Source organism: Camelina sativa, chromosome 14 (assembly GCF_030686135.1).
Source record: "Camelina sativa cultivar CO46 ecotype springtype chromosome 14, ASM3068613v1".
NCBI lineage: Eukaryota > Viridiplantae > Streptophyta > Magnoliopsida > Brassicales > Brassicaceae > Camelina > Camelina sativa.
Window position 1 is genome coordinate 983,941 of NC_141893.1, and position 461,551 is coordinate 1,445,491.

A 461,551-nucleotide genomic window follows, 5' to 3' on the forward strand; every position below is an offset into this window, starting at 1 on the left:
ATGGTTCATGGATATAACTGGAGGAACATCTCCCCTCGGGGTCTACTTAAGGCTGACCTCCGCAAAGCCTTCAACACAGTTAGGTGGGACTTTGTCATTGCTGCCATGAGAGCTCTTGCCATTCCCAAAAGATTCATAAACTGGGTCCACCAATGCATCTCCACAGTCTCCTTCTCGATAGCAATAAATGGTTGTAGTGGTGGTTTCTTCAAAAGCACTCAAGGGTTACGACAGGGTGATCCCATCTCGTCCTACCTCTTTGTCCTTGCAATGGAGGTCTTCTCAAAGCTACTCCACTTGCGATTTGCAGCAGGGTATGTTCATTACCATCCAAAGGCTTCAGATCTTGATATTTCCCATCTGATGTTTGTCGATGACGTGATGATATTCTTTGATGAAGGCAGCTCTTCTCTCCATGGAATATGTGAAACGCTCGATGACTTTGCCTCTTGGTCAGGCTTAAAAGTAAACAAGGATAAAAGCCAACTCGTCCTCGCTAGTCAGGTTCAAGCTGAGTCTACAGTCGCTGCAGCCTACGGTTTTCCTTTAGGCACCCTACCAATCAGGTATTTGGGCCTTCCTCTAATGTCCAAGAATCTACGCTTAGCTGAATACGGCCCTTTCCTTCAAAAGATCACCACCAGATTCAGAGCTTGGGCTCACAAGTCCTTGTCTTTTGCTGCCGTGTCCAACTAATTGTCTCGGTTATCTTCGGGTTCATCAACTTTTGGATGTCAACTTTCATCCTCCCAAAAGGCTGTATCAAGAAAATTGAGAGTCTTTGTCAAAGATTCTTATGGTCCGGGAACATTGAAGAAGGAAAACCTGCTAAGGTCCCGTCGGAGGCTATGTGTTTGCCCAAAAGTGAAGGGGGTCTTGGTTTCCGGCGCCTCACCAACTGGAACAAGACACTTATTCTGAGACTTACTTGGCGGCTATTTGAGAGAAACGGTTCCATCTGGGCTGCTTGGCACCACCATCACCACATCAAAAGGAGATCCTTCTGGGAGTTAGTTGTTTCCCCTTCTGATACATGGTCATGGAAGACGCTTCTAGGATTGAGGACCTTAGCGGAGCAGTTTATTAAAGCCCGCATGCGCAACGGGTTAACAGTCTCTTTTTGGTATGATAGTTGGACATCTCTTGGTCCTCTTATCAAGAATTTAGGAGACATTGGTTCTAGACCCCTAAGAATTCCCTTGAACGCTAAGGTTGCCGAAGGTTGTACCGATGAAGGATGGATTCTCCCCTTGTCTAGATCAGACACTGCACTTACCATTCACAACCATATCTGCTCGAAGTCAGTCCCTACACCTGACTTGACCGAGGACTACTACGTGTGGTCTGTTGATGATGTTGTTTGCCAAGGTTTTTCAACAGCTAGGACTTGGGATGCCGTTCGACCAAGAGACACAACTAAAGACTGGATACCTTTTGTATGGTTCAAAGGTGTTATCCCTAAGCTTGCTTTCCAAATGTGGGTTACCCACCTTGATAGGCTTCCTACTCATCAACGATTAGCCGCTTGGGGGAAAACTAGTTCTGCAGAATGTATTCTATACACAATTGAGACTGAACCGCAGGACCACCTGATGCTCTCTTGTGAGTTTTCCTCTCAGCTTTGGAGGTGGGTTTTCGGCAGGATCTGTCCTCGTCAAAGGCTCTTTTCCTCCTGGTCTGAGCTTCTATCTTGGACACGACACTCTTCCTTGTCTGCTCCATCCCTGCTCAGGAAAGTGATCGCCCAAGTTCTCGTTTATAACATCTGGAAGCAACGGAACAACCTCCTCCACAATGCGCAAAGATTGCTTCCCCAACTCATCTTCAAGATCATCCACCGAGAGCTCCGCAACATCATCACCGCAAGAAGGCAAAGGAAGCACTGACAAAAGCTAATGCTTCTTTGGATCCGTTAATCCACCCATTTGTTTTCCTCTCCATATAGCAGCTTTGTTTTATTATTTTGCTTCAGCTGCTAATTGTGTAGGTTTAACTTTTGTAAAACTTTTTTTCATTACCTAATGATATTTACATATTTAACAAAAAAAAAGTAATAATATCTCAAAATCGAAATTATAACCAAAAATAGAAGAAAAAATTCGATGCATGTAAAGCCCATAATTGAAACAAAGCCTTATGTTAATGCTTCGCAAACGATAGGCCCGTTAGATAATTTGGAAGCCTAGTAAGCCCATGGTACTACATAGATGCAACGCAAGCAGCACATCATACGTATATCCATTATCCCCATACACTATGTACAATAGAGGTTTTGAATTATAAATTCAACTGTTAAATTCATAGAATGAGGATGTTGAAAAATGAAAAAAAATCTATGTAGATTAAACCATGTTGAATAAACAAAAATGAGGACCACTAAGACACATGATACATTATTATTGGTTGTTAAGATTCTTTATACTTTTAATTTCATCCTAACTATTTGACATTATTTATTTTATAGTAATAAAAATTTTATTTTATTTTGCTTTGCATCAAAATTTATTATTTTTTATACTCTATAAATAGAAACTTGTTTTATTTTATTTGAACATATAATAATAAAATAAAGTGTTGAATTTTATTAAACAAAATTATAAAATTATTATAAATTATAAAAATTGAATAGATATTGAATTATTAGGTGAATGAAAGAGATGATGAGGTGGAGTGTTAAAAAGTAAAAAGTAAGGTGTTAGAAAAAAAACCAATGTCCATAATCTTACACGACCAACCATCCATGATAAAGTGTGCCACGTCACTATTCATCTCTGATAGTTTTTATTAAATGACCAAAAAGCCCCTCGCTATTTTGTTTTTTTTTTATCTTCGCACTACAAAACACATGACTAGCCCCTGCCCTACACTAGGGATTTAGACCGTTGCTGTGTACAGTGACGCTTATAGAGATTCTCTCCATGTGAAGTCTGCCGACGAATCGGTACGGATTGGCCCGCCCTCGGCTCGGCTCAGTTACCTCAGTGGTTCGGCTATCATGGAGGCAGCGGCTCGGACTGGTGCGCAGGTGTGATTTTTTTGGTTAGTCTATTGTTTAGTTCCAAAGACTTTAGTTGGATAGGAGAACCAAATTTCTTGAATTTGGAACTTGAAGTTGAAAGTGTTACTTTTTATGCGTTTTCTTGTATAGCTCTGATGTCGTCTTTCTGATATGGGTTCTTATCAGAAAGTTCCGACTTTGCTCAACTCTGTGAAGACTCAGGTTTAACATTCATTGGACCTCCAGCATCTGCAATTAGAGACATGGGTGATAAAAGGTACCATTACTGCCTTCCTGTTTAAGTTATATATGGATCAAGTTATGTTTTGCTGGCTTATACGTATTCATTGAGTAACTGTTTCTCTATTCATAGCATCTTAATTAAGTTTCATTCGGTGTTCCACTGCTTTTAGATATTTGGTGACAAACATGGAAATGTTCTTCATCTATACGAAAGGGATTGCAGTGTGCAAAGAAGACACCAAAAGATTATCGAAGAAGCTCCTGCGGTAATGACTGTATTTCTTTCCTATTATATTTATATCTTTTCCAGCATAAATTGATGTGGTTCTGATTGTCACTCTGCTGGTGCAGCCTAATATATCTGAAAACTTCCGCGCAAACTTAGGCCAAGCTGCTGTCTCTGCTGCACGGGTATTCCTTTAAATCCTGCTTTCATCTTTACAGATTTAATGGTTTTTAGCAAGAAGTCTTAGTAAAAAATGTTTCATTACCGTGTTCTGTGTATCGCATTCATTCATAGTACTAGACTGTATGGTCTCTATTTTCTTTATTTTATGTTGTGCATTACTAGTATTTGATCATGAGTTTTGTTTATCGAAGTTTATCATTTTTTTTAAGTTGAGTTCATTTGATGTGTGGTCTTTTGAAACCTCTTCTTGCTAGGCTATCTTTCACTTCTACTTCTACAAGAAGCGCTTATATTCTGTTACCTTCTGATATTTAAAGGCAGTTGGATATTACAATGCTGGGACGGTGGAGTTTATAGTTGACACGGAGTCTGATCAATTTTATTTTATGGAAATGAACACCCGTCTACAGGTGCTTCTTTAATCTGTATGTTCATTAAATTTAACTCAATAAACATTTGGCTATCCAAAGGAACACTGATGATCCTTCTTAGGTTGAACATCCTGTAACTGAGATGATTGTTGGTCAAGATCTTGTGGAATGGCAAATTCGGGTTGCCAATGGGGAACCTCTCCCCATAAGTCAATCCGAGATGCCACTGTCAGGTATCGCTCTTCCTCCTTGAAATAAATGGAACATGTTTCTTTTTGGTTTACTCTCACCTGTTATTCTGTATTGAATATGATTGTTCAAGATTCTACTTGTGGCGTAAAAAAATCTGCACAGCAGTTTCATGAAAGTATATCTATTAATTCTTTAGTTCGATCCGCATATGTATTATCTTGGCAGGCCATGCCTTTGAGGCCAGGATATATGCTGAAAATGTTCCAACAGGATTTCTTCCTGCAACTGGGGTCCTCAATCATTATCGCCCTGTTGCAGTCTCACCATCAGGTGAAGTACAAAATTGTGTATACAAAGGTTTTTTTTTAATAACAGGAGACACTGTTAGCATGCACTATGATGCTATGATTGCAAAGCTTGTTGTCTGGGGAGGTAATCGTGGCGAAGCTTTAGTGAAACTGAAGGATTGCTTGTCTAACTTTCAGGTACATTTCCTAAGACCCCGTAAAAATATTTTGGTTCTCTCTGCAGTGGCATAGTTCAGCACAACTATAATTTGTCAACGCCTTATGGTTCCATTTTTCTTAAGAGACTCTTTATCTTGCACATCGCTTCTTAGCTATCACAATAATTCAGTAATTACATGGTATCTTTGTTGGCAGGTAGCAGGTGTACCTACAAACATTAATTTCCTTCAAAAACTTACTAGTCATAAGGAGTTTGCAGTGGGCAATGTCGAAACTCATTTTATTGAGCACCATAGAAGTGATCTGTTTGCTGATGAAAGCAATCCAGCTGCAGCAGAAGTGGCATACAAAGCAGTTAAGCATAGTGCAGCATTGGTGGCTGCTTGTGTCTCCGCAATCGAGCATTCTGCTTGGAATGAAAGTATTCATGGTCAGTTCACATGAGTCTTAGTTTCTTCTTCATCAGTTACATGATTCCCGAGCATGCTTTAATTTATTATGTGTAAACTCATCCAGGGAAACTTCCATCGATATGGTATTCTCATCCTCCTTTTAGGGTCCATCATGAAGCCAAACAAACCATTGAGCTAGAGTGGAATAATGAATACGAGGGAACTGGTTCTAACCTAAGATCACTCGGTGTAATATATCAACCAGACGGAAAAGATAACTGGTTCTCATTCAGGTTGTTAACTCACTTTTAAATTCTTTTTGGAAAAGATAACGCTGAACCCCATTGCTGTCTTATATAAATTAAATTTATAATCTATAGTTGGTATTCTGATAGGAAGGCAATGATTCTCCACGTTTAGAAGTCCGGGTAACTCGAGCAGGAAAGTGCGATTTTAGAGTTGAAGCTGCCGGATTGAGCATGAACGTTAGTCTAGCCACATACTTGAAGGTAAATCATTAGCATCATGTTCAACCAAACTCCTCATAGAGTCACAGCTTTATCTCATGCCCTTTCTGTCTCTCTCGTAATTGCTGCTTATGATGTGTTTTGGTAACAGGAGGGTTATAAACACATCCATATATGGCATGGTTGAGAACACCATCAATTCAAGCAGAAGGTAGGAATCAAATTCTCTGAAGATGAAGAAGGTGTTCAACACAGAACCAGCTCCGAAACATCATCACACCCTCCAGGAACCATTGTGGCCCCCATGGCCGGATTAGTAGTCAAGGTCCTTGTCGAAAACGAAGCTAAAGTAGATCAAGGTCAACCTGTATTAGTCCTGGAGGCAATGAAGATGGAGGTTAGTATACAAACCTCTTCATATACCCCGCAACCATGTATATACCATAAATATAAGAAACAGTAAAGTAATTATCGTTTTATTCTTGTCCTACTTGGTGGTTCAGCACGTTGTGAAAGCCCCATCCTCTGGAAGCATACAGGGCCTCAAAGTTAAAGCAGGCCAACAGGTTTCAGATGGTAGTGCTCTATTCAGGATCAAAGGTTAGCTGTAACTTAGTACTAACTTTTTTCTCCTTTACACATTCATATTATCCTTTGAGAATTTCCACCAACTCCACCAGTTTCACAATCTTTGCAGGATAAATAACATGATTTGCGATTGATGAAACTCTCCCACTGGCTTACGGGAAGCCTGAACTGATAAGCGTTTGGGTGTGTGTGTGTATATAAACCAAAATCTTACAAAAGATAAATAAATCCAAAGCTTTATCAATGTTTTTAAGCTGCCTCAGTATAGATCTTTGCAGCTGTAGATGAAGGTAAGTTTTAAATATACAAAATGGTGTTTACATTCATAATCAAGATAGCCCGAGCCATTTCTTGAATACTAAACCAGCTTCTCTCTTCTTGAGCTGAGACTCACTCTGAACTTTTGGAGCTTTGCCTTTATAAGCAGTCTTGTGATACTTCAAGAAGAGCATCCGATACTTGTACTTATCAACAAACATATTCTTTTTCTCCATCATCTCCACAACTTCATTAGCCCGCGAGAAAAATCCGCCTCTAACAAACGTGTAGAGCACCGCATCGAGCAATTCTTGATCAAACCTCATCAATGAAGTAGCTGCGGCTATGGACTTCATTTCTCCCCATAGTTCAGTGACCTCTGTGTATTTGCTCCCTATGGCTGCATACCCTGTGACCATAGAATGAAAAGTTTGAGCATTTGGCGAATGACCAAGACTTCTCATCCTCGTTAACGCCTTCTCTGCATCTTGCATCAAACCTTTCTTGCTAAAGAAATGGATCACATTGTTCCAATCATGAACACCAGCATCCAAACTCTGCCCTTCTCTGATTTCTCTCAAGAGTTTCGACATAAGTTCCGCCTCTGCGTTTCCTTCACATCCCTTTAAGAGCTTCTCGAACTGCTGATTGCCGCCTCTCGGTATCTTCGCCTCTTTCATTTCCTTGAACACATTGAGAGCTCCATGCGTATCGTTCTGAATCACTTGAGACTGGATTAAAGCTTCATAACAGCTCGAGTCTAATTGAATCCCTGCCTTTTGAGCATCTCTAAGGAGTGATGTAACTTCTCTAGTTCGGTTTGTTTTGCAGTACGCTTTGAGGAGCAAAGAATAAACCGAAGAACCGGTTCTTACCCCAGCCATACGCATCTCATCAAGTAGATCATGCGCTTGATCCAACATTCCTAGGGAAATACAAGCGTTGATAACATTCACCAAGATCGAGTTATCACTAGAAACAGGGGAGTCTTCATGTTCTGCCTTTAACAGAAACTCTGCTAACTCTTTCATCTTTCCACTTTCCAGGAATGCCTTAGCCAATTTCACATAAATCTCTTCCGTCGGCTGCAGAACACCGCGTTTGGAGGTAATCAATTTGACCTGTACATGCAACTTAGCCAACAATGCACCAAGAACATCCTTTGCCTCAGCTTCAAGTTTCAAAAATTTCCTGTCTCTAGAGAACTCATCATAAGGAATCATACTGTGAATAGAAACCACTTTAATTTCGGGAATATCGTGTTCATTGGCCTCTGATCCTTTTCCAGATACTTTTTTGAGATCCAATCTATCATCATCTGCAATATCAAATTCAAGAATGGCAGCTCCAAGTGAGTTCCTTGCTACCTTTCCTCTTCTTAGCATTTCCAGAACCATTTTCGAAGCAGATTCAAGATCCCCGAATTTCAGGTGACACATGAGCAAACAGTTATAAAATTGCCAAAACTGAGAATCATTTAAGTTACAAGCTTCATCTATATGCCTTTGAAGCTTCCTCAGTTCCTCTCGCCGCCCATTTCTTTCGTATATATGAGCCATTATTACTAACAAGTTTGCATCAGCTTTAACACCGATCTTTGGTATCATATCAAGAAGCTGTTCAGCTTTTCGTGTTGTCCCAAACAACAAACAACCCGCCAAAGCAATGTTCAATGCCTGAGTGTTAGGCTTCATTGCAAGCAAAGATGCGTTGCTCTTCTTTCGTGGATCAACTCTGTTATTGTGAAACAAGTAACCAATCTCAAGAACCAACTCCGCAGAAAGATAACTTCCTGAACCCGCAAGAGACATATGTGCTAAAATCGCAGACCAAGAACTCACATGAGGATACTCTTCTGTCTCAACCAGCTTCCTCAAGATCGTTGATGCAGGAACAGCCATGCCAGACTTGGCGAGAGCCAAGGAGAGATATAACAGAGGTTCCTTCTCCAGCAAATTCTGTTTACTCTCCTCGTAGGCTTGTTCCACTAAAGTGTAACCCTTTTGTAGCCAATTGGAATCAAGACTCTCAGCAAAACAAACCAAAACATTGTTGACAACAGATTTTCGCGGAAACCCTTCCATTTGCATGTGTTGTTCAAACAATCTCCAAGCTTCATCACATCTATGTTCATCAACTGCGATTTGAATTTCTTCATTAAGTTTAGCAGGATCCCTGGCTTGAAGCAATATAGATCCAGAAATTGTTGAAAATGCTTCTGTTATTTTGATAGACCGTACATGGAACGTGGTACCAGTACGAAGTGTAGATAACACAATGGGGTTCCTGGCGTTATACAGAACAGTTTTACCCGCCAAACCATGTTGTAAAGAAGCTCGAGATTGAGTACCTGTAACTTCAATGGCGTCGAGGAGAAGAACTCCACGAAACAAAGAAGTCAAACGAGACTGGTGAAGTGAAACAGCCCGAAGCTTCGTTTTCCTCCATGACAACATCGCTTTTATTTTTCTTCGTCAATTCTTTAACACCAAGATTGAAGCTTCTGGGCTGGTACGAGGATTTGATGAAAACTGTCTCCTAGTTGTCATTCAGGCATTTCATCGAACACTTGGTGCGTGAACTGAACCAGCAAACATTGAGCACTAACGGGAGATTAGAACAACAAGACAAAAACTTTAATGACCAGACGACTGGTAATTGCGGATAAACGATGGGTCTTTAACCATTTGATGATGACAGGTGGGAAGAACCCACTAAACCCTAATCACTATGGGGGGAGAAGAACCTTGCTTAACCTAAAAATTAAATGAAGATATATTCTTAAGGAATTTGTCAAATAGGGTATTCTTAATCTTAACCATATCATAACGGTGGCAATAAATGAATGCGTCCGGTCTATCAACCGTTACATGTTAGAATCAAACCGTTGCTTATTTCATTCATTAGGCTCAGCTAAAGTTTAATTAAAGAAAAAGCTTTTACTAATCTTGGGTTGGTCTCATTAAATTCTATGGTAACATTTTTGGTTTAACGATAAGCATAAACACAATACATAAGATAATCCAAAATACGATGCAGAGATTCAGGTTTTTTTATACATAAGCAGCGGACGTACATTACGGTAAACCGGGGCACTTGCCACGGTTAAATTTTTCAGGTTAATGTTATTTTACATGAGTTTTTAAGTATGTCCTGCTAAAATATTCTTTTATTGCCTCATTACCCTATTTTCTTCTTAGATATACTTTTTATGTTATGTATAATATTAAAATATCCTACAAATACAATACAAAAACTTAATTTTGTTTATATTTCCTATGTTAACAAGCTCATATTCTATTAATAAAACAAAATTTATTATTTATATTAACTTGACAAAACTAATCAAATATTTTTAGCTCATATAAATTAATTTAAAAAATAATAAAATAATAATTTAATATTATTGACCCGAATAAAATAATTTTTTGGATAAACAAAGCAACTTGTATGTAAAATATCGTTCTAGTGACGAAGAGTAAAATAAAATGACTTTAATCCTCATACAGGTTAAACAACAAATTTAATAAATAGACCCAAACAATATGATGATCCAGAATCTTTAAAATAGTCCAATGGACCGTAAAACTTTTCCTCTTTAACCTAAAATTAAATGAAGAAATATTTTTAAGGAATTTGTCAAATCCCCTTTACACAACATTATTTTGTATACTATATAATTTTAATAAATTGGTTACAAATAGGTTATAGATTAATTGATAGATTAATTGGTTACAAGTTAAATAGTAAGTGTAGTCTTAATTTATTTTCGGAAGATTTTATTACTACATCATATTGTTTCCAAAAATCTTAAAGAGAATATTCTAAAAAATCATTTGGTATCATCTAACTTACCATATTAATTTCCTTTATTAAATTAAATTATTCATTAAATAAAATCTTTTGATATCTAACTTAACATATTAATTTGTTAATTATCAATTTATCATTATACATCACCTCTCATTTATATATATTAGTATATTTTGTGAAACAAATAAATTATAATATTATTTATTATAATTAAAAAATAGTTTTATTTCTGGATATATCATAATTTGAATTTTTAAAAACAAATATAAATTGTTCAATCTATAAAATATTCAAGGTTTAGTAATATTATTCTTTAAAAATAATATCTATTGAATTAAAAATTTACTGAGTAATGGGTCAAATTTTGAATATTTAAATTCAATTTCATATTTTTTGTTGAATTTTATAATTTTATATAATATAATAAATTTTAAATAATTTATTTTGAAATATTTTTAAAATATTGAAACTTGATAAAAGTTAGAAACTATAAAGACCATAAATTAATTTGTTATAGCAATGTCAATAATATGTCACTATAATATGAAAGAATTTCAAGAAACCAAATATATTAAAACAAAAAGTATCAATAAATTAAATTACTCATAATATAATAACTCGCTTTTTTAAAACAAATTTACAAAATTATGATGTCATGATGTAGAATATACATTATTGAAATAACTTCACATACATAACTAATACAGTATATTAAAATTTTATTTTAAAATATAAGATATACAAACTTTTGTATAAAATAAAATTTAACCATTGTTATTGCAAGGGTACTTATCTAGAATCATTAACAATATAAAACATATAAAATAACTGTCTATTTTCAAGCCATTATATTTAGCATATGATTTAATTGTCATTTCATCACAGCATTTTTTTTGTTTTTTTTGTTTTTAATTTATTCCATGTTTTTTGTGAGAGAAAATACAGGAGGGAGATACTCAAGAAATAAGAAAGCAAGAGGCGGATAAGGAAATCATTAGTCGGATGCTTGATTGGTCACGTAGGTGTTCATACGGCGTCCTCGTCCTCCTTACATGCCATGGAGACTATGCGAAATACATGCGGCATGTACAAGAAATTCCTAATTTAGATACCATACTCGTCTACTTTCCACGTTGCTCGGTGCATTTGCGACGTAATCCTCTTCAGCTGAGGTTTTAGGTGCCACTCAATAAATTTCAATTACTTTACTTTTACTTAATAATCTTAGCAATTGCATAGGTTTTACTTATTTTTTCTTATGTTTTTCTTATTATTTGCTTATTTTTTGTTGATTGATTAAAAACAAGACATGATATGAAGATTTCCGATGAGAAATAGGATTGGTATATCCTCTCGGTCCTAACGATTCATTTGATGGAAGAAAAAAAGCTCCCATAGCCCTGAATGTGACTGAAGACGTGGTGGCTATCATCCATGCATGATCATTAGTTACGTTATATTCTTTGTAAACTATTTTCTTTTCTTCTTACTCTCATTTTTGTTTCTTTCCCATTTCTGTAAGAATAAATTATTTTAATTCATGAATCTACTACTGATGAGTGATGAGAAATATATATATATATATATATATGTTGATTTCTCTAGAGACGGTGAATATTAAACGAAGTTCTAAATTTCGAAAGATGAGATTAAAGTGACTAGGTTGATATACTTTTATATCAGTTTTGATTTTTGAACATCCAAACGTAAGCAGGGACTTTAATTTTCCGGTGTAGCTGGAAAAGTGAACCAATTTGAAAACTTGGAATCAAAGATACTATGTCAAACCAGATTATCCCAATCACACACCTTATTCAACTGGATGAACCACTACAATGAACAATTCACGCACAATGTGAAGGTATGAAATTTTTTTCTTGTCTGTATAGCTAGCTGAAAATGAAATTAAGATTTCGTGTGAACCAAACCGTCAACCCTGCTTATTTCTTTCATTAGGCTCGAGCTGACACATTTAACAAGTTTAAAAGCTTTTACTAATCTTAGGTTGGTTACTTTTGATTAAATTCTATGGTAACATTTTTGGTTTAACGATAAGCATAAACACAATATATGATAATCCAAAATACGATGCAGAGATTCAGGTTTTTTATAAAAAAAGCTTATTCAAACTTCTATGTAAATATCATCTTAGTGAGTAACAAAGAGTAAAATGACCTAATTAATCTTCATAGAGTTAAAACAACAAATTTAGACCCAAACAATATGATGATCCAGAATCTTTAAAATAGTCCAATGGGCCGTAAAGTTTTTCCTGTTTCCGGCCCAATAAAAACACTCATGCTTGAAAATCAGTCTTACACGCATCTGAAGCGAATACCATTCACGGCTCGATTTCTTACCTCTAAGGAGAAAACGATTAGACGAGCATCCAAACAAGTCCGAATACAATAAAAAAAAAAAAAAAATCGATTGGGTTTTGACTATGGCTGCTTTAAACCCTAAAACTCCGACCTTTTTCTTCTTCTCCTCTGACTCTGAGTAAGTGTAGCAACAATGGAAGAATCTCACATAGAAGATGCAGAAACCCAAAACAAACTCGAAGTTGCTCCTGCATTGATTTCAATTCATCCATCTCAGAAATCTGTTGCTGTCGCTGTCGGGTCAGATCTTCGTGTATTCGATCTTATGTAAGCTCTCTCTCTCTCTCTCTCACTGCCTCTTTCAAATACGTTTTTCTCTTCATGGATTTTGTTTTGAAACAATAGAGTTTGCTTTTGACTTGACAAGAGAGTGTTTAGTTTAACCGATTGTTTTTAATTGTTTTTATCGACAGAGAGAATTGTTCTGTTACTTTAGTGGATGAATCTGATGGGCCTTCTTCTAAGGGTTCCATTAGAGCTATTCGTTATGCTGCATCTGGTAAGCTTTTTGTGTCTGCGGGAGATGACAAGCTTGTTAAGATTTGGTCTACCGAGTCTTGGAGTTGCCTATATACTATGTAAGTTAGCAACAATATTTTCAACTCCTCTAGAAGCTCCAAGCTTTTTTATTTTTCTATGTGTCTCAACTACTTTATGTAGCTTTAAGTTGCCTAAACGTATTTACTCATAATAATGGCAGATGTTCTGAGAAGAGAGTTACTGCAGTTGCTATAAGTAGCGATGATTCACATGTTTGCTATGCCGATAAGTTTGGTGTTGTATGGGTGGTCGAGTTGGATGGGATCATAGAGGGTAAAGTTTTACCTAGTAAGAAGGGTGCGCAGCTGCTTTCCCACTACTGTAGTATTATTACTAGCCTGGTGAGATATACTTTTGTCAAAACGCTTTCCTCTATGGTCTCTCTCGGCTCTTGGTGCATTAGGAAAAAGCTCAAGTTTTAACTGACTATATCACTCATTCTCATCTGTTCTTGTTCTTGTTTGTAGGAGTTTTCCCCAAATGGTCAATATATTCTTAGTGCAGACCGGGACTTTAAGATAAGGGTAAGCCTAGTCTAATGCACAACCTCACGCCTTTCTTGTTTGGATTGGTCTTATCGTGATTATGGTTTCCATCACAGGTGACTGTTTTCCCCAAGAAGCCTTTAGAAGGGGCACATGAAATTCAGAGTTTTTGTCTTGGACATACAGAGTAAGTGAGCATTAATAGTTTCATTGTTGTTTGCAAAAGAAAAGAATGTAACCCAGTACTGATTACTCAACAACAACTTTAACACTGTCTTCAATTCTCGAAAGGTTCATCACCTGCACAGCATTTGTCAGCACTCCAGAGGTTACTCAGGGATACCTCATGTCTGGAAGTGGAGATTCAACTGTAAGTGATCTTAAAGTCTCCCTCTCCATTTCTTACGACCAGTGAGTGAAGCTTGACTCCCTTTCTAATGTTGTTACTTTCAGGTTCGACTGTGGGATATTACATCTGGGTCTCTTCTTGACACATGTGAAGTTACTACAGTGGTATAAATTTCTATCCTCATTCGCTAATTGATCTTTCTTTATCTGGTTATGTATCTTCTGGATATTCATCAGAATAATTGATTTCTGTTTGTGCGTATTAAAGGCAGGACATGTAGAGTCCAATGAAAGTGAGCCGCCAACCCAAGTCACAGTTACTGACATATGCACTATCCCAAATTCTTCTCTTGCAGCAGTAACAATTCAAAGGCAAGTCCAATACTTTAGCCCACATACCGTTTCTTTTTAAATCAGATGTTTGATCGCCATTTTTAATCTCAAATGCAGTTTTCAAGGAATTTTTTTGTTAAGCTGTGATATGGCAGCACATACTCTCTCTATCACAAAGGTATCACTCTTGTTAGCAAATCCAGTAAAATCAGCAAAAACTATAATTTAACCGGGTATATTATTCTCTTAGGTGATTAAAATACCTGGAGAAAGTTTCATTCCCACAAGTATCTCTGTAAGTGCGTCTACAAGATTACTATGGATGGTATCAGGAGCCTCAAACCTCCCTGGTTCGAACCATCCTGGTTTTTCAAGGGTTCAGGTCATCTCGTGCATTGAGACCGAATCATCTTCAATCCTTGGAGACGAGCATATTCCAGGAGGGACCAAACTGTTGGAGCAATTGCAAGGTAAAGTTCCAATAGAAGAGAGTGTAATGAGTGCTGCGGCAGAAGCTGTGAGAGCAGCAATGTCCAGCCTTTTGATGAAGAAGCAATACTCTGACGAGAAGAGAGAGTTCAGAAAAAGAACCAGAAACGATAAGAAAACCACACAATAATTGCATTTTGCCAAATTTGTTTTTTTTTCTTTCTTATTTTTCTGTCTTTCTGACTCTCTCGATGTATCTTTGATCATTATGTAACCGTTATAATTTCTATGTTACTATTACAAAACTGTTGTCTACTTTTTTTTTTTTCACAGTTATAAACAGCTTATCACCATATGCCACGAAATGAAATCCATATATCACCATATACAGTATGTATTAAGTATTACTTAAAAATTCAAAAAGGTTGATCCATGTCATCAACATGCGGCAAGACATGTGTGAAGTTAACATCCACGTGTTAAGTAGACATCTAACTAAATATATGATTCGTTTACTTTCAAGATCCAAGAACGAAACTAAAGATCCGAAGAGGAAGCCTCGAATTGAAAAAAACACAATAACAAAGCAATGGCACAGCATCAGCATTCTCCTCAAAGGCCAAGAGATGAGGAAAACACACGGCCACATGATCAATACGGCGACGTTTTCAACGTCTCCGGAGATGACGTGGCGAGAAAGCAAGGCGTTGGTTTCCCTCAACCCGATCCAACGGTTGCGAAGATGCGATCCGTAGACACAGTTACGATCGGGGAGGCTTTGGAGGCTACGGCTTTGTCGCTTGGTGATAAGCCTGTCGGCCGTAAAGACGCAGCTGCGATACAAGCGGCTGAAACTAGAGCCACAGGTGAGTTTAAGACTCGGCCCGGTGGTCTTGCCGCAGCGGCTCAGGCGGCTGCTGCTTCTAACGAACAGACGGTGTCGGAGGAAGACAAAGTGACGATAGAAGACATTCTCACAGTAATTAATGATCACATTTAATATTACATTTTTGAAGTTTTACTCTATTTCATATATAAAAAAGCATGACTTATAGGGGAGAAATTGTTGGATTTCATTGTAAAAGTCTAAATTGGTGCATTGGGATTTGTTTGGTTGTGTAGGATGCCGCGGAGAGGCTTCCAGGAGACAAGGTGGTGACAAGTGAAGATGCTGAGGCGGTGGTTGGAGCGGAACTTAGAAGCAGTTCAGAGATGAAGACAACTCCTGGTGGTGTGGCGGATTCCATGTCGGCGGGGGCAAGGCTTAATCAACACCTCTAACTCAGTTTCGCTTCCTTTGGTATCTCTTGGGTCACTAATGAAGACTATGAAGTTGTACATGAAGGAATCAAAGAGATGTTTTATCTATCAAGTGGCTCATTTATAATGCTTATAGAAACTCTCTACTCTTGGTTGCAAGAATTTTTACTTGGTGATTTTAAAATGGTTAGACCATTTGTAAACCCGATGATTTTAAAATGGTCGTCCCACCTGTAACGGATCTTTAATGATTAGAGAAGTTCACCTACGATGAAATATGTATCACTCGATAGGTATCTTTGTTGTGAGTTGAGGTTGAACAAAGAAAAACGGTTGACTAAAAGTTCAAAGGTTGTTATTAGTCTAGCATTTAATGCGAATAAAAATCTTACAAATCATAAGATTGTTTCCCAGTGAATTTTACCTCAATGGGACTAACATTTTTACCGATGGATCTCATGTTTTGTCCAACACCTTCTCTTCCTGGATTCGCTTTCTCTGGATAAACTCCATCTTTCGGGTGAAGATACTGAACCTCCCCGTTGGGGAACACTCTGTAAAACTGGTACTTGATCTTGTACTTTGACCTCAACCTCGTACCTAAAGCTAGACACTGTTCTTTTCTCGCTAGTTTCAACAGATTCGGTCTTTCTCTCATAATCGCAGCTCCCCCTGTTGGCATCTCAAAGATTTGTTCTTTCGGCGAGTTCCATGTGATGACGTAGAATTCTTCTACTTGTGCTTTACGGAGGAGACCTCCTGTGCTTCCGGCGAAGATTGGTGATGGTGTGTTTGGATCTAGCTGCGGGGGTGTGAATCCAACCGGAGCTTCTTCTTTCACGGCAGCGGCCGGGGCAGCAGAGGAGGAATCTGTTTTCTCGGCGCGGGTGGCGGTTTTGGTGAAAGAGAGAGACTTGGGACGGTGGCTCGTTGAGAAGAGGTGGAGTTTCTTGACGACGGAAGCAGTGGCTTTTATGGTGGGGCTGAAGATTCCGGCGGCTTGAGTTGCCATAATAATTTTTTTTTCCGTTCTCTTTCTTTGTGAAGTTAATGAATCGAGATGAAATGGCTTAATAGAATCTGACAACGAGAGAGTTGATGAGAATCGAACATTTTTGGATAAGGTGATCATATCATTTGGACCAATAAGGTTCCAAGATTCGACTCTCCTCTTACCCTTCCTAGATCTTTAACCGATGTCGTTATGTGAGTTTTGATATGTTTCCTACATGCCACGTAAGACTAGAATCAGGTCAACGTTTTAACTTAATACAATAGACGAGATAATACAGAGTCAATGTTTTGACAAAACAAAACACAACAAAGCAGAAAACACTCCCACACTAGCTGTTGGTGCGGGACTTAGCACTCCCATCATACCGATCTAAACTAGAAAAATAATTTAATTGCTTAACTGAAAATCCGGTTAGAGTTTTTTTAATAGCTATATTAGGTCTGTTCGGAAGGAAAGTGAATATTATGTTGTAATCCTAGAAAAGTATAAAAGGGGAGGAAACTCCATCATTGTAGATATCCAGCAACTAATACAATAATCTAATTCTTTCTTTGTTCTTAAAGATAAAAACTCCAATTCCTCTTTTGATTTCGAGCTTAGATCCAATTTCTTGAGAGATAACTTCTTTGAATTTGTTTCCCCCATTAAACAAATTCATTGTAGAAACCTAGTTTCTACACTAGCTTTCGCTCTGAGAAGGCATAAGGCGGAGTCTCTCCTCCGAGACTCGTTCACGATCACCACCAAAGAATCTCTCTTCGGCGAGTAAGGATTGTAAGTCGCTTCCGTTGGCTAAGCTATTGAACTCAACGGCTTTAGAAGGCATCGTTGGGTAACGTCTTTGACAGAAAGTCATCAGTCTTTTAACTGACTGAAGATACTTGCGAGTGGTTTCATCATTCATGATGTGAGCAACACTGTTGGTGAAAATCTTCTCTCGAGCTGAACGTTCATGAATACCAACCATAGTCACTCCAATGGGCCATGGCGCGTTCCCGATAGCTAGTTTGATGTAGTGGTCCATTGCAGCGAGATAGTCTCGCTTTATGCAGTGGTTAACCATCACCATTAAAGCTTGACGAATGTCACCTGGTAAACCCTGCATTTTTAAGACCATAATTAGCATGATCGAGTTCAGGAGACCTCATAAGTAGAAGTATATATTATCAACACTATAACACAGAAAGAGAGAAACATATTTTGCACCCAACATTCAAGCCTATTTCTCTTCACCTAAATGAAGATATCAGATGGCGAATTCAAGCTGCATATAGAGTTACTAAAGAAACAGATTCCTACTTGCTATTCCATGTTCTAAATGTCTACCTAGCAATAGAATATTGAAAACTCCTTCTTGTCACAACATCTGAAATAAAAAGTACCCAAACTAATGGAACCTAGTCGTTGTGCATTTATCTTCCTACCAAAACTAAGTTTGATCAAGATAGTTCTGTAAGTTTATAACTGAGATAGTTGACTTCTAAACAGAGAGAACTTCCCTAACAATTTCCTTACCAGTTTAGACAGCAAGTCAAGCAAAATGATTAAGACGTAAACAACAATGGGAAAAAGCAAGAATCTTTTACCTTCTTCCTGCATAAGTTGAAGAGAGGAGTAAGATACCTAGCACACTGCTTAAAAGTGGCTACCATCTTTTTCCCTGTGGCAGTTCTCCGCTCAGTGTTCTCCATGGCATCAAGCTCCTGTTTCCATTCAATCAACAGCTTCTTGTAAAACACAAGGATCTTATCCTCATCGCACAGATCCTCAAAGTTGGCTTTCAAACGCTCCATATCCTTATCAGCATCAACATCACTCGATTCACCACCACTAAGATCATCTTCCCTCGTTTCACCTCTGTCACCTTGATCTCTACCTCTCTCATCTCTACTCTTCCTCTTCCTACCTCCCATGATACCACTCTTCTGCCTCTTCTTAAGCTCTGCGATGTCACGCAAGAAATCATTCGTCTGCCCTTCGTTCATATCGCTATCAACCTCGAACAACCCTTCCTTCAACACGTAGTTGAGTCGATCGAGACGCGCTTGATCATCTTCTCCGAAGAGAGTCATCGGCTGCTTGAGGAATCTCAAACGACGAATCACTTCCTGTCTCGGGAGAATTAGGTTTTCGATGTTTCGCTCGTCGGTTAGGGATTTGGAGTCGGCGTTAGCAGCAGCAGCAGCGTCTGATAAGGAAGACGCAGATGCAGTAGCGTTAGAAGAACCAGAAGCAGATGAAGCACCGGATAGTTTACCATCTCCACCGGCGGCTCTCCGCTGAGCTTTAATCTCGTTCTCGCGTCGTTCTTCCTCTCGAAGCTTCTGGATTTTCTTCTGCTCGATCTCAGATCTTTTGAAGAACTTCTTGCCACCAGATTCCTCATCTAGCTTCTTACGTTTCTTCAGAATCTCTTCCTTGAGCAGATCCATCACAAGGTTTCTTCTTCAATCGCCGCCGAGACGATTTGATTTTATCGAAGATGGTCGCGACGACGGGAGGTAATGAATTTTGCCTATATTATTAATATGTAAAAAAAACATATACATGATGACGTCATCAGTGTCCTAGGCCCAAATATAAATGGGCTTTATTAGATTTCTAATTGGCCCATATAAATAGCTTTGTTGTTTCGTCTTTCGTTCTTCAAGAAAAAAAAATCAATCAGACGAAGCTCGAAGGGATTTGAGAGAGAGAGAAAGAAGAGATGACAACGATACGTAGATTCAGCTGCAACGACCTTCTCCGATTCACTTCTGTGAATCTAGACCACCTCACTGAAACAGTAAATCTCTCCCTGTTTCTTATTCGTAATTTCTGGTTCTGTCTGATTATTATTGCTATCCCACTGATTTTTGTTTTATGAAACAGTTCAATATGTCCTTCTACATGACCTACTTAGCGAGATGGCCTGACTACTTTCATGTTGCCGAAGGTCCTGGCAATCGTGTCATGGGTTACAGTAAGATAATCTTTTCTCTTCTTCTATGCGTTTGTTTAGGAACAGTTGTTGTGAAATTTCGTGGAGATTATGTTTACTTTTAGGTTTAAACTTGGATGATAATGTGTTAGTGGAAGAGCCACTATTGATAATTCTTGGTTATCATATGGGTATAGCTGGAATGTTGTTAAAACCAGGAAGAGTGACTTTGTTTGAAACTGATTAACATGCGGAGTTGTAAACTCTTCTTGTTGTTCCTTAGGCTTTAAACAAAATTCTAAGCTATCTCAGTTGTTTTGTGGAAAAGGGATGCTTTAATATGCTCTACATCTGTAATTCGTGGTTTTAGAAATCTTGATGTGGGGTAGAAGAGTCGAAGGAAGCATGGCTTCTAAATGTCCATAGAATCTTATATCAAGGTTCAACTTTTTCTGTTTCTCAATGTTTGTAGGTCTAGGTATGCTATTCCTTACTGGTACAATGTATTCTTCAATATTGTTCTTAATCTTTGAAGTTCTGTTCTTGTGGTGCCCTGTTACTTGACTGGTTCAAGCCGTTTGGCTTTGTTTGGAACATCAAAATTTAATTAGGGAGAGGGATTTCACGAATTTAAACCTTCTTCGTCCCTTTCTGTGGTATAGTTTGGAAAGGGACCTTGGAAGTATAGTGAAATCCATTGAAAGGACTGAGAGTATAACTAAACCTTTGGATATTTGAAAATTAAGCAGTATGACTGAAAATATGCTTTTGTATAGTTGAAATGTTGTGGTTGATATTCTTGAGAATCCACGTAAGTGGCTTATTTAGTTGTTCTTAATTTATCCCTCTTATACAAAAATTGAGGAACTATAGCTGTATGAGAGACTAAAACTTCGTCTTATGAATATCATTTTAAATGCATGTGTCTAATGTTCTATATGGTTTCAGTTATGGGTAAAGTTGAAGGACAAGGTGAATCCTGGCATGGTCATGTGACAGCCGTCACTGTCTCTCCAGAATATCGCAGGCAGCAACTCGCAAAGAAACTGATGAACCTTCTGGAAGATATCAGTGATAAGATGTAAGACTTAACAAACACAAAGCATCTTCAGTTTTAGTGTTCTCTTCTCTGGTATTTTCTGGGCTCCTTAATGATTATTGTTCCCCTGGCTGTTGATTGCAGTGATAAAGCCTACTTTGTGGATCTTTTCGTAAGAGCTTCCAACACGCCAGCCATCAAGATGTATGAAAAGGTAATATATTAGGACTATAAAATTTCTTAGAAGCTTAGAAGCCTCATGATCTTGATGACATTGGAAGAAAAGAAGAAGTTTATAACTTTCCCAATGGGACATACACACAGTTTACATATTTCAATTTATTATTGTCAAACCTCCTTCATAAACTTCTTCGTTAATGGCCATTTTGTAATGAAACTACCCGTTTCTCTTTCTTTTTTTGGCAGCTTGGCTACATAATCTATAGGCGGGTATTACGCTATTATTCAGGAGAGGAAGATGGATTAGGTGAGGCTTTGATCCACTTCTTTTTTTATCAGTGATTCGCCCTTCAAAATTTATCTTGTTTAAGTTTAAATCGTTTGGTCTCAATAAAAACAGATATGAGGAAGGCATTATCAAGAGATGTAGAGAAAAAGTCTGTGATTCCTCTCAAGAGACCTATCACACCCGATGAACTAGAGTATGATTAAGACCCTCACTTGACCAGACTGTTAAAACACTGAATGTTCTTTTTATTTGCATCAAAAATATTCCAAGATCCTTTAGATGATGATTGTATGTGACAATTGTGTGGTTTCCTATCTGAATTATTATTTTTTCCATTTCTTCCACACAAATTTATAATTACTTTGATCAAACTTTAATTAAATTGATAAAACATATGGTTTGAAAATTAATTAATCGCGCCGACTGTGTTTATAGCATCATTAGCTTGCGATGGGCCAAGCAGATATTTAAGAGATAAGAAAACTAATCAGAAACACAGAAGAAGAAATCTCAGTCTCTCTCTCTCTCTCTCTCTCTCTCTCTCTCTCTTCAATGAGAACTCTAATCTCTCATTGGCAATGTGTGACGTCACCGTTTCTTATCTCCGCCACAACACCACCGTTTCCTAGCCGGTGCTGCCGATTAGCGTCGTCATCGTCCTTTTCTCCTTCACGTCATAGGCGTCTATCTTCTCTCTCGATCAGAAACGTTTCGCATGAATCCGCCGATCAGACTTCTTCTTCTAGGCCGCGAACTCTTTATCCTGGTGGTTACAAGCGTCCCGAACTCGCCGTTCCTGGTCTACTTCTCCGACTAGACGCGGATGAGGTTATGAGCGGGAATCGTGAAGAGACTCTCGATTTGGTCGACCGAGCGTTAGCTAAATCGGTTCAAATCGTTGTGATTGATGGTGGAGCTACCGCCGGTAAGCTCTACGAGGCGGCTTGTTTGCTGAAATCACTTGTTAAGGGTCGTGCTTACCTCTTGATCGCCGAACGTGTTGATATCGCCTCCGCCGTTGGTGCTACTGGTGTTGCTCTCTCCGACGAAGGTAAATTTAATTTCTGCAACTTCATTCGATACAGCTCCCTAGTAGGATTTGTTCATTACTATTTTCATGGTGAGAGTCCGCATTTGGTGGTTTGAGATGTCTCCAAATGCTATGTACAGGTCTTCCGGCCATTGTGGCAAGAAACACATTGATGGGATCCAATCCCGACTCGGTAGTTCTTCCTTTGGTAGCTAGGATTGTGAAGGATGTTGATTCTGCTCTAAGTGCCTCTAGCTCTGAGGGTGCTGATTTCCTTATACTTGGATCTGGTGAAGATGAACAAGTGGGTTTATTGGCGGAATCTTTGTTGAAGAGCGTGAAAATACCCATTTTTGTGACTTGCAGAAGCAAAGGAGAAGAAGCTAAAGAAGAATTGCAGTTGCTGAAATCAGGCGCTTCTGGTTTTGTTATATCGTTGAAAGATCTGCGTTCTTCTAGGGATGTAGCTCTTCGCCAGTGTCTTGATGGACCTTATGTTGTGAATTATGAAACACGGAACGGGAATGAAAGCATCCTTAACGAAAAACCATTTGTTGAGGCTACTGACCTGCTGGAGAAAAAGAATTCTGCTGGCTTCATAAAATTAGAGGACAAACAGAAGCAAGTAATAGAAATGGAGAAATCAGCGTTGAGAGAGACGATTGAAATTATCCATAAGGCGGCTCCACTGGTGATTTTTATTTAACACATTTGGTAGTTGAAGTCAGTTTTCTTGAAATGGTTCTAAACTAAATTTTCTGCGGTTATAATTTGGTTTAATTTGCTTCTTGGTACTGTTTTTCATTAACAGATGGAGGAAGTTTCCCTTCTAATTGATGCAGTTTCCCGGATTGATGAGCCGTTTTTAATGGTTATAGTGGTAATTCTGCACTCAACTCCGTCAATTGTGGTTCCAGGAATTTGCATTGGTATTAGCTCTATATTCATTAGAAACATCTTTAGTTACACACTTTTTGCCAGCACTAGATAACAATGGGCATGCTTCTAGTCACTTCTTCTTGTTGTGCTTCCCAATATTGTGCTGTCTATAAGTTATTCAAATGAATTATCATCATAATCCCCTCTGATTTTGGCTCCGTCTTTCTCACTGTCCATGCTACTATTCCTATTTCCTCTTAGATTTGGTTATAGGGGAACTGCATTTTTCTTAACTGTACCATCCGCTTGTGGAGACGTGGACATAGTTTTCTCGCTTTTTGTAACTTGTGACTTGTGAGTATGCTGTTCAAGCTATTTGGTGGTTAGAAGAGTAAATACATTATCGTGTAATTCTGTTGAAGCATTGCATGTGATTTCCATCGAATTCTAACTAATCTCCTATATTATTCTGCATTGGGTTTTTAAATTTGGAGAATGTTTATAGTGGGACAAGTAGCTTTTATGCCAACATAGTTTTTCTATGGAACTAAGTTATTTGACTGGAATCCAAAATTTGGTGGTACTAGGGGGAATTTAACTCCGGAAAATCAACGGTTATCAATGCACTTCTTGGGAAGAGATACCTCAAAGAGGGGGTAACCCCCACTACCAACGAGATCACTTTTCTGTGCTACTCGGACTTGGAATCCGAAGAGCAACAACGCTGCCAAATGCATCCAGATGGCCAATACATCTGCTATCTTCCTGCACCAATACTTAAGGATGTGAGTCATTCGAACTTCTACCATCGTAGCCCTGAACTTTTTTTTAATTATTTGGAGGAATTGACTGGGGTTGTTCTCCTTTTGAACAGATAAATATCGTTGACACACCTGGGACCAATGTGATCCTTCAAAGGCAACAACGTCTTACAGAAGAATTTGTTCCACGGGCAGATCTGCTTGTTTTCGTTCTTTCTGCTGACCGCCCTTTAACTGAAAGTGAGGTAGAAGTTACTGTTTTTCCTGGCAGGTTTATTGTTGTTGCTTTTGCTTAATATCTATCTGCCTTAGTAGCTGGTTAAATCTGTTTTTTTTTTTCACAAAAGTAATCAGTAAAGTCATGTATAGACCATCAAGACCTTGTGAAGGGGAAGGGAAGTTTTCACTAGGTTCAGTGCATATATCAAGGTTTTCTTGTTATAAATTTGAATTAGACTAAATATTTTCTCAAGTAATGGGTGTTATAGCTATTGCTGGAACCAGTATGTCCTTATGGTCCATATTGTGGTAAGCTTAGGACAAGACACATGAGAAGTAAATTGTTATTGGGTCCAGCAAAACTGATTTTATGTCTGTAGCAAATTGTATGTACTAATTTGGATCATTAATGAAAGTACTAATTTTATAGTTTTTTGGTTTTTATTTTAAATATCCGCAGAAGTTCTCAAAAGTGGAACAAGCTTCTCAGTGTTATCATACCCATGTCAATTATATCTCTACGTCTACAGCTTCGTGCTGTCGTAATTGCACTGTAGGCTGATTTACATCTCTTTGTGTTTGTCAGGTTGCGTTTCTCCGGTACACACAGCAATGGAAAAAGAAATTTGTGTTTATTCTGAATAAAGCTGATATCTACCGTGATGCTCGTGAGGTTTATCAGAAACAAGATTTATGTCCTTCCCTTAATAGTTTCTGTAATCGCTGAATTTTCTTGACTAAAGATTAATTTTACTGCTGCAGCTTGAGGAGGCTATTTCATTTGTTAAGGAGAATACACGGAAGTTGCTTAATACAGAAAATGTGATATTGTATCCGGTGTCCGCACGGTCTGCTCTCGAGGCGAAGCTTTCAACAGCTTCTTTAGTTGCCAGAGATGATCTTGAGGTTTCAGATCCTGGTTTTAGTTGGAGAGTCCAGAGCTTCAATGAACTCGAAAATTTTCTTTATAGCTTCTTGGATAGCTCAACTGCTACCGGGATGGAGAGAATAAGGCTTAAATTGGAGACACCTATGGTGATTGCTGAGCGTCTCCTTTCTTCTGTGGAATCTCTTGTGAGGCAAGATTGCCTAGCTGCTAGGGAAGACTTGGCTTCAGCAGAAAAGATTATGAATCAAACTAAAGAATACGCGCTTAAGATGGAATATGAGAGCATTTCTTGGAGAAGGCAGGCTCTCTCGTTGGTATAAATTCTATTAGATATATCTTGTTGAATTACGTAGGAGGAAATTGGAATGTTCTAACTTGGCTTTTTTTGTGTGTGTTTTGTCGTCTGGATTTGATTGCAGATTGATAATGCCAGATTACAAGTTGTTGATCTTATAGGAAATACCCTGCGGCTATCAAGTTTCGATCTTGCGATCTCTTACGTGTTTAAAGGGGAAAACTCGGCCTCAGTGGCAGCTACATCCAAAGTTCAGGGTGAAATACTCGCTCCAGCACTCTCAAATGCTAAAGTAAGTCTGATGCTTTAGTCTTTGAGTATTGCCTAACTGTGGAGGTCTGAGATATGGTCTCTATTCATGCAGAAATGAAATAGTCTAACCTCGTCTTGTTTACACCTGATTGATGCCTGGTTGCTGGTTTCTAACCCTAAGGGAATTGATTCTGGCTACTCAGAGTGCCTTCTATTTGTAACCATTATCTTTTTCCTGTTTGGACATTATGTGAATGTGAGGAATCATTTATTTGTTTTTACATTTACTGGTGTGCAGGAATTGCTTGGAAAATATGCTGAATGGCTACAATCAAATACTGCCCGTGAAGGAAGTCTGTCCCTGAAATCATTTGAAAAGAAATGGCCAACATATGTCAATTCGAAAACTCAATTGGGAATAGACACATATGACTTGCTTCGGAAAACTGATAAAATCAGCTTGAAAACAATTCAGAATTTGAGTGCCGGAACCACATCGAAACGATTGGAACAAGATATTCGAGAAGTGGTGAGTTTCAAGTGTTAAATACTTTTCTTCTAACTAGAATACGGTCGATTATGGTGTCATGATCTTTATCATTGTTTAGTTGTGCCATCTGTTCAATCCGAACCTAAGTCCTGGCAGAGATGTTTATTTCAGTACCGTCTTTTCCCAGATACTTTGTCTTTATTCAAAAAATCAATCTGAGTGACACTTTTGACATAATAGAGTTTTGCTTGCCTTTTCTAGTTCTTTGTGACAGTTGGTGGGCTTGGAGCTGCGGGACTATCTGCATCACTTCTAACCTCAGTGCTACCCACCACACTGGAAGATCTTCTTGCACTTGGTCTTTGCTCCGCTGGAGGGTAATAACACCTTCTCTAGTTTCCCCTTTTTGCCATCGTCTCATTATCCGCACGTTCTTATATCACGCCCTAGCGTACTTTTTTTTTTTTTGCAATTAGAGGCATATTATAATTTAAGATATACTGGCTGTATGTATAACATAATCGATGTTGCAGGTATGTGGCTGTAGCAAACTTCCCATATCGAAGACAAGCTATAATTGGTAAAGTGAATAAAGTGGCTGATGCATTGGCTCAACAACTAGAAGATGCTATGCAAAAGGATCTTTCAGATGCGACGAATAATCTAGTAAACTTTGTGAATATCGTTGCCAAGCCTTACCGAGAAGAAGCTCAGCTAAGACTTGATCATCTCTTAGGAATTCAGAAAGAACTATCAGATATTAGAAGTAAATTACAGTTGCTACAAGTTGATATTGATAACCTTCATGTATTACGAGACGAGATGAGACTTTAGCTGTTCCAACACAATGTCGGGTTTCCCCTTCTTGACATTGTTCACTGGGGACAAGTGTATGTACTTTGTCATAATGAATAAGACCTGCCAGTTCCAACTTGAAATGGACTCACTGATAGTTTATTGAATACCAATTTCAAAAGATTAGAGTGGTTCTTGAAAGAACCAACCAATAGCATTATGGGCATGAAACTCTGGTATAATGTTTTTTACTTCTCTTTTCAGATTGATTGTGATATAGATAACTGGATGAACTCGAAGCTCAGGAGACTTGTTGGGAGGGAACATATTCTTCGGTACGATTTATAAACTGCATATGTACTTCACATCACAGGTTAGTATATAAATTGACTCATTTTTTATGTCATTGGGATATATGTTCTCCTGGAGTTCGTGAATAGCTCGAATAAATTTCGCAATCGATTCTCCGCATAGGGCGTTTAAACTTTCTTGTTAATATACTAATCTCTTGACTTTAGTGACTTAAATATGGAAAAAAGGATTCGTAGTATAGGTTTCCATGGAGAGTAATTCTCAGCATATGCTAGCTACGGTTTAGAAAGATAAAAGCGCATAAATTTCTTATCTAGGTAAGGATTGGTTCAAAAAGTTTTAAATTCCAGAATTGGTAGAATAAACCTTGGTTAATGCTTGATACTGCAAATTATTTAGAATTAACGTTAGACTAGCATTATATAAAAGCTTGTTCATAGGTTCCTTGCCGTTTTCTAATGAAAGTCTCAGCTTTAATCTAGTGACATGTATGCTTGATAACCAAACCTTTTATTTTGTTAAAAACAAAGAGAGAATATTATGTATGGTCAAAAGTTAAGAAAGAGAAAATTCCCAGTTGACATGTTTTTGTGTAAGCATGAAATAGATTACACCTTACTTTGTTGCTAAAGAAAAATAGACTAGCTAAATAATATTAAAGTTGCAGAAATTTGGACAACAAAAAGAAAATTTTGAAGGGATCTAGCCTTGGATTGTCCTTTTAAATTGGGGACCAGAAGTGGAATGATGATTCAGAGAAAGCCCACCTTTTTTTGGTTCTTGTTTCAAGGTTTTGCTTCTTCTGATTGGTTTACACAAATCTAAAACTAAAAAAGGGGAAAACACACGGAAAAACAGCGATTGGCGAATGCAAGATTCGGATGATCAGGGAGGGCTCACTAGAGAGAGAAAACAAAGGTACAGATTCTTGCCTATAGCTTTAGTTACCTGTAAGTTACTACACACGTTGTTAACTCGGCTTTGTCGACATTTCATTACCAAAAACCTTTTGCTTTCACAACACATGAAGATTTGAAAAGTTTTCCTCACTTGAAATGGAAACTTCTTTTGCTACCCGTAGCTTTTTTAATGTACTGTTCCATTAACTGATTATTGTAATAGACATCACTTACTTACCATCTCTGTTAGTAATAGTATGAGACATCCTTATTATCTATGTCCCTTAACTGACCCTACATTTATTACTTCTTTGAGAACCTATGGACTATAGAGGAGTCACTCTCTAACCCAAGCATTGATTCGTGCTCCGTAACACGTTTCCCCATAAGTTTTCTACTACAGGGGCGTACATGCTTTTAAATCATTCATTACATTTGAGGTGTAGATTAATCATAAGAAGAAAACTCAGTTTTCGCATGTTGTACTTCCTTTTATTTTTTGAATCTGGTTACAATGTACCAAGAAGTGTTAGGAAACTGTCAATATGATCTTGTGGTGCTGCAATATCAGAAACACAATCTCAAGGATTTGGACATGAAACTGATTTCGGGCCGTTAGGCGTTGGCCATTCTACTTTTGATTGGTAAGTATGTTACTACTGCTTTTGTTTGATTCTTCTTGACTTACTCCAATCAATTTCCAAACAGGGGCATATACTCAGATAAAAATGCTGCGGATATGGTTATAATCGGTTTATTACTCATATCAAAAAGGGATATTATTTGTATATATATACATATGTATGTTGATTATAACTATTTATGGTTCATATCAGTTTGCATTTACTGTTCCAAGTTGGTAGTGTAACTTAGGTCCCAGGAAAGCGTGGACTTCGAACTCTTTGTCTTTGTGATTTCTCTGCCTTCAATTATTAATTTTTGGAAACTATCATCAGTGAGGGCATTTTGGTCTTTCATTGTCACTTTCAAAAGGAAAGAAAAAATACTGGGATTATATATAGAGCATTGGTACGGGCGGTGTGATCGGCGGATATATATTGTTATCCTGTATTCGATTTGGTCTGAACGGATCCGTATGTGAGTCGCGCATATGTGAATTCATTTTTCAGTTCAAATGTCAAATCAAACCATTTTTTACATCAACCACATATGGCATGATTAGTTGTTCAAATTGTGAAAAATCTCTTTTTTTTTTTGAATGAAAAAAATCTTCAGCTATTGAAGATATTTAAAAGTAAAACTCATATATTTAGCTTTACAAAACAAAATAATTCTAAAAACAGTTTCCTCTAACCAAATGAACTAATCTTAATTGGGTATTTTTTTTAAAACGGGCTCTATGCTGCAAATTATCATTTACCTGAAAATATGTATTTCCTATAAGAATACTAACGTGTGCAAGAATGCAAACGAACGTACCAATTCTTGTAGACAGAGTTGATTTCACAAGATCAAGTTATAGCCACAACTTGAGGAAGAAACCAAAAATTAAAAAACATCTCAAGCGACTATAGGTTAGGTGAGCGGTGAGCCTCTTCAATAGGATAGTTTTCACTAACCGGTTAGAAAACATTCCGACCGGTTATTTAATACTACTGATTTCTTTATGCTCTTAAGATGAAGAATGTAAACTTATAGAATTTGGTCGGTTAAAAAAAATTACAGCAAAAAATTGTTCGCAGAAATTTGAATTATTGCTTTACAAATTTGCTACAAGTAAAAGCTGTAATATGTTAAAAGATTATACTTTATTCGGAAAAGATCAATTATGTTGGTATCAATGTTTAACAAATACTTTTTTTCAAAAGAAACTGTAACGATGTCACTTGTGGTGAGAATAACCGGGTAAATTGATGCAATCTTTATTTTAATCCTACTTCCTAAATAAATATAAAAATGAAAGCCATTTTTTCCATTGTGCTACGTACCGCGTGAAAGGCCGAATATGCGTTTAGGTTTGCATAATATTTAATACGACGAACTTATGGATATACGAGGATGTCCGAGCCATAACATAAAGAATATACAAAACAAAAAATGTAGTAGTTTAGTGGAATTTGACAAGTGATAGAATTTTATCAATCAATGAATTTTATTTTTCCCCGTGTTATATGGTTGATTAGTTAAAATATCTAGTATAATGGTTTCTATTAATATGTTGTTTTATAATTTATCAGGTTGAAAATTTAAACATAATATGCTGCATAAATTGTAGACCACAATAATAATAAAAAAAGATTATCCACGGAGAATTTGTGGATCCAAGACTAATGTTTTGTATTAATTAATATGTTGTATTCTAATTTCTTTAAGTATAAATTGTTCCATGGAAACAGACTAAAAGAATCCAATGCCAAGCGGACTCACCACTATAAATACTTGTTCACCCCTCCCTCTTCCCTTTCACATTCGTTCATCTTTTCTTAATTACCTCATCCAATCATTTAATCTCTCTCTTTCTCTCCGATTTCCATTGTTAAAAAAAAAACTAACGAGAAAAACCGAAAGATCTCTCAATAACAATCACATAAATCCTTTGTTTTTCTCAAGAACATAGAAAAATGTCAGTTACCGTTCTGGAAAACCAAATAAACGAAAGTTTCTGTAAAAAAGATCACATGGTTGGGTTGAGTTTCCTTCAGTCTATGTCCGATATCACTGCCATTGTCCCAAACAAAGAGGATAAAGCATATGTTCACCCCATCGAGAAACGCTCTGTTTCTAAGCTGAATGAGAAGAGCTTAGAGATGTGCACTGAGAGCCTTGGGACCGAAACAGGAAGCGAGAGTGGTGACGAGTTGTCATTGCTTGCGTTGGAAGCAACCACCACTCCTAGGGCTCCTTCTCCTCAGCCGAGACGCCAAGAGCATGAAGACACTAACTTGCAGGCCAGGAAATCAACGATGAGTCGCAACAACAGCTTCCCGCCGCCGATAAAGTTCGTTGAAGATTCGAAGTATAATCGTATGGTGAGATGGTTAGGAGAAGATGGTCGACTTGTGGTTCAAGCAATTAGGGTTCCGTCTCCTCCTCGTTGCTTTGTAGCAGAACGTGGTGAAGGAAGGCTTCGTCTCTGCTTATCATCAGAAGGTTCTCTTCTTAGGCACAACCCTGCAGAAGAAAAAGAGCAAGAAGAAGTAACAGAGGAGGGCGTCGACGAGGAGGAAAACAGTGAGAACTTGGAGGGTAAAAATGGAAACAAGAAGTTTAGCAGATTAAGCAGCAGATGCAAGGAGGAGAATGGTCGTGAGCCTAAACCAATGCTTACTTGGAAGCAGCAGCAGTTTTGGGTCGCCACCTAAGACTTAACTCGAATTAAATCATTTAAATCTGGGTTTTATGTTAGTTATATATTATATATAATATAGTATAAGTTATATTCTTGTCTTTTTCTAATATTTAGTATGATTTCTCGAGGGGACTGAGGAGTGTTTTTTTTTTTTTTTTTTTTTTTTGTCGTCTGATAGAAACCATAGACTGAGGAGTGTTTTCTACTTCTGTTTAATGTACTGTTAAGTAGGAACTATTATTATTATTATAATTGTTGTCATATCTATATGAATAATCATCATGAAAAAGAAAGAAAAAAAAAACTGAATATCGTACTAGCTAGTTTTCTTTATTTTGTACGTGAAGAAAAAAAAAAAAAAGAACTCCCAAAATGTCCTTTAGTTAGGAAGCTTCCTAGAATGATTTTCCCAAATACAACTTTTTCCGGTTTTCCACTCATGTTCATTTGCATACATTTTCCGATTGGTAATAACGTAACCACAGATCAAATAAAATTTCGTAGTTGTAATTTTCTGAGCGGTTCATTTATTTCCAAAACAAGAAATAGCTAGCTAGATATTGAGTTTCCAATGTCTAAACAGACAAAAAAGAGAACAACAGGGAAAAAAAGAAAGAAAGAAAGAAGAAAACCTCTTTAAGAGTTTTTTAACCGCATACAATGTCAATATGTGGGGATTTAATTAATGACAATGAAATTTTACAAATTATTACATAGGAAGGGCAAGCATGCATTTCAGTTAGGAGAATTAGAAGACAACATCAGTCAGATTGAACAAAATTATTTTTTTGATAACAAGAAGTACAAAATCGAAGTAATGAAATGAAACGAAGTGTTAGTAAATGGTTACATAAATATTTTACGTTCGAAAATCATGTGGTACGTACAACGGCCACATGAACATTATGAGAGATTGTTCCCACACGCCCACATGACCATCACATGGCAAAATCTGCTCTCTCTCCTTTTTATTCCCACCCAAATTTTATTTGTCTCTTTAATTTTGCTTTTGGTGCTCTCTCTCATCTCATCTCATGACTCATGTACTGATTCTGTTTTCTGGATTTTCCTTGTACGAATTGCGAAGACGCGCTCTTACTTTCTTTCTCCTAACTTTCTATTTGCGTTATCATATCCTACCAAAGTTGCATGACCTCATTTATATATATAATTTTTACTTTTTTTTTTTAATATTTATTATCATACATATTTCAAACGGTATTGATTACTTGTACGTGGTCTAGCTCATGGGCATATTAGTTATTGCTTTAGACACTAATTATATAGAACCGGTAGGTATCATCATGTAGACGTTGAAAGTACGTTAATGCGTGCATCAACTGGAAACCGATATGAATATTGTTGTTTCACCAACATATATACATATGATATTATGATGAATCTTTTGTTTTCTAGTTTTCCATCATTTCGTGATAATTGTTATTACAGTAGTAATAGTTTAGTTTCCATTTAATCATATGGATAATTCTACATCATCGGTTCATGCTAGCTAGCTAGGTTAATGGTTCGATTCCTTTCGTTTCGAGTTTAGTTACGGTTGGCCACTTAAAACGTTTTAAAATTTGATATTGTAATTAGCTAGCTCTCTTATATTTTAAAACGTTAACTAATTTGGAATTCCATCCAAAACCACATATCAGTCTTTATATATACACTTTTGTTTTGGTCGTCGTCTTTCTAAGGTCAATATCCAAAACTATGGAGTTATATTAACTAATGTATATACGTGTCTACGAATATTATTTCTGTAAATGGTTATAATTCACGGTTATAGTAATTCACAAGAAACTGTTTTCGAGGTGTATTTTTTTTCTTCTGAATATATTCTCCGACATGGACGAAGAAAATTAGTCACAGGGTGTCCGTACATTATATATACAAATTTTGCAAAGATTTCACCAATGAGAAATAGACAACATATGAATAAATGTCCAATCCAAAGCCCCAAAAGTGTGTAAAATATATAGTATTAAAGAGTATTTTGTCCCTCTGCAAACGAATATCGAGAGAGAGAACTCTATATCTTTCTATGGTTCTATGCGCCACTTGATGCTTTTTCTTGACCACTATCTCCCTGCGGCACCCATTTCTGTGATCTTTTCAATCATTCTTTTTTAACAATCAACCATTTTTTCTTTCTTTTACCCGCACTTTCTATTTTTGATTTCCTTCTTTGTTTGGTTTCGGATTTATCTCTTAAACCAAAACAATCACTAATTAGATAATGGTAGCCACTATATAAATTATGGCAACAAAAATAGAGTCATTACGACAATAATTTCATAATGGTTAAATATGTGCATACATTAGAACTTTGCTACGATATAATGTTTCGACTAATATATATGATGATGAAGTTCGTTATTGTGTGCGCAACAAGATGTTTTCACAGTTTTAGTTATGTTTCCTTAATGCCATTGAACTAATTTTAGTGGAACCCAATATCCGAAACATAATTAAACTATACAGTTTTTATTTCATAAAGTAAATCATTATGTAATTACACTCAAGTCGATGGTAACATAACATGTGGGTATGGACTTATTACATTCGATAGCAAGTTGGTCAATAAACTAACATGGTTATATTTATCAAACTTTGGGGAATTTTAACTCTAACTGAGACTTCGTTATTTGAAAATATTTTTAAAAATTTGAATCTGAATTTACGCTATAATTTTTTTTTCAAATCCAGCAGAACATTAAAAAATGATTTAGTTAGAAAAAGTTTAAGTGAAAAACTATTATGTTGATTTAATTAAAAGTTGTAAGTTATAAATATCTTTATCTTGTTGATATGTTTGAGACCAGAGAATAGGCCGAAGATGGGCCGAACTATGATTGCCATATAACGTGAAGCAATATTTGGTGCCGGCCCAATACATAATACAACAAGGTTAAATTTGATAAGTGTAGGGGTTGATTTGTTATTCTGATTCTCTCTAGGGTTTGGTTTGTCATTTACATTTTTTTTTTCCAATTGAATTCTCTCGAGACTCGATCGATTTGTTAGGATTTAGAAAGAATTTTAATGATTTTATTTTTTTGCTGATTTGTTTTTTTTAATTTTGTAAAATCTTTCTATTTAATGAAAGAGTTTTCATGACTTTTGTTATTAAGGAAATGATATAAAATCTTAAACCAATAATATAAAATTTGAATTCATTAACAATCCAAAATTCTTTTGTTTTACTTGAATAACATAAAACTTTTAATAACTTTATAAAACTCTTAATCCAATAACGCTAGATTTATCAAGATTTTATATAACTTTTTACAAATCTACAACCAATAACACCAAATTTTTAAAGAATTTTTTTAAAGTCTTGATTAAATAACAACATATTTTACTTATTTTAAAGTCATTAAAATTTTCTTAATGGAAAACCAATAGAGTTTTTTTTTTCAAATTTCTACAGTAACTGAAATAAACGCTCAGATTTTTCAATTTCTCAGAGCTTTCGATTCACGATGGATATGGCGGAAGGAGAAGGAAGTGCAGAGGAGAATTACGATGTAGACATCGCGACAACCGCTTCTTCGCTCGGCGGCTCCGGCGTCTTCCATATTATCAATGACATAGTCGGTTTCGTCCTCTATATGCACCAGCAGATCCCTTCGTATGTTATCTATTCCTACTTTTCCATATCTCTATGCTTCGATTTATTCTGATTTGGTGCTCGATCTGGTGGCTATGTATCTGTTTGTCTGTTCTTCAATCTCTCCGTTAATTTCGCGGATTAGTCTGTCTATTGCGTTCGAATTCCTGAGATTAATTAGGTTTTGTGAGAAGATTTTTGGTTATGAATTTTATGGATTAGTGTAAGGTTTTGTGAGAAGATTTTTGGTTATGAATTTTATGGATTAGTGTAAGTCTTGGTAGGTGCGTTGTGTTCAATTCTTGAAGAGATTAAAAGTGCTTTGAGGCACTTTTCTTAAATGCTAAATTTGAACTTTTGCTAAATCTTTTTGAATATATGTCGTTATTACTCCAGAAGCTCTCATTTAACGCTCAGATTGATGAATTGTGTATCCACTTAATTCCACTTAATCTTAGAATTAAGTATCCACTATGATTGTTCTTTTGTTGTGGATTAGCGTTTACTGAATACCAAAACTAGAGACGAATTTGCAGCTTTTGGTCTTGGCTACATAATTCTATTTTACCAGTTTGCCTGTTGGTTACGTCTGTGCAGGGTATTACAAGACATGAGTCTTGAGTTTGATGGATTGCAAACAGAATTTATGGATTTGGTATGTTAGTTCTACTTAAGCCATTTTCACTCTACGGTTAGGGACTTTTTCACACTCTAAGAATCTTAGGTTGTAGGAGGCCAATCTTACACAACCTGAAGTGAAACCACTGGTTAGAAGAAAACTGGTGAGTAGAAAGAGGGAGGTGAAGAACGAAATTAAGAAACTGGAGAAACTGATGAAAACCATCTCTAGTCTCCGAAGTGCCCTGCAGTTGTTGATCCGTGAAGCTCCTGGCATTCAGAAAGTTGTGTTGATCCTTGGTGGTAGTCCATTACGGCCTCAAAATGCTTATGAGTTATTATTCACACAACACAGTGACTATGTTTTGGGATACGAAGGTGACTTTGCAAAATCTAAAGCTGCAGAGGCACTTTCAAAAAAGGTTATTTCCTACCTATGTTCATGTTGCTTGGGATTTGTTCATTCTGAAGTAAGAAATGTTGATCCCATCATTCTTTTTTTGGCTTTATAGACTATCCGAGCACTGATATCGACGGGTGCTGGATCAACTTCTTACCCAGGTAACGTTTGCTTAATTCTTAAACTTCATCTGCATTTTGTGCGAGTGCATAAACTGGCAGGTGAATTATGGTGTAAACTGTAAATGATTTTTCCCCTTTCTTCTGAATTACAGGTCCAATGAGGCTCTTCATATTGGTTCATGCTCCGCCTACTTTGAATATTCCCCAACATTTCCTTCCTAAACGAGACTTCAGATACAACAGAAAGGTATAAACTTCTGCTAATTCTATTCACACATCCATGTAGAAGCTTTCAATTCCAGTCACCTGCAAACGGTCTCCTTTGTTATTGCAGTTTGTGCCTTCAAAGTTGAGATTCAAGTGCAGAAATCAAGAAAGTGCTACAAATTCTTCCCTCAACCCTAGCACAAGTGATTTGATATGGTAGTTCTCTGATTCACATTTCTCTAGTTAACACACAAAACAAGTTCTTTTGACCGGATCTTTTGGTAATTCCCCTCTGTGTCATTGCAGGTTCCAATGTCGACATGTGATAAAGGGCTTAGCTTTCCATCAACCAGTGGAAGAATAAGACGTGAGAGTTTGTAACTCTCTAGTCTCTATTGTTGTAACTAGACCCAACCCTGTAGTAGATTTTAGATACAAATCATCTATCAAATCCAATTGTGAGAGAATACATGTACTTTTTTTGTTTGTTTATTATCTATATCACCTTAAGAGAAAAGAACATGCTTATTGTTTAACAGTGCTTTCCTTGCATCTTTGGAAAAATCAACTAGGATTAAAGGGGTCATTCAGATATAATTTTTTTCTTTTTGGAAAAATCTGTTAAGAAAATCTATTTTTGTCGAGAATCTAATATCTATAAAGTTAGGGGGTCAAATGTATTAAAATAAATAAAAGGGGCTAGGATGGAAAAAAATAAGAAAACTTAAGTTTTTATAAGAGGATCTTCTACTACTGCTTTTCCTCCTCCCCTCCTGGTTACTACGGCGAACACCGACGCAAAATTTCCTTCTTCTGCTACCGGAGCTTTCTCTCTTGAGTCAGTCGTTAACAAACACCGAAGCTTACATTACCTTACCACCAGTAAGCTTTCTCTCGCTATTTTTTTCTTCGATTGATTTCAGTTTTTCGTTGTTTGGGTTTGTACACTCCAACTCGAATCGCTTGTTTCGCTGAAGTGAATTCGAGTTTTTAGGGTTTCGTAAGTTCTAAATTCTTTCTGTCTACCAATTTCGATTTCTAGGTCTAAAACGAGGAAGAGGAGGAAGATGATTTTCAAGATCGAAGACGTAACTGTCTACTTCCCTTATGACAACATATACCCAGAACAATACGAATACATGGTTGAATTGAAGCGAACCCTAGACGCCAAAGGACATTGTCTTCTCGAGATGCCTACCGGAACTGGTAAAACCATTGCCCTTCTCTCCCTTATCACCAGTTATCGACTCTCTCGTCCTGATTCTCCGATCAAGCTTGTTTACTGCACTCGTACTGTCCACGAGATGGAGAAGACTTTAGCTGAGCTTAAGGTGCTACATGACTACCAAGTACTCCATCTCGGCACCCAGGCTAAGATCCTCGCCATTGGTCTTTCCTCTCGGAAGAATCTTTGCGTCAATACTAAGGTTTTAGCAGCGGAGAATCGTGATTCTGTTGATGCTGCGTGTAGGAAACGCACTGCTAGTTGGGTTAGGGCTTTGTCTACTGAGAAGCCAAATATAGAACTCTGTGACTACTTTGAGAACTATGAAAAGGCTGCTGAAAATGCGCTGTTACCTCCTGGTGTTTATACTTTGGAGGTCAGAATTAAAATTTTTTTTTAAGGCTTTTCACATATTGTTTCTTGATCAAGCTTAGCTTTATGACGACCTCTTTCGAGGTTACTTGCTGATTTTGGCTGATGGTATATATGTGTTTTGATTTTAGGATTTACGGGCGTTTGGTAATAATCGTGGATGGTGCCCTTACTTTCTCGCGAGGCATATGGTTCAGTTCGCCAACGTTATTGTTTATAGCTACCAGTACTTACTGGATCCTAAGGTTGCTGGAATTATATCGAAGGAGTTACAAAAGGAGTCAGTTGTAGTGTTTGACGAGGCCCATAATATCGATAATGTGTGTATTGAAGCACTCAGCGTCAGTGTGAGGAGGGTCACACTTGAAGGAGCTAATCGAAATCTTAATAAGATGAAGCATGAAATTGATAGGTACGCCAATGTTTTTTCCTACATAGCAGATACTTTTAAGTTCCCTTGAACGTGCCGCTCTTAATACAACAATAAACATAGTGATAGGGTCTTTTCATTTTTGAATTGAATTTTCTTATTGATCTTGAATGCTCACTCCAGTTGCTGCTTGTTGGTTTTCTTTTGGAAGTTATGTTAATAAGAAAATGATCTGCTTTTATGAGACTGCTTTTGTCGGCATCTTAAGCACATGAATGTCTTGTTTAGTAATCCTATGGTGCATAATTATCTTGGTTTAATACAGGAAGTGACCTGGTTATTTGCTGATACGTATTTTTAAGTTCCTATTACATTATTAAAATTGTCCAACTGGTAGGAAGGTTCAAGGCTACTGATGCAGGAAGATTGCGAGCTGAATACAACCGACTGGTTGAGGGTTTAGCACTGAGAGGGGACTTATCTGGTAAGTATGTGTTCAGGAAGGTGATGTGTGGTTTGGTTGAAACACACACAAAGTACTGGGCATATTTTCTAATTCTATGAACTTGACGCAACATAATTTTTTTTCTGCAGGAGGTGATCAATGGCTTGCAAACCCTGCACTGCCCCATGATATTCTCAAGGAGGCTGTCCCGGGGAATATCAGACGGGCTGAGCATTTTGTGCATGTTTTACGCCGATTACTTCAGTACTTGGGGGTACGGCTGGACACTGAGAACGTAGAGAAAGAAAGCCCTGTTAGCTTTGTATCGTCGCTGAATTCTCAGGCTGGAATTGAGCAGAAAACACTGAAGTTCTGTTATGACCGGCTCCAGTCTCTCATGCTAACCCTTGAAATTACAGACACAGATGAGTTTTTGCCAATCCAGACAGTGTGCGATTTTGCAACTCTTGTTGGGACATATGCTCGGGGATTTTCCATCATAATTGAGCCTTATGACGAGAGAATGCCTCATATTCCAGATCCTATATTGCAGGTAAACATGGTGTTTATCTACTTTCTTTCGAGTATTGTCACTTTGGTTTCAAAGATACTATGACTCAGATGTAAATGTTACCGTTTGAATAATTGAGAAATGTATCTGAAACATATATTCTGTTGTATCTTAGTTGAGCTGTCATGATGCGTCTCTGGCGATCAAACCAGTGTTTGATCGTTTCCAATCAGTCGTGATTACATCAGGCACCTTGAGCCCAATTGATCTTTATCCCCGTCTTCTTAGTTTCACTCCTGTTGTTAGTCGAAGCTTTAAGATGTCAATGACACGAGACTGCATCTGCCCTATGGTTCTAACTCGGGGAAGGTATGCTGTTTATAAAACAAATCCTAAATACTAATCTTATTTGTAATCTTGTACTGTATGTATTTACATTATGGGTTGTTTTCTTTTTCAGTGATCAGCTTCCTGTTAGCACCAAATTTGACATGAGAAGTGATCCTGGTGTTGTGAGGAATTACGGAAAGCTTTTGGTAGAGATGGTATCTATTGTTCCTGATGGAGTTGTCTGCTTCTTTGTTAGTTACTCATACATGGATGGCATTATTGCTACATGGAATGAAACTGGAATTCTGAAGGTAAGGTCTTCTTCTTCACTTAACCATGTCAGTATTTTATTCACAGTTCTGCATGAATTGGATATCTGAAAATATATGTAGTTGTGACAGGCATTGATGTATATGTGTTTACCAATATTACCAATGTTGTTAATGTTTGTAGGAAATAGTGCAACAGAAGCTTGTTTTCATCGAAACACAAGATGTTGTAGAAACAACATTGGCGCTGGATAATTATCGCAGGGCTTGCGATTGCGGAAGAGGTGCAGTTTTCTTCTCCGTGGCTAGGTAAATTTCTATTTGTGAATGGTAGAATTCATAACAAGGAATTTTTGGTTCTGCTTCTTTGATTCTGTATTTATAATACTGGAATGTCTATTCTCTCTTATTTTTGGTTAATTTATAAATTTTAAAGAGGTTTCACTATGAGTTCTCTACTTCTCTTTTAGAAATTTCAAAAGAAAGTGATCAAATATTGTATTTGAACGGCAGGGGGAAAGTTGCTGAAGGTATCGATTTTGATCGTCATTATGGAAGAGTGGTTGTAATGTACGGAGTGCCTTTCCAGTATACATTAAGCAAGTAAGTACTCAAATGAATGATTATCCTTTCAATTTCTGGTTTTCTGGTTTTATATTTTCATAGTGCGTGATTAGTAAGAGATGATAAGATGGAAACGGGAAAATTTTCAGGATATTACTAGCAAGATTGGAGTATCTGCGTGATACATTTCAGATAAAAGAAGGCGATTTCCTAACTTTTGATGCACTGGTAAGATTCTTACTTTATGATCTTATTATATTTTGTTGCAACTCTTTACCTGTTTGTGACCGTTGATAACTCCTTTTGTTGTCTTTTAATACAGAGGCAAGCAGCTCAATGTGTAGGGCGAGTAATCCGGTCAAAGGCTGATTATGGGATGATGATATTTGCAGACAAAAGGTATATGCATTGCATAATGTTTCTCTCTCTGAGTCGGGTCATTTACTATTTACCAAATGTGATTCTTTCTATACTCTATCTAGTAGTATATTAAGTGTATGCGCAAGTATATGGGATCACCTTGAGAATAGAAGATTGTTTCACAGTTCACACTGTTCCTTAAGAATGAGAAGAAATTCTTAGGACACGAAGAGAGACAGATATACTTATGTTTGGTTTATAATGTCACATTTCTTTGGTCTAATCTTGCAGATATAGCCGTCATGATAAGCGGTCCAAACTACCCGGTTGGATACTTTCACATCTGCGGGATGCACACTTGAATCTAAGCACAGACATGGCTATTCACAATGCTCGAGAGGTAAACCTATGTAATTCACAGCTTTTCGATAAACTCACAGTTAAACAAACAACAAGGCATTAGGAATAAGAAATTTTTTTTGGGGGGGGGGGTGTTTTTGTTTTGATAGTTTCTAAGGAAAATGGCTCAACCGTATGATAAGACGGGTACAATGGGAAGGAAAACTCTGTTGACACAAGAAGATTTGGAGAAGATGGCCGAGACTGGTGTCCAAGATATGGCTTATTAGTAAACCGGTTTGTTTCAATTTTTATTTTTTTTGGTTTAGGTCTGTCAAAAACTTTTTCATAGCAAATTTTTTCACTAAAGCTCATAAAAGTTCGGTTTTGGTTTGCCATATTAGCAAAATTGGTGCTTAATTTTGAGTAGGTTTGGGCATAAAAACCGTACCCGAATACCCAATCCGAAACCCGAACCGAAAAACTGGGTTTGAGTTGGGTACGTGTTTACCTATAAAATTCTATTGGGTTCTATTTTCTAATACCCTTGGGTTCGGGTTAGGGTCGGATAATACCCGATATCCATTTGGGTACCCATTAAACCTGAACATATAAACATATTTATAATATTTATCATTAATATAATACAATTATCCCAAAATTATGATTATAATTTTGAATATTTCATATAGTTTTATATCTAAATATCAAAAATAATCAAAATATCAAAAATATTTTGTTACATAAGTCAAAATTTAACAAATTTAAATTTAATTAATTTTAATTATATTTCTTCGGGTACCTGGTAGTTTGAGTACTAATCGGGTTCTAAAATTTGTAACCCAAATCGACCCGAACCCGATAGTATCCAAACCGAATCGAACCCATATATCTAAAAATACCCAATGAGTTTTATTTTTCTAAATCCGTTTACCCAAACTCGAATGGGTAATATTCGAACCCGAATAGGTTACCCGAATGCCCGGCCCTAATTGAGATAGCTATATTATATTACTTCAGTGCATCATTATTCCGTTAAAGTATTAAAGAGTATCGCAAGAAATTATTCACCGGCACCTTGCTAAATACATGAGACAATATCATATGATAGCCACTGAAAAGAATAATCAAATATATAAGTGGAATTGAAGTAGGCCGGGTTAGAGCGACGGCCCAAACGTATGTATAACTAAAAATCTAACCTGTTGATTACGGATCCGATAAAAGAAAGTGTGAGAAACTGATAGCCTCTGACCCGGACAGAAGTTTCTCGAGTTGTTGCCTCGTCAACGAAATCGAAACGACGACGTTTCATGAATCATCCAGAATATTCTTATTATTATAACGTTCTAATAAATGTTTCCTTTTTGTTTTTTTTTGTTTTCTAATAAATTTCCTTTTCCTATTTACCCTAAGTTTCCTATTTCTTTTTCACATCTGTGACTGTTATAAATACAACACAACACAGACTCTTCACTTCACCGAACAGAGAAAAGAAAACCAAAAAACAACGAGAGAGAATTGAAGATCGGAGAGTGTTCGATCTATTGCTTCTCCTCTCTCTCTCTCTGACTCTCTCGTTTGGTGATGATTTTTGAAGGATGAAAAAGATTCAGAGGAGAATTAGGGTTTACGATTGATTACCCAAACAACAACAACGCATCTTCGATTGTATATTCATCTTCTTCCCCATCATCGCTCCCCCCCCCCCCCCCCCCCCCGGCCTCTGGATTCCTACTTGTGAGTTCTTCTTCTAGGGTTTTGGTCTCTCAGTCCAATTGCATCGCTCTGTTATTCTTCTTCTTAACGCGTCTCTGATTTTTTTTTCTTCTTCTGTCTCTCGCAGGTGCTTTTTGGAAGCGTGGCTTTCGACTCTGAAATCGCAACTTCTTCTAGGGTTGATCTCTACACATTGATCTCTACATTCTAGGGTTTTTTTTTCTTCACTCGAATTTCTTTTAGTTCCTATTATTGTTAATCCAGATTGATTGATTGTGGAGGATAACCCAAACAGAGAAAAGTCAAGAGTGAAGAGCGAAGAAGATTCAGAGCAGAATTAGGGTTTCCGATTGATTACCCAAACAGCAACAACGACATCTTCAATTGTATAATTCATCTTCTTCCCCATCCATCATCGTGTAAGTTATATTATTCCGAGATTTTCTCTTTATCTTCTCTTCTCTTATCTTTATCGTTGCTGAGTAACTTCTCTTGTCTTGTCTTCTTCTAATTCTCTATGTGCAGATTGGGGTGAGATGGTTTGATGAGTGAATGATGTTTCAGAACTTGGGGATTTATGGTTTGTCTTCTGGTTTTCTCTTTTTTTAAGTTGTTGTTTGTTCAATTCACACTTGCAAATTAACTATGTATATGGTTATTTCTAATTCTGTATATGTGCAGGTCAGTGATGGATTGAAGAATGAAGAAGAAGAAGACTCGAAACTGCTTAAGGTTTGTTTGATGATGATCCCAACAACAACATCAATGGTAAAGAAATCCTCTTCTTGTAAGTGCAATTTCATGTTAGATTTTGTTTTTCATTGATAAAACATACATCACCTTCTCTTCTCAACAGGATCGTTGATGAATTAGCAAGATATGGTGCAAGTGATGATCGGAAGAGGAGGAGCAAGCTGTTTCTTTCCATGGTGATTTCATTGTAAGCTAACTCTCTTCTTCTCACTTGGATTTTTGAGTTTTTCTAACCAGTATACAGAGACATATTTAGTGATCCTAATGGAAGTTAGAAGACTCTCTGAATTCTGAGGTTTGTGTTCACTTCTTCTGATTCTTGGATGGCTTTTTTTTTTTTTGCAGTTACTGTACGTGGGCTCGCATCTTCTGCTTCATGCCAAGGTTTTGCTGCAACTTTTTGGTTTCTACTCCTTAGTCTTGTTTTTGTCTGTTTGATATGGAATCCATTTTTTTCAGGAGATCATATGCGGGGATAGCTGGTGATGTGTGATTTGCTGAGGTCACTCAAGACGTTTGTGCTTCTCTTCCTTGTCCACTTCAAATTCTCCCCATCTCATATAAGTTGTGAGTCTAATTCTTCATCCCCTTTCAAGTTTATTCTTCGTTTCATACACCATAGAGAAACTAACTGATATCTTCTTCTTTATGTGGAATGGTTTTTGTTGTTTCTTCTTCCTTCTCTAGGTGATGCATTCTTACACAACGATGGTCCAATCCTGTTCTGGAGATTGGATTGGGGTTTGTTTCAGGAGTCTAGATACGAGGACGACGACGGTATCTATGATTTTGTTAATCTTCTGGAGAGTGTTGGGGTGAGATTTGCTTCTCCACTTTTTTCTAATTTCATTAAATCTCTTTTGTTATGTTTTGCTTAGTAACGAGTTTGGTCTAATTTTAGGATGATCGGGGGAGGACGTTGTTTGTTTCATGGCGTTTCTTGATTTGACCGAGCAAGTAAAGGTATAACAATTCTAGGGTTTATTTAGGGGTTTTCACTTTGGCTTTTTCTATTGGAATTACAAATTAGCATTTGATGGTTCTTCTTATTCTCTATTTGCAGATCGCGGAGATGCTTTCAAGAATCAAAGCTGATTCTATTGGATTGATGGTGTTTGACCAAGTACAGGTTAAGAACCACCCATGGCCTAACGTTGATGCTCATAGCAGTGTGCTGCTGAACTATTATCATCTAACCGAAAGCAAGGTAAAAACTGCATCGTATATCACTTTAGTGTGACTAATCTTGGTTATAATTAATAGAATGACCTTTTTTCAGATATAGATACTACACTGTGCCTTTTGGCAGTCTCAAGGAGTCTCGTCATCTGCTCAAAGGTACATACACATACATACTTTCGCGCTTTGACAATTCTCGTTGAACAAACCCAAACTCATCTTTTTGATGTTGTTTTCTCTTTCTCGTTTCAGCTGATATAGGACCGGGCTCTTGGACTCCCACTAGTGCGGCCAAAGAGTGTAAACATGGTGAGGTTACATGTCCTCCAAAAGGTGAAACTTTGCAACTTCGTGGGGCTCTTAAGCTCCTCTCTAAACCACCAGAGGTTTGCGTTTTTTCTTTTCTTTATAACCGTCTTTACATAAAATGTGGTCTTCATTCCTCACTTCACCATCGTTTTTTGTTGGTTGATTCAAACTTGATAATTAACAATGGTTTTAATCTAATTATATATGTGCAGATCAGAGATGGTTTGAACTTTGAAGGATGAAAAAGACTCTGACGGCTTAAGGTTTCATTTCAATCATCAACGCAATCCATACAGAGACATCTTCAGTGATCATAATGGAAGTCCTAAGACACTCAGAGTTCCGAGGTTTGTGTTACTTGCTATAACAAGTTGGTATTGATAAAATTTTGGTTTCACTTCACTTCTTCTGATACTTGGATGGCTTTTGCAGTTATTGTACGTGGGGTCCCATGATCTGCTTCATGCCAAGATTTAAAGGTCTGGTGACAATTAATGTTTTTCTTCAACTTTTTTGGTTTCTACTCCCCTAACTGGTTTTGTCTTTTTGATATGGAATCCATTTTTTTCAGGATCATATGCGGAAAACTGGTGATGTATGCTTTGATGAGCTAGTGAAATTGATGGCTGGAGAAGAAGTATCACTTTGCTACTCAGTTCCTACATGAATTTTGCTGGTTGGGCTTGATACTGTTAATCTTCTGGAGAGTGTTGGGGTGAGATTTGTTTCTCCACTTTTTTAAATTACTTTAAATCTCTCTTGTTTATGTTTGCTTAGTAACGAGTTTGTCTACTTTTAGGTTTTAACAAGAGGAGCGAAGAATCAGTATACCTGCAGGTCAGAGATGGATTGAAGAATGAAGAAGATGACTCATACTGCTTAAGGTAAGTTAAATCTGTTCTTTTCTCTTTCTTCTTTTCACTTGGATTTTCAGATTTACTAACTAATAGTAACCAGCATACACAGACATCTTTGGTGATCCTAATGGAAGTTATAAGACACTCTGAATTCTGAGGTTTGTGTTTCTTGCTCTTAGAAGAAGTTGGTATTCATAATATTTGGTCTCACATCACTTCGTCTGATTCTTGGGTACCTCTTTTTCTTTTTTTGCAGGTACTGTACGTGGGCTCCCATCATCTGCTCCATTGCAAGATTTGAAGGTCTGATTGACAACTAATGTTTTGCTGCAGCATTTTGGTTTCTACTATAACAATGTAAGTGTCTTTTGTTTTCTATTTTAGCTCTACCACTCTTATGTTCAAAATTGTTGTTCCATCGTTCATTGATTCATAAGCATGATACTGTTGCAGGTCTTTGATGAATGCAACGACCAAACTGATATCGGTAACTACAAAGGATCTAGATTGGGATTAAGCCTTATGTTCATGAGTCTTAACGTTCTTAGTATTGAAGCTGCTATTTTTAAGTCTATTGCTCTCTATATCAGGTAGAGATCTACACGATGGAAAGGAAGTCATTCTCCAGGTAAGCTCATCTTTATATTATATAGTCTTAACACTTATAGTTGTACAATCTTGGTTTGACCTTACTACTTCAATTGATTTTCTAAATTGTAAGATTTTACAATCTTGTTCTTGAAGTCATCGGCGCCGTGGAGTCCGGTAAGAGTGAAAACCAACCCCGACTCTGACAGCAATACGTTCTTCGTCCCTACTAACAGTGGAGAGTAAGACCTAGATCCGTTTCTCCCTTGTGTGTTGTTATTTCGTATGTGAATGCTTGGTTTCTAACGGTCTTCTTTGCTTTTTTTCTCTCAGGTAATCAGGTTGGTGAGAACCCAACTGCGTCTGGCTAGGGAGGTTTTTTGGAATTAGTACTCCTGAACAGTTTTGTCATAATGTTGTCAAAGGATCACAACAACAAGCAGCAATATGGACTGGGTAAGTTTCCACTCATGAGACGTGCTTGTATATATCTGGTTACTTCTTTTTTTATCTTTTTTTTGGCGCTAACTTTGGCATGCATGTTTTCCTGTTGCATCAGCCTCAAGGATTGTCAAATTTGCTCAGATACTACCCGAGAAAGGCATCAGTGGACATGATGATGACTTGCTAAAGCGCAAGACCATTTATGGTTTCAGGTATGGAGATGCACATTTGTTATTTGTTCTGTGTTACTTAGTTTTTCCCTGTTCATTTTCTTAGGTCTTGATTATTTTTTTTTCATCGCAGAGGTTTCTCTCAGGATGCTTGCCATGATATCACTTTGATCATTTGATGGTTGTTGCAGTAGCGTCTTTAGTACTTGCTGATTTTTTGAAGAACGAAGCAGATTCAAAGCAGAGCTAGGGTTTAGTTTATGATTGATGACCCCGAATTAGGGTTCTCTTTGTCTTCTAATTGATGAATGAATTAGCAAGCAGGATATTGTTTCCACCGGCGTCTCTTCTTCTTCTTCAATTTTCTCTCATCTGATTTGATCGACCAACTAAAGGTAATACAAATTCTAGGGTTTACTTTTTAAGTTATGTTAAGACCTCATTCTATTTCTTGTCTTGTCTTCTAACTCTTTGAGTATCTCGGTTGATGAATTTGCAGGAAGATATTGGTGCCAAGTGATGATCGGAGGAGCCGGATGATGGTGTTTCTTCTTCTGATTTGACCGACCGCCAATTACAGGTTTCATAAATTCTAGGGTTTTTTTTTTTCGTTTGGTTTTAATCTAATTCTGATATATGTTGTGCAGGTCATAGAGATTGATTGAAGAATGAAGAAGAAGAATACTCAAGTCTGCTTTATCTCAGAGAGATGGATTGAAGAGTGAAGTAGAAGAAGACTTAAGCAGACTGCTTGAGGTAAATTAACTCTGTTCTTCTCTCTTTCTTGTTTTTTTTTTTTTCACTTGGATTTTCAGAGTTTTACTAACTAATACTAACCAGCATACACATAAATCTTCAGTGATCCTAATGGAAGTTATAAGAAGTCACGTTGAATTCTGAGGTTTGTGTTACTTGCTCTTAGATGAAGTTGGTATTTGATAATATTTGGTCTCACTTCACTTCTTCTGATTCTTGGATGCCTCTTTTTTTTTTTTTTTTTGGCAGTTACTATACGTGGGCTCCCATCATCTGCTCCATGGCAACATTTGAAGGTCTGATTGACAACTAATGTTTTGCTGCAACATATTGGTTTAAACTCCCTTGTCTTGTTTTTTTTTTCTTTCTGATATGAAATCCATTTTTTTGCAGGATTATATGCGGAGAGCTGGTTATGTCTTCTTTAATTTGCTGAGGTCACTCGAGACAGCTTTTGACCACTTCAAATTCTCCCCATCCATAAGTTGTGAGTCTAATTCCGCCCCTTTTAAGTTTATTCTCCGTTACACACACAATAGAGAAACTAACTGATCTTTTTTTCTTATGGTTTTTTGCTGTTGCTTCTTCCTTCTCTAGATGTTGCAGTCTTACACCACGATGATAAAATCCTATTCTGGAGATTGAATTGGCGTTTGTTTCAGGAGTCAAGAGAGACGACCACAAATCTATGATGCTGTTAATCTTCTGGAGAGTGTTGGGGTGAGAATTGGTTCTCCACATTTTTAAATTACTTTAACTCTCTCTTGTTTATGTTTGCTTAGTAACGAGTTTGTCTACTTTTAGGTTTTAACAAGAGGAGCCAAGAATCAGTATACCTGCTGCTGGTCAGAGATGGGTTGAATAATGAAGAAGATGACTCGTACTGCTTAGGGTATTCTTCTCTCTTTCTTTCTTCTTTTGATTTTACTGGCTCACAAAATAATTCAGCTCGATAGGTCCGCAAGTTTTATGAAGTGTTTGGTGCCTCCTATTCTAACTGAGCCTGGGAAAGGTACTTATTTACATTATAATTCTTGTGCTACCAATTTCTGATTTTTCTTTGGTTTTATGAATCTTGTAATTGTTACAGGTCAAGAACCACCTGTGGCCTAATTTTGATGCTCATAGGGGAGTGCTGCTGAACTATTATCGTCTTACCGAAAGCAAGGTACCAAATCGCATCGCTATAGTGTTTAACCCTAGGCATTGTTTTGCTGAATCTTGGTTATAATTAATTGACTGAACTTTGTTTCAAATACAGATACTACACTGCTTTTTGGCTGTCTCAAGGAGTCTCTTCATCTGCTCACAGGTACATACATACACAGACGCGCTATTGACAATTCTCTTTGAATAAACCCACACTCATCTTTGTGATGTTGTTTTCTCTTTCTTGTTTCAGCTGATATAGGACCGGGCTCTTCGACTGCCACTAGAGCTGCCAAAGAGTGTAAACATGGAGAGGTTACATGTCCTCCAAAAGGTGAAACTTTGCAACTTCGTGGGGCTCTTAAGCTCCTCTCTAAACCACCGGAGGTTTGTTTGTTTTTTTTTAATACATTTTCTCATATTATTTGGTCTCATTCCTCACTTCACCATCGTTGTTGCTTGTTAGCAATATATTGAAAATCCTGGATTGGTTTTAACTCCTTTTATCTTGTGTTTTAGGATTTTCCGGTTTCTTGGTGTGGGTTTTATGGGTCTTTGGCAATTTCTCGTCCAAAGCGTGGGGGATCACAGGTAGTGGTTATGCAGCTTTTGCTTTTTTTTTCAGGCTGGTAACGTTTTCCCCCTTTAATATTTATTTGGTCATACTTTCTTTTTAACTAGCTCACAAACTATTTAACTCGATAGGTCCTCAAGCTTTGTGAAGTGGTTGGTGCCTCCTATTCTAACTGAGCCTGGAAAGGTACTATTTACATTATTATTCTTGTGCTACCAGATTTCTGATTTTTCTTTGGTTTTATGAATCTTGTAATTGTTACAGGTCAAGAACCACCTGTGGCCTAACTTTGATGCTCATAGCGGAGTGCTGCTGAAATATTATCGTCTTACCGAAAGCAAGGTACCAAATCGCATCTCTATCACTTATGTGTGATTCGTTTGAGATCAGAAGATAAAGGGTTATCTTGTAATCTTGTAACCCCGACTTTGACAACAATACGTTCCCTGCTAACAGTGTAGAGTAAGACCTAGATCCGTTTCTCCCTTTTGTTGTTGTTTCATATGTGAATGTTTGGTTTCTAATGGTCTTCTTTGCTTTTTTCTCAGGTTGGTGAGAACCGAACTGCATCCGGGTAGGGAGATTTTTTGAATTACTCCCTAACAGCTTTGTCGTTATGTTGTCAAAGGATCACAACAACAAGCAGCAATATGGACTGGGTAAGTTTCCACTCATGAGACGTGCTTTTATATGTCTGGTTACTTTTTCTTATCTCTTGTCTGTTGCTAACTTTGGCATGCATGTTTTTTGTTGTTGCATCAGCCTCAAGGATTGTCAAATTTGCTCAGATACTACCAGAGAAAGGCATCACTGGACATGATGATGACATGCTAAAGCGCAAAACCATTTATGGTTTCAGGTATGGAGATGCACAATTGTTATTTGTTCTGTGTTACTTAGTTTTTCCCTGCTCACTTTCTCACAAGGCGTGTTGGTTTTTTTTTCATCAGAGGTTTCTCTCAGAATGCTTGCCATGATCTCACTTTGATCATTTTGATGGTTGTTACAGTAGCGTCTTTAGCACTTGGGATAAAAAAAAAAAAAAAAAAAAAAATCAGAGGTATGTAATGAAATCAGTTTAGTTAGATCTGGCTCGTTCTTACATAATCAACTGCAATTTAACCTTTCTCTTACATAATCTTCGACAGGGTATAAAAGAAGGATGGTATGATGGAGGAAGCATTGCGTTTGCAGTGATTCTTTTGATTCTTGTCACTGGTAATTTTAACTTGTTTCACTGAAGTATGAGAATTTTTTATATTTACACTTAGTGTTGTTCTGATGCTTTATTCTCCTCTGCAGCTGATAGTGACTACAAACAGCCTCTCTCAACATTGGCAATCAGGTGGGTGATCTGTTTTCTCCGCGTATCATTTGGTTTTTGTTCATACCACCATATGTGTCTAATCGAAATTAAAATTTATCTTTAGGTTCCTGCGCATTGAGTGCTACCTTGACTGGAGAGAGCAAAGTCGAGTGTTTTCTTGTCTATCATAGTGAAATTGTTGACTTTAGTTGCCTGCAACTGCAACTCATCATCGCCTTGGCTGGGGAACCAAGGTTTAAAACTGGAGTAATGATTGATTCATATGTTTTTCTCTCCTTCAGCTGGGAATGAATTCGAGACAACCACATCATCTGCAACTTTAAATTTATAATAAATAACTCACTACATCATATTATAACTGAGGTCAAGTGATAGAAAATGAAATGAAATTAAATTAACCTCCTTATTAATAACATCAAACGTAACATAATAGCAGATTCTGAAACACAATTGTATTTTTGGCAAGGAAATTGATAAAACTAAAATTAACACATTCTAAGCAGTGGAAGTGAAATTGAAGTTGGCGCAGTTAGTGCGACGGCCCAACAAAGTAGAACTGAACCCAAATCTGTTACTCGCCAAATCGAATTCAACCAAGTTATCCTCCAACTGGAACCCTCCGATCACCACAGAGGTTTTCGCGTTGACTCCTCCGTCAACGAAACCCAAACAGATGACGTCATCTCTGACACTCACCATGGAGTTGGCTCCGAAGATCCTCCACACGACGTCCTTGCTGTGAAGCACAAGCTGGATCTCCGGCACGGCGTATCCCACGCGCGTGACGCCGACGTTCTTAGTGCTGAAACACGCGCCGAACGGTTTCACCGAAGCAACTCTCGTCATGTTCCTCGCCGCTGCTTGCCTAACGAACTCCGACGTGAAAGAATTATAGATGGATGACTCCATCACCGTGTAAGGATTCACGGAGCTGATCTTGGTTCCACCGATTCCAGTGCTTCCGTCAATCTTCAAAAGCTTTGGACTGATCGGAACTGTTTTATCGACGATCTTAATCGCCGTCACGCCGATGAAGTACTCTGGGGATTTCTCGTTCTGTGTAAACGGATTGATGAGAAGCGGCGTCGTTTGGAGCCCCGAGATCTGGATTCCGGGGAGGAAAACGTAAGGTCCGTTGCCGAAGAAGGCGACTCCTTTGCCGGAAGTTAGACACACGGCGAACTTGCGGTTGAAGCTAAACGCGGCGGCGAACTGCGACGGTAAGCCGATGTTGTGACGTCCCATTCCGGCCATACCAACGGCTCCTTTAGCGAGTCCTTTAAGAAGAGACGTTGATCCGCAACTGAATATCAGATTGGGGATTTTAGCGAACGGGCCCGGATTGGATCCGTTAGTGGACTGGATCGAGACGACGTCCATAGCAAATTCGCCGGAAGTAGACCATCCGGTGACGGAGTTATCAGGAAAAGAGCCGCAAGTGTTGTTGCTACAGCCAGGACCGGGAGGGGAGAAGCATGTGCCGCAGCTGATGGAGCCTGCGCGTGAGCAGACGGCGGAGTTGCAGCGAGGGGAGCGGTAAGTGGTGGAGACGTAGCCTTTGTCACAGTCGACCCAGAGTTCACGACCACCGAGGTCGAAGACGAGGGAAGCGGGGACGAGAGGTGTGCGTTGGTTGATGACGGTTGTGTATTGGAGGGTAGAACGGTCTTTTGTTACTGGGAGAATGAGAGCTTTAGGTCGGAATGATGATGATGATGTTTTAGCAAATGATGATGATGAGATTGAGAAGAGGAATAGAACAATGACGGAGAAGAAGATGGTCGGAGAGGACGCCATTGTTAAGCTTAAGAGATGATGAAGAAGAGGATTGGTGTGTGAGTCTGTATTTATAGGCGCGGCAACGTTTTGTTGGTTCATTTGAATAATTGGGATAATGGTGTGACGTTTTTTGACTTGTTTAATGATACTATATATGGATTTCGTGATTTTTTTGCTTCTCATTTTATATATGTATCTGAAAATGACACAAATCAAATCTAGTTTTTCATCTTTTCTTATTTCGTGATTTTATATATGTATCTGAAAATGACACAAATCAAATCTAGACAAAAGACTAGTTTACTGTTGTGTCTTCTTACACTTTTGGTATTGATCAGTCTTTGTTTACTCTGCTTAATTAAATGAGTTGATTTTTTTTCTTACTAAATGGGTCTGTGTTTTATGTGATTAAAGAAGACTAGTTAGTTAACTAATGAAGGAATCGTACGTGATTAATAATACAATAAAAAGTTTGAAAAAAAAAACTGTAGTTCTAAAGAGAGGAGGAGCCAGGAGGGAAACACCGTGGATGATGATGGAGGGGGGGTCATAGAAGAAGCAAGTGGGCGTGTGGGGTGCCTTTCTTGACTTTTCCTCTCTTTTCTTTAAAATTTGTCAGTCTCTCCTCGATTGAATGAATAAATCTACTATATTAATTTGTTACTATCTCTAGTTCTCTACTATATTCATAATCTACTGTAATCACAGACCACTCTCGACATGTCCACAGATTATTATTATTACTCTGTGACGATCATCTTTTTTTTTTTTTTTTTTTCTATATCATCTCTTCTTTATCAAATATCGAAGTTTTGAATTCTGCGTTACCACTCTTTTTCGAGATGGTAAGGCCATGCCAGGCTGAGAGTACATTTGTATATTAAGTAAAAGTACATGCTACCCGATCTGTTCCCAATAGTTTAAGGTTGAGTTTTCTCTTCTTTTTCTTTTTTTTTTTGTCAAAAAATGATGAGTTTTCTCTTGTTCATAAAATTCTCATTTTATAGACTAAATAGCTACATAATTTATTTACTTAATTCTTTTTGCCATGTGGTATAATAAGTAAGTAGTGGTCTTTATTTTCCTTTTTCTAGCTTCTAATGACAAAAAAAAAAAGAAGAAGTAATGATTAAATATTTATTTTATTTTAAATATGCATGAAAAGCTCAAAACATTAATAGAAAACTACTAAAAGCAGTGGATATTATATTTAAAATGACCATACATAATAATAATAGTAAAAATAATATATACATAGAAAAAGTTAGGCATCCAGTTTATTTAAAACATGGGAAAAGACGTGAAATTGTTTATCGGAATCATTTGTTTATGGTTTCAAGTTGCTCATATATGTCGGATCTATACTTATTTAAAATAGATTCTAAATGCAACCCAACCATTAACTAATATTACTACTATATAGTAGAGTATAACTTTTCCCCAAAAGCTTTTGAATGAACATATATATATAGTTGCACATTCCTTATAATAATAGTTAACAAGAAAAGAGATTAGTACTAATAATACCCCATGAATCGAAGTATTAATCACATTAGTGAATAACAACATATTTTGAAGAGTAGAAACACGTTACTAGTGTAATAATCGTAATCACATTTCACACAGTGACATAAACGACTATCACGCCTTGGAAGAATTTGTCTTTTATTTAAGAGTAAAACAAATCAACATCCGTTTTGGTTGGTAAATAATATCTATGTAAACGTTTTCAAGATATGCAAAGCTGCAAGCGTCTCAGCTCCCCCCACTACATCAGATACATTACTAGAAAACAAGTTGTTCTTGTTGACAACTTTTGGAATAAACAGGGTAATTTTTTTACAACGGGCGTCAATTCAATATGAAGTGAAAGCCCATCTACATACGATAAAGACCCATGGTAAAAAGCCTATGATGATCCAATTTCGGCCATTTTTTGTTTTGAGATAACATATTACTGTCTGATGATTTCCTTTTTAAAAAAAAATTCTTATAACGTCTATAATTCTATATTGTTAATTCCTTTTCGTGTCGGTAGATACTAAAAAAGGATACTTAAGTATGTTTATAATTATAATATTTGGAAATAATGAAGTTAAAACTTTTTTAAAAAACTGTAAAATGCTATCTATGCTCCAATGGTAGATCATAATTTTGGGTTGTTAATTTTTTTTTTTAAATTATAATATGCTAAGTACAAAGCCATCATTGATTGATATAAACATCATCCAAAACCTGGAAAAAAAAACAGAACAGCAAGTTAGAAATGTATAAGATCGATCCTGAAGACTTGAGAGCAAGCTTTATATGAACCTGGAGAGCAGAGAATGTCTCGCTGCTGCCTGAAAAACCAAGAGGAAGGTATAAGATTAACAAAGATGATGAAGAAAAACAGGGCATTGGCTAAAATCAGACCCTAAAAAAAATGAATTATGGAAAGTACTTTTTGACATTTGTATGAGAGACGGCATCCTACAAAAGAAAGCTTGTTTATCTCCATCAAGTCCAGCTTGTTTAGCTCCATCTAGTCCAGGTATAAGACATTTGTATGAAGAGTACTCTCGGTAGTATCACATACTTATGCTTAATTATTGCAGATGGACTTGATAAGCATAACAATAACACTCACCAACATCACTCCATCTCACAGATGGCTTCTATCCACTATTGTTGTGTTTACCATCTCTACTAACTTATCATGATGGACATTTCCAGATTCTTTTACAGGTTTTGGGCTTGCAGGAAACTGAAGATGGAGAGTCTACGGTTCTCTACATAATCAACGATCAAAAAGAGAATTTTAGTATACAATTAATGCCTTGACAAATTCAGTGAAGCAATCAATCCTAAACAGAAACATAGCACTTAAAAATCTACCAACATCAAAGTCACCTTCATTTAAGGATTAAAAAAAAAAAGAATAGCAAGAAGCGACACCTAACATAAGAACACCGTTAATGCCAGAAACAAGCAAAACATATATTAATAGATCAAGTATAGTTATTCAGAGAAGTCAACTTACATAGCCACAGTCTGGCGTTCAAAGAACAGGATCATAATTGCATCAAAGAACCTCTGCAAAAGCAGCGAGCACATGGAATGAAGGCACAAGCTAACTGTTGTCCTGCATAATTAAGATCACAAGTTTCATTCTTCTTACCTCTAAAGCAGCAGCCAACGACTCTTGAAACATCCATATGGAACTTTCTCATACTATTAAGTGGAACAGGTTTTATCAATCAAGCATCCTCTCTCTTATAAGGTCCTTGATTCTATTTAAATACAAAGAGATGGAACCAAATTGCAAAAGATGAACACCAGAAGAACTAATCACCATATGTGGCTCACTTATCAGAAGAACTACATTGATCTGCTTACCAATTGAGACAATTCTAGACAAAAATCCGAATGAAGAGGAGGAGGAGTATGTATACCAGAAGCGAGAAGTGCAGACCAAGACAGCCCAATTGTTCGTGTGAATAGTCGTATCCCCAGAAGAGGAGGCGAACGAGTAGCAGAGAGAAGCATTATAGTATAATAACCTTCATTTTTAGGAAGAAGAAAATCTGAAACACAAAAAAAGTGAAATCGATTGTGAGGTTTCTGAATCTAACCAAACTATATGTGTCTCCGATTAAGATTTGTAGTCTCTAATGCATATGGGTTTCACAAAGATCTACCTAACGAATTTACCAGCACCAAAGAGAGTGAGAAGTCGGCGTCCGCGATGAAACTCCGGTCGGCAGAGCAGAGACGGGGGGGGGGGGGGGGAGATGAGAGAGGAAGAAAACGAAAGCTTCGGTGGAACCTTTTTATTTCTTTCTTTTGTTAATTTCCCCGGCCAATGAGAGACTGACACATATGAGATCAGAATCGATCCTAAAAATACTTAACTAAGAATCGATTTTAACCTTTATTATATTATGATTTATTTTTATCCTTAAGCATCCCTTTAAATACTACCGTTGTACGTGCTCTTAGGGGAACAGAACAAGAACAAGAACAAGAACAAGAACAACAAATACTTTATCTTATAAAGCACAAATCACTTCACCATTCAAATGTTGCCAAATAGATTTTTCTATTTCATAATTTAAATAATTAAAATTAATTAAAACAAAATGAGAGAACGTGGCGCAACTTCCAGCCCAAAACAATTTTCTGAAAAAATGCTTTTTCTATTTTGCCGTAACAAAAAAAAATACATTTTTAGTTTTAAAAATAATTAAAAAATAATAATTTTATGCTATTAATCCCCTAAAATTTTTCTAATCCACCTCTAAGATTTTAATGAAAAAGTCCTAATATCACTCTCAATATAACAAATCATGATTTTTAATTAATAATCATACGTCCAAACTAATTGATTATTAATTAATTACTTACTAATTAATTACTTACTTCAAACTAATTGATTTTAATTTAGAAGTCTTAAAATTACTAATTAACAGTCCTAAAATTACTAATTAAATATTTCTTTAAACTAATTGATTATTAAAAACACATTATTCGTCATAAACCCACGATCTCTTTATCAGTTTAAAAAATTTATACATTAAATCACATAACAGTTTTATTTTAACAAAAACTTTCTAAACAAGAACATTCCATGGTTCCCATCACATTATCTATTTCTCAAATCAGAATTAGGTTATACAGAAACCAACGCTGCAAATCAAATCCCTTCCAAGAGTAAACCTCCACACCTCAATAAGGTAAATGGTTAGATCATCATCGCAAATATATTTACTTAATTTCTCTTCATGAGTTATTAATGTTAGAAGCACTGATTGACAAAAATTCAGATGGAACCATGGATTGGACATCGTCAATGACTAGATCAGACGTATACAATTCGAAGGCAAATAACGACCAGCATCGACCCCCGACATATACAAAATGGATGGTCAATTTAGAGGTAAAACAACAACACTTTGTATTTACATAGCAAACTTTCTTAAAAACTATTTTGTTAAGTCGACGTGAATATAGGATGCATCATCACTTACCAAAGATTTCTTCTTTTTGCAATAGATTGCTTTCTCAAATTTGTGATGATGGATGACTTTAGATCAGTATTTAGTATTTACTATAGCAATTGCAAGTATATACACAGTATATATATATATAGATATTTTATAAAACATTAATAATATTTCAACCATATTAGAAGCATAAGAATTCCCGTACCAAGTACGGGGTTAATACTAGTACAACATAAAACCCCATCTCCGTCCGTTATTTATAAATATCTCTCTCTCTCTCTCTCTCTCTCTCTCGTACAAAAACAAAAACACAAAGAGAAGAGAGAGAGTGAGTGCGTTCTCTAGTGGACCCTCTCTTTCTCTCGTTGAATATGGGTTTTTGAAGAACAGAATTAGGGTTTATGATTCGATGACCCAAACAACAAAACAACAACGTCAATGGTAAGTATAAATTTACAAATTAGTTTGAAAATTCTAGGGTTTTTACTTGAGGGTTTCGTTCACTTGGGCTCTCTCTCTCTCTCTCTCTCTCTCTCTCTCTCTCTCTCTCTCTATTAGATTTACAAATTTACCATCTAATGCTTCTTCTTATTCTCTCTTTTGCAGGTCGCGGAGATGCTTCCAAGAATCAAAAACTAATTCTATAATGATTGATAGGTGTTTAATTGACTCATCAGACTACAATACGTCAACACAAGTGAGTTTGTATTCTGATTTCAATCCCAATTTTGTAGCAATTTGATTTTGGTATTCTCTCATACGGAGTGTGTTCCTGTTGCAGGAGGAGGAGGACACTTTTCACCGTCTCCATGTCTGTCAACGAGAATGCTAATTAAAGTAAGTCACGAATTTGGATTTGGTCTCGTTTGATCTTATATGTATTTGGTTTTTGTTTTGTCTTCTTGCTCCTAATGCTTCCATTTTCCAAGGAATCTGATGATGATGATGATGAGGATGTTGGTGGCCAAGAGTGTCTTCTCTTTCTTTTGGGGTGAGACTTGTTTCTCCACTTTATTTTTTCTTTTAATCTCTCTTGTTGTTGTTATGTTTGCTTAGTATACCTGGAAGGTTTGTCTAATTTTAGGTTTTTAACAAGAAGAGCCAAGAATCAGTTTCCCCGGAAGGTTTTTTTTCGTTTGCTCTGTATTCTGATTTCAATCAATCCCAATTCTGTAGCAATTTGATTTCGGTATTCTCTCATACGAAGAGTGTTCCTGTTGCAGCAGGAGGAGGGGGTTAAGGACACTTTTCACCGTCCCCTTGTCAATGAGATTGTTTGAAGTAAGTGAATATTACTATTCATTTGGTTTCTTTTGATCTGTTTAGTTTGTTTGTCTTCATAATCCTCCTAATGGTTTTCTCATTTAAATTGTTGTTCAAATTCATACTTGAAAATTGACTATGGCTTCTTCTAATTCTATATGTGCAGGTCAGAGACATGGATTGAAGAATGAAGGAGAAGAATGATGACCCGCACAACATCAACATCAATCAGTGGTAAATGGTTATCCCCTTCTTTGTAAGTTCAATTCCTGTTAAGTTTTGTTTTTCATTGATAATAACGTACACCACCGTCTCTTCTCAGGATCGTTGATGAATTTAGCAGTAGAATATGGTACCAAGTGATGGATGATCGAAGAAGTACAAGCTTAAAAAAGTTATTGGTTTTTCTTAAAGGTTTTCACTTTGTTCTTTTGCTAATTCCATGTTTCAGACCTTGGGGATCTAGGGTTTATTTTCTGGTTTTCTCATTTAGGTTGTTGTTTGATTCAAACTTGAAAGCTAACGATGGTTTTCATTTAATTATATATATGTGCAGATCAGAGATAGTATGAAGGATGAAGAAGACTCTGACGGCTTAAGGTTTCATTTCAATCATCAACACAATCCATACAAAGAAAGACATCTTCAGTGATCCTAATGGAAGTTATAGGATACAATGAACTCTATGAAGTTGCTTTATGAAGTTGGTATTGATAAAATTTGGTTCACTTCACTTCTTCTGATTCTTCATGGCAAGATTTGAAGGTCTGATTGACAAATACTGTTCTGCTGCAACTTTTTGATTTCTACTCCCTAGTCTTGTTTTTGACTTTTTGATATAAAATCCATTTTTTTCTCAGGATCGAATGCGGAAAGCTGGTGATGTGTGCTTTGCTGAGGTCACTCGAGACTGTGATTGTAAGTTAATTTTCACTTAATCATGCATACTTTCGTAGCAATATATGCCAATATCTTTCTTCCTTTTATCAGCTTTGAGAAGTGTTTTGTTTGGGATATATGCCAATACTTTGTGTCTTTCTCTCACATGACTATTTTTAATTATATTATCAGGAATGGTGTCGTCGGCTACACCAGTTATGACGACATGAAGTATGCGGTAAGGTAACTCTGTTCTTCTCTCTTGCTGTATTGCATGCTATTATTTTGTATAATTACTGATGTTCAAAGTTGTGATTTCAGATAAGGAAACGCAATGTCACAGAATTCAGAAACCCCTGGCCTAGAGCTTTTATCCGGGTTTGGTAGATGCTTCATTCATACCACATATGTGACTTTTGTACTCTCAATTTTGTTAGGTAAAAATCAGTGTTGGCTCAATTGAAGTCATGATTTCACATGTTTATATTCATGTTATGTCTGTGTTTTCTGCTCAGGCTAAGTAATATGAAAGCTCTCTGTCAAGAAGCCCAAGCAGAAGCAGAAGTCGTAGTCGTAGCGGCGGTCGCAGACTCGCAGCCGTAGCCTTAGCAGGAGCAAGAGCCCAAGGAAGGATCTGAGGTATTATGTTTGTTATCACTGAACTTTCATTATCCCCATTTTCAACAACTAAAAATGGAGTTGTGTGTTTATCAATATGTGATTCCATTATCCTTTCTACTATATAGCATGACAAAAAAGTTGATGTGCAGGTGCAGAGGTAATCTTCTATTTGGAGCGATCAAACTGAAACACTAACTTTGAATCAGGTGTATTTTGTGTTTCTAAATCTGGGTTCGCTCCAAGTTTAGAGTAAGACTCATGTGAACAGTTTCACCACTTGATATTACTAAACGTGTTATCTATTTTGTTTGAAAGATGGCAGTGGTTGAGTCTTATGCTTGGGGGCAAGAAATCAGACACTGCACAATTGCCTGCAACTATCACTTCGTTAGTTGTTGAAGGGATATCCCAAAATACAACTGGTAGTATATTTGTCCCAGAGGTAAGTTTCAAGCTTTGATATCTTGAATGAAAGTGAAGATTTTCTAGATAAGTGTTTTATCATTGCTCGTGGGAATATGAGATTTTATTTGCTGAAGAATCAAGGTTTAATAGTTTTACACATATGAGTGGAAGAGTGATTCATATGTTTTCTCTCCTTCAGCTGTGAATGAATTTCGAGACAACCATGTCGCAGTCTTCTATGATTCTATCCTTCATGCTTTTCTGTTGAACTCAGAGGAAAAAACGTGGTGGTGTTGCTGTAGAAACGGTAAATATCTGGTTCTAAATTGTAGAAACTGTGCGTTTATGGGGGATAAAATCAATTTTCTTGATCTACTGTAATCAAAGATAATATCTATGCAGTCAAATATACAATTTGTGGTTAGCATATGTTGATGTGCAGGTCCGTATGGTGATTGGTGAGACAATATTGTGAACGATGGTTACATTTATACAATGTCGTGTGATTCCTTTTACTAGTATCTTACGATTACGAACTCTAATTTAGGTTGCATGTTTCCATTCTTATGTTGCGTATCGTCTCAAACTTAGGTTTTAAGTAGCTTCTTTAGGTGGCATGAGTTTAGCTCTTGAAACACTATCTGGTCATTGATGTTGATGTTGTGTAATGGTGTATTGTATTGTATTGATTCTATTCTTTTAGTCATGGCTTTTGAGACACTCGATTGTAATGCAATTATCCCTGGTTGATGGGTTTTCTCTTTGATTATAACTCATTGCAGATGTGGATGTTAGTATGAATACTCATCTCAAAAGCCGTGAAACTAACTCTGAAAGGGAAAAACCCCGGTTACATTAGACCAATTTAAGTGTTATGTTCTTCCGTACAGTTTAAATCTCGAGAGTCGAGACTTTGTTGGTTGAAGACACACCAAGAATCAAAGCCAACTGCTGGTGGTAATAAAACACATTTCTTTCTCAGCTTCATCCTTTCTCAAACCATGACAAGTTTTAAGCATCTGTATTCTTCTGGTTTCTCGGGGTTGATTCTCAATTTCTCATATTCATCTCTTTCTCTTATGAAAGAATGGGTATCACAGGGATGTCGACAGGTCGAGGGCGGGGTCGTGGACGCGGATCCCAGGTTTTTTTAAGTAATGACAATAGAGGATTGTGTGTTGTTTATGAGGCCAATCTCCTGAAGATATCTTTTCTTTTTGCGTGGGAAAAAAGATGAACCGAGCAAACGAAATTCAAACCGGGTTCAGATTTATAATACTAAACCGACTGAGAACATGTACAAAAGTACAAACAATTTTTGGTTTAGATAAAACAGAGGAAATAAACAAAATTAAGATTCCAAACCGGATTCAGATTTACAATACTAAACCGATAGGTAACAATACATTATATTTTTATTATTATTTATATTTTTATATTGCATTTATTTGTTAAATATTAGAAATTTTCTAAATAGAGGAATAACTAAATTTCCTGAACGTTTACGCAGCTAAATATTTATATTAATTTTTTAACTCGTAATATACTTTATGATTATTTAGTTTGTTTTGTTTATGATTTGAGATTCTATTTTGATTTTTAATTATTATAACAAAAAAGGATCTAAATACATAGTAAGTCATTTATATGGTATCATTAAGTCACATTTTTTCTAATGATTTAATTATTTTACCTAGTTTTAGTTAAATCAACTTAATTTTTATATGCCAAATATTATAATATTAATAATGTTGAAAAATCATGTATTTTCAAAAAAAAAAAATTTTACATATTTGTAATATTTTAAAATTTTATTAAGTTTAAATCTATTAATTATAATATTTAGATAAATGTGAATCAAAGTTTTTCTTACATTAAGAATCAAACCTCACATGTTTTGGAAAACAAAATATGAATCAAATTGTTGTTTTATTTGTTTGCAAAAGATTCAGAAATAGAATATCTTCAGTACACAATAGAATGTGTGCTTAAATTCATAGTTTCTGTTTTCATATTGATTATGCTGTATTTTTTTAGTTGGAATGGTATGTAAAATATTTAGGAAACAAAATTTGAAGTAATGCTATTTTTAGAAATTATTGAGAGATTAATTTTGTAAATAAGTTTCTAAATAAGTACAATTAAAAGGATAAAACCCAAAATGTACTGAAAAAATGTATATATAGATAGATAGGTAAAAGAAGAAATAAAAATTCCAAACCAGGTTGAGATTTACAATACTAAACCGAGAGGGAACAATACAAAAGGTACAAACAATTTTTGGTTCAGATAAAACGTAAAACAGAGGCAATAAAGAAAATTAAGATTCTCATCAGGGTTCAGATTAACAATACTAAACTGTTTGGGAACTTATACAAAAAAAAGTAACAAACAATTTTTGGTCAGATACTAAAAGAATAATTAACCAATCGATTTGAGGAGGAGAGCTTTACAAATAACGGAATCGTAAGGGAGTGACAGCTGCAAATAATTGATTGGCCACAAAATATGAATGTAAAATATGGCGAGATGAAAAGTTGAAGCTGCTAAGAGCAATTTGAAGTGGTAGTCAATAATCTTCGATGAGCTCAGCCTAGTAGCCGCTTATGCTTGTATGTGGATACGTGTCTTTATCTTGTTCAATAAAGTGAGTCTGTGGTTTTTTGCGATTTATGTTAGAATATTCGTAGTTGTAATGAGGCATAGCGGAAGAACATTCAAAGCCGAAAAGCAGACAATTTAAGCAACTCGTAGATGTATTGATCAAGAAAGAAGACCCCAATAGAGTTCTTCGGTCAACTGCTTTAGATCATCTCTATTGAAGGGTTATTATTTTTAGGCTCTTATAACTTTTTATCATTAAATTTTGTATTTTTTGAAAATAAGAACTTTTTGAAGGTTAATTAAAATTATTCTACTCCAATAGTACAATTTTAATTGGGATTCTTATTTATCAAATTTTCAAAATAAAAATTTTGATTTATGTCAAACTTTTGCAGTATTTTCTTAACCAAATCATCTTTCAATTAATGAAACTATCTAGAAGTTGCTCATTCGATAATCTTTCTTTACCAGCTATGTCTTTTTAATTTACTTTTGAAAATACCCATACACCTTTATCAGTGCTTATGAACAAACTAGAAGAGCCCGAGACGGAAGAGCTCTTCGAGCGGTTCTTGCAAACATCCGCAACCCTACCAGTAAACATAGAAGCGAGATCTCTCCTGAACAGAGCCGGCCAAGAGTACAAGCAGGTGCTTGCGGCCGTCAGATAATATAGGCATTAATCGGCATTTTTCCTTGTAAAGTTCTCTTGGTCTGATGGCAGTGGAAGACCCACGTTATGGATGTAAGTGCCACCGGTAGCAGTTGAAATATATAAGAACATTTATAATAGACAAAGTTATTTAAGTGGCAAAGTGGTTTAGATTCGTTTGAAAAACCCTTGAGGTAAGGGGCTCGAATCCTAGCCCCTCTGCTAAGTCTTCAGTTTGCTTATCTGTTATTGTGTCAATGTTGAGTCCTGAAAATAGTACTTCACATAAAACAGAGGAGTTGGGGAAGAGAGGAATTAGAGACAGTGAAGAAGGATAAGGAAGAAGCTTGCTCCGTAGCACAAAAACTTCATGAGATTACATGAGGGAGAAGCAAAGACGTAGTATAGGAACCGAGAAGGATTAGTCTGATTGGTTTTGCGACAATGTTGTTAACGTTTTCGATTCTCCCGAATTTTATGGGAGTTGTTACCTCCTTATTTCTCTAGGGGGATATAGACAAAATGTATAAAAATATCTTAGCCTTGGAGGAAAGATTCTTAGTAAGAAAATCATACTGTTAAAAAAAGATATCAATATTGTCAACTTAAAAGACAACTAAACCACATCTGATGATTGTGTGTGTGTACTTAATTAAAATAAAAGATACTGATTTATTTATTTTTAGCCAAATTCAGACTAAGACGCAACCTTCCATAACAGTGATTGCTTTGCCTCTCAGCAGAACCCTCTGTTTCTCTTTGTCCAGATGAACCTTCATAGTTCCGCCTCTCCTTGAAGCCTAACACACAATTTTCAAATACCCAAGTCATTCTTCAGGAACTAAGATCGAAAGTGGTCTGGGGGCAAAGTAGCGGCTACAGAAATCAAATGTAGAACCTGGAGAAGCAGCGGCAGTCACCATCATTCCTTCACAAGGGCATTTCGATATCTCATCTAGTCTTGGCTGCAACTCAACGACTGACTCCCAAGATGAAAGCACAACCTGCAATGAATCTGAGCGTTAGCTCAATGGCGCCTTAGCAAGAGTAGAAAAATATGGAGACAGTTGCTGAAAATGTATATTACGAGGATGTCTTTCTCTGTGGCTTTAACATCAACAATGGTAGCCCCATTCATGGCTTTGGAGAACAAAGAGAGATCATCATCACCGTAGTTGACTTGGAAAGTTGGGACAACAGGGAAATCCAATTCGATGGAGAAGGTTGGTGATTCCTCTTCATCATCATCATCATCTTTGAGCTGTTTAGTAGCTGTTAGAATCCCTGATCTTGTGGCGAACTCAACTGTTTCCGAATCAATCAAACCGGTTGAGAAGAGAACGTGAGCAGATGCTAACGTTGCATGACCACAAAGATCCACCTGCAATAAAACCACAAAAGAGAGAGTCTCAAGATCTACCAATGGTGTCAAATCAATTTCATAAAAAGTTAACTCCCAAAAAAAAGTCAACCAAACAATTTAAAAGCAAAAAGAAACTGTAGCAGCGAGCGATTAAAGTAGCGGACCTCAGCGACTGGAGTAAACCACCGGAGACGGAAGCGAGGGAAAGCATCGCCGGAGACGGTGGTGACGGGAGTGAGGAAACACGTCTCGGAGATGTTGAACTCGGTAGCAAGAGACTGAAGCCACGAGTCGTCTCTCTCGTTATCGTCGTCAAGAAAGCATACAGCAGCCGGGTTCCCTTTGAAGGCGGATTCAGCGAATGCATCAACGATCAAGTACTTGACTCTCTTTTTCCCGGCCGCCATTTTTGTTTGACCCAAGTTTTTGTTTCCTTTTTTTTTTTGTGAACTCTGTTTATTTGGTCGCTCACACTGAGTTCTCTCACTCAAATCAATACACAATATAATTAAATAAATAAAAAAGCATAACTGTGACTATTCTTTTACCAAATAGAAATAAAATTGACTTGTGGGGTGACTTGGAGCTCCCAACTGTACTTAGAGTTGAGAGGCAGTGGCTAATATGACACTGCTGCGAGAGACACCCTACCTTTCATGAAAACACAGTCTAGTTCTAATAATAAGACCGTACAACTCAGTGAATTCACAATCCGTACAAATTGAGAGAATACAACACAAGCTTACAGAATACCACATCACGTAGGGGAAGTAGCAAAGCGAGAGAGAGTCTTTCGATATTTTTGCTGCGTACAGAGCCTTTCAAATTGAGGCCTATGCAGCTTTTCTTTTATTCATATAAAATTACAGAGCTAGAAAGGAGTGTTACCAAGCTCCTTCCTTTGACATCCTAAGGAAATGGGCAAGGCTAATGCTCGGTTTCTCGCCTGAATTCCCGATATTTTTCCATTTGATGCTTGTTTTCTTCATTGCTATCCTTCCTATTTGTTCTGTTGCAGTTGTTGATACCAAATTGTGGTACTGCTCCAAAGAAAAAGAGTTAGTTTGTTTCAGTTGTTACTCTCTACATCTTTATCCCACATCTTAACAGAACATATGTAGCTCAAAAGATGTCGTGGCTCATCATACCTCACAAACCCCGTGCAAAAGCAATCTATGGAATGGGTCTTGAACCTTGAGATCAAGGACATCTCCTTCACCACCTTCCTCTATGAAATGACTTATACAGTTCTGTAGAAAATAATAATTAACAATTCTGAAGTCTTAAGAGCAAAAGGTCTATAGTTTCATGTATGGGCTTAAATTGTCATCTCAGAAGAATCTATATATACCTCATATCCCTCGATTAGTTCTGGTAAAAAGCTACGTCGAAGAGCATCTCTTGTCCTACAGTCTATTCTTCGCCAAGCATTCAAGACAGCGGTTTTATCAGCATCCATATGACCTCTCTGCCTCACGGATGACCGATTCAAGGAATCCATGATATTGGCCTGACAAGAACACAAGATTTTAGCTATAATTAAGACTTACACCAAGTATGTAAAACCAAGTCACACATTATTTTCAGATCATTATTACAATAACTTCTACTTCTTCTGAGACTCAGTCCCAAAAGACAGCTAGAATTACCTCCTTGTCCATGTCTATGCTTCTAAATTTGTCCCAATCTCCAACATTAGTCAAAGAAAAGGCAGAGGGTGGCACATCATCACCTATTGAGAGCATTCGTAGAGTCAGTGAAATCATGAACCTAACACCGAACCGAGTAAGAAAAACATGGCTAATCCTAAGTAAATTAGAAATTAATACACGAAGATGGAAATTTTGAATGGAATGTTATACTCCCTTTGTTTCAAAATATAAGATGTTTTGAGTAAAGCGCAAGCAGATTAAGAAATGACCACCTTAAAAAAAATTTAACCAATTACAAACAAGACTGCATAATATAAAGTATTAAACTAATCTAAAAGTTAACTAGAAACTTGAAAACATCTTATATTATGAAACAAAAAAACTTCTCTAAACATCCTATATTATGAAACGGAGGGAGTATTAATTACCCCATGGTGGTGGAGCAAACAAGCCTCTGATTTCTTGGGCATCCAAACGAGGAACAAGTTCCATCAGAATACGATCATTTAACCACCTACGAGATCGCCGGTTACTAACCTGCATTAACAATAAAAAAAAAACTCATTACCTACTACATATAAACCTAGAAATTCATCTTGATCTCCTGTCTCATATAACCAATCAATCTTTGAATGAATAATGCAGAAAAATCACATCTCAAGTACTGTATTAATAAGAGAATACCAAAATGATACCAGGATAAACAAAAAAAATTGGCTGTACAACACAATGGACAACATTTCCCAGCAAATTGAATGAGAAAATCAAACAAGAGCGAAAAGGAAGGCACTCACTTGTCCTGTGAGGCTCTCAAGGGCCTCAATTTTCTTTTCAAGCGAGAGGCCACGAGAAGCAGAAGTATCTCCTGCACGTAAACCCCCCCCTAAGCAATTCACTCCCAAGAAACAAATAAAAAAACAATTCCCTATATAAATCAGAAACCCTAATTCCCCCAATACAGAAAGTTTTCGAATTTAAGGAAACGGTACCAAAACACGGGCCTATCTCACTCACTGATTATCCCATTCCATCTGCTTAGAAAAAAGTTGAACACTTTTGAATTTTACCTCTAAGAAGGCTCTCATCTCGCCGCATGACATTGGTAGCCGCCATGATTCAACAAATGGGGGATATATGAGGAAATCGGCTAATTTCAACAGAAAAAAAAAAACCGAGCCACGAGACGCTTCTCTTTCAAAGGAAGACTCTTTCTCTTTCACGACAGGATTCGAAGGTATAATTGCGGTTACGCGACAAGGCAAGCCACCACGAGAATGAACGGAGACGAAGGAAGCAAAGGATTTGGGAATTCCAAGTTTTGCAGACGCAAAAACGTATCAAATCAGTTCAGAGCCATGGAATATGCCGGAATTTTTATATTTCAAACCCGACCCGACCCGTCCCGACCCGTCCGACAAGGACTGAACTAAAATTAATTTCCGTTTAATTAGTATACCACCGGTTTCTTACAAAACTCTAGTAAATAAAATATAAATTAACCAATTGAAGGAAGAAAAATAGGATTAAACGGTGATTAAATTGGTATTATGAATCTCTCTCTCTCTATATATGATGATGCTATACAAAAACGTATCTAACATTCTCCTCCGTAAAAAAATTTCGCGAAATTTACAAACTCGAGAGGTTTCTTCTGGTCTTTTTCCTATTCAAGTGTATTGGATGGGTCGATCCTGATAACGAGGGACTCCTGTTGTAGATCCGATGGTGGTTCTGCGATGGGGAGCACAGAAGCGTCGTCATTCTTCTTCCCATCTAAATCAATGCCATTATCAGCCAATGCTTTGTCCAAGGATGATTTCGCCACTCTTGTTACGCATATTATTAGGATTACTGCACCCACATCATTCAAAATCCACAAAAAAAAAAAAAAAAAAAACGGGTTACTTATCCACTGGCCTAAACACAGACCACAGAGTGTCATTCCAATGTTAACAACCAAGTGAAGCTAGCTAGATATATATATATTTGGAAATGATTACAGAAGAGACTTACCAGCTAGAGCAACGCCAACCATCATAATTACCTGCATCCACAAGTGCCGAAGGAGGAGCAATCCGATTAATAATGCAAGGGGACAGATATACTTCAAAGCAATAAAACCGCAGCTATTACTTCATATGCATGCAGATGCAACACTACCGCAATGTTAATCCTTACATATAGGATGTTTTCAATAAATCCCATACGATAAGACCTAATTTAAACTTCTTTTGGGACAAGCTGTTATTTTTCTTACAATACAAACTTAAAACCTAGTGTTCTCAATATAAATCATAAGTGATAAGTAACCACGCACTACACACTAGAATATCTTCACGCAAGCTGATCTACGATAATTTCCAATCTAGTAGTCAATTGGAAATAAATGAGTGAAAACTTACCCAACGAAATACTGACACCTCATGCCATCCATGTGTAATATCAGAAAGATCTTTAAGAGTAGTTCCAACATAAACTAGCGCAAACGTAATGGGCTGTTACATCAAAGCATTTCAGAATATTAGTACTACTGTTACAGATAATATTAGCAATCAGCACTTTTACATGGATGCTAACTTAAAAACAGGTTCAAGTTGTTTTCTCAGTTTCTCCCCTTTAGTGTCAATCTATGAATTGAGTATATACAACACTCCATTTGAATGAGCCAAAACCACAATTACTGATCCTCAAGAATATAGTAGTTCTTGGGTGTAAAACAAAAATCAAAGCGATTGGCTCTTCTTCCACCACTATCAAAGTATAAAGGCAACATACAAGCGAATTTTAAAGAAATGTCAGTACCATCATTCCCAACCAAGTGGCCAGCATGTATTCCCCTAATCGAACAGGGGTTACAGATAGGAGGTAATTCAACATATTGAAGGGCAGTATGGGGACAACGCGTAGCAGCAAGACTATCTGTAAAGCAAGAAAATAACAATGTAGTTAGTAGTCAATCATTTAAATGTAGCGAGAAATTTGAGGACCTTTTTCATACTGTTGGTCCCAGATCTAACTTCTAGGAAGAAAATCGAACTGTCAATTAATTAATTGAGAGAGTGCTACTAGATTGTCATGCCTTGAAGCCAGATTTTTGAATTGCGACTGAAACAGCTTGAAACTTTGGATAATGCTTTATTTTTGAGGTGACATAAGATCTACCAATCTGCATGATACCAGCAAAACAAAAGATAAATCATTAGCAACAGTGAGATAGCCAAGAATGCCACACTTGGCCAAATTGCCTGGTTGTGAAGATGCACAAAAACAGGAATCAGTCACTTCTGTAGTTAGAACAAGCAACACCATTGCAAGCGAAATATACTAAAATAGACAATATCAAAGAGACATACCGTTCTACCAAGCAGAAATGCCGCTGTTGCACCTAATGTAGCTCCAAGAGAGTCGGCTACAAATCCTACTGGCAGGCCAAAAAGATAACCACCACCTAGCTGCAGAGAGAAAATTAAGACTATAAGAACAGGGATTAAAATTTCTAGTATTTTACATTGTAACGTAAAATTATGAACAAACATCTTCGAAAAGCACTCTAGATGTCACTACATAGTTATGAATCCACACATACCGTGAGTACAGAAGCAGGAACCGCCACAATTGTGAGAGGAATATAAGCCAATGCCCTGCAAATTTCAAGGAGGTAGAAAAGGCTTATCAAAAGATTATATAAGGAAGCAAGAAATCAATAGCAAAATAAACCAATATAAGTGGTAGAAAGTAGAGTATGAAACCAAAACAAGTAGCAAGCATGGAAAACTTACAATGCAAGTGGACCAAAAGGTCCAAGATCTTCCTTAATCCATAACAAGAAGTCCTTCAATTTCTGCAGAAAGGGAACATAACAATGATTCTAAATCAGATATAAATTACCATTCGCCTGATCTATGACAACAGCACTACTACGACCAAGTCTAGCAAATTTCTTGATTAATTTCATAAGCAAATCAAAGACCTCTCGCTTAGCTAAAACTACTGATCTTCATAAAAAGTGAATTAATGAAGAGTTACACAATATAGCTACCGAGCAATACTATTCTCAAACAGAGATATAGTAATCAAGCGAGTTCCAGAAGTACTCCGCTCTGTAAATATCCAAGCATAGAAGATACTATCGTTGCTACATTATCACTAAAAGCTACCAATAGAAATGAGTGGGAGAGAGGGAGAGAGAAATTGCCTGCTCGACAGGGAGAAAAGTGAAGGCGGTGATGATAACAACAAGGAGGAGCAGAGAGATTGCGATTCGAAAAGTGGATGGAGAGAATGACATCGCCGCCACATACAAGGATCTGAGGCGACGGCGCCACCAAGGGCTCGAATGATCATCCTCCGCACCGTCGTAGCCATATTGACCTCCATTAATACAAGCTCCTGGCTTCAGCCACGGCCTCGCCCTTAGGCCCTCCACTTTCGCCAGATTTTTTGTTTACCTCACTAAAACGAAATCGTGTCTCTTCTCGCCGCTTTAGACTTCGCCGACGATTCCGGAGATATGCTTCAGCAGACGCGTCGCCTCTCTCTCCTCGGATTGGGAAAACGATACATGCGATTGAGAGAGAGAGAGAGGGGTGTTGCGGAAATGGATAGAGAGAGAGATTGCAAAGATGGAGAAGCTTGTGCTTCAATTCTTCGATTTCACTGTTTCTTCGATCTTGAGATTTTCTGCTGCGTCTCGCTCGTTCCGGCTTCACTGTAAAAAAAAAAAAAAAAAAAAAAAAAAAATTCCGCGTAAACTCTTTTTGGGCCATTAATTGTCCAACTAGTAAGCTAATAGTTCGGCCCCAGAGGCCCATACAAAGCAAATCAAAAATTTACTAAGATATTATTACCGAAGAATTAAGTGATACTACTGGTTTACACTTATATAAAAGTATAAAACCCATCTCGGATTACAGTAATTATTAATAATCTCAATCACGTTGACCATTAAGAGATCTTTAGTGTTACAACTTGCGTTGGGCAGGACAAAAATGGTGTAGCTTTTCAAGAGTTGATCTTTTGGGTTCTCTCGAATGGTGTAGCTTTTGTCGATATAACCTACAATTGGATACCGAGGAAAAACAACAAATGTGCAGACATACTGGCCAAAAAAGGAATCACGGGAAATTCTCCTCTTTATTATTATCGACATGCACCTAACTTTTTATTTCCCCTGTTACATTGTGAAGAACAACTTTATTAAACAACTTTATCATTAATAAAGTTATATTAGTAAAAAAAAAAACGATAGCTTTTGTCACTTGTAAATATTTTTTTCCTAACGGTAAAAAATACATTCGATAAATCTGGAGAATAATAATTGCCATGGGAGGTAATTAAGATGTATCTTTCTCGAGCGTTTAAAACCGGTGGAGGCAAGAAATTAATAAGAACGATAGCTCGCTCGCTCGCTCACTCGTACTTCATAATTATCACGTGTCGTAGAAAGATCAAAAGAAGTATCAAAAAACGAAAATTAAAATAAAATAACACATGAGTAAAAAAATACTACTCTCTCCATTTTAAAATATAGAAATAAATAATATAAAAAACTAAATTAATGTAAAAATTGTATAGAAACTTGAAAGTTTCGTAATAAAACAAAAAGCTTTTATAAAATATTTTATAATTTGAAACTGAGGAGAAGAAAAGAAAAAAAAAAAAAAAAAACGCATGTTGGATGCTGACGTGTCAGGTGGTCCATGTATCCCCGTATCAAAAGCCCTTTTCATCGTCTTCACTCTAGTCTTCTTCACAGCAAAAAACCTTTCACATCACAACATTCTCTCTCTCTATCTCTCTCTCTAGGTAGCTATCTCCGTAGCTGTTTTTTTGTCTCTCTTCAAGCGACCAAATCGAAGCGTGGCAATGGTTGTTCTGAGCACTCTGGCGTTGGTAAGAGCCGCCTACTCGCTGAACAGTTTCGTCTTTGAAGCGGAAGACATCCGATTCGGTTCGCCGTGGTGGTTCGTAGTCGTCGGTGTGGCGTGTTTCCTCGTTCTCTTCGCTGGGATAATGTCGGGACTCACGCTTGGGCTAATGTCCCTTGGTCTCGTTGAGCTTGAGATTCTCCAGCAGAGTGGTTCCTCCGCCGAGAAAAAACAGTCCGGTACGGCTGCTCTATATATATTTGTTTTTCCCCCGTGATCAGAACTGTCGTTGCCTTGGTTCTCAATATCTGTGTAATATTTGATCTGTCGTTAGTACAAAGTTACATACTTTACTTGCTAATTATGTCTGTGGCTGTGGCAGCTGCTATTTTGCCTGTGGTTAAGAAGCAGCATCAACTTCTCGTGACTCTACTTCTATGCAATGCAGCTGCCATGGAGGTAAAATCCTTAATTTGCTACCCCTGATTTATGACGATACATTACTATTTTTATTGCACCTCAGAATTAAGTGAATTTTACCTTTTTAATTTCAGGCTCTTCCTATATGCCTGGATAAGATATTCCACCCTTTCGTGGCTGTTTTACTTTCAGTTACTTTTGTTCTTGCTTTTGGAGAGGTAACTTCCTTTACATATCGACCGTCTTGGTATATCAGTTGTGATATATTCTCTACTTTCCAATCATCTGATAGTAATTGGAATTTCTTACTAGATAATTCCGCAAGCTATATGCTCGAGATACGGACTTGCTGTTGGCGCTAATTTTTTGTGGCTGGTTCGCGTTTTGATGATTATCTGCTTTCCCATTGCTTACCCTATCGGAAAGGTGATATTTTCGTTATCAGTTAACCTTGGTGTTTGCTTTTTGTTTGACTAGTTCCTACAATAGTCAATTAAGTTATGTTACAACCATGGAACAATTGGGAGATTTGTTGAAAAATCTAGCAATGTCTTTTAAGAAGTGGGAGGTACTTGGTAGAGCTAACTGCATTGATTGTATCATCAACACAAGTTGATACATTTATTTATTATGTCAGAGTGGTATGCACCTGTAGTATCTTTACTTACTTTTCTCAACGTTTTAATTATATGACCTCAGGTTCTTGATGCTGTAATTGGGCATAGTGACACACTCTTTAGGCGAGCTCAGCTGAAAGCCCTTGTCTCAATTCACAGCCAGGAGGTAGTTGCTCTTTGTGATCTAACTAGACAAATCCAGAACGGGAAAGGACAGAGATATTACGCTGTAACCTTGTCTGATTTGTGAAGTAGTTGATTAAGTTACTTGATTATCATAAGTATTTCTGTTTCCAGCTCTCATTGACATGCTATTTCTCTCCGACATAGGCTGGTAAAGGGGGTGAACTGACACACGAGGAAACAATGATTATAAGCGGAGCCTTGGATTTGAGCCAGAAGGTATGTATCTGAATTAGCGCCTACTTATCTGAAACCAGTTATGTTGTTTGAAGTGATTTGCTTATTATGCCTCACTGATCCAGATTTAGACTCCTCATCTCCATGAAAATTTGTTACATAAGGTTGCATATGGAGGATGCCTATACTTTGATTCTTTAGCCTTCCAATTTAAACCACACTTTATTTATTTAGTGCTTCAAGGTTACTTCCAATGGTCTAATTCATATGCTTTCATTTACTGGAAGTTCAGACTGCTGAGGAGGCTATGACGCCAATTGAATCAACATTTTCGCTAGATGTAAATACAAAGTTAGACTGGTGAGTTACGGTTAGAGCTGACCTTTTTTTCAACGATTTGCTTTCTCCATCTGTCAAGTCAAGTCAAATCTCTTTCAAAGGAAAACAATTGAAAAATCCATTGGGATCGTTGGTTTATAATCCATATTGTTAACTGCTATACAGAGTAGTAGAGTGTAAGTTCTTTTCCTTGGTCTATCTGCTTAGTAATAGCGCATGGTGGTTTGATATCGTGAATTTCCCACCTTGTTAATTCAGGGAAACAGTTGGAAAAATACTTTCGCGAGGTCATAGCCGAATCCCGGTCTACTTGGGGAATCCTAAAAATATCATTGGGCTTCTATTGGTAATCCTGTCAAAAAATTTGCATTGCTTCATCGTACTGAACACTATTAGATTTACTTATTTCTCACTGTATCTGCTGCTGTTTACTAGGTTAAGAGTCTTCTAACTGTACGAGCTGAGACAGAAGCACCTGTAAGTTCGGTTTCCATCAGGAAGATCCCAAGGTATCTATCTTGCTTCCCTGAGCTTGGCTTGACCTACTCATCATATGTTTCCCACATGAAAATAAGTATAAAGTTCCCATGCATTGCCTTTCCAGGGTTCCATCAGACATGCCATTGTACGATATCCTCAATGAATTTCAAAAGGGAAGCAGTCACATGGCTGCAGTTGTCAAAGTTAAAGACAAAGATAAAAAGAATAACATGCAGTTGCTGAGTAATGTCGAAACACCCAAAGAATATATGAAGTTTTACCAGACTAGTAATCTAACGACTCCTTTGCTGAAGCATGAATCCCATGATGTCGTTGTTGATGTTGATAATGTACCAAAGCATGTGAAAAACAGGGGAAGAAATTTCCAACAGAACGGTATTGTGACAAGAGACTTGCCGTGTTTGTTGGAAGATAACGAGGATGCAGAAGTGATTGGCATCATCACGTTAGAGGATGTCTTTGAAGAACTTCTACAAGTATGATCATATACTTTTTTTAATATATACTTTTCCTTCTCTGGTTTGGTCCTCTGCGCGTGTTAATCATCACCGTGACTTCAAAAATCTCTCTTTTACACATATTTTTCCATATGCATTTAACTTTGGTGAAACTGAAAATGCAGGCAGAAATCGTAGATGAAACAGATGTTTACATTGACGTACATAAAAGGTATTGTAGTGGTATTACTTCTGAGTCACTTCTCTAATACTTACAAAAGGTTCACTATAAAGCAAAAATGCATCATATTTTGCCATAATTTCAGGATACGTGTGGCGGCGGCTGCAGCAGCTGCTGTATCATCCATAACCCGTGCTTCACCAGGGGTAAGCAAGGAACATTGGCTGATCAAATCATCGGAAACTTAGTGAATCAAAAAAATTGAAAACTTATGGGGTATTAACGACTAGTGTGTGTGGTACAGGAGGTTCAAAGCAAGGTAGGACAAACCGTGAAGAAGAAGCTTGTTGGGAGAGAAGCTCGCAGTACAAAAAATTACACAACAAAAGTCACGGAGCCTCTTTTCGCGGAATCAGATAGATAGTGTTTAGCTTCTATTGCTAATCTAAGGTTGAAGGTTCGACGTCATGTCTCTTAGAACTTAGTTTGTTGTATGTTGTGTGTGTCAATACGAAGTTGGAATAATGAGGGAATAAGAAAAGTAAAGAGTTCTGTATCTTTCTAAACCAATAGAATGGTACATACCGGTTTGAGCAGCTCTAACGGTATGAAGTTATGGCCACTTGAGTTAAAGTACGGTGACAAACAATTGACAAAGTAAATTTCGCTGACGAAAACTATTTGTCTAAATCACTCTTTTAGTTAAAAGCAAGGTAGGATAGGACAATGATTCATTTTAGTTGTGGATTAGATGGATGATTTTGTGAATCTTGTGTAAAATTATAATTGAAATTAAGTCAATATTTTCAGTAAGAAAAATAAAAAAATCTGTGTAATTTAATTTAACAAGTAAAATAAAAGCTAAAAAATATATTGTTAATGAAAAATATCAAAAGACAAAGAATTTAAATCTGATTATTTGGAAATCTATATTTTAAAATTAAAGGGAGGTTAATGCTGCAGTACATAAATGAACACAAACTAAAACAGTTAAAAAGAAAAAAAAAATATTAAAAGGATTAGAAAAAAAACACAAGAGTGACTTTCAACGCTATTTGACAATTCGTTTTCGTACTCCCTTTCTCCTCTCTATCGCCGTATTATCTCCCTCATTCTCGAACATTGCCGGCGGTAAGCTTCATCCATCTTCCTCTTCTAGTGATCTTAAAAGTACCAGAGAGATTTTAATTAACCTAGCTTAGCTGGGTTCTACTTGTTACTTGGAATTGAGTTGATCCCTCTAGCTGACGTATAAACCCTAATTTCGTGGTCCTTTTTTCTCATCTCTCCTTAACTTTGTTAGTTACTTATTCGGCGATTGATCGATCTGTTCTAAGTTTATCCTCTGTATCAAATGCAGATTTTTGTATCAAACACGAAGCTAATACTGGTTCTTCGGCTGGGTCCATGGATAAATCAGGCCCGGTGCAGAAAACTGTTGTGATCCAGCCATTTGTCAAGTAACTCTCTTCTATCACTTTTTTTTTTTTTTTTTTTGTATTCCATTTGAATTACAATCATAGCAGGCACTTTTTTTTGTTTGTTTGTGTGACTAAAATCCTCACATATATGTTCAAATAGTTCCATTACCAATTGTATTCTATGTTTGCTTTACATTATTTAGGTTGGTGAGGCTTGTAGCGAGAGCTTTCTATGATGATTATACTACGAAAAGCGATAATCAGCAGAAATCTGCAAAGAGTGACAACCGAGGGATTGCCGCTGTGGTGCTTGATGCGCTGACCAGGTTTTGTGTGCTCACATCTCCCTGTCACCTGGGTTTTAAGGATATTTGCTTTGATTAACTTTTGAAACTTGATGAGGGGTATGTGTAAGGTTGATATTGCTTTGATTAGCTATTTAAACCCGCTGTAATTTCACTGGCTCTCATTTCTGGTGTTCTAGGCGGCAGTGGGTTAGAGAAGAAGACTTGGCAAAAGATTTGCAGTTACACGCCAAGCAACTTCGAAAAATTATAAGACTCTTTGAAGAACAAAAATTGATTATGCGTGACCACCGGAAAGAGGTTTGTGCAGATACTATGTTCTTTCAGTTTGTTATATAGTAGTCTTTTCTTTACACAATAAGTAGCATATTGTCATAGAATATCTAGATTATAACACTGATTTAAAAACACGAGTGTGAGAAAATGATTGGTTGGCTACTTTCTTTTTTGTGTGTTTCTTCTGTTGACCTGTAGGGTTGATATTTATGGATTCCTATTAAATTTGTTTCTCCCTTGTCGAACTTGTTCCACCACGTGTTCTATTTGGTTCGAATGTTTTGCTTGTCTTTAATCCCTTAACATTTCTTTCCTTTTCTACTTTATTGATTCACAATCTTTTCAATAGACTGCAAAGGGTGTAAAGATGTATAGTGCTGCAGTGGCTGCCACAAGCGATGGCCGAGCAGAGGACAAAGTTAAGCTCCACACCCACTCGTATTGTTGTCTCGATTATGCACAGGTATGCTTCTTCTTGTCCCCAAATTTTTACTATTCCGTTTGCTGTACTTTGTTAAAATTGTCTCTAATCAAACTTCCCCTGTACTTTGTTAAACTTGCACTTTTTCTTTTCTTACAGATATCTGATGTTGTTCGTTGTAAACTGCACCGGATGAAAAAAAAGCTCAAAGATGAGCTAGAAGATAAGAATACTGTTCAGGAGTATGGCTGTCCTAACTGCCAAAGGAAGTAAAGTCCATTACTCTTTATGTTCTTATAATCTTTTTACATTTATGAGTGGTATTATGTTTACGAAAGCTGAATAGATTTTTGTTTCTGGTTTAGATATAATGCGCTGGATGCTCTGAGATTAATTTCTATGCTAGACGATTCTTTTCATTGTGAAAATTGCAATAGTGAACTTGTTGTGGAGTGTAACAAGCTAACTTCCGAAGAAGTAGTAGATGGAGATGATAATGGAAGGAGACGACGGCGGGAAAAACTAAAAGATATGCTTCAGAAGTTGGAGGTCTGTGTTTATTGTTTTAGCGGTTCAGTTCAATTTTCTATAAAATTTGATAAAGCTTCACTGAAGCGTTGCATCGTTCCATATTCATGATGACACCACAATGATGATCTTGATTTAGAATTTTTATTTTGGGAGATCATATCTTAAATTACCAATGCTTGAGAAATAAGGGGTCCGTAGCTGTATTTTTAATTTTTAATTAATGTCTCCTTGGTGGTTGGTGTTATGTTCATAATCTAGGTTGCACTGAAACGGGTACGGGAACAGGAATCGGGTACGGAAACGGGGACGGAAAACGGTGAAGTAAAAATTTATAGATACGGGTACGGTATGGGTACTTCAATAAACATATAAGAAAATATACCCATACCTTGAATAAAAGGGGATTAGTAAAGCTAATGGGAAAAGGAGAGAGGGGAAAAGAGTCTAGAAAGTAGAAAAACATGAAGAAATGAAAATATGCTTATGATAAGAGTGCTTTGAATGAAATGAAATGGATGCAAATATCAAAAAATTCGATGTTATCTTCCCCTAAAGCATCTAAGGCGTCCCCATAGAGTCCCGTAGAGTTTCCGTCCCCAACATGTCCCCGTACCGGGGACGACTACCAAATAGACGTACCCGTGCATCATAGTTCATAATTACTTTTGATAAGGAAATGTTAATTTTTGCTCTTGCAACAATCTCTATATTCTATATTAAGAATTGAGTATTGTTTCCCAGTGCAATCTTCTTTTCATGCGTAACTCTTTTTTTGTTTTTAGAATAAAGGGCTGCATTTTTACTTTAGCCATGCTGGTATACTAGCTCATCCTCGACGTCATCTCATACTTACTTTTAAGTTAACAGTTGAAAATTGTCTCTGTGATATACGGTGCTGTTTTTAGCGATTAGTTCTGCTTAAATCCTTGGTTGTGTTTTCTCTTATTCTGGCGTTAGTTATGTTGTTTGTGAGTGACACAATTTGAGTATCAAGTGCAGGCTCAAATGAAACCTCTGGTGGATCAATTAGACAGAATAAAAGATCTACCTATTCCTGAATTTGGATCTTTTCTGGCATGGGAGGCTCGTGCCGCTATGGCTGCTCGCGCAAATGGTGATCTTAACCCTAATGATCCTTTGAGGTCACAGGGTGGGTATGGTTCAACACCAATGCCATTTCTCGGAGAGACAAAGGTGATCATTAGTTACACTTTTCAATGTTTATAGAAGTGTAATGTTATAATGCAAGATGAGGCAGTGGTATTGTAATCAAATTTTCACTTTGTTTCTCCAGCCAGTTAATGTTTATGCATATTCATCTGCAAAGTATCCCTGCATTTTTTCCTCTTTCATTGTGGTGAGTTGATTTCTAAAATCTGTCATGGTTAGGTTGAGGTTAACCTTGGCGACGGGAACGAGGATGTTAAATCTAAAGGTGGAGATTCCAGTTTGAAAGTCTTGCCTCCATGGATGATTAAGCAAGGAATGAATCTGACTGAGGAACAAAGAGGTGAAATGAGACAAGAAGCAAAGGTTGATGGTGGTTCAGGAGGAGGAGCAAAACTTTCAGATGACAAGAAATCAGCCATTGGAAATGGCGATGAAAAGGATATAAAGGTGTGCTTTTGTGTCTATTTAGATTTCCACAGTAGCATCTTTTGGATTGTGTTTCCAAAATTCTGATACAAGTATTTTCATTTTGCCTCAGGATGAATATCTCAAAGCTTACTACGCCGAACTGCTGAAGCAGCAAGAGCTTGCTGCAAGGCTTAATCAACAAGAATCCGCTGGTGAATTACCTCCGGATATTCAATTGGCTACTACATCCCCAGGTCGCGAGGTTGGTAAGAAGTCCAAACGTGAAGAGGATGATGTTGAATGGGAAGAAGAGGCTCCTGTTGCAGGTCAGTTTGAGTTTTAATACCTAATTTCCAATTAGCTTATTAGCTGATCATATGAAACGATGCATTAGCTAGTTATAAGGAACCTTGATAAGTTAAGCATCAAAATCGTTGAGCCTCAGCAAGAAGATAGTTGTAAAGACATGTTTATATATAAACTATAGAAATGCATGGTGTATAAAGTTTATGATATGCTTAATATGGTAACTTAACAATGTTACACACTTGGTGCAGCTAATGGAAACTACAAGGTGGACTTGAATGTGGAAGCAGAAGCCTCGGGTGGTGAAGAAGAAGAGGAAGATGACGTCGACTGGGAAGAAGGCTGAAAGCAAGTGGATCAACCATTGATCACAGGATTAAGGTAGACTGTGAATTCTCTCATGTACACACTATAAGAGTTAACTCTTTGGGAATCTCATCATCGACACCAAACTCCTCAATTTGTACTTGTCGAAGCAGACGAAAGATTGATGCATCTGTGAAACAAATATGGTTTGGATTGAGATTCCATTAGCTAATGTTTTGTCTTATATTGGGGGTTTCTCTTATAAAATGTTCAAAAAGTGGTGATAGTTATGTAATTTAGATTACGGATAAGGTCTAGTGAAGTCATTTAAGGATTCTTGTTGTTGTTTAAAGTCGTCATATCTCGGTGTTTTTATTTGAGTAAGAACAATATTACGAAGAATAATTTTAGTAAAAATCGTATTGATGATATTATACGATTTGATGATGTTCTGGATTAAAATTTATTCTTTTTAAAAGTTTCCGTAAAATAGATAAATCAGTTGAGATATAGATTCACAAAAATAATTTCCATTTTTTTCATCCAGAAAAAAATATTGGAAAAAACAAATTATATCAGTATTATTATTTTTGTAGGGAGAGTAAAGAAAACATACTACTATAGCCAATCAAAATTTAATGTACTTTCCTGGTTACTCCATTGGTTGTTTGTTTCATTCATGAACCTCAAAAATCTTAAGCGAGAAAGCCACGTCAGTCATAATCAACAAATTGACGAAAATACCCTCGGATGCGCTGCAAAATTACGCAGCCACCCAGAATACGGACTTAGTCGTCAAGTCTTTTAAACATAAAAGAGAAACAATTAAGTAATTACGGAGCAATTTATACACTTCTCTCTCTTCTTCTCCTTGCTCCTCCTCCTCGCAGCAGTCGCTTCTTCTCAATCACCCAAATACACGAAAGTTTAGTAAAGGTTCGTTCTTTATATCTTCGTTTGTCTCTGGAAATTTTTTATAATAAAAAATTGAGAGAAAACGTAATCTTCGAATTTGAAATTTGATTTTTCTCTGTGTATATATATATATTTTTTTTGCTTCTTATGGTTTTTGATCGTTTCGGAAAACAGTGTAGTTTGATCTTTTCCATGATCCGTTGATAAATTTATCTTCTTTTTTTTTTTTTTTTTTTTTTTTTTGGTTGATTAGGGTTTGTAATCTCCGTTCTCCAATTTTACAGAGCTTAGGTGATACTGAATTCGTAGTGTTTAGATCAATTGCTTTGTGTCTAGTTTCTTTAGTGTAACGTTGGAAACACTAACACAAACCTATGAAGTTCTAGGGTTTTTTTTTTCACATAAAGGGATTGTGCTGTTTTCTCTTATTTGTTGGCCCCTTCTCTGCTTTTTTGATCAAGTTTGGTTTGTTTTCTGCAGGGTTTATATTTTGGGAGCATTCAGCGATGGGTTTCGGTTCTGTTTATCGCACTCTAACTGAAATATTTCCTCAGGTAACAAAACTGGTCTCTTTATTTAATTTAGTACAACTTTACCAAGGTTCAGGCAGTGAGATTGTGATCAAAGCATCCATCTTTGTGCTTTCAATTGCTGTATTTATGGATATTAGTTTTGATCATATAGTTTCACTTACAAGATGTTCCGCTTAGTCATCTTTTATTTTCATGTCTTTTGTAGCCGAATCTTAACCATATTATATATATATATATATATTTTGCTCTACTGCAGATTGATGCACGAATTTTGAGGGCTGTTGCAATAGAACACCCCAAGGATGCTGATGAAGCTGCTGCTGTTGTTCTTTCAGATATTCTTCCTTCATTTACCTCAGATTTGTCCCATGATCTAACTCAATCTTCGAACATGTCGTCTGCAAGTATTTCAGAACGCCAAGGTACAATCTAGCTCATGGATTTTTTTTTGTTTGCTGCTCTTGTTTTGTAGGTTCACAGCTTGAAGTTTCTTATTCTTCTATTTTCCAGAGGGTGCATCTTCTATTCTGGGAGGTGTTGTTTCTAGGTGTCGCTCATTTCTTGGAGCTTCAGAAACTTCTTCTTCTTCTTCTCCTTCATCTTCTTCTTCTTCAGAAATTACCCCCCTGGTTGTTGCCCGTAACCATGATAGCAGTACTTTAAGTACTGATTTGATCTCAAATTTGCCATCAACTGTTGGTCCTGATGTTTGCCATAGAGTCTTCGAAAGTGAGGAAGTTCAATCTTTGAAAAAGGCTCGTGGAAAAGAGCACGAAAACTATGATTTTTCTGATAGGTGTTTTGATGTTACGAGCAATGCAAAACATGGCTTGCATGTGCCAGAGGATGACACTGCCTCAGTGGTCTCTGCCATTTTCCAAGAGAATGCTAAATTGACTTGCGAATTTCTGGAAGATCGTGGGTTTTATATGAAATGGAATCAGGCAGAAAATGCTGCACCGAAGGTGGTCGATTTAACTCCTAGAGATAATACGACTACTGCACAGCAGGGTTCATGTTTTGAAGTTGGCTCTGGGACTGGGAGTACTAATGTTGTGGATGAGACTTCAAATGGTTCATTGTTCTGTGAAAATGGTGATACTGAAATAGGTGATGCTTTTAGTACATCAACCCATGTATGCAGCGTTGATCACCTTGAAGAGATTATCGAAGATGCCAAAAGTAATAAGGTATGACATATAACCGTAACATTCGTTTAGCTTATGAAAAATATTTACTTTTGTATACATTGAAGTCGTGTTCACTGGTGCTGAGGTACAGAAAAGCTACACCTAACGCTTCCAACTTTTAACGTATGTGCATTGTGATAGATAAGAGAGGACCCATTATTATGTTCTTTGAAGTGAGAGTGTGTGACTGATACTTCAATATGACTTGTTTTTCTTGTGCAATGATGTAGAAAACCTTGCTTACTGTGATGGAATCGGTTACGAATTTGATGAGAGAAGTTGAACTACAAGAGAAGGATGCAGAGAATTCCAAGGAGGGAGCTTCTAGGGGAGGTTTGGATACTCTTCAAAAGGTTGAGGAGCTCAAGAAGATGCTGGATCATGCGAAGGAAGCAAATGGCATGGTAAAGTTATTGTTACTTATAAGAACATGTGCCCGTACAGATTGCTAAATGTGCTTTGATTTTGTAGTGAGAACTAATTTACTATGATTTTGCAGCATGCTGGAGAAGTATATGGAGAGAAGTCAATTTTAGTCACTGAAGTGAAAGAGCTTGAAAACCGGCTGCTCAACTTATCAGAAGAACGAAACAAATCTCTTGCTGTCCTTGATGAGGCACGTTTCATCTGCTGATTATTAAAATTTGTCTTTGTTTTTTAATTTTTACTTCCTGTTAAAACGAACTGAGATGACCAACTGGCTGCCTCGTTTTCAGATTGTACAGAAAATTTATCTAATTGTGGTTTTTTTGTAGATGCGAGGAAGTCTTGAAATAAGACTAGCGGCAGCACTGGAAATGAAAAAGACTGCTGAACAAGAAAAGAAAGAGAGAGATGATTCTGCACTTAAGCTACTTGCTGAACAAGAAGCCAACATGGAGAAAGTAGTCCAAGAATCAAAGCTTCTACAGCAGGAGGCAGAGGAAAACTCCAAAGTACAATCACTGTTATAAACACTTGCAAGGTTTCCTCTAAAGTTAAATTTCTTCTCAATCTCATATTTTTTCTTCTTCACCACCTGCAGCTTCGAGAGTTTCTTATGGATCGTGGACAGATCGTAGATTCCTTACAGTAAGTTCTATTCTGGAGTTACCAACCTTACATTTGTCCATTTATCTAGAGCACCCATGAAACTTTTAGTAAATTTTATTGCGGATATACGTAATGATCTGGTATATTCAAAATGGATCTTTTAATCTCTCTTGGTTCTTTGAGCAGAGGAGAAATTTATGTGATATGTCAAGATGTGAAGCTGTTAAAAGAGAGATTTGATAACCGAGTGTCAGTAACCAAATCCATCTCCTCCAGCCACACAAGTTCATGTGGATCATCTATGAGAAGCTTGGTGCTCGAAAATCCTTCTGCGCAATGGAATGGAGTGCTTAAAACCTCAAGCTACAACAATTTCCCAGAAGTAGCAGCTTCCTTCATGAACAACGAGAAAGATGATTGTAGAGAGCTTATTGAAGATGGTTGGGACATCTTTGATTAGGAGACCGACCTTTTAAGTTCATTGGTGCTGAAGAATGAAGTGAGCGTATATATAGGGTTCTTGAATGCTAGAATCAAAGAATAAATGGGAATTGTTTCCTATTTCTCTTAGATCAAAACTTGGATCAGGGATTGTATACTGGTTCTAGTTTTAGCTTTATTCAACTTATGAGCTATATGGATTTCCTCAAGTGTTTTCTTTTTTGGTTTGACAAAGAAGAAGATAACAAACGTTTCTAATATTTTTTTAAAGGGATTTAATGATTCAGAAGCGTTATAGATTAATTATAACCAGTTCATCATAAGACCTACAAGAGATAATTCTCTACTTCATCAAAGGAAATAAGCTAAACTAAGCACCATCAACAACAATCATACGGGGATAAAGATTGTAGATAATGGTTGTTACTTAGTACTACATCTACTCTTGTCTTTCATAGTTTCCATGCAGCTGAGAGAGTCTGAAACTCAAGCTCAACATCTTCAATCTCTTGATCAATGGTATCTGCACATGATTTCATTTCAACGATCCTTTTGTCCACCGCTTCCTTCTTCTCTTTCGCAACCACTTCTTGTTTCTTCAACTCCAGACGTTTGCGTTCTAGCTCAGCCATTTCGTCTTCGACCTTCTGCCTTTCCATCTCTTCAGCTTCAATCTTCTCCTCAAGGCATTTTCTTTCCTCGGCTTTCTTAGCTCGCCCAGCTTGGAGAGATAACACTTGGCTGATACGTGACTGTGGATTTGTTACATTGAAACCGTGTTTCTCGAGCTTAGCAAAAGAAGTACTGAGGCTACTTAGTTTGCTGGAGGAAACATCGAGATGCAGATCTTTGACTTCGTCTAATAACCCATAGAAACTCACCATCATACCAATTGCTGACCACTCGCGGATATCTTCATTAGCATCAGACAACGGGCAGAAATGAGGACTTTGTGGAGCAGTTTTGGACAAGTCATGTGTTTCATATGTCTTCCAAAATGGCGACTTCTTTGCAAAAGGAGAAATATACTTTGCTGGAGTTTCCTCAACATCAGCAGCTGAATTATACACCACGTTCGGGCTCTGGTAAGAGGATAACTCAGTAGAGAGAGGCTGATCATCATCGTTGCACATCTCTTTATCCTTTATCAGTTATCTCAGCCTGGGAGTTGTGTTCTTCTTCTCTTTGCCTTTTTCTACTCCCATCTTTGCTATTCTCCTCCTCAGGCAACCTCTCTCGAGTTGAACCTCCCAAGGGATTCTGTTTCCTCATCGGCTCAAGTGTCTTCTCAGTGGTTTTCTGTCCTTCAGCTCTGGCCTCAGTTTGTTTCAAAGGTGTTACATATGAAACACCATCTTTTTCTATGGATGCCACTTTCGAGGTTATTACCGGAGAAACTTTCTTCTTTCTCAATCCCCCAGAGGCAGCTAGAGTTCTGGGGTTTTGCTTTGGTCCGCTATGCCAAACCCCATCTCTCCACACCTTAAAAGGCCTAAGGTTGGAGTGTTTAAATTGCAAGCACGCCTTGTCCTTGGTAGCCTCTAAACAAACCTTGTACAATTTTCCAGAGTATACTCCCACCACACGCCCTTGACGCCAACTAGAACCATGAAACACCTCTACATAATCCAGCAAGTCGTAATCTTCAACTTCAAAAGAAGGCGGTGTAGGCCTAACACAATGTGAGTCAACAGCCATGGTTGGTTTTGCATCATCACCACTGCATCTCAAGTATCTATCGCAGATCTTCACAATGAGTTTATTCTCCTCAATCTTCTCCTTAACTAACATAGCAGTAACCCACGAAACTTCATCGTTACCTATGATACCACTAACTTCCACTAGAGTCCCAGGGCTAAACATGGACTTACTCAGTTCTTTAGCTTCTGGTCGAACCCACTTTGAACCGGTCCAGTCAAGATGAGCCCGCAAATGCTTTGTCTGGAACTGAACAATGTCTGGTGGAAGATCGAAGTAAACCAAAAAGCTCCCGTCCTCCGTTTTCTTAACCACAACACCGGTCCACCGTCCGCCTTTGTAATCAGCATCAACAACAGACCCTTCCTCCAAAACGACGCCGCTGCACAGATTCGCCGGCGGAACCGGCCGTATTAACCTCTGCTCCACCGTTTTAGGAGACGAGCTGTCTTCGCTGAGCATCGTCGTGTAACGGACACGAAGCTTCTTTTCGCTTCCCGGAACCGTATTATTCGTTGGGGTTTCTTCAAGAATCGCTCTTCGGTACCAAGCGTTTCTTAAGCCGTCTTCTTCAGAACAGATCTCTACTTCACAATCTTTGTGCATCGTTTGCTCCATTGAAAGAAACTAAACAATGTTTCCGGCTCTCTCTCACTCTCACTCTCTCACAACCCAAAACCCTAAAAACAAAAAGAGGATAGAGATAAAACACGCGCCCTTAATTCGGAAAACTCCACTCTCAAACGGTCAAGCCTGAATAGTTGGAAAACAGCTCATCTCGGTTCTGTCTTTTACTGAATTTTTTTTTTTACTTTTGTCGTATATAAATATCGATTTTTGTTTTGGTTCAATAATTGGGCTCGTTTAGTCCTATGCTATATAGTCCATTAATTATGAAAAACCAAAATTAACAAAACTGATGGGCTCGGCCCACATAAGAAGACCACTCCTCTTTTTCACACCCAGACGCACCTTGTGCGCGTGTCTATGTTGGAATCGTTAAAGACGTTTTTTACAAGCGCGTGAGGTGAGGGTGAGAGTTCATGAAGGAACAAGACAAAACCTTTCAGTTTCATCCCAAAATATCAAAATCATAAACTCACAGACACACACACACTCAATTCATCAGATGTCTCTCTGTGTTCAATCATTGTGAATTTCTCCATTTTAAAGCTTGAATTTTTTTTGAATCAATGGCGGTGATGATGCTTATGCGACAGTAAGCTCGACTTTTTATTAAACGTTTCTCTCTTTTTCACGCTTTTTTTTGACAAACTTTTTCACGCTTTCTTATGTTCCTTTTTTTTTTTGTTTTCTCTATGTATCCTGATCCTGAGACTTGTTGTTCATGTTGATTGTACTACTTCATCTTTCTTAATGTGCTTGAATTTGAAATGCCTTATCGTAAGATTAAGAAAAAGGAAAACTTTGCTTAGTGGGTTTTTGTTTGATTTTAGCTTTGTGATGGCAATTTAGCTGATTCGATGAGTGGTTTATGGTGGATCGTTGTCTATAGATTTCTTTTTGGGTTTTTTGCGTTTTGTTTTGCTTATATCTATAGGGATGTAGTTTCATAGAGTGTTTTCTTCCATTCAGTCTTAATAAAGAGCTTTGGTGTTTGATCTGTGTTCTTAACAGGCATCACTTGGATTGTTAAAAGTTTTGGGAGAAAGAGGGAAGCTTTCTGCTTTGTTTGAATAATGGCTGCTGCTTGGTCTCCATCAGTTGGTTTTTGTCTCAATAATGGCATCACTAGAACATGGAAGTTTCCTTCTGCAAGGTCTTTTACTGGTAAGAATAAGATTAAAATTGGATCCGATACACTGATAGTTTCAAGAAAACGTTTCTTGGGGGATTTGAGTACAGACGCGTTGCAAAGTTATCAGTTGAGTAAGGTTTTTGCTTCGAAGACTACTATCGAGCTGAAGGATCAAGTGTCTACTAGAGGAGCTCAGGTCTATGACCTAAAGAAGGTAACATCGTATTTGTTCAGGACGAAATCTGGTGCTCTTGTTAAAGTTAAAGTTGAAAAGAAGAGAGAAAAATACAGTATCATGGTTTATGTCTCATCTTTGGAACTAAGTGGTGATGGCAAGAGTAGGCTGGTGATGGTTTGGGGTGTATACAGGTCTGATTCTTCGTGTTTTTTGCCTCTGGATTTTGAAAAATCTTCCCAAGACTCACAAACCCACACTACAGAAACTCCATTTGTGAAAAGCTCCTTGTCTGAGTTAATGCTAGGGCTAGAATTTGATGGGAAAGAATCTCCTTTCTATCTATCATTTTATCTCAAGTTAGTGTCAGGGACTGATCCAGACTGTCAAGAATTGCTGACACACAGGGATACTGACTTCTGTGTCCCGGTCGGTTTTACTGCTGGTCATCCGTTGCCGTTAGGCCTTTCTTCTGGTCCAGATGATGAGACTTGGAATTTTGCATTCTTTTCAAGACATTCAACCAACGTGGTTTTATGCTTGTATGATGATACCACAACCGATAAACCTGCCTTAGAGCTTGATCTCGATCCTTATGTCAACCGAACAGGTGATGTTTGGCATGCGTCAGTTGACAATACATGGGATTTTGTGAGATATGGCTACCGTTGCAAGGAGATGGCTCAGTCAGAAGAAGATGTCGATGTTGAAGCTGAGCCAATTGTTTTGGATCCATATGCCACAGTCATTGATAAATCTTTCTCTCAGAAGTTTCTTGCAAGTTTATTTAAAAACCCTTCTTTTGATTGGGGAGAAGATGTGTCTCCGAACATTCCACTGGAGAAACTTATTGTTTACCGGTTGAATGTGAAGGGTTTTACACAACACAAATCCAGCAAGTTGCCTAGTAACGTGGCAGGGACTTTTTCTGGTGTAGCTGAAAAAGTTCACCATTTGAAAAGCCTTGGAATCAACGCTGTCCTCTTGGAGCCAATATTTTCATTCTCCGAGCCAAAAGGTCCTTACTTTCCAATTCATTTCTTTTCACCAATGGATATGTATGGACCTTCCAGTGGCTTTGAATCTGCAGTTAATTCAATGAAAGAGATGGTGAAGAAATTGCACAGTCAGGGAACAGAGGTACTTTTGGAAGTAGTTTTTACACACACTGCTGATTCTGGAGCTCTTCACGGAATTGATGACAGTTGTTATTATTACAAGGGAAGAGCCAATGATCTAGATTCGAAAAGTTACTTGAACTGTAACTATCCTGTTGTTCAGCAGTTGATTTTGGAGAGCTTGCGTTATTGGGTAACTGAGTTTCATATAGATGGATTTTGTTTCATAAATGCTTCGTCTCTCTTAAGAGGTGTTCATGGTGAACAGCTCTCTCGTCCTCCCTTGGTTGAAGCAATAGCTTTCGATCCACTCCTTGCGAAGACCAAACTAATTGCTGATTGCTGGGATCCACTTGAAATGATGTCAAAAGAAGTACGTTTCCCACATTGGAAACGATGGGCAGAACTCAACACAAGATATTGTCGAAATGTAAGAAACTTTTTGAGAGGAAAAGGCGTTCTAAGTGATTTGGCTACAAGAATTTGTGGTAGTGGTGATATATTTACTGATGGAAGAGGTCCGGCTTTCTCCTTTAACTACATTTCCAGAAACTCAGGACTCTCTCTTGTTGACTTAGTCAGTTTCAGTGGCCCTGAGCTAGCTTATGAGCTGAGTTGGAATTGTGGGGAAGAAGGAGCAACAAATAAATCAGCTGTTCTTCAAAGAAGGCTAAAACAAATCCGCAATTTCTTGTTTATTCAGTACATTTCTCTGGGAATTCCGGTGCTTAACATGGGAGATGAATGTGGTATCTCAACGAAAGGCTCGCCTTTGTTGGAATCACGGAAGTCTTTTGATTGGAACATGATAGCTTCAGCTTTCGGTACACAGATCACACAGTTCATCTCCTTCATGACTTCAGTAAGAGTAAGAAGAAGCGATGTGTTTCAAAGGGGAAACTTTTTGAAACCTGAGAACATTGCTTGGTATGCAAATGACCAAACAACTCCTAACTGGGAAGACCCTGCTTGCAAATTTTTGGCATTGGGGATCAAAGCCGAGGCAGAGGAAGAAGAAACTGCGTCATTAGTTGAGCCAACCGAGCCAAATAAGAACAATGATCTGTTCATTGGATTCAATGCAAGTGATCATCCGGAGAGTGTAATCCTACCTTCACTTTCTGATGGAAGCAAATGGAGGCGACTGGTCGATACAGCTCTTCCATTCCCAGGGTTTTTCTCTGTCCAAGGAGAGACCGTTGTAGCAGAAGAACAGATGCAGCAACTGGTTGTGTATGAGATGAAGCCGTACAGTTGTACCCTTTTTGAAACCATCAGTTCTACTGCTTAGAACTCAAGTTATGATCTTTGTATATGTTACTGTGTTGTCATATTTCAATAAGAATATTCGGTTAAATCAAGGACTTCCACAATATCTGACATAGATATCTTATCTTATGGACTATATATATCTCCTCAAATCTGAAACATGCCTTTTATGAAGTCAAAAGAGTACGTTCATTGTATATATGGAAAGAAGATATAATCTTTACTCGATTCGTGTAGATATAATAAGATATGGATTGCTTAGGGTTTCTAATCTCTCGAGAACTTACCTAACCGATTCTAAAAGTTAGAAATCCAAAAAAGTTCGTCAAGTTTCTGAGTTGTATCCTCTCTTTTGCTTTTTTTCTTTGAAACGTGGTCTGAAAAATGAACAAAGATTGCTGCTCAAAGTGTCAGGCTAAAGAAACAAAGAAGAAGTACTCGAAGAAAAACGAAGGTGAGTTGTTTTACTTTTACGGTTTTACCTATCAGGAAAATTTCTTACTTATCTTCACAAATCTGAAATTTAATGCATTTCTGATGTGAACAGAGGAGTCTGGCGAAAAGGATGTGAAAGAAAAACAGAAAGCCGCAGAGAGTGAGAAACCAAAAACAGATTCCAGTGGAGAAAAAGGATCACAGGAAACTTCAGATCAGAAGGATAAGAAAAAGAAGGACATCCTCACATGGCAACACTCAAGTATGAAGAAAGAGAAGGTTGAAGGTAAAAACTTGTCAAGCGAGAAAACCCGTGGCAACCCGCCAAGTTACACCGCCAAGTCGATGATGCACCATGGTTGTGGACCAAATCCTTCACACATGTGGCCCATATCTGCGGCACCAAGAGGTTATTATCCCCCATATCCGATGGCACCCCCATTTGCACCCCCGGGCCCGATGTTACCACTGTGTGGACCATATGGTGGTGTTGGTGGTCCGATTCAATCATACTCCATGCCTCGTGCCAGGGTCCACATTTCACCATATCCGGTTATGGCTGCAGCTGCTCCTTTCGCCTATTGGCAAGCCAGACCGTATATGGATACTAATCCTATGAAGCAATACACTACTTATGCAGACAATTATACTTATGCAGACAATTACGGCTATTGCTTTATCTAAGTTCCTCTTAGAGATTCCATATGTATTCACTCTGTTTGCTTTATTTTAGAAAGAGTAAACTAAAGTGATGGCAAGAGTTAAGGGGTTTCAAACTTTCAATGTAGTTTTTTATAAGCCTTTTCATAAAAGGAGGAAAAATAAAAATTGATCCTTCGATAAAGATAATGTAAAAAGATTCATGGCCAACCATAGGCTCTACATAAGGGCAATATTCAATTATCAAGCCATAACACCAAATGAAAAGTATCAAGTTTGGAGATACAATGGTTTTGCAGAATCAGCCACCCCTAGCTTCTCTTCTAGCGGCATCGTGAAGTAAATCAACATCGACTCCATCTTTAGGTAACTGCACGTACCTTACCACGGATCCTCTGATGAAACAGTTTCTCACTGAAAGCTACACAAGGCAACACACAAATCCGTAAGCTAATAACATCATCAAGTGCCAAAGATATACCAATAAAAAAAGCTCAAAAGAACTGAAACAAATTGCAAATCTGTTGTACTTGAGAGTAAACTTGAGAAATTGCAGTATATAAGCAGCAATCTCAATAAAAGAAATATGTCAATCAGCACTACACTAGCTACAAACATATCACTACTTAAAACTGTCCCTTTGCGTTTGTAAATTTAATCAATATCACCTTAAAGCTTCTCAAGCTTGGTCATGGTAAATGTAACTAGGAAAAATAATTAAAGAGTGATGGCTAAAACACACCTGCAAGAGCCTACCATTACAGCTTTCTAATTCATCAGTTCCATAAAAGTGATATTTTGCAACAGGAAGCAACAGAAGTGTAACAAGAAACTAGCGAGAGAGACTAAGCCCAAATGGTTACATCTCAAGATAATATCAAACCAGATATAAAAAATCACAACTTTTTACTAAAGAGAACAATTCAAGCTCTAATCGAACAAACCCTAAATTCCCAAACATAAAGGAAGAAAAATATACCATGTGTGGGTACTTGTCCTGGTCAACAACCTTAGTATTCTCGAGCTTGATGTTCAGATACTGATCAACTGAGTGAAGAGTTCCTCTGATAGCTAAATCGTTCTTGAGCTCAACCGTCACTTCTTGTCCAACCAAATCCTTGAAGTAAGAAAAGAACAACTGCGACCACAGAGAGAGAGAACAAAACAAATCATAAAAGACCCATCACGAGAGACCCCTATAACCAATCTCTTACAGATAACAAAATCAACGAAGAAAGAAGAAACCTTTGTTAGAAGAAGACTTAGGTCAAACCAAAACAAACAATAATATCAAATCCCGAAAACTCAAATTCACGAAAGACGAAGCAAATTTACCATTTCTTTCCTCTGCTAATGATTCCTTCCTCTCTGCTCGTAATTCAACGAAGAAGGTGAAAGCTTTAGCGCGGATTTGGGACTTTAGAACTTTTCGCTGTTTCTTCTCTCCCTCGAGTAGAAGAGTAGTACCCTAATAATCTTTTGGTGTTAATTTCGAATATATGAACCAAAAGCGATGTTTATGTAATTACTCAAAAGCATGGGGGTATGATGTTGCTATACCAAGTAATATGGGTCTCCAAAAGTAAATATTTATAATCTCATGTGTGTGTTTTTTTTCTCTTTTTAAGATTAACACAAATCTAATAAAATCTGATGCAATATATATAAGTGATTGCTGACGATAAGCTTTTTTCTTTATTTTGCCATGGCTTCTCAGAGCTATCCAACACTTGGGTTTGGTCTTCTTCAAGAGTTAGGAACTAACGAAATCATCAAAGTAAGTTTTCTTTTTCTTTCTTTTAGAATCTCTCGTTGAATTCTTGTCCTGGTTCTGTCTGCTTTTTTTTTTCTTCTCTTGTTTTGATTCTTACTTCTATGAATGATTCAGAAGAGCCGGGCTTGTGTTGTGAATCTTGGGGGAAGAAAACATGACTTAATACTAGAAACTTCTTTTAACCTTAAACCACATCTCTTGGAGCCATTGGAACCTTTTTGTTCTTTGAGCAAGTCTAATCACGTTGTAGAGTTCGATTCAACCATGATGAAGCCTAGCCTCATTAATGGTCATGGTATGTGTCACCATCGTTATCCTTTCTTTGGCTTGAGTTTGATTAATTTGTAAACTGGTTATTGCACCAAATTGTGATGGTTTTTTTTACATGAACTAATGTCTGGTTTGCAGAGACCAGACCAGAACCTCTCTGTTTAAGCTTGGGAATCACCGAGCAGTGTGCACGACAAAAGAAGGTGACAGAGTTCCTTTTGTCTATATCAGAAGAACTCAAAGAAGGAGGATTGGATTTGTCTCTGCTATCATTGATGGATTTAGAAGCTTTAAGATCAAGTTCTCAGCTGCCAAATGCTTCCTCCTCTCTACTTTACTTGGATGGTAGCGTTCTCTTATCAAGTAGCAGAGCTGAGTTCAATGATTTGGTTTCTACCGCAGCTGAGTTTCATAAGATAAGGAACAACTCTACAAGATGGAGAAAGCTCTCACGGCTTGTCCCGCAGTTTCAGCGGTAGTTAATTCGTCATTTCAACTTTGCTCTTCATTACAGCGAATCTCATCCTTTGGGGTTTAACTTCAATGTTTCTTTCTCTCTCTCTCTCTCTCTCTCTCTCTCTCTCTCTCTCTCTCTCTCTCTCTCTCTCTCTCTCTCTCTCTCTCTCTCTCATTTTGCAGATTCGACAGTGAAGTATTAACAGACACTCTGCAGCTACCCGCGGCTAAGCTTGACTCAGTTACACTAGCTCCTCCAGAGAAGTATCTGAAATCATCAACTAGTTTTTGGTACTTTAGATCTTCTCTGTTTCCTAAAGAAAGTTTCTTTCGATTTCTAACAGTCCGAAGAAAACAAGGCTCAAGCCTTCACCAAAGAAACAAAACCCGAAGATAAGAGATAAGGAAACAGACCTCTACAAAAGAAACCATCTTCATGCATGTGAGAGCCTTATCTCTCTGATGATAGGCGATGAAAAACATAGACAAACCACAATGCTATCTCTAAAGAAATCACGTGGAGAACTCTTGGAGCTTTTGACTCAGTTTTCAATTGGCATAGCTGGAACCGGTATCGCTGTGCTCTTCTCTCTGGTTTGTAATGTTGCTTCCAGGCGGGTACCCTTTTGCGCAAACAAAGTCTTCGAGAGTGCACTGAGTTTAAGTTTGGTATTGCTCTCGTGGTCGGTGAGTAGACTCAGGGTAGCCATTGTTGATGTCAATAAGAAAGCTATTAAGGAAGAAGAAATCACAAACAAAGTGGAAAGAAGAATCAAGGAAGTTTACTTCAGAACTGCGACAGTTATTGCCATGGTTGCACTTAGGTTTGGTTGAATGTTGAGATGCTGATGATTTGGAGTCAAGTTTCTAACTCCATTGATGGCTTGTTTAAAGGTTAATTTGTACTTGTAAGGTTGTTGATAAAGGGATTTTGTAAAGAGTTTTTTTTTTTAACTAACGCAAACCAAAAAGAACTGAAAAGATATCACATAAGGGGACTTGTGAGAAGCTTTCATTAAAAACACAAATCTCTGTTATTTGATCTAACTCTCAAAGTAGTAGAAATCTCATGAGAGATGATATTTAGATACCAGAGAACAAACTGAGAACAATGTGTTTTGTTTTTTTTTGTTTGAAGAACCTTGAATCGGCTATAGCGACTTAGTTCATCACTTTTGATACCACACCGGCTCCAACTGTTCTACCTCCTTCCCTTAGAGCAAATCTTTGACCTGTTAAAATCACAAAATAGAAACAACTCTTTACTCAAGAAACTTAATCAAACTTGGTGGGTTTGTGTAGATATCGAAGGCCAGTGAATATAACCTGGCTCTAGTGGGACAGGGAGGATTAGCTCGAAAACTGCAGTGACATTGTCACCGGGCATAACCATCTTCACATTTTCAGGCAATTCTACTTTTCCGGTGACATCAGCAGTCCTCAAATAGAACTGAGGCCTGTAGTTAGAGAAAAAAGCGGTATGACGTCCACCTTCATCCTTGGTGAGCACATAAATCTCTGCTTCAAACTTCTTGGCAGTCTTGCAAGAACCAGGCTTAGCAATTACCTAAACAACACAAAGTTAAATTCAGTTAAGCTAGTTTTGCAATATTGGTCTTATCACTCTTCTACATCACAAGGATCTTGAGCTTACCATTCCACGCTGGATGTCTTCTCTCTTTAGCCCACGCAACAAAAGCCCTACATTATCACCAGCCTAACATATTTGAAAATTTTGTCAATATCACATGCCTACAAAATTTTTTGCAAGAAAAGATCTCTCCAAATAGCCTTTACCTGTCCATTATCCAAAATTTTCTTGAACATCTCAACACCAGTTACTGTAGATTTCAGTGCAGGTCCCTGAAATTTATATCTCGCAATGAGATTTAAGAAGATTTACAAGAACAATGCTTAATTATAATAGCGGTCACTCGGTCAGTACTAACTCACCGGACTTAACCCTAGTATCTCAACTTCTTCACCTACTTTAATGGTTCCCTGTTCAATACGTCCCGTTGCAACAGTTCCACGCCCCTTTCATAGAAAAAGGAATCGATTATAAATTTCTAAAAAGACATTTGAGTGCATGAACAAAAGAAACAAGGATGTATATTGTTAATACCTGAATGGAGAAAACATCTTCAATAGGCATCAGGAAAGGTTTATCGAGGACACGAACAGGGTCAGGTATATATTCATCAACAGCTTCCATTAGCTTCAATATTGCTTTCCGACCAATTTCTTCGTTTGTACCCTGCAGTGCAGAAAGAGCAGATCCTCGAATGATGGGAATATCATCCCCAGGGAACTTGTAGAAGCTGAGAAGTTCTGGCCAACAAAACGGTTGACGTAAGAGAGCTTATACGTCATAAGAAAAAAATACTGAACTAATGACTTCATGACGTAAGGATTTTATACAAACCACGCAGTTCCATTTCTACAAGCTCCAACAACTCTGGGTCATCAACAGCATCAACTTTATTCAGGAAGCATACAAGTGATGGAACGCCGACCTGTGGACCATTAACATCTTGGATTGTGGCTAAATAAATACTTAAACTCATTCGAGCATCTTATATTGTTCAGTCAGATTGTAAAAGTGCAAACCTGACGTGCAAGCAGGATATGCTCCTTAGTTTGAGGCATTGGTCCATCAGGTGCTGAAACCACGAGAATTCCACCATCCATTTGCGCAGCTCCAGTAATCATATTCTGAAAATTAGTAACTTAAGCTATGAGATACAAAGTGTATAGTACTTATTAGATAAGGATTCTTCCCTAGGGCTCAGAGAATATCTTACTTTAACATAATCTGCGTGTCCAGGGCAATCCACATGAGCATAATGACGCTTAGCAGTCTCGTACTCCACATGAGCCTACAGAAGCAAGTACCGTCTAGAGTTAAAAACCACTTCGATTGTACTCAACAATGGGAAATATATAAGAGAGTAAGTTATGTGCAGACCGTTGCAATCGTAATTCCTCTCTTCTTCTCTTCAGGAGCTTTATCAATTTCATCAAACGCAACAGCCTTAGCATTACCCTCTTCAGCCAACACCTGAAAACAAATCGAACATACTGTTTTCAATTCTATGGTTCGTAATAAATTTTGAGGTAATAGTTTAGACAGCTAAAAAAACACACACCTTTGTGATTGCAGCAGTCAAAGTGGTCTTCCCATGATCAACGTGCCCAATTGTTCCGACATTTACATGAGGTTTTCTGCCCAAAAAATCAACCAAAATTAGAAGTAATTATAGAAATTTTAAGGATCAGAGATAGAAAAGCAGAGTAGTAGTAGTAGTAGTAACTCAAACCAATTCCAAGCAAACTAAGATCGAAGAAGAGAGAGAGAGATCTATCGAGTGGATAAACTCACGTTCGGGTGAAAGTAGCCATCGATCTCCACCACGAGGTCACGTAACTTGGACAACAACGATCATCTCCTCCGGCGAAATGTGAGATCGAGGGAATGGAACCTCCGCATCGTTGATAGATCTGAGAAGAAAATGGAATAAGGCGTCTCGAGCTAGGGTTTCGAAGAGCTACGGAAGCCATTGGGAGTTGAATTGGTCGGAGCCACAGAAAAAAAGAAAAGAAAAGAAAGATCGAAACTTTAGCTTCTCGCCTTGAAATTGAAATGGTGGTTGGGGTTTAAGAGAGGGTTAATCACACCCGAGGGTTTCTTTTGAATCCGACCCGTAAGCCCATTATCCGACTAATGGGCCTCAAATTTCTTTTGTTCTTCACAAAAGGACATTGCGTGCAACTTTGAAACTATCACCAAAGCTCCGTTTCGCAGGATGACAAAATTCACTTAGAGCAACTTAATTAGACTTTGTCGTGGCAGATCAGTTTCGGAACTACTATTTACTATTGTTCAAATTTTGAGATGAAATAAAAGATATCTTCAAAATCAATTTATATAGAAACGTTGAAGAGAGAAACAACTGAAGAATGGAGGCAAAAACCGCCAGAAACTTACAAAAAAAAAACAAGTAAAAGGAGAGAAGAAAAAGCACACCATTTTCAAAAACTAAACATTTAAGCTTTGGTTGATGATGATTCTTCGTCATCATCTTCAATATCCCAGCTTAAATCTTCATCATCTTCTGCTGCACTCAGACGTTTACGCAGCTCAGCTCGGTTTGGACTACCACTAGACCGACTCACTTCCTTACCATCAATGCTACTCATATCCTCGATTTCGTCCCATCCCAAATCCTCTTCAGATGGTTGTTGAGCTGCTGATGAAGCAGCAGCCACATCTGGTTTAGTTGGTTCTTGGGATGGAGCAGCCTCATCAGATTTTGGTTTGACTGAATCTTGGATTGGAGCCTCATCAGATGCAGGAGGAGCAGCAGCAGCAACAACTGGTTTTGCTTCTGGAACTTCCTCAGTATTAGTCTCCTTCTTTTCCTCGTAATCTTTATCTGTCTTCAAAGCAACATTGCTCACTTCAGTCACTCCATCTTGTTGGGTGCTCACCCTAGCCACTGAATCTGCACTTGTTGTCACTTCATCTTGGGTGCTCACTGAACCTGCATTTGTCACTTCATCTTTCACAGTTTCACTCACATCTCCACTACCCATAATACCATCATTTCCTTCAAGTTTCAATCTTGAAACTTCCTTGGTAGCTTCAACATCTTTCTCGCTGCTCTCCTCTTCATCATCAATATCCCAGCTCAGTTCTTCCTCATCTTCCAGAGAGATTGCTCGTTTCACAAGATTAGCCCTAAGATCCTCAGCCTGCTTGAGCTTGTGAACCTTATAGAAATACCTAAACCAGAAAGTATCATGATCAACCGTATTCGGAACAGCCCTTTTATACACTCCCTTCATATCTCCATTATCCTCCAACAGTTTCTCCATCTCCTCAGCTTTCTCATCGAGAGCAAACCCAGATTCCCACTTTTTGTAATCATCTGAATCCTCAGGCTCTTCACAGTAAGTGTTGAGATCACCTTGAACAACACGAATCTGAGCATCGAAACGACTGTACGGTTTCGAACTAAAGCTATCACGACGACCAAAACTCTGACTACTATTGTTATCAGAAGAATCAGATTCATTACCAGCGGCTAAGATCGCTTCCTTACCTTGAGCGATGATATCAGCCGTACCTTTTAGCACTGTGTTCCCAAGTTCATCAATCGCATGTCCGACGGTGCCAAGCGATCCCTGAGCCACTTCGATCTCCTTCTTCAAACCTGTACCAAATTCTTCGAGATCTCGTCGGTATGTCTCAATCACGGATTCGGATCTGGTGGCTAGGGTTTTCATCAGACCACCGAAACTCCATACACCGTCGTCTTCAGGGTTAGATTGCTCTGGCTGTTCATGCTCTTCGCTGTGTTTCGGTGAATCAGATTCCGATTCGGTTCCTGGCGGATCTGGGTCGTCCTGGAAGACGGATTTGAAGAAATTCATAACGGGAAAAAGCTTAGATCTTACCCAATTTGATGTAAAGGGATTTCAAAAACAATCTGATCGGTGAAGTGAAGGATACGAATTTGCGTCAGAAATAGGAAGATCGATCACTTGAAGCTTCCCCAGGAGAGACGTCAATTCTTCGTATTTTGTTTAATAAAAATAAAATATAAATATGAGATCATTATGACGTCAAATCTCATTTAATTAACAGGCCTTAATGGGCCTCAAGTTGGGATCTGTCAGTCCAACTAATAACCCAAAACCCTAGAATTCATTCAAGCGAACAAACAACGTCAGGGTTTTTGCTCCTCTCTCTCTCCCAAACTCTGCAATTTGCCATCGCCCTTCTTGTGTATTGCTGCTGGAGTTAAATATAGAGAAAGAGAGAGAGAGAGAGAGAGAGAGAGAGAGAGAGAGATAGTTTTGTGATGGTGATGAGAAAGCTACAGTTACCGTTAAGCCAAACGCAGAAGGTTAGGTTTGAGAGAGGAATCGAGCGGCTTCAATCACTGTCATCGACGGCAAACTCTGACGCTTCTGTTATCGTCACCGATGCTATTCCCGTCAACCACGATGATGCCTTCCTCAAGTAATTTTTTATCTCTATCTTTGTTCTCGCGGTTGAAATTATCTTTAAACTTCTTTCTCACGATTGTTTTATTTTTTTTTGATTGAAGGGGACACGGAACTTCTGAGGTAGATGGTGAGTTGCTCGCGACGGTTTGTGGAGTAGTGGAGCGTGTGGATAAGCTCGTATATGTACGAACCCTACGAGCAAGGTATGTGATTTTGCTCTTCAAATTTGATTTGTGAATGAAATTGACCATTTTATTTACTCTGAGATTAAGTAGAGAACTGATGGTTTATCGACGATCTAGGTACAAGCCTGAGGTTGGGGATATTGTGGTAGGCCGTGTCATTGAGGTAGATTTTTTGTATTGGTGTTTTGGGGTTTTGTAAAGTAAAAGGGTTTCAATCAATTTATATTGCATAGTCGCTGAATTAAGTTTTACTTATATATAGGTTGCTCAAAAACGTTGGAGAGTGGAGCTCAACTTTAATCAGGATGGAGTACTAATGCTTTCTTCCATGAACATGCCTGATGGTATTCAGGTACAATTTGGTTCTCCATTTTTTCTTTTGTTATTTTGCCCATTTGTATGATTTCTTGTATGTTGGCTTCAGTGATATAAGTGGATTGTTGTTGGCAGAGGCGAAGAACTTCTGTGGATGAACTCAATATGCGGAATATATTTGTAGAGCATGATGTTGTTTGTGTAAGTCCCTGTGATTTGATAATGTTCCCTCTTTGCTTATATATTCATCTTTGAACGCATAAGCCAACTTGACAAAAAGGTTCCCTTTTTGATTTGTTACAAACTCTTTAGGCTGAAGTCCGCAACTTTCAGCATGATGGTAGCTTGCAGTTACAAGCCAGAAGCCAGAAGTATGGCAAGGTTGGTTCTGATCTGGTCACATGTTCATGGTTTTATACATTTTGCTAGCTAGTCTCTTCCCTCTTAAAACATTGATTAATTCCTTGAATCATCACTACAGCTCGAGAAGGGACAGCTTCTGAAGGTTGATCCTTACTTGGTCAAAAGAAGCAAACATCACTTTCATTACATCGAAAGCCTTGGTATTGATTTGATCATTGGCTGCAATGGTTTCATATGGGTTGGAGAACACGTGGAAGTGAGAGATCCTATGGCGATAGATGATGAGAAAGATGAGGAGATGATCTCATCCTCCGCCGAGAACACAGGAAAAGAGCAAATCCATACATTACTCGAGACACGACAGACCATATGCAGAATCGGGAATGCAATACGCGTCTTGTCTAATCTAGGCTTCACAGTGACTCTTGAAATAATCATGGAGACTGTTAACCTCAGCAACTCAAAGAATGTTGACATACACGACATGCTTGGATCAGAGTTTCACGTTGTGGTTGCAGAGAATGAAGCTGAAAGACGACGTACAAAGAGGAAAAAGTGAAGTCATCCTCCCCCCTCTATGTGGCTGATTCAACAGAGGGCTTGTGTTAACGTGTATTAGATCATGTGGGGGCTTGTTATGACTCAGAATTTGATATTCTGATAAGTATGGTGGATTTGTTTTGTTATTTATAAACAGTAGAGTAGTAGTATTGATTAATCGAGTTGTGTTTTTTTTCTGGGAGGCGGCTTTTTCTTTCTTTCATTCATCATCATCACTCAGTCATCAGTGTTTATCTTCATCGATTTTTGTATCTTGCTTTAATGATTCTACTTTTTACAGATGCAGAAACAAAATAAATCAAAAGATTCGCTCCTCCCCCATTTTGGGCTTGGAGAAGAATATGTGTGTAAATGACTAAAGTACCCCTTTGGAGAATCCAAGTAATTCAACATTTTTGTTACCAAACCTCTTCTTTCTCCTGTTGTGTGTTCACGGCCAATTTCTTCGTCTCTCTTCTTCAGTCTCTCTCTCTGCACACTCTCTATCAAAAAAAAACCCAACAATATTCTTCTTCGATCCCTGTCTCTTTCTCGCTACCGATCTTCTTTCCCGCAACTTTTCTTCCGCTGCCGTTATCGTCTTCGTTGAAGGTCGGTTTAAAGCTTCTTTTTTTAATTTTATTTTATTTTATTTTTAACCCCCTTTTGCTATGCTCGTGATTGCTTCTGGTTGAATGGTCATGTGATTTTCGGTTTTTCTTTTTTTTTTTTGATTCAGTGACGGTTCTAAATTGCATTACGATTTAACACTCAATCAGAATGTAGTACGCTTTAGATTTGAGGAATCTCTCTATACGTTTACTAGATTAAAAATAATAATAAAAATTGCATTTTTGGCGTGTTTCTGGGATTGCGTTAGTTGGGCGATTGAATTACGTTTACAACTAGGAGTGGATATATCGTCTGTTGTTTTGTTTCTATTATATGATTTTTGTCTGATATCTTTGTTACGTTAATGGATTTTTTTTTGCATATGAACAACATCGCATCTATGTTATACGCTTTCTCTGTGTGTTTGACTTCGAATATTTTGTGTAAAAGGTGATGAGTATGGCTCAAACGCAAGAAGAAATGAGTGGTTGTCCCCTCAATGGTGACAAAGGTGAAGTTTTTACAGTGTCACCTCAGGAGAAAGGAAGGAAAAACAAGAGAAAATTAGCTGATCCTTCTCATCCTGATGCTGCTTCTTCTCTCACTGAATTCCCTCCATATGAGTTGCCTTCCTTGAAATCTCTGAACTCGGTTGAGAAAGTTTCTGATCAGCTTCAAGTTGAAGATTCTGAATCTGTCGAATGGGATGACCCGTTCGCATGTCAACTTGAAGAATTGCTGTCATCAAATTTGCTCGCGCTCTTCCTTAATGCAATGAAGCAGCTTATTGATTGTGGCTACACTGACGACGATGTTTTGAAAGCTATTTCAGGCAGTCGGCTCTACTGTGGAGGCAATGATCTTGTGTCAAACATTGTCAACAACACCTTGAGTGTTCTCAAGAATGGAGACGAAGGTGCTGGTTCTGGAGACTATGTGTTTGAGGATCTACAACAGCTTGTTTCGTATACGTTGATAGAGATGATAAGTCTTGTTAAGGAGGTTAGGCCATCCCTGTCTACAGTTGAAGCTATGGTGGAGGCTTTTGATGTGCGACTTGAATGTCTTGCAAGCCTTTGAAGTTGAAAGTGACGGATTGGTGACTTCTAGTAAATCTTCTGATTTTGAATCTCTTGGTACCGAATGTAATCCTCCGAAATCTAGCGAGCCAGATAACCCAAAGCCTTCACAATCCAATGCTCAAGGCAATCGGAGTGAGCCACTCGAATTTGGAAATTTCCCATATATACCCAACTCCAAAAAAACTCTGTGTAGTGGATCGGCTCCAGGAAAAGAAGCATTCTCGTGTAGCACTGGTTCTTGTGAAGGCATGAAAAGTACATCTTTTACTCTAGTCTCTGATGAAAAATTGGTATCTTGTCGAAAAGGCCGCACTAAAAAAGAGATAGCCATGCTTCGGCAAAAATCATGCGTGGAGAAGATTAGGACTTACAGCAAATGCAAGGCGGCAAAGTTTGCATCAGTTGGCAGCTTCCTTTTAGAGAAAAGAGTAAAATCATCTTCTGACTTTGTGGCAAGAAATTCTTCATCAAAGATGACAACAGAGATTGGAGTGAAAGTTTCATTAACTGACGATGGCAGCTGTTTTGTAAGAAAGAGCAGTAAGTTGGATTCACCTGTGGTAATGGTAGATGCAAAGGGCTTTATAACTGCCTTACCTGCTACTTCGGTTAAATCTGCTTCAAAAAAAAAGTCTGGTTCTGGGGCTGCAACTCTGATACCATCAGCTTCAGAAAAGAAGCCTGAATCTTTGGTACCATCGTCTTCAGAAAAGAAGTCTGGTTCTTCGGTACCATCAGCTTCAGAAAAGAAGCCTGGTTCGTCGGTACCATTAGCTTCAGAAAAGAAGACTGGTTCTGAGTCTGAAGAAAAGGAATCTGTGTCTGCAAAACTAGCACCAGATTACTACGCTGGGATACCGTATGATGCATCTTTGGGTATATATGTTCCCCGGGATAAGAAAGATGAATTGGTTCTAAAGCTAGTTCCTCGACTGAATGATCTGCAGAATGAACTGCAGGTCTGGACTGACTGGGCTAATCAGAAAGTAAAAGAAGCAACTGGTAGACTTCTTAAGGACCAACCAGAGCTTAAGGCACTAAGGAAAGAGCGAGAAGAGGCAGAACAGTATAAAAAAGAGAAGCAGTTATTGGAAGAAAACACTAGGAAAAGGCTGTCGGAGATGGATTTTGCGTTGAAGAATGCAACCAGCCAGTTGGAAAAAGCTCAGAATACCGCTCGCAGACTCGAGCTGGAACAATCTTTACTGAAGAAAGAGATGGAAGCTGCTAAGACAAAAGCCGTTGAGTCTGCTGAGAGCTGTAGAGAAGCAAAAGAGAGAGGGCAAAAATCACTGAAGGATACTAACTCGTGGGAAGGGCAAAAAATTATGTTGCAGGAAGAGCTCAAGAGTCAAAGGGACAAGGTGACAGTGCTACAGAAAGAAGTTACCAAAGCAAAAAATCGCCAGAATCAAATCGAGGTTAGCTACTTTTGTAGACATATGTTAGGTCGTCTTGTCTTTTGATGTGTATCGTTAGCTACCAGCAATTCACCATTATTCTCATCTGCTAACGTCCCTTTCTTTGAGAATCGATTTTCTGGTAACGATTTCATTATTTTGGCTACATATATTTGGCCTTTTACATTGCTATAGCTAAGGAATGCGAGAGAAAAAAAAATTGTTAGCGTTGTTTATAGCCTACTGCATCCTTCTGGTTTTAGTAATGAAGTGTAATAATAATATCAAAGGTTTTGTTGACTGCAATTTGATGTTTCTTATCGATGTATATAGCTTTGGTCGATGTTGCAAGTTTTAGATGATGAAAATATCTAACGAAAATTCTGACTGCAGGCTACTTTGAAGCGAGAAAGAACAGCAAAAGGGAAACTCAGTGCTCAGGCTTCATTGATAAAGAAAGAAACAAAAGAACTGGAAGCACTTGGAAAAATGGAAGAAGAGCGGATGAAAGCGAAAGCAGAAACTGATTTGAATTATCACGTAGAAAACATAAAGAGGCTCGAGAGAGAGATCTCAGAGCTGAAACTGAAATCAGAATACTCGAGAATTGTGGCACTGAAGAAAGGCAGCAGTGAGTCGAAGGCAGGAGCAGCAAAAAGAGAGAAGATTGGGATGACGAAAGTGAAAAGAGAAAGAGAATGCGTGATGTGTTTGTCTGAAGAGATGAGTGTGATATTCTTGCCTTGTGCTCACCAAGTCCTGTGCTTGAAATGCAATCAGCTCCATGAGAAAGAAGGAATGATGGATTGTCCGTCTTGTCGTGGGACAATCCAGAGGAGGATTCAAGCTCGCTTTGCTCGCGCGGGTTAAAATGCTTTTTTATTTACTAGTTTAAAACTTATAGAACAGTCAGTCTCTCTTCTCTCAATGAAGAACAACAAAGCTTTTGGTTAAATAATCCCAACTTGGCTTTTGCTTTTCTTACTTTGAAAGGTGAATGATTTTAATTAAATGACCAAGCCAATTAGAGGGTATAATACGTATTTTCTCTATTACTTTTTCTCGCACAATCAATCCTTTTTTTTTTTTAATTTGGTTCGAGAATTTATGATTATCTCGCTAATGAACCGACGTCGAAAGCGAAATGTTAGTGGTCGAAATGGAAAGACTCGATAATATGGGGGCGTAAAGCAAAGATTTATAAATTATGAAGCGCGCCACTGCAATGTTAAAAAAATAAAATAACAGACCTCCACTGAAAGTTTCGCCGTATGGAAAAAGTCAAAAAAAGACATTAACGTTGACCAAACAAAACAAAACCCAAAAAAAAAAAAAACATAAACGAAGACTTGGTCATCGAGGAGTTTGTGGAATTTTATCGTTGTGTTGTCTCAATAATGTAAAATGTCACCTCTTCCGATTTGAATCCAATTAGGGTTTATTATTTCCAAAATGCCAAAATCCCCTTTTTCATGTTGTTAATGAGATCATCAATTTGAAATAAAGTTCTCTCCCTCATCATCATCATCATCATCATGTCCTCCGATTTTTGAATTTTTTTTTGTTTCTCCCGATTTGTCTCCATTGCTTGAGTTTATCTTTCACATTTTTGTCGTTAATTCGAGTGTGTGTGTGTTGAATCTATCTCCTCTGCGGGGGGGGGGGGGGGGGGGGGAGTTCATCATATAAGCGGCGAGATGAAGCTACAGGTCCGAGTCGTGGAAGCGAGGAATCTACCGGCGATGGATCTCAATGGGTATAGCGACCCTTACGTGAGATTGCAGCTGGGAAAACAGAGGTCGCGTACCAAAGTAGTGAAGAAGAACTTGAACCCCAAATGGTCTGACGATTTCAGTTTCGGCGTCGACGATTTGAATGAAGAACTCGTCGTCTCTGTTCTTGACGAGGATAAATACTTCAATGACGACTTCGTTGGGCAAGTCAGAGTTCCCGTTTCTCTTGTCTTCGATGCTGAGAATCAATCTCTTGGCACTGTTTGGTATCCTCTTCTTCCTAAGAAGAAATCTTCCAAAAAGGATTGTGGTACGTCTTCGAAATTCATTTGTTGTGTTTTCTTCTTATAGAGGTTTCTTTTTTTGGAAATTTTTAAATCATTTTCGTTTTTGTTGTTGTTGTCTCTCAGGTGAGATACTTCTGAAGATATGTTTCAGTCAGAAGAACTCGGCTCTTGATTTGAGTTCTCATGGTGGGGATCAAACCTCTGCTGCTTCCAGGAGTCCTGACTTGAGTCTTGAATCATCTATTGATCCCTCCACTTGTGCCTCTCCTTCTAGATCAGATGATGCTTCCTCTTCCAAGGACGATAAGTGTAACCCTCAGACAACCTTCGCTGGTCGAATCACTCAGATTTTTCAGAAGAATGCTAATGCAGCCACACCTACGCAGTCGGTTAGTAGGAGCATTGACGCATCTGATCCATCTGAGACCTCTAAACCGTTCTTTTCCCTTGACCTGTCTGAAGATGAGTCATCTTCTGCTTCCTTTGAGGAGCTTATGAAGGCTATGGAGTCTAAAGATCAGGGAAGTGAACCTCCTAGTAATCTACCTGGTGGGATCCTTGTTGACCAGTTGTTTATGATTTCCCCATCAGATCTTAACGTTCTGCTTTTCTCGTCTGATTCGAGTTTCTACACATCGCTGTCTGAGTTGCAAGGGACCACGGAAGTTCAGGTAGGACCATGGAAAGCAGAAAATGAAGGCGAGAGCGTTAAGCGGGTTGTTAGTTACCTCAAGGCTCCAACCAAGCTTATTAAGGCTGTCAAAGGCACAGAGGAGCAGACATACCTCAAAGCGGACGGAGAGGTTTACGCAGTTTTAGCAAGTGTTGCCACTCCAGATGTCCCGTTCGGAAGTACCTTCAAGGTTGAAGTGCTTTACTGCATCTCTCCTGGGCCTGAGCTGCCATCTGGGGAGCAGTGTTCCCGTTTGGTTGTTTCTTGGAGATTGAATTTTCTTCAGAGCACAATGATGAAAGGTATGATAGAGAATGGAGCCCGACAAGGTCTGAAAGACAGCTTCGATCAGTATGCCAATTTGTTGGCTCAAAGTGTAAAGCCTGTAGATTCCAAGGATATTGGGGTGAACAAGGAGCAAGCTCTCTCTTCCTTGCAAGCTGAGCCTCAATCAGACTGGAAATTGGCAGTACAATATTTTGCCAATTTCACTGTCTTCTCCACTTTCTTGATTGGTGTTTATGTATTTGTCCATATTGTGTTTGCCATACCCAGTGCTATCCAAGGGCTTGAGTTTAATGGCCTTGATTTACCGGATTCGATTGGGGAATTTGTTGTTAGTGGGGTTCTAGTTCTTCAGTGCGAAAGAGTATTGCAATTGATTTCCCGTTTCTTGCAGGCAAGAAAACAGAAAGGTAATATTTATGAAGATACATCATTGACCTTTTTTCCTATACGTTCTTGCAGCCTCTCATTGGTAGCCTGATTGTGTGTATCCGACTGATCCTTAACTGTCAAATCCAACTATAGGCAGTGATCATGGCATCAAAGCGCATGGAGATGGTTGGTTGCTAACAGTTGCTCTAATTGAGGGGGTTGATCTAGCATCTGTAGATCCAAGCGGGCATTGTGATCCGTATATAGTATTTACTTCTAATGGGAAGACAAGAACCAGCTCCATCAAGTTCCAGAAGTCTAATCCTCAGTGGAATGGTAAATGGTTGCTCTATGGTTTGTTATCTGTCTAGTTATCTTACCAATGGGTCTAGCTTCCCACTTGTTGCTTCAATTCTTGAATGTTTCAACTCTTTGATTTGTCATTATAAGTTTTTTGAGGGTTGGAATCTTGTTTGTGCAGAAATATTTGAATTTGATGCGATGGCTGATCCTCCTTCTGTACTGAATGTTGAAGTTTTTGATTTCGATGGACCATTTGACGAGGCTGTTTCATTGGGGCATGCCGAGATCAACTTCGTGAGATCTAATATATCTGATCTTGCTGATGTTTGGGTTCCTCTTCAAGGGAAGTTGGCTCAGGCTTGTCAATCCAAACTGCACTTGAGGATTTTCTTGGATCATACAGGAGGTGGAGATGTTGTTAGAGACTATTTAAATAAGATGGAGAAAGAGGTGGGCAAGAAGGTATGTGGCTACTACTTTACTCCCTCAATTAACATTTAAACTGTTCGTGTTAGTGTGTGTATCTTATCTGCCGGAAAAAAATTTCAGATTAATGTGCGGTCTCCTCAAACAAATTCAGCCTTTCAGAAGCTCTTTGGTCTCCCACAGGAAGAATTTCTAATCAATGACTTTACATGTCACTTAAAGCGGAAAATGCCTTTGCAGGTGAAAAGATCTTGATACACATCACATGTTTTTAGTATTCAACCACGTCCGCTTTTTATCAGCTTTTTTTTTGTTTTTACTTTGCAATGAAGAGAGTATATAACTCATTGATTTAGTTTTGCTTTTGCAGGGTCGTCTTTTCCTCTCTGCAAGAATTGTTGGCTTTTATGCAAGCCTTTTTGGTAACAAAACAAAATTCTTTTTCCTCTGGGAAGATATAGAGGAAATTCAAGTGCTTCCTCCCACTCTTGCCTCAATGGGGAGTCCCATTATCGTCATGACTCTCAGGCCAGGTAGAGGTAAGGAAGCAAGGATAGGGGCAAAGACACATGATGAGGAAGACAGACTTAAGTTCCATTTCCACTCATTTGTGTCTTTCAATGTTGCACAAAAGTAAGTAATGAGTCATCCTTATTATTGTCCTAAATTTTATGTACCCCAATCAATATGCTTAGCATGACTTGGATATGCCCATTTCTTCATCTGAATAAGACAATTTGTACATTCCTGTAGTATCAACTGCTTTTGTTAGACATGTTTAGACGTGGAAGCCTATTGATTATCAAGACCTATACCCGTAGTGGAAATAAACAGCTATTATGATTAGATATAGACTTTGAACTTATTTATTTGTTTATAGGACAATAATGGCTCTGTGGAAAGCAAAATCCTTGACTCCAGAGCAGAAAGTGCAAGCTGTTGAAGAGGAATCAGAGCAGAAACTCCAAAGTGAAGAGAGTGGTTTGTTCTTGGGTATTGATGACGTGCGATTCACTGAGGTCTTCTCTTTGACTCTCCCAGTTCCGGTGAGTTTTCTTCTCTCTCTCTTTGTAAAGTAACTGTGGCTGGAAATGTGAATGAGTTTTGAAGTTTTCTTACGCATCACTGATAACCACTCCAGGTAAGTTTCTTTATGGAGCTGTTTGAAGGGGGTGAAATGGATCGGAAGGCTATGGACAGAGCAGGTTGCCAGAGCTATTCATGCAGCCCGTGGGAGTCAGAGAAGGCTGATGTGTACGAGAGGCAGACATACTACAGGGATAAGAGGATATCACGTTATAGAGGAGAGGTAACAAGCACACAGCAAAAGTCGCTGGTGCCAGATAAGAATGGGTGGCTGGTGGAAGAGGTGATGACCCTGCATGGAGTTCCACTGGGTGACTATTTTAATCTCCATCTCAGATACCAGATGGAAGAATCGGCGCCAAAACCAAAGACGACAACGTATGTGCGAGTATACTTTGGGATAGAATGGCTAAAGAGCACTAGACATCAGAAAAGGGTGACAAAGAACATCCTAGTAAATCTGCAGGATAGGCTGAAGATGACGTTTGGATTCCTGGAGAAGGAATACAGCAGCAGACAACAGCAGCAAGTAACAACATAATATATATATATATATATATGGAGAACTGGAAGTGAACTCCTCATTCCAACTTGAAAATGTTGCCTGGGGGGATGTCTGTTTATTTGTTGTACACACACACACACACACACACCAGAAGCCAGAATGAAGCGAGAGAGTGTAAATGGAGGCGAAGATCTAAGATCCGCACAAGTAAATGAAACAATTGTTGATTCCTGTTTATTGTTTGATCTTGTAATGTATGTAGTGGAAAAGAGCAAAGAGTTTTTGTGATTATGTTGATACGCTCTCTGCCTAAGACTCCGTTGGAAGCTGTGATGATGATCTCTAGTCTAAAATTGCTAGATGATTGATACATTGGTTTCCGATGAAAAGGAGAAACTTGTTGTATTAGATAAAATAATTTATTATAATAAATGTTTACTTATTCATCATCATTAACAAGTAACAATTGACCTAGTATAGACATTGTCGTATAAGGTTTGTATTGTATAAATGTCGTATCTAAAAATATGCTTTATGTAGAGAGCAATAAAGTATGGAGTACTATAGGTAACCCAGATTTGACCATTACCTGCAACTTTTTTTGTATATTTGTTATAGCTATAGATTCTACAAATTATTAATCTTGGATTTTTTTTTTTTTTGTGAGGTGAGATAATTACATATTGGGTCCTTGAATATTCTAAATTAAATCCGTTTGGGTTTTTTTTTTTTTTTGAGACAAATAAGTAAAAACAAAAAAAGAGAAAACAAAAAAAAAAGATTTGGAATCGAGCAGTATAAAATCTATACTAAATAAAGATTTTAAACAACCTATCGGGATTTGACATGTCACTTATTAACGTTTTTTAAAATTTCCAGAATTTTCTATATTAGGAATTATTTTAAACAACCTATCAGGATTTGACATGTCATTCATTAACATTTTAAAAAAATTTCCAGAATTTTCTATATTAAAAATTTTTAGAAAAAGAAAAAATTTTAATTTATGGAAATAAAAAAACTATGTACAACGTCCCACATCGGCTAGAATATTTTTAGAAAATGGTTCAGAACCAGTATAAATAAGATTAATATGCTTCCAACAACGAATGAGCAGGAAAACTGGATTTATCAGGTGTCCAAATTTAAAGTTTTATTCGCTTTGGTCCGGTTTTTTATTTGATCAAATTAAAACTTTAAAAAGTTTCAAAAAAAAAAATATAATATTTAAAAAATTTAAAAGTTAAATATTATAAATATTGAAACTTTTTAAAAGGTTCAAATATTATATTTCAAAACCTTTTAAGAGTTTAAAAATATTATAAATATTGAAACTTCTAAAAAGGTTTAAATATTTTAAATATTTCTAATATTTAAACCTGACAGAATTTTTAAAAATAATATAAATATTGAAACTTCATAGAAAGTTTAAATATTTAAAACTTTATAAAAAGTATAAGTTTCATTAATTTTTAACCATAAAAAAGTTTAAAAATATGTGTATAGTACGTAAAACCATGGTAGATATGGGGACTCATGCCGTTTTGTTATGGCAAGTGTGGTAGAGGAGCTAAGATATGTGAGATCTGGAAAGGAAAAGGGGAAGAAGAGAAAGAAAGTCAAAGAAAGATGAAGACAACAGTTATGTGAAGGAGCCAACAAGCCAAGAATCCATAGAAATTGAGAAAGCTTCAATAAGAATTAAACTCAAAGATTTTTGTGTGTTATTCTCTGGCTAAGTAATTAATGAAAAGTGGTGCAATTTATGCTAAGAAACATGAACAGTTCTAAGATGGGTTATTTAGGGCATTTTTTAAAGGTCGTAAAGATGTCCGATCGAGCTGAAGTTTTTATGTGGCTGGACGAGTATGAGATTTGAAGTATTATGCATAGAAAAAAGATTTAGAGGAATCCACGTTTTTATGATTGTAATCTAAAACATCTAGCACCCAATAATAAAATCTGATTATGACCATTACATCATCACCAACCCAAACCTAAGTTGGGAATACTTTCGAGGAGATGTCAATTTACAAAAGAAACGTTATAATAATTTTGCATATTTAATGTTAATGTGTAGCTATTTAAATAATTTTTCAATCTCATTTTTTTTAAGACAAATTCATATAAGAATACCCGGTTTATAACCTAGTTGAAACAAAAAGAAGAGAACCGATGATTATCCAACCAAATATATATATTATATTAAATGATAACGCAGAGAGAGACTGTAAAAAAAAAAAAAAAAGGGGGTGAAAATCGCTTCCTCAGGAAAATCAAAGGCGAACAAAGTATATTTACTTACTAGTAGACGAGAAGACAACCCCTTCTCCTTCTCCTTCCTTCTTCGTAAGATATACTGTTGAGATGTTTCTGTTGAGATATATTATCAGCTTTTGATCCAAGTCAAACACTTGTACTACTCCGACCCTTTTTTTTTTTTCTCAATCCGTTGAGATATAGAGATAGGGAGAGAGATCCATCGGATGTTATATCTGTTCGTCGGTGGTTATCGGAGGACATGCTCCTTGATTGATTTTCTCGTATTTTTTTCCTGTGGCGGTTGATGATCGAGATAGATACCATAGCGAGCCATGTTCGTTTTTTTTTTTTCCTTTGGTTGGTTTTGAGTTTGTTGCTCGTCGTCTCTTAGTAGGTGTGTGGTTGTTGTAGTAGTAGTAGAAGAAGAAATATGATGAAGAAGGGGAAAGGGAAGAACAGTGGTTTGTTACCCAATTCCTTTAAAATTATCTCTTCTTGCCTCAAAACTGTATCCGCCAACGCCTCCAACGTTGCTTCTTCTGTTCGTTCCGCTGGAGCCTCAGTCGCTGCTTCTATTTCCGCTGCTGAATACGATAAAGATCAGGTTCCCTTTAAATTCGCTGTTCTGTTTTGATACTTTGCTTTTTGTTTGTTTTTTTGCTATTTTGTTGTATCATTTAAATCGCTAGGACGTATTTGGGGATTCCTTCCTGTTTGAGTGTTTGGTAACGTTTAGTGAAATGATTGTTAGTGTGTTAATTTCATGGATTGATGAGATACATAGGCTGAGTAGCAAATTACTAGTGCTTCTTTCTTATCTGAGATTATGTGTGTTGGGTTTGTTAGTTGTGGTTGGTTAAATTGCTTAATTTAGGTGTCTAGGTTCCTTTTCCCTTTTGACCCTCATTTGAAATTGTGTGTTGCTATATTTTCAATTGAAAAGTAGATACCTGCAGTCATTTTTTCGAATTTCTCTTGTTTTCTTCCTATTGAGAGTCAGCAACTTCTAATTTTCTTTGAGAGGGACTACTTTGCACTCTTAACATCTGAAATTTGCTTTCATGAGCAGGTGACATGGGCTGGCTTTGGCATTCTTGAACTGGATCAACACGTCATCATACATGTTCTCTTACTCGGTTATCAGAATGGCTTTCAAGTCTTTGATGTTGAGGATGCCTCTAATTTCAATGAACTCGTCTCTAAACGTGGTGGTCCTGTTTCATTCTTACAGATGCAGCCCTTACCTGTCAGGTCTGGTGATCATGAGGGTTTTCGGAACTCACATCCACTTTTACTTGTTGTTGCTGGAGATGACACAAATGGTATTGGTTTGGGTCACTCTTTTCCCCAGAATGGTTCATCAGCAAGAGATGGTAAATCAGACTCTAAAGCCGGGGATTCCCTCAACTATCCAACCACTGTTCGCTTTTACTCCCTTAGGTCTCACAGTTATGTATATGTCCTGAGATTTCGCTCATCTGTTTGCATGATTAGATGCAGCTCCCGAGTAGTCGCTGTTGGCCTTGCCAATCAAGTGAGTACTAGTGCTGTTCAAGATATTCAGATTCTTATGATCAAATTCTTACAAACCAGTAGTACTTTATTTTATATGATTGGGCAAAGTAGGTGTTTGGTGCTTGGTCTTCAGACCAAATTGAACCTTGCTTGCATTGAACGTAGTTTTTATAAGCTGAGTGTAACAGATTTATATTTTGTTCTTATGTCGTAGACTGATGGGTTTACATTTTGGTTTGTGCAGATATATTGCTTTGACGCACTTACTCTGGAAAATAAGTTCAGTGTTCTCACCTATCCTGTTCCTCAGCCAGTGAGACAAGGGACAACCAGGGTGAATGTTGGCTATGGTCCGATGGCTGTAGGTCCAAGGTGGCTTGCTTATGCGTCCAAAAGTTCCATGTCAATGAAAACAGGGCGCCTAAGCCCACAGAATTTTACTTCTTCACCTAGTCTCAGCCCAAGTTCATCTTCAGGTGGAAGTAGTTTCATGGCCCGTTATGCCATGGAGTCTAGCAAACAGTTAGCTACTGGATTAATCAACCTGGGGGACATGGGATACAAAACATTATCAAAATACTGCCAAGATATGCTCCCTGATGGATCTACTTCTCCAGCATCACCAAATTCAATCTGGAAAGTTGGTGGAGTCTCTGGATCAGATGCAGAAAATGCTGGCATGGTTAGTTTTATTCTGGATCTGATCATTGTGTGCAATTCTTTAGTCGTGCTATTCTCTTACACTATAGTCGTTTAGCAGTGATTACTAAGGCATGGCAGATGTATTAGAAAGCACAAAATTTCACTCTGCCTGGGTTCCTGAATCAATAGTTACTTGCTTCGAGTTGCCAGTGTTGTTTTATTTCCAGATTGTGATATGATTTAAATGTTCGTCCAACAGGTTGCTGTTAAAGATCTTGTTTCTGGAGCTGTAATATCACAGTTCAAGGCTCATACGAGTCCTATCTCAGCACTTTGTTTTGATCCTAGTGGAACTTTATTGGTTACTGCATCAGTGTGTGGGAACAATATCAATGTCTTTCAGATCATGCCGTCTCGTTCACAGAGTGCACTTGGTGACCTAAGTTATGAGTGGGAATCTTCTCATGTGCATCTCTACAAGCTGCATAGAGGGATCACTTCTGCTGTTAGTATACTTTTAGGTTGACATATGTCCTATTCCTTTCAGTGTTCTCTTTTCTTGATTGGCTTTTTCCTGCTCTTTTTAACAGATCGTCCAGGACATTTGCTTTAGTCAGCACAGTCAATGGGTGGCTATTATTTCATCCAAGGGTACTTGCCATATTTTTGTTTTAAACCCGTCTGGCAGCGACGCAATGTTTCAACCTTGCGAGGGTGAGGAGCCTGCCCGACTTCCAGCTTCATCCTTGCCATGGTGGTTCACTCAATCGTTGTCAAATAATCAGCAGTCTTTACCTCCACCACCGGCTGTTACCCTTTCTGTTGTAAGCAGAATCAAGTATAGCAGTTTTGGGTGGCTTAACACAGTAAGCAATGCTGCTACCACTGCAGGTGGAAAAGTTTTTGTACCGTCGGGTGCTGTGGCTGCTGTTTTTCATAAATCCATCACTCATGACCTTCAACAGAACTCCCGTACTAACTCATTGGAGCATATCTTAGTCTATACTCCATCAGGCCATGTGGTGCAGCATGAACTTCTACCATCTGTTTGCACAGAATCACCTGAAAATGGTTCGAGAGTGCAAAGAACATCACATGTTCAAGTTCAGGAGGATGACTTGAGGGTCAAAGTTGAACCTATTCAGTGGTGGGATGTATTTAGAAGGTCTGACTGGCTGGAGACAGAGGAACGACTTCCCAAAAATATCGCTGAAAAGCAATATAATTTGGAGACAATGTCAAATAACTTGACAAACCATGATGATGCATGTCTTTCCGTCAACATCAACAGCCATTTTGGTGAAGATAACTATATGAAAAGTTGTTCTGAGAATCCCCCAGAAAGATCACATTGCTATCTTTCAAACTTTGAGGTAAAGGTTACCTCAGGGATGCTACCAGTGTGGCAAAATTCAAAGGTATTTTTTGTCAAAAAATCTTCCTTTCTCTGGTATAGCTGTACTTGTCTCTTGATATTTACTTTACTTTCTTGATGTGTTGCTAGATTTCTTTTCATGTTATGGATTCTCCAAGAGATAGTAGTCCCACTGGTGGAGAGTTTGAGATAGAAAAGGTTCCAGCCCATGAACTTGAAATAAAACAGAAAAAGCTGCTGCCAGTTTTTGACCATTTCCACAGCACCAAAGCAACATTGGAAGACAGGTATGCCCAAATGTTGGACAAAAAAATCTGTGTATCTTGCTGTCTTCGTGATGAAAGTTTGTAGTTGGACAAGGAGTCTAATGTGTGATTATTACAGCCTCTGCATTCTCTTTTCCAAATATTCTCTTTTATAATCCCAAAAATATGCTTTGATCTGCATATCTTATGCTTTGTGGAATGTTTGACACAGGTTTTCTATGAAATGCTATCACATATCCGCATCGGGATCGCATCAAGTTAACGGAAAAATATGTCAAGATATTATCAACTGTCACTCTAAGCCTGGATCAGTTGAGTCCGCCGGAAGCTCTGAAGAGGGTAAATTTTAAGTTTTTCCCTAGTAATTAATTATTTTATCAGTTCTTAAGATAAAATATTCATGAGGGATATCAGACCTAGGGTCGTTTCATCTCAAGGCATGTGGAAGTAACAATTTGGTTTAATGGAAACAGGTTCATCAAAACCGTCGGAGAATCTCCATGATTCGGATCACATGACCTCCTCATTCAAGTCTTCTTTACCAACAGTAAATGGGATCTACAAGGAAATAGAGAAGAACAACACAAATGGGTGGATTGAGAAATCTGTAACAGCCAAACACCGTACACTCGGCGAAACCCAGATCACAAATGGTTTTACCACACCACCTATTCGCACCGATATTACTGTCAATGAACAGATGCTTGCTACAGGACAACCTCCTATGGGCTTTGGTTTTTCTTTGCGTGAGGAGCACTGTAAAGCAATAGCAGATCCTGAAGAAGAACATCTGAAAAAGAAGTTAGATGAAGTTACTAATGGTCATCATCTAATTGTCAACAACAACACAGATAAACTACAAGAAGATGAAGTGGTATATGGTATGAATTCCTTGTGTAGGTGATTAAATCTCTCTCGGAACCCCAATCACGGCCTCGAGTCTCAAGTCTTTCTACGGTGAATCCTTCAGACACTGTTATGATGAATTACTGTCTAAGTGAGAGTAATGAGAACCTGACCTCTTTGCTGTCTTCGTAATCTTTGTGTTTGAACAGGCAAATAGTTGTCAAAAGTCATGAAGGCTTCTGGAGTTTGTTTGTATATATAGATTCCTCCGAGTTGGTGGTAATTTCTCTGTCCCTTTTCTTCTTTTATGTACATTGTTATAGATGGGAGTTGGTAAATATGGGTGTCGATGGGGCGTGGTTGAAACCTTGAACGGAAAAGAAAAAGAATGAAAAAATTTCGATTCTGGGGTTTCCATGTTGTTTTAAACCCTACTAGTGAGCCCTAATCTATGTACAGTTTGATCCATGTGGTCTGTGGAGATGAACACTATGGCCTGAAAACTTCACCAATGTTTTTTCTTTTCTTTTTGGCGTCTCCTGCTGTTTTTAGTGATTAAGATGAATTCAAATTCGTTCTCTGGTCACTAGTTCTGTGACTTATTTTGCTTGGAGATGTGTTTTTGAATATTTCTTCTTGTTGGAATAAAAGCTACTGCTGCTTGATTATAATCATGTGATAATATAATATGTGATTGACATATCAATATGACTATTGGTTCGTATCATTGACTTATTTATGTACAATCATTTAAAGATAGAATCCGAGTGAAATTATGAACAGCAGAAGGAGGCAAGCAAAGGCAAACCACCATGCTTTGTTCATCATTAGCCGGCTCAACTCCTCCTTGAGGCAACAACACACAAACCTGCGGCGTAGGCCTCAAGTCAATTGGTCCTGCATAAACCGGTTTACCCCATCCAAAATCCGCAGTCTCATACATTTCAAACCGGGTCCACTGCGTTATCGTTAGCTTCCCACCAAACTCCAACCTCTTTGGCCTATTTACCTCAACGTAATCCACCATAGACCGTAAGTAATCCTCTGAAACCCTAAGTCTCGCCTCCTGAACCAAACGTGTTGTCTTAGCTAAAGAATCGTTAATAAGACTGTCAACACTGCTCATAGCACAGGCCAAACATACAACATTGCCGTAAAACCCTTTTCTTAAGTTTAGGGTTTTGAGTCTTGTTCTTACGTTGACCGAAAACGTGAGCCTGAGATTGTAATTTAGTGGCTTCACATCAAGTGCTTTGACCCATGATCTCCATATGTGTGCAGCCATTGCATCAAACGTGCTGCATACTAAGCTTGAGTCCTGAGCTTGAGCAGTGCTTTTAACCCGACACTGAAACTGTCTGCTTAGCCTGTAACATTTCTGCAGTGGTTTCATATCCCACAAAGAGTTCGTCAAATTTGATCGTTCTTCGATTGGAAGATATTCATAATGTGGGTATTTCACCATTGGTGGGTTTCTTGGTTTGAAAGTCTCTCTATCCCAAACCGGTTCAGGATCTGTAATCAATTTACAGATTTTCGCAGTAGCTGCCCACGAGCCAAGAAACTGCATAGCTCCAAAACCATCGCAGATGCAATGGCAAAGTCTTATTCCAAGGCTAAATCCACCGCACGTGAAAAACGTTACTTGAGCTATAAGTAAAGGCATTTCGAGGATCTTGTAAGCTTCTTCTTCAGGATTTCGAAAGATTAATGGTAACCAGGCTGGATTTGGCACTGTGAGATCTCCAAGATCAGCTAAAGCCATTGAAGAATTCGCCGAGACCATTAACGCACCTTGATCTTCTCCAAAGAAAACTTCCAGTTTGCCATTTTCAACTTCCCTTAGCCTACCAGAGAGTGGATAATACGGAACTAAAACCTCAGCGAGAGCATCTCGAAGCCGTTCCAGTACCAAAGATTCTCGAGTATTGGTTGATCGATAGAAATACACGGAGGGAGTGAAAACTCGTGCTCCGATTATATCATCTAGGTTTGATAGATAGAGACTATGGTGAGGAGATTGATTTGCAGGTGTTGGACTTGATGGATGTACAAGAAATTTCTGGTTGATGGTGACTGGGATATGGAGATGAGAGAAATGAAGTTCTTGGATGCACATTTTGATCTATTAGATGAAAAGGTTTTGGTTTTACACCAATACCCATGAGGAAAATGGGGAGAATATGTAGCGAGAACTCAACAAGTTAAACCGGGAAGGGTTTAGGTGAGAGATAGGTTGTAGGTGTTGTTCTTGCATATATAGATTGGTTATTTGTTTGATGTATCATCCAGCAGGCATGATGAAATGAAGAAGGTCCCTCTATGTCTATTGGGAAACAAGATGTGCTTGATTTTTCTGTTTTTTTCTTTTTTTAGTAATTTGGTTTGGAAATCATAATGTTCGGTTTGTCAGATTTATGGATTTAGGTCAAAAACTAAACATATTACAAAGTAAAACATACTTTAATTTGAAAAATGTAAAATTGGGTTTAACTGCAGAAGATTGCATGCTAAAAAAGTCTGGACTATTCTCGATCTAGACTCACAGGACGAGTCCTCATTCCTCAACTCACTCAAAACAAACTAGTGAACCATATGCTCTTGGTTAATTTTGATGATGATATAAACGATCATGGGTGGATACCATATGTTGTACATTATTAATGTATTACACATCATGGGCTTTTATTCTTAAAGATGAAGTAGCAGTTTTATTGTCTACTTATTCGACTATTACAAATATTATTACGCCTTATCACGACAAATAATTATAGAAAAAGTTGGAGAGTTTGATAGATTACCCAAATGTCGTCTCAGATCATGAAATGGTGTAACACAGGAGTGTCGATCGTTTTTGACCTGAAGATGGTTGAGAACTCTGTGAGGGTGAAGTCTCTATACTTGGCAGGGTTTTCTTCAGACAGAAGCTCTTTGATTGGCCCATATACTCGAGAACATGCTTTCATGAACGTGCTGAAAACACATACAACTGAAGTCCGCGGTTTTGAAGATCCATTCGCTATCACCCTATGCTCGGCGCTTATGAACTTGTCATTGGTTATAAGCTGCACACATGCAGTTGAAAAACGAAAAAAAAAAAAAAGAGAGAAAGATCAAACCCAATCCATAGAGGAAACGAAGTAAGATCGAATAGCAAACACTTCATTTTTTATATAAACCTGAAGAAAATCTCCAACGTTAACGACAAGAGCCCCAGGGACAGGAGTAACATCAATCCAGTATTGGTGGTCATGGAGAACTTGAAGCCCACCGATATTGTCCTGAAGAAGAATGGTGATAAAGGAAATATCGGTGTGCTTGTTTATACCTATGGTAAGGTCAGGCTGAGGGCAAGGTGGGTAGTATTGGCCAGCCATATATTGAGACTTGGCGCAGTCTATGTCCTTAAGGTGATGCGAGTCCAACCCCAAAGCCTCTGATAGAAGCTCAAATAGCAATTCACCTAATTTCGTTATTTCCTTTGAGTACTCCAAGATAACCTCCCTGCCATATATTTGCATAATTCACTTGTTTAAGCTAAAACGTCTAGCTATTAATCATTAAACATATAACTATAGGTATATAACAACCACAAGGTCCACAAACCTATAGCCTTACCCACAAACGGCGGGCAAATCTTGTAATTTGGGAGGTTCGGGTGCGGTATAACAACCAAGCGTGTCTCTCCAACTCGCGGCGTCTGAGTTGTGTAGATCAAAATTGCTGTAGTAAATCACGTCTCTAGTATGATCCCTAGAGTAGAAGGGTTTCTTGGCTTCAGGTTCTTGCTCGTGAAAGCTGCGCATCCCTTGGATCATCCTGTCCAGAACCTCCACGGGGATGCCGTGATTCACAACCTGGAATAAACCCCATCTCTCAGCAGCTTCTCTGATCTTCTCCACCACGCTTGCTCCTTTGAGATCGATGGTGGGTATGGCGAGATGCTTGGGAGGTGGTGGCGATTTCAGGGTTGCTAGAGTAGCTTGGGTTGCGCGGAACATGGCCGGAATCTCTGTGATTCCCGAATCCACAAGGCCTTTCACGCCGATTTGCGTATCATCGAAAGCTTTTGCTTGACTTGAACTACTACTATCATCAGTTGACTCCATTGCTTACCTTCTTCTGTGCCCTGTTTCTTTTTTTTTTTGGTTTTTTCTACGTCTTATTAAAATTTGCATTATTCAAATTCAATTCTAATAACAAAAATAAAAACAAATAAAAGTGAAGAATCACAACCACAGATTACCTTATTACAGTTTTTATTTTTATTTATTGACACAACAAAACAAACGAAAAAGAAGATACAACAATTCAGACTATTTGCAACATAGTATCTGGGTTCGGCCCATTTAGGATCGATTAAAGGCCCATAAAACGAATTGTGAGATTTGAAATATCTAACAACAACAACATCGTCAGATCAGATATTCCAAAGTCAAAATCAGTCAACAGGAAAGTGAATTTTAATTCCCTTTTTGGTAGTCGACAGGATCGGAGTCTCTTACTTTACGAAGTTGGAAGTTTCAGTTGACTCTGTTTGATCTGTTCTGTAAGCTCAGAATCTCTGATCTAGATCGATCGGAGTTGAGTTGTGTGTTTTCGACTGATCTTGAAAAGCTAATTAAATCTCTCGTCGAAGGTAAAAAACTTAGCTATGAACACCATCGTTGTTGGTCAGTTGCAGAGACAGTTTCAAGACTACATCGTTTCTCTTTATCAACAGGTTTGTTTTTTTTTCTCACCAAAATTTACATTATAATTACCTCTTTTTGTGATTTCTCGCAAAAATAGTTAGGGTTCCTTGTTCATGTCATCTTAGATTAGACTTGAGTTTCAGGGTTAGATATAAGCTAAGTTAAGGTTTTTGTTGTGAAGGGATATCTTGATAATCAGTTCACTGAGTTGAGAAAATTGCAAGATGAAGGCAGCCCTGATTTTGTAGCTGAGGTTGTCTCTCTCTTCTTTGACGACTGTGCTAAGGTTATCAATGACATGTCTACATCACTGTGTGTTCCCTTTTCTCTTAACTAACTCTTATTTATTGCCCTTCTCTGTTTTTATGTAATACCTTTTTCTGGAACTTTGTTTCTCTAATCCTCCTCCTTCGTTTTTGAGGTGTGTTTTCGTTGGACATGTTGACAGCATTTTTATGAGTTTTATTATCGCATTAGGGAGCGGCCAGATCATGTGGATTTCAAACAGGTGGATTCAGGGGTGCATCAACTCAAGGGTAGTAGCTCCAGGTATATTAGTACTTCATAAAACTTATCTAGTCTTCTTAAGAGAGCAAACCACATTTTTTTTTTTAATGGCTTAGCCTCTGCTTTTGTTTGTACACCAGTGTCGGTGCAAGGAGGGTAAAAAATGTGTGTATAGCTTTCAAGGAATGTTGTGATGTTCAGAACCGTGAAGGGTGAGTGTTGTTTAAAACAAGTTTGTCACTTTTTATCCCATGCTTGTCCATACAAATTGTTATTGGATTTGATTTCTAAACTATTCTTCTAATTAACACTTGTACAGGTGTTTAAGGTGTTTGCAGCAGGTGGATTATGAATATAAGATGTTGAAGACTAAACTTCAGGATCTGTTTAATGTGAGTTTTTAAAACTTCTGTCTAAACCTACTTGTTCTGCTCGTGAATTATTTTTCTTCTGCAATGTTTTACTGAGCCATTTGCTACTTCTCATAGTTTTGTTTCTGTTATGTAATGTTGTTGCAGTTAGAGCAACAGATCCTCCAAGCTGGAGGTACAATTCCTCAAGTTAGTATGAATTAGACCGATGTGTTTCTCGATTATGCAAATGTTCAAGGCTGAATACGTGATGATACCGACACTCCTCTCTTAGTATTTATATATTGTTGTCGTTGTTGTTGTGTTCTATATTGATTGATGAGGTTCAGCAACACTGTCCCTAGCCAAAGATCTTGTCTTGTTTAGACTCTTAATTGAGTTATAAGAGTAAAATCTGAATTGTAAGTTTATAAATAGACATGTCCATACTCCATATGTATGTCTAGTTCTCTGTTTGGCCATGGTTGGCTTCAGGTTAAGTCTGGTGACCAACATATGAATGGTCATGTTGATACAATGGTACTGGTGACTGTTTATGTTCTTTTGCATGAATTTGGTGATCCCTAATGACTCTGTGAGCCAAGTTCAAGAACTCGTTTGTTGAATCTGACGCACATTTTGTAGATTGTTGACTTCTTTCTCCTTGTAAGGATTGGTCCGTTGCTGGTTATGTGACTTCTTCTAAAGTTGGGATTTCTCAGCATCATTCTGAATCTGATCTACTCTAGTGGCTTCATGATTTTGGTTTAAGCCGTAAAGCAAAAGGGTATTAATTAGCATTTTCGTCGATTTGATTATGTGGGGAATGAATAATCAACAATGATTTGTTTGAATTATGAATAATGTACATCGTCTCTTTTATCAACTTTATTGTCATAGGGCTTACAGGACATGATTGTGACAATAGATTGGGCATGTCTTGTTAGGTATGTATTTAATATAATGTCCGAAGCTAGAACTAGGAACGAAATAAAAAGAAGATGCAGAAGAATAATCATATACTGTTTATAAGTGGAATCAAAATGTGAAGCCATGTGTTTTATGGTAATCACTCGATGATGCATTTTAGAAAGAAAAAAAGAAAGATAGTGTGAACTGTGAAGTGAAAGAGACTAACGTAACATTAATTGAAGGCATGGAGGCGTGTAACAACAACAAGAACAAAGCTTTCCTCTCTTGCCACCATTTTATCTTATCCCTCTTCATCCATCATTCGTAGATTATTAATTTCTCTCACTCAACAAAGATTTCTTAATTGATTTTTAGATATTTCTTATACTAACATGGTTGGTAATAGGGTTCTTAATTCATTAATATGAAGGATATATAATAAATACTAAATCGGATTTAAAAGTCAAAGCGCAAATCTTCAGTCGGTTACTACTAGCTAGTGATCTCACCTTCTCTGATGAGATGATTCGACTACACACACCAAACAAACACAGAGTCCCAAAACGAATGTGTTAATTATCTCGTGGTGGGACCATCTTATACTTCTAGGGTTAAGACTTTTTCCGATTTTGTTCATTGTGATTGGAACCTATTGCTTTGGCTTTCTTGCAAAGCCAAGTTTCTTTTCGTAAATCTAATTTTGGTCCACTACCTAGTCTCTTCGAATGAGTAGCAAAACCATCATCTTTAATAAATTTATTTATACATGGTTTGGTATATGTGTTAATGAGTAGCGAAATCATTATTTGAAACGTCTTATACAATTCACGGCTAGACATGGATTTTTTATTCATTTCAGAAAAGTGTAGAGTTACAGTTATGAAACTAATGTACATATAACATCAAAAAGTAGAGATGAGAGGTGAGTTGGCAAATACCCAAATGGCAAAAGCTTATCGAGCTATCTTGTTGCTTGCGTATGTAGTGAAACAAATGTTAGAATTGGGTAAAGCGTTATAAATGTTGACCTTATGCATGTGTGTGTTGCTAAGACTTGTGGTCCAAGCTCCTATTCCATTTTCTTTTGTTTTGTTTTTTTTGCCTCGATTCATACAATGTTCTAATTTTATTGACAAACAACAAGTTTTGTAATATCCCTAAACAAGTAAAAACTAGAGAACTATAACATGTACTCTTTTATTTTTTATCATATTCCCTTTTTTTCCTTTGGTTTTTTACTATTGGGAAAAAAATAATGCGAACTTTACGAGTTATATCTTTCTTTACGCCCACGAAACAGAAGGACCATTTTGCCAGCTACCTTTGTCAAAAATAATTATACAGTTGTTGGTACCCAATCTCACAAATCTTTCCTTTTTTCTTTTATCATGTTAAAATGTCATAGCCTTTTTTTTAATAGTCTTTCTCATATTTATTTTGATACATTCGTAAAATATCAAAACTTTATTCATATAATATAATATAAAAGAAGTTATTTCTAAGATAATAACTAAATCATAGACGAGTGACAAATATATTTTTATATAACATATTTACTTCTGATTTAAACTTAGTTAAAACAAACGCTTTTTGTCGCAAGATTTGTTGGAAGTGGATATAGAAACACACAATTTATAAAATGTTGAGGGCGAATTCGTTTTTACCTTTTTGACTAAAGATTTCATCTGTTACATTGACCATATTGGTTAATTATAAAACAATAAAATATAAATAATAATCAGAAAAGGAGAAAACAAAGGTGGTGGTGGTAGACTGGGTAGTACAAAGAAGAAAGTAATTATCGAACCAGAAAGCTGACGTGTCACGGAAGTCTCGCTCGTCCAAGCTGTCAACTCACTAAAACAGTGAAACTGACTGAAACGCACACAAAACTCACGTGACGACACTTTCTTTTAGCAAATTAGTCCACCTCTCTTACCGAACCTAACCTGCTCATCTGAAGTCCGAACCTACTACTACATATGGCTCGGACAGCCGTTTTACCAAATTTTTTTTTACCTGTTCCCCATAAAAACCACTGATTAAAAAAAAAAAAGGAGGCACCTTTTCTCATGTTTTCACTGACACAACCCAAATGTATAACCTTTCTTAATTTAGGCATTCTTATCAAGTTTTTTTGTCCGACCTTCATTAATTTTTTTTCATACATCGTCTTCTATCACAAGCCACCAAAGAAAGTAAAATAAATAATAAACGAACAAACAAGAAACAAGTGATAGAATAAGAAAGACAATAATATTAGAATTATCATTTTGTAATACCGTATAAATTGTGTACTTATTTGTAATACCGTATAATTGTGTACTTACTGCTTTTAGTATACTTGATTAGGTTTGATACCATGTTAATTTGGTCCACAAACCGTGTCCTCCTTCTCTGTGTACTGCATTATCAATATATGTATAGCTGCATTACAATTTACAAGTGAATCAATATAAGTAAGTAATTTACGCGGTATCAGAAGATAATAATTGTATTATGGACTAGTCTTTTTTTTTTTCCTATACTAGCTAGCAAGAAGAAGCAGACGAAGAATATTCATTTCTTTGTCTTTGTGTGTTGTTGTTTGGCTTCCTCCTCAAGCCATTTTGTTTACTCTTTCTCTTCTCTCGAAAAAAGCCTTTCTTTTATCTTCTCTTCCGCCATTAAAGCTCTCACGGAAGCTCCCACGAGAACACCTTATCTCCACCACATAAACCAGACTTTTCCCCTCTCACGAGATATCAGAATACCAAACCCATTTGCGCTGTGCTTTTTACAGCCAGCTTTGTCTCTCTTCTTCTCATCTCTCTCTCTCTGTATATATATATATATATATAGTCTCTGTTTCCTGAACCTTCTTCAACGGCTACTACTAAGCTTCAAGAAGAAGAAGAAGAAGATGAGATTTACCAAGTTGATTTGGTGTTTGATGTTTCTGGTTCGACTCGGGTTCTTGACTGAGGCCATTCTCGACCCGGTTGATTTCTTGGCTCTGCAAGCCATTCGTAAATCCCTCGATGATTTGCCCGGTTCCAACTTCTTCCAGTCCTGGGATTTCACCTCTGATCCATGCGGCTTCGCCGGCGTCTACTGCGACGGTGATAAAGTGACTACTCTCAATCTCGGCGATCCTAGAGCCGGTTCACCCGGTTTATCTGGTCGGATCAACCCGGCTATTGGCAAACTCTCTTCTCTCATCGAGCTCTCCATTGTTCCCGGTCGAATCATGGGTGCCTTGCCGGCGACAATCTCGCAGCTCAAAGACCTTCGCTTTCTCGCAATCAGCCGGAATTTCATATCCGGCGAGATTCCGGCGAGTATCGGCGAGGCTCGCCGCCTCAGAACACTCGATTTGAGCTACAATCAGCTAACCGGAACCATCTCTCCGTCGATCGGATCCTTACCGGAGCTCTCGAGTCTGATTCTCTGCCACAATCACTTAACCGGATCAATCCCACCCTTCCTCTCACAAACCCTAACCCGAATCGATCTCAAACGCAACAGCCTCACCGGCTCAGTCTCTCCGGCGTATCTCCCTCCGTCCCTGCAGTACCTCTCACTCGCCTGGAATCAATTAACCGGACCTGTAGACCGGGTTTTACTCCGGTTAAACCAGCTTAATTACCTCGACCTCAGCTTAAACCGGTTCACCGGTACAATCCCCGGTCGAATCTTCGCCTTCCCCATCACAAACCTTCAACTACAGCGCAACTTCTTCTATGGTTTGATACAGCCGGCTAGTCAAGTGACGATCTCGACCGTCGATCTCAGCTACAACCGATTCTCCGGCGGCATATCTCCGCTTCTCTCAAGCGTAGAGAACCTCTACTTGAACAGTAATCGGTTCACTGGTGAAGTTCCGGCGAGCTTCGTGGAGAGGTTGTTAGCGGCGAGTATACAGACGCTGTATCTGCAGCATAACTTCTTGACGGGGATACAGATAAGCCCGGCGGCGGAAATCCCGGTGAGCAGCTCGCTGTGTCTGCAGTATAACTGTATGGTACCGCCGTTACAAACGCCGTGTCCGCTTAAGGCCGGCCCACAAAAGACTAGGCCCAGTACACAATGCAACGAGTGGCGAGGGTAATCTCGTAAATTACGCTTTCTGATATATTATTGGGCTTTTTTTTTTCTTTTTTTTTTTTGTCAAAATATATTTTGTTATAGTTTTTGAGGGACACACACAGTCAGAGTGTTTCAATGTGTTAAAAAAAAACAACAAAGTCTTAAAGAGAAAGAAACGATTCGTTTATTCGTTAGGTGACTTGGTTCTGTAGAAGTGAATAAGGATTCTTCTATATATGGATGCGAGGATGAAGTGTAGTAAAGATCCATCTATTTTTTATTTTTTGCGTATTACAACCGGAAAATGATGGTTCTGTTTTATCGTAGAGTGTTGATAATATATTCATGAATGATATATTGTGGACAAAATACATTAATCAGAAAATGACCACTTATAATTTGTTTTTATTTAGGAAAAAGATGTGAAATCTATGGTTAAACTATATGCAATTCGCAAAGTTTTAATAAATTTAAATGAAACAAGTCTTATTTTTGGTTTAAAATTTGTTATACGAATATAAAGGAGTAGTCAATTTGAGAAATAAGAACTATAATTATGAACACAATTATAATACTACTATGGAATATGGGAATATATGCTTTTAAGTTTCAAACCTCACAATAACCATTGATTTTTTAAAAGATAAATTTTAAAATCAGAAAAGTAGAAATGTATATAAATGAGGAAAAATGAAAAATAAATAAATTAAAAAAGAAAAAAAAAGGGAAGATGAATGTGATGGTTTTGGCCTTTGTGGTCAGGTAGCTTCTTCAAGACTTTGAAGGGGACGAGGTTCTTTTGTTCTTTTAGGACAGATATTATTATAATGCTAACCAAATTCACATTTTCTTTTGTTTATTTACTTTATAACTGAGCACTCTCTTCAATGTTGATGTTAACACTCAACCAAAAAAAAAAAAAAAATGAAACAGAACAACAATGATGGTTGAGTTTCTTCAATTATGGAACCTAATCGGATTAACCAAACCGGACAAATTAGATCATTAAACTACATCCATCCATCCATCCAAGTCTGAATAATACCAAATTAAGAAAAAAATGAAAATGTTCGAAAAAAATGAGAAAGAGAAGGTACAACAACAATGATATATAGATCAGTCTCCGGTACAGTCAGGTCAGGTGTTCAGCTTGCAAATGAAACACTTTCATCTCTTCATCAACCGCAAGCTTCTCTTCTCTTCTCTACACCAAACAATTGCTGCCTTTATGCAGCTGTCTCCCCTCGAGGCGGAGTAGGCGGCATCTCCTCGTTCAGCTCCTGAGAGTCCAACACGAAATAAGCACTACTACTTAAAACTCAGTTACCACTACAACATGTTTCATATGCTCTACAAGGTTAATAATACACAGGAAGTTTACCTCCATCCATTCTTTTTCTGGACAGTTTTCGGAAGAAGAGATGGAGGGAGGTCTAGGCTGGATCAACTTTGGATAAATGACCAAGTCTCTACCGATTACCAATATTGCTCCCGCATTGTTTGCAGATCCTGTTCATTTCATCACATTGTTTTTCATTCACATGCCGAACTATATATATATGAAATTAAGTTTTATAAAGCAAAAAAATTAAATACGTACCGCAGTAGTTTGTAGCGGAAAAGACAGTTATAAGTCGTCCTTCTGCAAACCGTTCAAAGCCATCAGAAACACACTCGTGTCCTCGTATGATCATTTGGATTTTATTTCGTTCACAAAACCCGTTGACGATATCAGGCTGCACATACATGACGACAATGCACGACTATGTTCATTTAGTGATCGAGCTTTATATCTTATATAATAAAGAGAAGAAAATATATACAAGGCCTGACCCCGAACGTGACAACAGCTTCTCCTCTAGCATTTGATTGTATACCCATAACAGAATCATTTGCGGTTGGATCAGACCTATATATTTAAACAAAAACAACAACAAAAAAATGTTATTATTACAGTAGTTTCCAAAATAAGTAAGAAATATATAGTTGATGAGACATATATATGTTTACCATAATGTGTCTTTCAACACAATTGTTCCAAAATCCGGGAATGCGGGTCGCCGGATACTTGCAATTTCGTCGAGCCAAAGTGTCCTCCCTATTCCTCCGTGGACACATAAAATTTTATCTTCAATCACCGCACCAAGTGGAAGATAGTGAAAAAGCTGATTAATCCTATACCATGCTTGGAGCCCATCGGCCTGTCCCTGGTATGGTACAGAAGAAGATTATTACTTCATTAGCCATGGACAAAGAGCAAAATATTATATATATTCTATTAGAACATATATACGTACCATTTTTTGTTTGCATTCGTCATGGAAACCATAAAATCTATTCGTTGTACTAGACTCGTGATTTCCACGAATCAAGTGGATGTTCTTGGGGTATTCAATCTGCATATGAGACAGATGTTAAAAGATAGAACAATAAACATCAAAAACTAATCAATAACAGAAGAAAACTATAGTAACATGCATGTGGATGATATGTCAAAACAGAAAAAATATCTTGCCTTCAAAGCAAGCAGCAACATGATGGTCTCCAAGCTGTGACTTCCTCGGTCGACATAATCTCCCAAAAACAAATAGTCAATATGCCTGAAGACATGTATATATTTATATAGATACAATTGGTTCAGTGACTATTCGTGAGCAAAACTGATCACAACCAGTAAGAAAACAGTTATAAGGAAGATCCTCTCTTTCTTGAACTTACGTGATATCTCCTTCTAGAGAAGGAGATCCATATTCATGAAATAAACGCATCAAATCCCCGAACTGACCATGGAGATCGCCGAAGACTTTAATAGGAACTTTGAGCTGAAGAAGCGTTGGTTCTTGCGCAAATGTTTGTTCCACAGAATTGCAGATAGTCATAACTTCCGAACAATTCAAGAAAAAAGTTCCTTCGGCAGGAACTGTCCAGTCTTTAGGTTTCAAAAGTGTCGAAATGATCTGCAACGTAACGTTTGTAAGTGCAGGGAGATGGGAAAATATATGCTGAAAAGAAAGGTCATACCCTTTGATGCAACTGATCTTGATGACAAGAACTGGGTTCGATGAACTGTGGCACTAACTGCTCACTCTCGACGTTCACAGTTCTCTTTTGATCAACTAGAAAATGTCCTTCACTTGCACTATCATAGAAAGCATTTTCTACGGTAGGTAAGTTATATGGCTCTGCGATTATCTCCGGCGAACTCTCGCTTGCACTGATACCATCATGGAAAAGAAAGAAAGGGGTTAAACAACTTAGATAGGGCTAATTGCGTACATTACAAAAGAGTGTAAAGAAGTGTGATATATAGAGTAATCACCTCTTCCTCATAATAGATGGGACTTCTGGTTCAGAACTTGAAGGGTTAGATATTTCAGGCACCAGACAATCGTCGAGCAACATATCTACACGAGAATAACATTTATTAGAGCAATTAATTGTCAAAAAAAAAAGTGTTACTTTTAACTCAAGGAAGAAATCTGCAAACTTTGTAAAAGTCAAATTGACTAGTGCTTAGATTTGCAAAATCCATAGGACTAAATATAAGAAAGGCAAAAATAATAAATCTAATTAATTTCATCCGAGACTAGTGTTGGTAACTTACAATTTTCAGGATTATCTTCTTGTTCAGGACTCCATGGCTGGGATGTTTCAGCCACTAGGAAACTGGCGAGCAATAAATCTACACGAGAATAAAATCAATGCAATTGTCACAAAGATTGTTACTTTAATTTCCCTTAACTCTCAAAGAAGATGAAATCTAGAAACTTCGTAGAAGTCAAAATTGACAAGTGCAAAAAAGTACGAAAAGCAAAAAAAAAATTATTATTTCCTTTGATTCTAATTAAGGATTACCTTTTTTAATCCCACCATGCACATATATGCAGTTCCCAACCCATGCAGCAGCATGGTGACAACGTTGCATAAGCTGATACTGATCTCGTCTTTTGCTGCCACTGGCAGAGGTCTCTGGTGGAGTTACATCTAACCACTCACCAGAATCAGTATCAAGCACTGCAAACAAAAAGATTCCTTAATTAAATGAAGGAGAATTGCAACCTGACTATATAGTATATATTGATTAATTAAAGCACATAAGAAGGATTGGGAAACAAAAGCAAAAAACAGACAAAAAAAAGATAATTAGATAGTCACATGGAATATTAAAGGAAGTACTTACCAGCAACAATAGGTTCACCATCGATTAGACGATCCGTGTTCAGGACACCCCCAAAGACATGCATTCTTGGACCTTCAAAAACCTAATAAGAAAGAGTAGACGAACAAGATGTTTAGGAAGTTTTTGCCAAAGATAAGATTAGAGACAGTGAATTTGAAGCCAGTGTCCTGTATATCCAAAGTGTGGTAAAGGCAAGATACCGCTGTGTGTTGATATCTCGGGGAAGGAGCTACGTCTGGAACAAGAGTCCAACCACACTGATCAATGCTTTCCATTTCCAGCGCGTAAGTATCTCCCAGTGGCTACATAAATGCCAGTATATATTCATATTGAAAGGCTATTGTACTAAACAAGACAAGTTGTTGCATTCGACTTTTTTGAAACGAAACTTCCATTCTCCTATTTATTTATAAATGGAAGTTAATAAATGTCTTATATATATACACGGAAGAAAATATTATACCTTCCCTGAGGAGTCTCTTCCGCCACAAAGCCAAAAAACACCATCTTCTCGAGCAGTAGCAGAAGCATACCTAAAACAAAAAAATTAAACAACGAAGAGTTAACTCAAACCAAAAATCAAAAATGTGTTATACACTTAGCTAGTTACTTAAAATCAACAAAATTACTAACATTCTCCCACTTGGATGATTGCCATATGGGTTCAATCTGTCCCACGCAGATGGTCTTTGCGTGTCCAGTGCCCACGTATCGGAGAGAACTTCATTTCCTACTCCATATACAAAAGTAACAAACTTGTTTTTAGGATGTTTAATCAGGACTTTTTTTTTTTTTTACAAAATTAAATAGAATAATGATAACCAAAAAAGTTCCTTTTCGTAGAAACATATACAGGAATTCGTACCATTCTTCCCACCAAATATGACGAGCCACCTCTGAGCAGCTATATCCATAACATGGCCGTAGCGAGGGCCTGGAGTCGCCCCTCGACCCATCAACCTGAACAAAAATTATATCAAATGCGTAAAATTAATATTCATTAATGAAATAGATCTAGAGCAAAGATAAAATTCATAAATAAACTCTCTCACCTATGCCACTTGAGGTCATTTCTAGTCAAGTCAAGCATGTAGACATCTCCATCAGAAAGCCCTGATGGACCAATCCCACCCTGCCAACGAAATAACATAGTCATGTGTCAGATCTGGCCTGGCCTAGACTGTTACCAAAGGTGTTTCTCTGTACAAGTAAACTATATATTTTACTACTTGAATCGAACCAGCAGGAAAGATGCTTTGACAATCAAAATCAAACAAAGTCTTTCCAGATCTACAACCACGACGAGAGTAATATGATTATTATGGTCATTACAATCACCTGAACAATGAACAAAGTGCCAAATGAAGTGGCAGCATGACAAGCCCTGGGAGACGGAAGGTCACCATCCGTGTGAATCCTACACAAGTACGAAATATTACAAAAGAGATCCACCACACGTACTAAACCAATTGAAATATCATCAATTACAAAACCCAAAAAACAAACATCAACGTATGAACACCAAAGATAAAATCTTCAATCACCTTGTCCACCTCCTGGTCAAAACGTCAAAAGAGTGCACCGAATTGGTAACGCCCTCTAAACCTAGAAGTAAAAAAAAAAACAATCACAGACAAGAAAAAAAATTAAGCCGTCACCAGAGAGGATCTCAAAAACCCTAAACAAAGTTTCGAAAACTCAAATCTTACTGATCCCGGGTAAGGAATAATCATTGGTGGTGACGGCAGTAGTACTACCGCCGAAGAGGACAAGCTGATGGGAATCGTTGGCGAAAACCGCCGTGAGAGTATGACCGCATCTAGGTCCAGGCCATTCGTCATCGTTGGCGAAGGTCTGTAGGTATTCATACGAAGTAGATGGGTATGGATACGAGTGGGAAGCCATGACAACAAAACACAGCTGGTTTTGGAGATTGTGAGAGATTAGGAGATTAGGATTCTGTGGTGGTGAAAACCCTCGTCTCCATTTTATAACCCAAATTTTTTTCCACGAGAGCAATTCCTTTTATGTAAGCCAATAATCAAAAGTGTTTTTTTTTTACAATCCCACGAATTTTGTTGTATGGCCAATTGGCGATGGTAGTAACAACGGCTAAGCTTAAGCGATAAAGAGACTAAATGACGAAACTACCCATGCTCTAGGCTTTGTCTTCGAATGGCTCGTTGCCACGTTTGCTGGTCGTCGTTTCCGCAGGGCATAATTGTAAATAGCCTATATGAGAAGCGTTTTAAAAATATGCGCGGCATACACTTACTTCCCTGTTCTACGGACTTTTTGTACATGTTCCTCCAATATGATATATCGTTTTTATCGACCGGACAAGAACATTGTTTTTGTAAGAAAACTGATGCAATTGTTATACACTACATTTTAAGCCACCAATATTTTTTTTGTTATTGGCCTATGATTCATTTATTTTGAATTAACCGTATTTGTTTTGCTTGTTATTTATCCTCTATATATATATATATATATTGTTTTAGGGTTTAAATGTTTAATTACTTTAATATATACATATATATATATATTTTATTTTACGGTTTGAAATATACAATTTATGTATATTTTTTTAGGGTTTAAATGTTTTATTTATCAAAACGACGTATTAAAATACGAAAACTAGATATAATAGACTAGATTTCTTTCCAAATGACTAGATTTCTTTTCTTTAACAACATGCACATGTATGTTTGCGTTCGGCAGGTAAACATATCAATACCACTACCATTCTATGATTTTAGCAAAACTTTCCAAATTCTTTAATATATTCTATCTGTAATTTTCCAAATGACCAGATTTCGTTCCAAAAAATCATTTTATTTTATTAACTAAAAATGTATATTTATATTGCAATTTATTTAAGAAGATAATAACAGGGAGTAAAAGTAATGAAAAAATGATTATTTGAACCTCTTATATTTAGAATACAAAAAATGGTGGACCTCCCACTGAATTAATTTCTTGATTAATGAAAATTAATACCAAATTAATAATAGGTAATATATATAGTCATTACTATTAATTGTGGACCTTTTAATTAGTAATCATCAAATAATAATAATTAATTTTAATTACCAAATTATGAAATGTGGAGTGTGGATCCTTTATTAGGACTATATAAAAAATAAAATGAAATGTGGACCTTTAATTTTTTAATTATAAAATAACAACATGTGAGCTGTTTATTGAGATTTTAATATAAAACTTAATTTATTACGAAATAATGAAATCTGAACCGTTTAAAATTATAGCATGCACCTATTTTTGCAATGCATTGGTCTTTACGAAAATATGTAAGAAAATTGGAAAGAACACTACAATATAATAGTCTTTGAACATTTCGTTTTCTTTAATATTACTACCGTGTCATAAATCATAATCTATGCTACAAAATTGTAATCCCTCTAAACTTTTACTTAATTCAAATATTTTTGTTTAAATAAATGAATTTAAAATGGTTAATAGTCTCTTAACATTTTATACATATAATTTTTAATGACACATAAATTACAAATTGTAATGAAGCAAATTTTAGAGAAAATATAAAAAGTGAGCGTGGAAGAGAATCCTTTTGCAGGACGATACAGTTTTCTGAGTGATCGGAGAATAATTTCTGAACCATATGAGACTTGGATTGTCAAATGTTAATAACGGCCAACAATGTTTGTACTTGAGTCCCATCCACCCCAATCAAGATCCATCTTAATGTCTAAACCGGACTGATTTGCCGTTAACCGCCCCGCAGAGTCTTAACGATGAAGAGAAGTCAGTGGTTTTTACGAGTTTAATAAACCGTTTAATAACGGTTTGTTACTCTGTTGTTGCTGCTGCTGCTCTCTCTTAAGCTGGACTTTCAATTTCTTACCGCTTATTTGGCGACCGTTCATTGTGTTAATAGCGTTCTGAGCAGCCTCTTGTGAGTCATAACTAATGAATCCTGCCGCAAGAAAAGGAATGCATAACCGTTAACTAGAGTCTTGGATGGGAAACATGATGATGATAGATGACGAAAAGCAAGAGCGAGCTTACCGAAACATTTGCTTATACCAGTGACCTTGTCTACAAACACCTTGGCGCTTAGAACCTTACCAAAAGATTGAAACGCAACCGCGAGTTCTTGATCCCCGAATTCCCGAGGTATGTTGTAAATAAATAGATTTGCACCTGCTGGTCCTGAGAACATCAAAGAAATTATTTTAAGATATGAGTCACATAACGACTAGGGCGTACACTTTATAATCAATTCATATCTGTTCTTGTTTAGGACTAACAAAAACCTTCAGTTTGTAGCGAGGAAGGTATTAATGTGCCGTTCTTAGAAATTCCAGGTGAAACTGTGGTTAGAGGAAGGCGAGGAGGTATCATCCCTCTAGGAAATGCCATAGGATACTGTAAACCATTGTAACCATAGTTTCCGAGAGCCGTTGGGAATTTTCTACGGGGTGCTAAACGTGGTGGGACAGACTCGGTCAAAGCGGTTCCCTGCAATGCACTTCCTCCGTTACCTTGGTTCGGTGAAATTACATTGTGAAATGCATGTTGACTCTGGATAGGTGGTAGCATGTAACCATAAGTTCCAGGTACCTGTTATAGAGAAAATCATTTTAACGATAGTGGATAGAATAAAAAATCTAGCAACCAATATACAGCAGTCTCTAGCTTTTTTATAAACTTGTGTATCAAAGTTCCCAATACAAACAGATACTCTAAGTGTTTGCTCAAGTGACAATTCATTCGGACAATAATTAATATATTTATCTCGATATTTTATTACTGAGTTGAAAAAAGTCAAGTCCAGAACTTAGAGGAGAGAACAAGAGCTTACATGATAGCCGTATCCATTGTAAGGAGGAACATAACTCATAGGTAATGCTCCAAACATGGAGGGGTTTTGCGGATCCAGTCTGGAGATATGAGATTGAACTCTTTGAAGTCTTCGGGATTTTCTTTCCCTTTCTGTGTCCGCCCATTTGACAATCAAAGGAACATTTGTACCCTAAAAAAATACAAAAGGATGTGATATTGCACACTCTCCGTAGAAGTCTTTATAACTTACTAATAAGAATGTTCGAAAAAGTTGCAATAAGTACACACCTCCATTATATGTCTTCCGTTGAGGGCTTCCATAGCTGCGACCGCTTGTTGTTTAGACTCATACTTCAGAAACAGACACCCTAAGATAAACCTAAAAGTCAGTCAAAACTTTGGTATAGACATCTAAAGATGCATGAGAAGATAGAAATCAAGTGATGGACATACCCTTGCTAGTTTGTATAGACCCTCTTAGAATCTGTAGATCCTTGATGGTTCCGTATACAGAGAATAAGGATAGGACTTCAGCTTCAGATACATTCTTTGGAAGCATACCGACAAAAAGTTTGTGCTCTGGATTGCAAGAAAAGTCAAGAACACACTCATCAAATTGATGGCAGGTATACACACAAACAACAAAATTGGGCACATCACTCGGAAGCATTTTGAGTACCTAGTCTTTCCAACTCGCCATCTGCATATTTGACTTGTAACGGGCTAGAAGCCTGCACATAACATGAAAAGCAGAGTCAATGTTGTGATGCAATGATTCAGAAACAAGCCACAGTAAAATCTAAAGAACCAAGGATATACACCACATTTTTGTTTACCTTTCACAATTTATCCTAAGTTCTCCAAGAAGAATCAATTTCTCACCATAAAGGGGTCAGCATATTTTATAGTAGCTATTAATCAACAATAACAAACTGAAACAAATAGTTTTATATTCGTATCGGTCTTCTCAGTCCATACATGGCATCTATAGTGAATCAATGTGCTTTCTTGGGTTTGAAGAAATCAAACTATAGAGGATTTGAAACTAGTGTCATCAGATTCCAACAAGCAATGAGGCAGATTCTGATCAGCAATATCAGATTCATGGTTATATACCTCGATGGATACATGATTTTAATGTATAACAACAACATGCAAAACTCTCAAAATTAAATAACCAACTCTAGAGAATTAACAGGTACAAAAAGCAAGCACAATGCAGATCGAGACGGATAAAAAGCAATCTCGGGATATCAACCAACTTGAAAACTGTGCAACTAAGATCAATTAGTTTTTAAGGTACAGAAACATCACATTCAACTATTCTCAAGTATCAGAAAATCCCAGAAATCAGCTTCAAGAATTGGAAAGAATGGTAAACAAAAAATATAAGAAAAAGACTGACCCCAGGCAATGTCTTCTTGTTATGAAAACCATTGACCACCTTGTCTGCTTCTTCCCTTGAAGGACATGTCAGAAAACAACATCCTAAAAAAAATATTCCAGGTGAAATTAGGGTTTTCAGAGTTCACAAATTAATCAAAGAAGAATTTTTTTTGAAAAAAACAGGGGAAACGAGGACGACGGAGAAAACAGGGGGAGGCGTATAGAGAAATTTAGGGGTTTTAAAATCAAGACGAATTCACACGAATCAAAAACCCATCTCAGGGTATTCTCAAAACAGAGAAAACTTCTTTAACAGAAAAAAAAGAAAAAAAAAATCCAAATTAAAGCAGAGGAAAAAAAAAAAAAAAACCTCGGGAAGCTTGTGTAGTCTTCTCCTTAATGATGTTGACTTCATCAACGATGGAGAATTCCCGAAACAATGTGAGGAGCTGAGCCTCCGTCATATGCTTCGGAACTTGTCCGACGAACAGCTTCACCCTCTCTTCGTTCTCCATCGTCTCCTCCGCCATTGTTTCTCCTCTCTCTCTCTCTCTCTTGACTTCGTCGTCGTCTTCTTCTTCTTCTCTCTCTCTACACAGGCTTTTTTTTCTTCTTCCTGAATATTTTTATTTATTTACTTTTTTTTTCTGGAAAAAACATAAAATATATGAAGAAAAAGAAAAAAGACGGAAGAACTTATTATGGATATATGACAAAGGGAGTAGTTAAATTAAAATACGGACTAAATCTGGGCTCGTTGTTATGACTAAATTACGGGGAATGCCATTAAAACAGCTGTGGGATGCCAGGGAACACTTCGGATTGTTTTGTCTGATTAGGAGATTTTAAGCTGCATTTACGATGTTATCCTTCTTCTTACCGGCGTTTTTTTTTAATAATTATTTTAATACAATATGTATGTAGTGTGTGAAATAAGCTGGCAATATTTTTTAATTTATTTCATGTTAAAAAAATAGCTGTCAATTCTTCAGTCTTCTGCATTAAAATTCATATCTAGACAATTTTGTTTTCTCCATCCGACTAAAGAAAAGTGAGTATAGTTGTATGATCAAATATCCCTTTGGTACCTGATATTAATACTATCTAACGACTAAACAATGATTATTAACTATATATATATATATATTTAATAATAATATAAAGTTGGGTTCGTTTAGAGGTCCAAATCATCAGACATACAAAAGTTACAAAGAAAATTCTTGTATATTTGAGCAGTTGACATTAGACAATTATACACTTGAACACGGTTGTTTTTATGTGATGTATATTTTAGTTTTAGACAACGGTATGTTTTTTTAATCTAACCAAACCAACTCCAATGCAAACTGTCATTTCATTTCTTAACTAAAACTAAATAGAAACATCTAAATCTAATCGTTTTCCTTCCACAACAAACAAACAATTCTAAATTAAAAATTAACCCAACCTATTCATAACAAGTAAATACAGATATTTGTTCTAACCAAATTAAATTAGTTTGATTTTTTTGTATTTTATGTTTAGGATTTAGGAACGGAGAATCCAATGAACCAACTCTATATTTCTACAATTAAAAAAAAAAAAAAAAAAAAAAAGAGGAAGTAAATCGAGAAAAATACTTGATAGAAATAAAATACGAGTATACTAGTTGACCGTGGAATTTATATCCATAACGCGAGGGAGAGGGGGTCATTGTCAGTGACAACGAAAAGTGGACACGCCAAGTGTTAAGGGCAAAACGGGCAACGTCATAAAATAAGGCCATTGAGTCGTTGGCAAAAACATAAAGATGACAGACTGTCTTGCCATTCGCCAAAAGCCCTACAACGGCTACACAACAACAACAGCAAAAAACATAGACCGCTGAGTTTAGTCACCTTTTACGTTTTCACCCCTCATGTTTTTATTTATCCTTTATTTTATGTGCATCGTTTGAGAATTAGCTAGCATTGATAAACCCGTTAGTAGTTTTGTACTAATTAAGAAGAATAAAATACACTAACACTTGCCACTCAGTTTAGTATTGGATTTAATTAACTTGTTTGAATTGGTCAATTAAAAAGAAGAAGTACATTGAGTAACTAAGAAGAGAAAGACAAACCATTGCCGCATAAAATACGTATGAAATCGTCTTAAAGAGTCTCCACTAGACGTAGATGATAGTAGTAGTAATATCATATCTTTCATTGTATTCTTCGTGAAGAAGTTAATTATGAAATTGTTTTGATATTAATATCAATCGAGTTTAATTACAAAACAACATTCACATAAAAGATACTACTAGAAGCTAAAATATAAATAATGATGGAGTAGTAAGCCCAGCCCATTAAGGCTTACTCAGCCCATATAATGAAGGAATTGTCCAATGTTGTTTGGTTAAATGTGGTCCATTAATAACTCAGCCCAGTCCAATAAGAAGAAAGTTGGAAAAAAAGGAAAAGGAAATCGTGACCGTTGAAACCCTAGTTTAATGAATGAAATCGTGACCGTCATATAATAATATGATTATCTATAAATAATGCCTCCACTCTTTCTTTCTTCACTGTATAATTTTGTTGTCTCTACTTCGACTCAACATTGTACAGTTCATCTTCTTCTTCTTCTTCTCTTCGTTTGCGTATTCTTCGGCGAGGCTCTAATTTTGGGTTTTCAAAACCCGATGATCATCTCGAATCGTTCATATTCTTCTAGGGTTTGGTCTCTCTCTCTCTCACAATCCAAACCAATTGCATCGCTCTGTAATTCTTCTTCTTAACGCGTCGCGTCGCGTCTCTAATTTTGTTTTGCTTCTTCGTCTCTTGTTGCAGGTGTGTTTTGAAAGCAAGTTTATTATCTGATCATCGCTCCCCCGGCCTCTGGGTGAGTTCTTTTTCTAGGGTTCGGTCTCTCTCTCTCAATCCAATTGCATCGGAGCTCTGTTATTCTTCTTCTTCTTCTTATAAAAATAATAATAATAATGCGTCTCTGATTTTTCTTCTTTATTTCTTTCTAGGGTTTGGGTTTCTAAATTTGCAGCAGTGCCTTTGATCTATCGGTGATGGCTTTGTGATTGTGTTTCTTCCTCTGTTTTTTTTTTGTTTGTTTTGGCTTATTAACTAACTCGTTTCGTTTTCTTCCTCTTCTGTCTCTCGTTGGAAGCGTATTTTGAAATCTCAACTTCTTCTAGGGTTTTGATCTCTACATTGATTTCTATATTCTAGGGTTTTTTTTTCCTTCACTCGAATTCCTTTTAATTTACTCATAGTTCCTATTATTGTTAATCCAGATTGATTCATTGTGGAGCATACCATTAGTATTGATCGATCGGCGATTGAGGAAGAGGGAGAGGGTACTAAGATCTCCCTGATGGTTTGATTGAGGAAGAGGGTACTAAGATCTCTCCCTGATGCTTTGATTGAGGATGAGGGTACTAAGATCTCTCCCTGATGCTTTGATTGAGGATGAGGATACTAAGATCTTCTAGGGTTTTATTCATCCTTGTCACTCTCTCTCTTTGATTTTAACGATTTTTTTTTATTTTTTCTATTGGGGTCTTGACTCTCTTTCTCTCTTTGATGCAGGTCTTCTTTTGGAATTACTCATCATGAACAGGAAGCTTTGTCATAGGATGGATCACACCCAGCAGCAATATGAAGTGGGTAAGTTTGCAGCCATGAGCTGAGACTTGTTTATTATATCTTATCTCTCGTCTCGAGCTTACTTTTGGTATGCATGTTTTTTTTTTTTTTTTTGCATCAGCCTCAAGGATTTGTCTCTGATGACTTGCTAAAGCGCAACTCAGAACCTAATGATTGACAAAGGTAGTCAAGTTGCGAATTTATACGTTCTGCATTTGGATAAAACCCTGGTTAACAACCCTTCTTGCTTAGCCCAGAGCAAGTGATTCTACAGTTGAAAAATTCATAAAAACCAATTTCTACAATTGAAAATTTCAAAAGCTGTATTGAAGGCAGCGATTTACAGTGAGGCGATGATGGCGAGCTCCGATAGGGGAAGAACTGGAATTTTGAAGATGAAGAAGGGAAAAGCAACGACAACGTTTTTAAATTATATAAATAATTGTCAATACTTGTAACAACAACTTATTATAAGTTTCTAGTTCTACTAACATCAATAGTACACACACAAAAAAAACGAACTTACAGATATTAAAAAACAAAAAATATTGATTCGGAAAGAAAGAAAAATTATTAAATAAACAAAAAAACCAACTATAGATACTGTAAAACAAACCTTCATGGACTTAGCTATAACTGTAATCCTATGAAATCTTACACTAACTACTACTTGAGTATACCCTACCCATGTCACAGAGTACAAAGATGTTTAAACTTTCAAGAAATTTCCTCAGTTTCTGTTCTTGACCACACACACACATACAGACCTCTCTGTCTAAAGAGTCATGAGCTCTCTGGGAGTAGAATCTGTGTTTGGAAGGAGGACCCAGTTTCCTACTACTTTCCCCCACAACCCTTTCAATGGCTTCCACATTTGTTGCTTCCTCTGAGAACTACTATCACCTTCCTTATTCTTTGCAGCAACAACAGTAGAAACACGTTTCTTGAGCTCTGAGTTCTCTTCTTTAAGCATTTGTATTGCTAAACTCATTTGCCTTATAGCTTCTCTCTTCTCTTCATCTTTCTCTATCACCATTGCACTGTAAACCTTATTCTCCTCTCTCAGCCTCTCTATCTCTTTATTCATCATCTCATAATCTCCATTATCTTCACCATAACGGACTTGCGATGATTCCATCTCCTCGCCAATGCCATCGATTTCAACTTCATCATCAACCCATTTTCTTTCACCGTCATCTACTTCAGACTCTGCGTACTCGTCATAAGTCTCGCAAGCCTCAGACCAAGAAGACACATCATCACAAGTTGATGACTTGTCATGGCAATCTGATAAGCCATGTTTGTGCACAGAAGAAGGTCTCAACAAGTCGTACCTCTCGGCCAAGGAGCGATGTGAACGGTAGAATTCTTCCACCATGGCTATAAGCTCAGGTCGCTTCTTATAATACATCTCAGCTCTTGCGGCGAAAGAATCCGCATCCTCATCAACCACTCTCAGCATTTGCTTTGTCTTTTCATCCAATTCTACAATTACAAAATCAGATTTCACCATGTCAAAATCTAAATAAAGTTCAACACTTTTTCACTACTACTATCTCTAGTCTAAGAAAGTCATAACCAAAGATAAGACACCAAAACAGAGTCAGCTTCCTTAATGACTATTCTATACCAATATCAACAAGAGAACAGAATAAAAGGTAAAACCTTTGAGAGAAAACAAAAAAGACCTATAAACCACAGAGACCATAGACCAAAATTAACACTTGGATCGAGACATTATAAGCAGAAGCAAACTTCACCATGTCAAAAATCTCAATGAAATTAAACACCTTTTTATCACTACTCAATTGTCACAGAACATCATAACAAAATACCTTTGAATTCAATAGACCGACACACACACATATACCAAAATCAAAACGTAAGAATTTGACATGAGCAGAACCAAATCAGAAAAAAAAAGAGAAACAAATACCAGAGAGAGTAGAATGAAGCCAAGGAGAGAAATTAGTAGTGTTGTGATTTCCAATCCACCACCATTTTGATGAGTCCATCACTCTTTTTCTCCTCCACTTCAATTACAAAACAGCAAACACAAAAAAAGAAAGGATCTTCAGTTAATTTTAGATAAAAATTAAACTCTCACTCTTCGAATCATCATCATCATCATCATCATTATCTAGTATATGAGCTTCCTCAAAAGCAAAATAGAAAAGAACAGAGACTCGGAAATTACCAACCTCAGTGACGAATTCAGTTTTCACGGCGCCGTTCCTCTCTCTCTCTCTACTTCTTCTTCTTCGTTGGAGTAGAGCAATCTTCTTTAAGGATTTATGTTTTCTATTTTTCTTCTTCAGATTTCAAAGAGTTGAGAGAGTGAAGACAATGGCATCATTTACCACTGCTTATCTCCTTTAAATGACGTTTTCACCCTTCTTTTTTTGGTAGGTTTCCTTAGTCAAAATTCAAAAAAAATTACTATTTGTTTCTCAAAATAAGGATTATTTATTTAAAATTTCCATAAACAAAAGTACAGAGGATATTATGCTCTAATTTCCTCTCTATAACAAGATTTTGTTTTTAATGTTTATCAGACTCAAGTGTAGTCAAAGGATTTATATATATATGGAGATATATATACATATATTGATGGAGCTAAGAACAGGGGTAGTTTGGGAATTATGTTCAGCTGATAGATACGAGGGAGGGTTATCTAAATGGGCCCCACGAGCCCATGTGGGCTGTGGCGAGCGTAACACGCAAAAGGCGTTTTTGTGCAACGGTCGATTAAACTCTTTTTCCATGCTTAGTGTACATAGAATAAGACCAAAAAGAACAATGAACAAATAAAGTACAAAACAGAGATGAGCTTGTTGTATTCCACTATTTAGTTCCTTTTAGAAATTTTGGGGGCGTTTCATTATTATAGCTCCCTCTTTTTACAATAAGACAAGTGAATCTCTTTATACTTCTATTTTTTTAAGGATGTTAATGGTGACTGTTATTGGCTTCGAGCCTGCGAATGGTTTTACAATTTTGCACTATTTATAGATTGAAAGACTTTTTCAAAACAGAGTGAAATTCTAAATAATGCTACTATTGTTAACGTTATAAATACCATTAGCTTAAAAGTATGTATGTTTTAATCACTATTAACGTGTCATGACTTTGACAAACAAAGTTGGAGAAATGGAGATTTTCTAGACAAAACTACACATAGCGAAGGTGTTTTAATTCTTAATCGTTTGGACTGGACCAAGCTGTGCTGCCATCTGCAGTTTCTCTTAATTAGACCAAAAGCCCAATTTTCAAATATTTCTGCAATTATTATTGTTTTTTTTTTTTTTTTTTTTTTAACTTGGATTGGATTGGTTCAATTATTACTAGTAACATACAAAAGGCTTTTTGTTACACAAACAAAGAAAAACCCTAAATCAAGGAAATGGAAACTACAAGTGACCCGGCTGGAATGGAAGCAACGTAAAAGTTTTTGAGTTGTCCAATCTCTCTCGTTGGGAGAAGCATAGATACGGTCTCTTATTTGCGGTTTAAATCTTGGCTTTTGTTTTTTTTTTGGGTTTAATCTACAGTAATCCATTTTTGAATCTCTAGTTACACAGCAAACGACGCAAGTCCCATCAAATAAATTGTTAGGCAGTAAGGGGTTAACTGTAACGGTAACTTTTTAATTTTGATTTCCTCTCTTTTGTTTTGATAAAAAGGGAAACATTCCTATTTTCTTTTTTTCTTTTGTTGGAAACCTTTTTTTCCTATATAAACTCGACGCTAAGCTAGCACGTCATCTTTGAGAAACTATGATTTTCCGTAACCTTGTTCTTCCTTTTCTTTCCAGTCTCTCTGTTCTTATTGAGGCAAGCTCTGCTAAGCTCTCTTCTCCGATCTCTTACAGACCGTCAAATCCGATCGCCGTCGTAACTGTAACTCGTGTTTGATCACACGATCAAAGATCTCTTCGTCATCGTTTGGATTCCGTCTCTCTGTTTTTTTGCGTTTCACGATCTCTGGCTCATGGAGAATCTACCCGCAGTACTGTACCGATTCCGAGGTTGTGACGCGAACCATGGATGCATCAAGCAACATCATACGCACCGTTGTCACGACATTAGCCAGGTTTGTTGCTTCTTCAAACTATTCGCCACAATTCCTATTTTTGTTTTACCTCGCAACTTCGGATTTTATAATTGAAGCCTAACTTGCTTTGAATAATATAATATAGTCTCTTTGATTTGAGGTCTCCAATACTGAACGCAAATAAATCTTAGATGCTGGCTCATTCATATATTTTTAAGAAATTGATCTGACTTACAATGTTCTCTGTCTGTTATCACTTTGTTTCCAAATTGACCTTTTAGTTTTTCGTAGGTTCCTCCTCTGTTCTTTCTTGATTCGCCAAGTTATCCGGTGGGTGCAGCACAAGACTAAGACTATTAGGTTTCCTGGGATGATTGAGAAAGACTTGGTAGCCAATTCTAATTTCTGCTTTTCTTTTACTAATTTAATAGTCTATATAGATATATATCTAGATATAGTATTATTACTAATTTTATTTACTTGTTTAAATTTATTTTTAAAACTTTTGATTTGTTTTTCACTGTATTAAAATTGATTTTTCTCATGATTTTAAGATTTTTTTTGAATAATACTATAATTTATAAAATGATGTGAGAACTAAACGGATTGTGGATCCCGTCATTTGACCTAGTCATTGATCGTTAGAGATTCCATAAATTCAACTTGTTTTCACATCATTATGTAGATTTAGTATTATTACTAAAAAGAATCTACTTTTAAAAAAAATAAAATAATTCAATAAACTTTTTAATTCCTTTTCCATGGTTAAAATTTTTTTTTTTCTTGCAGATTTTTTTAAAACTTTTTAATAACGCTATGTTTATAAAATGATGCTAGAACTAACCGGATTTTGGATCCCGTCATATGACTAAGTCATCGATCGTTAGAGATTTCACAAATCCAACTTGTTTTCACATCATTGTATAAATTTAGTATTAATATACTATTAATCTTTTACTTGTTAAAATTGTTTTTAAAATTTTGATTTCTTTTTCAAGGTTTTAAAATTTTAGTTTTTTACTCATTTTATTTTGAAACTTATCAAGAATGTTATATTTTTAAAATGAAAGAACTAACCGAATTTTGGATCTTTATTTTGAAACTCGTCGTTGATTTAGTAGAGATTCCATAAATCCAACTTGTTTTCGTATTATTTTAGATGTAATCCTACTATATTATTGCTAATTCTTTGCCTGTTTAAAAACTCTTTAATTTCGGTTTAACATTTAATTTCACACGGATTTCATGTTCTGTTTTTTTAATATATGCATGCACGAGAGTGTTGTCTCTGTACGATTGTTGAGACTGAGACAAGAGATCATCTGATGCTATCGTGCGAGTTCTCTTCTCAGCTGTGGAAATTTGGTCTTCAGCAGGCTTTGCCCTCGTCAACGGCTTTTCTCCTCGTGATCTTAGCTCCTTTCCTGGACACGCTCTTCTCAGCCATCTCCTTCTCTGCTTAGGAAAGTCGTCGCTCAAGTTTTGGTCTATAACATATGGAGGCAGCGGAACAACCTTCTCCATCTTCATCTTCAAATCCATTGACCGGGAGATTCGTAACATCATAGGCAAAAACCTAATGATTCGTTGGATCCGTTAACCACCAAAATTTGTTAAACCTATCTTTATGGCAGCTTTGTTTTATTTTTATTTTTGCCTTAGCTGCTTTTTTTGTAGGCTTTATTTTGTAAAACCTCCTTTCATATCTAATGATATTTACATATTTAGCAAAAAAAAATAATATATATATGCATTTGTAAAATTGAACTTTGAAACATTGCTCTAAGTCTGTCTTCATTGCCACTGCAAAGAAACGAAACGAAACTACTGTTTCAGACGCAAGTTAACACATTCATAGCACCTTACTCTCTTTCCCTTCTCCTCTTCAGTCATCTAAACTTGCCAAAACTTACAAGAAACAACGGAAATAAACTCACTCTTCTCAAACAATGAAACACAGCCTATAGAATCTAGATCCACTTCTTCGGGTTGATACAAGCATCCAATAGCTTCCACTCTTCGGTGCCCTCTTCCGGTTTCTGCACACACAATCACCATTAACCACATTGTGATTGGTATTCTAATAAATTAAGAATTGGTGTCCCCACATTCATGGGAAAAGGAACTTACATGATCATATTCCCATCTTGCTGAAAGCGGAAGAGAAACGAGAATGCTCTCTATTCGTCCTCCTGTCTTCAAACCAAATGTCGTTCCACGATCATATACCTTAACATCATCACCACACATACATTAATTAGCGAACAAGGTTCATAGCAAAGATAAGGGATGAAAAAGCTGGTGTCTGACTATAATACCAAGTTAAATTCGACATATCGCCCTCTTCGCAACTGTTGCCATGCTTTGTGCTGCTCTGTGAATTCCATGTCTTTCCTTTTCTCTACTATAGGTATATAAGCCGGAACCACTGAGTTTGCACATTCTGTGAGCAGCACAATTACAACATTACTAACTTGATCGTTGTAATAACCGTTTGTTGAAACATTAAGGATTGATAGTTATAGTCCATTACCAGTGGAAAATGAGAGAAGCATTTCCTGATCATAGTCATTAAGATCATCAAAAAATATTCCTCCAAGTCCTCGTCTCTCATCACGGTGCTGCAAGCATCACAGAGTTCTATAACATCTTTCAAAGGCCTCACAAAAACAATAGGGGCTTATCAAAGTCTCTCAGCTGTTCCAACCCTTTCCAATTTATTAACAACATCCCTAAACACAAACTTCTCAACTTAGGCCTTTAAACTTAAGATGTCACAAAAACACAACACACACACCTTGATGTAAAAGTAGTCATCACACCACTTCTTGAATCGGGGATAGAAGGAAGGGTCGAATTTGTCACAGGCTTGCTTTTGAATCTACAACAAGAAAGACAAATTTATATACATATAAGCAACTCCATGATACAAAGCTCATATCTTTAGAACAAGGGAATAAAAAGCTTAGTACCGAATGGAAATGCTTGACATCTTCTTCAAAGATATAAGCAGGAGTGAAATCAGTGCCACCACCAAACCACCATTGCCTCGGAGCTCCAGGAACATCTGAGCATTGAAAAAAACTGACAACTCAATGATGTTGTCCAAGCAAAAAAAGATGACAACTTTACAAAAATCTCACTCAGAAATTAGCTTATATATACCCTTCGGAGCATCTGTCTCGAAATAGCGATAATTGAAATGAAGAGTTGGGGCAAAAGGGTTCTTGGGATGCAAAACCTATATAAATCACACAGACATTATTGTAATGATAAAGAAAAACCCAAAATCGTAAAATTGAAGAGAGAGGAATCATTACAGAGCTAACTCCAGCGGCGAAGAAGGGAACGGGACCAGGTTTCTGATCAGAAGCTGAGCCCTTTGCAGCTCTATAAGCTTCAGGAGGCATAACACCGTAGACGACAGAGACATTAACACCAGCTTTCTCAAAGACATTACCATCCTGCAAAACACGACTGATCCCACCTCCTCCACCAGGTCGAGACCAAACATCTTCTTTAAACTTAGGACCGCCTTCAATAGCTTCAATGGCCTCACAAACACTGTCTTGAGCAGACCTAATCATAGTCTCGAAACGAGCCCTGACGGAAGAAGTAGAAGAAGATTGAGAGGAGTCATCAGAATCCCTAAGGAAAGTAAAGGGTCGTTCAGTTTCGGGGACTTCTTTCTCAATCGAGACTGAACATCGCAAGGCGAGATTTGGTTTGTTGCTCCTGATTGGATTGGAGAAGCGGAGAGTAGAGAGATTGGGAGAATGATGGAGACGATGAGAGGAGAAAGGAGCGAAGGTAGGAGAAGAGAGGAGCGTCGAAGAGTGAGAAGCCATGGTTTTGATCCCAATTTGGATTTTTGAGATGTTGAAGAATTGAAGAAGATGATGGAGACGACGATGTTTAAAGTGATAAGAAGTCGTCGTCGTCCACTGGTTTTGACTTTTGACCGCTCTCTCTCTCTCTCTCTCTCTAGTAAAAAAAAAAAAAAAAAAAATCAAACACACATGTCCAAGACAAAACCACTTTGAAAGTAAACCAAACCAGACACGAAATTAGAGTTGGCATTAATTTGGTCGAACCGAAGATTTTTGATTTTGAATTCTGAAAAGTCAACGAGAGCAATAGGATTAGCCGATTAGGATTAGGTTTTCTTTCTCATCGGGCTTATAGCCCAAATAATATAACCCAAATTAGGCCCAAAGCGGCGAGCGTCCTCCAAAACAAAATATTGGTTACTATTTGTAACAAGATAAAATGTTCGTTTATTTTGGCCTCTTGTATTTAGATGAATTCATTCAAAAAATGTGAATAAAACAACTAATTATACAGAAACATCAAACTCATTTACTATTAGTATTAGGTAATAGTTGATAAACACATTGTATTATCCTTTTACTATCTAAATAAAGAAAGTTGTTCTACGACAACGACTCAAAACGGTCGATCAATTCTACGAACAGGATTACGAGATCTAAGATACTCCCGTTTTAGAGTGAACACTTTTTCTGTTTTTTCCTGCAGCTCAAGTTCAAATAGCCTCTTACGAGCGGCTTCGGCCTTCATAGCTTCCATGTACTCTGACTTAGGTTCTAAGCAATCAAAAGAACAAAAGTAATCCTCGGAAACTCTATAAATAAAAGGAACACGGCAACGAATCCCACAATAGTGGCAATGTGGTCGTGTGACACTCTTGTTGCGAATCACTCCACTTTTGTTCCAGCTAAAGAGTCCAACAGGTTTGAGATTTGCAAAGTCTCCAAAAACGCACTGAATATGACAAACGATCCCACACTTCTCACATTCATAAAACCATTCTTTTGGATCAAATTTTGTTTCGCATACCGTACACCAGTATTCCCCATGCTGCTCCTTATCCCCAAAGCTCAACACCAGTGGATGGTCATCGCACCTGTGCATTATCTTCTTTGGATAAGTAGCACACTTGTAACACAAGTTATACTTACATTCAACGCAACGCAACACATAGTCTTTGCTGTTGCCACAGGCTCCACAAGTGTCCTTGGCTAAGTTGGTGAGAAATAAGGTATGGGGATGGCTCTCATGGTCACACGACCAATCAACTGCGGCGCATCTCAGATCTAGTTCCAATATGCTTCCATCTCCAGATACATACCTGTAGCCTGTTGACAGTTGTTTACAGGCTCGACAATTAAAGTAATGACCAATATCATCAGGCCCCTTTTTAAGTGAAATGCGAGACCTACTCAAACCATGTCGTTTTTTTAAAGGAAGATAAGCGCATGTTTCATGAAGAACATAGTCACATTCCATGCAGCTGTATAACTTGGCAGAATAAACGGAACCGTCACATAGTTGACATCTTACACCATCGTCACGAACAACACCATCTGCAGTGAGTCTTAGATTATGAGAGGGATGCATCTGATGATTAATCACATTCTCTTCAATCACTTTGAACATTGGCTCATCTTCCTCCTCTTCTGGTACTCCTTGGAGTTCCTTACCATCCCATACTTCTTGGCTTGTTGCGCAATTAGAATGCACCACAAACTCAGGACACTTTGAGCAAGAATAGGCTCCATACATCCAATCCACATCCAGACGACAAACTCTACATATCATATTCCCAAAACAAAGAGAATAAGTGTGGGAAATGCGATGATCATGACGATTTATGTTTATGACATGGGGTCTATCCATGCAATCTTCATGGACCATGAAAGAGCAGGCAGTACATACATAAGGGTTGCGCTCACCATGCGTACCACAAACATTGCATAAGAAAGAAACTTGTCTCGCCATGAGGGTGAGTGGATGGCTGTGGCACTTGGATTCATCAATCGTTACTTGCTTTGGTGACATCCCACATCTCAGATCCACGGTGAAATTGCACGTAAAACAATGATATACAACTTTTTCAGATTTTCTCGACAGAAATGACATTTACCGTCGGTGTAAGCAGGTGCCCCGTCTATGAGAAGCTTGAGCGCATGGTTTGGGTGACATGGGTGGTTGATCTCTGGTGCTGTTGGCATGCATTTTGTGTGCCACCCCTCCTTACAAATCTTGCAATAGTAACCATTTAACGCGACTATATCGTCACCGCACTCAAAACAAGTTTCGGAAAATATTGCTCTAGTTAGTAGAAGATGATGGTGTCCGGGAAGCTTCACCATCATCTCACTCATGATGTATAGAGTTTGCAGATAAATTAAAGAAGATGATTAATAAGGGTCCTCCAGTATATAAAGAGATAGTGTTAATCAAGCAAAGGTTTATTATATATTATCGACGCTTAAAGTTTTTGTTTGTTTGCAAACAAAATAATATGAAGGCTACGTACAGGGAAACTTCCGAAGATTTGTTTTATAACTTGATTAACAATAATGAACGTAAATGCGTCACATGGTTGGTGTTCCCAAACGAAAAATGTGCGGCGCAAAGTTTGGTTTATTTTCCTCTTCCCCCCCCCCCCCCCCCCCCATTAAATAATAACACCAAATTATAACAGGCAAGTTGATTATTAAAAAAATGGTACAGTTACAAAATTGTCAATAATATAAGATAGAATTTCAGATCTTGACGAAAAACCATGTGATAGAACTTACAGTATATAAAAACTGTGTTTGAATTATTTGTGTTTTTTTTCCTCTTAAATCGAAATATATAAGTTTGTATGGGATGTATCTGTCGATCCAGTAATCAAATGGATCTGAATAGTCTGTCACATATAGATAATTCTATGGGCTGATGTATATAAACTGTTGTATTCGGATTAGGTCCACTTTTGATCCTTGAATTTAAAATCTAATTATAAAGATGGAGAAAAATAAAGATACGCCTACGCCCGGAGCATGGTCACTGTACAGCTTTACCTGATTTGTAGTTTCCACTTGTCACCCATCTCCACATTATCAAAAACCCATAAAACTATGAAGCAAGCATTCGAAAGGCTCATCAATGGCGTTCTCTACCACCCTCTTACGGGTTCTTTATTCTTTGGTGTTTTTGCAACGTAACGATCATATAGTAATCTGACCCTATCTGTCAGACGACGGATTAACCATCTTGGTTGTCTTGATATCATAAACATCTCGAAAATTACTTTTTTATTTCTTCCTTTCTTATTAGTTCTGTTTCTAATAATAGTTTTGGTTGGCATTTACTCATGGATTTGCCTCCTATTTATATATGTATATGAATATAACAATGTTCATTCGGTTTCCTAGTTTTTATAAAATGTATATATGTTTCTTTATAGCCCAACTGTTCATCAACCTCCCATCTAGACAATCGGGACCTGCTGTTTTCGCTATATATATATATATATAGTTCACTAGACAGGGACAAAAACAAAAACAAAAAACAGAGCTTGCGTTGCGTATATAACTAAATTAATAATTACTTTTTTCGAAAATAGTCTAAGAAACTTTTAAGAAGCCAAGATTTCGTTTCACTAACTTAATCCTTGTGTCAATCAGAAAAGGTTTTAGTTATATATAACAAATTAGAATGATATTAATAAATGCATAAAATAGTTCCTAGTACTATACGTCTAGAATCTATTCCGAGTTCCTAGTAACCCTTTGGGCCTCGTACGCGCATGTATATTATTTGTTCTAAGCCCTATACTCTTCATGCATGCATGATGTATCTCATATCTTTCTTTCCTTTTTATCGACTTTAACTGATCCTGATATCTTCTAGATTCTAACTTTATCTATGTACATATCTCAATTCTCAAATAATCAGATAATCTCATTACAATGTTTGATTAATTCTGCTAATCACCGACAAAAAGAATTTCCGTATAAGGCCCATAATGTGGTCTATATATGTATATATATCTATAGCAGCATCCTCCTACTTCAAAACTCGTTACAACAAAAGATTTGAGAGAGAGAGAGAGAAAGAAAAACTAATCTAGGAATTTATATACCTTAGGTCTTATTCGAATCCACGATATGGAGAAACCGTATCATCATCTGGTTGGAACACGTTTTGTTCCCAATGATCTAGGGCTGGTGAGGTTTCATCTTCCCAACATGATGAAGAGGAAGCAGAGCAGTGTCGACATAACAACTATGGACGTCTACCAGGCCGAGCCGTGGCTTCTTCCTCACGTAAGCAATCGTCTTTTCAAGAAGAAGGAATGGTACTACTTTGTTCCGAAATTTCGTGACAAGAGACCAAGCCGGAGTGTACCAGGAAGAGGAGGAAGCAAAGCTGGCGTTTGGAGAAGCGGCGTCACGAAAAGAAATATCAAGGACGGAAATAAAATCATTGGTTACAAGAAGCTTCTTACGTACCACACCATAGTGAATGGAGAAAAGAAGAAGACCGATTGGCGCATGACCGAGTATTCTCTTCACGGAGTTGACGAGGGCTTCCAAGATTTGGTCTTGTGTCTGATCCGAGACAAGACAAAGACGAAAGTGGACAAACGCATTAACTATGTTCCTCAAACTCAGACTCAGCCTCGGCCTCATTCGCAATATCAACTTCAGCCTCAGCCTCAGGTGGCGGCGGAGAACACCAACAACATCCTACCGAACCAATTAGTGCATAAAGAGGCTGATTTTACCGGGTTTGCTGAGGAGCTTGAGACGATAATGCTAGAGGGACAAGAAGAACGTGACGCTACTGAACAACAGCAAGGAGAAGAGATACCGCAGATCCACGACAACAACAACAACGTCATGATGTCGAATCAACAAGTGCAAAAAGAAGCTGATTTAACCAGTTTTGCTGATGAACTTGAGACGATAATGCTAGAGGGACAAGAAGATCGTGACATTACTGAACAACAACAAGAAGAAGAGATACCGATGATTCCTCTGGGGCAGATCCACGAAAACAGCAAGAACGTAATGATGTCGAATCAACAAGTGCAAGAAGAGGCTGATATAACCGGTTTTGCTGATGAACTTGAGACGACAATGCTAGATGGAGATGGTGACGCTACTGAAAAAGTGCAAGAAGAGGCTGGTTTAGCCGGTCTTGCTAATGAGCTTGATATGCTGATGCGAGAGGGAGAGAAAGATCGTGTTATTCAACTGCAACAACAACAGTTATACGAAGAGACGCAGAGCGGCAACAATGATGTGATACCGACTCCTCCTCCGATGAACAACAACAACAACGGCATCATGATTAGGCTAGGGGGACAAGAAGAACGTGAATTTACTCAGCAGCAACAAAAACAACTAGAAGAAGTGTTACCGATTCCTCCTCCGATGCACAACAACAACAACAACGACGACGTTATGATGAAGTGGAGGCAAGAAATGTTTGACGTAGAGGAATTCCTGATGAAAGATAACGAAGGCGAAGACGTCACCGAACAAGAAGAGCGATTTCAACTGCTGGTGCAACCGATTTATCAAGCTCAAGAATGGAGTCAACTCGTGGGTGATCAAGAAGATGATACGATGATGATGATAGACAATCCTAACAATGCCCAAGCGTTGGGGAATTATGAGTTTACTAGTATTAATCCCGTACCACGTACGGGCCAAACATAATTTCATAGTGTTTTTTTTTTTATAATAAAAACGTTAGTGTGATTACATGTTTATGAAAATTAATACACTAATCAAAACTTGAAAAAATAGTTTCTCAACATCAATCAAACTTATAATTTGAGTCTTATAGAATATCTAAAAAATTATGTCACACCAAACATTAATGCATGGTTTTTTCACAAAAATCAACATTAGCCTACATGTAGATATTTGTATGTTCTTTCTTTTTTTGTACATGGTAAAACGTGCTTCAAGATCTAAAGGGTATTTCACGAATTTGTGCTTAACAAAAACAAATGTTAAAACTAAACAACGATTATTACCTTGAGTTGGTCATGATCCAGACAGTTTTTGCTACACGATTTGCTCTGTGGAAGTGTTCTTCATCGGAATATATTTTCCACGAAAGTTTTAAATCGAAGTCTGTGTCTTCTATACATATACCCGGCTTCCCGCAGATTCTCAAGTAAACTATCTTCACAAAATCAATAGCCAAAAAAGAAAAGTGATAAAAAGAAGATTGCAATTATTGACAACTTATACAAAATGATGCTGACCCAATAAATACCAAATAATCACATAATTGATAGAAGGGAGAGTGACAACTCGTTTGATTGCAAAGAATATAAAACGTACAGACTTAGATGATCAATTGCAAGAAGAAATGATTTCATATATAGATAATGGAAGAGATCGGGAGGACAGTGAGAGAAATATTAGGATTTAGGAACTGGATTTAGTTTTATGAGAAACAAAAAATGTTGTGAATCTGCAACGTATTATTTTGCTGAGAAAGGAGAATGATGCACTTATATGTAAATTAGTTGAAACAGATATTGATGTGTAATTTTTTGTTTTCTTTTTTACCACTATCTCACTTTTATTTTAAAAATAATGATTTATTTTCACACTGTAATTATGTTTTTGTTTTATTAAGAAATTTGCACTCACTACTATAAGTCAACATTTTCTCTCACGGGAAGACAAACTTAAAAAATCCAGATTTTAGCCACAAAGTAAAAATAAGACAACTATATCTTATAACTGATCAATTAGATTTTAGTTTCCTTACCCTACCATATACTCAAATTCAGTTTGATTAAAATAATTAATTATATGGGTTGTAATTAAAAAACATGCCCTGTGGGGCCGTAACATGTAATTTACCATTAACATCAATCATATATGCTATATGTTGCCACCAGGGAAATGTAACAAAACAAGACTTGTTCTATAATCCCTCATCCCAAGATACAGGAACGTTAATCAAAACTCGAGTTATGCCAAGCCTTTGCGGCATAAAACAGATGAATGCAATTAAATGCAAGAGAGATATGATTTATACGTAGCATTATGTTTGATTAAAAAACATTTTTTATTGGGCCTTTATTATGTTTTTATTGGGCCTTTAATTTTTCAGTATTTTACATTTTCACCTTGTTGAAAGTTGAAACAAATACATATACACAATTAAAATTTTCATATCATAATTTCCCGCTATATTGTATGCAATAATATATATTTTCAATTTTTCATTAAATACAGCTTTTTATTCTTACAATTCAACTATACTTTATATATCTGGAAAAACAAATAAAAAACTGTACTTTATGAAAATAAATTTTAATTGTGTAAATGATTTTGTTTTCAAGGTAATAATAATATAAAATACTGAACAATTAAAGGCCCAATAAGAAACATCATACAGGCCCAATAAATGTTTTTTTTTATCAAACATAATGGTGGTTGACTGGTGTGGAGGTTGAAGCACATGAGAGAGAGAGAGCGTCTAATCAAATTAAACACTTCAAGTTGGTATGTACTTCTTCACTTGCCCAGTTGGTTCAAGACAACACAACACGTTCCTTTATAAAAACAAAGCAACTCATTTCCTCAAAGCTCAATCACATAACACCATGGCTCATCTTCAACCTCCTAACGTCATCGAGACCACTCACATCTCTCCCCCAAAAGGCACCGTTCCATCCACCACTCTTCCTCTCACCTTCTTCGATGCCCCATGGCTCAATCTACCACTCTCCGAGTTTCTCTTCTTCTTCTCTTACCAAAACTCAACTGATTGTTTCCTCAAAGACATTTTACCTAACCTCAAACAATCACTCTCCATTACCCTCAAACATTTCTTCCCATACGCCGGCAAACTAATCATCCCGCCTCGTCCCGATCCTCCCTACTTACGCTACAAGGATGGTGAAGACTCTCTTCTTCTCATTGTTGCAGAGTCCACTGGAACAGCTGATTTCAATGATTTGAAAGCCGATTCTGCTAAAGATATCAGAGTGTTGCATGGCGTCATGCCAAAGTTACCTCCACCTCATGTCTCTCCAGAAGGAATTCTGATGCGGCCAACGAGGGTGATGCAAGTCACCATCTTCCCTGGAGCCGGAATCTGTATAGGCAACTCAGCTACTCATTTTGTAGCAGATGGAGTCACCTTCAGTCATTTCATGAAGTATTGGATGACATTGACCAAATCCAAGGGCCAAGATCCAGCTGCCACGCTTCTTCTACCCTCTCCGCCTGATCACAGCTGCAGAAACATGATCAAGGACCCAGGCGAGGTAGCTAAAGGACACTTGGAGAGGTTTTGGAGTCAAAACTACAGCTCACATGCCACGTCTGAGAACATGGTCAGAGCTACTTTTACAATGAGCCGTAAACAGATAGAAAATCTCAAGCATTGGGTTACAGAGCAGTCTGATTATCAGTCTCCTGTTTCTACCTTCGTGGTGTATCTAGCGTTCACTTGGGTGAGCTTGATCAAGACGCTTATTGAAGGAAGTGGAGAGGGAGACAAAGATGAGGTCTTTCACTTGATGATTAATGTGGATTGCAGGAATCGTCTCAAGTATGCAGAAACAGAACCAATACCACAAACATACTTTGGCAACTGCATAGCTCCTGGTATCGTATCAGTCAAGAAACGAGATTTGCTAGGACAAAAAGACGTTTTGGCTGCTTCGAATGCACTGACAGCGAGAATCAGTGATATGTTATCAAGTGATCTATTGAAAACAGCCCCAAGTTGGGGACAAGGAGTACGCAAATGGGCAATGTCACGCTTTCCAACATCAATAGCAGGAGCTCCAAAGCTGAGAATGTATGATATGGATTTTGGGTTAGGAAAGCCCTGCAAAATGGATATTGCACACATAGAAACAGGAGGTTCAATTGCATTGGCAGAGTCCAGAGACGGCAGTAATGGAGTTGAGATTGGAATAGCACTGGAGAAGTAAACAATGGATGGATGCCTTTGCTACGATTCTACATGAGGGAATCAAGAAATTTGAAACATAGCACAATTCCCATTCTTCTCCAACAACTTGTACCAATCTTAATTTCCCTTAAATCATAATATATCATTGCCAACCTTTCTCATTTACAAGAATGTGTAACGGCCAAATAAATCAACTTCTATAATCCACCAAAGCCGTTCGTTAACAATGTAATTTATTTCCAATCTCATGAATAAAGGCAGCATTAAACTCGGACACAGCAAAACAAAAACACGGGCTAATTTTGGAAGAAGATGATAATGTAGTGAACTTGTTTAACTCCTAGTCTCATGGTTATTAAGATAAGACGAAGCTGATGAGAACACTTGAAGATATATGAGTTTTTTCAGACTACAGGCACTAAGAAACAAGTGCAAGTGTATAGTTTAAACTCAAATAGATTTCAGAAATTAAAGAAAAACAAAAACGATAAAGTAATGAAGTGAAGTCTCAGTAAAACCCAAAGAAATCATAGAAATTGCAGCTTCTGCCAAGGGGTTCTCCCTGAAAAACAGGGTCTCAGCTCCACTGCACCTCGTAAAGATTGGATTATATCATCATCGACAAATCAAAGATTTCGAAAACAAACACTTTGTAAAAGAAACACTAATAAAGGCTCAGATATGAATACAGCTTTTTCAATCAAGAATAATCTGAAGCAGAACTGGCGTATCAAGCTGTTACAATTAATCATCACTGCCCAAAACAAAACTCAAAAAAACCAAAACTTTGGAGACGAGAAAACAAGAGAACTCCAAGGCTCATATTAAGAAATTCAACCATGTATTTTACCGTATATGCTTCATCGACCTAAAGAAGCATCTCAGAAGCGCGGGTAAGTTTATAATCATCGCCCATTAACAAAACACTAAACAAGAACATGGCTACCATTAAAGAGATATAGCCGCTTTTTTGACACAGAAGAGCCTAAGGAATAAGGCGAATCTGCAACACAAACGGCCAAAAACAAATCTAGCAGGAGCTTTGGGGCTTACTTCCTCATCTCTTGTAATCAGATTAGCCCGGGAGGCTCCTGCTAACCATAATCTATATATATTTGTACATATAAAACCCTAAGCTATTGAAGACGAAGAAGAAGTAGACATATCTAAAGATCGATAAACTGTAAGAAACAGAGCAAGGAAGAAGATGATGTTATATAGCTCGCGGCTGGTCAAAACCCTAGCCTCTATCAGTCTATCTCTATGCCAAAAGTCAAAATTGCCCTTTTACGGTTAGATTTTAACCGGCCCAATTGGTTGAAACTTAAAAAAGTTTAGATTTCCGAAATGTGTGATTAGCTCAAATTTGGCCGGCATTACAAAAGTCAAATTCCATCATATTCTATGCTATCTTAACTTGTTACAAGATCACAAATTACAGACTTCTTTTGGATAATACTTTTGCATATTATTTCCTTTGAATTGAAGAATATCATCTAAATTGTACAATCTTGATTTTAAAATGTGTGTGTATGAGCTTACAACAATTTCCTGAGGTAAACAATCTCAACACCAACTACTACCAGGTGAAACCTTCACTACTCTCTCCTTCATCTTCAATCTAAGTCTCTCTGCCTCTTCTTGTCTTCCAACACTCATATATATCTTCCCCAACAACACATAATTCGCCGGATTCTCTGGCTCTATCTTCCACAATTCCATTGCAGCAATCTCCGCAAGCTCAACCTCACCATAGTTCCTACAAGCTCCGAGCAAAGCCCCCCATGTCTTAGCCGTTGCCTTCTCAGGCATAGATTGGATCACTTTGTAAGCCTCTTCAAACCTCCCTACTCTACTTAAGACATCCACCAAACACGAGTAATGGTCCTTACTTGCACGCAAACCGTAATCATCCTGCATTCTCTTGAAGTAAACAAGAGCCTCATCAGCTAATCCAGCGTGACTGCAAGCCTTTAACACGTTCAGAAACGCTATGTCATCAGGTGGTACTTTAGCCAATTCCATTTCTTGAAATGTTCCGCGAGCAGATTCCGCGTCACCATGAAGTGCATAAGCTGATATCAAGCTACTCCAAGCAACCACATCTCTATCAATCATACCTTCAAAAACCAATTGTACATAGGCAATGCATCCGCACCTCCCATATGCCTCTACTAACCCGCTTTTCAATTGAGGGTGCGGCTCAATCAGATTCCTAAAAGCATATGAATGAATCTCTTTCACCAAACGAAAAGCACCAATGGCTGAGCAAGCAGACACTAGAGCAAGAAGCGTGATCAAATTAGGCTTGAATCTAAACTCAATCATCTTCCTATAGAACTCAATTGCTTTATAAGACCCATCTTCTGTGCCCACTAAACCCTTTATGATGGCATTAAAAGAAGACTCATTTGGCAAAACATCCATAGCTTCATACAACTCCACCGCTTCCCTAATCTTACCACAATGCGTGTAATGCGAAATCATAGCGTTCCAAACGACAGCATTCCTCTGAGGAATTTCGTCGAACAGCTTACGAGCGTGAGAAACAGATAAGCATTTACCGTACATATCGAGTAACGCGCATCCCACAAAAGGGTTGGCAATGAAATTGGATTTGAAGGAGTGGGCATGGACTGATTCGCCTAGAACAGGACGGAAAGCTGCGGCGCACGATTTGAGAGCGAGTGAGAAGACGTGTGCGTCGAGAGGTAAGGCGAACGAAGAATGCATTTGTCGAAAGAGATTGAGAGCTTGTTCATGGTGTCCTTGGCTCGCGTAAGAGCTCAATTGTTTGGTGAGAGAGATCAATTTAGTGCAGTTCGACGCGTACGATGAAGACATTGAAATTGAGCTTTCGGTGTTGGCGGCAACAAACGCGACTAACAACAACAACGCAAGCAGGCCTAAGTGGTAGAGATAACAAGTCATACGTAGTTATTAATCGTTTTGTACTTCGATAGACAACAAGGTCGTTGTAGTATAGTGGTAAGTATTCCCGCCTGTCACGCGGGTGACCCGGGTTCGATCCCCGGCAACGGCGATTTTTTGTTTTTCATTGTTTGTTGTGTAGAAGCTGTTTGGGCTTATTCTTGGTCCCCCATATCATGCCACTTCAGGCTATATTTGGCCCATAAAAGCCCACCTCACTTGTTCTTGTTGACTTGTTGTCCTAGTTCCACCTCTCTGAGGTACACTTCCCACTTTCTTGATTCATGTGTTTCAAGGAAATTTCTGTAACCAAAATTTATAATCAAACAAAACAATATACTGTACAACGTTATATTTAGCGTGATCACTAGATAACTTCAAGAACACTGTTTTCTCCTATATTCATCAGATGAAAGTGTCTGAACAAGCTCCTGCAACCTCTCAGAACCAGGTCCAGGATTCAACACAGAGTCGTCGCCTTGTACAGAGCACGGATCATTGTTATTAGCTGAACTCCCAACACACCATCCTCCTGGTGCAAACCGGTGTGTCCGTCCCAATAGCTCTCTATCGATCTTGTCTAACGTAGGATCGTTCTTGTGGAACTTACGCGCAAAGGGAGCTTTGCTCTTGACCATATTGTCAAAATCCTTCAAGGAGAGAGATCTTGGGTGTTGCTTTGGAGGATTGTCCCACGCAATGTAGTGTAGATCATGCCCAATAGCAGTGTTGACAAACTCTTTGCTGTTGCAGATCACTGTGTGGAAGTATCCTTCAGGAGAAGATACGAAATTTGTGTAGTACATTAGTATTGTTCTTGGGAAATTATCCCATCCCCAAATGCAGTACTCGAGGAAAGACCGTGTCAACATTATCCAAGCTGAGCCTGCAGAATTAAGATATCTCATCTTTAGGACGTTCCATAATCTTTCTCAAAGGAAATGAAACTGTGAGATTAAAGAAGCTAACCGGTGAATAGCTTGAAAGAAGTTGGAAGTGATCGTCGTTGAGTAGTCCAAGCAATGTCAGATTTCTTTGATAGGTATAGGCCAGGATCAACAATGATTGATTTAGCCCTCTGATTCCTGCAAAGAAAGTCCAAGTAACTAGACATGCTTTGAGATTCCAGTATGACACGAATAAAAAAGCATGGTTTCTACTTACAGTTTCCATCCGGTGAGCTGCGTATTCTCGATGAAATTGACATTCCGAGACAGGTTTGAGAAGACATGTAGCAAATCTGCAAGAAAAGCCACATACACTTATATAAGTCACAAGTAAATATGAAGCTCAAAAGGATGAGTAGTCCACCACAAGGAACCAAAAACTGCCAAGGAAACAGATCAGAGACTACTACTAAAACATTATAAAGAGAGTATTATACTAACCATCTTGTGTTACTAGAGGATAGTCTGAGGCGCTAAGATTAAGAAACCAATCCCAATGTAAGCTCTCTCGCAGCAAAATGGCGACGGCTTGAAGAGTAGAAGCAATCATTGTAGGGCCTTTATAAGTAACAAGATTAGACTGAGCCATGACGCGAACATTGTCCAACTCACGAAAAGTAGGATCATTCTTAACAGACATGGACAGGTCCATCCGTTCCCGAGGTGGAGCCTCGAGATCCAAATGCAGAACATACTGGTTTCTAGGATGGTAGACAGCTTGTAAAGTCCTCATCATCCTATGACTATCGCCTTTGGTTCCTGATATCAAATAAGCTAACCTAGGAGGAGTAGGAGGCTCTGGTTGTACAACATGAGGAGTTGCCGGAGATTTTTCGAAACCTGATTCTACAAAGTAGTCATTATTAGACTCTGCCTCAACAACATCTAATGGTGGTAATTGAGCTTCTTCCGTATTGAAGCCGCCGTCGAATTGCCCAGAAATAAACAACAACAGTAGTGTAATAGACATGATCAAGCTTGCTAGAAAAGGGAACATCCAGTTTCTGTCTCTAAACCCTGCTGAATGTGAAGTAGTAACATGTCTCTTCACCCTAGCGAATGGGTCTCTGAGCTTCCTATACAATTTTCTCATTCCCTCCTAACCACTCTAATCCTATCCCACCCAGTTCAGATACCTAGACGTTGGAGAATTTGTCTGTAGAGTACCAAATCCCTTGAATCTTTTATCTGATTTCAAATCAAATAGTACAAGGGTTGTTGATACGATTCGAAACCAAGAAGAGAGATTTGCAATTGCAACAAAGTTTCAGAATTGGGCGAGTTCAGCAAAATCATCCGCTGCGGCAACCGAAAGTAATTGCCTTTCTTGGCATGCAGCCAATGGAAAGAGAAAAAGGTTTTGTCTTTCTGAGTCCACCAAAGCTGCTGAGTCAGATCTAATCTCAATTTTTGATTTCCACCAAAAAGAAAAAAGAAAAAAAAAGCAGACAGGAGAAGAAGACGATACTTCAAGTTTAAGTCTTGAATTACCTTAAAATTAGAGACACTATTCACGTTTGCTGAAAGAGACAGAGGATAACAATTAACAAGTGGGCAAAGAGAAATAAAAGATGAAATTCCAATCTTCTCTCTTCGCAGAAGAAGAATCGATATAAAACTGTCAACTGATTAATCAAAGCTTTCTTTAAAAGAGAATGTGAAGTCAGACGCGGGGAAGAAGAGAGAGACAGAGAGACATGTCAGTTAATAATTTTAGGTACGTGTGACATTTTCGTGGCGTTAAGCTGCCCCTTTAATTGTTGCCAAAATCAAAAAAGATCAGTACTATAAGACATAATTTTAATGATCATGTACGACTCGCAACCTACGAGCGATGAAGTACATGTGGCATTATCAACGGATATGAATGCGTTAGATTAGTAACGAAATTAACTGTTCTTTTGCTCTGCTGAATTCACTGTTCAAAAATGCCGACTAGTGAGTAGAGACTATATATAGTAGTCTATATCCCTTTTGACTTTTTTTTGGTAAGTTTTGGTTATTTCTGTTAGCAGCAATTAGAAAATATGTGTGAAAGAAAAAAAAAAATCTGGTGCAAGAAGAAATATCATCATAGCTTTGTTTTTCTTTTTTAGAGTCAGAAAACTGGCATACAAAAACTACATAAAGCCTATTTTTGACACACATCAAAAATGCTTCACAAGAAACAGTTTCATCCCGACTGTTGCCTACCTCGACCACGTCCAAAGCGACCCCTACCCCGACCTCGACCTCTACCTCTACCACGACCACGGAACCCCCTTCCCCGTTCAGAAGACTGCCCGCTGCTAAACCCTTGAGACTGTGTTTGCACTGGGGAATGCGAGTTAGTTGGTGACTGCGGGTTTTGTCTCATATCAGATTGTGGTTGCCTTTGGAACTGCGGGTTCATTGGAGACTGTGGTGGGTGCATCATTTGGTGCTGCGGGTTCATTGGAGATTGCTGGTGGCTTTGGAACTGTGGTGGCATTTGGAACTGTGGATTCATCTGAGACTGTGGCCCGTGCATTTGAGACTGTGGCCGGTGCATCTGAAGACCTTGAGAAAACAGATTAAAATTCAGCTCATTCGGTAATGGCTGCTGCTGAATACCGCGACCCATCCCAAAGGGTTGGTTGAAACAGTTCTGACCAACCATTGCAGGCCATGGCGCTGAAGCCTGGCCTGGAAAGAAGTTTAAGCCTCCAGGTCCACCTGGCATTGGCATTGGCATCTGGCCACCATTGAATTGTGGTTGGAACATCATTTGATTTTGATTCTGCATAGCCATCAAAGGTATCTGCATTGGGGCTAGATTGTGCATTCCCATCTGATTAGGTATAGGAGGAAACTGGTAAGGGTGCTGCTGATTACTTTGGGGCCTCCATGCTGCATTGTTTGGAGGAAAACCGTCCATTTGAGGACGCGGAAGAAGAGTTGGAACCGGACCACCCATCTGAGGATCAGAACGGCTTGAGGTTAGAGAACTAGCTCCCTGGTTCTCTGTCCATTCTCCTGAGGAATTGTTTGTAGGCCTTCCGAGATCTCGGTTTTTCTTCTTCTTGTTTCTTGTATTACCAGGTTTTTGGTCATTCATCATCCCTCTCTTCTCCATCTTCTGCATTCTTTTGTATTCAGCTTCTTTTTCATCATCTGAGAACTCTAGCTCGTCTGGTATCTCCTCGTCGTTATCCCCAGATGCATCGTAACCTTTCTTCTGCAGTTCCTTGATATTAAGGATATGTTGAGCGAAATCTGCGACAAAAGAGACAGGTGTTCCTTGACTAATCCCCTCTGGCACTTCGCTCTCTGAATTGAACCTCACAATATAGTAAGGGCATTTTACGGGTCCAAAGATCTCATCCACCAGTCCCAATGGGGTTCTTTTTTCAGTTAACCAGAGGATAGAACCTTCAGTCAAAGGACTGTGCTTTTCCATTCCCTCAACTATTACTTGTGTGCTCATTATCTGTAAACACACAAATCGCACGGGTATACTTTTAGCAGAGGATTGTCAACACATCAAACAGAGAAGCAATTGCAAACAAGTAAAGGTAATGTTTATTATACCGAAAGAACAACTCCAACAGGAAGTGTGGCATGATGCGGTTCCAGAGTGACATCCACAGCTGGAACTGGAGGAAGCTCCTGCAAAAGTTAACAAAATTTCATAATTTACTCAGCAAAAAGAAGGCTTCTATGCCTACAGAGTAATGCCAAATAGCTTGAGGACGGTACGTAGGTTTCTTGTTGCAACTTTTAATGGATTGATGGATGGATTGCAATTCTTTCAACTACTCTACAAATATAATGGAACATACTTCTTACTCTACAAAGATAATGGACTCTAATTCTTTCAAGTAAACAACGCTTCAGCACTCGAGCCAGCAACATATATACCTAGGGCTAAGAGACAAAATAAAAATCAACAACTAATAGCTATGAAATGTGAAAAGCTGAAGCATAGGTACCTTGAGTTCATTCTTTGACCTTATAGGTTCTTTTGTTTGCAAACCGAAGTCATCATCCTCATCATTGCTCCAAGCAATCATCTCATTCACTTCATCATCGTCATCATCATCATCATCATCGTCATCATCATCTTCAACAACCTCAATTTCGTCATCCCCATACTCCTCACCTAAATTCTCTATCTCACCCTCTTCAAGTTCCCTTGCTAGATCATCCTCTTTCCCCAAGACCATGTGATCTTCAAACTTCTTTTCCTTGTTATTTTCCTCTTGGTCGCTCTCATCTTCATCACTCTCCTCTTCCTCACTGCTACCACTAGCACAACTGCTTGAGGAAGAGTTTGAGGTTTCGCTCTCAGACTCAGAAGAATCCGTTTTCCCTTTAGCATCAACAATCTTGTCATCATCATCCATCGCCAAACTTACCTTCTTCAACCCTACTTCAATAGAACAAGCCAAACCCTCATCTGTTTTCTTCGACCCTGAATCATCAAAATCCATGGTGGGGCAAGCAACAGACTCAACAACTGGCTCAGTCTCACCTTCCATGGGCCTAGAGTTGTCAGAAACAACCGGTTCTGAATCTTTCACAGCTGGTTCATCACAAACCTTGGGCTGTACCGACTCAGCCTCAATAGAGCTCACTCCAACTGCCTCAGACACGACATGACAAAGCACAGGCTTTTCTTCAACCATAGACTCAGGACTAATCGAACTCACACCAACTTGGCCAGAGATGTCATCACAAAGCTCAGGCTTTCTCTCAATCGACTCAGACTTAACAGTTTCTTGAACCATATCCATATTGTTCTCAAAGAAATCAAAGTCGGTATCGTCAATGCTAAACTCCTCAACGTTTCGATTACTCCCAAACCAAGAGACGGAATCGAAATCAAGAAAAGAATCGAGGGAAGGGAAATCAAGAGTGTCCTTGAAAGCTTTTACCTTGGGGTCTTGTTGATCGACTAGGACTTGCAAAGCTAGCAGCTCTTCTTCTTCAACGGTTTTGGCTGGTTTAGCGAGAAACCCAACCATGGCAAGAAGAGAGAAAGTGAAAGAACATGACTTTCTCTCAGAGTTAAAAGCGGCGGCTAACTTAAATAAAGGCAGCTTAGCTAGTTAGCTTACTACTACTTGAGAAAGAGAGAGCAAAGGCGCGAGGGTTTATGACGCAGATACGTTTAGGGTTTTAACTTTTAAGAGCAGAGAGTTAAAAGTACTACTCTTCTCTGTTTGTGGTGTTCCCCACTGGCACCAATCTAGGGTTTTAGCCGTTCCTATCAGTCCCTCCTTTTTTTTTTTTTTTTTTCTTTATTTATTTTTCTTTGTCGTATTTATTTTAATTTCAATGCTTATATAAAGTTTTATAAATATATAATAATACTGTACGTAGTTGTATAGTGTATGAGACAAAATTTATACGACATTGCTAAATATACATATTTGTTAAAACTTTTAGAAACTCATACGACAAATATTGTGAATACAAAAAAAAAATTATAGAATTTGATGGAACTTTTTATTAGTAACCTGTAAAATCATGATTTGAGGTTGATATGTGAAATTCAATAATCAGTTATAAAATCTCACAAAAATCGTATAATTTATGTATATGAAAACATTACATTAATTATTTGTGCTTATGTTTTGGTTTTAGACATTGATAATATTTTTTTATTGAGTGTGACTTTGTATTCACAAATTTGTTCACCGGTGGTGATTGTGGGCGCCTCCGATGAATCGCAGCCTGACGCGCCATTTCAGTCAACGCTTCTCTCAATGTCACGGCCCTTCGATTTCATCATCTGCCATTCGGATCCTGGAGCTCTGTAAATCGGGTCAGCTCACCGACGCCATTCGGATACTCAACTCAACAGACGCGTCTGCGAAGCCGAGACTCTACGCGTCTCTGCTACAAACATGCACTAAAGTCGTCTCCTTTGCCCACGGCCTTCAGTTTCACGCCCATGTCGTCAAATCGGGTATGGAAGCTGACCGTTACGTTGGGAACAGCTTGCTCTCGCTCTACTTCAAGCTGGGACCTAATATGAGAGAGACTCGGAGAGCTTTCGATAGAATGTTCGTCAAAGACGAGATTTCATGGACCTCGATGATGTCTGGATACGTTGGGGATAATGAACACGTTAAAGCGCTTGAGGTGTTTGTGGAGATGGTGAGTTTTGGTTTAGAGCCGAACGCGTTTACGTTGTCTTCGGCAATTAAGGCTTGCTCTGAGCTCGGTGACGTTAGGTCAGGGAGGTGCTTCCATGGTGTTGTTATTAGTCTTGGGTTCGAGTGGAACCATGTTATCTCGAGCACATTGGCGTATATGTATGGTGTGAATCAAGAACCAGTAGATGCACGCCGAGTGTTCGACGAAATGCCTGAACCAGATGTTATTTGTTGGACAGCTGTACTCTCTGCGTTTTCTAAGAACGACTTGTATGAGGAAGCTTTGGGACTTTTTTACGCGATGCATAGGGGAAAAGGGTTGGTCCCCGATGGGTCTACTTTTGGAACGGTTTTGACAGCTTGTGGTAATCTGAGGAGGCTGAAGCAAGGGAAAGAGATTCATGGGAAGCTTATAACATGTGGGATAGGTAGCAATGTGGTGGTCGAGAGTAGTCTTCTTGATATGTATGGTAAATGTGGATCCGTATGGGAAGCTAGGCAAGTGTTCAATAGGATGTCTAAGAAAAACACCGTATCTTGGTCTGCCCTACTTGGGGGATACTGTCAGAACGGAGAGCATGAGAAAGCGATTGAGATGTTCAGGGAGATGGAAGAGAAAGATCTCTACTGTTTCGGCACTGTTCTTAAGGCGTGTGCTGGTTTGGCAGCAGTTAGACTTGGGAAAGAGATTCATGGCCAGTACGTGAGAAGAGGATGTTGTGATAATGTGATTGTGGAATCGGCTTTAGTTGACTTGTATGGGAAGTCCGGATGCATTGATTCTGCTAGTCGTGTGTACTCCAAGATGTCTTTTAGGAATATGATAACATGGAACGCAATGCTATCTGCGCTGGCGCAAAATGGAAGAGGTGAAGAAGCCGTTAGTTTCTTCAATGATATGGTTAAAAAGGGGATAAAGCCTGACTATATCAGTTTTATCGCGGTCCTCACTGCATGTGGTCATACAGGTTTGGTTGACGAGGGACGGAATTACTTTGCGTTGATGGCTAAAAGTTACGGGATTAAACCAGGTACTGAGCATTACAGTTGCATGATTGACCTTCTAGGACGCGCAGGTTTGTTTGAAGAAGCGGAGACTCTGTTGGAGGGAGCAGAGTGTAGAAATGATGCGTCTCTGTGGGGAGTTCTGCTTGGACCTTGTGCTGCAAATGCAGATGCCTCCACTATTGCAGAGCGGATTGCAAAGAGAATGATGGAGTTGGAACCAAAGTACCACATGAGTTATGTGCTTCTCAGTAACATGTACAAGGCGATTGGTCGCCATGGTGATGCACTCAGAATTCGTAAGTTAATGGTGAGACGAGGAGTAGCAAAGACTATTGGACAGAGCTGGATTGACGCTCATTAGAAAGCTGTAAAGATTTGTATCCCTCTAGGGACCTTGCTCTAGTATTCATGAAGAAATTGGTTTTAACAACTTTAAACCACACAATTTTGCTTGAGGTCTCCATGTAAGCGATTTGTCTTTACAAAGTAATTCAAACAAAAAAACAGTTGCCAGCCTAGACTTTGCAGAGAAAAGGGTTGTGTCAAATGTTTTGTGGATGATTCAAGGTTTTAACCTCAAGCCGCCATTGATACATCTTCTGGTGAAGAGTGTTTGCTTCATAGTGCACGCATCAAGGTCGATTTTGTAGCTTCACGCTTCATCTCTGCAGCTTTGCCACTCCCTCGGAAGTATGCATATACTTGCTGAAAATCGAGTATAGCACGTCATGGGTTTGAAAAACAGATGGATTGAAGTGATTTACAAGTTGATAAATTCTGGAGTAGAAGAAGTGGAGAAACCTGAATGACCCAGATATTGAGAAGTGTTTCGATGCAGAAGAACCCAGCACCAATGAAATACATTATCTGTGAGGGTAAAAAAGAAGAAAATTAGGTAAGAAAACTCCCATAATCCGAAGTAAAATACTTCTAATCGGGCAGAAAAGTTACTTACCCCTACTGCAGCATTAGTAGTTAGAAGCTCGATTGCTGGCAAGAAACCTCTGTCCACAAAACCAACAAATACATGGAATCAGAGCTCATCAAAGACTCAAAAGGTTTCCACATCTTCATTAATAACGAATCGTTGAAGAATGTAAAATTGAAAGGCTGATTCTGATGCTTTCATGAAGAAGAAGACTCTTACGTGAGGGACTTTCCTTGGAAGATGACTGGTGGAGCAACTGCAGCAAAGCCGCAGAACGCGATGTGAAACTGAAAAGTACAAGACGCGGGATTATTTTCTCATGGCTTCCTGAAAACCTTTAATGCAGAGGAAATTTACCAATGGAAATGCGGTTTTCTTACCACGTAAAACAAGAAAAAGGTTCCAAACTTCAGGGCACTATCAGTTCTGCAAGAGGTACACACACGTTGTATATTAACTCATGTCATATATCTTTACACAATGCATCGTGTTCCCGAGAAAGTTCCAGCATATACTAAGAAAGCTGGTTTTTTTACCTGGTAGCTCGGTAAAGAGGACGGTACCATAAGACATAAGCTCCAGGTACCCCAGCAATGAAGTAGATGATAGAGAGGAGCCATATAGTGGGACCTGATTGAAAAACGAAGCATATCAGATGGATCAACATGGTCAGAGGAAATAACATTATGGAACTGATCGTTTGGGTAAAAATAGTAACCTCCTCCGTTGATCCAAGCTACAGTTACTGCCACAATATTCCACAAGAGGCATCCTACTAAACCTGCATAGTTCAAGAATTTTTCCACAAGTTAAACTTTTGTCTGGATTATTAGCAGCGGTCTAAGGCGGGTTTACAGACCTAACAGTGTGGTGAATGCGACGTATTGGATCTTCTGTAGATGAATTGGAGTCTCATTTGGAATGTCATGATGAATTATGGGGAAAAACTCCGGCCAATTCTTCTCTTCAATGACAACCCCAGCTACCAAAACAACCGTATCAGGTTAGTTACAAAAACTCGTAAAAAGGTCATTGGAAGATGTAGTAAAACATATGTAGAAAGATTGCACTACTTCGCGCTATTGCGTCCTCTCTTCTTTTAAGCTCCTGCATTACAATGATAAAAAGAAGATGGGTTAGATACAATCCACATTGGAACTGTAAGTCTCAAGATTAGCTTGGATATCGACTGAAGAGACTCGGTAACTAGAAATCACCTGCTCTTTCCGCTTCAATTCGTTCTCCTTAGCCTGAAGTTCCATCTCTTTAGCTCGAAGATCCTTTAAACAGAATGAGAAAAATGAGATGTCCCATGTCATCTTCCCAGATTTTGAGTAAACATGAAAGGTAAAATGCAGAACGTATTGAAGATATCGTACATTGCCAGAATCCAACGGGATATCAATGGTTGCACCACGATCATAAGGTTCCGGTGGAAGTGGCTTGAGATGAGAGTTGCTCGCAGGAGGAACACTTGTATTATTCTACAACATTATAAATTGAGACCACATGGATAAATATTACAGAGAGATCAGACGTTTCTATTCAAGATTTATGGAACGGAGCTGTTTACCGCAAAAGGATTGATCTCTTCATCAGCAAATGAATTAGGATCATGTCGTGCCATTCTTTGAGATAGTTTGTTTTTTTTAAAAGATCAAGAAACTTACTCAAGAAAGCGTTTTTGGGAGATTGTGGAGGTCGTTGGATTTTGACAGAAATCGAAAATGGGAAGAAAATGGTTTCAACGAATGGGTACTTTGTAGTCACAGAGAGAAGACTAAATCAATGGCGCCAGAGAAATCGAAGGCATTTTAAAGGGTGCTCGCTTCGTTTTTGTTCAGCAATATTTCAACACCTGTTAAACAGGAAATTATTTTTTCCAATTTGGTTTATGGATCGGTTTACTGAAATTTATTCGGTTTTCTAAGGTTTCGATTGGATTTAGCTCACTAGTAATAGAATTTGGTTACTAACGCTAGGCCTGGGCATTCGGTTAACCATTCGGTTTCGGTTCGGTTGTATTCGGTTTCGGTTATTTTGGATATAGTAATATAGTAACCATTTGGATATTTATGAAATTTCGGTTTAGTTCGGTTCGGTTTCTTTCGGTTCGGTTTCGGTTTGGTTATTTAAATAAATAACCATAACTAACATAAATTATATTAACATTAACCAAATAAACCAAATATAACCAAAACTAACCGAATATAACCAAAATTAACCAAATATACAATAACAAAAATACAAAAAAGGGAAAAATATTGATTCAATTTTACAAAATAGTATTTAACTTTGTAAATTCAAAATAATAACATTTACATATATTGATTATTTAAAATATTTAATTGTTTTGAATCTAGAAATAATTTATATTTTAAGTTTATTTTATAGTTTTGCATAATATTAAGTATATAATATTTGATATCTTCTAGGTTTTCGGATATTTCGGTTAACCATTTAATTGTCGGTTCGGTTCGGTTCGGTTTCGGTTAGTTTGGATATAGATTTTTACTAACCATTCGGGTATTTGAAGAATTTCGGTTCGGTTCGGTTTAGTTTTTTTCGGTTCGGTTTCGGTCGGTTATTTGGTTATCGGTTATTTTGCCCAGCCCTATCTAACGCGCTTGGAAAGTTTGAATCCGAACTTTGCGGTTAGGGGCTCGAAAGTCACAGGTCACAAGTTCGCTTGTAACAGATCATTCTATTGTTAGTTTATCAAAATTAGAACTCAATTATGTATTGACGCTTTTACTATATTAAAAGATCATTATTATAATGTGTCTGCTCGACGTGCTAAACATGTTACAAGCGAAGCACACACCAAAGCACGAAGAAAGGACAAACAAAGTGAACAAGCTTTAAGATTTCGACTTTTAAAACTGGTCCAACCACAAAAGGACCAAGAGTTGGACTTAATTGCTTTGTCTTTTCCTTTCGACTCCTCTAGCTTCAAGCTTCAGGTAGCTTGATTTGTGCTTAACTTGGACCATAAGAGCACACAACTATCTTGACTTGTTCTTCGTTAAAGCAAGTAAGTTTACCTAGAGGCTTTGCTGATGGGTTTCCATTGCCGACGACGACGCTCGTTAAATAAACATTAATTGTAATCCATCATCACGATCATACCCGAAACTCCCCTAATTCTCTTGCTTCTGCTAATTCACCAAGGTGCATCTATGTAAAGCTCCCACTTTTGAATAAAGTGTTCCAGTGTTAGTGTTTGCTAGTTAAACGCACTGATCTCATGGATTCCAAGGGAACCTTGAGAGACACTCCTCTACCAAAGCCATATTGGAAGATTAGAGACATCACCATCATCGCCAATGGATGAGCCTCTGGTGACTCAAATATAGCATAGATTCTTTTATTTTTTATTTTTTTGTGTGCAACAACATAGGTTCAAATTACTCGTGCTTATAGAACTGTGAAAAAGGGTAAAACATAGTCATTATTTACCTGCCCACCAGAAATAGCTTTCAAAACAGTGGCTTTCCAAGAGCGATATGTCCAATGGTTCCTGAAATATAACAATATCATCTTTAGGTTCTATGCATGGTTACTGCCTAACTGGAGACTGACTTCCCTTCCATCGTTTAGATCTCCATCTAATGTAGAGAATCAATAGACTTATTATTTGCAGCTTTAATACTAAGAACGTGAAAACTCATGAACATAATCCTAATCTAAATCCTTTGTAATTACCAATATCAGTTTGGTCGTTGGATTCATCAAAGACCTGCAACAATATTATGCTTTAAAAACAGAGAACGATGAAATTACAAATTTTGAACATAAAAGTGGTATAGCTAAAAAAGAAAACAAAAGACGCTTACATTGTTATAGTAACCCATGTCGACACAAGGATTTGTGAAACCGAAACCTCAAACACTAATCTGACGAAAAACGGGTTGGATTTAACAATTACCTGCATCCAGATAGCATCCAGATAGATAGCATTTCAGATAGATCAACAATAAGTGATATGCGTAATGAGACACAAACCAGTAAGTTATGAAGCAGCAAACTAATAACAGAGAACCTAATATCTCCACCAAGATAACAGAATTAGTGAAGAGTATCATTTGCTTCAGGACAGATAAATAAAACAATAGCAAATACTCTCCAATTTCCCTAAATTATGATGAACGATAGAAAGATCAAATACCTTGGACGAGAAAAAACTACTGCGTCTTCGTGCCATGTTTCTACAAAGTCCCTAATGAAACAATCCTGCATATATAGAGCCGAGAAGAGAATTACACTTGAGTGAAAACGATGCAAGAACAAAGATGGTGAAGTGAGGAATGAATGAGACCACATTATATGAGAAGAAGATTATAAAGAAAATGAAAAGAAAAAAAAGCAAACCTCTGGTGGTTTAGGGAGAGCTTAAGAGCCCCACGAAGTTGCAAAGTTTCACCTTTTGGAGGACATGTAACCTCTCCATGTTTACACTCTTTGGCCGCTCTAGTGGCAGTCCAAGAGCCCGGTCCCATATCAGCTGAAACGAGAAAGAGAAAACAGTATCACAAAGATGAGTGTGGTTTTATTCAAAGAGAATCGTCAATAGCGCAAAAGTATGTCTGTGTATGTACCTGTGAGCAGATGACGAGACTCCTTGAGACAGCCAAAAAGCACAGTGTAGTATCTATATTTGAAAGAAAGGTCACTCTATTAACTATAACCAAGATTCAGTAAAACAAAGGCCCAGTGAAACATACGTTTTTGATATCCCAGCACCAGAATATAAATCAAAGTGAGAGTACCTGATGTTCTGTCTTTCCTGAATCCTTATTGCTTCTCTGGTGATTCCGCTAGTAACTCTGGGTTCTCCCATTCCCCTGTCAAACAGATTTAAAACCAAGAATAAGACAGCCAAAATCAAGTTTATGAAATGTTTTTTGTCTGTGTAATGGAATGGAACAGAGAAAATACCTGTTGTCATCACTTCCATCATTGCTTCCATGACTAAAATATTCTTTTCCGCTTCTAGAATTTGTGCTCGACTTATTTTCCCCATTCCGGGTCTCATTCCAATTTCCAAGAAGTCAAACCAGCACGTGTCTGCTTTAGGAAATCGTTGATGTCAGAACTCATTATCTTCTCGACGCATCAATAAAGACAGATGAAGAAGAATTCAGTGTAGAGAGAGAGTGAGGGGAAGGTAAAAATAAAGTTTTGATAGTAATTTTACTGAGAAAGAACTTACAACTTGTGTTGCCTTCTATACAAATGAAAGCACATCTCCCATTCGATCTGGATAAAAAGGTTCCAAGATCCTTCATTCGCTCTCCACGTCCTACCAGTTTAATTGGTTTTCCTGATACCTATCGACCCTCAGTTAAAGAGTATACTATCAACATAAAACGTTGGTTAAGTAACTTTCTATGACCTATTGATCACAGAAGAAGAAACAAACCTCCTTGACACTCAAAGCAGCACCACCTCTTGTCACCTGAGCAGCAATCAACACAGGTGTAGTGTAACTAAGAAGGGAACATATCAAGGCAGATTTAAAGAAATTAAAGAGGTGGAGAAATATATCTTACCCAATACTCTCCAGATGATTAACAATATCATAGATATGGTCGTCGTCTCTCTGGACTCCAGAAACAAACCCCAATCCAATCTCTGGAATAGGATTTGACAATCGTTGTGTAAGATTGCATCGTCTAGAGAAGGAAGAAGATATTAGTTAGTTTCTCTATTGTGTGTGCAAAGAAGAATAAACTTTAACGGGGCTGAATTAGACTCACAACTTATGTATGGGGAGAATTTGAAGTGGACAAGGAGGAAGACTCACAACTTGTCTCGAGTGACCTCAGCAAAGCACACATCACAAGCTCTCCGCAAATGATCCTGCAAAAAAAATGGATTTCATATCAGAAAGACAAAAACAAGACAAGGGAGTAGAAACCAAAATGTTGCAGCAAAACATTACTTGTCAATCAGACCTTCAAATGTTTCCATGGAGCAGATGATGGGAGCCCACGTACAGTAACTGCCAAAAAAAAAAAAAAAAAAAGGCATTCAAGAATCAAAAGAAGTGAAGTGAAGTGAGGCCAAATATTATAAAATACCAACTTCATCTAAGAGCAAGTAAAACAAACCTCAGTATTCAGAGTGTCTTCTTATAACTTCCACTAGGATCACTGAAGATGCCTGTGTACGCTGGTTGGTACTAGTTAGTAAATCTGAAAATCTAAGTGAAACGAAGAAAGAGAGAAGAACAGAGTTAACTTACCTGCTTAAGTCTTCTTCTTCTTCACTCTTCAACCCATCTCTCTGAGATAAAGCAGACTTGAGTATTCTTCTTCATTCTTCATTTCTCCATGTTTACACTCTTTGGCCGCTCTTGTGGCAGTCCGGTCCCATATCAGCTGAAACGAGAAAGAGAAAACAACATCAAAAAGATGAGAGTGAGTTTATTCAACGAGAATTGTCAAAGCGCAAAAGTAGTGTATGTGTATGTACCTGTGAGCAGATGACGAGACTCCTTGAGACAGCCAAAAACCACAGTGTAGTATCTATATCTGAAAGAAAAGGTCATTCTATTAATTATAACCAAGATTCAGCAAAACAAAGGCCCAGGGTTGGTCAGACTCAAGTGATATACGATGCAGTTTTTTACCTTGCTCTCGGTTAGATAATAATAGTTCAGCAGCACTCCGCTATGAGCAGCAACGTTAGGCCATGGTGTTTCTTAAACCTGTACTTGGTCAAACACCATCAATCCAATAGAATCAGTTTTGATTCTTGAAAGCACCTCCACGATCTGCAAATAGAGAATAAGAAGAAGAACCATTAAATGCTAATTCGCAATTATAATAGAATTGTTATACCTCTACTTGCTCGGTCAAATCAGAAGAAACGCCATGGAAACAAACAACCTCCCCCTCCGATCAACCTAAAATTGGACCAAACTCGTCACTAAGAAAAACATAACAAAAGAGATTTAATGAAATTAGAAAAAGAAAAGTGGAGAAACAAATCTCACCGCAACACTCTCCGGAAGATTAACAATATCATAGATACCGTTGTCGTCGTCGTATCTAGACTCCTGAAACAAACCGCAATCCAATGTCCAGAATAGGATTGGACCATCGTTGTGTAAGAATGCATCACCTAGAGAAGGAAGAAGAAACGACAAAAACCATTCCAAAAACAGAAGAAGATATCAGTTAGTTTCTCTATAGTGTGTGAAACGAAGAATAAACTTGAAAGGGGATGAATTAGACTCACAACTTATATGGAAGGGGAGAATTTGAAGTGTACAAGGAAGAAGACGCACCACTGTCTCGAGTGCACTCAGCAAATCACACATCACCAGCTATCCCCGCATATGATCCTGCAAAAAATGGATTCCATATCAAACAGACAAAAACAAGATTAAGGAGTAGAAACCAAAAAGTTGCAGCAAAACATTAGTTGTCAGATGAACCACCATGGAGTCTTCTAACTCCCATAAGGATCACTGAATATGTCTCTGTATAGCGGTTAGTAAAACTCAAACATCCAAGTGAGAAGAAGCAAGAGAGAAGAATAGAGTTAACTTACCATGAAATCAGATGAACCACCATGGAAAGAAACAACTTGCTCTTCCTCCGATCATCGGTTGGCACCATATCTTGCTAATTCATCAACGATCCTGTGAAGAGACGGTGATGTATGTTTTATCAATGAAAAACAAAAATCTAACATGAACAAGAAGAGGATTTTTTTACCATTGAACAAACCTTAAGCAGTTTCGAGTCTTCTTCTTCATTCTTCAATCCATCTCTGACCTGCACATATAGAGAATTAGAAGAAACCATATACATAGTTAATTTTGCAAGTGGGAATCAAACAAACAACTTAAAAGAGAAAAGCAGAAGACAAACCATAAATCCCCAACTTCTGAAACATCATTCATTCATCAAACCATCTCACCCCGATCTGCACATAGAGAATTAGAAGAAGAAACCATCGTTACCCTAAAAATAAAAACCCCAAAAAGATTTTAAATACTCACAACTATGGACAAAACAGATAAAGAAACGAACAAAAAGGACATATCAACAGTTGTTTCACTATATCGAAAAAGAGAGAGTAAATATGGGAGATTAGGAAGACAAACAAAAAGAAGACTCCACAATCAAACCATCACTGAGAGATCTTAGTACCAGAAACCACAAAAGGTCTTGCGCTTAAGCAAGTCATCATCATCATCTCCACTGATGCCTTTCTCTGCTAGTCTAGAGCAAATTTGACAATCCTTGAGGATGATGCAACAAACAAACAAAAGACATGCATACCAATAGGCAATAGTTAGCTAGCTAGAGACAAAAAGATAAGAAACAAAATAACAAGACATATATAATAAGCAAGTCTAAGCTCATGGCTGCAAACTTACACGTATTGCAGCTAGTTGCGATCCATCCTTTGACAAAGCTTGCTGTTCAGGAGTAATTCCAAAAGAAGACCTGCAACAAAGAGAGAGAGAGAGAGTGAGAACCCCCCCCCCCCCCCCCCCCCGCCAAAAAAAAAAGGAAAGAAATAGTTAAAATCAAACAGAGAGTTACAAGGATGAATAAAAACCCAAGAAGATCTTAGTACCCTCATCCTCAATCAAACCATCAGGGAGAGATCTTAAGTACCCTCCTCCTCAATCACCGATCGATCAATACTACAGCACAATCAAACCTGGATTAACAATAATAATAGGAACTATGAGTAAAATAAAAGGAATTCGAGTGAAGAAGAAAAAAAACCCTAGAATATCGAAATCAATTTAGAGATCAAACCCTAGAAGAAGTTGAGATTTCAGAGACGAAAGCCACGCTTCCAAAAGCACCTGCGAGAGACAGAATGAGAAGAAGAAGAAGAAGAAGAAGAAACACAAAAAAAAAAGCAATCACCGAAAGATCAAAGCCAAACCCTAGAAGAAGAACTCACCCAGAGGCCGGGGGAGCGATAATCAGATAATAAAATTGCTTTCAAAACACACCTGTAAGAAGAGACGAAGAAACAAAACAAAAATCAGAGACGCGTTAAGAAGAAGAATAACAGAGCGATGCAATTGGATTGAGAGAGAGAGAGACCAAACCCTAGAAGGATAGGAACGAAACCCTAGAAGAATAGGAACGAAACGAGATGATCATCGGTTTTGAAAACCAAAATTAGAGACTCGCCGAAGAATACACAAACGAAGAAGAAGATGAAGATGAAGATGAAGAGTGTACGTTGTTGAGTGGAAGCAGAGACAACAAAATAAATACTACTACTAGTGAAGAAAGAAAGAGTGGAGGCATTTATTTATAGATAAATATTATTGTTATGACGGTCACGATTTCATTCACTAAACTAGGGTTTCGACGGTCACGATTTCCTCACTTACCCTATTTCCTTTTTCCAACTTTCTTCTTATTGGACTGGGCTGACTATTATTAATGGACAAAATTTAACCAAACAACATTGAACAAATCCTTCATTATATGGGCTGAGTAAGCACTTAATGGGCTGGGCTTACTACTCCATCATTATTGATATATATATATATATGTCTTTTCTTTTTCTTTTTTTGTCGGCTATATATGTCTATTTTTTAAACCTTGTCGTTTCTATCTTTTCCCTTTTTCGTTATTCAATGTTTTTACACAGAACCTTCTTATATATGAAGAGGGTTTGACCAAACCGAGATTAAAGACTCGGTTAGCATAAAACCGTTCTAAATCAGTTTCCCCTCTACTGTAATATGCTCTGTTTTATATTTCTATGCGAGATACAGAAAGGGAGAGAAGGAACGTTTCCATTGATGATGCTACGGAAGCTGTGAGAGGTATTCTCATATAAACATCATTGCATTTTTGTATTTTCTGAAAATGATTAAAATTGGGTTTCAAATCTTCAGGAAGGAAATTACTTGTTCGGTTTGGTTTTCGCTGAAGGAGGAGTCAATGCCACAACCTCTGTGACGATCAGAGGGTTTCAGTTAACTTTAAAAAAACAATAGTGCGCAGTAATGAATCAATATTGTCATCTGTTTGGTTTTGGTTGACGGAGAACCTCTAGACGGTCAGAGGGTTTCAGTTAACTTAAAAATACAATCGTGCGCAGTAATGGAAATTCTTAAACCCAAACGATGATTCTTAAAAAAGTCACGTAAGTCAAAAAGTATCATCATCAAGCAAAGTCCTAAACTTGACACGCCTTTTCACACTACCCATTCTCTCATAACCAATCCCTATTTTGCTATGCATTAGCTTCATTGCTAAATCTGCTTTCCCCACTTTCCTCAATGCATTGATCATCACTGTCCTGATCCTCCCTGGCACTTCTCTTCCTCTCTCTGTTATCCCATCTGCCAATTTACATGCTTCCTTTATCCTACCAGCTTTACACAGTGTATTGATCATATCTTCACACGCTGCATCAAGTATCACACCCATTGGAGCTAACTCATCCAGAATCTTACACGCTCTCGCCACTTTTCCCGACAGACAAAGACCAGTCGATAACGCCCTGAAGCAAGCTGCCGTTGGTGTTATCCCTTTATCTATCATCATATCCCAAAGCTTTAACGCCTCTTCGTTTCTATGTTCTTTGAACATTCCCGATATGAGTATTGTGTATGTATAAACCGTTTGATCACAACCTTCTTCTTCCTCCATTCTCTTAAACAGCGTTATCGCGTCATCCACTTTCCCATGCTTTGTAAACGCGTCGATCAGAGCATTGTAACAGTATGAATCCCTTGTGCATCCTTTTTCAGACATTTCTTCAAAAAGCCTCTCAGCTTCATCTATTCGACCAGCTTTTCCTAAACCGTCAATAAGAATAGAATAAAACATTGAATTGATAGCCAATCCATTAAACCGGCAAGTCTGGAAATAGTCCAACGCCTCTTCCACTCTCCCGTTTTTACACAAACCATTAACAACAACGGAATAAGTCACCACGTCCGGTTCAAACCCTTCGTCTATCATTCTATGTAAAAGCCTTATCGCGTCTTCAACACTTCCACTTTTCGCATAACCATCAATCAAAACCGTGTATATAGCTACATTTGGTTTAGACCCTTTACGGATCATACTCTCGAAAACAGCATACCCTTCATTCAATTTCCCTTCCTTACAAAGTCCACCAATCACCAAGCTAAACGCATGAGGCGGGACTTGAATTCCCTTCTCATCCATCTCTTGATACAAAGCCACACAAGAACCAAAGTCACTATCTGCATAACAAGCCTGGATCACTGTCATATACGTAATCTTATCAGCCTCAAGGCCTCTCGTCTCCATATCTCTAAGCTTCTCCAAAGCTTTCTGTGTCTGCCCTGCTTTACAATAACCCTTGATCATCGTGTTATAAGTCACAACATCTGGTTTGATCCGCCCACTTTCCATAACCTCAAAAACGCGCTCTGCAGAATCAACAAACATCGAGCTCACTAATCCATTCATCAAAAAGTTATAAGTATACAAAGTTGGCTCAATCCCATTCTCTTTCATTTTGCGCCAAACCCACAACAACTCCTCAACCATTCCAAGCTTCCCAAAACTCTTAATCAGATCATTTGCCGCAGCAACAGTCATAGGAAACTCAAACTTCCTGATTTCACAACAGAGAGACCTAATTCTATCCAAATCTTTTGCCAGAGCTAATACATCAACCAAGGAGACATAACACTCGAGGTTATGCGTATACTTCTTCTGCTTACCCGCCCAACCGAAGAATCTCCAAGCAACACTTGGTTTCTCTTGAATCTCATCGGACTTCAACACAAACGAAACAAAACTGGGCGATAGTTTGATAAGGAACTTTCGGCAGAAACCGTCTAGATTCGATTCCATGGAATCTGAGCCATCTAAAAGGTTGAGAATTTGGCTTACCCATGGAGATGGCTGGAGATTTCGATTCGATTTCACCAAATCGGAGACATCGTTAAAGGGTTCTACCCATTCGGGAGGAGGAAGTGAGCTGCTGCTATTGAACACCCACCTAACACTTCTCCCTGAGCAATTTGAATCATCACCCAACAACAAGCCGTCATTTTTGTAAAGACAGAGAGATTGTGAAGAAGACTGCGGACGATTCAGAAGAGCTACACAAAAGTGCTTCCGGTAAAATCTTCGCATCGGTAATATCTATCGTCAAGCCGCCGGTGAGGCAGGGACATTTAGTTATATAGTACTCTCGAACACTCAGTTTTTCAATTTTTAATAGAATGTGCAAGCTGCAACAGTCAAATGGTCCCATGGTCTAGTGGTCAGGACATTGGACTCTGAATCCAGTAACCCGAGTTCAAGTCTCGGTGGGACCTTTTTTAATATCTCACAATGTTTTAATTCTTTTTTTTTAGAGTTCATTCAAATACAGACAGATTTTGAGACAGAGACCAAAAGACCTAAAACATTTACTTACATATGCTTTCCACAGGCATTTCACTTTAAGAATAAAAGAAGGCTAAGTTGACCAGAAAACATTTTTATTTCCCTCACCAAAATCAGTTCAGAAAATAATCAAAAGCCAGGTCTCAACAAGTCTTCTGGTTTCTCTCCAGGAAATCTCGGAAGTTGAACAAGAGTAACACCATCTGAGTTCATTGCTTTACTCCATCTGAGTTCACTCGAGTAACACCTTCTAGTCCCGACCAGTTCTGTTCTCCTTCCGTCGTTGTCTCTTTCTTTGCATTACCAGTCTCCGCAATCACATTAACGTAACTGTTGCTTTCTTGATCCGTTGATGATGATCTGACTGTGACGTTTCTCTGAAGACACGGTTCTGCTCCCTGGCTTTCATCTGATTCTGCTGCGTTTGTTGCTGAAGAGAAGCCTTGTTCTTCGTTATCTGATGACTCTGAGTCCATTCTGCCGTCTAGAAACAAACACACAACTGCACAGTCATCCATCTTCGAAGTCGGGTACTTAAGTTTCCATTCGCGTACAGCTGAATCCACCACGAGCCTAGCCGCTGATGCCCGGCTTGAAGCTGATGCTACGACTTCAACCACTTCTTCGTTGCTTAGCACATCCCAGACCTATCAAAACACAAAGGTTGGAATCATCAGTAAAAATAAATTCATATTGATAATGCTTAGAAGAATCTTTAAAAGTTCATTGCTTTACTCCATCTGAGGCCAAGACAATGAACTGATCTCTCTCTGTAAGAACACGGTGAGAGAACTCTGGTATAGAAATCACACCGTAGTCTTTCAGACAGAAATCACCGAAAGCTCTTGCCATGGCTAATCCAGGAGCATTATCAAATGGTAGCCAAACTCGTGAAACCTCTGGCTCGTCTTCTAGTGCAAAGACACGACCTTTACACTGTTTGATCCTCTCGGCTTCCCCTATTTAACAATATCTAAAAAGTCAGACTAAATGAAAAGGTAGAGATGGAAGCAAATATCACAAAATGTTGTTAAAAGCATAGTACTTGGTAAGTCAGGCTTCAAGTCAACTGTTAGCTGAACTGCAATCATCGAATTGTTGTTGTCTTTGGACCCAAGTATCGCCCGAGAATCCCCAATGTTTCCCATGAATAAATTTGATCCCTGAAACAATCAAAACACATCAAAACCGATACTTGGAAACACCATGGAAGTCCCGAGGAAGATTGATTTTGAAGCCAAAAATAAATAAAAAGATGTCAAGATTACCTGTTTAATGATTGTAACAGCAGTACAGCCACTGCAGAAGCATTCTAGATTAGGATGAGATCGCAGTTCCTTATCCATAGCATTGAATGATTTCAAGAAAGCTTCTTCCCATAAGATATTCAAATTATTCTCCTCAGTAGTAGATTCTTCCTTATCAGCTTCTAGGCTATCGGGTTTGCTTGTACGAGTTCCTGTGGATCCGTTTTGCTTTGACTTAGTGGAATTTAGGAGAGCCAGCAACTTCACAGGCAATGAGTCTCTCACTTTACGAGCAACAAGATGACCATGGGGACCATGTCCATCAAACACGCCACAAAAGGTAACATCTTTCGACATAAAATCCTACGAAAAAAAGACATAACCAAATCCTACTTACTGGGGGAACACAAAGTTTTAATAAACATCATTAAGGAAGAATAAGAAGAAGAACTCACTTCCCAAACGATCATGGCGTCCTGATTAATACCCTTGCGTCCCTGTTGAGTAAAAATACAAGAACTCCTACTCTTTCCATTGCCGATGATTCGATTCGGGATAGAGACCAAGTTATGAAGCGAAACGATGCGGTCTGAAAAAGCTCCCTTCCCCATTTTGCTCCCACAACATCCCATCCCGAGACACGGTCGATGCATAGACTCTTCATTGCTCCACGTACTCTTAGAGACACAACCCCCCATTGGTCAATGCAAGCATACACTATGGATCTGATCACAGAGAGATTGTGGAAAATGGATAAAAAGACTTCTCCTTTTATTCCAAAACCGGATCCCCAACCCCCAATGTAAAAGGCTTTAGCAACAGATTTGGTCAAATCAAAAGAGCTTTAACACAAGTTCTATTTTTTCTATATTAAATACTCTTTGTGGGCAAAACCTTTTCTTCGAATCTTGGTCAATGATGATGCATGGACCGTGAGCTGAAAAAATTGATCTAGTGATTAGTTTATTGCAAAGTTCCAAAAGAGAAAAGCAGACGCAAACAAGTCATAAAGAAGAAAACCCAGCATGTGATTTTAGTAATAGAATATAAAGATATTTACTAAACAGCCTGTCCTAATTGTTTGGCATTGGACCATCCTTAAGACTCTCTTATGGCTCCATGTTTTGTAATGTTTCCACTGAATAAACTAATCAAAACTAAGAATCCAAAAGACAGGAAAACAGAAAAAAAGCATACAAACCAAGAACAGAGGGTTTCCCAATATGTCTCATAGAATCACATGAATCCAAACAATTGTTATTGGGGCAAATTGCAAGAGAAACAAGTTTCCATACAACTCTTGACTTCTGAGAAAAACAAAAGTGAAAAGATTTTTCAAGAATTATTGTTTAAGAAGAGTCTGATCTTAAACCCTGCACTAGACACATTTGGTTTGATTACAGGTTCTCATATATTGACTCCCTTAAATCATCAATTATTTATCCGTTGAGAAAAAAAACTGATGATGCAAATCTCCAAAGCTTTATCTAAGTAGTTTGAGCAAAAAAAAAAAAAACTTTATATAGGGTTTATATAAGAAAGACATATATAGCAATGCTGCAACACAACGAAACCCTAATGGTGAAATTCCACAGATTCTAATAAATGTCTAAAAACAGAGGATTTCATGATTCTTTTTACTAAACTTTCTTCGTGGCTCATAAATTTGGACATTGTAAAGTGGACAGAGAGATGAAATAAAAACCCCAAAAGAAAAAGAGAAGAAAAAAGGTGGGATTTTTAAGTGTAAAAAGCGATTAACTTTTTAATGAATCCAATTTTAGATAAATGGATCTGCGAAAGATTCAATAACTTTCCTCGACAACCCCAAACAAGTGCAGAGTGGAAAAAAAAAATAAGAACAAACCAGGATCATCAGAGAAGATCCTTCTACTAAACGAGCCAAGCCAAAGATTACACACAATAGAAGAAACAAACGACAAAAAAATGTAAGGAATTTGAGAAAATCAAAGCAAAAAAAGAACGAACCTTTGAGTAGGAAGGATCATGAACAAATGATTCGCAGACAATGACTATGGAAGAGTGCGAAAGAGAGAGAAGAGAGAGAGTTTGAGATTGAGTAGTAGTAGTAGCAGTAGTTGTAATATGTGTAGTGGCAGAGATGGGTGAGAGGTCTCATTAATTGAAGAAAGCGAAGAAGCAGAGAGAAGAAGATAAAGAAAACAAAAGAGGCTTCGCCACAGAATCTTTTCTGCTTCTCCCTTCTTTCATGTTTGATCCAAATCAAATTTTTATTATTTACTTTCCTATATGGTTACTTGTAATTTTGGCTTTTAATAAATAGTCCACACGTACCAAACAGAAAACGAGAGTTGAAAATTCAAAAAGTTCAACTTTATGTAAATGTAATTAATGGTGTTATGAATAATATCATGAATTATTTTATGCAATTCTTTTTGCATGTTATATAAATAAAATATAATACATGAACATTGTGACATTATTATCATATACATCAAACTCGTAGAGATGTTTATACATTTTTTTATTTCTTTTTTTTGCAACAACGTGTAACTTAAATTGGGATGTTGATGTATCAACCATAGTATAAATTATGAGGTTATGTCATGTTTTAGAAATGTGTTAATACTTTGATAGTTAATGTGTAATAGTAGCATGCGATTTGCTTTTTATTCTAGCTTACTTTTGTTTTTTAGGGTGTCCTAAATAAAAGCAAGACGACAGAAGAGACGAGAATTGACTGACTTGCAAAGGTTTGGAAAGAGAGATGAGTTGTTCAACTTTGCTCCACATCCTATAATCAATCCAACTTGTTCTTTTGTTCCTTCATTATTTTCAGTTAAAGTTTCATGCATTTTCTTTCACCCACCCAAACACTGCATTAAAAAAGAGGGAGAGAGAGAGAGAGAGAATTAGATGTGTGTTTTTAAGGCGAGAACTATATGGTTTGTTAAGTCAAACAGAGATGCAAATAAGATGTTTAGCTTCTTGAGTTATTAAAATGCAATAACTGAATAATGGGAAAGATAATCAGTTTCTGTTTTAAATATTTATGTTTTAGGGAATCATGATATCCACAACACTTGTTATTAATTTGATTTCATTTGTTTATTTTTTTTTGCGAAGTGATTTTTGTAACAATGAAACCTAAAGGACAGGTTGGTTGGTAGATCATGACTATAAATGTGTAAAATTAGATGGAGTTTCAAAGCTTTTTTTCCCATTTGGTTGTGTTGACAAATCGTTCACGGCGTTCCCGCGTTGGCCTTTAGCTTTCGTTTTCTTTTTCCTTTTTCCTCTCTTTTCACACTTGCCCAATCAAAGTCGATTTAATTAAAAACAGCTTATTATTTATTGCACGTATACCTTTTATTCCAAAACACTTTTTTACATATACATTCATATTTCTCCACGCTTATTCTTTCTCTTATTAAATCGTAATTATTATAGATTTTGCCATTCACCCAATTTAAAAATCTAGAAGAGTAGTACATACATTACAATCATAAATAAACTCAATTGATTAAAACATGGATGATGGATCCATGTTGTGTCACATTGGAACAAGATTCTTTATCTTTAAACTGTTTTTAGTACAGATCACGTCTATTCGATTGGGAAATGTTATCGACCTATCTTGGTTGCACATTTGGAATATATATATTGAAATTGCACTTCATCTAAATTTTGTGGTAGTTTAAAGAAATAGAGAAACACAAAAGGGTTCATCATTAATCATCATCCCATGTGTATGACAGCAAGAGAATGTCACGTGTTTGTGGGTCAATTTAACCGAATGCTTCATCCTCTTAACTGCATTATCAAAAACTGTACTACAATGCTAAGAGGCCACGCAGTAAAAGGACTCACCACACCACACCACACCTCATCATCAGGTGGGGTTCGAATTATGGGCTTCGATGGTTTAATTTTGAGTATATGGGCCTTATCTCTAATTTGGGCTTTACATATAAAAAAACAAACGAAGCTCAAAAGTGTAAAAAGCAGAAACAAAATCATGACCTGGCAAGTGGGACCCAGAGAAGATCTACAACAAAGAAACTCATTGCTTTACTTTCATGTCTGATCCCTCTCTCAATCTAGATAAGAAGATAAGGAGGATGGACACGTGTCACAAATCCAACACCCCGAAACACATTTTCTCCGATTTTGTTACCAAACAACACACAAAACTCTGTCAGTCTTCATTCTCTTACTCCTTTATTTTTGTTTGCCCGAGTTCCGACAATGGCTTCAGCATCAGCGACAGCTACTCTTCTCAAACCCAATCCTCCGCCGCATAAACCGTCCATCACCGCCTCCGTATCTCCGCCTCTTCCTCCCCCACGTCGCAACCACCTCCTCCGCCGCGATTTCCTCTCTCTAGCGGCCACATCCACGGTTCTGATCCAATCAATCCAGTTTCTAGCTCCGGCGCCGGTCTCTGCCGCCGAAGATGAAGAGTATATTAAAGATACATCGGCAGTGATCAGTAAAGTTAGGAACACGCTTTCGATGGCGAAGACAGATCCGAATGTGGCTGACGCGGTGGCTGAGCTGAGAGAAGCGTCCAACTCATGGGTTGCCAAGTACCGGAAAGAGAAAGCTCTTCTCGGAAAAACTTCTTTCCGGGACATTTACTCGGCGTTGAATGCTGTTTCGGGTCATTATGTGAGTTTTGGTCCGACGGCTCCGATTCCGGCGAAGAGGAAGGCGAGGATTCTTGAAGAGATGGAGACTGCTGAAAAAGCTCTCTCAAGAGGCAGATAAAATCATTACAGTGTGAGAGACCTAACAATTTCTTGAATTCGCTTTTTTTTTAAAAAAAAATGCCAATCATATTTATATTAGAAGAGAAACTTGAATTCGCTTTGCTCTCTCATGCACCTTTTTTTTTTTTGGTTTTTCCTGTGTAAAATACTTAATGTCCTGCATATGATAATTTGCTTAATTATCATTTATCAGAGATACTTTTTATCTAGTAAAATCAAAATCTATTTTCTCAATCGTTTACTGGAGCAATTCTCGTGTCCCCTTAACTCATAACTTCGATTTGTTTACACTTTCGTTGGTTTTGGTACTACATTTTTAGTTTGATTTGCATTTTTTTGTATTTCCATCTATTAGAAGTTCATGTTTCAAAAAGTAAAAAAAATTAGAAGAAAATCTCCAAAATTCATAAGTTGCATTACTGGATAATTTGCATTGGATGCTTCTCTCAAACTAACATATGAAAATCATTTTCTAATGGCCCATATTTGAAAGCCCACAAAGAGTGAGGTTTGATCATTTTAACTTTTTTAAGTGGCCACTCCTTTTTTTAGTCTACGACGAGCATACGAACATGTCACGTGCAGGGGCCACACGTGAACGACCACATGGTCATAATCTTGATTACTAGTAGTTTAGTACTAGTATAATAGTACTACTGATTTGCTTTTAGTGTAACCGTAGCCATAGCTGGTTTGCAATATTTTGCGAAGTTCGACGTAATTAATAATTTACACGAGTGTATCGGATACGCTAATAGTCAACCATTTTACTGACCGACCTATCTATCACCTATCCAATACGTTAAAATTGATGGGTGTAAATAATGACCGTGTTTGCCGCTAAACTGATGTATAATAATTACGCCTAACGTATGTATATAATTTGGTCAATACTAATAATTAACTTTTTTTTTTTAGTCTCAACATTATTTAAAGAATAATCTAACAAGTCAATATAATAGGCTCAGCTCACCAGTCACCAGAGATATTGCAATATCCGTGAGTTAGTTAGTAATAATGGAGGCATATATAATACAACTAGTTTTCTTGGGATGGATAAGCAGCTAGACAGGGCCACTTAATCCACTTGCTATACCAATATTTATTTATTTTATTGTCATTGTGTATAAAAAGTATGATTCTGTAAAAACTGCATGTAATATAATGAAAAACAAAGTGTAATCCCTAGTTATTATATATCAGTTGATTCATAAAATACGGACTTTTTTTTTTCATATCATATAGTATAAGTTTGTATTTATAAAAATAGTACTCCGGAGATTAAAAAAAAAGAAAAAAAAAAAAAAACACAGCCACGTGAAAGAGAATGAGCTGTTGGGAGTGGTGGACGAGGAAATTTGGTCAAACTTAATTAGATTTTCTATTTTTTCCTTCCTTTTATTAATATAAACAAATTGTTTTTTTTTTTTTTTTTTTTGGGTTGGGTGTGGCGTCGTTGATCAACCATTTGAGAGAAATTTGCGTCTGTGAGTAAAAGCAATCGTATATTTTTTTTTTTTTTAGAAGAATTTTCAATTCTGAAACCAGAATTCCCGAGAAAAAGTTTTGACTTTCCCGGGAAAATCTCTTTCCTTTCTCCTCCTCCTTCCCACTTTCATTCAACAAAAAGTCTGAATATTTTCCTCTCTTCTTCTCTTCTGTGTTTTCCTTAATTTTCTGGCTTTTTTTTTTTTTTACCTTTCTTTTTTAATCTCTCTCTTTAACCTCTCTTGTCGACGCGTGGCTTCTGTTTTTTCTTTCTTTTCTCAGAGAATCTCATACACAGATACAAAAAAAGAAAACAATATTCGATCTTAGCTTACTCATTGTTTCTCTGTCTTCTCCGATTGTAATCGTTTCCCCTCCCAAATACTTTTCTTGTTGAAAGAATCGATCTTTTTTTTTTTTTTTTTTTTGCTTGTCCCTTAAATTCAGCTTTCTTCATACATAACGTCGAAGCTCAGAAATCTGAATAACTCGCTTCGCTTGCGTCCCTCCCTCTATCTCTAAAAGACCCCATCATCTTTCTTTCTTCTCTCCTCCATTGAAGAATAAGAAACCCAAATATATCTCTCTCTCTCTCTCTCTCAATTTTTTCTCAATTACGCTCGAGAAGCAGAGAATCATGGTGAACGTTAAAGGGTCTACAAAAAAATCGAATCTTGATCGATTCCTTCATTGCATAACACCTCTAGTCCCACCCCAATCTCTCCCCAAGGTTTCAAATTACGTTTCTTTCTCTTGTATTTTGTCGTTATCCCAACAATAAATAAATGTGATTATTATTTATTGATCGATTTTGGTGTTATTATTAATTGTGATCTGCTGCAGGCGGAGAATAGAACCCTAAATCGATTGTGGCATCCATGGGAGAGAGAAAAGGTTGAGTTTTTCAGGTTGAGTGATTTGTGGGATTGTTATGATGAGTGGAGCGCTTATGGAGCTAGTGTTCCTATTCATCTTTCCAATGGTGAATCATCTCTTGTTCAATACTATGTTCCTTACCTCTCTGCCATCCAGATTTTCACCTCTCACTCCTCCTTGATCAGATTAAGGTTTGATCATCCCTTTCTCTTGTATAGATCATATTCTAAATTTGAAATCTTTATCCAGAATTTGGTGAACCGTCTCATGAACTTTGAATAGATTGTGTTTCTGTTTTTAGCATATAAAGGCTATGAAGGAGCTATCTGATTAGTTTTGGGTGTTGGTTTGATTAGGGAAGAGTCTGAAGATGGGGAATGTGAGGGTAGGGATCCTTTTAGCGATTCAGGTAGTGATGAGAGTGTCTCTGAGGAAGGACCTGAGAACAACAACACGCTCTTGCATCCAAATGATCGTTTGGGTTATCTTTATCTCCAATACTTTGAGAGATCAGCTCCTTATACCAGAGTTCCTCTCATGGATAAGGTAGGTAGATAATATATTATACCTTATGTAAGTTCACCTGATCCAAACGAATAAACATCACAGATGATGTTTTGATTTGATTCCAGATCAATGAATTGGCTCAGAGATACCCTGGATTGATGTCGTTGAGAAGCGTAGATCTTTCTCCAGCTAGTTGGATGTCGGTAGCTTGGTACCCGATTTACCATATACCAATGGGAAGAACCATTAAAGACTTATCCACTTGTTTCCTCACTTATCACACTCTTTCCTCTTCTTTCCAAGGTGAAGAAGATTCTCTCTTGTCTATGTTACTATCTTGTGACTTGGTTAGGTTCACTCGGGTTTTAACAATGCTTTTGTAATATTTGCAGATATGGAACCAGAAGAAAATGGTGGAGACAAGGAGAGGATGCGGAAGGAAGGGGAAGACATAACTCTGCTCCCATTTGGGATGGCTACTTACAAGATGCAATTGCAAGGCGATGTTTGGCTTTCGCAGGATCATGATGATCAAGAAAGATTGGCTTCGCTCTATAGCGTTGCAGATTCTTGGCTGAAACAGCTTAGGGTCCAACATCATGACTTCAACTACTTCTGCAGTATGTCAATGACTCATCGTGGCTAAACCTCCGTTGGATGATGACAGCTCTGATGTTTGCTTGTTTTCCTCATATATAGTCTAATTCTTGCTTTCTGCTGGAATCACTGAATCGAGCGATTCAGTTGGCAGTGTTTTTGGTTAGTATATAGCGTTTTGAGTCTTCTAACCTTTGAGAAATATATGTCGTATATAGAGTTTGTTTGCTTGTTGAAACAGAGTAATTTGTTGTTTGCTTGTTAAAACAGAGTTATTGTTTCTTATAAGTATGGTCGAGAGGAAGGAACATAACTCTATTGTGTGCCTCAGTACCGTTACTGAAATAGTAATGTAACGAACTAAATCATGTTAATAGCCTTTTTTTTTTTTCCTGAAGTAAAATGGGTGAGAGAAATTTATCCTGAAAAATCAGATCTTTTTAATCAAACAACATTTTTTATTTTGAAAATTGATCCTAAATAATCCTGAAATAACATATATTGGAGAAGTGGTATAAAAATGCAATTTTTTTTGTTACAAGGAGACTTTTATTTATCAATCATGGTTTACACAAGTTGATATGAATAAAGTTGGGACCTTGTATGACAAAAATGTCAAATATATGAGAGGACAAAAAAATGATTTCGAAGTTGGACTTTATTAGGCTGTTGATGATTTGTTTGGTTTCTCCACCAAATTTTCTAGGCATATATGCCAAACTTTTATCCTAGTTACTGACAAAAAAAATAGATCGCTGGACTGATCAATGCTTTCGTCACATTATCTTATCGAAATTACTAATGAAAACCAAAAAAAAAAAAGAAACAACAAATCGAAGAAATACAGATAATTCGAATTTGAATAGGAATCATGGAAATGTGGTGGTAAGAGGCATCTTATCCTTCACGTTAGGTTTTCAAAAAAATTGATCCCTTTTGTTTCGTTATTATTAATGGATAAGATCAAATATCCAATTTTTACGACCTCCAAAGCATACGTAAGAAACCTTATCTTATACTACTATTTAGATTTATATAATGTACAAAAAGGTCATAAACAGACCGAATTTTCAAAAGAATGGTCATGATTAACAAGTTTAATGTCGACAAGGACAATAAAATAAATTATTTTGGTCTGAAGATCTTTATTACGATAGAAGAAAAAGTGTACATTAATTTATGAATTTATATCATTTTCATATAAAAACAACCATAAACTACTCACACTTTATCATTTTCATATAAAGTGTAATAATAATAATAATTTTAGTATTATTAAATAGAACCGACAAATAATTCATAATATTACGAGAGAGAGACAAAAGAGTTGATTTTTCAAAGTACGAAAGTCAATGATTCCACTTCCACTTCATAATTTCAACACCATCATCATCACTGTTACCAAACATTATTATTACATACATGTGTTATGTTCATGGTCATTCATTTTATACTTTTTTGAGCTTCATTGGTTTATCATTTTCGTTTTCGTTTATAAATTTCAATTAATGTACAACATAAAAAAATCAAACTAGAAAAAAGAAAGAAAAAAAATACTATTGGAACAAAAGATTGTAGGCAGGAAGATCTTGAATCCGATGAATATCATCCAAAGAAAGCTCTCTCTCTAGCTGATTCCGAGTCGCCTGTAATACTTCCTGATAAATATACATACCATATACAATTCTTAAGAACTAATTCCCATAAAACAATTCGAAAAGAGAATGAAGATAGATTGATTGAGAAGGCGCATACATTGAATTCCATGTAAGAAGCGTGCATTGCAAGCCATTGAGCATCCATCATCGCGAAAGCTATACAGTATAGTACATCGAATGCTTTCTCGTCTTCTGTTAATTATTGGAATGTGATTCTTGATTATTTTGCGATCGTCACTACTAGCTTTTTAGAAATCAATTTCTTTTTGGGGTTCAATTTAGAAGAACATATAATTATTTACCTTCTAAGAGTTTGAGAAAATTCATCCCTGGAAGACATTTCGGCTTTGCTGCACAAAAACAAAACGTACAAATTTAAAGCTTTTAAACTCGAAATCCAAATTAATCTAGAAATGACCGAGTTTATTAAACAAAAACATCCTCTTATATCTGTATTCCATCCATTTCGTAATAGGGAATATGACCTGAATAAAATGGTAACAGATTAAGAAACTTACCATTATTTTGTAAATCGAGCATTTGGATCAACATGAAGGAGATGTTGATTCCGGCAACCGCAAAAGGGTACTCCCACTTTGCCCGGTCGCCTCTTTGTTTGAACAACAGCCTCCGGAAACAAGCCTTCACATTTTTGTTGTTGTATAAACACATTTTGTGGAGCATAGAAGTTCTCATAATATGATTATAATAAAACTATATATATGAACATGTTTCATAACTATATAAATGAACATGATTACACTATAAAAAGACTATGTATATGAACATGTTTTCATGAATATCTTACCGGATAAGTTCTTGCAGAAAATAGCAAATTCTCTAGAGCGATAAATCCGCAACCCCTACAAACAAAATGTTAACAAAACAGGGAGTCAAGTCACCACTAAGTGTTTTCCCTTGAGATGACTTATACATCTTTTTTTTTGCAAAACCTTAAGTTTAGATCCAAATTTTACCTGAAATCGGTAGATGGATTGGGACCTTGCCATCCCATTTCTTTCCACTGTTCTGTTACTAAACCCGTGAGACTAACATTCGGATACGCGACATTCCACAATGATTTTAGTGATTCCTGCCATATACCAACCGCACAGAATCAAAACAATATAAATGCCTGTTGTTCACTCACTGATAAACATCTTGATGATAAAGGAAATTCATCTACCTGATGATCAGTTCGTGTCTCGTCGAAAGGTACAACCATACGGTCTTGCAGTCTTTGAAGTCTTTCCTCCTATGTATGATTGATTACAAATCCAAAAATGTTACAAATTGACTATTCCTAATGACGTATATTTATGATACTTGTGATTATGCTAACCTGAAGAGGGGACAAAGTGTAATCGACTGATGACTTGTCTTGACGTCTATTGGAGCGTGTGAAGAGCCCTCCTATCCATGATCTTGTTCCAACCATACCCGTAGCTACAACCACCGGTTCACTAATAAAGCATGTATATACATATATGAGATGATAGATCCAAAAAATTATATACCTAATAAATTAATCACATGCATATTTTTACATATGAATGTGTTATCAATATACCCTGTGATAATCTAGCAATATATACTCACTAAAACAAATAATTAGCCAATTGAGCTATTACGTGAGCGGAACTACTTGACCACTGCCATCTCGGCTCTTTGTTGCCTTTTTCTCGCCTTTCCCACGCTTCATCGTCCTCTACCTGCATGCGTACATATGTGCGTTTAACATTAGCAAAACATATTTACTTACAAGTTACAACGAAAAATGACACTCATTTACGATATATTGAAGATTAAAGAAACGGGTGGAATACACAAGAACAATGTAAATGCAAGATTGAAGTTGATTACTCTCAATTTGATGATATATAGAATTCAAATTTGATAATGAGTTCGGAGAAGAAGAACATAACGAAGAGATGATTACTTGGTGATGAGACGAACAAGAAGGAAAGAACTGCCTACGCTTCCTGAACTTCATGAGAGGGACACAAATGTTCAAAGAAACGTAAATTAACCAATGATATCTTTTAAACTAAGAGAACAAGTTATCGGAAAAAAGCAAAACCACATATAATTGCATGTAAAGAAACAAATAACTTAGGTATTACCCTACATAGTCATCAACACAGAGATTAGGCTGGGGAAAGAAAAAAAAAAGTTATTATGATTGCAAAATATCTTTGGGGTTAAACCAAGATGATGCAAGTTGGATGGTAAAAAAACTTAGAATTCTCTGTACATAAATTGGACAAAAAGAAAGAGAAGGAAGATTTATACATAGCCATAATAAGTTGATCACAGATAAGTTTTAGTGTTTAATTTGGTTGCGTACAGGTAAGAGTTTATTGTTTTAAAAATAGAAATATTTTTCCTTAATTATTTTAACACGTTTAGGTTTAGCTAAGCTAAACAGAGTTATGGGTTGTCATATAGTATAAATTTTTTTTGCCTCCATAAAAATGACAAGAAGACGATCACATCAAGAGACAAGAGGGGGTAAATGAGATGAACTGATGTTCGATCTATTCTTAAAATATACAACAATTCATCATCATTTCCATTGTCACTTAGTCAAAAATTTGGTATAATTTGATGCAAAAAGGTGTTTCTAGATCTAAACGTAATAGCGCAATCAAAGGAGTTTTATTTTGCATTACTTTTTAATGTAAAGTTTGAACTTTACAATGCAATTTACCTTCAAACAATGATATAAATCAAATCAATTTTTACTAGCAAACAATGATTAGAAAGATGAGGGGGAAAGAAAGTTACCTGTTATATAGACATAGGAAGGGGACAACGGAGGAGGAGGAGATGGTCTAGAAACCGTGACGACGGAGGAGGAAGAGGAAACAGAAAGAAAATAGAAGAGAAAGAAAAATAAAATATAGGCAAAAATGGAAATTTTCATTGGAATTTTGCAAACTGTTAGAAATTACAGAAGATGAAGAAAGCTGTGATCCAAAAGTGTTTTTTCTTTTTTTCTCGTTTTTTTTGTTTGTTTGTTTTGGTTCTCTTTCTCCAATTTCTCCATTGACCGTTGAGTTGCCGCCTTCTTCTCTCTTCCACCAAATTCTACTTGACACATTTGGACGGCCCAGATTCATTACAGCTCCACATATCAACGGTGATCTATGAGATCAGTTAAGATTTAACAAACAATAAAACCAAAGCCCATCTCAAGGCCCAATAAACGAGAGAGAAGAAAGAAGAATCTGAAACTAGTGATCTGATTGGTTGAGGGGAAGAGCTTTAGCCTGGAAATACACGTGTCACTAACCCAATACTACCTTATCTTTTGTCGCTCCTCAAAACGGCGAAACTCGAAGACACAGTCTCTGTGACACCCTAACTCTATCACCTACAGTTCCGTACAACAACAATGGCTCTTCAAGCTGCTTGTTCTCTTCTTCCTTCAACCATTTCAATCCAAAAAGAGGTATGGTTCTCACAATTACTGATTCATCTTTCTTTATATAATACTTCGAGAATAATGGAGAATTATAGCTCCGTATGCCAATGGTGACTCTGCAGGGCAAATTCAATGCTTCTCTAAAGGAGACGACTTTAACTGGTTCTTCATTATCCAACCATTATAGAGCCGACAAAATCTCCACCCTGTTAACCATCAAGGTAAAATCAATCACCCAATCAATGTTCAATTCTCAAAAAAAGAACTTGAAAAGATATCGAAAATGTCTTGAGGGTATTTTTTACTCTGTTTCGTTGCAGGAACAGAGGAGACAAAATCCGCGATTTTCCACCGGTATTCGTGCACAGACAGTTACAGCAACGCCGCCGGCGAGCGAGGCATCTCCGGAGCAAAAGAAGACTGAGAGAAAAGGCACTGCAGTGATCACCGGAGCTTCTTCTGGTTTAGGTTTAGCCACGGCAAAGGCTTTAGCAGACACAGGGAAGTGGCATGTGATCATGGCTTGCAGGAACTTTCTCAAGGCTGAGAAAGCAGCGAAGTCTGTAGGAATGTCTAAGGAAGATTACACAGTGATGCATCTTGATCTTGCTTCGCTCGAAAGCGTGAAGCAGTTCGTTGATAATTTCAGGAGAACAGAACAGCCCCTCGATGTTCTTGTCTGCAATGCCGCGGTTTATCAGCCGACTGCTAAAGAACCTTCTTTTACAGCAGAAGGGTTTGAGCTTAGCGTTGGAACCAACCATCTTGGACACTTTCTTCTTTCAAGATTGCTTCTTGATGACCTGAAAAAATCGGATTATCCATCAAAACGTATGATCATCGTAGGATCTATAACAGGTAAACAATAAGATGAGAGTCCATTCCCACCAAATGGTTTCTTGTTTCAGACAATGAATGTTCTTCTTTTCTATGTTCTTGTAGGAAACACAAACACTTTGGCTGGGAATGTGCCGCCAAAGGCAAACCTTGGCGACCTAAGAGGCTTAGCATCGGGATTGGATGGACAAAACAGTTCAATGATAGATGGAGGAGAGTATGATGGAGCCAAGGCTTACAAAGACAGCAAAGTCTGCAATATGCTGACAATGCAGGAGCTTCACAGGCGTTACCACGAGGAAACCGGAGTCACCTTTGCTTCTCTTTACCCTGGCTGCATCGCTACAACCGGGTTGTTCAGAGAACACATACCGCTGTTTCGGCTTCTTTTTCCACCTTTTCAGAAGTACATCACCAAAGGTTATGTATCTGAAGAGGAAGCTGGGAAAAGACTAGCACAGGTCAGTGTTTTCATTTGCAAAACCCCTCTCTAGTAAGTATTTTATAAACAGATTCTTGATTGGATACTGAGGTTGTGGGTTTGTGGATAGGTTGTGAGCGACCCTAGTCTTGGAAAGTCAGGTGTGTACTGGAGCTGGAACAATAACTCGTCTTCGTTTGAGAATCAGCTTTCTAAAGAAGCAAGTGATGCAGAGAAGGCAAAAAAGCTGTGGGAGGTTAGCGAGAAGCTTGTTGGTTTGGCTTCTTGAATTGAAGATTAATAATTGATATGCAAATTCAATTAGATTACAAATCCGTTTTGTGACATGTACCATAATTATCATTATATCAGACAATATATTCGAGTGAAGTTTAGTATAGTAAATTGTTGAACCTGAATCTGAGATACTGAAGATTCGTAAATTGCTCCATAGTTTTAGGCTTTGATCATGCAATTTGAACTCAGTGGTCAGTGGATATTACCGTGTAGTAAGTGTAAAACCTTAACACAGTAGCCCTTCGACACAAACGCTAGAAGATAGCTCGCTGGAGGCTTAAGGGACATGAATCATTGGTCTTCCCGGCAGGAATTGACAGACCTCTTAGAAGTTTTCCGATGATTGGAATAACAAAAACGTTTAAAATCACCGGCGAGAATGAAGTCGGTGGATTATGTGTATGTTGTGGATATTTTGATTATTTTGTTAGGGCTCTTCCAATTTACATACAATCCGACGTCGTTTATTTAATTCGTCGTTTCTAAATGTTTAGCATACGGCGTCGTTTGCTTCAATTTCTTTCGTTTCTAATTATTTCCAATACGACGTCGTTTTCATATTCAGCAAAAAAACAAATAATGCGGTGAGCGTGGATCGAACACGCGACCTTCAGATCTTCAGTCTGACGCTCTCCCAACTGAGCTATCCCCGCGATTGAAATTAATTGTCAATTTTCTACAATATATTCACACACTACAACAAAAAGGCATCATATGATTGAGCAAACAAACAGTCACTATTAATAATATGGCTTGCTATAGCAGAATTCCAAAGTGATGTTAAGCATAATCACACCGTCAATTATTAAGGATGTAAAAGAGTTTGAAAAGTACGATCTTTGCGTCATCCCATAATGAAAAGGGGTTTGGATTTAGTTACATTATTATTGTGGTTTTGCATTTGTGATCTAGACAAAAAGAACTGTTTTTCATCTCAGATTTTTTTCTTCCTTTAATATCTTGTTTGTCAAATGGAATTACAAGTAAGAAGTTAATGGTCTCAAGATGGATATTCAATTTTGTATCATAATATAAAAAAACCGATAGACATGCTGATGTAGAGAGACTACTCAACGAGTGTGTACAAGGCGTATCATTCACGACCCACGAGCTGGAAAAAAGAAGAAACATTTATATCTCCAATTAATATTTTATAGGCTAAACAGAGTCATCAAAATCTAGGTACATTCTGTAAGCATCTCTATCAGCGGAGTAATAGCTTTTCACTAGACAGTCTACTTGGAACCCAAGTTTTTTGTACAGATTCACCGCAGCACTTCTCGTGGGGTCGACATGAAGTGAAACCCGTTGCACCTTTCTGCTTCTGCACTTGTCAATAGCAGCTCTCAACAATGCTTCTCCATGACCTTGTCTCCTGCGATTCTCCTTCACTACATGATCCAAAACAACATAAGAAAGTAAAGTACACTTGATATACATTCTTTCTTCCTGATGATTGAGCTCTTAACTTGTCTGATAAGAAACACCTATGTTTATAATTGTATCCATCTTTAAACATTCAAAAACAAAGCTACACTTAATCCTAAACGCTTACAAGAATTTATATTGAAAGCTCTCGAATTTACTAGACTCATTGGTTCCTTATCAGCTAGCGCGGCTAATATATCATAACGGTTTAAAAAAAAAAGGTTTCAGTAAAAGTTTGGCTAAGTAATTACACTCCTTCATCCCTAGTTTCTACTCAAAGCTTGTGAATTTTATCAAGAACATTTTTCTCACTGCGTAATTTCATCGAACACTTGGTGGACCTTTTGTATATCTATACCTGCGAGCTTGGTGATGGAAGCGGAAAGCGAAGATGGCCAAGAATACATAGCATAACCCATTGTTTCTCCGTCGACGTCCACGTATAGCAAACCGGCGTTTCTCTTGCGCAGCTCTCCGTCGAAAGTTTGAGCGAGAGATTCGTGTTTAGGGAACGTTTTCTTCTCAAGCTTCACGATATCTTCCACAACTTTGGCCCAATTGGTAGACCCTCTAATCAGCTCCATCACTACCCCTTTCTCCATTGTAGAAAGATTCGAATTTTGCCGAGTCTCTCGTTATTTTCGCAAGCGAAGAAAGGTATATCGCCTTTGATGATGGTGAGTAGTGACGGCGGCGACTTTTAGAAACTAATAGAAATTGTGAATTGACCCAAAAGTTTTACTTTTGTTACAATTTTGTCCCCAGAAAACATTATTGTAGCAAAATCAGCATCATAAGACCACAATAAACTAAAATGTAAAAGATCTGATCAAATTATTGTGAATAGAAAATTGCAGAGAGAAGCAATCAAGAAACAGATGTACAAAAGTTTAAATTATACGATCTCATCAAATCGTAATGAGCTTTTGATTGTGTTATGGAAAAGTATCACCACACGTCACTTGCAGTATGTGCTTTTGGAGCTAAAGATATGGAAGAAGGATTAACACAAGAAAAACTCCAACCATAAATGCAACCAGCATTGACAAAAAAGCAAGTTGTACAAGTGCCATGGCTCGTATCATTGCTTTTTGTATCAGAGGAATATCACCCATACATGGGCGGAGCTAGGGTAGAAGCATGTGGGTCAATTGACCCTGGTGAAATTTTAAATTTAGTTGAATTTTTAGGAAAAAAATCAAATTGACCCTGATAAAATAGCAGAATTGACCCCTATAAAAAAGTTAATAACACAATTGACCTCTTAAATTATATTTTGATCCTGATGAATTGAATTCCTAGCTCCACCACTGCACCCATATGCTGTGGCTATATGAGATTCATTGTAGCTATGATAGACGAGATTATTGGAATGCTATTGCACAACATGAAGGCAATGAATACTGCTTTCTTGAACAAGGCTGTGATGCCTAAATCTGGAGCAGAGTTCATGTAAATCTTTGTACATGTGAACCCCATAACAAATGTCACAACTGCTACTATTGTTGTACACAACATAAGACCTATGATTCTAGCTTGTAGTTTAGATCTTCTGCGGCGCTGTGAATCACTCAATACAATTGGTTGTGAACCAATTGGTGAACCAGCAGACCCCGAGACCATATCCAAGCTCAGTAAATTTCTGTAGGAAAATAATACGAGACATGATGATAGGAATGGACAAAGAACATGTTTTTGAAACCAGATGAGAGATTAGAATAGATTATAAACTCTCATTTTTTTCAATATAGTAATCCGAAATTAATAATTATAACTTAAAGTAGGATTTACCTCAGACGCCTTGAAATCTAGTAGATGAAGGATGAGGAAGAAGAACAAGAAGAAGAAGATCAAGTTGAAGTTTTGAACTTTTGTAGCAACAAAACTGTTTGATCCGATCAAGTCATTGACTTAATCACAATAAGTAAGAAATGTGCGTACCAATCAACAGTAGTATTTTAGCTTGCCAAGAAAGCAATTAAATAATAGAATTAGGTCGTTGACTCCAACGCAAAGTCGCTGACTCGTTCACGGAGTTTCGTCTTCATCTTCTCCTTCTGTCTCGCTTTGTTTTCTCTCGGTATGTTTCATCTACTTACTAAACTCAATCGAACTCTGTTGACTGCTGGAGTAAGAGAGAACTCTGTTTTTTCGTCAACTCGACGTGAAGTGACTAGATTTTCTTGGCAAATCTGAAGTTGTTTTTTAAAGAGCGAATTTGGGCTGCAGAACGGAAAGAACCCTAAAACTTCATGACTATTAGACGAAATCGTCATACACCCAATACTCTGAATTACGCTAACTAAGAACAAACTTCTGCTGAAGTGAGACGTTTTCACTACGCATGCTAGATAGACATAGAAGGGAAACTGGTACCAATATATATACATGATCATTCTAAGTGAAGAATATAATCAGTTTATGTTAAACAAGTTAGAATTTGATCCTCTATGACCTATGACCTGGTGGTATCTTCAAACCGTGTACATCGGTACATATCACATATAATGTCTTCGTAAACTCAATTTCTGAATATCGGAGACATTGTATTATATTATACATGTCTAGATGAACAGTGATGAGTGGAGAATAGATAAGTTCTTGAGATACAGAGAAAAGAGAGACTTTTTTAAACAGTGACAACTATCTTCATTACAAGAATTTGTCGATGCTGGTTGCTAATGTGGTTTTAGACACAGCACCGATGATAGTATCCTTCTTCTCACCCTTGACAAAGATCATGATGGTCGGGATGCTTCTAACACCATACTGGCTAGGGGTTGAAGGAGACTCATCAGTGTTTAGTTTGTAGAACTTCATCTTCCCAGCGTACTGTCCTGCCAGTTCGTTGACAATGGGATCAATCATTTTGCAGGGTCCACACCATGGTGCCCAAAAGTCCACAAACACAGGCTCATCAGCCTTGAGAACAAGAGACTCCCATGTCGAATCGTTGACCACTGGTACTGCATCGATCATATAGCAAAAACACAACATTAAAGGTCACTATGGGTTTAGAATAATGAACAAAGAGAAAACAAAAACAATGTTAAGATGATACTCCAGCATAAGTTTATTATACATAGACAGGAAGAGAGATAAAGCCACATGAGAAAACTTGCAATCAAAGTGCTACTGCTACTGGCATAGCTAAGCATGAAACAGAAGTCGCTCTTTCATTACCCCAAAAACAAAACAAAAATACAATCCACAATTCCACATTACTTGCAATCAGATCAATCAGTGTGTGTGATAATCCAAATACAACAAACAACCATCTGAGGAGTTTCATACATATGGCCACAAGAAGAAGAGGCACTTTCACTTTTCTAACTTGTTCCAAGTTCAATACTTTTTCGAATTTCACAAGAGACCCACTAATGTCGAACAATAAAGTCGGTCACAGAGACTAGAGAGACCCATCAGAAACACGAATCCCCCCAAAAAAAGATAAGAAATTCGAGGAGCAAAAGGAGAGATAACAAGAGAAAAGAGAGGAGAGAACATACTCCCAGTAGCAGTTTCCTGAGCTTCACAGATAACACCACCACCACCTCGTCGTTGTAATCGAGAAACCCTAGAAATCTTGGAGACTGATGACAGAGAAAGGCGAGTCCTCAATCCTCCCGATTCAGGTAACACAGAGAACATCTGTCGAGTAGAGAAGGAACCCGTCGGCGTTGAACCGATTCTCATCTCTGATCGGAGAGAAACCGGCGGCCGGGAACTACACGTGAAAGCAGCCATCGAGTGGAGGAGAGAAAGAGATGATGATGATTCGATTCCTGAGATTCTCCTTAATCCCCCAAAATGTAATCCTCTAGTATTTTGGCTTGACACAAAAATAATAATAAATAAATTATGAAAAAGGACAAAATGTGATTGTGAGACTGAGATGTAGATGAAGAAGAAGACGACTGATTTTTTAATTAATTCATAATGATCTCTAAAAACACGGCTTAGAGCTAATTATTTTATCTTATTATCCTCTGGTTCGTACGATTATTGTTTTCTTGGCCCAAACAATAATACAAGTTTTAAGCCCATTGGGCCTTTAGAGAAGAAGAATGTTTTGGTCTTTTTTTATTGGGAAAAAAGTGATGACAAGTGAAACATTGAATCGTCCTCCTCCATCATGTCCACGCAAAAAGTTCATCAAGCTTACACTATCTCTCATAAACCATTGGGTAGTGCTTTCAGATTGAGAAGCAAGAGAGAAAGAATCTCTTTATGAGAGAATCTATGAACCCAAACGAAGAAACTCTAGCATCAGCCGCATATTTGATCTTCTCTAAAGTCAGTTCCACATTCTTGACCCGTTCCTCAGTGTTGGACAGCTACTTTCTTCCTATCCAAGAAAAGTTCCTCGAGCTTTGACTCCAAGAAGTCTAGCTTGAAGCCTGCCTTCGTCAGCTCGGTCAATTGGGATTGAGCATTGGTTAGTTCAGCCAGAGACAAGCTTTGTGGAGACTTGCTCATCAGTGTCTCGATTAGGGAGACCAAGAGAGTGAAGTATACTGCCCTCAGCTCTGGGTACTTTGGAGCGAAATCTACATCAAAGCCTGGGTGCTGCCCTCGAACCAGGAACGCTGAATGAGCCTGCCAAAAGATTAGATTAGGTTTAACCAGATTCAGAAAGAAAAGAAGGAGCTTGTAGGATACAAAACTTACTTGAGAAGCAAGGACCTGGACACCATGGTATTCTAATAGTTCATTCTCAGTTGATTGTCCTTGATGAACAGCTTCGTCTACTTCAACAAAGACTTGAATGGTTATTTTGTTGTTCTCGAGATCTAGAAGCTCGGTAGGAGGCAACACACCCTCGAAACCCCAGTGTCGGGCCTCAGCGCAGAACAAGCGGGATCTGCCGTCGTCTGTTTATAATTTACATATCAAACTTGTGAATTTTTCTTCTTCATCAATTAATGGGATCAGATACAGATAAAGTAAAAAAGAAATTCATTACAATATGATCTGTAGAGTTCTTTGCCGGAATGATTCAAAATAACGAAGAAATATCTAGCTCTCCTTTTCCATCCACGTCTCAATGATTCAGGATTAGGTACGCTCAGAAGCAGAGACAAGTTATCATTACCAGGGTATCGCTTGGTATCAACAATAATACACCTAAAGACCATGCAATACCTCTCTTGTTTTTGGTTAGTTCTGAAATCTTCTAGACAATTCGGGTAAGAAAGAAAGAGACGCTAGAGATAAAAAAAAAAGAGTCTTGTCCATTTACCATTCGCAGCCGCCGCATGAGAAGGACTTCGACATCACCGTCTCTTTCCTGTCCGAGAAGTTGTCGATCTGCAAAGTGCAACTCATCTTCAGTTCCGTCCCCATCTGCCTCGGTTTAGGACTTCAAGTGTTTGGATCCCTTAATTCCTCTTTCTTGTTAATACAACAGGATGCGTAAGACAAACAAAACTTTACAGCTCCTCCGATCCTCCTAGTCCTAGGTCAAACAAAATCTTATAAATTAAGAATAGACATTTTTACTAGGGTAACATTACCAAAAAACCTCCAAATTACGAAATTACTCGGGTAAAATAATTTTGTTTTCGAGTGTTCTCTTTTACTAGTAACAACACTTCCTACGAGGGTAACATCCAAAAACCTAACTGTAATGGGCCTAACAGTCTCATAAAGCCCATTTTTATTTCTACCAAAAAAAAATAAAGCCCATTATTAATCATTTACCCGTAAAAACAAATTATTATTTCCTCGATAGAACCCAACGATGCGTTATATCGCCGGAGCATCTGTCGTACTCGATACCTCTCCGTCTCTACTGTTTCACTGCCGTATCCGCCGCCGTAAGCTCGGAGCTGCTGGCCGGAGATTGGTTATGACTTCCGTGAATTCGCGTTCTCAGCCGAGGGAATCCGAAGACGGAATCATCTCGGTAGAGGAGTGGCGGAGATGGGGTCCGGTGTCTCCATTCCCAGCCGCGGTCAAACAGATTGTGAATGATTTGAGAGTTCTGGAGTGCAAATTGGATTCGCCGATAGAGTTTGGTGGAAATGGGGGCAAGTTACAGGTAATTGCCGGTGACCATGAGTGATGAATGAAACCTCCTTGTTTGTTTCCTTTTGAATCGTTTATGCTTAGGTTGTTTTGTGACGACATTACTCATTTGAGCTGTGGTATCTTCTGAAGCTCATATCGTCTTGTTGTGGAATGCTACTGGTTTCTTCCTGGTTAATATGATTTGGGTTTATCTTTGAGCTCTTAAATGTTAGAGTGAGGTTATAGGTTATAATACTTCTACTTGTGTGCAACTAATTATCACAGGGACCCTTTGGTGCATATGAAGATAAGAAACACAGGGCTACATATGATTGTTTGTTTCCTTTTGAATCGTTTAAGCTTAGGTTGTTTAGTGCTTACATTACTCATTTCTTAGGATCTTGCTATAGTGATTTGAGCTGTGGTATCTTCTGAAGCTCTACGAGTATAATGATTATTCGTCTTTTTGTGGAATGCTACTTAGATACTCGTTATACTTAGATACTCATTTCTGAGGATCTTGCTATAGTGACTTTAGCTGTGGTATCTTCTTTCGTTTGTTCTTTCTTCTGTGGTACTTCTGAAGCTCTACATTATTCGTCTTTTTGTGGAATGCTACTGGTTTCTTCCTGGTTGATATGATTTGGGTTGATCTTTGAGCTCTTAAATGTTAGAGTGAGGTTATAATACTTCTACTTATGTGCAACTAACTATCACAGGGACCCTTTGGTGCATATGAAGATAAGAAACACAGGGCTACATATGAAGCATTAGATGACCCGGAGAAAAAGTTCCGGTTTTTTTCTGCTCGACAAGTTGCTTGCCGGCTGCTTGGGAGCAGGGGTTATTTATGCCAGAAGGTACTTCCATTTACTGTTTCTTGAATTGCTTTATTTGCCATGAATAACACAACTCATTATTTTCTGAATATATGCAGTGTTGGCTTGCTATGGAGGACTGCATGTGTTCATATATCAAGCCGTGTGGTTTATGGAAACAGATACGTTTTTGGCTTTATATGCATCCTAGGGTTAGTATTACACCAACCAGTCTCGGCTTTTCCAATTGAATCTGTACCAGTCCCCAACTCCTATGGACTGATAGGCTGTTTAGCTGTTGGCAGGATTTTCTACGCCAGAACAACACGGGCAAGTTATTGTGGCAGATATTTGGCGTCCAATCCGCTACACTCTGCGTCTTTGGAATTGCTGAAGACGAAGAGATCATGTGGAATGAATTCAAGCGTGCAGGTGTTTCATTCATCTAGATCTAGTCTTTGTTGTTTAAACTTTAAAAGATGTCACTCAAAATCTCTAGTTGTTTTGCTAAAGTTTTGTATTTTTGTTCTGATGGATGCTCAGGAAAAAGCCAAGTCCGTTGCCTCTATCCCAACCAGAACTCGGAAGTTACTTTCTCGGTTAAAGACACTTTTGGTAGTTCGGCTTCAGAGAATCCTGGATCATCATCCATGGTAAAGATTGCAATTTTTTTGGCTATAGGCTCTCTGTTTTTCTATCGTTGCTTATTTCAAACAGAAAAATTCTTAGATTAGGTTGTGTAAGGATGTAGACTGAAAGACTCTACACCTTGTATATTTCCCAGACAGATGAGGATAAAACTCTGCATTTCATTTTGCTTGATGGCACGTGGAACAATTCTGCTGCAATGCTCAAGCGTTTAAAGGTACAGGGCTGATCATTTCTCACATGGATTTCATCTTTTTTCCTTTCTCTAAAGAACTTGCTTAATGAAAAGATCTTTGCTTAAACTCATATGTAGGATCACGCAAAGTCAGTTTGGGGGGATGAAGATCTTCCTTGTATATCTCTTGCAGCTGGTGCATCCGCAATGCACAAGCTCCGGTAAAAATAGTCTCAAACCTCTATATTTACTCATGTCCAATCTCTCTCTGCCAAAATAGTGCTCTCCTTCCTCATTTGATCTTTAAACGTACAGGCCACAACCATCATGGGACCGGACTTGCACGGCTGCAGCAGCAATTGGACTCCTATCCGAGCTTAGCCTTCTCCCACAGTTAAGCAGTTATGAGTTAGACAAACAAGCTGATGCGGTCGAGGAAGGTTTGGTCATATTACTGGACTCTCTAACAGGACGTCGCTTAAGAATGGGAAGATCCATAACTCGTAAAGGCAGAAACACCATCAGCATTTGCTAACAACAGAACCAGTCGGGACATATTTGTGGCTGAGATTTTATTACATCATATACGAAGATCACGTCATTGGTCAAGTGAGTTCTAATGGTTAAAGCAAACACAGAAGTTTTGTAACCTTTCTGAACCATTTTCTGTAATCGGGATCATTAGAAGTTGAAACAGCAATTACAGACAAAACCCAGAGAGGGTACACCTAAGTTAGGACAACGCCGCTGCTTCAAAACAGAAATTTTGGTCTTTTTATTATGTCATCAAATGAAGAATTATCCTTTTGTAAAATCAAAATTGAGTTTTATAAGCTTGAAAAATGTCAATGGTGTTGTTTCACTAGGAAATTAATTTGTTCATGTTAGTTGATTCACATTTGATATTTTATTTTGCTTTATAAATCTCTCAAAAACAAAAATAAATAAATCTTGCATGACCGGTGGAGACAGTTGAAACAAACCCATCCAACACTCCAATATCATATTCATTTTACTATGGTTTATATTTCGTGACTTTGTTTTCTTACATTGTCTTTATCTCTCTCTCTCCTTTTCTCTTCCATAGTTAAATTTCACAGTTTAAAACTATATAGATATCCCCAAAAAAAAGAAGAAAAACTAAACTGATGGTGAAGTTAACACAGAGATTGGGTGGGTTGGTACTACGATTTGCGGCATTTTGTGCCGCATTAGGAGCGGTTATCGCAATGATCACTAGCCGTGAAAGGTCTTCCTTCTTTGTACTCTCCCTAGTAGCCAAGTATAGCGATTTGGCTGCGTTCAAGTAAGTTTTTCCTATTTGGCGTGTTTAACGAGGATTTTGAAAAGTATGTACATGCTTATGCATACATGTGTGCGTCTATCGCAGGTACTTCGTGATCGCAAACGCGATTGTGAGCGTTTATAGCTTTCTCGTTCTGTTTCTACCAAAAGAGAGTTTATTGTGGAAGTTCGTAGTTGTGTTGGACTTGGTAATTATCTCTATACTACATCTCTATGCTAGCAACTTCTTTTTTTTAAACCTAAAATGTTACCAAAATACATTATAAACGGCAATTAGAGGAGTGCTCGAAATATAAATTTTTGATATAAACATACTAATATAATGTAGAATTTGTTAGAATCATGATTATATATTATTGATTCAAACAACTTGTAATGATCTCTGTTGTAGCTTAACTTCGATAAATATGTTGTTTAATCAAGTTTTTATATGTAAATGTTAAATTAACCGTAAAGATTGTGACGATGCTGCTGACGTCGAGCTTATCAGCGGCAGTGGCGGTGGCACAGGTGGGTAAAAGAGGAAACGCAAACGCAGGTTGGTTGCCAATTTGCGGCCAAGTACCGAGATTCTGCGATCAGATAACCGGAGCATTAATCGCCGGTTTAGTCGCATTGGTTCTTTACGTTTTCTTGCTCATCGTCTCCATCCACCATGTTGTCGATCCTTTTCTTCTTCGAAAATCTTGAATCAAAGTTATAAAAATTTCAAGGATAAAATATTCATAGAAAATATATGTATTTTTTTGTGAGTTTAATGTTGTTCATTTTTTTCTCGCTTTTCTTGATCACTTAATTACTTAAACAATTAAAAATATATTCCCATATGACAGGAAAATGGGGTTGTATATGTAAATATTTCTTTTGTTTTTTCGACTTATATTTGTATCCTAATTACAACATCTTTATATTTGAATCTTATTTTTCAGTCATGTTAAGTAATGGTTAATTAAATTTGAACCTTCTAAATTAATTAGAATTGTGTTTACATATCACCTCACCCGATTACCAATTTATTTATTGTTAATTTTTTATGACTCAAAAGACTATTTCATGGCTTAGCCCTGACCGTCGTCCTACTTCTGTCCAGTCCTATCTTTTTGATTAAACACTATCCTAATTTCCCCGTTTAGCCATAATAGTGAAATTGTACACATATTAAGCTTTTTTAAGTGTAAAGGATAACTAGTAACATTTTTTTTTTTGGGACAAAACTACTACTAGTGTACAAAAACCGAGAACGACAAGTAAGCTACTTTTTTTTTTTTTTTTTTAATGTTATATACATATGTTCTACTAGTAAGTAGTAACATATAGCTTGATTTTTTTTTCTTAGTATAACGGAATTGTCACAGAATATTAATTGATATTTTTCTGTGATCGTTTTTTATCAGCTATGTCTGTAGGATTAATCTATGTTGTTAACTGTGCCTACTAGGCTACAACTTCTAACTTGATGTTAAAAATTCACTTTCAATTCATCATTGAAGTAGCTTACATATTATTAGCAAATATGTTAGTTTTTTTTGTGTGTATGCAAAGCAAATTTGATAGGTAACCTCGGACGGGTTGTTGTATTCCAATCGTTCTAGTCAAAACTCAAATAGGTCGACGAATCAGTTTCCTTGGAACCTTGGAAAAACAAATCCAGCTTTTGATCACCCTCATAGAAACAAAACCACGTTTCTGGTTGATAACAGAGAAAACTCACGTGTCTTATATTTGTTGCTAAAGCTGTCACCGTCAGTCCTACTGGCAAGAAAACAAATTATTTAATGATTTTTTTTCTTAATATTGTAGTATTATATAATATTTTAATAAAGACAAAATCTAAGAGAAATACTAAAAGTTTGTCTAATGGGAAAGGTTAATTGTTTCAGTATTACGTGTAGGGGAATATTCAAAGCACAGTATTAAATGCATCAGCCGAACTCGACATGAGTAACACAATTGGTCAGAGGTGGTATATGTGGGAGAATCATATGAGGCTAGCGTTTTGTGTGTTAGCTTCTGTTTATTGTCATCTGATTCTTTTAGTCGATACAATTCCTCGAATGACTATGTGTGTTTCTCCTTTTATAATTGCAGATTGATGGTCTCCGCCCGTGAGCTATACCAGTTTCCGATATATAAAAAAACCTTATGATTTAACAAAAAAAAAAAAAAAAAAAACTTATGATGAGAACTCGATTTACTTATGTTGTGTAAGTAAGGTTTGTTTGTAGTTAATGTTTGTACTTATGTATGGGTTAAGTTATAAAACAAGAAAATGAGTAAGACCTTTATATGCATAGTCATAATATTATGCATTTTCTCTCTGCCTCTAATTGTGAATCATTATACATAGTCAATTAAAAGCATTTCTTATAAATGCATTTATGCATGTCACACAACGTAGTGTCTACTAGAAAATGAATGATTTATTTAGCTCAAGCCAACTTCATGGTTAATAAATTCAACCTGTCAATTTTATTTTTCCACGGACAGTAAATAACAAAATGACATATATTCCTATATTCCAACAAATGTGAAATGTGATTAATAAGCTGATAACACGAACTATTATTCAATATACAGAGGCAACCAATATTGTTTTAATTATTTTGGTAAACACGGAAAAGTAGACTTGTAGACTGATCAATTCCTTGGAACATTGGGAAAACAAATATAGCTTTTGATACACAAATTATTACTACTTCTCATGCAGCATCAATGTACAATTTTTTATATATCTTTTATTGATCATTGGTTTGTTCTCAGTTTTTTTTGGTTGAATTATGTTAAGTAAATAACAAAATGATGTTTTTGTACAAAAATAGTTTCTTAATCTATGTGTAAAAAAAACTACATAAACCTCAAACATAAAATGTATACTCCACACTCAGAACTAATTAAATCCGTACTTAGATCCTGTCCGAAAGAGCTGCAAGGTTATCAATGTATTGTCCTTTTACAACTATAGTTAAGGATAATACATTTGAACATGTATTTTAATTTTACGAGAAAAAATCCCATCGTTTCATTACACAAGCTCATTAATGTTCTGGTCCTCTGTATATATGTGTACTTTTCAAAAAGTAAAAACGTTTGCGTGCAAGATACAACTTCTTCTTATTAATCCCGGTCCAAAATAAAAATACTGAAATATTAGGAAAAAGACAACTTAGAAAAACCAAACGTGTGGGCACTATTGTCAAAAGCCACGTTTGAGAGAGGTGGAAGATTAAGGTCATGTGGAGTGGGGTTTCTCAACTAAATTCTCATCAATTAAAAAATAAAAAGTAACCAAAAAAATAGAAGAGAAGGTGAAAAACGTTTCTCAAAAAATTTTTATTTGAGAAACCTTGAGAAACAGTTTTGGACCTATGACTAACTATAACTGGTTATATTTTATTTTTTGATTTCTTATTTAAATAAATAATAATTTTATATAAAAATAATTAAAATACAATATTTTAAGAAACTCATCTTATATTTACCAATGCAGATGCCGTTAAGTATCGTCGTCTCTTCTAGGTTGTGCGGCTCATAGAATTCTCTCTCTCTCTGAATCTCTCTCTAGGGTTTTTTTCTACTTGAGAAAAAAAGAATGGATCCCAAATCCAGCGATGTCGATACTGTTGAAGAAGCAAATCTAGAGACGCCGAGATCCCTCTATACTGCTGAAGAACTAAAATCCAGGCTAGAGTTTGAGAGATTCATTAGAAGATTCGCCAAGATTGGTATCAAGGTGCTGGAATAGGACGAGATTTCCACGTCTAGCGAGGAAGAAGACGAGGACGAGGATAAGGACAGCGTCGAAAGCGATCAAGAATGGGATGTTGATAGCTTCGAGGGTTGTGAATACAACTCTGATCCTGAAGAGTCTGAGGATTGGCGTCGCTACCTGCGCCAATGTTACAAAAGCGAGGTATGTTATGTCTGGTCCCTTTTATCGATCTCGCTCTGATTGTATATATATATATATATTAGGGTAGATCCCTTGGAATCTATAATCGCATTTTGGTAGCTAGGGGAGTGTAACTCTTGGTTAATTATTTATTTGTCAGGGTTTCGATGTGCCACGAGATTGCGTTCCCAAGCGGACTTCGGGTCGAATTTGCTGTGGATTCTGTCCCGTTGAACTTGATGACTACTTTAGTCCGCCCAACCTCACAGGGCGTCAGTACATGGAAAACATGCTCAAAGTCGTCATTGCCAAACACAACGAAACAAAGGCTTGTTTTCTACACTTACAGTTTCTTTTTCTTTTTTCTTGTGATCTACACCACACTCTCTCTGTTTTATGTAACTAGAACCTAACTGCAATTTATCTTTCTGTATATTTATAGAAGAAGAATTTGGTGCTGGACCATATCGTGAAGGTCGTTGTGTTAATGGGAGGTAAGGTCAAAGCATACATAACGTTCATGGCTAAAGAAAGTCCCGACTCCCGAGGGAGAGCTCGTGGAGTATCAGGGCAAAGCTGAATGGAAGGTCTGGCAGAGAAACTTCCATCCACTCCTCTGCAGACCAGCCTCTGAGCAGAGACAGTTTCCCTAGGTATATATATATATATTTTACTCTGTTAATTTGGTACTTCTCTGTATATACATCCATCTTTATCAGTGTCATCTCTCTACTTTCATATAAAAGTGAAATATACGATTTGCCAAGAACATCATATATATTCGCATGCCTGTTGAAATATATAGTGAAAATTAGGTATATTTTACTCGGTTTGGTACTTCCCTATAGAGTATAGATCCATGTTTATCAGTGTCATCTCTCTAGTTTAGATATATGATTTACCAAGAACATCATACTCGCCTGCCTGTTACTCAAAAATATACAGTTTTGAAGTTCGTTATTTGACAGACACTCGTCTACTATCTCTGTCTGCGTTTTTTTGTCATCTTTCTGTACGCAACCGTTATATGGATATATAACAGGGGATACTTGTTGTTACGATCTGATTAATTCAAAGGATGTGTTTTGTTTTGACTGATTGCGGATTGATGATGTGGAGCCTGCTATTGCCATGATTAAGAAACCGAGTTTTAAAAAAATTGTCATTGTGAAACTTATAACCTTGTCATGCTATTGTAATGGATTTAATTAGCCCCACTTATTTAAAAGCTATGTTATTGTTGAAACCTCATCCTTTGTAACTTGAAACTCCTCGATCTAGTTGTCTTTCTTCAGTTTAATATGTTTGTTTCTTAGCTATCAAGAGTAGATTTGCACGCACAGAAAATATATGTATATTTTTTTGTGATTTTAATGTTGTTCATTTTTTTTCCTCGCTTTTCTTGATCACTTAATTACTTAAACAATTAAAAATATATTCATTCAATATCCATATGACAGGAAAATGGGGTTGTATATGTAAATATTTCTTTTGTTTTTTCGACTTATATTTGTATCCTAAATACAACATCTTTATATTTGAACTCTTATTTTTCTGTCATGTTATTTAATGGTTAATTAAATTTGAACCTTCTTAATTAATTAGGATTGTGTTGCATATCACCTCACCCGATTACCAATTTATTTATTGTTAATTTTTTATGACTCAAAAGTCAAAAGACTATTTCATGGCTTAGCCCTGACCGTCGTCCTACTACTGTTCTATCTTTTTGATTATACACTATCCTAATTTCCCCGTTTAGCCGTAATAGTGAAATTGTACACATATTAAGCTTTTTAAGTGTAGAGGATAACTAGTAACATTTTTTTTGTTTTTGGACAAAACTACTACTAGTAGTGTACAAAAACCGAGAATGATAAGTAAGCTATTTATATATATATATATATATATATATGTTATACACTTATACTAGTAACATATAACTTGATTTATTTTCCTTGTTATAACGGAATTGTCATCACAAAAATTGACCTTACTGTACACTCTCCGTATGATATAGTTCGGATTGGATAAGTAAGTACAGTTTTGGTTTGATTTGGTCTTAGCTTCCGTCGTTTGGTTTAGTATAATTTAACCGATAAAAATTACAGTAAACCAACTATGTGGGTAAACCGAATATAGGGAGGAAGATGGGCAACTAAAAAAGAAAATACTCCTATCGGCTTTAAGTTAAAAAGTAAACCAAACTAAGTGGGCTAAACCGAATATAGGGAGGACGATGGTAATATCGTGAATAGGTAAAGTATGAGGGGGCGAATTAGAAATTGTTTGTATATGTGTGTCCGCGTCCTCTGAGAAATTGAAATCGACAAAAAAAAATCTAGCTAGGGTTTTTTTTTTGAATCTCTCTCAATGTCCATGGATCTCAGTTCAAGCACGGAGCCCGATGTGATGCAAACCATGGATGCATCTTTCACGGATCTGTCTTCGCTTTGTGGCCAAAAACGCAAGGCCGAAACGATGGCTCAGACTACGAGTCGCCTGAGGAGCCTCCCGCGGATGAAGAGGAATTTGAGATTCGTCGATTCGTACGCAATTATCACGAGAGCCAGGTTTTTGCTTCCTTCTCTCTCACCCATAATTCCCTGTTTCGGTAGGCACTTGGATCTTTGGATTTATTTCGGTTAAAAAAAAAAAAAAAACTTCAATCTTGTTTATTGTGTGTGGGGGGGGGGATTGCAGGGTTTTAAGGTGGATGAAGATATGATTCCTAAATCTCATCCTCGTCGTTATGGAGGATTACGCGGTGTCGATCTCGATGACCTCTACGTGGAGCCCCTCACGGGGCGTGACTACATGGAGATGATGGCCAATCTCGCTATTGCCAAATACAACCAAGTAGAGGTTACTACTATGTATAATTCTACTCTGTCTGGTCTGTCTCGTTTTTTAGTTAGTTAGTCAGTTAGTTAGTTAGTTAGTGTTAGTGTTATCAATCTTCAAGTCATTTATGTTCGTTACGGAGTCTCTTAATTTTGTAAATTCTTATTATAACAGAAAAAGACTGTTACGCTTGATCATATCGTGAGGGCCGTGGACAATCTTGCCATTGGAATCAAAGGTTATATTACTTTCATGGCTAAGGAGTCTCCTCAAGGGGAACTTGTTGAGTATCAAGCCAAGGCTGAGCGTAAGCCATGGCAAAGAAATATTCATCCCATCTTTTGCAGACCTTCTTCAGCTCTTAAAAAAGGTGTAATAATGCTGCAAACTTGCTTGCCTTTCTCTTTGTTTTGTTCCTAATTTGATAGTATATTCTTATATCCCGATTATCATTTCTTGAAATATTTTCGAATTTAAATACATATATTTTGTTGAATCATATGCGGCTTTGTTTTTTGTGTTTACTCCTCTGTTTTTTTTTTTTTTTTTTGTCATCTGATTCTTATAATCTAAAACAATTCCTCGAATGAATGATATGTGTTTCATCTTTTCTCTAATTGCAGACTGATGGTGTCGTTGAGCGCTCCCAATTCCCCAGCCCCCAGGCCAGGTGGATTAAGTAGTTTGATGAAATATTTAACCTTCTGGAAGATTTCATATTTTTATAATTTAGAACTCTACTTATGTCTGTCTCTGTAAGGTTTGTAATGACTGGGTGATTAATTATTTAAAAGCAGTAAAGACACTTTTTTTATTTATTTATTTTTATATGTGGCCTTGCCTTCTTCTATAGATGTTGGAGAATTTTTTTCTTCTTTTTTTTAGTATAATCAGTTAATTGTGACATAATCAAAGACAAAAAGAAAAATGACGAATGATTTAAGCAGCAATAAGAAAACGAGGTTAAGTGAAAAAGAAGTGGTCACAAGGCTCAAAATAGTGTATTTAAGAATTAAAACAAAAAGAAGTAGTCTTTTGAAAACAATCTAGACATCAGGATAAACAAGTGTCGTCTTGGAGTCGTCATCAACAAAGATCCGCCCAAAGCCTTTCACGCCCCATTCCTCTCCCCAACTATTCTGAATCACAAAGAATAGTTTACCGTCTTTAGAACTGCATGCCCTCCTATTTCTTCATCTTTCAATTATTTAACGCTTATCTTGTAGATTTTCTGGAAAGCAATAAAATTTAGTTAGTTCCATTAATTAATTATTCTTAAACAAAGATATATACGGATAGTTACTAGTTGAATCTTCACTTACATTGCCAAGGGAATAGAATAATGGGGATGTTATATCAAAAGATATGACAACCGGGGAGATATCAACTTTTGACCTGATAAAATCCGCTGAAGGACTTTTCTCGATTGAAAAGTTCCACTTGCCATGATATCCAGTCTCTCTCCCAGCCTCGATAATTCAAGTTCATAAAAAAAAAAAAAAAAAATGAAACTAAATTATTTTGTGACAAATTGAACCAAAGTTTGAATAAAGTCAACTAGTATATTAAAACTAGAAATCACAAGAGAAGAAGAAGAAAAATTACTGTATTACGAAACAAAAACTGAACACTTCTGTGTGATACGGAACAAGTAATTAAGTACCTTTGTAAATCCCGATTCTTTAACCTTAAGCACTCCCTGAATTGCTATATAATTGATAGCATCTTTAAGATTCTGAAGCTTCAAGGATGATGAGCTCGTTCGTGGGTCTGAGTTTTGTTTCATCTTCAAGTTCACCACTAGATCTTCAGGAAGGAATTTCTTCCGATCAGCTATTTTCTCTCGAGTTATGTTGTAAATAGCTTGGAGAAGGCGTGTCAACGCTATGGCCCAACAAATCGCTGCACAGAAAAATTTGGTAGCCACAATTTTAATACTCTCAAACCGCACTTATAAAAATAAATATCATAAACAATTAATCAAATTAAACAAACAAAAAAAAATTTACCTAGCGTTTGCTTCAGAACATAGTCAACTATATATGAATCATTCCTCCAATCTCGAGTTATTATGCTTCCATCTCCAAATTCCGTAACATATAAAGTCAGATGTCAAATAAAGTATATGCATGGATAGATATAATAAACACCAAATAATCAAAACTAATTCGTTTCTAATAACATGCATTTCTTATATTATATAGTATAATAATATTAACATATTTGGATCTTAATTAATTACCCCATCGTCACTGCAGGAGGTTCGATGGGCCCTTTCTCCCTAGCAGCAGCAGCTTGCTTCTTAATCTCATTGGGTATTTTAGGCGTTTTTGGTTTGCCGCCTAGCTCATTCTTACCCATATTTCCTGCAAAATTAACAAATTTCAGTCATTTTCCACCCAAAAAAAAAGCAACATCAGAGAGGGGCGCACACAAATTGTTTTGTAAAAATTAACAAGGAAGAAAATTATGGAAGGGTTAAAAAAACTGAAGAAATGTTTTTATATTAAAACCGATCAAACACATCATCTATATATATACACACGTTGATCCAAATTAAAAAGAAATAAAAACACGCAAACGTACACTTAGAAAAACCAGTTTCTCATGTAATAACCCTATTTGGTACTGGAGAAAGCAACTCGATCAGCTGAATAATTATCTAAAAAACATATTCTTGTTTCTAATTAAACTTGTCATTGAAAGGCTCAAACAAAATGAAGAATTGTTATCCCTATAAACCGATCAAACACATCATCCATATATATTATTACACATTGAGCAAACAAAACACACACACACACGAAGAAAAACCCCAATTTCTGTTGGAATTCAATCTTTGATTAATCTTCAAATTGGTAAATAGGAATATTGAAAGAAGAAAGTGATGAAGTTGTGACAGAGATCGTAGCAAAAGAGAAGAAGAAACGAGAGAAGGAGAAGAGACAAGTGAGAAGATTTTTGGTTAAGGAAGAAAAGAGAAATGGAGTTGGGCCAGATTTCACATTAGCCCATTAACATAAATGGTTTTGTTATGTTTAAAAGACCATAGGTTTAAGTTAAAGAAGCTCAGATATATATAAGTGTAATGTGTATAATCGAAGTTATTAAGAAAGTTTAAGAAACAAAGTGGTTAAACCTAGTACTGTTCAACATGGTATCAGAGCTGTTTGATCTTGGTGTTCCTGAGATCTGAAGAAACGTACAAAGATTCACATGGAGAAAATGTTAAGACCGATGGGAGAAGGAAGAATACAATGTAATATTTGCAAAAAGTACAATCACTATGAAGACAAGTGTTACCTGAAGATGCGGTACGAAACTCAGTTCTCCTCCAAGCAATTCAGGCCAAGAAGAGAGTGCTTTGCTTGCGGGAAACCTGGGCACTTTGCAAAAGATTGTCGGACTAAGCATCACCAAGAGAGGCAGGCACAAATTCACCTAGAAGAAGGAGGGTTATTCGATGTCACACACAATGGAGAACAAGCAAATGGTGATGAAATGTGGTTGATAGATAGTGGTGCAACGAACCATATGACTAAAGAGGAAAAACTATTCACTACCATAGACAGGTCAGTTCAAGTTTCCATTAGAATTGGAAATGGAACCAGATTGATGACCACGGGAATGGAAGCATCACAATAATGACAAAGAAGGGGGTAAGAGTAATTAAAGATGTTTTCTTGGTCCCAGAGATAGATAAGAATCTATTAAGTATACCACAAATGGTAAGGAATGGATATCAAGTGTTGTTTGTAGGGAGCAAGTGCATAATTCACAGTCCAAAAGGAGACAAAGTTGCTGAAGTAGAAATGGTAAGGAATGCTTATCTGCTGCGAATGGAACTCGCTGAGGAGAGTGTGAGTATGGCAAGAAAGGAAAACTTGTCTGAATTATGGCACAAAAGGCTTGGACATTCAGGTCTACACAATCTACAAAATTTACAAGCAAAACAGATGGTCAAAGGCTTACCAAATTTCAAAATCATTCAAGAGGTCTGTGAGGCATGTGTCAAGGGGAAAAAATGCAGAGAAGAATTCCCTAAAATATCAGAAACAAAAAGTGAAGGAGTTCTAGATCTAATCCACACAGATGTATGTGGACCAATGCAGACACCATCATGTAGTGGGAGCAGCTACATACTTACCTTCACAGATGACTACCCTCACATGTTATGGGTATACTTTCTGAAGACGAAAGCATAGACATTTGCTACCTTTAAGAAGTTCAAGATTCTGGTTGAAACTCAAACATGCAAAAAGATAAAGGGGATCAGATCTGATAGGGGAGGTGAATTCAAGTCAGATAAATTCTGTAAATTTTTAGAAGATAATGGAATTGAAAGGCAGTTTACTGTGGCATACTCACCACAGCAAAACGGAGTTGCAGAACATAGAAATAGGACTCTATTGAATATGGCAAGGTGCATGCTGAAAGATAAGAGAATACCAGATGAGTTTTGGGCTGAAGCGATCTTCATCGCAGCCTACCTCCAGAATAGACTTCCCACTAAAGCCCTTAATCAGAAAACACCCTTGGAAGCATGGAGTGGCCACAAACCGTCAGTTGGTCACCTTAGAGTATTTGGGTGTATGTGTCATGTTTTGATTCCTGCAGTAAAAAGAAAAAAGCTTGATGATAGGTCTGATAAGGCTGTATTTATGGGCTACAGCAGTGCTAGTATCGAGGGATGTTGTTTTTGAAGAAAACAAAAGTTAGAATTGGAAAAACTAAGAAGAATTTAAGGAGAAACCTGAGATTCAACCTAACACTGCTGGTACAACTGTAAGGCCTAACAATGAAATGGAAGAGAGAAATGAAAGAAGCTCAGAAACAAGACCAAAGACAAGCGGTGGAAGGCATTAAATCAGTCCTATACCGTTCCAACTAAGTGAAGGAGTGCCAGAAGTTGGTAGCTCATCTAGAGTTGTTCACAAAGTAAGAATGTTGAGTGACGTGTACCAAGAAGCAAGAGTACAAGAAGATGAAGCAAACCAAGTTGAAGAGGCATGCTATCTTACATGGCAAGAACCTGCGTTTTTTGAAGAAGCCATAGTGGACCAAGATTGGAGAGGTGCAATGGATGACGAGATTGACACTATCAACAAAAATGAGACATGGGATTTAGTGGAGAGGCCTGCAAATAAGAAGTTAATCTCTGTCAAGTGGATATACAAGACAAAAACTGATGAGTGTGGCCAAATACAGAAGGTAAAGGCAAGATTAGTGGCTAGAGGATTTACTCAAACATATGGAGAAGATTATGGGGAAACTTTTGCTCCGGTGTCAAGACATAACACCATCAGAACTATTATATCACTGGCTGCACAAAACAATTGGAACTTGCATCAGATGGATGTTAAGTCGGCATTTTTGAATGGAAAAATCACATAAGAAGTGTATGTGGAGCAACCACCTGGGTATGAGATAGAGGGAGCAGAAAACATGGTGTACAAACTGAAAAAGGCTTTGTATGGACTTAAGCAGGCTCCAAGGGCCTGGTACAGCAAAATTGACTCATTTTTCATGTCACAAGGATGTTAAAGGAGTGATTGTGATGCTGCAACATACACACAGGAGTGTGGAGGTGAGATTATGGTGATCAGTCTATATGTAGATGATCTCATCATTACTGGGAGCAATGAAGACATGATCAAAGAATTTAAAGAAAAGTTGAAACAAACCTTTGAGATGACCGATTTGGGAAGACTCAAATACTATCTAGGTTATGAGATCACCTACACAGGAGAAGGAGTGTTCTTAAGCCAAAGGAAGTATGCACAACAACAGTTGAAAAAATTTGGGATGAAAAATTGCAAGAGTGTTGCAACACCACTGTTACCACAAACAAAGTGTGTAGAGGAAGGAAAAGAACTTACCAATCCTAAATTATATCGGAGTATGGTGGGAGGACTTTTGTATCTTGCTGCCACACGACCAGACCTTGCGTTTGCCGCATCATATCTATCTAAAAGCTTGTCACAGCCAAGAGAGCAACACCTACAAGAAGCAAAGAGAGTGTTGAGATACATACAGGGAACAATAGATTATGGGTTGAACTTTAAGAAGACAAGTCAGGTGGAGTTGGTTGGTTATTCCGACTCAGATTGGGCAGGATGTAAAGAAGACATGAGAAGCACTACATGGATGTGTTTTACAATGGGCAGTGCCATGTTTACCTGGCAAACTCAAAAACAAGACACTATCGCTCAATCAACAGCGGAAGCAGAGTACATGGCATTGAGTTCAGCTACAAATCACTCAGTGTGGCTGAAGCGCCTGCTAGGAGAATTGAGGATCGACACTAGCAAGGCAGTTCCAATCTATTGTGACAACACCTCAGCAATTGCAATTGGAAGAAATCTTGTTCAACACAAGAGAACAAAACACATTCAGATACGGTATCATGTCGTGAGAGAAGCAGAGAGAGAAGGAGCGATTACTTTGAGATATTGTAGCAGAGAAGAACAAACTGCAGATATACTTACAAATCTTCTAGAAACAAGGCGGTTTGAAGAACTTCGACTTAAACTTGGGGTGACTCAGAATCCTAATGGAAGGGATAAAAGCAAAAGAAAACTCACTGAAGCTTCTCCAGGTGAAGCAAACATGCACAAGAAAGAGGAAAATAAATTCACAGAGATCAATGGAAAAGAAAAGAAATCTGAGAATGAAATTAAAGAAGATCAATCGGTGAAGTCTACAGAAAAAGGAAAACAAGTGATGAGGGAGAAAATCAGTGTACCACTAAGTTATGGTGACATCATAAAAACCAAATTATTCAATAACACGCAATTTATTTAAAAATTTAGAGTATTTTTACTCAAATTTACTAATAAACAGTTTAAATACTTCAAATTATTGAAAATATCTAAAAATCTGAATATTTTAGACACTTATATTATCAAAATTATAACTATTACTAATATATTACTACTATATATTAATAATGTGGGTATATTCGGATACCCATTCGGATTTCGGTTCGGATCGGGTTCGGGTACGGATTTTCGGATTTAGAGATTTAGAACCCGTTTAGGTATTTTACAATTTCGGATACGGATTCGAATCGGATCTTTTGGATCGGTTCAGATCAAATGTTCGGATCCATATATTTTGCCCAGACCTACTACTTCACGGCTCAATTCTGATAGAGCAAAGCATCAATCATCTTACTACTTTATTGAAAATTCTTATCTTTTTATTAAGTTTCTGCGTGTATTATTTGTCTGTCTAGCTAAAATTCCATGTCTTTTTATCTTTTTGCAAAATTATTGCAAATTCGAAGCATCTTGAAAGTACATTCTGTGTAGAACAAATGCAAAATTATTGCAAATTCAAAGCATCTTGAAAGTATATTTTGTGTAGAACAAATGCAAAATTATTGCAAATATGAAGCAAATTTAAATTGGCATGTAAATTGAAAAAAATAAAAAATTTTAGCTGAAGGAATTATTATACACCATAGAATTAATTTGTAATATAACAAGGCAGTAGCGAATTATATATAATGAAAGTCAATAACCGCAACAACTACGTCTGTCTCGTGGTTGATCTTATGAACTGAGCTGCAATTTTCACTAATATTCCTTGCATACCAATTTTCAATAATACTATCTAAGAACATAAGTAATACCATATATCAAATTTTGAAAATAATACTATGTAAAATTCACTTTCGTCATTTATTTTGTAAATTCAGAGCATCTATGTAAATTGTTTTAAAAAAAAAAACTAACTGAAGGAATTATTATACATAATAAAATTAATTTGTAACTTAACAACGAAGTATATTTTATTCTGTTTATCTACTGCCATTTCTCTCTCCATATAAACTTGGGGTCATCTGATTTTGGTTCACCTTTAATTACTTTTGTACTACTACTCTTAAAGTTAATAGGAACAAAAAAATCGATCAAAGAATAAATAAATAAAGAAATAAATAGAAAGAATTATGGACGTAGGGACACGGTTTTAATATAGAGGTATTGAAAAAGCAGACTAACTTTTGTGATACATCATACATATATACCAATTTTTACGAGGGACAAATTGTTGCAATTTTTATCATAGTTAATGACCCAGCAACATCATCAAAACTTATATAGCATGGACCATGGTCTTCAATATATACTCCATCAATTCCTAAACAAAAAAAAAAGTAAGAGAGAGAGAGAGAAAGAGAAAGAGAAAGAGAGAGAGAGAGGTGTTTGTTTTGTTGATCGAGTGAGTACTGTGAGTCAAGTAATGGAGCCCACAGAGATATTTTACCCTACTCAAGAAAAATGATATTTCTTTTTAAAATAATTAATCTTTTTGTTGTTCCTTTATATAGCCCTCTCTGAGAGCTCCATTACTAAACTTTGTAATCTAGATTTTTCTTCTGGACCAAAAAAAAAAGAAAAATCTAGTCTTCTTATTTTGTGATGAGTGATGAGTGTCGTTCTCTTCACCTCGACTTGGGTAATGATTGTATTCGAGGTGCCGTAGCTCGGGTTTGTTTCTTTTTTTTGACACGTTTTTTTTTTTTTTTTTTTCAATTTATGTTTTTCATCTTGTAGTGTGTTGTTCTGTTTACTCATAGATGTATTTGATCGGTTTCTAGGGGATATCATTTCTTTATTTTTGTTTTTAACCTTTCAATAGATCAAGTTTAGAAACAAACTAAGAACAAGTTTTTTTCTGAGATTTTAGTTAGCTAATTAGTTCTTCTCTCCCTTAATTCTCATTTACTTTTTCTCCGGTACCAAATAAGTTTTTTGAGAACTGAGTTTTTTTTCTTTTTTTTTTAATTTATGTTTTCCTTTGTGTACTGTGTTCTTTTTGAAATCAGGCGCTTCTGCCACCAAATAAGTTTTTTGAGAAAAGATAAAACCCAGTTTCAAAAAAGAAAAAAAAAACTAATTCTCAAAAAACTTATTTAGTACCGGAGAAAAAGTAAATGAGGGTTGAGGGAGAGAAGAACTTAACTAACTAAAATTTCGGAAAAAAAACTTATTCTTAGCTTATTTCTAAACTTGATCTATTGAAATGTTAAAAACAAAAATAAAGAAATGTTATTTCCTAGAAACCGATCAAACACATGTATGAGCAAAACAGAACAACACACTACAAGATGAAAAACATAAATTGAAAAAAAAAAAAAAAACCGTGTCAAAGAAAAGAAACAAACCAGTTTTCTCTCTCAGCTGGGTATCCTTTTGGGTGAAGAAAAAGTAATGAGGGTTGAGGGGTGAGAAAAGAACTCTTAGAGAGGGCTTTTAGTGTTATACTATAAAGGAACAACAAAAAGCATTGGGATTAATTATTTTAAAAGGAAATATCATTTTTCTTGAGTAGGGTAAAATATCTCTGTGGGCTCCATTACTTGATGATCCATCGACTCACAGTACTCGATCAACAAAACAAACATCTCTTTCTCTCACTCTCTTACTTACTTTTTTTTTTTTGTGTAGTATTGTATTTTCGATTGCTTAATAGATAAACAAAACTAATTAACATTAGTTTTTTTTTTACCTAAAGCCTCATGCATTAATTTACGTTGGTATATGGTTGATATTTGTTGATACGTTTAATTAGGGCTGGCTATATATACTCTTTAAAAAATGAAATGATACTTATCAATTTAACCATCAGTAATTTTGAAACACCAACCTCACTCACTTGGTGCTTTGATACCACATTACCACACCACTTTGCATGGGTCGGCTTTAATTGTATACGTAATAATCATATACTCCTCTTTTTGTATTTTTCTTTCGGCTCTTTTAGTTATATTGTTACTCTTTTACATGTATTTTATTTTTGTATCTCACAGTAAGACACGAGATTGGCTGGCAAGCAATTCCGATATATTTATGTAACCCTTCAATTACAACATCTTTATATTTAAACTCTTATTTTATTTTTTATTTTTTTGTATAGAACAAATGTAATAATATTCCATATCTTTTTATCTAATTTTGTATAGAACGAATGTAAACTTACTGTAAATTCAAAGCATCTATGTAAATTGATTTTTATTTTATTTTTTAAAAAGAAACTAACTGAAGGAATTATTATACATAATAAAATTAATTTGTAACTTAACAACGAAGTATATTTGATTCTGTTTATCTACTGCCATTTCTCTCTCCATATAAACTTGGGGTTATCTGATTTTGGTTCACCTTTTAGGTTTACTTTTGTACTACTCTTAAAGTTAATAGAAACAAAAAAAATCGATCAAAGAATAAATAAATAAAGAAATAAATAAATAGAAAGAATTATGGGCGTACGGACACGGTTTTAATATAGAGGTATTGAAAAGGCAGACTAACTTTTGTGATACATATATACCAATTTTTACGAGGGACAAATTGTTGCAATATTTATCATAGTTAATGACCCAGCAACATCATCAAAACTTATACAGCATGGACCATGGTCTTCAATATATCCTCCATAAATTCCTACACCATAGTCTTCTTTTGTTATCTATTGACTTGTTCCTCAAATTTTAATATGTTATATAACTCTGAAAAGACATTCAAAGCACCCCATACTGATCTTATTGTATTGTATATATGGCATTTATGTAAATAGCTTAAACGTAGAGGTGCATAGAGTTAGGGGTTTGCTTCTGAGATGTGACATTTCCACTTTCGCCATCAGAAACTTTAAGGTAGTTTTTCAAAGCAGACAAAGAAAATTGTCAAAATTTTGGGCTTTCTTTCAAACAAGTCTTACGTGCTTTGACAATGTTTATATGACCACTAATTATGACTCACTTAACCATTTGTAATATTGTTCATTTCTTGTAAACGCGTATATAGTTCAAATTATATCCAACGTCAACAATTCCTTCTTCTTTTTTTTTGTGGTTTTTCCCCAATTTAAATCAACACTTACCATGTGATTATAATTACCAGCTGTTGTAATTTACTGGATATATATATGCAAGCTTCATTTTTGATGGATAAACGAAACTGAGTGGAAGGTGTAGCAATTTTTAATTAGTATTCCTTCCTATCGAAATGGTAAGAATTGAGCTATAGTTTCTTTCCCTGTTCTAAATAACATTTTACCTCATCCTCATGGATCATCTATAGATATTGATAGGAATGTTTAATCTCGTCTGGAAAAAAAAAAAAAAAACTGACTGAACTTTTAACTAAACAAAGGAGAAATAAATTATAACAGAGACTAGCGATATTTTTTTACTTTGTGCGTTGGTAACATATTGCATGTGTTGACACATTATTGACACATTATACAGAAAGTATCCAGCACACAAAAATGAAAGAATGGTTGAAAGCTTTAACTTGAAGTGAAATTTAATTAGTAAAAATACTGATCAGAATCTTTTTCACATTTTCTACTAAAATTACAAAATATTAATTGATATTTTTGTTTGTGGTGTTGGTGGGCTTAATACTATCATCCATGTTCTTTACAGGACCTAATTATTACATAAGTAAGACGATCACTTCTCGAAAATAATTGAAACTGAGCTAAAACTTATATGTAAAAATTCACTTTGTGGATACGAACCTTTATTTAGCTAATATATGAGGAACTAATTAATAAACCATTCCCAACGTATGTTACATTCTGACATTTCAAATTAACCCTTGCAACTTTTTTAAGACTGAATTAATAATGAAAAAGGGGTTAGTTTACAAAATCTGAGAGAAAATAAAGTTTGTCATATGGAATAATGGAAAATAGTTAAACTTTTTTTTTATCCACGAGTAGAAAAATCACATCCGCAAAAATGCAATATCATAATGAGAATCTCTAATACTATATAAGACAATTTGTGACAAAAAGTAATATATAATGGCATTTTGGTAATTAGCCTGCGTGCAGAGGTGCCTAGGGCCCTAGAGTTAGGGTTTGATAGAGACTTGATTTTGAAATAAAGAGAGGGAGAGAGAATAAATTTTTTGGCGGCGAAGCTCGAGATGACAAGGCGTGACCTTTGTAGCAGCAGGATGGATGCATCGAGACTGGGATTTCAAAAAATCAAATTACAAGTTTACAACTGCTATTATAATATTCTTTTGAAAGAGCAACATGTACTGTGTTGATTCGTCGATGTAAAAAACATGAATAAGCTGATATGATGATGACATATTTTTGTTTCTAGCTAGCGCACAGCTTTAATTTTTTTAACAGGCTATCAATACAAATCTCTGAAATGGGCAAAACTGCAACATACTAGTACTCTTTTTTTTTGGTTTAACAATATTTTTTTTTGGCTTTTTGCTATGACAGACCAACGGATATTAAATTGACGAATCACGATGTCTTATTGCTGCTTTGTTTCCATTTTTGTATCTGGTTGCGTACCTTAAAAACGTTTTGCGTGTTAGATACAACTTGTTTTAAAGTCTGGTCAACACAACATACAAAAATTAATTAAGAAAAACGAAAAATAAAGAAAGACAGTAAAAATAAAAATAAAAACAAGTGATGCGAGGGGTATGATTATAAATAGTCAATTTTAGAGGGACACATATATTGATTTGGAAGAGGGCAAAAGATTCTAGGGTTGGTGGCTCAGCTTTACTGAGAAAACTGATGATACCATTAAAACTGAATTTCTACATTTTTTTTTGAAGTCAATTATATTATATAGATCCCAATGCCAGCACTGAACCGCGGAGCTGGGTTATTTATAACAAATTGCAAACTCAAATTTTGAGAATTAATTCTGCTCCGACTGCCAAATTGAGTACTACTTAACGAATAATCTGTAAATGAACTGAAAGTTCTGGTACAATAAAGTTATCAAAACAAGACAAAAATCAAATAATGAAACCAGCGGCGAATTACTGATAGAGAAATTAATTGACTCAATTCAAAGTTGAAAAAGAGTAAGGCAATCATATTAGAATGATCTCGTACTTATTTAAACATATTCGTGTGTGAAAATTTACACTTCTATAATATGGTATGTTACGTTATGTTAATGTTCCACATGAATTTTGATTGACGTTTTTCTGCAGATTTTTTAATAATGAGGGTATTATTCTAGTCTGAAATTCAGTTAGAATTTTCTGATTGGATATGTCTTTGTTTTTATTTAAGTTTAACAATAATTCATTTGACTTTTTTTTTTTTTTTTTTTTTTTTTTTTTCTGTTATTTCTGGGGGTTTATGCTTTATGATACAGTTCTATTTTAATTACTAAAACAAGAATATTGATTTTCCCTATTATTCTAGTTCGGGTTCGATATACTAATGCAGTCTTTGGCTTGATTTATTCTCACTTCCCTCGTCCCAACAAATGACATATATTTTTTTTTTTATTAATCAATTTGCTCTTTTTATCTCTTTATTTTTTACCTATTTTTGGTCTATTTTTGTACTATATGTATATACTTGGTTACTTGCTTATAATAATAGTACTTGTACTTGGTTACTTATTTTTTACTTTTGCTCAAATGATGAATTTTTCTCCTAAGCTGAACTTAAAACGGACCATAACTATTATATGTTGTTGATATAATCATCAAAGATATGTAGTTTATAACTTTTGTTTTTTTATCATCCTCAAGCCTGAATAGTTAAATTTGATCATACAACATGGTATTAATATTCTTATAACTTGTTTTTAACTTAGTAGAAAAAGAAGATTGAGACATATATTAGTTTTTAAAAATGTAAACCCAAACATAGATTTTCTGTCTGCTTCCACTTCCCATTAGGCTTTGGAAAACGATGATATGTTCTTCTTTATAAACTGGGACATTTGATAATAGGCATATTAATGTATTTTCTGAAATTTTGAGACGAAATAAAAAACTGGCCCTTTTCAATTTAGGATTAAAAATTGCGACACCGTTGTCTCGCTAATTTTGTAACACTTCTCTACAGAGAGAAAGGAAAAAAAAAAAAAGAGAAAATACGATGGTAATTTCCAAAAACCTAATTATACTGGGCCTTATTAGTCTCATAAAAGCCCAATATGATTCAATTACCCGTAAAATTAAATTATTATTCTTCGATAGAACCCACCCAACGATGCGTTATATCGCCGGAGCATCCGTCGTACTCAATACCTCTCCGTCTCTACTGTTTCACTGCCGTATCCGCCGCCGTAAACTCGCTGGCCGGAGATTGGTGATGAATTCCGTGAATTCGCGTTCTCAGCCGAGGGAATCAGACGACGGAATCATCTCGGTAGAGGAGTGGCGGAGATGGGGTCCGGTGTCTCCATTCCCAGCCGCGGTCAAACAGATTGTGAATGATTTGAAAGTTCTGGAGTGCAAATTGGATTCGCCGATAGAGTTTGGTGGAAATGGTGGCAAGTTACAGGTAATTGCCGGTGACCATGAATGAAACCTCCTTGTTTAGTGCTTACATTACTCATTTCTGGATCTTGCTATAGTGATTTGAGCTGTGGTATCTTCTGAAGCTCTACGAGTATAATGATTATATCGTCTTTTTGTGGAATGCTACTGGTTTCTTCCTGGTTAATATGATTTGGGTTGATCTTTGAGCTCTTAAGTGTTAGAGTGAGGTTATAATACTTCTACTTATGTGCAACTAACTATCACAGGGACCCTTTGGTGCATATGAAGATAAGAAACACAGGGCTACATATGAAGCATTAGATGACCCGGAGAAAAAGTTTCGGTTCTTTTCTGCTCGACAAGTTGCTTGCCGGCTGCTTGGGAGCAGGGGTTATTTATGCCAGAAGGTACTTCCTTTTACTGTTTCTTGAATTGCTTTATTTGCCATGAATAACACAACTCATTATTTTCTGAATATATGCAGTGTTGGCTTGCTATGGAGGACTGCATGTGTTCTTATATCAAGCCGTGTGGTTTATGGAAACAAATACGTTTTTGGCTTTATATGCATCCTAGGGTTAGTATTGCACCAACCAGTCTCGGCTTTTCGAATTGAATCTGTACCAGTGCCCAACTCCTATGGACTGATAGGCTGTTTAGCTGTTGGCAGGATTTTCTACGCCAGAACAACACGGGCAAGTTATTGTGGCAGATATTTGGCGTCCAATCCGCTACACTCTGCGTCTTTGGAATTGCTGAAGATGAAGAGATCATGTGGAATGAATTCAAGCGTGCAGGTGTTTCATTCATCTAGTCTTAGTTGTTATACTTGAAAAGATGTCACTCAAAATCTCTAGTTGTTTTGCTAAAGTCTTGTATTTTTGTTCTGATGGATGCTCAGGAAAAAACCGAGTCCGTTGCCTCTATCCCAATCAGAACTCGGAAGTTACTTTCTCGGTTAAAGACACTTTTGGTAGTTCGGCTTCAGATAATCCTGCATCCATGGTAAAGATTGCAATGTTTTGACTATAGGCTCTCTGTTCTTCTATCGTTGCTTATTTCAAGCAGAAAAATTCTTAGATTAGGTTGTGTAAGGATATAGACTGAAAGACTCTACACTTTGTATATTTCCCAGACAGATGAGGATAAAACTCTGCATTTCATTTTGCTTGATGGCACCTGGAACAATTCTGCTGCAATGCTCAAGCGTTTAAAGGTACAGGGCTGATCATTTCTCACATGGATTTCATCTTTTTCCTTTCTCTAAAGAACTTGCTTAACGAAAAGACATTTGCTTAAACTCATATGTAGGATCACGCAAAGTCAGTATGGGGAGATGAAGATCTTCCTTGTATATCTCTTGCAGCTGGGGATCCGCAATGCATAAGCTCCGGTAAAAATAGTCTCAAACCTCTATATTTACTCATGTTCCTGGTCCAATCTCTCTCTGCCAAAATAGTGCTCTCCTTCCTCATTTGATCTTTAAACGTACAGGCCGCAACCATCATGGGACCGGACTTGCACGGCTGCAGCAGCAATTGGACTCCTATCCGAGCTTAGCCTTCTCCCACAGTTAAGCAGTTATGAGTTAGACAAACAAGCTGATGCGGTCGAGGAAGGTTTGGTCATATTACTGGACTCGCTAACAGGACGTCGCTTAAGAATGGGCAGGTCCATAACTCGTAAAGGCAGAAACACCATCAGCATTTGCTAACAACAGAACCAGTCGGGACATATAACGGATTTGTGGCTGAGATTTTATTACATCATATACCAAGATCACTTCATGTGTCAAGTGAGTTCTAATGGTTGAAGCAAAGAGTTTTGTAACCTTTTTGGACCAATTTCTGTAATGGGGATCATTGAAACAGCAATTACAGACAAGCCAGAGAGGGTACACCTAAGTTAGGACAACGCCGCTGCTTCAAAACAAAAATTTTGATCTTTTTATTATGTCATCAACTGAAGAATTATCCTTTTGTAATATCAAAATTGAGTTTTATAAGCTTGAAAAATGTCAATGGTGTTGTTTCACTAGGAAATTAATTTGTTCATTAGTTGATTCACAATTGATATTTTATTTTGCTTTATAAATCTCTTAAAAACAAAAATAATTAAATCTTGCATGACCGGTGGAGACAGTTGAAACAAACCCATCCAACACTCCAATATCATATTCATTTTACTTTGGTTTATATTTCGTGACTTTGTTTTCTTGTCTTTACCTCTCTCTCTCTCCTTTTCTCTTCCATAGTTAAATTCCACAGTTTAAAACTCTATAGAGATCCAAAAAAAGAAGAAAAAACTAAACTGATGGTGAAGTTAACACAGAGATTGGGTGGGTTGGTACTACGACTTGCGGCATTTTGTGCCGCATTAGGAGCGGTTATCGCAATGATCACTAGCCGTGAAAGGTCTTCCTTCTTAGTCCTCTCCCTAGTAGCCAAGTATAGCGATTTGGCTGCGTTCAAGTAAGTTTTTCCTATTTGGCGTGTTTAACGAGGATATTGAAAAGTACGTGCATGCTTATGCATACATGTGTGCGTCTATCGCAGGTACTTCGTGATTGCAAACGCGATTGTGAGCGTTTATAGCTTTCTCGTTCTCTTTTTACCAAAAGAGAGTTTATTGTGGAAGTTCGTAGTTGTGTTGGACTTGGTAAATTATCTCTATACTACATCTCTATGCTAGCAACTTTTTTTTTTGGTACCTAAAATGTTATCAAAATACATTATAAACGGCAATTAGAGGAGTGCTCGAAATATAAATTTTTGATATAAACATACTAATATAATGTAGAATTTGTTAGAATCATGATTATATATTATTGATTCAAACAACTTCTAATGATCTCTGTTATAGCCTAACTTCGATAATATGTTGTTTAATCAAGTTTTTATATGTAAATGTTATAAATTAACCGTAAAGATGGTGACGATGCTGCTGACGTCGAGCTTATCAGCGGCAGTGGCGGTGGCACAAGTGGGTAAAAGAGGAAACGCAAACGCAGGTTGGTTGCCAATTTGCGGCCAAGTACCGAGATTCTGCGATCAGATAACCGGAGCTTTAATCGCCGGTTTAGTCAGCATTGGTTCTTTACGTTTTCTTGCTCATCTTCTCCATCCACCATGTAGTCGATCCTTTTCTTCTTCGAAAAACATGAATCGAATAATAATTTTTCTTTTTTTTTAAGGATAAATATTCATAGAAAATATATGTATTTTTTTGGGCTTTTAATGTTGTTCATTTTTTGTTTCTCGCTTTTCTTGATCACTTAAACAATTAAAAATATATTTATTCAATATCAATATGACAGGATAATATGACTTCTTTTTCTACTAAGTTAAAAACAAGTTATAAGAGTCTTGTCGTATGATCAACTTTAACTATTTAGGCTTAAGGATGATTAAAAAAAAAGCTATAAACTACAAATCGTTGATGATTATATCAATAACATATCACAGTTATGGTCCGCTCTAAGTTCAGCTTAGGATAGAAACAAAATTTAACTATTTTTCATAATTCCATTTGACAAACTTTATTTTTTCTCAGATATGTAATATAACCCCTTTTTCATTATTAATTCAGTCTAAAAGGTTGCAAGGGTTCATTTGAAATGTCAGAGTGTAACATTTGACTAGAACGTTGGAAGTTATTTATTAGTTCATATTAAGTAAGGGTTCGTATCCACACAAAATAAATGACGAAAGTGAATTTTAGATATAAGTTTTAGCCTTGTTTCAATTATCTTCAAAAATTGATAGTATTAATGAAAATTGGTATGCAAAGGAATATTAGTGAAAATTGCAGCTAAGTTCATAAGATCCACCACGAGACAGACGTAATTGTTGCGGTTATTGACTTTCATTATATATAATTCGCGACTACGTTGTTATATTACAAATTAATTTTATTGTGTATAATAATTCCTCAAGTTAGATTTTTCTATTTTTTTCAATTTGTATTGCTTAAAATTTGCAATAATTTTGCATTTGTTCTACACAAAATATAGTTCAGATAGCTTTAAATTTGCAAGAATTTTGCAAAAAGATAAAAAGACATGAAATTTTAGCTAGACAGACAAATGATACACGTAAAAACTTAATATGTGTAGTAGTTTAATAAAAAAAAAAAGAATTTACACTTCAGTAAATTAGTAGGATGATTGATGCTTTACTAAATTAGAATTGAGCCATGAAGTAGTATTGAGTCAGTCATGCAATCTAATACCTTTTAATTAGAAAAATCCAAAAGTTTAGTTAACCATTAATTAATTAAGTCATATTTACACTTTTCATCAGTTGATTTACATAATATGATAAACTAAGATTATTTTCTTTAAACTCCAAAAATATATAGTTCCGGAGAAGTATGAGAATTTCAAATTTTGATGTTAACCATAAATTATCATTTGAGACTTAGCATCACTTTTACAATCTTACATACTAATTGGTATTGTATCATTTAGGAATTTGCATCGGTTTTAGAATTTGGAAAGGTATTTTATTATTATCTTGTACAAGGTGTAATTCATCTGAGTTCTTTTCTCCAATACCAACCAAATAGGGTTACTTGAGAAACTGTTTTTTTTTTCTTTTCTTTGAAATTGAGGTTTTTCTTCGTGTGTGTTTTGTTTGCTCAAAGTGTAATAATATGTATGATGTGTAGTTGACCGTCTTTGATGACTGTCTTTGGTGTAGCCATAGGCAACAATTAGAACTGCGTGTCCCCTACTTCGTCAGTTTCATTATCTCGTAAATTTTTTCGGAATCAATAAAAAAATTAGTTAATTCTATTAATTAATTATTTTAAGACAAAGATATATACCAATATCCATTTGAATCTTCACTTACATTGCCAAGGACATAGAATTGGCCACCTATATCAAACGATATGACAACTAGGAAGATATCAACTATCTACTTGATGAAGTCGGTGAAGGACATTTCTAGATTGAACAATTCTACTTGCCATGATATCCAATCTCGCTCCCAACCTCGATAATTCAAGTCATCATAATAAAAAAATGAAACTAAATTGTTTTGTAACAACTTGAACTAAAGTTTGAATAAAGTCAACTAGTATCATCAGATGAAAACCAATCAAACACATGCATGTATATATTTTACAATCATTAAGTGGTGAGAGCAAAATATCTTTCCCTGTAAAATAAACATATACATTATATATTTTCTTCAAATAAACAAATCCCAAAGTCATTTGTTAAAAAAAATTGCAATATCAAAAGGCTGTATAAAATAACACACACTAATTTATTGTAAGAATTAATGAACATAAACATAAAATTCTGTATATGATCACACCTTGTACAAGATTATAAAACATTTTTTTGAATATGTCAATTTTGTTATACCTTTCAAGTGAATACTATTAATTTTATTGTTAGATCAAGATATTGAAATTGTAAAACTGATACACTACAATTTAGTAGGTAAGATTGTAAAAGTGATGTAAAGTCAACTGATAATTTATTTTAAAAAAAAGTTTGAAATTCTGCTTATCCTAAAAAAAAACTAACCTGAATTTAATTTTGGAATTTAAGGAAAATTAGTAGTTTCATAAAAATAAAAATCCTTGAAAATTGTCAATATAAAATTTTATTTTATCATAATTAATGCTTAATTTTTCCATAACAAATACTTTGTTGGGAAAAACAATTGTTGCATAAACATAACTACCTTGGGTTGGATGAGACAACAATAATGTAAACCTATGATTAGTATTTTAGAGACTGGGATACTTGGTGTATCAAGTTTAATTAATGGCGATGAAGGTTAGAACTTAGATTTGAGTAAAAGAAAAAAGGTTAGAACTTAGAAGCAAGATAACAAAAACTATAAGATTCAATTCCTGAGATTTTCTTTCATCCCCAAATGTAATAGTACCCAGAAAAATAAAGTAAGAAAGAAGATATGAAAAGGATATTAAGAAAATGTGAGATAGAAGAAAGCATACTGATTATGATTTCTTAAATTATAGTTAGAGCTAATATTTTATCTAAATAAATAATTAAACTACAACTATAAGCCCAATGGGCCTTAGTGTCGTTAAAGCATCATGCCTATTCAAATTACCCGTTCTAATAAATTAAATTTATTATTCTTCCAAACAACACGGTGATATGGGTCGATTGCAACTTCTTATCATTTAACCACTTATCATCATCATACAAGTTCTTGTTGATGAACCTCAAAGAATTTGTATCATATAATGATATAACTCTTGCGGAACAAAAAAAAAAGAAAAAATATTAAAATATATATTATCGTTAGTTGACTATTATATGCATAAAATAAAAGAATTAATGCCTTTATCAGCGAGTGGGTGTTTGAATCATGTTATGAAGTAACAACAAGTGAAACAGAGAGTCGTCCTCCTCAGTGATCATGATTTCCACGCAAAAATTTCATCCCATAAATCAAACATAGTTAGTAAGAGATTGTGTTGATTAAGCCTCTATAGACAAAATCATTCATTGTGGGACCTCGACCACCGAGATATAATAAGACCAGAGACTTCTGAAGAGTAAATAAAGACTACTATATTTGATTATGTCTTGGACTTTTGCCCCATTGAAATGTAGTTTGTTCAATTTTTGTTAAAAGGATATTTTGTTGGTTCAGTTTTAGAATTCTGTTATGGTTTTACCAAAAAGAAAAACCATGAACCCCAAACAGTGGATATAGCAAACAATTGCTTCTAAATTTTAATAATTTGAGACGATTTCAAGAACTACTAATGATAGTGAACTGAACTATGTTTATAAAAAAATGTACATTATACATTGCTACATTAGCAAGAAGTTGTTAAAAAAAAAAAGAGAAAGCAGAAGACAAGAGTTTCTTCATAATAAGTTTTCCAGATTAAAAAAAAAAAGAAAAAAAAACACCCTAATCCAAAGAAACAAAAAAAAAAAACCCAAAATCCCAAAATAAAAACCCTAAATCGAATCAAAATCTTTTCTGATAAGAATAAAATAACCCAAAACAGCACAAACAGCAGCAACAGCATTGCCTTCTTTCAAGAGAACCTTAAAGACAAATCCAAACACTTCTCTTGTAATCTTGCGAGCTTCAACAACCAAAACTCTTCTCGATTTCCCAAAAAACGCGAGCAACACAACCACCGATATCCAAATCACCATAACCGCCGGAACCGCAACCGCAGCAGCCGCAACCATGGACATGGCTCCAAACACAGCTCCCAACACCACAGATGCGTAAACCGCTGGTAACCGCGACGGCGACGGAGATGAGGTGTACTGAAGCTTGTACCAGCTAAGCACAGATGTGAGAAAGTTCCAAGAGGAAGACAAGAGAATAGCGTAGACAGCTACAAAGAGACAAACCCATGTCCGTCTCTTGCTCATGATCCGCATAAAGATAAGGTACGATCTTGGTGGAGACAAAGAAGAAGAGCCATTCGATGTTCTTGGTGACTCTGTTGGATCCATCATCAGCGAGAGAGAGAGAGAGATTCCGATTCAGAGATTATTACTTCTTCTTCTTTTTTTTTTCTTTAGCGTGGGAATTGAAATACCCGTGGATTTGTGAGATTTGTCCCAAAAGATGCAAGAAAGAAGAAAATGTGTTCAAGTCTTCAGATTTGAAGGGAAATAGATTTAGTTCACGTGAATCATACTCTCATGTCGAAGAGCGTGTTTTACACTCATTAGTTTCGAGGATCGTAGTGGAGTACACGCGCTTAAGTGTCGTTTTGTTTATTGGTAATCCCACAAGAGACCAGACATGGAAACTCGTGAACTGTGAGATCAAAAGTATTATAATTTCCATTAATATCACAATACTTACTCTTTTTCTCCTCTCCAATTTAAGAAATTAACCAAGATACGCATTTTCTGTTTATTCCATTGTTTTTATTGCAATAAAATCAGTTTAAGAAGGTAATCCAAATCTTTCTTTTTTTTTTAGGTTAGTCATAGAGTGCGCCTCTACGCTTATTTTAGCCGACAAGAAAAATAAAAACGAATCATTTAACCTTTAATTATACTTTCCTTTTTTATAGTTTTGTCATATTTCTTAGTATGAAGAACAACGGGGAGCGAAACTTCTTGACGCTTACCGCTAAGCCTTTTTTCTTGAATCCCATATATGATATATGAATGCGCTTGTCTATTTCTTATCGTCAAGTCACAAGTCGTGGAGTATTAGCTTTTCCTTTTTCCTTGAATATTCTTTTGCGTCTAGCCATCAAATGCGATGAGATTCTCAAAGCATTTATCTTCACTAATCATATTAAGTTGAGAATCTGTAATCAAAATATTTTGGTTAAATATCTTCCAACTACTTCCAAGTATTCTTTGCTTGTCGTTTATATGTATCAATTAAACGTATATCAGTAGTCTCTTTATTATAATCCCATGACCGGATAATTCCGGTGCAATACAACAGTGGCAGCACCATATCCAATGAAGATGTCGGCATCCTCCCTCTATAGTTTAACCATTTTGTATTTAATAATTAAGTTAGTTTTGTTTTGTCAAAAGACATCGTGCTATCGTGTGCGCCAAGTAAATTAAAATATTCCATAAAATCTATATTAGTATATATGTAAAAGACCTCTTACATTAGTACACTATACAAGCTGTATTTGGCAACTTTATTCAGTTATTTGTATTCGTGATTACTCTTTCCTTAATTTTCATGTTTCATAATTTATTTCCATACTTCATAAATTATTTTTAAAAAGTTATTCTGTCTAAACACACAATCACAGATTATTCTAATAAGTTTTTGAATTTATATCCATATATGATTTTTTTAGGCTTAACAATCGATCTTATTTTTTAAAATCACGATTACAATCAAATCATTTTGAATAAATTCAAACAAAACAAAGTAAGCAGTCAAATACAATCATATATTTGAATGACTAAAATTGGTATCAAATCTTTTTAAAATCCAACTAATATTTAATGCAACATTTAAGTTGACTAAAACAAATCTTCAAACAAAGTTTTGAATTGGCTACTATTTTTTTTTTCTAATTGAATATTATTGTAATGGTCAACAACACAATTAGGCATATAACAATTAACCTCACGTTTAATTTAAAACTGACATTTTTATTAAAGAAAATTAAAAGAGAATGCCATGGAACAACAAGGGCGGCTAAGTTAGTTATTTTGATGACATTTCACCTTTTATACAATTTCTTATAATCGATCGATGATGATTGTGACTCACTGTACGTAAGCGTTTAATCAGTCAAAATCCAAAAATCTCTCAACTTTGCTTTTTTACATTCCTTTGATTCTTCCATTCAACGCTTATAGGCTAAAGTCAATCATCCTCAATTTCCATTAAATTTCACTGATTTCCGCCGAAAGTTTTGATTTTTTTTTTTTCCGGTGAGAATCACTCTGTTTACTTGTTCTGGGGATTTCACAGTCTCTGGTCTTCTTCTGGAGAAAAGAAAAAAAACACGATCCTTGTTGGTTTTCGTGAACTGGGGTTTGCCGTTGGAGTGTTGATTTGTTCTGAGTAGATTGAAATTAGGGTTTTAGATTTCAGGGGGAGTGGATTGTGAATAAAGGTTACGTTTTTGCTTTTGATTGGTTATGTATGTTTATGTGTATTGGTTCATCTTTTAGAGCTTAGATGGGTTGTGTAAGTTCTAGGCATAGGCCTTTTAGAAGAAAGTCGTCAACACTCAATGAGTTATCTGTGGAGAAACGTCCCTCCTCGCGGATTGATTCGTCGAGGATAGAGGACTGGATCCAACCGGCAGATGGGTTTGATAGATCCAGTAGCAAGGGAGATGCCAATGTTAGGTTATTTAGTTCAGGTAGGTTTCATGATGATCATCAGATAGGGAAGATTTTGGAGTATCCTGAGACGGTTGGTCATATGGATCGAGTTGTTTATGATCAGGAATTGAGAAGGGCGTCTAGTGCTGTTGCAGACCCGGATTTGGAGATTGATTCAAAGGTTATGAAGCATAAGCCAGATAGATGGAATAGCAGGGGTTCTAAAGTTTCTAGTCAGTTTTCTGATCATCTTCTGACTGAGAGGGAACCAGAGAAACCTCGGACTGAAGCTTCGGTTCCACCGGTTCCTCGGGAACTGAAGAGGGACCCGAACTTTGTTGGTCCAAATGATGCAGAGCGGAAGCAAGTGGCTGCAGGATGGCCGACTTGGCTGGTCACCGTTGCAGGTGAGGCACTAGTGGGTTGGACTCCACGCCGAGCAAATACTTTTGAGAAGCTGGAGAAAGTAAGCTTCTTTTGTTAACTCTCTTTGCTGCTTACAGATCCTGTTTTTGTTTAATATGTAGATAACAGACTGAATATGTAATTTATGGGTGCAGATTGGTCAAGGAACATATAGCAATGTGTATAGAGCTCGTGATCTTCTTCATAACAAGATCGTTGCGTTAAAAAAGGTCCGATTTGATCTTAACGATATGGAAAGTGTTAAGTTTATGGCAAGAGAGATCATAGTAATGAGAAGGCTTGATCATCCTAATGTCCTGAAACTGGAAGGGTTGATCACTGCCCCTGTTTCATCGTCCCTCTACTTGGTTTTCGAGTATATGGATCATGATCTCTTAGGACTTTCTTCGCTACCCGGTGTCAAGTTTTCAGAGCCTCAGGTATTGCACATAACTGCTTTGCTAGCTACCACAACTAGAAAGTGTAGAGTTTTGTTTCGCTTCAAAATCCGTGTCTTTTTATGTTTCTGTTCGTTAGGTTAAGTGTTACATGCGACAACTTCTAAGTGGGCTTGAACATTGTCACAGCCGCGGTGTTCTTCATCGCGATATAAAGGGCTCAAATCTACTGATTGACAGTAAAGGAGTCTTGAAGATAGCAGATTTTGGGTTAGCCACATTTTTCGACCCTGCAAAAAGTGTTCCATTGACTAGCCATGTTGTCACTCTTTGGTACCGGCCACCAGAACTTTTGCTTGGAGCCACTCATTATGGTGTTGGCGTTGATCTATGGAGCACAGGTTGCATCTTAGGTGAATTATATGCGGGTAGGCCGATCCTCCCTGGAAAAACCGAGGTATGCAAATTCTCGTGGATTTCATTTCCTCCAAATTTGAGTTTTTTGCATCTTGTTTGCTTCTACTAAAATGTAGCACTTAATCATTCCAGGTAGAACAATTGCATAAAATCTTCAAGCTTTGTGGTTCGCCAACAGAAAATTACTGGAGAAAACAGAAGTTATCGTCTTCAGCTGGATTCATAACCACAATTCCTTATAGACGTAAAGTATCAGAGATGTTTAAGGACTTTCCTGCAAGTGTTCTTTCGCTTTTAGAGACTTTACTCTCCATAGATCCTGATCACCGGAGCTCTGCAGATTGTGCCCTTGAGAGTGAGGTAACTGGTTCTTGATGTTTTTACTATTAATTTTCCTGAGGTCATCAAAGCAGCATTAGTCACAAAACTCTGTTTTTTGTTAGTACTTCAAAACCAAGCCATTTGCCTGCGATCCATCGCACTTACCAAAGTATCCTCCTAGTAAAGAGATTGATGCTAAAATGCGGGATGAAGCGAAAAGGCGACAACCAATGAGGGCGGATAAACAAGAAAGGCACTCTATGACGAGAAGATCACACGAAAGCAAACTTGTCCCACCGATCAAAGCAAATCACTCTCTATCAATGACAATGGAGGTAAGTAACTCTGTAGAAGGTGTTAACTTTTAAGGTTACAATGACCATGGAGGTAATTGTAAAGGGGTTAACTGTTAAGAAAATCACTCTTGTGGCAAATGCAGAAACAATATCAAGATTTGAGAAGCAGAAACGATAGTTTCAAGTCGTTTAAAGAGGAGAGGACTCCTCATGGCCCAGTTCCTGATTATCTAAATATGCAAACTAGAAACAATCAAACTGGTGGGAGAATTTCATACTCAGGTCCATTGATGAGCAACAGGAATATGGCTAAGTCAACGATGCATGTGAAGGAGAATGCAGTCCCTAGATACCATCAAGCTAGAGTAAACCAGAAGATGTTATCGGGCTCAGTATCCTCCAAAGCATTATTAGATCGACAAGATCAACAAGTTATGAATCAAAGAAGAAGGGATCGACGAGCACCAATTGAAGACCCTTCTTGGGTTAGTTAATAATGATAACTGTTTTTATTGTTCTTCTTTTTTGCAGCGGTTGGTTGTTTTACTAACATAACTTTGTTTCTGTGTGTACCAGCAGTATACTCCTAGTGACAGCAAGATTTACATGTCAGGACCATTGTTGGCTCAGCCAAGAAGAGTGGACCAGATGCTTGAAGAACATGATCGGCAACTTCAGCAAGTCAACAGACAAGCACAAACGACACGCCAAGGCCGAGCTCGCAATTGGTAGAGCAAAATTATTATGTATCACAGAATTGAGTTTTGTCTGTAACTTGTACCACACCAAATAACTAGTCGGGACAGATTCGTCAAAAACATGGTGTTGGTTTCATAGATTGGGATGATAGGTTCTAGTTCTACTTACGGCTTAAGCCGCGATTTGTTGATTATAGAGTGCTGTATTTATTAAAGAGTCATCATAGAGGTTGATCTGTGTACATATTAAACGTAATCTCTCTCCTTTACATTTGTTATACTGTATTAATTTGTTCTTTTGATGTTATCTGTGTACATATTATACGTAATCTCTCCTTTACATTTGTTATAGTGTATTAGTTTGTTCTTTTGATTAAATGGTGAGACGTTTGATATATAGTATTGCCTGAGAATCATCATCATCATCATCTCAAAAGTGATTGATACCGAGATTTAATTATCCAATTCTTAACAAGCAACAAAAGCAGGTCAACCAATCTTAAGTACAGATGTATGATAAAATCAATTCTTTTGAAAAAAGGTGAACACATTTAACTGAAGATCAGAATATGATGTCATTCTCATACACAGAGAGTTCTGTGTCAGAAGGTGTCCTAAGATTTATCTGATTTCTCATCACTTCTTCAGTATACCACGTAAATCAAAGCCAAAACAAATATGAATTAAAACAAAAACAAAATTTGAGATCTTTTCATAAGAACAAAAAAATTCTCTAAAACCGTTAACAAGAAAAAAAAAAAAAACGTAACTTTCTAGGAAAAACTAACTGGGATGAATCAGAAAGAACGTAGCGAGTTGAAATTTTTATCGATCATATGAATCATCACCGATCTACAACTTTCATCACTTTCCTCACAAAAACCTTTCGAGAATCAAATCTACAAAGAAAACTATCCTATACAAAAAAGAAGCAGATGATGGGGTTGAATTAACAATTGCGAGACTCTTATCGGCGATTACAATGAGTTTGCTATATATAAGAGATGAAACAAGAAACCCTAAACCTAAAAGCATGTTTGGATACAAAGCAAAAATTTGGGCTTCCTTTATTTAGATTCGGCCCATTACTTCTAACACAAGTACAAAATATTTCCCTTTTTGGCCCCTTATTTTGTTTCTTATTATAATAGCAGCGAGTAAGTTTTAAAACTTTCTAAAAATTACAACTTTTTTTTTTTTAATTTCAGTTTCTCAAAAAGCACTTCTTTAATTTTGTTACGTTGCTCTCGCAGCGCGATCGATTTAGCGATGTCGTTGTTACACACTTTCAAAGAGACCTTGAAGCCCTGTGGTACTTTTCCGTCATCGTCATCGTTGCGAATCACATCGACCCAAGAATTGGAACCGCCGAGAAAGCCTCCAAAATCGTCTCTCTCACAACAGCTTCTGCGTCTCGATGATTCCTACTTCTTACCCTCGAAGCACGAATCTAAAATCTCCAAACCCGAGGTCGAAGGTTTTGATCATAGCGAAGATGATCACAAAAGAAATATCAAGTTTGAAGAAGAAGAAGAAGAAGAAGATGAAGACGATGAAACATCGATTGAATTCGGTAGACCCGGATTAAACCGGGCTGAATTTGACTATACCGGGCCTTATGAACCACTTGTGCTGTCATCAATCGGAGAGATTCCGATCATAAAGGTTGTTTTCTTACAAAAGTCTCAATTTTTATTCATGTTTGGTGGAACTCAAGTGCTTATGATTCTTCACGAATTCTGATTTTGCCTTATATATGATTTGCTACTGTAGGTACCTGCTTCTATCAACTGTAGATTGCTCGAACACCAGCGAGAGGGAGTCACGTTTCTGTATAATCTCTATAAAAACAACCATGGTGGCATTCTTGGCGATGACATGTGAGTTTCTCTTTGTTATGTTACAATAATGTTCTATTTATATCCATGTGCTGTTACATTCAGGGACACTAATTCCCCAATACAAATTGGCTTTGGTTTGATTGTTTATGAGAATGTTCTTTTGCATTTGAAGCTGTAGTTGTTATAGCTTTATTATGTTTGGTGATTATGGAACTCTGATCATAAGTAGTGACTCAGGGGATTAGGCAAGACCATTCAGACGATTGCATTTCTTGCTGGAGTGTATGGAAAAGATGGTGACGCTGGTGTTTCTTCTGTTTTGGAGTCTGAAAAGGGTCCTGTACTAATAATCTGTCCTTCTTCGATTATCCATAATTGGGAGAGTGAGTTTTCTCGATGGGCGAGCTTCTTCAAGGTTTCGGTGTACCACGGATCAAACCGAGATATGATTCTTGAGAAACTCAAGGCACGGGGTGTTGAGGTACTTGTAACCAGCTTTGATACTTTTCGAATCCAAGGCCCTGTATTGTCCGGGATTAATTGGGAGATAGTGATTGCTGACGAGGCACATCGACTAAAGAATGAAAAATCGAAACTTTATGAGGCGTGCCTTGAGATCAAGACGAAGAAAAGGATTGGTCTGACGGGTACAGTGATGCAGAACAAGATTGGTGAGCTATTCAACCTTTTTGACTGGGTAGCGCCAGGGTCACTAGGCACTCGTGAACATTTCCGAGAATTCTATGACGAACCGCTTAAGCTAGGGCAGAGAGCGACTGCTCCGGAAAGATTTGTCCAGATTGCAGATAAGAGGAAACAGCATTTAGTCAGCCTTCTGCGTAAGTATTTGTTGAGGAGGACTAAGGACGAGACAATTGGGCATCTGATGATGGGGAAAGAAGATAATGTAGTCTTCTGTCAAATGAGTCAATTGCAGAAACGGGTGTATCAAAGAATGCTGCAGCTCCCTGAAATTCAGTGCCTTGTGAATAAGGACAATCCATGCGCTTGTGGAAGCCCGCTTAAGCAATCGGAGTGCTGCAGAAGGATTATTCCTGATGGAACTATGTGGAGTTACCTTCATAGAGACAATCCTGACGGCTGTGATTCTTGCCCGTTCTGCTTGGTGCTTCCATGCCTTTTGAAACTTCAGCAGATAAGCAATCATCTGGAGCTTATTAAACCAAACCCAAAAGATGAGCCAGAAAAACAGAAGAAGGACGCAGAGTTTGTATCTGCAGTGTTCGGTTCAGATATTGATCTAGTAGGAGGAGTTTCCGCAAGCAAGAGCTTCATGGACCTTAGTGATGTTAAACATTGTGGGAAAATGAGAGCTTTGGAGAAGTTGATGGCTTCTTGGATTTCAAAGGGTGATAAGATACTTCTATTCAGTTACTCTGTCAGGTTAGTTTTTGGGATTAATTCCAGGTTTTTTATGAATGTAGCAGAATATTTGTTGTTATAAGCTTTTGATCCACTACATTACAGGATGCTGGACATACTGGAGAAGTTTCTAATTAGAAAAGGTTATAGCTTTGCAAGACTGGATGGTTCTACTCCGACTAATCTGCGACAGTCTCTTGTAGATGATTTTAATGCGAGTCCTAGCAAACAGGTTTTTATTACTGGAACCCTATTCAAAAGAGATCCTCTTTCTTCTTACCTACTTCTGATCTGAAGATTAAAGGAGCTTTTTATGTGTCAGGTTTTTCTGATATCAACTAAAGCTGGTGGGTTGGGACTAAACCTTGTGAGTGCGAACCGTGTGGTTATATTTGACCCAAACTGGAACCCATCTCATGACTTGCAAGCGCAAGATAGATCATTTCGATATGGACAGAAACGTCACGTGGTTGTTTTTCGTTTGTTGAGTGCTGGTTCTCTTGAGGAACTAGTTTATACAAGACAAGTATACAAACAACAGCTTTCAAACATTGCGGTTTCAGGGAAAATGGAGACAAGGTACTTTGAAGGCGTCCAGGTATGTAAAATAATACGGAGTCTTTAATTTATTAGTCTTATTAAAGAGTTTGTTCTCTTTTCTAATGTTTTGGTGCGTCTTGTGATCAGGACTGTAAAGAGTTTCAAGGCGAGCTATTTGGGATTTCAAATCTGTTCCGTGATCTCTCTGATAAGCTCTTCACTAGCGATATTGTTGAGTTGCATAGGGATAGTAACATCCATGAGAATAAGAGATCATTGCTTGAGGCAGGTGTTTCAGAAGATGAAAAAGAAGAAGAGGTCTTGTGCTCTTATAAACCCGAAACAGAGAAACCTATCCTTAAAGACATGGGTAAGAATAAGACTGATCTGTGCTCATCTCTCCTTGACTACATTTTGTGATGGAAGTCTTTTAAACCTTTACTCTGGCTTGTGTGACTATTTATAGGCATTGTGTATGCACATCGAAATGAAGATATCGTGACAACAACATCAATAGCAACATCTCAGAGGTTAAATGGAGATAGTAATGGTGATGAGAACTTAGAGTGTGCGGATCGAAAGAAGAAGAAGAGAAAAGGTTGTAGTGAAGAGGTGGATATGTCTTCTTCAAACAGAGAACAAAAAAGAGAGAAGTACAAGATGTTAGCCGAGTTTAAAGGCATGGAGATACTGAATTTTAGTAGATGGGTACTGTCAGCTTCTCCATTTGATAGAGAGAAGCTACTTCAAGACTTTTTAGAAAGAGTCAAGTAACAATATCAGATTTCCCTGTTGTAAATTTGGTTAATTAATTGTATATAGTAAGCTTACAAGAAGAAGCACACAGTTCTTACATATATCATAAGGTAACCCAACAAAAAAGTTGTACACATATCTGACAAGCTACCTTCTCTGGGCCTTAAATCTTGAAACTGGTTTTGATGGTTGAGACGCTGAAGACTGTACATATAACAAACAAACAAAATGCAGTCAGACTCATGTTCCCTGCATTATGATTGTTATGTAGTTCGCGTAGTTAATACGTACCTGCGTTTGGCTGTGTGTGCTGGTCTCTAGATTATGGGCATGCTCTACGATCGATCCCGTAAAAGCCTGCACGAGTTGGATCAGATATTTAGCAACCTTAAAAGGAAAATCAGATCTACATGAACAACTATACAACTAACAAAAGCTTGAGCGAAAGAGATATAACCTTGGTAGAATCAAACTCGGTTTCTGTTTTCTGCATAGGTGACTGCAACCAAAAAAAGTAAAATTTTGTTGTAGAAAGGTGACCATAATGTAAGGTATTAGCTTGATATCGAATGCAGACTGATCTATGGGTTTAAATGTAGCTTATAGAGTATACTACAGAGTATAGGATCCAAATACCTCAATCTTTTGTGGTCCTGCAACATTGGTTTTTGCCTTTGCTCTGGAAACAGAAGAGGTCGCTTGAAAGTCTCTCCATGTTCCAGCGTTTTGTTGGGGGGTTCCGCCACGTGATTGATCTATTGATAAGTAAAGAACATAGATGTTGGTTGGAGAATGGTTCAGAAAGACGATTCGGTTTTACATATATTAATTTGACAATGAAGTCTACTTTTCTGATGTCTGAAAGCTAACCTTTGGAAAGATATTGTGGCGCTGGTCCGATACACTGCCATTATGCCATAACAAGTATTATCAGAGAAGGAGGTGTAAAACACTAATGAAAGAAGGAAATATCACAAATGAAAGTTTTTTCTTACATTGAGCGGATCATCTAGGACTTTATGTGGATTTTTCTCCGGTATCACTTCAATAACTTTGGCTTTTAACTCTTGGCTGGATTAAAAGTAATTAAACATTAGGACAAACCACTAACCATAAACATCAACCCAGATGTGAAATTTCCTTTGAAAAATACCTCTGAAACCATGGGTTCGCTAGTGGAAGAGCTATGGCTGGAAGCTTTCTTAGGAAAAGATACGGTAGTTTCCTGTCTCATGTATTCAATACTATTGCGGTCTGTCTCACCTCTAATTCCTTTCACCAAAGCGTACTCGCTCTCCTCCGCACTTTCTATAGGAGAATCATGTTCTTCACCTCTGTTGTCCACATCCTCACCCTCCAGTTCTTCTTCCATTTCAAGTTCATTCAACCTGGACATGATTCGTGCAAAATCATCGTCTTCAGGTTCACCTTCTTCAGTCTCTCCTCCAGGAAGAGCAGAAGGCTCTTTTCCACTTGACTGAATCACAGCTGCAGAGGCATCTTCTTCTACATACTCTTCTCTTATCTCAACAAGTCCTTCCTATAAAAAACAATCAACAACACCGCTTCAAAACGCATATGCAGAACACAATAAGAAACAAGGGAATTAATAGACTCTGCCAGCAAAACCTACCGCTGCTTCAGAAGCAGTTGTAGAGAAGAATGAAGCCTCCGTTTTAAAATCTTCAATCTCAGCTTTAAGAGAATGAATTTGAGACTGTAAAGTCTTGTCTCTTCTCTTCAAGAAGTCAACAGTTTGTTTCGATGATCTATCAGTATAGTAATTCTCTCCCAACAACACCTAATATGAATCACCAAAAACAATCCTTTGCTTCAGTTTTAACCAACTTTGAACTTTCACATTAGCCTTAGTATCTTACTGAGAAACTAACTCCTAAACCTCTCATAGTTACATATATGATATATCCACTGGAATCGAAAAGAGAGAATATGAAACATTACCAAATACTCGTTGGTGTGAATCAATCGACCTGGGAAAAAAGCAATTTTGCCGAATGGAACCTGTGTACACAAAAAGCATCAGACGGGAACAAAAAAATTAGATTACAAAGGGAAGAATAAAGAAGGAAAAGGATGTAAAACCCTCACCATAACGTTGTGATGGAGCTGATCGGGAAGCTTCTTGACGAGATTGATGAGATTGTCGTTTTCATCTACGAACTGTTGGAGACGATTCATCTCTACTCGCTTCTCTCCGATTTTCTCCTCCACGTAACTTGCTGCTTTCCGTGCTTCCTCCTCTGAGAACAACGACGCTAACGGCGTCACAGTTCCTTTCGCCGGCGGCTCCATTCCGGTAAGGGTTTAAGTACAGCGACGATTCCAGGGAACAAAAAGAAGCAGAAGAAACAAAGGAAATTGAGAGGGAAGCAAGTCTAAGGCTTCTAAGTGTTATAATGAACTTAATGGGCCGATTATTTATGGCCCAATCTATTTTATATGATGTTTTCGTAAATAAAGAAGATTACCTTGTGTGTATAACAAAATCGGGATTGTAGATTTTATTAACGTTTGTAAATTGTAAATTGTAAATTGTAAAATTCCATTGTTAGCCTTTTTAGTATAATTCCATTTATAGTTTTATAGTAATCATTGATTATTTTAGAGAATTATGATGTGCGTGATATATTATTAACCCACACATGAGTCTCACATGTAATGCAAGTGTGGAGATAATGCAAATGGGTTGGCAAGTAAGCTTACACACGAGAAGAAGGCCGACATGGTTATGCTACTTCAATCTATTATATTGTAATTTGAATTCAGTTCCGATGTTTCGTAGTTTTGAACTAGCTACTGACAATATACAATTAAATGATAAATTATGTCTATGATCCAAGGTATATTTAGCGATAACCCATCATTTACGTACTACTCAAAACAAAACAAAAACAAAATTCTATTGAACTAAGATCTATCATAAGTGTTACCGCAAGTAGCACTAAGATTTTCTTTGAATTTTAAAAAGAAAACAAGAAATCAAGCACTAAGTTTCAATGTTTTTATTAAGTAACTTACAAATAAGAAAGAAAAAAAAAATGAAGTAACAATAGAAAACAATATATATTAGCTTAGAAATACTTATGAAATTTTTTAAGGTCAAATCATTTTAAATAATTTTTAATATTTATTTTTTACAAAAAAAAATCTAAAATAAGTATGTGATATCTGATTCGGGATTGACCAATGGTAAACGTGATCCACTTTCGTAAGTGAATCACATCCTTTAATTTTGATTACTTTTAATAATTAGATGATATGCGTGTTTTATAAATACATATTTTACTTTTAAATCCAAAAATATGGAGAAATTAGGATAAACATCTGAATTTTTTAGATGCGTTTATCTTATCCAAAAATAGATATGTAATTAGGAGGATTTTAGAAAGAAAAATAAGAGGTTTGAGTGAAGAATTTAATAGAAGGGATCTAACTGTAATTTTTCCATTTTTATTGCCAAAGGATCTAAATATAAATTAGTAAGAACATAAAAAAAATATTATAAAAATAATACAAAGTTGTGTGTTTGCCAAAAGGTAAAGAAGTTTCTCTATTTCTTCTTCTTCGTCCTCCCTTTCTTCTTCTCCTTCTCTCTTCCCACTGATAGGCACCGAACCAAAGCAACCAAGGACGAAGAGAAACTATATAAGAAACCCCCTCAAGAGAGAGAGACGTAGAGGGAGAGAGAGAAAGGTGAAAGCTTTATTTATTGTTATCAAGATCACTGTATCAACAACAACCAATGCCTGCTTTGAAGAACTTGTCCGCCGCCGATGAAGAGTACGACCAACTGGGTCGGAACTCAGAAGCTGACAGATTCAATCCCGAAGCTAACGAGACAGGAGGAGATCCGGAGAAAATGGATGACAAGGACGGAAGTGGAGATGAGGAAGACGACGTGAAACGTGACCAAGTTGAAGCAGAGGATGAAGAAGCGTTAGAAGAAGGTAAAAAAAGTTTCGTTTTTTTTTTTTTTTTTTTTTTGCTGTTGTTTTGTTTGTCGTGGAAGGATACGTATGTGAGGTATATGAAATCAAATCGATGCGTATGTGAGTATGTGTGTGTGTTGTAACATGGAAGTGATCGATTTCTTTAATTGGTACTTGTTTGAAAAAATTTCAGATTCTAAGGAAAGAAGTAAGTCTTCTTCAGGAGGAGAGCAATCAGAATCAGATTCAGAGTAACAATTCTTTTCCCTCTTGAGATTTTCTGATGATTGGTTTCACTGTTGTATTGTATCTGATGGGTTTTAAGCGGAACTAGTGGCTCTCTTTTGTTTATATTCTTTAAAATTTTGTGTTTTGTTTCTTTGATCCGATTATGCATTGTTTGTTTGGTTCTTGCTTGCATGTTATAGTCACTGTTGTGTTTCTTCCCGAAATCACAAATTATTTAGTAACGGTGAATATGACATTGTACAAGGTTGATCTTGAGACGATTTTCCAATTGACTTATGCTTTCTTTATGTGTTGATCAACTCTTTTCTCTTGCAGATATGTAGATATTGATCTAGCGGATATCCGTAGGGACGTGCAATGCTCCATATGTTTAGGTGCCTGCTCTTCTTCTTCCGGGACCATTATTGTGAATGTTGACTACCAACTAGGAAAATAAGGCTTCAGCTACTTTCATCAACTGACATAAATACAGTCATTATAAAAGAATCTAGTGTTGCACAAGTTTGTTGTTTAGATTGTTCTTGGATTGTCAAGTTTTCTCATGCAGAGTCGTGTTTTTACATTATCATTCATTTTATATTGGATCAACTCTGTTACTGCAGTTTACTAAATTTGACTGATGCAAGTATTGGTTTTCATTTTCTAGGAATTATAAGGAAAACAAGGACTGTGATGGAATGTCTCCACCGGTTTTGCCAAGAGTGCATTGATAAGTCAATGAGATTGGGGTATGCTTTCCATTTGCATGTTCATCATTATATATAGCGAGCCTATTCTCGGTTATACTAACTGGCAAATACATTTTCAGGAACAATGAGTGTCCTACTTGCAGGAAACATTGTGCAAGCCGACGTTCTTTAAGAGACGACCCAAACTTTGATGCTTTTATAGCAACTTTGTTCAAAGATATTGATAAATATGAGGAGGAGGTGAAGCATTAACATTGTTTCCTCTTCAACAGTTTTAGACAAGGTTACTTTATGAGAGATTACTGATGTGTTATGCCTTTCATTTTCGTTCAGGAATTGGCTTTTAGTCAAGATGACGAGACTCGTAATAAGCAGGTCAGGAACCCGAGGCATGGCCTCATACGACTAACTCACTTAAGTATATCAAATGGTTCTATGGTGACTAAGTGATCTGTGCATCATTGTTCTTCTTTTCTAGATTCAAGCATCTATAGCTCGGGTATCACAACGACAGTCTTCAGCCCTTGCAAAAAAAAAGTCTTCTGGTAAAGACGCAGCAGTCTTATCGAGACCCCGACGTAGTGCTAGTGGCTCCAGAAGAAGAAGGAACTGCAGAAGCATGGAACAGGATACATCAGAAGCCCATGATGATGATGATGATCAAAACAACGGAGGCAAAGATTCTTCTTCAGATGAGCCTTGTGCCCCGCAGAGAAAACGGAAAAAGCGCTCAAAAACTCAGCCTTCTTCTTCAGCTGCAAACAACAACGATAACTGCGCAGGTAATGGCACAGAGCGGGCGCATCATAGGGACAGCAGAGGAATATCACCTGGGCTTGTGTGGAATGCGGAAATGCTTGCATGGGGAAGAGGCGGTACACGGAGTAACACAAGACAAGGACATAATAACCAGGGAGCTAGTAGTAAGAGGAATGCTCGCTTGAATAGACTTGTCGAATATCTCGGGAACTTAGAGGGTAACAGTGTCGAGGTAACAAAAGATTATGCTCATTGTTGACTAGTGTTATGATTTTACAGTTAATAACTAACGACAAACTTTGGTTTTTGAAAAACATAAAATTGTTCTGCAGTTGGATATACCTCTTAAGCTTATCTCGCTGGATGCAACATGTTTACCAGACTTAGTTCATCCATATCTTCGTTGCCGACCTACTTTGCTAGTAAAACAACTCTGCGAAGTGAGTTCTCTCCCTCTGCTATTATAATCTTGGATTCTCCACTTGTGGGGATGAGAGGAGAAACCAAATCTGTTGCAATGACATGGATCTTGATACTTGTATTTATCTGAATGTTGAACAGTATGTAGCTCGCCAGATGCAATTGAAGGCTGAAGAGGTTGAATTGTTGGTGTCTAAGGAAGGAGATAAGGCAATCGGGAATCAGACCTCAACAGAGAAGATGCAAAGTCTTAAAGATGATGAAACCCTGGCAATGCTAAAAGTTGATTGCATTTCGAACCATGGAGATACGGTACTGTTATCTAACCCAAATTTAGAAATCATCTCGCTGTGATACCTTCTGAAACTTTCCTTTGTTTGTTTTTTTTTTCTTCTTCAGATTGTAGTGTACCGCCAAAAGAAAATCGGATAGAAGAGGTTGGATGGAGCAAGTGTATATGAATGAATTAGACTGTATGCTCTTGCTTGTTTTCTCAGTTTCCTTTTTAGCCATTGTTTCATATATTTTCCCTCAGTTTAAATAAACTTGAGAATCAGGAGGATATATAAGACAATGATATGTTAAAGCAAAAAAAATAAAATAAGACAATGATATGTACTGTGCTAGTCTGCTACTATACTAGAAGTACATAATATATATTTGGCTGTTTTATACTCTAGCTTGTTCTCAGTCGTCATGGACCAATTTTTATATAATAATTAAACTTCTTTTCCATTTTAATAAACTTGAGAATCAAGAGGATGGATACACAAGACAATGTACTATCAGTAAGTACTAAGGACACAGGAATAATTAGTACCGAATCAATTTACAAAGGGAATGTAGGTGGTTCAAGCATTCATGAACAATTCAGGCTGCTTCTGCTTCAGATTTTTTTTTTTTACTGCAAACAACTACCTCATCTGACCAGCAGAGGCGCTGGTAGCTGCAGACACAGTTGGTCGAGCCATCATGGTTCTTCTTTCGGTTCTCTTAATGACTCTAAGATTGGGTGATTTTGGTTTTGTGGTCCCCTTGTTGGACCTGTTACATGAAGTTTTTTTTTCATCAGTGTGAGGATTACTAAAAAGCAAAGAGAAGATTGGTTCTATGAAATCTGTTTTTGAGTTGGAACTTACTTCTGAGGTAAGAAGGGTTTGTTGAAGTTAGGCACAGGTCTAGCATGAGGAACCATTGTCTTTCTCATTTGCTTCAGAGCTCTCTCTTCCTCCACCTGACACAAAATTAGCAGAAATTGATGAATATGTCCATGCTCGATGCAGGTATATCTTTTACCAAGGTTTATGAGGGGTATTTAGCAAGTTAAGCGGGTGTATTTATAATGCATACCATCTTTGCAGCTTCACTCTCTTCACGGTATCTCTTGTACTGATTCTCCTTCTCTTTGATCTGGTTCCAAATAGAATGGACATATTCATCAATTTCAGAGGTTATATTGAAAAGCATTCTTTTGTCTGCTAAAATGACTGCAAAATCTTACCTTATGATCAAAGTCTGCTCGCTCAACAGCTCGATGCTCTACATGAAGATTGAACTCCTGAATTTCTGTGAGGGGCATTCGTACTTTCCCTGGAACAGGGATTGGGTCCCTGAGTGATCAAAGCAAATTGTGAGCATTTTGAAAACGTTGATAAAGTAAGTTTTTGGGAGATAAACAAATAGTAAAAGAGGGGCAGGTCTTACTCTTTTATAACTGGTTGTGCTTTAAAGAGCCTCTTCTGGGCCTCTTCTCTCTCCATTCTCTTCCTTTCTTCCATTTCTCTTCGTAGTTCCTCTTCGTGCCTTACTAAACTCTCTAACTGGAACGGTTCTGGTTGTGTGCATTGCTTAGGTTCTGGTTTTGGTGGTACCTGGGAGTTGGAAAACGTAAAGATAATAATGTCAACACCATACATCTCTTTCGCAATACTATAAACAAAAGTAAGGAAGGAGAATAAGAAGTTTAGGATTGCATACCACTGGATAATCCGTCGTGTAAGGATATGGGTTTGCCTTTGGAACCCTTGCCTTTTCATCTCCTATTTTTTTATGCACGAGCTCCATAAAAAATTTCTTCTCTTTCTCAGCCCCTCGTTCCTGGATTCCACAAAGTAGTTTTAAAAGAACGGTCAGTAAAGATTGGTAGCAAGTCACTTTGACCTTAAAGAAGAGGTTGTTCACTGCTCACATACCTCTGTCCTAAGATTGAAGGGGTTTGGAGCAGTGTTCCTTGGTAGAGGCTTTTCATGGAAAGATTCGGAGTTCAATGAGAGCTGCCAAGAAAAAGTCGTGTCAAACACCTAAATAGCTAAAGAAGACTTGCATAGAGCGGGTTATGTACGTTAGTTGATATATACCTTGTCGAATATATCCAAGACAGAATCTGGTCGTGATATCCTCTCATCTGTCGCAAAGTGAAACTCTTGAGGTATCGTTATGTGTTTCTTGGTGTTACAAAAGATGCCCATCTCTCCTTTACTTTCAAATATCTGGGTGATTTGATGTAAATCCAAGTTAGATTAAGATAGAGAAAATGAAATAAACAGTATTTAAACTACACCTTCAGTAGTACCTTTTTGTTCAAAGGTTTTGCTTTAAATTTTGGTGCCTTCTCTAGTTCCTCCTGCTCAAGTTCCGCAGTAGTTTTTGCTTTAGTAGGACGAGCTCTTAGCATTGTTTGGAGCACAGGGCACTTTGGTTCAGTAAGGTGAGGCCTCCAATCATTATGCTGAGTCTGAGGAAAACAGAGGCATATCAGATGGCATGGAAACAACTAACAAAGTGTGTTTTATGCATACATACAACTTTTCTGAGGGGTGAGAAGAAACTCTATACCTGCTTAGACACTTCCGTTGAAGCTACTGAAGAGGACTCTGCATGATGGTTAGCCCTTGCCATTGTTTGAAGATGAAATTCCTGCAACAGTAAGAAAATGAGATCGTTTATAGATTGATAAAAACAGATTCATTAAGCTATGAGTCTCTTCTAAACTGATGATACTCTTTGATGGGTGGGGTATCTACCTGAAATTCTGGCAGATGTGGTGTACTTCTTTGTGGCGCAGGCAAAGCTGGAGCTGCCAAAATCTGCATCAAATCACAGAACGCATTGGTTTTGTTTAGTTTTCTATTTCTTCAATACAAATATACCTCGGTGGAATTAGATGCTAATTACCTTCTTGTTCACAGGTCGAGCTTTAAACTTGGGAATCTTTGCCAACATCTCTTCCTCAAGTTCTGCACTGCTCTTAACTCTCAAAGGACGAGCTCGTTGGGATGTCACAAATTCTGGTTCCTTCGGTCTTGTCAGTGTCAGCTTAGGTCGATTCTGGACAAGGAAAACAGTACCATCCTGAAATTTAGTCAAAGATATAAAAAGACACGAGACAAGTAAAAGGAATCAGAGAGTTTCGATTGTTTATTACCTGTGGAACAGAATTGTTGGCGTGAGGCAATGACAAGCCTCGGGTGCTTGTTTGGAACTTCTTCATCAGTTCAGCAGTTGAAACAAAAGGTGCTATTTGCTCACGGACATAAACCTTAAGAAATGAAAACAAGAGTTGAGAGGTCTGTCTGACAATAAAATTTATTGAAGCAACCCTGATGCAAAACGTACCTTTCTATTCTCCTTTGGAGTATGCTTAGTGACTGAAGGGCATGCGTTGAAACCGGTGTTTACAAGACCTTCTCTTGTCTTGTGGAGCAGAGTTGTTGGCTTTGGATTGAGAATCTAGATAAATCAATGAAGAAAAAGTTTCAGTCACGCAAGTAAGATATGGAATGGAAGGTTACTGATTCTGAACAATTTGGCTCACCTGTCTTGATTTACCATCATCAAGCTTTTGCCTTTTGATGGCTTGGTTTTCCTGAATCAGATTGGTAGTGCTAACTATGTTTCTAACACTCGTTTCCCTGCAATGAAGCAATCAAAACACACAATTAAGAAAAACTGTTACAATAGGAACGTGAAACCAGAATTGGGTATAAGAATGGTCATTAAGAATGTTAGCTACCTTTTGACACTTTTCTGATGACTGCCTTTGGCTTGAGACAATTGTGACTGGTTTTTGGGCCTAAGAGCAGATGGATTCTTGAGGAGACTAGCAATCTTTCTAGCAGTTTGCTGCTTCTTAAGGTCCATCGACTTTCCTCCTTGAGAGAAATGCATTGGTGGTTTGGGTGTGGAAGCAGGAGGAATGTTCTCCTTGTCTTGAGTCTGCTCAGTCGTCGCATTACTGTTGAATGAACAAGAAGAGAGAGCAATTAGAATTGCCTCTCGGCTCACTTAACAGTGATCGAAAAGAAGGACGATAACGAACCTGGAATCTGTGGTCGTCTTGTTGTCGATCTCTTCATCCTTGGAAGTGTCATGAGACGGCTTAACTGTGCTTGCTTCAGTAGTAGGAGTAACTAGTTCTTTCTTGGACTCAGAAGGCTGTGATTGTGAGGAGATAGTAGCAGCAACTGGATCTTTATTCTGCAAACAATCAGAATCAGAATGATTATTAGTAAAAGCTGAATCTTTCTCCTGCTTGTAATGAATGGGATAGATAGTAAATAAATCAGTGATGATGATTGAAAAGAAAACCTTGATCTCTTCATCTTCTTCATTGAAGTTGCACATAGTCTCTACCTTGAATGATCTCCTTGCTTTGATTTTAGGAACCGAAGCTGCACACATTAGAAAAGACGAAACCTTTTGAATTGAGAGAGATCGATCACACATACAGTCAACAGAAATCCTAACTTCGCTTATCAGAACACAAATCAGTTAACCCTAAATTTATTTCACTATGATATGTCCACAAAACTGAGATCGAATCAGAAAACCAAAATCAGAGATCTGAGAAAACCGATAGTATCCACCCAATTAATTCCGAAACCAAATTTAACCCTAATTAACGCAATTCTCAGATTCCGAATCAATAAACCCTAAAAAAAAACGAAATTGAAATCAAATTAAGGAGAAGAGAAGGAAAAGAAAACTAACGAGAAGGAGCGCAGCTTAACGCGGATTGAAACCAAAGCTCTGCTCGGCGAGACTCATCTTCCGTCTCTCCGTTAATGAAATCAAACCACCGCGGCGCTAAGAACTCATACGTCTCATCAACCATCGTCGTCACAACACTACCAATTGATTCCTCCGCCGCCGCGTCCATACTAAAACCACAGAACTAGGAGAGAGCGTGAGAGAGAGAGAGAGAGGAGCGTTTTGTTTTTGGGTTTCCTGGGTCCTTCTTTTACAGAGAGGGGAATGTTGTAATCAGAACTAAAAAGGAATATGGAGATCACTAACGGTCATATAAATTTTTTGAATAATGGGCTTTCTCTCTTATAACGTCCCTTATTTTTTTCCTTTTTTTCTTCTTTGTTCTCTGTATCCGTCTCTTGTTGTCTCTAACGGCTATATTTCTACCACGCTCTCTCGCTCATGTCTCTTTTTTTTTATTCCCACCCTTGAAACTGTGTCGTTTCGTAGTTTTTTCCTTTATGTGTCAACAAAAAAATACAAAACCCATTAACGTGTTCCATATACTTTAAATGGTGATCCGATCCATTAGAGCTAAATGGGCTAAATCAAATACTATAGTATTCAATTAAATTTGATGGACGAAATGAATGTGGATCAATCCACCTAATTTTTAGTTTTAATTTAACAGTTTTAACATTATCAGACCATCGTTATCATTGTCATACACTCATCATCATACCACCACTAAACCTACCATAACCGGTCCACCATCATATAGGTAACAATATAACCATCCATCAGCATTATTATAAACCCTCGAAAGAGATTCCAGTCATCCACACATATTCGACACCTGATTTTGATTCGTTTAGGCAACGTGAATAATATGAAATCCGATAATTAGTATTTTATGGAGAGGAAACTGTAGTTTGACCCCAAAAAAAAAAATGGAGAGGAAACTGTACTATATTATTTTTATTTATTTATATCTTTAATTTATCAAGGACAAAAAAAAAATTATATTTATTTACAGGAAACAAGTTCAAATGACAAAATGGTCCAAAGGAATTTTCATCCACAATTCAACATTCTTCATTTAGATATCGGAACTGACGTTTAATAGTTCTCTTCTTCCTTTTTGCTATATATTCCAAAATATAATCACACACCTAATTCAACTCTCTTTCTCTCAATTAAAGAATCCTTAAAGAAGATGGAGGCGCCTAAAGATCTTCCAACCTTTATCCACCAAAAACTGAAGACAACGCGACTCACAAGTCTGTGAACTCGTGGGGTATAATAGAGAAGACTGATACAGACTCGCAGGGATCTAGCACTCCACTTCCGATCTCCACTTTTCCAAGGTTCCGGAAAAAGCAAGTCGTGAAGAAAATTCCAAACCCATGGGTCCCAACTATATCCATGATGCTGAACAGTCACCCAATGACCCAACTGAGAGGGCTTTGAACTTCGTAGCTCGAGCTCATGATGAGTTTCTCCGCTAGGCTATCAGTGGCGCCAGTGTATTGAAAATGGCATTTGCCTAAGGCCACAAAATAGTAAAAAATTATAACGCTATATTTTTTTTAGTTAGATTATGTATTTAGTTTGAAAATGTTTTTACGCTTTTAATTATAAAAATTTATGATATTTTTTTGTTATAAAACTCTTCTTATTTCATATTTTTTAATTTTAGATTTATATTTAAAACATATTATATAATGTATTAAATATTTGAAAGTAAAATGAAAAACTATATAAAAATTGAGAATTTGTATTAAAATTTTATATAAAAGTATATTTTTAATAAACTAACAACATGATAATGTGACAATAAAAATAGATGGTATGATATTTGAAAATCTATTTTATGTGTTATAAAAACACATAAGTCAAAATGTTTTACTTATGTTTTGTTCATTATTTACTTATGTTTTGTTTATATTTTATATATAATTTGCTTATTTTTTTGTTAATATATATTTAATATTTCAAAGAACAAAAAAATAACTAATTTATTGTCATATATAAACAAAACAGAAGTAAAATATATTAGATGAGATAGTTAAAGATCACTTTATTATATATTTATGTTAACTGATGATGGTGTATACTTATTATATATGTAAAATACTTGTTGAAAAATCCCTTTCACTACAAATGCAAAGGCAAAACAAAAAAAACAGTTGAAGAAAAAAAAACTAGAGACGAAATCCGTGTCGTAATCATTATATCAATGCAAGTAATTCATCCAAATATGCACTTAAATTCAATAAAAATAGATATTGTATATATTAGCTAGATATTTTGCCCAAAAGAAAAAGAAAAACAAAAGCTAGATATATTTACATATGCATCTATTGTATATGTCTAATTCAAAAGTCAGAAGATTGATATTTAACAATATACTATAATTTAATATAAGATACTATATACTATGATTTAATCATTGGTTAAGTAATTTTATCATTTAGAATAAAATATAAAAAAGGAGGTTTTTCTCTCTTCTCTCTCTTAATTTTTCAGAGAGAGAAACTTCCATCGGGTTCTCTTTGCCGATGTCTTGTTCGCTCCGGCAAGGTAACCGGCTTCAATCTGACCAACACCGGCTTCTTATGTGTGTGATTGGGTCGGATTTTGTTTCCGTCATCGACCGTTTTCTTTAACGGTGATGGACGGCTCTGCTTCCGGCATGAGTTGGCCCCCTCGGTGATTTCATGTCCGGCTTTGATTCCGGCATGCGTTGGCCCCCTCGGCGATGTCATGTCCGGCTCTGCTTCCGGCATGCGTTGGTCTCTTCGGCAACGTTATGGTCGGCGAACGGAGAAGGTAAAGGAAATATCTCTCTTTTCTCTCCAAAAATCTTTTAGAGAGAGAGAAGTCTTTTTGCTCCGCCGTCCGATTGGTGTCAATCAGGTTCCCGTCCGACATCCTCCGGCTTACATAGGGATGGTTGGTCGGTCTGCGTCTAGCGAGGTTCGGTTCTTTACCAACATCGGCTAGCTTTGCTTCCGGCATATGTGGCTTCCATGTCACATGTGGTCGGCTTTGTCTCCGGCATAGGTGGTCTCCATGACATCTGTGGCTGGCTTTGGCTCCAATGATATCTGTTTCCACAGCGAAATCGGTTGGGTCTCTATATGGTTTTACTTATGTTTAGGTTGAGTTGGATCTGGTAGCACTCTGTTTTTAAGGTTTTATGTTTGCTTAATAAAGCTTGTTTTTTAGTTAATCTCTAATGGTTAACCGACCAGAAGTTACGGGTTAATTGGATTGCACTTATAGCTCGGCCGGGTCGCGCGTTAAGCATAAAAGTTCCTGGGACTGGGGTTAAGTGAGAGATTCAATTTCTCTCTTAATTTCTTGCAAAGCTTGTCTTAGTGTTTTTACTTCTTTTGCTTTGTAAACTTTGGCTTTGTTGTCCGATCGATTGCCAGCCTTCGTCAAAAATAAACTTTGTTGACAGCAAGTCTATGTTTGGTGAACTTCCTTGAAGATTAAAAGCATTTGTTTGAAGAAGAAGATGAAGAGGAATTGCAGATTTGCATAAAGTGGAGTCATATTCTCATCAAAGCTAAAACTGGGATTTCGCCCTTAATTTTCTTGGCGAAGCTTGAGATCTCACATAAGATTTGAGTAAGCTTTCCGGCGCCTTCGACCGGATTTGAAGCGTTCCGGCAATCGGCCGGTGATCGGAGTCTCCATCCTCTTCGGCTTCCCACGTGTAATCCAATTGTTTCCTCTTAGTGTCACGTGTCTTCTGTGTTGTCTACTGCTTTTTCTTCAGTATTAGGTTTCCTTATTTGGGCTTTTGGGCTTTCAATCTGTTTTAGTGGGTATGTTTACTTTAATGAGTCTGTAAATTTTTGCTTGATACAATTGGCTTTGTCAATTGTCCATGAATAAAATTAACACACTTGTGAAAAAAAAAAGAATAAAATATAAAAACCTAACAAAACTGAAACTAAACAGAAAAATATTTTTTTTTCCATATCAATCAAAGATGTAAGATCTATGTGAATATTATGAATATATTTAAAATTATTAAAAGAAATTAGCAAAATAAAGGGAGTAATCATATCAAGAAAAGTTTTGTATGATGATGTTGAGTAGATTTCTGGAAGAAAAACAAAAATACCCACCCATAGAGAATATCCATATATGAAATACCAATATTGCATACATTTTTCTGAAAACACTTTGAAGAGAAGAAACATAACAAATTATGTGAGTATATTATATTTACAAGTTTTTGAAACTAAATATGAATTTGTGGTTAATTTTTTTGCATTTTTTAATTAATCGTTTATTTTGAGATTTTTATCAAAAGCATTTACGAATTGAGATGTATATAACGTTGAAATCTCGGGCGCACAAGTTCAAACTTTTGCCGTCAAAACAATCGAATCGTTCCATGAAGCACAAATTGAAAAGCTTTTGGATCATGTGGAAAGGGAACAATGACGTACGTACGGACAGACGATACCCCCAAATTAGATACCAAGAATAAAGTACCAGTCCAAAAACATTGAACTTACTCAAAACCTAAAATTAATGTCTATAAATAACGAAAACAATGTTCCTTTTGCCATCGAAGTACTGTTATTAATTTGTCGTTTATTCTTTAAATGTAAATTACCGCTTTCATTTTATATTTGTTTTTGTCGTGATGCCATCCAATTCCATATGAAATTACACAATCGGACTTGATTTATTTTAAAAATTTGGGGCATAAAAGTTATAATATTTTTAAGTATTACTTTATGAGTTGAAAAGTCTTGTGAAGGTAGAAACCAAAAATGTCTTTGCTTCCATCAGAGCCACGCAACCAATGGAAAACGTGACACTTGTACATACACATGCACCAGTTTTTTAGATACATACAAACCGAAAAAACAAAATATAAAAAGAGTTAATATTAAATCATTTGTTATCCCCTGATAATTGGCGTACAAAATAGTTTCTTATATCTCTTTTGTATTTAATCTCGTGCATATCCTTTCTGTGTTGTAAAGTCTTCTTAGATTCGTTGTATGCAAGATATACTTTAAAAGCTTTATATAACATTTATTCAGATAATTATGCAAATGTATTATTGCATCATATAACTAGCTAGGTCTTCTATAAATCAAACTAACTAGTTAGTTTTAGGTTTGTATCAGTTTCAAAACATGAATATTCTTTTAAATTAAGAAAATACTAAAAATGTTCTACAAAATCATTATTTCTTCTCAAATTATAAATTTATCTCTACATAAAAAGATTCGAAGACTGTTAAATTATTTTGCTAAAAATAAAACAAGCTAAGAATATAGTATCTGAATTTCCTTTTTCTTTACAACTATATTTGAATTTCCTTAAAATTCTATTACATCGTTGCTTTTATGTTCTTGAAACATGATTGAACCTATACTCCGAGGGGATGAACAAAATTTATTGTTTCTACCAGTTAATTACTTTTCAACAATTTGCTCATTCAGTTGATATAATTTTTTTTTTTGAGAAGAAGTAAGTCACAAATTACTTGGTAAACAAACTAAAAGCCAAATTCATAATTTATAAGAAATTTGTAATAAAGTTAGTTGTTTTTTTCTCCTTACTATCAATTATAATTTATACTTCCATAGTTCTATCTAAAAAAAAAAACAATTTAAGAAAAGTAAAATTATATTTATGGATAATTGATAAGGGAGAGAGAAAGAGATGATGATGATGATGAAAACATAGGCACATGTGTTAGGTCTGAAGTAAGGAGAGCAAGGCAGCTCCTGCTTCTTTGCATGAAACCTCTCTCACACTCTTCTCTTATCTCGCCACGAACCCTCTCCCCCATACCCTCTCACACGACTCCCTTCCACTTTTCTTCTCTTGTCTTCTTCTTACATCTCATCAAACCACATATTTAATGTAATAATCCAAAACTAAACCAATATTTTTATATACGTTTTAACTTATTCCGCTGTCTGTATCTATATTCAGTCCCATATATATATATACACCACAATATCCCATCTTTCATCTTACACTCATCCGTCCATCTCTCAAACACCAAAACAACCACAAAACATATATAAGACACACAACTTACAGATCTCACCATGGATGTCGTTTGTACGGAACATCAAATGAGGAAACCAACGGTGGAGATACCTCCGAGGAAGCTTCTTTTATCATCCAAGAGTTTTCCGGCAGCGGATTCTTCATCCCCTCGTTCGCCGCGTAAACATAACTGGAACAAAAGCAACAAAATCACATCTGAACACGAGGAAGACAGCTTCAACAACGAAGACAACAATAACAAGGAGATTAAAGAGTACTGTTATGACTCCGACTCTGATGATCCTTACGCAAGTGATCATTTCCGGATGTTCGAATTCAAGATCCGACGTTGCACTCGTAGCCGAAGCCATGATTGGACTGACTGTCCTTTTGCTCATCCTGGAGAGAAAGCCCGCCGTCGTGATCCTCGCCGCTTTCAATACTCCGGTGAGGTGTGTCCTGAGTTTCGCCGTGGAGGTGACTGCAGCCGTGGAGATGACTGTGAGTTTGCTCATGGTGTCTTCGAGTGTTGGCTCCACCCTATTCGTTACCGTACTGAAGCTTGTAAAGACGGTAAACACTGCAAAAGAAAAGTCTGTTTCTTTGCTCATTCGCCACGTCAGCTTAGGGTTCTTCCACCCGAAAACGTTTCCGGTGGCTCAGGTTCGCCGTCTCCAGCGGCTAAGAATCCGTGTTGCCTGTTCTGTAGCAGCTCTCCAACGAGCACTCTTTTGGGTAATTTGTCTCATCTCTCACGTTCTCCGTCTCTGTCTCCACCTATGTCTCCGGCTCACAAAGCCGCTGCTTTTTCACGTTTGAGAAACCGCGCCGCCTCTGCTGTTTCAGCCGCTGCAGCCGCTGGCTCAGTTAACTATAAAGACGTTTTGAGCGAGCTGGTGAATTCGTTGGATTCGATGAGCCTAGCGGAAGCGTTGCAGGTTACTTCCTCCTCGCCAGTTACAACACCTGTTTCCGCAGCTGCTGCAGCGTTTGCCTCCTCCTGCGGTTTGAGCAATCAGCGTCTTCATCTCCAACAACAACAACCAAGTAGTCCTTTGCAATTTGCTCTTTCGCCTTCCACTCCAAGTTACCTAACCAACTCGCCTCGTGCTAACTTCTTCGGCGATGATTTCACTCCTCGACGGAGACAGATGAACGATTTCTCGACGGTTGCGGCGGTTAGGGAAAAGACGAGTTTTGAGGATGGTTCTTGTGGTGACCCTGATCTAGGATGGGTCAATGATCTCTTGACTTGATTGATCGACGGTGGAGATTCGCCGAGAGGAGATCTGACTTTGAGTATGTAAATTTCGGTGGAAGAGTTTTGATCACGTACGGTTCATGATCAGATGGGGAAATAATCGGTTCGTACCGGTTTAGTCAAATTGGAGAAATTATTAATGTTTGTTCAAATTTGTTTTGAAGATTTTTTTTCTTACGAATTTCCACGGAAGCTAATTAAGAAGTGTCTAGTGTATTGTCTTTTATTTCTTAGATTTTTCTCTTCTCTCTGATGGGATATTTTTACCAAATAATATGTTGAACTTGTAATATCTTAGCTTGTGGATTCGGATTGTGCAATATTTCACCATTTCTATATAATTCGATATCGTTTCTCTAATGTATACCTTGTTTGTTAAATTGTTAATTATTAGCGGATTCAACAGTGTAGTTTTCACTATATCTTCATGATATTAAAGATTTAACTGATGGATTTTGTTAGTAGTTCAATAATATTAAGATTGAAAACGTATAAACTTAGACGTTTTCGGTTTATACATTTTAAGTTTAATGACAATGGGTGAAACAATGGAACATAATCTATGAAGTTCTCGAAAATGTTTTCTCCTCGTCCTCAAACGTGTTATGTTTTATGAATAACGAACGTAGATACATATGCACAAACCTCGAATTATTTCGTCTCTCTCATCCTCTGACGTGTGATGTTTTGGTTGTGCTGGTAGACGAGAATATTTTTGTATAACGTTTCCGGTCAGATTAATATCACATCCTTGTTTAATTATTAAAAGTATAACCTGTGACGACATGCTCTCGAATTGTTTCTTTGTTGGACACACTACACGAAAGCCATTAGTTTTTCATAGGAGGCATGTGTATGTGATTGACAGATGTACATGTTGAGACGTGTCCAGTGCATTATATTTTATGAGACACATACATTGCATGTGTGGGAGCTACGAACATGTATATTCTTTTCTCTGGATTCTGGTCATTAATTATTGCTAAACATAGATTACTCTTAGTAATGGAGATTCTCCAATCTCATGGAAGTTAAGAGAGCTTAGGAGGAAGAAGAAGATAAGATATTTCAATAACCAAAGTATGTTATTTTCTACTCATATGTTATTTTTACTCATATTCTAATAACATATGATGGAACACAAACATATACGTATAACTATATACATATTGTCATGATGTGTTAGAGATGTTTGGATCGGTTTGTCATTGTACTATTGAATATCTATCATTTAACAAATATTAGTCTTCTTTTTTTCCTTTGATTATATTTAACCTTTCTCCTATAGCACACAATCGAAAAGGCAGGGGGTGTTTGTGTGGGAAGTCAGAGATGCCTCATCACAGCAACGTGGGAGAGCGTGGGTAGGTAAAAGACAAGAAGTAAGATAGTTTTGTTGTTCCACGTGTCATTGTGACGGCGAAAAGCACACGAGCCACCTACCTGACACTAAAACCTCATCACCCGATCAACACGAAGCCCAATGGTAAAGACTTATTAGGATAAGAAGTCGTCTCAAAAAATTCATACATGCATTATGGAAAAGGGGCAAATGATAAAACCAATACTTATTCTCGCTTCTTCATTTCATCTTGAAAGTTTAACAGACCAATAGACAATGAATATCTACCCAATAAAAAGTACACACAAAAAGAAGAGCCATACAATAATCAACAGTACAAAGTTCTCCAAGAAAACAACTGAAAAAAAGGATAATTTGTTAATATCGAATTAACATTTAGGCACCTAAGTTAAGGTCTAGATTCACGTTACCATCCACGGCTGAGTAAGACTCTGGCTCGACTTCCACGGCTGATGAAGACTCTGGCTCGACTTCCACGGGGGTTTCAAGACCAATACTCAACCCCATATCATCTGGTTCAAACCCGAGTGGATAAACTCGATCCAGCTCCTCTCTCAACTCAATAGCCTCCGGCTGATCTAGGTAAAACCCAGCAACTGCTTCCGCTACAGCCGGAGACAAGACGTCCTGAGCACCGGCAGGCTCCGATAAGGAAAAGGATATCTCCACATCCCGAGCACCAGGTGGAATTGTCCTCACTGGCGTCACCAAAGCACCCCTGCCGTGTCCGGGGAGAGGGAAGTTGGTTATTGCCTTGGAGCCACGAAACTCTCTTGCCGCGGAGTCGTAAGCTCTGGCTGCATCTTCCGCCGTGTTAAACGTCCCAAGCCACTTTCGGTTCTTACTTATCGGATTACGGATCTCGGCTGCGTATTTTCCCCATGGTCTCTTCCTTACCCCTCTGTAGCGCACTTCTCTAACCATTTCTCCGCCGCCGGCGGCGTTGGTCACACTCTTTTGGTCCTGGGGAGTCATATTTTTGGATTTTGGTGGCGAGCTGATAATATTTTATTAGTAAAGTATGCGTTTTATAGAAGTTGACGTGTAATCTCGTAGAAAAGGGATGAAGTGAGAAAGAGATAGGAACAATGTCAACGTGGCGTCGCTTTGTCACTGAAGTGGCCCCTTACTTGATAAGTGAAGATTTTTTGTTTGCCCTAAATACTGCGCTCCTGCTGACTTTGTTGTGCCTTGGCGGCGTCTCTTCAAATCCATTTATTTACTCTCTTTTTGGGCTTTGAAGGTTTTATTACTACTCCTTTGGGCTTTTACATTTTATTTAATAACAACCCCAACAATAAGTATTATGATGCAATCCATATCATTAACGGTACGATTGTTATCACACTATATTTTATCTAGCTAGTGATAATAAACTATAAAAAAGATATTCATGGAGATAAAAATCTTTGTAAACGATAACAAAATTAACGGTATATGAACAGAGCTAGCCTTATGTAAATTGATTAACGATTTTAAAATTTGTAACCATATAAGCAGTATATTGAATCTCAAATATTTCGTAATATCAAAATAAATAACATTTTTTGTATTTACTTAGTTAGTGATAAAAACAGTAAGCATATTCGCAGAAGAAAAAAGAAACAATAAACAATAACAAAACATGTTGTTACTGTTTTTTATGTTAATTTTTAACGGTTTTGTGATTTGATATCAAGATAACTGTGGAATATTTCGTAAAATATTAATAAATCTTGGGTTCACTTCACAACTAAATTAAAATCCATCAAAAACGAAAATTTTTAATTATTTTTTAGAAATGAAAATATATAAGTGTAAAATCTCACTAATTTTAGATGAAAATTTCACTAAGAGGGGGTATTGAACTTGTATTTGGTATGATTTTAATATTTTAGAGTTTTGAAAGATTTGATTGAGTTTTTAGGAGATTTGATTATTTTTTAAAGTTTTTATATTTAAAAAACAAAAAAATGAATGTGATTCTATGAGATTTTATTATTAAACTTTGGGTGATTTTAGAATATTTCACAACACAAATATTTTTTTTTTGTAAATTATTCACCTTCTTTCTCTTTGTTCATATCTCTCTTACCTCCATTATAGGGTTCTTGATCCGTTTCTCTTTAGGTTTTGTTATCTTCCCAGTATAACTTTTTTTTATCTTTAATTCGTTTGTTTTCGTGTCTCCTCCGTCTCTTCTATTTCATCAATTTGGTCCTTATAGGGTTTTAAGATTTTCTCCTTCTTCCTTGCCCCTTTTTGTTTCGTTGGGTTAAAGCTAACCCTACATTTACTTTTTGTTACTGATTTTTTTTTCTTTTCGGCGTTTAGGGGTTGGTGAGTTTAGTCCGGCGTGTTGGGAGAAATTGGCAAACTTGTGGTGAGGTTCTGAAGCAAAAGCATGAGTATTGATTTTCCCGGAAAAGTAGAGAATTAGTGGGAAGTGTTTTTGGTGGGAAGTGTGAAGGAGAGAAGAAGAGGAAATCTATAGGCATTCCACTTGCCTTGTAATAACTGAAAATCCTTTGAAAAACTATCCAAGAAGGTGTGATTTTATTAGACTTATTTTTCAACTAAAAAACAGAAAAAGTCTCATAGAATTATGTAAAGTATCAGTTTTTAAAAAAGTTGTGAAATTTTGAATAACAAATAGATTTTAAGTAAATTTTATAAATCATTGATTGAATAACAAGAGATTCTAGAGTAGTTTAAATAAGTTTACATAAATTCAAATTAAATAACATAGGATTTTAAAATTTTTTATAAGATCTTTTAAAATCATCAATTGAATAACATAGAATTTTAAAAATACTCTAAAATTTTTTAAAATACCAAGTTCAATACCCCTATATAACATTAGTTTCTATAATTCTCGTTTTGCCAACCACACCGTCGCCCCAATTTAAATACCACATTTGAAGAATCGAAACCCTACTAATAGTCACAAATCTAACTCCTAAAAAAATTTTGAAAGAAAAAGAAAAAAAAACCCTAAGAGCATGTGCAGCGGCGTATTATTTGTCCGTCCTTCATAATTAAAATGTCAAATTTAAATCTAAACCAATGAATTACCAAAGAAACGTATCTACAAATGGGACGTATATTGCTCGGTCCTTCATAACACGTGGCCGCTTGTGATTTGTTTGTCTCGTTTGGGTAGGGTGAACCGGAGAAATCGAAGTTTTATCGTCATTTGTTTTCTCTCCGTCTCTCTTTCTTTTCTCTCTCGGAATTGGTTCGTCGTCATCCTCCACCTCGTGCTCATGTGGTTACTCTGATATTTTGAATTTCGATTTCGGTAATTTGGATTTTTTATAATTTTTTAGAGAGTTGGGATTTCTCGATTCAAAGATGTAGTTTTAGGATCTATATATATATCAATTTGAGATGGTCGACGATTGTGAAAAAGCCAAGTTGAAATAGTGTGATAGTATGATTTTATTTGGTCAAAGAATGGGTTCTGTTCTGCTTTTCGTATTTGATGTTCATTTGTTTGATTTTCTCTGTTTTCACAAGCAGGGTTAAGCAGAAGCTGGAACCAACCACAGGGACTCAGGGTTCAAGCAATGAGTGCCACAGCTCAACGTAATTTTTCGCTATCCAAAGGCGACAATGATGACAAAATTGAACCTGATCATCTTCTTGTTCTTGTTCACGGTATTTTGGCCAGGTATAATGTCTACCAAGTTCATGGTTCTGGGATAGAAACTTTGAAATTTTTGTATACCATTTCTGTTACATGATTTCCGGATTTTATAAATCGATAGACTCCAAATTTACTGAGACATTGTTACTGCTTGCAGTCCCAGTGACTGGCTCTACGTAGAAGCTGAGATGAAAAGGGGCCATGGCAGAAGATTCTTGATTTATGGTATGCTCATCTGGTTTCAGCTTTGTTATCCTCTGTTAGTTGTGTTGTGCAGTAGTTGGAATATACTTATCAGGAAGAGTATTTGCGAATGGAATGGTAACTTAGCTTTGAATGCATGAGTTGACACTGAATAGAAAATACTTCAAACTCTTATTTCATCTTTAGTAGCAAGAGACGATAGATACAAAATTTCGGAATTTTTCCATGTCTCTTCGTCTAAGACCAGAACTCGTTTTTCTCTTACTAGTCTTTTAGTTGGTATGTGTTATTCTACTCAATGCTCTTTTATGTCCAGCGTGGATCACACATAATGTTTTTTTTTTAATTTACTCTTCATTCTCTGAACATGTACAGCAAGTTCTTCCAATACGTTCACTAAAACATTTGGCGGGGTGGATGGAGCTGGAAAACGACTAGCAGAAGAGGTGAGATTTTATACTCCTACAATGTCATTTCCACTTCTTGTATAGGTGTGGAGATTTTAGTATATTTGAGGGACCAACTGTGAGGGACACCAATGCTAATACTAAACTTAAGAAACTCTAAAAATAAGATTAATATATTTGAGGGACAAAAATTTGTCGTACACCGATGCCCATGCTCTAAGGAATCGAAAATTACGCAATGTCGACGGCGGCGACTGTACCGAAGCGGAAACCAGTGTTTGTGAAGGTGGATCAGCTGAAACCAGGAACCAGCGGCCATAATCTGTCAGTCAAAGTCGTTGAATCGAACCCCGTCAAAGCGGCGACTCGCAAAAGCTCCTTCACTCAGCAAGTTCGATCTTCTCGTATCGCTGAGTGCCTTATCGGCGACGATACTGGTTGCATTCTTTTCACTGCCCGCAACGATCAAGGTACAAATGATCTCTTTTATTGTACAGAGAACACAAGTCACAAAGTTTTACTCTTTTAACGTTTCAGCTCTCTTGATTAAGCTCTCTGTTTCAAAGGCGTTCACTTTCTTTGGAGTATTTCTCTGTTTCTGTATTAAGTAGTCGTCTTTTGAATTGCCGAAGCCTTTATTGGAACTGCTTCAACTCTTATATGTGGTTTTGAACCTCTGTGTTTGTGAAGCGCTGTATCACTGGCTTTATAGAACTGTAGATCACTGATTTCTCTTTGTTGTTACTGTCTTTGTCTCTTCATTGTTCATGTTTTTGCAAACTAGAGTTGTGTTTTTGAAAAGCGTTCTTGTATCAGTTTGATGATAAAGCTTACCTTTTTCAGATTGTTTATTGCTTGTAACTTTAGTTTATTGATGAACAGAGTATATGTCTAAACTTGATTACTGTGTTCCCATTGTGTTCTGCAATATGTACTTGACATTCCCTTTACATAAATCTCTGTTCAGTCTGTGGATACTATATTCACCTCTTTTGTGTTAATGTGAATTTGTTGGAGGTACTAAAGATGTTCGTTCTCTTTTGGTGTTACAAATGTGCAGTTGATCTAATGAAGACTGGTGCAACAGTTATTCTGAGGAATGCGAAGATCGATATGTTCAAGGACACAATGAGAATGGCTGTTGACAAATGGGGACGCATTGAAGTCACGGATCCTGTTCCCTTTGCGGTTAATCTCAACAACAATCTTTCTCTGGTCGAGTATGAAGTGGTCAATGTACCTCTTTAGGACTAAATCCGGAGTCTGTCTCTGCTTCTTTTGGTAGTAGTTTAATTTTCTGAGAACTCTCCAGGGCGGTTGGATTAGATTCAGTTATGATTGTTTAACCCGTTGGATTAGTTTTGAGACTAGATCGTGTAATTTTGGTCTTTGGATAGATCTTAATAGTTTTATTCTCTTTGCCTTAGATTCTTGTTTTTAAATTGGTATTGGTCTATTGGTTTCAGTCTTCTTAAAACACCCTCACTCGTAAAATTGTGGTCGTACAAGTGAGCTTAAGATAAACATTAAAATGTGAAAATAAACATAACTCACAACCTTGATCTGTATAACTTTAAGTGTTTTTAGTTTTCACTTTTCATAAAAGACAAGTAAATGGAGAATGCACAGTTTCACAAAAGGTGTTTTGTATTCTCAAATACCAATTCTTTCTAAGGCTCATACTCCTCTTGACTACCCTCCAAGCTCTTGTAGTATTCCTCCATAGTTTCAAACTCGTTGGGATGATTGTTTCCAAGAGCACTCTCATACCCGCGACTAGGGTTGTTCCTACCTCTTCTGTCGTAGAAATATTTACCGTTCTCCATAAACCTTGTATCACTCATGCCTTGCTTCTCTTCATTGCCGTAACCTCTCCTATTATCATTATAGTTGTTGTTAGTAGCGTAAGTGTATCCATTGTTGCTGTTGTTGTTGTTATACTTATCCTTTTGCTCATTGAGATCTTCTGGATCTTCGGATTCTTCTTCTTCTTCTTCCTCAAATGCCTCTGGTAACTTGTTGTTTTTTTCTTCGTCAAATGTGGCCATCAATTTCTCAAAATCTTCATCTGTAGTAGTAGATGAAACCGGCCATGACTCTTTGGTTTGAGGAATCATACCAGAACCTGGTCCGAAAGGCCCGTCTCCGAGTCTTCCATTAGCTTGGGCTAGTCCAGGAGCTGGAGCTGGAGATAGAGCCACCTCTTTGTTGTTAGGACGATCTAAGTGAGTGACCTTGCTAAAGAAGAGCTTACCTTCTCTAGCATCAACACTGTGTACAACGAAGCAAAAAACAGCAATGAAACAAAACATGGGTTTCAGAGCAAATGAATCCATCATGAAGAAGAGAGAGTAGAAGATTTTAGGAATTGAGATGTAATTTAGTGAGAGAGTGAGTATATGTATAAATAGAATTAAGAAGTAGTTGGTTAAATGGGCGAGCAAACATGCGTGGATTGAGGAGAGACATTCGTCGTCATTCGCGGCGAGTGATTTTAAAATATAAAGATTGAAAAGGTAAAACAATTAATAAAGTGGGTCTTGTCTCATATATCGAGATGGATATTTTGCCTTCGTCAGTAGTTATATCAACGTTGTTGTATTTTTTTGGTCAAAAAAGAGAAGCACCCAAGAAGTATAATCTACTGTGTAGTTTATTATTGTTTAATACAGTTCTTTTGACTTTTTCCTTACTACTATTTGGTCGTTGAGTTAGTTGAAAAGTGAAGAATAGAATTAGATCATATTGTGTGGTAGCAAAGCTTAACGTCAAAGCATATACTTATACGATCATCACAAGTTGTTAATTTCTTAGTAGATTTTACGATTTACCAATAAATGATTCGAGAAATTCATAGACTCGACTTCACATGCGTTTCAAGGGTTTCAATTATAAAAAAAGTTTGAATGGGAAACAAAAAAAAAACAGTATTTTAGTAAAGGAGAAACGAAATTGATAAGAGCTGGCTGATATATAGTTCGTTAGACAACAAAGAGAAAAAAGCAATTGAAAAAGTTTAGGACAATAAATAGATAGTAAGACTTTTGGGACCCCATGGGACAAAGTATCATGAATAATGATGCTTCTCTCAACGACGATTGCTTAATGTGGAACCGAAGTTACCACAGCTTTTGTCCGTGATCGTCGAAAATTATTTTCATCTTCTTTTTTTCTTATGCTTGCCGGAGAGATATATCTTATTATATAAAGTTGAGTTTTGAAAATTAGCCATTAACAAGATTTTGATATGTGTCAAGTTTATATCAATCTGAAATTTTGATATTATAACAAAAAAACAAAATATTCTATTTTAAACAATATTAATAATATAAAAATATAATTATCAAAAAATTACAAAAATTAAAAGTTTTTTTAAATACTTATAAAGAGAATATATATATATACACATATATATATTTCATAAATTCGGAATTATAACATTATTTACTTATTTTTAATTTTAAATTATTAATTCTACAAAAAATAGAAATGGGATTAAAGATAATATACAATTAATTATCAATTCTAAAGTTTGTAAATATTCACTTCAATTTAAACATAGATCGTTTCATATTTTTCATCTAACAAAATATTTTTTTCAAAAATGTTGCTTTCAACTTTGTTCTATTGGTAAAACTTTTTTAATAGAAAACTAAATTTTTAACAAAAATATATGCGTGTTCCTTTTCTAATACTTTATTTTAAAATTTAATGTAGTATTTTTAGATTGTTTTATTTAATTTATTTTTTTTTCACCTTAGAATTATTTGGGATTCATATATTATCGTGCTTATAATTTTCTATTATTTATTTATTTATGTCAAATTTATTTTCTTCTAATTTTTCAATTTTGATTGGATGGTCATAGACTCTTTTTTGTGCAAACATATTTTTTACCATTCATTCAATCCTAGGGAGGAGTAGAAGCTCATCAACCTAATAGTTAGATAAAATAGGCTAATCAAAAACAAGCTTACAACAAACATAGATAGATAGATTGGAATAACATAAATTGTTGTTGATAGATCCATAGGAGTTCGGAAACTGTGACACCATGGTTTGCAGATATATAGGTTTAAAAGAATTGATTTGGTAACCTATGTCACCAAACTGCACTTATCTTTTTGATCAAGGGTTCTGAGAGAACTCCAGAGTTAAGTGTGCTTGAGCTGGAGTAGTTTCAGCATGGGTGACCTTTCGGAAAGTGATTGTCGTAACTGTGCGAGTGAGACAAAACAAGTATTTTGAGGAAGGATCAGTAATATGGTGATTTGTAGGGTCGGTAAACAAGTATTTAAAGCCTCCCGGACGTAACAAACCGGCCGCCGAATATGGGTGGGCCAAGAGTAGACGAGAGGCCCACTTAAGAAGGTGCCCCATGAACTGGGAGTGGACATGGGGCTCACTAAGAAATGTGGCAGTCGAAGCGTTTCAGAGACAAATGCTACATCATGGTATGTCAAAGATACTTGCACAAATACAATTGAAAAATTAACATTAGTTACTGTCAAACTATTTTTGTGACGTTAGAAAAAGGTCTTTAGTTTTATTGGTTGTCAGAACAAGTCATTTTAAGATAGCTAAAAGACGTGAATATATTGTCTCCACACATGAGCAAGGCAGAGTCGAGGTTCTATCTATGGTGGAGGAGGTTGGACGCAAGATTATCTCCCTAAAGAAAGAAGGTATAGGAGGTTGGATGCAAGGTTATTCCCCAAAGGAAAAAGGTGGGCCAAAGTTCTATCCATGGTAGAAGAGGTTGGACGCAAGATTCTCTGCATAAGGGACAAGGGCGGAGCCGAAGTTCTCTCCATAGTTGGTCATACACTATTGTGATAATACATTGTTGATTAATATACTATGTAATATATGCTTTTTTTAGCCAATAATTTTAATAATTTAAAGTATTATACAAAAGTGAAAGTTAAAAGACATATAATAGTTAACTTAATGTGTTCATACAGACATTACTTAGGTGGTGGTAAAAAATATATTTATAACATAAAATATATTTAGGTGTAAAAAATATGTTTTTAATGGTAATAGTAATATATATAAAAATTTTGTAAATAGATATAAATCAGTATATTATAGTAAAAATAAAACTTATAATACTTTTTGGGTGGGACCTTATTTAGTATGATATATTTTATACTTTTTCTCTTCTTTGTGCTGCATCGTATGCAAATACTAATAATACTTTATTGCTCTAATACTTTACATTGATTATAGATATACTATTTTCAGTTTAACCAAGGAAAAATAAATGTTTAGTATTATTAATTAAACAGTGTTTTCAAATGATCCAAAGTTTTTATAAAGCCCACGTTAATATAAGCCTTGGCCCACGTTCCAAAAGCCCGGCAGTTTTTAACGCGTCATGACTGATGACGCCATCAAGTAACAGCAGTTTAAATTTTAACGTCGTTTACACGGATTGACTTTTAACAGTTGCTGACTCAACGCCGCCGTTTGTCAAACCGTAAAACTCTTAAGAGTGAAAAAAGAAAGAAAAAAAACACTTGACCTTGTTAATGGAATACCATTTTCATTAAGAAGCAGCGAAGTCAACAAAAGTTCTAAGAACAAGAAACTTGACCTTGTTCATGTTTCATGTTTTTACATCTCATTTTCGTAAAACGGTACGTTCGTAGAGCTGAACCAAATCTCTCTTACGTGGATTTTTTAACCCAACCAACTCAGCCGCAAACCCATGCTCCAGTATCTCACTTCTCAGCTTCTTCATTGTGTATTTCGAGTGATCCGTGCCCGTGGAAGATGACACCCCAGCTTCCGTGCTCGTGCACCTTCTCGGGGTCATTGTCGTAGTTTTCATGCTCTCCTGTGACTGTGAGACCGAATCTTCTTCCTTCTCTCTCGCGAAATCCGAACCTGAACAGGTTATGGCTGTTTCCACCTTCAAACGCTTTACCCGCTGCAGCGGTGTTGCTTCATCCGAGGCCATAAAAGAGTTCTCTTGCTCCATCAAACTCACCCGCATGTTTTTTGCCTTCTCGGCATTGATGATTCTCTGCCATTCAGCAACCGCTTGTTCGTTTTGTTTCACTCTCATCTCCAAAGTTTCAGCAAGCTCCATCTTTTGCCTCTCCAAATCCTCGATTAGTCCCTTAGCTCTGTTGATTTCGATGCTTTTTTCCTGTAATGACATCTGGAGCTTGCTTTCGTTGCTCCGCACGGTTTCCACATCCATTTTCATTGAACTCATTAGTTCTTTGGCCGTTGCAGCCTCCTTTTCCGCATCTTTTAGCTTCATGCAGACTCTTTCAAGTTCTTCAATTCGGCTCTTAGCTCGGTCGATTTCTTTGCATTTATCCTCTAACAATGTCTGGAGTCTGTTCTCATTCTCCCGGGATGCTTCCGCTTCCATTTTCCTTGAATCCAAAAGTTTCTTGGATGTTGAAGCTTCACTTTCCACACTATTGCGTTTCAACTCGATTTTTTCAAGCTCTTCGATACGGCTCTTAGCTTGATCAATTTCAATGCCTTTCTCAACCAATGATGTCTGAAGTTTGTTCTCTCTGTTTCGGGCTGCTTCAGCTTCCATTTTCAATGAATCCACAAGTTCCTTAGCTGCTAAAGCCTCACTTTCCCCATCTTTCAAATGTGAATGATACTTCTTCTCCAACTCATCTTTCTCTCGCTTTAACATCTGTGTCTCAGCTTCATGCAATTCAGATGCTGATTTCACAGATTCATACCTCTCATTCAGAGCCGAGATTTGAAGTCTCAAGTCTTTTGCTTCTGAAGAACATCCGTCCACCTTCAGTTTACCTTTCTGCAAAGAACCAACGGTAAAAAAATGTGTTAAGAGCACACAGTAATGAACTCCATTTTTATAAGCTCGTTCAGGTTTTTTCACAAAGATTAATACAAGAATCTTAAGAGATTAATGGAAAAAAAAAATCTTAAGAGATTAGGAATAGGGACTCAAATCTTTCAGAGAAGCACACCTTTAATTCTGAACGCATAGAGGCCAATTGCTTCTCCAAAGTCGCAAGCTTTGCAGCTTTCTCAGTGATTACCTTCTCCTGTCAGTGACCAAGAATCATATAGTCAGTTGACTTTGAAATTGGCTATATATGTTAAGCTATTGCGTGCGATGATAGATTTATATTATGATAGGTTATTAAAAACAAAAAGACCAACCTTTTCATCCACAACACGGGAGAATTCAGCTCTAATGCCATCTTCCGTGGCTGAAGCTTTCTCCAACCTCTCCTCCATTGCTGCTATTTTCTCCGAAACAGCTTTTTGCTCACTAACAATATTCTCATATTTAATTTTCCAATCAATTAACTTATTACCGCACCTAGTGATCGACGCATCTACCCCTACTCGATTGTTGCTCAAGCCATTCTCATCTAAAGTCCCCTCATACTTACGTTTCCACTCAGAAGCCTCAAGTCTTGTGGACTCCAGAACATCCATGAGGTTTGAGTGTTCATTGTGTATTGACTTACACTTACTTTCCAGGTCATGAATCCGGTGTTTGAATTGATCTGAGAGCTTATTCATGTCATCAATGGCGCCCTCGTAACGCTTCTGATATTCCTTTTTCATTTTCTCTCCTCCTTCAAGCTGTTTCTTGAGTAAATCCGCTGCGCTTTCCATCGAACGATGCTGCAGCTTGAGTTTGGAGTTCTCAGAAAGAAGTTCATCCATTTGATTCCCTCTGCTATGGACAAGAATGTCCTGTATACTGTAGATTAAGTGATGAGAAAGGTTATATTTCCATGAAGTCCAAACGTATAATTTAAAAGGTTAGTTTTTAATTTGCAGAAGTTGATAAACATAATGAGAACCTCTTTCTCAGAAAAGAAGACAGTTTCTGCCACTTCATAGGACCACTGATAGATTCTTCATACTCTGCAACAGCGCTGTCAAGGGCCTGTTTCATACAGATTACAACAATGTTTATTAAGAAAGCAAGACTTGCTTTAATGACTAAGAGTTGTTCTGCTTTAGGATTTTACTATGTCTATATTGTGATGGAAATTTAGCATTAAGACGGAAACAAAATAAACCGAACCTTTATCATATCGCCTATTTTATTAGCATTATGAGAACAAGGCAATGACCATAGTTTCTTGCCCATATCTTCTATAGCATTACAGCATCTCGAATAAGCCTCCATATTTACAACTCGCTTGTGATCCTGAACGGAAACAAAAAAAAAACTAATTAGCAAAACAGTCTCAAAACAATAGTTGGCATATAGGCAAAACAGTATATAACTATATATAGAAAAAGAGAGAGAGAGAGAGACAGAGTGAAATGACCTCAAACGCCTTTGCAAAGAAACTCCAAAGTTCTCGTTTGTATTTCTGTTTTACTTCGATGTTCCCAATGGAAGATTCACAAAACGCGGTCAAAGCTTTGATAACCGCCTTATTGTGTGCTTCTACCAGCATCGACTGCAGAACATCATGTTTAACAGTTAAAAATTTTACTACTGCATCTAATTGATAGTTGAATGTTACATTACATGAGTCAAAACTTACTTCTTCAGGAGTCTCTGAAAGCTCCAAAGACGACATGTATACCTCAGTTGCTGTATCACGGGCCCTGCGACCTTCTAGTTCCTCTACAGACTGCAAATACAGATGATGCATCAGAACATGATTAAGTCCAAGACATAAAAATTTGATGAGAAACACCTAAAAGTCAAAAACTTGGCACTTGGTTAGATCAGTAATTACCTGCCATAAAGAAGAAATACTGGGCACGACATTGTTGTTAACATTTTCTGAAAAAGACTTTGTAAAACTAGCAAGAGGCGGCCCTGTGACGATGGTATCACTTCTTTGCTTAGGCCTTACTCTCTCAGAAACAAACTTCAGAAGGGCATTGATACCATAGAGAAACTGGGGCCGGAGATTTTCACACTATTTACAAAACCGCAAACAAGTTATATCGGTCACGAGAAAAAAAACAGAACATAGTAAAATCTGAGATTCAATTAGGGGATAGAAAATTCAGCATTATTCATCGTACTAAGGACCAGAGTGATGCACTAGCGGTATTTATAAAATACTGATTTCCCGGATCCAAAAAATAAAATCTTAAGAAAGACAAGGAGAGGATTAACCCACTTTGTTATTCTTCGTTACATCTTCTCCACCTTCGACTGTGTCTGAGTTAATGTCCTGATAAGAAAGAAGTGAAACATCGTTGATAAACATCAAGAATAGCTGACTCTATGCCCTGAAAAGTATAAAAATATGACAAGGGAAAATGATCACCGTCATAAGTTGAACAAACATGGGAGAGAACTGCCCAAGCGCGGAAAATGTATTGCCCTTAGCTTCTCCAGCATGGTCGTGATTGCTAATCTCAAGTAGACAAGAGAGATCAAGTGCAATGTCATTTACACCAAGTGTCTGAAACATGAGGCAACATTTGTGTCATTTTACAAATACTAAGCGTGTATTAACAAAAAACTTACACCATAGAGAAAAATTCAGTCTATTATTTACCGGACCATAGATAAAGACGCTTGATAGGAGGATGGCCAAGGAGAATATCTGGCTGTTGCGTGTAGCCTAACATATCAAAGCAATAAACTTCTGATGAGGCTGCTTACTCCTAAAGTAAAAGACCTATTTTTTTTTCTCCAAAAGACTTATTTCTTTGATAAGGTAAAAAACAAAACTAACCTGTATACCCTTTGAGCCTTCCCCTTCGACATCGAGTAACACTAAGTTATATTCGGTGCCATCTTCTGAAATCCTCTTCACCGGCTCAATCCACATCCATATATCTCCGGTGCATGGCCTGTGAAGAGTTTGAACTTCAAATCCAATGCTCCTGCTAAGAAGCTACATAGATCAACATTAAAAAATCAGACATTCTCAACTCAAAGTTTCAGTGACTAAGACCATGCATCAATGATAGAGAGAGAGGTATATGATTTTGCCACATACAAATTGATGCCAGAAACAGAAATAAGCCATACGATTTCCACAAATTAAGAACCAGACTTTCACTTACATAATCAGAATTATCATTACAGCCAAAAGCATTGTCCTTTTATCTATCGAAGAGTACAAAACAAGGAAAGCAAAAAACGAAAGCAATACTTAAAACCCTAAACCCTGAATCAAAGTAGAAAAAAGAAACCTGATTCCAGATGAAACTCTTGCCCTGGAGAGCTTTACCAAAGAGAGAGATAACAGCGACAGGACCCTTAAGCTTCTGAAGAGCGCCGATGGCTTCCGTGTCCGTCTTCAACTTCCCATCCTCATCAACGTAAACCAATTGAATGGCCCGACCCGACTCCGCCATAAGCTTTTTCTCGTGAAAAAAATACCCCAAAAGGCGTCTCCTTTATTACTAGTGTGATGAGTCCCTCAATATCTTCGCTCCAATTTCACAATGGGTTTGCTCCGATCGTCTACGAGTTGGATTTTATTGTACAGAATAGAAGTACAGTAAGAAGTACAGTGAGATACTAAGAAAAGATTTGAACTTTGCGGAGAGACAGAGAGAGAGAGAGATCTTCCAGGGTTATAAAGTTTCTCAGCCGACTGAAAAAGTTTGATTTTAGTATGTAAACTTCTGTCTTAATTTGAGTTAAAAAAAAATATTATAGGGCTAAGATCATAAGCCCAACAATCTTATTGGTTCATATTATCAAAGGCCCATAAATTTAAGCCCAACAAGCTTTTCCAGGCTATTCTCTCTTTCCCATGTGTTTTTTTTTTTTTTTTTTGTCCTTATCAAATAAATTAATATGAGATTTTTAAAGTATCTCAAACCGACAGAAACGAGAATATTTGATAATTTATACATTTTTTATTGAAACCTACAAGGCTACAACTATATTTGATCGTTAAAAGTAAAAACATACAAATTATCTTTCTCAACTTTTAAAAGTTTAGTTTAGTTAAACATGTCACCTTGAAAATGAATTTTAATAATGTGTTATGTATCCATACACACCCCAAGTATTATTTATAAGTTGCGTATCTTTTTTTTTAAAACACCTTCTCAAGTCTCTACAATATGAAAGAGTACGTATATCATATAGTTTCACCTCTAGCAATACTTTGAAAAAAAACTATCTATATTTGTCCCAGTGTCTCTCTTTTATTTATCTTTTCCTTTTCAATCTTTCTTCATTTTCTATTTTCTTATTATAAATGTTTCCTCCACTACGAATTGCCCTGCAAGTTAAGTTAGAATTATTGAGCTCAAAAGCCTCCATCTTTTCTTTTGTGCCCACCACTTCCCGATCCACTCTTTTTAGTTTTTATATGCGTACGTATACCAAAAGAAAAAATACATTCATTTATTTAAGTACTAATTTATGAAAAGCAAATCAAAGACCTTTCTACACGTATTGAATGAATATGCATGAATCTTAACTTTCTTTTCCCAAGCAAAAATGCAAATAAAATACCAATGTTTGTGTGAAAATGCTTGTCTAAATAAGAAAAAAACAAGAACACTAATTAGCAAGAATAGACCAGTTTACCTTTTTAATTAGCACAAAATCGATTGACGAGATATGTTCATATGGAAGTTGATAGATCGCGTTAGAGAGGAAACTATGATGTGGATAAAGTTGAAATATGTACATGACCATAAATCTAATTCTTTAAATTAATTAGTCAAGGGAAGTAGCTTTGATAAAAATAATTAACAGACGAAATTCATAATTAGGAAGCGTTTCAACCCCATCCATTGATAGAGGATGAACGACACATTGTTTGTTGTACACCAACCCCAAGGAAATCCCGAGTCTGCCCTCCTCCTCCTGCATCCCCAATCTCAACTCTTCTACGTTTCCAGGGGTAATTTTGTAGTTCATCAATCCCCGAAACGACCGTAACGCCACTTCTAGGGTTCCCGATCTCATGAAGACCATTATTATTATTATTATTACTCATCAACCCAACACTGTTCGATCCAAACAAAGCGAAGAACTTGTCGCTGCCACCATCTTCTATAATCTGACCCTGGTCGGATATTTTCGACGCAAAACTCTGAAGAAACGCTGATTGGTCGGTGGTGATCGTTGTCGTCGGTGGCGTAGAAGAAGTCGCTCCCATCTGAGCGGCTTTTTGAAGTAACGCCGTCGCCGACATATTCGCTGCGGTGGCAGCTGCGCTTGCGTCTTGGCTGATTTGGTCGACGCTGCTGAAAAGAGAAGGCACGGAAAGAGAAGTTGCCGCGTTTGCGTTTTCCTTAATACTGATATTATTCTCATGGGTTATGAGTGAGTCGCTCGTCGTTATTAACTCGCCGCGGTTATTCGCGTTCCCGAAAACCCAATTGTAATCCTCCTGCGGTGAGTGCGGCTGCGGTGCGATACGGTCCTCGATGTTCACTTGCTCATGATGATGATTAATATTCCCTCCCATCCATAGAGAGAGCGAAGAGGCTGGTTTCATGGCGTCTTGATGATGATGATCGAAGGTGGTGGTTGTGATTGGGAAATGGTTGTGGTGATGTTGTGATGGCGGTGGTCCGAATGGGAACGACGGTGATGGTTGTGGTGATGGTGATGGGATAAGTGTGCCCATTAGATAATGGTAGTTTAGATTACTACCGGCGGTTGCGGCTAGGCTTTTGAGATGTGAGGCTGCGTTTAGCCTTGCGGTTTCTTCGGCTAAGGCGTCACAGAACGCTCTATGTGTAATGAAGCTGTCTCTCCTGTGTTTTCAACAAAATTAATTTCACCGTTAATTAATGTCTTTTATAGTGTAGACACTGATTAGTTATGCAGTCCAAGAAACTGACTTATTTTGTATAGCTAGCAATTAAGGAAAAAGAAAACTAGACTTTGTACATCTTTGCTTTAACCAAAAACTGTCAATCCAAGAAACTGTCTTATTCAAGAAATCAAGCAGGGCACGCACGCACGCTCAGAGAATGACCAAATACATACTTCAAATTATTTATTTAGACCCTACGTGAGCTACTACTTCCAACAACATCACAATCATATAATCTTATTTTACTTACAAACAAAGATGATAAAACGAAATTTGTTTTGTGTTGTCCATTGATATAATAGTGTTAATTAGTTAAGGTATCATATTCTTGTTTTTACCACCACACCGGATAAAATATAAAATCTAGGTTTATTGTGAGTTTTAATATATGTATATATATAGAATAATATGCAATATGCGCTTACAGCTAGGTGATCATATTATGCCATAAAGAATCTTTTATACCTATAGAGAGACCTCCTACAGTCCTACATGTATGTATACCTAGCTAGTGTTCAAGGATCTTGGGAAAAAAGTAGTTTGATGTTGCGAATAAAAAGAAATATTCGTACCCGTTACTAAAATTATACTGTGATGAAGAAATGTGAATATACATTAAGTACCTGGAGAAAATTGTACCACAGTCGCATCTATACTCTCTAGTCCCACAAGTCTTGGAATGAGCCTTCCAATCAGATTGGACTGCATATCTCTTGGCGCATTTCTCACACTTCCATTTTTTCTCGCCATGTTTCCGACAAAAATGTTTCTTGATTCCGGTAAGGTCACCGAGTGCCCTTGTAGGATGGTGGTGGACGCAACTCTTCTCAGGACATACATACACTCGTTTCCTCACTTCTTTGCTCGTCCTCTGCTTTAGCTTCCATGGGAGGTTGTGCCCTCTACGGTGAAGCTGTAGATTCTGGTCTCTCTGGAAACCTTTTCCACATATCTCGCAGAGGAAACGATTTGTGGCCATAAGTGTCTTTGGAGATAGAGCTATGACTTCAGCCTCTGGATCTACAGAGAACGAAACAAAACAGACTAATCAGTCGAACGCATGCATGTTTATAGATCAAGATCGAAAACAAAACAAATCAAGAAGATGACTTTTTCTGCAAACGGGAAACAGAAGAAGTTATTGATTAGGGTTGAATTTAGTGATCTATATCTTGATTTAGTAATCATTACCAGGATTTCCAGGGAGATTTCTCTTTTTCTTGACAAGAGGAGGATTAAGGGATTCATGTTCATGATGATGGTGATCAACAAGATCAGTTGTTGATGAGCTGTGGACATATCCTCGACTACTTGAGATTGTCTGATCTTCAGCTATCATTCTTCTGGACAAAAAAAGGTTTGTTGGAAGAGGTACAAAAGACAAGTTTTAGATAAGAGATGGAGAATAAAAGGGGTAATCAAGAGAAAATAACTTGAAATAATACTTAGAATCTGATGTAGTTATGAACCAGAGTAAAACACAAAAGAGAAGTTGTATGGGTTGTATACTTATATATACACGCATACACCCTACACACCAGCGCAAATATGTGTAATAAAATATAATTTCCTCTCTCTTTAAAAAAAAAAATATTTGAGCACCTTGATCTGTAAAAACTGTCGCAGCCATTTTGATAAATAATTAAAATTTCATTTTATAATTTTTATATTTCTTGGTTTAAAAGTTAATGGCAGTGGAAATTAACTGTATATACTATAGTTTACCTGACTATATTATCTTGAATATTTTGATTATTTGTTTGTTTAGCAGTGGCAGTGCGCCATGACACACAAAAAGTTACATGTCTGCCTTTTCTATTTGGAATGATGATCTAATTATTTATTACCCTCGTTCTTTCATTTATTTATTTTCATCTTCCGGTCAATTACCTTCTTTGTTCTACTCCTTATAGTTCATCTTTTGTAAGGAGCGAATTATAATGCCATCTAGATGATGAACATGAATCAAACTATAGAAAAATAGTTCAATAAGTTATTTAATATTTTATTTAGGTTATTTGAACAGGCTAATAAGAAAATTAATTGAATATTGTTATACAGTACTTTAACAATTTAATTGGTTGAAATTAGCAACATCTGTGAGCTGTGATTGATACAATATTGATATTTTTGGCTATACAAACAAAATAAAATACAATTGTTCGTAAATTAGAGTGGTCAAAGAAGTAAGCCGATCCAACGGCGTAGGTCACATCTCTCGTTTGTTGAGAACAAAGCCTGCAATGCACGTGTACCCATGCACGTGCTCATAAGGTAAAATCCAACAACATACGACAACGAATTAAAAACCCAAATATGCAAAAGAGAATAATCGTCCGCTCGACAGTGAAAACAAAACCCATGCGAGATATTCGTTTTTTTTTTTGTTTTTTTTTTTTCATTTCAAACGATTGTTAATTTTCGAAATTTTTTTTTCGTTTACGTGAAATATACTATAATTTATGGTTTGTGGAATTGAGTATAAAACTTTGCAGATACGAGTATCTTTTTCGTGCTTTTCTTACAAGGATCTTTTAGCAATGTTCCCTTTTCATCTTTTTCTTTAACAAACTTTTTTTCCGCTACAAATTAAAGGTTTTTTTTTTACATACAAATGGTTTTTTTTTGAACGTATTTAGAAACAACCTAACGTATTCATAAAAAGATCAACTCAAAATCCCAAAAGATAATTATTGATCATGAAAGCTGTCTAGCTTAGTAAGGTAACAAAATTTTCCTATAACTCTATAAGTCATAACAGTTAAAAATGTATACCAAATCTTCTTATTAGAAATTACTAGTCTTGTAATCTTTTATTGATAGCGTATGTCATTGTAGCCTAATTTGTTTGTAATATAATAACCATTGTATCATGTGATTCGAATATAATACATCAACAAAAATTACGTCAAACAAAATCTCGAACATATCGACTTTCAAATAAAAGGAAACTAACTAAATGTGCTTTTTTAACCCCCTAAGCTGAAAAAGTAAATTAATTAATCGAAAGAAAGAACCAAGAGACAGAGAACTGACAAAATGCAGGTGAATTTTTGGAAGGAAGAGAGGTCGTCAGCTTGTGGGCTGACTTAATTACCAATTCTTTAGGTAATTTACACTTTTAATCATAATGTAATCATGTTTTAAGATTCCTATAAAATAAGAACATTAATTTAACGTTTTTGTTTTGGACTTTTCTTCTTGAACTTTGGCGGCACTATAATATTCCCCTGATTTTTCGAGACTTATTATAGACTATTGCTTCCTTTATTAAATCATTAAGATTCACATATACACCAGATAGGCACTTAAACAAACGGGTTTTTCTAAACTACTAAAATGAGACGCGTTTATATGTGAATGACAATAATAAGACATATATTTTCAAAGTTATTACAAAGTTACAAACCCCAACAATAACATTCACAAAAATTGTTTTTTTTTTTTTTTTTTTTTTTATCTTTCAGCTGTATAGCCTGTATCTAAACTACCTAATCGGTTATTTCTATATTTCCTTTCAAGGATAAATCAAAGAGAATAACATTGATAAGACATTTAGATCCAAATGGTACACTACAGATATACGTACCACATGCTTTTTGGTTTATAAAAAGTACAATACTTACTATATCACATATTCACATGTGCCCACGATAGTGTAAGAAAACACACATATATTTCCCATTATTATAAACTTTTTTTTATTACCAAAAATTCAAGAAGTAACTGATTAGTCCCTTTGAAACGTGATTATTTAGGTACATGCTTTACTATTATGACCCAAAATTAACAGTCTAGCTATTCCGTATGATACCTATTATATGTAAATGATAAACTCTTATGTATTAGCTAAATTGCTTAATGGAATCGTTGGCCGAAAAAAAAAAAATTCCGTATGATACCTATTACTATTACATCGAGCTCGCTAAGTAAATGTTCTGTATGATTTTCAGTAAATTTACAAACGAGGATAATTTAATAATTCAAATACGCATACATATAAGATATTGTCCCAACACTAAAATCAGTAATGGCGAAAGAGATCAGTACTTTCAAATAACGATGAATGGACGAAGAAAGTCAAAAATGGAAAAGATATAATTAATTTGGAGGATAAAATCTAAACCAGGTTAAGGGCCATTTATAACTTGATTTGATCTTTCGAGAATTTGCAAAAAGTAGAAGTAGAAATATCGAAGCCAAGTCTGTCTATGTAGTATGGGGTGCCTACTGCCTAGTGCTTAGTCGTAGAATATATATATGATCCCCATAATCAAAGAGAACGAGTATTTATATTATTTGAAAATAATGCAGCCAATTTAAGGCACCATCATTGACAATTAATGAATAAACAGAGTATGAGTTATCTAAAACGAACATGCTAAAAACGTTAATATATCAAATAAATTTCAATTGATATCAATGTTTTATTCCACAGCAACTAAGCAACTTGCATTAGAAATTATCACTAGTTGAAGCTTGTGTACATATACATATTCATATGGATTTTAAGATACTAGGTCTAGATGAATATACGATACTCATATTTATTATGCATTTATATATATATATATGCACATGGTCATATGTAGATGTAGAAAAATAATAGCATCGACCAAAAAGTATTAACATGGATTTACATAAAACAAAATTAGCTAGAATCCATATTTATTCTTGGGAGAAAAATAGAAAAGTACAAATAAAACAAATCACAACTAAGCCATGGCTAAATGTGCATACAAAAAACATATATACTTGATTAAACGTATGCGTATATAAATATATGATGCAATAAACGACATTTCAAAGAAGACAAAGGATAGATCCATAGCATAGCATAGAAACTTGGCGATATATGAGATAAAAATAAGACATAATGGAGATATGATTAGACTTAAAGTATACATATGTCACTTAGTGGGTGATAATGGCCTTCTTGTTTTTACTCGGACTTGACCAATCCAATACATTTTCTGGTCAAATTGATATCGACATTCTACAAATGATAATCGCTCTATTCTTTTATGGCTTTTATTTTTTCTTTCAACTACCTAATTACTTTTTCCGTTTTTTTTTTCTGTTTTTTTTACTCTTGGAATGAAAAAAAAAATTACGATATATATTTAAGTGACATAAAACGTTATCACGACTATAAGTTAAAAATAATTTCCCACCAAATTTTCTAATTGAATTACGAGAACATGTATATTTTTGTAAACGATATGAAAATATATGTTGTATAGCGAATGAGAGCAATTCGTGGAATGACCAACTTATGTTATATGGTTATGTTCCATGCAATTTGTATGTGGATTTTTTTTAAAATATTATTTTTTCATGGGTCATAAAAGTAATTAAAAGATAAAGTCACGCTTTCCAACCATTTTTCCACAAAGTTGACAGAAACTGTTCATGAGTGCCAAGCGATAAAAAGAGAGTAATACCTAAACATAGGATCAAGTGGTCGTTAAAATAACATTAAACATAACTAATTGAAATGGTCATTGTCCTCTGTATATGAATCTTCATTGTCAATAATATATACGTACATGCAAGTATGCAACACCAGCTTGAATAGTTGCAATATGTATAATGTATGATCTTACAAAACTCTAAAAATATGCCCGTTATCATAGTTGTCTATTCAACGGTAATATATATATAGACGGACGTGAGTATGAGCTAACCAAGTTTGGGCTTCGAGCATCTATGTGTTTTCTCGCTAGCTTTAGCGGCTACTATTTGTTTCAAACGATTCACCAGCTTTTGATGGTAATGGTTTGTCTAACTTCAGGAAAAAAAAAAAAATACGAGATTTGAACCCTCAGTTAAGTTTCTTTGGACAAGTCAATAGCTAATGGGATTTTTTTTTTTTCTTTTTTCTTGGAGGTATCATATTTTCATGACCGATATGTGTCACGTGTATTTTCAACCTTTGATCGTACTTGTCAATTTCAGAAGTAAGAACTATATTGTTTCTTTAATTTCATATTTTTATTCTAATATTGTCACGTGTCACAAATTTGTCTTTCGGTCGAGAGTATTGATCAAATGAATGATTCTCGTGAATCACGATATCAGATTACATAATCATTAATTTTTGTGATTTCGCTATATGCTTTACGATGCAGCAAGTAATAACTTGTATCTGGTTACTAGTCTTGTTAAATTTATAATTATTAATAATATAAGTGCTAGATCCATGATATCACAAGTCAACATGTTAATAATATAATACATATGGTAAATAAACCATATATGTATATACAAAAAAAAAATCTCCATGATTTTCTTCAATTATTTGACAACAAATCATTGAATGATGAGGACATATATGTGGCATTTTTCATGTTACGTATATGGATAAAGATCTGAAAAGACTAGTTAAAATATCTAAATTGCTACCAAACGGTCAAATTTGGTCCACCTTTCATCCATAATGGTTCGTTGATGCATTCGGGCTCGCAAAAAGCATGTTAAAAAGTTGGTGATAATTACTTAAAAGTGATCTTTTCGCAATATATTATAGTAATCAAAAAATGTTATTGGCTTCATGATTGAAGCTTGGCCTCATCAAATATGTCGCGGTCCCCTGTATGGTTTCTTCAATCTTAAATTTTTTAAATAGCATTATTATTGTTTTAAAATATTTATCACTAGCTACTCAAACGTCTATACATATACACCTATGGAATGCAAATATATGAATATATCATTTGACAGAATCTGCACATATCTTTCAAGAAATTTATATTTTTGTTTTTGTCACACCAATATGTGTAAATTTGAATTGATGATATTTTAGTTATGTGTAAATTTTAGTTATAATTAATTTTTGAACGACATACATGGCTCCTGATTGCTTGTTGTGATCACACCCAGGCCATTTCCCGCTCTACATGCACACAGCATTGGTAGCTTGATGTCGATGTCTGTTGTATCAATTAAATTCTCAGAATTTGCTGTTTCCTCTGTTCCACAAACTGGTTCTGCAATTCTGGACTGATGCTAGCCAGTAGCCAACAGCATCTCCATATTAATTGTTACAGTAAATCAGGAGCTACACATGTAAGGCTAAGATAAGTAGCAGAGGAGGAGAGCACGTGCCATATAACAGCTGGAGGACTAACGGATCAGAGTTTGTCAATGTCACGGAAGAGAAATAAAATGGGTTAACGCTGTTTGTCGATTTGTTAGTCTTCTATAAGAGCACATGTTAGCTCATCCTTTTCTATTATGCAAAATCTGAATTGTTGTTTCTATTTTCTGGGTTTGGTGACTTGTTCCTCATCGTTGTTGCTGGAGATCTCTCTTTGAGACTCTTGCAGATGAGATGATGATTCTGCGTTTCTTGTGAACGTTGTTTCATTGTTTACCAGTTACAATTTCTTAATCAATTTCGTTTTACTCTCTGTTTCTTTCTATTTCACTCTCTTCTCTGTTGGTTGTTTGTGATTTCTGTTTTACGTTAACATTAATACATTCTTGAAGATTGATTCACGATCGTCATGATCATTATCTCGATCTTTCTGTTTTTCTTTTAGGTTTCCGTGCACATTATACGAATCAGACCTCTCCTAATTATCGCATCGCATCAGGGCAGCAAGTTGATTCATATTTTACCTACTCATCAGATTCTCACCTTTGATTAGATAATAACGCTGTTTCGATGCGCGACAAAAAAAAAAAAAAAAAAGCGCGACAAAAAAATAACGCTGTTTCGACGTCGTTTTGGCTCCTTGTGCAGACTTCAACACGAGAACCTCTCTGGTGGTCGAAGGGTTTCGGTTTCTCACCAAATTTTAAACCTATTTCAGCTGCTGTCGTATGATATGTCTGATATAATAACTACGATCCACTGAATAATTTCTAGGCAATACTTTTATTACTTGATAGGAATCATGTTGCAATGAACGGATATATTAATCTTAAAAACTAACCATCCATTTTGCTAAATATATAGCCATCCATTTTGCTAATATATAGCAAACCAAAACCCAAATGTTAATGAGCTTTCAATTTCAGTTTTGATTTCACCTAATCGGGGAGACCTCGTTATAGGGAGAAAGGATAGAAAACCCTGTTGCAAGGATGGACTCACTTGTAGCACATTGGTATAGGATCCTCGCATTTGTAAATCTTGGCATTTGCATATCCAAGCTCGCATTTGTAAATCTTGGCATTTGCATATCCAAGCTTAATTTAATGGTAACGTTACTCTCCAATTCATTCTTAAAACGGATAGTCTGCACCAATAGATGAGCCTCTGGTGCAATAGCCATGGCAAATATTGTCACCAATCACCATACGGACCTCGGGACCTGAACATCAACATATATTATCAAGAAGTGTTATTAACAAGCTAAACAATAAATTTTCGTCATTGGCCTTTCTGGCCGTTTAAAATAATATAATCGAATAAAACAAGTACCTTGACAGCAGCATTTTAACACAGCTGGACTGAATCTTCGACTCCTGGTCTAAATGGATCCTGTGCACATTTCAAACATTTCGATCAGAAACACTTCCAAGAATATTGCAAGACATGACATGGAGTACCATGCAATGTGAAACGGTAAAATTGATCTCAAAAGGACGAGAACCACGATAACTAAGAATTGTACATTTGACTAATCTCCGGAGAAAGCATAAACCAAATCAATCCTCACCTTTATGCATACTATAGTTAGTACAATAAGGTCATCCTCCGGGACCGGGAGTACCCACTTTGAGAGCTCTTCGCCTGTTGCGACCATTCGGCCTCCAACGTTCTTTAAAGGCCAGTGCAACACATCATAAGGTTCTTACAGTCATTTCTTCGAATCCATTGTTGAAACACAATGCCTGGGAACATCAAAGAAATTGGATTAGGCTAAATATCACGACAACCCAAAAGGTAAATCACAGATTCATACAGGTACACCAGCTTTCAAAGAATTAATAAATTAGACTTTTCACAAACCTCGTCTTCAGTCACTGGTGCCACCATCTTTATCGATAGGTAGCTTATGCATGATGCCAGGACAATTTCAGAAGCTCCTTTCCAGTGAACATGAATTTCACCATCAGCCTGAAAAGTAATATTGAAAAAAGAAGAAGAAAAAAAAAAGCTGAATTGAGCATAGATATTATCTTTGACTACAGAGTATATCACGAAAAATAATTTTAGTATCTACGATGTAGAAGCAGATATTTACCGTTTTTTTACAGCAACACCACCACATGTCTTCTCTGAGTTAAACAGAAAAGCATGAAGCATAGAAGACTGCGACCTGGTTGTCTCGAAAATTCATCCCCAGCTGAAGGAGAGGAAACATACGAATCATTCTTCCACTCCTAAGTGTAAAACTGCATTGGAATTTGAAAACAATAAAACTCAAATATTAAACCGCCGGAACCTAAAGATAAATTTTAACTTCGAGACACACGGTAGTATGGATAAAAACAAGATGATACAGAGAGAACAGATCACCCACCTAATTTCAAATGTTGAGAGGTATGACATCACCCACCACACTGTCATAGATAAAATTTTCCACTCGTCTTCCACCTCTTGTCACCTGTGCTGCAATCAACACATGTGTAGTGTAACTAAGGAGGGAACAAGAAAAAAGAGTATTGAGGGAGGAAAAATTACACTGGTGCAAATCTATTACCTCCAGATGTATGTTTCTCTTTTCATCATTCAGGATTTGAGGCTGGAGAGGCTGTTTGTAGTCACTGTCAGCTGCAGAGGAGAATGAACCATCAGAACAACACTAAAAGTTAATATAAAAAAATTCCATACTTAAGTGAAACAAGTTAAAATTACCAGTGACAACAATCAAAAGAATCACTGCAAATGCAATGCTTCCTCCATCATACCATCCTTCTTTGATACTCTGTCGGAGATTATGTAAGACAAAGGTACACTTGTGAAAGTGGAACGAGCCAGATCTAACTAAATTGATTGCATTACAAACCTCTGATTATTTTTATCCCAATTTGCTAAAGACGCTACTGTAACAACCATCAAAATGATTAAAGTGAGATCATGGCAAGCATTCTGAGAGAAACCTCTGTGATGAAAAACAAACAAAAAACAAATGTGCATCTCCGTACCTGAAACCATAAATGGTCTTGCGCTTTAGCAAGTCATCATCATGTCACTGATGCCTTTCTCGGGTAGTATCTGAGCAAATTTGACAATCCTTGAGGCTGATGCAACAGAAAAACATGCATACCAAAGTTAGCTTGAGACAATAGATAAAAAAAAATAGTAATCAGACATGTATAAGCACGTCTTATGAGTGGAAACTTACCCAGTCCATATTGCTGCTTGTTGTTGCGATCCCTTGACAATATTATGACAAAGCTGTTCAGGAGTAATTCCAAAAAATCTCCATACCAGAAACCATAAATGGTGTTGCACTTTAGCAAATCATCAATCATGTCCAGTGATGTCTTTCTCTGGTAGTATCTGAGCAAATTTGACAATTCGTGAGGCTGATGCAACAACAAAAAACATGCACACCAAAGTTAGCAAGAGATAACAAAAAAAAAAAGAAGTAATCAGACATATACATATAAGCACGTCTCATGAGTGGAAACTTACCCAGTCCATATTGCTGCTTGTTGTTGCGATCCTTTGACAACATTATGACAAAGCTGTTCAGGAGTAATTCCAAAAAATCTCCCTAGCCAGACGCAGTTGGGTTCTCACCAACCTGAGAGAAAAAAGCAGAGAAGACCATTAGAAACAAAGCATTCACACACGAAACAACAACACACAAGGGAGAAACGGATCTAGGTCTTACTATCCACTGTTAGCAGGGACGAAGAACGCTGTCAGAGTCGGGGTTGGTTTTCACTCTTACCGTACTCCACGGCGGCGATGCCTTCAAGACCAAGATTGTAAAATCTTTCAATTTAGAAAATCATTTAAAGTAGTAAGGTCAAACCAAGATTGTACAGCTATAAAAGTTAAGACTATATAATATAAAGATTAGCTTACCTGGAGAATGACTTCCCTTCCATCGTGTAGATCTCCACCTGATATAGAGAAGCAATAGACTTAAAAATTGCAGCTTTAAAACTAAAAACGTGAAGACTCATGAACATAAGGCTTAATCCCAATCTAAATCCTTTGTCAGTATCATAAGAGTGGTAGAGCTAAAATAGAAAACAAAAGACACTTACATTGTTATAGTTGAAACCAAAATGCTGCAGCAAAACATTAGTTGTCAATCAGACCTTCAAATCTTGCAATAGACCAGATGATGGGAGCCCACGTACAGTAACTGCAAAAAAAAAAGAGGCATCCAAGAATCAGAAAAAGTGAAGTAAAGTGAGACCAAATATTATGAATACCAACTTCTTCTAAGAGCAAGGAACACAAACCTCAGAATTCAGAGTGTCTTATAACATCCATTAGAATCACCGAAGATGTCTGTGTATGCTGGTTAGTATTAGTTAGTAAATCTGAAAATCCAAGTGAAAAGAAGCAAGAGAGAAGAACAGATGTAACTTACCTTAAGCAGTATGAGTTATCTTTTTCATTCTTCAATCCACCTCTGCCCAGTGCCCAGTATCAGGTATACTGATTCTTGGCTCCTCTTGTTAAAACCTAAAAGTAGACAAACTCATTACTAAGCAAAACATAAACAAGAGAGATTTAAAGTAATTTTAAAAAGTGGAGAAACAAATCTCACCCCAACGCTCCAGATTTGTGGTCGTCTCTCTTGACTCATGAAACAAACGCCAATACAATCTCCAGAATAGGATTTGACCATCGTTGTGTAAGACTGCAACATCTAGAGAAGGAAGAAGCAACAGCATAAAAACCATAAGAAAAAAAATATCAGTTAGTTTCTATATTGTGTTTGTAACGAAGAATAAACTTTAAAGTGGCGGAATTAGACTCACAACTTATGGATGGGGAGAATTTGAAGTGGACAAGGAGGAAGACTCAGAAACTGTCTCGAGTGACATCAGCAAATTAAAGAAGACATAACCAGCTCTCCGCATATAATCCTGCAAGATCATTTGCAGGATCCTGCAAGAAAATGGATTTCATATCAGAAAGACAAGGGAGAAGAAACCAAAATGTCGCAGCAAAACATTAGTGTCAATCAGACCTTCAAATGTTGCCATGGAGGAGATGATGAAAGCCCACGTACAGTAACTGCAAAACAAGAATACGCATCCAGGAATCAGAGGAAGTGAAGTGAGACCAAATATTATCAATACCAACTTCATCTAAGAGCAAGTAACACGAACCTCAAAATTCAGAGTGTCTTCATATAACTTCCATTAGGATCACTGAAGATGTATGTGTGTGCTGGTTAGTATTAGTTAGTAAAAAAACTGAAAATCCAAGTGAAAAGAAGCAAGAAAGAGAGAAGAACAGAGTTAACTTACCTTAAGCAGTCTGCTTAAGTCTTCTTCTTCTTCTTCACTCTTCAATCCATCTTTCTGACCTGCACAACATATACCAGAATTAGATTAAAACCAAACCAAACCAAAAAAAAAAAAAAAAAACCCTAGAAATTATGAAACCTGTACTTGGCGGTCGGTGAAATCAGAAGAAGAAACGCCATCATCCGGCTCCTCCGACCATCACTTGGCACCAATATCTTCCTGCAAATTCATCAACCGAGATACTTAGAAGACAAGACAAGAGAATGAGGTCTTAACATAACTTAAAAGTAAACCCTAGAAATTGTATTACCTTTAGTTGGTCGATCAAATCAGATGAGAGAAAGTTGAAGAAGAAGAAACGCCATGGAAACCATATCCTGCTTGCTAATTCATTCATCAATTAGAAGACAAAGAGAACCCCCTAATTTTGGGTCATCAATCATAAACCCTAGCTCTGCTCTGCTTTGAATCTTCTTCGTTCTTCAAAAAATCAGCATCAATACGAGAGAGCAATTAGAGAGAGAAAGGAGAAATAAAAAAAAAACTAATCTTATGCCATTAGAGAAGAGAACGAAAAGGAATCTCTCCTTAAATTTTTTTTTTTTTTTTTTCGGTGACGAGAGTGATAAGAAGAGCGACTGTGTTTAAGAGATGTTGAGACCTAAAGCAGTATTTATAAGCAACCCAGATGTGTTTGTGTTTTTCAGTTTATGTTTAGTATTAGGATTAGGATTAGTAATAAAGAACCGAACCGTTAATAAGGAAATTATAACGTTATTTTTCCATTTAATTATCACCATAGTCGGGTTTGTTTACAAACCGAAGCCCATATAAAGCCCAAATATCTAAAAAAACACATAGGAGACGTATAGGGCTTTCTACGTCTCCTATGATGATCTTTGCAAGAACTTTATCCGTAAGATTTGTCCGGAGGAAAACATCTCAGTTTCGTGATTGATTGATCTCCCTCCTCCTCTGCGGCTCTGCCTTCAGTCAATCGATAACGGGTGGTTTTTGTTGATTCGTTTAAACTCATGAGAGATTACGAAGACAAGGGTTTCGTCGATGTCACGACAACTACAGAACAGTGCAGTGATGAAGGCCTTATTAGCAATGGGCTTTTCTGTGACGGCCCACCCGAAGTCCAGTCAGGTATCATACTCTCTTCTTGATTTCTTTACAAGTAAACCATTTTGATTTTTATAATTAAAGTTTTTAATTAAACAGTTTCTTATTGAAATAAATTTAAGTGTTTAAGTTTAATTTAATTGTGAAAACAAACCATACTTACCATCCTATCCTTAGGAATTAGTCCGAAGTGTAATAAGTTCGATATATTTTCATGTATTAATATAAATGTTTTCTTTGCTTCTGATTTTTTTCAACCTTTAAAGGCTTTAACTAGATTTTAAGGTTGTTATAAATTAAGTTTAATTAAAAAAAAAAAAAACAGATGCAGTTTTTTGTTATTTTCTTTGTTTCCTTATGATCATTCAAACCAATCACGTAACAATCTTTTACAAATTTACATAGGCAGAAGACTGCATTAAAAAAAATATCAACAAATCATGTAAAAAGGAAGGAAAAAGGAAGAAGAAGACACTTAAATAAAATATGATGAGGATTCAAAATCAAAGCCATAAAGCCCCAGCTTGTCTAAGACTAGGCACTAAATCACCATTGATATGAGCAGCCATCAGATTTTCCAACCCTCCAAACAACTTCCCTCCTATGTACATCACAGGTAATTTCTCTTTATCACTTAAGATGTTGTCGTACTTGTTGTCTTCGTCTTCACCAATTTCAACCACCAAGGGGTTCACACCATGTGTCAGTAGCAGCCGTTTCGCCACGTGTCCCATACAACACCCTCTCCTCGCAAATACCACCACAGCATTCTCCATCACCACTAGGTGGTTGCTTGATCTCTTAGTGTGTATAGATGTTGGCTTTGGCTTTGGTGATGTTAGCCATGATAATGAGGTTGATGATGATGATGGTTTATCTTCATTCTTTGGACGGAAAATGCTATTTCCCGGCACAGTCGTCGTCCACGACGATGACTCGTATGGTCTTATTGCTTTTTGCATAGTTGATGCTAGAGAGAGAGAGAGAGAGAGAGAGAGAGAGAGAGAGAGAGAGAGAGAGAGAGAGAGAGAGAGAGAGAGAGAGAGAGAGAGAGAGAGAGAGAGAGAGAGAGAGAGAGAGGGAAAGAGCAAGAGAGAGGAGACCTGTGTAGTTGGGTTAGTTTGGTAAGAGATTGGATTATTAAAGAATTTATATAGAGGATTTTGGTGAGCATTTTGGGTTGGGGGTCAATGAAGGATGTGTAAAATGTACTCTCATGAAATCGGAAGCCACGTCACCGTATCCAAAATAAAGATCTATGTATAACCTATACTTATGATTATGATTAATTCTTTAATGTTGAGTGTAAATCATCCAAATATTAAAGATATATTTAACTTAAGAGTGAAAGATAAATTTTGAACTCATCGTCGGAACTCAAATGCGACAACTCAATTTAATATAATTGTTATCATCTTAACGAAATGTCATTTTTGAACTGTTGTAATTTAGAAAAATTGTAGCAATTTATAAATCAGTGACTTGCACGATATATAGTTTATTTTAAAGTAAATGATGACGAATACATAGCAAGAGGCTGATGTCAACAGATTTCTTTATTTGCTTAATAAAAACGTATGTCATTAGTTAAAATTGTCTTCGTATGGTTACGTTTTTGTGGATAAAGGCAAATCATTTGTATGGACCATTTAGATTTTTAGATCATCTCTATTACGTCATGACGATGACTTGTTTTCTCTAACATTACGTTATCAATTTGTATATTATATTCTAGTTGAAACATGAAACTATAATCGTTTCTTTTCCAACGGAATACATAACATTTTTGAATTCCTCGTTTATGATTGGTTTAACTTGCGATCTGATCGGAAAATCGTCTGTCACGAACCCCACAGATGACGTATCAGCTTTGTGGAAGAATCAAACAATTCCTTTCGTCAAAAGAAAACAGCTGAGAGAAGTAGAGTAGGAAAAAAATGACAAAAGATGGAGGAGGAGGACCCTCACCGTGACAAAACGACATGACGTTTCCCTTTAACTTCACGAAACAGCAAGTTGTTCCGTTCCGTTCCCTCTTTAATTAAATTTACAGATGACGTAACTTTTTGAATCTACTGTATATTACTCGAAAACATTTGAGTAGCCTTTTAAATTAATTTATTGGTTAACGGTCATCACTCGTCTCCAGCTAGTTTTGATAATACATGACATCATAAAAAGCAGTCGTCGGTTATTCACAAATATAGCCACCGATAGAATGAATACCAAGTCACAAAAATTAAAATTTGACGTCACCGGAAAATTCGCCGGAGTTTCGTCACCCCCATAAAAATCCTAACCGGTAAAAAAGAAAGAAAAAGACGTCGCTATCATGGTGGAGCCGGCAAAGCGTCATCAATTACAAAGGGTCCATGTTGCTATGCTCATACAAAATGTTATAATACGTGTGCAATAATATTAATTTATCTTTTTCTTTCCAATACAAATCCCTTATAGGTCTAGATAACGTTAGGAACTCTAGTGGAGAAAAGGAAAAATTGAATAGCAAGTTAACAACAACTTAACGAAAAAGTTTAATATTTTTTAAGTTTAAGGGATTGGTATGCATCTTAATTTATATTCGAATATGAATATTTATATTAATCATGTCGTAATCGTAATATAACTAAAGAACTATTGACAATTAGGCATAGATCAGATCATATGAATATGAATTTTTATTATGTTTAACTTTGACTTCATCAATCCTCCGGGTAAATATCCAACGATAAGTTTCACTGAACATGATGATGAATAATACTGACCAAAGCCAAACCAAACCGAGTTGCAATATGTCCGCTTAAAAGACTATTTTCAAAATCTATCAAGAGAGAGAAGGGGTCATTTTGGTCAAGCACCGAACCGGTTCTTTACTTCCAAGGCGGAGACTTTTTTTAGAGAAAATAATTGAAGAAAACTTACTCTTTCCTTCTCTTTTACTTCTTAGCGTTAGGCTCCAAGTTCATCTCTTGGAGGTTGAGCAACAGATCGTTGGAACTCAGGTAAACCTTGTTTGCAGATTGTGCAATGGTCTGAGCAATCTCTCTTGCAGCTTCAATCTTTCTCAGAGTGATGAATGCCTGATTGTTTGCAATTGCTTGTCCGATCAGCTGAGCACTTTTAGCTTCTCCCTGCACAGATGTAATTTAAAGACCTAATGCTTTAGGCCGATACTTATAATCTCAAGTCACTGGATCTACGATAGATATCTACAATCCTATACCTGGGCACGGATAACCGCACTTCTCCTGTCTTGCTCGGCTTTCTCCACAATGAACTTAGCCCGTTCAGCTTCTTGAGCAGCGACTTGTTTTGCCTCAATTGCTGCGGTGAACTCCTTGCCAAAGGTGAGGGTCGTGATGGAGACATCATCAAGAGCAATGTCGAAGTTAGAAGCTCGCTCTGTCAGAATCTTGCGTATCTCTCTGCTCACAGCCTAGATGAGAGTTATCACAGACCACCATAAGAAACAAAAAGAGCAGGAAAAGCTTGTGGAAGAAGAATGTTGTGAGACCTACTTCTCTCTGTGTTATGAGCTGGCTTGCATTGTACTGAGCTACCACTGCTTTTAGGGTTTCATGGATGATGGAAGGAAGAACCCTTTCACTGTAATTCTCGCCAAGGCTTCGGTAAATCTTTGGCAAACGATCACCCATAGGACGTGTGAGCACCCTTAGTCCAATTTTCACCTGTGCAACAACCAAGAAAATTTTCAGAAACACAGAACCACCCTTAAAGAAAAAAACAGAGACTTCAGTCAACTTGTTCCACCTAAATTTAATCTCATCCTAAAACAATTTTCATTAGATGTCTTGTTTCATAGTCAGAAACTAAAGTCGGAAACACACAAAAGGAAACTAAGAAGATATCTAGTCAAAGTTTTCTCCATTTCTTTTTCAATCAATTATCCATCTACAGTAATCATGTAATAATGTAATATCCTAACAGAGAAAGTGAAATATAATCTGCAACTCCATAGTGATAAATCACATCCGAACTTAAAAGCATGGTCTTAATACTGATATAAGGATCTTAACAGAACATAAAAAGAAGGAAGGTCTTCATATTCATCAACAACATATGAAGTTAGAGCATAGGCTGGATAATAGTACAAACACACAGGAAAAAAAAAGGCAGTAGAACCAGAACGCACCATCTGAAGGTCATGACTACCGGTGGTGCTCTCAACAAGGTAAGGTCGTGCACGAACGTCATAGATGATTGGCCTTTCAAACCATGGCAACATAAAATGTGTGCCTTCCGGGTATACCTGAAACCACAAAAGTCATGCTTTGCAAAACAACTACTCAAAGAAGCAGATCCAAAAGTAACTATGGGTAGTTGGAGAAACACAAAACCTTTTCCTTGACACCAGTTAATCGGTTGAACATGACAGCACGGTGTCCTCCATCAACATTGTAGAGACTGTTAGTAAGGGCATAGACACCGAGCCCACCAATAACGCTGACCTTAAGAAGGGCAGAGAGAGCAGGAGATCCAGGAATGTTGGGAACTTTGTTGAAACTCATCTCCTAAGAACCAAAAAAGCAATTAAAAACCTCCATATACGAAGATCCAAAAGACTTAACACCGCCATAAGAAATCACACACATAGAAAAATCAATGCACAAGCCTCCAATTCAAAAGAGAAGATACAGAACTGGTGTTACTAAGAGAATCGATGGACAGGGAAACAAGTGGAGAAAAACACGAATTCGTGAAGATCGCACAAAAAAAAAAAATGCTTCACAAACTGAAAGCATCGGTAACATAACAGATCCCAAAGCTAAGCTAAAATCGATCCAGCCATTGAACATTTATCAAATCGATTCAGTATCCATAGATCGGAGACTATAAACTTAAAACAAGAATAGACGAGCAATAGCTTTCACCAAATGACGATTCTACCGATAAAATTACGCAAATGACTATCAAACTGAACGACGATCAGGCACTGCGTGACTTTTATCGGCAACCAAACAGAGCATACCAATAAACACTGTGTAAATTCCGACGAAAAAGTGGAGAGAGAGAGAGAGAGAGAGAGAGAGAGAGAGAGAGATGAACCTTCGCTCAGCTGTTAATCACCGGCGATGTTAGGGTTTAGGAAAGATCACGATCGGAGCTGCCGGCGAATCTTATTAGGGTTTTAGAAATGATAATCGCGAACTATCTTCTAGTATGTTCCTGCTGAATTGCTCAGGCCCATTAGTTATAATATGCTTTATTAAGCCCATTATGTATTTTTCAAAGAGGCCCATTATTTCATTTAGTAAATTTTAAAAAGTCCATGTTTTCGTTATTCGTCAGCAGGTGTGTTAAGAGGAGTTTTGACTTGTATAAGACAGATGCACAAGTGTGTTTGTTTAGTTTTCCTGGCTATTTTTATAATTTAATGGCAACTAAGTTATGATTTAAAATATCAAAGAGTGTGTGTTACAATATAATTAAACAACTCTTTGAACAATCTATTATCATTACTAATTTATACTGCCGGTCAAATTTAAATAAGTGAATCGAATAAAGTAGTTCTATGGTCCATATGTATATATGTGTAGAGTTTAGTAATCGCATGTGACGCGTTGGCTACTTTTTCGGATCTGATGCATCAATTAATATTTACAGTTTAATCGGCTCACCGATTGACTTTTAAGTAGTTTAGTGTTTTAGAAGTCTATCGTTAATGAAACTACCGTCCTTCGATCCAGTATCTTCACGTAGCTAGAGTTCAAAAAGTGATGAAGACCAATTGTATTTGTTTAGTTAAGACTTGAGACATTACATGTGAACCGAATATCTATGTTGGTTAAACAGAATTTTTAAGTATACACAATAATAATTTGTTATAGTTTTGCATATATTGGCCAAGAAAAGAGCTATCCACATAATGACAGGCACACAACTGACGACAACTATAGACGAGAATATATAATAAGTACAAAAATCTCACATTTTATTTCATTGATCTGAATTAACAAATTTCATATTTCATACTCCAAATCGCAGGATAAATTCAATATATATCAAAAGAAAAACAATTCATTGCTATATTCAAATTTCAAAAGAGAAATTTCAAGCATAAGACAACAAGTCCAAGACCAAACCCTAGTCCGACTTTCTTCTCCCCGGAGCCTGACTTTTCCGATGGCGAGGCTGCCGCCTTTTTAGTGGTGGTGTCATCCGAAACCTCACTGGATGTAGATTTTTTAGGGGCAGGAGCAATCGGCGAGAGCTTGTGCTCTCCGAACATCTCACCCGGCAATAGAACCATGTCGACAACATAAACTGCAAGAGGACGTTGTTGCCTCAACGCATTGCTGATACGTGTCTCCACGTAACCAGTTGAGACATTGATTTGATTTGTTTGACCGGTGATGTTAAGCCCGTAAACACCGTTGTCTCGGCCAGAAGCTTGAGTCCTAACCGGGTTACTCACGGAGAGGAGATCATCCATACTGTAAAATTTGGGGCTGACGTGGTAGAGAATGAGTTTAACTTGTTCGTCTGAGCTTAACTTGTTTAGAGTTCCGGGTTTAAGGTTTTGGAAAGCATTGTCTGTTGGTGCGAACACTGTCATACCTTCAGATGAACTATTGAGTTGAATGTTCACTTGGCTACCGATTTGAGTGATGTTTAGAAGATGGATGAAAGTAGAGAATTGTCCGCCTTTTTCAAGGATCGCCGTGAGGTTGATAGGACCAGCAGGACCTGGAGCCGGGGCTGCCGGCTGAGCCATTGCCTTGGTTGAGAGAAGTACGGCGGCGATGAGGAGGAGAGTAGCCAGAGCTAGACGAGTGTTGGCCATTATTGGTTTGTTTAGTTAATGTGTGAAGTGATTAAGAAAGTGAGATCGTAAGGTAATGGTTTATATCGAAGTTAAGTGTTTGAAACTGATGAGTTGTATCTTTGTTGGAATGAGATGGCCAAGTCAATACAAATCGTTTGTAGACAAAATAATGTCTATTATTAACACTAGGTTAATATCCGCGCTACGTCGCGGGATTGTTTTTAGATTTTACTTGTTGATCAATTTGTCAAGTGCTTGCAAGTTATTTTAGCATTGAGTTTGTTTGGTACTTTTATTGAATCAATGAATCTTTGTTAGTTTTGTGTTTTTCTAAAAACTTATTTTGTCTGAGGCGAGTAATGGGAAATAATAGCAACTTCGATGCATTAGTATTTGCATGTCTTGTGACACTCCTATAATCCAATATCTTCTCTCTAAATATAAAGAATAAAAGATCAATAGCCGTTGCATCAAAGACTCTAAAAATATCAAATTTAGGGGAGCAACAAGTTCATGTTTTTCAAGATTTCACAATTTGAACAAGAACTATAACAATTTATCCAATAACCGTAATCTCTAAAGCAAACTCTAATAAGAAAAAAAAAAAAAGTAGGAGTTTATGAGAATTGGGATGAAGATAGGTCCACTTGGTACTGTAATTGGCCGAAGCTTAACTTTGGTGAACAAATACAACTGTTGTATTTTATGTTTGTTGTTGTTGTTGCGGTAGCGATTGCGAGAAGAAAGAATTAGTCTGCTGCTGCTGAAACATCTATTGCCAAGTTTGAAACAACAGCTGAGGTGTATGCTGTTGTTGCTGTGGGTTTGAGAATAAACTTAACGACATTGTCCTAACAGAAAACAATGCACAGTTATAATCAGAAAAAAAAAAAAAAAAAAAAAAAACTCAACCAGTGTGAAGTTGCTATGAAGAATACAAACATACATACTACATGAGTTTCTAGCATTTTGACTCAACCCTATTATGTGAGCTTAAGGAGACCACAATTCCCAGAGATACCACCATGAGATGTTTTAATCGCTGTAAGTTTTGTAACAGAAGCATGTCCAACAATCCACCTTTTGGTTTTTTTGAAAAGGATAATAATCCAACAATTCACCTTGTTAAATAGATATATTAATATTCAGTTTTTGGTCACTTTCTTCTAAGCAAACTACGGATTGACTTATATCTATATACTAAGTTAATGATTCAAAGTTGTTGTAAATCTATTGTACCAACAATGACTTCTACTATTTATACACACACTTAGATCAACGCATGAAAATCTTTGGTTTTCTAAAGCAAATACCAAACACGAAAAATTGAAAGAAAGATAGAAAAAACTGAATTTACCAAAAGAGAGAGACATGTAGAAAAGACAATGTTAAAAGAAACTTACACAAAGAGGAAATCGTACACTTATCTTGTGACCATCCACTGCTTCTAAACTGCAAAGAAGATGATAGGAGAACAGTTTAACAATGTTGTGGAAGAATTAGTACTACTTGTAACAATATGAGCAGTATCATGATGAAGCAAGGTCATGAAATAAAAGTACAATCGAAACAAAATTAGTCATTCAAGTTATATACCAAACCCCCAAGTCCTTTCTACTTATACCACCAATTTAAGGAAACAAAAACATACATACCGGTATTTATACACATTGGTCATTCATATGAAAGATAAATTATCGTACTTGTGAGTAATCAAAACAAGAGTTTACCAATCCTCTTTGGAGAAAGGCATTATAAAATCTCTAAACTTCTTGATTAAAGCTGATATAAGTGTAAAACAAAACAAAAATCTCCCTTTGTAAAACAAAATTCGCTATTTATCTCCACTGAATCAAACAAATCCATAACCGATAAAAAAAAACTAAAGAATTAAATCTGAGAAATTAGATCACCACCAAAATAAACAAATACCTCAAACTCCGATCATCTTCTTCTTCTTCATCGTCATCTTCTTCGTTGCTACTCTCGCCATCGATACATCATCATCATCTTCTTCGTCTTCTTCATCTGAGATATAGTCATCAATGATCTCCTTCTCATCTGTCATTGAACTTTCAAAAAAGCAAACGGGCATTCAAAAATTGTCTACATGTTTAGCGATTTGGGTTTCGCAGAGAGAGAGGCGAGGATCTCATGTTTCATTAGCCGAGTTAGACTTGGGAGAGAAATCAGAACTTTGTGAACAACAAACCAACAATCCAACAAACCTCACAATCTGGCAAGAGCACTAATCGGGACTTTGTGGTGTCAGATTTGGGAGTGAGAATGGAGAAATTTGATTCGAGTTCTTTTTTTATTTTATTCTCTAGATTTTTAAAATAATTGGAATGATGACAAATAAGCAAAATTAGAGCTGATTTGTATTAATGTTTTAATTTTATTGGTTATTCTTTTTAACTGATGTGTCAATACCAGCTTTAATATTGAGGCTGATGTATTACACTAGTAATGCAACACATCCAACTTTTATTGTATTGATATAGTATATATGTATGAATTCATATGCATATATATTAGCCGTTAAGATCCGGTTTGTAACAATTGAGAAGGATATTAGAATAGAATAAGAGGTTGGTGGATCCGTCGGTAGAGCCCACGTCACATGCATGTAATGAGATCGAGGATCTATAATTTGAATTTACATACAGTTTTGATTAGAAGATAATGTTCGACAACACAACTTAAGGTGGACATTAATCGATAGAGGAATGAAAAGGATAAAAAATGAAAAATTCTTAGACGTAAAATCTTCTACACAGTAGGTCCTAGGAAGTAGTAGTAGTAAGTCCGAACCTTTTTGAAGAAAATATCATCTTCAGAGTATACATAATATGAGTACAGTCTGTACATACATACATTTTAAGCATATAGATGCGTAGACATGTAGCATGTATCAATGTATGTAGAAGAATATTTGTGTGTGTTCTGTAAAACGAACAAAATGAGTGGACAAGCTGATTAAGTGACAGCTGAGCTGGGAAACACAAGTTGGCATGTGGGAGAGTGGAAGACCCATAAGTTTTATAATTGCCTCGTCAGTAGAGAATAAAACTAATTAAACTGGTTAATTACCAAAAATATTATCTATCCCGTACCCAAATTCATTGAAAATATATTATATATATCCACACCTATATACATCATGCATTCAGAGCATATAAAATGCTCAAACAAATTAATGCAAGGATTTATCAAAATATAATAATGTAAAATACAAATATTTTTATATAATTTGTTCTAAAATTCTTAAATTCATGTTGTCTCTCTTAAAGAACGGCACGCAGTTGGAGAACAGACAAGTATAAAAAAAAATCCACCCAGAGTTGTATGGGCCTAATATTGGGCTTAGACACTGGTCTGTAGATGACTTTCAATGGGCTAACTTCTAAATTAGGCGCACACATGTTCGGTAATCGGAATCTAGATAATTAAGGCCTAATCATTAAAAAAATCAATATACGAAGCATAAGTTTAGAAAGATGTTCCCTGCTTAAGTTTTTTCTTACAAAGCAGAAGAAGACAAAACAGATTAGAAAGACGGATCCAAGTGGAGTCATCTGAGCAGCATGCAGCCACACACTCGTCACGCCCGTTCGTCGCGTCCGCCACCTCATCACGTGGTTCTCAGGTGATTATTACTACTCTCGAGTCTCCACTCTGAATGTTCTTTTCTTACAAATAAAACTCTTTTGTCGTTTTGTTTCCTCGTTGTCTGTTTTTCAATATATACAATTGTATTTGATGCTGATGTAGTGATGTGTAAGAACATGCACTTTAAAGAGCCATGCAAACTGAAATGTGTCTACTCCCTCCAAATTTACATTCGTGATAATTATTTCAAAATTCAAATTATTTGTTCGACGCATTTAATCCCTCCAAAAATTAAAACGAGAATACACATTACTTCATACAGAGATTATTAGATTAATATGATGTAGTCTTCCATAAAAAGTTTAATCAAACCTTCTTTTACCAACCTCGTTGATTTTGTCCAATGATTATTAAATTAAAGAACAGAACTTACAGAGTTAATTTTAGAAGAACCCTACACAACAAGTCTCCTATAAATAACACCTAAACTCCATAACCCACAAAATACAAGTAAAGTAATACAGAGAACGTAAAATGGGTCGAGCCTCATCTATTGTCTCTTTCTCTTTGACGCTATTGATCCTCTTCCATGGCTACACAGCTCAACAATGGCCCAATGAGTGCCAGCTCGATCAACTTAATGCGCTCGAACCGTCGCAAGTAATCCAGAGCGAGGGTGGTCGCATCGAGGTCTGGGATCACCATGCACCTCAGCTCCGTTGCTCCGGTTTCGCCTTTGAGCGTTTCGTCATTGAGCCGCAAGGTCTTTACTTGCCCACTTTCATGAACGCCGGCAAACTTACGTTTGTTGTTCACGGTGCGTTTCTATTATATACTATATATAGATCCACCTTTTTTGCCCACTTTAGATATACTTCATTAACCCGATCGAATGAGCAATTACCTGAACACTCCTAATAGGAACGGGTCTAATGGGAAGAGTGGTTCCGGGATGCGCCGAGACATTCATTGAATCACCGGTGTTTGGAGAAAGTCAAGGCCAGAGTCAGGGTCAAGGGTTCCGTGACATGCACCAGAAAGTAGAGCACCTACGGTGCGGTGACACCATCGCGACACCATCTGGTGTGGCTCAATGGTTCTACAACAATGGAAATGAGCCTCTCATTCTTGTTGCAGCTGCCGATCTCGCCAACAACCAGAACCAGCTTGACCGCAACCTTAGAGTAAGTCCAATCACCAAGAAAAAAAAATTTTAATTTGTTTTTCAACATTTTTGTTTGTTTGATTAATTGAAAGAGATTATTTAACGAGTTAGCACTAAAATTTGTTTGGTTATGTTTCGATTAATCTTTATATATCTCAAACTAAGTAGCTTTCAGTGATAGTATTCACTTTAAGAAAATAATCATTAATTCTTTAACTAATTTTATGAACTTTACATGAAATTTAATTCGGTGAAATTTTTTTTTTTGGGTTAATTAGATTTACGTCTTTACCCTTTAAATCTCCCCACTTTAAAAGTTCACAAATATTTTTTGATGTTTACAGCCAGTCTTGATAGCCGGAAACAACCCACAAGGGCAGGAATGGCTACAAGGCCGACAGCAGCAGAAACAAAACAACATCTTCACTGGTTTCGCACCTGAAATCTTGGCTCAAGCGTTCAAGATCAATGTTGAGACGGCTCAGCAGCTCCAGAGCCACCAAGATAACCGTGGCAACATTGTCAAGGTCAAAGGTCCTTTCGGCGTCATTAGGCCACCCTTGAGACGCGGCCAAGGCGGCCAGCAACCACAGGAAAAAGCTAACGGTATAGAGGAGACTTTATGCACAATGCGATGTACCGAAAACCTCGATGACCCGTCGGATGCTGACGTGTACAAGCCATCACTCGGATACATTAGCACACTTAACAGCTACAATCTTCCTATCCTCAGGCTTCTCCGCCTTAGCGCTCTTCGTGGCTCCATCCGTAACGTAAGCTCCAAAAAGCTTTAGCTTAATTTAATGCTGACATATTAAATACTTGATTTGCCAAGATAAACTTTTACTCCTCCGATTTGGAATTTTTAAAATTTGAAATAATCTAAATCGTTTTGATCAATATGTATATATATCTTACAATTTTTAATCGTTTCAGTTAAATAACATATTTTGCATTTTATAATGTCACATTGTCACTGAAAATCACAAAAACTACTTTATTTTTTGTTTTTGTCTATGTGCGCGTGAATGCAGAATGCTATGGTGCTACCCCAATGGAACGTAAACGCAAACTCGGCACTTTACGTAACAAACGGGAAGGCTCATATACAAATGGTGAACGATAATGGAGACAGAGTGTTCGACCAAGAGATCTCAAACGGACAGTTGCTTGTCGTGCCACAAGGCTTCTCGGTCATGAAACGTGCCACAAGCGAACAATTCCAGTGGATCGAATTCAAGACAAACGAAAACGCACAGGTCAACTCACTCGCGGGTCGTACCTCAGTCATGATAGGTTTGCCACTTGAGGTTATAACCAATGGGTTTCAGATCTCTCCCCAAGAAGCTAAACGGGTTAAGTTTAGCACGATGGAGACCACATTGACTCACAGCAGTGGTCCGATGAGCTATGGAAGGCCTAGGGTTTGAGGCTTGATGAGCTCGTGGTGGAATAGCGTTTGAATCTACAGTTTGGTTTGTAATAATAAGAATAATAATAGAAAAGAAGTTTCAACGCTTAAGTTTTGAGTTTTTATTAGGACGCCTAGTGACTAGCGTACAACAACGAACGTCGTATAGAAGCGATCGTTGAGTCCGTACATGTCACTCGTTACTGAATAAAATCTAAAGTCTTTCGTTTTTAATTTCTTTGAACTTTTTGGGTAACACATACGTTACTATATCTCGGTAATTTTAGAATGCGCGGTTCGCAAGGAACTGAGTTTTAGTAGTAAAACAAAACTTAGGTTTTATTTTAGATTTATATTATAAATCCCTATGTTTGATCGACTATTTAATATCGTTGCGAGATTTAACTAGTTAAACTCCATTATAATTTGGATTACTAGGTATAGAGTACACCATATGCATTTCGAGGAAATTAATTTAAAATTATACACTACCACATGTACATACATATGCATCTACTAATATTCATAGTGTTATTACACTCTTTTTATTCACGAACAAACTTAATATTTAGACCCCAAAAACAAGAACAAAAACGTATATGTAAGACTGATGAAAACCTGAAACGCACATGATGGCTCGATCGTGTGTGGATGCATGCATGATTTTAGCAGTATTATACTGCCAGAGCAACAAAGAACAATTACGCACTAATAACCGGAATATTTATTAACCACCATTTATCTAGCTAATAATAAGTTCACATTAGTCGAACCCCAAAACTTATGATTTAGGAATTAATGTTTGTTAAATTAAATACGTTTATTTTATAAGGAAATACTATATATAGCATCAATCTTATTATAATTTGTCGTTATATTAACATTCATACCACAAAAAAAAACTATATAGCATCAATTAATCAAGTTAAGTAACCTAAAAGGCACACAATTTATTGTCATTTTCGTTCTTGTACATTGAATGATTAAATGTACAAACATGGGGACACTTGTCATACATGGCAAGATGATGTGTTAGAATACAGACTGTGGCATTGCCATGCACTCTGACTGCTGTGGCCATTGCTATCACAATGTGTCAATCTTGAGTATATATACTTTAACCTCAAATTTTCTGAGTAATTTTTTTTGTCAACCATTTACTGACTAATTTATGAACAGAATATATATAATTATATGCAGTCATAAGATATCTTGACGTTTTTCAGTACATATTTATTAGCAATCCAGATGGACAGAAGTAAATAGACCTTATAAGTTAGTCCATTGATTTACTAAAATTCAAGTCGAAAGTAAATTTAATAATGCACCTACAAAGTAATTGATGATTAAAAACCATATTTAATAGTCTAATGAAGTAATGATGGTATTAAATCAGTTTAAATCTACATTTTTTTTTAGAAAAATACACATATTCATTTGTATGTAACCAGGTATATAACACTAACCACCTCCTTTAAATACCATTTATCCCTACCACTATCCGACCCCCTAAATTTTTTATACGAAAGAAAAACAAAAAATGCATAAGCTTTTGTTTTCTCTTCTCACCGTCGTCTCACTCTCACTTCTCCTCTTCTTCCATGGCGGCGAGGCACGCCAGCAAGAGACGCCGTTTCCAAACGCATGCCATTTTAGCCAAATCAACAGCCTCGCTCCAGCCCAGGCAACCAAGTTTGAAGCCGGTCAGATGGAAGTATGGGACCACATGAGCCCAGAGCTCCAATGCGCCGGTGTGACAGTGGTTCGCATCACCCTTCAGTCCAATTCCATTTTTTTGCCAGCTTTCTTTAGCCCACCTGCTCTCGCTTACGTTGTCCAAGGTAAGGAAATAAATACATCTTTATACCAAAATATTTGTTTTATTCCTTTTTTTTTATACTTTCTATAATAGTGAATTCTTATAATGTAGCACTTAAACTTTTTGTACAAAAACTTTCAAAAATTATATCTTGTTTTCTATTTTACTTAGAATTATTTTTCCTGTTGATGATAAATTCTTTTAATTTAACTAAAAACTCGCAAACTTATAGAAAAATCTCAAAGTGTGGAATTAATTTTGTTTTTTTTTTGTTTGCAGGAGAAGGAGTGATGGGAACGATTGCTTCTGGTTGTCCTGAGACTTATGAAGATATTGAAGCATCAGGAAGAGGAGGAGGAGGAGGCGACCGGCGTCGACGTTTTGAGGACATGCACCAGAAGTTGGAGAACTTCAGGCGAGGAGATGTGTTTGCTTCGCTTGCGGGAGTTTCACAGTGGTGGTACAATCGTGGAGATTCCGATGTTGTCATTGTCATCGTTCTTGATGTTACCAACAGAGAAAACCAGCTTGACCAAGTCCCTAGGGTAATTGTCAAATTCAAGAAGAATACCAAATTTATATTGCATGCATACTTTATTAATTATGGGTAGCACAATTTGAATAAAGAGTGATTGACTAAGCAGGGATTTATATATAACACATATGCATGTAATTATGTTGTGAATAATCGTGGATATGTAGATGTTCCAACTAGCCGGGAGCAGAACACAAGAAGAAGAGCAACAACAACCATTAAACTGGCCATCAGGCAACAATGCTTTCAGCGGTTTTGACGCAAACATAATCGCGGAAGCATTCAAAGTCGACACCGAGACTGCTAAGCAGCTTCAGAACCAGCAGGACAACAGAGGAAACATAGTCCGAGCAAACGGTCCGCTCCATTTCGTCATCCCACAGCCACGACAGTGGCAGCAAGATGGCATTGCTAATGGCATCGAAGAGACTTATTGCACGGCTAGGCTTCATGAGAATATTGACGATCCAGAACGGTCCGATCTTTTTAGCACACGAGCCGGAAGAATGAGCACTCTCAACAGCCTCAATCTCCCCGTTCTACGTCAAGTCAGACTTAACGCCGTTAGAGGTTATCTCTACAGCGTAAGTATCAATTTTAGAAATCGGGCAAAACGACAATTCTTTCTGTTGCATATAATGAAATTTCGTGGATATAGGGAGGAATGGTGTTGCCACAGTGGACCGCAAACGCGCACACGGTGTTATACGTCACAGGCGGTCAAGCCAAGATACAAGTGGTGGACGACAATGGCCAGTCCGTGTTCAACGAGCAAATGGGACAAGGTCAACTACTTGTGATTCCACAGGGCTTTGCGGTTGTGAAAACCGCTGGTGAAACGGGTTTTGAGTGGATATCGTTCAAGACCAACGACAGCGCTTACATTAACACGCTCAGCGGGCAAACATCGTATTTGAGAGCAGTCCCGTTGGATGTGGTCAAAGCCTCGTATGGAGTGACCGAGGAAGAAGCAAAAAGGATCAAGTTCAGCCAGCAAGAGGCAATGTTGGCTATGACACCAAGCTCTTCCTCTTAAGCGTTTGCTTTTGCTTCTTATTACGATCGATGATGTTATTTAGTTTTTTCCAGTCAATGAAATAAATAAATATGTGACTAGTAATAACCAACTTTCATAAAGCTTCAATGGCAATAATTTAAGTTTGATAGAAAGACAATTATAGAATGTTAAATTTTCTTATTGTTAAACTAATCAACCTATTTATGATTAATGAACTAAGCAGCTGAACACAATTTTCCAGATTAAATTTTTTCACTCATATACACATCTTGGCTTTTATGATTACGTTGATTAGAGAGTGTATTTAAATTAAATTTTAAAAGGATAATAATGGTAACCAAAAATAAATATTTAAAAAAAAAAAAGAAAAAAGAAAAAAAAAAAAGAAAGAGGTTCCGGTCTGGTCTCGTAAAAAAGCTTTCAAAGTCTCGTAACGATCACACGCGTCTATCTCCGAAACTCGTCAGAGAGACAGGGCCTCTGAGATTTGGCAGATTTCGATGTCGTTCGAGGAAGAAGAAGAGGAAGAGTCATTCGAGCACACACTTCTGGTGGTGCGAGAGGTTTCCGTCTACAAGATCCCACCGCGAACCACATCCGGCGGATACAAGTGCGGCGAGTGGCTTCAATCCGATAAGATCTGGTCCGGTAGGCTCCGCGTCGTATCGTGCAAGGATCGATGCGAGATCCGTCTCGAGGATTCGAATTCCGGCGATCTGTTCGCTGCCTGTTTCGTGGATCCTGGACGGAGGGAGAACTCCGTCGAGCCGTCCCTCGATTCGTCTAGGTATTTCGTTCTCAGGATCGATGACGGGAGAGGGAAGTATGCGTTTATCGGGCTAGGGTTCGCTGAGAGGAACGAAGCTTTTGATTTCAATGTGGCGTTATCGGATCATGAAAAGTACGTTAGGAGGGAGAAAGAGAAGGAGACCGGAGAAACGAGTGAGAGCGATAATCATATCGATATCCATCCCGCCGTTAATCACAGATTGAAGGTAAACTCATCTGTTCCGTAAACCTTAAGGGATTATTAATTAAGATAAGAAGAGATCAGTGCGTTATCTATCTGATTGAAGCTATCAGATCTATGTAGAATTGATTGATTCAATGTACAACTATCATTCTCATTGCTATCTTGTTGGTGTCCCTGATTTATGAACCCCAATCTATCTCGTAAGCTCTAGTTTTTGACGTGATTGGAGTTCTTGCTTGTTATAACTAAGATCTTTGTTTAAGCCGTTCCTAGTAGAAGAGAGTGATCTTTTGGTTTTGTTTATCTTGGTAATGCTAAAATTCTATCTTACCATTTGGTTGTTGTTTTGTTTGTTGTGTGTTTTAAAGGAAGGTGAAACCATAAGAATCAACGTGAAACCCAAACCAACAACAAATGGCACTGGGATGCTCTCAGCTGCTCTTTCAGGAACCGGGAAACCAAAACCACTAGCACTTGCGCCACCTCCCAAAGCTGCTGGGATAACCAGGTCACCTTTACCGCCACCACCAAACGATCCCGTCGCGTCAAGGATTGCATCTGATGGCTGCAAAGATTCAATTGATAACACAAGACGCAGGAACGAGCCTCTATCTGATCTAACTCAGCTTAAGGTAATAAAAAAAACAAAAACTTGTCTTCTTAATATTGCATTTATATATTTTTTGGTGAGTTACTTTCAATTATTCTTGATATGGTAATACTCTGCAGAAGAATCTTCCTTCAACGGCGGGATCAGGATCGACCAAGTCAACAGGAGCTGCATCAGGTTGGGCAGCTTTCTGATCTATGGAGTGTAAAATTTTAAGTTGGTGGACAAGTCCGGCTTCATCTTCTTGTGACTTGAGAGCACGAGACAATGGTGAAAAGCCAACAGTCTTTTTGATGTATGTTACTGGTAAGTTTGATGTTGTGTTTCTTTGTAATCCCATACTCCCTCTGTTTTATTTTTCTTTCTTCCTTCCCTTACAATCATCTTTGTTACATTATCAAATTATCACTAATCATTATCATCTAGACCACTGAGATATTAATATATATTAAAAGAGGATTTTTCATAAGTTCTTCTTTGTTTCTACGTACTTATAATTTCCTAAACTGAAGATAAAGCAAATGTACAAGAAAGATAGTACAAAAACAAAAAATATACAGCAGAATACGCCGTCGTATTTAGTTGATGTTGCGTGATGACTAGAATACTGACGTGGCGGTGGCGACGTGGAAAGAGGAAAAATCGTAATGACGTGGCAAAAATATATTGGTATTACGTGGATTGAACGTTGAACGAAACATATTTAACAGAAGGACCGCATAATTTGACCAAAAGTGAACAACGTCGGTCCGTCCACCAACTACTGAAAAAATGGCGGAGGAGAAAGATGCGACGGCGAGTGGCGATGACGCCATTAAAGTTAGCGGTATGCAGTTTGCATACGAAGTTGAGGATCCTATATTCTTCGACTTCAACCTCGATCTCCCAGCTGGCTCTCGCTGCCTTCTCGTTGGTGCCAATGGATCTGGTAAACACATCCTTCTTCTTCTGATTTAATTCAGAGTTTTCAACTTTGAAATTGGCCCTCTGCCTCTGCAATTTACTATTTTATTGGGGCTTCTTTCCTTCTTAGGTCGGTTTTTTTTTTTTTTTTTTTTTTTGGATAGAATTTAGTTTAGCCTTTTTTTGAATCATAGAAGTTAAGATGTGTATGTGATCATATGCCTACGATTAGCTTGAGGAAATTGCAATAGATGCTACTCTAAGCTATTAAAATTATGGGTTTTGATTTGGTTCTTCTGGAACACTAAGGCTTTTTGTTCCTTTGGAACTCTTTGGTTCAGGCAAGACAACCTTATTGAAGATTTTGGCTGGAAAACATATGGTGGGAGGAAAAAACGTTGTACAAGTTCTTAGCCGCTCGGCTTTCCATGATACTCAACTTGTTTGCAGTGGTGACTTGTCTTATCTTGGGGGATCGTGGAGTAAAACCGTTGGTTCAGCTGTGAGTTGTCTTCCCTACTGTTCTTTCTGCCTCCATATTTCTCATGCTTTTCGTGAGATCTTTCAGGAATTTGATTGCTTAGGGAGTAACTAATCTTTGATCACATAACCGCATTATCCTTCTGAGATTGCTTACTTTCTTGATTCTGCTACTTTTCAGGGCGAGGTTCCTCTCCAAGGAGACTTTTCAGCAGAACATATGATATTTGGAGGTAATATTCTCTGCCCCATAGCAATGATATTCTGTAATTTGTTTTGTTCTCTCTTCTATTACCCCTTTTTCAGGCTTAGACTGAAGGAGATTTTCGTTTTGTTGTCTTACTAGTTGAAGGGATTGATCCTGTAAGAAGAGAAAAATTGATCGATCTTCTTGATATTAATCTTCAATGGCGTATGCATAAGGTTTCTGATGGGCAGAAACGGCGAGTGCAGATATGCATGGGACTCTTACATCCATTCAAGGTATAAAAAGAACATTTTGTTTCAGAGAGGCTGGTTATTCTGATCTCACATGGTCCTAGTTAGGTTATGTTCTCATCTGGCTTTAATAAAAAAGAACCTCGTTTTCCACTTTGTTTTCATCATTGCTGACCCTGATTTTAAAAACTTCTTATAAAATATCTCATCTGATCGCAGGTATTATTACTTGATGAGGTCACTGTGGACCTAGACGTCGTTGCAAGGATGGATTTGTTGAAATTCTTCGTAGAAGAATGTGATCAGGTATTATTCTGTTTACCTCTTTAATATCTCTTATGTTCCTACGATTGCGTGCACCCTTCTATCGGTTAGTAACTGGAATATTATGCTTAACCATACAAGGACAAGCCTTCCATATTGGTTGCTGCTAAGTGATGTTACCTATGATTACTATTAGCCTATCAGGTCTTAGCATGTCTATGATTTGTGTTAGTGCCAAAAGTGGGAAAGTTACTAGTACCATGCAGTTTCAAATGCAAATATAAAAGAAGAGAACTTGTACCGGTTTTTATAGTTTCACTTCTTGAGTTCTAGAGCACTTGTTAGTTGGGAAGATTATTTGCTCACACTTTAGCCAAATGAACAAGGTTTTATAGCATTCAGACGAGTAAATGCAGTTTAATAATGCTCTCTTGAGTTTGTTATTGTGCATTAGCCAGTGGTTTGGTTAGTACATGATCTTTGACTTGTTTATATAATAACATTATTGGTCAACTCAGAGAGGAGCTACGATTGTATATGCAACTCACATATTCGACGGGTTAGAGACATGGGCGACACATTTGGCATATATTCAGGACGGTGAGCTAAATGGTTTATCGAAAATGGCAGATATTGAGGAGCTGAAAAGCGCACCCAACCTCCTCTCCGTGGTAGAATCTTGGCTCCGGTCTGAAATCAAAGTCGTGAAGAAGAAGAAAAAGCCTGTGGCAGCATGGAAACCGTCTCCACTCGATAACTCTCCTTTCAGGTCATCAAGACACATGGCTTATTACCGATGATGATTGGTAGTTTACCTTGGGAACAGTTGACATTTTGTGTTTGTCTAGCCTGCAATATACGCTTGTGCTCATAAAAGTACGTATTTGTTTTTGACTCCAATTTTTGTCTTTTTGTATAATTGTATTTGATGTTTTGTATAAAAAAATTCCAAAAGTCCAAAAGAGATTTTAACGGTGTGACAAAAAAAAAAAAAAAAAAAAAAAAAGAGATTTTAATGAAAACGATGTCGGTTCTACAGTTTTCTTTTTCTAATAGAGATCACAATTTTTTTAGAAAATAGTCAAAATACTATAGTAATGAGAGATTTTGATGAAAACGATGTCGTTTTAACGGAAACAGATCACAATTAAATAAAAAAAGCCCTTGAAGAAAAACAGAAAAAAAATGAGAGTGAAAGACGAAATTATCCCTGAAACTTGTTAAATATAAACCCTTTGTTTGCCTTGGAGAGGAGATCTCTCATTCATCGGGGTGGAGAAGCTTATACCGCCTTCGCCACCGTCGCTCAGTCGCCGAAAAATCACCCCCGTAACTACCGCCACTGGTTTCAGATCTTCTTCACCAACTAGGTTTGCAATTACTCTTCTCCTTCCGCTGTTAATTGGTTCAATCGTTTTTGCTTAGGTTTATTTTTCTTACTGCTCGTGAGTGTATGAGCTTTTCCTTCGTTTTCAAATCGTAGAGGTCTGGATTAGTTGTCGGGGGAAAATTGAATACCGCAATGAGTGTTCCTACTTTCTGCTAATTCTCTATGCATCAGTTTCGTTATCTAGAAACGTTTAGCCTTTGATTTCGCAGTTGTTATCATTCAAAATTGGTTAATTAGGTTTTGTATTTTTTTTTTTTTTTTTTTTAATTTGAAATTCATGAGGAATTGTCTTCGATAGATGTGGAACTGATAAATTTCATCTTGGACAGAGATATGGGTTCTCATGGTAAGAGTAAGAGAGATAGGCGTGGAAAGCAGAAGAAGCGGAGAGATGAATCCGATTCTGGGTCTGAGTCTGAGTCTTACACTTCTGACTCAGATGGTTCTGATGATTTGTCGCCTCCCAGGAGTTCCAGGAGGAGTAAAGGCAGCAGCAGTCGTCGGACCCGACGCCGTAGCAGCTCGCGTGATGAATCCACTGACAGTGATGATGGACGGAAGAGTAAAAAGAGATCTTCTTCATCTAAGGCTTACTCGGAGGATAAACTCAAGGATTATATGTCCAAAAAGGCCCAGAGGAAGGTAATTGTTTTGTTTTCTGTTACGTGGTTTGTGTTCTTTGTTTTGTTGTTTAACACCTTGAATCTGTTGGAGTTGGTTGCTAACTTTATGCTACTTGTTATATTCGTTGTAGGCATTACGTGTAGCTAAGAAACTGAAGACTCAGTCAGTGTCGGGGTACTCCAATGATTCAAACCCGTTTGGGGATTCGAATCTCACTGAGACGTAAGTGAATCACTTTTGAGAAAATGGTAGTATGGTTTTTTTTTTTTTTGACTTTTGCTGGTATAATTTTAGGAATAGGCTGTAAGATTATTATTGACCATAGTTCGTTCCTAGTTTTAACCAGAGAAATAAATATCATAGGGATTAGGGCACGACTTTCTTTTTTCTACTTGTGCAAATTTTATAAGTTGGTAGCTAAAGTGGCTTAATATGAATGTTTGTAATCAATTTATTCGGATTACACTTGTGAATAAACTGGTTTTTTAGAGTCTGCATCCTCATGCATGAAATTCTATTGATATCAGGTTTGTGTGGCGGAAGAAGATTGAAAAAGATGTTCACCGAGGAGTATCTCTGGAAGAATTTTCTGTTAAAGCTGAGAAGAGAAGAACCAGGGAAAGGATGGTATGTACTATAAGCGTTACTGATTATATTAGAAAGACAGGAATTTTTCATTTCCTGGATTCCTTCAACTATTTGCTATTTTTTTCTGGTGGAATGAGTTTTCTGGTTTATGTCTTAAACACTTCTGTTCAATGCGCAGACCGAGGTTGAAAAAGTTAAGAAGAGGAGAGAAGAGAGAGCAGTGGAGAAAGCTCGACATGAAGAAGAAATGGTAAATTCTGTTTCATGTTAAAAATAAACAGAGCCCTAACTTTTTTCACAAAATTGTTTGGTACAGAGGGATGGATATGATTAGATTTCATATAACCCTATCATCTCTCCAATTTGGTTCATACTGTATATCTACTGACTTAAATTTGTTTTATTGTCTGCAGGCATTATTAGCTAGAGAACGTGCTCGAGCTGAGTTCCATGATTGGGAGAAGAAAGAGGAAGAGGTATAACTTCATGTCTTTGTTTTTGCAATTAATTCCTCTTTTAGATTTGTTTGGTGTATGGTGCTTGATATATCTCCTTCATCTACAGTTCCATTTCGATCAAAGCAAGGTGAGGTCAGAGATCAGATTACGTGAAGGTCGACTGAAGCCGATCGACGTCCTCTGCAAGCACTTGGATGGTTCGGATGATTTGGATATCGAGCTTAGTGAACCCTACATGGTTTTCAAGGTATTTACGAAGATTATGTTGAATTGTAAAACCATACTAAGTTATGGAGCTTTTTCACTTAAGTCTATACTTTGTCGGGCCTAGTTTTCAGTCTTTGGGATCAGTTGTATTAAGACAGTAGTTGAGAGGCAAGAAGCTTGATATAAGATAGATTATCCTGTGAGTCTACCGGAAAATGGTTATGTATAGGAATTTGGCTGAATTTCTAGCTCAGTATTAAAAGAACGAGAACCAGAATGTGAGCTTTTGAGATGGGGAGTCGAGATCTCTCGTTAAACAAAGTCTCTGACTGTGTAGTTGTTCTCTTTTAGTGAACAAAGAAGAGTTTGCTGGTTTGATTTATTCAGTGTTGTGATTATCATAATTTTGACGTATTCTTTCCTGACGTGTGTGATTTAGGGACTCACTGTTAAAGATATGGAAGAGCTGCGCGATGATATCAAGATGTATCTGGATTTGGATCGGGCAACTCCAACACGCGTACAGTATTGGGAGGTATTTTCTACTATTAAGTCTCATTTGTTTCATTTGGGTGATGCATGCATTCATGTATGGAATTTCGCAATCCGGAAAATATATATATTCTATAGACCCCCTTGTTGTCTCTTTTTTCTCGGTTGGTTAGCATTCTTGCTTCTTTCTTATGTAATTACATACATGTGTATGAGAAATATGAATGCTAAATACGATAATATTTTTAGGCACTTATTGTGGTATGCGATTGGGAGTTAGCTGAAGCTCGTAAAAGGGATGCCCTTGATCGAGCTAGAGTTCGAGGGGAGGAACCTCCAGCAGAATTGCTTGCTCAAGAGAGGGGACTACACGCTGGTGTTGAAGCTGATGTGAAAAAACTTCTCGATGGGAAGACCCACGCGGAGCTTTTAGAACTGCAAATGGACATCGAATCGCAGCTGCGTTCTGGGTCAGCGAAAGTAGTAGAGTATTGGGAAGCGGTTCTTAAACGCCTCGAAATATACAAGGCAAAGGTATTTGTTTGTTGATGATTGTGAGATATTAGATTTTGAAAACAGAAGATTTGTTTTTTGCATACTCACCGGTTATCTTGATGTTCAACAGGCTTGCTTGAAGGAAATACACGCTGAGATGCTGAGGAGACATTTACATCGCCTCGAGCAACTTTCAGAGGGTGAAGAAGATGTAGAAGTTAATAATGGCTTAACACGTGTGGTGGAAGAAAATGAGGAAGAGATAAAAGATAGTAATCTTTCAGATGCTGAAGAAGCATTTTCTCCAGAGCCTATTGCGGAAGAAGAAGAAGCTGATGAGGCAGCAGAATCAGCTGGTTCGTTTTCGCCAGAGCTCATGCACGGTGATGATCGTGAAGAAGCAATCGATCCCGAGGAAGACAAGAAGCTACTGGTACTCTTTATCAGTTCCTACAGTTTACTTTTGCCCATAAATTCGTTGATGCTTTTACTGACCTATAGTATTATTGCGGCTATAACAGGAAATGAAACGGATGGTTGTGTTGGAGAAACAGAAGAAGCGGCTGAAAGAAGCTATGGCCTCAAAGCCAGCACCTGTAGAAGATAACTTGGAGCTTAAAGCAATGAAAGTAATGGGAGCAATGGAGGATGGTGATGCCATATTTGGCTCTAATGCTGAAGTGAACCTCGATTCTGAAGTACGTACCCCTATCGCTATATATATATTTTTTTGTCGAACCCCTATCGCTATTTATCTCTTCTCTACCCATAAATTTTGAACTTCTAGAACTTTAAAGCCAATTATTCTATCTTCTAGGTATACTGGTGGCATGACAAGTACCGGCCAAGAAAACCTAAGTATTTCAACCGGGTTCACACGGGTTATGAATGGAATAAGTATAACCAAACGCACTATGATCACGATAACCCGCCTCCAAAAATCGTTCAAGGGTACAAGTTTAACATCTTCTACCCGGATTTAGTAGACAAGATCAAGGCTCCCATATACACTATCGAAAAAGATGGTACAAGCGCTGAAACTTGTATGATCCGGTTCCATGCTGGTCCGCCATATGAAGACATTGTAAGTACTCAGAACCATTACCGCAGGTTTCCATCATCGACTCTCGTGCTATATCAGTGCTCAACTTTTTGTTGTTTCTTTTCAGGCGTTCCGGATTGTGAACAAAGAATGGGAGTATTCTCACAAGAAAGGTTTCAAATGCACGTTTGAGCGTGGTATTCTGCATTTGTACTTCAACTTCAAACGACATCGGTACAGACGATAGACTAATCGGAGTTTGGTCGGAGAGGACGAAACTGGCAGTTGTGAAACGTTGGCTAGTGTTTTATTAAGCCTTGTTTGTAAGATAATTGCAATACATAGAGCGCAATAGTTTTGATTTTGGTAACCAAAGTTGGATATCTATCAAGTTAAGACAAACTGTATTTGGATATTATCATTGAAGCTGATAATCAAACCAGAAGAGCCGAATAGAAAGTCAACTTCGAATATGTTATGATTACTGACAAAACGTGATGTTGATTACTGGAACAAATCTATAGTTGGTGACTGCGTAAGTGCCCTTTTTGGTGAATTTAGTTTATGTGGTAAAGTTGGTGTAGGACATGAATTGCGTGTGTTTTGGTTGGGGACGAGAGACGAATAGAGAGAGTTTTTATGTCTTGGAAGTTGCTTAGGTTGAGATCTCAACATCAAAATGCTTATAAAAAGATTCTGTTGGTAACTTAAGTAGTGGAGTAGAAGATATTATTTATTCTGACTTTTTGCATTTCTTTTTCATCATCTTTTGATGTCTCCTTTTCTCCAAACTCCCCTCACTACAAGACAAAAACCTTTTTATGTCACTACAAAATTCGATTTCTTCTGACAATCTTTAATATCTAAATATTAGTATATTTATTTATCTTCATGTAAACGTGGTAATATATCTGTAATACGGTCAAGCTGTTAATGAAAGTTTTTTTATAGTTTTGATTAAAGGACCGGATTATATATGGATTCACGAATTTGTTGGGAAAGTGTTTTTCAGATCATATACATGTTCCTGAATTGCATGATTTTGCGTTCTGATGTTTTGTTGGTAATCTCCTCTGAGTTCGTAAATAAACTAATTAAATATTTATAGTAATTAAAACAAGAAAAAAATCCGTATATATCAACCATTTAAGCTTCATTGAAAATGAGAAACTAGTGCGCAGAGAGTAGAGACAACCACTAAACTTAAATGTCTATAGTCAACATCACAAGTATAAATTAAATTGTAAACAATTCCCTATACAACTAATATTACAAAACAAGGAAAAGAATAGAAAATCAAGAAACTCAAGAAAACCAAAAAAATAAATAAGAATATAATCGAGACCTCTATATATGATCAAATCGCTTTCAAAGTTCTACGGTAACCCGACATTTTCTGTTTTTTCATCATTCCACTTTCTTTCTCCCATTTTCTGTTTTTACTTTTCCGATAAATATCGATCAGGGAACCGTATCTTATTCTCCGATCTTTCCGCTTCTATCTGTTTTTTTTTTAGATATGACACTCATCAGGTACGTTCAATATTTTCTCCAACCATCTATCTTATTTCCTAGTAATATATTTTTCTGGGAAATTAAATAACTTTCAATCTAGGGTTCCTTTAAATTCTTTTTTTTTTTCTTTTTTTTTTTAAATTCATTAATTTCATTTTAGTTTCGATTTCTTTTTTAGGGTTTGAATCTTAGGGTTTTCCCTTTTTGTTTAGATTAGAGTTTAAAATTTAAGAAGAAAAAGAAGAAATATGGATTCTGCAAGAAGTTGGTTTCACAAGTTTCAACCACGAGAGAAGCCCCGTAAAAAAGATATGTTCTCCGGAAGCACTTGTGGCGGTGGCGGCGCAGAAACCACCGTCCCCGACGGAGGAGACGAAACAGAAACGACGTCGAAACTTCCACCACTAGGCGGAGACGGAGGAGAAGCACTCTCTAATACAACCAAACAAAAAGTTGCTGCAGCGAAGCAATACATCGAGAATCATTATAAGGAACAGATGAAGAACCTCAACGAGAGGAAAGAAAGGTATATTCCTTTTATAACGAGAATAAAGAGCAAAAAATTGGGTGCTAAGTTTACGCTATTTTTTCTCTGTAAGACATATTGGAGTCTTCATGTATAATAAAGTTTTAACTTTGGCAGACGAACAACGCTAGAGAAGAAGCTAGCAGATGCAGATGTATGCGAAGAAGATCAAAACAATCTTATAAAGTTTCTTGAGAAGAAAGAAACAGAGTACATGAGACTCCAAAGGCATAAAATAAGTGCTGATGATTTCGAACTCCTAACTATGATCGGTAAAGGTGCTTTTGGAGAGGTTCGTGTTGTTAGAGAGAAGAACACAGGTCATGTTTTTGCTATGAAGAAACTCAAGAAATCAGAAATGCTTCGCCGAGGCCAGGTTACACATTTTTATAATAATATTAATTCCACACCTCTCTTTTTTGGGTTTTACTGAGTTTTTATTCTAAAAGTTTTGAAAATTTTCTCTGTTAGGTAGAGCATGTAAGAGCAGAGAGGAATCTATTGGCAGAAGTAGACAGTTACTGTATAGTGAAGCTTTACTGTTCTTTTCAAGACAACGAGTATCTTTACCTGATCATGGAGTATTTGCCCGGAGGCGATATGATGACACTTCTGATGAGGAAAGACACTTTAAGTGAAGATGAAGCTAGGTTCTATGTCGCTGAAGCTGTTTTGGCTATCGAATCTATCCACAAACGCAACTATATCCACAGGTTGGCCGGATCTTATTAATTAGTCGTCATTACTGATCACACTGTTGAGATGTTTTTTCTTTTTGGTGTTGCAGAGACATAAAGCCGGATAACTTGTTGCTTGATAGACATGGACATTTGAGGTTGTCTGATTTTGGACTATGTAAGCCATTGGATTGTAGTGTTATTGAAGGAGAAGATTTCTTGGTAGGCAATTCGGGTAGCGGAGGAGGTTCAGAGAAGGAAGAGAGTGCGTCAACCGCTCCTAGACGTTCGCAGCAAGAACAATTGCAACATTGGCAGAAGAATCGAAGAATGCTTGTATGTACACTCCGACGGATTAGTATGGTTAATTTCAGTTTCGATTCATAATCGGTTTTATATCAATATATATCTCTCTAATTTGAAGTAGTTGTTGTTGGTAATGTGTAACACTTACAGGCTTACTCAACCGTTGGTACACCAGACTACATTGCACCTGAAGTCTTGTTAAAGAAAGGATACGGCATGGAATGTGATTGGTACCGTACACACCTGTCTCCATTTTATTTTTTAACAAAAAAAACAAAAAAACATTCAAAGTCATTTTAGAAAGTTATAAATAATCCATCCAGGTGGTCACTAGGAGCTATAATGTACGAGATGCTTGTTGGGTATCCACCCTTTTACGCCGACGACCCAATGTCTACTTGTAGAAAGGTTCAAATAATTTTGTAAAAATTTAATTACTATTTTTTTTATGAACTTTATGTATTTATTAGCTACAGTGTAACGTATACATGTAAAAAAAAACAGATAGTGAATTGGAAAACACATTTGAAGTTCCCTGAAGAAGCAAGGCTACCAGGAGCAGCAAGGGATCTTATTGGTAAGCTTTTGTGTAGCGTTAACGAACGATTAGGCTCTACTACTGGTGCCTCCCAAATTAAGGTATCTTTCTCTTCTTTTTTTTTTTCTTTTTTTCTTTTCTTTAATTTCTTTTCCGTATAGTAAAAAGTTACAGTAGTTAAAGTTGAAGTTTTTAAACACATAAATTTTCATAAGTCGAGTTGATCCAATCCACAAGATGTCACATGCAGGCACATCCTTGGTTCGAAGGTGTAGAGTGGGAAAATATTTACCAAATGGAAGCTGCGTTTATTCCTGAGGTCAACGACGATTTGGATACTCAAAACTTTGAGAAGTTCGATGAGGTTTGATTTATATCTTTTCACATTTTTTTTAGCTAATTATTCTCCTAATTGCTGTATGTATATCAATTTCCTTGATAATTAATTCATTTGAATGAATGTTTAGGAAGATAATCAAACTCAAGCACCCTGTAGAACAGGGCCATGGAGAAAAGTAAGTCGAGTTAATTACCTTTTTCTACTACGTACAACAAAAAAATTCATTCACACTCTTTCCCCTTTATGTTGTTGATCCGCTAGATGTTATCTTCAAAAGACATAAATTTTGTCGGCTACACATACAAAAACTTCGAAATCGTCAATGATTATCAAGTCCCCGGTATAGGTAATTTTATCTTCATCCTTTCTAAGTATATAATATGAAATGCTTTTAGATAATTCGATATGAGCAACAAAACTCCAACATTCCCGGTTTACATATGTACTCCAGCCGAACTAAAAAGGAAAGAGACAAAACCAAAGAGACCATCGGTTAAGTCACTATTCGGTACGTGAAAAAATCTCCCATTATTCCTCCTTTGCAAAGCTAGCTAAAACGTTATAGTTGTCTATTTCATATAATCCTTTGTATTCATAATATAAGAATCGGTTTGTAACAATATATAATTATAGAGAGCGAATCGGAGGAGGAGTCGTCGTCGTCAGGTGGTTCGGAGCAACAGACCATTGACAGGAGCTTCTCGAATCCGACGCCTCGTGGAATGGAACCCAACCTGAGACGTCCAGACTCTGAGTAATTAAACTAAAAGTAAACCAAATCGAGTTGGAGACAAATGCCAAATACAGAGAATAAAACAATTCTTCTTTTCTTTTATATATCTTCTATATATTTTTTGTTAATCCTAATTTGTAAATTGCAATACATTGCGTATTAACGTAATCACATATATAGGTGGCAGGAAAAAAGAAAAGAGAAAACAGCAATAGATAACAAGTGTTTTTAATTTAATCCCATTTAATTAGAGAAGCAAACTATATCAATGTAAGATGTTTTATACCAAAAAAGAAAGACACCTTGATTGCTTTTAAAAAAATTATCTAATAAGAAACAAACGAGTTATGATATTGTTTTGTCACGTCTGGTAGATCTATTCGCATGAGACTCATAAATGTTTTTCCTAATCAGAAAGAAGAAAAAAAAAAACTTTGAAATCCATGTAACGACAACATATATGGGGAATGCAGTTGTTGTGCCCAAATTGAGTATTGCAAAATTAATTATATACTAAAAACATTAAATTGGAATGCCTATTTGTCACTCGTTATCCATATATTTTAATTTAGAGTTGTTATTACAGATAGAGATATTCACGTGGCATGTCATAATAAAAATCTCTCATAAACAATGAAATTTTATGTGACGTGAAGAAAAAGAAAAAAAACACTATGAAAATTCTGTTGAAGATGGATGGAATAATTGTGTGAGGGAACCAAAAAGAGAAGACAAACGGACAAATGTCATCATCCATCCCCCAAAAAGAAAAATCGTATCTCTACGATTCTTTAGGTATTCCTAACTTCTTTAGGTATGTCTTTGTCTCTTATTATTATTGTTGAAAACAGAAAGAAGTCGACATTTTTGGGTCTAAAAAAGGTTTACGTTTTCTTTTATGTGTGTGAATGAATGAATGAATGAATGAATGTGGGAGTTATTTCGATTTCTTATCCAACCAAAAGTAAGTACAAAGGGAGGGATTGGCTAAAAATTGACAATCGGGTGGGGGAGAGGGGACCCTGAGATTATGATGAACTGTCAATTGGTAAGGCAGAAAGAAGAAGAAGACGGTTCCGTGATTCATCTCTCCCATGAGAGCTTTTGTCTTTGTTTTTGATTAGTGAAATCTTTGAAAGTTTTTTTTTTTTTTTTTGGGTGTCGTCGAATTCGAGATTCTGAGAGGTGTCACTTCAACAGGGTTTGATTCTGATTGGAAGGCGATTCTAGGGCCGAGTTTTGAAATCAATAGGGTTTGTTCGATTTGTTGTGTTTTTTTTGGTTTGGTTTAGAGATTTGATTGTTTTGTTGGAGAAAAACAACAAACAATATGGATCTTGTCTTTGGTGGAAAATTTAAACTTGGGAGGAAAATTGGTAGCGGTTCATTTGGAGAGCTTTATCTTGGTAACTACATCAAACAACTATCAAAGATTTTTCTCAATTCTTCTATTTAAATGTTTCAGGTGTTTATCTTGTTTGATCACTTGCAGGTGTAAATGTTCAAACCGGAGAAGAAGTTGCTGTCAAGCTGGTAAGCTTTTTGTTTACAAATGCTAGACTTTGATGATTGTTTTTGATAGACTTCCCTTCTTCTTCTAGCCCATTTGATTTTGCTTTGTTTGCTATTTTCATTCTTCTTCTTTTTTTGTCTCTCAATTCCGTTCTCAGGAATCTGTGAAAACTAAGCATCCCCAACTCCACTATGAGTCTAAGTTGTATATGCTGCTTCAAGGAGGAGGTAAGTCTCCTTCTTCATCTCAACAATGTATATGTTCTCGTTCCAATTTTATTTCATCCTCAATAATTGCTTCTTTTTTTTTACTTTTGTTCAAGCTGGTGTTCCTAACCTCAAGTGGTATGGAGTTGAAGGGGAGTTCAATGTTATGGTTATTGACCTTCTAGGTCCTAGTCTTGAAGACTTGTTTAACTATTGTAACAGAAAACTCTCTTTAAAAACCGTTCTCATGCTTGCCGATCAGCTCGTCAGTAGTATCTTCCTGTTCTCTTTTTTTCTTGGTTTGAATAACATGTCTTCATCCATAACCGAGAACTGTGTTTAATGTTGTTAACAACCTTCCAACGGTTTCAGATTAACAGAGTCGAGTTTATGCATTCTAGAGGCTTCCTTCACCGTGATATTAAACCCGACAACTTTTTAATGGGCCTTGGGCGCAAAGCAAATCAGGTGCCATCTCGGGAAAATTGTCTGACTGCTCTTTATTATGATTTTATATCATGGATGCATAGTTATGGTCAGATTTATGAACATCCTAGATGGTTTAACTGTCAGGTGTATATCATCGACTTTGGTCTGGGGAAGAAGTACAGAGACCTTCTGACTCACAGCCACATTCCGTACAGGTAAAGGTTATTATTCGTTTTCCCTGTCCTGACTGATATTTGATATGTAGCTGAAAAGTTAATATCAAACTTTGGGGCAGAGAAAACAAAAACCTCACTGGAACAGCTCGGTATGCAAGTGTGAACACTCACCTTGGAGTTGGTAAGCACTTTTTCATATAAGATTAAATTTCCAAACTTTGTGTAGTCGAATCTGATAAAGTAATATCTCTTGCTGGTGTCTCTAAAGAACAAAGTCGAAGGGATGATTTGGAGTCTCTTGGTTATGTGCTTATGTATTTCCTTAAAGGGAGGTAAGACTCTACAGCTTCCTCCATACCGATCTTTAGACTTTCATTTATGTCATTCTCAGTTTTGGTACCTCTTTCCAACGAATGCTGAAATAGTTTTTTCTCATTACCCTGGCAAGGATTAAAAGCTGGGACAAAGAAGCAGAAGTATGACAGAATTAGTGAGAAGAAAGTAGCAACTCCTATAGAGGTATCGAAAAATTCAACATTTAGCTTCAGGGTATTGTGATCATTATCTTATTTTTTAGCTTTGATGAGTTAAGCATTGATTGATGTGAAGAACAGGTATTGTGTAAAAATCAACCGACTGAGTTTGTTTCGTATTTCCGTTACTGCCGGTCTCTAAGGTTTGATGACAAACCTGATTACTCTTACCTTAAGAGGCTATTCCGGGACTTGTTTATTCGAGAAGGTTCATATCGCGTATATTTCCTATTCATTCAAGCATATATAATCTCGATTTCAATTTCTTATTTTCTTTCTTAATGGCAGGTTATCAGTTTGACTATGTATTCGACTGGACAGTTCTTAAGTATCCTCAAATCGGTTCCAGCTCTGGTTCTAGTTCACGGACACGGGTATAATTCACTCTGCTTTCTTGTTGGCTCTTGAGTTTCTCTCTATTCAAGCATATAGAGATGTAAATATATTTTATATATGTTTTAAGAATCATACAAGTGTAAAACAGGGGTTAACTGCTGCAGGACCTTCTCTCGAGAAACAAGAGAGGACTCCTGGTAAGTCTCCACTCTGTTTTTTAATTTGTGAAATCTCAAACCAAATTCCCGCGCTTAGTTGAGTTGTTTGTTACTATGTCTTTTGAAATTTGGCAGGAAAGGAAATCCGCGAGAACCGTTTCTCAGGTGCAGTTGAGGCTTTTTCTAGAAGGCATCCGACAACTTCTACTCCGCGTGATCGCTCGGCATCCGATGATGGACCTTCGTCCAAGCGTTCGGTAAAAATCCGTTTTTTTGTTTAGGTTTGATCAGAGTCCTAGGAGTATGCTATCCCTCGCTAGATTGACTCAACTGTATTTTGCTCTCTAATACTATCACAGCACGGTGGTGACTCGGAAAGATTACGTAGTTCCTCGAGATACGGAAGCTCATCAAGGAGAGCAATGGCTTCAAGTTCTCGTCCAAGTTTCGCTTGTGGACCGAGCGATATTAGTCGATCATCTAGCCGTCTGGTCACTTCAAGTGGCGGAGTGGGAACAGGAAGTAACCGTGCATCATCGACAAGCCAGCGAATCCAATCAGGAAATGAATCCAAGACTTCGACCTTTTCTCGTGCTGCTAGAAACACTCGGGAAGATCCATTGAGGAGGAGCTTCGAGCTTCTCTCTCTCCGAAAATGAGACCCGACAAAAACAAAAACAAAAAAAAAGAAAAGAAAAGAAAAAACGTCCATTATACATACGAACAAACGAAACGAAACACATATAATCGTAATTCGTAAGAGAGAATCTGAGTTACGAATATACATACGGCCACGTTTCATATGCTCTATATAATTTCTTATGTATATGATAAAAAACAGTTTTAGAGGACATTTAAAGGGGGGGGGGGGGGGAGAGCGAAAGAGAGAGAGTTATGTAAAACGGTGAAATTTACAAGTCTTTAAATTTATCTCAACACATATAAAGAGATTAGTACCATGTAAACAGAACTACTAATTGGAGTATTTTGTTTTGTCGAGTTTGAATCCGAGTAATATAGTAACGGAACATGCATTAAGAACCACTAACTACGTGTGTTTTGGTATTAGTATGTAAGGAGAAGAGAACTGGTCGGGACTAGAAGGTATTACTCGAGTGGAGTCAACTCCGTAGAGGAGTGTTAAGGTGGGTGTTCAATAGCAGCAGCTCACTTCCTCCTCCCGAATGATAGGTAGTAGTAAAGCTCATAAACTGTTTATATTGGTAAAATGGAGGCTTAATTTTAAGATTAGCTATATTAATAGTATAGAGATATCTAGGCACTCATTGATAAAAGCGTGATGCCAAGAAGTGATAAAAGCGTGATGCAAAGAAGTGAATTCCAAGTAGGCCGAGTTAGAGCGACGGCCCAAGCGTATCTTTCTAAACCTGTTACGCATGCAATTAAGTGCGAGAAACTGAAACCTTCTGACCGTCGTAGAGGTTTTCTTGTGTTGTTGACTCGTCAACGAAACCGAAACTTCTAACGACGTCGTTATTGTTTTACGATTCATAACAAAAATCCAACGTTTCCTTTTTTTTGTTTTATCCTTTTAAAATAAAGATTTTTTTTAATAGAGTTATTTCCTTTTTCTTTCTTCTTATAACGTTCTAATAAAGTTTTTTTCTTTTTTCTAATAAATTTCCTTTCCTATTTACCCTAAGATTTCCTATTTCCTATTCCTTTTTTTTTTTTTATAATAAATGAGGCAACAAACATAAACACATCTGCCTATATAAATACGGAGTCTCAATTATCTCTTTCTTCACTCTTCTGCGATCTGAGAAAAAAAAAGAAAAAAAAAAAGTGTCAGAGAGAGAGAGTTCGATCGACTCTCTCTCTCATCTGACGCTCTCTCGTTGATGCTGAGTTTTGAAAATTCCGAGCACAATTAGGGTTTTATGACCCCAAACATCATCAATGAAATCAGCTTCTTCCCCAACCCATCATCGTGTGTGTAAGTTCAATTTCATGTTCGATTTTGTTGTTTTCATTACATAATTTAGAAAATAATTTGATAAAACGTACACTTACTCACTCACCGTCTCTTCTCTTTTTGTCTTTCTAATTGATGAATTAGGGTTTCTTATTCGAACGCGCAAGTTAAGAAGGTATACAAATTCTAGGGTTTATTTTCTTAATTAAGTTAAAGACATCTTCTCTTGTCTTGTCTTCTAACTCTTGAGTATCTCGTTTGATGAATTTGCAGGAGGATATAATACTGGTGCGCGGTGAGGATCGAAGGACGTTGCTTGTTTTGTTTCCATAGTTGGTGTTTCTTCTTCTGATTTGACCGACGGCCAAGTACAGGTTTTAAAAATTCTAGGGTTTTTTTCTTCTTAGGGTTTCTCTTTTTAAGTCGATGTTTGATTCAGACTTGTAAAAATAACTAATATGGTTTTAATCTAATTATATGGTATCTGTTGTGCAGGTCAGAGACATGGATTGAAGAACGAAGAAGAAGAAGACTCAAGACTAATTAAGTTAACTCTGTTCTTCTCTGTTTCTTCTTTTTACTTGGATTTTGAGATTTACCAAGTTATACTAACCTGCTTCTGATGCTGTTTTCTCTTTCTCGTTTCAACTGATCTTCTCTTTCTCTATATATATATGGTGGTTCACTTCCTTTCCATTACTGTTAAGGATTGTTGCTGAATTATGGACCCAAACGATGGCAAAGAAATCCTCTTCTTATTGCTATGTAACTCATCTCAAAGTTTTACTCTTTTCTTTATCTTTTTCTGTTACAAGCTTATCTCTATCCTCTAACCAATACTCCCTTTTTTTGTTTTTGTTTTGAACAACAAGGTGCTATTGAAGTGTGAGGGATTATGACCTAAACCATGGATACTCCTCTTCTTGCTTTGTAAGTGATCTTAAATTCCTCTTATATTTTTCTTTTCTTTGTCCTGTTTCAAGTTCATCCTTGACTACCCATTGATCCTTTTTTTCTTTGTTGAACAACAAGGTGCTACTGAAGTGGAACTGGACAAGGCCCCAAAATTCAACGCCGTGCTTTTTAACGGGGTTGTTTGTTATTTTTTGGTTTAACAGGTGTGTGTGTGTGTTCCAACTTTCATCTGAATTGTTTGCTTTACTCAGGCAAGTCGATCTATTACTCACAAGCACTCTATACGTTTGCTTCAGTAGTCCCCATCCATAAGTGAGACTGTGACTTTTTGTTTTTGTTGTTGTAGCTTCTCTAGATGATGGAGATATACTTATGGTGATTCACTTCCTTCACATTACTGTTAAGAATGATGCTGAATTATGGACCCAAACGATGGAAAGGACATCCTCTTCTTATTGCTCTGTAAGTCATCTCAAAATTTTACTCTTTTCTTCATGTTCTTCTGTTACAAGCTTATCTCTATCCTCTAACCAATACTCATTTTTTTTTTGGGTGAACAACAAGGTGCTACTGAAGTTGGAACTCGACAAGGCACTTGAATTCAACGCACCATCCTTTGAGCTAAAAGGTACTTGTCATTGCCTCATGCTGTTAAGGTAAGTTAACTTTGTTCTCCTCTCTTTATTATTTTTACTTGGATTTTTGAGCTTTACCAAGTTATACTACTAACCCTGCTTCTAATGCTGTTTTCTCTTCTTTCTCGTTCCAGCTGATTTGATGGTTGCTGCAGTAGCACTTGGGATAAAAACAAAACAGAGGTGTTTGTCACAGGTAATTTTTCACCTAATCTATGAGAGATTTTCTTTTCGACTCTTTGTGTTGTTCTGATACTTTCTTCTCCTCTGCAGCTGTCCGTGACTACAAACTGTCTCTCCAAAACTTGAACGATGAAAAAAAAAAAAAAAGGGAAACATACTTCTGGAGGTATAGATTTGCACCTATGTAATTTTTCATATTTCTTTTTTCACATCTGTGTTGTGTTTGTAAATACAACATTTATTTGAGAAATAACACAGACTCTTAACTTCACCGAACAGAGAAAAAAAACCAAAAAACAATGAGAGAGAAGTGAAGATCGGAGAGCGTTCGGTGATGATTCTTGAAGAATGAAGAAGATTCAGAGCAGAATTAGGGTTTATGATTGATTACCCAAACAACAACAACGACATTTTTAATTGTATAGTCATCTTCTTCCCCATCCATCATCGTGTAAGTTATTAGAGATTTCCTCTTTATCTTCTCTTCTAAATCTGAGTATTTTTGCTGAATTTAGCAGTATATGGTGCCAAGTGAGTATCGGAGGAGCCCGAGAACGTTGCTTGTTTGTTTCTTTTCCATGGCGTTTCTTCATCTGTTTTGACGACCAAGTACATGTTTAAAATCTTATTGGGTTTTTCTAAATTTTTTTTTAGGGTTTTCACCTTGGCTCTTTTAAAATTAACGATGGTTTCTTCTTCTTCTAATTCTCTATGTGCAGATCGGGGTGGGATGGTTTGATGAATGAATGATGTTTCAGAACTTGGTGATTCATGGTTTGTCTTCTGGTTTTCTCTTTTTAAGTTGTTTGTTTAATTCACACTTGCAAATTAACTATGTATATGGATTCTTCTAATTCTGTATATGTGCAGGTCAGAGATGGATTATAGAATGAAGAAGACTCGAAACTGCTTAAGGTTTGTTTGATGATGATCCGAACAACAACATCAATGGTAAAAAAATCCCATCCTCTTCTTGTAAGTACAATTTCACGTTAGATTTTGTTTTTCATTGATAAAACATACATCACCATCTCTTCTCAGGATCGTTGATGAATTAGCAAGATATGGTGCAAGTGATGATCGGAGGAGGAGGAGCAGGCTGTTTCTTTCCATGGTAAGTTAACTCTCTTCTCACTTGGATTTTTGAGTTTTACTAACCAGTATACAGAGACATATTCAGTGATCCTAATGGGAGTTAGAAGACTCCATGGTGGTTCATCTGACAACTAATGTTTTACTGCAATTTTTGGTTTCTACTCCTTAGTCTTGTTTTTGTCTGTTTTATATGGAATCCATTTTTCAGGAGATCATATGCGGGGATAGCTGGTGATGTGCGATTTGCTGAGGTCACTCGAGGCAGTGGTGCGTCTTCTTCCTTGTCCACGTCAAATTCTCCCCATCCATATAAGTTGTGAGTCTAATTCATCCCTTTCAAGTTTATTCTTCGTTTCACACACTATACAGAAACTAACTGATATCTTTTTTTTTTTTGGGTATGGTTTCTGTTGTTTCTTCTTCCTTCTCTAGGTGATGCATTCATACACAACGATGGTCCAATTCTATTCTGGACATTGGATTGGGGTTTGTTTCAGGAGTCTAGATACGATGACGACGACGGTATCTATGATATTGTTAATCTTCTGGAGAGTATTGCAGTGAGATTTGTTTCTCCACTTTTTTTTTCTAATTTCATTAAATCTCTTTTGTTATGTTTTTGCTTAGTAACGAGTTTGGTCTAATTTTAGGATGATCGGAGGTGGACATTGTTTGTTTCCATGGCGTTTCTTCTAATTTGGCCGAGCAAGTAGAGGTATAACAATTCTAGGGTTTATTTAGGGGTTTTCACTTTAGCTTTTTCTATTAGAATTACGAATTAGCATTTAATGGTTCTTCTTCTTTTTCTCTATTTGCAGATCGCGGAGATGCTTTCAAGAATCAAAATTGATTCTATTGGATTGATGGTGTTTGACCAAGTACAGGTTTAAGAACCACCCATGGCCTAACGTTGCTGCTCATAGCGGAGTGATGCTGAACTATTATCATTCTACCGAAAGCAAGGTAAAAAACTGCATCGTATATCACTTAGAGTGTGACTAACCCTGGGCCTTTGTTTTGCTGAATCTTTGTTATAATTAATAGAATGACCTTTCTTTCAGATATCTATACTACACTGTACTTTTTGGCTGTCTCAAGGAGTCTCGTCATCTGCTCACAGGTACATACACATACTTTTGCGCTTTGACAATTCTCGTTGAATAAACCCAGACTCATCTTTGTGATGTTTTTTTTTTTCTTTCTCGTTTCAGCTGATATAGAACCGGGCTCTTAGACTGCCACTAGAGCGGCAAAAGAGTGAAACTTTGCAACTTCGTGGGGCTCTTAAGCTCCTCTCAATCTTGTTCTTTAGGATTATCCGGCCTTTGGCAACTTCTCTCGTCCACGCCTGGGGTGGTGGTTATGCAGCTTTTGCTTTTTCAGGCTGGTAAAGTTTTTCCCCTTTTGATATTTATTTCGTCATGCTTTTGATTTTTTTTTATTACTGGCTCACGAAATTATTCAACTCGATATGTTCCTAAGCTTTATGAAGTGTTTGGTGCCTCCTATTCTAACTGAGCTGGGCAAGGACGCAAGGTACTATTTACATTATCATTCATGTGTTACCAGATTTCTGTTTTCTTTCGTTTATTCCTTGTTACAGGTCAAGAACCACCTGTGGCCCAACGTTGATGCTCATGGCGAAAGCAAGGTACAAATCTGCTTCGTTATCACTTATGTGTGCTGTGATGACTCAGCTCCTACATTAATTTTGTTTGCTGGGCTCCAAGGAGTTGGATAGACAACTATTTGAGCTAGCTTGTTACCAACCTAACGAAGCAGCATATATTCTTTTTCAAAATACAGTGGAGATTTTTGATGGGATTGTTTGTAGTTACTCTCTGTCAAATTACAACTGATGTTTATGATACCTGCAGGGAAAATCTTGCATGCTTATTACTGGAGATGTTTAGGTACCTGCTGCCATCGATCAACTTGTCATTTTAGCTGAATAGATATTGAAACTTTTTTACTTCTGAAGCATCCTGTGCATTCGTATAAATGGCTTAGGAGAACCTGCAGATTTAGCTAAAACAAGATCTAAAAGAAGCTAAAAAGAGTTGTGTCTATGAAGTTATCATGGATAATGCAGGGAGGCTTCAGGTAATCTTTCATCTTTGATAGTCATTGTATCATAAATCTATTGCAGCTTTAGTAATGAAATTGACTATTTGTGACAGATAAAGGCGTGATGGACGAATTAAAAGACGTGAAGAAATTTTTAAATCCCACAGAAGTGTTACCAGTTGTTGATGCCATGACTGGAAAAGAAGCTGGCAGGTACGCTGTTTGAATTTTATATCTGTCATGAAGATTCCAGACATCCTGAAAACGAATTAGTTTCAGAACAGGACCTGTATCAGTCATATACTAAGATGAGCTTCTGTACATCTACAGCTCTGGTGACACCATCCAATGTAGAGAGAGGAATCACAGGAGCCATTTTGACAAAGCTAGATGGTGATTCAAGAGGTGGTGCTGCTTTGAGTGTCAAGGAGGTTTGTGTTCTTCTTCTTTGATCAATGATGTCATAGAAAGTTACTTAACCAACGTTTTAGGTTGATAGTATACTCTTTAATTGGGTGTCGATAGGTATCAGGAAAACCAATTAAACTGGTAGGACGTGGAGAGCGAATGAAGGATCTTGGACCCTTTTATCCAGATCGAATGGGAGATGTGCTTTCATTTGTATAGAAGGCAACACCAGTTGTAAGTTCTTTCTCAGTAAAATTACTATCAAAACTTTATTTTTCCCTTCCCCTCACTCTCTCTCTCTACACTGAATTCTTCTTCATCTGTCTTTATTGATGCGTTGAGAAGATACTGAAGATCTACAGAAGAAGAAGATAATGAGTTCTGACATCAACGATTTCCTAAAGCAGACACGTGCTGGTGCATGCGAAAATGGGTTCGATGACATGACTTCTTGGAAATTGGAATGAGACCCGGAATGGGGAAAATAAGTCCAGCACAAATCCGAGAAGCGGAAAAGAATATAGTCATGGAAGCAATGATTGAAATGATGACACCAGGTATTTTCTCTGTTCCTTTCTTCCATTCCATTACACATACAAAAAGCATTTCATAAACTTGATTTTGGCTGTCTTATTCTTGGTTTTAAATCTGTTTGACAGGGGAATGGGAGAACCCAGAGTTACTAGGAGAATCACCAGAGAGAAGCAAAAACAATTTGCTAAGGATTCAGGAAAGACAGAACATCAGGTACTCTCAATTTGATTTATTTTCTGCTGCTGGGATATCAAAAACGTATGTTTCACTGGGCCTTTGTTTTGCTGAATCTTGGTTATAGTTAATAGAGTCACCTTTCTTTCAAATATAGTTGGTAATTAGTCTAACTATTTTCTTCTACTTTCTAGAATATTTCATAATAGCTGAGCATGATCTGAAAAAAATGGATGTAACTGCGCTACATTATTTTGTCTCTGAGGTCATCTCTCGCCAGCTACTATAAATCTAGGTAGATTTTTTGAGTTTTGTTTAAATTTCCATTCATGCTCCTTCGTCTTTTATATAAGCTGACGTCGGGAAAACTAACCATGCATAGAAGCAGAAGATGATATTGTTGTATTTTAGGAACCATTGGACATATCGTTCAATGAAAGTCCAATGTTGTGAAAGCTATTTCTGGGGTGCAGGTAAATAATGACTATGTTTTCCCCTTTTTCACAGTTCTATAAGCACGAGTAATTTGAATCTATGCTGTGAATCTTGTTGCCGTCGATATTTTTGAAGAATGAAGAAGATTCAGAGCATAATTAGGGTTTACGATTGATTTCCCAAACATTGGTTAAAAACGAGTGTGGAGAAACAAATGACATTATACTTGTGGGCTAATTTTATTAAGTTGGGCCGGTTAAAATGAAGGGAGCAGCAATAAACTAACGGGGGCAAAGTGGTCTTTATGTTATAGAGACTTAGGGATAGGGTTTTTGACGAGCCGCTAGCTATATAAGATCATCTTCTTCATTGCTCTGCTTCCTACAGTTCATAGATCTTTAGAACTGTCTTGTTCAATCTCTTAGGGTTTTATCTATATATAACTAGAGTATCTTTAGGTTAGCAGGAGCCTCCCGGGCTAATCTGATTACAAGAGATGAGGAAGTAAGCCCCAAAGCTCCTGCTAGATTTTTTTTGGCCGTTTGTGTTGCAGATTCGCCTTATTCCTTAGGCTCTTCTGTGTCAAAAAAGCGGCTATATCTCTTTAATGGTAGCCATGTTCTTGTTTAGTGTTTTGTTAATGGGCGATGATTATAAACTTACCCGCGCTTCTGAGATGCTTCTTTAGGTCAATGAAGCATATAAGGTAAAATACATGGTTGAATTTCTTAATATGAGCCTTGGAGTTCTCTTGTTTTCTCGTCTCCAAAGTTTTGGTTTTTTTGAGTTTTGTTTTGGGCAGTGATGATTAATTGTAACAGCTTGATACGCCAGTTCTGCTTCAGATTATTCTTGATTGAAAAAGCTGTATTCATATCTGAGCCTTTATTAGTGTTTCTTTTACAAAGTGTTTGTTTTCGAAATCTTTGATTTGTCGATGATGATATAATCCAATCTTTACGAGGTGCAGTGGAGCTGAGACCCTGTTTTTCAGGGAGAACCCCTTGGCAGAAGCTGCAATTTCTATGATTTCTTTGGGTTTTACTGAGACTTCACTTCATTACTTTATCGTTTTTGTTTTTCTTTAATTTCTGAAATCTATTTGAGTTTAAACTATACACTTGCACTTGTTTCTTAGTGCCTGTAGTCTGAAAAAACTCATATATCTTCAAGTGTTCTCATCAGCTTCGTCTTATCTTAATAACCATGAGACTAGGAGTTAAACAAGTTCACTACATTATCATCTTCTTCCAAAATTAGCCCGTGTTTTTGTTTTGCTGTGTCCGAGTTTAATGCTGCCTTTATTCATGAGATTGGAAATAAATTACATTGTTAACGAACGGCTTTGGTGGATTATAGAAGTTGATTTATTTGGCCGTTACACATTCTTGTAAATGAGAAAGGTTGGCAATGATATATTATGATTTAAGGGAAATTAAGATTGGTACAAGTTGTTGGAGAAGAATGGGAATTGTGCTATGTTTCAAATTTCTTGATTCCCTCATGTAGAATCGTAGCAAAGGCATCCATCCATTGTTTACTTCTCCAGTGCTATTCCAATCTCAACTCCATTACTGCCGTCTCTGGACTCTGCCAATGCAATTGAACCTCCTGTTTCTATGTGTGCAATATCCATTTTGCAGGGCTTTCCTAACCCAAAATCCATATCATACATTCTCAGCTTTGGAGCTCCTGCTATTGATGTTGGAAAGCGTGACATTGCCCATTTGCGTACTCCTTGTCCCCAACTTGGGGCTGTTTTCAATAGATCACTTGATAACATATCACTGATTCTCGCTGTCAGTGCATCCGAAGCAGCCAAAACGTCTTTTTGTCCTAGCAAATCTCGTTTCTTGACTGATACGATACCAGGAGCTATGCAGTTGCCAAAGTATGTTTGTGGTATTGGTTCTGTTTCTGCATACTTGAGACGATTCCTGCAATCCACATTAATCATCAAGTGAAAGACCTCATCTTTGTCTCCCTCTCCACTTCCTTCAATAAGCGTCTTGATCAAGCTCACCCAAGTGAACGCTAGATACACCACGAAGGTAGAAACAGGAGACTGATAATCAGACTGCTCTGTAACCCAATGCTTGAGATTTTCTATCTGTTTACGGCTCATTGTAAAAGTAGCTCTGACCATGTTCTCAGACGTGGCATGTGAGCTGTAGTTTTGACTCCAAAACCTCTCCAAGTGTCCTTTAGCTACCTCGCCTGGGTCCTTGATCATGTTTCTGTTGCTGTGATCAGGCGGAGAGGGTAGAAGAAGCGTGGCAGCTGGATCTTTGCCCTTGGATTTGGTCAATGTCATCCAATACTTCATGAAATGACTGAAGGTGACTCCATCTGCTACAACATGAGTAGCTGAGTTGCCTATACAGATTCCGGCTCCAGGAAAGATGGTGACTTGCATCACCCTCGTTGGCTGCATCAGAATTCCTTCCGGAGAGACATGAGGTGGAGGTAACTTTGGCTTGACGCCATGCAACACCCTGATATCTTTAGCAGAATCGGCGTTCAAGTCATTGAAATCAGTTGTTCTAGTGGACTCTCCAACAATGAGAAGAAGAGAGTCTTCACCATCCTTGTAGCGTAAGTAGGGAGGGTCGGGACGAGGCGGGATGATTAGTTTACCGGCGTAAGGGAAGAAATGTTTGAGGGTAATGGAGAGTGATTGTTTGAGGTTAGGTAAAAAGTCTCTGAGGAAACAATCAGTTGAGTTTTGGTAAGAGAAGAAGAAGAGAAACTCGGAGAGTGGTAGATTGAGCCATGGGGCATCGAAGAAGGTGAGAGGAAGAGTGGTGGATGGAACGCTGCCTTTTGGGGGAGAGATGTGAGTGGTCTCGATGATGTCAGGAGGTTGAAGATGAGCCATGGTGTTATGTGATTGAGCTTTGAGGAAATGAGTTGCTTTGTTTTTATAAAGGAACGGCTTGTCTTAAACCCACCGGGCAAGTGAAGAAAGTACATACAAACCTAATTAGATCAGACGCTCCCTCTCTCTTTCCCTCATGTGCCCCAACCCCCACAAGTCAACCTCCACCATTATGTTTGATAAAAAATACATTTTTATTGGGCCTTTAATTATGATATGAAATTTTAATTGTGTATATGTATTTGTTTTTACAAGGTAAAAAATGTAAAAAACTGAAAACTAAAGGCCCAATAAAAGACAAAATAAAGGCCCAATAAAATTGTTTTTTACCAAACATATTGCTACGTATAATCATATCTCTCTTGCATTTATTTGCATTCATCTGTTTTATGATCTCGCAAAGGCTTGCCATAACTCGAGTTTTGATTAATGTTCCTGTATCTTGGGATGAGGGATTATAGAACAAGTCTTGTTTTGATGTTAATAATGTTAATGGGTACTCAACTCAAGGTTGATGCTATATATTATCGCTCGTACGTAATTAATCAGAAGAAATGCATAAACGTAAAAAAAACAAAAAAAAAAAAAAACGCAAAGACTTTAACGAGTTCAGGTATTCAATATGGAAACCCTACATCTGGCCGGGGATTTTTACCCCGGAAAATCTACTATTTATACTTCACCCGAGTTACATAATAAAATACAACATCATATGCATATTTAGTATTCTTTTTTTTTTTTTGCTAAACTGTAAACATCATATAAATGAACAATCAGGTTTTACACAATGTATAGATTTAATGTATTTTGAATCCTTGGCAAAAAAAGGTAAAAACAAGGATACAAAAAACAAGCACAACTCCACTAGATTTCTGAGTTTTCTCCTCCGTTTTCTTGCGGTGATGATGTTTTTGACGTCGTCACGATCGATGAGCTTAAAAACTTCTTGCACGGGCAGGGACAGTTGGTTGTGCAGGACATTGTTTCTTTGCTTCCAGATATGATAAAGAGTGGCTTGAACTACTATTCCTTCTCCTATATATATCAATCAACTCATAATTCCCTAACGCTTGAGCATTGTTAGGATTGTCTATCATCATCATCGTATCATCTTCTTGATCACCCACGAGTTGACTCCATTCTTGAGCTTTGATAAATCGGTTGCACCAGCAGTTGAAATCGCTCTTCTTGTTCGGTGACGTCTTCGCCTTCGTTATCTTTCATCAGGAATTCCTCTATGTCAATCAATTCTTGCCTCCACTTCATCATGACGTCGTCGTTGTTGTTGTTGTTGTTGTTGTTGTGCATCGGAGGAGGAATCGGTAACACTTCTTCTAGTTGTTTTTGTTGCTGCTGAGTAAATTCACGTTCTTCTTGTCCCCCTAGCCTAATCATGATGTCGTTGTTGTTGTTGTTGTTCATCGGAGGAGGAGTCGGTATCACATCATTGTTGCCGCTCTGCGTCTCTTCGTATAACTGTTGTTGTTGCAGTTGAATAACACGATCTTTCTCTCCCTCTCGCATCAGCATATCAAGCTCATTAGCAAGACCGGCTAAACCAGCGTCTTCTTTCACTTGTTTAGTAGCGTCACCATCTCCCTCTAGCATTATCGTCTCAAGCTCATCAGCAAAACCGGTTAGATCAGCCGCCTCTTCTTGCACTTGTTGATTCGACATCATGACGTTCTTGCTGTTGTCGTGGATCTGCCCCAGAGGAATCATCGGTATCTCTTCTTCTTGTTGTTGTTCAGTAATGTCACGATCTTCTTGTCCCTCTAGCATTAATGTCTCAAGTTCATCAGCAAAACTGGTTAAATCAGCTTCTTTTTGCACTTGTTGATTCGACATCATGACGTTGTTGTTGTTGTCGTGGATCTGCGGTATCTCTTCTCCTTGCTGTTGTTCAGTAGCGTCACGTTCTTCTTGTCCCTCTAGCATTATCGTCTCAAGCTCCTCAGCAAACCCGGTAAAATCAGCTTCTTTATGCACTAATTGGTTCGGTAGGATGTTGTTGGTGTTCTCCGCCGCCACCTGAGGCTGAGGCTGAAGTTGATATTGCGAATGAGGCCGAGGCTGAGTCTGAGTTTGAGGAACATAGTTAATGCGTTTGTCCACTTTCGTCTTTGTCTTGTCTCGGATCAGACACAAGACCAAATCTTGGAAGCCCTCGTCAACTCCGTGAAGAGAATACTCGGTCATGCGCCACTCGGTCTTCTCCTTTTCTCCATTCACTATGGTGTGGTACGTAAGAAGCTTCTTGTAACCAATGATTTTATTTCCGTCCTTGATATCTGTTTTCATGACGCCGCTTCTCCAAACGCCAGCTTTGCTTCCTCCTCTTCCTGGTACACTCCGGCTTGGTCTCTTGTCACGAAATTTCGGAACAAAGTAGTACCATTCCTTCTTCTTGAAAAGACGATTGCTTACGTGAGGAAGAAGCCACGGTTCGGCCTGGTAGACGTCCATAGTTGTTATGTCGACACTGCTCTGCTTCCTCTTCACCATGTTGCGAAGGTGAAACCTCACCAGCCCTAGATCATTGGGAACAAAACGTGTTCCAACCAGATGATGGTACGGTTTCCCCATATCGTGGATTCGAATAAGACCTAAGGTATATAAATTCCTAGATTAGTTTTTCTTTCTCTCTCTCTCTCTCAAATCTTTTGTTGTAACGAGTTTTGAAGTTGGAGGATGCTGCTATAATATATATATATATATATATATATACATATATAGACCACATTATGGGCCTTATACGGAAATTCTTTTTGTCGGTGATTAGTAGAATTAATCAAACATTGTAATGAGATTATCTGATAGATTCTAGACATATAGTACTAGGAACTATTTTATGCATTTATTAATATCATTCTAATTTGTTATATTAAAACCTTTTCTGATTGACACAAGGATTAAAGTTAGTGAAACGAAATCTTGGCTTCTTTTCCTGTTCTTAAAAATTTCTTAGACTATTTTCTAAAAGAGTAATTATTAATTTAGTTATATAATTACACGCAACGCAAGCTCTGTTTTTTGTTTTTGTTTTTGTCCTATTGTCTAGTGAACTACTCCATCCGTTTCAAAATATAAGATCTTTTAACTAAAACACGCAAATTAAAAAGTTTTTACTTTTAACAAGTTTAACCAATCATAAATAATATTGCATAATATAAAATAGTAAATCAATCTAAAAGTTGCATAGAAACTTGAAAATATCCTATATTATGAAACAAAATACTTCTCTAAAACATCTTATATTTTGAAACGCATGGAATATAATATAGCTAAAACAGCAGGTCCCGATGGTGTAGGCAGGAGGTTGATGAACAGTTGGGCTATAAAGGAACACACATTTAAAAAAAAACTAGGAAACCGAATGAACATTGATTCGACGTACGTTGTTGTCGTGGATATGCGCATGCGCCAGGGGAATAATCGGTATCTTTATTTTTCTTGCTGTGGTTCAGTAATGTCATGATCTTCTTGTCCCTATAGCATTTAGTTATATCGCCTCAAGCTCATCAGCAAAACCGGTTAAATCAGCTTCTTCATGTACTAATTGGTTCCTTAACCGGTCTAACACATTTAAATATTCTAAGAACATGTGCATTGGTTAGTTTCTCACCAAATTTGGAAAAATGATTGCGAGCTACATGAAGTATAGGCTAACACATACAAACAATATAAATGTTTTGTTAACTATGTCATTACATAAGGACATCCATAAACAAACATAGGTTATGTATACAACACTATAAACATTCAACTCCGGTGTTTAATTGACCAGTGTTTACCGACGTTGACCATTGTTAACCGGCGTTGACCAGAAAAAATATTCAAAAAAAAAAATTTTTTTCTTTTTTCTTAAAAATAATATTTTTTTTTGCTTTTATGTATTTGTGATAAATAAATAAAAAATATAAATGATTTGTATAATTTTTAAAAACAAAATATAACAGCAAAAAAAATACTAGAAAATTATATACCAAAAAAAATTAAAAATTTTATGACAAACAAAATTTGTGGTATCTAGTAATTAATTTTGTTAATACAGAAAATATACCAAAACAATATAATATATACATTTTCCTTTTAAAAATCATTTTTTATTTTGTTATTTCAAAGGTAGGGGTTTTAAATATATATATATATATATATATATATATATATATATATATATATATTAACTTATTTATAAGATTATGTCATTTGAAATATATCCAAGGCATTGCCAACTATTTCTTTGATTTTACAAAACCAACCTTTGATTTTACAAAATCAACTTTTTTTAATTATGTCTTTCATGTAAATAAATAGAATTTTTATTATTTTCTTCCTTTCTTTTTCTTATTAAAAACAAATTAATAGTTGGCAATGTCTTGCATATATTTTAAATGACATAATCTTATAAATAAGTAAAAAGAAAAAATTAGTTAAAACCCCCACCTGTGAAAATACAAAATTAAAAATGATTTTCAAAGGAAAAGATATATATTTATTATAGTTTTATGAAAAAATCTACTACACATAAATTTTTTGGTGGTATATTTTTATTATATTACTTTTGGTATATTTTCTGTATTAACAAAATTAGTTACTAGATATACCACATATTTTGTTTGTCATATAATTTTTAATTTTTTTGGGTATATAGTTTTTTTTGTATATTTATTGTCATATAACCTTTTCTTGTTATTTTTTTTTTATGTAAATTATACTCCCTCCGTTTCAAAATATAGGATGTTTTAACTAAAGCACGCAGATTAAGAAATGACCACTTAAAAAAAGTTCAACCAATCATAAACAAGACTGCATAAAATAAATAATAAAAACCTCTAAAACATCTTATATTATGAAACGGAGGGAGTACAAATCATTTATCTTTTTATTTATTTATCAAAAATACATAAAAACAAAAAAATATTATTTTTAGGAAAAAAGAAAAAAAAATTTGAATATTTTTCTGGTCAACGCCGGTCAACACTGTTCAACGCCGATTAATATTGGTCAACGTCGGTCAACACTGGTCAAGATTCTGACCAACTAAACACCGAAGTTGAATGTTTATGGTGTTGTACACATAACCTATGTTTGTTTATGGATATCCTTATGTGATGACAATAGTTCACGTACTTAACAAAACATTTATATTGTTTATATGTGTAGCTATGTGTTGGCTTATACTTTAAGTAGCTGACAATCATTTTTCCACCAAATTTTTTATTAACAAAAAAATAATAAAATATAAAATAATAAATTTTTATTGTAAAAATTTCTCAAAACAAAAGATCCGAGAGATGCACATGTCCTGAGATGTAATCTCTACCGATTAATCAATTATTTCCTTAACCGAAAAGAGGATTACAGCCATAATAAATAACAGCACCTACAAAGATTATCCAATTAAGCTGATCTATATAATTACGCCCTTCATGCACATTTGGGCACCATGAGTCAACATGAATTTTGAAATAAAAAGCGAGTGATAAAAGGATGTCCCAATTTAGAAAACATAAGCAAAAACTTACAAATTAGAACAAAAGACGTTTTTGGACATTGCAGATCAAAAGAATGAGGAAGATAAAAGTCACTGTGTATGTTTAATTGTTTATAATATCCACAAATCTTCCCAGAAAGCAAACTGTGGAAGACACATTGAATGTATAATATTTTTTGCTCTGAAAGAAACAACTTCAAGCTACAAGTTTGAAGTGAGTTCTTCCACTAGATTTTCCAGCTTAGTCTATCATACTATCTTAGCGCAGCCAACCGCTTCTCCAGTTCATCCATTCCAGAACTGCACAGAAACATCAACGTTTGATTTTGTTTTTTTTTTTTAAGGTAAGAGATACGTTAGAGTTGTGTTTAATGGATACCATCATACCTGCCAACATCCTCTGTATTTTTCCCGCCAATTTTACCTTTTGGAGCAGATGATAACTGTAGATGGATCAAAACCAAGAGAGAGAATCATCAATCACAGATAAGCTATTATAAACACACAGAACAATGAAGAGAATCAATGGGGTTCATACCTGTGCGGCGACATCAATGCCAATTTCATCAAGAACCTAAAAATCAGTAAAAAAACAAAAAAACAAAAAAAGATCCGTTAAAACCACAAGTCTATATTATTTAGAACTGAAATCCGATGGGAGAAATCGTACCTGGTTTGTCAAATCCTCAGTTTCGTCTTCAGCTTCGTCATTGTCTAAAGCATCATCTATGGAATCTGACATCATCTCAGTCTGAATACCAATATGCAATATAGTCAGAATGACTAAAATTTGAGTGTTGATGGATTTAAAGGGAAAGATGGATATTGGTAGAGATCTTACGGTCATGTCCATTTGCGCAGACTGCTTTTGAAATTCTCTCATCACCTTAGCTTGTTTTGCAGGATCCATATTCTGGAAATATCAGAAAAAAACATCACTGTAAAACTATAGAACAAGTTTTAATCTAAGAAAACTTAGCATGGGAAAACCTTATTTGCGTTACATAGAAATCTGACCTTGCTCATAGCTGCCATAGCCTTAGTGGCACCTTGCAGTCCAGCAGCAACTGAAGTATGTGCGTGCATAGCCTAAACACCAATGTTTCAACACTTAAAAAACTTTTCAGTGTATGAGAGAATAATGATCTTCTTGGATGTTGTTTATAATAAAAGAGATAATTTTTTTAAAAAATAAATAAGGGGGTAAGCAAGAGACCTGTGTATGAGTAGCTATGCCTCGCATTTGAGCTCGACTACCTTGTAAGTTAGCTATTTGCTGCCTAAGCCGGATCAATTGGCGAGCAAGAGTCTTGGTGGCTCCCTGCATAAAAATCAAAAGATAGAACACACCAACTAGATTACAGACACAAGATTATCTGAGTAGAAAACCCGGAAAAAAAAAGGGAATGAAACCGATAAAGGAATACCTCATTCCCTGTCTTAGCAGTTCTTTTGATCTCGAGAACAAGCTTCTTCTCCTATGAAGATGAAAAGAAGAAGTTTTTTTTAGATCAGTCATCTTTGAAAGAAGAGAGAGAGAGAGAGAGAGTAGATGGGAAAACATTAAGTAGGCCACATTCATACTTCTGATTGCAGAGATGAGATTTCCTTTTCGATTCCTGGAGCAGCGTAAGACACACAAAAAGGGCATCAGTTAAAAAAAAGAGGAGTTTTATGTAAATAGCAATTCACCAATGGCGCACCAACTAGTTAAAAAATTAAAGCTTTTTTCTTCTTTTCAAGATTCAAGTAATAATAATCAAAGCTGTTAATATGGTGGGAAGAAAGAAAGACCTCGGGTAGCTTGTGTCATCTCTCTCTTACTCTCCCTAAGCACTTCTGCAAAACAAAACAAAACAACATAAGAGTCAGAGATATGAATATGACAGTCCAATTTCAACAGACATTAAGTTTCTCGATCGATCACAGACAAAACCAAAAAAAAAAAAAAACATAAGAGTCAAGGCTGACTTTTTAGCGAACCCGAAGAAACCACTCACCCAGATGATCAAATTCCAATTAGGTTAAATCAAATCAGGTCCTCAGGTGACATAACAAAAAGAAAAAGAAAAACCTAAACTTCGAAATTCGGGTGATAAAAAAATATAAAAAAAAAGGAGGGAAATCAGACCTCTAGGAGTTGGTTTCTTGGTGAAGATGTTCATGGTTTGATCAGCTGTGGGAGACCGAGACGACGAAGACAGAAATTGGGGGAATCCTGCTCTGCTTGATGAAGATGATGATGGTATAATTGGTCTCAAAGCTTCTCTTTCTTCAGAGCACGGAGACTCTCTCTCTCTCTCTCTCTCTCTCTCTCTCTGGGTTCGATATAGATTTTGTTAGCGAGGCTTCAATTCAACGTGTAAAAGGATCGCATCAAATTTTCGATGGTTTTCTTTTATTTTCTCACCCTTTTTATTAGGAGGACGTAATAATTAATATTAATATTAATATTCTTCTTTTATCTCCTCCTGTTTCTATTTGTATGATTTTGTTTTTTATTTATTTACTGTGATAAATTTCGGAGTTGTTTTTTTTATATATATATATATATATTTTAATACACACTAATAATAATTGTTTACTTTTTTCTTTTCTTTTTTATTTACCTATTTTTATCAGCATAGTCTATTTCGGTTACACGTAAAAGTGAAAACTTTCATCTGCACGATACGGTGTATGATTAGCCACGATTTCTAAGATGCGATTTTCTTTATAAACAGTTTGAATTTGGTGAAAATGGTGTTTTTTCTTCACGACTGACCGATCTTTGCAACATATTTAGATGGAACAAAGACTGATCGAAAAAAATTTTTTTCTTTCTTTTTATTTCATATTTCTTGTAATACAAATGTTAAAATTGTTTATTTCTCCATTAATATTTTGTTTGTAAATAATTTTCTTTAAATTGGCTTTTTTAAAAAGTAATAATATAATATTAGGCGGCTGAAACTGGTTGACTCCCGTCTGTGTGGTCAAAGTGAAATAGAAAAAAAAGGAAACGGCTGATGAGAGAATTTATGAGATGAGATGATATATATACTCACTCTCTCTCTTCACTTTGATAACTTTCCCCTAGTGTTCTTCGCCGCCTCCTACTCTCTCTCGCTATATTTTTTTTCCTGATCGGAGTGATTTGTCTTCGTTCATTCATCTGCCAAAATCGGTGACGGACGGAATCTTCTTACTTGTTCCAATTTTTCAGACGAAGTTGTCTTTCTTACTTTTGGAAATAAAATCGCCTCCTGATTTTGTTACTTTTGTTTATAATATATCCTGAATCGAAATTTCGAAACCCTAGGGGTTTTTTTTTTATCGGAATCGATTGCGCTTACTTAAAGAGTTGCCAGAAGATCAAAGCCGCTGTGTGTTGTCGATTTTTTTTTTTTTTTTTTTTTTGAATTTCTTCTTCGAGGTGTTTGTTTGAAAGGGAAGAAGTAGGGGGTGAGGAATCGATTCGATCATGGATATTGACGGGGTTGACGATGTTCGTATTATATTAGATCCTGACCTCTTTCAGCAGCAGCAGCAGCAGCAGCAGCAGCAGCAGCAGCAGCAGCAGCAGCAGCAGCAGCAGCAGCAGCAGCAGCAGCTCCCTCCTCCCCTCAAAGCTAGCTCTCTTATTGCTCACCAACTCTTCTCCCACTGGCTCTCCCTCCCACACACTGCCACATTGGTACCTCTCTCTCTCTCCCCTCCCCTCTCTGTATTCCACTAGTGTACCCTTGTTTGACATTTTCATCATGTTTTTCTCTTCTAGGTCAAGTCTTTGATTGATGATGCTAAATCTGGAACACCAGCTAATGTTTCCAAGATCAATGTTTCCGGTGCTAGTGCTTTGCCATCTGTCTTTCTCAGCAGCACCACTCCCCCACTTTCTCCACGAAGCTCCTCTGGTAGTTCCCCTCGTTTCTCTAGGCAAAGGACTACTACCCCTCCATCTCTCCAGTCTCCTCTCGGTTCACTCAAGGAACCTAAGCCCCAACTCATTCCTCAGGTTTGTTTTTACTCATTTTCCAGCTAATCCCCCACATGTGGGATATTCTATTATTGTATTGCAGTTGGTCTCTGGTGTGTATGTTTGTTCACTTGATTGGTCATTGAACACAGATAACTTCGTAGGTAGATGCAGGGTACATATTTAAACCGAGGCCTCTGATTTGTAGGTAAAACTGATTTGAAGGAGAATTGGTCCTTCACTGTGACATGATAAATTAAAAGGTTACTATGATAATCAGTTTGACTCATCACATTTTATGTTTTCTGCAGTTCTACTACCAACACGGGCGCCCCCCTGCTGAAGAGTTAAAAGAGCAATGTATATCCATGGTTGATCAAGTTTTTAGCAACTACATTGATGGACTACGTGTAGATGGTGATTTTCAATTCATTTTTTTTGTTCATTTTTGTCCTTCTGAGGTATATATATATATATATAAGCTAATCCATCTTAACCTTCTTGTTCCTCTTGCAGAATTCAAATCCATTACGAAAGAAGTCTGCAAGCTGCCTTCTATTCTTTCTCCTGCACTTTTCACAAAGATAGATCCCAATTGCACTGGTATAGTTACAAGGTAGCTCCATGTATGCTTTTTTTCCTTTTCTTCATAACATGTATTTTAACAATCGTTAACTGTGTGTATGTGAAATAGTAAGACAAATTTGGTGCTTTTTACTTATGTTTGCTGATTGACCAATTTTTGTCAGGGATGCATTTATCAAGTATTGGATTGATGGAAATATGTTGACTATGGACACAGCCTCCCAGATATATAACATACTAAGGCAGCAGGGCAGCAACTACCTCAGACAGGTCTTTTTGTGATTCTTCTCCCGTTTTTTTCTTCTATCGCATTCTGATTTAATTTCCATCATTGTCTTCTTTATTAAACCCATTTACATCAAATATTTTGATATTTTTACTTGGGTTTGGTTACAGGTCGACTTCAAACCAGTACTTGATGAGCTTCTGGCAACACATCCTGGGTTAGAATTTCTGAGGAATTCAAGCGAATTTCAAGAAAGATATGGTAGGAATCATTAAAATGTGACTTATTGACGCATGGGTGTTAAATATGATGAAATCTACTCGATATCCTTTACTCTGCTAAATAAGATCCTCTTTCTGTGCATGCACTATATCTCTACTGGCTATGTTAGATCTATTCTTGTACTAATGTAATTCTGTGTTGACCACCCAGCTGAAACTGTCATCTTCAGAATATTTTACTACATTAACAGATCGGGAACTGGTTGCCTTACTCTTAGAGAACTGAAACGTGGAAATCTTATTGCTGCTATGCAACAACTTGATGAAGAGGACGACATCAATAAAATTATTAGGTAAAATTGTTTTCTTGTTTTATGATTTCCTAACAGTATTTCTAATTCAAACATTTATACGAAATGTTCTGTTGTTATTTAGAGGTAGACAAGCCCACATAAAATGTATTACATTTACTGAGGATATCACATATATATTTTCGTGGGCTTAAAACAGTGCAAAAGGAAAGAGCTATATGAGTATCTGTTTATGTCTTCATATTGTTGCTGAGACAGAACTTATGCCTGATTCAGCCATCCACTATCATGGTCATTTTTGTTGAAATTTCAGGTACTTCTCCTATGAGCACTTCTACGTCATATACTGCAGATTTTGGGAACTTGATAGTGACCATGACTGCTTTGTTGATAAGGATAATCTCATCAAATATGGTAATCATGCCCTTACCTATAGGATTGTTGATAGAATATTTTCACAGGTTGGTTCCCCAAATTCTTCTTGCCTGGACCTCCTTCAAAGCTTAAGTTATATAGTGTGATGCAACGGTTTTTATTTGATCACGATGCGTCTTTTTGCTATGTTTCTCTTTTAGGTTCCTAGGAAGTTTACGAGCAAAGTTGAAGGGAAGATGAGTTATGAAGATTTTGTATACTTCATTCTCGCCGAGGAAGACAAGTCTTCCGAGCCTAGTCTTGAGTATTGGTATACGTCTCTCCGCTCCATGTTGATATTCTTTTTCCTATATGAAATTGCCCCTTGGTTTGAATCGTAAATTCTTGTATTGTAGATACTAAAACTGAGCCAAAACCATTGACATATGTGGACTGTCCATAAAAAGTCTCTTTTCCTCAAAGTTTAGTTACTACTATATAGGAGCCCTGTTTATACTCAGGCGCTAACATGTTGCTCATTTTCATGAACCTAAAATACTTATATTGAACCTCTGATATGATACGGGTTCAGAGCCTAGTATGCTCATGTATCTACTATGGGGATGCGATTATTTCCCTTGACACTGATTGAACGTTGGTGCAGGTTCAAGTGCATAGACTTGGATGGAAACGGGGTGATCACGCGAAACGAAATGCATTTTTTTTTCGAAGAGCAACTGCATCGCATGGAATGCATAACCCAGGAACCTGTTCTCTTCAAGGATATCCTATGTCAGATAGTTGACATGATTGGACCAGAGGTTGGAGGCTTTTTAAACCATAACATGGTTGTTTGATATTTCCTAGCTGATTTTGATGTATTATACTTATATGATTGGAATCATCAATTGACTTTACAGGAGGAGAACTGCATCACCCTCAAGGATCTGAAAGGATCCAAACTTTCAGGAAACGTATTCAATATACTATTCAACCTCAATAAATTCATGGCATTTGAGACACGTGACCCCTTTCTGATTCGCCAGGTATATGTGGCTTTCCGGTGGAGTTTCTGTTATGAGTGCTTAAATTGCTAACAGTAGTCGGTAGTAGTTAAGATTGATGAAATTAAAACATGTATCTCTTTCGTGGCCGTAGGAACGGGAGGAACCAAATTTGACAGAATGGGATCGATTTGCTCAGAGAGAGTATTTGAGGTTGTCAATGGAGGAAGATGTAGAGGAAGTCTCAAACGAAAGTGCAGATGTATGGGATGAACCACTTGAACCTCAATGTTAGTTCACACTGCGTCTGAGCTCCTACCCACAAACGTATATCCATGATCAGAGATTTATTGGTTACTGTTGTTTCTAGACGCTCATGGCAGTAGAGATTCATCACCAATTATTCCCAAGGAGTCTGTCAATTTCATGAAATTTTGGCATTTTTTGTTTCGGTTTCATATCAGGTTGGGCCTCTCTCCCTCTTTTACATCAGCATGTGCCCCATATACAGTATATTATGATGGTCTTAAAATGAGAAAATCAAAAGAAAATGTACAAAGTATTGTGGACTCTTTTTATTTTTCTCAAGTTGGGTTGGACTTTGGAGTTTTGAATAGCAGATTCGTTTGATTAGATTTTTATGCTCTTCTATATGATGATGAGTAATCATGAGTGATGACACTGACCAATATGATTATAAAATTTCTTTAGTCGTCGTAACAAGTTGCTGCCATTGTTATAAATAGAAGAAGGTGCGAGTCACGCGTTTTATATGCGCGTGTTTTGTTTGTATATACAATTACAGACATAACACGAGATAACCCTAGAAAGATCTCTTCATCTCTCTCTTTCCGACAACAAAAGTCAATCTCGATAATTTCAATTCCAATTACATACAAAGTGAAAAAAAAAATGGCGTCCTTTAAGATGATGTCTTCTTCCAATTCCGATCTGTCTCGTCGTAATTCTTCTTCTGCTTCATCTTCCCCTTCTATTAGATCATCGCACCATCTCCGACCAAATCTTCACACCGATCACTCCAGAATCAGTTTCGCTTACGGCGGTGGCAACGATTACACTTTCCCCTCTGATTCGAAGCCGTTAGATATGGCGGTTGATGTTGAGCGGAGTATCGGAGATCGGAACAGCGTTAACAACGGTAAGAGTGTGGACGACGTTTGGAAAGAGATCGTATCTGGAGAGCAAAAGACGATCATGATGAAAGAGGAAACACAGGATGATGTGATAATGACGCTTGAGGATTTTTTAGCGAAAGCAGCAATGGATGATGATGGTGCTGCAGCAAACATGGATTCAGATGAAATTGATGTGAAGATCCCTCCTGAGAGACTAAACAACGACGGTAGCTATACATTCGATTTTCCGATGATGCCGCAGACGCAGCCGCAGCGACACAGTTCGTTTCAGATGATTGAAGGATCATTGGGTGGAGGAGGAGGAGGAGGAATGAGGGGAGGAAAAAGAGGGAGAGTGATGATGGAGGCCATGGATAAAGCTGCAGCTCAGAGACAGAAGAGGATGATCAAGAACCGCGAATCTGCAGCTAGGTCTAGAGAGAGGAAACAGGCTTATCAAGTTGAGTTAGAGACTTTGGCTGCGAAATTAGAGCAAGAGAATGAGCAGCTTTTGAAGGAGATTGAAGAGAGCACTAAAGAGAGATACAAGAAGCTTATGGAGGTTTTGATTCCGGTCGATGAGAAACCAAGGCCTTCCTCACGGTCTTTAAGCAGGAGCCATTCTTTGGAATGGTGAAGAGAGGTGTAAGTTGCAGATTCTAGTGGTAAGAAAGATGTATGTATACTTTTGTATGTGAATAAAATAAAACCTATGGGCTTGATTTACTATATTGTAATCTATATAGTAAAATGATGGTGATATGGTTAGCACTTAATTTACCTTTGAATGTCTCTCAGGGATGTAATGTAGAGAATACATAGTTTTTGCTGATTTATGGACCAGACAAGACCAGAGGGATAAATTCCTTTTCCTAATTGTTTCCTAGTATTTTTGTTGGTTCTTGAGATATTAGAGTTGTTGTTGTGTTTAATTTAGGCAGGAGCACAGAGTTCTTCTTCTTCTTTATTCTCCTGGCATCGTTTAAGTAGCTCAAGTTGGCGTCGTAAATGCAAAACCTATACCAACCAATGGAAAACAAAATTAACTGATTACACTTCATGTTGTGGATAGTCCTCATTCATGAAATAAATTTCATACTCTTAACTCAGTTTCATTTATGTTTCTTGTTCTATATCTTAAAGCCTTATCTCCATAAAACACACAAAATCTAAGTGGATTATTATTAAGTTTTAGTTATTTACCTCTTGCTGAAGCAAAGTCGGGAGGTTAACCATGGAAATGAGCTGTTTCATTTCTTGCAAAAGTGACTGGTCCTTGATACCTGACCAAGTCTGTGAAGGTAAAGCCAATAGAAGAGCAGTGAACACATCGTTCCCAGATGGCCAAGCTTTCACTGTCATTTTCTCCTCACCAAGACCTTCATGTGTACAAGAAGACAAAAAACAAAAAACAGTGATATCTTGGTAAGAGCTTTGCACATTGCTAACTTCAAACGAAGTTTCCTGAATGCTTACTGAAAAAGTTAAGTACCATTTGGGTTTATAAGTCACAAGCTAGCCTAATAAGTTATTATTAAGAACGTTCAGCTTATAATCTTGTTGATTAGTGATGAAAAATTCTCATCAGTAGACTGGCTTGTTGCTGGCTCATTGGAATATTAACTTCAAAACTTAGAAAGATTTCAAAAAATGCCCGAAGTCTATTTAAGGAGACATTATCAGTCAGTATCCTAAGCACTTCGTTGTACCAATCAATTACAATCAGTATCATGACCGGAATGCAAGAACAAACATACCTTTGATGCACTTCACACAAGTTTCCTCGCAACAGGTCTCATCTGATTCATTTCCCGATAAGATTTCTCCTCCTTGGGAATAAACCTTGACAGAAACATATGGCAGATTGTCTTCGTAATTCACAGAGGATAGAAACTTATCCACATGCTTGAACAGTTTAGTTTCTTGCACTTGTTTCAGTAACTCTTGCTACAGCAAAACGAAACATAGAACATAGATGAATGCACTGACGGAATATTTACACGGAAAACTAAAATTCAGAAGCGAATCAACAAGATGATACCTTCAAGTCGAGCCTTGATTTCTCCTCTGAGCTGAGATTTTGATTAAAATCCTCTATTCTTCGAACCTCAACCATCCATCTGATAAATTGGCTGAAATCTGCCGGAAGTGACTTGAATACAACATATAAGATTCTTTCAATAGTATCAACATGTTGTGAGCTTACAAGACGAGGAACATCTTCCTTCAAATACTTTGCAATGCTGATCCAGCTCTCATCCTTACAACTCTGAAATTGAAGAACAAGAAATTATCACTAGTCGACTTTGAAAGAAAAGTTATTATAATAGCAGCAGCAACTACAAATAGATACATGACTTTGGTTAGACTTACTAGAGTATAGAGCAATCCTGGTTCTCTGTGGGGTCTTGATATAAGCATGAACCTGAAAGCAGAAAAATAACAGAAAAAGGAATTTGGTAAGATGGAAACGATGACATTCTTTAATCATACATGATAAGCCTAAGAGAAAATATAAGGTACCCTCTACGTCTCCCAGTTGACTGATCAATACTGTCCATGGCATCCCAAAGAAGTTTAAGAGGAACCCAATGAGGAGGATACTTGAAACGAGCGACATCAAGAATCAAAGCCATATCTCTCTCAGCATTATAACCACCAATGGGTGAAAAATGGCCTGTTCCAGTCTGCAATAAGATGCATTAGAATCCTTCATAGCAGGACACTACAGAGTTTCAGCAAATCTCAAACTTTGTAATTACATTCAGATAGATACACAGGACCACCGTAAGATGATTAAGGGTAATGAAATTCACTTAACTGCCATATTACTGTTAACAATACTGAAGAGTTTAGGCCAAAGAAACGATACCTGCTTGAGTAGTTCTCTGTGATATGTTGAGATCATATGACAATTATCAGAAGTGGAACATTTGACAACTAACTTGCGGAAATCATCAATGGTGCTCTGATTAGTGCGGAAAGCTTCAACTTTAGCTCCAGAAGAATGAGCCAAGCAAACAACTTTGCCAAATGAAATGCCTTTATCCTTGACTATTTCCAGGGGCTCGCAACATTCCAGCATAGATTCATCAAACCACCGCCAAGGCCCTATTGGGAAAAACGAAGATATTCAAAAAATCACCACCAAAATGTGATGTTCTTCTAGACCATATAGTAGTCCCAAAAAAAACGGAGTTGATAAAGGTGTATGTACCTTTCCATTTTCTGCCTGGATCAATGGAGAGAGCATTCAAAACCATAGAGAGACTAGCTAAGCCACAAAAGGCAGGCTCAGACTGAGTCTGAAAATAAGAAATGAGCCTAAAAAATCCTTCCATAGTGCCTTTCTGAAGCGCTTCATTGAAGATTTGCTGCAAAACACACAAAATTAGCAAAACACTTGTGGATGATTCCTAATTTGAGAAGTAACATATATATTAGCAAGCAAGCATTCTCAGATCTCAACCAAAAAAAAAAAAAAAAAAAAAACGAAACTTGAGAAAAAGGAAGAGGTTTAGGGTTTTAAAAACAGAGTTGACCGAGAAAACCCGATCGGAGCCAAGTAACAAAATTAACGATCGTATGGTAACGAGAAGCAGAAGAATCCATGGATGGATCAAAAACTAGAGAAAAAGGAGGAACGCACCTTGCCTTCAACAGAAGCGAAATCAATCGCGGGAGGGGAGGTAAGGGACCTCCGATACAAACTCACCATAGACATTGTCAGAGTTTTTTATTTTATTTTATTTTGGGCTATGGATGTTTCGAATAAAAGAGAAAACTTGCGCCGAAAGAATCGAAATACTGAAGAAGAGAGCTCTCTCTATGGGCTCTATGACTCTATGTCAATGAACTTGGCGACAAAACGGCGAAAGGAAATATAAATGCTTTCCATATGAATAGGAGGAAGATGAGAAACGTTCGCTTTTAAAAATGTCATTAAATTCACAAAAAAAAATGCGGAGTCAATGGTGGCGAGATTTTATTCTCTCGTCCCGTCTTCTCTCTTTCAACCCAACACGTTCTTCCGGATCCGGCGTGAGTGAAACAGAGAGACAAACACAAGACTGGTGGTACACTCTCTAATGTGTAGTAAGTAAACCGCACATTTAAAACAACACACATTACCTACCTACCATCCGGTTTAATTAGCCGGTTTACGATCGGTTTGGAGTTTGTTCATTGTTGACGTTCTTTCACACGACCAAGCCATGTACTAGTTCTTTTTTTTTTTTTTTTTTTTGCTAACAAAACGCATCGTTTTCTTCTTCTTTTTTTTTTCCGGTAAACCTATTTTTCAATTTTTTTTTCTATAATGCAGAAAACATGTCACATGTCACATCGTTTTCGTCTAATACATGGACTCTTTCTTTTCATTTTCTTTGTACACGCTCACATGCGCATTGCATACTGCGTTATAAGTTTAATAATCCGAGAGACAAAATATCAACACAAAATCCACATCCGAATTCAGTTGATCGTTCGAGACATATATAATATCTCGCTAGAAAAATCGGAAACACATTATTAGCTTGATGATCCTTATTCCTAGTAACCAACCAAAGCTATGTGATCTCTTGATGAGACAAATTCCGAACTTTTTCTATATTGTCTCTTTAATTATAGATATCTATATGTATATCAGTGGAGATCGATTGATATCATTGATCCTTCATCGGACACAATAGAACCATTTACTGATTCTGTCTGAGATCCACGTGCTCTTCGTGACGATCTTGAAGACCCTCCGTTTACAGAACTACTATCCTTTGACTTTTTCCGACGAGATTTTCTTGAACCAATATCTTGATCAGAAGATTCTTTCGACCTCCGTGAAGATTTAGGGTTTCCACTACTTGAATGCGAAGATCCACGTCGTGATCGTTGTTCTTTTGCTGGTGAACCACCACCTAACGTGCTTGAACGCTCTCTCGACGATTTCGGAAGTCCAGCAGGTGTATCTCGTGACCGAGTCGAATCTACACGTATTATAACATCTTTCTTATTATCTTTAACTGATCTAAAACCTAAATCATATGGTTCATAGTTTTTTTTTCTAATAAATTTATTTAAAAAGTAGAGTAGTCTACCTAGCTAGGTATCCCAAATTAATTAGAGAGTTACCTTCAGAAATGCATGAAACATCCTCCTTGATATTTCCGAGAGGCGCCGATGAATATCCACCCGATACTTTAAAATCATTCATCTAAATTCAATTAATTTTAGTTTAATTATGATAATGAATTGTTGTTATATATACCAATATACTTATATTTATTGGGGAGAAAAAGAAAATATAAAAGATATTGTAAATACGTACCCAGCTGGGTGGATTTTGATCGACAGATCCTCCATCCCAACCAATGTGAGCGACATGCTTTACATCTGTTGGCGTTCCAATTTGCATCTCTGGCTCTTTCTCGTTTTCTGCATTATAAATTATGCAAATTCACAAAAATGTAACAAGGATAAATAAACGGAGGTTTGTTCAAAAAAAAAAAAAGGATAAACAAACGGAGAAGATATATACAGTGTAAATATATTTACATAAGGGTAAATAAAAAAAAACTCACCAAATATTTGAGAAATAAACCTAAGACCCTTGAAGAGGCCCTTCATTTTGTAGTTGGACATAATGAAATCGCCAAAACAAATCAAAATATATTGTTTCTAAGAGAAAAGAAAAGAAAAAAAAAAAAAAAAAAAGAGGAAACTATTCTGTGTGTTTACTAGTTTTTTTTTTCTTCCCTGGAAACTATGATTAAAGAATCATATGAATTCAAAACTGAAAAGAGATCACGTAATTCTTCACTTCGGCTCGATTAAGAGCGATTGTTGATGATTTCCTTAAAAAACATTTTGATTCAACATTCTACGACCTATAACTTTTCTTTTTCTTGAAAAAAAAAAAAGTTGAATCAAGATGTTCAATTATGAACAAAAAGAAATAGGAAGTAGAGAATGTTGGGAGCTAAAATCATAGTTTTTGGTTTCCAGACATTGAACTAATTAATAACGTGACAGAGGAAAAACAAAAAACTAATTAAAGTGAACGATATTTAGTTGAGATTGGATTTAAAATTTACGAGGCTAATTTTGTTGTTTGTTCTGTATTCTAATCTTAATTTGGTAAAACTGTAAAGAGAATCGGCAGTTGTTAGTAAAAACAAATTTAATCAATTGATAAAAATAATATGCAGACTCATATTTAGATTGGTTTGTTTAGAGACCAACCACTTGTAATTAATCACTTTTAGAAATTTAGAACCGACTGATTTGTTATTTCTAATTGTTGGGAATAAAATATGTTACAAAAGTTGATGTAACCCATGACGCAAGAAATCCATGACACAAGACGTATTAGCCTTTCAACTAAAAATTGAGGATGATGTATGTAATATTGTAATGTAATTAAAGAAGAAAAATAAACAATTGTATTTTCACTTTTCATAATCGGTTATGTCTTTTACTTTTAGTTTGGAAAAAAAAATATAATGCGACAGAGCCACTTACGAGAAAAAACCAATAAAAATAATTATTGACACCTGAAACACAAACAAACACACAACAACAAAAAAAGGCTGTAATATGCAAAACATATATATATATATATATATATTTTTTTTTTTTGGTGCAAAAATGCAAAACATATACAGATATACTAAAACTATATAAGATTAAATACAGCTCCTATAGCTACTCAGATGCAGGACATTAAGAACATTGCCAAATCCTATAAAGGAATAGCTTTCGTCAAGATACCTCGTAGCTTAAATGTTGTAACTGATAGTCTAGCTAAAAGTGCTAGAATAGCAAAAACAAAGTTTGTAATATTATGGAACAATGTACCCTAATCTTTATGAATACAAAGTTATTTTGCCGGCAAAAAATAAAAAACAAAAAAGGACTAAATACAGCTTTATATTTTTTTTTCAAAAATACACATGTAACATGTGTGACAACAGTACAATGCCAGCGTTTGTCACGTGGATCGCCGTTAAATCCCACACCTGACTGAAGACACATATACGTAATACGTATTCATACTGTATAATACGCATATAAATACGATATACACACACACGTGATATGACATTACGTCATATCACGTGTGTGTGGTCTCGGTTTACGATGCAACACAGACGCAACTGAAGCAAACAACAAAAACATAATCTAGAAACTCAAAAAAGAAACAAACTCCTTTCATAATTTTTCTTCGATTACCCAACACTTAAGGCACCGCCTTAGATTCTCGGACAACGTTGTTGCAGAGAAATGATCAGACCATAATCAATTCATTCGCATGTCTATATATATATATATATGTTTGTGTAAAGAAGGAAGGGGTAAGAGAAAAGAGTAAAAGACCTCAAAGCTTAAATCAGAAGAAATGGTAGGAAGAAGAGGAAACCCTTTGTTGAGATGGAATACGAAACATGAAAACGTCAGCCATGGCTTCTCGCCATCTGACCTTCAAGCCCTCTCTGCCATTTGCGAGGCTATTTTGCCTCCTGTTCCATTGCAGAGCTTAGATCTTGAGATGAAGTTGAAGGTTTTACGCAATGATGCACTCTTATCTTTCTTCAAGTCTTCTTCTGGGCCTCATGTTCGACCAGATGAGGTTTTTTTCTCCAACTTAGCCTTCTCTGTTTATCTATCATCTCAATAAAGGGCTTTTGTTAGAGTGATGAAAGCTAGATTTTCTTACGTTATCTCCAGTGTACAACTTAATTTACATGTGTAAGTGAAATACGGATAAACTGATAAAAACAGGTCGCAGAGCTGCTGGCGACAAAGGCAATACCAGTGACGGTTATAGTGGTCAGAATAGTTTTGAGAATTCTTACATTCAGATTGGGGACCTTGTTGCTTTGCGGGTTAGTCTGTCTTGATCAGGCGAATTGGCCTTTTCTTCTCAAATTCTCTGAAATCTCTCTCGAGAAGAGGGAGAAGGTTCTTCAGAGATGGAACACACAGTGGTATAACCCTTTAGCAAGAATCGGTTTTATGATGATCAAAGCCATCTTCTTGTTCTATTACTTCACATGGGTAACGTCTTCCATCTTCCTCTGCATGTTTCTATTACAAGCCATTTAGTTTCTTTAGAGATTATGGAAGTTTGTTTGAAAATTTCCACTAGTATGAGTGTATGACTGAACATAAAAAGGTGCAAACATGAATCATATGGCAGATATACTTTTATAATAATGATGTGTGGTTCTATGCAATGCACTCAACAACATAGCTGTGTTTCTAATCCCAATCATGGTTATACATATTTTTTTCTTACTAACTCATATGTATGAACAGACAGATGAAAATACAGAAAACCCAGCATGGGATGCAATTGGTTATAGCGTCGACATGAATGAAAGCGAGGGCATGGAACACAAGGAAAGACCTCTAGAGAAAGGGATCATCGAGACTGATAAAGAAGATGAGATGACCATCAAGCAACGTATGATCAACAAAGGTCTTAAAGTCACAGAGGACAGAGAAAGTGACACTTACAAGATCGAGTGCGATGCAGTGGTAGTGGGTTCTGGCTGTGGTGGAGGAGTTGCAGCTGCAAACCTAGCTAAGTCAGGCCTTAGAGTGGTAGTTCTCGAGAAAGGGAACTACTTTGTCCCCAGAGACTACTCATCACTCGAGGGTCCTTCCACGTTTGAGATGTTTGAGTCAAATAGCTTGTTAATGACTCATGATGGAAGGTTTCGGTTCATGGCAGGATCAACTGTCGGTGGTGGCTCTGTGGTAAACTGGGCAGCATCCTTAAAAACACCTGATGCTATCATAGAGGAATGGTCAGTGCAACGAGGGATTTCAGTGTTTTCTAGCGAGAAATATAAGACAGCGATGGATAGAGTCTGCAAGAGGATAGGTGTCACTGAGAGAGTCATCAGAGAAGGGTTTCAGAACCAGATTCTGCGGAAAGGTTGCGAGAAGCTTGGGTTGGATGTGACAACAGTGCCAAGGAACTCAACTGACGGACATTATTGCGGTAGTTGCTCCTTTGGATGCCCAACTGGAGAGAAAAGAGGGACAGATTTAACCTGGCTGGTTGATGCAGTTAACAACAATGCCGTGATCCTAACACAGTGCAAGGCTGAGAAAGTGATCTTGGCGGAAAACGATGCTCACAAAAGAAAGGAGAGCGGACGGAAAAAAAGATGTTTGGGAGTCGCAGCTTCTCTATCCAACCGAACAAGAAAGAAGCTTCAGATCAATGCCAAAGTGACAATTGTGGCTTGTGGGTCGCTTAAGACACCGCAGCTGTTGGCTTCGAGCGGGTTGAAGAATCCAAACATTGGTCGCGGTCTCCATATCCACCCTATCCTGATGGCTTGGGGCTACTTCCCGGAAAAAAAATCGGACTTTGAAGGAGCAGCTCATGAGGGAGAGATAGTGACTGCACTGCACTATGTGCATCCAATGGACTCTACCACATCTAACATCACACTGGAGACTCCTGCTATAGGACCAGGTACTTTCGCAGCTCTAGTCCCGTGGGTCTCTGGGTCAGACATTAAGGAGAGACTTGCCAAATACTCAAGGACATCTCATATTTTTGTCATGGTGAGAGATGAAGGTGTGGGAGAGGTGAAAGGGGGCATTGTCAAATACAGATTAACGAAAGCGGACGAAGAGAATCTGACGATTGGGTTAAAGCAAGCACTGCAGATCTTAGCTGCAGCAGGAGCAGCGGAGGTGGGCACATACAGGAGCGATGGGCAGAGAATAAAGTGTGATGGAATGAAACATAACGATCTAGAGGCTTTTTTGCAAACGGTGGAGGCGCCAGCAGGAGTAGTGTCGATGAGTAAGCATTGGACTCATTCGTTCACAGCGCATCAGATGGGATGTTGCCGTATGGGTGCAACAGAAAAGGAAGGAGCGATTGATGGAAAAGGAGAGAGCTGGGAGGCGGAAGATTTGTATGTATGTGATGCAAGTGTTCTGCCTACAGCTCTTGGTGTGAATCCTATGATCACCATTCAGTCCACTGCTTACTGCATATCCAATAGAATAGCCGAGTTAATGAAGAAGAAGAAGAAAGACTAAACAAGAAATGCTCAATTTTTTGTTCTTTCTTATTTTACTATGATGTTGAATAAAAAAGAGGCAGGCAGCACTGTGATTTTGTTTCCCAGAACAGCATAGACAAGCACCTCAAATTCAATAGTTATCATTGTTCTATTCAACGTGTATTTGCCAAAAACAACATAGACTAAGCAACAGGTTATGCTACATTAGGTGTAATCCCTTCAGTTCAAAAAGAGAAGAGATATTTTTACCTGGAAAGTTGTGTAGCTACAAACGCAAACGCGTCACACCAATGGAGCGCAATCGATATCTTCCACAAAACAGAGATGGAACGATCATCGGTTTCTTCGAAGAAAAAGTGTGTGTATTTCAGAAGCTCTGCATATAGCGTTTTTGAGATCCAAAACTGACACTGTCTATACAACAAGGTCATCACCATTATTTTGTTTTTGTTTTCCCAGAGCGGGAGATTGAAATCTCCTTAAAACTGCATTCGATATCTAAGATCAATCGACCAAGTTCAGATTTTTAGAAGAGAAAACAAGAAATTATCAAGATTTGAAGTTTAATTCTTGTCACGTATAAATCAAATACGATCTCCGATCAAATTGATAAAAGATCCACTGTGGATCCATCAAAGAACACAAGAAAAGTAAAATAATTTAAGAGGGTAGTTTCAAGCTTTCTGATTTGAGAGAACATATAATCCATTGACTAATTGATATTTCTGATGTACAAAAAGAACGGAACCATCTACCTCAAACAACAAACCCTAAAACTTTCTCAGTCAATTTCCGAGGAAGAAGATGAGGAGAAGACAGAGAGAGCTTTACACAGAGAGACGAATTAAAAAAAAAAACTGAAGAGAAAAAAAAAAAAAAAAGAGAGAGAGAGAGAGAGAGGTTTCGGTTTAACGGCTGTCTCGCTTGCCGGGCGACAAACCAATGATCTGTCTCCACGTGGACGCCGGTTTACGCCGATCAGAGTTTGAGAAATCGGGCAAGCTGGGCAGGATTGACGATACCGGGCAGGTGGGCCCCATCTGACCGGAGAAGATTTGTAACCTCCATGTACCTCTTCCGTTTCGGCTCACTTTCCTCAGCCGTCTCGATACTACGGCTCGGCTTCACCTTCCTTTGATCGACTGACTGGGCTCGAGCCGGGTTCCATTGCTCTCCGAAGAGTGTGCCGTTGGTTAAGAACTCGTGGCTCAGATAACCGGCTAACATCAGCTGGCTCGAGCCGACCGGCTCGGCTCCTGCGGTTGTAGGTTTCCTGGAAATGGGATTAACCGGCGGTGGAGGAAGCTTCTTCACGGAGATTTCCGGCGGTTTATCAGTGACGGAGGAGATGGCGCCGTCTCTTTCTTTGCGTTTATCCGCCGTTAGAACACGACGTGGGGGAAGACGCATCGTTTTGGTGTTCATGGTGCTTCTTCTCTATTGGATGCATGCCACGTCAGCACCCAATTAAAAAAATTGAAATATTTGACTGTCTCGTAAAACAGTCAAATCAAAAAAAAAAAAATAGTCGGGGGGTGAAAAAAAAAAAAATTCAAAAGTTTCGAGATTTTTATTTTTTTATTGCGAGAGAATAAAATCGGAGCGCTTGAGAGAGAGAGGGAGAGAGATGAGAGAGGGGGAACGAGAGGGGATAACAGAAAAGTCACGGGAAAGGGTAGGTTACAACAATTTATAGAGGCTGGAGGCTTAGATTACCCTTCACTTTTCAACACAATTACATTAATGCCACCATATTTGAATTTACTGGATTGCCCTTTTTTTGCTTTACCGTTCTTTCAATTTTGGGTTACCCATTGAACATAAATAGACTGAATTCGTCCTTTTTTGTGTATTAGTCTGATAAAAAAGTTGTAGAAACTACAAGGAATCAAATTGGGGATTTAAGTTTTGCTTCTTTGGCTTAAAGTTATACGAAGTACGAGATAAATTTTATAAGCCTACTAAAAGTACAAGTTTCGGAATCCAACCAATCCTTATAAAAGTCTCATACATAAACTATGATCATTCTCTATCCTTATAGTGAGAATGAACCTCTTATTTCCATATATTGACTACAAAATACTGAGCACTATGTTTTTAGGTCATCCTTTTCGAAAACATAAACAAAGCTTTGATCAGTACTTTTATGAGATTCTGAAATAAAAAAAAGAGACTATTATGTGATTTTAAATTTTTTTATCCATCAAACATCTGTGTGAAGTCATGATCTATATAGTATACAATAACTATATTAAACAACACAATCACTTATAATTTTGAACTAAACTTATTTTTTAATTATTCAATGATTTTGTCAGTTATAAGAAAAAAAATACCAGTCATTTTTAATTTTTTTTTTACATGGTAGAATTCAAATATATTAATTTAAAAAGATCAGTTTTACTAAACAATTCTTGCAGCTTTGATGCGTGCTGAACAAGATCGACAATACTATTAAGGGTGCAATTGGTTGCACAATTGAAAATGTTGAAGGAGTTGAAAAAAAATTATTCAACTAAGTTTCACCATTTGATTGGAAGAGGTTGAAGAAGTTGGAAAAATCTATTCAACCCATTCAACCTAAAAAGTTGAAAAAATAAATTAATCTTACAGCAAAAATGTTCAACTTGTTCAACCACTATTTTGGAGATGAATGAGTTGAATATTTTCCAACTCAATTTTGTTCAAACTCTTTTTTTCAATTTTAAGCAACCATTTGCGGCCTAAGTTACTTTTACTTGTTTTTTATTTTTATTTTTTTCTGTAAAAATTTCTCTTTCTATATGTGGCTATATGTAGATGCAGAACACGCACACACGCTAAATGTTAGGGAGAAATCAAATTGATTAAAGGTTTAGACTTTTTCCTCGTTTACTTTCTAGTTTCTAGTTATTTGTTAGCACCTCAACATTATACAGTTTCAACGATGACGAGAAATCAAATTCAAGAAACGACCAGTTTAAGACAAAACTAATAATAATGGTTGAGCATTTAAAATGACAATTATTAATCCCCTTATATCAACAGATTTTGCAATTAGTTTGAGTTTCGATTAAAACAGGAGTTATTAATATCACACTAAATATTTTAAAACCATAATATCAAAATAATCATTTAATATGAAAACTATGTAGTTAATTGACATGTAGGATATAAGAATCACCCATATATTATAGATATATACTATATGAGAAAAGCTAGTATCTAAATGAATTAATACATTTTATTTTTATCATAACATTTTAAGTAGTAGTAACTTTTAATATTTTAGATTTATTATAAGTTATTATGTTAATCATATAATATATAAACTTATATTTTCTTACGAAGTTATGAAAATTGATGTGTGTTGGATAGTTTCATCCAATAGACTGAATAATTAATGCCAAGTTTTAAAAAAAAACAAAAAAAAAAAAAGAAAGAAAAATGAACGAATGCATGTCCATTATTTTTTAATAAGGGAGGCAAATAGAGTTGGAAAAAAATCAAAGGACCCCAATTTGAGGGGGACCATAAAATTGACTAAAAACATTTAATATCGATATATAAAGTATTAACTCTCGTATAAAAAGTTCAAAACTCATGTTCAACCAAACCATCACACCACCTAGCACTTTAATTCTTCCACCTAATTATGCTTTGTTCCCTCTCCCCCTCTCCCAGTTGCTTATCAAAAAACGTAAAATCCATAAAAAGTAAAAGATTCACTTCTTATTTCTCAACTATTACTTTTAACTTGTTATGGTTTAATCATATACAAATACATAAATAAAGATATATTTTGGTTTAATCATATAAAAATCATCTATCCCTCTATAATTCAGTCAGAAAAGTATAACAATGTCCTTTTTTTTCTTTTTTGTGTGTGTGTGGTCATGATAACATTGTCGTGTTTATATTATCATTAATTCAACCAAAATCTTCATTGTCTTCCATACGGTTTTGCGAACTCAACAAGCTAGAGTATAAATGGTACTACCAAGCAAAAGCAACAACATACTCAGAATTGTGATTTTTCTCTCTATTGAAATTTGAAAGGGGAATAGACCAAATCGCACTTGAAGTTAAAAGAAGAAGAAAAAAGGAAAAATTCTTTTAATATGGGTTTACACTACTTTAGCCGTGACGATCAAAGTAACTGCACTCTTAGCTGTACCCAAAATATCATATGCTCGTAATAGCAAAAAATTCACAAAAGAATACCTTTGCGTGAGAAATAGAGAGAGCAATAAGAATTGACCGTTTTGAACCTTTTTTTTTGTCTTTCTTCTTACTGGGAGAGGAAAATGCAGATGAAGGAATAGGTCATTTGCTGTAACAAATTATAAAAAAGAAAGTAAAATTGGTTAAAGTTTGTTGTTGTTTGTGTGACATCCAAAATATATCCACGATAACAAGAGAATGTGGGAAAAATGTTAAGTAATGTGACCTGAACGAGGAAATTTATATGTACTGGAGCAGCATATTAGCAGATGTGTTCCTCAATCTACAACTTTGTCCTAAGTGAACATCCCCGAAACTGTATCTGTATATTTGATTTCACAATATAATTACAGCAACCAAATCAGTAAATTACAGATTCCAAAATAATAGATAGATAAGAAACTTTGGATGGGAAGTGGAGAGTGAAACCTGTATTCACAGTATTCTTGCCAAGCACAACAGGCTTTCCCATAATCCCAGTAGCAATCCGCATCTCTAAGTGGCCCGCGCTTGGCTGCGACAAAGTAGTTATATTTGTACCCAAAAGCAACAGGAACTGATGATAGAAGAGCCAATAATATTATTTTTTTTACCTTTGGTGACAAATTTGGACTTCGCACCAGGCTGAATGTCATGCCACATCTGAAGCCATAACTCCCGCATCAGAACTGGAGATCTAACGATATTCCTGTGATTTGCTGCACAAAAATGATTACTCAAAAAATCAAAAACCAATGCAAGATTCTCTGAGAGCTTCTTTCATATGTTCGTTACTTACTCTTATCAAGCTCCCAGACGGCAGTTCTCTTTCCTGGAATGCTCTCAGAGTCTTCATAAAAGGTTATGTACTTAACCCTTGGTGCTTTTGTCATGTTCGCTATGATGTCTGACCCATGCTCATGTTCAACATTTAGCTCCACATGTACATCACTTCCATCGTGCTCTGGCTGTTGTTTTATTATCCCAATGAGAATCTCTTATAACTTTATATGAGTTCTTGAGATGTATATGATTTTTAGAAGGACAAATTGCTGGTGACTCAACATATAACCAGAAAAGTGCACTTAAAGCTTAATCTATTTACGGTGAAGAACTAAAAAAAGGGTACCTGGGGAGCCATTGTTATGTTAACTTTAGGTCCGAGCCAATTCTTGCACCAAGAGAGTGAATGATAGGGTACCTATAAGAGATCATCAATCAGTAAAAGTAGCGGAGAGTCAGTATTGCAGTGTACTAGAGAACATAGCAAGCAGTGTTCCAGAAGCAAATCTTGTATTATTAGTCTTCAGTAGTTTTGCAACACAATGATTTGAAACCCAACTTCTGAGCTTACCGTCTCATCTCCAGTTATAGGTCCAGCATTCCCATCAACCACAGTTCCAGACCTGCAGATATTGCAGCAAGAAGATATGAACTAGTCTACGGTTACTTAAGCAAAAAGTTTAAAAGGACGACTACTCCTAAGTATACAAAGTTTAGAAGTGGGTTCTTTTTGATATAAGTGTCATGTTTCATGCAAATAGTTTCACACCTCCTTCTTTAAGCCACTGACCAGTGACCATCCACTAAGCTCAAAAGGAATGATTAAAAAGTACTTAAGCTCTTCAATAATTTGCTTATGCAAATAGGATAACACGCCACTAGACGGACACAGAAGACCTTGCATTCCTGATTACTTCTGCTATTGCGGAAATTTACCTTGACACGAGGGAACCTTCAGTTTCGTAGATGACATCAGTAATGATCCAGTTATCAGGATAAGGTTTGCCACTTGGGGCAAAGTAATAACCAACCTATTACAGACAGCTTCGTACATTTAGTATCTTTAACACTACAAAGAATAAGACGCAAGGGAAATTATAAAAGCATAAAACAAAAAGGATCTTGCAAAACAAATGGAGAATGCATTTGCAAAACAAAAAGGATATAATAACAAAACAGACACATAATGTAATATGGAGAATGCATCATACCTCTGTCTTTAAATGAGCACCATATATGCAAAATACATTTTTTATAGGTGGTCTCTCCCAAGGAGTCAGAGGATTAAAAACAGGGTCATCATGATACAACCTGCAAGGTACACTTAGCACGTTATATATAATTTTTATTTTGAAGAATGACTAAGATTTGTAAAACACAATTGACACTATTAGTCCCTGCCAGAGTCAGAACAAACTAAACACAATTTTGAAAATTAACCAACTAAATAACCCTCTTTTGCCTTCATAACTGTAAGCGACAGAGACATTCTATAATATTAAGAGAGGGCACACTGATAGTCAATAATAACGTTTCTGATAAAACTTTTCTCTTATATTAAGATAGACAAAGCATATGTACAGTTGATATAGAGATTTAAACAGAAAAGTTGAAGTACAAGGAGCCAGCAAGTGTTGGTCGATGAGCATTATTTCTTATCAAAAAGAAAGGTCACGTACTTCTTTAACTGGTGTAACATCCTCTTGCTATCTGGGTCATAGTCTTCAATTGCTTTGAAAAGAGTCCCATCTGCTAGTTCACGAGCTGTGAACGACAATAGGGTGGGAAGACCACATTCCATGCTAGTCATGTTGGCTAGAGCTGTTTCTGTAACTGTTGGATACGCATCAAAGGAACGAAATATAAGAGTGAACATTCTTGGTGTTAATTTTTGTTGGCGTTACAGATGCATATACAGAGTCTTACCGCTAGTGGAAGGAATTTCAATGTTAATGATATTCGTCGGCCAGCCAGAATATTTCGATTGATATTCCTCGTCATCACAGTGGTATACGCGCTTATCTTTCTTTGCAGCACCACCAGAAAAATGTGTCCAGAATGTGTTATCACCCTTGCAATTCTTTGAAAATGGCATAAGCCACAACGAAGAGGCAAAAGAATTGGACAACAACCGAGCAGTTCCCTGAAGCCTTGCCAACAAAAAACATGAGAAGCGCATGTCAGTATGTCACATAATAATCTGAAATAAAGTCAGTGTACATGTGGTTTAGCTATATTAGCAGATGTCGCTGACAGGTAAACTATCCACAATATGTTCCTTGACAACTAGCCACTTTTAGATCTACAGATACAATATCGAGTACAGCGGTTTGATTAACAAAACTAACACTTTCAAAGGAAAAAATCCCTGAATTACAAGACCTGGTGGATATCAACTAATTAAAACTAATAAGAAGTCAGAGGTCACCTCAGAAACAGGAAGGCCAAATGTTACACCAGAGAGAGTCGATTTGATTGCCTCAACTGAACCAAGAAGAGGAGCTCCTAAATCAACAACAAATCAGGTATTGAGCTCAATACAGCAGGTCACAAAGTAGATAGAAATTAAAATGGTAAGTTGAGGATATTTGGGCAGTACCAACAGCAAAATAAGCATGGATATGCTGATCAAGCCACTCCAAGTAATGTTTTGGTGCGATTTCTAGCCTCAGCCATTCCAGAAAGTATCTGAACACATTATTACCCATTGAATGGGCAAAGACTATAGAAGGGCCGCCACGGAGTTTTAAGGCAGTTTCAAAGGTCAACCTGCAAAAGAGAAGACGACCAGAGCTCTTTGCTTATCTTACAATTTAAAAAAAAACAAAAAAAAAAGAAAAAGATAAAAGACATTAGCCTGATGAGGACTAACTTGAGCTTGTGAAAGTAAAGGTCACGCTCTTCCAATTTGGTTGGTGACAATCTCCAATCGTATGGAACAGCGACAATTGCATTAGCTTCTATGCCAAACTCAACACACCACTTAAGCCACTCTTTCCAGACCGTAGAAAGAGGACCTGAAAACAACCAAGTTAATGTACTTAGCCCCATTATCACAGTAAAAAGCTTTTTCAATTCAAGAAAACTCAAAAGAAAGATAAACAATTCAAAAGTACCTGTTATGTAACCTGGATCCAATTCGGTGATCGCTGAAAGACCACTGTCAGGCCGTGACTTACACTCGGGATGGTCCGTTTGATTATAAGGATCTAGCACCATACACTTATACCAGCAGTTCACAGCAGAAAGAAGCTGTAAACAATCCATCACGTTGATCAGTAATCAACAAACAAATGAATCACAATGCACTTGTAAATCGTTTGACCTAACGTTTTCTAACTACTATGGAGCACACTCTTATCCTTGAACAACTTGCAGATCTAGTTGAGCCAAACAAGGCGAATACTAATTTCACGTTCATCGCACAACAGTCAGTGAACCAAAAGCGATGGGAAAAACTAGCGGAGTCAACAGTTTTCTATGACTCTAATCTCAAATTAAGAAATATCAACAAGAAGCGTCAATGTTGACAAATTAATGAATCAGTAAGAGAGATGAGACATGTTTCTTTGGGATACACCATCAAGAAGGAACTCGACCGACACAATAGGGAGCGATGATCAAACAACGGAAATGAAGATCACGTACCTTAGTGGTGTCTAGCCACACGAGGTCGAGGGGATTGAAGTCCAACGGAGTGTATGGACAGTCAAGGATCGACCACGCTCGCAACTGCGTCGACGCGAATCCCGGAATGATTATACCTGACAGCTTCGAGTAGTCGCCGTGAAACTCGGTCTCATCCTCCACCGCAGCTCCGCCACCGCAAATCAAGAAAAAGACGGCGATGACAGTGAAAGAAGCCGTTATTGATTTCAAATTCGCTCCCATCGTTCGCGGTGTCTCTAACTACTTCTCATGCCATCGGCAGAGCCCAGAGTTTAGGAGGAAAAGTAAGAGAGAGAGAGAGAGAGAGAGAGAGAGAGAGAAAGAGAGAGCGTGTGTGCTGTTTGGGGACCTTGGGAGGAAGAGTTGAAAAGTTTTTGGAAGCGTCCTCACTTTCCAAATATACCCCTAAGCCAATAAAAACCCTCGGAACAATCTAGAGGGTTAGAGTTAGTTACTCCTTTATGACTTTATCCTTATCTCGTCGTAACAAACAAATGGGCTTTCAGTGGGCCTACGAAACTGAAAATTCAAAATATTTCGAAATTTTCGTAACAAACAAGCGGGCGGTTTTATTCACATTTTCTCCCGCTTAATCAAAACAGAAAATCCCCGCCAATTGATATCAATCGTACACGTGTCCCAATGCTCTCAAAGTAAATACCAATCGCACGGAGACGAAACGAGGAAGCGTCTCTCTTCTCTTCGGCATCAAACTAATAGCTTCTTGTCACTTAGATCTGGTTTCGGTACTCTAATGGCGGATTTTACCAACATGCTGATGAATCCATGGGTTCTCCATCTCCAGAAGCTCGAGCTCGAGCTCAAGTGCCCTCTATGGTTCGTTTCGCCCCCATCTTTCTTTTGTTCACTTAATTATATTTTTAGTTCGATTAGTGATTAGTATCATGGTGTTATTGGATTCGTAACGATGACATCTTATGTGTCTGTAGCTTGAAATTGCTTAATCGACCGGTGTTGCTTCCTTGTGACCACGTTTTCTGCGAGTAAGATTGTCTACTTCCCTCTGTTATACTCTTTACATATTTGTTTTCCGTTAGTTTCTGATATCTCTGGAATCGATTTGACAGTTTATGTGTACACAAATCTTCGAAAGTTGAATCAAGCTGTGCTGTATGCAAATCTAAATATCCCAGAAAGGGTTAGTCCTATTCAATGTGTTCATATGATTCAATGTGTTTTTGTCTCTCTTTGAATATTTGTGTTAAGACAACTGTGTAAATTACTTTCACGTGCAGCTCAGAGGAACCTTCATTTCATGGAAAGTGTTATAAGCATATACAAAAGCTTGAATGCAGCTGTTAGTGTTCATCTCACACAATTACAGATTCCCAATGATTGCAACTACAAGAGCGATGCACTGAACAATTCCAACAGCCCAAAAGACGGTGGATCTGAAGATTCTGAGATGACTGACAAGGATGCAAGCAAGCTCAATCATGGTGGTGATTTCTCTAGTCATGATGGTTCTCCTCTTCCAACCTCAGAAGATAGTAGTCCAAGACCTAAGCATCAGGATTGGACTGCGGAGAAGTTGCGGGATCATCTCCCATTATATGAGTTCGAATCAGAGAACGACGCTGGCAATCATGTAAGAGCAAATATAATTGATCATTTTTGATGCATCTGGCTTAATGATCCTTTTTTTTTACCTTGCTGCAGACACCTGAAAGTCATAAAGGACAAGCTGCAAAAAGTCCGAGTGGCATCACTGCTTCTGAGCAGCCTGGCAATGCTGCAAGGAAGCGGATTTGTGGTATCCATGAAAGCAAATTGAATCCTATGACTCAGGATGGGACTTTGCTGCGGTTGATGGAGAGCCTCCGGTCAGATGATCCCACTGATTATGTTAAAGTACAGAAACATCAGGTGCATTCTCGTCTTGCTTCATAAGCTGACCATTTTTGATTCATCAGTTCAGTTCATGAATTATGATGCATTCTTAATCATAGATTGACATATTAAATTATGGTGTACTTCAGTTTTGAATATCCTCCAATCTGGTTTTTATTGGTCCTCCTGTCCATGAGGTCAAACAACTTAAAATCTGTATTGATCTTTTGTCTCCAGCAGTTACCCGAACGTCATACAGAACAAGATACAAAAAGGAAACGTGACATCACCGCTTATGAAGCAATGGAGAATCATCTGAAAGTCCCCAGGAGGGAGAAGAACCTGATGCAAAAAGCTGTTGACATTGACTGCAATGATAACTGCTCTGCAAACTCTGATGATCAGCAAATTGGAAAAACCTCAAAGGCATCAGATTTTAAACCACTTGTAGTTTCGGATCAATCGTCATCCAACATAACCATATGTGGGTTCTGCCAATCCGCTAGGGTATCTGAGGTAAAACTGAAGCTTTCTTTTGCTTATCCTCGGTTAAAAACTGAGCTTTGTATTTCTGAAGTATTACTCAATTGGCTGGATCAATATTTGTTAGGCCACTGGAGAAATGCTGCATTACTCCAAGGGAAAACCAGTGGTTGGAGATGACATCTTCCGGTCCAATGTTATCCATGTCCATAGTGCATGTATCGAATGGTATACACATGATAACTTACAATTTCTCATCTTTGATCCTGCAAGTCCATGTGCATATAATTTGGCTAGGGTGTTAAACCCTTATGCATAATGAAGTTACTAAAAGCAGTTGAATAAATGTTCAGGGCACCGCAAGTTTATTATGAAGGTGACACAGTGAAGAACCTGAAACCAGAACTGGCAAGGGGAATGAAAATCAAGTGCACTAAATGTAGTCTGAAAGGGGCTGCCTTAGGCTGCTATGTCAAGTCTTGTCGGCGGAGCTATCATGTTCCATGTGCGAGGGAGATGTCCAGATGCCGTTGGGATTATGTATGTTCTGCCACATTCTTATTTGCACATAAGAATTACTTACCAAAGTTCCAATTGTAATGTGAGATTGTTTTCTTGGTTTACAGGAGGACTTTCTTCTTCTTTGTCCGGCTCATTCTTCTGTCAAATTCCCAAACGAGAAGTCTGGACATCGCGTATCAAGAGCTGAACCCTTGCCAAAAACGTATAAATCATTTTCAGCGTACAATGTTAAAACTTACGGTATGACATTATTATTCTTTCTTATAATAGCAACTAATAAATCTCATTACCTTTCTCCCTCAGGACTCCTGCTGAGCTATGTTCTTTGGAAAGAACACCAGCTATTACAAAAGACCTTGTTCTCTGTGGATCAGCACTCTCTAAGAGTGATAAGGTTAGTAGAAAGATTCTCTTCTTATAAGAAACAAGAAACTCTGTTTGTGAATTTACCACTTTTGGTAGACAAAAAGACTAATTTTATCATTGCATTGCTATTCCCCAGAATCTAATGGAAAGTTTAGCCGTTAAATTCAATGCAACCATATCAAGGTACTGGAACCCAAATGTTACACATGTGATTGCTTCAACAGACGAAAAAGGAGCTTGCACAAGAACTTTGAAGGTTCTTATGGGTATTCTGAATGGAAAATGGATTATCAATGCAGATTGTAAGTTAGTTTGCTCAATCAAGATTTCTTTACTTTTTACCATTTAGAATTCTTCATCGTCACCCTTATCAACCGCGGATTGTTTCTAGGGATGAAAGCAAGCCTTGAAGCTTCTCAACCTGTTGATGAAGAACCATTTGAGATTCATATTGATAGTCAAGGATGTCAAGATGGACCGAAATCTGCAAGACTCGGAGCAGCAAATAATGTAAGTATTAAAAACAAACCAAAACAAAATTTGAAAGTGCTGTGTTTGGATATCTCACTCTTTTGCTTTCTTTGTCGAGCAGAAACCAAAGCTCTTTGATGGCTTGAAGTTCTATTTCTTTGGAGATTTCTACCAAGGATACAAAGAAGACCTTCAGAATCTAGTCAAAGTTGCTGGAGGTACAGTCTTGAACACAGAGGACGAGCTAGGTGCAGAAAGCAGCAACAGTGCCGATGACCAAAGATCACCGATTGTGGTGTACAACATTGATCCTCCAATTGGATGTGCCTTAGGGGAAGAAGTCACGATTATTTGGCAAAGAGCTAATGACGCGGAGGCTTTAGCTAGTCAAACTGGATCTCGCCTCGTTGGTCATACATGGCTTTTGGAGTCCATCGCTGGTTACAAGTTACACCCTATTATTAGCTAACTTAAGAGTCAATACACATACACAGACATGTTTCTAGTTTCACTATATATGTTGTAATCTTGTGTTCTAAATTTTTGTAAGATTACAAAACAGATTCGTCTTTGTAGACAAATAAATTGAATTTTTTCTTGAGCAGCTTTGACAGCAAACAAAAGAGACTACTGAGTCTGAGTTAGGTTTATAAAATCTAATAAAACGCAAACGGCAAAATTAACAAGAAGAATCTCGAAAACTGTAACTTATAAAAATTTGGAAAAACTTACCGATTAATGACAAATTAATTAATGTTTATAGGGATTAATGAAAAATAAATTGTAACGATAAAGTGTTTCCTAAAATTAATGGTGCGCAACGGACCAATTAAGAAAAAGCTTTGATAGGTGTCATTGGTGGGTCAAAATTGTAACGGTCACTTACTTTATCCTCCCAAATCACACACTATTAATTAAGAAAAAAAAAAAGAAAAAAAAAATGCTAAATAAACCCTAAATTCCCAATTCCCAAAGTTGAACAACACTTTTTTTTTCCCCCGCTCTCTCTTCTCAGTGATCGTCCCCACCAAACACCACACCCCCCCCCCCCCCCGCTCCTCCTCAATTTCGATGTCGACCTATTTTAATGCTTGATCGAACACACGAATGCATTATTACTCTTCATCTCTCCCTAGACCTTGAAAATCTCGGGGATTATTATGGGTTGTTTTTGGGGTTGCTTCGGTGGCCGGAAGAATCGCCGGCGTCAGAGACGCAGGGAAGAATCCGATCAAGCTAGAGAAAACGTAAGTTTCCTGAGAATCCCTCGCATTTTTCAGTCGTTTGTGATGAATTTGCTTCAGTAACGCTAGATTCCAGATAGATCATCTCCGTGTTTATTCGATTTTAACTTCCATTGATTTTGCTTGACCCGAAGAACTTCTTTGTTAATGCATTAGAAACTCTCTGTGGAATCTGCGAAATCTGATCATGTGAATGTTAGATTCCCCACGGTTGACGAAATCCCGAAAGCTTCTGTGATTCCTATCAGTACTGAGATTTGGTGAGTGTGATTGATTGATTTTGTTGCGTACCTTTTGCCTCTAGATTCAAGGTTTTGTGAGCTTTGTTCTAAAGCTAATAATATATGCTGATTTTACAGTGACGAGGCTGAAGTGAAACGCAGTCCAAGCCCGACTAGGAAGAGAGTCACATTTGACTCTAAAGTCAAAACCTATGAACACATTGTGGTTGAAGTTAACCTCTCGGAAGAGAACACAGAAGAAGTCAAATCTGAAGAGAGGCCATTGGAGTCTACCAAGACTGATAAGTCTTCTTCTTCTGAGATCGTTGACGTTGTTGCCTCAAACTCCTCAGATTCGTATCCTTCAAACCACAGATACAAGAACTGCAGAGAAAGCGATGACGACTTAGAGGAGGATGAGTTAGATTGCAGTGAAAGCGATTTCGATGAAGATGAAGAATATTACAGTGATGTTGGATTTAGTGATGATAACTTGCATAACCCGATCAAAGAAGTTTATACTGAAGAGACTGAGGAGATTGAGGCAAAACTGAGAAGTTCTGTTGAAAGTGTTAAAAAAGGAAACCACTATGATCCCCAAGGAGTACTTAACCCGGTTGAGAATCTCACTCAGTGGAAATCCGCTAAATCCAAAGGGAGAACAATGCAGAAACAGTCTCAAAAGGAGAACTCTAACTTCATCTCAGGTCAACAAGAAAAAAGGGACTCCTCTTCTTTAGGCACAGACCCGCAGAATGATAATATAACACTCAGCTTCAAACCCAAGAAACTGAGAAACGAAGACGTGGCCATTGATGCTAGCCTTTCAACATGGCTCTCAACATCTGAGACAGGTAGTGACTGCAACAGCGTCTATATGTATACCTCTACACCCGAGAAACACAAGTCTAGCTACTCATCAAAACCGGTTAGAATCAACCATGATGATAGACCTGTACTATGCGCATTGACACTGGAGGATATCAAACAGTTCTCGGCTTCATCTACGCCCAGGAAATCACCGAGCAAGAGCCCTGATGAGACACCTATTATAGGCACAGTTGGTGGTTACTGGGGTAATCACTCAAAGACAATTGATTGCGGCTCTGAAACTGCATTCAAGGGGATACCGAACACCACCAGCAAGTACAGAGAGGTAAGAATGAAGTACAATAGACATATCACTTTCAAAACCAACTGAGTGTAAGAATCTATTTTTCTAGAGAATGACAATTTTGTGGAAGTGCAGGATAAAAGTGTGAGTTGGCATTCAACACCATTTGAGGCAAGACTGGAGAAAGCTTTGAACAGAGATAAATAATGGTGCAGCACTCATTTTAACACTTGGTACTGTAAAATCATTGGTTGATCGTGTCTGATATGATTTGAACATATAACCATACTATTTGTTTGTTTGTTTGGTACTGGTCAATAAACCTTTGTTTTTTAAGTCTCTTGATGTAAAATGACAGGAAGAAGGGAAAAAACAAGAATCATAGTTTTCTTTTGTTTTGATCAGGCGACATAATAGATTGAGTTAGGGAGCTTGAAGGTTCTCTTGGGAAGAGGACAACCTGCGAAACTGCTCCATTGGTCTCCCATCACTCCCCAGACTCTGTAACCAAGACTCGTTAGCCATGTCCTCTTCTCTGACTTGTACTGTTTTACTTCCTTTTGCTCATCTTCTAGCCCCCTGCATTGTTCAGTTTTCTTGTTAGAGTAAACCAGAATAACTAGAGGGGTGTATAAAAATTGTTTTGTGCTCACTTGAAGTGAAATGAAAACTACTCAGGTATTTAAGTAATGGAGAAACTTGGCTTTTCACTCAATTTGGTTTTGAATTGGTTTAACGAATATATGAACCAAATCGATATTATCTCAACTTAGATTGGACAAACTTGACATTTTGGTTTGGAGACTATAGTAACCAAATTAGAGTTTGGTTTACAATATCAGTTTTGGCGTTTGTGGTGGATGTGAAGCTAATCAAGGTTTCAATGGTTATTACCGGTTTAGAGAATGCATAAACTGAAATTCGATATCCGGTTTAGTTGTACCTGAGCATTAGGTTGGACCATCCATAGTAACCGGCTTGGATGAGGTTGTCGACGGTGGCGGATCTGAGATATTCTTTCCGGGAAGAGATCAAGAAGATCTTAATGCCTCTTTCTCTGATCTCGTGGTAAAGTTTCTTCATGTGTGGAACTGATGGTGCGTTGCTCTTCCTTATCCAGTCCTCAAATTTCGTCGAGTTCAACTTCTCTCCTCTGTTTTCCAATCCATTATCATGAGAAGAAAAAAAGGATTAATCCATGTGTTTAATCCAAAACTAAACTGAACCGAAAATTAAATTTTAATCTCTCTAATCAGAGATCCGGTCGGTTCAGTCCGATCCAAAGTGCATTTACAAATTACAATTACAGTAAGTCAATAATGTTCTGCTAGGGTTTTTTTTTACTATACTTCATAAGTAAAAAGTAAGACACACGTCAATTCAAATCGGTTAAGGTAGAGAGAATATAACTTACCCGAAGAAGCCATTTTTCTTGTGGTAAGGTATGGTAGAGAGAAGCGTGTCGTCGATGTCAAAGATCCAAGCGTCCATACCATCACACTTAGTCTTGCTACAACACATGCTCCCGAAATGAAGAATGACCTCATCAACGGCTCTCGCCACGTCATCCTTGTACTGCGATGAAGTCATGTAATCTTCAACGTGCGATACACACTCTTGAGGCACCACATCGAAGTTTCTGATGTTGTTAACTTCCACGTTGATCCTCCAGCTTTCACAGTACCCTTTCAAGTTCGTCTTGATCCCTGAAGAAACGACAACGTTCTGGCTTGACGACGAACCTAGTCCTTTGAGTTGGTTCAAGATGTTCCAGTCACCAGCTGAGACGACTCCGACCAAGAGTGAGGCTAGTGATAAGGAAAGAAACATGGATCGGTCCATGTTTGAAGGGAAAAAAGAGTTTTTGGATCTTGAGATAGTTGATCACGAGTGTGTACAATAGAGAAGAAGAGTAGTATAAGTAGAAGAGTCAAAGTGGACCTAGCTATATAATAAAGGAAAATAATTAATTTCCAAATCTAAACCCATGTTTGTTTCATTATATAAATCACTTTTTAATATTTTGGTTGTAGTTATATATTTTAGGGTTTCGTTTTATATCGTTGTCACGATAATACGATATGATCGAACTTTACTAGTTTTTTTTTTTTTTTTTTTTTGTCGTCTTAACTTTACTAGTTTTTATTGGGGACAAAATTATGAAAGTTTAGCTTAATATGCGGGGAGAAAAAGAGAGAGAAAGATGGGGATAATGAAAGATAATCGCTAAGAAGTATGATTGTATGAGCAATTGATCTCCTCCATTAGTGGCGATATAATTGTCAAAAAAACATTACAAAATGTATCTAGATGTATAAACATAATCTATTTGACATACATAGTGCAAGTATATGTTATCGGAAATTATTATTTGAGGAAAACAAAATTGAAATTTAAGCGAGATGGATGATAGTGTGGAATAGTTGTATATATTAATAATTGATGCAATCAAAATCAAACAACTGTATACAGTACTACGTACTTTTCTAACAGTTGAAATCAAACGATGCAATCAAGAATAATTTGTTCAAATTAGGCATTGTTTTATACTCTTTTATCGACACCAAAATATATAAATTATTTATTATCTTTTTACATCGAATCACAAAAATAAGATTCATTCTTTCCAACGCAAATAGTAACACACGATCGAGTCTCACCATTTTACATAAGCTAAATGACACACAAAAGTTGTTTATTTTTCTTTAAAAAAAAAGAATAGTTTGGCCAAATGAAATCGAAAGGACAAGAGACATATAGATCTCGAGGAAGTGGTCAGGTTATGGTGACAAAATTTATTGGGAGAGTTGGAATGGAAGCACATGGAATTGTATTTTAATAAATAAAATCGGTGAATAAATTGAAATATTGGTTTGCTAGCAACGATAGATGGAGACAAATCTTAAGTCATAGTTATTTAATACATAAAGATACATACATGCATACAGAAGTTGCAAACCATGTTCCTCCTGAACTACTCAAACTTGTTTCCACTTGCTACTTTAACTTACATATAATCTCCAACTCTAAAACCCCCTTTTTTTTGTGTGTGTAGATCAATATGGTAGTCTTACTTGAATGATACAGTGAAATATACACATTACGACATGTGAACTATTTATTTTCTTCTCCAACATCGATCTAATAATGTAGTTCCACTATAAATCGTTACGAGTCGGTGGTTGACATTAGAAACACGCACCGTTGGACTATAATTAAATGCTTATTATTTTCAACTGCCAATTCAGCTACAGAATGAAATACGCGTGATACATTTTAGGATAAATACGCGTGATACATTTTAGGATACCATTTTTGTAAAAGCTTTTCTTTCTTGAACATACAGTTATTACAGAAGAAGTACGTAGACTGGTCAAAAAGAGAAACACCGATCTAACACTTTGAAAAAAGATGACATGAATTGTTTATAGTTTCCTAACTAATTAGATCGTTTATGACATCTGATTAATTTCATCTATAAAACAAATTAAATATAGTGAGAAAGTTGTTTAACGGCGGCAATCTGAGCTGTCATCACTTGTTTCAGATGAACAAAACCATGTGCGGGAAACACGATACAATCACTATACTTCAATTTTCATAATTTGTTGACTAATAGTAAAAAAACTACAATGTACAAACTTGTCTATGCATTGGTCCGTAACTATTTCCAAAACAGTACGTTATATGGACTGTTTAAGAGAGATTTAGAGTTAAAGATTAGCCAAACTTCTAATTAAATGGAAGTCACAAGACCTCAAGTTATGCAGAGTTTGATCTCACAATAAGTACCTTAGCTTTTGTTCAACCTACAAAATCAACTGACCGGGACCGGTTTGTTCACTAAGAGAGAGTCCCATTCACCAAAATACATTAGGTCTTATGTCATTTTTCTTCTTCATTATCCTCTCAGGCTCTGTTCATTATCTGCTTGGTCTCTGAAACAAAACAAAAGTCAACAACATTCTGTGAGATACAGAATTGATATTACTCAGTCCCATGTAAAAGAACCAACAAACTCTAGTAGAATCTTCTGAGTTCTGATGATCACTTTACTCTTTGATCGCTTCATGTTCCTGCAGAATCTGCTACCACACAGACATTCAAAGGGTTTCATCAGAGAGTCATCATCGTCAAAGTCAATGCCATAATCCTGAAAATGTGACGTCCATAATTCACATCAGATCACAGTAAATCCTGAAAATAACAATCTTTTTCATGGGTATAGAAACTTCTCAGCATAAGATAATCATGGATCGTGAAATTCTACACAGTACACACCCATGTGAGTTCCTCCATTGCCTCGATGTCTCTTGTTGTGAAAAATGCAAGCTGGAGAAGACTACAGTTATAGAATTTCCACAAAACAGAAGAAACATATGAGAAAAGGTTTATAAATGAGACCAGCACTGAATCATACATGATAATAATGCTGATCTGGAGTCTCAACGTAAACTGGGATCTCGATCAAGTTTGCATCAAGACATCTGCACACATGAAAGAACAGAAAGAAACATCAGTTTAATATAAAGAAAAGGCCAACTGTGTTCTGTGTATTACCGCGAGCCGTTACCTGTGGTTAAGGAACCTTGCGATATTTCCATAACACGTCCCATCAAGACACAGAGCTTTGTCATCCTCTAACCATTCTTCAGAACCCCAATGTGCATCCAATATCACAGGAAAACTGAGTTTATCCTCGAAGCTACGCTGGTATAGCTCTGGGATTGTCAATATCTCTCCAATGTACTCACAAATAAATGCCCCTTTAGGCAATTTCTCCAATGTCCTAAGGCCCCAACCTTTCCCATTTGGTGTGAAAAACACCTGACATGAAAAAAAAGTGATTGATCAAAAGTGGAAACTAGTTGGTTTCTATATCAAGATGAACGTAAAACACGAAAAAGAGTTTGTTAAGGTAACTGTTTTTACCTGTAATTTGTTGTGTATTCCTCTTTGTACCACTCGGTTACCACATCTTTTAGTGCAGCCACATTTGATCCAACACTCTTTAATTGCTTTCCTCTTCAAATGCCCTTTACAAGGTTCCAAAATCTCTGTTTTTTTAGCTCTCTCCAATGGACACTCTTTACAGAACATAACCACCTGCTTCCTTTGATCACGCGCCTCAGAGATCCGAGCTTCCAAGAAATCCTCTTTAATTACGCCGTCTGCTGTGTACGCAAACCCGTTATCAACAGCAATTGCACAGTTGCAAGGCATTGCTGAAGCCAAGCAATCTTCGATACAAGAAGAGGAACAGCTTTGCTCATCAGAGAAACTTGAGAGTGAGAATTTCACTGGAGCATCTTGAAACACAAAGTTCTGAGGCATGTAACGGAAATGTGAAGGAGTCTCATCGTTGATCTCATTCACCCATGGAATCTCAACGTTTTCTTCACCAACGGTAATGTCCTTTACATTGTTAATTGCTCTCCAGCCATCTGAAGAGATCTCACATTCAGGAACAACTACCAACCCCATCGAAATGCAAGCTGCAGCGCTTTCATCACCCACCTTACTCACGGTTTCTGTTTCAAGTGACTGGTTGGTTGAATTGTTTACCATGTCTACGTAACAGCTACACAAGTCCTTCATGAACCCAAGGACTGAAAACTCGGGGTGAACAATTTTGTATGACTTGAGGCACTTCTCTTCCATTGCTCTGCGAAAATCCTCCATAGAAGGCAAACACAAATTCGTTGTTTCTCCAGTTGCAGGCGAGAAAGTTAGACAAATCTTCGCCTCACCAGATGTCGAAGAAGCTAATTCAACCGAAGCAGCAGTAGCTGAAGGAGGAACATCCTTGGTAGTAGTAATCCTGAGAATCTCTTCAGTTTCTCTATCCCGTTCTTCCACATGAGTATTTGATTTCTCCATCTCAAGCATGGGAGCTGAGCAGTTCCCTGTATCTGAATAATGTAAAGACGTGTCAAAAGGAATCATAACAAGAGACAGATCAGGTTAAAATGCAAAGGCTTTAACATCTCATCACAACCACATAAAAGCTATACCTAAAATCAGAGGCTTATGATCGGTATTGGGCTCATCCTCATCGTTGAGAATAATAAGTGCACCGTCCTCAGAGTCCTTTTCATCTTGTGTAGGAACAGCTGGCAATGGAAGTATTGATGGTACTTCTTCGGGATCCATTGACATGCGACTGCTGAAGCTAGGACTTGCATTATTATACACAGTCATTGACAATCCTCTTTCACCACTTCTGCGTATGTACCTCTTTAAAGGTGGTAGTTCATCATCATCTTCATCTTCCTCTTCAGGCTGAATCTGTTAAAACCAAATAAACACATGTTTATATAATAATACTAAGAAACCCGAGACACAGATGAAGAAACCTACCTTGGAAGCATCTTTGTTTGGCTTCTGTGATATGGCACTGCATATGCTAAGGCTTGTGTTGTTGTCACAACCTCTTCCTCGCTTTGGGCGCAATCTCTTTTTCAAAGGAATTTCCTCTTCATCCATTTCGTCTTCTTCCTCATTCACCAAAGGCTGAGACAAAACAAACAAGAACATCAAAACCTTGAGACAAAAAAAGAAACACCCGGAAAATGTCATCAAATCATGACAAGTGAGCTTACTTTAATCTCCCTTTTCTCTTGCTTCTTCTTCGTTTCAGTGGCCTACAACACGACATATTATGAAAGAGAATTGACTTAGTCACTCAGTTCGAATATGAAAAATTCAAATAAAGGAAACTCAAAAGTGATTAAACCAGAGAAAACAAACCTGCGGATCTTCCTCCTCGAAGATTGCATCAATGAGGACCTTATAGTCTTCAGCTTCTATGAAATCCCACTTCTTGTCATAAGCCTCTAGAAGGTTCTTGAGGACCAATTTTACTTTCGCCTCTTGTAGAAAATTCTCTGCAACAACAAGGCCGAATTAAACACTGAACTCACAAAACTTCAGGAAAAAAACAGAGAAAAGTAACAAAAACGAAAACTTTCATCTTCCTCTCCCCGGGTGAAGGAGGGAGAAACCAGAGATGAGTAAAGAGGGTTAGATGAGTAACGAAACTAATGTGACTCTTAAAGCCACCAAAGTACAGATACTTTCTTAGTTTTTACCCACCAAAAAGATTGGAACTTTTTTTTTGTTTCCAGAGGGAAACCGAACAGACCACAACGGTAACACATAAATGTAGGAAAACCCTAAAACGTCGAGCAAGCAAGGGTCTCGAAATTATTTATGGTGGAAACGAAATAGAATTGAAGCGATTGCAGAAAAGAAAACTAAGAAGAACTTACCAGCAAAAAGAACAAACTCTGAAACTGGTTTTAGGGTTGAATTTGGCGTAAGAGAACTGAATTTTCGAACTTGCAGAGAAGAAGTGAAGACAGATGCCGGAGAATTTAGTGACGAGAGAGGAGAGACTGTAGTAAATGCAAATCCACAGGGATCAAAGTCTCACTCTTTGTAGAGAATACGATTTGAAAACTTAAAAGAGTAAGACAGAGGAGACTCTCACTGTGGAAGAGACTGTGGATTACTAAAAGGCAACTTTTACCATTCTGACAATGCTTTTAGGACCAAAACGCACCGTTTCAAGTTGTCAAATGCAAAAACGCCATAATGACAATACAGAGCGAGGGAAAGAGAAAAGGTTAATAAATGGAAGTATGATTTTACAGAGATATGGGCCAGCACAATATATATACACTAGTTCTCTCTTTTAACCTTCGGATTAACCAGATAACTACAGACTATCCCTTAATGTAATTGCATAAACAATTTGTTCTATGATTGAAGATTAACCAGAGTCTTCTTCTTATAAACTCTCTCTAATGTATCATTATATCTTTTTAATTTTCTCTCACAATGTAGTAGAGTTCCGGTTTAGTATGATTCTCGTTTTGTTCTAAGTACAATTCTCTCCTTTGTCTTTTGGTTTTAAGTAAATAGGGAGATACCCTTCTGCTACCATTCTGGAATTAGCGAGCCTGTAATGATCAAATGCTCTTTTAGACTTAGATGCGAGAACTGTATCTTATTCATTAGTTCTAATCAGCTTTAAATAGCCTTACATATAACAGAAAGATGAAAAACGTGGAGACTCTGCTCCTACAACTACGGAACTGGAAAGTGGAAGAAGTGCAACAAACTTGACCGTAACAATCGGTCTTTGACTGTGACTGAGCACGTCTAATTATTCAAAAACACAAACGCTTAGACTACTTCAAACAGAAACTCGCGCCAACAAACCCTCCCTAAACTAAGCTCAGTGAAACTTAGCTTAGCTTATCCGTGACTGAACAGACTCCAAGCTTGCTCCTCAACCTTTCGAATGTCTCCTGGTTCAACGGCTTGGTAAAGATGTCTGCAACCTGCTCTTGTGATCCGCAATGCACCAAATGTATCACACCATCCTTAACTAAGTCTCGTAGAAAGTGAAACCTTACTCCAATGTGTTTACACCTTCCATGAAAAACAGGGTTTTTCGAGAGCTTGATTGTTGATGTGTTATCGCACATAATTGCAGTGCTCTCCTCGGCTTCATGACCCAATTCTCCCAAGATTCTCTTGAACCATATAACTTGACTGGCACACACGGATGCTGCAACATACTCCGCCTCTGTAGTAGAAAGAGTTACTATCGGCTGCTTCTTGGACAACCATGCCACTGCTGCATTATCCATCAAAAAAACATACCCAGAGGTGCTCTTTCTACTGTCGATATCACCCGCAAAGTCACTATCAGTGTAAACTGATAACTCTCCTGCTTCTCCTCCTTTGTACCAAATCCCAAAATTCACAGTACCTCTCACATACCTCAAGACCCTCTTAGCTCCTTGTAAATGCAGAGTCGTAGGTTCTGACATGTAGCGACTTAGCAAGCTCACTGCAAACTGCAGGTCTGGTCTCGTTGTGGTGAGATACATCAGACTTCCGATGATCTGCTTGTAGAGAATTTCATCAACTCGTTCACCAGCTTTATCCATGTCAAACTTGCTTCCTGGCACTATTGGACTGCGTACAGCTCTGCTATTCTCCATTTCAAAGCGTCTTAGAACTTCCAAAGCATACTTAGCTTGTGAGATGTGAATCCCTTGTGGAGTTTGCAACACCTCAATTCCCAAGAAGTATCTCATCTTCCCAAGATCAGACATGTCGAACTCTTCCTCCATAGATAACTTAAACTCCTCCATCATGGCTTTATTATCACCAGTATAAATTAAGTCATCGACATAAACACTAACAATCAGAATGTTACCGTGTTTGTTGATCTTGCAGAACAGAGTTTCTTCATTTGGAGACTTCTCGAATCCCTCCTTTGAGAAGTATTCTTCAACTCGGCTAAACCAGGCTCTAGGTGCTTGTTTTAACCCATACAAGGCCTTGTGAAGCTTGTAAACCTTGTCCTCTTCACCTTCTACTTCATATCCTTTTGGCTGCTGCACATAGACCTCTTCTTCCAGAACACCATGTAAGAAGGCTGATTTTACATCTAACTGAAAAATTTCCCAACCTCTCTGAGCAGCTGTGGAGATGATGGTTCTGATAGTGTCCATTCTAGCAACCGGAGCATACACCTCTGTGTAATCAATGCCGTGTTCCTGAGAATAGCCCTTTGCCACTAAACGTGCCTTGTACTTGCTCACTTCTCCCTGCTCGTTTAGTTTGGTTTTGTACAGCCATTTTACTCCAATACTCTTCGCACCTTTTGGTAGTTGTGAGAGCTCCCACGTCTTGTTCTTCTCAATGGAGTCTATCTCTGCATTCATAACTTCTCTCCATTTCTGACTTTTCTCTGCTTCTTCAAAGGTTGTCGGGTCAGTTGAATTCACCACGACCATGTTTATCAGCTCCTCATCTTCGACTTCGTCTCCCGTGACATAATCATCGAGATAACGTGGTGGTCTGGATACACGTCCCTCCCTAGTTTGGACAGGTTGATCGTTTTGAACTTCTTCCGGATCTGCAGCAGACTCTTGTGTTGCATTCTCTGACCCCTCTTCGTCATTTTCATCACCATTTTCTTCCCATATCATGTCGTCATCATTCCAGGTTAGCTCTGCATCGATGTGGTTGTTATCTCCTTCCCAGTTCCAGTGTTTTGACTCCTCAAACACTACATCTCTGCTGACAACGACCTTCTTTGTGTTTGGAACATACAGTCAATATCCTTTTCATTCCTCTGAGACACCAAGTAGGATGCAGGCGATGCTCTTATCATCTAGTTTACCTCGTTTCTCATCAGAAACGTGCATGTGAGATACGCATCCCCACACACGGAAATGTTCTACACTCGGTTTCACACCACTCCAAGCTTCTTGTGGCGTTACACCCTTTACAGCATGAGTGGGACATCTGTTTAGGACATAGAAGGTCCAATTCACTGCTTCAGCCCAGAGGATTTTTGGTACCTTGCGAGACGTCATCATGGGCCTGACCATGTTCATTACTGTCCGGTTCTTTCTCTCTGCAACGCCGTTTTGCTGTGGGGTGTAAGCGGTTGTGAGTTGCCTTCTGATTCCTTCCTTCTTGCAGTAATCGGTGAACTCGTGTGATGTGTATTCCCCTCCCCGGTCAGTTCTTAAGCATTTGATGCTCCTACCGGTTTCAGTCTCCACTTTTTGTTTAAATACTTTGAACTGACCGAATGCTTCAGATTTCTCCTTCAAGAAGTACACCCATGCCTTCCTGCTGTAGTCATCTATGAAACACAAGAGATATCTCTTTCCACTAGATGACATCGGGCTTATTGGACCACATATGTCTGAGTGTATCAACTCCAACACTCCTTTAGCTCTCCACGTGCTTGTCTTTGGGATAGGGTTTCTTGACTGTTTTCCCACCAGACAATCTGAACAGGTGAATGTTTGCATCTCAAAACTTGGTAAACCACATACCATGTTGTTGCTCTACAGTGTCTTCATTCCGTGATGGCTTAGGTGTCCATAACGCTCATGCCACAGCTTCCCCATCTCCTCTGATGTGGCTTGTAGGCAGTGTTGTTGGTTTGCTCCATCGCCTTGGTCGAGGACCATGAACATTCTGTTTCTGCTCATCTTGCTCTCTGCTATTAAGCCTCTTTCATCATGATAGATTTTGCATTCTCCCCTCCGTATGATGATGGTCAGAACCTTCTCTTGAAGTTGACCGAGGCTTAGTAGATTGTTTCTAAGTTCTGGTACATAGTACACATCACTTATAGTATATAGAGCATCATCCAGAATCAGCTTGACACTTCCCTTCCCAACTACCTCCATGCGTTTGTCATTCCCCAGCTTGACATAATGCTTGAAGTTTTCATTTATCGATGAAAACAGGCTTTGATCTCCACTCATGTGATTTGAGCAACCAGAGTCAAGGAACCATGCTCTCTTTCTCAGGTCTCCTTCCTTCACCGTGTGTGTCATGAGAAGCTTTTCTGCATCTTGCAACTTAACTTGAGATGCTTCTTCAATGTAAGCCATCAGCAACATCTCCTCTTTCTCCTCAAAGTTGGCATAGTTAGCTTCTTCATTCCACCTGGGACATTCATGTTTGAAATGTCCGAGCTTGTGACACTTGTAGCATTCGATAATGCTTTTATCTAGAGGCATTCTGCCCCTGCCGCGTCCTCTGCCTCTTCCTCTGGTCGCCGTTCCTCTTCCATATGTCACCTTCAATGCTTGGGTGTCATCTTGATCTGATCTTTTGAATTTCTGCTCATGGACCACCAACGAGCTTTGTAGTTCATCTAACGTAATGGTCTCAATGTCCTTAGACTCTTCTATGGACACGACCATGTACATGAACTTTTCACTGAGAGTGCGAAGGACCTTCTCCACCACCTTTGATTCAGGTAAGTCTTCTCCATTGCTTCTCATCTGATTGGTGATTGCAAGAACACGCTTGAAGTACTCTTTCCACCTTTTCCGACTCCATCATCTCCAATATCTCAAAGTCTCTTCTCAGTTTCTGCAGTAGAGACTTCTTCACTCGTTCGTTTCCTCCGAACTTCTTCTTCATGGACTCCCAAATGATTTTGGAGGACCTCCTGTCCCGTATCTGCTCAATTGTTACCCTATCAATGGTTTGAAACAGGTAATGCTTGACTTTGTGATCATTTGTTTTAGCATTGTCCAACTGCTCCCTTTGCTCTCGAGTTAGCACAGTCGTGCCTACCGGTTCCTCGAACCCGATCTCGATCGAGCTCCACAATCCTTTCGCTCTGAGGAAATTCTCCATGACTTCACTCCAATGATCCCAGTGCCCGTCGAATTGTGGCAGCTTCATCTTGTCGTCACTCATCTTGTTTCTCTCTGTGTTTTCTCTCTCTAGAAACTGCGGTTTCTTTTAGGTTCTCAAAAGTCCAACAGAGCTCTGATACCAATTTGTAATGATCAAATGCTCTTTTAGACTTAGATGCGAGAACTGTATCTTATTCATTAGTTCTAATCAGCTTTAAATAGCCTTACATATAACAGAAAGATGAAAAACGTGGAGACTCTGCTCCTACAACTACGGAACTGGAAAGTGGAAGAAGTGCAACAAACTTGACCGTAACAATCGGTCTTTGACTGTGACTGAGCACGTCTAATTATTCAAAAACACAAATGCTTAGACTACTTCAAACAGAAACTCGCGCCAACAGAGCCAGCTAAAACATTTTTCCAACTCAAAAACCCTTTGTAGAGTCCGAGACTACCACATTCACATTGAACAAGAGATGGATACACTGAATGCACATTGAACAAACATCAAGGGAGTGATGATTGTTGTAGTAATCAGATCTGAGTGGCAAGTATATGTCCATGAGAACGAGTATATCAACAGATCCGCAGGAAAAGCTTTGGTCTTGCCAAATAAATTCCTCAAATTTGATATCTTTTTGGCAGCTATTGAGTTTAACAATCCTCCATTAACATCACTTATTGCACAAATATATAAGAAAAGCTCCCTTTTTTTTTTTTTTTTAATATAGTGCTCAAGCCAATATATTGCCAAACAAATTCTAAGAACGATGAAAACATTCTTGAAAAATAGCGAATTCACTAAGAAGAAGCCCATAGAAGTAAACCTACGCTGTCTCTAATCGAATAGCACAAGAAAAATAAAATAAAAAAGCATCTAACATACCAAAATTGAAATAATGATACGATCGACGAATTAGGGTTTCTCAAGATACTTCTTAGTACATCGGCATCCCACCAGCCGGTGGTGGAGTTCCGAGAAGGCTGGTCTGCTGAAACTCCATCTCGTTTAGTAGCTGCTCTCGATCCATCTCTATGACCAAAGGCACGACGAGGATCAGAAGCGTCGTACCGGCGATCCACGCCGCCTTCCCGGTGCTCTTTAAAAGCTTCTTCGACACGTAAACGGCGTCGCACGCGGCGCTTCTTCCTTGAGACACGATGCTCGAGTTTGCAATCTTCGCCAAGATGCTCGAATCTCCACCGCCGACTCCGATTCTCTTAGGCGCCATTGCTTTTGGAATTCGAGAGAGATCGAAAAAGTACAGAGGAGCGAGGGTTTTACTCAATAATTAATGGGCGGTTTACTTAGCCCATTAAGTAATCTAAAGGCCCATTTTTTATGATTAACGGCCCAGTTTGAGTTCAACTGATCGTACAATGCGCCGACCAAAAACACGATACGCGTCGCCCTTCGGTTTTAGTATACTCGTCGTCTCTCTAACCCTATACCCCTCCTCCTCTCTTCCTTTAAACGAAACAAACCCAAAATCAAAAAAAAGAAGCTGAGAGCTCTTTTCCATTGAAGCCACTACCGAAGACAGGAATCGACTAGTTGGGAAGACTTCTAGAAGCGAGCAATCTTCTTCAGTTCACGAGGTTAATAATTATATCCTTGTCTCGTTTTACGAATTTGGGAATAATTAAACCTAGGGTTTCTCTCATTAGCTCGGTCTGATTTTGTTTTGATTATGATAAGATCTTAGCTTGTCATGTTAGAAAACTCCTTACCCTTGCTTCCGGATTGTAAATTCATAGGTAGATATAGTAAATTTTGCTTTCGAGTTTGTGGTTCCGGCTTGTTGTATACTACAGTATTCTATGTATTTTTCACTGATTACATACTTATGTGAACTTAGTTTTATGTTCTAGAAACGTTATGGGAGACAGCGAGACCATGGTTGCTGAAGGATATACTTCTGCTTCATATGGAGATTATAATGCTTCTGCTGCGGCTGTAGAATCCACTGGGCAAGAGACTGCACCAAATGTTGATCCGTCACACTCGGTCACTAATGATGCTTTGGTCAATGGAACTGCCCATGAAGGTGGCCTTACTGCGCCAGCTGAGAATGGAGTTGTAACAGCTCCAGCAGCGGAACTTGGAGAGAATCCTGGTAATTTCTTCTTCTTTCTATAGCTTGTATATATATATATATATGTGCATGTTTATATTCTTTCTCACTAATGACGCCATTACAACTTGAACAGATTCTTAACTTTGATGATTTAATTCTTTCGCTGTTGTTACAGGCTCTGCTCTCTCACCAGAAGAGGAGCGCTTATGGAATATCGTAAAGGCTAATTCCTTAGAGTTCAATGCTTGGACTGCCCTGATTGATGAGACGGAGAGGATAGCTCAGGTATGTGTGGATTTTCATTTTCTCTTTCTCTATGTACTCTGCTCTCTGACCTCTGAAATTTTCTGTGGCGTCGGCTCCAAAATGTCTCTCATCTGTATCATGTTTTCATAACTTGTTTGCTACTTGAATCTTATTTGTAATGAAAGAGTATTCCCCTTATAGTTGTACGCCATAAGTCGCTGTCATCTTTCTATATCTTTTGCTAGGTTTTTGTCATCTGGTACTTCATTCATTTGTTTTTCTTGCTGCCCTAATTACAGGACAATATAGCAAAAATCCGGAAGGTGTATGATGCTTTCCTAGCTGAATTCCCTTTGTGTTATGGCTATTGGAAAAAGTATGCGGATCATGAGGCTCGAGTGGGGGCAATGGACAAGGTCGTGGAGGTTTATGAAAGAGCAGTGCAGGGAGTGACATATTCTGTGGACATCTGGTTGCATTATTGCACTTTTGCCATCAACACATACGGAGATCCAGACACAATCAGAAGGTAATGAATGCTTATGCCTTATTCTTCTAATTGTATGTGTATTAACAACTTGGTTGATGTTTCAATTACATAGACAAAATGATTTTTACCATCTAACCCTTTTCTTAGATTGCTACAGCAAGTCCTCTCATTTAAGGCGGAAAGATCTGATGGAATTATTTTTAAAATACTTCTTTTCTTCTATGCAATACAGTAGCTTTCAGCTTCCTTCCATACCTATCTGAAACTGCTCCGTTTTTTAGTGCTCTCTTCTTCTCTGGTTTAAAACTTTTGAAGTTAAAATATACCTGTTTTATTTGTCACCCCCCTCTGAAGTGCATCCATATGCAAAATGCTGCTGGGAAGATGTCAACTAGTTTTGGGCTTAGGTAGCCCCTGACTGCTCGATTTTGGCCATGGTATGCTTTTACCAGGAAGGTAAATGCAGTGTTTGGCAGTATCATGCATTCAAAGAGTGAATCCATTTCTCCATAGAAGTTGTGTTTGTCTTTATTGATTGGATATGTCTGTGTCTTTCATCTCATATGACATTCCTTTAACTATAATGCTGCTGCAGGCTTTTTGAACGAGCTTTGGTTTACGTTGGGACTGATTTCCTTTCCTCTCCGTTGTGGGACAAATACATCGAGTACGAGTACATGCAGCAGGACTGGAGCCGAGTTGCCATGATTTACACCAGAATATTGGAGAATCCAATTCAAAATATTGATAGATATTTCAGCAGGTAATTTTGGTGACTTAATTAATCATTTTCGTCTGTGCTGAACTGGATAGTTTTTTATGTTGCCTCTTCTTTCTCGTATTTTTTGTTTTTGTTTTGATAATCGGTTGTCTTGCTATAGCTTTAAGGAACTAGCTGAGACACGGCCTCTGTCGGAACTAAGGAGTGCTGAGGAATCTGCTGCAGCTGCTGCTTGTGTTGATGCTTCTGAGAGTGCACCATCTGAGTCTGGTGGAAAGGCAGATGAAGGTCAATCTCAGGCTGATGGTTCCACCGAACAATCCCCTAAACTGGAAAGTGCTGGTTCAGTTGATCCTGAGGAGTTGAAGAAATACGTTGGCATCAGAGAAGCCATATATACAAAAGCCAAAGAGTTTGAATCCAAAATCATTGGTTTTGAAATGGCTATAAGGAGGCCCTATTTCCATGTGCGGCCTCTCAATGTCGCTGAGCTGGAGAATTGGCACAATTATCTGAATTTCATAGAAAAGGATGGAGACTTCAATAAGGTACTGGGGTGCATAACTCTCTTATGTGAACGTAAAAAGTGTTTTGTAGATTAAGTTGTACCTCAGTAATATTATTGACCTACAGTCAAGTAGTATCTGGTGCATCATATGCTTGATTGGGTTTCCATTGGATCAAACAAGTTTTAAATGGGAATTAACTGAGACCAAAGCATGGGGCTCAATTTGGTAACTTTTAAGGCTAAGTACTTCAAACTCTCAATTTGTCAATGGATATTATAGGTACACGAGTTATCTTTGTTGTTAAAGTTCTAATGTTATTAATGCAGGTGTCTTCCTAACAATCTGTCTGTCAGGCAAGGAGGGTCCCTCTGTATGTGAGGGCCCCTCTGTTGGACTTGTAGAGTATTTCTTGTGGTTTTCTCCTATGTGCTTTCTATGATTACATGTTTTTTTTGCTAGTGATTATCATTTGTGTTTTACATTTGAGTGCCTAATCCAACAGGTCGTCAAGCTGTATGAAAGATGTGTGGTTGCCTGTGCAAATTACCCAGAATACTGGATCCGATATGTATTAAACATGAAAGAAAATGGAAGTACCGACCTTGCCGACAATGCCCTTGCTCGAGCAACTCAAGTCTTTGTCAAGGTACGAAATTTGTTTCTCCAAACCTTTTTGGATAGTCAAATTTCATGATTTACGATTAACTTTGTTGAATAACTTAGAAGTAGTCAGTGTTGACCTTCGTAGTTATTTATCTGCTTTCTTTTCTTTGATAGAAACAACCAGAGATTCACCTTTTGGCTGCTCGACTGAAAGAGCAGAATGGGGATATAGCTGGTGCGAGAGCTGTATACCAGTTAATGCACTCTGAAATTTCTCCTGGACTTCTTGAAGCAGTAATCGAACATGCGAACATGGAACGCCGACTAGTAAGCTTTCATGGAGATTAAAGAACTAGCATAGATTATTTATCACTGTTTGTTTCCCTTACGTGTCTCCTAATCTTATCTGTAGGGTAATCTGGATGATGCTTTCACTTTGTATGAGCAAGTAATTGCTGCTGAAAAGGGGAAAGAACATTCCCCAATACTGCCACTTCTGTATGCTCAGTATTCAAGGTTTTCATACTTGGTACGTCACATGTTCTTGACTACTAAGACGTTATAAAACTGATTTTTGAACTCGTTATGTTTTCTTGACGGAGTATAATGGTGTTTGGCTTCTTACTTTTCTCAATACTACTTGCAGGTTGCCGGGGATGCTGAGAAAGCTAGGAGGATTGTAGTCGAAGCACTTGACCATTTACAACCGTCAAAACCTCTCATGGAATCACTGATTCATTTAGAATCGATCCTGCCACCACCAAGAAAGATTGATTACCTTGAGCCGCTTGTCGAAAAATTTATCAAGCCAGATGCTGATACCCAGAACACTGCGAGTTCCACTGAGAGGGAAGAGCTACTGTTAATATATATAGAGGTAACGGACAAGAAATACGACAATCCTTATATGAACATCCTGTATCTATGTTATTGGTTTAAAGACCCAGATGTTAATGGCTTTTGCAGTTCTTGGGTCTTTTTGGAGATGCGAAGTGCACTAATAAAGCAAAAGATCTGCATGCAAAACTTTTTTTATCTCATCGGAGCACATCAGAGCTGAAAAAGCGCAGCGCAGATGATTTTCTCTCGTCAGATAGGACGAAAATGGCGAAAACTTACAATGGCACTCCACCTGCCCAGCCAGTAGCCAATGCATATCCAAATTCTCAGACTCAATGGTCTGGTGGTTATGCGGCGCAGCCTCAGACTTGGCCACCAACACAAGCAGCTCCTGCTCAACCGCAACAATGGAACCCTGCTTACGGTCAACAGGTAAATACCAAAGATAGATACCAAACCCATTTCTGTTCTTGCATGTATGCTTTTACTCTTATAATAGTGTTTTGAATATACTCTGTAGGCTGCTTATGGTGCATATGGGGGATATCCCGCCGGCTACACGGCTCCACCAGCACCAACACCTGTGCCACAGGCTGCTGCTTATGGTGCATATCCTGCTCAGGTAACCAAAATAGTTCTTCAATAACCAAAATTGCAGGGATCAGCCACGAGTTGTTTAGATTGGATCAACTAACTGGATCTTTACTTTGTTAAAACTTTTGCAGACATACCCGACACAGAGCTATGCTCCTCCAGCAGCACCAGTGGCTTTGCCGGTGCAGCAACCTGCTGCTGCTGCTGCTCCGCAAGCTTACTACAACACGTACTACTGAGACCCTGTTCACTGTTGGTGGTTGATTTTGTAGCGAGATTGATAAACCATTTGCTTCTACCTACTCAAGCTTAGTGTCGAATATGTATCCTTTCTCGATCAGTGACAAGGAGATTTACTTTTCTTCAGTTGCGTGATCCGTAAAGGTTGTCGGATGTTCGTCGGTTATTAGACAGATTGTAACCAGAGAATTAGAATTGATGAGCCGGTTAGTGCGGTTAAAAATTATCTCAAGTTAATCTTGCATGAGGGAACGAACATATTATAAGAAATCTACAAAACAGATGCGTTATTAGTTTCACCATATTTATCCGTTTATAGAATGGGAGGAAGCTCGTCCGTTTATCTCAAGAAAAAAGTGAGATTATTTTTCTATAAACTTCAATAAAAGAAATTCACATATATATTTCCGAAATTGATCAAAATTTTGAAAGTAGTATTGCGGAATGGACCAAAAATTTAGAATTTATGGGTAAATAAAACACACTATTACAACTTATGGGGTATATTTGGATATATTGAAGAAAATAAATTGTGTTTTTGTGCGACAGTCCAAAAGTTTCTCGTGTTCATCAAAATCTTGTTTGTTACTTATGTTGATAATAAGTTTCTTGGAAAAACAAAGGTGATGTTAACTTGTCCCCCAAGGTAGTCGTCGGTGATGTGTAGAATTGCATAAAACCAATCCAAATTTAGAATTTGCATAAAACTGTGAAATTCGTGACTTTTTTTTTGGTTCTTTCTTGAGAGTTTTCTCTAATAAGAAGAAAATAAAGTATTAAATACTAAAACTTTTGTTTATTCCGAAGGGCTTAAAGGGATGCAACATACAAAGCTGACATCTTTCATCTTCCTTTCATTAGGGTTTTGGTGAGATCAGAGAGGGAATATGTTGGGTTACAAATGTCTCCATTGGAACAATGTCACAGATCTACCGCCATTAAAAGACCCTGTAACCTTCTCCCTTCCGTCTCCCATTCCCCAATGGCCTCCAGGTAAAACTCCAATTCCATCAAATTCCCGACTTCTCTAATTTGTTCGTGATTCGTATATTCAATCTAATTCAATCGGATCTCTCTGGCTATATCAGCTAATCAAATCCAAACAATGGTTGATCAGAATCTTTAAACATTCTCTGATTTTTGCTTTTTTTTTTTTTTTCTCTGCATCCATTGAAACTGGTCAGGTAAAGGATTTGGCTCTGGAACAATCAATCTCGGAAAATTACAAGTCATCAAAATTACGGATTTTGAATTCATATGGCGATACAGATCCACTGAGAAGAACAAGAGCATTTCCTTCTACAAACCAAAGGGGTTGTTGCCTACAAACTTCCATTGCTTAAGTCACTACTGTCAATCTGATTCTCATCCTTTGAGAGGTTATGTTCTTGCGGCTAGAGACTTACTGGAACAGGAGGAACAGAAGCCTGCGTTAGTGGAACCTGTTGATTTTACTCTTGTCTGGAGCTCGAATGATTCAGCAGAAGAAGAACGTATTAATAATACAAACGGACGCGGTTACTTCTGGTTACCGCAGCCTCCTGAAGGGTATAGATCGATTGGTTTTGTGGTTACAAAGACTTCCGCGAAACCAGAGTTGAATGTAGTTAGATGTGTTAGATCTGATCTTACTGATGAATGTGAAACCCACAATGTCATTGTCACTGCTGTTTCAGAACCTTTAGGTGTTCCTTTGTTCATATGGAGAATCCGGCCTAAAGACCGAGGAATGTGGGGCAGAGGTGTCTCTGCTGGTACTTTTTTCTGCAGAACTCGGCTTGTTGCTGGTAGAGAAGGTCTCGGTATTGGTATTGCTTGTCTAAAGATTCTAGATTCAGGTTTACACGCTATGCCAAATGTTGATCAGACTCAAGCTTTGATTCACCATTATGGTCCTACACTGGTCTTTCACCCTGGTGAAATCTACTTACCATCTTCCGTATCTTGGTTCTTCAAGAACGGTGCAGTTCTATGCGAAAAGGGAAATCCAATCTATCAACTTATCGAAGAAAATGGCTCGAATTTGCCTCCAGGAGTAAGCAATGACAAACAGTTTTGGATTGATTTGCCGTGTGATGATCAACAAAGAGATTTCGTCAAGCTAGGAAACCTTGAAAGCTCGAAGCTTTACATTCACGTTAAGCCTGCTCTTGGAGGAACGTTCACGGATCTCGTCTTCTGGATCTTCTGTCCTTTTAATGGACCAGCGACGTTAAAACTAGGACTGGTCGATGTCTCGTTGATCAGTATCGGACAGCACGTCTGCGATTGGGAACATTTCACTCTCCGAATCAGCAATTTCTCAGGTGAGCTTTACTCAATCTACTTCTCTCAGCACAGTGGCGGCGAGTGGATCGAAGCTTACGACCTAGAGTTCATCCCCGGAAGCAACAGAGCAGTTGTATACTCGTCGAAACATGGCCACGCAAGCTTTCCTAAGGCGGGGACTTACCTACAGGGATCGACGATGCTTGGAATTGGGATAAGGAACGATACTGCTAGTAGCGATCTCTCGGTTGATTCGAGCTCAAAGTATGAGATCGTTGCGGCAGAGTACCTACGCGGTGACGGTGTGGTGGTGGCAGAAGCGCCGTGGTTGCAGTATATGAGAGAATGGGGACCAAAGGTTGTGTACGATTCAAGGGAGGAGATAGAGAGGTTGATGACTCGATTTCCGAGGACGGTTAGGGCTTCACTCGCCACCGTACTGAGAAGACTTCCAGTAGAATTGTCCGGCGAGGAAGGTCCGACGGGACCAAAGGAGAAGAACAACTGGTACGGCGATGAAAGATGGTGAAGAAAGCTCACTGTTACGGGCAAGGGGAGATTACCATGGGAGCCCCGCCCGCCCTAACTGTGTAAGTTGATTGTTTGCTTGTAAAGGAAGAAGAAGAAGAAGAAGAAGCTTTAATTACGGAAAGATTAATAAACACAATTTAGCGTAGGAATAACGTAAAACACTTGTCGTTAGAAGTGTATACAGATGGGTCCCACGATGTAATTAATTAAACAAACAAACTTATTTATTACACTTAATTAATTAGACGAACAAACCCAAACCAAACGCACACATATCATTCGTGTACCGTTTCCGCTTTTTCCTTTCTCCTTCTCTCTCTTCGTAAACCTCTCTCTCTGTTAAAAAGTTTCGATTTTTTCTTGTTTTGATCCGCGTGAATCGAAGTCGCCCTCTCGAATCAGGAGAAGAAACCTCGTTTTGTTCCCAATTGTAGCTCTGGGATCCGTGCGTTACCTGAAGATTCTTTTTTTCTTTTTGCGTTAATTCTGTCTCGAGATTTTAGAATTCTAAGAGGTATTGAAAAGTTGAAACCTTTAATGTTTTATGGGATTCTTCAACCTTGATCGGTGATTGGATTTGAATTAAGGGTTCTTCTTGTTAGCCACTGAGTGGCGTTTTTCGTCTTCTTTCTCTCTCTTTTCGTTTATTGATTTTGGGGATTATGAATGGTTTTGGAGATGTTTGTTCTTCAAGTGGGTCGGTGATGATCGGGGAAGACAACAAGGCTGAGATGTCTTCAGAAGATTCTTCTTGCCCTGACGAGTCGGTGTCAGAGACAGACCTCGACCTAGCTTTGGGCCTTAGCATTGGTCTGAAAGGTCGTCGGAAAGTCCGGTCTTCTATGTCTTCCTCGTCTTCTTCTCTCACCAGAGAAAGTGGAACGAAACGCTCTGCTGATTCTTCTGCCGCTGCCTCAAACGCTACCAGGTAAAAACGTCATCTTGCTGACTTATATACACCATATGTGTGTTATGTATGTGTATGATTGTTCTCAGATTTTAAGGCTAGGTAGATTTTGAATCAAATAGAGTTTTTTGGGCCCTTTATGTAATATATAGTTATGCTTTTGAATTCCACTGGTAATGTTATATATTTATGTCTCTTCTCTTGTCTTTTGTATTGATGTTTGCTATCTCTTCTTCTAATTTTAGACCTATATGTAATGGACGAATGAATTAATCCACAGGACTGGATCGTTCGTTCTCTAAAATGTTTTGAGTTATACTTGTGGATTACATTGGTAATGTCATACTGTTGTTTCTCTTGTATATTGCAGTTTGCTATTTTCTGATTTTAATTTCTTCTGGTAATGGAGCAGACAAGTTGCCGTAGGTTGGCCGCCTCTACGGACTTACAGAATTAACAGTTTGGTCAACCAAGCTAAGTCATTAGCTACTGACATTCCAAAGGACACAGCAAAAATTGGCGTGGTGGCTGCAAAGAAGGATGATGATTCCTTTATCAAATCTACCAGGACTTCTATGCTTGTGAAGGTGACAATGGACGGAGTTATAATTGGAAGGAAGGTTGATCTCAATGCTCTCGAGTCTTACGAAGCCTTGGCGAAAACTTTGGAACAAATGTTTTTCCAGATACCTTCTTCTGTAACAGGTCAGTTTTTTTATTATTCTATTTCATGTCTTTTCAAATTCTGTGTCTCTTGAATTTGACTGGTTTAAATCGATCAATTTGCAGGATCAAACACACAAGGATGCAAGAAAATCAAGGAAACACAAGCTTGTAAATTGCTGGATGGCTCATCAGAATATATCATAACGTATCAAGATAAAGACGGAGATTGGATGCTTGTAGGAGATGTTCCTTGGCAGTACGTATTCGCCCTTTATATCTTCCTTATTTATCATCTTTATTTGTTATAGCTAGCACATCAGTTACAGTTCAAACGATCTTTTCATGTTCTCAGGATGTTCCTTGTGTCCGTGAAAAGACTGAGAATCATGAAGACATCAAGTGAAACCGGAGTTGGTATATAGCAAAAACCATCAATGCTCTCAGATCGTCTCTGCATTTGTTAAGAAACCCTTTTCAGCCCAACATCGATCTGAAGGTGAATTATATTCTGTCAGGTGCATATGATCAATGATGGAAGTGGGAACAGAGAGATATGAAAAGAGACAAGTACACAGATAACAAAAGCCAGGGTTCGTTTCTTGTTTCTTCAATTCATTACATCTCTTTGATCTGTAAATTGTTAATCACATTCAGATATATGAGTATACACAAATGTACATGTCTCTTGTGGTCGTTTGTGAATATCAAACAACAACTGAACCTTCTCTTTGAAGATATTTGTATACAGTATTTAGGGTTTATCGCTCCTATGGCGCCTGACTCACTATACAGCTCGAACTCAATTTTATTTCCTTTTGATCGCATAACTCGATATTGGCCAGTTAATTTGTTGTTCTAGTGGTTTGATTGTGCAGAAAAATCAAAAGAAGCAAGTATCTGGATTAAGGTTTAGTGATGAAATCGAACTATATGATAGAATCACCAGTAGTTTCATTTTCAAAATCTGAAAAATGAAATACAGCTAGTGTGTGTAGTAGAGAATAACAACAATGAATCAGCTTCACTAGGTTTTCTTAGCATCAAAACCTAATAAATCTACTATTTAAAAGCTAACACAAACTTTTGAAACAGAATGTAACGTTTCCTTCATTGGCTCAATTCTTCAAAGTCACAGAGATTGGGCTCCTAACTCGCTGCATCTGGTTCCGAGAGTTGACCCAAGTCAACTGTCCCTGTGCAAAGGTAGCCACACTCTTTCCTCTGTTTCTCTTCTTCAACACAAACCATACTCGATAACTTAGCGTTTGATCTGCGTGGTTAAACACAAGTCTCTTAGGGTTTACAACCACTTTGACCCCCTCAGGAGCCTTGACGTTCACCGAGTATATCGAGTTAGGGCTTCCAACGTTAGTCACACGTCTTGTGATCATCTCTGTCGTCTTGCCACGTTTAAAAATCACTGAAATGGACGGGTAATTGAGGCTAAACCCCGGGTTCTTTCGTAATATCCCGTTGCAGGTCACGTTCTTGTGAGTGATTGCTAAAATGTCTGCTCTTGTGAAACCTAGCGTGCAGAGGTAAGTAATGTAGTCCACTGGTTGAATGTTGTAAACCAATCCCGGGTTTATTGCCTTTTGCGGATTTACATGCCCTGCTCCAATGGCAAACACACCAGCTGGTTTGTTACCGTCCTTTATCGCTTTGCCTCGACGATCATACAAATCCGCTGTTGTCATCAATGCGGACTTGATTGCAGCAGGAGACCAATTCGGGTATGTAGACCGGATAAGAGCAGTGATTCCGCTAACATGTGGACAAGACATTGAAGTTCCTGACATTACAGTGAAGTTAACTCTTCTGGTATCATAAGGAAGTCCAGTTGGTCCTAGATTCTGAGGCCAAGCCGCGATGATATTGACTCCCGGAGCGATCATATCCGGTTTTAGTATCGAAGGATTGGCTAAACTCGGTCCTCGAGCTGAAAACTGAGCCACTTCTGGTGCTCTTGACCGCCCAGTCACCGTCCCACCAAAAATGATGCGTGCCTTTGGTTTCACAGTGGCATTAACATAAGCTTTCAGAAGAACTGACTCTGCGTAACCAATCAATGTAGCTGGTAAGAGATGAACGTCGACAGAATCTTCTTCTTGGTTGATCTCTGTGTTGGCTAAGATCATTGCAACTCCACCTGCTTCTTTAATCGCTTCACCTTTCTCCGATCTTCCATTGACACCTCGGTCACAAATCACCATTTTGCCTTGGATTTTATCTCTTGGAAGTGACCCTCTCAAGCAGAACTCACTTCCTTTTTCTCCTCCCGTGATGTAAATAACCTCGACCTCTCTTTCGGTATTCTTTAAACCTTTCCCCGGATACAAGGACTCTCCATAGAGAAGCTTTCCGTTGGCTAATCGGACCACAGCAGGGAACTTTCGATCAAGCGTGCCTGCACCAATGGTTGAGACCCAAGGAGCTGAGTTTGCAACCGAGCTTTCGATTGGACCATTGTTACCAGCTGCACAGATTACGGATATACCACGTTCCATGGCTCGGAAGGTTCCAATGGCAATTGTGTCATCATACAAAGGAATGGGGAAACCGCCAAGGGAGAGCGAAAGAACATCGACTTTATCTTGAATCGCTACATCTATAGCAGCTAGAATGTCAGAGCTGTAACAACCATTGAACCAACAAACTTTATAAAATGCAATGTGAGCTCCAGGTGCCATCCCACGAGCCACACCAACTCCATTGCCGAGAACACTTGCCATCGAAACAGAGGATCCACCAACCGTTGAAGCCGTGTGAGTCCCATGTCCCGTTGAATCTCTTGCCGAGATGTATTCACGAGGCATGTTTGGTGATTCCTCTGGCGAGTTAGCGACACGGTGTCCTCTGATGAAGAATCTAGCACCGATTAGCTTACGGTTACAGCTCGAGGAACTGAAGTTCTCTCCTTCTTGACAAATCCCTTTCCATTTCCGTGGAACAGAAGGCATCCCGGTATCGTCAAAGCTTGGACTTTCAGGCCAAACTCCTGTATCAAGCACGCCAACAATCGTGCCTTGACCAAACCGAGATTTAGACCATACACCGGAGTTTCCTATACCGTCAAGTCCCAAGAACTTGTAAGAGTACGTGGTTTGAACCTGGAGAACATGGTCAGGTCTCACTGCAACAACTTCAGGTGAATATCTCAGCATCTCGGCTTCTGATTCAGTTAACTGAGCAGCAAAGCCTTCCATGGCAGAGCCATAGGAGTATAGAAGTCGTGAAGAAGGCTCTTCTTCTTCTTCTTCAACACCCAAAACTGCTTCTTGGAGAAAAGAAAGATGCCAATCGAACTTTGAGGTAAAGGTTTTAGCGGTTTCGGTGTTAGGATGAAGCTGAACAATGTAAGTCTGTTTCTGTAGGATTTTTGATGAAGAGAAAGAAAGACAGAAGAAAAGGAAGGTAATGCAGAGTAAGCAAGTTTTGGATTCCATCGCAGCGAGCTCAAGAAAGGAGTTGGTTGTTTAGTGTTGTTGAAGTGCATGGTATTGGAGAGGAAGAAATGGGTTTTTAAAGAAGAGTGAAGAGAATTCAAAACCTGGGATTCAGAGTCTAAGGAAGAAGATGATGAAGCTCGTGAAGAGTAAGAGCTCTGCATCACGAGTATCCTTTGTGTGTTGCAGAGGGTAGGAGCTTCTTCTCTTTTGTTTTTTCAAAGCTCAGGACAGGAACTATTAAGTGAAGCTGTTCAAGTTTTTCACTTGTAAGGCTTTTTTGTCTGCCTTTGTCTCTCTGTGTTTTTTTTTGCTTTTTTGCTTCTTCACGAGATTTAATGGTTAGATTTTATTGCGTATATTATTAGTTTTGTTTTGCCCTTTTTGAGCAACACCAAATTTTGAAATTCATTTGGTTTCCGTTGAAGTTTTACTGGATTAATGAAATTATTATGTACTCAAACTCAATAAATCAACCATTTGCCAATGCATTTTTTGTTTTTTAATATGTTTAAGTTACTAATTATATAATTATATAGCCTTAAATAAATTAAAATACGACCGTTGAAGGAAATTAAATGCAGCAGCGTGGTGAGTGTTTCGTTCACTACGTGCGCATTTATACACGCACGCTCCACACGCCTCGTTTTCTTCATCGGGTACTACAACGTCACAATACTGCTATTGGGCTTCATATGACGCTCATCATAAGCCCAGTACAGAATAGTCACCAGTATTATACAATTGTGAATTGTGTCTTGGATGATTAACAAAGGATTGATCTCTTCTAATCTTTCTCTGTTTTTGCCAGATTATTTGATAACATCAAACGCACATATAAACTAACTGTTCCGTACAAAAAGGTTTTCTCCCAATGTCAAAAGATGAGATTTAAACCCCAAAGTTTTTTAAGCTTGAAGATTGCATCATTTCATGCTTTTTTCTCTTTAAACCCAGTGCAAAACTCTCCCTTACTTGACGGTTAGACCTTAAGCTTTTGTCACATTTCAGTTCTTTTATATCCTCTTGAGAAACCCCTCCCTAAACTGAATTTTTTTTAACGTGGATGATCAAAAATCAGGGATCCCAGTAGATCTTGAGGAGTATTCTGTTACCAATTTCAAGAACATGGATGATTTGTCTTCTAATAGCCGCGCAGGAGTATCAAACTCTGCTACTCTACCTGCAACACAAACCGTAACACAGCACTGAATTCTCCCAAAAGACAGGTAATACGAAGATAAAGGGATTAATGTTTTTTATTTGTATATGACTTACCATCGCTAAGAACCAAAACAAGGTCACTGTCGATAACAGTTGGGATCCGATGAGCAATGGTGCAGACCGTGCAGTCTTCAAACTCGGTTCTGATGATCTTCTGGATTAGATTGTCTGTTGCAGTATCAACTGATGCTGTTGCTTCATCAAGCACAAGTATTTTCGCTTGTTTTAGTAATGCTCTTCCAAGTGACACAAGCTGTCTCTGCCCAACACTCCAGTTATCTCCATTTTCCAGTACTGTTTGATATATGTTTTGAGTCAAAAAAATCAGTAGAAAGAAGCCAAACTACCGGAATTAAAAGAAAAGGAAAAAGAGATTCTTTGGTGCAAATAGTTACCTGGAGAGTCAAGTTTTAGGTCTTTTCCTCTAACAACGTCTCCAAGCTGGGATTTGTCAAGCGCCTGTAAGCAAAAAGTTGAGTAAAACTCTAGAAACTAAGTCCAATTCCAAGGGATTAACATCTAAAGCAGAAACAAGACAGAGTTCGAAACAACATAGTATATACCTCCCAGATTTTATCATCTGAATGTTCTTCGAGTGGGTCAAGATTGGCTCGGATTGTTCCTTCAAATAATGTAGGATCTTGAGGTATAATACCAAGGCGACTACGGAGATCATGAAGACCAATTCGAGAAATATCTATGTTGTCTATAGTAATTTTTCCAGAAGTTGGCTCAATCAACCGAAACAAAGCTTGAATCAAAGTTGACTTTCCGCTTCCCGTTCTCCCAACAATTCCAATCTTTTTTCCACCCGGAAACAAACAGCTTACCCCATGGAGTACTGTTGGAAGATTCTCAGCATAACGAACCTTAAAAAAGAACACGAAGCAATAAGAAAACAGAGAAATAAAAGTGCAGAGAAGGTAGTAAAAATACTATTTTTGAACTAGTACCTTAACATCAAGTAACTCTATTGTTCCCGTTTCAGGCCACGAGGACGGTGGGCGGAAATCTTCGACAATCGGTGGTGCTTCTCCTAAAATCTGACTATACTGATAAATCCTTTCGATTGAGATAATTTTGTTTTCAAGCTTACAAAAGCTAAGTATCCATCGTGATAGACGTCCATTCAAGTTAAGCCCATATGTCACAGCAAGCCCTGCCATGCCTATTATTACAGCAGAAACATTACTATATTAGAAAACACAGCTTCTCGTTGATTTGTTTTTCTGTTGAAGAAACTAGAGATACTTACTTGGATCAATGGTTCCATGTTGAAAACTGACGAGTAAAACCATACAGAAAGCAAATACAAGTGTGGAAAGTAATTCCATGCGTAAACAAAGCCATTCGATAGCAGCGATACTGCAGAAGAAAGGTCGAACAAAACAATCGAGGAGATAAAGATTCCTTTTGATAAATCTTTTTTCCTGGCCAAATCCTCTTATTGTGGCAGCACCAGCAATTGATTCTCCAAAAAGATGAATTATTGGAGACTTCTGGATACTAACAATCCGAACCAATTCTCTTGAAGAAGCCATGTAATATTTCTGCATTTGATTTCAATATCAGTCAATTATAAAATAAAAAATCTTTCAGAGGGAAAATAGAAAATAGATTTACCTGCATCCAAAAGCAAGCAACCGCTACCGGAACAACAAGAAGGAAAACTTGCCATGTAACATTGGTCATTACAGCGACAATCCCAAAGAGTTGTATCGTAGTAGAAGCAAACCCACCGAGTCTAAAAGGAATGTCAAGATCCACAACACTTTGATCAATAGAAACCTGCCCACCAATAAATATTCCCAAAATCAGAAAAGTAATACAGAAACTGGTGGATTTTGGTTATAATACCACATCTACATACCCGATTCAAAATTCTTCCTGCAGGAGTGGAATCAAAGAATGACATTGGCGCTCGGAACACACTTCTGAGCATATTCAAGAAGAGTTTCTGTGCAGCTGCCAGACCGAAAGTTGCAACCAGAGCAGCTCGAACAAATATGAACACAGAGCTCCCAAAAGCTAAAGCCGTATAAACGATGAGAAGCAGTGTGGGATCCACTTTAGACTGGTCACCTTCAGTTTGAGGATTCGCCCAAGCCATCCACCAGTTACTAGCAATCTGAAGAAATTGGAAAGAAGCTTGTGCGAGTATAATAAGAGGAATCAAAAGCCCTTTATATGCTGCACCCATATATGACAAGTACACCTTCATGCTGACTTTTCCCTTTACTCTTTCCTCTTCTTGGACAAGCTGCTTTTTGCGGGAACGCTTTGCTTTCTTCTTCTTCTCTTTGATTGCCTTTAGATCTGAAGAAGATCCACCATCTTGTAATTCCTTTGCCAAAGTCTCAATGTCATTTTCAAAAACATCTGACTTTGGATTATGCAAGATCAAATTATCGGGGATTGGATTTTCATCAGAGTCTTCTGAGGAGAGACTTGGGATGTCCATGGCCTCAATTGCTTCGTGATGCGCAGACACTAAGGCCTTAAAATCAGTACCTGCTTGTAGCAGATCATCATATTTACCCGATTGAATAATCTTGCCTTCCTTCAGAACCTTCGAAACAACACAAATAGACATTTTCAGAGCTTGTCATAACAATAATAGTTTGAATACTCCTTCAACAGTTTTACCTTTCTGCAACAATAGAGACAAGTTCATCACATCTGGTAAGCTAAACACCTATAAGAGACCCTTTAGCATTTCTAAAAGGACCAACAGTAGCCAAAATTAATGCGTAGTAAAACCGAGAAAATGAGTTTCTTACCAATATTAGATCAGCTGCAGGAAGAAACTCAACTTGATGCGTCACAAAAACAACAGTTTTCTCAGCCAATGCAGATAGAATATAGTCCTGTATAACCATTAATTACCACGTTATGCAAACATTCAGACTCAAAATATGAAATAGTGATTGAGGTTATAAAATTGCTTCTTACCCTAAATAAATCAGAGCCAGTGTGTGCATCAAGAGCACTAAAAGGGTCATCTAGCAAATATATGTCAGCATCTTGATACAGTGCTCTTGCAAGTTGTACGCGCTGTTTCTGACCTCCGCTGAGATTTATACCTCTCTCTCCAATAATAGTTTGGTCCCCATGTGAGAAAAGCTCTAAATCTTTCTTTAGCGAACATGCTTGTATCACATTCTTGTACCTTGCTTTCTCCATTGGACTGCCAAATAGAATGTTTTCTTCAATGTTACCAGACTGAATCCAAGCCGATTGAGACACATAACCAGTAGTACCACATGTTCTAACCTATATAACAATTATCAGCAGGTGGATCAATGATAATTAAGAGAATATTAAAATACAAGTGGAGCAATTTAGACGAAACAACCACAAAACATTAACGTACTTCACCAGAGATTTTTGGGATTTCCCCGAGGATGCAAGAGATAAAACTTGATTTTCCAGAGCCAACTGTGCCACAGACAGCCACACGCATACCCTTCTCCACTTTCATCTGAATCCCAGATAATGTCGGCCTAGAGGAAAAAGGGTCCCAACAAAACACACCGTCTTCAATCTCTATGGCTATATTTGAGAGTCCACGTGGAATAACAATAGTTGCATCTTCCTGTAGCTCTTCCTCCTGCAAGAACCCGGAAATCCTATCAAGAGAGACCTTTGTCTGAGCCATCATTGATACCAGATCAGGAAAGTTCCTAAGTGGCTCCTGAAGAATTCTGAATGTTGCCAGAGCAGAAAGAACACCTCCAGCTGTAAGTTGAGTGCCTAGGAATATCGAAGTAGCGAATGTAACTGCGGCTACAAAGATCGGGGAACTCCAAAAGATGAAAGTAACGAAAGCCTGTGAATATAAGGCTTTGCGAAGCCAACCATACTCCTCTTCCCTCATTTCTTCCAATCTCACTCTATAACGATCTTCCCATGCTTGCAATTTCAGAACTCTCATGTTCCTAAGACACTCTGACGTTTTCCTCATTCTTTCATCTTTCGCAGTCATCAATTTATCTTGATAGTCTTCCTGGACCTTAGCCAATGGAATCGTGACAAGAATAGAGATTATTGTAGCAACCAATGTAGCTACAGAAGCTATGCCCACGCTTTTATATAAAATTGCAAGAGCAAGAATAATTTGCATCGGAAGCATCCAAATATCATGAAGATACCATGAGTAATCTCCTATGCGCTGGACATCGACTGCCATGTAGTTTACAATTTCACCGCTGGTGTGGTTCTGCTTGGCTATACTCGAAAGTTTGAGACCTTTTCGGTATACCATAGCTGTTAAAGCTGATCTAACATGCATCCCTAAGATATCAACACCCATATACCATTGGCGGGTGGTGACTGTCTCTATAAGCTTGGACGTAAAGAATATCCCAGCGAGAACATATCCTTCATGTGGGAAAATCTCCTTCCCTCCAAGATAATCAACAAAGTAGCTGATCAAATAAGGACCCACATAGGACACTAGAGTATTCAACCCAGCAAAGACGGCATTGCAAGCTGCTTCTTTCCAGAATGATTTCAGAATGGCACGAGCTAAAGAAGGAGGCTTTGAAGGATTCTCGGATTTTGATCTCTTCCAATTCGACTTCAAGACCTTGTAACTTGACTTGGCTCTATCTCTTGGAGCAAGAAGCGGTATATCCTTAAGCTCAAGCGGTCTTTTAGAACCGGCCGAGAGAAGTGGATCTAACCAAGAAAGTGTGATGAGGCTAACTAGTCCAGCACTACTATATGGAGTAACTTTAAGACAAGCTGCCTCTTCTTCTTCAAGCAAAGGCTCCTGAAGATCAGAAGAGCTTCGGCGAACTTGAATACCAGAAATGCCTCTCAAAGCCACAAAGCAGAGAAACCCAAGAGCAGGTGTAACAGCTAAATTGGCCACAACATGAGAAGAACAACCGCTCCAACCTTCAATCGCTAGCCTTCTTCCATCCACATACATAGTACACAAACAAATCGAAAACGCTAAAAACCACCATAACCTCAACAAGAAAGGTAACTTCTCTGATGACTTGTATTTCAAATGAAGAACTGAGAAGCTAAGGAAAAACCAAGCTAAACACTGAGCAGCTGGAAAGCAAAGAAGGAACCAGACACTGACTTCTCTTATAACCTTAACCCCATCAAAACCTAACACCAAAACTTGAACGCCCAACACATACAAGCAGCAGAGCAGAGACAGTTTAAACCCAAACCCAACAGTGACATCGTTAATCTCTCTTTCCAAGCTAACATTAGAAGCAGAAACCGTATCGTCCTTGGAGAACCTATCTCTGCCTCTTCTCACGCAGACGAGAATCTGCCTCGCAGAGACAGCAAACAGAAAGACAAGAAAAAGTGCGAGGTTGATGAGGACAGAACAGAGCTCCAACAGTGGCAAATCATCTCGGAAGAAGAACGAGATCTCGTTAAAATCCATGATCGAGAAGAAGATTTAGTGTGAGAGAGAGAGTTTGAACAAGCGGGCGGATACTTCGAGCTAAAACAAGCATCTCATCATCATCACTACATCCCAAATAAGCCGTAGCTGCAAAAACAAACGAGAGGCGATGAATCTTATTTTTTTTCTTTTTCAAAAAGTTTAGTATTGACACATTGCAAATCAAAACAAATTGAGTTTCTCTGAATAACCCAACACGTAGAAGCGATCACAGAGAGATACCCAAAAAAAAAGAAAAGGAAACACAAAGAAACAAACAAAAAAAAGGAAACACAAACACACCAGCTTTTGATAGATCAAAAATCAAATAGGTCCCCCAGAGAAGAAGAGAGAGAGAGGGAAGAAACAAATCAGCTGAAAGCAGACGTCACTTGGGTTCTTGAGAGAGAGAGAGAGAGCAATCGAGAAAGAAACCGTGAGAGAAAGAGAGAGACGAAGAAGCAGAGAAGATCTCTCTTAGCTTCGCTTAAATTAACCCACAAAAGAAAAAGCCAAAAGAGATAATCTTTTCTTCTCTTTCTCTCTAATCCCTTCTTTTTGCAAAAGAAATTTTTATGGGTGGGTCGATTTCGATTTCGATTCGAGATTTGTTAATAAAGTTGCTTCCTTTTCAACCTTTTTTATTTTTGCGTTGGACTTACTGTACTCCTTGCTTAATAGTGTGTGTGTGTGTGTGTGTGACAAAGCCGTACTGTACTCCTTGCTTACGATGATGGATGCCTTTGACGTCGATGCGTCAATGTGAGTGCGTGTAAATGTCACCCTTTTTTTTTTTTTCCAATTGTCCTTTGTAACGATATTCAAAACTATTTAATTATTGACCGCATAATTCTTCAATAAAAGCTTCTATCATTATTACTACTAATCTTTTTTAACTATTCTAAGCAATGGAATCATCATATTCCGCTTTTTACGTTTTTATTCTCTCTATTTTTTTTTTATCATCACGTTTAAAATTTTATTAGTATAACATTCAGAAAAGTTGTTTAAATAGTAATAATTTGTTGACATTTACCTACCCAAAAAAAAAAAAAAAAAGAATTGAGATTTGTGAGATTGATCACTTTTGTGAATCAGAATAATATGAAGTCTGCATTATTAATCTAGCTAATTCCATTATAGTATTATTTTGCGCTGAGCTACTACTATGGAGGAGGAACCTTATTTACGGTCCACGGAATATTCTTCCTACACGTGAGTACTATACTATGTGCTGTTTACAACTACAAGTCTGCAATATTCGTATAGTATATATTACATGTCGGTTATTGCAGGTCTATTTTAACAATTCATTCTTCTGGTTTCCGTATGTACATATGTGTGTATACACAACATATTGAAGCTTTTTAAAAATTCATTTGTAAAAAAGTGCAGATGTATACGTTATCGTTTCACTATATAAAAGAAAGAAAACCAATTTTACATCTCTGGACCAAACAATGAGACAAACGAGTGCCAACTTGAAATAATATAATAGGATTAACTTTGAGAGTATGAAAATGGCTTTATATATATAGATAGAGGCATAGAGCTAGTCCAAAGATCCACATACAAATACTTTTAAAAAAAATCATAATTTCAATGCGTTGAATCTATCAGTGTAATACATATGTCCACCTAATTAACCGTACATTAATTATAAAATCATATTCATAATCTGGTACTCGATGTACCTGTAACTTTGTAAGTCATATTCTACAATCTCTCTTGCCCAAGTGTCAAGTGAGAGTGTGTGTCTGAGAGTATTAAGATGAAATGGTGACCCTTAATTAATTAGATTATAAACTAATATTATGGTGAATATATAGAGTTTGCAATCAATAAGCAACTAGCTATAAGATCATAGATTTACATAAAATGATTGTTTATTTCTGCCCGTATGTTTGTTTGTTTGTTTAGATAATATTCTATATATGTGCGGATGACGACTTACTACACATGCCATGCATCTCTTACGTGGCTATCCATTTTCTAATACATATGTTGAATGTCAATTATTGCTGACTATACATTAAACAAATATATATGAACGCGAATGAAGATGTCATTTAGTACATGATTAGTTAATATATTACTGTTGGTACTGCACCTAACGCCGGGTACGTACGTTAAACCATTTCTAGTTCACAATGAGGTTTATACGTGTTCGGTTATATTTTTCTCAAATACTATATGTAGAATCAATCATCCTTCTTCATACTTCATTTTCACGAACAATAAACATTTCCACTATAATGGATGATTGGGGATGTAACTTGTAAGAGTTGAGACGATGATGTAACAATTAATCTAGAAGCCTCTTGATAATGTATTTCTAGTTTTAAACAGAAATAATGACAAGTTTGATATAGTTGTTGCTACTGTAGTTTTGTCATTTGGCGTTTGGTCGGTATCGTCATGGCTTTGTCTAAACCATTTTTATACCACTTTAAGTTCACGCCAGCTCACTTTCCATCATCTTTCGTCTTTTTATCGTTTATTATTTCTTTATGGATAAGAACAAATTCCAAACATCAAAGGTCGCTTTTCTTAGATGAAAAAATAGTATGTTTCTCAATTCATGAGCACTGTTAAATACATATCCAAATGTGGCTTACGTACGCAAATTGTTCATTTGAGGACAAACAACAACAACAGAAAGAGAAGTGGAAAACCGGATGTCATCGATTAAGTAAGTTGAAAAAATCATTAGAAATGGAAAATTATGCAAAATAGAAATGGATTTGATTCAATAACTTTACTAATCCTAGTTAAGAACTCGTCTGTGAATATTTTTAAGAACTTAGTATAATTTAGTGATAAAAGACATAACTCCACTTATTTGTTCTACGAAACAAAAAAAATCTCCAATTATTTGGTAAAAAACATGTGTGGAATAATATAATTATTTCAACCTATATAAATGTGTTAGTATAGTATAGTATATATTAGTATTAGTCATTAATTCTTAAAACATAAAGGTTGGTAAACTTGAGTTAAAAAAAAAAAAAACATAAAGGTCGGTTAAATTTTCGGTTCCAAACCTATGTAATTAATGTAACGTGCATAATGATAGTGGTGGTCCTTAACAAAAAAAGGAAAAAAAAAAAAGAAAGAAAGAAGAAGAATAATGATAGTGTTAGAATGTAATGTATACTTGTGTTGCATCCCTCCCTCTTTTTGGTTGCACAAAAAAAAAATGTATACCTAACACATTTCTCTCACGTGTTATTATTATGATATGTCGAATTATATGGACCTACGAAGCCTCTGTAGACTGTAATCTGTATGGTGCCTAACACAGACATTGAATTGTAATAATCCCATCAATCTATCGATGATTTAATATCTCAACTCAACACAACTTAATTTCGTATTCACTATTTGGTACCGTTGTTTGGTGAACGCGAATTTAACAAATCTGTACGAGATATACTGGTCCAGATATATTAGTGTACGGCCAAGTTTAGGCCCATTGAAGGCCCTACCTTCTTAAATTCAACGATAGTAATGGAAACTTCTATGAATTGTCGTTTTCTCCGTCACCGACCTTTTTGCACTGTCCCCCTCAGTCGCTTTTTAGACTCCGATGGAACTTCGCTTTTTTTTTTTTTTTTTTTTTTTTGTCTTTACCTAACTTGATATGAATTTTGTAAATCTTTATCATAAAATAATAATACAAGGGGTTTCATTATTTTGTATGCGTATAAAACTTATTTCAATGGGATTACTTGGGCCCATAAAGCTCTCAGCCCATAAAGATAATTAGGGTCAAACCGGGTCGATAATATTAAACCGGTATTCGGCTAACGATAGAAATAAACCGGTCTCTCTGGTTCTCCCTAAGTCCCAACCCAAGTCTAAAGAACTCGAAGCTTCTTCTCCTACTCCTCCGGTCCCCGTCTTCGTCTTCGTCTAGGTTAATCGAATCTTCGAGTGTTGCGTTCGCTGCGAATCGATGGCGCTATGGATGGACGCGGACTCGGAGCCGATGACGGAGAGCGAAAAGGCTGATCTTGACGCTATTTCTGCTATCAAAGAGTCCGCCGCCATCGAATTCAAAGTACTCACTCTCTCTCTCTCTCTCTCCTTCTATTTTGCTCTGAATCTCCTAATTCGATGCTTCTTCTCAATAATTATTCTTTGACAGTGTTGCCTCCACTCTCTCGTGCTTTGTTCAAACACAGGAACAAGGCAATGAATGTGTGAGGAAAGGGAAAAAACATTACTCTGAGGCGATTGATTGTTACACGAAAGCCATTAATCAGAGAGTTCTAAGTGACTCGGAGACCTCAATTTTGTTCTCGAATCGAGCTCATGTTAATCTACTATTAGGAAACTATCGGCGTGCACTCACCGATGCTGAGGAATCAATGAGGTTATCTCCCGAAAACGTTAAGGTAGCTACTTTTTTTTTTCTTTTAATAAACAATTATTTTTTGATTTCGTTGTAGCGTTTTGGGCGTTTCCCTGACTGGTTTTGGTGGTTTGCAAAGGCGGTTTATCGAGCTGCAAAGGCATCAATGTCACTGGATTTGCTGAACGAAGCAAAATCTTATTGTGAAAAGGGAATCAAGAATGACCCGAGTAACGAGGACCTGAAGAAGCTTCTAAAACTGGTGATTTCAAAAAAGCATGAGAAAGAACAACACGAGGCTGAAGTCTCAAGGGCTGTGTTTGAAGCCAAGGTTTGTTTTACTTGAAAATCAAGAGCTTTGATACTTAATAAGCAATATAACACTTAGGCATTTATTTGATTCAGTTTTCTATTGGTTTTGCGGCAGGCTTGTCTCTCTGCGATCGAGAACAGAGGCGTGAAGATTGGCAAAGCGATGTACCGAGAGCTCACGGGTTTGAACAAGCCAATGTTAGATAAAAACAACATTCTTCATTGGCCTGTCCTGCTTCTTTACGCAGAGGCCATGACAAGTGACTTTGTCGAGGACTTCTGTGAAACAGACATGTTTGCAACTCATCTTGATATGATATCCTTTTTCCCAGTTTCCTTTCGTTTCTTATTTTTGCATCTCATTTAGATTGCCTCTGCTCAATGCATTTTCTGTACCTCCTTAGCGCTCTAAACATGTTTTCAGAGGACAGTCCGCCGCTGCCATGGGATAAAAACAACGACTACTCACGTGATGTTATTGAGCTTTATTACGAGGTAATCAATTACCCCCACTCCACCCACAAATCATTCCTGTATACCAAACTCTTGTTTTAGATTTTCCTGCTCCATGCAGCTTTAGTATTTCCAATTAAAATGTTTCAGCTTATCTGTTCTCTGTGTTTTGTCCACATCTCAAATTCTTACATATGGCTTCCGTTTTTTTTAACTACAATTTCGAAGAGTCTACTTTTCGTGTTGTATTTGAACATCTCCATGGGAAAGTGATACACTATATAGACGAAAGTGTGCTATATGAAGCACTTGTAGTAACATTAGGGTCTTTCACTTCTCTAGGCGAGTTCAGGATCTCCATTGCCCAAGAGTAGAGTTCTCCACTATCTTCTAGAAGGTACAAAAGGTTCTCAAGCTGAAACTACCGGAGAAGAGGGCACAAGTGTAAACAAAACACCCTCCTACCGTAAGAATCCTAAACTTAAGATAATATATGCACTTTGCATTGTCAATTCTGCTATATAACATATTTTCCTTGCATTGGGAAAAAAGTGAAAGGTTCGTTGGGTATGGTTAAAGTAAACGAGAGAAGAACATTGCATGACGTGTTAAAAGAACCTAACTTTGTCATCCCCGAGATTCCAGGTTTGGTTGTATTATCATATTGATGTCTGTTTCTTAACAGTTGCTATCGGCTTCGTTTGTGTTTATTGATTTCCCTCTCTTCTTGCTTTTTGGGGTTTCGTTGCTTACAGTCTTCTACATTGTATCAAAGAGGTCTAAATTTTACAAGGACTTCACCGCTGGCAAATGGAGTCCACCGAGTTGAAAAATTGAGTGATAAAGAGAACATATCATTAGGATTTTGCATCAAAATCAAAATACAGTTTGGATATTTTACTTTGAGGAAAAATACAAACTTGTGCGTGTAAAAGTGGTGAAAAAACATATTTTGCGGCTTATTTGATTGATTGTCATAATCTTTTGGTATTTTAAAGTAGATAACAGATTCAGAAAGTGTTAAACTACTATTCAAGACCCAAATCTGTTCTCAATTCTCAACGAAGGATAGGCTTGGCCAAGGTGACAGTGAGGCATCAGATCATGTCTTGATAAGGATTATTCTAGGTAAAAGATGAAAAAAGAAGGGGGAAAAGAAATCTTACAGAGGAAAACCGTGGTTACAAACTTAGTTACAAAGCTACAACAACAAACAAAAAAAATATCTTTTTTTTTTTTTTTTTTACATTTTTCTGCAGTCTTTTAAACAACAGACTCAGAAACCTGCTTCATTTTTGTTTTTGTTTTTTTCAAAGAAAAAAGGGTCGCAAATTGGAGAGAGGCCATCCTAACATGCGACCAACCACAGTATATAAGAAATAAAGGAAGAAGAGACCACCATCTTGTCTGTGCATAGAAAAGGCTTCACAGGTCTCGAATCGCACAGCTGGTAGGACAGCAAGCAAGCAGAATTGAGGTTTACCCGAAAAGAAACAGAGGAATATAAATAATCCTGCGATGCAAGATCTTTCAATAAGAGTGTGTATTGATGGTTGAGACCCAAAATTCTGCTCCATCTAGCATTCTAATGCATATGTCTGCACCTGTGGTTCATAATTTTCCGCCGACGGAAATAGGAATATATCATATGTTAGTTCAAAATTGCCTTCATTCATTTTCTTTTAAATTGTTCCAAGAAAATCAACCTTGTCAATAATTCTACCTCGGACAGATTCTCATCAGGAGAGCTGTTAGGTGCAGTGAGGTTGGATACAGCAGCTGTGTTGTACCGGAAGATCCTTAGTTTTCCCTCCTGAGATAAATATTGAGCAAATATCAGTACAAGTAAAAGTTGTATCGCCAAGAAGAGTTTCACATTATGATTATATTTCTAGATTATTTACCTTTGTTCCATAGACAAGACCTCCCCCAGGAGAAGGATGAAAGCAGGCAACATTAACTTCATCCTCTGAGCTTGGAAGTACTCTCACCAGTTCCATATCTGATACTCTGTAAATCTGATGGAATAGAAAACGAAAAAAAAAAAAACAAATCTTTGTATAATATCAAAGTGTAAGATATAAAATGGGGTCTGCTATTCTTTTCTGTTAGCCTAGAGATTCGTAACTACGGAAGCATAGACATTACCTCCAACACTGTGAAAAAATGTGATGTTGTTTCTCCATCACTCACAATGCTCTTCAAAAGAGAACCATGACGCCGACCATATGCAAGCAATATGTACTCGGAGGTTGGTGAGAACTGCACGGAAATTTTTTAATCATAAGGTGTTTCATCACAATAATACAAATTAGTGAACAACTATATCAGTGGTGATAATCTCAATGACCTTTGCAGTTATGACGTACTTAAACAACCTTGAGCATGTTATATCCACAAAAAGTTGTCAGAGACTTATGTCTAACAAATATACCCAACCCAATAATTCCCTAAAAAGTGGCTAACCTGGATAGAGGTCAAGCAATGTGCCGCCCTAATTGCTCGTGACACAAGTACTGAACCAAATCTGTACACATACATAAGATACTTTCTCTTAAGTTTTCAGTGTAAAAATCTGAAAAAGTAATAATTAAGACCAAAAATCAAATTGAAAGAAGCACTTACGATTCCTTTTCGAGAGAATACACACGAAGTTCATACATGACTTGATGTGCTGTGACTGGATGTCGAGTAGGGGAAGTCGCAAGCCCCGAATCTTGTTGGACCAGCGTCTGCAAACCAGGATCTGTCTCAGCATGAGGAATAACACATGCGACACAAGCTGCTAAATATCTCCCACATGGTGAAAAATGGGATCCCATCTCACTGCAAAGATAACCACACATCATGTATCTCCATCAAAAAGAGAAATACTATCATCTAGTTGTAGCACAACAATATTAAGGAGACAAATTACCTGCAAAGGACAGCATGATGTATAGTTATTCGACATTTTTCAGACTTCAGTATTGCACATGGGTCTCTAATGTCATGTGACCACACTCTCAGTTTGACAGTACACGGCAACTCTGCAGCAGCAATTGAAGTAGCCAGTTCAGACGGGATTCTGTTTACCACAGGCTGAGCATCAGTTCCTTCATGCTGAGTGTTACGAGAGGAAAGACCTTCTGCTAAACCAGATACTGCGAAGCGGGACTGTATAAGTCGGTCCCGAGAATCACCTCTTGCAGAAACCCCATATAAGTTAACACCACCAGGAATTTCTAATGACGCTACTGCAGCCTCTAGACTGGCTGTGGATGAATGAGATGCTGAAGACGAACCCGTAAAAGGAGTTGAGTTGACATGACCATTACTACCACTAGGAAGAACCACTGGATTAGCACCAGCTTGGCTTTGAGCCATCAACCACCCTTGTAGAAAAGGTAACTCCCAGGAACCTCTGTCTCTAAAGTGAAACAACTGCTGAAGTTGTCCAAACTCGAGTAAATCTGGCTGACTTGAAACTTGACCAGGGAGACTGTTTCTTCCAACAGGTTGAGCTTCGTCTACATCCATGGCATCAACTGCAGTGGTAGAGTTTCTAGCTCCAGCTTGGCCAGCAACTGGGTTGCCTGCAGAGTTTTCTGGGACATGATGGGAACCAGAAAGATCACCAGACATAGCCATGGGAAGAGGAGAAGGTGAAGTTGTTCTGCCGCCATGTTCTACAGAACTTTGATTACTCTGAAACCTCGATTGTGCACTTCTTGAACCAGTACTACCAGTAGAATATTGTATTCGTGGATCATCAGCAGAATATGAAGGCAAAAGCAAGTACGGTAATGGCACAAGTGGCAGTTCAGCTGCCAAACTGGTACGACTGCCACTTTGTGTGTTGGTGAAGAAAATTGCAGGAGGTGGATATCGCAAATAACCTGGAGATGTTGCTCTTGTCATTGCGGAATCTGATGAATCAATGTCAGTCACCTGCCATTTGTAGTTTAAAGAGTAAGCCCACAATGTGGCAGATCAGTAACCCAAACTTCAATCTGTAGCTTACCTCTGCAGTCAAGAGAAGAGGAACCCCATGTGGATGAAAGTGTACAGCTCTCAGGGAACGCCTTGTCTTCAACACAACTGCTGGTGAGGATTCCTCCCCTATCCTATTATAATGCCATATGTGCAACTTCAAAAAAGAAAAAGCATCAGATGTAAGACATTTAGATCAAATAAATTATTCTAAAAGGCTTAGCTGCCTCCAACTAGCTAGTGAATCATGAGAGAATTCAACGGGAATAAGATACCTTATGACCAGATGCAACAGCAAGTAATTCACCATCAGCATGGAAAGCAATAGAAGCAATAGGTCGATCTGTTTAAAGAGGAGAGAAAGAGACCAGGAGTAAATTGGATGAAAAGTAGAATAGAGAAAAAACAAAGAAATATACTGACTAGCACTTACAGAAATCATGAGATCTAATACATGCCGCAGTTTTTGTATTCCATAAGCGCACCTCATGATCTAAACTTCCACTAGCAACTATTTCTGAGTGGCGTGGATGGAATCTGACCTGTAGAGAACTCAGTAACATTAGATAGTTAAGCAGTGGGTATAACGCATAGCAAATTATCTTTTCAAGCAAGCCGAATCAACTTAATCCATTGCAAGTATTTTCTAACTAGCTACACCAAAAACGTATATAACAAAGTTGACACAAATCATCCAACTTACAAAACTAATGACAAAGATCACCACCAGATTTCTTAAGGATGCAAGATTAGGAAACCTTAACTGCTACCTAGTAACCATGGTAAATCATGGAGTCAATGAAGTTATGAGAAAAGGGATATTAATCTCTGACTCACCACCCAAGGTGTCCTCCGATGGCCACTCAAAACTTTTAAGCATTTTCCTGTCTCACAATCGATAATCTTTACTGTGTGGTCACCACTTCAAGATATAAAAAAAAATTCAAGTAAATCCCATTAGCAAACGGGAAAGATTAAATTACAACAAAATCGATTCATAATACTTACTGTGTAGACGCAAGAGTTCTTCCATCAGAGCTAAAAGCTGCTGCGATAGTTGACCTTGGAGGAGGTACAAGAGGACAGTATATAGCAGATAAATGCTGCAATGACTCTGCCTCGACCCTGCATAAAAGGAAAGCTGTATACATTCAGAAGCTCGAACGGGGTAGGGTCACGTTAATTCATCTTCACAGAAGATACATCAGTTTCGAAATAAAGGAGCGAATAAGTGATGAATGCAAGGTACCATGAAATAAGATTATGTCCCTGCTCGCTCACTGGTTCGCTACTGGTTCCACACGACGAATCAGCATCCCATCGGCTTTCACCCCACCGTTTTCTTGGCACAAACTTTGTTTTTGGTGAAATTTCCCTCTGGACAAGCAACTTGAAGACGCTTCTACACCTGAATTCAAACCATGTCAAAAGTGATCCGGTCAGATCAGCAGGTTTGGGAAATGGCAAAAACATGAAAATTTCAGGTTACAAGTTCAATTATCACTTCCAAGTTAATACTGTTGTCTGAACTGCTGAAACTAGCCCAGACTCACTATAAAGCCGCACAATTGTCCACTTTAACATAATTAGAATGCCAAAACTCTATACTACATGAGATCTACCACTTCAAAAAATACTTATATAGCCAATCGTAAGACAAGATTTAGAAACCAGCATATCAACGATCTCCAAAACAAGCTTTCTAATTACTTGATCTAACGCTGGATCTCCAAAACATGAGCAAAGTAGTTCCAAGTTTCTAAAATTAAGAGGCGTCACAAGGTTCTAGTACAATTCAAAATTCAAAGTCAAGTCAATTAAGTAAGCTCTGACCTCTGGCGATGGACATTAGCCACTGGTTTTGGTGATGGTATCATGGACTGTGGAGAAGGTTGATCGTGTGACCAGATAGATTCCGTCATCTCTAAAGCTGAAATTCATATCAATACCCCAGTGGACAGAGAATCCATAGATGCTGCCAAAACAGGGGACGAAACCCTAACTAGAAGATCTTTAGTTGAAGAAGAACAAGGCCAAATCGCCGATCTAATCTTCCCGAATTTCCTCGCCGGCGGCTCCGTCCTCGAGATGGGTGGAATTTAAATTCCGATGAAAGAGCGACGACGAAGAAACCTAACAGGAGGAGGCCATAATAGCTGAGGAACAAGGTCTGCGATACATTAAGAAGGATCTCCTTTTTTTGTTTCCTTCTATCTAATTGAAATGCCCCTGTTCTTGATTATCTCAACACATGCTTTTGAAAATTTACTACATACCCTTCTATTTTTCTATTATTTCGATATCTACCCTCGTAAAATTTGAAGAGAGAATTGTAATCCTTATAGTTTCCTCCATTGAACCAATCTCTCGGATGGAGCAGCAACGGACACATTCAGATTATATGGAAATTTATAGTTCTAAAGAAATCAAGTTCAAGCCCTACCACAAAAAAAAAAAAAAAGAAATCAAGTTCAAAAGTGTTAAGTTATCCTGTAAATCGTTAATCGTTAATTTAGTTTAGTATCTTATCCTGCACAAGATTTATTAAAGTTGGCTGAAGAATGGATATGATGAAAGTATTGAACTGCAATTAATAAAAATGTTGGCAAATTCTTAAATTTAGTGAATCAAAATGGGTATTTTTGATATTATGTTTTATGTCTATACTTTTGTTTACCACTTAAGAAGTTCGGGACCAAAGAAAAACTACAAGCAGTTAGCAAACTTTTGTAATGAACAGCAAAGCATCCTAATCATTAACACAACAGCTTTGTACCATGCTTAAACCGGTTCGATTTTCCGTTTGTACCCAAAACAAATTAAGATACATTGAACCAAGAAGCGTCTACCAAAAACTTAAAAAACAAAACTCGATAATACCCTTGACCTGTTCTAAAGCAAGCTATCGGCTCTAGACGGCAGCCGCCTAAAGAAGCTAAGCCCTCGCGACGGCAGTTTCCTCCTGAACCGAGGTGGTCGTAGATAATACTGACCGAAGACAGCCATAGTCAACTTAACCGGCACAGCGTAAAACCCAACCGCGGCGATTAAACAGAACACCAAGAAGAGAAAAGTAGCACGCGGATCACGCCAGCTCAACAACGCTTGTACCCTCTCTCCCTGACTTGCCATGTCACCAACCACTGTCTGAACCCTCCCAGCAATGCTCCTAACTCGATCGTATCTCATTTTCACGACATCGAATCCTCTGCTCGTTGGAAACGTGTCAAACTCTTCGTCAAGCTCATCGGGAAACACAGTCTCCGCGTGGGAAAGACGCGCGTCCATGTGCGGTGGATTTCTAGGCCACCGCCTGAAACGCCAAACGCCAACCGCAGCCGCGTAAAGAAACAAACACGGCGACAGAAGCTCCGGAAACAAAACCATAAACAAGAAAGCCGAAACAAAAACCGTCGAGTAGACCGGTTTAGTCCAACGTCTCATAACTTTGACCAATTTAGCAACGGCAACCAAACCGGAAATCACATTAACCAGCCGGAAAAAATTGGCTTTGCTCTTTCTCATACTCCAAACATGGAAATCGTGATCGAGCATATATTCCACAACCTCATGACCTAAAGGCGGCTCAGCTCGACTCAGCCTGGCAGCAACCGCGTTTAGGGTTTGATACCGCAAACGTCAAGCATATGAACGCCTAATGGCTGAGTGTAATGCATCTTCGGAAGCAGTGGTGACATATACATCTGGAGCATATTAAAAGCGTTGCCGCACGATAGCCTAACCGCTAAATGAATCTCACCGGTTTTCTTCACTCCACTGGCGTGCAACACAATCAACGGATACGAATGCGTGTATACTCGTCCTGTCTCTAGCATAGACAACCTAATCCTAACCTTTCCAATCCGCGCATCCCGCGAGTTATTATTGTTCCCATCAATACGTGCGTTATCGAACACACCGACGGTAACAACTGTGCAAGGGTCATTCACTTCCCAAGTATACTGCTCGTTCCACTTTGGGCAGAGACTGTCCACAACGGTCCTTGTTCTGACCCATTTAGGCCCGTACTTAGCCACGCAGTAGGAGTCGGCAGTTCCACCGGATTTCCCGTCCCTAACTTTCATCGGCATCAAACCTGTTGCACTAAGAATTCCAATCTCTAGAAGCCCAACTTGCGGTTTCCAAAGCTCTTTCGCTGTCTGTCTAACGTCGTTGCTATACATTGTTGCTTCATCCAAAACATGGTAGCCACCATCAAGTGATAATCTAAGATGAATTCTCGAACCAAATCGGTTGTTGTTGTTACCGTTATCTAGACTAAACCATCTCGAACCAACAGGTGTATCTCCCGTTCTTCTTTCAACAGCAGAAACCGGAATCTGAACCCTCCCAACAGCCACATTGTTTTGTCCTCCCATTGCACCACCCACACGATCCTCCACAATAGCTGTAACGTAATCCTCAAACGGTTCTGCAACCACAAACATCAAATCCTCGTTCCAATACGGATTCGAAAAGCTCCGGTTAAGACTTGTAGATGAGATTGCAGTCCGCAGAATCTGATTACCAACTTGTAGCTTCGCGGAAAGCTCTGGAAACCTCATGATACTTGATCCTTTGTCCATAACTGCAACATCCTGAGCCTCAATAACTGAAACCCTAAGGTACCATAACTTAGTGTTGAGAAATTAATCGGTTTAATATTGGGTTAAAGTATAATTGGTATCTTGTAAATACACAATTTATAAATTAACCACAAATATATAAGCCAACTAAATAAAACACTCTTATATTTATTTGTAAATCACTCACAATACAAAGTTTATAACTTATAGTAAAAACACTCAAATCTCACACCACTCGTTATTTTTCCAAACCTCACACACTCTCTTATTTATATGTTGCTTAGTATTGCAACTTCTCTTTATTATATTGGATGCTATGGGATGATTTGCTCTCGCTTGATCTCTCTCTATTTATAGGAAGCTTGCAGCCCACTTTTGTTGACAAACATAACAACCACCACTTCTTATTTCAACAATAGAAGCACCGTCCTATTTAATTACCTTCTCTTTTTGACTTTCAGTAAATCTTTGTAGCACATGTGAAAGTGATGATGAATTACTTTTAACACTCCCCCTCATTATCAACTTTCCTTGTGCGTGTAGTCATTCCAAGTAACATTCGAAATCCGATAACCTTAGATGCAGATAAGCTTTTTGTAAAGATGTCTGCAACCTGATCTTGTGTCTTGATTGGTTTCATGACAATATCTCCTTGAAGTACCTTTTCTCGCAAGAAATGATAATGTACCTCCACATGTTTTGTTCGAGCATGAAAAACAGGATTTTCGGCTAAACGAACTGCTGACAGGTTGTCACAGTGTAATGGAACTCCATCTTCTATCGGTTGGTTTAAATCTTTCATGAGTTGAGTCAACCAAGCACATTCTTGTGTTGCCATTGCTCCTGCTCTATATTCTGCTTCTGTGGTTGAAAGAGAAACGGTAGGTTGTCTCTTACTGCACCATGATATAGCTCCAGAACCAAGGTTAAATACATATCCAGTAGTTGACCTCCGAGTGTCATGATCTCCAGCATAGTCAGCATCGCAATAACCATTGAGCTTACTTTGTACTCCTTTCTTGTAAAGGAGTCCCCAATCAATCGTGCCTTTGATATATCTCAAGATTCTTTTAACTGCTTCAAGGTGTGGTTTCTTCGGTTTCTGCATGAACCTGCTAACAACGCCTACAGCGAAAGTTATGTCGGGTCTAGAAAGAGTAAGATAGATAAGACTACCTACGATTTGTCGATACATTGTTGTATCATCCAAGTCTTTTCCATCATAGGCACACAACTTCAAATTTGGCTCCATTGGTGTAGTGATTGGTTTACACTCAGCTAACCCAAACTTCTGAATGAGATCTCTTGCATATTTCTGTTGACCAAGAAATATGCCGTCTTTTGTTCTTTCAACTTCCAATCCTAGGAAGTGATTTAATTCACCAAGTTCTTTCATTTGAAATCGAACAAACAAGTTTTCCCTTGTCCTTTGAATCTCGCCCGTGTCATCTCCGGTGATGATTATATCATCGACATATACAAGAATAATTGATAATTTTTCTCCTTGAATCTTCACGAACAGACTCGAATCTGATGGGGCAACATGATAACCACTTTGGACTAAAAACTCCGCAATCTTCCCGTACCATGCTCTAGGCGCCTGCTTTAAACCATACAAAGCCTTCTTTAATTTGCACACATACTCTGGTTTTTCGTGATTTACGAATCCTTGGGGTTGATCAATATAAATTTCACGATCAAGTTCTCCATTTAGAAAAGCGTTCTTCACATCCATCTGCCATAAATTCCATGACTTACTTGCGGCTAGTGCTAGTAGCACACGAACTGTGGTTATCTTTGCCACTGGACTAAATGTCTCATCATAGTCTATACCATACTCTTGAGAAAATCCACGTACAACTAATCGGGCCTTGTATCGTTCGATTGTACCGTCTGGAAGAGTTTTCAGCTTGTAAACCCATTTGCAGGATATTGGTTTAACACCTTCCGGTTTAGGCACTAAATTCCAAGTTTGATTTTGTTTTAGTGCCAAAATTTCTTCTTCCATAGCTTTTCTCCATTCTGGATTCCTTGACGCTTCTTCGAATGTAGTTGGCTCTTTAACTTCAGCATACGCAGCATTTATGTACTTTGGATTTTTACGTCTTTCTCTTATAGACCTTCGTAGTTGAGGTTGTACTGGCTCCACTTGTTGTTCTTCTTGTTGAGTGGTCTCCACTTCATTTGGTGTTTCATGAACACCTGTTTTCCAAGGGCTTCTTGACTTGGATCCAACGTTCGATTGAGGTGACGGTAACTGTTCTTCTGTGTCTTCATTGCCAGGAGACGATTCTAGTTGTAACTTCGTTTGTAATTTTTCTTGCAACTCATGCGTATCTGGTAAAGCTACCTTGTTTGCCCACCACGAAGATGCCTCATCGAATACAACATTTCGTGAGACATATATCTTGTTTGTATTGGGATCACAACATCTCCAGCCTTTCTTTTGTTCGTCGTATCCCACAAAAATGCAGCGAATGGCCTTCTTGTCAAATTTACTGCGATCTTCATCGGCAATAAAAACATAGCACACACATCCAAATACTCGAAAGTAACTGACCGTTGGTTTCACATCATATAACTTCTGAAATGGTGAAACAAACTCCAATCTTGGTTGTGGCAGCCTATTGGTGATATAAACACCCGTCTTCATGCATTCTGCCCAAAATCTTGTATCAACGTTCTTAGCGTGCAGAAGACTTCGACAAATTTCTGCGAGGTGGCGATTCTTTCTTTCGGCTACTCCATTTTGTTGTGGAGTTTTTGCACAAGTGAGTTGTCTCCGAATATTAACCTCCTTAAGGTAGTTGTTAAACTCGTTTGAAGTGTATTCTCCTCCATTATCAGTGCGTAGGCACTTGATCGTTTTACCGAGCTCACGTTCTACTGTGGTCTTGAATTCTTTAAATTTTTCTAAAGCCTCATCTTTATGCTTTAGAAAATAAACCCATACGTATCTTGAAAAATCATCAATAAAGGTTATCAAATATTGATAACCACGTGTTGATGGTTGTTTGATTTTTCCCAGCAAATCTGAATGAACCAGCTCCAACGGCTCCTTAGCTTTAAAATTTGAATCCTTGTAAGGCAATTGATGTGCCTTACCATATTGGCATCCTGCGCACACAATCTCATGGTTCATCTCAAGTTGTGGGAGTCCCTTCAACATCGACTTCTGCATCATAATCTTTAATTTGCTGTAATTGACATGTCCGAGTCGTGCATGCCACAAGTCGCCAGTGTCACTTCTCCTCGTTTTTTCAACATAGGCTTCTTCTGCTGACATCACATAAATAGCCCTCATTTTTGGTCCTTCTATGAACGGTGTGCCAATAATTTTTAATTCTCGATACACCTTCACATCTTCTGGACCAAACAGTACGTAGTTGCCTGCACTTGTGAGTTGGGGTACGGATAACAGGTTCTTCTTCATTCCTGGGACATGGTAAACATTTCGAAGTTGAATTTCTTCATGTCCATTCTTTTGTGGTAGATTTGTCTCACCAACATGGGCTATTGGCAATTGTGTGTTATCAGCTGTTATAATAACACGATCTCCATTGTATTTTGTGATGTTCACTAATTTTGACACATCTCCTGTCATATGATTTGAACACCCAGAGTCAACGATCCAATCATTTTTGTAGTCGACTGAGTGATCGCATACAGCGGTGAGTGCAAATTCTTTTATTGAGTCTTCCTCTCTTCCATCATCAAGATCCACTTCCTCCGCAAAGAAAGAAGTTTCAAACTCCCAATCTTCTTCTCCATGTCCTTCATTCTTTGAACTTGTGGCAGCATTTCCTTCAACTTTCTTTGACCAACAATTTCTTGCATAATGTCCCTTCTTGCCACAATGGTAACATGCATCACTTTCATTATTATTTTGTTGCCATCGATTCTGACCACCTTGATTATTTTGAGCTCCTCGAGCTCCCCCTGATTGGAAACTTCTCTCATGGTTTCCTTGAGCATCTCGTTCTTGTCCGTGCAAATAAAACTTCATGCGAGTACTCCATGACCCATAATTGTTGTTATTGAGCTTCTCAATAGAGGTAGTAAAATCCGTCATGATTTTACCAAAAGCTTCCAAATAACAACTAAACAAATATATATTAGAGTTGGTCGGATCGACTTCGCTCTGATACCAAATGTTGAGAAATTAATCGGTTTAATATTGGGTTAAAGTATAATTGGTATCTTGTAAATACACAATTTATAAATTAACCACAAATATATAAGCCAACTAAATAAAACACTCTTATATTTATTTGTAAATCACTCACAATACAAAGTTTATAACTTATAGTAAAAACACTCAAATCTCACACCACTCGTTATTTTTCCAAACCTCACACACTCTCTTATTTATATGTTGCTTAGTATTGCAACTTCTCTTTATTATATTGGATGCTATGGGATGATTTGCTCTCGCTTGATCTCTCTCTATTTATAGGAAGCTTGCAGCCCACTTTTGTTGACAAACATAACAACCACCACTTCTTATTTCAACAATAGAAGCACCGTCCTATTTAATTACCTTCTCTTTTTGACTTTCAGTAAATCTTTGTAGCACATGTGAAAGTGATGATGAATTACTTTTAACACTTAGGAGACAATTAAACCTTTGATTTGATCGATAAGAGTCCCTCAATGTGAACGTTTCCAGCATTTGAATGCCACGCCTCAGCGAAAGCCTCATCAGCTTGAGTCCCGAACCACACCGAAACCATAAGCTCTCCACCGCATCTACCTCCGTTTCTACTCTCTATCTTGTACCATTGCGGAGCTAAGGGACTATCTGGAGGAACCCGGGTTGGGATTTCGCTTAAATCAAACCAGACCCGACCCGTATACTCATCTTTGTTACCTTGTTTGACGAACACCTCAACAACAGATGATTGAATGGTTTCTTTGGAAAAGGCAAAGACTTGATTCCACTCGGGGTTAGTCGAATTCGAACTCACTTTTTTAGTAACTCCCCTGTAATTACCCAATTTCACTTCCGACACGACCTCGCTGGACACTGACAAGTCCTTAGCTTTCTCGATTCTTACATAAAGGTACTGCATTTGCTCAACGAGATCATAAGTCGAGCTTGATTTATCCTTGTGACTACTCAAACCGCCAACGCCACTACTACTTCCTCCCAGACGAGGCTTTGTCTCCTTAAGCGAAAACTCACTCAACCCGTTTGCGTAGATGACAGGTCCGGGTCCGGACATTGGCCCGGGAAGAGCGGTTATCACAAGAGGCTTTATCTCACCTTGGTTTGGATAAAACGGTAGCATCCGCTGTCCTTGACCGTTCTGCTGTTGATTTCCAATGTTGTGATTGTGAAGAGCAATCTGTTGCTGTTGCTGTTGTTGTTGAATCGCCATGGAAGAGGTTAAGTTCTGTACTTTCTTGCTTTTCTTTGAACCACCGACCCGTTAACCCGGCGGACGTTTTCACCGTTTTCCGCCGTTGTGGTGATGTAGTGTTTGATGCTGATTTCTCCACGCACGGACGAGAAAAGGCTCCTCTTTTCAAGAGTATAGAGCTGAACCACTGACTCTGCTTCCCTCCCAACGCCGGAACCCAAAACCCTAACCTTACCCAGGAAGTTTCTGCTGTTTGAGGAACGCTTCTCGTTGTAAACACTGATTTCTAGGGTTTTATATCTGAGGTCGATGACGTGAAAGACGAGCTTCTCGTTCCAGATAGGGTTTAAGTCTTTGGGTTTGACCTTAGTTCGGAGACGTTGGTTCTCGAACTCCACTTCCACAAAAGGAGAGGAAGACCCTTCGCCATCTTTTGGCAGGAGATTGTGGGCTCCCACTACTTCCACCACGAGCTTCTCGTTGCCGGAGCAGGTTTTAGCCGTAGTCATTACAGGTTAAAAACAGAGATATAAACAACAACAATGGAGAAGAGAGAGAGAGAGATAGTAGAAGAAGATGGAAATTAACTTGACAGAAGAAAGAGAGATTAAAAATTTAAAAGAACAAGGAAAACGAAAAGACAAGGAATGAGAGTAGAGAGAGAGAGAGAAATTGAGTGAAAAGAGTCTCTGAAAATACAGACAGACATTAGCAAGAGAGAGCGTGCCATGGGAGAGAATCTTGATTTTGTATTTTCTTGTAAAGTCAGATATATTTTTCACCTTAAATATGATTTTTTTTTAATCACGGCTTCGAATAAATTCGAAAATAAGGTAAGTATGTATGTGTAGACTTCAATAAAAAAACAGAACGAACATAAAGAAAGGGACAGAACAGCCTCGAGCTTCACGGCTCTCGCTCTGGTCGCGCGTGGAATAACAACGTCTACTCATCAACCAATTACATGGCTCTGCGGCTGCGTATGCTATTTGCTTTGCTCCTGATTCACTGGGATCCACTTTATTTTTATCCTCTGTTTTTTAATTTATTATTAGTACTATTTTCAGCTTAAAAGGCGTGTGTTCACGCGCTGAGTTTAACGCGTGAGAGAAGGGATGGTGGAAAGAAGAGACGCTCAATCCTCGTGGCGGGTCAAACCTCAAAGGTCTATGGAACAGCAATTTTGTCTCAAAAGAGTATTTTGTCAAGAGTACTCTGCATTAATTGTGGATATTAGTACTACACTGCAGTCTGCAGTAGTTCTTTATATATTGACATTCTTCCGGTTAAATTAGTTTAGTTCTCTTGTTTAGTGGGAGATATTTATAATCCTTTTTGTAACCATAAATTATCATTTAGGACAATTTGACCTACTTAGACTTTGATTTATCCAAAAAAAAAAATGTTTCAAATAGCACATTGAAACTTATAAAACTTCCACGAGCAGAGAAAAGGGATGGACTTAAGAGTTTTGCAGGTTTGTTATCTTAACGTTTTTTCTTTTTTTTTTAGTTCCAATAAAATCAATTATATATGGGCATGCATTTTTTCTGTCACAGTTGTGTTTTCATTTTTCGCTTCATGGGTTTCTTTCATTTAATGTCTTCTACATATAAAATGCTCTGGTTTGTGGCTGAGGGGATATACGGGCCTAGGCCTGGAACTTATAAAATGCTCTGGTTTGTGGCTGAGGGGATATACGGACCTAGGCCTGGAACTTCTTAGTAATTCAAAAAAAACTAGAAGAAGTTAATAATTTACTGAACTACTAAAAAAAAACCTTAACACTATTCATATACACAGGTTCAAGTTAAGCCGCCATTAACCCGTTGTTAGTTTTTACTTTGACGCTAAAGCCCAATATGATGCGGCAAAGAAAAACCCAACACTGATTAGAATACAGAAAAGGCCCATCTTCTACAAGAAGCCCACATATATTGTCATACGAAGGAAGGAACCTTTAACTACAGTAGTATATGCTTTTTAGTGCTTTTCATTACTCGGGTTCTCTCCATCCGATATTTGAATATTTCCATAATTTTTTCCGTACCTTTTTGCTAGTAGTTAACACTTAACACATTCTCAATTCTTTTAGCTGAAAGCCTGAAAATACATATACATATAAAAATAAAATAAAATAAAATAAAAACTATTACATGAGTTGTATTATTACTACTACTGATTACCAAAAAAAAAAAAAAAATTAGATATTGTAAGAAATCAGACAAAATTAGTATTTTTATTTCCGCGTCCGAAATAGAAGGTCGTAATATAGAAGAAAAGACAGGGGTAGTATGGGGAAGAAGGTGTATGAATTCAACGTCTAGTTATGATGCTGTCATTTTAATTAAAGTAAATTACTTTATTAATTTTCTCAGAGAGAGAGAAAAAAAAAAAAAAACAAATCCCAAAGGTGGGGGGAGGTAAAGGAGGGGGAGAGGGAAGCACGAAGAAAGCCCCAAACAACCAAAAAATTTATAATCTGACAGATAAAAGGAAAAACTTTTTCATCGACATTACAACAAATCAAGAATCAGAAACAACGCCTTTCGATTTCACCCTTTTTTTGTTTTTTGCTTTTCTGGGGATTGAATCTCGTTTCGAAGCATTATCGCATTCGCATTGTCGGTGTATATCGGATGGGCTTAGTTTAACAAGAAGAGAAGTTCAATGTTGTTGCTCTGAATCGTCAACTTAGATCCATCCTTACAGAAAGCAAAAAAGAGCATCGAGTTTGTAATAATTCGTTAGACAAAATTATGGTAAATGTTTTATTTTCTTTTCTGATTACATTTTTGAAATGCGTTTTGTTTACGATGATTACATTTTTGAAAGGGTTTATGTTTTCTGATTTGTTTGTCTCGTGTGTTTGACGTTTTATTGAATCTGAGTCATCATTGATGAATTTTTTTAGTTTGGCGATTGTGATATATATATATATATATATATATATTTTACAATCTTTGCAAAATGCTCCTTTGTGCTGTTTTTTTGAGTCATGGCAGATATTTTGACTTCAATCCCAGACATGTCTGTTAGTCTTTCGTGTTTAGTCCCTATCTTTGTCTGACATTTAGCTACCAGTGCTTACAGAAACGTTTAGACGTGTAGGTGCATTAATGCTGTTTTCGTTACCAGCATCAAGTTCTATATGCTATTTTGAAGCTACATGCAAGTTTCATTGTTTTCAAAACGCACTACCGTTCGATTATACTATGCAATCTTGTATACGTCATGGAAGCTTGAATTTGTTGTTGCAATGTTATTTGAGTGATGTTAAGTTCTTGTTTACATACATACAAGTAAAGACTTCCTCGGAATATAATTAAAACAAAGTGACATAACTTCACCAGTTCTTCTTTATATATCTGTTAATGGAGAAACTATTCCCTTTTAACTCCCTTTGTTTTCTGCAGGTTGCTGCCTTCAATCCTGCTGTTGGGTCCCATGTGTGGGTGGAGGACCCCGATGAAGCATGGCTAGATGGTGAAGTTGTTGAGATTAATGGTGACCAGATCAAAGTTCTCTGCACTTCAGGGAAACAAGTATGTGCTTTATTATCCTGCCCTTTTGACTCTGATGGCCTTTTTCAGATGTTCTTTTTATTAATCATACAATATCTTCCTCTGCTTTGTGTGTTTGGCTCTGGAAGCAAGAGAACCTTTTACGAAAAACTTTTTTTCTTTTTTTTAAAACACAGGTCGTTGTTAACGCTTCCAATATATATCCAAAAGATGTCGAAGCGCCAGCATCTGGCGTGGAAGATATGACAAGACTGGCTTATTTACATGAACCTGGAGTTCTTCAGAATTTACAATCAAGATATGATATTAATGAAATTTATGTGAGTAACTTCACTGAGATTAAACTTCTTGTATGGTTAAAAGCACATGTACTACTCTACATATGTTTATAATTCACAATGGCTACTGAATCCCGTTTTACTTTCAGACATATACAGGAAGCATACTGATTGCTGTTAACCCATTTAGAAGACTTCCGCATCTATATAGTAGCCATATGATGGCTGAATATAAAGGGGCTTCCCTCGGTGAGCTGAGTCCACATCCTTTTGCCGTTGCAGATGCTGCATATAGGTAATTTAGCACATACTCATTCAAAAATGTTTTGCTTTTATTTTTTATTTTTTTTTCAAATGTTATCATTGATGTAATTGGTCTGTTTGCTTGGTTTATTCTATCGCAGACAGATGGTTAATGAAGGAGTTAGTCAATCAATCCTGGTTAGCGGAGAAAGTGGTGCTGGTAAAACTGAAAGCACAAAGTTGCTTATGAGATATCTTGCCTACATGGGTGGGAGAGCTGCTGCTGAGGGAAGAAGTGTTGAGCAGAAAGTGTTGGAGGTGAAAAGATGCTTTTTTTTTCTTTTCTTATTTATAGAACAGTCAGATTTTCACCTTATCAGTTATTACAAATTCAGAGTTTATTTTGCACTAGAAACTTAAGTAAGTAAATAAAAAAGTGATTCTAGTGTCCTAGACTGGCTTATTGCGTTGATCTGTTTCTTATTGCTTATATTTACTTTTCATACAGTCGAATCCTGTTTTAGAAGCCTTTGGAAATGCAAAGACTGTTAGGAACAATAATTCCAGGTAAGGAGGTTTCCCTGTACTTTGCTTTGCATTCTTTCAGTTATTATTATTATTTTTTGTTGTATGTGAAAGGTTTGAAATATATTGTTTGTGTATTTAATAGTCGATTTGGTAAGTTCGTGGAGATTCAATTTGACGAATCGGGGAGGATATCTGGAGCTGCTATAAGAACTTATTTGTTGGAAAGATCGCGTGTTTGTCAGGTGTCTGATCCCGAAAGAAACTATCATTGTTTCTACATGATTTGTGCTGCACCAGAAGAAGTAAGTTTCCAGATCAATATTAACTTTATAAATAACCAGTGAAGTAGCTGCTGATTCACGGCATACTAAAGTACATCTTATCTCTACTGTCAGGATGTTAAGAGGTTTAAGCTTGGTGATCCCAAGACATACCACTATCTCAATCAGTCTAAGTGTATAGCATTGGATGGTATGAATGATGCGGAGGAATATCATGCAACAAGAAAGGCTATGGATGTCGTTGGGATCAGTACTGAGGAGCAGGTAACTCCATCTGTTGAATTTAGTAAAACCTGGTATATTAACTTGGTCACCAACTTCTTAACATTTCCGGTATGTCGGTAGGATGCAATTTTCCGCGTTGTGGCTTCCATTCTGCATCTGGGGAATATTGAATTTGCTAAAGGAACAGAGATTGATTCATCAATTCCCAGAGATGAAAAATCTTGGTTTCATTTAAGAACCGCCGCCGAGCTTCTCATGTAAGTGGCTTGACTTATAAACTGGAGTGGGTTGCTTCTGTATGTGACTGGAGTCGGCATCCATACTCACACGATCTTTTGTTGCAGGTGTGATGAAAAATCACTTGAGGATTCTCTATGCAAGCGTATCATGGTAACTCGTGATGAAACAATCACAAAAACTCTTGATCCAGAAGCAGCTCTTCTTAGCAGAGATGCTTTGGCCAAAATCATGTACTCAAGGTTGTTTGACTGGTGAGTTTCTCTGTTTACAACTGACGAAAACATTCTCAGTAGCTAATTCTCTTCATTGGAAAACATAAGTGTGAATTGTTTCTCAAACAGAGCTGTTTTATACTAAATATTTTTCTGTCTGTCTAGGCTCGTTGAGAAGATTAATACTCAAATTGGTCAAGATCCTGATTCAAAGTACTTGATTGGTGTTCTGGATATTTATGGATTCGAGAGTTTCAAGACAAACAGGTGCTTAACCGGTATGCCTATTGTTTTCAGATTACATAGATGGGTTTCTTATCAAGAAAAGGTCTACAAAAATTAGAAATTCTGGTTGTTTGACTTAACATATGGAGTTTTCAATGTGTCATGTCTTGCTCTTACTTAGTGTTCTATATTGGTCTGATCTGTTTCATCGTCAAGGGCGGCAGTGCTGTTTTTAACGTGGACAGTTGAGATTTTTCTATTTCCTATTGTTATTTGAGCTTGTGAGTTTACCCTTCTAAAATGTTATTCGAAACGGGCTATCGTTAGATAATTATATTATACAACTGATGAAACTTATCTGAGGGAAAGTATTTACTATGTTACCGTCAAAATTTATGACCATGTTGGATTCTAGTTTGTTGTGTTCTTTGTCCCACTGCTTACTGTTTTTTTTTTTTTTTTTTTTTGCAGTTTTGAGCAATTTTGCATCAATTTGACTAATGAGAAACTTCAGCAGCACTTTAATCAGGTTCTGATCAAATAACCTCTTTCATTTTCGGCCTTCTGCATTTCTGGAGTTCTGTAGGTTTCTAATTTATTTGACATCATACTATGCAGCACGTCTTTAAAATGGAGCAAGAGGAGTATAAAAAGGAGGAGATCAACTGGAGCTATATTGAGTTTGTTGACAATCAAGATATTTTAGACCTAATAGAAAAGGTATCCTGTGATAATCTCTATTTTTTTCATTCATGCACAGTGATCCTTGAAATGTCTAACATGTTTTAGGATGCTCTTAAAGCCTCTAAGACACCCAAAATTGTTCTCTTAGTTTTTTCTTAGTGATGCTTTTCTCAACCATAGTTGTGATCGCTATCTGTCTTGTTGTGTCATTGATAATTTTATGTTATGGATCTCGTTTGATTAGTTTCTCATTTTTGGTGTTTGTTTATTTTTACCTTCAGAAACCCGGAGGTATTATCGCTCTTCTAGATGAAGCTTGGTGAGTTTGAAACCCAATCTAATTTGTTCTCCTTTCAAATTAATTTTCCAACGTTTTTTTCTTTCTAAAGAAATGTATCTGAAGTGATGCTTTCCTTTTGCAGTATGTTTCCTAGATCAACACACGAGACATTTGCTCAGAAGCTATATCAGACATACAAAAACCACAAGCGCTTTACCAAGCCGAAATTGGCTCGCAGTGACTTCACAATTTGTCATTATGCTGGTGATGTGAGCATCTTTTGCTTCTCCGCTGAATTCATTGGTTCAAATGATACGTGAAAAGTTATAGAATATAGTCAGTAGTTGGGTTGTAAATATTTCGTTTAACAACCAATGAGGGTTCTTGTTCCAGGTCACGTATCAGACAGAATTTTTTCTAGACAAGAACAAGGATTATGTTATTGCAGAGCATCAAGCGTTATTAAATGCTTCTACATGTTCTTTTGTTGCAAACTTGTTCCCACCATTATCTGACGATTCCAAACAATCAAAGTTTTCCTCTATCGGTACCCGTTTCAAGGTGAGTCTGATTTTTATCTCCACTTTCACATTAGCATGTTTTAATCTGTTTTTTTTAAAGGCTACAGATTCTATGTTTGTGTTTATTTGCAGCAACAATTGGTATCACTGCTTGAGATTCTCAATACAACGGAGCCACATTATATCAGATGTATAAAGCCTAATAACCTTTTGAAGCCTGGAATCTTTGAGAACCAAAATGTTCTACAGCAATTGCGTTGCGGGGTGCGAATGACATCTCTTTTCAGTTAAATAATCAAGCTTCTCGTGAAAATTATCAATTCCAGAAGAATGATGTTTTTTTGGGTATTGTTCTGACCTCAGGGAGTGATGGAGGCAATCCGGATTAGTTGTGCTGGCTATCCTACTAGGAAGCACTTTGACGAGTTCTTGAACAGATTTGGTATCATTGCTCCACAAGTGTTGGACAAGAAGTAAGATATCTCTTCCTCCTCGGATATCCTTTGAATGCGAGGTCATTTTCAATGACTTGTCTTGCTGACTCCTCTGTTTTTTTTTACTAGTTCTGATGAACCAGCTGCTTGCAAGAAGCTTCTTGATAAGGCCGGACTTGAAGGATATCAGGTAATTTCTTTAATCAGCAGAATATTATTTGTCAGTTTCTTCAGTCTGCTTCTATAATGAGTTACCTGAAATTGGAAGGGTTTATTTTTGTAGATTGGTAAATCAAAGGTTTTTCTTAGGGCCGGACAAATGGCAGACTTGGATACTCGGCGAACTGAAATCTTGGGAAGATCGGCGAGCATTATCCAAAGAAAAGTGCGATCTTATCTTGCGAAGAAAGCTTTTATCCAGCTGCGTATCTCTGCTACACAGATCCAGGCAGTTTGCAGAGGTAATTACTACTCTCTTCAAGACTGTAGACTGTCATCTTCTTCTTGTTTGTCTTTGTTTTTCAGTTTACTTCTAAAACTAACTTTTGGGTCACAATCTTTTCAGGTTATCTTGCTAGAAGTATTTACGAAGGCATGCGTAGGGAATCTGCTGTTTTGAAAATCCAGAGAGACTTGCGTAAGTTTCTGGCTAGGAAAGCTTACACTGAGCTATTTTCTGCTACTATTTCAATTCAAGCGGGTATGCGTGGTATGGTTTCCCGAAAGGAACTGTGTTTCAGAAGGCAGACTAAAGCTGCAACAATAATCCAGGTATGATGTTTCAAAATTACTGAACAGTAGCAAGAAAACCGTCGAATAACAACGGGACTAATGGTTTTTCTCTGTGTCGCGTTCTAATCGTGACAACACCCATTTCACAATACAGAGCCGGTGTCGTGTATACTTGGCTCGGCTGCATTACAGAAAACTAAAGAAAGCAGCTATCACGACACAATGTGCATGGAGAGGAAAAGTTGCGCGGAAAGAACTCAAAAACCTTAAGATGGTGAGTTGTGGTTTCTTTCTTCGTTTAGTTTTGCTTCTTTTATCTGACCATCCTAGTACTTGGTCGAAATGAACTATTTTATGAAGTTGACTTCTTAATATTTTGTTTTGTATGAAAAGTAACACAGTTCTATAATTCATTCGACTCACAGGCTGCTCGAGAAACAGGAGCTCTTCAAGAAGCCAAAAACAAGCTAGAGAAGCAAGTTGAGGAACTGACATGGAGATTACAGTTAGAAAAACGAATGAGGGTGAGTTTTTTCTTTCCTTGTCAAATCTACTTCTTACTGCACTGAATCAAAATTGCTAAATTACCCTCTTTTCATTCCCAATGCTGCAGACTGACCTGGAAGAGGCCAAAAAGCAAGAAAATGCAAAATATGAGTCTTCTTTAGAGGAAATACAAAATAAGTTTAAAGAAACTGAGGCATTGCTTGTTAAAGAGCGTGAAGCTGCCAAGAAAGTTTCCGAGGTGCTCCCTATTATTAAGGAGGTTCCTGTAGTTGACCAGGAATTAATGGAGAAACTCACAAATGAAAATGAAAAGTTGAAGGTGAGTCTCGATTGTGGATCTGTAGCTTATCATAGTTAACTGGGGATCCATAAAACCACCAATTGGAAAAATCTGCTGAAAAGTATTGGTCTCCTCTATATTGCTTGTCTTATGCAGGGGATGGTAAGTTCTCTTGAGGTAAAGATAGATGAAACAGCAAAGGAACTTCAGGAGACAAGCAAGATTAGTCAGGATAGACTAAAGCAAGCGTTGGCGGCAGAATCTAAAGTAGCGAAGTTGAAGACTGCAATGCAGAGGTACTGTTTTGCATGAATTTCTCATTTAGCACTGGTAGTAATATATACTTATCTTGTTCAAACGATAGCTGATGTTTCATTTTCAGGCTTGAAGAGAAGATTTCAGACATGGAAGCCGAGAAACAAATTATGCTTCAGCAAACGATCTTAAACACGACTGCGAAAACTGTAACAGGGCATCCTCCAACTGCAACTATTAAGGTAGAATGTTTCTTTGATACTAAGATATATGGTCTTGTGGATTACCTTATACTTGTGCCTGATGTTTAACTTTTTGTTGATTCCTGTTTGCAGAATCTGGAAAATGGACACCGTACAAACTTGGAAAACCAGTTCAATGTAGGATAGTTCTTCCAAAATAACATCTTGATCTCTTGGATTTCTCATATCTTTTTCTTTTGCATTTTCTATTGGTTGATTCATCTGAGGAATATACTTTTCCAGGAAGCTGAGTTCGATGGAAATGCTGCGAGATCTGCTGCAGAACGTCAACTTGTACGGGCCAATCACTTTATACTATATATGCAAACAGTTTTAATACGTATTTCCGTTAAACTGATTTACTCTATCTCTGCAGGAGAATGTTGATACTCTCATTAACTGTGTCAAGGAAAACATCGGTTTCAGTAATGGGAAACCTATTGCTGCATTTACAATATACAAGTGTCTTCTTCACTGGAAGTGCTTTGAATCAGAGAAGACTAGTGCGTTTGATCGTCTTATTGAGATGATTGGTTCCGCGATTGAGGTAAATTGATCTGCATTTTTTTGGCATTATGAAGATACTGATATGTCCCAAATGAGGATTCTTGTGTATGTTTTAACAACTCTTTGTAGACGGTTTTTGTCAGTTACTAATCCCTAGGTATAGAAATAATTATTTGCGTGACAAACCTGATTTTACCTTAGTTAAATTGGAAGTTTTAACCGCTCTACTGAAATTTTATCTTTTCAGAATGAAGATGACAATAGTCATTTGGCATATTGGTTGACAAACACATCAGCACTGCTGTTTTTACTTCAAAAAAGTCTTAAAACTGGTGGCACTGGAACAACTGCAAGCAAGAAGCCACCTATCACAACTTCCTTGTTTGGAAGAATGGCCTTGGTATATAAACTTTTATGTTAGTAGAGCTTTTTGACGAATCTTTTACTTTCAATGTCAAGAATGTTAACTATTCTTTCCCTTATCGGTAATCAGAGTTTCCGCTCTTCACCAAACCTTGCTGCTGCGGCTGAAGCTGCTGCTCTTGCGGTGATCCGCCCAGTGGAGGCAAAATACCCGGCTCTGCTTTTCAAGCAACAGCTTGCAGCATATGTAGAGAAAATATTTGGGATGATTAGAGATAACTTGAAGAAAGAGCTCTCAGCTTTAATATCTCTGTGCATTCAGGTTTCATTGACGTCTCTATTTTTTTTTCCTGTCTTTATGTTGTTTCCTAAGGATGTGGCCACTGGCTTTCAGGCACCGAGAATTTCAAAAGGAGGGATGCAAAGATCTGGTAGGTCTGTTGGAAAAGATTCCCCTGCTATTCACTGGCAGAGCATTATTGATGGTCTCAATTTGCTTCTTGCCATAATGAAAGAAAACTATGTAAGGAAATAGTAAAACTACCATGACACTGATCTGTTTTCAACTCCTTAAATTCTCATATGTTTGATGGTTTACAGGTTCCCTTGGTACTCATCCAAAAGTTACACACTCAAACTTTCTCGTTCATCAATGTGCAACTGTTTAACAGGTAAATAATACCTGAAAGCTACATTTAACGGTTTCTACGCACTTTTTTACCGATACTTGTCACTGTTCAAGTTGAATACAAGACATCTACAGTAAACTAAACAAAGTGACTGTTTTTATTGCCCAATTTTCCTTCTGAAGGCTAGACCATAGTCCACAGTTTTCTTACTTTTTTCTCCCTTAACATCTTCAAACAGCCTTCTACTGCGTAAAGAGTGCTGTACATTCAGTAATGGAGAATTTGTAAAGTCTGGGCTTGCAGAGCTAGAGTTGTGGTGCGGCCAAGTCAATGAAGTATAGAAACTTTCTCAAAGCTTTCTTAATTATAGAAACTTTCTTGCGTCTCATTATATCATTTAAATTCATTCTTTGACTTTGCAGTATGCTGGGCCATCTTGGGATGAACTGAAACACATCAGACAAGCTGTTGGGTTCCTGGTATGTTTTACCCTCTTGATGAACTCTGACTATGCTTCCAAAGAAACTGATTAACTGCTGATAATTGTGTTTTATTTTGGTTTGTTCTGTGATAAGACTGAATAGTCTCTCGTAACAATCTCTGCATACTTTATAATTTGTACTTATTAGACTGCTGTTATAGTCCAATATCTGAAAGACTCAAACCTTGGCTACTGCTTTCGTTAGATTACTGAAACCAAACATTCTTGTACACAATCTTATGTCGATCTATATGGGTAATATAGTTATTCTTAGTCTCAACTGACTTTCCTTAAACCATACTAATAGCTCTCTTCTCCTCGTTCCTCTTCAGGTTATCCACCAAAAGTACAGAGTGTCATATGATGATATAGTACATGATCTTTGCCCGGTAAAGCTCCTTCTTAGTATCTACAAACATGTTTTGAGGATACTCTTTACTGGCTTAGACTCGTTATTCAATCGTTTTCTTGATTCAATTTATTCCAGATCCTTAGTGTCCAACAACTTTACCGGATATGCACATTATACTGGGACGACTGCTATAACACCCGAAGTGTGTCTCAAGAGGTATCTAACTGAAAAAGATAAATATAATTTTTAGGGTCAATTTCAACCCCTTTTTAAGATGCTGAGCAAAGTGTAAACCTCTATCACAGGTAATATCGAGCATGCGTGCGCTCATGACAGAGGAATCCAACGATGCAGACAGCAATTCCTTCTTGTTGGATGATAATTCCAGGTAACTCTCTCGCGAGATTTGATAAGCTTAAGTATCAATCAGTAAAAAGTAAAAAGTAAAAAACCATAACGGGATGATCTTCTTGTCTTTGCTGCAGCATACCCTTCTCAATCGACGAAATATCCAGTTCGATGCACGAAAAAGATTTTGCGAGTGTAAAACCGGCTAAAGAGCTTCTGGAAAATCCAGACTTTGTATTCTTGCACTAGTTCCTTGGAATAGAGAAGCTCAGATTCTAAAAGCTCTTCCTCTGTTTTTTTAGTCTGAGGTGGAGAGAGGTGCCTTCTTGAACCAAAAGGAAAGAAGATTAGGAAAGTGTAAAGTTTTACTTGTTGTGGGGTTGTTTCTTGCAAATACCTCTTGTGATTCTCTCACCAATTCATTCTTTTATTATTTTGACCCCATTACAAAAAAAAATTTCGTTTTTAGACCCGACATTATACGTTATAGTATTTGTTTTGTTAATTCTTTTCCCAAGCTCTTATTATGTCCAATTTAGTGACTGCGTGATGAAAGATCCTTAATTTTCTGTACAGAATTAATGTAATTTCACTTTTTCATAAAACTTGTCTCTTGCGGCAAGTACATTTTTCGATATTTTCTTCTTTATAAAAATGTAATAGTAAGACTGTTATTCTATTAGAAAAGTATAAACTGTTCTTTTGTAAAGTTTATAGGGTAAAAAACTAAAAATTGTGGATGTAAAAATCAAAATGCTCCTAAAGTTAAAAGAATTACAAATTTTAATAATTAATTAGTAAATAGTGGGGGCATTTTCAGAAATATTTATATTTGTAAAAAAAAAGAATAAAAAAAAAGGGTTACGGGAAAAACCAAACCCTTTCGAGAGACTTGGATAAAAAAAAAACCTTTGCGCACCATATTCTTCTCTTCTCCTTCTCCTTCTTCTTCTTCATCTTCAAGCAGCGCCGCTTTCTCACTCTGTTATCTCCTTCTTCGATTTCTCCCGGTCGTTGATCTTTCGCATAACTCAGGTTCGTTTCGATCTCAAATTACATCGTCTTAGGAGAAATGAAGTCAAGATTTGATAAAACCTAATTTGTTCCCATTTCTATCGTTGAAACTTCACTTAGATTAGTTCTAAGATCTAATCGTAATAGATTTTGTATCGAACTTAGGTAACTGAACCCTGGGTATGATATTTTTGTTTCGAATTGGTCAGGCTGGTGTAGAAACCCTAATCTCGTTGATGTAGAAACCCTGCGAAACGTATTTTGTGATATTGAGTAGTTTCTTTAAATTGAGCGACTCTGATTGATTTCCCGGTTTGGAAGCAGGAGAAGAACCTTCACTCTTTCAATAATGTCTAGGAACAAGGGTTTGGCTGAGCAAGATCTTAAAAAATTGGATGTAACTACGCTACATCCTTTGTCTCCTGAAGTCATTTCTCGCCAGGCTACTATAAATATAGGTAATTTTATTGAGTTTCGTTTGACATTCCACTCGTGCTCCTTGGTCTTTTGCATTAGTTGATATCAGATATACTTACTAACCATGCATATACTTACTAACAGGTACCATTGGGCATGTCGCTCATGGAAAGTCCACTGTTGTGAAAGCTATTTCTGGTGTTCAGGTATATAATAACTATGCTTTCCCCCTTTTCACAGTTCAATAAGCACAAGTATTAATTTGAATCTATGCTATATATTTTAGTCACCAGAGGCTCATCCATTGGACTCACAAACATCATTTGTGTGATTTCCTTCTCTTGTGCAGACTGTTCGTTTTAAGAATGAATTGGAGCGTAACATTACCATTAAGCTTGGATATGCAAATGCCAAGATCTACAAATGTGAGGATGAGAAATGCCCTAGACCAATGTGCTACAAGTGAGTCCTTCCTTGCAACAGTTTTTTTCTATCTTCTTCTTCTACTATGAGCTTTCTGTCGGAGTCTAACAATTTTTCTGTTGTTTTAGGGCCTACGGAAGTGGAAAGGAAGACACCCCAAATTGTGATGTCCCCGGATTTGAGAACTCCAAGATGAAACTGTTGAGGCATGTGTCATTCGTGGATTGCCCGGTATGATGATTTTAACAGTTACCATCATTCTTCAATTGATAGTATAAGCATTTCCGGTGTCAATGAGCTGTGTGTATTATTGATGTTGTTCCACCCCTCCTGCATGCTTTTGGGTCTCTCATTCAGTTGGGTGGAGGGTTTAAGAGTGAGGGTTGATGGAGAAGTATTCGTTGCTTTTCTTTTCTCTAATTCATTCTTGTTGAATGTATTCATTGTTCTATTCGTCAGGGACATGATATTCTCATGGCAACCATGCTCAATGGAGCAGCCATCATGGATGGGGCACTACTCTTAATCGCTGCAAATGAGACCTGTCCGCAACCACAAACGTCTGAACATCTTGCTGCCGTTGAGATTATGCAACTTAAGCATATCATAATCCTTCAGAACAAGATTGATCTTATTCAAGAGAACGTTGCCATTAATCAGCACGAGGCAATCCAGAAATTCATAATGGTTCGATTTTCTTATCTCTGTAGTGTTTGTTGTCATCATTTCATCAGTTGGTTAAGCTAAGGGCAGGGGTTAACCTTGTTCCCAAATTTTCTACACGTCATGTCACAGAACACTGTTGCTGATGGTGCTCCTATCGTCCCCGTCTCAGCACAACTGAAATACAACATTGATGTTGTGTGCGAGTACATTGTCAAGAAGATCCCTATCCCTGAAAGGAATTTTGTGTCACCGCCAAATATGATAGTGATTCGATCGTTTGATGTCAACAAGCCTGGTTATGAGGTTGACGAGATTAAAGGTGGAGTTGCTGGTGGAAGTATCCTCCGGGTATCTATTCTTTCTCTCTCTCTCTCCCTTCTGTTAAGTATATCAAGCTTTATATGGTGTGTAATTTATCCAGTGTGATCAGTGTCTCTAACTACATCTATATTTTGTAGGGTGTTTTGAAAGTCAACCAATTAATCGAAATACGACCTGGTATTGTCACTAAAGACGAGCGTGGCAACTCAAAATGCACTCCAATTTACTCTCGTATAATATCACTCTACGCGGAACAGAATGAGCTGCAGTATGCAGTTCCCGGAGGGCTAATAGGAGTTGGAACAACAATGGACCCAACACTTACTCGTGCTGATCGATTAGTTGGTCAAGTCCTTGGTGAAATCGGTTCACTTCCTGATGTCTTTGTTGAACTCGAGGTATTATAAACAACAACAACTCATGCTCGTTCATACACTAAAAGGTTTTTTTGTCAGTTGGTAGTTGATTCGTGGTTTATGTAAAATCGCTAGGTGAACTTCTTTCTTCTACGGCGTTTGTTGGGAGTGAGAACAAAGGGATCAGAGAAACAAGGGAAAGTGTCAAAGCTAACAAAAGGAGAGATTCTGATGCTCAACATTGGCTCTATGTCTACCGGAGCCAAAGTTGTTGGAGTTAAAAATGATCTGGCTAAACTGCAACTGACCGCACCGGTTTGTACCAGCAAAGGAGAGAAAGTGGCTCTAAGCCGACGTGTGGAAAAGCATTGGCGTTTGATTGGGTGGGGTCAGATTCAAGCTGGAACCACCATTGAAGTTCCTCCTTCACCTTTCTAAGCTCTGTGCTATTTTTGTTTTCTTAGTGTTTTTCTGTTTGCTGGAAAAAAATTATTTGACCCCTCAGAAGATAATAAAACTCTTTTTCGTGTGGGGGGTTTTGGAGAGAACCTCTTTTGCGGATTGAATCATCTTCCAACAGTACCTGAATTTAGTTTCTCTTGTTTCTGTTATTTTGATAGATATTACTAAATTTTGTTGTCTCTAATCTTTTAAAATTTATTTTTGTTAACAACAACACGCAAAATCCCAAAACCTATACCTAATCTCTAATCTCAAAACCTATACTATATCAGGATTCAGGAGCTAATAGATACGAATAACTAAACAAATATTACTCTCCAGTTGTGTCTAAAGAGCGTTGTTGTTGTTGTTTGACAGTTATACAAAATCTGCATCCACCAAAGATTTTAAACAGATTGGCTCAATAGCATACAACTTAGGATCAAAATTTTGAAAAGAAAGTGATTACTGAGCTATCCTATCGGCTACACCGTTACCAAATCGCTTAATAAATAGCGCCTTGCAATGGTCGAAGAAGTGAAGATGTTGCTGGATATCTTGCACAATTGGATCTACAGATGGCCTACTTTCTTCACCATTTAGCAAATCTACCAGTGTCTGAGAGTCGGACTCAAAAATGACCCGGGAATATTGGAGACGCACCAAGTTTAACATCGCCCATCTGAAAGCTTCAGCTTCAATCTCCAATACAGATCGTGTCTTTGGTACTGCTCTTGCTCCCGCCCATAAAATTTTGCCTCTGTCATCTCTAAGAACCCATCCTAATCCTCCCGTGTTACCATCTTGGGGCCAGGCTCCATCGGAGTTGCATTTGACCCAGCCCTGCGATGGTTTGTTCCATCTGTTTCGATTAATATGACCTGTAGGATTAGAATGTTTTAGACCTCTTAACTCCAATCTTTGTCTCCATTCTTCTGCATCCTACTTAGCCTTGTTGATTTAGTGAACTGCCTCATAATCTCTGCCCTTAAATATAAGATCATTGCGGTTTTTCCATATTCTCCAAAAAATCCAAGAGGATAGAGAGGAGAGGTTCTCTCGAGAGGGGAGCTCCTTGTGGTAGTTAAAAACCCAACAAAAAATTAGCATATATCGAGTATGACCAATCACCCTCAGAAGGAGCAAGAATTGGAGAGATTGCCCAAACTAGTCTGGACAATGGGCAGGTGAACAAGAGGTGATTTGTTGATTCTCTAGCGTTGGGGCATCAAATACAATTTGCTTCTCTTGATATGTGGCGATGGTATAGATTCCCTACAACCGAGAGATTATTACTCATACATCTCCAAATGAAGTGATGTAGTTTTGGCGGTGCATCTAGCTTCCAAATTTGTTGATATAAGAGATCCAAACTTGGTTGAAGCACAAATTGAGGCTGATTCCTCTCCTTTATCACCTGAGTTGCTACCCAATATCCAGATTTGACACTATAATGCCCTGATCTTGAGTAATCCCATGCGTAGACATCTTTGGTGGTTGCTTCATCCGGTCTTAATTCTGTCTAAAGAGCGTTGTTTGAAATAGAGATTTGCCTTTTTCCTAAATAAATAGGGCCAGCAATTTCCTTTTTTTCTTTTCTTATAACGTTCTGATAAATTAATTTTCATAGTTTTATAAAAAAGAAAATTTGCTTTTGTTTTTTTTCACGGAGCGTCTCCTTTTTTTCTTTTGTTCCTTATAACGTTCTAATAATCTTTTCCTTTTCTTCTTCTTATAACGTTCTAATAAATGTCTCCTCTTTGTCTTTTTCTGTTTTCTAATAAATTTCCTTTTCCTATTTACCCTAAGTTTCCTATTTCTTTTTCACATCTGTGATTATTATAAATACAACATTCGTCTATTTGAGAAATCAAAAAAACAAAAAAAAAGAAAACCCAAACAGAGAAGAGCGAAGAAGATTCAGAGCAGAATTAGGGTTTACGATTGATTACCCAAACAACAACAACGACATGTATAATCATCTTCTTCCCCATCATCGCTCCCCCGGCCTCACTCTGGATTCCTACTTGTGAGTTCTTTTTCTAGGGTTTGGTCTCTCTCTCAGTCCAATTGCGTTGGAGCTCTGTTATTCTTCTTCTTCTTCTTCTTATAATAATAATAATAATAATGCGTCTCTGATTTTTTTTCTTTCTTTCTAGGGTTTGGTTTCTAAATTTGCAGCAGTGGCTTTGATCTATCGGTGATGGCTTTGTGATTGTTTTTTGTGTTTCTTCCTCTGTTTTTTTTACTAACTCGTTTCTTATTCTTCTCCTTCTGTCTCTCGCAGGTGCTTTTTGGAAGCGTGGCTTTGGACTCTGAAATCTCAACTTCTTTTAGGGTTTGATCTCTACATTGATTTCTATATTCTAGGGTTCTTTTTTTCCTCACTCGAATTCCTTTTATTTACTATTTAGTTCCTATTATTATTGTTAATCCAGATTGATTGATTGCGGAGGATAACTGTAGTATTGATCGATGGGTGATTGAGGAGGAGGGTACTAAGATCTCTCCCTGATGGTTTGATTGAGGAGGAGGGTACTAAGATCTTCTTGGGTGTTTATTCATCCTTGTCACTCTCTGTTTGATTTTAACGATTTCTTTTCTTTTTTTGGGGTGTCTTTCTCTCACTCTCGCTCTTTGTTGCAGGTCTTCTTTTGGAATTACTTCTGAACAGCAAGCTTTGTCAAAGGATGGATCACAACTAGGCAGAATATGAAGTGCGTAAGTTTGCAGCCATGAGCTGAGACTTGCTTATTATATATGTCTTGTTATTTTGTTTCTTATACAAGGGATTATCGATGCGTTCATCTGACAACTAATGTTTTTGTCTGTTTGATATGGAATCCATTTTTTTTCAGGATCATATGCGGGGATAGCTGGTGATGTGTGATTTGCTGAGGCAGTGGTGCGTCTTCTTCCTTGTCCACTTCAATTTCTCCCCTTCCATATAAGTTGTGAGTCTAATTCATCCCCTTTCAAGTTTATTCTTCGTTTCACACTCTATAGAGATTAGAGAAACTAACTAATATCTTCTTCTTTTTTTGGAATGGTTTTTGTTGTTTCTTCTTCCTTCTCTAGGTGATGCATTCTTACACAACGATGGTCCAATCCTATTCTGGACATTGGATTGGGGTTTGTTTCAGGAGTCTAGATATTGGATCGACTCAGAACAAACACGGTCGCCAGCGTGCGTGTTATTACATCAAACTGATCGATTACAAAATAAAAAGGTAATAAATAGGTCTTTGTCTAATTGAGGTGGTGTCGATGTTTTGCTTTTGAAATAAGAGTTTCGTTCTTGTATTATATGGGGATCTTAATTAACTAATGGGTTTGTTCCTTTCTATCTTTCTTTCTTTTGCCTGGTGAAACGACGATACAGGTTTGTTTATGTGGCTGTGTGTTCCAAACCAGGACAATGACTCATGTTTTTCAAGGACGTACGAAAGCATCAAGGTTTAGCACTGAGAGGGAGGGGACTTATCTTGTAAGTTTGTTGTTGTCAGGACGGTGATGTGTGGTTTGGTTGAAAACACACAACTTATTCATTGGCCACGTTTTCTATTTTCTACTAACTTGACGGTGATGTGTGTTTTGGTTGTTTTTTTTCCCCAGGATGTGATCGATGTCTTGCAATCTCTAAAGAGGTGTCTCTGAAGATCTAGCCGGTGTCTCTTAGTTTAGCACTTTGATCCCAATTGATCTTTTTTAATCCTCGTCTTCTTAGCTTCTATCATGTTGTTAGTCGAAGCTTTTAAAATGCCAATGACAAGAGACTGCATCTGCCCCCAGGTATGAAGTTTAGAAAACAAACCTTAATTACCGTATTATCTAATACTTATATGTATTTACATAATTGGCTGTATAGGCTTCCTGTTAATTCCAATTCTGACATGAGTAGTGATCCTGGTGTTGTGACTTGTAAGGAACTACTTACTTCTTTTGGTAGAGAGAAGAAGCTCAATCGTCAGGCCAGGCAAGTCAGACTCATTAGTCACAAGCACTCAATACATTCATTTCAATTCTCCGTCCATATGTGAGACTGAGAATTTTTTGGTTTTGTTTTCCCTGCTTGTGCTTCTTTAATGGAGATATATTAGTACGGATGATGCTGAATCGTGGACCCAAGTGATGGTAAAATCCTCTTCACTATAAGTCATCTCAAAATCCTCTGCTTTTCTTTATTTTGTTCTCTTTCAAGTTTTCTATCTCCCTCAACCAATGATCCTTTTTGCTGAACAACAAGGTACTACTGAAGTGGAACTCGGCGACAAGGCACCAGAATTCAAAGCAAAACCCTTGATTTTACTGAGCTAAATGGAGTTCAGAAGCAGGTATATTGTGTTCGATTTGTTTCTTGTTTTTTAACCAACAGTGTAACAAGAATCGAAGGTTTATGTTTCGTTTTGCAGGTTTGCACGAAAAGCTTGAAGCTAAGTATAAGGTATGAAAAAAAAAAAACATTTTTAATTATAATCTCAGATTTTTTTTCACTAAGGCTGGTTATTATAATTCAGACTTAGAAAATTATATTACGGAAGCTTCCTCCAATTCTCTGTTGTTGTGCAGATGGGTGATATGCTATGGGTTTGAAGAATGAAGAAGATTCAGGACCAAAAAGGTAACAACATCAAACTGTAAGTCAATACATCTTCCTTTTTCATCCACATTTATTTGCCAATCTTTAATTTAGCAAGGTTCTTTAAATAGCAGATTCTACTTTATTTGTCAATTTATAAACTGTAATGCAATTTCAGACACTCGAAGAGCACGGCCTGTGAAGGGAGCTAAATGGAGTCAAGAAGCAGGTACATTATGTTTTATTTGTTTCTTGTTCTTTTTTTATTTAATCGACAGTTCAACAAGAATCTCAGGTTTATGTTTCGTTTTGCAGGTTTGGGTGAAACAGGTCTGTGTTCGTGTTCCAACCAGAAAGAGCGAGAGAGAGAGAGGGAGAGGGTTCGATTATAATGGGGAGAGAGAGAGCAAACAGACATGAAGAAGTCAGAGGAGGAGGTATCGTTTCGTTTCGTGTCTTTATCTTCCCTTGTCCGCTTCCTCCAATTTTTGTTTCAATTTTAGATGGGAATGTCTCTGAGATTTTTTTTTTCAGAACCAAAAAGGGAAGCTTATGGGTTTGAAGAATGAAGAAGATTCAGAACCAAGTATAGGTGTCTTTGACTCAATACGTCTTCCTTTCTCCTTCACTTTAATTGGCCAATCTTTAATTCAGCAACTTGCTTTAAATCGCAGATCCTGGCATGTGAAGAGAGCTAAATGGAGTCAAGAAGCAGGTACATTGTGTTTTGATTTATTTATTGTTCTTTTTATTTATTTATTTTTATTAACAGTGTTACAATAATCTTAGGTTTATGTTTCGTTTTGCAGGTTTGCTTTAAAAGCTTGAAGCTATTATAAGGTATGAAAAATCCATTTTCCAGCACAATCTATGATTTTGTTTTCACTATTATGGAAGCTTCGTCCTATTTTGTATTGTTGTGCAGATCGGAGTATGCTATGGGGGTTTGAAGAATGAAGAAGTTTCAGAACCGAAAAGGTTACACCATCAAACTGATTCTTCTAGTTATGGATGTCTTTGACTCATTACGCCTTCCTTTCTCGTTTTAAACTGCAGATTCTTTTTATTTGTTAATTTATAAATTGTAATGCAATTTCAGATACTCGAAGAGCACGGCCCGTGAAGAGAGGGAGTCAAGTAGCAGGTACATTGTGTTTTTGTTTTCTTCTATTCATTTTTATCAATAGTGTAACAAGAATCTCAGGTTTATGTTTCGTTTTTCAGGTATGCATCAATTGGATGTGTTTGAAAAGATTGAAGCTAAGTATAAGGTATATATACGCCTTTTTTTTTCTCTCTCTTTTTTCTTGCCAATAGTTGAAGATGTTTATTCAGTTCTTTTTTTTTTGTTTTTGGAAGGATGGAGTTGTAGATTCAGAACAAACACGGTCGCCTGCATGTTCTTACATCAAACTGATCGATTACAAAAAAAAGGTAATAGATAGGTCTTTGTCTTGTCGGCGTTATTCCTCTTTTTTCTTTTTCTTTCTAATGTGTTGATTCTTTTCACTTCAGGGAAACGAGTGTTAATAACGTAGCTTGCACTATCAATCTCATTCATAAAAAAATCAAAAGCCATCACAAGGCGGCGAGGGAGAGAAAGAGAGCAATAACAAGTCAGAGGTATCTTTTTAAACCCTATGAATCGATTTTGATTCTTTTCTTTCTATTATACAGAGGTGGTGTCCATATTTTGCTTTTGAAATAAGAGTTTCGGTTTTGTATTATATGGGGATCTTAATAACCTAACGGGTTTGTTGTTTCTTTCTTTTGGGTGGTGGAACGAGGAAACAGGTTTGTGTCTGTTCCAAACCTGAAGCATGAAGGTTTAGCACTGAGAGGGAGCTTATCTGGTAAGTATGTTGTCAGGACGGTAATGTGTGGTTTGGTTGAGCTGGCATGATGTGTCTCTAGAGATCTAGCACTTTGAGCCCAATTGATCTTTATCTATCCTCGTCGTCTTAGCTTCTATCATGTTGTTAGTCGAGGCTTTTAAAATGCCAATGACAAGAGACTGCATCTGCCCCCAGGTATGAAGTTTAGAAAACAAATCTTGAACACTTAATTACCTTATTGTCTAATACTTATATGTGTATTTACATTATTGGTTGTCTTTATTTTTCAGTGATCAACTTCATGCTAGTTCCATTTCTGACTTGTAAGGAACTACTTACATCTCTTGGTAGAGAGAAGAAGCTCAATCTTCGACGCAAAGACTCCATTGATGTTTTCGAACAAGTCAGGCAAGTCAGACTCGTTACTCACAATCACTCAAGTCAGGCAAGTCAGACTCGTTACTCAGAATCACTCAATACATTCGCTTCAATTCCCCATCCATATCTGAGACTGAGATTTTTATTCCTGCTTGTGCTTCTCTAGATGATGAGTCGTGGACCCAAATGATGGTAAAATCCTCTTCACTGTAAGTCATCTCAAGATCCTCTGCTTTTCTTTATTTTGTTCTGTTTTGCTTTTGAAATAAGAGTATCGAAAAAACATTTTCCAGTATAATCTCAGATTTTGTTTCTGGTTGTTATAATTCAGACTTAAAAAAATATATGAAGGAAACGTCCTCTAAGTCTATATTGTTGTGCAGATCGGAGATATGTTATGGGGGTTTTAAGAATGAAGAATTTTCAGAACCAAAAAGATAACATCATCAAACTGATTCTTCTTGTTATAGGTATCTTTGACTCAATTCGTCTTCTTTTCTCGTCCACTTTAATTTGCCAATCTTGAAGTCAGCATGTTGCTTTAAATCGCAGGTTTTGCTTTATTTGTCAATTTATATACTGTAATGTAATTTCAGTTACTCGAAGTCGAAGAGCACGACGGTCAGTGAAGAGAGCTAAATGGAGTCAAGAAGCAGGTACATTGTGTCTTATTTGTTTCTTGTTCTTTTTCTTATCAACAGAATTTCAGGTTTATGTTTCCTTTTTCAGGTTTGGTTGAAAAGCTTGAAGCTAAGTATAAGGTATGAAAGAAAACATTTTCGAGTATAATCTCAGAATTGTTTTCAGTAAGGCTGGTTGTGATAATTGAGACTTAAAAAAATATATTAAAGAAGCTTCTTCTAATTCTCTATTTTTGTGCAGATCGGAGATATGTTATTTGTTTTGAAGAATGAAGAAGATTCAGAACCAAAAAGGTAACCACATCAAACTGTTTCTTCTAATTATATGTCTCTTTGACTCAACACGTCTTCCTTCCTCGTCCACTTCCAATCTTTAAGTCAGCAAGTTGCTTTAAATCTCTTCGTGAAACTCTGTTCTTCTCTCTTTCTTCTTTTCACTTGGATTTTGAGATTTACCAAGTTATACTACTAACCTGCTTCTGATGCTGTTTTCTCTTTCTCGTTTCAGCTGATATGTGATCGGCCTCTTGGACTGCCACTAGAGCGTCCAAAAAGTGTAAACATGGAGAGGTTGCATGTCCCCCAAACGGTGAAACTTCGTGGGGCTCTTTAAGCTCTTCTAGAAACCACCAGAGGTTTGCTTTTCATTTTTACATCTTCTCATATAACTTGGTCTCATTCATTGCTCACTTCACCATCGTTCTTGTTACTTGTTAGCAATAGATTGAAAATCCTGGTTTGGGTTTAACTTCCTTTTATCTTGTGCTTTAGGATTATCTTGGCAGCTTCTCGTCCGAAGCCTGGGTGATCACAGGTGGTGGTTATGCAACTTTTGCTTTTCCAGGCTGATAACGTTTTTCATTCGTTACTATTTATTTGGTTTTGATAATATTTGGTTTCACTTGAATTCTTCTGATTCTTGGATGGCTTTTTTTTTTTTTTTTTTTCCAGTTATTATATGTGGACTCCCATCATCTGCTTCATGGCAAGATTTCAAGGTCTGATTGACAAGTAATGTTTTGCTCCAACATTTTGGTTTCTGCTCCCTTGTCTTGTTTTTCATATGAAATCCATTTTTTCAGGGTCATATGCGGAGAGCTGGTGATGTGTACTTTGCTGAGGTCACTCGAGACTGACGGTACGTTAATTTTCATTTTCTCATGCATACTTTCTTAGCTATACCAAAATCATCCTTTTTTACCTTTGAGCAGTGTTTTGTTTGGGACATTATACTTGTTTCTTGACTATTTTTAATCATATGATCAGGAACTTATGGTATCGTCGACTAACCAATTATGATGACATGAAGTATGTGGTTAGTTAACTCTGTTCTTCTCTCTTGCTTCTTTTCACTTGGATTTTGAGATTTACTAAGTTACTAACCAGCATACAGAGGCAGCTTCAGTGATCATAATGGAAGTTATAAGTTATCCTCGAATTGTGGACACCACTCAATCATTAGCACTTATTCAGGCTTTGGGCTGTGGCTGTTTGATTCAGACTTGAAAATTAACAATGGTTCTTCCAATCCTATATATGTGCAGATAGGAGATGGTTTGAAGAATGAAGAAGATTCTGTAGGAAGCTGGTGATGTGTGCTTTGCTGAGGTCACTCGAGACTGGGATGGTACGTTAATTTAAACTTTCTCATGCATACTTTCTTACCAATATCTTACTATTTTAGCTTTGAGCAGTATTCTTTTTCTCATATGACTTCTTAAATTATATGATCAGGAACCCATGGTGTCGTCGACTACACCAATTATGATGACATGAAGTATGCTCTGTTTGCTCTGGTGTGCAGGTAAATAATGACTATGCTTTCCCCTTTTTCCCAGTTCAATGAGCACGAGTATTAAATTGAATCTATGCTATATTTTTTGTCACCAGGCTCGTCCATTGGATTCACATTCATCATTTGTGTGATTTCCTTCTCTTGTGTAGACTCTCCGTTTTAAGAATGAGAAATGCCCTAGACCAATGTGGTACAAGTGAGTTCTTCCTTGCAACAGTGTTTTTTTATCTTCTTCTTCTAGTGTATAAGCTTCATGTCGTGGTCTAACAACTTTCTGCTTTTTAGGGCCTACGGAAGTGGAAAGGATGGCACCCCAAATTGTGATTGTCCCCGGATTTGAGATTCTATAGGAAGCTGGTAATGTGTGCTTCATGGCAAGATTTGAAGGTCTGATTCCTTTGTCTTGTTTTTGTCTTTCTGATATGAAATCCATTTTTTTTGCAGGATCATTTGCGGAGAGCTGGTGATATGTGTGCTTTTGCTGAGGCCACTCGAGACAGGTTGTGAGTCTTCCTCCTTGTCCACTTCAAATTCTCCCCATCCATAAGTTGTGAGTTTAATTCAGCCCCGTCTTAATATTCTTTTTTTGTAATATTCAATCACCGTCTCTTCTCTTCTACTCTCAGCATCGTTGATGAGTAAGATATGGTGGTAGTATTGTTTTGGTGTCTTTGCAAGTGAGGAGTACGTTATTTTCATGGCGTATCTTCAACTCTCATCTCTGATTTGACGAGAATCGACAAAGAAAAGGTAGAAAACCAACTGCTCAAGGTGTTCTGTTTCAGTCATCCAGACTGGTTCATCCATCACTATTGTTTAAGGTAAACACTTAAATCATTCTGATTATTGCAGAATAAATAGCCGTTAGCTAACGACTCTTTCTTCACTACACAAGCCTCAATAGAGAACAAGCTACTCCTACTGAAGCAAGCACAATTAAGCCTGTCTCATGACAGTCCCAAGGACGCAGAGGTCAACAACAAAACCGCAGTGAAGACAAGGAGAACAATCCTCGTTACATCATTATTTATTCCAGATCAAGTGATAAAAAATGACAGTAAATTATTATATTGGCTCCTTGTTGATAATAACATCAAACATAGGCACCGAAACAAACACATTTATTTTTAATGAAATTGATAAAAAAAAAAAAAAAAAAAAAACTAAACAGTGGAAGTGAAATTGAAGTTTGCGCAGTTAGTGCGACGGCCCAATAAGGTAGAACTAAACCCAAATCTGTTGCTCGCCAAATCGAACTCAACCAAGTTATCCTCCAGCTGGAACCCTCCGATCACAACAGAGGTTCTCGCGTTGACTCCGCCGTCAACGAAGCCCAAACAGATGACGTCATCTCTGACACTCACCATCGAGTTGGCTCCGAAGATCCTCCACACGACGTCGTTGCTGTGAAGCACAAGCTGGATCTCCGGCACGGCGTATCCAAAGCGCGTGACGCCGACGTTTTCCGTGCTGAAACACGCGCCGAACGGTTTCACGGACGCAACTCTGGTGATGTTCCTCGCCGCTGCTTGTCTAACGAACTCCGACGTGAAAGCTTTATAGATGGATGACTCCATCACCGTGTAAGGATCCACGGAGCTGATTTTGGTTCCTCCGAATCCGGTGCTGTTAATCTTCAAAAGCCTCGGACTGATCGGAACAGTTTTATCGACGATCTTAATCGTCGTCACGCCGATGAAATACTCTGAGGATTTCTCACCTTGTGAAAACGCAGAAGCGGTGCTCACCGGATTGATGAGAAGCGGCGTCGTTTGGAGCCCCGAGATCTCGATTCCGGGAAGGAAAACGTAAGGTCCGTTGCCGAAGAAGGCGACGCCTTTACCGGAAGTTAGACACACGGCGAACTTGCGGTTGAAGCTAAACGCGGCGGCGAACTGCGAGGGTAAGCCGATGTTGTGACGTCCCATTCCCGCCATACCAACGGCTCCTTTAGCGAGTCCTTCAAGAAGAAAGGTTGAACCACAAACGAAGATTAGATTGGGTATTTTGACAACCCGACCCGGATTGGATCCGTCAGTGGATTGGATCGAGACGACGTCTAGAGCAAGTTCGCCGGAAGTAGCGGTTCCGGTGACGGTGTTATCAGGAATAGCGCCGCAAGTGTTGTTACTGCAGCCAGGCCGGGGAGGGGAGAAGCATGTGCCGCAGCTGGTGGAGCCGGCGAGTGAGCAGACGGCGGAGTTGCAGCGAGGGGAGCGGTAAGTGGAGGAGACGTAGCCTTTGTCGCAGTCGACCCAGAGATCACGACCGCCGAGGTCGAAGACGAGGGAAGCGGGGACGAGAGGCGTGCGTTGGTTGATGACGGTTGTGTATTGGAGGGTAGATTGGTCTTTTGTTATTGGGAGAAGGAGAGCTTTAGGTCGGGATGATGTTTGAGCAGATGATGATGATGACGAGAGTGAAAATATGAAGAGAAGGAGGACGGAGCAGATGGACGTCGCCATTTGTTAAGATGATATATGATTGAGAGAGATGAAGAAGAGAATTGGTGTGTATTTATAGGCGCGGCTAAGGTTTTCTTGTGTGTGTCGGCTAATTTGAATAAAAATGGATAAATGTTGTGACGTTTATTTTGACTTTCAATATGCTTAAAGGGGACAAATACGATTTCGTGATATTGCTTCTAATTATCTGAAAATGACACAAATCAAATCTATAGTTTGAATTAATAGGGTTATTTGTTTAGTAGACAAAAGAATAAAATAGTGGTATCTGTTTAACTGTTTGTGTCTTAACGTTTTTGGTAATAGTAGTCTTTGTTTTACTCTTATTTTTAAGTGAACTGAATTTTACTACAGTGTTTTAGTTTCGTTAAATTTTTTATTTTTATTTTTTACTACTACTGTTTTGGTATCGATTTTTGGTACTATTATTGATTAAGTGGAGTTACTAGTTAATTAAAAAGTGAATAGTACGTGATTAAAATGATAGAGAGAATCAAAATAGGAGGATGAAAGGAAAAACCGTGAATGCCAAGAGAGAGGAGAAGCAAACAAAAAGGTTGGTGATGAAATAAGTGCCAGGTGGGTCGTGGACTCGTCGGGGGTGCCTTTTCTTGACTTTTCCTCCTTTCTTTCTGGATTTGCTTTCGTTTTCACAATTAATAATTTGTCAGTCTCCTCCTCTATTATTGAATTTGAGTATATTTTTGTTATTTCTATATTCAATTATGTACTGTTATTGATTACTCCCGACACGTCCACAGATTACTTATTTACCATCTAATATTAACGATC

At 37.4% G+C, this 461,551-nt stretch overlaps 95 protein-coding genes, 9 long non-coding RNA genes, 13 other non-coding genes and 21 pseudogenes across 388 annotated transcripts; 70 read left to right on the top strand and 68 right to left on the bottom strand.

Annotated features, from left to right (window-relative positions):
• Positions 1–2,995: 2,995 nt before the first annotated feature.
• LOC104743130 (methylcrotonoyl-CoA carboxylase subunit alpha, mitochondrial-like) lies at positions 2,996–6,144 on the top strand (annotated as a pseudogene). Its single transcript, XR_015580115.1, has 12 exons — positions 2,996–3,025; positions 3,185–3,220; positions 3,412–3,507; positions 3,593–3,652; positions 3,968–4,060; positions 4,143–4,254; positions 4,439–4,698; positions 4,876–5,110; positions 5,197–5,365; positions 5,468–5,581; positions 5,691–5,936; positions 6,043–6,144. The product of XR_015580115.1 is annotated as a methylcrotonoyl-CoA carboxylase subunit alpha, mitochondrial-like (transcript).
• Positions 6,145–6,319: 175 nt separating this feature from the next.
• Positions 6,320–9,340, bottom strand: LOC104754424 (pentatricopeptide repeat-containing protein At1g03100, mitochondrial pseudogene; annotated as a pseudogene). The gene has a single exon (XR_015579196.1). The product of XR_015579196.1 is annotated as a pentatricopeptide repeat-containing protein At1g03100, mitochondrial pseudogene (transcript).
• Positions 9,341–12,534: 3,194 nt separating this feature from the next.
• On the top strand, positions 12,535–15,019 carry TRM82 (Transducin/WD40 repeat-like superfamily protein). Its single transcript, XM_010476617.3, has 10 exons — positions 12,535–12,846; positions 12,993–13,157; positions 13,280–13,460; positions 13,587–13,643; positions 13,721–13,791; positions 13,896–13,974; positions 14,058–14,117; positions 14,221–14,324; positions 14,403–14,463; positions 14,536–15,019. Exons 1-10 carry the CDS (start codon positions 12,713–12,715, stop codon positions 14,902–14,904), a joined length of 1,281 nt encoding a protein of 426 aa, XP_010474919.2. The 5' UTR covers positions 12,535–12,712; the 3' UTR covers positions 14,905–15,019.
• Positions 15,020–15,241: 222 nt separating this feature from the next.
• RAB28 (responsive to abscisic acid 28) lies at positions 15,242–17,017 on the top strand. The gene is made up of 2 exons (XM_010476616.3): positions 15,242–15,693; positions 15,837–17,017. Exons 1-2 carry the CDS (start codon positions 15,304–15,306, stop codon positions 15,993–15,995), a joined length of 549 nt encoding a protein of 182 aa, XP_010474918.1. The 5' UTR covers positions 15,242–15,303; the 3' UTR covers positions 15,996–17,017.
• LOC104754421 (photosystem I reaction center subunit II-2, chloroplastic pseudogene) lies at positions 16,308–16,986 on the bottom strand (annotated as a pseudogene). The gene has a single exon (XR_015579742.1). The product of XR_015579742.1 is annotated as a photosystem I reaction center subunit II-2, chloroplastic pseudogene (transcript).
• A 413-nt stretch (positions 17,018–17,430) lies between the features above and the next one.
• On the bottom strand, positions 17,431–19,506 carry LOC104754420 (splicing factor Prp18 family protein). Its single transcript, XM_010476612.3, has 2 exons — positions 18,576–19,506; positions 17,431–18,088 (listed from the first exon to the last, which is right to left on the bottom strand). Exons 1-2 carry the CDS (start codon positions 19,419–19,421, stop codon positions 17,669–17,671), a joined length of 1,266 nt encoding a protein of 421 aa, XP_010474914.1. The 5' UTR covers positions 19,422–19,506; the 3' UTR covers positions 17,431–17,668.
• A 95-nt stretch (positions 19,507–19,601) lies between these two features.
• Positions 19,602–21,752, top strand: LOC104754419 (Acyl-CoA N-acyltransferases (NAT) superfamily protein). Its single transcript, XM_010476611.3, has 6 exons — positions 19,602–19,774; positions 19,861–19,951; positions 20,858–20,990; positions 21,093–21,162; positions 21,375–21,435; positions 21,529–21,752. Exons 1-6 carry the CDS (start codon positions 19,697–19,699, stop codon positions 21,618–21,620), a joined length of 525 nt encoding a protein of 174 aa, XP_010474913.1. The 5' UTR covers positions 19,602–19,696; the 3' UTR covers positions 21,621–21,752.
• Positions 21,753–21,874: 122 nt separating this feature from the next.
• LOC104754437 (putative transmembrane GTPase FZO-like, chloroplastic) lies at positions 21,875–27,170 on the top strand. Of its 6 annotated transcripts, none has more exons than XM_010476633.2 (11): positions 21,875–22,468; positions 22,588–23,138; positions 23,259–23,327; positions 23,914–24,111; positions 24,201–24,332; positions 24,893–24,979; positions 25,069–25,509; positions 25,615–25,782; positions 26,041–26,271; positions 26,494–26,609; positions 26,766–27,170. In XM_010476633.2, exons 1-11 carry the CDS (start codon positions 21,970–21,972, stop codon positions 27,064–27,066), a joined length of 2,793 nt encoding a protein of 930 aa, XP_010474935.2. In that variant the 5' UTR covers positions 21,875–21,969; the 3' UTR covers positions 27,067–27,170. The 6 variants fall into 6 exon arrangements, 3 of the variants coding, with proteins under 3 accessions (XP_010474935.2, XP_087339942.1, XP_087339941.1); XM_087483816.1 differs by having other exon boundaries at positions 21,879–22,468; positions 22,588–23,170; XM_087483815.1 differs by having other exon boundaries at positions 21,879–22,468; positions 22,588–23,161.
• Positions 27,171–27,246: 76 nt separating this feature from the next.
• Positions 27,247–28,478, top strand: LOC109129853 (uncharacterized). Its single transcript, XM_087483818.1, has 2 exons — positions 27,247–27,400; positions 28,130–28,478. Exons 1-2 carry the CDS (start codon positions 27,383–27,385, stop codon positions 28,373–28,375), a joined length of 264 nt encoding a protein of 87 aa, XP_087339944.1. The 5' UTR covers positions 27,247–27,382; the 3' UTR covers positions 28,376–28,478.
• Positions 28,479–30,670: 2,192 nt separating this feature from the next.
• On the top strand, positions 30,671–31,811 carry FAF2 (FANTASTIC four-like protein (DUF3049)). The gene has a single exon (XM_010459020.2). The coding sequence runs from the start codon at positions 30,821–30,823 to the stop codon at positions 31,559–31,561; it is 741 nt and encodes a 246-aa protein (XP_010457322.2). The 5' UTR covers positions 30,671–30,820; the 3' UTR covers positions 31,562–31,811.
• Positions 31,812–34,759: 2,948 nt separating this feature from the next.
• Positions 34,760–37,052, top strand: LOC104738810 (uncharacterized). Of its 2 annotated transcripts, XM_010459022.3 has the most exons (7): positions 34,760–35,188; positions 35,765–35,822; positions 35,899–36,207; positions 36,298–36,346; positions 36,460–36,554; positions 36,642–36,730; positions 36,821–37,052. In XM_010459022.3, exons 1-7 carry the CDS (start codon positions 35,040–35,042, stop codon positions 36,876–36,878), a joined length of 807 nt encoding a protein of 268 aa, XP_010457324.1. In that variant the 5' UTR covers positions 34,760–35,039; the 3' UTR covers positions 36,879–37,052. The 2 variants fall into 2 exon arrangements, with proteins under 2 accessions (XP_010457324.1, XP_087339946.1); XM_087483820.1 differs by lacking the exon at positions 34,760–35,188 and having other exon boundaries at positions 35,892–36,207.
• Positions 37,053–37,201: 149 nt separating this feature from the next.
• LOC104738811 (general transcription and DNA repair factor IIH helicase subunit XPD) lies at positions 37,202–41,708 on the top strand. 2 transcript variants are annotated; one of them, XM_010459023.3, is made up of 13 exons: positions 37,202–37,396; positions 37,557–38,115; positions 38,243–38,523; positions 38,883–38,965; positions 39,076–39,479; positions 39,613–39,806; positions 39,898–40,078; positions 40,221–40,345; positions 40,550–40,639; positions 40,750–40,828; positions 40,923–40,999; positions 41,252–41,360; positions 41,470–41,708. In XM_010459023.3, the coding sequence occupies exons 2-13, from the start codon at positions 37,582–37,584 to the stop codon at positions 41,587–41,589; spliced, it is 2,277 nt and encodes a 758-aa protein (XP_010457325.1). In that variant the 5' UTR covers positions 37,202–37,396; positions 37,557–37,581; the 3' UTR covers positions 41,590–41,708. The 2 variants fall into 2 exon arrangements, with proteins under 2 accessions (XP_010457325.1, XP_087339945.1); XM_087483819.1 differs by having other exon boundaries at positions 37,210–37,396; positions 38,879–38,965.
• Positions 41,709–42,774: 1,066 nt separating this feature from the next.
• LOC104738813 (citrate synthase, peroxisomal-like) lies at positions 42,775–51,474 on the top strand. 37 transcript variants are annotated; one of them, XM_087483833.1, is made up of 45 exons: positions 42,780–43,039; positions 43,146–43,196; positions 43,314–43,437; positions 43,544–43,598; positions 43,700–43,786; positions 43,875–43,958; positions 44,117–44,155; positions 44,231–44,338; positions 44,459–44,586; positions 44,673–44,734; positions 44,835–44,978; positions 45,051–45,109; positions 45,203–45,336; positions 45,472–45,606; positions 45,692–45,738; positions 45,831–45,974; positions 46,059–46,143; positions 46,217–46,274; positions 46,373–46,473; positions 46,570–46,603; positions 46,707–46,744; positions 46,838–46,946; positions 47,038–47,160; positions 47,264–47,360; positions 47,452–47,713; positions 47,818–47,898; positions 47,966–48,074; positions 48,178–48,219; positions 48,324–48,370; positions 48,468–48,561; positions 48,672–48,794; positions 48,879–48,966; positions 49,023–49,086; positions 49,165–49,242; positions 49,336–49,386; positions 49,477–49,610; positions 49,743–49,814; positions 49,929–49,983; positions 50,062–50,259; positions 50,346–50,456; positions 50,560–50,656; positions 50,748–50,857; positions 50,946–51,015; positions 51,100–51,142; positions 51,228–51,474. In XM_087483833.1, exons 36-39 carry the CDS (start codon positions 49,531–49,533, stop codon positions 50,170–50,172), a joined length of 318 nt encoding a protein of 105 aa, XP_087339959.1. In that variant the 5' UTR covers positions 42,780–43,039; positions 43,146–43,196; positions 43,314–43,437; positions 43,544–43,598; positions 43,700–43,786; positions 43,875–43,958; positions 44,117–44,155; positions 44,231–44,338; positions 44,459–44,586; positions 44,673–44,734; positions 44,835–44,978; positions 45,051–45,109; positions 45,203–45,336; positions 45,472–45,606; positions 45,692–45,738; positions 45,831–45,974; positions 46,059–46,143; positions 46,217–46,274; positions 46,373–46,473; positions 46,570–46,603; positions 46,707–46,744; positions 46,838–46,946; positions 47,038–47,160; positions 47,264–47,360; positions 47,452–47,713; positions 47,818–47,898; positions 47,966–48,074; positions 48,178–48,219; positions 48,324–48,370; positions 48,468–48,561; positions 48,672–48,794; positions 48,879–48,966; positions 49,023–49,086; positions 49,165–49,242; positions 49,336–49,386; positions 49,477–49,530; the 3' UTR covers positions 50,173–50,259; positions 50,346–50,456; positions 50,560–50,656; positions 50,748–50,857; positions 50,946–51,015; positions 51,100–51,142; positions 51,228–51,474. The 37 variants fall into 37 exon arrangements, with proteins under 37 accessions (XP_087339947.1, XP_087339965.1, XP_087339959.1 ...); XM_087483853.1 differs by having other exon boundaries at positions 49,031–49,086; positions 50,062–50,139; XM_087483830.1 differs by having other exon boundaries at positions 46,861–46,946; positions 49,031–49,086.
• On the top strand, positions 50,414–51,415 carry LOC147927726 (calcium-transporting ATPase 8, plasma membrane-type-like). Its single transcript, XM_087484629.1, has 6 exons — positions 50,414–50,456; positions 50,560–50,656; positions 50,748–50,805; positions 50,946–51,015; positions 51,100–51,142; positions 51,406–51,415. Exons 1-6 carry the CDS (start codon positions 50,414–50,416, stop codon positions 51,413–51,415), a joined length of 321 nt encoding a protein of 106 aa, XP_087340755.1.
• Positions 51,475–51,508: 34 nt separating the features above from the next.
• On the bottom strand, positions 51,509–53,137 carry LOC104738814 (putative aspartic proteinase GIP2 pseudogene; annotated as a pseudogene). The gene has a single exon (XR_015579743.1). The product of XR_015579743.1 is annotated as a putative aspartic proteinase GIP2 pseudogene (transcript).
• A 1,910-nt stretch (positions 53,138–55,047) lies between these two features.
• Positions 55,048–56,763, bottom strand: LOC104738816 (uncharacterized). Of its 6 annotated transcripts, none has more exons than XR_015579747.1 (8): positions 56,584–56,749; positions 56,282–56,469; positions 56,064–56,175; positions 55,926–55,978; positions 55,533–55,674; positions 55,347–55,427; positions 55,217–55,245; positions 55,048–55,138 (listed from the first exon to the last, which is right to left on the bottom strand). It is a non-coding gene; the product is annotated as an uncharacterized LOC104738816 (long non-coding RNA). The 6 variants fall into 6 exon arrangements; XR_015579745.1 differs by having other exon boundaries at positions 56,338–56,469; positions 56,584–56,733; XR_015579744.1 differs by lacking the exon at positions 56,064–56,175 and having other exon boundaries at positions 55,926–56,027; positions 56,338–56,469; positions 56,584–56,762.
• Positions 56,764–58,117: 1,354 nt separating this feature from the next.
• LOC104738817 (uncharacterized) lies at positions 58,118–62,420 on the top strand. 45 transcript variants are annotated; one of them, XR_015579757.1, is made up of 18 exons: positions 58,118–58,329; positions 58,495–58,585; positions 58,670–58,725; positions 58,818–58,879; positions 58,957–59,012; positions 59,112–59,169; positions 59,318–59,385; positions 59,474–59,565; positions 59,708–59,916; positions 60,012–60,069; positions 60,223–60,273; positions 60,352–60,467; positions 60,546–60,669; positions 60,801–60,857; positions 60,967–61,093; positions 61,256–61,363; positions 61,839–62,013; positions 62,143–62,420. It is a non-coding gene; the product is annotated as an uncharacterized LOC104738817 (long non-coding RNA). The 45 variants fall into 45 exon arrangements; XR_015579761.1 differs by having other exon boundaries at positions 60,223–60,268; XR_015579765.1 differs by having other exon boundaries at positions 59,115–59,169.
• Positions 62,421–64,855: 2,435 nt separating this feature from the next.
• On the bottom strand, positions 64,856–66,193 carry LOC104738818 (uncharacterized). The gene is made up of 4 exons (XM_019236370.2): positions 65,840–66,193; positions 65,400–65,693; positions 65,211–65,316; positions 64,856–65,112 (listed from the first exon to the last, which is right to left on the bottom strand). Exons 1-4 carry the CDS (start codon positions 66,080–66,082, stop codon positions 64,985–64,987), a joined length of 771 nt encoding a protein of 256 aa, XP_019091915.1. The 5' UTR covers positions 66,083–66,193; the 3' UTR covers positions 64,856–64,984.
• Positions 66,194–66,327: 134 nt separating this feature from the next.
• LOC104738819 (uncharacterized) lies at positions 66,328–68,768 on the bottom strand. Of its 3 annotated transcripts, none has more exons than XM_010459029.3 (7): positions 68,395–68,768; positions 68,122–68,192; positions 67,756–67,864; positions 67,325–67,407; positions 67,027–67,185; positions 66,824–66,925; positions 66,328–66,715 (listed from the first exon to the last, which is right to left on the bottom strand). In XM_010459029.3, exons 1-7 carry the CDS (start codon positions 68,438–68,440, stop codon positions 66,560–66,562), a joined length of 726 nt encoding a protein of 241 aa, XP_010457331.1. In that variant the 5' UTR covers positions 68,441–68,768; the 3' UTR covers positions 66,328–66,559. The 3 variants fall into 3 exon arrangements, with proteins under 3 accessions (XP_010457331.1, XP_010457330.1, XP_087339991.1); XM_010459028.3 differs by having other exon boundaries at positions 68,122–68,210; positions 68,395–68,676; XM_087483865.1 differs by lacking the exon at positions 68,122–68,192 and having other exon boundaries at positions 68,395–68,676.
• A 62-nt stretch (positions 68,769–68,830) lies between these two features.
• LOC104738820 (uncharacterized) lies at positions 68,831–72,066 on the bottom strand. Its single transcript, XM_010459030.3, has 9 exons — positions 71,523–72,066; positions 71,107–71,168; positions 70,914–70,968; positions 70,681–70,779; positions 70,407–70,493; positions 70,130–70,246; positions 69,730–69,822; positions 69,341–69,371; positions 68,831–69,178 (listed from the first exon to the last, which is right to left on the bottom strand). Exons 1-9 carry the CDS (start codon positions 71,613–71,615, stop codon positions 68,991–68,993), a joined length of 825 nt encoding a protein of 274 aa, XP_010457332.1. The 5' UTR covers positions 71,616–72,066; the 3' UTR covers positions 68,831–68,990.
• A 964-nt stretch (positions 72,067–73,030) lies between these two features.
• Positions 73,031–76,726, top strand: LOC104738821 (putative DUF21 domain-containing protein At1g03270). 2 transcript variants are annotated; one of them, XM_010459032.3, is made up of 13 exons: positions 73,031–73,433; positions 73,577–73,653; positions 73,749–73,832; positions 73,927–74,040; positions 74,314–74,397; positions 74,562–74,633; positions 74,884–74,951; positions 75,189–75,276; positions 75,366–75,439; positions 75,535–75,907; positions 76,054–76,100; positions 76,195–76,255; positions 76,354–76,726. In XM_010459032.3, exons 1-13 carry the CDS (start codon positions 73,193–73,195, stop codon positions 76,471–76,473), a joined length of 1,503 nt encoding a protein of 500 aa, XP_010457334.2. In that variant the 5' UTR covers positions 73,031–73,192; the 3' UTR covers positions 76,474–76,726. The 2 variants fall into 2 exon arrangements, with proteins under 2 accessions (XP_010457334.2, XP_010457333.2); XM_010459031.3 differs by having other exon boundaries at positions 73,070–73,433; positions 74,314–74,460.
• Positions 76,727–77,010: 284 nt separating this feature from the next.
• On the top strand, positions 77,011–81,655 carry LOC104738822 (uncharacterized). 5 transcript variants are annotated; one of them, XR_015579790.1, is made up of 12 exons: positions 77,011–77,180; positions 77,410–77,509; positions 77,674–77,796; positions 77,955–78,075; positions 78,401–78,514; positions 78,632–78,741; positions 78,838–79,021; positions 79,262–79,344; positions 80,003–80,197; positions 80,393–80,620; positions 80,712–80,907; positions 81,139–81,655. XR_015579790.1 is itself a non-coding variant. In XM_087483866.1 (11 exons), exons 2-11 carry the CDS (start codon positions 77,457–77,459, stop codon positions 81,231–81,233), a joined length of 1,419 nt encoding a protein of 472 aa, XP_087339992.1. In that variant the 5' UTR covers positions 77,011–77,180; positions 77,410–77,456; the 3' UTR covers positions 81,234–81,655. The 5 variants fall into 5 exon arrangements, 4 of the variants coding, with proteins under 4 accessions (XP_087339992.1, XP_087339994.1, XP_087339995.1 ...); XM_087483866.1 differs by lacking the exon at positions 79,262–79,344; XM_087483868.1 differs by lacking the exon at positions 79,262–79,344 and having other exon boundaries at positions 77,045–77,180; positions 77,674–77,874.
• A 341-nt stretch (positions 81,656–81,996) lies between these two features.
• Positions 81,997–85,607, top strand: LOC104738824 (uncharacterized). The gene is made up of 9 exons (XM_010459034.2): positions 81,997–82,129; positions 82,589–82,662; positions 82,898–83,063; positions 83,152–83,831; positions 84,062–84,235; positions 84,331–84,447; positions 84,587–84,766; positions 84,856–84,902; positions 85,050–85,607. Exons 2-9 carry the CDS (start codon positions 82,615–82,617, stop codon positions 85,321–85,323), a joined length of 1,686 nt encoding a protein of 561 aa, XP_010457336.1. The 5' UTR covers positions 81,997–82,129; positions 82,589–82,614; the 3' UTR covers positions 85,324–85,607.
• LOC104738825 (DUF724 domain-containing protein 1 pseudogene) lies at positions 85,584–87,678 on the bottom strand (annotated as a pseudogene).
• Positions 87,679–88,009: 331 nt separating this feature from the next.
• LOC104738827 (isoamylase 2, chloroplastic pseudogene) lies at positions 88,010–91,415 on the top strand (annotated as a pseudogene). Its single transcript, XR_015579792.1, has 2 exons — positions 88,010–88,221; positions 88,641–91,415. The product of XR_015579792.1 is annotated as an isoamylase 2, chloroplastic pseudogene (transcript).
• A 165-nt stretch (positions 91,416–91,580) lies between these two features.
• On the top strand, positions 91,581–92,593 carry LOC104743132 (uncharacterized). The gene is made up of 2 exons (XM_010464245.3): positions 91,581–91,777; positions 91,871–92,593. The coding sequence occupies exons 1-2, from the start codon at positions 91,708–91,710 to the stop codon at positions 92,440–92,442; spliced, it is 642 nt and encodes a 213-aa protein (XP_010462547.2). The 5' UTR covers positions 91,581–91,707; the 3' UTR covers positions 92,443–92,593.
• Positions 92,579–93,911, bottom strand: LOC104738826 (sm-like protein LSM2). The gene is made up of 3 exons (XM_010459035.3): positions 93,754–93,911; positions 93,398–93,556; positions 92,579–92,839 (listed from the first exon to the last, which is right to left on the bottom strand). The coding sequence occupies exons 1-3, from the start codon at positions 93,754–93,756 to the stop codon at positions 92,720–92,722; spliced, it is 282 nt and encodes a 93-aa protein (XP_010457337.1). The 5' UTR covers positions 93,757–93,911; the 3' UTR covers positions 92,579–92,719.
• Positions 93,912–94,054: 143 nt separating this feature from the next.
• Positions 94,055–95,889, top strand: LOC104738828 (uncharacterized). 2 transcript variants are annotated; one of them, XM_010459038.3, is made up of 5 exons: positions 94,055–94,195; positions 94,307–94,487; positions 94,601–94,937; positions 95,102–95,182; positions 95,263–95,889. In XM_010459038.3, the coding sequence occupies exons 1-5, from the start codon at positions 94,124–94,126 to the stop codon at positions 95,750–95,752; spliced, it is 1,161 nt and encodes a 386-aa protein (XP_010457340.1). In that variant the 5' UTR covers positions 94,055–94,123; the 3' UTR covers positions 95,753–95,889. The 2 variants fall into 2 exon arrangements, with proteins under 2 accessions (XP_010457340.1, XP_010457341.1); XM_010459039.3 differs by having other exon boundaries at positions 94,067–94,195; positions 94,310–94,487.
• Positions 95,890–95,908: 19 nt separating this feature from the next.
• LOC104738829 (elongation factor Tu, mitochondrial) lies at positions 95,909–98,639 on the bottom strand. The gene is made up of 12 exons (XM_010459040.3): positions 98,301–98,639; positions 98,068–98,143; positions 97,887–97,979; positions 97,723–97,797; positions 97,529–97,633; positions 97,344–97,434; positions 97,044–97,249; positions 96,872–96,955; positions 96,716–96,781; positions 96,573–96,635; positions 96,245–96,485; positions 95,909–96,150 (listed from the first exon to the last, which is right to left on the bottom strand). Exons 1-12 carry the CDS (start codon positions 98,477–98,479, stop codon positions 96,080–96,082), a joined length of 1,350 nt encoding a protein of 449 aa, XP_010457342.2. The 5' UTR covers positions 98,480–98,639; the 3' UTR covers positions 95,909–96,079.
• Positions 98,640–98,828: 189 nt separating this feature from the next.
• On the bottom strand, positions 98,829–100,354 carry LOC104738830 (uncharacterized). Its single transcript, XM_010459041.3, has one exon. The coding sequence runs from the start codon at positions 100,352–100,354 to the stop codon at positions 98,966–98,968; it is 1,389 nt and encodes a 462-aa protein (XP_010457343.1). The 3' UTR covers positions 98,829–98,965.
• A 295-nt stretch (positions 100,355–100,649) lies between these two features.
• LOC104738831 (exosome complex component RRP4 homolog) lies at positions 100,650–102,533 on the top strand. Its single transcript, XM_010459042.3, has 7 exons — positions 100,650–100,946; positions 101,035–101,136; positions 101,236–101,281; positions 101,381–101,470; positions 101,569–101,634; positions 101,746–101,814; positions 101,915–102,533. The coding sequence occupies exons 1-7, from the start codon at positions 100,786–100,788 to the stop codon at positions 102,353–102,355; spliced, it is 975 nt and encodes a 324-aa protein (XP_010457344.1). The 5' UTR covers positions 100,650–100,785; the 3' UTR covers positions 102,356–102,533.
• A 50-nt stretch (positions 102,534–102,583) lies between these two features.
• LOC104738832 (putative E3 ubiquitin-protein ligase RF4) lies at positions 102,584–106,464 on the top strand (annotated as a pseudogene). The gene is made up of 3 exons (XR_015579791.1): positions 102,584–102,948; positions 103,399–105,451; positions 105,824–106,464. The product of XR_015579791.1 is annotated as a putative E3 ubiquitin-protein ligase RF4 (transcript).
• Positions 106,465–106,699: 235 nt separating this feature from the next.
• LOC104738833 (C2 and GRAM domain-containing protein At1g03370) lies at positions 106,700–111,552 on the top strand. The gene is made up of 8 exons (XM_087483871.1): positions 106,700–107,473; positions 107,574–108,818; positions 108,934–109,116; positions 109,262–109,545; positions 109,633–109,749; positions 109,880–110,142; positions 110,390–110,555; positions 110,651–111,552. Exons 1-8 carry the CDS (start codon positions 107,128–107,130, stop codon positions 111,134–111,136), a joined length of 3,090 nt encoding a protein of 1,029 aa, XP_087339997.1. The 5' UTR covers positions 106,700–107,127; the 3' UTR covers positions 111,137–111,552.
• A 1,707-nt stretch (positions 111,553–113,259) lies between these two features.
• On the top strand, positions 113,260–118,677 carry LOC104738834 (autophagy-related protein 18g). Its single transcript, XM_010459045.3, has 9 exons — positions 113,260–113,966; positions 114,432–114,896; positions 115,122–115,559; positions 115,779–116,024; positions 116,110–116,937; positions 117,024–117,181; positions 117,372–117,499; positions 117,634–118,117; positions 118,216–118,677. Exons 1-8 carry the CDS (start codon positions 113,793–113,795, stop codon positions 118,062–118,064), a joined length of 2,868 nt encoding a protein of 955 aa, XP_010457347.2. The 5' UTR covers positions 113,260–113,792; the 3' UTR covers positions 118,065–118,117; positions 118,216–118,677.
• On the bottom strand, positions 118,626–120,125 carry LOC104738835 (omega-hydroxypalmitate O-feruloyl transferase-like). The gene has a single exon (XM_010459046.2). The coding sequence runs from the start codon at positions 120,123–120,125 to the stop codon at positions 118,743–118,745; it is 1,383 nt and encodes a 460-aa protein (XP_010457348.1). The 3' UTR covers positions 118,626–118,742.
• A 482-nt stretch (positions 120,126–120,607) lies between these two features.
• LOC104738836 (1-aminocyclopropane-1-carboxylate oxidase homolog 4) lies at positions 120,608–122,247 on the bottom strand. The gene is made up of 3 exons (XM_010459047.3): positions 121,625–122,247; positions 121,186–121,510; positions 120,608–121,071 (listed from the first exon to the last, which is right to left on the bottom strand). The coding sequence occupies exons 1-3, from the start codon at positions 122,113–122,115 to the stop codon at positions 120,820–120,822; spliced, it is 1,068 nt and encodes a 355-aa protein (XP_010457349.1). The 5' UTR covers positions 122,116–122,247; the 3' UTR covers positions 120,608–120,819.
• A 161-nt stretch (positions 122,248–122,408) lies between these two features.
• On the top strand, positions 122,409–123,992 carry LOC104738837 (histidine-containing phosphotransfer protein 5). 3 transcript variants are annotated; one of them, XM_010459049.3, is made up of 6 exons: positions 122,409–122,729; positions 122,882–123,012; positions 123,178–123,249; positions 123,348–123,419; positions 123,527–123,599; positions 123,726–123,992. In XM_010459049.3, exons 1-6 carry the CDS (start codon positions 122,661–122,663, stop codon positions 123,780–123,782), a joined length of 474 nt encoding a protein of 157 aa, XP_010457351.1. In that variant the 5' UTR covers positions 122,409–122,660; the 3' UTR covers positions 123,783–123,992. The 3 variants fall into 3 exon arrangements, with proteins under 3 accessions (XP_010457351.1, XP_010457350.1, XP_087340000.1); XM_010459048.2 differs by having other exon boundaries at positions 122,429–122,729; positions 122,882–122,986; positions 123,149–123,249; XM_087483874.1 differs by having other exon boundaries at positions 122,454–122,729; positions 122,882–122,986; positions 123,149–123,249; positions 123,536–123,599.
• A 2,720-nt stretch (positions 123,993–126,712) lies between these two features.
• On the top strand, positions 126,713–128,724 carry LOC104738838 (uncharacterized). Its single transcript, XM_010459050.3, has one exon. It carries the CDS (start codon positions 127,372–127,374, stop codon positions 128,557–128,559), a length of 1,188 nt encoding a protein of 395 aa, XP_010457352.2. The 5' UTR covers positions 126,713–127,371; the 3' UTR covers positions 128,560–128,724.
• Positions 128,725–129,480: 756 nt separating this feature from the next.
• On the bottom strand, positions 129,481–134,801 carry LOC104738839 (serine/threonine-protein phosphatase BSU1-like). The gene is made up of 21 exons (XM_010459051.3): positions 134,427–134,801; positions 134,262–134,322; positions 134,056–134,134; positions 133,770–133,849; positions 133,583–133,677; positions 133,351–133,447; positions 133,181–133,250; positions 132,918–133,019; positions 132,718–132,799; positions 132,393–132,551; positions 132,142–132,219; positions 131,857–131,941; positions 131,559–131,751; positions 131,256–131,494; positions 131,053–131,137; positions 130,835–130,933; positions 130,548–130,744; positions 130,371–130,446; positions 130,138–130,273; positions 129,919–130,046; positions 129,481–129,817 (listed from the first exon to the last, which is right to left on the bottom strand). Exons 1-21 carry the CDS (start codon positions 134,620–134,622, stop codon positions 129,764–129,766), a joined length of 2,391 nt encoding a protein of 796 aa, XP_010457353.1. The 5' UTR covers positions 134,623–134,801; the 3' UTR covers positions 129,481–129,763.
• A 1,365-nt stretch (positions 134,802–136,166) lies between these two features.
• On the bottom strand, positions 136,167–139,628 carry LOC104738841 (RNA-binding protein BRN2). Its single transcript, XM_087483875.1, has 9 exons — positions 139,301–139,628; positions 138,950–139,032; positions 138,224–138,275; positions 137,998–138,123; positions 137,833–137,912; positions 137,564–137,734; positions 137,016–137,322; positions 136,768–136,911; positions 136,167–136,675 (listed from the first exon to the last, which is right to left on the bottom strand). The coding sequence occupies exons 1-9, from the start codon at positions 139,458–139,460 to the stop codon at positions 136,515–136,517; spliced, it is 1,284 nt and encodes a 427-aa protein (XP_087340001.1). The 5' UTR covers positions 139,461–139,628; the 3' UTR covers positions 136,167–136,514.
• Positions 139,629–141,471: 1,843 nt separating this feature from the next.
• Positions 141,472–143,038, top strand: LOC104738843 (uncharacterized). 5 transcript variants are annotated; one of them, XR_015579793.1, is made up of 7 exons: positions 141,472–141,627; positions 141,738–141,789; positions 141,923–141,964; positions 142,196–142,336; positions 142,491–142,568; positions 142,669–142,730; positions 142,880–143,038. It is a non-coding gene; the product is annotated as an uncharacterized LOC104738843 (long non-coding RNA). The 5 variants fall into 5 exon arrangements; XR_015579797.1 differs by having other exon boundaries at positions 141,472–141,622; positions 142,196–142,296; positions 142,805–143,038; XR_015579794.1 differs by lacking the exons at positions 141,472–141,627; positions 141,738–141,789; positions 141,923–141,964 and having other exon boundaries at positions 142,199–142,336; positions 142,800–143,038.
• On the bottom strand, positions 142,952–145,177 carry LOC104738842 (protein NETWORKED 3A-like). 2 transcript variants are annotated; one of them, XM_010459053.3, is made up of 3 exons: positions 144,749–145,177; positions 144,484–144,580; positions 142,952–144,032 (listed from the first exon to the last, which is right to left on the bottom strand). In XM_010459053.3, exons 2-3 carry the CDS (start codon positions 144,560–144,562, stop codon positions 143,323–143,325), a joined length of 789 nt encoding a protein of 262 aa, XP_010457355.2. In that variant the 5' UTR covers positions 144,563–144,580; positions 144,749–145,177; the 3' UTR covers positions 142,952–143,322. The 2 variants fall into 2 exon arrangements, with proteins under 2 accessions (XP_010457355.2, XP_010457356.2); XM_010459054.3 differs by having other exon boundaries at positions 144,745–145,060.
• A 1,116-nt stretch (positions 145,178–146,293) lies between these two features.
• On the top strand, positions 146,294–148,377 carry LOC147927727 (uncharacterized). The gene is made up of 2 exons (XR_015580123.1): positions 146,294–146,639; positions 146,892–148,377. It is a non-coding gene; the product is annotated as an uncharacterized LOC147927727 (long non-coding RNA).
• LOC104738844 (coproporphyrinogen-III oxidase 1, chloroplastic) lies at positions 148,378–150,611 on the bottom strand. 2 transcript variants are annotated; one of them, XR_015580122.1, is made up of 8 exons: positions 149,921–150,611; positions 149,766–149,841; positions 149,573–149,667; positions 149,398–149,481; positions 149,134–149,332; positions 148,919–149,043; positions 148,731–148,829; positions 148,378–148,639 (listed from the first exon to the last, which is right to left on the bottom strand). XR_015580122.1 is itself a non-coding variant. In XM_010459056.3 (8 exons), exons 1-8 carry the CDS (start codon positions 150,446–150,448, stop codon positions 148,571–148,573), a joined length of 1,164 nt encoding a protein of 387 aa, XP_010457358.1. In that variant the 5' UTR covers positions 150,449–150,584; the 3' UTR covers positions 148,378–148,570. The 2 variants fall into 2 exon arrangements, 1 of the variants encoding a protein (XP_010457358.1); XM_010459056.3 differs by having other exon boundaries at positions 149,134–149,221; positions 149,921–150,584.
• Positions 150,612–150,895: 284 nt separating this feature from the next.
• On the bottom strand, positions 150,896–152,830 carry LOC104743133 (uncharacterized). Its single transcript, XM_087486367.1, has 2 exons — positions 152,354–152,830; positions 150,896–152,208 (listed from the first exon to the last, which is right to left on the bottom strand). The coding sequence occupies exon 2, from the start codon at positions 152,181–152,183 to the stop codon at positions 151,047–151,049; it is 1,137 nt and encodes a 378-aa protein (XP_087342493.1). The 5' UTR covers positions 152,184–152,208; positions 152,354–152,830; the 3' UTR covers positions 150,896–151,046.
• Positions 152,831–157,893: 5,063 nt separating this feature from the next.
• LOC104738845 (coumaroyl-CoA:anthocyanidin 3-O-glucoside-6''-O-coumaroyltransferase 1 pseudogene) lies at positions 157,894–159,649 on the top strand (annotated as a pseudogene). The gene has a single exon (XR_015579249.1). The product of XR_015579249.1 is annotated as a coumaroyl-CoA:anthocyanidin 3-O-glucoside-6''-O-coumaroyltransferase 1 pseudogene (transcript).
• Positions 159,650–159,675: 26 nt separating this feature from the next.
• On the bottom strand, positions 159,676–159,789 carry LOC147927728 (small nucleolar RNA snoR97). The gene has a single exon (XR_015581227.1). It is a non-coding gene; the product is annotated as a small nucleolar RNA snoR97 (small nucleolar RNA).
• Positions 159,790–159,864: 75 nt separating this feature from the next.
• Positions 159,865–159,982, bottom strand: LOC147927729 (small nucleolar RNA Z278). Its single transcript, XR_015581189.1, has one exon. It is a non-coding gene; the product is annotated as a small nucleolar RNA Z278 (small nucleolar RNA).
• A 45-nt stretch (positions 159,983–160,027) lies between these two features.
• Positions 160,028–160,122, bottom strand: LOC147927730 (small nucleolar RNA Z223). The gene has a single exon (XR_015581244.1). It is a non-coding gene; the product is annotated as a small nucleolar RNA Z223 (small nucleolar RNA).
• A 52-nt stretch (positions 160,123–160,174) lies between these two features.
• On the bottom strand, positions 160,175–160,273 carry LOC147927731 (small nucleolar RNA U36a; annotated as a pseudogene).
• Positions 160,274–160,313: 40 nt separating this feature from the next.
• LOC147927732 (small nucleolar RNA snoR134) lies at positions 160,314–160,456 on the bottom strand. The gene has a single exon (XR_015581209.1). It is a non-coding gene; the product is annotated as a small nucleolar RNA snoR134 (small nucleolar RNA).
• Positions 160,457–160,805: 349 nt separating this feature from the next.
• On the bottom strand, positions 160,806–162,265 carry LOC104738846 (putative pentatricopeptide repeat-containing protein At1g03510 pseudogene; annotated as a pseudogene). Its single transcript, XR_015579798.1, has one exon. The product of XR_015579798.1 is annotated as a putative pentatricopeptide repeat-containing protein At1g03510 pseudogene (transcript).
• Positions 162,266–162,330: 65 nt separating this feature from the next.
• Positions 162,331–162,402, top strand: TRNAD-GUC (transfer RNA aspartic acid (anticodon GUC)). The gene has a single exon. It is a non-coding gene; the product is annotated as a tRNA-Asp (tRNA).
• A 188-nt stretch (positions 162,403–162,590) lies between these two features.
• LOC104738847 (beta-glucuronosyltransferase GlcAT14B) lies at positions 162,591–164,999 on the bottom strand. The gene is made up of 4 exons (XM_010459058.3): positions 163,679–164,999; positions 163,455–163,530; positions 163,260–163,375; positions 162,591–163,176 (listed from the first exon to the last, which is right to left on the bottom strand). Exons 1-4 carry the CDS (start codon positions 164,328–164,330, stop codon positions 162,668–162,670), a joined length of 1,353 nt encoding a protein of 450 aa, XP_010457360.1. The 5' UTR covers positions 164,331–164,999; the 3' UTR covers positions 162,591–162,667.
• Positions 165,000–165,288: 289 nt separating this feature from the next.
• LOC104738848 (uncharacterized) lies at positions 165,289–168,523 on the bottom strand. Its single transcript, XM_087483877.1, has 3 exons — positions 167,188–168,523; positions 166,787–166,864; positions 165,289–166,685 (listed from the first exon to the last, which is right to left on the bottom strand). Exons 1-3 carry the CDS (start codon positions 168,220–168,222, stop codon positions 165,411–165,413), a joined length of 2,388 nt encoding a protein of 795 aa, XP_087340003.1. The 5' UTR covers positions 168,223–168,523; the 3' UTR covers positions 165,289–165,410.
• A 136-nt stretch (positions 168,524–168,659) lies between these two features.
• On the top strand, positions 168,660–173,271 carry LOC104738850 (pentatricopeptide repeat-containing protein At1g03540-like). Of its 2 annotated transcripts, XM_010459061.3 has the most exons (3): positions 168,744–170,228; positions 170,328–171,730; positions 171,839–173,271. In XM_010459061.3, the coding sequence occupies exons 1-2, from the start codon at positions 168,923–168,925 to the stop codon at positions 170,726–170,728; spliced, it is 1,707 nt and encodes a 568-aa protein (XP_010457363.1). In that variant the 5' UTR covers positions 168,744–168,922; the 3' UTR covers positions 170,729–171,730; positions 171,839–173,271. The 2 variants fall into 2 exon arrangements, with proteins under 2 accessions (XP_087340005.1, XP_010457363.1); XM_087483879.1 differs by having other exon boundaries at positions 168,660–171,730.
• On the bottom strand, positions 170,731–173,005 carry LOC104760893 (secretory carrier-associated membrane protein 2-like). 3 transcript variants are annotated; one of them, XM_010483891.3, is made up of 12 exons: positions 172,869–173,005; positions 172,675–172,779; positions 172,513–172,575; positions 172,369–172,402; positions 172,155–172,277; positions 172,014–172,076; positions 171,832–171,925; positions 171,676–171,721; positions 171,515–171,582; positions 171,323–171,371; positions 171,169–171,234; positions 170,731–171,072 (listed from the first exon to the last, which is right to left on the bottom strand). In XM_010483891.3, exons 1-12 carry the CDS (start codon positions 172,920–172,922, stop codon positions 170,986–170,988), a joined length of 852 nt encoding a protein of 283 aa, XP_010482193.2. In that variant the 5' UTR covers positions 172,923–173,005; the 3' UTR covers positions 170,731–170,985. The 3 variants fall into 3 exon arrangements, with proteins under 3 accessions (XP_010482193.2, XP_087340011.1, XP_087340012.1); XM_087483885.1 differs by having other exon boundaries at positions 172,513–172,779; XM_087483886.1 differs by having other exon boundaries at positions 170,773–171,072; positions 171,169–171,371.
• Positions 173,272–174,030: 759 nt separating the features above from the next.
• LOC104738851 (signal recognition particle subunit SRP54, chloroplastic-like) lies at positions 174,031–180,565 on the bottom strand. 50 transcript variants are annotated; one of them, XM_087483912.1, is made up of 29 exons: positions 180,384–180,565; positions 180,233–180,284; positions 180,082–180,131; positions 179,691–179,980; positions 179,461–179,552; positions 179,179–179,233; positions 179,035–179,082; positions 178,856–178,946; positions 178,541–178,646; positions 178,296–178,423; positions 178,141–178,205; positions 177,930–178,007; positions 177,773–177,831; positions 177,543–177,678; positions 177,409–177,460; positions 177,253–177,299; positions 177,102–177,157; positions 176,848–176,970; positions 176,718–176,753; positions 176,508–176,625; positions 176,234–176,362; positions 176,065–176,139; positions 175,894–175,946; positions 175,667–175,799; positions 175,464–175,528; positions 175,132–175,223; positions 175,001–175,034; positions 174,755–174,815; positions 174,031–174,575 (listed from the first exon to the last, which is right to left on the bottom strand). In XM_087483912.1, exons 22-25 carry the CDS (start codon positions 176,133–176,135, stop codon positions 175,504–175,506), a joined length of 282 nt encoding a protein of 93 aa, XP_087340038.1. In that variant the 5' UTR covers positions 176,136–176,139; positions 176,234–176,362; positions 176,508–176,625; positions 176,718–176,753; positions 176,848–176,970; positions 177,102–177,157; positions 177,253–177,299; positions 177,409–177,460; positions 177,543–177,678; positions 177,773–177,831; positions 177,930–178,007; positions 178,141–178,205; positions 178,296–178,423; positions 178,541–178,646; positions 178,856–178,946; positions 179,035–179,082; positions 179,179–179,233; positions 179,461–179,552; positions 179,691–179,980; positions 180,082–180,131; positions 180,233–180,284; positions 180,384–180,565; the 3' UTR covers positions 174,031–174,575; positions 174,755–174,815; positions 175,001–175,034; positions 175,132–175,223; positions 175,464–175,503. The 50 variants fall into 50 exon arrangements, with proteins under 50 accessions (XP_087340038.1, XP_087340049.1, XP_087340037.1 ...); XM_087483923.1 differs by having other exon boundaries at positions 176,234–176,365; XM_087483911.1 differs by having other exon boundaries at positions 176,234–176,398.
• An 837-nt stretch (positions 180,566–181,402) lies between these two features.
• LOC104743136 (pentatricopeptide repeat-containing protein At1g03560, mitochondrial) lies at positions 181,403–183,527 on the bottom strand. The gene has a single exon (XM_087483878.1). The coding sequence runs from the start codon at positions 183,412–183,414 to the stop codon at positions 181,444–181,446; it is 1,971 nt and encodes a 656-aa protein (XP_087340004.1). The 5' UTR covers positions 183,415–183,527; the 3' UTR covers positions 181,403–181,443.
• Positions 183,528–183,599, top strand: TRNAQ-CUG (transfer RNA glutamine (anticodon CUG)). Its single transcript has one exon. It is a non-coding gene; the product is annotated as a tRNA-Gln (tRNA).
• Positions 183,599–187,189, bottom strand: LOC104738852 (putative protein phosphatase 2C 1). Of its 4 annotated transcripts, none has more exons than XM_087483882.1 (8): positions 186,906–187,189; positions 185,811–185,853; positions 185,372–185,641; positions 184,938–185,279; positions 184,715–184,832; positions 184,405–184,628; positions 183,898–184,316; positions 183,599–183,862 (listed from the first exon to the last, which is right to left on the bottom strand). In XM_087483882.1, exons 3-8 carry the CDS (start codon positions 185,612–185,614, stop codon positions 183,799–183,801), a joined length of 1,410 nt encoding a protein of 469 aa, XP_087340008.1. In that variant the 5' UTR covers positions 185,615–185,641; positions 185,811–185,853; positions 186,906–187,189; the 3' UTR covers positions 183,599–183,798. The 4 variants fall into 4 exon arrangements, with proteins under 4 accessions (XP_087340008.1, XP_087340007.1, XP_087340009.1 ...); XM_087483881.1 differs by having other exon boundaries at positions 185,372–185,684; XM_087483883.1 differs by lacking the exon at positions 185,811–185,853 and having other exon boundaries at positions 186,906–187,139.
• Positions 187,190–188,691: 1,502 nt separating this feature from the next.
• Positions 188,692–189,904, top strand: LOC104738853 (photosystem II repair protein PSB27-H1, chloroplastic pseudogene; annotated as a pseudogene). The gene has a single exon (XR_015579799.1). The product of XR_015579799.1 is annotated as a photosystem II repair protein PSB27-H1, chloroplastic pseudogene (transcript).
• Positions 189,905–191,020: 1,116 nt separating this feature from the next.
• On the top strand, positions 191,021–193,568 carry LOC104738855 (uncharacterized). The gene is made up of 5 exons (XM_010459065.2): positions 191,021–191,888; positions 192,002–192,225; positions 192,391–192,580; positions 192,667–192,844; positions 192,934–193,568. Exons 1-5 carry the CDS (start codon positions 191,796–191,798, stop codon positions 193,185–193,187), a joined length of 939 nt encoding a protein of 312 aa, XP_010457367.1. The 5' UTR covers positions 191,021–191,795; the 3' UTR covers positions 193,188–193,568.
• A 1,038-nt stretch (positions 193,569–194,606) lies between these two features.
• Positions 194,607–197,798, bottom strand: LOC104738856 (uncharacterized). Of its 9 annotated transcripts, none has more exons than XM_087483943.1 (11): positions 197,584–197,798; positions 196,736–196,783; positions 196,428–196,508; positions 196,139–196,259; positions 195,983–196,051; positions 195,774–195,889; positions 195,605–195,659; positions 195,315–195,438; positions 195,099–195,146; positions 194,894–194,988; positions 194,607–194,796 (listed from the first exon to the last, which is right to left on the bottom strand). In XM_087483943.1, exons 3-11 carry the CDS (start codon positions 196,496–196,498, stop codon positions 194,695–194,697), a joined length of 801 nt encoding a protein of 266 aa, XP_087340069.1. In that variant the 5' UTR covers positions 196,499–196,508; positions 196,736–196,783; positions 197,584–197,798; the 3' UTR covers positions 194,607–194,694. The 9 variants fall into 9 exon arrangements, with proteins under 9 accessions (XP_087340069.1, XP_010457372.1, XP_010457371.1 ...); XM_010459070.3 differs by having other exon boundaries at positions 196,736–196,778; positions 197,584–197,704; XM_010459069.3 differs by lacking the exon at positions 197,584–197,798 and adding an exon at positions 196,920–197,096.
• Positions 197,799–198,002: 204 nt separating this feature from the next.
• On the top strand, positions 198,003–199,900 carry LOC104738857 (protochlorophyllide reductase C, chloroplastic). 2 transcript variants are annotated; one of them, XM_010459073.2, is made up of 5 exons: positions 198,003–198,250; positions 198,346–198,444; positions 198,544–199,081; positions 199,166–199,521; positions 199,612–199,900. In XM_010459073.2, exons 1-5 carry the CDS (start codon positions 198,194–198,196, stop codon positions 199,768–199,770), a joined length of 1,209 nt encoding a protein of 402 aa, XP_010457375.1. In that variant the 5' UTR covers positions 198,003–198,193; the 3' UTR covers positions 199,771–199,900. The 2 variants fall into 2 exon arrangements, with proteins under 2 accessions (XP_010457375.1, XP_010457376.1); XM_010459074.2 differs by having other exon boundaries at positions 198,051–198,250; positions 198,550–199,081.
• A 458-nt stretch (positions 199,901–200,358) lies between these two features.
• On the bottom strand, positions 200,359–200,431 carry TRNAF-GAA (transfer RNA phenylalanine (anticodon GAA)). Its single transcript has one exon. It is a non-coding gene; the product is annotated as a tRNA-Phe (tRNA).
• A 355-nt stretch (positions 200,432–200,786) lies between these two features.
• LOC104738858 (uncharacterized) lies at positions 200,787–202,346 on the bottom strand. Its single transcript, XM_010459075.3, has 2 exons — positions 201,565–202,346; positions 200,787–201,169 (listed from the first exon to the last, which is right to left on the bottom strand). The coding sequence occupies exons 1-2, from the start codon at positions 201,806–201,808 to the stop codon at positions 200,937–200,939; spliced, it is 477 nt and encodes a 158-aa protein (XP_010457377.1). The 5' UTR covers positions 201,809–202,346; the 3' UTR covers positions 200,787–200,936.
• A 25-nt stretch (positions 202,347–202,371) lies between these two features.
• On the bottom strand, positions 202,372–203,600 carry LOC147927733 (uncharacterized). Its single transcript, XR_015579800.1, has 2 exons — positions 202,998–203,600; positions 202,372–202,848 (listed from the first exon to the last, which is right to left on the bottom strand). It is a non-coding gene; the product is annotated as an uncharacterized LOC147927733 (long non-coding RNA).
• A 131-nt stretch (positions 203,601–203,731) lies between these two features.
• LOC104738859 (thioredoxin M1, chloroplastic) lies at positions 203,732–205,120 on the bottom strand. The gene is made up of 2 exons (XM_010459076.2): positions 204,716–205,120; positions 203,732–204,172 (listed from the first exon to the last, which is right to left on the bottom strand). Exons 1-2 carry the CDS (start codon positions 204,951–204,953, stop codon positions 203,859–203,861), a joined length of 552 nt encoding a protein of 183 aa, XP_010457378.1. The 5' UTR covers positions 204,954–205,120; the 3' UTR covers positions 203,732–203,858.
• Positions 205,121–205,264: 144 nt separating this feature from the next.
• Positions 205,265–206,672, bottom strand: LOC104738861 (MATH domain and coiled-coil domain-containing protein At2g42460-like; annotated as a pseudogene). Its single transcript, XR_015579801.1, has 4 exons — positions 206,449–206,672; positions 206,173–206,333; positions 205,878–206,080; positions 205,265–205,805 (listed from the first exon to the last, which is right to left on the bottom strand). The product of XR_015579801.1 is annotated as an MATH domain and coiled-coil domain-containing protein At2g42460-like (transcript).
• A 241-nt stretch (positions 206,673–206,913) lies between these two features.
• LOC104738862 (uncharacterized) lies at positions 206,914–209,673 on the top strand. Of its 2 annotated transcripts, none has more exons than XM_087483947.1 (8): positions 206,914–207,249; positions 207,938–208,078; positions 208,156–208,248; positions 208,332–208,468; positions 208,580–208,689; positions 208,821–208,901; positions 208,998–209,080; positions 209,175–209,673. In XM_087483947.1, exons 2-8 carry the CDS (start codon positions 207,993–207,995, stop codon positions 209,392–209,394), a joined length of 810 nt encoding a protein of 269 aa, XP_087340073.1. In that variant the 5' UTR covers positions 206,914–207,249; positions 207,938–207,992; the 3' UTR covers positions 209,395–209,673. The 2 variants fall into 2 exon arrangements, with proteins under 2 accessions (XP_087340073.1, XP_010457380.2); XM_010459078.3 differs by having other exon boundaries at positions 208,342–208,468.
• A 217-nt stretch (positions 209,674–209,890) lies between these two features.
• Positions 209,891–211,094, top strand: LOC104738863 (CASP-like protein 1C2). Of its 2 annotated transcripts, none has more exons than XM_087483948.1 (3): positions 209,891–210,165; positions 210,250–210,352; positions 210,655–211,094. In XM_087483948.1, the coding sequence occupies exons 1-3, from the start codon at positions 210,008–210,010 to the stop codon at positions 210,748–210,750; spliced, it is 357 nt and encodes a 118-aa protein (XP_087340074.1). In that variant the 5' UTR covers positions 209,891–210,007; the 3' UTR covers positions 210,751–211,094. The 2 variants fall into 2 exon arrangements, with proteins under 2 accessions (XP_087340074.1, XP_010457381.1); XM_010459079.3 differs by having other exon boundaries at positions 209,893–210,165; positions 210,621–211,094.
• A 2,659-nt stretch (positions 211,095–213,753) lies between these two features.
• On the top strand, positions 213,754–214,822 carry LOC147927734 (uncharacterized; annotated as a pseudogene). Its single transcript, XR_015580119.1, has 4 exons — positions 213,754–213,783; positions 213,907–214,074; positions 214,214–214,381; positions 214,496–214,822. The product of XR_015580119.1 is annotated as an uncharacterized LOC147927734 (transcript).
• A 1,489-nt stretch (positions 214,823–216,311) lies between these two features.
• LOC104738865 (uncharacterized) lies at positions 216,312–217,715 on the top strand (annotated as a pseudogene). The gene is made up of 4 exons (XR_759889.3): positions 216,312–216,626; positions 216,757–216,918; positions 217,072–217,267; positions 217,521–217,715. The product of XR_759889.3 is annotated as an uncharacterized LOC104738865 (transcript).
• A 120-nt stretch (positions 217,716–217,835) lies between these two features.
• LOC104738867 (uncharacterized) lies at positions 217,836–219,258 on the bottom strand (annotated as a pseudogene). The gene is made up of 5 exons (XR_015580120.1): positions 219,140–219,258; positions 218,907–219,010; positions 218,561–218,799; positions 218,220–218,366; positions 217,836–218,128 (listed from the first exon to the last, which is right to left on the bottom strand). The product of XR_015580120.1 is annotated as an uncharacterized LOC104738867 (transcript).
• Positions 219,259–230,897: 11,639 nt separating this feature from the next.
• Positions 230,898–233,200, top strand: LOC104738870 (uncharacterized; annotated as a pseudogene). Its single transcript, XR_015579264.1, has 8 exons — positions 230,898–231,201; positions 231,446–231,586; positions 231,664–231,756; positions 231,850–231,976; positions 232,081–232,184; positions 232,315–232,395; positions 232,491–232,572; positions 232,674–233,200. The product of XR_015579264.1 is annotated as an uncharacterized LOC104738870 (transcript).
• Positions 233,201–233,437: 237 nt separating this feature from the next.
• On the top strand, positions 233,438–234,434 carry LOC104738871 (CASP-like protein 1C2; annotated as a pseudogene). The gene is made up of 3 exons (XR_015581008.1): positions 233,438–233,650; positions 233,735–233,837; positions 234,108–234,434. The product of XR_015581008.1 is annotated as a CASP-like protein 1C2 (transcript).
• Positions 234,435–237,939: 3,505 nt separating this feature from the next.
• LOC104738873 (uncharacterized) lies at positions 237,940–239,046 on the bottom strand. Its single transcript, XM_010459083.3, has one exon. It carries the CDS (start codon positions 238,654–238,656, stop codon positions 238,141–238,143), a length of 516 nt encoding a protein of 171 aa, XP_010457385.1. The 5' UTR covers positions 238,657–239,046; the 3' UTR covers positions 237,940–238,140.
• A 1,200-nt stretch (positions 239,047–240,246) lies between these two features.
• LOC104738874 (putative serine/threonine-protein kinase At1g54610) lies at positions 240,247–243,811 on the top strand. 2 transcript variants are annotated; one of them, XM_010459085.3, is made up of 7 exons: positions 240,247–241,435; positions 241,530–241,814; positions 241,912–242,229; positions 242,322–242,549; positions 242,633–242,845; positions 242,950–243,291; positions 243,386–243,811. In XM_010459085.3, the coding sequence occupies exons 1-7, from the start codon at positions 240,821–240,823 to the stop codon at positions 243,536–243,538; spliced, it is 2,154 nt and encodes a 717-aa protein (XP_010457387.1). In that variant the 5' UTR covers positions 240,247–240,820; the 3' UTR covers positions 243,539–243,811. The 2 variants fall into 2 exon arrangements, with proteins under 2 accessions (XP_010457387.1, XP_010457386.1); XM_010459084.3 differs by having other exon boundaries at positions 240,279–241,435; positions 243,383–243,811.
• A 248-nt stretch (positions 243,812–244,059) lies between these two features.
• LOC147927735 (small nucleolar RNA snoR31/Z110/Z27) lies at positions 244,060–244,152 on the bottom strand. Its single transcript, XR_015581196.1, has one exon. It is a non-coding gene; the product is annotated as a small nucleolar RNA snoR31/Z110/Z27 (small nucleolar RNA).
• Positions 244,153–244,294: 142 nt separating this feature from the next.
• On the bottom strand, positions 244,295–244,380 carry LOC147927736 (small nucleolar RNA R32/R81/Z41). Its single transcript, XR_015581207.1, has one exon. It is a non-coding gene; the product is annotated as a small nucleolar RNA R32/R81/Z41 (small nucleolar RNA).
• A 289-nt stretch (positions 244,381–244,669) lies between these two features.
• LOC104738876 (switch 2) lies at positions 244,670–248,160 on the top strand. 2 transcript variants are annotated; one of them, XM_010459088.3, is made up of 7 exons: positions 244,670–245,169; positions 245,278–245,384; positions 245,583–246,749; positions 246,834–246,960; positions 247,051–247,326; positions 247,416–247,638; positions 247,735–248,160. In XM_010459088.3, the coding sequence occupies exons 1-7, from the start codon at positions 244,774–244,776 to the stop codon at positions 248,040–248,042; spliced, it is 2,604 nt and encodes an 867-aa protein (XP_010457390.1). In that variant the 5' UTR covers positions 244,670–244,773; the 3' UTR covers positions 248,043–248,160. The 2 variants fall into 2 exon arrangements, with proteins under 2 accessions (XP_010457390.1, XP_087340075.1); XM_087483949.1 differs by having other exon boundaries at positions 244,676–245,169; positions 245,575–246,749.
• Positions 248,030–250,438, bottom strand: LOC104738875 (uncharacterized). Of its 2 annotated transcripts, none has more exons than XR_015579802.1 (10): positions 250,134–250,438; positions 249,987–250,046; positions 249,658–249,825; positions 249,178–249,564; positions 249,020–249,095; positions 248,895–248,928; positions 248,661–248,779; positions 248,482–248,523; positions 248,316–248,381; positions 248,030–248,228 (listed from the first exon to the last, which is right to left on the bottom strand). XR_015579802.1 is itself a non-coding variant. In XM_087483952.1 (10 exons), the coding sequence occupies exons 1-10, from the start codon at positions 250,335–250,337 to the stop codon at positions 248,172–248,174; spliced, it is 1,206 nt and encodes a 401-aa protein (XP_087340078.1). In that variant the 5' UTR covers positions 250,338–250,405; the 3' UTR covers positions 248,030–248,171. The 2 variants fall into 2 exon arrangements, 1 of the variants encoding a protein (XP_087340078.1); XM_087483952.1 differs by having other exon boundaries at positions 249,020–249,088; positions 250,134–250,405.
• A 1,059-nt stretch (positions 250,439–251,497) lies between these two features.
• Positions 251,498–254,768, top strand: LOC104738877 (putative E3 ubiquitin-protein ligase RING1b). Its single transcript, XM_019236417.2, has 10 exons — positions 251,498–251,992; positions 252,168–252,225; positions 252,539–252,597; positions 252,870–252,951; positions 253,032–253,152; positions 253,246–253,287; positions 253,391–253,903; positions 254,004–254,111; positions 254,233–254,403; positions 254,491–254,768. Exons 1-10 carry the CDS (start codon positions 251,788–251,790, stop codon positions 254,521–254,523), a joined length of 1,392 nt encoding a protein of 463 aa, XP_019091962.2. The 5' UTR covers positions 251,498–251,787; the 3' UTR covers positions 254,524–254,768.
• A 28-nt stretch (positions 254,769–254,796) lies between these two features.
• Positions 254,797–259,509, bottom strand: LOC104738878 (protein TPX2-like). Its single transcript, XM_010459091.3, has 19 exons — positions 259,081–259,509; positions 258,679–258,761; positions 258,410–258,567; positions 258,104–258,325; positions 257,906–258,002; positions 257,707–257,820; positions 257,516–257,629; positions 257,266–257,418; positions 257,115–257,177; positions 256,927–257,007; positions 256,664–256,825; positions 256,449–256,580; positions 256,284–256,364; positions 256,069–256,188; positions 255,796–255,962; positions 255,593–255,701; positions 255,442–255,501; positions 255,231–255,325; positions 254,797–255,135 (listed from the first exon to the last, which is right to left on the bottom strand). The coding sequence occupies exons 1-19, from the start codon at positions 259,247–259,249 to the stop codon at positions 255,006–255,008; spliced, it is 2,310 nt and encodes a 769-aa protein (XP_010457393.1). The 5' UTR covers positions 259,250–259,509; the 3' UTR covers positions 254,797–255,005.
• A 5,307-nt stretch (positions 259,510–264,816) lies between these two features.
• Positions 264,817–266,722, top strand: LOC104738880 (zinc finger CCCH domain-containing protein 2). The gene has a single exon (XM_010459093.3). It carries the CDS (start codon positions 265,161–265,163, stop codon positions 266,355–266,357), a length of 1,197 nt encoding a protein of 398 aa, XP_010457395.1. The 5' UTR covers positions 264,817–265,160; the 3' UTR covers positions 266,358–266,722.
• A 1,196-nt stretch (positions 266,723–267,918) lies between these two features.
• Positions 267,919–269,015, bottom strand: LOC104738881 (ethylene-responsive transcription factor 10-like). Its single transcript, XM_010459094.3, has one exon. The coding sequence runs from the start codon at positions 268,698–268,700 to the stop codon at positions 268,101–268,103; it is 600 nt and encodes a 199-aa protein (XP_010457396.1). The 5' UTR covers positions 268,701–269,015; the 3' UTR covers positions 267,919–268,100.
• A 1,862-nt stretch (positions 269,016–270,877) lies between these two features.
• LOC109128840 (uncharacterized) lies at positions 270,878–271,599 on the top strand. The gene is made up of 3 exons (XR_015579708.1): positions 270,878–271,005; positions 271,227–271,377; positions 271,511–271,599. It is a non-coding gene; the product is annotated as an uncharacterized LOC109128840 (long non-coding RNA).
• Positions 271,600–272,102: 503 nt separating this feature from the next.
• LOC104738883 (uncharacterized protein At4g28440-like) lies at positions 272,103–273,390 on the top strand. The gene is made up of 2 exons (XM_010459095.3): positions 272,103–272,434; positions 273,025–273,390. The coding sequence occupies exons 1-2, from the start codon at positions 272,203–272,205 to the stop codon at positions 273,210–273,212; spliced, it is 420 nt and encodes a 139-aa protein (XP_010457397.2). The 5' UTR covers positions 272,103–272,202; the 3' UTR covers positions 273,213–273,390.
• A 34-nt stretch (positions 273,391–273,424) lies between these two features.
• On the bottom strand, positions 273,425–274,505 carry LOC104738884 (uncharacterized). Its single transcript, XM_010459096.3, has one exon. The coding sequence runs from the start codon at positions 274,301–274,303 to the stop codon at positions 273,635–273,637; it is 669 nt and encodes a 222-aa protein (XP_010457398.2). The 5' UTR covers positions 274,304–274,505; the 3' UTR covers positions 273,425–273,634.
• Positions 274,506–277,495: 2,990 nt separating this feature from the next.
• Positions 277,496–282,554, bottom strand: LOC104738885 (uncharacterized). Of its 2 annotated transcripts, none has more exons than XM_087483953.1 (13): positions 282,105–282,554; positions 281,642–281,803; positions 281,462–281,527; positions 281,228–281,365; positions 281,078–281,131; positions 280,685–280,870; positions 280,487–280,576; positions 280,265–280,399; positions 280,015–280,140; positions 279,788–279,873; positions 279,132–279,684; positions 278,936–279,013; positions 277,496–278,760 (listed from the first exon to the last, which is right to left on the bottom strand). In XM_087483953.1, exons 1-13 carry the CDS (start codon positions 282,267–282,269, stop codon positions 277,591–277,593), a joined length of 3,009 nt encoding a protein of 1,002 aa, XP_087340079.1. In that variant the 5' UTR covers positions 282,270–282,554; the 3' UTR covers positions 277,496–277,590. The 2 variants fall into 2 exon arrangements, with proteins under 2 accessions (XP_087340079.1, XP_087340081.1); XM_087483955.1 differs by having other exon boundaries at positions 281,467–281,527; positions 282,105–282,532.
• A 1,011-nt stretch (positions 282,555–283,565) lies between these two features.
• Positions 283,566–286,235, bottom strand: LOC104738886 (zinc finger protein MAGPIE-like). Its single transcript, XM_019236386.2, has 3 exons — positions 285,896–286,235; positions 285,328–285,724; positions 283,566–284,642 (listed from the first exon to the last, which is right to left on the bottom strand). Exons 1-3 carry the CDS (start codon positions 286,041–286,043, stop codon positions 283,658–283,660), a joined length of 1,530 nt encoding a protein of 509 aa, XP_019091931.1. The 5' UTR covers positions 286,044–286,235; the 3' UTR covers positions 283,566–283,657.
• A 6,335-nt stretch (positions 286,236–292,570) lies between these two features.
• Positions 292,571–297,840, bottom strand: LOC104738887 (uncharacterized). 49 transcript variants are annotated; one of them, XR_002035005.2, is made up of 24 exons: positions 297,414–297,840; positions 297,248–297,322; positions 297,104–297,162; positions 296,963–297,004; positions 296,821–296,867; positions 296,609–296,738; positions 296,395–296,496; positions 296,215–296,309; positions 296,084–296,141; positions 295,883–295,983; positions 295,698–295,735; positions 295,501–295,581; positions 295,299–295,410; positions 295,006–295,189; positions 294,806–294,901; positions 294,667–294,703; positions 294,516–294,585; positions 294,361–294,431; positions 294,181–294,269; positions 293,902–294,052; positions 293,667–293,774; positions 293,374–293,548; positions 293,136–293,195; positions 292,571–293,025 (listed from the first exon to the last, which is right to left on the bottom strand). It is a non-coding gene; the product is annotated as an uncharacterized LOC104738887 (long non-coding RNA). The 49 variants fall into 49 exon arrangements; XR_015579837.1 differs by having other exon boundaries at positions 294,181–294,264; positions 295,006–295,163; positions 296,084–296,132; positions 297,242–297,322; positions 297,414–297,831; XR_002035003.2 differs by having other exon boundaries at positions 296,084–296,132; positions 297,242–297,322; positions 297,414–297,831.
• A 775-nt stretch (positions 297,841–298,615) lies between these two features.
• Positions 298,616–299,405, bottom strand: LOC104738888 (monothiol glutaredoxin-S13). 2 transcript variants are annotated; one of them, XM_087483993.1, is made up of 2 exons: positions 299,334–299,405; positions 298,616–299,253 (listed from the first exon to the last, which is right to left on the bottom strand). In XM_087483993.1, exons 1-2 carry the CDS (start codon positions 299,403–299,405, stop codon positions 298,735–298,737), a joined length of 591 nt encoding a protein of 196 aa, XP_087340119.1. In that variant the 3' UTR covers positions 298,616–298,734. The 2 variants fall into 2 exon arrangements, with proteins under 2 accessions (XP_087340119.1, XP_010457402.1); XM_010459100.2 differs by having other exon boundaries at positions 298,616–299,390.
• A 1,486-nt stretch (positions 299,406–300,891) lies between these two features.
• LOC104738889 (prohibitin-2, mitochondrial) lies at positions 300,892–303,432 on the bottom strand. Its single transcript, XM_010459101.2, has 6 exons — positions 303,299–303,432; positions 302,590–302,763; positions 302,385–302,501; positions 301,750–301,920; positions 301,455–301,667; positions 300,892–301,362 (listed from the first exon to the last, which is right to left on the bottom strand). The coding sequence occupies exons 2-6, from the start codon at positions 302,758–302,760 to the stop codon at positions 301,168–301,170; spliced, it is 867 nt and encodes a 288-aa protein (XP_010457403.1). The 5' UTR covers positions 302,761–302,763; positions 303,299–303,432; the 3' UTR covers positions 300,892–301,167.
• Positions 303,433–304,163: 731 nt separating this feature from the next.
• LOC104738890 (fasciclin-like arabinogalactan protein 9 pseudogene) lies at positions 304,164–305,339 on the bottom strand (annotated as a pseudogene). Its single transcript, XR_015579803.1, has one exon. The product of XR_015579803.1 is annotated as a fasciclin-like arabinogalactan protein 9 pseudogene (transcript).
• Positions 305,340–305,483: 144 nt separating this feature from the next.
• On the bottom strand, positions 305,484–307,306 carry LOC147927737 (uncharacterized). Its single transcript, XR_015579375.1, has 3 exons — positions 306,951–307,306; positions 306,422–306,470; positions 305,484–305,869 (listed from the first exon to the last, which is right to left on the bottom strand). It is a non-coding gene; the product is annotated as an uncharacterized LOC147927737 (long non-coding RNA).
• Positions 307,307–309,148: 1,842 nt separating this feature from the next.
• LOC104738891 (12S seed storage protein CRB) lies at positions 309,149–311,388 on the top strand. The gene is given in 4 exon segments (NM_001302979.1): positions 309,149–309,447; positions 309,552–309,814; positions 310,140–310,568; positions 310,830–311,388. Coding segments are annotated over 4 exon segments (1,371 nt in total). The 5' UTR covers positions 309,149–309,164; the 3' UTR covers positions 311,226–311,388.
• Positions 311,389–312,357: 969 nt separating this feature from the next.
• Positions 312,358–314,730, top strand: LOC104738894 (12S seed storage protein CRD). Its single transcript, XM_010459106.3, has 4 exons — positions 312,358–313,047; positions 313,305–313,570; positions 313,728–314,144; positions 314,219–314,730. The coding sequence occupies exons 1-4, from the start codon at positions 312,747–312,749 to the stop codon at positions 314,594–314,596; spliced, it is 1,362 nt and encodes a 453-aa protein (XP_010457408.2). The 5' UTR covers positions 312,358–312,746; the 3' UTR covers positions 314,597–314,730.
• A 134-nt stretch (positions 314,731–314,864) lies between these two features.
• LOC104738893 (uncharacterized protein At1g03900) lies at positions 314,865–316,630 on the top strand. The gene is made up of 3 exons (XM_010459105.3): positions 314,865–315,573; positions 315,920–316,183; positions 316,281–316,630. The coding sequence occupies exons 1-3, from the start codon at positions 315,079–315,081 to the stop codon at positions 316,353–316,355; spliced, it is 834 nt and encodes a 277-aa protein (XP_010457407.1). The 5' UTR covers positions 314,865–315,078; the 3' UTR covers positions 316,356–316,630.
• Positions 316,631–316,764: 134 nt separating this feature from the next.
• LOC104738895 (ABC transporter I family member 19) lies at positions 316,765–319,284 on the top strand. Of its 2 annotated transcripts, none has more exons than XM_087483956.1 (6): positions 316,765–317,089; positions 317,406–317,566; positions 317,726–317,777; positions 317,891–318,027; positions 318,202–318,288; positions 318,877–319,284. In XM_087483956.1, exons 1-6 carry the CDS (start codon positions 316,933–316,935, stop codon positions 318,889–318,891), a joined length of 609 nt encoding a protein of 202 aa, XP_087340082.1. In that variant the 5' UTR covers positions 316,765–316,932; the 3' UTR covers positions 318,892–319,284. The 2 variants fall into 2 exon arrangements, with proteins under 2 accessions (XP_087340082.1, XP_010457410.1); XM_010459108.3 differs by having other exon boundaries at positions 316,770–317,089; positions 318,765–319,284.
• Positions 319,285–319,424: 140 nt separating this feature from the next.
• LOC104738896 (splicing factor Cactin) lies at positions 319,425–324,013 on the top strand. The gene is made up of 13 exons (XM_087483958.1): positions 319,425–319,616; positions 319,966–320,278; positions 320,391–320,482; positions 320,788–320,887; positions 321,027–321,098; positions 321,262–321,324; positions 321,413–321,553; positions 321,953–322,048; positions 322,255–322,539; positions 322,631–322,933; positions 323,022–323,198; positions 323,318–323,584; positions 323,670–324,013. The coding sequence occupies exons 2-13, from the start codon at positions 319,970–319,972 to the stop codon at positions 323,787–323,789; spliced, it is 2,025 nt and encodes a 674-aa protein (XP_087340084.1). The 5' UTR covers positions 319,425–319,616; positions 319,966–319,969; the 3' UTR covers positions 323,790–324,013.
• Positions 324,014–324,803: 790 nt separating this feature from the next.
• On the top strand, positions 324,804–328,474 carry LOC104738897 (uncharacterized). 4 transcript variants are annotated; one of them, XM_087483961.1, is made up of 14 exons: positions 324,804–324,923; positions 325,008–325,075; positions 325,270–325,583; positions 325,701–325,959; positions 326,055–326,296; positions 326,371–326,596; positions 326,717–326,796; positions 326,890–326,974; positions 327,071–327,205; positions 327,355–327,468; positions 327,572–327,619; positions 327,706–327,790; positions 327,896–327,952; positions 328,078–328,474. In XM_087483961.1, the coding sequence occupies exons 3-14, from the start codon at positions 325,306–325,308 to the stop codon at positions 328,200–328,202; spliced, it is 1,734 nt and encodes a 577-aa protein (XP_087340087.1). In that variant the 5' UTR covers positions 324,804–324,923; positions 325,008–325,075; positions 325,270–325,305; the 3' UTR covers positions 328,203–328,474. The 4 variants fall into 4 exon arrangements, 3 of the variants coding, with proteins under 3 accessions (XP_087340087.1, XP_087340085.1, XP_087340086.1); XR_015579804.1 differs by having other exon boundaries at positions 324,804–325,075; positions 326,371–326,618; XM_087483959.1 differs by having other exon boundaries at positions 324,841–325,075; positions 325,275–325,583.
• Positions 328,475–328,787: 313 nt separating this feature from the next.
• LOC104738898 (casein kinase 1-like protein 9) lies at positions 328,788–332,487 on the top strand. 2 transcript variants are annotated; one of them, XM_010459111.3, is made up of 14 exons: positions 328,788–329,583; positions 329,670–329,710; positions 329,848–329,917; positions 330,013–330,161; positions 330,269–330,364; positions 330,470–330,540; positions 330,621–330,682; positions 330,770–330,833; positions 330,927–331,020; positions 331,116–331,242; positions 331,323–331,408; positions 331,498–331,567; positions 331,664–331,785; positions 331,888–332,487. In XM_010459111.3, the coding sequence occupies exons 1-14, from the start codon at positions 329,508–329,510 to the stop codon at positions 332,185–332,187; spliced, it is 1,428 nt and encodes a 475-aa protein (XP_010457413.2). In that variant the 5' UTR covers positions 328,788–329,507; the 3' UTR covers positions 332,188–332,487. The 2 variants fall into 2 exon arrangements, with proteins under 2 accessions (XP_010457413.2, XP_087341924.1); XM_087485798.1 differs by having other exon boundaries at positions 328,885–329,583; positions 330,950–331,020.
• Positions 332,488–333,295: 808 nt separating this feature from the next.
• LOC104738900 (uncharacterized) lies at positions 333,296–339,720 on the top strand. 3 transcript variants are annotated; one of them, XM_087483962.1, is made up of 30 exons: positions 333,296–333,485; positions 333,609–333,639; positions 333,738–333,838; positions 333,960–334,011; positions 334,172–334,244; positions 334,583–334,630; positions 334,726–334,841; positions 334,944–335,035; positions 335,170–335,210; positions 335,288–335,363; positions 335,477–335,616; positions 335,716–335,806; positions 335,917–335,971; positions 336,068–336,148; positions 336,239–336,311; positions 336,501–336,608; positions 336,725–336,852; positions 336,943–337,007; positions 337,111–337,255; positions 337,354–337,412; positions 337,504–337,679; positions 337,775–337,943; positions 338,170–338,205; positions 338,303–338,395; positions 338,473–338,572; positions 338,690–338,790; positions 338,885–339,001; positions 339,113–339,324; positions 339,427–339,514; positions 339,670–339,720. In XM_087483962.1, exons 5-11 carry the CDS (start codon positions 334,187–334,189, stop codon positions 335,547–335,549), a joined length of 504 nt encoding a protein of 167 aa, XP_087340088.1. In that variant the 5' UTR covers positions 333,296–333,485; positions 333,609–333,639; positions 333,738–333,838; positions 333,960–334,011; positions 334,172–334,186; the 3' UTR covers positions 335,550–335,616; positions 335,716–335,806; positions 335,917–335,971; positions 336,068–336,148; positions 336,239–336,311; positions 336,501–336,608; positions 336,725–336,852; positions 336,943–337,007; positions 337,111–337,255; positions 337,354–337,412; positions 337,504–337,679; positions 337,775–337,943; positions 338,170–338,205; positions 338,303–338,395; positions 338,473–338,572; positions 338,690–338,790; positions 338,885–339,001; positions 339,113–339,324; positions 339,427–339,514; positions 339,670–339,720. The 3 variants fall into 3 exon arrangements, with proteins under 3 accessions (XP_087340088.1, XP_087340090.1, XP_087340091.1); XM_087483964.1 differs by lacking the exons at positions 335,477–335,616; positions 335,716–335,806; positions 335,917–335,971; ... (15 more) ...; positions 339,427–339,514; positions 339,670–339,720 and having other exon boundaries at positions 335,149–335,210; XM_087483965.1 differs by lacking the exons at positions 335,477–335,616; positions 335,716–335,806; positions 335,917–335,971; ... (15 more) ...; positions 339,427–339,514; positions 339,670–339,720 and having other exon boundaries at positions 333,738–333,832; positions 333,960–334,244; positions 335,149–335,210.
• Positions 339,721–340,370: 650 nt separating this feature from the next.
• Positions 340,371–340,512, top strand: LOC147927738 (small nucleolar RNA snoR134). The gene has a single exon (XR_015581208.1). It is a non-coding gene; the product is annotated as a small nucleolar RNA snoR134 (small nucleolar RNA).
• A 40-nt stretch (positions 340,513–340,552) lies between these two features.
• LOC147927739 (small nucleolar RNA U36a) lies at positions 340,553–340,651 on the top strand (annotated as a pseudogene).
• Positions 340,652–340,703: 52 nt separating this feature from the next.
• Positions 340,704–340,798, top strand: LOC147927740 (small nucleolar RNA Z223). The gene has a single exon (XR_015581245.1). It is a non-coding gene; the product is annotated as a small nucleolar RNA Z223 (small nucleolar RNA).
• A 45-nt stretch (positions 340,799–340,843) lies between these two features.
• Positions 340,844–340,961, top strand: LOC147927741 (small nucleolar RNA Z278). Its single transcript, XR_015581190.1, has one exon. It is a non-coding gene; the product is annotated as a small nucleolar RNA Z278 (small nucleolar RNA).
• A 75-nt stretch (positions 340,962–341,036) lies between these two features.
• Positions 341,037–341,150, top strand: LOC147927742 (small nucleolar RNA snoR97). The gene has a single exon (XR_015581239.1). It is a non-coding gene; the product is annotated as a small nucleolar RNA snoR97 (small nucleolar RNA).
• A 45-nt stretch (positions 341,151–341,195) lies between these two features.
• On the bottom strand, positions 341,196–343,133 carry LOC147927743 (coumaroyl-CoA:anthocyanidin 3-O-glucoside-6''-O-coumaroyltransferase 1 pseudogene; annotated as a pseudogene). The gene has a single exon (XR_015579805.1). The product of XR_015579805.1 is annotated as a coumaroyl-CoA:anthocyanidin 3-O-glucoside-6''-O-coumaroyltransferase 1 pseudogene (transcript).
• Positions 343,134–343,642: 509 nt separating this feature from the next.
• Positions 343,643–345,374, bottom strand: LOC147927744 (uncharacterized). The gene has a single exon (XM_087484652.1). The coding sequence runs from the start codon at positions 345,372–345,374 to the stop codon at positions 343,908–343,910; it is 1,467 nt and encodes a 488-aa protein (XP_087340778.1). The 3' UTR covers positions 343,643–343,907.
• A 2,897-nt stretch (positions 345,375–348,271) lies between these two features.
• On the bottom strand, positions 348,272–350,758 carry LOC104738905 (vacuolar protein sorting-associated protein 2 homolog 3). The gene is made up of 11 exons (XM_010459115.3): positions 350,417–350,758; positions 350,080–350,124; positions 349,870–349,904; positions 349,713–349,763; positions 349,502–349,606; positions 349,303–349,374; positions 349,127–349,198; positions 348,956–349,036; positions 348,824–348,859; positions 348,673–348,728; positions 348,272–348,585 (listed from the first exon to the last, which is right to left on the bottom strand). Exons 1-11 carry the CDS (start codon positions 350,448–350,450, stop codon positions 348,540–348,542), a joined length of 633 nt encoding a protein of 210 aa, XP_010457417.1. The 5' UTR covers positions 350,451–350,758; the 3' UTR covers positions 348,272–348,539.
• A 461-nt stretch (positions 350,759–351,219) lies between these two features.
• On the top strand, positions 351,220–355,577 carry LOC104743138 (putative serine/threonine protein phosphatase 2A regulatory subunit B''epsilon). Of its 7 annotated transcripts, none has more exons than XM_087483968.1 (13): positions 351,220–351,804; positions 351,857–351,961; positions 352,046–352,282; positions 352,555–352,660; positions 352,760–352,859; positions 352,993–353,098; positions 353,225–353,315; positions 353,487–353,628; positions 353,900–354,047; positions 354,162–354,271; positions 354,605–354,761; positions 354,861–354,986; positions 355,099–355,577. In XM_087483968.1, exons 4-13 carry the CDS (start codon positions 352,612–352,614, stop codon positions 355,237–355,239), a joined length of 1,170 nt encoding a protein of 389 aa, XP_087340094.1. In that variant the 5' UTR covers positions 351,220–351,804; positions 351,857–351,961; positions 352,046–352,282; positions 352,555–352,611; the 3' UTR covers positions 355,240–355,577. The 7 variants fall into 7 exon arrangements, 6 of the variants coding, with proteins under 6 accessions (XP_087340094.1, XP_087340092.1, XP_087340097.1 ...); XM_087483971.1 differs by having other exon boundaries at positions 351,590–351,804; positions 351,848–351,961; positions 352,760–352,869; XM_087483967.1 differs by having other exon boundaries at positions 351,618–351,802; positions 351,848–351,961.
• A 279-nt stretch (positions 355,578–355,856) lies between these two features.
• On the top strand, positions 355,857–356,956 carry LOC104738907 (G-box-binding factor 4). The gene has a single exon (XM_087483974.1). The coding sequence runs from the start codon at positions 355,857–355,859 to the stop codon at positions 356,715–356,717; it is 861 nt and encodes a 286-aa protein (XP_087340100.1). The 3' UTR covers positions 356,718–356,956.
• On the bottom strand, positions 356,838–360,167 carry LOC109130194 (glutathione gamma-glutamylcysteinyltransferase 2). Its single transcript, XM_087483972.1, has 9 exons — positions 359,730–360,167; positions 359,298–359,454; positions 358,953–359,191; positions 358,604–358,767; positions 358,454–358,505; positions 358,122–358,349; positions 357,838–358,027; positions 357,284–357,459; positions 356,838–357,097 (listed from the first exon to the last, which is right to left on the bottom strand). Exons 1-9 carry the CDS (start codon positions 359,802–359,804, stop codon positions 357,014–357,016), a joined length of 1,365 nt encoding a protein of 454 aa, XP_087340098.1. The 5' UTR covers positions 359,805–360,167; the 3' UTR covers positions 356,838–357,013.
• A 260-nt stretch (positions 360,168–360,427) lies between these two features.
• LOC104738908 (CRIB domain-containing protein RIC6-like) lies at positions 360,428–362,148 on the bottom strand. Its single transcript, XM_010459119.3, has 4 exons — positions 361,657–362,148; positions 361,404–361,510; positions 361,208–361,289; positions 360,428–361,062 (listed from the first exon to the last, which is right to left on the bottom strand). Exons 1-4 carry the CDS (start codon positions 361,715–361,717, stop codon positions 360,725–360,727), a joined length of 588 nt encoding a protein of 195 aa, XP_010457421.1. The 5' UTR covers positions 361,718–362,148; the 3' UTR covers positions 360,428–360,724.
• A 1,026-nt stretch (positions 362,149–363,174) lies between these two features.
• LOC104738909 (long-chain-alcohol oxidase FAO1) lies at positions 363,175–366,285 on the top strand. Its single transcript, XM_010459120.3, has 3 exons — positions 363,175–363,704; positions 363,857–364,132; positions 364,394–366,285. The coding sequence occupies exons 1-3, from the start codon at positions 363,474–363,476 to the stop codon at positions 366,143–366,145; spliced, it is 2,259 nt and encodes a 752-aa protein (XP_010457422.2). The 5' UTR covers positions 363,175–363,473; the 3' UTR covers positions 366,146–366,285.
• Positions 366,286–366,881: 596 nt separating this feature from the next.
• LOC147927745 (uncharacterized) lies at positions 366,882–367,694 on the bottom strand. Its single transcript, XM_087483975.1, has one exon. It carries the CDS (start codon positions 367,552–367,554, stop codon positions 367,108–367,110), a length of 447 nt encoding a protein of 148 aa, XP_087340101.1. The 5' UTR covers positions 367,555–367,694; the 3' UTR covers positions 366,882–367,107.
• A 2,432-nt stretch (positions 367,695–370,126) lies between these two features.
• Positions 370,127–375,203, bottom strand: LOC104738911 (phospholipid--sterol O-acyltransferase). Of its 2 annotated transcripts, none has more exons than XM_010459122.3 (16): positions 374,743–375,203; positions 374,211–374,346; positions 373,967–374,111; positions 373,694–373,863; positions 373,523–373,599; positions 373,021–373,237; positions 372,774–372,927; positions 372,306–372,405; positions 372,031–372,125; positions 371,666–371,717; positions 371,441–371,512; positions 371,111–371,279; positions 370,926–371,030; positions 370,762–370,846; positions 370,559–370,654; positions 370,127–370,441 (listed from the first exon to the last, which is right to left on the bottom strand). In XM_010459122.3, the coding sequence occupies exons 1-15, from the start codon at positions 374,983–374,985 to the stop codon at positions 370,573–370,575; spliced, it is 1,902 nt and encodes a 633-aa protein (XP_010457424.1). In that variant the 5' UTR covers positions 374,986–375,203; the 3' UTR covers positions 370,127–370,441; positions 370,559–370,572. The 2 variants fall into 2 exon arrangements, with proteins under 2 accessions (XP_010457424.1, XP_087340102.1); XM_087483976.1 differs by having other exon boundaries at positions 373,021–373,244; positions 374,743–375,130.
• A 166-nt stretch (positions 375,204–375,369) lies between these two features.
• LOC104738912 (BRCA1-associated RING domain protein 1-like) lies at positions 375,370–379,060 on the top strand. Of its 2 annotated transcripts, none has more exons than XM_010459124.3 (13): positions 375,370–375,600; positions 375,714–375,767; positions 375,852–375,922; positions 376,020–376,372; positions 376,444–376,650; positions 376,855–377,130; positions 377,225–377,325; positions 377,451–377,637; positions 377,724–377,821; positions 377,923–378,013; positions 378,122–378,287; positions 378,377–378,495; positions 378,578–379,060. In XM_010459124.3, exons 1-13 carry the CDS (start codon positions 375,518–375,520, stop codon positions 378,923–378,925), a joined length of 2,154 nt encoding a protein of 717 aa, XP_010457426.2. In that variant the 5' UTR covers positions 375,370–375,517; the 3' UTR covers positions 378,926–379,060. The 2 variants fall into 2 exon arrangements, with proteins under 2 accessions (XP_010457426.2, XP_010457425.2); XM_010459123.3 differs by having other exon boundaries at positions 375,432–375,600; positions 376,852–377,130.
• Positions 379,061–379,376: 316 nt separating this feature from the next.
• LOC104738916 (uncharacterized) lies at positions 379,377–381,750 on the top strand. 2 transcript variants are annotated; one of them, XM_087483978.1, is made up of 5 exons: positions 379,377–379,703; positions 379,857–379,960; positions 380,060–381,077; positions 381,171–381,268; positions 381,441–381,750. In XM_087483978.1, exons 1-4 carry the CDS (start codon positions 379,617–379,619, stop codon positions 381,240–381,242), a joined length of 1,281 nt encoding a protein of 426 aa, XP_087340104.1. In that variant the 5' UTR covers positions 379,377–379,616; the 3' UTR covers positions 381,243–381,268; positions 381,441–381,750. The 2 variants fall into 2 exon arrangements, with proteins under 2 accessions (XP_087340104.1, XP_087340105.1); XM_087483979.1 differs by having other exon boundaries at positions 381,171–381,244.
• LOC104738914 (acid phosphatase 1) lies at positions 381,327–383,045 on the bottom strand. Its single transcript, XM_010459125.3, has 3 exons — positions 382,450–383,045; positions 381,979–382,188; positions 381,327–381,614 (listed from the first exon to the last, which is right to left on the bottom strand). The coding sequence occupies exons 1-3, from the start codon at positions 382,875–382,877 to the stop codon at positions 381,437–381,439; spliced, it is 816 nt and encodes a 271-aa protein (XP_010457427.2). The 5' UTR covers positions 382,878–383,045; the 3' UTR covers positions 381,327–381,436.
• A 1,585-nt stretch (positions 383,046–384,630) lies between these two features.
• Positions 384,631–388,521, bottom strand: LOC104761596 (putative inactive histone-lysine N-methyltransferase SUVR1). 3 transcript variants are annotated; one of them, XM_087483983.1, is made up of 11 exons: positions 388,307–388,521; positions 387,786–387,922; positions 387,638–387,679; positions 387,396–387,548; positions 387,050–387,323; positions 385,968–386,947; positions 385,609–385,862; positions 385,456–385,522; positions 385,317–385,367; positions 385,092–385,188; positions 384,631–384,973 (listed from the first exon to the last, which is right to left on the bottom strand). In XM_087483983.1, the coding sequence occupies exons 4-11, from the start codon at positions 387,519–387,521 to the stop codon at positions 384,945–384,947; spliced, it is 1,878 nt and encodes a 625-aa protein (XP_087340109.1). In that variant the 5' UTR covers positions 387,522–387,548; positions 387,638–387,679; positions 387,786–387,922; positions 388,307–388,521; the 3' UTR covers positions 384,631–384,944. The 3 variants fall into 3 exon arrangements, with proteins under 3 accessions (XP_087340109.1, XP_087340110.1, XP_087340107.1); XM_087483984.1 differs by having other exon boundaries at positions 385,087–385,188; XM_087483981.1 differs by lacking the exon at positions 384,631–384,973 and having other exon boundaries at positions 385,018–385,188; positions 388,307–388,512.
• Positions 388,522–393,932: 5,411 nt separating this feature from the next.
• Positions 393,933–394,470, bottom strand: LOC104738917 (mitochondrial import receptor subunit TOM9-1). Its single transcript, XM_010459131.2, has one exon. The coding sequence runs from the start codon at positions 394,468–394,470 to the stop codon at positions 394,177–394,179; it is 294 nt and encodes a 97-aa protein (XP_010457433.2). The 3' UTR covers positions 393,933–394,176.
• On the top strand, positions 394,073–399,791 carry LOC104738919 (pre-mRNA-processing factor 39-1). Of its 4 annotated transcripts, none has more exons than XM_010459134.3 (13): positions 394,073–394,837; positions 395,111–395,355; positions 395,492–395,601; positions 395,862–396,091; positions 396,648–396,815; positions 396,934–397,321; positions 397,785–397,928; positions 398,060–398,212; positions 398,298–398,414; positions 398,532–398,762; positions 398,852–399,157; positions 399,246–399,347; positions 399,451–399,791. In XM_010459134.3, exons 2-13 carry the CDS (start codon positions 395,118–395,120, stop codon positions 399,556–399,558), a joined length of 2,295 nt encoding a protein of 764 aa, XP_010457436.2. In that variant the 5' UTR covers positions 394,073–394,837; positions 395,111–395,117; the 3' UTR covers positions 399,559–399,791. The 4 variants fall into 4 exon arrangements, with proteins under 4 accessions (XP_010457436.2, XP_087340106.1, XP_010457437.2 ...); XM_010459135.3 differs by having other exon boundaries at positions 394,636–394,837; positions 395,098–395,355; XM_010459136.3 differs by lacking the exons at positions 394,073–394,837; positions 395,111–395,355; positions 395,492–395,601 and adding an exon at positions 396,407–396,508 and having other exon boundaries at positions 395,951–396,091.
• Positions 399,792–400,262: 471 nt separating this feature from the next.
• On the top strand, positions 400,263–402,618 carry LOC104738921 (hypothetical protein At1g04090-like). Its single transcript, XM_010459138.3, has 2 exons — positions 400,263–400,552; positions 400,744–402,618. The coding sequence occupies exons 1-2, from the start codon at positions 400,447–400,449 to the stop codon at positions 402,354–402,356; spliced, it is 1,719 nt and encodes a 572-aa protein (XP_010457440.1). The 5' UTR covers positions 400,263–400,446; the 3' UTR covers positions 402,357–402,618.
• Positions 402,619–402,646: 28 nt separating this feature from the next.
• LOC104738922 (auxin-responsive protein IAA10) lies at positions 402,647–404,699 on the top strand. 3 transcript variants are annotated; one of them, XM_010459141.3, is made up of 6 exons: positions 402,647–402,872; positions 403,037–403,286; positions 403,678–403,970; positions 404,055–404,187; positions 404,284–404,345; positions 404,447–404,699. In XM_010459141.3, exons 2-6 carry the CDS (start codon positions 403,063–403,065, stop codon positions 404,461–404,463), a joined length of 729 nt encoding a protein of 242 aa, XP_010457443.1. In that variant the 5' UTR covers positions 402,647–402,872; positions 403,037–403,062; the 3' UTR covers positions 404,464–404,699. The 3 variants fall into 3 exon arrangements, with proteins under 3 accessions (XP_010457443.1, XP_010457442.1, XP_087340112.1); XM_010459140.3 differs by lacking the exon at positions 402,647–402,872 and having other exon boundaries at positions 402,879–403,286; XM_087483986.1 differs by lacking the exon at positions 402,647–402,872 and having other exon boundaries at positions 402,879–403,286; positions 404,284–404,475.
• A 140-nt stretch (positions 404,700–404,839) lies between these two features.
• LOC104738923 (subtilisin-like protease SBT1.2) lies at positions 404,840–407,858 on the bottom strand. Its single transcript, XM_010459142.3, has one exon. It carries the CDS (start codon positions 407,375–407,377, stop codon positions 405,047–405,049), a length of 2,331 nt encoding a protein of 776 aa, XP_010457444.1. The 5' UTR covers positions 407,378–407,858; the 3' UTR covers positions 404,840–405,046.
• A 334-nt stretch (positions 407,859–408,192) lies between these two features.
• Positions 408,193–414,788, bottom strand: LOC104738924 (ABC transporter C family member 5). 2 transcript variants are annotated; one of them, XM_010459143.3, is made up of 12 exons: positions 414,318–414,788; positions 411,975–414,122; positions 411,554–411,874; positions 411,382–411,468; positions 410,472–411,170; positions 410,225–410,389; positions 409,857–410,151; positions 409,555–409,769; positions 409,165–409,470; positions 408,997–409,060; positions 408,656–408,895; positions 408,193–408,560 (listed from the first exon to the last, which is right to left on the bottom strand). In XM_010459143.3, exons 2-12 carry the CDS (start codon positions 414,012–414,014, stop codon positions 408,448–408,450), a joined length of 4,545 nt encoding a protein of 1,514 aa, XP_010457445.2. In that variant the 5' UTR covers positions 414,015–414,122; positions 414,318–414,788; the 3' UTR covers positions 408,193–408,447. The 2 variants fall into 2 exon arrangements, 1 of the variants encoding a protein (XP_010457445.2); XR_015579807.1 differs by lacking the exon at positions 408,193–408,560 and adding an exon at positions 411,248–411,296 and having other exon boundaries at positions 408,825–408,895; positions 414,318–414,712.
• A 2,999-nt stretch (positions 414,789–417,787) lies between these two features.
• LOC104738925 (uncharacterized) lies at positions 417,788–420,116 on the top strand. Of its 2 annotated transcripts, none has more exons than XM_010459144.3 (8): positions 417,788–418,077; positions 418,202–418,414; positions 418,511–418,702; positions 418,799–418,999; positions 419,098–419,178; positions 419,479–419,602; positions 419,689–419,781; positions 419,892–420,116. In XM_010459144.3, the coding sequence occupies exons 1-8, from the start codon at positions 417,973–417,975 to the stop codon at positions 419,963–419,965; spliced, it is 1,083 nt and encodes a 360-aa protein (XP_010457446.2). In that variant the 5' UTR covers positions 417,788–417,972; the 3' UTR covers positions 419,966–420,116. The 2 variants fall into 2 exon arrangements, with proteins under 2 accessions (XP_010457446.2, XP_019091720.1); XM_019236175.2 differs by having other exon boundaries at positions 417,866–418,077; positions 418,165–418,414.
• Positions 420,117–420,280: 164 nt separating this feature from the next.
• LOC104738926 (uncharacterized) lies at positions 420,281–425,489 on the bottom strand. 2 transcript variants are annotated; one of them, XM_087483988.1, is made up of 14 exons: positions 424,942–425,489; positions 424,358–424,516; positions 424,117–424,233; positions 423,946–424,030; positions 423,542–423,650; positions 423,384–423,451; positions 423,140–423,265; positions 422,054–423,066; positions 421,762–421,962; positions 421,603–421,663; positions 421,285–421,398; positions 421,041–421,154; positions 420,860–420,949; positions 420,281–420,740 (listed from the first exon to the last, which is right to left on the bottom strand). In XM_087483988.1, the coding sequence occupies exons 1-14, from the start codon at positions 425,028–425,030 to the stop codon at positions 420,714–420,716; spliced, it is 2,373 nt and encodes a 790-aa protein (XP_087340114.1). In that variant the 5' UTR covers positions 425,031–425,489; the 3' UTR covers positions 420,281–420,713. The 2 variants fall into 2 exon arrangements, with proteins under 2 accessions (XP_087340114.1, XP_087340113.1); XM_087483987.1 differs by having other exon boundaries at positions 420,843–420,949.
• Positions 425,490–426,000: 511 nt separating this feature from the next.
• LOC147927746 (multiple C2 domain and transmembrane region protein 10 pseudogene) lies at positions 426,001–427,694 on the bottom strand (annotated as a pseudogene).
• A 7,703-nt stretch (positions 427,695–435,397) lies between these two features.
• Positions 435,398–446,033, top strand: LOC104738928 (myosin-8-like). 2 transcript variants are annotated; one of them, XM_087484789.1, is made up of 39 exons: positions 435,398–435,819; positions 436,474–436,602; positions 436,758–436,901; positions 437,009–437,154; positions 437,264–437,420; positions 437,611–437,669; positions 437,773–437,932; positions 438,026–438,175; positions 438,257–438,393; positions 438,481–438,627; positions 438,754–438,855; positions 439,285–439,342; positions 439,432–439,533; positions 439,779–439,816; positions 439,920–440,046; positions 440,171–440,338; positions 440,431–440,562; positions 440,662–440,771; positions 440,862–440,922; positions 441,016–441,193; positions 441,298–441,503; positions 441,619–441,738; positions 441,890–441,988; positions 442,078–442,290; positions 442,408–442,547; positions 442,634–442,748; positions 442,842–442,886; positions 442,992–443,042; positions 443,125–443,295; positions 443,503–443,655; positions 443,749–443,940; positions 444,013–444,141; positions 444,219–444,289; positions 444,486–444,582; positions 444,670–444,726; positions 445,061–445,117; positions 445,216–445,296; positions 445,386–445,468; positions 445,566–446,033. In XM_087484789.1, the coding sequence occupies exons 1-39, from the start codon at positions 435,817–435,819 to the stop codon at positions 445,675–445,677; spliced, it is 4,500 nt and encodes a 1,499-aa protein (XP_087340915.1). In that variant the 5' UTR covers positions 435,398–435,816; the 3' UTR covers positions 445,678–446,033. The 2 variants fall into 2 exon arrangements, with proteins under 2 accessions (XP_087340915.1, XP_087340916.1); XM_087484790.1 differs by lacking the exons at positions 435,398–435,819; positions 436,474–436,602; positions 436,758–436,901; ... (5 more) ...; positions 438,257–438,393; positions 438,481–438,627 and having other exon boundaries at positions 438,785–438,866.
• A 220-nt stretch (positions 446,034–446,253) lies between these two features.
• Positions 446,254–449,271, top strand: LOC104738931 (eukaryotic translation initiation factor 2 subunit gamma). The gene is made up of 9 exons (XM_010459149.3): positions 446,254–446,463; positions 446,767–446,900; positions 447,004–447,065; positions 447,209–447,321; positions 447,411–447,513; positions 447,742–447,969; positions 448,078–448,296; positions 448,407–448,667; positions 448,761–449,271. Exons 2-9 carry the CDS (start codon positions 446,792–446,794, stop codon positions 449,061–449,063), a joined length of 1,398 nt encoding a protein of 465 aa, XP_010457451.2. The 5' UTR covers positions 446,254–446,463; positions 446,767–446,791; the 3' UTR covers positions 449,064–449,271.
• Positions 449,272–449,531: 260 nt separating this feature from the next.
• LOC147927747 (uncharacterized) lies at positions 449,532–449,997 on the bottom strand. Its single transcript, XM_087484653.1, has 2 exons — positions 449,972–449,997; positions 449,532–449,928 (listed from the first exon to the last, which is right to left on the bottom strand). The coding sequence occupies exons 1-2, from the start codon at positions 449,995–449,997 to the stop codon at positions 449,532–449,534; spliced, it is 423 nt and encodes a 140-aa protein (XP_087340779.1).
• A 958-nt stretch (positions 449,998–450,955) lies between these two features.
• LOC104738930 (uncharacterized) lies at positions 450,956–455,579 on the top strand. The gene is made up of 25 exons (XR_002035041.2): positions 450,956–451,095; positions 451,226–451,266; positions 451,354–451,404; positions 451,505–451,601; positions 451,713–451,783; positions 451,925–452,020; positions 452,145–452,296; positions 452,449–452,553; positions 452,682–452,858; positions 452,935–453,042; positions 453,167–453,200; positions 453,313–453,400; positions 453,479–453,510; positions 453,636–453,703; positions 453,824–453,874; positions 453,961–454,082; positions 454,180–454,231; positions 454,320–454,360; positions 454,455–454,485; positions 454,571–454,623; positions 454,745–454,789; positions 454,870–454,916; positions 455,005–455,079; positions 455,161–455,268; positions 455,440–455,579. It is a non-coding gene; the product is annotated as an uncharacterized LOC104738930 (long non-coding RNA).
• Positions 455,580–459,285: 3,706 nt separating this feature from the next.
• LOC104738929 (putative aspartic proteinase GIP2) lies at positions 459,286–460,876 on the bottom strand. Its single transcript, XM_010459147.3, has one exon. The coding sequence runs from the start codon at positions 460,757–460,759 to the stop codon at positions 459,458–459,460; it is 1,302 nt and encodes a 433-aa protein (XP_010457449.2). The 5' UTR covers positions 460,760–460,876; the 3' UTR covers positions 459,286–459,457.
• Positions 460,877–461,551: the final 675 nt, after the last annotated feature.

What these genes read in the sequence shown, in the direction of transcription:
- TRM82 (XM_010476617.3), top strand. Translation starts at nt 12,713, where the DNA reads ATGGAAGAATCTCACATAGAAGATGCAGAAACCCAAAACAAACTCGAA. An exon ending in TGGAGTTGCCTATATACTAT is followed by an intron (nt 13,158 to 13,279) that starts GTAAGTTAGCAA and finishes TAATAATGGCAG; the next exon opens with ATGTTCTGAGAAGAGAGTTA. An exon ending in ACCGGGACTTTAAGATAAGG is followed by an intron (nt 13,644 to 13,720) that starts GTAAGCCTAGTC and finishes TTTCCATCACAG; the next exon opens with GTGACTGTTTTCCCCAAGAA.
- RAB28 (XM_010476616.3), top strand. Translation starts at nt 15,304, where the DNA reads ATGGCACAGCATCAGCATTCTCCTCAAAGGCCAAGAGATGAGGAAAAC. An exon ending in CGATAGAAGACATTCTCACA is followed by an intron (nt 15,694 to 15,836) that starts GTAATTAATGAT and finishes TTGGTTGTGTAG; the next exon opens with GATGCCGCGGAGAGGCTTCC.
- LOC104754420 (XM_010476612.3), bottom strand. Translation starts at nt 19,421, where the DNA reads ATGGATCTGCTCAAGGAAGAGATTCTGAAGAAACGTAAGAAGCTAGAT. An exon ending in TCAACTTATGCAGGAAGAAG is followed by an intron (nt 18,089 to 18,575) that starts GTAAAAGATTCT and finishes TTAAAAATGCAG; the next exon opens with GGTTTACCAGGTGACATTCG.
- LOC104754419 (XM_010476611.3), top strand. Translation starts at nt 19,697, where the DNA reads ATGACAACGATACGTAGATTCAGCTGCAACGACCTTCTCCGATTCACT. An exon ending in TAGACCACCTCACTGAAACA is followed by an intron (nt 19,775 to 19,860) that starts GTAAATCTCTCC and finishes TTTATGAAACAG; the next exon opens with TTCAATATGTCCTTCTACAT. An exon ending in GAAGATATCAGTGATAAGAT is followed by an intron (nt 20,991 to 21,092) that starts GTAAGACTTAAC and finishes TGTTGATTGCAG; the next exon opens with TGATAAAGCCTACTTTGTGG.
- LOC104754437 (XM_010476633.2), top strand. Translation starts at nt 21,970, where the DNA reads ATGAGAACTCTAATCTCTCATTGGCAATGTGTGACGTCACCGTTTCTT. An exon ending in CTGCACCAATACTTAAGGAT is followed by an intron (nt 24,112 to 24,200) that starts GTGAGTCATTCG and finishes CCTTTTGAACAG; the next exon opens with ATAAATATCGTTGACACACC. An exon ending in CAGCACTCTCAAATGCTAAA is followed by an intron (nt 25,783 to 26,040) that starts GTAAGTCTGATG and finishes ACTGGTGTGCAG; the next exon opens with GAATTGCTTGGAAAATATGC.
- FAF2 (XM_010459020.2), top strand. Translation starts at nt 30,821, where the DNA reads ATGTCAGTTACCGTTCTGGAAAACCAAATAAACGAAAGTTTCTGTAAA.
- LOC104738810 (XM_010459022.3), top strand. Translation starts at nt 35,040, where the DNA reads ATGGATATGGCGGAAGGAGAAGGAAGTGCAGAGGAGAATTACGATGTA. An exon ending in AAACAGAATTTATGGATTTG is followed by an intron (nt 35,823 to 35,898) that starts GTATGTTAGTTC and finishes CTTAGGTTGTAG; the next exon opens with GAGGCCAATCTTACACAACC. An exon ending in AGCACAAGTGATTTGATATG is followed by an intron (nt 36,731 to 36,820) that starts GTAGTTCTCTGA and finishes GTGTCATTGCAG; the next exon opens with GTTCCAATGTCGACATGTGA.
- LOC104738811 (XM_010459023.3), top strand. Translation starts at nt 37,582, where the DNA reads ATGATTTTCAAGATCGAAGACGTAACTGTCTACTTCCCTTATGACAAC. An exon ending in ATGAAACTGGAATTCTGAAG is followed by an intron (nt 40,079 to 40,220) that starts GTAAGGTCTTCT and finishes TAATGTTTGTAG; the next exon opens with GAAATAGTGCAACAGAAGCT. An exon ending in GTTTTCTTCTCCGTGGCTAG is followed by an intron (nt 40,346 to 40,549) that starts GTAAATTTCTAT and finishes TTTGAACGGCAG; the next exon opens with GGGGAAAGTTGCTGAAGGTA.
- LOC104738813 (XM_087483821.1), top strand. Translation starts at nt 49,531, where the DNA reads ATGGAGAGGTTACATGTCCTCCAAAAGGTGAAACTTTGCAACTTCGTG. An exon ending in CAAAGCGTGGGGGATCACAG is followed by an intron (nt 49,815 to 49,928) that starts GTAGTGGTTATG and finishes TTAACTCGATAG; the next exon opens with GTCCTCAAGCTTTGTGAAGT. An exon ending in TTCTAACTGAGCCTGGAAAG is followed by an intron (nt 49,984 to 50,061) that starts GTACTATTTACA and finishes TAATTGTTACAG; the next exon opens with GTCAAGAACCACCTGTGGCC.
- LOC147927726 (XM_087484629.1), top strand. Translation starts at nt 50,414, where the DNA reads ATGTTGTCAAAGGATCACAACAACAAGCAGCAATATGGACTGG. An exon ending in TCATTTTGATGGTTGTTACA is followed by an intron (nt 50,806 to 50,945) that starts GTAGCGTCTTTA and finishes AATCTTCGACAG; the next exon opens with GGTATAAAAGAAGGATGGTA. An exon ending in TCTTTTGATTCTTGTCACTG is followed by an intron (nt 51,016 to 51,099) that starts GTAATTTTAACT and finishes TCTCCTCTGCAG; the next exon opens with CTGATAGTGACTACAAACAG.
- LOC104738818 (XM_019236370.2), bottom strand. Translation starts at nt 66,082, where the DNA reads ATGGCGGCCGGGAAAAAGAGAGTCAAGTACTTGATCGTTGATGCATTC. An exon ending in GGTTTACTCCAGTCGCTGAG is followed by an intron (nt 65,694 to 65,839) that starts GTCCGCTACTTT and finishes GTTTTATTGCAG; the next exon opens with GTGGATCTTTGTGGTCATGC. An exon ending in CCACAGAGAAAGACATCCTC is followed by an intron (nt 65,317 to 65,399) that starts GTAATATACATT and finishes GATTCATTGCAG; the next exon opens with GTTGTGCTTTCATCTTGGGA.
- LOC104738819 (XM_010459028.3), bottom strand. Translation starts at nt 68,440, where the DNA reads ATGGCGGCTACCAATGTCATGCGGCGAGATGAGAGCCTTCTTAGAG. An exon ending in GTTTGCTCCACCACCATGGG is followed by an intron (nt 67,408 to 67,755) that starts GTAATTAATACT and finishes TGCTCTCAATAG; the next exon opens with GTGATGATGTGCCACCCTCT. An exon ending in GCATAGACATGGACAAGGAG is followed by an intron (nt 67,186 to 67,324) that starts GTAATTCTAGCT and finishes TGTTCTTGTCAG; the next exon opens with GCCAATATCATGGATTCCTT.
- LOC104738820 (XM_010459030.3), bottom strand. Translation starts at nt 71,615, where the DNA reads ATGTCATTCTCTCCATCCACTTTTCGAATCGCAATCTCTCTGCTCCTC. An exon ending in CATTTCTGCTTGGTAGAACG is followed by an intron (nt 70,494 to 70,680) that starts GTATGTCTCTTT and finishes GGTATCATGCAG; the next exon opens with ATTGGTAGATCTTATGTCAC. An exon ending in CCACTTGGTTGGGAATGATG is followed by an intron (nt 69,823 to 70,129) that starts GTACTGACATTT and finishes TTGATGTAACAG; the next exon opens with CCCATTACGTTTGCGCTAGT.
- LOC104738821 (XM_010459031.3), top strand. Translation starts at nt 73,193, where the DNA reads ATGGTTGTTCTGAGCACTCTGGCGTTGGTAAGAGCCGCCTACTCGCTG. An exon ending in GCAATGCAGCTGCCATGGAG is followed by an intron (nt 73,654 to 73,748) that starts GTAAAATCCTTA and finishes TTTTAATTTCAG; the next exon opens with GCTCTTCCTATATGCCTGGA. An exon ending in GTAAATACAAAGTTAGACTG is followed by an intron (nt 74,952 to 75,188) that starts GTGAGTTACGGT and finishes TTGTTAATTCAG; the next exon opens with GGAAACAGTTGGAAAAATAC.
- LOC104738822 (XM_087483866.1), top strand. Translation starts at nt 77,457, where the DNA reads ATGGATAAATCAGGCCCGGTGCAGAAAACTGTTGTGATCCAGCCATTT. An exon ending in GTGATCCAGCCATTTGTCAA is followed by an intron (nt 77,510 to 77,673) that starts GTAACTCTCTTC and finishes TACATTATTTAG; the next exon opens with GTTGGTGAGGCTTGTAGCGA. An exon ending in GTGCTTGATGCGCTGACCAG is followed by an intron (nt 77,797 to 77,954) that starts GTTTTGTGTGCT and finishes CTGGTGTTCTAG; the next exon opens with GCGGCAGTGGGTTAGAGAAG.
- LOC104738824 (XM_010459034.2), top strand. Translation starts at nt 82,615, where the DNA reads ATGGGTTTCGGTTCTGTTTATCGCACTCTAACTGAAATATTTCCTCAG. An exon ending in AAGATGCCAAAAGTAATAAG is followed by an intron (nt 83,832 to 84,061) that starts GTATGACATATA and finishes GCAATGATGTAG; the next exon opens with AAAACCTTGCTTACTGTGAT. An exon ending in CTCTTGCTGTCCTTGATGAG is followed by an intron (nt 84,448 to 84,586) that starts GCACGTTTCATC and finishes GTTTTTTTGTAG; the next exon opens with ATGCGAGGAAGTCTTGAAAT.
- LOC104743132 (XM_010464245.3), top strand. Translation starts at nt 91,708, where the DNA reads ATGAACAAAGATTGCTGCTCAAAGTGTCAGGCTAAAGAAACAAAGAAG. An exon ending in GTACTCGAAGAAAAACGAAG is followed by an intron (nt 91,778 to 91,870) that starts GTGAGTTGTTTT and finishes TGATGTGAACAG; the next exon opens with AGGAGTCTGGCGAAAAGGAT.
- LOC104738826 (XM_010459035.3), bottom strand. An exon ending in AGGACAAGTACCCACACATG is followed by an intron (nt 92,840 to 93,397) that starts GTATATTTTTCT and finishes TGCCTTGTGTAG; the next exon opens with CTTTCAGTGAGAAACTGTTT.
- LOC104738828 (XM_010459038.3), top strand. Translation starts at nt 94,124, where the DNA reads ATGGCTTCTCAGAGCTATCCAACACTTGGGTTTGGTCTTCTTCAAGAG. An exon ending in CTTGTCCCGCAGTTTCAGCG is followed by an intron (nt 94,938 to 95,101) that starts GTAGTTAATTCG and finishes CTCATTTTGCAG; the next exon opens with ATTCGACAGTGAAGTATTAA. An exon ending in ACACTAGCTCCTCCAGAGAA is followed by an intron (nt 95,183 to 95,262) that starts GTATCTGAAATC and finishes GATTTCTAACAG; the next exon opens with TCCGAAGAAAACAAGGCTCA.
- LOC104738829 (XM_010459040.3), bottom strand. Translation starts at nt 98,479, where the DNA reads ATGGCTTCCGTAGCTCTTCGAAACCCTAGCTCGAGACGCCTTATTCCA. An exon ending in AAGATGTTTTCTCCATTCAG is followed by an intron (nt 96,956 to 97,043) that starts GTATTAACAATA and finishes TTTCTATGAAAG; the next exon opens with GGGCGTGGAACTGTTGCAAC. An exon ending in AGATACTAGGGTTAAGTCCG is followed by an intron (nt 96,782 to 96,871) that starts GTGAGTTAGTAC and finishes TATAAATTTCAG; the next exon opens with GGACCTGCACTGAAATCTAC.
- LOC104738830 (XM_010459041.3), bottom strand. Translation starts at nt 100,354, where the DNA reads ATGAATTTCTTCAAATCCGTCTTCCAGGACGACCCAGATCCGCCAGGA.
- LOC104738831 (XM_010459042.3), top strand. Translation starts at nt 100,786, where the DNA reads ATGGTGATGAGAAAGCTACAGTTACCGTTAAGCCAAACGCAGAAGGTT. An exon ending in CACGATGATGCCTTCCTCAA is followed by an intron (nt 100,947 to 101,034) that starts GTAATTTTTTAT and finishes TTTTGATTGAAG; the next exon opens with GGGACACGGAACTTCTGAGG. An exon ending in TAGAGCATGATGTTGTTTGT is followed by an intron (nt 101,635 to 101,745) that starts GTAAGTCCCTGT and finishes CAAACTCTTTAG; the next exon opens with GCTGAAGTCCGCAACTTTCA.
- LOC104738833 (XM_087483871.1), top strand. Translation starts at nt 107,128, where the DNA reads ATGAAGCTACAGGTCCGAGTCGTGGAAGCGAGGAATCTACCGGCGATG. An exon ending in ATCTTCCAAAAAGGATTGTG is followed by an intron (nt 107,474 to 107,573) that starts GTACGTCTTCGA and finishes GTTGTCTCTCAG; the next exon opens with GTGAGATACTTCTGAAGATA. An exon ending in GTCTAATCCTCAGTGGAATG is followed by an intron (nt 109,117 to 109,261) that starts GTAAATGGTTGC and finishes TTGTTTGTGCAG; the next exon opens with AAATATTTGAATTTGATGCG.
- LOC104738834 (XM_010459045.3), top strand. Translation starts at nt 113,793, where the DNA reads ATGATGAAGAAGGGGAAAGGGAAGAACAGTGGTTTGTTACCCAATTCC. An exon ending in CTGTTGGCCTTGCCAATCAA is followed by an intron (nt 114,897 to 115,121) that starts GTGAGTACTAGT and finishes TGGTTTGTGCAG; the next exon opens with ATATATTGCTTTGACGCACT. An exon ending in ATGCAGAAAATGCTGGCATG is followed by an intron (nt 115,560 to 115,778) that starts GTTAGTTTTATT and finishes TTCGTCCAACAG; the next exon opens with GTTGCTGTTAAAGATCTTGT.
- LOC104738835 (XM_010459046.2), bottom strand. Translation starts at nt 120,125, where the DNA reads ATGTGCATCCAAGAACTTCATTTCTCTCATCTCCATATCCCAGTCACC.
- LOC104738836 (XM_010459047.3), bottom strand. Translation starts at nt 122,115, where the DNA reads ATGGAGTCAACTGATGATAGTAGTAGTTCAAGTCAAGCAAAAGCTTTC. An exon ending in GATTTGCCCGCCGTTTGTGG is followed by an intron (nt 121,511 to 121,624) that starts GTAAGGCTATAG and finishes AATATATGGCAG; the next exon opens with GGAGGTTATCTTGGAGTACT. An exon ending in ACGTTGGAGATTTTCTTCAG is followed by an intron (nt 121,072 to 121,185) that starts GTTTATATAAAA and finishes GCATGTGTGCAG; the next exon opens with CTTATAACCAATGACAAGTT.
- LOC104738837 (XM_010459048.2), top strand. Translation starts at nt 122,661, where the DNA reads ATGAACACCATCGTTGTTGGTCAGTTGCAGAGACAGTTTCAAGACTAC. An exon ending in TCTTTGACGACTGTGCTAAG is followed by an intron (nt 122,987 to 123,148) that starts GTTATCAATGAC and finishes ACATGTTGACAG; the next exon opens with CATTTTTATGAGTTTTATTA. An exon ending in CTCAAGGGTAGTAGCTCCAG is followed by an intron (nt 123,250 to 123,347) that starts GTATATTAGTAC and finishes TTTGTACACCAG; the next exon opens with TGTCGGTGCAAGGAGGGTAA.
- LOC104738838 (XM_010459050.3), top strand. Translation starts at nt 127,372, where the DNA reads ATGAGATTTACCAAGTTGATTTGGTGTTTGATGTTTCTGGTTCGACTC.
- LOC104738839 (XM_010459051.3), bottom strand. Translation starts at nt 134,622, where the DNA reads ATGGCTTCCCACTCGTATCCATACCCATCTACTTCGTATGAATACCTA. An exon ending in GCATGGTGGGATTAAAAAAG is followed by an intron (nt 132,220 to 132,392) that starts GTAATCCTTAAT and finishes ATTCTCGTGTAG; the next exon opens with ATTTATTGCTCGCCAGTTTC. An exon ending in AAGATCAGTTGCATCAAAGG is followed by an intron (nt 131,495 to 131,558) that starts GTATGACCTTTC and finishes GTTACGTTGCAG; the next exon opens with ATCATTTCGACACTTTTGAA.
- LOC104738841 (XM_087483875.1), bottom strand. Translation starts at nt 139,460, where the DNA reads ATGGCGGAGGAGACGATGGAGAACGAAGAGAGGGTGAAGCTGTTCGTC. An exon ending in ACAAGAAGACATTGCCTGGG is followed by an intron (nt 138,276 to 138,949) that starts GTCAGTCTTTTT and finishes TGTTATGTGCAG; the next exon opens with GCTTCTAGCCCGTTACAAGT. An exon ending in TTCCTCGCTACAAACTGAAG is followed by an intron (nt 136,912 to 137,015) that starts GTTTTTGTTAGT and finishes TGATGTTCTCAG; the next exon opens with GACCAGCAGGTGCAAATCTA.
- LOC104738842 (XM_010459053.3), bottom strand. Translation starts at nt 144,562, where the DNA reads ATGGACTCATCAAAATGGTGGTGGATTGGAAATCACAACACTACTAAT. An exon ending in GCTTCATTCTACTCTCTCTG is followed by an intron (nt 144,033 to 144,483) that starts GTATTTGTTTCT and finishes TTGTAATTGTAG; the next exon opens with AATTGGATGAAAAGACAAAG.
- LOC104738844 (XM_010459056.3), bottom strand. Translation starts at nt 150,448, where the DNA reads ATGGCTTCTCACTCTTCGACGCTCCTCTCTTCTCCTACCTTCGCTCCT. An exon ending in CGAGACAGATGCTCCGAAGG is followed by an intron (nt 149,668 to 149,765) that starts GTATATATAAGC and finishes TTCAATGCTCAG; the next exon opens with ATGTTCCTGGAGCTCCGAGG. An exon ending in GCTTCTCTCATTTTCCACTG is followed by an intron (nt 149,044 to 149,133) that starts GTAATGGACTAT and finishes TGCTGCTCACAG; the next exon opens with AATGTGCAAACTCAGTGGTT.
- LOC104743133 (XM_087486367.1), bottom strand. Translation starts at nt 152,183, where the DNA reads ATGTATGGAGCCTATTCTTGCTCAAAGTGTCCTGAGTTTGTGGTGCAT.
- LOC104738847 (XM_010459058.3), bottom strand. Translation starts at nt 164,330, where the DNA reads ATGAGAAAATTGTATAGGAAGCTCAGAGACCCATTCGCTAGGGTGAAG. An exon ending in TCCTCTAGTAACACAAGATG is followed by an intron (nt 163,531 to 163,678) that starts GTTAGTATAATA and finishes CTTTTCTTGCAG; the next exon opens with ATTTGCTACATGTCTTCTCA. An exon ending in CAGCTCACCGGATGGAAACT is followed by an intron (nt 163,376 to 163,454) that starts GTAAGTAGAAAC and finishes CTTTCTTTGCAG; the next exon opens with GAATCAGAGGGCTAAATCAA.
- LOC104738848 (XM_087483877.1), bottom strand. Translation starts at nt 168,222, where the DNA reads ATGGTTGGGTTTCTCGCTAAACCAGCCAAAACCGTTGAAGAAGAAGAG. An exon ending in GGTCAAAGAATGAACTCAAG is followed by an intron (nt 166,865 to 167,187) that starts GTACCTATGCTT and finishes TAACTTTTGCAG; the next exon opens with GAGCTTCCTCCAGTTCCAGC. An exon ending in CTGTTGGAGTTGTTCTTTCG is followed by an intron (nt 166,686 to 166,786) that starts GTATAATAAACA and finishes GTGTGTTTACAG; the next exon opens with ATAATGAGCACACAAGTAAT.
- LOC104738850 (XM_087483879.1), top strand. Translation starts at nt 168,923, where the DNA reads ATGAATCGCAGCCTGACGCGCCATTTCAGTCAACGCTTCTCTCAATGT.
- LOC104760893 (XM_087483885.1), bottom strand. Translation starts at nt 172,922, where the DNA reads ATGGCACGACATGATCCTAATTCATTTGCTGATGAAGAGATCAATCCT. An exon ending in AGAGGACGCAATAGCGCGAA is followed by an intron (nt 172,278 to 172,368) that starts GTAGTGCAATCT and finishes TTGTTTTGGTAG; the next exon opens with CTGGGGTTGTCATTGAAGAG. An exon ending in CGCATTCACCACACTGTTAG is followed by an intron (nt 172,077 to 172,154) that starts GTCTGTAAACCC and finishes TGAACTATGCAG; the next exon opens with GTTTAGTAGGATGCCTCTTG.
- LOC104738851 (XM_087483889.1), bottom strand. Translation starts at nt 177,268, where the DNA reads ATGGAAACATTTGAAGGTCTGATTGACAA. An exon ending in TTTGAAGGTCTGATTGACAA is followed by an intron (nt 177,158 to 177,239) that starts GTAATGTTTTGC and finishes TTTTTTTTGCAG; the next exon opens with GATCATTTGCGGAGAGCTTG. An exon ending in GATGGAAGTGATGACAACAG is followed by an intron (nt 176,140 to 176,233) that starts GTATTTTCTCTG and finishes TCTGTTTGACAG; the next exon opens with GGGAATGGGAGAACCCAGAG.
- LOC104743136 (XM_087483878.1), bottom strand. Translation starts at nt 183,414, where the DNA reads ATGCGAAGATTTTACCGGAAGCACTTTTGTGTAGCTCTTCTGAATCGT.
- LOC104738852 (XM_087483882.1), bottom strand. Translation starts at nt 185,614, where the DNA reads ATGGGGGGTTGTGTCTCTAAGAGTACGTGGAGCAATGAAGAGTCTATG. An exon ending in ACGCCATGATCGTTTGGGAA is followed by an intron (nt 185,280 to 185,371) that starts GTGAGTTCTTCT and finishes TTTTTTTCGTAG; the next exon opens with GATTTTATGTCGAAAGATGT. An exon ending in TTGTCTTGGCCTCAGATGGA is followed by an intron (nt 184,317 to 184,404) that starts GTAAAGCAATGA and finishes GTGTTTTGATAG; the next exon opens with GTCTGGGATGTGCTAAGCAA.
- LOC104738855 (XM_010459065.2), top strand. Translation starts at nt 191,796, where the DNA reads ATGGTGAACGTTAAAGGGTCTACAAAAAAATCGAATCTTGATCGATTC. An exon ending in GAGTTCCTCTCATGGATAAG is followed by an intron (nt 192,581 to 192,666) that starts GTAGGTAGATAA and finishes ATTTGATTCCAG; the next exon opens with ATCAATGAATTGGCTCAGAG. An exon ending in TCTTTCCTCTTCTTTCCAAG is followed by an intron (nt 192,845 to 192,933) that starts GTGAAGAAGATT and finishes TAATATTTGCAG; the next exon opens with ATATGGAACCAGAAGAAAAT.
- LOC104738856 (XM_010459066.3), bottom strand. Translation starts at nt 196,789, where the DNA reads ATGAAGTTCAGGAAGCGTAGGCAGTTCTTTCCTTCTTGTTCGTCTCAT. An exon ending in GCTCGATTTACAAAATAATG is followed by an intron (nt 195,147 to 195,314) that starts GTAAGTTTCTTA and finishes GTTTTTGTGCAG; the next exon opens with CAAAGCCGAAATGTCTTCCA. An exon ending in TTTTCTCAAACTCTTAGAAG is followed by an intron (nt 194,989 to 195,098) that starts GTAAATAATTAT and finishes AATAATTAACAG; the next exon opens with AAGACGAGAAAGCATTCGAT.
- LOC104738857 (XM_010459073.2), top strand. Translation starts at nt 198,194, where the DNA reads ATGGCTCTTCAAGCTGCTTGTTCTCTTCTTCCTTCAACCATTTCAATC. An exon ending in CATCGTAGGATCTATAACAG is followed by an intron (nt 199,082 to 199,165) that starts GTAAACAATAAG and finishes ATGTTCTTGTAG; the next exon opens with GAAACACAAACACTTTGGCT. An exon ending in CTGGGAAAAGACTAGCACAG is followed by an intron (nt 199,522 to 199,611) that starts GTCAGTGTTTTC and finishes GTTTGTGGATAG; the next exon opens with GTTGTGAGCGACCCTAGTCT.
- LOC104738858 (XM_010459075.3), bottom strand. Translation starts at nt 201,808, where the DNA reads ATGGAGAAAGGGGTAGTGATGGAGCTGATTAGAGGGTCTACCAATTGG. An exon ending in TTCCATCACCAAGCTCGCAG is followed by an intron (nt 201,170 to 201,564) that starts GTATAGATATAC and finishes TGGATCATGTAG; the next exon opens with TGAAGGAGAATCGCAGGAGA.
- LOC104738859 (XM_010459076.2), bottom strand. Translation starts at nt 204,953, where the DNA reads ATGGCTGCTTTCACGTGTAGTTCCCGGCCGCCGGTTTCTCTCCGATCA. An exon ending in TCAGGAAACTGCTACTGGGA is followed by an intron (nt 204,173 to 204,715) that starts GTATGTTCTCTC and finishes TGATCGATGCAG; the next exon opens with TACCAGTGGTCAACGATTCG.
- LOC104738862 (XM_010459078.3), top strand. Translation starts at nt 206,950, where the DNA reads ATGCGTTATATCGCCGGAGCATCTGTCGTACTCGATACCTCTCCGTCT. An exon ending in GGGGTTATTTATGCCAGAAG is followed by an intron (nt 208,079 to 208,155) that starts GTACTTCCATTT and finishes GAATATATGCAG; the next exon opens with TGTTGGCTTGCTATGGAGGA. An exon ending in GAATGAATTCAAGCGTGCAG is followed by an intron (nt 208,469 to 208,579) that starts GTGTTTCATTCA and finishes ATGGATGCTCAG; the next exon opens with GAAAAAGCCAAGTCCGTTGC.
- LOC104738863 (XM_010459079.3), top strand. Translation starts at nt 210,008, where the DNA reads ATGGTGAAGTTAACACAGAGATTGGGTGGGTTGGTACTACGATTTGCG. An exon ending in AGCGATTTGGCTGCGTTCAA is followed by an intron (nt 210,166 to 210,249) that starts GTAAGTTTTTCC and finishes CGTCTATCGCAG; the next exon opens with GTACTTCGTGATCGCAAACG. An exon ending in TCGTAGTTGTGTTGGACTTG is followed by an intron (nt 210,353 to 210,620) that starts GTAATTATCTCT and finishes TTAACCGTAAAG; the next exon opens with ATTGTGACGATGCTGCTGAC.
- LOC104738873 (XM_010459083.3), bottom strand. Translation starts at nt 238,656, where the DNA reads ATGATGGATCCAACAGAGTCACCAAGAACATCGAATGGCTCTTCTTCT.
- LOC104738874 (XM_010459084.3), top strand. Translation starts at nt 240,821, where the DNA reads ATGGGTTGTGTAAGTTCTAGGCATAGGCCTTTTAGAAGAAAGTCGTCA. An exon ending in ATTGTGCCCTTGAGAGTGAG is followed by an intron (nt 242,550 to 242,632) that starts GTAACTGGTTCT and finishes GTTTTTTGTTAG; the next exon opens with TACTTCAAAACCAAGCCATT. An exon ending in CTCTATCAATGACAATGGAG is followed by an intron (nt 242,846 to 242,949) that starts GTAAGTAACTCT and finishes TGGCAAATGCAG; the next exon opens with AAACAATATCAAGATTTGAG.
- LOC104738876 (XM_010459088.3), top strand. Translation starts at nt 244,774, where the DNA reads ATGTCGTTGTTACACACTTTCAAAGAGACCTTGAAGCCCTGTGGTACT. An exon ending in CTATTCAGTTACTCTGTCAG is followed by an intron (nt 246,750 to 246,833) that starts GTTAGTTTTTGG and finishes ACTACATTACAG; the next exon opens with GATGCTGGACATACTGGAGA. An exon ending in GGTACTTTGAAGGCGTCCAG is followed by an intron (nt 247,327 to 247,415) that starts GTATGTAAAATA and finishes TCTTGTGATCAG; the next exon opens with GACTGTAAAGAGTTTCAAGG.
- LOC104738875 (XM_087483952.1), bottom strand. Translation starts at nt 250,337, where the DNA reads ATGGAGCCGCCGGCGAAAGGAACTGTGACGCCGTTAGCGTCGTTGTTC. An exon ending in CAACTGCTTCTGAAGCAGCG is followed by an intron (nt 249,565 to 249,657) that starts GTAGGTTTTGCT and finishes TGTTTTTTATAG; the next exon opens with GAAGGACTTGTTGAGATAAG. An exon ending in GCACACACAGCCAAACGCAG is followed by an intron (nt 248,229 to 248,315) that starts GTACGTATTAAC and finishes TTATATGTACAG; the next exon opens with TCTTCAGCGTCTCAACCATC.
- LOC104738877 (XM_019236417.2), top strand. Translation starts at nt 251,788, where the DNA reads ATGCCTGCTTTGAAGAACTTGTCCGCCGCCGATGAAGAGTACGACCAA. An exon ending in TTGATAAATATGAGGAGGAG is followed by an intron (nt 253,153 to 253,245) that starts GTGAAGCATTAA and finishes ATTTTCGTTCAG; the next exon opens with GAATTGGCTTTTAGTCAAGA. An exon ending in TTTCGAACCATGGAGATACG is followed by an intron (nt 254,404 to 254,490) that starts GTACTGTTATCT and finishes TTTCTTCTTCAG; the next exon opens with ATTGTAGTGTACCGCCAAAA.
- LOC104738878 (XM_010459091.3), bottom strand. Translation starts at nt 259,249, where the DNA reads ATGGACGCGGCGGCGGAGGAATCAATTGGTAGTGTTGTGACGACGATG. An exon ending in GTTAAGCTGCGCTCCTTCTC is followed by an intron (nt 258,762 to 259,080) that starts GTTAGTTTTCTT and finishes TAATGTGTGCAG; the next exon opens with CTTCGGTTCCTAAAATCAAA. An exon ending in GCACAACCAGTTATAAAAGA is followed by an intron (nt 255,702 to 255,795) that starts GTAAGACCTGCC and finishes TTGATCACTCAG; the next exon opens with GGACCCAATCCCTGTTCCAG.
- LOC104738880 (XM_010459093.3), top strand. Translation starts at nt 265,161, where the DNA reads ATGGATGTCGTTTGTACGGAACATCAAATGAGGAAACCAACGGTGGAG.
- LOC104738881 (XM_010459094.3), bottom strand. Translation starts at nt 268,700, where the DNA reads ATGACTCCCCAGGACCAAAAGAGTGTGACCAACGCCGCCGGCGGCGGA.
- LOC104738883 (XM_010459095.3), top strand. Translation starts at nt 272,203, where the DNA reads ATGTCGACGGCGGCGACTGTACCGAAGCGGAAACCAGTGTTTGTGAAG. An exon ending in CACTGCCCGCAACGATCAAG is followed by an intron (nt 272,435 to 273,024) that starts GTACAAATGATC and finishes ACAAATGTGCAG; the next exon opens with TTGATCTAATGAAGACTGGT.
- LOC104738884 (XM_010459096.3), bottom strand. Translation starts at nt 274,303, where the DNA reads ATGATGGATTCATTTGCTCTGAAACCCATGTTTTGTTTCATTGCTGTT.
- LOC104738885 (XM_087483953.1), bottom strand. Translation starts at nt 282,269, where the DNA reads ATGGCGGAGTCGGGTCGGGCCATTCAATTGGTTTACGTTGATGAGGAT. An exon ending in TGTTTGTTCAACTTATGACG is followed by an intron (nt 281,132 to 281,227) that starts GTGATCATTTTC and finishes CTTTCTTATCAG; the next exon opens with GACATTAACTCAGACACAGT. An exon ending in GTATTTCTTCTTTATGGCAG is followed by an intron (nt 280,577 to 280,684) that starts GTAATTACTGAT and finishes CTGTATTTGCAG; the next exon opens with TCTGTAGAGGAACTAGAAGG.
- LOC104738886 (XM_019236386.2), bottom strand. Translation starts at nt 286,043, where the DNA reads ATGATAGCTGAAGATCAGACAATCTCAAGTAGTCGAGGATATGTCCAC. An exon ending in AAATCTCCCTGGAAATCCTG is followed by an intron (nt 285,725 to 285,895) that starts GTAATGATTACT and finishes CGTTCTCTGTAG; the next exon opens with ATCCAGAGGCTGAAGTCATA. An exon ending in TGTGGTACAATTTTCTCCAG is followed by an intron (nt 284,643 to 285,327) that starts GTACTTAATGTA and finishes TTGAAAACACAG; the next exon opens with GAGAGACAGCTTCATTACAC.
- LOC104738888 (XM_087483993.1), bottom strand. Translation starts at nt 299,405, where the DNA reads ATGCTCACCAAAATCCTCTATATAAATTCTTTAATAATCCAATCTCTT. An exon ending in AACTAACCCAACTACACAGG is followed by an intron (nt 299,254 to 299,333) that starts TCTCCTCTCTCT and finishes CTCTCTCTCTCT; the next exon opens with CTCTCTCTCTCTCTCTCTCT.
- LOC104738889 (XM_010459101.2), bottom strand. Translation starts at nt 302,760, where the DNA reads ATGAGTTTCAACAAAGTTCCCAACATTCCTGGATCTCCTGCTCTCTCT. An exon ending in GTAGTCATGACCTTCAGATG is followed by an intron (nt 301,921 to 302,384) that starts GTGCGTTCTGGT and finishes GTTGTTGCACAG; the next exon opens with GTGAAAATTGGACTAAGGGT. An exon ending in GTGCGGTTATCCGTGCCCAG is followed by an intron (nt 301,363 to 301,454) that starts GTATAGGATTGT and finishes ACATCTGTGCAG; the next exon opens with GGAGAAGCTAAAAGTGCTCA.
- LOC104738894 (XM_010459106.3), top strand. Translation starts at nt 312,747, where the DNA reads ATGCATAAGCTTTTGTTTTCTCTTCTCACCGTCGTCTCACTCTCACTT. An exon ending in TCTCGCTTACGTTGTCCAAG is followed by an intron (nt 313,048 to 313,304) that starts GTAAGGAAATAA and finishes TTTTGTTTGCAG; the next exon opens with GAGAAGGAGTGATGGGAACG. An exon ending in AGCTTGACCAAGTCCCTAGG is followed by an intron (nt 313,571 to 313,727) that starts GTAATTGTCAAA and finishes GTGGATATGTAG; the next exon opens with ATGTTCCAACTAGCCGGGAG.
- LOC104738893 (XM_010459105.3), top strand. Translation starts at nt 315,079, where the DNA reads ATGTCGTTCGAGGAAGAAGAAGAGGAAGAGTCATTCGAGCACACACTT. An exon ending in CCGTTAATCACAGATTGAAG is followed by an intron (nt 315,574 to 315,919) that starts GTAAACTCATCT and finishes TGTGTTTTAAAG; the next exon opens with GAAGGTGAAACCATAAGAAT. An exon ending in CTGATCTAACTCAGCTTAAG is followed by an intron (nt 316,184 to 316,280) that starts GTAATAAAAAAA and finishes AATACTCTGCAG; the next exon opens with AAGAATCTTCCTTCAACGGC.
- LOC104738895 (XM_010459108.3), top strand. Translation starts at nt 316,933, where the DNA reads ATGGCGGAGGAGAAAGATGCGACGGCGAGTGGCGATGACGCCATTAAA. An exon ending in GACTCTTACATCCATTCAAG is followed by an intron (nt 318,028 to 318,201) that starts GTATAAAAAGAA and finishes ATCTGATCGCAG; the next exon opens with GTATTATTACTTGATGAGGT. An exon ending in TCGTAGAAGAATGTGATCAG is followed by an intron (nt 318,289 to 318,764) that starts GTATTATTCTGT and finishes TGGTCAACTCAG; the next exon opens with AGAGGAGCTACGATTGTATA.
- LOC104738896 (XM_087483958.1), top strand. Translation starts at nt 319,970, where the DNA reads ATGGGTTCTCATGGTAAGAGTAAGAGAGATAGGCGTGGAAAGCAGAAG. An exon ending in GAAGAACCAGGGAAAGGATG is followed by an intron (nt 320,888 to 321,026) that starts GTATGTACTATA and finishes TTCAATGCGCAG; the next exon opens with ACCGAGGTTGAAAAAGTTAA. An exon ending in AGGAAGACAAGAAGCTACTG is followed by an intron (nt 322,934 to 323,021) that starts GTACTCTTTATC and finishes CGGCTATAACAG; the next exon opens with GAAATGAAACGGATGGTTGT.
- LOC104738897 (XM_087483961.1), top strand. Translation starts at nt 325,306, where the DNA reads ATGGATTCTGCAAGAAGTTGGTTTCACAAGTTTCAACCACGAGAGAAG. An exon ending in AGAAGAATCGAAGAATGCTT is followed by an intron (nt 326,597 to 326,716) that starts GTATGTACACTC and finishes TAACACTTACAG; the next exon opens with GCTTACTCAACCGTTGGTAC. An exon ending in TTATCAAGTCCCCGGTATAG is followed by an intron (nt 327,791 to 327,895) that starts GTAATTTTATCT and finishes TATGTACTCCAG; the next exon opens with CCGAACTAAAAAGGAAAGAG.
- LOC104738898 (XM_010459111.3), top strand. Translation starts at nt 329,508, where the DNA reads ATGGATCTTGTCTTTGGTGGAAAATTTAAACTTGGGAGGAAAATTGGT. An exon ending in ATGTATTTCCTTAAAGGGAG is followed by an intron (nt 330,834 to 330,926) that starts GTAAGACTCTAC and finishes ATGCTGAAATAG; the next exon opens with TTTTTTCTCATTACCCTGGC. An exon ending in GACCTTCGTCCAAGCGTTCG is followed by an intron (nt 331,786 to 331,887) that starts GTAAAAATCCGT and finishes ATACTATCACAG; the next exon opens with CACGGTGGTGACTCGGAAAG.
- LOC104738900 (XM_087483962.1), top strand. Translation starts at nt 334,187, where the DNA reads ATGGACCCAAACGATGGCAAAGAAATCCTCTTCTTATTGCTATGTAAC. An exon ending in CATTGCCTCATGCTGTTAAG is followed by an intron (nt 335,036 to 335,169) that starts GTAAGTTAACTT and finishes TGGTTGCTGCAG; the next exon opens with TAGCACTTGGGATAAAAACA. An exon ending in AGGGAAACATACTTCTGGAG is followed by an intron (nt 335,364 to 335,476) that starts GTATAGATTTGC and finishes TTCACCGAACAG; the next exon opens with AGAAAAAAAACCAAAAAACA.
- LOC147927744 (XM_087484652.1), bottom strand. Translation starts at nt 345,374, where the DNA reads ATGGGGAAACCGTACCATCATCTGGTTGGAACACGTTTTGTTCCCAAT.
- LOC104738905 (XM_010459115.3), bottom strand. Translation starts at nt 350,450, where the DNA reads ATGAACATCTTCACCAAGAAACCAACTCCTAGAG. An exon ending in GCATAGCTACTCATACACAG is followed by an intron (nt 349,375 to 349,501) that starts GTCTCTTGCTTA and finishes ATTGGTGTTTAG; the next exon opens with GCTATGCACGCACATACTTC. An exon ending in CTGCGCAAATGGACATGACC is followed by an intron (nt 349,037 to 349,126) that starts GTAAGATCTCTA and finishes ATTGGTATTCAG; the next exon opens with ACTGAGATGATGTCAGATTC.
- LOC104743138 (XM_087483966.1), top strand. Translation starts at nt 351,749, where the DNA reads ATGGATATTGACGGGGTTGACGATGTTCGTATTATATTAGATCCTGAC. An exon ending in TCCCACACACTGCCACATTG is followed by an intron (nt 351,962 to 352,045) that starts GTACCTCTCTCT and finishes TTTCTCTTCTAG; the next exon opens with GTCAAGTCTTTGATTGATGA. An exon ending in GAGCCTAGTCTTGAGTATTG is followed by an intron (nt 354,272 to 354,604) that starts GTATACGTCTCT and finishes ACGTTGGTGCAG; the next exon opens with GTTCAAGTGCATAGACTTGG.
- LOC104738907 (XM_087483974.1), top strand. Translation starts at nt 355,857, where the DNA reads ATGGCGTCCTTTAAGATGATGTCTTCTTCCAATTCCGATCTGTCTCGT.
- LOC109130194 (XM_087483972.1), bottom strand. Translation starts at nt 359,804, where the DNA reads ATGTCTATGGTGAGTTTGTATCGGAGGTCCCTTACCTCCCCTCCCGCG. An exon ending in TCGCTTCTGTTGAAGGCAAG is followed by an intron (nt 359,455 to 359,729) that starts GTGCGTTCCTCC and finishes TGTGTTTTGCAG; the next exon opens with CAAATCTTCAATGAAGCGCT. An exon ending in TCCAGGCAGAAAATGGAAAG is followed by an intron (nt 359,192 to 359,297) that starts GTACATACACCT and finishes TTTTCCCAATAG; the next exon opens with GGCCTTGGCGGTGGTTTGAT.
- LOC104738908 (XM_010459119.3), bottom strand. Translation starts at nt 361,717, where the DNA reads ATGTCCAACTACAAAATGAAGGGCCTCTTCAAGGGTCTTAGGTTTATT. An exon ending in GTTTATTTCTCAAATATTTG is followed by an intron (nt 361,511 to 361,656) that starts GTGAGTTTTTTT and finishes TTTATAATGCAG; the next exon opens with AAAACGAGAAAGAGCCAGAG. An exon ending in TGTTTCATGCATTTCTGAAG is followed by an intron (nt 361,063 to 361,207) that starts GTAACTCTCTAA and finishes TAATACGTGTAG; the next exon opens with ATTCGACTCGGTCACGAGAT.
- LOC104738909 (XM_010459120.3), top strand. Translation starts at nt 363,474, where the DNA reads ATGGTAGGAAGAAGAGGAAACCCTTTGTTGAGATGGAATACGAAACAT. An exon ending in CTCATGTTCGACCAGATGAG is followed by an intron (nt 363,705 to 363,856) that starts GTTTTTTTCTCC and finishes TGATAAAAACAG; the next exon opens with GTCGCAGAGCTGCTGGCGAC. An exon ending in TGTTCTATTACTTCACATGG is followed by an intron (nt 364,133 to 364,393) that starts GTAACGTCTTCC and finishes ATGTATGAACAG; the next exon opens with ACAGATGAAAATACAGAAAA.
- LOC147927745 (XM_087483975.1), bottom strand. Translation starts at nt 367,554, where the DNA reads ATGAACACCAAAACGATGCGTCTTCCCCCACGTCGTGTTCTAACGGCG.
- LOC104738911 (XM_010459122.3), bottom strand. Translation starts at nt 374,985, where the DNA reads ATGGGAGCGAATTTGAAATCAATAACGGCTTCTTTCACTGTCATCGCC. An exon ending in TGTGGCTAGACACCACTAAG is followed by an intron (nt 374,347 to 374,742) that starts GTACGTGATCTT and finishes GATTGTTTACAG; the next exon opens with CTTCTTTCTGCTGTGAACTG. An exon ending in ATGTTACACCAGTTAAAGAA is followed by an intron (nt 372,406 to 372,773) that starts GTACGTGACCTT and finishes TGTACCTTGCAG; the next exon opens with GTTGTATCATGATGACCCTG.
- LOC104738912 (XM_010459123.3), top strand. Translation starts at nt 375,518, where the DNA reads ATGGCGGATTTTACCAACATGCTGATGAATCCATGGGTTCTCCATCTC. An exon ending in ATCTAAATATCCCAGAAAGG is followed by an intron (nt 375,923 to 376,019) that starts GTTAGTCCTATT and finishes TTTCACGTGCAG; the next exon opens with CTCAGAGGAACCTTCATTTC. An exon ending in ATGGATTATCAATGCAGATT is followed by an intron (nt 378,288 to 378,376) that starts GTAAGTTAGTTT and finishes GATTGTTTCTAG; the next exon opens with GGATGAAAGCAAGCCTTGAA.
- LOC104738916 (XM_087483978.1), top strand. Translation starts at nt 379,617, where the DNA reads ATGGGTTGTTTTTGGGGTTGCTTCGGTGGCCGGAAGAATCGCCGGCGT. An exon ending in CCGATCAAGCTAGAGAAAAC is followed by an intron (nt 379,704 to 379,856) that starts GTAAGTTTCCTG and finishes TTAATGCATTAG; the next exon opens with AAACTCTCTGTGGAATCTGC. An exon ending in CCACCAGCAAGTACAGAGAG is followed by an intron (nt 381,078 to 381,170) that starts GTAAGAATGAAG and finishes GTGGAAGTGCAG; the next exon opens with GATAAAAGTGTGAGTTGGCA.
- LOC104738914 (XM_010459125.3), bottom strand. Translation starts at nt 382,877, where the DNA reads ATGGACCGATCCATGTTTCTTTCCTTATCACTAGCCTCACTCTTGGTC. An exon ending in AAGAAAAATGGCTTCTTCGG is followed by an intron (nt 382,189 to 382,449) that starts GTAAGTTATATT and finishes ATTGGAAAACAG; the next exon opens with AGGAGAGAAGTTGAACTCGA. An exon ending in TGGTCCAACCTAATGCTCAG is followed by an intron (nt 381,615 to 381,978) that starts GTACAACTAAAC and finishes TGAACAATGCAG; the next exon opens with GGGGCTAGAAGATGAGCAAA.
- LOC104761596 (XM_087483981.1), bottom strand. Translation starts at nt 387,521, where the DNA reads ATGGATGAAGAGGAAATTCCTTTGAAAAAGAGATTGCGCCCAAAGCGA. An exon ending in TCATAAGCCTCTGATTTTAG is followed by an intron (nt 386,948 to 387,049) that starts GTATAGCTTTTA and finishes TACATTATTCAG; the next exon opens with ATACAGGGAACTGCTCAGCT. An exon ending in CAGATCAGCATTATTATCAT is followed by an intron (nt 385,368 to 385,455) that starts GTATGATTCAGT and finishes AGTCTTCTCCAG; the next exon opens with CTTGCATTTTTCACAACAAG.
- LOC104738917 (XM_010459131.2), bottom strand. Translation starts at nt 394,470, where the DNA reads ATGGCGCCTAAGAGAATCGGAGTCGGCGGTGGAGATTCGAGCATCTTG.
- LOC104738919 (XM_010459134.3), top strand. Translation starts at nt 395,118, where the DNA reads ATGGGAGACAGCGAGACCATGGTTGCTGAAGGATATACTTCTGCTTCA. An exon ending in AGACGGAGAGGATAGCTCAG is followed by an intron (nt 395,602 to 395,861) that starts GTATGTGTGGAT and finishes CCCTAATTACAG; the next exon opens with GACAATATAGCAAAAATCCG. An exon ending in ACCCTGCTTACGGTCAACAG is followed by an intron (nt 399,158 to 399,245) that starts GTAAATACCAAA and finishes TATACTCTGTAG; the next exon opens with GCTGCTTATGGTGCATATGG.
- LOC104738921 (XM_010459138.3), top strand. Translation starts at nt 400,447, where the DNA reads ATGTTGGGTTACAAATGTCTCCATTGGAACAATGTCACAGATCTACCG. An exon ending in CATTCCCCAATGGCCTCCAG is followed by an intron (nt 400,553 to 400,743) that starts GTAAAACTCCAA and finishes GAAACTGGTCAG; the next exon opens with GTAAAGGATTTGGCTCTGGA.
- LOC104738922 (XM_010459140.3), top strand. Translation starts at nt 403,021, where the DNA reads ATGAATGGTTTTGGAGATGTTTGTTCTTCAAGTGGGTCGGTGATGATC. An exon ending in GCTGCCTCAAACGCTACCAG is followed by an intron (nt 403,287 to 403,677) that starts GTAAAAACGTCA and finishes GTAATGGAGCAG; the next exon opens with ACAAGTTGCCGTAGGTTGGC. An exon ending in GTAGGAGATGTTCCTTGGCA is followed by an intron (nt 404,188 to 404,283) that starts GTACGTATTCGC and finishes TCATGTTCTCAG; the next exon opens with GATGTTCCTTGTGTCCGTGA.
- LOC104738923 (XM_010459142.3), bottom strand. Translation starts at nt 407,377, where the DNA reads ATGGAATCCAAAACTTGCTTACTCTGCATTACCTTCCTTTTCTTCTGT.
- LOC104738924 (XM_010459143.3), bottom strand. Translation starts at nt 414,014, where the DNA reads ATGGATTTTAACGAGATCTCGTTCTTCTTCCGAGATGATTTGCCACTG. An exon ending in TTGCTTGCTTTTGGATGCAG is followed by an intron (nt 410,152 to 410,224) that starts GTAAATCTATTT and finishes AATCAAATGCAG; the next exon opens with AAATATTACATGGCTTCTTC. An exon ending in TAGAGTTACTTGATGTTAAG is followed by an intron (nt 409,471 to 409,554) that starts GTACTAGTTCAA and finishes TTCTTTTTTAAG; the next exon opens with GTTCGTTATGCTGAGAATCT.
- LOC104738925 (XM_010459144.3), top strand. Translation starts at nt 417,973, where the DNA reads ATGGCGCTATGGATGGACGCGGACTCGGAGCCGATGACGGAGAGCGAA. An exon ending in TTGCAACTCATCTTGATATG is followed by an intron (nt 419,000 to 419,097) that starts ATATCCTTTTTC and finishes AGCGCTCTAAAC; the next exon opens with ATGTTTTCAGAGGACAGTCC. An exon ending in TGTCATCCCCGAGATTCCAG is followed by an intron (nt 419,782 to 419,891) that starts GTTTGGTTGTAT and finishes CGTTGCTTACAG; the next exon opens with TCTTCTACATTGTATCAAAG.
- LOC104738926 (XM_087483987.1), bottom strand. Translation starts at nt 425,030, where the DNA reads ATGACGGAATCTATCTGGTCACACGATCAACCTTCTCCACAGTCCATG. An exon ending in GGACATAATCTTATTTCATG is followed by an intron (nt 424,234 to 424,357) that starts GTACCTTGCATT and finishes CCTTTTATGCAG; the next exon opens with GGTCGAGGCAGAGTCATTGC. An exon ending in ATTTTTTCACAGTGTTGGAG is followed by an intron (nt 421,155 to 421,284) that starts GTAATGTCTATG and finishes CTATTCCATCAG; the next exon opens with ATTTACAGAGTATCAGATAT.
- LOC104738928 (XM_087484789.1), top strand. An exon ending in TACTCAAGGTTGTTTGACTG is followed by an intron (nt 438,628 to 438,753) that starts GTGAGTTTCTCT and finishes CTGTCTGTCTAG; the next exon opens with GCTCGTTGAGAAGATTAATA. An exon ending in TGATTGGTTCCGCGATTGAG is followed by an intron (nt 443,296 to 443,502) that starts GTAAATTGATCT and finishes TTATCTTTTCAG; the next exon opens with AATGAAGATGACAATAGTCA.
- LOC104738931 (XM_010459149.3), top strand. Translation starts at nt 446,792, where the DNA reads ATGTCTAGGAACAAGGGTTTGGCTGAGCAAGATCTTAAAAAATTGGAT. An exon ending in TGTCATTCGTGGATTGCCCG is followed by an intron (nt 447,514 to 447,741) that starts GTATGATGATTT and finishes TCTATTCGTCAG; the next exon opens with GGACATGATATTCTCATGGC. An exon ending in ATGTCTTTGTTGAACTCGAG is followed by an intron (nt 448,668 to 448,760) that starts GTATTATAAACA and finishes TAAAATCGCTAG; the next exon opens with GTGAACTTCTTTCTTCTACG.
- LOC147927747 (XM_087484653.1), bottom strand. Translation starts at nt 449,997, where the DNA reads ATGGAGACAAAGATTGGAGTTAAGAG. An exon ending in ACAAAGATTGGAGTTAAGAG is followed by an intron (nt 449,929 to 449,971) that starts GTCTAAAACATT and finishes TAATCGAAACAG; the next exon opens with ATGGAACAAACCATCGCAGG.
- LOC104738929 (XM_010459147.3), bottom strand. Translation starts at nt 460,759, where the DNA reads ATGGCGACGTCCATCTGCTCCGTCCTCCTTCTCTTCATATTTTCACTC.